This window comes from Bufo gargarizans, chromosome 4 (genome assembly GCF_014858855.1).
Source record: "Bufo gargarizans isolate SCDJY-AF-19 chromosome 4, ASM1485885v1, whole genome shotgun sequence".
NCBI classification, from domain to species: Eukaryota; Metazoa; Chordata; class Amphibia; order Anura; family Bufonidae; genus Bufo; species Bufo gargarizans.
In genome coordinates, this window is record NC_058083.1 from 212668190 (window position 1) to 213188469 (window position 520280).

The following is a 520280-nucleotide window of genomic DNA, read 5'->3' on the forward strand; positions in this document are numbered from 1 at the left end:
CCTGTTTCTTCTGACATGAACAAGCATCTGCCCTTGCAAAAAAGGGTTGTCCATCTTTTTTCCAATCCCCACCCCCATCATGGCCAGGCCTGAAGTGGTGATAATACGGATCCTAGTTGTTGGATTCTGCCTCTATCACTCCCCCGACAGCTCTGAAGCTACTGGGTTTGACCTGAGTCACGTAACCAATGAAGACAAGTGCTGACTGACTGATTACACTTTGTAATGAACATTTTCAGCTACCTTTATAAATCTACAGGGAGGTATGGGGATATTAAACATGCCACCTAGAGAGCTAGGCCTGAGCACCTAAAATTTATGTTCACAATAAATTACTTACAAATTCACTTTTGTGGCTTGGTGTGATACCGTAAGTGGTAGGTATTGTGGTACACAAGATAAATCCAGTTTCATAGTACAGAAACATAGAGATTCAATTATATTACAAAATAACAACATGAAGTTCTCGTTTTGGCTATGAGCTCATGCTAGTGCATGGTTGGTCCCCAGCCAAAGATGGATGGGCTTGGAAGAAGGAGGCACACCTGACTGCAGGATCAATGTTTTCTGTAACAGTTTGCCGGTATACATGCAGAAAGAGCTAAAGACAAACTTTAGAAGGTTATGATATTTTTCCTTGTTTTTCAGATTTTTGTTTCCCTTTAAACAATCTCTAATAGCATCAAGCTGCTTTAAAGGTGGTTGTTGTGACGGACTGAACAGTCACTGGGGCTGTTGGGGAAGCCTAAGGGCCAGAATCCTTCCTAGCTACTACGGACCTAGGATTTTGGAGATCCTTCTTGTTTGGTTAAACCGGGTGTGCGGGGCACATGGACGGCTGTTGCAGTGAAGGCTATCCCTACAGCCTTTCACTTTCACAATCTAATATCGGCCTGGAAACACAATGCGAATGCTGATGGGCTATCTCGCCAAACAGAGCTGAAAGAGTGACTAACATGGACATCCCCAAGTGGACCCATAGAGGGTGTCACCGGGTCTGCCATCCTTTAACTAGGGGGAGCTATGTGACAACATGGTCATCAGTTTGAGTTAAATGTGTATTGGTGTTGGATATGTGTAATTATGTTATACTCTGTAACTTGTTATCAAAAGACTGTCAGCACTTTGTTATCGCCCATTGTACTCTGAAAGGGCTCAGGACAATTACATTTTCACCAGGCTCCTGCTAGGGCTGTCTGGATCTATTTTTGCAGGTGGATCCCTGTGGTGTGGTGCAGACAGAATGTCTGGGGAGGGGAAGGGGGATGTGATGGGATTACAGTTTCATCTGATCACTTTCTGTACATAAGTTTGTGCAGTTGCTCAATAAAGCAGACTTTATTTCACCTACACTGAGTCTCGACCAGTGACTGGGGAAATTGGCAGCTATAGATCAGTGGTTTGCAATATCTCCTGAGTAAGGCCTCATGCATACGGCCGTTGTTTGGGTCCGCATCTGAGACGCCGTTTTGGCAGCTTGGGTGCGGACCCATTCATTTCAATGGAGCCGCAATCCGTGGCTCCGTTCCGCGGCCCTGCAAAAAAAATATAACATGTCCTATTCTTGTCCGCGATTGGCGGACAAGAATAGGCATTTATATTGCCGGCGCCCGTTCCGTTCCGCAAATTGTGGAAGGCAACACGGGCGCCTTCCTTTTTTTTTGCGGATCCGCGGTTTGCGGACCGCAAAAAACGGCACGGTCGTGTGCATGAGGCCTAAGGAAGAATACAGAGGTGAACATACTCTTCCTGAGTACTGGGGGTCCGTCATAGCTGTTGGTCCTTTTAACTACTGGGATGTTGTCTTGCTACAAAGCTTGCACATATGATAGATTTTTATCTTTGCTACCTAATTTTCTACTGTTATAAAACTTTAGAAAGTACCTTTAATATAAATACAATTTGCAAACTTAGTTGCTTTAAGCCAAGATTATGTATAAGTAAAAAGCTCCAAATGCAAATGAAATTTTGGCATTGCCTTTTGCCTGTGTAAGTACTATAGGCATTAACTATGTTTGGGTCTCATTTCCATTGTGAACAGTTTTTTCTGCTTCAGCATTAAAGGTTGGGTTATCATAAATATATTCCTGTACATGATTGTCAGGTTCTGCTTGATTAGAGTAGATCTTTTGGTTCTGAGGAGGCCATGTTGGGTCATTACAAAGCTCTCTTTCTAATACTCTATACTGACTCCTTGACTTGTACTTAAAACAGGATTTGATGATTAGCCACATTCTTCGGTTTTCAATAAATCCATCCTGTAAGACAGTAAAGCATATTATTGTTACTGCTGGTAAATGGTATGTATCCAGAGATGGTTTCTATATATGCATAGATTTGCCAAGTGCATTCTCTGCAGGACAAGGCTAATACCAGTTGGAGGAAACCAAAAACAGTTGTATACAATCTCTATTGAACCTAATGCACATGGAACTTCAGTTTGTTACCTAGCAGTAGCCTTGTGCTACCAAGGGGAAGCTGTCAGCAGGATCAACCCTATAAACCAGGTCTAATGCTTTGGATGACTGTTCCAGCTGATTAAAAGATTACTTTTTGTCCCCCAATTCTCTTTGGGCATTCAGAAAAAAAATAGTGCTTTAAAGAGGACTTTTCACCACTCCTGACACGTCTGTTTTAATAGCTTCATGCATTCCCCATGTAATAACAATTCTGGAGCATCTATTCTTATGGCTCTATGATGTGCCATTCCTTTATTATTTCTACTAGTTCTGAATGAATTGCTAGAAGTCTGCAGTAAGGGTCCATAGGGGTGGTAACAGGTAGGGGGGGGCGCGCCTCCACAGACTCAATCTATCCAATCAGTGCTGTCATTTTCAGACTGTGCAGGTACACACACCCTGCACGATATGCACACTCTTCTCTCCTTGTTCTAGCAATCAATAGCGATCTCAGCACTCAGAACCCAGCAATCAAAACTTTTAATATGTCTCTATGACCTAACAATAGTTTTCTAGAAACTCAGTGATCCTTTAAGTGCATTGAAGACATCAGATTACAACTTATACAGAATAATGAAAATCCTCCATTATTCTCTATAGAAATCTCTATATCACAGTTTAGTGCTGCCACCTAGTGGCCTGAACTGGAATATACTAACACTAAGCCTGGAAGCCTAGTACAGGCTGCGGCTCATTTTTAGAACAGGGCGCTTTCCCTGATCTCCGCTGGGGGAAGGCGCCTCTGAACAGAAAGCCTGCGCTTCCATTTTTTAACACTCTCATATGCCGTGGTGACATTTGACAAATGCCACAAGGGGGTCCACTGAGATTTATCGCCCAAGGGCCCACATGAACCTGGAGCCGGCCCTGCATGTAGCCATACCATTAGACATTTTGCAAAAAGTTATGCCATGGATTTCCAATGGCAGATTAAGTCTTACACGCTTCAAGCTCCAAGACCCACCAGTATTTCCCACCTATGTTCCAACCTATTTTCACTCAGCAACAACTTCTGAGAGCAATCCTTGGAACATGGATCACTTTCCTGCATCCTACACCTCATTAAAATAACAGTGCAAGATCTAAGATCTACCTTAGCCTTTGTTTTTTTCTAAATAACCTTCTTAGGCCTCTTGCACACAAACTTATTTTCTTTCCGGTGTCCATTGTGTTTTTTTTTTTTTTGCGGACCCTATGCGGAACCATTCATTTTAATGTGTCCGCAAAATAAACTGAAGTTACTCTGTGTGCATTCCATTTACGTATGTCCGTATTTCCGTTCCGCAAAAAAATAGAACATGTCCTATTATTGTTGTCCTCATCACGGACAAGGATAGTACTGTTCTATTAGGGACCAGCTTTTCCGTTCCGCAAAATACAGAATGCACACGGATGTCATCCGTATTTTTTGTGGATCCGTTTTTTGTGGACCGCAAAATACATACGGTCGTGTGTAAGAGGTCTTATTCTGATACAATTCATGCAAATCTATGGTTTTATATTGGACTTCATCATTGTGAAACTATAAAACCTATGCCTTCTGCCATTTTGTGTCACGGCCTTTGGTTTGTGCTGTGACACTGTTGCCACACTTGTGGTCGCCCGCGGCAATGTGTTACTGTGAGAGCATGCGGTGGCAGTGTCTCAGCCTTCTGGGTGATTGCCGTGACATGGTTGCCACGCATGCTGTTGCCGGTGGTAACGTGTGGTTGGGTATGCTTGTGTGTGCACTTCCCCTTTAAGTGGCTTCCTTCCTCTGTCTGGTGTTGGAAGGGTTTACTCCCTTCCTAGTGTTTTGTGAACACTGGGTTTGTGTGTGTTTGGGTGTGGCTGCTTGGGCTATTTAGCCTCTGCTGGACGCCTGAAGCTCAGTGTTCCTCCAGCCTTGGTGTATGCTAGTGGTTCACTGTTTACGATCTGTCCAGTGACTGCCACCCTTGTGGTCATTGTTGTTATAATGGTGTCTCTTTCCCTCCTTTTGTTTGTGTGGGTTATGTTCAGGGTGTTGTATGTCTTGTCTTGTGTTACATGGCTGGTGATGTTTGGTGTCCAGCATGTTTGCTAGATATTCCCCTGTCTCAAGTTTATTGCAGCTATGGGTGTCCTGGCTTCCTGTGTGGTTGTGGTTTGTGCTGTGTCCTTAATGTTGGTGTGGACAGCAGCACTTGTGCATGGGTTCCAGTCAGTGTGTCTGTTGCAGGTAAGTGTGTTATGGGTTTCACTTACCTGCCAATTCCATATGCTGTATGTGTTCCCGTCTACTTGCAGCCTGGCCACAGATAGAGACTCCTGCTCCTCCGTGACTGGGATGAACAGGTTGTCTCTTCCCGGCTCCTTGGTGATGGATTACCAGGGGGACTCAGGGTCTCTAGGAATCCAGAGTATGACCCGTCCTACCATCGGGGTCCGCTCATACGGTGAGGAGTCAGGGAGAGGTTTAGGGACGATGTAGGAGGTGACCTGCTCCCTTATTACTCCTTTTGGCCAGGCTGATATCCTTTTACCCTTTGACACCGCACTCCCCACCGTGACATTATGTTTGCTAATAAAGCTTTGATTTACTGTGAGAGGTTACGCTAATTACAGTATATATGATACACATATGTGCACACATATTTTGTGAGTAGTTACAAAACCTATGTTCATAATATATCAGATCTGTCAAATTTATCTTGGGAATTAGAAGATTAAGAAACTTTTCTTAAAGGGATTCTGTCACCTCTCATAACACAAATTCAGATTTTAAACCAGTCATGCTCCACAGATTACCTTGAATCGGCTTTGCTATCCTATACTGTAATCCGTCCAGTAGTTTTGCTGAAAAACAACTTTTATAATTATGCTAATTAATCCTAAAGGTGCCCAGAGGGGCGTTATGTTCCACTTTGTGTGCCCAGTAACGCCCCCCTGCAGTGCCCAAAACGCCTTCCTCCTGAATCCCTAACCGCCCACAGCGTCTTATCTCTCTCCTCCCCCTCCCTGACGGCCGAGCGAAGTCTTGCGCAAACGCAGTACCCACTGAGGGCTGCGCCAGTGCGATTTGCTGGAGACTGAGGGAAGAGCGAGCATCGGACGTCACTGGGCTCGGCGCATGCCCAGTGACAACGATGAAGCTCCTCTTCCATTTGGATATCTTCTCTATTAACTTTCGATGTTCTTTTCTGAGCCTACCATGTTGATCACGTTATCTGCTAATCAGGGTTCCACGCCGGAGAGGGAGCATGGGAAAGAGAGACCACATCCAAGGGAGATCTATGGATGAAATTTAATTGTGATCGAACGGAAATATGGGAAAAGTTATTAATGCAGAGGAATCGAAGGAAAGGAGGGGGCGCACGACAATTACCCACTCCCGACTCGGGGAGGTAGTGATGATAAATAACAATACAGGACTCTTAAGATGTTATTGGAATGATTAATAAAAAATTATAGGGACTGTCACTGGGGTATTTAGGATTTGGAAACCTTAGCTAGGAGAGCCCCTGCTGCAGCTTTGTTGACTCTAGATAACTTCTGCCTGATCGCACTTCACCGTGATGTCCACAATCCATTTGGTTATCGGCGAATCAGGGTTCCACGCCGGAGAGGGAGCATGAGAAAGAGAGACCACATCCAAGGGAGGTTAATTTGTTCAAATTAAATATGATCGAGCGGAAAAGAGGGACAAATTATTGAAGCATCAATTAAAGAATAATTTTAGAAATTTAATTCCCTGTCACCTATGCAGAGAAGGGGTTTTGTATACGGCAAAATTGGTAAAATGTCACCTTGTAACAGACGATTTTTTTGAAATTTAGATCCCTATCACCTATGCAGAGCAGGGGTTTAATCACAGCAAAAATGGTCAAATGTCACCCAAGAATGTAACAAATTAGTGACATTTTTTTTACCTGTCTACTAGGTAACAGTGGCATATCACACCCAAAAATCTGTGAATTTTACCTGAAAATGTAACAGACAAATTAGTGAAATGTTTTTACCTGTGCACTAGGTACAGCCGGGGTATATCACACCCAAAAATTGGTGAATTTCACCCAAATATGTAACAGACAAATTAGTGAAATGTTACCTGTCTACTAGGTAGAACAGGGGTATATCACAGGAAAAAATTGGTGAATTTCACCCGAATATGTAACAGACAAATCAATGAAATTTCTTTACCTGTCTACTAGGTATAGCAGTGGTATATCACACCCAAAAATTGGTGAATTTCACCGAATATGTAACAGACAAATTAGTGAAATGTTACCTGTCTACTAGGTAGAGCAGGGGTATATCACACCCAAAATTTGGTGAATTTCACCCGAAAATGTAACAGACAAATTAGTGAAATAAAATAAAATAAAATACGTACAAATAAAAAATAAATAAAAATGGAGAGAGATAGACCAGGCACTCTATATATGTTATCAAGGATGAGATTTTTATTTCATACACATAAAATAAATAATTAAAGCAGCATAAACCATTGAACAACAATATTAGAGTATAAAATCATATATCATAAAATGTAGCAGCAATGGTATCAAAGGACAAGCAACAGCATCCAATGTAGCAACAATGTGGGATAACAAAGTGGAGGGGCACACCCCCGAAACGCGTATGGGCTATACCTTGCACCGGCCTGCTGGCAAAGAGTCTTCCCTGGACTTGAATTTAATTTCGGAACTATAAAACAACTCTGATGACGCATGGTCCCACGGAGTGTACAACTCGCTGATGATACAAGTCACAGTCAGCTGATATCCGCCAGACCATCAAGTCGGCGTCCAGAGAAGCGAAACGACCAGACTAAGGTAATAGTGCATTAGCGACTACAAATAGGTGGGACGCCACCACGAATGCTCACTGCATTTACCCGCTGGTCTTCCGGTCATATTGAAAAGACTGGTAATCCACTTGTCTATACTGACAAAGAACTATAAGCGGTATCACGCACATTTAAAATCCTTTGGATTCGGAATCACCCATAAAGTGCGACTTTCTGCTGACACTAGATAACATTACCATTCAAATGGATGTATAAATGCACATTCAGATTGCGGTTTTTTCGCTGGATTGCTGTTTGAATTTTTAGCAACTGCCGCGATTATCCCACACTGTTGCTACATTGGATACTGTTGCTAGTCCTTTGTTATCCCACATTGTTGCTACATTGGATACTGTTGCTAGTCCTTTGATACCATTGCTGCTACATTTTATGATATATGATTTTATACTCTAATATTGTTGTTCAATGGTTTATGCTGCTTTAATTATTGATTTTATGTGTATGAAATAAAAATCTCATCCTTGATAACATATATAGAGTGCCTGGTCTATCTCTCTCCATTTTTATCCATTCATCTGTGGCTGGGTGGGCCACTTAGACCAAGAGCACCTGATCCACATTGTCTAGCTGAAGTGATCCACAGATATTTTCTCCTATCAAAAATAAATAAACTTGATTTATTAGGTGGAGGTCCATATGGAGTAGGAGTTTGAGGAAAGGTAGGTGGAAATGCCGGTTGGGGAGAACGAGGTAGCCAACACAGGTTTTTGGTTTTAATTTTATTTTTTTAATTAGGGTACACTTAAAAAGAGTGTGAAATATCCAAAATACAACAATGACCAATTGCACTGTAGTATAACAATGGCTGGTTAAGGCCGGTATACAAACCAGATTCCCAAAAAGTTGGGACACTATACAAATCGTGAATAAAAACTGAATGCAATGATGTGTAGATGTCAAATGTCAATATTGTATTTGTAATAGAACGTAGATGACAGATCAAACGTATAATCCGAGTAAATGTATCATTTTAAATGAAAAATACATTGATTCAAAATATCACGGTGTCAACAAATCCCCAAAAAGTTGGGACAAGTAGCAATAAGAGCCTGGAAAAAGTAAATTTGAGCATAACGAAGAGCTGGAAGACCAATTAACACTAATTAGGTCAATTGGCAACATGATTGGGTATAAAAAGAGCTTCTCATAGTGGCAGTGTCTCTCAGAAGCCAAGATGGGTAGAAGATCACCAATTCCCACAATGTTGCGCAGAAAGATAGTGGAGCAATATCTATCATCATCAACTGTGCATAACATCATCCGTGTGGCATGAGTGCGTGTGGCATGGGCAGCTTGCATGTCTGGAAAGGCACCATCAATGCAGAAAAATATATTTAGGTTCTAGAACAACATATGCTCCCATCCAGACATCATCTCTTTCAGGGAAGACCCTGCATTTTTCAACAAGATAAGGCCAGACCACATTCTGCATCAATCACAACATCATGGCTGCGTAGGAGAAGAATTCGGGTACTGAAATGGCCAGTCTGCAGATCTTTCACCTATAGAGAACATTTGGCGCATCATAAAGAGGAAGGTGCAACAAAGAAGGCCCAAGACGATTGAACAGTTAGAGGCCTGTATTAGACAAGAATGGGAGAGCATTCCTATTTCTAAACTTGAGAAACTGGTCTCCTCGGTCCCCAGATGTCTGTTGAGTGTTGTAAGAAGAAGGGGAGATGCCACACGGTGGTAAAAATGGTCTTGTCCCAGCTTTTGGGGGATTTGTTGACACCATGAAATTCTGATTCAACATATTTTTCCCTTAAAATGGTACATTTTCTCAGTTTAAACTTTTGTTCCGTGATTTATGTTCTATTCTGAATAATATATTAGAAGTTGGCACCTCCACATCATTGCATTCAGTATTTATTCACGATTTGTATAGTGTCCCAACTTTTTGGGAATCCGGTTTGTACATGTCCGTACTTTGTGAAGAATAGACAAGTCCTGTGGGATCCTTGCCTGGTTAATTTTAATGAACGTGAGCTTGTCCACATTGCCTGTGGACACGCGGCTGCGCTTGTCTGTGATAACACCCTCTGCCATGCTAAACACACTTTCAGATTTTACACTGGCTGCAGAGCAAGCCAGCACTTCCAAGGCGTAAAGGGCAAGCTCAGGCTATGTGCCCAATTGGGAGACCCAGAAGTTGAAGGGGGAAGAGCCGTCATTCAGTAAGTGTAGGCGTGTGCACACATACTGCTCCACCAAGTTGGTGAAATGCTGCCTCCTGATAAGACGTTCCATATCAGCTGGTGGTGCTGGTTGTTGTGGCATGCTGACAAAGCTTTTCCACATTTCAGCCATGCTAACCCTGCCTTCTGAGGTGCTGGCGGTGCCCCAGCTGTGTTGGCGACCTCTGCCGCCTCCTCTGCCCTCGCCTTGTGCTTCCACCGTGCCCCCGCTGTCAGGTGGGAATGCCACCAGCAGCGTGTCTACCAGCGCACGTTTGTACTCGCACATCTTACGATCACGCTCCAGTGACGGAATTAAGGATGTTAAGTTGTCCTTGAAACGAGGATCCAGCAGCGCGGCCACCCAGTAATCAGCACAAGTTAAAATGTTGGCAAGACAATGCTCATGTGTGCCAGGCTGCCCAGAGGCAACGAAAAGCTGTCCTCTGTGGGAGGTGCATCGTCTGTGTCCTCTGTATCCCCCCAGCCACGCACCAGTGATGGCCATGAGCTGGTTTGGGTGCCACCCTGCTGTGAACACAGTTCCTCCTCCTTCATCTCCTCCACCTCGTCATCCTCCAGAACTGTGCCCTGGCTGAAAAATTGTGTACCTACCGTTTTTGGGTGCAGAAACCCACCCTCGGAACCACTTGTGAATGACTGGCCAGAAACCCTATGAAATGATCCCTCTTCCTCCACCTGTGTCACATCCTCTTCCATCATCGCCAGCAGCATTTTTTCAAGGAGGCATAGAAGTGGGATAGTAACACTGAGAACAGCGTTATCGGCATTGGCCATGTTGGTGGAGTACTCGAAACAACGCAACAAGGAACAGAGGTCTCGCATGGAGGCCCAGTCATTGGTGGTGAAGTGGTGCTGTTCAGCAGAGCAAATCACCCGTGGGTGCTGCAGCTATAGCCTGCTGCTGCTTGCACAGTCTGGCCAGCATGTGCAAGGGGGAGTTTCACCTGGTGGGCACGTTGCATATGAGGCGGTAAGCGGGAAGGCCGAAGTTACGCTGTAGCGCGCTGACAGGCAAGCAGCAGCAGGGTGAGAACGCTGAAAGCGTGAACAGACAGCCCGCACTTTATGCAGCAGCTATGACATATAATTTTTACGGAACCTCTGCACCACCAAATTCAGCACATGCGCCAGGCAAGGAAAGTGTGTCAAACCAGCTAGTCCCAGAGCTTCTACAAGATTTCGCCCATTATCGCACACCACCAGGCTAGGCTTGAGGCTCACTGGCACCAACGACTCATCGGTCTGTTGTTCAAGGCCTGTCCACAGCTCCTGCGCGGTGTGGGGCTTGTCCTACACAGAATGTAAAATAAGTTTTAAAACTGCCTGCTGTCGTTTACCCCTGGCTGTGCTGAAGTTGTTGGTGAAGGTTTTACGCTGACCGGATGAGGAGCCGGTCGAGGATGAGAAAGCAAAGTAGGAGGAGGAAGAAACAAGAGGCAAATTAAAGCGCTTACTGGCCTATTTCAGTCCAAAAAGAAAAAATATATACACTTCACTGGTGCACTTATTTGTGGCAAAAGTGTTTATTGGCCTAGTTCAGTACAGAAAGAAAAATATATACGCACTTCACTGGTGCATTTATTTCTGCTAAAAGCGTTTAGTGGCCTATTTCAGTACAAAAAGAAAAATATATTATTAGTTCTCTTCTGCAGTTATATGTGTTGAATGCGTTTAGTGGCCTATTTCAGTACACAATCAAAAATATATACGCACTTCAGCACTTCAATGATGCAGTTATTTTTGGCAAAAGCATTTACTGGCCTATTTCAGTACATAAAAGAAAAATATATATGCATTTCACTTCTGCAGTTATAAGTGGTGAAAGCGCTCAGTGTCCTATTTCAGTACAAAAAGGAAAAATATATATGCACTTCACTGTTGCATTTATTTGTGGTGAAAGAGTTCAGTAGTAGAGTTGAGCAAACACCTGGATGTTCGGGTTCGAGAAGTTCGGCCGAACTTCCCGGAAATGTTTGGGTTCGGGATCCGAACCGTACCCGAACTTCGTCCCGAACCCGAACCCCATTGAAGTCAGTGGGGACCCGAACTTTTCGGCACTAAAAAGGCTGTAAAACAGCCCAGGAAAGGGCTAGAGGGCTGCAAAAGGCAGCAACATGTAGGTAAATCCCCTGCAAATAAATGTGGATAGGGAAATGAATAAAAATAAAATAAATAAAAATTAACCAATATCAATTGGAGAGAGGTCCAATAGCTGAGAATCTGGCTTCACGTCACCCACCACTGTAACAGTCCATCGTCATATATTTAGGCCCCGGCACCCAGGCAAAGGAGAGAGGTCCCGTAACAGAGAATCTGGCTTCATGTCAGCAGAGAATCAGTTTTCATATCATAGCAGAGAATCATGCTTCACGTCACCCAACACTGGAACAGTCCATTATCAGATATTTAGGCCCAGGCACCCAGGCAGAGGAGAAAGGTCCCGTAACAGAGAATCTGGCTTCATGTCAGCAGAGAATCACTCTTCATATCATAGCAGAGAATCATGCTTCACGTCACCCAACACTGGAACAGTCCATTGTCAGATATTGAGGCCCAGGCACCCAGGCAGAGGAGAAAGGTCCCGTAACAGAGAATCTGGCTTCATGTCAGCAGAGAATCAGTCTTCATATCATAGCAGAGAATCATGCTTCACGTCACCCAACACTGGTACAGTCCATTGTCAGATATTTAGGCCCAGGCACCCAGGCAGAGGAGAGAGGTCCCGTAACAGAGAATCTGGCTTCATGTCAGCAGAGAATCAATCTTCATGTCATAGCAAAGAATCAGGCTTCACGTCAGCCACCACTGTAACAGTCCATTGTCATAAATTTAGGCCCCGGCACCCAGGCAGAGGAGAGAGGGCCCGTAACAGAGAATCTGGCTTCATGTAAGCAGAGAATCAGTCTTCATATCATAGCAGAGAATCATGCTTCACGTCACCCAACACTGGTACAGTCCATTGTCAGATATTTAGGCCCAGGCACCCAGGCAGAGGAGAGAGGTCCCGTAACAGAGAATCTGGCTTCATGTCAGCAGAGAATCAGTCTTCATGTCATAGCAGAGAATCAGGCTTCACGTCACCCACCACTGTAACAGTCCATTGTCAGATATTTAGGCCCCGGCACCCAGACAGAGGAAAGGTTCATTCAACTTTGGGTAGCCCCGCAATATAATGGTGAAATGAAAATAAAAATAGGATTGAATAAGGAAGTGCCCTGGAGTACAATAATATATGGTTAAGGGGAGGTAGTTAATGTCTAATCTGCACAAGGGATGGAAAGGTCCTGTGGGATCCATGCCTGGTTCATTTTTATGAATGTCAGCTTGTCCACATTGGCTGTAGACAGGCGGCTGCGTTTCTATGTAATGATGCTCCCTGCCGTGCTGAATACACGTTCAGACAAAACGCTGGCCGCCGGGCAGGCCAGCACCTCCAAGGCATAAAAGGCTAGCTCTGGCCACGTGGACAATTTAGAGACCCAGAAGTTGAATGGGGCCGAACCATCAGTCAGTACGTGGAGGGGTGTGCACACGTACTGTTCCACCATGTTAGTGAAATGTTGCCTCATGCTAACACGTTGCATATCAGGTGGTGGTGCAGCTAGCTGTGGCATGTTGACAAAACTTTTCCACATCTCTGCCATGCTAACCCTGCCCTCAGAGAAGCTGGCCGCGACACAGCTACCTTGGCAACCTCTTGCTCCTCCTCTGCCTTGGCCTTGGGCTTCCACTTGTTCCCCTATGACATTTGGGAATGCTCTCAGTAGCGCGTCTACCAGCGTGCATCTTCCTATCACGCTCCAGTGCAGGAAGTAAGGTGGGCACATTGTCTTATTACCGTGAATCCAGCAGGGTGGCAACCCAGTAGTCCGCACACGTTAAAATGTGGGCAACTCTGCTGTTGTTGCTCAGGCACTGCAGCATGAAGTCGCTCATGTGTGCCAGGCTGCCCAGAGGTAAGGACAAGCTGTCCTCTGTGGGAGGCGTATCGTCATCGTCCTGCGTTTCCCCCCAGCCACGCACCAGTGATGGGCCCGAGCTGCGTTGGGTGCCACCCCGCTGTGACCATGCTTCATCCTCATCCTCCTCCACCTCCTCCTCATTCTCGTCCTCCTCGTCCTCCAGTAGTGGGCCCTGGCTGGCCACATTTGTTCCTGGCCTCTGCTGTTGCAAAAAACCTCCCTCTGAGTCACTTCTAGGAGACTGGCCTGAAAGTGCTCAAAATGTCCCCTCTTCCTCCTCCTTCTCCTCCTGGGCCACCTCCTCTTCCATCATCGCCCTAAGTGTTTTCTCAAGGAGACATAGAAGTGGTATTGTAACGCTGATAACGGCGTCATTGCCACTGGCCATGTTGGTGGAGTACTCGAAACAGCGCAACAGGGCACACAGGTCTCGCATGGAGGCCCAGTCATTGGTGGTGAAGTGGTGCCGTTCCGCAGTGTGACTGACCCGTGCGTGCTGCAGCTTAAACTCCACTATGGCCTGCTGCTGCTGCTCGCACAGTCTGTCCAGCATGTGCAAGGTGGAGTTCCACCTGGTGGGCACGTCGCATATGAGGCGGTGAGTAGGAAGGCCGAAGTTACACTGTAGCGCATACAAGGCGAGCAGCGGCAGGATGTGAACGCCGGAAGCGCGAACAGACGGCCCGCACTTTATGCAGCAGCTCTGACATGTCGGGGTAGTTGTGAATGAACTTCTGCACCACCAAATTCAGCACATGCGCCAGGCAAGGGATGTGCGTCAAACCGGCTAGTCCCAGAGCTGCAATGAGATTTCGCCCATTATCGCACACCACCAGGCAACCACTCGTCGGTCTGTTGTTCTATACCCCGTCACAACTCCTGTGCAGTGTGGGGCCTGTCCCCCAAACATATGAGTTTCAGAATGGCCTGCTAACGTTTACCCCAGGCTGTGCTGAAGTTGGTGGTGAAGGTGTGTGGCTGACTGGATGAGCAGGTGGAAGAAGAGGAGGAGGAAGCTGAGTAGGAGGAGGTGGCAACAGGAGGCAAAGAATGTTGCCCTGCGATCCTTGGCGGCAGAAGGACGTGCGCCAAACAGCTCTCCGCCTGGGGCCCAGCCGCCACTACATTTACCCAGTGTGCAGTTAGGGAGATATAGCGTCCCTGGCCGTGTTTACTGGTCCACGTATCTGTGGTCAGGTGGACCTTGCCACAGATGGCGTTGCACAATGCACTCTTGATTTTATCGGATACTTGGTTGTGCAGGGAGGGCACGGCTCTCTTGGAGAAGTAGTGCCGGCTGGGAACAACATACTGTGGGACAACAAGCGACATGAGCTGTTTGAAGCTGTCTGTGTCCACCAGCCTAAATGACAGCATTTCATAGGCCAGTAATTTAGAAATGCTGGCATTCAGGGCCAGGGATCGAGGGTGGCTAGGTGGAAATTTACGCTTTCTCTCAAATGTTTGTGAGATGGAGTGCTGAACGCTGCTGTGTGACACGGTTGAGATGCTTGGTGACGGAGGTGGTGGTGTTAGTGGTACATCCCCTGTTTGCTGGGCGGCAGGTGCCAACGTTCCTCAGAGGCGGAGGAAGAGGCCGAGGCGGCAGCAGCAGGGTTAAATGCACTAGTATATGGCCAAAAAATAACCACACTATTGATGGTTAAATGCACTTGGTGTGACAGCTTCACCCTGATGTAGGATATAGCCAAAAAACAACCACACTATTGAGGGTTAAATGCACTTGGTGACAGGCTCAGCTTGCCCCTGATGTAGTATATGGCCAAAAAATAACCACACTATTGATGGTTAAATGCACTTGGTGTGACAGCTTCACCCTGATGTAGGATATAGCCAAAAAACAACCACACTATTGAGGGTTAAATGCACTTGGTGACAGATTGCCCCTAATGTAGTTTGACGCTTGTTGATTGGTTGCTTGTGCCAGAGAATGTGTATTATAAAATTGTGTTTTAAGCAACACTTTATAAAGTTGAGAAATTGTAACCTTCTGTTCTGTCCCATATTCCCTATAAATGAATAGACAAATTGGCCACTCTGTGGCCTCATGCTGCAGCCACCTCCACAATCTTTCGTTGTCGTGCCACTCTGTGGCCCCCTCATGCTGCTGCTACCTCCCCAATATCTCTTAATGTTGTGGCCTCCTCATGCTGCCGCCACCTCTACACTGTCACCTTGTCACTCTGTGGCCTCCTGATGCTGCTGCCACCTCCACATTATATCACCTTGCCACTCTGTGGCCTCCTGATGCTGCCGCCACCTCCACATTATGTCACCTTGCCACTCTGTGGCCTCCTGATGCTGCCGCCACCTCCACACTTGGTCATTGTGCCAGTCGGTGGCCTCCTCCTTCTGCTGCAAACTCCAGACTCTGTCATTGTGACACTCGTTGGCCTTCTCCGGATGCTGCTATTGCTGCTGCCGCCACCTCCACACTGTCATTGTGCCACTCTGTGGTCTCCTCATGCTGCCGCAACCTCCAGACCCTGTCATTTGGCCACTCTGTGGTCTCCCCATGCTGTTCCCACCCTCCCCACTTCATGACTGGACCACTATTTTGCCTTTTGGCTTGGCTGACATCATCATTTGTTTGACCCTTCTGATCTGTCAGAAGGAAGGTAAAATGAGATGCACAACAGATCCTGTCTGTGTAGCAGCTGTAAGGCCTGTAAATTGGAATATGATTTGGTAGCCAAAAGCAGAATACATGCAAATATTTCATTCACTTGTCATCTCTGTTTTAGATTCGCTCCAGTTTTTTTTTGGGCATTAGCAATACTGATGGATTATTGAGCAAATGCTGACCGAGTGAAGGCATATGCTCCACAGACAGGATCCGTGGGTTATTGTTCTGATGGATCAGAGGAAGGGCAAATTAATCAGTGACGTCAACACAAACTTACTGCTGACACCCTCTCCACTCTGTCGGAGGGCTCTACTTGTATAAGCGTTTAATAGAACAGGTTCTCTTTACATCTATGTGGAATCAGCTGGCGACGGTGTAAAAGGAGTGCGCTTCTTCTTGGCACTAACATCGACCTGTAAGGTTGAGTTCATACTTGAGTTATTTGATCAGTTTTGGCCCCGTGACTGCAGTAATAAATGAAGTGTGCAGTGATTCTAAGAGCGACGCCTGTCATCTGCATGTCATACAGACTCACAGTATTATTTCACTACCAAAGCAGACTCCCTATGCATGTTACTACAATGTACAGTGTTCTACACCACTATAAAGACTCTTAACAGCCAGGAAATAGCTGTTCCTTAATGTAATTTGCCGCAAATATATTCAGATCGAACCAAATTTTTACCCAAAAATTCGGCAAACCGGCAAATTGAATTTTTGAAAAATTTGCTAATCTCTAATTATATCTATTAGAAATCGAGTGAGTGAAAGCTTTGTTTTTTTACTTTCACTTTCAGCTGGGCACTTAGGAGCTGTTTTCCAGCAGAATAAAAGTGCTCTTCCTGGACATGGAATAAAGGCACAAAGTGCATACATGTATGTCTGGAATGTGTCTGCAATCTTCTGTGGGGCAGTGCTCTTAGTTAAATTGGTGAAAATTAAGTGACAGACTCTCTTTAAACACACACAGTGTTATAAGATTTAAAAAAAAAAGTGTCTTTGGGGAATGTGATGGTGGGCAAGTGGCAATAGTGGCATTAGGCATGCTGCAACAGCTGCCATACAGAATGTGTGCGTTGGAAAGTGGCATGATGCAGGCCGCAGTATGCAGTAGCCGTACACAACATGGTCATAGGCAGTGATGGTCAGTTCGCAGTGTTCGCCAGCAAACAGAATCGGGCTGACATCTTTAGTAATGTAGACTCACCCGTCCGGTGTTGCACAGGTAAGTCCTTACCTGTGCCTGTGCCGCAAGCCGGTTTGAAATCAAATGCGGTCACCGGGAGCAGACAGTTCCAAGAACAGCCGCCGGGGGCCTTCATCGGGCTGTTCTCAGAACTGCCTGCTCCCAGTGACTGAGTTACACAATGACCGAGTCTGGAGGTGGCGGCAGCATGAGGAGGTCATAGAGTGGCACCAAGACAAAGTGTGGAGGTGTCAGCAACATGAGGAGGCCAGAGCAGCATGACAACGGGAGATTGTGGAGGTGGCAGCAGCATGAAGAAGCCTCAGAGTAGCACAAAGACAACGTGTGGAGGTGTCAGCTGTATGAGGAGGCCACCGAGTGGCACACTGACACAGTCTGAAGTTGACAGCAGTATGAGAAGGCTACTTAGTGGCACAATGACCGAGTCTAAAATTGGCAGCAGCATGAGGAGACCACAGAGTGGTCCAATGACAGAATTTGGAGGTGGCGGCAGCAGCAGCAGCAGCATCAGGAGGCGGTCACAAAGTGGCACAATGGCCGAGTCTGGAGGTGGCAGCAGCATCAGGAGGAAACCACAGAGTGGCAAGGTGACATAGTGTAGAGATGACAGTAGCAGAAGCAGCAGCATCAGGATAGCACAAAGTGGCAAGGTGACATAGTGTGGATACGGCAGTAGCAGCAGCAGCATCAGTAGCATACCACAGAGTGGCAATGTGACATAGTGTAGAGATGGCAGTAGCAGCAGCAGCATCAGGATACCACAGAGTGGCAAGGTGACATAGTGTAGAGACCGCAGTAGCCGCAGCATCAGCATCAGGAGGATACTACAGAGTGGCAAGGTGACATAGTGTGGAGATGGCAGTAGCAGCAGTGTCAAGATACCACAGAGTGGCAACCGGCAAGGTGATAGTGTGGACACGGCAGTAGCAGCAGCATCAGGAAACCACAAAGTGGCAAGGTGACATAGTGTGGAGATAGCAGCAGCAGGTGGATACCACAGAGTGGCAAGGTGAAATAGTGTGGAGATGGCAGTAGCAGCAGCAGATTCAGGAGGATACTACACAGTGGAAAGGTGACCAAGTGTGGAGATGGAAGTACCAGCATCAGGATACCACAAAGTGGCAAGCTGACATAGTGTAGAGATGGCAGTAGTAGCACCAGCATCAGGAGGATACCAAAGAATGGCAAAGTGACAGTGTGGAGATGGCAGCAGCAGTATCAGGACACAGAGTGGCAAAGTGACATAGTGTGGAGATGGCAGTAGCAGCAGCAGCATCAGGATACCACAGAGTGGCAAGGTGATATAATGTAGAGACAGCAGTAGCAGCAGCAGCATCAGGAGGATACCACAAGTGGCAAGGTGACATAGTATGGAAATGGCAGCAGCAGTATCAGGATACAACAGAATGGCAAGGTGACATAGTGTGGAGATGGCAGTAGCAGCCACAGCAGCATCAGGAGGATACCACAGAGTGGCAAGGTGACATTTTGTTGAGATGGTGGCATCAGCAGCATCAGGATACCACAGAGGGGCAAGGTGACATAGTGTGGAGATGGCAGTAGCAGCAGCAGCATCAGGATACCACAGAATGGCAAGGTGACAGTGTGGAGATGGCAGTAGCAGCAGCAGCATCAGAATACCCCAGAGTGGCAACTGGCAAGGTGACAGTGTGGAGATGGCAGTAGCAGCAGCATCAGGATACCACAAATTGGCAAGGTGACATAGTGTGAAGATGGCAGTAGCAGCAGCAGCATCAGGAGGATACCACAGAGTAGCAAGGTGACAGTGTGGAGATTGCAGCAGCAGCATCAGGACACCACAGAGTGGCAAGTTGACAGTGTGGAGATGGCAGTAGCAGCAGCAGCATCAGGATACCATAGACTGGCAAGGTGACATAGTGTGGAGATGGCAGTATCAGCAGCAGCATCAGGAGGATGCCACAGAGTGGCAAGGTGACTTAGTGTGGAGATAGCAGCAGTAGCAGCATCAGGAGGATACCATAGAGTGGCAAGGTGACATAGTGTGGAGATGGCAGTAGCATGCATAAGTTGATACAGGGCTATGGTGCCAACATTTTCACCCTGGCTAAGCTTCACCCTCTGCCCACATATTATACATATGGCCATGTTAACCTGCTCCGGCGGCTTAACAAAAAATTGCCACACTAGGTGATTTTTTTCCCCCAACAGTCCGCACTGACTGACTGCTACCACTGCTGCTTCCATGAACACCTGCACCACTACTTCCCGGGCAGGTAGGCGTCTGCAAAGCAGGTGGACTACCCCGGGCACATTTGGCTCCCGACCTCTCACTGCTGCCACCCTGCTGACTCCCAGCCATGCTTTCAACACAAATAATCGCTGAAGTGAGCTGTAAATATATTTTTCTTTTTGTACTGAAATATGAAATAACACATATAACCATTGCACTGACTGACTGCTACCACTGATTCTTCCATGAACCCCTGCACCACTACTTCCTGGGCAGGTAGGTGGCCGCAAAACAGATGATCTATCCCGGGCACATTTGGCTCCCAACCTCCCACTGCTGACTCCCAGCCATGCTTTCAACACATATAACCGCCGAAGTGAACGGAGAATATATTTTTCTTTTTGTACTGAAATAGGACACTAAATGCTTTCAATATATATAACCGCCGCCAACGTGAACAGAGAATATATTTTTCTTTTTGCTCTGAAAAATGCCACTAAAAGCTTTCAACACATATAACCGCCGACGTGAACTGCAAATGTATTTTTCTTTTTGTACTGAAATAGCTACTAAACGCTTTCAACACAAATAACCGCCGAAGTGAACTGAGAATATATATTTTTCTTTTTGTACTGAAACACAAATAACACACATAACCGCCGCACTGAATGACTGCTACCACCGCTACTTCCGTGAACCCCTGCACCACTACTTCCCAGGTAGGTAGGCTGCTGCGAAGCAGGTGGTCTACCCCCGGCACGTTTGGCTCCAGACCTCCCACTGCTGCCACCCTGCTGACTCCCAACCAGGCTTTCAACACATATAACCCCCGACATCAACTGAGAATAGATTTTTCTTTTTGTACTGAAATAGGCCAATAAATGCTTTCAAGACATATAACCGCCGTCGACTTAAACCGAGAAAATATTTTTCTTTTTCTACTGAAATACAAAATAACACATATAACCACTGCACGGACTGACTGCTACCGCCGCCACTTCCGTGAGCCTCTGCACCACTACTCCCCGGGCAGGTAGGCTGCCGCAAAGCAGATGGTCTATCCTGGGCACGTTTGGCTCCCGACTTCCTACTACTGCCACTCTGCTGACTCCCAGCCATTCTTTCAACACATATAACCGACGACATGAACTAAGAATATATTTTTCATTCTGTACTATAATAGGCCACTAAACGCTTTCAGCAGAAATAAATGCACCAGTGAAGTGCGTATATATTTTTCTTTCTGTGCTGAAACAGGCCACTAAACCTTTTTGCCACAAATAACTGCACCAGTGAAGTGCGTATATATTTTTTTCTTTCTGTACACTTTCAACACATATAACTGCAGAAGTGAACTGAGAATATATTTTTATTTCTGTACTGAAATAGGCCACTAAATGCTTTTGCCACAAATAAGTGCACCAGTGAAGTGTGTATATTTTTTTCTTTCTATAATGAAACAGGCCACTAAACCCTTTTGCCACAAATAACTGCACCAGATGAATGTGTAGATTTTTTTCTTTCTGTATGCTTTCAACACATATAACTTCAAAAGTGAACTGCTTATATATTTTTCTTGTTTGAAAAGATATAAGCCACTAAAGGCTTTTCAACATAGCACTTGCACCCCAAGAACAAATTGCTGGAATGACAGAGCTGTATAATGGCTATTTGGATCCTCAAATATTCTTTCCCTGCACTTGTAAATCGTTTTTCTACACTGTCCTTAGCGCCTACTGACGTCTCTCCCTGCACTAAGATGCTGTGAAATGATTCCTCCCTAGCCTTTCCCTGCACTTAAAAATCGTTTTGTTCAGGTTTTTTTTTCACAATGAGATTTTTCCAATTGCTGTCCCTAGCGCCTTCTCATGTTTGTCCCTGCACTCAGAACACTGGAAAATGTCTGACTCTAAAATGGCCTGGCTGCTGATTCGCACCACATGGCTGGCTGCTGATTGGCTGCATGCATGGCATTAGCCCGCCTCCCCAGAGTTCTTTGCCCCATGACCTCACATGTGTAGCATTTTAGGAAAAATTGTGATTTGTTAGCACGAAGCGTGAGGAAATTCGCATTCGTTGCAAATCAAATTTATATATATATATATATATATATATATATATATATACTGCTTAATTATATTGAACCCTACAAAAAATAAAGGCTTTCTGTGAAAATGGGCAAACAAAATGAAAGTATTTGCTTGCAGGTTGCCGCTTTTGAGGTGCACATGCATTTCTGATAACAGGCACAGCCAGCCACATGTCCTGCTGTCTCCTCTTTTCTTGTCAGCTGCCCTGTTTCTCTCTATTGTACACAACACACACAATTCTTATTAGTGCAATTCTCACTAGTGCTTTTTTCCTGCCAACATGCGCACTAAAATGGCGAAAGGTGTCTAAAGATTTGGGTTAGTCTGCTGTCCAAAAAATAGCAAAGTTCGGACCAAAGTCTGTTGAGCTGCTGTTAACCTGCGATTTCTGAGGCTGGTGACTCGGATGAACTTATCCTCCGCAGCAGAGGTGACTCTTGGTCTTCCTTTCCTGGGGCGGTCCGCATGTGAGGCAGTTTCTTTGTAGCGCTTGATGGTTTTTGTGACTGCAGTTGGGGACACTTTCAAAGTTTTCCCAATTTTTCGGACTGACTGACCTTCATTTCTTAAAGTAATGATGGCCACTCGTTTTTCTTTACTTAGCTGCTTTTTTCTAGCCATAATACAAATTCTAACAGTCTATTCAGTAGGACTATCAGCTGTGTATCCACCTGACTTCTCCACAACGCAACTGATGGTCCCAACCCCATTTATAAGGCAAGAAATCCCACTTATTAAATCTGACAGGGCACACCTGTGAGGTAAAAACCATTTCAGGTGACTACCTCTTGAAGCTCATCAAGAGAATGCCAAGAGTGTGCAAAGCAGTAATCAAAGCAAAAGGTGGCTACTTTGAAGAACCTAGAATATGACATATTTTCAGTTGTTTCACACTTTTTTGTTATGTATATAATTCCACATGTGTTAATTCATAGTTTTGATGCCTTCAGTGTGAATCAACAATTTTTATAGTCATGAAAATAAAGAAAACTCTTTGAATGAGAAGGTGTGTCCAAACTTTTGGTCTGTACTGTATATATATATATATATATATAGTATATATATATATATATATATATATATATATATATATATATAATTATTATTTTTTTTAACCAGATATTGACATACATTTCTTTGGTTATCAGAGAACATTACCAGAAAAGAGGCATAAGAGGAGGAAACTGCAACTCTCATCATATCCAGACTGTTATTATAGTACATCAGTAGACACTATAGAGAGGAGGGTATAAGAAGAGAGAACTACAACTTCTAGCATGTCCAGAGTGTTATCATAGGGCATCACTGGATATTACAGGGATAGGCATATGAGAAGAGAATTACAACTTCTAGCATATCCAAAATATTATTACAGTACATCAGTGGACACTACAGGGAGAGAGATATAACAGGAGAGAAATACAACTCCCAGCATAACCAGAATGTTGTGCTATCAGAGGACATTGCAGGGAGTAAGTATAACACAGCACATGAGCTCTTGCCCCTCACATTGTGATATCTCACAGGTCCTTCAAAACTTCTCCTCTCTCTTCCTGCACTGGTTACATGATAATGACATTGCTCAGGTCCTCTGCCACCAACTATCTCTCTGCAGTGCTGAGCTACGTATGTTAGCAGTAAAATTAAGTGGGGAGCTTTCCCCTGACAGATAATGACATAGGAGGGAAGGATCAGGCAAAATTAATATTTTCAAACAATCCTTTGGTTCTCTCAGAAGTTTCTTGCAGCGGCTTTCTCCATTTTCCCCACAAAATACACTTACATGTTCAGCCGATCTGAATGTGTATATGTGTGGGGAAGCAGGGAGGGAGCTCGGAGAGATGGACGTTGGCTGCCAACAGTTATTGAAAGTTTATGAGCAATTTAGGGCAAGTAATTTGGAATAGTTGTATTTTTTTCCCAAAAGGATGACAATGAATGGCAGTTCATGACAACCCAAGCAACTAGGAAATCTATCCCTCTATTTTTGGATATTGCTCAATTACATAGCGTCTTCTTTACCATAGAAGATATATTATAAGTACAGTAGTAAAGAAAGCATGGTTTGGACTGTTAATAGAAATATTAACTACCTATAATAATTACCTCAACTAGATATGAAACAACAAAGAGAACAGCCACCATGATTATGGTATTCCACCTCCAGTAGTATGGTGTGCAGACAAGCTGTGCGGAAAAAAAAAGAGTTTTATTTTATATCACAATTGTTTAAAGCAGATCTGTCACTTATGTTTCCATAGACAAAACAAAGCAAAAAAACCATACATAGGTAAAGTAATGTAAGTGTGATGTTTGGAACATATTGATTAGTGTAGATTGAGTAAAAATAATTGCTGAACATACAGTAATTCCTCTTTCAATCAATGGGAGGAGGGAATGTTGTTTTTGTCCCCAATATGTAGTGCTAGCATAGATCCACAAATCCAAAGTTAGAGATGAGCAAATGTCTTAAAATGAGATTTTAAGGTTAAGGGCTCATGCACTCTGCTTTCACCTGGCCGTGCCCATATTGCTGCCCGCAAACAGTGAATCCGCAATACACGGGCACCGGCCATGTGCACCCCGCATCACGGATGTGGACCCATTGGACCCAATGGGTCTGCAATCCGGAAGGTCAGCGCAGAATGGAGGCACAGAACCCCACAGATGCACCATGGAGTGCTTCCGTGGGGTTTCTATCCATGCCTCCACAGTGCAAAAAAGTAGTGCATGCACTGCTTTTTTGCAGTGCGGACGGACCACAAACCCATTCAAGTTGAATGGGTCAGGATCCGTCTGCGGAATCCACATGGATGCTGCCCGTGCATTGGGGACCGTAAATTACACAATTAACGGCCGTGCGCATGAGGCCTTATACTCAAAGGCACGTTACCCTATATAATATATTCACATTTTCTAGTGGTTCTCACCTCCATTATACGATACACTGATTCAATATTCGCAAAATAGACAAATAAATAGGCAGCCAGTTGTGCAATCAGTATAATAGTAAAAACATCTGCAAATGAAAAACATAAAAATATTAAAATGTTGTAATTAGGGTTGACCTAATTGAAGTATCTGAAGTGGATTTCGATCAAAATTTCAGGGAAAACTTGATTCGCTGTAAAGCTGAATTTCCTTGTGCCACGTGGTAACAAATCAAAGGCATTAAAAAAAAAAAACATACTCGCCTCATCCATTTGAGGCAAAGAGGCCATTGTAGCCATCTTGATTGAAGATCACGCATGAAATCACTCACCACGCAAAATTTTGCGTGGGATCTTCAATCAAGATGGCCGCGGTGGCCTCTTTGCGTTCAAATGCATACGGTAAGTATTATTATTATTATTTTTTTTAGCTGAATAACCCCTGAAAGCCCTCATTTTTAATCTCCAATGCCGTGATCAGCAATGAACCTGGTATCTGAGGAGTTCCTAGTCATTGCGCCCTCTACTTACAAAGAAATTCAGCGAAGTAGCCGAATCAAATTTTTGTAAACTTTGCTCAACCCTAGTTGTAATATAGATTACTGGTTTAGATCCCAATCTAGAAGCATATTGTTATAATTAAGGCCATCTGTCAGGGCCAGGCATGATGATGTTTTTACTGCCCTCAGCTGCCAAGTGCACATGCAACAGGTCAGCCAGTTTCATAGGTACAAATCTGCTGACAGATGGGCTTTAATATGTATAATAAGAAGCTAGAACAGGAACCAGCAGCTCGCAGCATGTGTGTGAGAGATTGCACACATGCCAGATTTTACTGGCACGCTGGCTGCCACCCGATACTTCTTCTCCCTACCTAGGTACATAATGGCTGCACTGCATTGATGCATCTTAGCGGAAGTCATTCAGACTTGAAAGATCCTGTGGCAGTATAGTGTGCAGCCACAGATGAAAGGACCAATACTGGTCTGCGGGTCATTGGAAATAAAGCCTAACACTGATTGCTTGGTTGCTGTTTCAGCTAATCAGTGGTAAGGGAATTGTATTTCCACTCCAAGAACACAGAGAACAGTGTTACGCAATCACAGAAGGAGGCCATCTTTACAATGCATGTAAGTCAAGTCACATACTGAACCAGTACATGGGGGATTAGTGAATGGGGGACCAATGTAATTTATTTTAATATCTAAAATTACATATATATATATATATATATATATATATATATATATATATATTGTGGCAGTGCAGCTGCTAGAGGGCCATAGGAGGGCCTTTAACATGGTATATTTCACCCACAGGAAACTGGGTGAGAACAAGAAAGGCTGGGGGAAGAAAAATCCCACTGTCTACAGCAGCCAGGTTGGTAATTAAGATAATTATCAGTAAGCTGAGGAGCTCGGTAAATGTGGGCTGAGCTCCTTAATCAGGGCTCCCAGTTTGTGGAAGGAGCAGGCTGCACCAAGGTCTGTGGGAGCCAGGACCCTCTAACCCTGTGTAGGGTAAGCACCGTGCTGTGTTTTGGGGAGCTGGGTGTAGACCCAGATCCCGATAGAGAGGGAGAAATCTCAGCTGGCTTACCTGCCAGTTCACACACTGCTTTTACCTGATCAGGTTTTGTGCCTATTTCCTGAAACAAAGACAGGTTAGACATAGTATGTAACATTGCATTACTGTTTCAGTTGTGTGTCTTTTTCATCAGACACCTTTTCATTTAACCTGTTGTTGTCCATGAGTCCATTAGACCTTTTAACTCCATGTTGCACAGTCTCAACAGAAACTAGAATGGTCCCACCACGCTCAGGACTCTTTCCTAGCAACTTCTCTGGTTGCACTTTTGTCTGGTCACAATTCAGATTGTCTGATAGTGAGACTTCACCTGCCATCACCTCACAGACTTTTGGCTGAGAGTCCTCTGGTTTTTCCCTTTTCAGGTAGCTGAGCAGCCTGATCTGGGACCTTGTCTCCCTCCCACAACTGCCAGAAATATGGAAAGACTCTGCTCAGTCTGAACTCCACTGTAAGCTCAGCACACTTCAACAGTTCATGTTGTACAGTTCCATAATCCGTCACAAAAGTAAGAAATACAGCCTTGCCAGTCTCTTACCTGTCTTAAGGAACAACAGTACCTCTGGAAGTACCTGTGACATTCTTTGGCGACTATCCAGCTCAACCCATAGTGGGATTCCACCCACCAACAACTTGCATGTCTTTCTCTGCAATTCCTCTGGCCTCCTGACCAAAGGACAAAAGGACAATCCGGTGCACATTTTCCCACTTGACAGCCTCTCCAGTAGCGCTCTCTCTGGTGCTGGACAGCTGCATGCTGTAGTGGTTGGTTGCTCCTAGCAATGGCATTACGGCACCTCCACACATCCTCTCTAGGACTCTGTACACATTGGCAGGGAACATATGATCCTCCTGAGAGCCAAACCTCTCTCCATCTCCCGTCAGTTGCCCTCAGCAATGGCCAACATCACCTTTTCCTCTGGAACTCCAGGTACATCACAGACACCTTGGACCTTTGCAAAGTGTCCACTCAAAGTTGAAGACTCTGTCTTCAGGGTCAACTGCAACTGCACCTCCAAAGCCTCTCGCTCTGCATCAAACCGTACCATTTCAATTTGGGTGTAACCAATCAGTGTGGCCATGTTTTTCTGCTGCTTTATCTGCCACAACCTCCTGGCATATTCCTCCAGGAGACCCATTGCAACAGACTTTTCAGCAAGCAAGCAAGCCTACTTTAAACAGAGACCACAGCCTCCAGGTGTCTCTCTCTCGAGACAAACTCAGCATTCACATTTCCTTTTCACCACAATAGTCTTCTGGCCCTTTAAGCTCTGCAGCACCCAGCTTTGTGTGCCATTTTCATGCCATTGCATACTTCCACCATATGGTACAATTCGGGGTCACTTAGCTCTCCAGGATCACAATCTTCTCCGCTTAGTCGGAAGGCACACCTTAAGAAGCTACTTCAACACTGCAGATTTTAGTGCAAACTGGCCACGACCAGCTTTATTGTCACATTTGCAGCAGTCCAAATAAATCATAAACATAAATCCTCGGCCGTCTGGCCACTGACTACACAGTATTTCTCCCTCTCTATCGTGATCTGGGTCTACCACCTAGCTCCCCAAAACACAGCATGGCGCTTACCCTACACAAGGTTATAAGGTCCCGGCTCCCACAGGCCTTGGTGCAGCCTGCTCCTTCCCTAGACTGGGAGCCCTGATTGAGGAGCTCAGCTTATGTGTATGTATATATATATATATATATATAAACACTATTGGTATATTTTTAATTGTCCTGGAATATGAACAAATCATGTTTTATTTCTGATATTCCTGCTAATGTGATGTTATGATGTCATCATGTTTTGTATGCATTTAAACACGGCTATACCAGTATCACTTTGCTTGAGAAAGGTCCTGTAATAGAACTGAAACATTGGTTGACATGGGTGAATAAAGCCTTTTACACATTGAACTGTTTTGGAATGCTGCAGATTCTTCTACTATATTGTTCGGTACCTTGGATCCTATACGCTGGCTCCCATTTATTTCTCTAAATTTCTCCGACTTAGTCCTGCTTTATTTTAATTTGTATTCATCCATATAGTTTTTTTTAAGTAGACATGTCATGCTAAAAGGTTGCTGACCCACTGAGCTACAGTATACTTTCAGCTTGGAATATAATATAAATAAAATCAACAAATTATCTGTAAAGAATAAATCAAGGCAACTGGACGTACTGTAGATTTCTTGAAAACGTTTAGCTCGTTCTTCCAACGAACTTTCTCAATTCTGAGTGACTGTACAAAAATTCTCTGGGAATAAATATGTAACTGAATCACCATCTGGTAATTATACCCAGCATGGGGTCAGAGGTCATTATACCCAGCATGGGGTCAAAGGTGTTGAATCCATTATCCTAATTGGAGTCAGTAGGTGATAAAGACTTCCCAGAAAAAGGTGTCAAGATAGCATTGTATGTGGCAGACAATAGATATCTAACCCCCCTGCCTCTATTTAAGCTTGTTAATCAACAATTACCAGATGTTGATTCAGTTACATATTTATTCCCAGATAATTTGTGTACAGTCACTCAGAATTGAGAAAGCTCGTTGGAAGAATGAGCAAAATGTTTTCAAGAAATCTACAGTACGTCCAGTTGCCTTGATTTATTCTTTACAGATATACCATGACCTGGATAAATGAGAACCTTCACAGACAAAATCAATAAATGTACAGAATATTACAAGACTACTATTACTTAAATGGGTTGTCTACTTTTTACTATTAAAGACCTATCCTCAGATTATCAATATAAGATGGGCAGGGGTCTGACTCCCAGCACCACTGCAGATCAGATGTTTGAAGAGAAGGCAGTGTTTGTACTGTTAGCGCTGTTCAAGGGAATACTACAGAGCTGTCCCATAGAAGTGAATAACTACACCTGCTCACCACTGCAATTGCAGTGTCAAACAGGTAAATAGAGCAGAGAAGACAGCACTCATATGAGCACTGCTTCTCTTCAAACAGCTGATCAGCGAGGTGCCATGAATCAAACTCCTGCCGATCTAACATTGATGATCCATCCTGAGGATTGGTCATCAATAGTAAAAAGCAGACAACCCTTTCAATATGTAGAAAGTTTTCCTAGAAGTCCAGCCACCATAATCACCATATATTGCAAAAGTAATGTTACTGTAGAGTGCTTATGTGGGCGTACCACACAATGCCTAGGTAAATACCAACATATAGTGACCTCATATCTCCATGCAGGAACCTAACTCCATAAAGCAGTCTAATATCAGTTCTGTACAAAAAAAAAACTGCCATACAGTGTGTTTTAAAATGTTAAGTGGTATCAAGCCTTGGGTGCCAGGCTGAGACTTCAGCAAGAGAGGTTGATGGCCCAGTGTAGCTGCACATCCCTGCTGATGCCCGTGAGAAAAAAGTATCATATAGCAATAACTTATTTTTCTTATTAAATAATGCATTGGCTAAAGTCTTTGACACCAGTGGTGTCTCAAATGTTGGGAGTGGATGGTGACTGGTGACTCTGTAGCTCACTTTGTATGTGTCAAAAAGGTATTTGTGAGCTCAGTGGCGTAACTAGAGTTCTATGGGCCCCAGGGCAAACTTTAAATTGGGGCCCCCCCGCCAAGACTCCACCCCCGCCAAGACTCCACCCCCGCCAAGACTCCACCCCCGCCAAGTTAAGTTTAAAAAAATAAATAAAAAATCAGTTGCAGGTTTTTTGTGTATCCATGGACTACCTCCAGTGATACCAATTTTTTTTTTCCAGACATTATTAACGTCCACTGATGAGCCATCCATCTGCCCCACCCCCACCCTGATTGCAGACAATGGCAATAATAATGTCTGAATTCAGGGGGTGGGGCGGATGGATGGATGATCAGTGGGTGGTAATAATAATGTCTGAAATCAGGATGCGGGTGGGGCGGATCATGGATGGATCATGAGTGAACAGCAATAATTTATTACCGTCCACTGATGATCCATCCATCGGCCCCACTCCAGCCCTGATTTCAGACGATAATAATGTCTGAATTCAGGGGGTGTGGCGGATGGATGGATGATCAGGGGACAACATGGATGAATCATTGCATTACTAATACTACCTACCAGTCTATAGACCAGTCCAGCAGGCAGTGAGGCAGGAGAAGATGGTCCTGGAGTGCAGTACTTCTGCTGCAATGCCCAGCGCTCGCCCTTGGTGTCTGTCTGTCGGTCGGTTGGTCGGTCGGTCGGTCCTCTTCTTTCTTCCTCGGAGAATCGCGCCCTGAGCCCTCTAATCTGTGCTGGCACAGGCACACACTGCTGGGGGGCGGGGCTCTGCCTCTTTTAAATCTGCTCTGGCGGGCTTTTGCTGCGCCTGTGCGCCTAGAGTCTACTCTCCTGAGTCCTGACGTCAGAGACTCTCATCTCGCGTGAGCGGAGGGACGGGTCACGCGGCCGTGGTCATGTGGGTGTATTGTGGGCGTATTGTGGGCGTGTGTAGCTTGAGGGAGGGCCCGGCGGAGGAGCGGCAGCAGCTGAGTGAGGGAGGACGGTGCACACAGGCAGCGCAGGTGAATCAAGCACAGATCAGTTTCGCAGGGCCCGCCTGCCGCCGCAAGCACTTGCTGGCCTGCAGCGGGCCCCCCTCCCGCCGGGCCCGGTCGCAGTCGCACTCTCTGCGACCGCGATCGTTACGCCCCTGCGTGAGCTAAAGATGTTGACATGCAAATTCTGTAATTCAAAGAAGGTGTTCAGTTGGCCTTACACATTCAATTTATATAGACCACACCCAGCGGTTAGCAATTTGCATTTGCATGCTTGGCAGTTCTACTTACTTTTCTCAATTAAACAAGTACAAGTCGAAGAGGATGAGGAGGAGAATTATAAAAATGGATATCCTTAAATTTTGACATTTGATTAAACTGATTTTAATTCAAGACAGGAGACTCGCATTATGCTTATAAATCTTTTTACTCCCAGCAGCAAATAGTTAACATAAACAGAAAGAACTTTTTTTTTAATATGCAAATCAGCCTTCAGAAGTAGCCAATGGACAGGCAGCATAAGTTATATAAGGTTTGGCCCCCATAAAAACGTCCTTCTTTCTTGCTGCTCCCAGAAAGATAAGTATTAAAGAATCTCCTCAGATAATAATTATTATTATTATTAATTTAATTATATTCATATTTAGCTTTGTCTAATAAACGCTTTATATTGTGCCTGTTTACTGGACATATCACCTGCTTTAGAAACTAGCGTAGCGCTTATTAAATAATAATTGTTGCCCTATGTCTTTCAGTATTTTGAAGACTCTGTCCCACATTCTATTCCATCTCCTATTAAATGGCCTTATAGTTTAACATTTCACTGCATTCTTCGGTTACCTTATCTCTTTTACTAGTGTTTCCTGCGCACTTTCGGTTTACCTCACAGCTCCTTCTGAAGTGCGCACGCGTGGCTGGTCCTCAGCCTGCGCGCCTTTTCCCCTCAGCGAAGTTTTCTGAGAACCCGTTTGGCTTTTCTTGTCAGCTGCAGCGTTACCAACCTTACAGCTTCGTTCATTCCTTATACTAGACTGCCACCTAGTGGTATTTCTCTATAATATCCTTTACCTCTATATTTTCCTATTACTGTGAAAAATGTATGACTGCTTGTATTATATTGTAATTATTTTTCAATTATATTCCTTAAGTGTGCACACATACATATATATATATATATATTTCCATCAGCGATGTCCGCTGAAAACCTTAATAAATTACCTGAGACACCAGGTTCAGTTGTTAATGAGTCAGTGGCAAAATCCGTACAATGTGCGGTCGATATCGCCATGTCATCTTTACAAAATATCACACAATCAGTTGCCATAGCTATTACCAATACGCAAACTGCACAAAAGCCCAAAGACCCTACTACCCCGTCCGACCAATTTTGGTCAACACAGGAATCCACTTTCCGGTTAGCGAAAGGGTTAAATAAGGGAAAAACGGCCTTAAAAAGTCTATTTTTTTTACCGATCCCATTCCAAAAAAGATGCAAAAATGACAGGATAAATGGTATCAGGACAAACCTAAAGCTTTTTCAATGAGCACCTTTACCACTGCTAAAGCAGTTAATACTGAACCCTCCGCCCCTGAGGTTGTTGGCACGAAGCGGGCATCTAAGGCTTTAAGAGTTAAGCCGGACTCTTACAACTGTTCCCCTTCTGAATCCTCCTGTGAAGAAGATAATACTTCTGACAGTGAGACTATGTCTTTATATGAGGACATTTCCGATGAGGGAGACAAAGAACTAGATGAAGAAAAAGCCATTTCTTCTCCTATCATTTTAGATGGGTCAGGTGTTCCTTTCTTTGACCCTAGGACAATTAAACACCCCAGATCTGGAGAATGGGTACTATTACCTCAGGTATCCAAAATTTGTTTCTGAATGGCTCAAAAAGCCATTAGAGAAATCAGCAAGAAACAAATTACGATCAGAATGCCCTAGACCTACTTTCCCACATAGAATTTCGGATACTCCGGATATTGATCCAACCCTTGTAAAATTTTGGTCTAAATCGGGAAAAAATCCCAAAAAAGGAGTGGATCGTTCCTTTAGGTCGCTCCAAGACAGATTATTAGATGTAGTCGGTCCTTTAACAAAAATCTTAGATTTGACCAAACAGGCTTCCATCTCGGGTGATCCAGTGGACTTAACAGTCCTGAAAGGTTAGTCTCAAAGGGCAATATGCTTATTAGGTAACACCAACGCAACTATATGTACGGAAAGAAAGAGGTCTATTCTCATGATATTAGACCAACAACTCACTCACCTGGCCACTGTACATAATAGCCCAGATAATAACCCATCTTCCGATAGTTTACTTTTCAGAGACTATTTTTTAAAAGACATAAATAAATATGTAGGGCTATTTTCATCCCTTGATAAAGCCCAAACTTCGTTACGGCGAGTCTTTCAAGGCCGTGTTTTTGGAAGAGCTGGGAAACTAAGGAGCCGGTTACCCAGCCGAGGGTCTCATGACAGACAATATTTTAGAGGCCCTCTTTCTCCTACTCAACAAGTATTCTCTTCCTATCCGACGACCTCCTACATTACCACCCCTTTCTTTCCCACAAGAGGAAGACCATAGCGTGCCAGAGGTAATAGAGGATTCCCAAGGTCAAGATCCTCTGCAGGTAAGAAATCTTCTTCTACATTCTTCCCACATTCCCTTGGGAGGTCGGATAAAACATTTTATCCACGCCTGGGCTATGATTTCAACAGACGTATGGCTAATAAACACTGTGAGAGGGTACCAAATCGATTTTTGCCACAAACCAATTCAAACTCAAATACCCCATCCGATAATATTTTCACAGACAGACCAGAGTCTGATACAATTTTAATCAAGGAACTATGTTCCAAGGGCGCTTTAGTAGAAATACCCATACAATCCCCGAGTTTTTTGAGCAACCTCTTCTTAGTGAAAAAGAAAGATAATAGTCACAGACCGGTAATCAATCTAAAAACCCTCAACAATTATGTCAGTTACAGACATTTCAAGATGTAGGGTATACATTTACTGAGAGATCTACTTTTACAAAAAGATTGGCTAGCAAAAATAGATCTGAAAGACGCCTATCTCTCACGGTGCCTATGCACCCAATGTCTCAACCTTACCTCCAATTTCTATGGAAGGGTCTAAAATATCAATTCACCAGCATACCATTCGGCCTGTCTTCCGCTCTGTGGTGTTTCACAAAATTGTTAAAACCAGTAGTAGCAACCCTTCGAACACGAGGTGTACGTTTCATCATTTATTTAAATGACATCCTCATCATGGCTCAATCTCTTTTATTAATTCACCTCCATATCCACGGGATGTTGACTCTCTTGACCAACCTGGGGTTTTCAATAACCACGAAAAATCGGTATTAACCCCATTGAGACAGATGGAATTTTAAGGATTTTTAATAGATACTCCATCTGCTACACTGAGTCTTCCTTCCAGGAAACTGAAAACTATCAGAAAAGAAATTTGATCCGTTCTCAACAAAAATTTGGTGTCTCTACAGACTATCACACGAATTGTAGGCCTATTCTCGGCCTCAATCCAAGCGATCTTTCCTGCTCCCTCACACTACAGAGCTCTCCAACTTGTAAAATCTCAACATTTAAGGGAGGGGTTAAGCTATTCGGACGAGATAACCCTAACCCCAGATACCAGGGAAGAACTGCTCTGGTGGCTTCAACATATGCAAGATTGGAATGGGAAAACTACAAATCAAATTTCTTAACTCATTGCGTTATCTTGACACAAAAGCCATTGAAAAGCAATTGAAGGTGTTTGCTTAGATTAGATAACAAAACTCAGAAATCTCAGAAAACAGGAGTGTTAACTCTACTCCATCCGTATATTCAATTCTGTTCCAAATATAATTTTCGAGTCAGACGCCAGTCGATTGGGTTGCTCGGTGTGGCTCCCTTACCACAGGAGGGAAATGGTCCGAAGAGGAATCTTCCCTTCATATCAATTGTTTGGAACTTTTGGCATTCTCTTTTGCCCTCAAGAGCTTCACAAAACACAAGTCCCATTGTTGTGTCCTCCTTCGGATGGACAATATAGCGGAGGTACAATACACCAACCGCTTGGGAGGAACCAGATTAGAAACGCTAGCCAACATTGCCAAAGGCTTTTGGCATTTCTGCCTAAACAAACATATCATTCTGAAAGCAGATTACTTTTCAGGTCTATCCAATTCCGTCGCAGATTGGAATTGCCGATTCCTCTCAGATTCCAGAGACTGGAGATTAGACCCCAATATTTTTCATCAGATCGATTCGCTTTGGGGTCCAATGTATCTAGACCTTTTTGCCTCTCGACTCAATTGCCAGATTCACCTGTTTTTTCAGTTGGCGTTCCGATCCAGAATCCCTAGGTACCGATGCTTTATCTCAGTCGTGGCCCGCGGAAATTTTGTATGCCTTCCCTCCTATTAATCTCATTCTGAGAACTCTACTTCTAACCATGTCACAACAATCAACTTTGGTATTAATAACCCCACTTTGGACAATCAAACCTGGTTTCCCCGGATATTGGCAATGGCGATAGATTATACACGGATCCTTCAGATTCGTCCGTCAATCCTACTAAATCCGTCAGGACAACAACATCCTCTGTTTCTATCAAACCTTTTAACCCCAATAGCCTGGTTCATTTCCGGCCGTCAGGAGTTGATTTTGAGATTTCACAATCAGCTAGCAACATCCTCTCTGACGCCTGGGCTCCAGGCACCCGATCTTCTTACAGATCAATGCAATGGTAAATGAGAAGGAATGGAAAAACAGTGGCACTACGCAATAGTATGAATCACCTGTTCGCCCCTTATGTATGTCGGAAGTCCATAGACCTGCGGCTGCCCCGGTTGACCGGGATGGTGGTGCTCAGCGTGATGCAGAGGAACAAAATCAGTATAGAAGAAGAGACGCGGCACACACTGAGGTCATGTGAATACTTGTAGCTTTATTGCAGGTTAAGTGGCATACTGCGCAGGCTGGGGAGCGTGATGGCCATGGTGCGCATAAGCGGTGACGGCCGTTTCGCGCAAGGATCGCGCTTCTTCAGACCGGCCAGTCTGAAGAAGCACGATCCTTGCGCGAAACGGCCGTCACCGCTTATGCACACCGTGGCCATCCCGCTCCCCAGCCTGCGCAGTATGCCACTTAACCTGCAATAAAGCTACAAGTATTCACATGACCTCGGTGAGTGCCGCATCTCTTCTTCTATACTGACTTTGTTCTTCTTACAGATCAGCCTGGGAAATTTGGTCTGATTGGTGCAGTCAACGGTCTTTGGATCCCATAAGCACCTTTTAAATCAAATTATAAATGTTCTATCTGATTCTTTTGACGCAAGGAAAACATATAGAATGAATAATGTCTACCGATCAGCCATTTCCTTCTATCATTCTCCTATCCAAACCTTATCGGTAGGCAAACACTGTTTAATTTGCAAACTTATGAAGGGCATTAAATTTAGAAGACCTCCTATTCCCAAATACAATTCTACTTGGGATGTCAATTTGGTATTAAACTTATTTTTAAGTTGGGAGGATAATGATCTCCACCCGTTGAAATTAGTCTTTTAAATTAACCATGTTACTATGCCTAATATCATTAAAAAATGTGTCAGATGTCAGATCTTTAGACATTTCTCGAAGACAGTTCCTTCCTCAAGGAGTCTAATTTTCTATAGTTCGTCGTACGAAAACCAATATCTCTTTGGTTTTCTACCCGGCTTTCCCTTTCCAGGAAAAACTTTGTGTAATGAAATGTCTACAATCCTATGAACGTAAAACTTCACCTCTCAGGAATCCATCCGTATCCCAACTCCTTATTTCTTATTGCAAACCCCATTTACCTGTGTCGCCAGCGACGCTAGCTAGATGGGTCTCCCAAACGATGTCCTTAGCTGGGGTGGATACTTCTCTGTTTGGAGCTCACTCCACTAGAGGAGCTATGTCCACTAAAGTTAGACAAGCCGGAGGATCGTTATCTGACATTTTAAAAGCAGCCAACTGGTCCTCCGAATCAACTTTTAAAACTTTTTATTTTAGACTGGAATCACACGTGTCCATGGTATTATTCAATAACCAATAATTAATTTGTTTAGAGTTATATCTTAGAACATAAGCTTTGAACTTGCATAATGGGAGTCTCCTGTCTTGAATTAAAATTGAAGATTTACCTAGTTTTAATGAAGGAAAATATAGATTTTATGAAATACAGGAGACAAACATTATCCCACCCTATTGACCCGACCCTTGTGGTTTATTATTTCTCTTTTTGCTTAGTTTCAAACTCCTATTATATTCAAGATGGTTTGATTCTCAACGATTTATCAAGTTCAAGACTAATCTCCGACGACTGTTTGTGATGGATGTTTATTTTTTCCCAATTTCCTGCTATCCTTCACCATCATCAAGAAAGAAGGACGTTTTTATGGGGGCCAAACCTTATATAACCTATGCTGCCTGTCCATTGGCTACTCCTGAAGGCTGATTTGCATATTTTTTAAAAAAAATCTTTATGTTTATGTTAACTATTTGCTGCTGGGAGTAAAAAGAAAGATTTATAAGCATAATGTTAGTCTCCTGTCTTTCATAAAATCTATATTTTCTTTCATTAAAACTAGGAAAATCTTCAATTATACTGTACATTTTAAACAAAGTAAGCAAGTAACAACTGCCCACATTTCATACTTACAGTTAGTGTAGATCGGCTTCCTGAAAGGTCTTCCCTTACAAAAGACAAATTCTACAATAATGAGATTCATCCCACTTACGAACCACATGGTCGTTGTTAGAAAATTTCGACTGATCAATAAATTCTCATCTATTGTAATGTTCTGTGCACTGTGATTCAATGGAAGGCATCCACTGCAAAAGAAAAGATGGCTAAATAAGTAAAACTAACATGTTTATATATCCTACTTTATTAGAACTCTATATTAGCTATCATACTTCTGCTGATGTTCGCTCTAAGCATATATTAGCCGGTGTACTAGGCTCTAGTAGCCAGATCAAGGTTATTACATAATTGTTTGTCTCTCAGAAGATACCAGAGAACTGCCCCTGTTTTGGCAGATAACCTGAGGCTGAGTCAGGTTCTGTGTTTAAAGAATCACGCGTTGATTTACAGGCAAGTCACCTATAGGTGGCACTTAAGAATTGTTTTCCTTCTGGATGAGAGCTATTTTTCATGATTTCCCTGTGGTCTAGTTGCATTTTTAGATTAATATCTCATATATATATATATATATATATAAATTTGTTTCTGTCTGTTCTTTATGCGTGACCAAACGACTGGCCCGATCTTCACCAAATTTGGCACACAGGTACATCAGGTGTCCGGGAAGGTTTTAGACCGGGTCTCAGCTATCTAGGATGTACCATTTCTGAGATATTCCCCCAAAATGACCCACACTAGCCAATACAAATCTTTCTCTTCAAATCTTTACTGCCATAAACACTTTTACTCCCGATTTCCATAACAACCCAGCCATTTTTCTTTACTGCTTAAAGGGGAGGGCACTGTGGAGGTCACTGTTTTTAAAGGGGCAGGCACAGTGGAGGTCACTGTTATTAAATGGACGGGCACTGTGGAGGTCACTGTAATTAAAGGGGCGGGCGCTATAAAGGTCCCTGTTAAAGGGACGGGCAATGTAAAAAATTCACTGTTAAAGGGGCGGTCACTGTGAAAGTCACTGTTAAAGGGGTGGTTACTGTGAAAGTCACTTTTAAAGGGGCAGTCATTGTGAAAATCACTGTTAAAGGGGCTGCCACTGTGAAAGTCACTGTTAAAGGGGCGATCACTGTGACAGTCACTTTTAAAGGGGCAGGCACTGTGGAGGTCTCTGTTAAAGGGACGGGCACTGTGGAAGTCACTGTTAAAGGGACGGGCACTGTGGAAGTCACTGTTAAAGGGGTGGTAAATGCTAAAGGGGCAGGCACTGTGGGGTCACTGTTAAAGGGGTAGGCACTGTTAAAGGGGCAGGCACTGTGAAGGTCATTGTTAAAGGGGCGGGCACTGTGGAGGTCAATGTTAAAGGGGCGGGTACTGTAGAGGTCACTGTTATTGTTGAAACTGTCGATATCTTTTTACGACACACAGAAACATAAAATTAAATTAATGAAATATACCCGTGCGAAGCCGGGTCCTTCTGCTACTATATTATAATAATAGTCATTTCTATATTAATATTTACAACCAATACAATCCTAAATCTGAATTTATAGAATGGGAATGTTTAAAATTACCTAAAGACATCAAAGTCATGGAACCATGGCTGCTTCTGGACCACCACAAATGCAATTGTTTGTACAATCAAAGTAAAGATGGTGTGCAAAACCATTGACAATAACAGAGGTGGAGAAATGAGCTGTCCGGGAGGCCGATAAGGAGCCAGTTTCAGGGCTGGGCCGGTCAAACTGACTGAAAAAGAATACTATTCTGTTAGTGTCCAGTAAAAAGTTTTGTTCATACTGTTATCCGGTATTGCAATGCATTTCTTCTTGCTTCTAAACTGCTACAGTGAAACGAAAGACTTCCATACACATTACATTATTTTAGGCCGAAATCACTGGTTTTGTCAGCAGCAGCTGACAGTTTAATTTGTATGGAAAGTTACCAACTCACAACCAAATGATGGTGTTAGGGGACAGAAGGATCAGACATGTTTAACTTCAACGTCCAATCCTTTTTTCCTCTTGGGAGATAAGCTACCAGCAGAGGTGTCTGGCAGTGGTTTTCTCCTCTCTCCCCAATGAAAACTCAGACACACTTGGCCAAGGGATTCAGGTGAAACAACTGTTGAGGGAATAGTATTCAAGGTGCATGGGTATCTAAAAATTCTGGTACTCTATCACTGACATTTCTTTTGCTGTATGCTCCAAATACATTTGCAACATGACAGAGAGCAAGCTATGGTCCTTTTGCATTATATTTTTTCTTTAGGCTTTTTTGGAAATTTTTTAACATGTGAATTGATCCTTTAACCTGTTCTTTATTATCGCCATTGTAGATTTGATGAAGTAATGAATGATTGTTTGAATGTCTTTGGTTCACACCATCATGTGGCCATACAGTGGAAGTATCATTGTGTTTTAAGAAAAAGGCTCACTTTCAGCACCCTCAATAACACAACACTCAGATGTAAACCTGTCAAATGCATATATGAAAAAAAAAAAAACAGTGCACAATAAAAGTCTATAGTTACTGTGCATTATTAAGGCATCAAACGTGCTTTGGCATAGACTTAGCATGAAGTCTGATAACATGGACCCTTTACATACATGCATTTTGTATGAATTTTACTGAAAATGTGCAAAATACTTACTCGTTAATATGACAGCAATGGTTATAGCCACATCCTGCATCAGATAATGACGAGTTCCAAGGAGCTTATTTTTCTGCAAAAAAGCAACATGAAAAAGGATGAAACTTCAAAGATAAAAATGGAATAACAGGAATGACCAAAAGTGATGGAACATTAGACTATGTCCACACACTAAGGGGGTAATTTACCTACAGAAATACACCTAAATTAGGCATATTTCTGGTGCAGAGCGACTTTTCCCCGCTCACTCCAGGTCTACAAAAGTGGACGTGACCTGCGCCTCTACATAACTTTGGCGGATCCACCATCAGTGCAGGGCCTTATTAACGCTGGCGTCTAAAATGCCGGCCTTAATAAATGACCCCATAAGTCCCCATGCACATGACCATATCAGTTTTTAAATCCGCAAATCACAGATATGCAAAACACAAATGCGGTTTGTATGCATCTCGCATTTTCCTTTTCTGCAGGTGTGGGTCCACATCCGATCTGCACTGAAAATACAATCATGTGCATGGGGCTTGAGGCAGATTTACTAAGAATATAGATGACATAAACTTGTGTAGATGTTTATTCACAGACCCATAGACTCTAATGGGTGTGTTTGGTCCACATCACCTGGTCAGTAAAAAATACTTATTTCTACAGAATCATAGTGAATGCTTTATGTCAGCATAATCCTGTAGAAGTAAGGTAATGCAGAGACACATAGCCTTATAAATCTGTATAATGCTGTGTGCCCCTGTAAGATGAGCAGTGTACAGAACGGAGGATCATGCTCACACATGGAGCATAATTCCCACACTGCACACGCTCATGTGAGACAGCCGTAACATTGATCTCCTTCCCTGAGGGTGCTGCCATACGTTCAGGTTTTTTGAAGCAGTATAAATAAAAAGTAATGTGTGTTCTTAAACGGGTTCTCCAAAATTAGAAAATAAAGCTACTTTCTTCCAAAAACAGCACCACACTTGTCCACAGATTGGGTGTGATATTATAGCTCAGCCCAATTTTCTTCAATGTAGCTGAGCTGCAGGACCAGGCACAATCCATGGACAGGTGTGGCGCTGTTTTTGGATTTTTCTAATCCTGGTGAACACCTTTAATATTTTCTTTCCTGTTTATTATCCAATCCTGATTTTGGCTTCATACTACCATCACTAGAAACCATGGTCCCTCACACCTAGTCTATTCTCTCTCCCTGGTTGTCACTAGTCACTTAACTAAAAGATTTAACCTCTCTGTTCTTTTTTCTTTTCCTCCTCTCAAGCATATTTCCCAGGTTAATGAGGCAGTACTGAACTCTAGTGTGAAACAAGCCTTACTGAAAAAAAACATGGATTGACCCAACATGTGCTACTAACTACCAACCTGTCTCTAATAACCACTTCATCTCTAAACTCCTGGAACTCTTGGGTGACTCTCAACTAAGGACTGGCCATAGACACTGCAGGGAAATTTCCGGTGGGCCGATGCCTGTGGGTCACCCAAGGCCTACTTCTGGCTACCGATACATAAAGATTTTATGTTCTCAGCAATTGATGTAGGAGAATTAGGTACTTATGCAGCTGGCCAGGGGCTGCAGAATTCAACTGTATTGCCGTCTTCTGGGTGATGATACAGTTTTCATACTTTGGGGCTGACAGCAGTATTTTGTGCTGCACTGTGGTATTTGGTTCTGCTGGGGCGGTATTTTGTTCTGCACTACAGTATTGTTGGCCTAGTTGTGTTGCCCCACCCTCTGTCAGTTTGGACCCACCTACAACATAGGGCCACTTTTAGTTATTTTTTAGTTTTTTTTTTTCCCAGGGCAACTTCAGTCTGCCCAGTCTGCCCCTGCTCTCAACTCATCTGTTTATTGTCACCTTGACCCATCACAATCTGGTTTTTGCATCCTGCTCTATAAAAATAGATCCTTAGTAATCCAAGCCTCCCAATAATGAAAGCTCAAGTACTTTTTTCCTGAGCTGCACTGCAGTAGTTCTCTGGAATGCACTACCCTGGAAAATTAGATTAACTTCCAACATTCACAGTTTCAAGCATGCTCTAAAAACACATTTTTGTTTTAAGCAGGTCTATCACTCCTAACTTATTTCCTTTTACTCCTCTTTCATTATTCCTCAGAACCTGATTCTTTCATTCAACACTATTCCCCACACTCTTTGAACTTCTGATACGGGCATGCACATATACAACATTTTTTGCAAAATTGCCTCATGATGGTTAGTGATTCGCTTTTGCAGCTTTATTTGCACAGCCCTCGAAATGGGTTGGCAATTGTTCTAAATGAGCACGCTTTACCTTTTGCATCACTTCTATTTCCACACAGATTGTTAGCTTCTGTGATCAGGTTCCTCACTAATATTGTGTGAATTTGTAATTCGTTTGTTAAGTTTCTTTTGCTCTGTACATGTACCATCTGAATTTTAGTGTTGTAGAATTTTGTAAATAAAGATTATTATTATTATTATTTACTCTAAATCTCCTGCTACATTGTATATTGATAAACTAAACAATGCATCTGCAAAGAAAAATGTCATTCAAAGAACAAATCATATCTTCAGAAAATCATTTTTTTTACTTTTTTTTTTTCAAGTTTTAGTTTGCAGGAGTGATATAGTGGATTTATAACGCAGTTTTCATACTATACACTAGGGGGTGGAATTGTACCATTTTAATGTTCCATTCGTGACTTGCCTTTCTTTTATAAAGCATTCTAGTGAGGCTTATAACAGATCCCATTGCAATGATGTAGTTCTTGCATTTCAATACCAGAGCAGTTGTAATCGTAAAAAGTAGTAATAATGATAATACTGCTCCTACTACTACAATTATTAAATTGTAGTTCCAGCGATATTATTATATATAGGGTTATATAGGTACAGCCAACAAGGATCATTACATTTAGGCCCCTTTCACACGGGTGAGAATTCCGTGCATGCAATGCAAGGTAAAAGCATTGCACCCACACTGAATCCGGACCCTTTCACTTCAATGGGGCTGTGCAGCTGAGCGCTGATTTTCACACATCACTTGTGCTTTGCGTGAAAATCGCACCATGTTCTATATTCTGCCTTTTTCACGCAACGCAGGCCCCATAGAAATTAATGGGGCTGCGTAAAAATCGCACAGCATCCGCAAGCAAGTGCAGATGCAATGCAATTTTTACACATGGTTGCTAGGAGATGATGTTAGTAAATTGACTAAAGTCAATTTACTGTATTATTTTCCCTTATAACTTGGATATAAGGGATAATAATAGCATTCGTAATACAGAATGCTTATTAAAATGTTGCTTTAATAAAAAAAAAATAAAAAAAACTCACCTCATCCACTTGATAGCGGATGAGCGGAAGCCAGCATCGTCTTCTTTCTTCTTCTTTGAGGACCTGCAAAGGGACCTTTGATGACGTAATCATGTGGTGAGCGCGGTGATGTCAGCGCAGGTCCTGCTGAATGAAGATACAAGGATCTTCTATCTTCATTCAGCAGGACCTGTGCTGGCGTCACCGCGCTCACCACATGGTGAATGCGATTACGTCATCAAAGGTCCTTTTGCAGGTCTTTAAAGAAGAAGAAAGAAGACGATGCCGGCTGCGCTATCAAGTGGATGAGTTGAGTTAATTAATTTATTTTTTAACCCCTCGAGCAACATTTTAGTAAGCATTCTGTATTAACCATGTTATAAGGGGAAATAATAACATCTGCACAACACCAAACCCGAACATCAGTGAAGAAGTTTGGGTCTGGGTACCACATTTAGTTTTTTATCACGCGCTTACAAAACGCATTGTACCTGCGCAATAAAAACTGGACAATGCAATCGCAGTCAAAACTGGCTGAAATTGTGTGCGCACTCTCGCAGGTTTCCCGCAATGCACCTGGGACGCATCAGGAGGAAATCTGAGACGCCCGTCTGAAAGAGGCCTTAGGCTTCATGCACACGGCCGTTTTCTTTTCCACTTACATTCCGTTTTTTTCTAATTCTGTATACGGTCCATATTAAGAACCATTCATTTCAATGGCTCCGCAAAAAAACTGAATGTACTCCGTATGCATTCCTTTTTTCAATTTTTCCGTTCCGTTCAAAGCATAACGGACAACTATAGTACTGTTCTATCAAATTCCACAAATTCCACAAAAAACAGAATGCACACGGACGCCATCCATATTTTTTGCGGATTCATTTTTTGCGGACAGCAAAATACTGAAAAAGCCATACGGTTGTGTGCAATAGGCCTTAGTAACACTGTTTTGAATACCACAAATTGAATATATGATCATACCCACATCAGAAGCATCACGCATATCAGTTCAATAATAGCATACATAGCTATATACTTGAACATGAAGAATGAAGTGACAAGACAGTTTCTTCCTTCTCTGAAAAGTAAAAACAATGAAATGAAATGAATACCTAATAAAAATAAATGACATCATGCCAATTTCTATATACTAATGTAATATCTGTGAGGTCCACCTGTAAGTCTTGTAGGCCAGGGATCAGCAACCTTTAGCACTCCAGGTTCTGTGGAACTACAATTCCCAGCATGCACACTTAGGGTGGGTTCACACCTGCGTTCTGGATTCCGTTATGGCTTTCCGTTATAACATGGTTGTAACGGAAAATAACGGAATCCATAAGACAGAAGTCAAAATGGAAGCCTTTAAGAGGCATTCCATTTTTATCCGCCTTAATAGAAGTCTAATTGCAATTGTAACGGATCCGTCTGGTTCTCGTTATGTAAGACGGAAAACAAAGTCCTGTCGACAGGACTTTTTTCTCTGTTCTGCATAACGGAAACGGGACGGATCCGTTATAATTCTCATAGACTTCTATTAAGATGGAACGCCTTTTAAATGCTTCCATTTTGCATTCCGTCATAATACAAGTCTATGGGCAGCAGAACGGATCCGTCCTTCTGTCTTATGGATTCCGTTATTTTCCATTATAACCATGCTATAACGGAAAGCCATAAAGGAATCCAGAACGCAGAAGTGAACGCACCCTTAGCTGTTCTTGTAACTACCCTAGAAGTGAAAGGAGGATTCTGGGAGTAGTATTTTCAGAACAGCTGGCATGCTGAAGGTTGCTGATCCCCTTTGTAGGGTATGTCTATACTAGACAGGAAGTAACCAGAAAACATTTGCCTCAGGTTTTGAAGCAATTCCATAGCAAAATCCATGCTGTCTACTACAAAATCTGCTTGACTTGCAGTTTTTTCCTCCACAGTGTGTGAATGAGTTTTCTCATCAGCTTTCCAGCTACTGTAAATGCTGCCCACAGTTCTGCAGTGGAATATCTGCATCATATCTGTCCCATGTAGATATATTCAAAGAATGTAGAATGTCATTCTGATTTGTTCTTTCTGATAAAAAAGAAACGGTGCAGTGCAGTTCTACAGCCATTCTTCCTTCTAACCACCCCTGCTACTTCCTAACTTATATCCGGTAAGTCTGAGTAAGATTATTAGCAAAATTGCTTCATGTTTTATTTTCAGATACAACATAGATAATAGTTACTTAGATGAATCCAAAGAGAAAAGTGATCACACAGTAAGGCCTCATGCACACGACCGTAGTTAAGGTCCGCATCTGAGCCGCAGTTTTTGCGGCTCGAGTGCGGACCCATTCACTTCAATTAGGCCGCAAAAGATGCAGAGAGCACTCCGTGTGCTGTCCGCATCTGTTGCTCCATTCCGTAGCCCCACAAAAAAAAAATATAACATATCCTATTCTTGGTCGTTTTGCGGACAAGAATAGGCATTTCTACAATGGGCCGCCCGTTCCGTTCTGCAAATTGTGGAAGGCATACTGGGAGCTTCTGTGTTTTTCAGATCCGCAATTTGCAGACCGCAAAAAAATGGAACGGTTGTGTGCATGAGGCCTAAAGCTCAATAAAACATCATAAAGTTGCTTCTTACTTATGATTCAGTAGAACTCACTTGATAAGTTTTGGCACACATTGAATATTGGGGGTTTTCGATGTAAACGGTGAGGCTACAGAGGCCTCCAGTTCCGACAAAGAAATTCCAGCATGAGCTACTTTTAAGGCCTGAAAAAACATTACAATATGGTTCAACATCACACAAAAGTGGAGTACATTTAGACTACTCCCGATTTGACTTGGGGCTAGTCATAAGGGAATTAACTCTTGAACCTTTCTACAGGGTTCTGGCAAGGGAACCACCAGGCTGCTAACTCGTGGTGTAGTCTGGTTGACAGCTGACCCATGGCAGTAAAGCGATACTAGTGCAGAGCACCGAGGGATCACACGGAATCATAGTCAGGTACAGGCTGAGGTCAGGGCAGGCAGGGCACATGCAATCTGGGAAACAGTCCACGGTTCGGACAGGCAGCTCAGGGTCAGTACGGAGATCATGCACAGGTCAAGAAAGGTAGCGAAGTGTAAAATACAGAAAACAGACAGGAGCAAACTACCACATATCAGCTCACCTTAGCAGGACACTAGAGTACTGGGAACATATTGCTTAGAAAGGGCCCAAAGGTTATCAGCCATTAGCTGGTGTTAATTAGGGTGAGCTCATACTGGCCCTTTAAGAGCCAGAGGGAGCACCCAATCACTCTATGGGCAGAAGGGAAGAGGCTTTGCTGGAAAGACAGCGCAGCCTGCGTATAGGGACAGAGCAGCTCTGGCGGGCTGGTGGAGAAGGGGTGAGCGGGAGGAGGGTCCGCTCCCCCAGAACACAGATGATTGAGGGAGAGGAGGAGAGGAACAGCAGCCACTGCTATAGCAGGAAAAAGTGCAGAGTGTTGCTACAATAATTCAGCAGCCATGTTTGATCCATCCAACATGTTCAGCATCTGGTTTTAACCCTAATAATTTTAAAAGTGAAATACCATTAGGTTCATAGTAGGGAGAAATCCCAGACCTTATGGAGGGATCCACATGGGATTATGGCCATCCCTGTGAATCCCCCAATTTTATTGCTTTGCGGAAGGTTTGCCCGCCTCAATGCTGTGTGCCGTCTCTGGTACCATCACACAGGAGGATAGGGGATGCTGCATACATGTTCCAAGTAGGGCTGCAGTAAACGATTATTTTAGTAATCGAGTATTCTATCGATTATTTTTACGATTAATCAGGTATTCTAATAAGAAAAACCTTCTTAAAATAACGTATTCCATTTTAAAAAACAATATTTTTATTTATTACAGTGGTATAGCAAATAATTGCACACAGCTTCTTTCACAGCTGCAATATACATTCTGTCAGAAGAACAGCCAGCCGGAATATACCATATCGGGTACAGCTGGATACTGCCGACTGCTGCAGCGATGGACTGTAATGGGGTCCGGCCTTGTTACAGCATTCAAGGTGGGTTTTGGCCGGACAAACAAAAAAAAGCTTTGTATGATACGTGGCATGTATGCCAGAACATGGCCAGATGGCCTTGGACCACATTATGGTCAATGAGAGCGTATAGCTGGTTGTATCCGGCTCTACCCAATATACGGTATACTTCAGAAGGCTGTTCTTCTGCCAGAATGTGTATCTAAGGCTATGTTGTGAACTCCAGCAGTCTGTTCCGATGGAGGAACAGACTGTCGGAGTTCACTGGCTGCATCTGTCATAGCTGGATGCGGTCAAAAAATGCTGCACAGTGACATAACATTTTGTGGCCGGACTCGGGCCAGTCGCCAGATGATCAGAGTCCCAGTGTTCACACTGCAATGTGAACCTGTCCTAAGCTGTTAGGCCTCTTGCACACTAACATGTGCGCCCTGTGCTGCGGGCCGCAATGCACGAACATCAACCGTGAGGCAGCCGCAGAGGATTCGGACCCATTCACTTTAATGGGTCCGCGATCCGCCCATTCTGCAAAAAGACAGGACATGTTCTATCTTTTTGCGGAACGGAAGTACAGGACGAAGTACAGGAAGCACTCCGCACCCTTTCACATCTCCGTATTTGCGTGATGCTGAATGCCCATTAAAAGGCGCCCATATATTGCGGATCTGCAAATGCGGTTCGCAATACGGCCACGGAGCGCACACGTTTGTGTGAAAAAGGCCTTAAAGAAGCCTAAATAACATGATCAAATTTATTTTAAAAGCAAAATTGCCTTACCCTTTATGTTGTGCAACTTTCAAGACTTTCTGGCAACTTTAGTTCGGACTATCATGCACACATCTGTACTGTTTTCTTCTAAGGCCTTCTGGCATTTTTACACAGCAAAAACAAAAACTATGGGGGAAAATAAATTTATCAAAAGTGGTGTAAAGGAAAACTGGCTTAGTTTCCCAATAGCAACCAATCAGATTCCACCTTTCATTTTCCAAAGGAGCTCTGAATAATGAAAGGTGTAATCTGATTGGTTGCTAAACCAGTTGACCTTTACACCAGTTTGGATAAAGCTATCTCCTGAATAAGTTACATATGGTAAAGTGCATGTAAGCTTGCATGAACAAGATTACCCTAAAGCAGTGATCAGCAACCTCCAGCACTCCAGGTGTCCAGGAACTACAACTCCCAGAATGTTTTAATCACTTCTATAGGAGTGGTAGTTTCAGAGCAGCTGGAGTGCCAAAGGTTCCTGATTCGGGGCCTAAAGGATCATTTGGCAGTTGCAATGAAGAAAAGTGAGCATATCCACATGCTCGAAACAGGCTGGCCCTGCGCTTTGATGCTATGTTTCCTGTTGCAAAAAACAGACGCTCTGCTGGTGTGGAAGTTGCTGGAATACACAGAAAGGACTTTGCTATTACTGGATAGCATGTTTCATTTGTTTTCCACCATGACAACAGATTCTCTTTCTTGGATACAGGGTGTTCTCCAAAGTACATCAAGACCTCCTTCTGCACAGACTGACTTAACTACTGCTCCTTATCCTCTTCATCACTGGAGCTGGACTCTGATGATCCCAATATATTCTGGAGGAATGATGTGGCTGTTGCGTGATCATTGGCATGCTTTTCTGCAGCAGGGTTATCTTCTTGTCCTCTTCTAGAAGAAGCTCCATCATGTTCACTGGGCCGTGTCATAACCTTTTTGGCAACAAGTGCCATGCTCTGTACTGTGCTTTGGACCTTGAATAATTCATCAGCAGACAATAATTTAAGTTTCTTAAATCTGGGATTCAGAGCAGCGGCAATTAGGGCAGTGTTTGAAGAGTCAGGCTGAAACATAGACAGTTCTTGCCATCTTGTGATCTGTTCTACCACATGAGCCTGGAATGACCTTAATGGTGCAGTCTCAAAAGCTAAATGCTGTATGGACTTCTTTAGGTTCTGCACTAGCTGTGGAAGTGCAGAGAGGGCAACGTACTTCTGGCTACTCAGAAACACTGTAGCTCCTTCAAATGGCTCAATGGCCTGGGTTAGCTCCTCAATCAGGCTCCACTGTTCAGGCTTCAGATCAAGGTAGTGGTGTTTTCCTCTTAGAGTCACTTCTGGGTCTAAGAGAGCAGCAGTCACTGGCCATCTTTGTTCCAGCAGTCTTGATATCATGTGATAAGTGCTATTCCAGCGCATACTTACAGTATATCATGCACTAGCATGCATTATAGTGTGTCCATCTGCTGTTGCTTCTCCTTTAGCTTGGTGCATGCCAACTCACTCTTCTTAAAATGCTCAACAAGGCATCTTACACAGGCCACATACTTAGGGCTTATGCACACAACCGTGTGCTGGCCGTTTGGTGAATTGGGTGCCGCAATTTGCAGTCCCCAATGCACAGCCAGATCCGTGCGGCAGCCGCAGACAGATCTAGATCCATTCAAATTTGTCCGCACCGCAAAAAAGTAGTGCATGCACTACTTTTTTACGGTGCGGAGGCATGGACAGAAAACCCACGGAAGCACTCGGTAGTGCTTCCGTTCCGTGCCTCCGTTCTGCATCTCCCGGATTGCAGTCCCATTGAAGTGAATGGGTCCGCGATCCGTGTTGCGGGATGCATACGGCCGTTGCCCATGTATTGCAGACCCACGGTCGTGTGCATGAGTCCTTAGAGATAGCTTGGTGGTTATTCAGAGCGCTTTGCACAACCAAGTTCAGGGTGTGGTCTGCACATCGCACCGATGCCCATCCATGTTTTTCATTTAAAATCTTCACTGTTGCTACAACATTAGCTCCATTTTAATGGACAACAGCTTTGACTTTCTCTGCTGGAATGGCAATAACATCCTCAAGCGACTCTGCAATATTTGAAGCTGTGTGTCTTTTTTAAAGGGGCATCATTGTTAGGCTGTAGGACTCCATTTCCCAATCCTTCCCAAGAAAATGATACGTCACCCCCAGATAAGCTTCTGTAGCAACGCTCGTCCAAATATCAGTTGTAAGTGCAATGCTGTCAGTCTCCTTAAGAGTGTTCTTGAACTTGCCTTTGAATTCTTCATACTTTTTCTCCATAATTTTCATGAAGTAGGTTCTTGAAGAAAGAGTATCTTGGATTGAAAGTGGAAATCATCCTCTGAAAACCTTCATCCTCCACCATGGATAGCGGGCGCATGTCTATGGCAGGCACGTTCAGAATGCTGTCTGTAAGCTCAGCTGCTTCAGTTGAACGTGATGCAGCTGTCCACACATAGCTGTCCATACATCACTGTGATGGTGATTGTGATGTACTGAAAAAGAGGGTAAATAAGCAATTCTTCTTACAATACAAAGCCTGTGTGTTGTGTGTGCCACTAAGATCATAATAAAGGTTTCCTTTACTTACCTTGGGTCCGGTCTGCTCTGTGAACTACTGGGTGTTTTCTGGTGAGATGTTGAAGCATTGATGTTGTGCTATTATGGTAGGCTAGTTCAGTTTTACAATAGACACACTGTACAGAGCTTTTGTTCTTTTTCAGTTTGAAATGATTCCAAACTTTGTGCCGTTTTCTCTGTCCTGTATCTTCGGTTCACCCCTCGGCCTGACTATTTTCTCTCTTTCTCCATTTCGCAGTTTAAGTAAAGTAATACTTCTTTAGGTCTTGCCTCTTGCTTTGTGCAACAGTAAAAGAGTCACAACTTGGGGGGGGGTTAAATAATAATTTCAGAAACAAAATATTTTTCATCAGAACACACAGATCATCAGATCAAACTACACCTCCCAAATCAGACTATCACATATCAGCCACAATAACCCCCAGGTCAGTCAGCCTTGCCCTCAAATCAGTCCCGTCCCCCCATGCCGCAAGTCCGCAATCAGACCCCCATGCCAGTGCCACCATGATCAGACCCCCAGGCTACCACCACCACCATCAGAACATCCCATGCTGCAATCAGACCCCTATGTCATCCATTGCCATTTTGCTGGCCCCAACCCACTCCCCCAGTGCCTCCATGCCATGCCATCTATTGTCAAGTCCCCCCAGTGCCATCAGATCAGCCCCTCCATGCCATTTCCCTCACTCCCCCAGTGCCATCATATATCATCATCAGCCCCTCCATGCCATGTCCCTTACTCCCCCAGTGCCATCAGATATCATCATCATTAGCCCCTCCATGTCATGTCCGTCACTCCCCTAGTACCATCAGATATCATTATCATCATCATCCCCTCCATGTCGTGTCCCTCACTCCCCCAGTGCCATCATCAGATATCATCATCATCAGCCCCTCCATGTCATGTCTCTCACTCCCCCAGTGCCATCATCAGATATCATCATCAGCCCCTCCATGTCATGTCCCTCACTCTTCCAGTGCCATCAGATATAATCATCATTAGACCATCCATGTCATGTCCCTCACTCCCCCAGTGCCATCATCAGGTATCATCATCAGCCCCTCCATGTCATGTCCCTCACTCTTCCAGTGCCATCATCAGATATCATCATCATCAGCCCCTCCATGTCATGTCCCTCACTCCCCCAGTGCCATCATCAGATATCATCATCATCAACCGCTCCATGTCATGTCCCTCACTCCCCCAGTGCCATCATCAGATATCATCATCAGCCCCTCCATGTCATGTCCCTCACTCTTTCAGTGCCATCAGATATAATCATCATCAGCCCCTCCATGTCATGTCCCTCACTCCCCCAGTGCCATCATCAGATATCATCATCAGCCCCTCCATGTCATGTCCCTCACTCTTCCAGTGCCATCATCAGATATCATCATCATCAGCCCCTCCATGTCATGTCCCTCACTCCCCCAGTGCCATCATCAGATATCATCATCAGCCCCTCCATGTCATGTCCTTCACTCTTCCAGTGCCATCAGATATAATCATCATCAGCCCCTCCATGTCATGTCCCTCACTCCCCCAGTGCCATCAGATATCATCATGAGTCCCTCCATGCCATTGCCAATGATCCATGTCCCCCAGTTACATCAGATATCATAGCCTCTCCATGCCACTGCCGATTTGCCATCCATGTCCCCCAGCGCCATCACTTCAAATCACAGGTGCCCCCTTCAAATCTGTAGGCCCCAACACCCCCCATCCCCCAGATTCAAGCCCCTGCTAGTGCTATCTTATACTTACCTTTCCTAGCAGTGCGCTGACATAGAGTCCGCAGGAGACGGACGCGTCTTCTTCCCAGCATGCAACAGGAGGGACCTGATGGCATACACAGCGTCAGCCAGCACGCTACGATGAGTGCACGCCAGGCCCTGCAGTGCAGTGCCGATTGGAGGCCACGTAGCGGTGAATGAAAGGCTTACTTTCGCTCACGCTTCGTGGTAACGTGATTTAAATAAATCCTCGATGCGGGAAAACTGCATCAAGAATATTTTTTTTTATTGATTACATTGATGGATCATTTTAGCCCTAGTCCCAAGTACCCCAATCCCTACCAGGGGGAGCTGGAGCACACCCAGATGACCACGGCATCTGAAGGGTTAATAGTCCGCAACTGGCAACCATTAGTGCCGGGTGTCTGCTCTCTAAAACAGCAGACACCTGATGGCCATGATGCCCACTGCACGCTCCAGCAGACACCATTTTAAATGCCCAGCCGCCGAGGTAAATTTGCTGTTGGCAGTTGGGAAAGGGTTAACTTCCAAGCCTTCACACTGAGATTGGGCTACTAATTGGGACTAAAATGATTAGGCAGTGTAGCCTGGGTATATTGGCCGAATGTAATTTTTCTAAACTTTACTCATCTCTACTGGTCGCTGACACCCTCTTCATGCTGCTTTCTCTATGCTCCTGCCTGATTCTTTCCTAGGTTGCATGCTCACTTTCGGCCTCTAAAAGGGTCTGTGTGCAAGCTACCAAATCCTTCCCCAGCCAATGGGTATTTAAAGGGGTTCTCCAGGAATTAAGAAAATTAAATTAGGTAAATATTACTTTATTATAAATATATTCCCAAATACCTTTCATTAGTTAAAAAGGCTTGTTTTGTCTGCGGAGAATGACTAGGGGAAACAAAATTGCCGCCGTCCTATTAGTACACACAAAACCTGTCCTAATCACACAGGAGGACAAGTTACTTCAGAACACTGAGGTAAAGAGCTGCCTCATCCTCCATTCTGATCGTGCAGCTGCAGAGCGGGGGACCCTGCATGTCAGTGACAGCAGTGCACCCCAGTTCCCAGGTGTCTCTGCCTTCTAGATCGCTGTATACACAGCGCTCAATGAGTGCTGTGTATACAGATCAGGAAGAGCTATGCACTTCCTGTTCCAGCCCGGTGGTCATGTGACCGCCAGGGCCGGGAGAGTGCAGGAGCTGCCCTGCATTGAGGCTATACAGCTCAGTATACTGTTGTACAGCCTCTCTGGGGGGTGTATTTCTCCTGTAACTGGGGCTACTATGTCAGTAGTTAAATGTCCTACAGAGGTCTTGTATGACCTTATGGGGGACACAAAGTGTAAAATAAAAAATAAATAAAAAATAAAGTGTTTAAAAAAAAAAAAAGATTTCATATATAAAAAAATAATAAAAATCCCCAGTTAAGTAATTAAAAAACATGTTAAAAATTGAAAAAAATAATATAAAATAGACATATTTGCCGCGTATATTTCACATGATCAACCCCGTCCGATAAACACCATAAAAATTAAAAATAAAGACTGTGTCAAAAAAAGCCATTGCTGTCACCTTACATCACAAAAAGTGCAACACCAAGTGATCAAAAAGGCATATGTCCCATAAAATTGTACCAATAAAACCATCACCTCATCCTGCAAAAAATGAGCCCCTACATAAGAAAATCGCAAAAAAAAAAAAAATATATATATATATATAGCTCTCAGAACATGGAGACATTAAACATCATTTTTTTGTTTCAAAAATGCTATTATTGTGTTAAAGTGAAATAGATAAAAAAAGTATACATATTAGAAATTGACGCGTCCGTAACAACCTGCTCTATAAAAATATCACATGAATTCACCCCTTAGGTGAACACCGTAAAGAATGCTAAATAGAAACAGTGCCAAAAAGCCATATTTTTTGTCACCTAACATCACATAAAGTGCAACGCCAAGAGATCAAAAAGGCATATGCCCCCCAAAATAGTACCAATCAAACTGTCACCTCATTCCTCAAAAAATGAGACTCTAACTAAGACAATTGTTCAAAAAATAAAAAAGCTATGGCTCTAAAACATTATTTTTTGTGGTTTCAAAAATGCTATTATCGTGTAAAACTTAAATAAATAAGAAAAAGTATACATATTAGGTATTTCCAGGTCCATAACAATCTGCTCTATAAAAATGTCACATAACCTAACCCCTCAGGTGAACGCTGTAAAAAAAAAAATATTAAAAACTGTGCTAAAGCAACCAATTTTTGGGTCACCTTGCCTCATAAAGTGTAATAATGAATGATCAAAAACTCATAAGTACCCAAAAATTGTACCAATAAAAACGGCATCTCTTCCTGCAAAAAACAAGCCCCTGAACAAGACTACAAAAATATATATATATGGCGTTCAGAAAATATAGACACAAAAACGTTTTTTTTTTTTCAAAACAGCTTTATTATGTAAAACTGAAACAAACAAAGAAAGAAAGTAGACATATCTGATATCATTGAGTCTGTAAAAAAACTACTCTATAAAAATAGCACATGATCTACCCTGTCAGATGAATGTTGTAAAAAATAAAAACAGTGCCAAAACAGCCATTTTTCAGTTACCTTGCCTCACAAAAAAAACGTAATATAGAGCAATTAAAAATCATATGTACCCCAAAATAGTACCAACAAAACTGGTACCTTATCCCCTTCTTTCCAAAATGGGGTCACTTTTTTGGAGTTTTCACTGTAAGATGAATCTGGGGAGCTTCAAATGGGACATGGCATCTAAAAACCAGTTCAGCAAAATCTGCCTTCCAAAAACCATATTGCACTCCTTTTCTTCTTCGTCCTGCCATGTGCCCTTAAATCAGTTTATGACCACATGTGGGGTGTTTCTGTAAACCGCAGAATCAGGGTAAGCAATATTGAGTATTGTTTGGCTGTTAACCCTCGATGTGTTAAAGGACAAAAATGAATTAAAATGGAAAATCTGCCCAAAAAATTCAAATATAGAAATGTGATCTCTATATTCCTTTAATTCTTGTGGAACACCTAAAGGGTTAATACACTTTGTAAAATCAGTATTGAATATCTTGAGGGGTGTAGTTTCTACAATGTGGTCATTTATGAGGGGTTTCCTCTATGTTTGCTCCACAACCCCACAACGTGACTTCAAACCTGAACTGGTCCTTAAAAAGTCGATTTTGAAATTTTTCGTAAACATTTTTCAGAATTGCTTCTAAAATTCTAAGCTTTCTAACAACATTTTCAAAATGATGCCAACATAAATTAAACATATGGGGAATTTTAAGTAACAAATATTTTATGGGTATAACTTTCTGTTTTAAAAGCAGAGAAATATAAATTTTGAAAATTGTGAATTTCTCAATATTTTTTGTAAATTTGGGATTTTTAGCTCACAAGTTAAATTATAGGATGCTAAAAAGCAAAACAAAAAACTTTATTATAAGTTACTTAAAAAAAAATACTGGATGGAGTATATTATAATTGTAATAGTGTTAGTTCTTTTGATTAACAATATTGTAAACGGGGACAAAACACTGCCAACAGGAAGATGATATGCCAGAACTCGTATCTCTCATTCACTGGCCATATCTCTCCTGGTATTGTCCCTGTTCAATATCATTAGTCAGGATCTCGGCGGGGAGCCACTATGTACACTGCACTAATACTGCTCTAATATTCAGTGTATTGGCAAGGTTCCCTCAACCTCACTGAAAATGTATTCCTCCTACTAACTAATGTAAAACAATGTTGCAATCTGTCACTTATGAATTCAATCTTGAATAGCTTACTGAGGTCAAGTAAAGGCACTAGGCTCAACGTGTTTCCGGTTTACAAAAAAATTCTCATCAGGAGACTTTTGATTCCTAGCATATTAGCCTACTATAACCAAACACACAGACAGACAGACATGTATTAGCACACGTCACCTCTTGGGATTTTTTCATAAATAAAGGTGAAATATATTGACTCAAATTTATGACTATCATGAAGAACAATGTGTCACGAGAAAAAATATCTTAGATTGGCTTGGATAAATGTTCCAAAGCTATTACCACATAAAGTGACATATATCAGTTTTGCAAAGTTACTGTAGGCCTAGTCAGGAAGGGGGTAAATGGCCCGGTCTGGAAGAGGTTAATATGATAATTAGCTGAATCTTTGTCGGAATGGACATCATGAGGAGACATGAGGAAGCAGACAGGACAAATTGTGGTAATGGAGACGGCATGCAAGAGCTGTTGCTTATTAGCCACATCTGCTCATGAGCTCTACTCCTTCTGAGATTTAGCTGAAAATCTTATCATCTGTATTCGGGATCATAATCCCTGACAAACAGAGAGGAGGATGAGGCAGCTCTTTAGCTCAGTTCTGTGAAGTAACTTGTTCTCCTGTGTGATGAGGACAGGTTTTGTTTGTGAGAATAGGACAGCACCATTTTATTTCTCCTAATAATTGCTCCCTAGAAAAAAACAGCCATTATAACTAATGTTAGGTTTTTGGGAATATATTTATAATAAAGTAATTTTTAAGTATTTTCATTTTCTAAATTCCCGTAGAACCACTTTAAGAGACCCTCTCCAGGCAGAGGGTGCCTGAGCTTTAGGTTCCTTGGTGACCAGCAAAGGTGTTTGATAGTGAAGTGCTACAGCAATTTACAGATATAGCCAAGCTAAAATTTACACTGATAACACATCACAGTGTTATCTCATGTCATATTGTGACAAAAGCCATTGAAATACATTTAGTATTAATTAACCTTTTTATGCGAGTTTTCACTTAACACATTAACCATCTCTACCTGCCATATTCTAAGTTCTGTTTCCAACCTGCCTGTTTGCTCATACACTTTCAAGTCCAAGTCCCATTCAGTTCGATTTTAAGTTAGTCCAGTCGGCCTTGTCAGTCAAGTGCCCAGCCTGCCTGCCTTGTGTGTGCCTCATCACTTCCCCTGCCCAGAAGTCTTTTCTGTGTCTATGTTAACTGTGCACTGCTTTAACCTTTAAAACCAGCATATAAGCCTTAGTGCCTTAGTTCAGTCTGTACCTGCAGTTTTCCTTGTATTTTTTCTATATCCAGAGATCCCAGTGAGTTAACTGCCAACTATCCCAAGAGGTAGCGGTCTGGTTGCTAACCTGCAGCAACATCCAGATCACTGTATAGAAGCTAAAGAGTGAATACCAGGGAAGAACCAGAAACATTCCCTTGGGATGAGCCCTATGCCAAACCACTTAGTTTCACACTAGCTTAGAGTTCATACTAGCTGATCCGTAACAGAATAAAGCACAATGATAAACAGATAATTATTTATAATATGTATAGATTCTATTTATGGATTCTATCTATTCCACAGGACTGGCACATAGCAGAAGTTCAAAAATTGGTCAGCAGTGCCTATAGTTTTTTACTATAATGAGCCAATATAGACCAGTAAGTTTACCTTTTGTTGTAGATAAACTACTTGAGATGTTATCCCATCAAATAGCTACATATGTAGTGTCCCACTAGGTAAAGGTGGGCACTACACAAGTTAATGTGTTTTATTGCATTTGTGTATTTTCCCTGTGTTAACTGGGTGTCAGGCCTGTCAGGGTGCAGTTTAGAGAGAGCCCTAGATATATATATAGGAAGGCCCAGACAGGGGAGTGTGTAGTGTATTCCAGGGGACTAGAGGAGTTACCTCGTCAGCCTGAAGCTCCTGAGGCTAAGCTTAGCTCAGTTGAGATACCCCAGTAGTAGGACAGCACCTCCTGGGAGCAACCTGCAGTCACCTGTCACCTGAAGCAGAGAGAGACAGCTAGGAAACAAAGGTATTGTAACCTTAAGCAAGTGCCAATACTGGAGGAAGGAATTCATACCAAGGATTTAAGCCAGCGAATAGGCATCCGGGCCTTGGGATCCAGCCAGCTAGAATAGCTGTGGGGATAGAGCAGCATAGCACTGCCAAGCATTAACTATATACCCTCCAAGTATCTTGCGAGATTGAAACCTGCTGTGATATAAACCTGCTGTGCATTTGGGACTGTAAAGGACTGTATTACCATCTTGATGTAAAAAGTTGGACCGTTATAAGTAAAGCAACGTTTGGTTCACCATATTATCCGTGTACCTCACTTATTGCTACTGAAAACCGGTGTGCCACCGTTACAGGCACTGGCGTCACGAACCTTAAAGGGACCTTGCCTCAGGCACTCTAAACACCTGCAACAACCAGGGCACCTCACCCAACATCAGGCCAGGTCTCTACACCCAGAGTGTGCCCCAGAGGAACTAGTGTCTGCCTCTCATTCACTGCCGCATGCCTGCCCAGGGTCTTCCAAAAAGTGAGTAACCCTCGATTGCCCATACCGTGATCTCACTGTCGCTATACCCTGCAGGTCTGGCGTGTTGCACATATTAGCACAGGTTAATGAGGAATCATGCTTGTCAATTTTCAGTAATATGATAAGCTTCTATAAGGAGGTATATTCTATACTAATCATTGGATGTAATGGAAAAAGGACTTGGAAGATAAGATCATGAGGTGCATCAAAAACCACATTGATATACATGATGAGAATCTAGTTCCACCACTTCATAGTTCACTAGTCAGATTGCACATGTAATCTTCTGCCCAGTTTTGAGCACCAATGTAGAATAAAGACATATTAGAACTTAAGGTCAAAGGAATACAACCAAAGAAATCACATTGCGTATACTACAGTGTCGAAAAAGAGTAGCAAAATTGGGGATATTTAGTTTAGAAAAAATACAGCTCAGGAGTAACTTAATAAAATAATACCTAAAAATGGTTCACTACAGGTATATAGGTTTGTAATGTACCTCTCAAAATGACAACACCTAAAGTAAAATTATAGGTGGTGTAGGAAGGTGCAGGGGTCATTTATTAAGCTTAAATATTGTATGCCTATATTAGGCGTATTTCAGGTGCAGATTGCGGCACAACAGCTAATTGCACCACAATCTGCAACTACTCCCCGCTCATGCTAGGTCTAAAAATGTAGGCAGGTCTTAATAAATGTGCCCCATAGTGCCTGATGAAAAAATGAATATATAATCTTTTTGTATATAGTGGATCATTCAGTTTAGAATAAAAAATGAATAAATATTAAATGGAAATCTATATCCAGCTGTTAAAAGAAAACTAAAATGTTACTCACCCCACAGTCATTTGCTCCGTCACCACACATTCCAGCATAATAACTAAGGAAATACAATGGGAATTATCATTCTATATTTGCGTAATATTCTGTAACTTTTTTGTATGTCTGTTTAATAAAGCCTCAAAAAGGTAACCCCTGTCCATATATCCTAATAGGTCTCTATCTTCTGAACGAACCAGCTCATCTGTGTATTAGGCTCCTTTTACACATATAGATGATCTGACAGTTCAGGAACAAAGAAGACACTTCTGATATCTATCAGATCATCCGGCAGAGATAAAAACTGCATTTATTTGCAGCAATCACCACCACTATATGGTGACAAGCTATCAATATAGTGATCCTTTTTCCCCACAGAGAATCATTATTCCTGTGCAGCAGATTGCTGTTGTGAGAAAACAATCTGCTGCTCAGGAACAATGATTTCCCATATGTTTGCTTGATAATTGGTCTGGGTGGAAGGACCTTTAAATGGTCAGTCATTTGTGTTAAAGGTTGGCATGCAATATACTACTATTGTACCGCACATTACTGATAGCTGATCCTTGGGATTTCAGGAGCCTGACCCATAGTGATCAGCTGGTCAAATGGACAGCGGAGCTATCGTTACAAAAAAAGAGTTATCTTCATGAGATAATATGTTTAAATGGATTTTCTACAATCTCAGGGGCTGATGCCTATAGCAACCAATCAGATTTCACAGTTTTATCTTCCAAAGGAGTTTTGAAAAATAAAAGGTAGAAACTGATTGGTTGCTATGCTATGCGACTAAGGGCTCATTCACACAAACGTGTGCAGCCCGTTGCCGTATTGCGGACCGCATTTGCGTATCCGCGATACACGGGCATCGTTCCATGTGCATTTCACATCACGGATGCAGACCCATTCACTTCAATGGGTCCACAAATCTAGAGATGTAGAATGGTGCAGAACGGAATCACGTAACGAAACACTACGCAAGCACTACGGAGTGCTTTCTGGGTTTCCGTTCCATGCCTCTGCACTGCAAAAAGATAGAACTTGCTCTATCGTTTTGCGAAACGGACGGATCACGGACCGATTCAAGTGAATGTGTCTGCGATCCCTATGCGGCTGCCCCACGGTCGTTGCCCATGCATTGCGGACCGCAATATGCGGTCCACGGCACGGGCTTCCCACGGTCGTCTGAACAAGCCCTAAGCCAGTTATCTTTAAGCTAGTTTTGATAAATCTTCCCCTTTGTGCTTATTCACATTTCCTCCATGTGCTGGCTGTTCTAAAAACGGAAAGAGCACAGACACATGTAGCACATGTCCTATTCTGGTCCATTTTTGAAGATCAGACTCATCTTTTCAAGTCTGAGAGTCAGAAATAAAAATAGAATGCATCCGGAAGCCATCTGTGTGTTATCTGTTTTTTATGGATTCATTCTTTGCAGATATAAAATCAGACACAGTCATGTTAATAAAGCCTAAGTTGATGTTCTACACTCATGCTACCAATTATCTACTATATTTTGTTGCCTGGAACTCCCCAAGTCAAGAAAACTGACCAAATACTTAAAACTGCAAATAAAACACCAACAAAAGGTAAGGATTTTTCTTTTCATTCATAATGCAAATGAACTATTTAAGACTGAGAACTTAAAGGGGTTATCCCATCTTAGACAATGTTGGCATATCGCTAGGAGAATGTTGCCGTAGAGAGTTGTGGCTGGAGGACCCCAGGGTCCGTCCACCACCAGACGCAGCTCCCCACCTCTCCCACTGAAGTGAATGGGAGTGCACCGCACATGCTAGGCCACTGCGCATGCCTGGCCAATGCTCCCATTCATTTCTGTGGGGCCGACGGAAATAGCCGAGCCAGCGCTCGGCTATTTTTGGCGGTTCCATAGAAATGAATGGTGGGCAGCTGCGCATGCGCAGTGCGCCCTCCTCAACTTTATCTGCTCCGTTCTCCTTGTAGGTGTGGGTTCCAGAGGTGTGACCCGCACCTATCAGACAATCCTAGCGATATTCCCCGATTGTCTAAGATAGGATAACCCCTTTAATTATTCTATACTAGTATAACTAGTACCTGTATATGTAATACTTGAATATGTGTTGAAAGGCAAATTGCTCAACAATACAACCTCACATATACCAGCTACCCAACCACTATACTTAAGTTTACTGAAAGAACTTACTCTATTTTCTGAAATTCCTCAATAAGACTGGATTTTTGTCCTGGACTCATTCTAGCAAAAATGGTTCCATTGAGAAGGATCTGAGAGCAAAGAATATTAAGATATGTTATCCATTCTACCTTCCTCCTGCAATCCTTTTATCATCCTAGGTATATGATCTGAGATGTAACTGCTACTTCTACTATACATATGCAGCTCTAAATGGCATAGAACCTAAATCAGAAAGCTTAGCATAAAAACACCTATAAAACAAAAAGGCTACTATACAGTGTTGTGAAAACATATCTTCCCTCACAAAAGAACTCAGACAAATATCTAAAGAAATGAAGGCCTCACTTGCCCCAGCTAAAGGGGTTCTCCAATATAATTAAAAATATTAGATGATCCCTGAAACAGCCTGAATTATTTTTTTAAAGCATTTCACCATCAGCATCATGATGTGTAACATTGGTCCAATCCTCCTGCTGCTCGGTTAAAAACTCCAGCAGAGACCTATATGGAACGTGACTCTGCAGCCAATCACTGACGTCAATGATCTTCCTCTGCGGAAAGTAATTGGCTGCATCGGTAATGTTCCAGACACTTGCATGCATTGTGCAGATCACAGTGTCAGTGATGTGCAGATTGGCGTGCAGGTATACAGCAAGAGGACCTAATTATCTTAGGCTATTGCAGGGCTTGGAGAACCCCAATAAGGTCAATGTGCACAATTTCACAATCTGAATTACACAGAGCAAAAATAACATCCTTTAGGGCTCTTTCACACCCTCTTTCACACTTGCGTTGTTCTGTTCCGGCATAGAGTTCCGTCGTCGGGGCTCTATGACGGAAGAATCCTGATCAGGATTATCCCCATGCATTCTGAATGGAGAGAAATCCGTTCAGGATGCATCAGGATGTCTTTAGTTCCGGACCGGAACTTTTTTTGGCCAGAGAAAATACAGCAGCATGCTGCACTTTATGCTCCAGCCAAAAATCCTGAACACTTGCCGCAAGGCCGGATCCGGAATTAATGCCCATTGAAAGGCGTTAATCCGGATACGGCCTTAAGCTAAACGTCGCTTTGGCGCATTACCGGATCCGACGTTTAGCTTTTTCTGAATAGCGTCCTGGCAGCCATGGTAACCAAAGTCCTGTTTGCCATGGTAAAGTGTAGTGGGGAGCGGGGGAGCAGTATACTTACAGTCCGTGCGGCTCCCGGGGCGCTACAGAGTGACGCCAGGGCGCCCCAAGCGCATGGATGACGTGTTCGCATGGCACGTCATCCATGTGCATGGGGCGCTCTGACGTCATTCTGGAGCGCCCCGGGAGCCGCACGGACGGTAAGTATACTGCTCCCTGCTCCCCACTACTACTATGGCAACCAGGACTTTAATAGCGTCCTGGCTGCCATAGTAACACTGAAAGCATTTTGAAGACTGATCCGTCTTCAAATGCTTTCAGTTCACTTGCGTTTTTCCAGATCCGGCGTGTAATTCCGGCAAATGGAGTACACGACGGATCCGGACAACGCAAGTGTGAAAGAGCCCTTAGGGAGTTGCAAAGTGTAAACCACTACTGAACAAAAGAACACAAGAGACCTCTACTGACAAGTTTTTTTCCCAAGATAGTTTTGAGACATGAAGCTAAATTGTTCCATATATATTTGAAATCTTGAACATTTGACTGCATAGGTCTTATGTCCATACCAATGGTATGTAAGTAATGCAAGGTCATATACAAATGCCCTTATACTCACTTTGGGAAGTAACTCATAGAAATGATTTACAATAACTTGATATGATTTTCCAGTCATAGCAAAATAAAAATGTTTTGCTTTGTTATCTGAGTCACAGATGTTGATGCTCAAGTCCTGTACATTAAAAACAAACATATTGAAAGTTATCACAATGTACTGTACTGTTTCGTATGATCCGCACTGCTCTATATTTTACCACTGCACACAAAGATTTTCTTCCTTATTGACAGAACCAATTGCCAGCATACAACTCACAGAAACCTCCACTATACCACCTTCCTGGTAGACTAGATATCTCCAAAAAAAATAGATATTTCTATATGGTGAAGTAATGAGAGGAAACTGACAAAACTGTTTAGTTATAATTACAAAAAGCTTTTGTTAAAGGGGTTGTCCGAGTTATGAAAAAAAAATAATAATATATATATAGCACTGAAATTCTGATGGGCACCAAAGTATATAACTAAGCTTAGCAAGTTTTATGCAAAAAATAAAAATAAAAAAATTGTCACAACCAGACAGCTGAGAAACTCTGACAGAAGCCTTTCAGAACCTCCTCCTTGAGTTCTCTTTGTTGTGCTGTTCAGTTACTCATCTCGTTAGCCTCTCTCAGCTGTCATCTAGTTGGACTGATTGCTTCCCTTTAAATTCCTCCCCATGGTGCATTACTGGGCGGCTTATACTACTTCCTGGAGTGTGTGTGCATGCTGATCTTGTTTTCCAGTCTGCTACTAAGTTAAGTGCTGAACATTTATCTGTTATTTTCTGTTTGCTGGATCCCAGGTGACCCTGACTCCCTCCGTGTCTCATGTAGGGAGTCGGCGGTTGTGTCCCCTCACTATTGTAGGGTGTTCAGGGGTTATATAGTCGAGGTACGTGGATATGCAACCATCCACCTCTCGGATCTTTGCATAGGCTGAGCAGCCAGGGAAAGTCTCAGGTCTTGTGCAGGGGTCTCCCTTTTGGTTCCTTAGCTTTGGATCCACTCAGTCATATATGCATGTTGCTTTGTCTTGTTTCCTGTACACCGTCCGTGACAAAAAAAAATAAAAAAAAAATATATATATATATATATATATCCTCATTTCCCTGCTTCTTTTCTGGCCCTTGTTTACATGCAATAACAACAATCTCTGCCCCTCCCCCTGCTCTGCTAAGGGAGTGGCTACAAGAGCTGCCCTGAGTGACAAGTCTGCCTGCTGGGAGAATCAGCAGCATGTTGTATGTGTAGGACTACAAGTCCCAGCTGTATAATGACACTGCTAAGGGAGTGGATACAAGAGCTGCCCTGAGTGCTGAGAGAATCAACAGCAACTTGTAAGTGTAGAACTACAAGTCCCAGCTGTATAATGACACTGCTAATACACACAGGAAATTCCCCCTACCTTCTTGTGCAATGCTCTCTCTAGTCTGTCAGCTCCTGTGCCCAGAATTGTCACTGGAAGCAGCTACCCAGTCTGTGTAGCTAAAGGGGTTAAGAATCCTAGGAGAGAGCAGACAGCCCGGCAGTGAAGGGGGGCATGGCCATCACAGTGATGTCTCGTTTACAGGCTTGTAAACAAACTTTATCAGAGCAGGGACAGAAGCTGACATCACGGGTCATGTGACCCTCAGTGAAACCTGATAAAACAGGCTCTGCAGGTAAAGTGAGTTATATGTAAAGTTGATATATTTGCCTAGTTAGGAACATAGAAAAAACAAAAAAATAACTCGGACAACCCCTTTAACTCACATATCATTAGCCCCGCTGATATTGATCTCCAATCTGTGCTCCACGATCGTCGCTGGCTTCCTGCTTGTTCATACTATCAGGTTTGTTAATGGTGTTGGCTCCATCGTATCCACAAGGTAGTAGGGCAAAAAACAGCGATTCGTGGATAGTGAAGCACCGTTGCTAAAATGTCTTAAAACCACTTTAATATACTCACATGTACATTTAAAAAAAATCTGCATGTCAAGGGGTATGTGCAGTGTTGAAATATAGAGAGAGCAGCATGGATCATATGAAAAAGTTTTACAATTTGGGGGACGGACTGACCCTTTGAGGATCCAGCAATGCACATAAAGGAAATATAGATAAGGACAAAAAAAACACTTTTAATTTTACAATATGCTGTACTGCAGAATAACACGACTTTCTACTGACTAGAATGACAGAGCTTTGTGTCCTTGTAAATTAGTTAAAATTTTCTGTATGAGTTGGCTTGGTTTATCCAATTGTATTTGTGTGTTCTTTAAAAAGGATTGGGTGATGATGGAATCCATATGTAGAACCAAATTAGAGTTTGATTGGCTAACAAGAGTACTAAAAGATCCGAAGTTGGTCTCTGGTTCTACTACAATAGGGCACAGTCCCTACAGGGACTGTACAAGACCATGCAATAATTTGATAGGCCTATATGAGTGCATTACATTAGCAATGATTCATTATAATAATGCTCTGAGAGGAGCTATGGACACCTTTGATTTGATATTTTTTTTACATATGTTCATGGTTAGCTTGAATTTTAAAAGATCCACTAGGTTTCAGTTTGCCGTCATTTGCTCCTTCATTTTTAGTCCCCTGGTATGCAATATGCAAGCTGTTCCTCATTTCAGTAAAACATTCTGAATTGGAGGTATGTGTGTCCCAGATGCTGCTGCCTTCACTGGCTCTCATGTATCAGGACAACTTTATTGCTGTACTGCTTTCTCCTTCTGCAGCCGAAAAAAGATCAGTTTTTCCTTCTGCTGTCAGTCACCGATGCTGAGCAGCGCATGATTCTCCTCTCCATCTAGCATTAGCAGCAGGTACCGTGTTTCTGTTTCCACTTGTATGCAACCTATGTAATTGTTCCACCTTAAGCCTTTTGTGGTCTTTCTTCTCTGTCCTCTTTGAATGCCCCTGCCTTGCTCTTTTACTGCTATTTACAACTTTCCTCCATCTGCTGCAATCTTTAAAGGATAACTGTCCCATTTAGACCCTAATTTCAATTTTCATATATGTAGTTACTAATAACATGATATTCCAGAATCAGTTACTATTAGACTGACTTACCCCATATTTAATAAGATTCAGCCCTTAGCAACCAGTCTGCATAAAACAGCAATTTCACTATTCAGTTAAGATGGCCGCCACTGCCCTCACCCTGAGGCTAATTCCGCCTGCACTCACTACCCATAATGTATTGAGCTCCTCACATGCACTAGCCAGTAACAATAGCCCCCCAACAGTGTCAGTAACCAGAGCCCTCCCCCCTAAAAGGGTTAATCTCCTGCAGCACAAAGGGGTCCTCTTACCACATGTTGCTTTCATTTATACACTGAGCAGATGCAGATCTCCCTTCCCTGGTCTGTGCTGCTCCAACTCTGCATTCTCCAGCTCTGCTGAGTGAGGGAGCGTCTGCCAAGAGCATGGACAGGGGGAAGTGTACACAGCCCAGGCACTGTTATCAGCTGCTGGGGAGGACCTGGCTTTACTCATTTACTTACAGTCCCTGGCTGTCAGTAATGTGACCCTGCACGCTGCGTGCTCCATCCTTCAACAGATAGACGGAACATGCCTAGCAACCCAATTTTAATCACAGGTAAAAGTAGGCAGTACAGGGAACATGTGGAATTAAGGGGTAATTGAATACACAGTGAAAAGTTGAAATAGGACCACCAAGGAGATATTAATCACCACAATCCAATACTCCCCCAAAAAAATATGACAGTTAACCTTTAACACTGAGAAAAAGCAGAGGAAGAGCAGAGAGTCTCCAGAAACAAGAGAAGTGTTTTGATGAAATTATTGCCTAAGCAGCACTACCAGCTAAGTGAAAGACTAACACATACTCTGTAACATGATAGATCATTTAGAAAGTTGCTTAATTGTGCTTACTTTTTCATGTAGGAAGCAAAAAAAAAATCTGTGTACAGGTGTCCATAGCCTTTATGATTATATCAAATATTGTGTACTTGCTTTTTTATTGTCTCATGATTGACCATTGTGGTACACTAATAAATCAGAACATAAAATATTGCAACTTACTTTTGATACGTGGCCATTTTCTTGAATTTCTTTACTACTTCCCCAAGCAATTGACGCAGGAGAACTTTCATCTGGAGCATTGGCTTCTATGACAATCAAGTTGCTGCCTAGAGGAATCATCCCAGAAGCTTTCCCAACAGTGCAAGCAGTCAAAAGATTGTCACCTAAGGAAAAAGCCACTCTAAATAAAATAATGATGTTTTCCAGCCCCCTCTACTACAACCCTATGAATGCTGATCCTATCATTTAAGTAACAGACTGATTTTGCTTTACATGATATATGATTTACTTTTATGTTATTTACTTCATTATGTGACACATTTTCTAAGTGACAGATTATGTATCCTTTAGGATCTGAACTGTCCGAACTGCTTTGACATATCGTATAGGGATGACTCAAAAGAGATGGTAAACCATTCCTGCATCTTTGTTAACCTACCAGTTATCATGACGGTTCTTATCTTTGCTTCTATAAGTTCCTCCAGCACAGGTTTTGTCTCAGGTTTAAGTTTATTTTCCATTATGAGAAATCCAAGAAATATTAAATTCGATTCTACATGTTCCCTATGAAAACAAGATGATGAAAGCAAGTAAATGCAATAATTATATAGTAATACTGAGTTGTGATGATTGGTAATTAATGTATGACAAAAACCTCACAAACTAACTGTAACACTATATTACTGTACCTCTCCAAGCTTTCTATGATCTGTATATTATTTGTAGCTAATTTCTTATATGCTAGAGCAATCATTCGGAAACCTTGTAGAGTATAATGCTCGAGTTCTTTGGAGAAATTTAATGGCACTGCGCAAAACAATAAAAATAAAATAAAATAAGCATGTTAATGACACAAAAGATAATATTTGTGGTCCCTTCCAACATATACAGTATATATAGTACTGTTCCATCCTGGCCCCAAAATAGTTGTCATTATCTACAACTATTTTATATCTGATCCTAACAGTTATGTAGAGTTCATGGTGAAAATGATGTGAACGATTAATTCAATCTATTTGACATTAAATTATCCATAAACAATTACTCAAAATAACAAGTTAGATTTATAGACCTTGGTAAAAATTAAGTTAAATATTTGTGTTGATCGAACATGCTCGGCCGAATGCCAGTTTGGCTCGAAAATCGCTATTCTCAGCACATCGCGGAGTTTGGCCTAACACTGCGTGCACAAAGGGATTTGAACTCCCAACCCTTTGTACATTAGAGGCAAGAACCTTAACCACTCAGCTATAAAGCTGAATGCTAAACTGTCAGAAAAACCTCATGGTAGTTTCTGATGTAGTGAGTATTCCTATTCAGCATAAAACTTATTTTATATTTCTGTGCAGGTTAACATGTAGCTCTATATAGTGTAGTGGTTAACCTACTTGCTTCTAATTTACAAGGTTAGGAGTTTGAATCCCGGCAGAAACACATATACATATACATATATATATATATATATATATATATATTATACACAGTGGATATAAAAAGTCTACACACCAATGTTAAAATGTCAGGTTTCTGCGCTGTAAAAAAATGAGACAAAGATAAATCATTTCAGAATTTTTCCACCTTTAATGTGACCTATAAACTGTACAACTCAATTAAAAAATAAACTGAAATCTTTTAGGTGGAGGGAATAAAAAATAAATAAAATAATGTGGTTGCATAAGTGTGCAAACCCTCTTATAACTGGGGATGTAGCTGTGTTCAGAATTAAGCAATCACAATCATAATCATGTTAAATAGGAGTCAGCATACACCTGCCATCATTTAAAGTCATCACAGGAAAAAATACGTGTAAGATTTTTGGTCTACAATGGTCTTGACCTTCTTAATTGATTTGAAATTACACAAGAAAGCGCCAAATCCCCACAAACATTAATAATAAAAACTCAGTAAAATGTCGCAAATTTGCATTAAAAAAGCATCAAAACTGTGAGCATTCCTACTCACTTCACTGAGGGGCTGTCAGGGTGTACATAAAAGAACCCCTTCCTCAGGAGCAAAAGATAAAATCATTTAAAGTGCCTCTGATTAATCCCATAGCAAACCATCAGAGGGATCTCATTGTTAAAATGTATCAGTTAGGAGAAGGGTACAAAAGAATTTCCAAGGCATTAGATATACCATGGAACACAGTGAAGACAGTCATCATTGAGTGGAGAAAATATGGCACAACAGTGACATTACCAAGAACTGGACGTCCCTCAAAAACTGATGAAAAGACGAGAAGAAAATTGGTCTGGGAGGCTACAGCAACATTAAAAGAGCTGCAGGAATATCTGGCAAGTACTGGCTGTGTGGTACATGTGACAACAATCTCCAATATTCTTCATATGTCTGGAATATGAGGTAGAATGGCAAGATGAAAGCCTTTACTTACGAAGAAAAACATCAAAGTCAGGCTACATTTTGCAAAAACACATCTGAAGTCTCTCAAAAGCATGTGGGAAAAGGTGTTAAGGCCTAATGAAACCAAGGTTGAACTTTTTGGCCATATTTCCAAAAGATATGTTTGGCCCAAAAACAACACTGCACATCACCAAAAAAACACCATACCCAGAGTAAAGCATGGTGGTGGCAGCAAGAGGGAAGAGGGAATTATGAACAGTTCCAAATACCAGTCAATATTGGCACCAAACCTTTATATTTCAGCAGGATAACGACCCAAAGCATACATCCAAATCAACAAAGGAATGGCTTCACCAGAAGAAGATTAACGTTTTGGAATGGCCCAGCCAGAGCCCAGACCTGAATCCGATTGAAAATCTGTGGGGTGAAGAGGGCTGTGCACAGGAGATGCCCTTGCAATCTGACAGATTTGGAGTGTTTTTGCAAAGAAGAGTGGGCAAATCTTGCTAAGTCAAAAATGTGCCATGCTTGCTGATTCATACCCAAAAAGACTGAGTGCTGTAAAAAATTCAAAAGGTGCTTCAACAGAGTATTTGTTTAAGGGTGTGCACACTTATGCAACCATATTATTTTATTTTTATATTTTTTCTTCCCTCTACCTAAAAGATTACAGTTCGTTTTTCAATTGAGTTGTACAGTTTATAGGTCACATTAAAGGTGGAAAAAGTTCTGAAATGAATTATCTTTGTCTCATTTTTATATCACAGAAACCTGACATTTTAAAGACATTTGTAGACTTTTTATATCCACTGTATATAAGTTTTTAGCCATAATATATTTACATATATTATTATATATTTAGAATATATAATATATTATCATATATGTAAATATATCATGGCTAAAAACATCAGTAGCAGTTTCCCACATATAATACATTCATATATATCAGAAGTATGATTTTATTTATATATATATATATATATATATATATATATATATAGTGTAATTATACATTTATTTTGTGCCATACATTTTTTACAATTACTAATAATAATCTCTATTTCTGAAATGTTTCTGCCAGGATTCGAACTCCCAACCTTGTACATTAGTGTAGTGGTTAACATCCTTGCCTCTATAGAGCTGCATGTTAAATAGCACAGAAATATTTTTTTTCAAAAGTATTCTGCTGAATAGGAATACTCACTACATCAGAAACTACTATGAAGTTTTTCTGACACAGTTTAGCATTCTGCTTTATAGCTGAGTGGATAAGGTCCTTGCCTCTAATGTACAACATTGGGAGTTCAAATCCTGACAAACTTTTCAGAAATTAGATTTAAATACACTGGGGTGTTCCCAAGCACTGACTCCATATATAGATATAGCTATATGTGGAGTCAAAGCAGGGACTCCTAAGCCTAACTAGAATCCCGACACCCTCCCCTCTGAGCAGCGGGTGCCTGCGGTTCTCCCACTGACTTCCACTGTGCTCGGGTTCTGGGTAGGACACCCGAGCATCGCGAAGAGTTCTACTCAATCACACTAGCACTTTGGTGCTCAATCAACACTACTAAATATGAAAAAGCAGGATTAAAGGAAAAAGTGAGCTGAAACAGAAGAATTACTTATTTAAATATTGGTACTGTGCTGTGCCTATTAATTTAGAATGTCAGAATAATGGCTCATGTTACGGCACACAAACAGCAGGTCCGTGTTATACGGGCCCTGTACATTTTTGCACCACATCACTCATGCAGACCCAATTACTTGAATGAGTCCGCAATCCGGAGGGTGTGGTGCGGAATGGAGGCATGGAACCCTACAGAAGCACTATGGAGTGCTTGTGTGGGGTTTTTCTCTGTGTCTCCGCACTGCAAAAAAAAAAAAACGTATTCTATTTTTTTGCAGTGCAGACGGATAGCAGACCCATTCAAGTTGTGTGGGTCTGGATCCGTCTGCCACATCCGCACAGTTGTTGCCTGTACATTGGAGACCACAAATTGCAGCCCACAAGGCACAGAATGGCTGGGCAACGGCTGTGTGCATGAGCCCTAATGTTGTAAAAGTCAAAACACACTAATGGGAGAGTAATCATAAAAATGAATACATCAAGGGTGACACAATATGTAGTAGGTATCACACCAGTATGAATAGAGTCTGATAATTTTTTAAAACATTGTATTCTGAATTAGTTTTTATACCAAATTTTCTCTACATTATGTATTTTATGCATAATTCACTTGAAGGAAATAATCCTGTTCTTATCCTACAAAACCCAATAAACAACCAAAAATGAAGGTTAAAAATGTATGCTCTCGTAGTAATACCTGTTTCTGGTGCACAAAATTGTTCTAACCATTTCTGGAGCTCCTTTCATAAAAACGAGAAATTCATTGCCTCCAATGACCTCAACAATGACTGACATACGCTGTAGACTGGATGAGAAAGGAAACTGATGCAGGATCGCTACACCTTCCACCGGAATCTGATTGCAAGATAATCAGTTTTGTCACAAACGCTGTCGTTGTACTGTTTAAGGCTCTGTTCACACTTTTGTTAACATAACAACAAGCAGAATAGTGTGATCTACTGTACATTTGTAGGCAGTAAAAATAAAAGTAGCTGATTCCAAAATTGATTTGTTACCATGAAGCGCAAGGAAATTCAGCTTCGTGGCGAATCAAATTTTACCTGAAATTCGGATCGAAGTCAATTTGTTTAGCTTCGATTCACTCAACATTAATTGCACTACTAGGATTTTAACATTGCATGCTGTTATAATGTATAATGTAAATGAATTAGAATGGCACACCATGCAAATAGCGCAAGGTTCTATGGTACTCTACAGCTGTATTGATAATGATTGCTACCCACACAGTATTAAACTATACAGTTGTGCTAAGGCCCCTTTCACACGAGCGAGTTTTTCGCGCGGGTGCAATGTGTGAAGTGAACTCATAGCACCCGCACTGAATCCTGACCCATTAATTTCAATGGGTCTGGGTTCATGAGCTTTTTTTTCAAGCATCAGTTCTGCGTTGCGTGAAAAACGCAGCATGTTCTATATTCTGCATTTTTCACGCAGCCCTGGCCCCATAGAAGTGAATTGGGCTTAAGTGAAAAATACATTGCATCCGCAAGCAAGTGTGGATGCAATGTGTATTTCACTGATGGTTGCTAAGAGATGTTGTTTGTAAACCTAACGGTTTTTATCACGCGCTTGAAAAACACATCAAAACGCATTGCACCCGTGTGGAAAAAACGGAACAACTGCATGCAATCCAAGACAAAACTGACTGAACTTGCTTGCAAAATGCTGCGAGTTTCACTGAACGCATCAGGAGCCAATCCGTCAGGGTCGTGTGAAAGAGGCCTAGGTGTTCCAGTAAGGACCATTTAGTTTTCTTTTCTTTTAATCCCTCAGAAGAACAGCAAAATAAACAAAAACAAAAAAACATTCTGTATTTTAAGCATCCGTTATGTTCAGTTATGCACATTTTGCATCCATTTTAGCTATTTCCATTTGAGATCTGTTATTTTGGATGCAGAAAAAATCCTACACAAAGTTTATTTTTCCGTCAGGCGGAAATGGCTAAAAGGGATGCAAAATGTGCATAACTGAGCATAATGGATGCTTAAAAGTACAGGATCAGATGTTTTAGGTATTTTTCTGATGGATCGGAAGTACAGAAAACTAAACGGTGATGTGAACCCAGTCAAACATAAATAATGATTTGCATTTAGAAATGATTGCATCAATTGTAAAAATTCGGAATTTGACGCAAAATAAAAGGAAAATTCAGATTCTACTAAATTCAAGTTTTAAGTGATTTGACTTGGTAGACTCAAGGAGAGAGAAACAATACAGGCAATGAAAGTTTTTTTCAATTCAAATAGAATCGATGTGTACCAAAATAAAATCACTATGGCCTTAAGATGAATTCAGACCCAAATGAATTTTAAGAAACTCACTCATTTATTTTTGTATTGCTACAGACTTACAGAAATAAATACTATACTTTATATTGCTGTATATACATATACTATACTATATACACCAGAGGAACATTTTCAATGCAAATATATTGTTTGAAAATTTACCTCTTCAGAATCTGGTCCTGGTTTAACAATTGTATATGACTGTGATTCCTCATCTTCATTGTTGACATCAGTGTCTTGTAGAACCTAAACACATTAATTATTGAGCAATAATCTCATTATATATATATATATATATATATATATACATACACTGCCTGTCCAAAAAAAAAATCACCACCTGAAATTAACTAAGCAAATAGGTATGAGCCTCCTATTGGATAATTACTGCATGGGCGATTATCTTTCAACTGGCAACAAGTGTTTTAACTCCAACTAGTGCAATGAGTTGCTTCTAATTTATTAAACAACCATGTCGAAAGACACATCTCGTGGTCATGGAAAAGATGTTAGTCTGTTTGAGTAGGGTCAAATTATTGGCATGCATCAAGCAGAGAAAACATCTAAGGAGATTGCAAAAACTATTAGAATTGGGTTAAGAACTGTCCAATGCATTATAAAAAACTGGAAGGATAGTGGGGACTGTCACGGGTAAGGAAGGTAGAGAGGAAGTGCACCCCCTAGACTGCCACCCTCAACCCTGTCCCTGCCTACTTGCACCACCCGCCCTAGGTGACGGGCGCAACTGGGCGACGGTTCCTGTCCTACATGTGTAGAGCAGAGCGAACAGAGAAAGAGAGGAACAGACAGCCAAGGCAGAAGGAGTTACACAAGACTAAGGCAAACGGGTAGACAGGGAGGTAGATAAGACAACAGTACCAAGTGATGGGAAAGGCAATGGCGGGTCAACTAGCCGAGGTCGGTCCAGGAGGTCACGTCAATACAAGGGACGAGGCAGAAGACGAAATCCGAGAACGAGCCGAGGTCAAATCCGAGAGATAGCGTAGGTACCAAGGGAGCGGGCAAAGCGAGGTCAGGAAACAAACAAGGTCAATACCAGAGGTCAAGTAGGAAGCAATAATAATAGTACACACAGCCCTAGAGACGAAAATCACAGGCAACCTGTAGCCAGCAGGCCGCCTGTATTTAGAGTAGGGAGTGAGGGTCATGTGACGTAGCCAGCGTCACATGACCGACAGACAGACAAGTCGAGCACCGAGTGATCAGCTCGGCGCTCAAGGCAGACCTAGGAGCAGGGAGCCTCCCAGCTAGCAAAGCTGCCCTGGGAACAAGGCCAAACACAGATCTTCACTCCCGAAGCTAAGCAGCAGGTCTGCGGCCGATGGGAGACCGACTGCGCCTTTGGCGCCCCGTTACAGGGGACCCATCGTATTCGAGGAAGAAATGTGTCAGGAAAAAAATCCTCAATCAATAATCACCAAAAAATGAAGCTGACTTTCGTATATATGAAAATCCCAAAAACTTTATTGTAAATATATATAAACAATACATACATGTATAATAAAAGAGGCAGCACAAGGTGGTACACACAGATGAGGAGCAGGACCCAAGGAGAGGCCGGGAGATCAGTGCACAAAATAACAGGGAAAAGAACAAAAGAATGTTAGCTAGGAGCTGTGAGAGACGTGTATCTGGTTTGAAACATTATTCTGTAGTACACATTTTTGTCCACAAGATGGCCGAAAGCCAGATGTTTGAGCCATGTGTGCATTCTTTTGTTTAAGGTAAATAGGGGAGGGGGAAGAGGGGATTACATTACAGTTTTCAAATATACCTATGAACACAGTTGTAGTTGCTGAAACCACTCCTATCAGGTTAAGGAGCCAATAGTCTCTTCTTAAGGAACACCCCTTTTGTGATGTCATGTCTGCTATTTAAGTCAATGTATTGTGAATAAAGGGGTGCGTCTCTTCTACCATGTCTCAGGGAAGAGAGAAGATGCTTTCATGAAACCACCTAGTGTGTCTGGTCTCATTATAAAGCAGTATGGTATACACATACTAATACTTCTCATTGATTTGGCACCACACAAAGAAGAAGGAAAGCGCATGAATTGCGCTGACAAATTTGGCGCCCAACGTGGGGCAGACAGCTTGCGTAACTTCCGATTCAAACGTCACGAGAGCGACTTAAACGGAACCATCAGACGAGATCATATGCTGGCAAGGTAAGAAAGCTTTATTTCTTACGAATCTCCTCTGAAACTTTCGCTTTTGTGTGTTCTCAAGAGTTGAATTGGTGTTATCACGATAGAAGGGTTCAAATTATAGCTGATCTGTCCGTAAGAACCCGTTTGAGTATTCCTTCTTTGTGTGGTAGAACATGCTGAAACTAAACGGAAGTTGTTAGACAGCTGAGTCGGATATCCTGTGACGTAGAATTGGATCCCAGCCAAGATTCTGACGAGAATCTGGAGAAAAGGGTTAACACCAATTGTCATAGGCAATTGGAAGTTATTAAGATTTTGTATCCCGGTGAATTGACTAGGGGTCTTCACTTTGAGAGATTGTGGGTTCAATACTATTATATCATTTGAGCTTTGTGCAACTGCACTTAAGTTAGTGGGTTCGGTGGCGATTACTTATAGTAATCGGATACCGTTTGAGCTTTGTGCAACTACGCTTAAGTTTGCGGGTTTGATAAGTAGCAATTGTTTGAGCTTTGTGTAACTACAATAATGGGAAATTCTAATGTTGCAGGACAGAGTGAAAAAAAAATGTTAACAGCAGCTCAGTTGATGCAAGAAAGAAAGGAAAAGTTTCAGTTAGGAATAAAAGTTGAAAGCATTCTGTCATACTAAGTAGCAGCGATTTCCGGTATTAACCGGAAATACGTAGTATTGTGTAAGAGTTCCCCCTAGAGGCTGCATATCGAAACTAAAGTTGCAGTTATGAAGTTAAAATCGTTCATGTGTGCAATTGAGATGCCAGAAACCGGTAGGTTAAATGAAAGTTTGTGGATAAGTGTATTGAAGGAAAAGAGAAGTTGGTTGAAGGATTATAATAGGCTGGTGCATACTGAGTTATGGTGAAAAGTGTATATGGAAGTGACTGAGAGAAATTGAAGTAAGTTGGAGAAATGGGCAGCATTTCTTATTGCAAGATGGAGGATTTTGAATCATACAGAGAACAAAGAAGTTGCCATGAGGCATCCCTTCCCCCACCACATCTGTTGTAACTTTAAAAAGTAATCCTGGGTCTTCTTCTGTCAGCCCCTCCTCTACACCATGTACTGGAATGTGCTCTCAAAAAGAACCCCTCCCATCTGTATTTTGCTATTACCTGCACATCCCCCTCTTGTTTTTAGGAATCAACTCCCCTCCATATGGGGGTTGGGGGCTGGTAATTAGTAATGCATCTGCAGACTGTGAAGATAATAAAGTGTGTTGTTTGTGGATCTCAAAGACAGGACACAATTCCTATCATAGTTCCCAGCACTGGATTAGATCCAGTGATGTCTGCAAAAATAACCTTTCCAAATTGTATGTTCCGATGGTTTAAAATGTGCCTTCAGAGATATTTTCCATGATACCAGCCTGCATTGGTCTCAGAGAGAAAGCTGTATGAGCTCATACTTATAATTCTAATTGATTTGGAGCCACACAAAAGAAGAAGTTGTGTCGTAGATTTTGCGACGACAGAGCATACCTCAGAACCTCATAGCAGCAACGCCCCAAACAAAATGCAAAGGAGGCGATTATAGAGATTGAGGTTAAGATGAAAGGAACAAGATTAGACATACCCTGCATGGTGCAAAGATCTCTCGGCCGACTCCTGACCCAACGCCGTTTCGCCAGTAAACCTGGCTTCTTCCGGGGATAAATCCTGAATGATCGTGATCAGTAATCACTTAAACATTTGGTGAAATTAAATTGAAGGAAAACAACAGTAGAACTCAGGGCTATGTTTAATAGTGAAAGTAAGAGCATTTCCACACGTACAATGAGAAGGGAACTTAAGGGATTGGGACTGAACAGCTGTGTAGCTGTAAGAAAACCACTAATTAGTGAGGCAAACTAGAAAAAAAAGGCTTCAATTTGCTAGGGAGCATAAAGATTAGACTCTGGAGCAATGGAAGAAGGTAATTTGGTCTGATCAGTCCAGATTTACCCTGTTCCAGAGTGATGGGCGCATCAGGGTAAGAAGAGAGGCAGATGAAGTGATGTACCCATCATTCCTAGTGCTAATTGTACATATTGTATATATATATATATATATATATATATATATATATATATATATAGAGAGAAAAATAGATGAGAAGCACACAAATCCAAGGTGGTGCAATTCCTTAAAACGGATCATGGACCTAGATCCAGCTGAATACCTACAAAAAGAGTCCAAGGCAGCACACAGATATCCATGAAAAAAAGGGTATTTATTCACCCATGTGTAGACAGCAACGTTTCAGCTCACTCTATGGCTTGACAAAGGCTCCATAGAGTGAGCTGAAACGTTGCTGTCTACACATGGGTGAATAAATACCCTTTTTTTCACGGATATGTCACACATATGTCCTGATCTAAATGTTTAATCAACATTAAGTGAGCTTATTCTGAAATTTATGATTCAGGAATTTTACATTAAAAATCTGAATTGAATTTTTCCTATAGCATGTTTTCCATTACAAAAGTTCAACATATTAAATCAATAAAACACAGAACATACCCATCCTGTACCCTGGAACATTTTCAGGTCCAGCGGGTCTCCCTGTATTTTGCCATCCAGGACAATCAGTGAATGACAACTGACCATTCCTCCTAGCAGCGGACTCCAAGGCAGGCTACTTCCAGGAGAAAAGTAATATCCTTCTTGGAAACTGCAAAACAATGCAGATATTATCACAAAAGTATTTTACAACTGAATCAGTACAATATTTACAGTAAGTCTGCTAGATTTAATGATGATCAATCCCAGATAAGCATAACTTCCAGATTTCTGTACATCAAAGTACATGAAAAAAGATTTATTTACTTATTTCTAAGAATTGTTATTGACCAGATAACATCCCCTCTAAAGGGGTTTTATGGGAGTTAAAATTGAACTCCTATATCCAGGATAGATCATCAATACATGATTGGTGGGGGTCTGACTCCCGACACCTAACCCTGCTGATCAGTTGATGGATGCATTCAAGTGACTGGGCTTGGGATGCAATACCAAACCAAGCCACTAAACCAGGCATCCTCAAACTGCGGCCCTCCAGCTGTTGTAAAACTACAACTTCCACAATGCCCTGCTGTAGGCTGATACCTGTAGGCTGTTCAGGCATGCTGGGAGTTGTAGTTTTGCAACAGCTGGAGGGCCGCAGTTTGAGGATGCCTGCACTAAACAATAAAGAGTGCTATAGCTGTTAAGATAATAGAATTTATTTGACAGTTTGCATTCCTGGTTCTTTGATGAGTTTGCAATGAAACACATTATCGACCCTTTGCAATTTCACTATGGTGGATTAGAAACATACTGTATACTGGAGTCTATACCCAACAATGTAAATCATTTGTCACCGTTTTGCCAATATTCATATATCAAAACTGATATTAGTTTAATTGATAGTTTAGCTTGCTGGTTGTTGCTTCTGTATCCTACATGGGAAGTCACCGACTCATGCAACATAATATGCACTTGAGGCTAGTTATTATTATTATTATTTATTATTAAAGCGCCATTCATTCCATAGCACTGTACATATCAAAAGGGGTATACATACATAATACAGACAATTGCACTAAGCATAAACAAGACGTGTTACAAACTGGTACAGAAGGAGAGAGGGCCCCACAATCATAGACAGGCTGCCTCAGGAAGGCTGGCAGTTATTTTATTAGGTGGTGTACCATAGTTATATGTGTCATAATTACAGTGGACTCTGTCCAACTTATCATTTATTAACACATATTTTTTATAGTTAATTTAAAAAAGCATTATTTAATCAGATGTGCAGCCTGATATTGTCTTGGAGCATCATAGTGGCTCTGTCCAGTTGAAATTTTTTTACAAAAAAAAACATTTTTTTCAATTGCATAGTTCATTTTAAAAGTTGTCATTTCATCAGAGCGTACCTGTAGCTGAACTTATTGTTTTTGTGCATCATAGTGGACTGTCCAATTGAACATTTTTGTCAGGCATCTGCCCCCAAAAAGGATAATTTCTGTACCTTTTTTTAGTTTTAAAAAGCACAACAAATCCTACAGTACAATGTGCTTTTTAAATAGGCTGATTGTTACCACCGGCTACCATACATTTACCCATAGCAATAAACTGTCACTTTGTGTCACATTATAATGCTGTGTTAGCTTATATATATATACGGTATATATTTACAGTACATGTATAGGAGACTGATAGGATCAGTCCTTTAGATAATAATCATATTCCAACATCACTTTATGACCAAAGAATTTGCCCTCACAGTTAAGATATATACCATATACTGTATCTTTAATGTACAGTATCTCTAATGTAGAGACATCAATGAAGGTTGTAGATTGTGTGTTGTCATATGCTAGTTTTGTTGATGAGTTTTTCCCTCTTTCCCTTTTCTCTATTTTCTTCTCTCATGTATAATGTATATTGGTTGAGTCCTATTATGCAGTGTAAACTCACCTCCTCTCATCTGAAGAAACAATACCCCATAATTCCATTCCATCTTCAGTTAGGGTACCTGTCTAGATAAATTAGGATTATGAATTATAAAGTCATTCATGTATATCTGGAAATGGTGCTCAAAAAACTAAGGGGGGAATTTATTATTTGTGAAGGTTTTGGTGTCAGTTTAAGTCTGTCATTGCTTTGGGAGATTACACCAAATGTATGAAATGGCACAAAATTATATTTTGCGCAAGTGCAATGTGGTGTACACCTATGCCTGTAAAAGTACACCAGGGGGTAGCCTGGTGTGGACATGTGACTTTCTGCAACTTTTGCAAATGCCAGAAATACAGTGTGTTCAAAATTATTATGCAAATTGGATTTATGTGTTTATAAAGATGTAATTTTTTTATTTTTCAATTAAATTAATGTATGATATTGTGCCTCCGGGTTCTTTGGATCGCTGAAATCACTCACATTATTTAGCAGGTCACAGGTTTCAAGCAATATTGGAAAGAAAAAGGATCTCTCTGCTGCCAAAAAGCATGCAATTCCTTGGACAAGGTATGAAAATATTAGATATTTCACAAAAACGTAAGCATAATCATCATACGGTGAAGAGATTTGTGCCTGATTCAGAGCATAGACGGGTTCGTGCAGATAAAGGCATAATGAGGAAGGTTTCTGCCAGACAACTTCATCAGATTAAGGCCGAATGCACACGGCCGTGTTCCGCGGCCGAGAGCGGTCCGTGGTATGCCGGGCTGGATTTCTCTTAAGAGCAGGAGCGCACAGCGCCATTGTTTTCTATGACGCTGCGCACTTCATGTCGCCACTACACTACAGTAATACACTATACGAGTGTATTACTGTAGTGCAGCGGCAGCATTAAGCTCACAGCATCATAGCAACCAATGTTTTGAGCTCAAATCATGAGGAGAGAGCTAGTAGGCCTCTTTAGGGTCCCTGAAGGTGTGAAAATGATCAAAACAAAGTATACAGACTTTCTGTCATGGTACAAAAAGAAGAACTGTGCCTTTTGCAGAAAATTTGTCATGCATGACAATACACCATCTCCTGCTGCAAAAATACCTTTGAGTCATTGGCTTGCTATGGCATAAGAGCAGATAAACACATGGTGTGGCCACCATCCTTCCCTGACCTTAACCCTATTGAGAACCTTTGGAGTATCCTTAAGCAAAAGACCTATGAAGGTGGGAGGTAGTTCACATCAAAACTGCATCTCTGGGAGCCCATTATGACATCCTGCAAAGAATTTCAAGCAGAAACTCTACAAAAACTGACACGTTTAATGGATCCAAGAAATGTAAAGGTGATATCAAAGAAGGGGTCCTATGTCAACATAAAACTTGGCCCGTTAAGATGTTTTTGATTAAAATAGCTTTTGATTTCAGTAAATGTGACCTCTTAAAGCTGCAAATTGAACAAATAATAATTTTCATTTCTTTCCAACCTATAAAATGTTTTGAAACTCTATTGTACATAATAGGTTAGAACAGTGCATTTAGCGTTTTTAAATTTTTGATAAAAATAAATACTGTTATCATTGGGAGGTTTGTTGAATAAAATTTGATTTATACTCTAACGGTTGATGACTTGAAAATTATACTGTCATTTGCATCGACCATCTAGGAAAAATCAGAGCAAAATATAATTTGCGTAATAATTACACAGTGTAGTAAACATAAAACTTCTCGGAAAACAAATACCACTATAAAAAGTGTCCAAGTATGGAGTAAGTGGGTAAATGTTTCACATTTGAAGCAGAAAAATACGTGCAACAAATCATATGACATATAACCGGAAAAAAAAAACTGATTTTGGGTGGGTTCACACTAGCGTTAGGGATTCCGTTATGGCTTTCCGTTATAACATGGTTATAATGGAAAATAACAGAATCCATAAGACGGAAGGACAGCTCTGTTCTTCTGCCAATAGACTTGTATTATGACGGAATGCAAAACGGAAGCCGTTAAAAGGCATTCTGTTTGCTCTCCATCCTAATAGAAGTCTATGGGAAAGCATAACGGATCCGTCTGGGTCCTGTTATGCAAGACGGAAAACAAAGTCCTGTCGACAGGACTTTGTTTTCCGTCTTGCATAACAGGACCCAGACGGATCCGTTATGCTTTCCCATAGACTTCTATTAGGACGGAAAGCAAACGGAATGCCTTTTAAAGGCTTCCGTTTTGCATTCTGTCTGGGCATTCCGTTATTTTCTGTTATAACCGGATGTTATGTTATAACGGAAAGCCATAACGGAATCCCTAACGCTAGTGTAAACCCAGCCATACCTAGAATGATAAATAGGGATGTTCGAATCGACTTTTTTCACATTCAAACTTTATTAGAATACTGTATGGAGCGAGTGATCCGTACAGTATTAGAATGTATTGGCTTCGATGAGTCGAAGTTATTACTTTGCAAAGTCTCACAAGACTTTGGGTAATAACTTCAGAAATTAGTTTCTACTGTTAAAAACCTTTAACTGAACTCGGTTTCGGTTCCAATTGGTACCTTGGAACACAAATGTACAGAGCTTCATACTTAGTTACAGAGTCTATTATGAGAGTTGTCTGGGATTTTGATATTGATGACCCATCCTCAGTAGACTTCATCAATACTTAATCAGTAGGAGCCTGATTCTCAGGACCAACACCGATTAGCTGTTTAAAGAGGCCACTGTGCTCCTCACAGCTTACCAAGCACAGCATCATACATTTTATAGCAGTTGTGCTTGGTATTAAAGCTGAAGCCGATCCACTTGAATGGGACTGAGCTACACCTAGACCCCGGAAACTGATAAACGTGATGTCACTAGCCTAGGAAGAGGCTGTGGTACTCACTGAAATGCCATTTCCTCTTCCAATTGCTGACCAGCAGGGTTGCTGGGAGTCAGACCCCCAACTGTCAGATATTAAAGACTTATCCTAAGGATAGACCATCAGTATCTAAATCCCCCTTAAAAGCACAGGCATTGTCGGTTTCGGAGTCTATAAAAGGTGCAAATTACAGAATCCATTAAAAGCATAGCACTTAGCTGTTAAAGAGTCTGTTAACACATAGTTACCAATGGCAGCTATTACTGATGTCAAGGAACAGCCTTCTGGATCTCTCTGCATTCCAGCATTGCATTGGCTATTTGCACACGTTTGTTAAAGAGCCATAAACAAAATTACTAAGGGCTTGTTCATATCAGCATTTTGTTTTCATGCATAAATTGGCAAAAAAAAGTAGATGCTTTACCTTATCAAAACAGATAATATTGAGTTGTCCACACATATTAATCCGCTGTGCACTCAGACAGAATATGCCGTTCCTCTGAAGCCTTGTTTGGGCATATAATATACAGACTGTGATTCCCGCTGGTAGTGCAGCTGGAATGCTGACGGTGATGAAAAGCAATGTCCAAAGGACAGTGTCTTTTATGGGAGCCTAAATGGGTTTAAAGTCATAAGTACAAAATTTACTAAAATATTTTCATTAAAAATCTTGAACCTATAACTATGCCATATTTTCACATTATAAGAGTTTATTAAAGACCATGGTTAGTACATGATAACCAAGCTTTGCTGTCATAAGCGACTTAGTAGTCAGTATAGAATATACTGTACTAAGTACAGTAGTTGCTATTTGGAGGACTTTCCGTGTAAACCCCAGTAGCTCGTGACAATTATGAACTCCTGAGAACTGGTTGCCACCACTTGCAGAGCTGTCTAGGGGAGTGAGAAGGCAAGGTCTTCTCTACAAACTGCACTGCTCTACAATATATGGTAATGATATGATCCTATCTATGATATGCCATCTTGGCTGAGCAGCCTGATAGGAAAACTCACCAATTTTGATATATGCAAGTGCCAGATTGTAGTGTGTATGTTACGCTGAGCGCTCCGGGTCCCCTGCTGGCCTCGGAGCGCTCACAGCGTATGCCCCCAGGCAGCACTCCAGTGTCTCGGCGTGTGCGTCCTCGCTCTCTAGGGCGCGCGCGCGCCGGGACTCTTAGATTCAAAGGGCCAGTGCACCAGTGATTGGTGCCTGGTCCAAAGGGGTTATTAAGGGTTAAGGTTTGTGAGAGGCAGTGCTGACTTAATTAGGCTGCACCTGTGCACTGCCCATTTATACCTTCATCTCCCACAGCTTCCTGCCGGATCTTTGTGCATTGTGCCTCAGAGAAAGTGTTCCACTGTGTTAGTTTGCCTTGCCTGTTGCCGAACCTGTTGCTACCGTCTACTCGCCTTAGAACCTTGCCGCCTGCCCTGACCTCTGCTACGTCCGACTACGCTCTTGCCTTCTCCCTGTGTACCACGCCTTATCAGCTGCCAGAGAGGTCGAGTTGTTACTAGGGGACACGACCTGGTAGTTACCGCAGCAAATCCATCCCGCCTTGCGGCTGGCTCTGGTGAAGACCAGTAACTGCTTAGAACCGGTCCTTTAGTACAACCCGCGCCATCGCCTCTCTGGTCCAGAGGATCCACTACCTGTCCTGCCGGTACGTGACAGTGTAGAGGCCCCAACCCCTTACTGCCCTTGGCAGCTGTGCAAGTAAAGGCAACCAGTCCTGCTCACATTCTAGGACAGGTTAACTGCAGCCATTTTAAATTAATCCTGGAGAATCCCGTTACTACAGCCTAGTAGAGGATAGCAGATGATCTAAAAAAATGGGCCATTAAACTAAGTTAAAGCTTTGGGTGCACAGGAAATGTATCATTCTGGTATGCAAATTTTCTGGTGTACAAACTTTGCAAAATTTGGAGCAAGTGCTATTTTGTGGCAAAATTTGCAATTGTTTTAGTTTTCTCTGTTGTCTTCCCCCCCCCCCCCCCCCCCCCACCACCATGCCACTTTAACAAAAAGTTGGTGAGGTGTGGCGGGTGGGAGGAGATCCCCTGAGCAGAGTCTCTGAAGCCAGATCCATTTAACAATATGTGCAGAGAAAATTGGTGAACAGTTCACCAGGAATCTACACTAGCTCACTTGCTAGCATAGATATATTTTTCAGGTGCTCTGAACATCTGGAAGATGCACCAAAATTATCACTTAATAATTCTGCTACATAATAAGAAACACCAGCCTTAAAAGGGTTGAGCAGGCAGTATATATTGATGACCAATCCTCAGGATAGGTAATCAATATTAGTCTCCTGCCAATCAGCTGTTTGAAGAGGAGGAGGCACTCCATACGAGCCCTGCTTACTCTTCATTACACTGTGCATCGTCTACCTTGCAACTGCGGCATAGGGCAATTACAAGAACTTGTTCCATTCAAGTGAATGGAGCAAGTACTTGTAATTGCACTGCGCCGCTGAGACTTCCGAGACGACAGCAGTGTAATGAAGAGGAAGTAGCTCTTGAATGAAGCGCCACCTCTTCAAACAGCTGATAGGTGGGGCCACTGGGTGTCAGAACCCCGCCGATCAAATATTGCTGACCTATCCTAAAGATAGGTCATCAATATAGACTGCCTGCGCAACCCCTCTAATACATCCCCCCCCCCCCCTCCCCCATGCGGCTAGCCAAAAGCTAAAATTTCACTTCAACATATAATAAAATCAGTTTTTGACGGAGTTTCTCTTTTAGAAATGCTATTTTTGCAAGTAGCCTGTATGTGGTAATCATACTGATTCGGGATTCGACAGATGCCTCAATGACAACTAATGAATGATCTTAGAGACATATGCCCATCTTTGAAACCTATGAGATATGAGAAAGTAAAGCAAATGTATAAATTACACTTGAATGTTGATTAATATAACAGGGGGTTTATGGAGATCCGGCCACTACCTGGCAAATATTTTGGGCTTCGGCCAGACAAAAATCATTGTGTGCATGATGTGATATAAGGAAGGGTCAAAGAAAGGCAGTGGGGTTTGCTGCTGTGGAGACCTTTGTTTTCTAAATTTGATTCACCTTTTATTTATTACCTATTAGATTATTTTTTTCAAACTGGACAGCAACTTACCTCATTTCTTGTATAGACAATAGGTGTGTAAATAACTCCGATCACTGTAACAACCACAAGCCCCATTAGAAATCTGATTGCATCTCTGTGCAGTTTAAAGTTAACTGGTTTGGGGTAGAGGATAGACCTCACAAGGTCACCTTTTGCTGTATTGAATCCTAAAATAATATAAAAAAGAATTGTATTAAATAGAGAAATTTTAAAAGGTTTAACACATTCATATTTTGTAAGGCTATACTGCTTAACAGTTGCACTGATAGCAACCAACACTTGAGGTTTATACCATGGGTCTTTTGGCACCAGAAATTACCATAGTCACTTGTACCAGTTTTCTTCACCTTTTCTAATGCCCCAGAGACAGTATATTTGGGCCACTTGTGATGTCTTTGCAGTATATGGCAATAATCCCAGTCCCCCCACACACATACTCAAACTATTGGCTGATTGTTGCTACCACAAAGGGACAATATGCAGAGTAATTTTCAGCATAGTTTGACAAGAATAGGACATTAGTACAGACCTGTCCCTTCTGGTGGCAACATACAGTCAGATTTGTACAATAAAAACATATTGTAGCTGGATAAGGCCATATTCCTCCAGATCCCAATTGACTACAATGGGATTTAATGGGGATCCAACCATTTTCTGGCTTAAATGAAGGCTTTTGGTCAGACAAAAAGTATTGCATGTATGACTTTTTGTCGTCCGAAAGCCGTCATTTCTGCCAAAAAGTGTCCGGATCCCCGTTGGATCTCATTATAGTCGTGAACTCCAGCAGGCTGTTCCTCTGTTGGAACAGCCTGCCAGCCTTACTGGTATTGGAAATGAAATACATATAACAAATGCATATTACTGTAAATGCAGTAGTGAAGAAATGGTAATAAAAATAGAAATGCATACAGTATATCAAATGCATATTACAAAAAATGTGTAACATCCCAGAGTATGTTACCAAACTCTTTATCCCCGCTACAACATGTTTGGTGTATGTAAATTGTCATCTTGTGTAATTATATTGTCATTAGTGTCATTGTATGCATTTCTCGGCCTGTTTCATATATTATGCTGTAAGTTCCCTGTACACCAGCAGGTGGCAGCAATGTGTGATCAGGAACATAGCCAGTTTAGTATTGCTAGACTGGAATAGTTCATTCCAGTTTTACCTCCCCCTCTATGGGCAGGAGAAGGAAGTTAAGTTAGTGTACCAGCCACCCCGGCTAGGGGAAGGCTGTGTTAGTAGGAGCTCCCAGAAAATAGGGATCCCAGACCAGGACCTTGTCTCGGTTGAGACCAGAGAACTTCCCAGCCTAAGCCTTCAGCCTCAGCTGGTTGACAAACAAGCAGCCACCTCCAGCCTCCAGGAAGAAGCATTCCCTGTGAGTTAAGCTGTGAGTACATATCCAGAGTCCAGGAGAAGCCATATTCCTCCTCAGTTAGTCAGGCCCATTACAAGTAGAAGACAGACAGAGCAGAAGATAAATACCTGCCAGATTCTCCAGGCACATAGTATAGCTGCAGAAGAGATATTGATTCCTGCCATACATTGCCAATACCTGCTGGGACCTAAAAGACTACTGCTGTAACTCATGTGGATTAATGCTGCTATTCAGTAAAGACAAGTTGGATTATATCTCGAGTCTGGATCTCATTTACTGCTACCAAAGTTCCTCAAATACTCCTATTAACAACACTCATTTTATTGCAACTGAGCCAGGATCCAGGAGTCCAGCTGTACCAAAGTAGGAGACACCGTTGACACCATACCTACTACACAGAGACATTATCCCCCTCTGGCATTCCTTACCTGGTACGTGAGTTATGACATCTTAAAGGACCCTGCAACAGTACCCTGCGCACATTGCAATTGGCGTCACAAACAACTCATAGACTTATACACATCTATCTTGACCCACAGCATATTTGGCCACCGTACTAGTGTTCTTGCTCTGTTGCAAATGCAGCATTAAAGAATGTGTCTTGTGTATTTTATAGGTTATGTCATACATTAAAGTTGGTTTAAACAAATAGTGTGTTTGCTTTCTGTTTGGAGGTTAGGAAAAAAAAAAGAATACTTCATCTATTGAACCACATGGAATTCCTATTGTGTAAAATGTGACCCTGAAATACCACAATATTGTGCATGCTTGACAAAGGGGATGGCCCCCCCAAAACTAGAGATGAACAAATTTTTCACAAATCTGAGTCACCGGTTCGCCTTTTTTTTTTAAATGTGGTTTGTTTCCGAATAAATTCTCTGCGAATTACGTTAAAAAAAACGGCAAATTCCTGGCTACACAGAGCTTTCATAGTGGTGTAGAACACTGTTCCATGCAGTAACACGCATATGGAGTCTGCTTTGGTAGTGAAATAATACTGTGAGTCAGTATGACATGCAGATGACGGGCGTCACACTTAGAATCACTGCACACTTCACTTATTCGGGCAGTCATGGGGCCAAAACTGACCACATAACTCAAGTATGAACTCAGCCTTACAGGACGATGTTAGCACCAAGAAGAAGCGTGCTCCTTAGACACTGCTGTCAGCTGATTCCACATAGATGTCTACAGAACCGGCTCTATTAAACGCTTATGCAAGTAGAGCCCCCCGACAGAGTGTTGAGGTTGTCAGCAGTAAGTGTGTGTGGACGTCACTGATAATTTTGCCCTTCCTCTGATCCATCAGAACAATAAATCACAAAAAACGGATCCTGTCTGTGGAGCATCCACCTTCACTCGGTCAGCATTTGGTCAGTAATCCATCAGTATTGCTAATGCCCCCAAAAAAGGAGTGAATCCAAAACAGAGATGACGGGTGAACAGAAAATTTGCATGTCTTCTGTGTTTTGTACCCACTCCTGCTTTTGGCTACCAAATCACAAGCCAATTCTGATGGGACTATACAGGTCTTACAACTGCTACACAGGATCCGTTGTGCGTCTCATTTTACCTTCCATATGACAGATCAGAGGAAGGGTCAAATGAATGATGCTGTCAGCCAAGCAAAAAAGACTAAATAGTGGCCCAGCAATGAAGTAGGGAGGGTGGTAACAGCATGAGAAGTCCACAGAGTGGCCCTATGACATAGTGGTGAGATGTAAGCAGCATGAGGAGACCACAGAGTGGCCCAATGACAGAGTCTGGAGATGGCGGCGGCATTAGGCCACAGAGTGGCAAAATTACAGAGAGTGGAGGTGGCAGCAGCATCAGGAGGCCACAGACTGGCACAATGACAGTGTGGAGGTGGCAGCAGCATCAGAAGACCACAGAGTTGCAAGGTGACATAGTGTGGAGGTGGCAGCAGCATCAAAAGACCAGATTGGCTAGGTTACATAGTGTGGAGGTGGAAGCAGCATGCGGAGACCACAGAGTGGCAGGTGACATAATGTGGATGTGACAGAATCATGAGGAGACAACAGAGTGTCAAGGTGACAAAGTGTGGAGGTGGCAGCAGCATCAAGATGCCACTAAGTGGCAAGGTGACATAGTGTGGAGGTGGCAGCAGCATCAGAAGACCACAGAGTGGCAAGGTGACATAGTGTGGAGGTGGCAGTAGCACAAAGAGTGGACAGAGTGGCAAGGTGACAGTGTGAAAGTGGTAGCAGCATGATGAGACCACAGAGTGGCAAGATGACAGTGTGGAGGTGGCAGCAGCATCCGGAGGCCATATAGTGGCAAGGTGACATACTGTGGAGGTGACAGCAGCATGAGGAGACCACAGAGTGACCAGAGTGGGCGAGGTGGATGGCAATAACAGTACCCGCTAACGATTGTGGGTGTAAGAAGGAGCACTTGGCATCAGATGTGTGGCATCAGGCGGGTGGCAGCATTAGAATAGTAGCTGAGGCAGGTAGCCAGAGGAAACTGGTTTCTTTTGTCAAAGTGTTGGTGTGGCACCATGGATGATCTAGTCTGATGCATCAGGTATAGAAATAGAGGTGGTGCGGAAAGGAAGACAGAAGAGGAGCCCTTCGCACCCGTTAAAAAGAAAGAGAAAACACGAACTAGCCGCCAAATCCCTTAGTTACTGGACGTGATGAGGTTTATAATTGGTTCTTATTTGTATGTAGGAAATAAAAAGACCTTCACCTAGGTCTAGTAAAAGAGCCAAGAGTTTAAGAATAGCAACACAACCCTATAGTGGTGATGTTGGCAAATGATAATTATAAAATGAAAATAATAAAATCAAATGCACTCACTTCACAGGGGGGGGGGGGGGGAGCAGTCACTAGGATAAACTCAAAACACCTGGGACTACTTTCTCCCCCGGCCAGGATCACATGTAGAAATGCAAATAATTGAACGCCGCCTACACAAGTGGCTTCTGGTCAATCATTTTAATAATACGTGGCTCAACGTATTATTAAAATGATTGACCAGAAGCCACTTGTGTAGGCGGCGTTCAATTATTTACATTTCTACATGCGATCCTGGCCGGGGGGAAAAGTAGTCCCAGGTGTTTTGAGTTTATCCTGGTGACTGCCCCCCCTGTGAAGTGAGTGCATTTGATTTTATTATTTTCATTTTTATAATTATCATTTGCCAACATCACCACTATAGGGTTGTGTTGCTATTCTTAAACTCCTGGCTCTTTTACTAATCCTAGGTGAAGGTCTTTTTATTTCCTACATACAAATAAGAACCAATTATAATCCTTATCACGTCCAGTGACTAAGGGATTTGGCGCCTAGTACGTGTTTTCTCTTTCTTTTTAACGGGTGCAAAGGGCTCCTCTTCTTTCTTCCTTTCCGCACCACCTCTATTTCTCCACAGTGGGCAAGGGTACCCCTTGACCCACCGAAACACTTGTGCGGCCTGTCCTGATCCATAGCTGTAGACGAGCATAACTCCTATATACACTACTCTTCAGAGAACTCACCTCCACCCCTTGGCGCCTCTGTTAGCCTCTACTTCAGGTACTCTTTTCGTGTTACCTGGTCCGCCCTTAGGACCAGAGAACTCTAAATGTACCATAATCCTCTCTTTTTTATATTCCTATATTTGCATCAGGTATAGGTCAGTGAAAATACTGGCTGATCCACTCCTGATTCATCTTGAAAAAATTTCAGTTTCTCCACATTTTGGGTGGACAGACGAGTTCTTCTTGGGGTAGCTATGGCCCCCTCCACACTAAACACCCGCTCTGATGCCACACTACTTGCATTTCGCTACACATTGCTTGTGCTCCAATGCCCACCTCCTCAAGTTCAGCCCACACAGGACTCATGTGGCCGTGATATCTAAGCACTACGTCTCCAGTCCCCTAACCAGTCAGATTTATCAGCATCTGTTTCAGGATATGAAGCAGTGGAATGACGTTGTTTATCCCGTAGTCCTGGTGAGTGACAAATAACGTGGCCTCCTTAAAGGGCCTGAGCAATCGGTAGGTGTCACGCTTGAGCTGCCACTGGCTGACATCAAAGAAACACAGGGGATAAACCTGTCCACTTGGATCATTAAGGAACTGTTTATAGCCTTTCTCTGTTCATACAGTCGGTCCAACATATGGAGGGTGGAATTCCAACGGGTGGAAACATCGCATATCAGCCTATGTTGGGGGATGCCATTCTGCCAGTGTAGCTCAAGATGGGTGTGCTTTGTGGTGTATGAGTGGCTGAAGTGCATGCAAAGTTTCCTGGCCATTGTTAGGATGTTTTGCAGATGGGTGGAAGACTCCAGGAACCGCTTGACAACCATATTGAACACGTGTGCAATGCAGGGCGCATGACTCATCCCTCATTAACGCAGCACCGACACTATGTTCTTCCCGTTGTCGGTCACCATGGTTCTGATTTCGAGTTGTCGCGGAGAAGGCCAGGATTTGATTTCTTAATGAAGGACAAGGAGCAGTTTCTCCCCTATGTGACTCAGTTTGCGCAGGCAAACAAGGTGCAGAACAGCGTGACACCGCCGTGCCCTGCACATGTGGTATGCTGGGGGGGGGGGGGCACTGTGAATTGTACCTGCAGTGAAGGCTTAGTACACGGTAAAGGATAAGGAGGCAGAGGAGGACATTGTCGCTGGACCAAAGAAGTGAGAACATAGAGGAGGAAGAGGCGTCACTGGGCCAAGTTGCTGGTGTGGCTGTGCTGTAACCACTTTTACAGGCTCAAGGACTGGCCCACCTTCTGTTCTACATGTGTGTTCAGGGCTGGTACTGCCTTTTTCGCAAAGAATTGACCGCTTGGGACTCTCCACCTCAGCTCGGCACAAGCCATCAGTTCTCTGAAAGGTGCAGAGTCCACCACTTGGAAAGGGAGGGACTGCAGCACCAGCAATCTGGACAGGAGCACGTTCAGCTTCTGCGCTGTTGGATGAGTGCACGTATACTGTTGTCTCTTGGAAATAGCTTCGGTGATCGATTGCTGACGGAATGACTGACGAGGAGTAGGAGAGCGAAGAGCAGGAGCATCAGGAACTGTAGATGATGGGAAGGACAGACAGTCCCCTTAGGCTAAGGTGGTGGAGCCTTGACTGCCTGAAATCAGGCAAGCTGCCATCCTCTTCTCCCAATGATGATGAAAGCAACTGAAACATGTGGAAGGCCAGGTTATGGACTGCCATACGCAAGACCTATACTGAAGTTCTACGTCTTACCTACACTTTGGAACTTATTGGACAGTTAAGTAGTGATTGATCACCGCTTTACATTGATCATAATAACATTTATTTCAACCTTGTAACATCACTTTGTATACTGGTCCCCTGATGATTTTGGCGCAAGCCAAGGAAACGCATCGGGACTTTTTTTTTTACAGCTGTTTATATTTTCCTCCTTTCCCTTTCCTTATATATCTTGATGAAGCTGGGCAATCACTGTTCTGTGTGGAGTAGGGAAAGATAGGGACATTGAGTGAGAGGGGTTAGAGGCTAATTTTGGAGGGAGATATAGGGCCATAGACCCAGTACCTAGTCTCTCTGATACCTATTTTCTTTTTAATATACCCCGGTGTTCTCTAGTTGTATCCTTGTGACATATCATATATTGTGGTATGATTGTCACAGTCGGCATTCTCCCATGTATACCTGGTTTAATGTGTATTAGTGGCAAAACAAAAATATATTTGCCGGTCAGTGGTGCAGTTAATGGTTATATGTTTTAAAGCCTTTTGTGGCATGTATTAGTGGAAAAAGAAAAACCATATATGCCGTTAAGTGGGGCAGTTATCTGTTCTAAAGCCTTTTGTGGTATGTATTAGTGGAAAAAGCAAAAATATATTTGCCGTCAGCATTGCAGTTATATGTTCAAAAGCCCTTTTTGGCGTGTATTATTGGCACAAAAAAGTATTTGCCGTTGTGTGGTGAAGTGAGACAATTACAGCCCTTTTTGGAGTGTATTAGTGGTAAAAAAAAGGGCTTATTATCCGTTGTGTGCTGAAGTGAGAAAATTCATTTTTGGAGTGTTTCAATATCCTTTTTATTTATTTGATCTAACAGTATGTCAGACAGAGAAGTGCAAGGTACTGCACAGGGGAGTGGCAGAGGCCTAAATGTTTCTTGCGCAAGCAGAGGTTGCAGCAAAGTAAGGGGGCGTGACAGCAGGGGTCACAGTGAGAGGCTAGTGTCATCTAGCGGTCGTGTCTTGAACAGCGACCCAGCGGTTCTTGAATGGCTGACTCAGTCATCCACTTTGTCCCAAGTGATATCAGACACCCCCAGCCAAGAGTCGGTGGATTCCTCTGACACGACAGTTGAGATGGCCGTGAGCAGGCCCTGTGCCCAAACCTGTCCTGAATCCTTTTCTGTCATTTTCAGTTCCCTCAGTATTATTTGCCTTAGGCTCGGCTCCACTTTTCAGTGAGGACGAGCTACTAGATGACAGTCAGCAACTACTACCCAGCCAAGATTTGGAGGAGACATCCGCTGTTTCCTCCGGTAGGCGGGCAAGTAATGATGAGCAGAGTGGCATGGGAGTTGGTGTTGCGAGCGGTCAGGCTCCTGACCCAGAGATGGTTGAGGAGGACATCAGTGACATGCAGACAGTACTCGGTGATGATGATGTAGCTGATCGCACTTGGGAGCCAGGTGACGAAGGGGCATTATCATCATCGGGAGAAAAGGTTGGCAGCTTGCCCATGAAGCAGCAGTGGAGCCAGCAAGTCACTAGCGTGGATGGGAGTCAGCAAGGTGGCAGCAGTGGGAGGTCGGGAGCCAAACATGCTTGGAGTACACCACACGCTACCTGCCCGGGAAGTAGCAGTGCACGGGTCTATGGAAGCAGTGGTGGTAGCAGTCAGTCAGTGCGTAGTGTTGGGGGTAAAATCACCTACTGTGTCAACATCTGTGTCAACATCTGGAGCGTCATCATAAAGTGGCCTGGGAGAATTGTGGCTCTGATGTGGTGGTCCAGCCTGCAGCAGCAACCGCTGCATCACCCAGTGGCACGCAGACTATTTCAGGCAGTCAAGGCTCCACCACTTCCGCCTAAGGGAGCTGTCTGTCCTTCCCATCATCTGCTGGTCCTGATGTTCCTGCTCTTCTCCCTTCTACTCCTCGTCATTCCGTCAGCAATCTATCACCGAAGCGATTGCCAAGAGACAACAGTATGCGTGCATTCATCCAACGCCGCAGAAGCCGAACATGCTCCTGTCCAAGTTGCTGGTGCTGCAGTCCCTCCCTTTCCAAGTGGTGGAATCTGTACCTTTCAGAGAACTGATGGCTTGTGCCGAGCCGAGGTGGAGAGTCCCAAGCTGTCATTTATTTGCAAAAAAGGCAGTACCAGTCCTGCACACACATGTTAGAACAGAAGGTGGGCCAGTACTTGAGCCTATCGGTGTCTGCCAAAGTGCTGCGTTAAGGAGGGCTGAGTCATGCGCCCTGCATTGCACATGTGTTCAAAATGGTTGTCAAGCGGTCCCTGAAGTCTTCCACCCACGTGAAAAAACATCCTAAAAATGGCCAGGAAACTTTTGACAAAGTTTGGGTGTGGCACCATGGATGATCTAAACTAATGCATCAGGCACTGATCTTGGGAAATCCTGGCTTATTCACGCCTGATTCATTTTCAAAAAGGTCAGTTTCTCCACATTTTGGGGGGACAGGCGACTTGGGGTAACTATGGCCCCCGCCACACTAAACACCTGCTTTGATGCCACACTACTAGCCGGCCAGGAAATCTTGCAGTCCAAGTATGCCACAACCTGCTGTTTCGGTTCTGCTCCAGGTCTACCTGCTGCAGCTGGTGAGTAGTTTCTTCACTATGCAGTCGTGGCCAAAAGTTTTGAGAATTACATTAATATTGAAAATTGGAAAAGTTGCTGCTTAAGTTTTTATAATAGCAATTTGCATATACTCCAGAATGTTATGAAGAGTGATCAGATGAATTGCATAGTCCTTCTTTGCCATGAAAATTAACTTAATCCCAAAAAAACCTTTCCACTGCATTTCATTGCTGTCATTAAAGGACCTGCTGAGATCATTTCAGTAATCGTCTTGTTAACTTAGGTGAGAATGTTGATGAGCACAAGGCTGGAGATCATTATGTCAGGCTGATTGGGTTAAAATGGAAGACTTGACCTGTTAAAAGGAGGGTGATGCTTGAAATCATTGTTCTTCCATTGTTAACCATGGTGACCTGCAAAGAAATGCGTGCAGCCATCATTGCGTTGCATAAAAATGGCTTCACAGGCAAGGATATTGTGGCTACTAAGATTGCACCTCAATCAACAATTTATAGGATCATCAAGAACTTCCAGGAAAGAGGTTCAATTCTTGTTAAGAGGGCTTCAGGGCGTCCAAGAAAGTCCAGCAAGTGCCAGGATCGTCTCCTAAAGATGATTCAGCTGCGGGATCGGACTGCCACCAGTGCAGAGATTGCTCAGGAATGGCAGCAGGCAGGTGTGAGCGCATCTGCGTGCACAGTAAGACGAAGACTTTTGGAAGATGGCCTGGTGTCAAGAAGGGCAGCAAAGAAGCCACTTCTCTCAAAAAAAAAAACATCAGGGACAGATTGATCTTCTGCAGAAAATATGGTGAATGGACTGCTGAGGACTGGGGCAAAGTCATATTCTTCGATGAATCCTCTTTCCGATTGTTTGGGGCATCAGGAAAAAGGCTTGTCCGGGGAAGAAAAGGTGAGCGCTACCATCAGTCCTGTGCCATGCCAACAGTAAAGCATCCTGAGACCATTCATGTGTGGGGTTGCTTCTCATGCAAGGGAGTGGGCTCACTCACAATTTTGACCCAAAACACAGCCATGAATAAAGAATGGTACCAAAACACCCTCCAACAGCAACTTCTTCCAACAATCCAACAACAGTTTGGTGAAGAACAATGCATTTTCCAGCACGATGGAGCACCGTGCCACAAGGCAAAAGTGATAACTAAGTGGCCCGGGGACCAAAACGTTGACATTTTGGGTCCATGGCCTGGAAACCCCCAGATCTTAATCCCATTGAGAGCTTGTGGTCAATCCTCAAGAGGCGGGTGGACAAACAAAAACCCACTAATTCTGACAAACTCATAGAAGTGATTATGAAAGAATGGGTTGCTATCAGTCAGGAATTGGCCCAGAAGTTGATTGAGAGCATGCCCAGTTGAATTGCAGAGGTCCCGAAAAAGAAGGGCCAACACTACAAATACTGACTCTTCGCATAAATGTCATGTAATTGTTGATAAAAGCCTTTGAAACGTATGAAGTGCGTGTAATTATATTTCACTACATCACAGAAACAACTGAAACAAAGATCTAAAAGCAGTTTAGCAGCAAACTTTGTGAAAACTAATATTTGTGTCATTCTCAAAACTTTTGGCCACGACTGTAGACTTAAGTCGCTGTTGATGGAGTTGGTACTCCTCCTGACCCTACCCCACAGCAGCCATGGCAGTGGAACATGAGCGCAGAGGGCCTTCATGAGGATGGGCTATGGCGCACATAGGCAGTGGCCAACTAACTACATAGGATGTCTCGATCGTAGTTCAGTTTGTCCTCCCTCTCAGCTGGTGTAAAAAAGGCCCCCCATTTTGGACTAGAAGCAAGGGTCTAACATGATGGAGAGCCAGTAGTCATTGCAATGTTGACATTTCGGCTGTCACTACGCAGGCATGTGACTGAGCATGCATCGGACCATTTGCGCAAGTGACTCGGAGGGATTCCCTGCCTCCATTTCCACCTAATACTGCCACCAGGGCCGGCGCCACCAGTAAGGCGACTTAGGCAGTTGCCTAGGGCGCCATTTAACAGGGGCGCCCGTTGAGGTAAAAAAAAAAAAAATGGTTATGTAGGTTCGGGCGGGCGGCCGGCGGCGTCCCTCATGCTGCGCCTCCTGAGCGGCCGGCTCAGTGCTGTGCAGCCTGCCTGCGCCTGCTGACTGTTGTGTTGTTAATGTAGCGTGGCCGAGCTCTGTTCGGTCCGGGGTACAGGAGCATTTGTTTCCTGTACCCGGCCGGACTGAAAGGAAGTGCACACTAAGTGAGCACTTCCTGTCAGTCCGGCCGGGTACAGGAAACAAAAGCTCCTGTACAGCGGATCGAACAGAGCTCGGCCACGCTCCATTAGAGGTGACAAGGGGGAGGAAATGAGAGTGACAAGGGAGGGGGGAGTAGAATGTGAGTGACAAGGGGGGGGAGTAGAATGAGAATGACAAGGGGGGAGAAGAATGAGAGTGACAAGGGAGGGGGGGAGAAGAGAGTGACAAGGGAGGGGGGGAGAAGAGAGGAAGGAGAGAGTGACAAGGGAGGGGGAGAAGAAGAGAGTGACAAGGGAGGGGGGGAGAGAGTGACAAGGGAGGGGGGGAGAAGAGAGTGACAAGGGAGGGGGGGGAAGAGAGTGACAAGGGAGGGGGGGAGAAGAGTGACAAGGAGGGGAAGAGAGTGACAGGAGGGGGGGGAGGGGGGGGAGAAGAGAGTGACAAGGGAGGGGGGGGAGAGAGAGTGACAAGGGAGGGGGGGAGAAGAGAGTGACAAGGGGGGGGGGAGAAGAGAGTGACAAGGGGGGGGAGAAGAGAGTGACAAGGGAGGGGGAAGAGAGTGACAAGGGAGGGGGGGGGGGAGAGTGACAAGGTGGGGGGGGGTGAGAGGGACAAGGGTGGGGGGGGGAAGAGAGAGTGACAAGGAGGGGGAGAAGAGGTGACAGGGGAGGGGGAGAAGAGCGTGAAAAGAGGAGGGAGGATAGAGAGTGACAAGGGAGGGAGGGGAGAGAGAGTGACAAGGGAGGGAGGGAGAAGAGACGGGACAAGGGAGTGGGGGAAGAAGAGGGAAAAGGGAGGGGGGAGGGAATGAGAGTGACAAGGGAGGGGGGAGAATGAGAGTGACAAAGGGTAGGGGGAGAATGAGAGTGACCAAGGGACAGGGGGGGTCGGGAGGGAGAATGGAGTGACAAGGGACGGGGGGGGAAGAGAGTGACAAGGGAGGGGGGGACAGAGAGTACACGTGGAGGGGGGAGGGAGAAGAGAGTGACAAGGAGGGGTGGAGAATGAGAGTGACAAGGGAGGGGGGAAGAGAGTGAAAGAGACGTTGACAAGGGAGGGGGTAGTAGAAAGAGAGTGACCAGGGAGGGGGGGAGAAGAGCTTGACAAGGGAGGGGGGGAGAAGAGAGTGACCAGGGAGGGTGGGAGAAGAGAGTGACCATGGAGGGGGGGAGAAGAGAGTGACCAGGAGGGGGAGGAAGGGGATGGAGAAGAGAGTGACCAGTGAGAGGGTGGAAGGAGTGACAAGGGAGGGGGAAGAGCGTGACAAGGGAGGGTGGGTAGAATGAGCCGTGAAAAGGAAGGGGTGGTAGAATGAGAGTGACAAGGGAGGGAGGGAGAAGAGAGTGACAAGGGAGGGAGGGAGGGAGGGAGGGAGAAGAGAGTGACAAGGGAGGGAGGGAGGGAGGTAGAAGAGAGTGACAAGGGAGGGAGGGAGGGAGGGAGGGAGGGAGAAGAGAGTGACAAGGGAGGGAGGGAGAAGAGAGTGACAAGGGAGGGAGGGAGAAGAGAGTGACAAGGGAGGGAGGGAGAGAGAGAGTGACAAGGGAGGGAGGGAGAAGAGAGTGACAAGGGAGGGAGAAGAGAGTGACAAGGGAGGGAGGGAGAAGAGAGTGACAAGGGAGGGGGGGAGAATGAGAGTGACAAGGGAGGGGGGAAGAGAGTGACAAGGGAGGGGGGAAGTAGAATGTGAGTGCCAAGGGGGGAGTAGAATGAGAGTGACAAGGGAGGTGGGAGAAGAGAGTGACAAGGGAGGGGGGGAGAAGAGAGTGACAAGGGAGGGGGGGAGAAGAGAGTGACAAGGGAGGGGGGAGAAGAAGAGAGTGACAAGGGTGAGGGGGGAGAAGAGAGTGACAAGGGAGGGGGGAGAAGAGAGTGACAAGGGAGGGGGGAGAAGAGAGTGACAAGGGAGGGGGGGAGAAGAGAGTGACAAGGGAGGGGGGAGATGAGAGTGACAAGGGCGGGGGAAGCGAAGAAGAGAGGACAAGGAGGGGGGAAGCGAGTGCCAAGGGAGGGGGGGTAGGTAGAATAGAGAGTGACAAGGGATGAGGGAGGGAGAAGGGAGTGGACCCGGGAGGGAGAAGAATGAGAGTGACAAGGGAGGGGTGGTTAGAATGAGAGTGACAAGGGCAGGGAGAACGAGGAGAAGAGAGTGACAAGGGAGGGAGGGAGAAGAGAGTGACAAGGGAGGGAGAGAGGAAGAAGAGATGGACAAGGGAGGGAGAGAGCAGAGAGTTGACCAGGTGAGGGAGATAGAAGGCGAGTGACAAGGGAGAGGAGAGGGAGACGAGAAGGTTGCCAAGGAGGAGGGAGGGAGAAGAGAGTGGTGACTAATGGCGGGCGAGAGAAGAGATCAAGGGAGGGAGAGAGAAGAGAGTGACAAGGGAGGGGGGAGAAGAGAGTGACAAGGGAGGGGGGAGAGAGAATGAGAGTGACAAGGGAGGGGGGGAGAATGAGAGTGACAAGGGAGGGGGAGAAGAGAGTGACAAGGGAGGGGGGAGTAGAATGAGAGTGACGAGGGGGGGGGAGTAAATGAGAGTGACAAGGGAGGGGGGGAGAATGAGAGTGACAAGGGAGGGGGGAAGAGAGTGACAAGGGAGGGGGGAGTAGAATGAGAGTGACAAGGGGGGAGTAGAATGAGAGTGACAAGGGAGGTGGAGAAGAGAGTGACAAGGGAGGGGGGGAGAAGAGAGTGACAAGGGAGGGGGAGAAGAGAGTGGACAAGGGAGGGGGGGAGAAGAGAGTGACAAGGGAGGGGGAGAAGAGAGTGACAAGGGAGGGGGGGAGAAGAGAGTGACAAGGGAGGGGGGAAGAGAGTGACAAGGGAGGGGGGAAGAGAGTGACAAGGGGAGGGGGGGTAGAATGAGAGTGACAAGGGAGGGGTGGTAGAATGAGAGTGACAAGGGAGGGTGGTAGAATGAGAGTGACAAGGGAGGGAGGGAGAAGAGAGAGGCAAGGGAGGGAGGGAGAAGAGAGTGACAAGGGAGGGGTGGTAGAATGAGAGTGACAAGGAGGGAGGGAGAAGAGAGTGACAGGGAGGGAGGGAGAAGAGAGTGACAAGGGAGGGAGAGAGAAGAGAGTGACAAGGGAGGGAGAAGAGAGTGACAAGGGAGGGAGAGAGAAGAGAGTGACAAGGGAGGGAGGGAGAAGAGAGTGACAAGGGAGGGAGGGAGGGAGAAGAGAGTGACAAGTGAGGGAGGGAGAAGAGAGTGACAAGGGAGGGGGGAGAAGAGAGTGACAAGGGGGGAGAGAGTGACAAGGGAAGGGGGGGGGGGAGAGTGACAAGGGAGGGGGGAGAGAGTGACAAGGGAGTCCCCAGAGACAGACCAAGAGCCAGACTGCAGCCAGAGACCAGATCATCTTATTGTCCTGGTGGTAAGTAGACAATGCAATATGTTTATTATTTAATTGTTTAATTATTAATACTACATTGGAAACTAATTTACCTCACATTTAGAGTCCATTCACACATCCGTGTGTGTTTTGCAGATCCACAAAACACGGACAGCGGCAATGTGCGTTCCGCATTTTGCGGACCACACATTGCCGGCACTAAGAGAATATGCCTATTCTTGTCCGCTATTAGGGACAAGAATAGGACATGTACTATTTTTTTCAGGATCGGAATTGCGGATCCGGGTCCGCAATTCCGGATCTGATAAGGGGGGGGGGTCAATTTTTATCTTGCCTAGGGCGGCAAAAATCCTTGCACCTGGCCCTGACTGCCACTGTGTGTCTGGGTCATCTGCCTCATCTTCCTCCAGCTTCAGCTTCCTACTGCTCCTGCTCCTCCTCCCATTTCTCTACATATTGCTTGTCCTCGAATGTCCTTCTCCTGCTCTATTTCATCCCCAACAGGGCTCATGTGGCTGGGAGATGTACAGGTGAAACTCGAAAAATTTTAATATTATGCAAAGAGCATTTATTTTAGTAATACAACTTAAAAGGTGAACCTTTTCACAATATTCTAATTTTAAGTTGCATTACTGAAATAAATGAACTTTTGCACTATATTAAAATTTTTGGAGTTTCACCTGTAGGCGCCCAGCTCCTGTCCCCTGGCCAGCCAGATTTAGCAGCATCTGTTTCAGGACATAAAGCAGTGGAATGAAATTGTTCATCCCATAGTCCTGCCGACTGACAAATAAAGTGGTCTCCTCAAAGGGCCCTAGGAAACGGCAGGTGTTACGCATGAGCTGCTACTAGCTAAAACTGAAGTTACACAGTGTAGTACCTCTGTCCGACTGTATCATAAAGAAATCATTTATGGCCTTTCTTTGTTCATATAGTCGGTCCGACATATGGAGGGTGGAGTTGCAACGAGTGGAAACGTTGCATATCAGCCAATATTGGGGAACACCATTTTGCCTTTGCAGCTCAAGGAGAGTGTGCTTTGCAGTGTAAGAGTGGCTGAAGTGCATGTACAGTTTCTTGTCCATTTTCAGGATGTCTTCCAGATGGGTGGAAGACTTCAGGAACCTCTTTACAATCAGATTGAACATGTGCGCCATTCAGGGCACATGGTTTAGACCTCCTTGACGCAGTGCCGACACTATGTTTTTTTTCCTGTTGTCAGTGACCATGGTTCTGATTTTGAGTTGTTGAGGAGAAAGCCAGGATTCGATTTCTTGATGAAGGACGCGGAACAGTTCCTCCCCTGTGTGACTCAGTTCGCCCAGGCAAACTAGGTGCAGAAGAGAGTGACACCGCTGTGCCCTGCACATGTGGTACTTTCATGGTGAAAAGATAAGGTGTAAGCCTTTCCAATTGAAAATGATCACTGCCAAGGGGAAACGCTAAAAGAAAACTAAAAATCTTTAATTCAATTATAATCTAAAATACACTGAACAAAAATATAAACATAACACTTTTCGGTTTTGCTCCCATTTTGCATGAGCTGAACTCAAAGATCTGAAACATTTTCTACATACACAAAAGACCCATTACTCTCAAATATTGTTCACAAATCTGTCTAAATCTGTGTTAGTGGCCTCCTTTTGCTCTACGATTGTGAGTAAGGAAAACTTCCTAGCATATAATAAACTAAGAAACACCTGTACCGACCAATTAGCTAAGTATGATAAACCAAATGCTCCCACTTGGTTTGAACAGCTTGCGTCTCATGATAAACTGCCGAAACAGACCATCTCACTGTTGTACAAATGGTTATTGTCCAAGAGACCCATGAGAACCCCGATTTTTATAAAAGCTTGGGAGTCTGACTTAGATTGCTCTTTCACCCCAGCGGAATTAACCCCGATCTACCAAAGGTCCCATGGTTTCTCGAAATGTATTAAAATACAGAAAAATTCCTTCAAAACTATGACCCGATGCTATAACGATTCGGTTAAGCTGTTCAAAATGGGCTTTTCTCCTGATGACCGATGTTGGCGATGTAGAATGGGAAAAGGTACCTTAGGACATATACTATGGCTCTGTCCGATCATCCGTCCATTTTGGAAGCTAGTCGAGCGTCAGATAAATATAATATGTAATACATCGATCCAGTTATCGCCCGCTACAGTGCTGCTTTGGCTGCCATCGAGCACCTGGCGCCGGGGCTTAGCTGACCTGCCGACACAGCTGGTACAGGCAGCAAGATTAGTAATTCCGAAGCTCTGGCTTCAAACACTGCCTCCTGAATGAATGGTATGTCAAATTAGATCAGATATATTTGATGGAGGAACTGGCAAGCTGGGCTACCAGATCGCATTGTAGATTCCTTAGATTGTGGGCTCCCTGGAAAAAATTCAGAGAGAAACAACCAATCCTTGGTTAGTAAAAGGCACTTTAGTGTTTTCTACACTGGAGTTACATAGCTCGGGTGCGTGGACGGAGTGGGCATCTGTGGCTGGGTATTCAAGGCAGGGTACACACACATACCCAGCATCCAATAAAAAGATTTATAAAAAAAAATCTGTGTTAGTGAGCACTTCTCTTTTGCCGAGTTAGTGCATAGGCATGCCTTAGACTGCCACAATAAAAGGACACTCTGAAATGTGCAGTTTGATCACACAGCACAATGCCACAGATGTTTGCAACATTTGAGGGAGCATGCAATTGGCATGCTGACTTCAGGAATGTCTACCAGAGCGGTTGCCCATGCAATGAATATACATTTTTCTACCATAAGCCATCTCCAAAGGCGTGTCAGAGAATTTGGCAGTACATCCAACCGGCTCACAACAGCAGACCATGTGTAACCACACCGGCCCAGGACCTCCACATCCAGCATGTTCATCTCCATGATTATCTGAAACCAGCCACCCGGACTGCTGCAGCAACAATCGGTTTGCATAACCAAAGAATTTCTGCACAAACTGTCAGAAACTGTCTCAGTAACGCTCATCTGCATGCTTGTCGTCCTCATCAGGGTCTAGACCTGACTGCAGTTCGTCGTCGTAACCGACTTGAGTAGGCAAATGCTCACATTTGATGGCGTCTGGCACGTTGGAGAGGCGTTCTGTTTACAGATGAGTCCCAGTTTTCACTGTTCAGAACAGATGGCAGACAGCGTGTTTGGCGTCGTGTTGGTGAGTGGTTTCCTGACATCAACGCTGTGGATATCGAGTGGACCATGGTGGCGGTGGGGTTATGGTATGGGCAGGCGTATGTAATGGATAAGAAACACAGGTGCATTTTATTAATGGCATTTTGAATGCACAGAGATACCGTGACAAGATACTGAGGCCCATTGTTGTGCCATTCATCCATGACCATCACCTCATGTTACAGCATGATAATGCACGACACCATATTGCAAGGATCTGTACACAATTCCTGGAAGCTGAAAACATCCCAGTTCTTGCATGGCCAGCATACTCACCAGACATGTCACCCATTGAGCATGTTTGGGATGCTCTGGATCGGCGTATACACAGCTATTGAAGAGGAGTGGACCAACATTCCACAGGCCACAATCAACAACCTGATCAACTCTATGTGACGGAGATGTGTTGCACTACGTGAAGCAAATGGTGGCCACACCAGATACTGACTGGTTTTCTGACCCCCACACCCTTAAGGCAAAACTGTGCACATTTTAGAGCGGTCTTTTATTGTGGGCACCCTGTGCAACATTCATGCTGTCTAATCAGCACCTTTATATGCCACACTTGTGAGGTGGGATGAATTATCTCGGTAAAGGAGAAGTGCTCACTAATACAGATTTAGACAGATTTATGAACAATATTTGAGAGTGATGGGTCTTTTGTGTATGTAGAAAGTGTTTCAGATCTTTGAGTTCAGCTCATGCAAAATGGGAGCAAAACCAAAAAGTTTAGTATGCATATAGAGGGTAGGGAATTTACAAAATAGTCGGCTTGTGTACTAACAGCAAAAGGTTGAAACTGTAGTACACTAGTTGCACACAAGCTCACTGTGGCTTGGTCAGTGAGTTCCTCATCCTAAATTCGCAGTCACTGCCCCTGTTAGTGAGAATATAAATGCCGAAAGGAGTAGTGGCTGCCCAGGCTAAAGGACTATGTAACACTGATGGGAAGTTTGCACAGGTTTGCAAATGATTACCCTTCCCCAGATACCACTCATATAGTAGCCTCAATAGACAGGAGTCAACACTGCCCAGTGAAACAAAGGCCAGCCACTCTCCAGACGAACTAATTTGAACAGCTGTAAACCTATTGTAGGGAAATGAAAACTCCCTGTCTAGATAGGCCTGTATCTGTAGCTTGAATGCTGACTATATGGCCTATGGTACTATAGATACCAAATACTCTGCCCCTAAGACTTATTCAAACCAACGCTCCCTTTCTATAACATGCTCAATGCGTTTCTGATTGTTGACAATTTCATCAGGAGCTTATTCGGAGCTAAGGTTCAGCGGTATGTTAAGTGCTGACTATGCCACACTGGTCGTGGCAGAGCCTACCGGTGCTGGTATGCAGGAAGAGAACTGTGAATTGTCCCAGCAGTGGAGGCCGAGGATGTGGTGGAGGATAAGGATGCATAGGTGGACACTGTTGCAGGACCAACGGCATGAGAATGTGGATGCGGCAGCGGCGTCACCTGGCCAAGTTGCTGTTGTGGCTGGGCAGAAATCACATTTACCCAGTGGGCCGTAAAGGACATATGTTATCCTTGACCATAGTTACAGCTCCACATGTAAGCGCTGCTGTGCACTTTGGCAGACGCCGACTGGTTCAAGGACAGGCCCACTTTCTATTTAACGTAGATGTGCAAGGATGGTACTGTCTTTTTCGCAAAGAAATGACGGCTTAGGTCTGTCCATTTCGACTTGGCACAAGCCATCAGTTCTCTGAAAGGCGCAGGTGCAGAGTCCACCACTTCAGAGAAGAGCTACTAAACTGGTACATGGATTGCTGGATAGAACTTACCAGGAAATATTAAAGGACCTTAACATGTATAGCTTGGAAGAAAGACGAGACAGAGGGGATATGATAGAAACTTTTAAATACATAAAGGGAATCAACAAGGTAAAAGAGGAGAGAATATTTTAAATAAGAAAAACTGCTACAAGAGGACATAGTTTTAAATTAGAGGGGCAAAGGTTTAAAAGTAATATCAGGAAGTATTACTTTACTGAGAGAGTAGTGGATGCATGGAATAGCCTTCCTGCAGAAGTGGTAGCTGCAAATACAGTGAAGGAGTTTAAGCATGCATAGGATAAGCATAAGGCCATCCTTCATATATGATAGGGCCAGGGGCTATTCATAGTATTCAGTATATTGGGCAGACTAGATGGGCCAACCGGTTCTTATCTGCCGAAACACATTATATGCTTTTATGTTTCTATGTTAGAAAGGGAGGGACTGCAGCACCAGCAACTTGACCAGGAGCACGTTCAGCTTCTGCACCGTTGGATGAGTGCAGGCATACTGTTGTCTCTTGGCAATTGCTTTGGTGATCAATTTTTAACAAAATGACAGATGATAAGTAGGAGGACGAGGAGCAGAAGCATCAGGACCAGCAGATGATGGGAATGACAGACAGCTCCCTTAGGCGGAGGTGGTGGAGCATTGACAGCCTGAAACCCAGTGCCACTGAGTGATGCAGCGGTTGCTGCAGCAGGCTGGACCACCAGATTGGAGTCACAGTTCTCCCAGGCCACTTTATGGTGACGCTGCATATGTTGACGCAGGACCGTGGTGCCAACATTGGCACCCTGGTCACGCTTCACCTTCTGCCCACAGATTCTATATATCACCATGTTCATCTCCTCCAGAGGCTTAACAAAAAACTGCCACACTGACGAGTAGGTGATTTTACCCCCAGCACTACTCACTGACTGCCACTGCCGCAGCCTCTGTGAACCTGTGCACCGCAATTTCCCGGGCAGGTAGGCTCCTGTGAAGCGGGTGGTCTACCCCGGGCACGTTTGGCTCCCGACCTTCCACTGCTGCCACCCAGCTGACTCCCGTCCATGTTAGCGACTTGCTGGCTCCGCTGCTGCCTCACAGTCAAGCTGCCACCCTCTTCTCCCGATGATGATGAAGCCCCTTCGACACCTGGCTCCCAAGTGCGATCAGCTACATCATCATCATCATCGAGTACTGTCTGCACGTCACAAGTTTCATTTGTCCCAATAAACTGTTGCTTTAGCCGAAAATTTTTCATTTTTGCAAGGGGTAACAGGAGAAAAAGCACCCCATAATTGTTTACCCATTTTCTCCTGAATACGGCAACACCCAATATGAGGTGGTAAACTGCTGTGGGGGTTCATGGCAGAACTCAGAACGGAAGGAGCGACATATGGCTTTTGCAGCACAGATGTTGATGGATTGATTTATGAGCGCCATTGGTTTTTATTTTTTTAGTGATTGTCTTTTGTGGGGGCTCATTTTTTGCAGGATAAAGTGACCTTTTCTTTGGTACTATTTTACATAGTCTTTTTAATCGCTTGGTATTACACTTTTTGTAAGTTAAAATGGCAAAAAATGGCTGTTTAGGCTTTTTTTTTTATAGAGCAGGTTGTTATTGACGTGATGATAACTAATATGTCTATCAATATTATTTTGTTAAGTATTAACCCTTTAATGACCAAGGGTCATTGATGCCCCAGTGTCCAGGTCAAAATTTACAAATCTGACATGCGTCACTTTATGTGGTAATAGCTTTTGAACACTTTTACTTATCCATGTCATTCTGAGATTGTTTTCTCGTGACTCATTGTACTTCATGATAGTCATATAATTGAGTCAATATATTTCACCTTTATTTATGAAAAAATCCCATATTTACCAAAAATTTTGAAAAATTCACAATTTTCCTAATTTCTATTTCTCTGCTTCTAAAACAGAAAGTCATACCTAATAAAATATTTATTACTTAACATTCCCCATATGTCTACTTTATGTTGGCATCATTTTCGAAATGTCATTTAATTTTTTTAGGACGTTAGAAGGCTTAGAAGTTTAGAAGCAATTCTTAAAATTTTAAAGAAAATTTCCAAAACTCACTTTTTAAGGACCAGTTCAGGTCTGAAGTCACTTTGTGGGGCTTCATAGAGGAAACCCCCATAAATGACCCCATTGTAGAAACTACACCCCTCAAGTTACTCAAAACTGATTTTACTAACTTTGTTAACCCTTTCGGCGTTTCACAAGAATTAAAGGAAAATGGAGATGAAATTTCAAAATGTCACTTTTTTGGCAGATTTTCCATTTTATAATTTTTTTTTCTTTAACACATTGAGAGTTAACAGCCAAACAAAACTCAATATTTATTACCCTGATTCTTAACTTTTACCTTTTACTACCCTGATTCCGCGGTTTACATAAACACCCCACATGTGGTCGTAAACTGCTGTACGGGCACACAGCAGGCAGCAGAAGGAAAGGAATGCTATACGGTTTTTGGAAGGCAGATTGTGCTGGACTGGTTTTCTGAACGCCATATATTTTTTTATTTTTCTGCCGATCGTCTTGTGCAGGGGCTCGTTTTTTGCAGAAAGTGTTAAGGTTTTTATTGGTACCGTTTTTGGGTACATAGGAATTTTTGATCATTCATTATTACACTTTATGGGGCAAGGTGACCCAAAAATTGTCTGTTTTGGAACAGTTTTCATTTATTTATTTTTACAGCGTTCATCTCAGGAGTTAGGTCATGTGATAGTTTTATAGAGAAGATTGTTACGGACGTGGCAATACCTAATATGTATACTTTTTCTTATTTATTTAAGTTTTACACAATAATAGCATTTCTGAAACCAAAAAAATTATGTTTTAGTGTCTCTATAGTTTGAGAGCCATAGCTTTTTTATTTTTTGGGCGATTGTCTTAAATAGGGTATAATTTTATGACGGTTTGATTGGTACTATTTTGGGGGTCATAAGCCTTTTTGATCACTTGCTGTTGCACTTTTTGTGATGTAAGGTGACAAAAATAGCTTTTTCTGTACAGTTTTTTTTATTTTATTTTTATGGTGTTTATCGGACGGGGTCTATCATGTGATATATTTACAGAGACGGTTGTTACGGATGCGGTGACACCTAATATGTGTATTTTATTTTTTCATTTTTTTATGGGAAAAGGCCATTTCTTTTTTTAATTTACATTTTTTTTTTTTTTTTTTACTTTTATTATTTTCACTTTTTTTTATCAGTTCCCTCTTGGATCTTGAAGATCCAGTGGGGCTGATAGTTGTACTATACTTTGCAATGCTCTTGCATTCCAAAGTATAATACTTCCAGATTGCCTGTAGGTGGCAGCACTGGACGCCTTTGCCATGGCAACCATCGGGTGCTGCAATCACAGAGCTGCAGCCCCGATGGTGGAGAGAGGGAGCTCCCTCCCTCTGTTAACCCCATGGATGCCGCAGCATCTATGGGGTTACAGGAGAGTGTCAGCATAGAGCTGACACTCTCTGCTGATGGCGGCGGCTCAGTAATGGATCGGGGCAGCGCTGGAAAGGGGGGGGGTTGGGGGTGATTCGGCCGCCAGCATGCCATTGAGGGAGGCTGGGGCAGCCGGCAGGACTAATGTACGGGGCGGGGAGGGGGCGGACCGCATCAGAGCAGGAGGCAGGAGATGAGCGCGGGAGGCAGGAAAGGGGCACAGATCGGGGGGCACAGATCGGGGGGGGCACAGAGGGGCACCAAGGGCTTGGAGGGGCACAGATCGGGGGGCATGAGGAACACTACCTGCTTTCAGGCTCTGATCTGCAGAGCGCAGATCAGAGCCTGAAACTGGCATTTTTTCACTGCCGCGATCCGATTGGTTAGTCTGCACAGACTAACCAATCGGATCGATTGCCGGCAAGGGGCCACTCTGATTGGTCCCTTGCCGGCATTACTGCACTGTATGCTGTCCGTGACAGCATACAGGGCAGGGGCAGAAGCTTTAATCCAAGCGCTTTGCAGCGCTTGGATTAAAGAGCTGCCAGAACGTTTATATACGTGGTAGCTGCACGGGGTATGTGCAGCTATCACGTATATATACAGATTGCGGTCGGGAAGGGGTTAAACAGTAAATGCATTTTTAAACAGATTTAAATCTTGTTTTTGTGTTGTCATTTTCTGAGAGCCATATTTTTTTTATTTTTTGGGTGATTGCCTTAGGTCGGGTCTCATTATTTGCAGGATGAGATGATGGTTTGATTAATACCATTTTGGGCTAAATATGCCTTTTTGATTGCTTGGTATTGCACTTTTTTTGAGGGAAGGTGACCAAAAATGGTTTTAACAGTTTTTTTTTTAGTTTTAGAGCCGGTCGATACGCATGTGGCAATACCTAATATGTATACTTTTCCCCCTATTTTTTCCTATTTTTTATTACGTTATTATAGGAATAGAACGCTCTTTTTTTATTTTTTTATTACTTGAAGCTTTTATATTTCTTTATTATGCAAAACTTTATTTTAACTTTTTTTTCCCACAACATTTGGGGGTCAGATCCCCTGTAGAATGCATTACAATACTTCTGTATTGTAATGCATTGGCTGTAAGTGTATTGCACAATGTAATACATTTACAACATTTCTGCCTGTGAGATCCAGGGGGCTGGATCCCACAGGCTTACATGAAAGGCTGCCTTCCCTGCCATCTGGTCCATGTCACAGCAGCGCAGGGACCTGATAGAGAAGGAAAGGGGGGAGCTCCCTCACTCCACACACCCCGAACATGCTGCGGTCAGCGCGGACCGTGGCATAGTGAGGGTTAATGCACCGGCATCAGGCAGCAAGTGTCTGGCTAATGGGAACAGCCATTCCCCTGCAGCTGATCGGGCGGGCGCAGCTCCTGCACCCGCCTGATCAGCGCGCCGTAGTGCTATTACGCCGCTGGTCGGGAAAGGTTAAAAAAAAATAAAAAAAAAGTCAGCAGTGAGCCCTTTATTTCCCACTAATAGAAACAAAAAAAGGGCTTTAGAACATAGAACTACACCGCTGAAATGACAAATATATTTTACTTTTGCCACTATTACATGACAAAAAAGGCTTTATAACATATAACTGCACCGCTGAACGGCAAATACGCCCTTATTTTTTCCCACTTGTGCACGCGCCACATAAGGCTTTAGAACATATAACTGCACTGCTGAATGGCAAATACGGTATACATATTTTTATTTTGCCACCAATACACAACAAAAAAGGGCTTTAGAACATATAACTGCACTCCTGAATGGCAAATATATTTTACTTTTGCCACTAATACACAACAAAAAGGACTGTAATTTTCGCACTTCACCACACAACGGCTAATAAGCCCTTTTCCCACTAATGCAAACCAGAAAATGCTTTGGAACATATAACTGTACCGCACAAGGGAAAATAAGACATACAAATATTTCCTTGTAATAAACTCTGTTAATGGCTGTATCAAACAGCACTTGCACGGGGGGGCGTGGCTAACCGCCGACTAAGGAGGACGCTTCTCTCCTCTGCTCTGCTTCTGGGGGCACAATCCTTCTCAATCCTAGACTAATTAAGCCTCAAAAGACCCCAATTTAACCATAGTGGGATTACCCACACTCCACTCTACACGGAGAGACCAATTTTGGGTCACAGAGCAGTCCTGGGACTGAATTGCAGCCGAGGCCTAGCAGCGTGTGCATCCACGGCCTGGACTGAAAACTACAGCGGCTAAAACGGCACCCCCTTAACGGTCAAAAAACCGGGACAGACTTTATCTCCCAAGCGGTTCAAAAGGCTAGTTCCGCCGGCTTATTAAGTCAGCACAGTACGGAATCAAAAGCCAGAGAGACGCTTTCAATAGAAGACGACACTATCAAGCGGGCGCCATCTTGAGACACAGGCTACATACGAGTCGGTACCTTCATCGGACTTCAGCAGAGCCAGTTTTCAAGTAATTAAGGTACCTCCCTACCTCCGGTGCGCTCCGGTCACATATAGAGCTGAGGGGTCCCATGCTGACACCTCACAGCAGAAGCTCCAACACATCGTGACGCATCAGTGGCGGTCAGCGGTGACCCCATCGGCTCTTACCTGGCCCTCTGTGCAGAGCAGCAACTCCGGTCCTGTTGATCAGTATCCCCAGTCCGGACGCCGTCCTGCTGCCCCGTCGGTGAGTCTGCCTAGTACCGGAGGTGGAATCTGCAGCAGGCCTAACCAAACCCTGAAACAGCCAGTACGGTAACCCCTGTTAAGGGAGCGGGATAGCTGCAGGGGCTGACTACTCAGATTAGCATCACAGCTTGGTTTAACCAAAATGGTAACAATTGGTGGGTCTAAAGCTGGGGAGTCAGCCAGTCAGCAGAAATTGAACTCAGCTAGTGGAGAAATGGACAAATTTATAAAAAAAAGCAGCAGCCACGGTTGCAGCCAGAGAACACAAAATGGCGCCAGACACTCCAAAAGCCACAGGCCGTAAACAAGCGGAATCTCCTGCCCATGAATGGGAAAGTGGGGAAGATACAGACAACCTGCCCATCTCCAGATCTTTCTTGAAAGAAGCCTTGGCGTCCTCGCTCTCCTCTGCATTAGATCCCATCAGCTCTGACCTAACGACCATCAAGCTTGACGTCAAGCAGATAGGGAGAAGAGTAGAGATTTTGGAAGAAAATCAAGCGAGCGTTATTCAACATCAGCAGGCAGTCACAAACAGTGTCTCCCTAATCCAGAAAAACATCAACAGTTTATTCAGCGCAATTGAAGATCAGGAGAACAGAGGAAGACGAAACAACCTGCGCTTTCGTGGCATCCCTGAATCAGTTGCTGCAGGGGACCTTCCCTACACAGTGGTTCAAATTTGCCTTATGCTCCTTGGTCCTGACACCGCTCACGAAGTTATCCTAGAAAGGGCCCACAGAGCTCTAAAACCTAAACCTCCACCGTCAGAACCTCCCAGGGATGTGATATGCAAATTTCTGGCGTTCCCTGTGAAGGAAGCGATCATGTACAAAGCAAGGTCCGGGAGCCCCATACAATGGGAAGGGAAAGACATCCTTATTTTTCAAGATCTGGCCCAATCAACCGTGAGGAAGCGGAGAGCGCTTAAACCTCTCACAGACTGGCTTAGATCCATGAAGATTCTCTACCGCTGGTCCTTTCCCTTCGGAATATCCTTTATGTTTGACAGTCACAGACTGTCCGTCACCTCATACAAAGATTTAGAACCAATATATGATCTTCTAGGATGTGGCCCTTTAAGTATCCAAAATTGGGACCCCGTCCAAAACCTTCTAGAACTCCCAGAACTACCCAAGCCGGAACCCTGGGAAAAATTACGCACACCTAAGTCCCAAAGACATAGGAGAAATGCTCATGGTCCTTCTCCCAGACGTCTAAGAATTAGCTGTATGCTCTCATCCTCTAAATCTATCCCTCTGCCTCCTCTTCCTCTCATGTCATTCCGCCTAGCTAGGGATAAAGAACACTCTAAAAATAGACCTTTACTGCTTGTGAGAAGGTTATTAACCTCTACTTAGGGTGATCTAACTGTCACTAAATTCTTCTCCCCTCCCCCCTAACTACTCCTTCTACCCAATTCATTTGGGTTCCACTTCAACTAATTACTACCACCTAATTGCTATACAAGTTATTATGTTATACTTTTCAGCAATAGCCCGTCCACTAACCCGGGCATATTGCTTGTTGTATGTTTATGTTATTGTTAGTTCAATGGGAAACTGTAATGTAAGTCTGATTCTGAGTAATGAGAAAGCTAAATGTCATATGTATAGGTTTGCAACTCCCCTGGTGGCTGGAAACTTGGAATCCATTGGCTTCCTAACACAAGTAGCGAGTCTGAAACCCCCCTACATACTCAAGCCATGACAGATCTTCAAATTTCCTCATATAATGTCAAAGGCTTCAAAACGCCCTCCAAAAGATCTCAAATTCTATCATTATTAAGAAAAGAGAAGTGTTGTATTTCTTCATGAAACACATTATAAAATCGACCATTACCCTAACCTCTCATTCTCTAGTTTTCCAGTGTGGTATCATAGCGGATCCGACTCTTCAGCCTCCAGGGGAGTAAGCATTGGATTCAAGAAAGGCTGTCCATTCCAATACACCTCTCATATACAAGATCCTGATGGCCGGTATATAATGGTAAAAGGTACCTTTGCAAATCAAGTATACACCTTTATCAACATCTATGCCCCTAATACTCAACAACACAAATGGTTTTCCTCCTTAACCCCACTGGTGGAAGAATTTAAAGAAGGCATTGTTGTCATGGGCGGGGACTTCAACATAACATTAGATCCCACTCTAGATTCTTCATCACAAAAATCCTCTCTTTCCCAAACAAAACTCAGAGGGGTTCTTAAGAGACTCCACTCTCTCCAATTGGTCGATGTGTGGAGAATTTTAAACCCTTTAAATAGGGACTACACTTTTTACTCCAATATGCACCACTCCTACCATAGACTGGATTACCTATTCGTCTCAAAGGAACACCTCCAGTTTTGCACTAATGCTAGGATGGGATCTATACACCTTTCAGACCACTCTCCCATCTTTCTATCGATCTCTAATCCACAAAATTCTCCCAAAACATTCAAATGGAGGTTAAATGAACAACTAATTACTCTCCCGGATTGTAAAAAAACAAATACAGAGCTCCCTGGAGGAGTACTTTCTCCTAAACGCCATTCCCGAAATGTCCCCCCAAATTGTGTGGGATGCACACAAAGCCTACATAAGAGGACAATTTATTAAACTAGGATCCCTACTTAAGAAAAAGAGAATGGCAAGGATGGAACAGCTTCTCTCGGAAATCCAGAAGCTGGAGGAGACCCATAAAAAATCTCTCCTAGCCTCGGATCTATCCCAACTTAATAATCTTAGATCAGAACTAAAAAACCTCCTTAACGCTAACTCAGCCAAACTTTATTTACACTCCCAATTTAAGTACTTTGCCCATGGCAACAAGGCCTCAAAACTAATGATGAACCTCATAAAAAAAGAGGAAAGTCCAAAGCCACATCAGTAAAATTAATAGGAGGGATGGGGGGGGGGGGGTGGCTATTACCTCCAAAGCCATTGCCCTTCAGTTCCAAGAATACTATCAAACCTTATACAACATCCCACAGAGTACGCCAAATGCCCAAGACTTATCTAGCCAGAATACTATTGACTCCTTCCTCGATGCCATCACCCTTCCCAAATTGACTGAAAAGCAAAAATCGACCCTTACCGCCCCTTTTAGCACTGAAGAACTCAACAGAACTATAAAAAAGCTCCCAAACGGCAAAGCACCTGGCCCTGATGGTCTCCCGGCCCTTTACTATCGCTCCTTTAGTAACACCCTCATCCCCTTACTTCAGGTATGTAATAGATCCCTCCTAGGATTACCCATTTCAGCAGACATGACTAAAGCTCATATTACCATTTTATCCAAAGAGGGGAAAGACCCGTCTCAATGCTCTAGCTACCGCCTCATATCCCTTTTGAACTTAGACTTAAAACTCCTTGCTAAAATGTTAGCTAATAGTCTCGCCCCATTCCTCCCAGACCTGATCCATAGAGATCAGACAGGCTTTGTAAAGGGCCGGGAAGGGAAAGACAACACTGCAAGAATTCTCAATGCCATCTACCATGCAAAGAAGAAAGGCATTCCCCTGACTTTGCTAAGCACTGATGCAGAGAAAGCATTCGATAGGGTCAATTGGAATTTCATGCGCTGCGCAATGTTCAAATTTGGTGTTCCAACACCATTTATAGATGCTACATTCGCTATGTATTCCAATGCCTCCGCATCAGTGCTGGTAAACGATACCATTTCTCTTCCGTTCATAATTAAAAATGGCACGAGACAGGGATGTCCCCTGTCCCCCCTTTTATTTGTTTTAACAATGGAACCACTCCTACATACTATCAGACAAGATACAACAATAGCGGGGTTAAAACTAGGTAAGCAAGAACATAAAACCGCAGCTTTCGCGGATGATCTGCTAATCATTACCACAAATCCTCACATTTCCTTGAGGGCCATTCATAACTTACTAGAAAGGTTCAGCCCCCTATCCAACTTCAAAATCAACATGAGCAAATCTCAAGCCATAGGCATTGGCATCCCAACGCCCATGATTAACTCCCTAAAAGCTAAATCTCCCTTTAGCTGGGATATCCCTTTCATCTCTTACTTGGGAATAAAAATAAGTTCCGACCCTAATAACCTCTTCAATCTTAACTATAACCCATTACTTCAGTCTATTTCGGATCAGATTCGCCATCTAGATTTCCAGACCCTGTCATGGTTCGGTAGGAAGAACTTAATTACTTCCTTGATCATCCCAAGACGTAATTATTTACAACAAGTACTTCCCATTCCAGTTAAGAAAAAACATTTCAGGTCATTGACGTCAGCGATTCGCAGATTTATATGGAAACAAAAAAGCCAGAGATTAGCGATGGCCACTCTGCAAAAGCCCAGGGATCAAGGTGGCATAGGCCTCCCTAACCCCCAAACCTACAACAAGGCTATCCATCTGACCAGAATCCTCGATTGGTTTCGGAAACCACTCCATAAATCATGGGTGGACATGGAATCATCCATAGCCCAACTCTCCTTCAGGTCACTTCTAACAGGTGACAAAGGAACATTAATTTCTCTCTCTAACACGAACCAGATTATAAAATCCTCGCTCTCAATATGGAAGTGGTTTCAAGAATCCAATTGGGGTTTTCCTCTACCCTCCCCCTTAATCCAAGTAAGAGACATACTAGACCTAGCCCCTCTAGAATTGAAACAATGTCTCCCCAACTCACTTGAAACATCCCAAATCCCCATTATTTCACTGTTTGATATGGAGGGTAAGCTAATCAACAAAAAAGAAATGGCTGAGTTACTCTTAACCTCAGACACTCTCCCCTCCCCGATATCTTTCCTTCACAACTACATCTCTAAACACATCCCACTCCAGACTCTTCTTAGGCCAATTACTTGGTTCGAAGGATGGATAAGTAGTCAGAATGCGATAAGCAAACCGATCTCTCAAATATATAAAAAATTAAACTCTCCTATTAACATGCCAAAACCAGCTTTCATAGGATTATGGGAAAGAGATTTGGGAATCTCCTTTTCACCGCCAGAATTGACCAAACTTTTTATTTCCCCTCATAAATCGTCAAGGTGCGTACTGATTCAGGAGAATAGTTATAAAATTCTAACGAGTTGGTACAAGACCCCTGACATTACTTCCAAATATGACAGCTCGAGTTCAGATGGGTGTTGGAGATGCAAGGACTCAAAGGGAAATTTTCTCCATATTTGGTGGACTTGCCCCATTGTATCTAACTGGTGGAAAGACATATTTGACAGGAGCAATACAATATGTAAAACCTCAATACCGCCAAACCCTCAATTAGCCTTATTGAGTCTTCCGCCTCCAGACTTCATCCCTAAGATCCCCCCTTTATTCCACATCCTTCTCATGGCCGCTCGCCTCCTTCTGCCTCGCTTCTGGCTCTCAACAGAACTTCTGTCCCCAGAAATGTGGAAGGATAAGATAGATAGCATATACAGATTTGAAGGTTTGGCGGCTGCTGAAGAGTGAAATTTACAAAAATTTAGTGTTAAATGGGATGGATGGGTGAAACACAACCACTCCAATCATATGCAGACCTCTGTTAACAAACAGTCGACTCATAAGTAGGGAATATACATACTTTCCCCTCCAGTCAGTAAAGAGAGATGTTATAATAGCCTAAGTGTTGGCCTTCTCCACTAATTCCACTACTTGGTAAGAATTATTCTGTAATTACAATTACAATATGCTCTTGATTCAGACTCAATAGGAGTGTTGGTATTCAACTACACCTACCTTATCTTGCTTACGTCCTCAATGCAGTTTCACTGTGTTGTTACTGTTTACATTTAATGTTTACATCTAATGTTTACATCTATCGTATACTTTGTACAACCCATTATGGATTATGTACAACTCCTTTATTTCATGATTGTACAATTATAATTACTTTAAATTAAAAAAAAAAAAAAAAAACAGCTCTTGCACCCCAATAACAAGAACGGTTTGCTGGAATTACAGAGCTGTATAATGGCAATTTATGTCCCCAGTCAGTGCAGCAAGGTGTCATAGGATTGTTCCTATTACCCAGGTTGTAACCTTACCTACTAAACCCTGTTCAACATAATTGCTGTGGAATGATTCCTCCCTATCCTTTCCCTACACCTTGAATTTGCAAGTTCCCTGAACTTGTAAATATTTTTTTTTTTTGCACAATTACGTTTTTTCTAGCACTGTCCCTAGCGCCTGCTGACGTCTCTCGCTGCACTAAGTACACTGGAAAATGGCAGAATCCAAGATGGCTGAGGCTATTTATAGGACTGTGACATCACAGGGCTGGCTGGCTACTGATTGGCTGCATGTATGGTACTATGGGTCATCCTGCCTTCCCAGAGTTCCTTGCTCCATGTCCTCACACGTGCAGCAGCCATTTTAGGAAAAAATGTGATCGAATTCCACTTCGTCAACTTCAATTCGCTCATCTCTATTCACCACACAAAGACTAATAAGACAAAAGTAGATTTCCTATTAATACACCCCAGAAAAGAATGTAGAACAATGTAACTTCACAGCAAAATGACTAATAAGACGTAGTTTATTCCTATTAATACACCACAAGAATGGCTGTATAACATTGTACGTTCACAGCAGAACGGCTAATGAGACGTACGTATATTTCCTTTTAATACACCCCAAAAAAGGCTGTAGAACAATGTAACTTCACCGCCTAATGGCTAATAAGATGTACTTTTATTTCCTAATAATACACCCCAAAAAAGGCTGTAGAGCAATGTAACTTCACGGCAGAACGGCTAATAAGACATACTTTTCCCCCCCTGTTAATACAACCCAAAAAAGGCTGTGAAACAATGTAACTTCACAGCAGAACGGCTAATAAGACATACTTTTTTTTTCCTATCAATACACCTCAAAAATGGCTTTAGTACAATGTACAGTAACTTCACCACAGAACATCTAATAAGACACTTTTTTTTTTCTATTAATACACCACAAAAATGGCTATATAACAATGTATGTTCACCACAGAACAGCTAATAAGACATTAGTATATTTTCTATTAATACACCACAAAAAAGTCTGTAGAACAATGTAACTTTACTGCAGAACGGCTAATAAGACATACTTTTTTTCCTATTAATACACCCCAAAAAAAGCTGTAGAACAATGTAACTTCACAGCAGAACGGCTAATAAGACATACTTTTTTCCTATTAATACACCCAAAAAAGGCTGTAGAATATTATAACTTCACCACAGAACAGCTAAGGGTACTTTCACACTTGCGGCAGGACGGATCCGACAGGCTGTTCACCATGTCTGATCCGTCCTGCGGCTATTTCGCCGTGCCCGCGGACCGCCGCTCCGTCCCCATTGACTACAATGGGGACGGGGGCGGAGCTCCGGCGCAGCACGGCGCTGCACGGAGAAAGCCCGCCGGACTAAAATTACTGCATGTCAGGCTTTTTAGTCCGGCGGCTTTCTCCGTGCAGCGCCGTGCTGCGCCGGAGCTCCGCCCCCGTCCCCATTGTAGTCAATGGGGACGGAGCGGCGGTCCGCGGGCACGGCGAAATAGCCGCAGGACGGATCCGACATGGTGAACAGCCTGTCGGATCCGTCCTGCCGCTAGTGTGAAACTAGCCTAATAAGACATACCTTTTTTTCCCAATAAATACACCGCAAAAATGGCTGTGTAACAATGTACGTGTCATGTCCCACTCTGACGATGTGATCAAAACACGTCCGCTGGATGACAGTGGCAGCTCTGTCCTCTTGTTGAGGTTGTTACTAACCTCCCCTTCTTCTGCTGCTACTTATGCCAGCTGCAGCAACATTTTGGCCACTGCCAGTTCCTTTGGAGGGCCCGGCCAACTGTCTGTTGGCCATAGTGTACAGTAACTACATCAGTAATGTAACATCTAAGAATGTGGCAGCAGTTGAACAAGATAAACACAATGATATATAAGAAAACCCTTTAATACTAAGTCTAATGCACAGTAATTCTATGTGTAAAATAACATATTAACTAAGCATGTGATAGCAACACAAGATGCACGCTGCAATTACACACAACCTGCACTGTCCCTGCTGTCTCTCTATGCTCTCCCTACAGTCTGAAAACACTCTCCCTATGATCTCCGCCACACTGTTCCTGCACTCTCTCTATCCAAGATTCTTTTTCTAGACAGTTTTCTGCAACACTGTCCCTAGCACATAAGTACTTGTCACATCTCTCCCTAAGCTCAGCTCACAGGGAAATAGACACCGAGCGGGATAAGGCTTTTATAGGGCTGTGACATCACAGGCTATCTGTGGATTGGCTGGCTGCATGGAATTATAGGTAATCTCGCATTCCTGGGCTTCTTACTTTCACTTTGTAAAACATACAGCAGCCATTTTAGAAATAAAAAATTATTTGTTACCACAAAGCGAGAGGAAATTTCAGATTCATGGCAAATTAAACTTTTCCTAAACTTCGGATGCTTCGATTCGCTCAACACTAATTATATGCAATGTACTATCTACAACTTAGAGTAACATAACCTTTGGACAACACAGTCTAATTCCAGGAAACAAAGTATGCACAAGAATATACAATGCATATACTACTGTATGAACATAATTCACTGCATGGTTAATATAAAATTGGATCAGATTAAATATGTTACACATGAATCGTCCTTAAAGCAGAGTTGTTATATACACATACCTGTTCTTAATACAACCACTTTCACCAAACCTTTATTAAAAGATTGAGTCTGGATGACCTCTGTGCCGCAGAACAGCACATGTCTCTTGTAATCCTCACCACTGTGCATCTTCCAAGGAATGGAATTGTCAGTATGTGGCAAAGCTGTCTTGGTCACTGGAACACTTTCCCCTAAAAACCAAGTCAATATTTATATAGGAACTCAAAAAATTGTCTGCAGATGAAACTATATTTTATAATGGCGTAAAACTGTTTGCATGAAAATACAGGTGAAACTCGAAAAATTTGAATATCGTGCAAAAGTTCATTTATTTCAGTAAGCAAATCCTGCATATGAGCTCTGTATAGATGCACAACTGCATACAGGGAGTGCAGAATTATTAGGCAAATGAGTATTTTGACCACATCATCCTCTTTATGCATGTTGTCTTACTCCAAGCTGTATAGGCTCGAAAGCCTACTACCAATTAAGCATATTAGGTGATGTGCATCTCTGTAATGAGCAGGGGTGTGGTCTAATGACATCAACACCCTATATCATGTGTGCATAATTATTAGGCAACTTCCTTTCCTTTGGCAAAATGGGTCAAAAGAAGGACTTGACAGGCTCAGAAAAGTCAAAAATAGTGAGATATCTTGCAGAGGGATGCAGCGCTCTTAAAATTGCAAAGCTTCTGAAGCGTGATCATCGAACAATCAAGCGTTTCATTCAAAATAGTCAACAGGGTCGCAAGAAGCGTGTGGAAAAACCAAGGCGCAAAATAACTGCCCATGAACTGAGAAAAGTCAAGCGTGCAGCTGCCAAGATGCCACTTGCCACCAGTTTGGCCATATTTCAGAGCTGCAACATCACTGGAGTGCCCAAAAGCACAAGGTGTGCAATACTCAGAGACATGGCCAAGGTAAGAAAGGCTGAAAGACGACCACCACTGAACAAGACACACAAGCTGAAATGTCAAGACTGGGCCAAGAAATATCTCAAGACTGATTTTTCTAAGGTTTTATGGACTGATGAAATGAGAGTGAGTCTTGATGGGCCAGATGGATGGGCCCGTGGCTGGATTCGTAAAGGGCAGAGAGCTCCAGTCCAACTCAGACACCAGCAAGGTGGAGGTGGAGTACTGGTTTGGGCCGGTCTCATCAAAGATGAGCTTGTGGGGCCTTTTCGGGTTGAGGATGGAGTCAAGCTCAACTCCCAGTCCTACTGCCAGTTTCTGGAAGACACCTTCTTCAAGCAGTAGTACAGGAAGAAGTCTGCATCCTTCAAGAAAAACATGATTTTCATGCAGGACAATGCTCCATCACACGCGTCCAAGTACTCCACAGCGTGGCTGGCAAGAAAGGGTATAAAAGAAGAAAATCTAATGACATGGCCTCCTTGTTCACCTGATCTGAACCCCATTGAGAACCTGTGGTCCATCATCAAATGTGAGATTTACAAGGAGGGAAAACAGTACACCTCTCTGAACAGTGTCTGGGAGGCTGTGGTTGCTGCTGCACGCAATGTTGATGGTGAACAGATCAAAACACTGACAGAATCCATGGATGGCAGGCTTTTGAGTGTCCTTGCAAAGAAAGGTGGCTATATTGGTCACTGATTTGTTTTTGTTTTGTTTTTGAATGTTGAGATGTTATATTGGTTTCACTGGTAAAAATAAATAATTGAAATGGGTATATATTTGTTTTTGTTAAGTTGCCTAATAATTATGCACAGTAATAGTCACCTGCACACACAGATATCCCCCTAAAATAGCTAAAACTAAAAACAAACTAAAAACTACTTCCAAAAATATTCAGCTTTGATATTAATGAGTTTTTTGGGTTCATTGAGAACATGGTTGTTGTTCAATAATAAAATTAATCCTCAAAAATACAACTTGCCTAATAATTCTGCACTCCCTGTATGGGGTTGAGCATTTCCTGCCTCTTAAGACCATGTTATGTTGTCATGTAGTTAGCAATAAATATCCACCAAGGAGAATTAACCAATGTCAGGCAGCATCCTCCAGTAACCTACGCCTATTTTGTGCTGCTGCCATGGAGCACAACATACATTGTGGGTCCAATGTCACATACAACTGATACATTTCCCAGTTTCAATGTTTGCACACCAGCCTATTTCCAAGCTGAAGTCTTTGCCATATATTTTTTTTTCTTTCTATGCCTATTTCTATTGTTTTCTATTGGGCAGTTATCACGCTGTATATACATCTGCCACTATATTGTGCTCTGTATGTTCTCATAAACACACAATCTAGCCCTTTTTTTTTTTATTAATATGATCTGCTGTTTATTTTCACATGTACAGTTACTAAAGGCGCATTCTTGGCCATATCAGGCAGGCAATAGTCGGGAGGGAAGCATTCCCTCCCAGCAATCGCCTGCTAGCTAGTGGAGGAGACCGTTGCTATTAAATGCATTGTTATGCCATCGCTCGTCCCCATGCTGTACAGTTGTTTGCCAGCGGCAGATCGTTATTACACGGCATGATCTGCCATAGTCAAATGATGATTTTTACGCATGCTTAAAAATCTGGATATCACGATGAACAAGCAAACTCATTCATCGGGTCATCGGCTGCAGTATTAGGCCTCTTGCACAAGAACGTGCACCGACCGTAGGGATGGCGCATGCAGATCGCGACCTTATTCACTTGAATGGGGTCTGCGATCCATCCGTTCTGCAAAAAGATAGTTCTATCTTTTTGCGGAACAGAAGCACGGAATGGAACCCCACGAAAGCACTCCATAGTTCTTACGTAGGGCTCCGTTCCATGCTTCCATTCCGCATCTCCGGATTTGCGGACCCATTCAAGTGAATGGGTCCGCATCCTTGATGCGGAATGCACACAGCCGGTGCCCCATGTATTGTCGTTTGCAAGAGGCCTTAGACTGTTAGATCATCGCTAACGACCATTAACGATGAACTGTCCGACAATTAGCCAGTCTAATACAGGCTTAAAGCTATTTGTTTGTGCTCATTCTTTCCTCCACAGATTGAAAACCATTGGGGTCATTTATCAAACTGGTGTAAAGCAGTACTGGCTTAGTTGCCCCTAGCAACCAATCAGATTCCACCTTTCATTTTCAAAAGGAGCTATCAAAAACAAAAGATGAAATCTGATTGATTACTCTGGGCAACTAAGTCAATTCTACAGTACTTTACAACAGTTTTATAAATTACCCCACATGTCCTTATCCCAAGTGGACAGCTTGTTGACACTCACTAATTAAGAAAGTCCACAATATAATTCTCATTAAAATCCAGAACTTTATTCTAAACTCATTAACCACTTCACATCCGGGCCATTTGCCCCCTTCCTGAACAGGCCTAATTTTGCAAATCTGACATATCTCACTTTATAGGGTAATAACTTTCAAACGCTTTTACTTATCCAAAGCCATTCAGAGATTGTTTTCTTGTGACACATTGTACTTCATTAAATTTTTTAGGACATAAGAAGGCTTAGAATTTTAGAAGCAATTCTTAAAATTTTTATGAAAATTGCCAAAAACCACTTTTAAGGTCCAGTTCAGGTCTGAAGTCACTTTGTGGGGCATACATAGTGGATACACCCATAATTGACCCCATTGTAGAAACTACACCCCTCAAGTTACTTAAAACTGATTTTGCAAACTTTTTTAACCCTTTAGGCGTTCCACAAGAATTCAAGGAAAACTCAAATTTTAAAAATTTCACTTTTTTGGCAGATTTTCCATTTTAATCAATTTTTTTCTTTAACACTTCGAGGGTTAACAGTCAAACAAAACAATATTTATTACCCTGATACTGCAGTTTAAGAAACACCCCACACGTGGTCATAAACTGCTGTATTGGCACATGGCAGGGCGCAGAAGAAAAGGAGCGCCATATGGTTTTTGGAAGGCAGAACTAGTTTTTAGATGCCATGTCCCATTTGCCATGTCCCATATCCCCCCTGATGCACCATTACAGGAGAAACTCCCAAAAAGTGACCCCATTTTGGAAACTAGGGGATAAGGTTCCCGTTTTATTGGTACTATTTTTGGGTACATATGATTTTTTGATCATTCATTATAACACTTTATGGGGAAAGGTGACCAAAAAATTTGTCATGTGATATTTTTATAAAGCAGATCGTTACGGACGTGGGATACCTGATATGTATATTTTTTCTTATTTATTTAAGTTTTACACAATAATAGCATTTTTGAAACAAAAAAATTATGTTTTAAAGTGTCCATGTTCTGAGAGCTATATATTTTTTTTTTTTAAATGATTTTCTTATGTAGGGGCTCATTTTTTGCAGAATGAGGTGACGGTTTTATTGGTACCATTTTGTGGGACATACGCCTTTTTGATCACTTGGTGTTGCACTTTTTGTGTTGTAAGGTGACAAAAATAGCTGTGAGCATAGTTATGGGGGCCCAATTCAGATTCTTGCTATGGGGCCCAATGATTTCTATGTACGCCCCTGGCTGACAACATGTTTTTATGAGCTTACAGTAAAGTTGTGGGTTTTAATGAACAGACCTGGACCTATTTTACAACATGCATGCTAGTTAATACTAAGTATATAAATATCATTTATATCAGTTTTGCCTGTTTAGGCTCATTTAATGGTGTAGATGGATGGACCGTTATGGCGTCTCCGAAATCCTCCTATTATCCTGGCCATTCGGCGTTTCCAGTCTGTCAGCGGTACTGAGCCCGATCCCAAGTTGTGGCAGCCCCTGAACAGACCTGTCTGGGCTTCGCTCTCCCCCGTCTTGGTCCCACTGGGTCAGTGCAGCCTCCTGCCTACATCCTACAATTGGATCCTACATCCGTGGGCACAGGGTGCTCTGCTTGTGACCTGTAACCCCGTGGATCCCCAAGCTATGTTGATACAGAGGAGAGCTGTGAGGAGGCTCCCCAGCGTTTGCTGCCTCCCGGACTTTCAGTATTTGGGGCTTCTCTGGGGATGTGGCCCCACCATCTTAAACCCCCTATTGGAGGAGAAGGGAGAGGAGAAAGGTGATGCTGCCTTGCTGAGCACTGTGGATGCCTGGAGCTTTCATTGGAAGGCAGGTGAGAGATATTCCTCGGGAACCCCTGCAAATTAGTGTGAAGAAACCTTGGGTGCGACCCCCATATTAATCACAATCCCTAAGGCACTGGTGGATGCCATGAGCCAAACGGAGGAGATGAGGGAAGGTAGTTCTCCTGACCACGTGGAGGTGGACCTGAGTAAAATAATGTCTGCTATTACGAACTGCCAGTCCGCACTTACAGCTAAAATAGATCACTTTTAAACAGATCTAACCTGCCTCCGCCACGATATTGATAAGATACGAGACAGAACCGCAGAGGTGAAGAGGCGTTTGGGAGAGGTGGAAGATGTGGCGCCCTTGGGGGAAAATGAGGTGCAAGCCCTCCAGCAGCAGTTGAAAATACTGCAGGCAAAGGTTGAGGATGCAGAAAACTGCAATAGACGCAATAACATATGCATTTTGGGCCTCCCCGAAAGAGCCGAGGGCCAAACACCTGAAGACTTTGCGGAACAACTCAAACAATGTCTGGCGCCTATCACTCTGTCCTCCAGTTTCATTGTGGAACAGGCACATAGAACCTGGGGCTCCTGTGCGCCCGTTTATTCTGAGAGTTCTGAATTATCGTGACTGAGATACTATTCTAGTGGCAGCTCACGAGCTGAAAGAGAAAAAGTTTGTAAATACTAGACTCTCATTCTACCCGGATTTCTAATCAGAGATCCAGAAGCAGAGGCGACAGTTCACAGCGGTGAGATCACGACTGCGGGAGAAGGGCATCAAGTACGCTGTGCTGTATCCTTTGCGTCATAGAGTTCAAGATAGGGATTCTGCAAGATTCTTCTCTACCCCTGAGGAGGCGTCTAACTGACTGGCTGACCACCTGCGGGCCCCCAAGTGTCCACAACAAAGCACACCCTACGGATGGCTGCAACATTTGTGAGGAGCTTCAGATGGACTGGACACTTTCGTCGACTCTTGGGTATCGTACGACAATACCGAGGACTTAGTGACTTTCCATGTTCTATGAGTTTCCCTGTGTTTTAAGCGAAGGTTAGCGTATCAACGGTTTGGGATGGTAGGCTCAGATAAGTTGGGGGGGGTCTGGGCAGGGAGTTTTTTTTTTCTAGTAGAGGAACGGAGTAATCTGTTATATTTGTGTTTTGTGCCTCATGGTGTGCATGTGTGTGTGACTGGCCTGTGCACTCTGGGGTTCTCTCATGTCGTTTCAATGGATTTCTTTTTTGGAATGGCCACCTGTAGGTTTGTCTCCTGGAACGTCCGGGGGCTGAATGATTAAGTGAAATGCTCCCTTGTCTTTAACTACCTGAAGGAATATAGCCCAGATGTGGTGATTTTGCAGGAGACCCACCTGCTGGGGGGGGGGGGGGGGGGCAGAAAGTGTTAGCTCTAAAAAGGCAATGGGTGGGGTCTGCCTATCACACAGTATATAGCAAATATGCTAGGGGAGTCTCAGTGCTTATAGCTAAAGTGCTCCCTTTTCAGTTACCCTCAGTGCAGCTAGATATCTCTGGCCAATATGTCATTGCTTCTGCTGCAGTGTGGGGAATGGACTATGTAATAGTTGTCCCTCCCCCATTTCAGCAAGGCATAATAGACAAAATAATGGGTAAAGTGTAGTGATGAGCGGCAGGGGCAATATTCTAATTTGCGATATTTCGCGAATATTTGGGCGAATATTCGCCATATATTCGAGAATTCGCGAATTCATGATCTCCAGGCATTATTTTCTTGATTGCGAAAAAATTCACATAAAAATTCGCATGAACTGGTATTTCCACAAAAATCGAATATTCGCAATTACGAATATATTTTGTGATATTCGAAATATTCGCAAATTCTCGAAGTGCCGTACTATCTCGTGTAGACCTTGTGTTTGCTACCCGGGACCTGCTGCCAATGTTTACTAAGGTGGAGTATCTGTCAAGGAGTGTTTCAGACAATGCCCCATTGCTTGTGATTCTGTCCCAACCGATTGCACCCCCATATAGACAGTGGCACCTTAACTCTAAGTGGTTGGAAGTCTTGCCTGTGGTTAGTGCATCATAGTAGTGTGTGACAGACTATTGGGTTTGTAACGAGGGATCTTCAGACCCTGTTGTAGAGTGGGAGGCATTTAAGGCGGTACTGCGGGACATGCTTATACACGCTATACAGTCAAATAGGAAAGGACATGGGGCTACCCGCACTAGACTAGAGGCAGAACTAGCTGCTATGGGAGAGGTATACATTCAAGACCCGAGTGACGATACACGCAGGGATTGGGTAGAGGCGCAACAATGCCTGAACCTCCATTTAGTGGAATATATTTAGAAGAAGCTCTTATTTTAAAAGCAGGTCGTTTTTTCAGAGGGTGACAAGAATGGGAGTACACTAGCCTATTTAGAGAAAACGGAATCACCGCAAACAGTGGTTTTGTATATTACTAGTGCAGAGGAAACTCAGATAAGTGAGCCTGGAGAAATATGTGACCAGTTTGACCGTTACTACTCTGATCTATATGAATCCAAGACATTCTGTACGAACAGTGACTTGCAGAATTTCCTGAGGGCCATTCCGCTTACACAGTTATCCCCATCAGACAGGAGTTACTTGGCCTCCCCAATTACCGTAGGGGAGATCAAGAGGGCAATTTTGAGCATGGCAGCCGCGAAGTCCCCTGGTTCGAAAAACTTCCCCCTGGAGTGGTATAAGTTAGATGTGGATAGGCAAAGTGCGTGACTTCTTAAACTGTTTAAATATGTTTTTGAGCACAATAGGCTGCCCCCATCCTTCATGGAGGCCACTATTGTTGTAATCCATAAGCCTTGGAAGCCCCTGAACCAGTGCAGTTCATATAGACAGATTTCCCTTCTGAACATCGATGCTAATGTTTTAGAAAAGGTTTAGGCGAGGCGTCTCAGTGATGTTACACTCTCGGTGATAGACCATGATCAATCGGGCTTTATGCCGGGTAAGACTACAGATATAAATCACAAATCTACAGGTTAGACATGAGAACGCAGGATCCTGGGCGTTGAGTGGCAGTTCATGTGGGAGACACTGAGTTGCCTAAAGTTCCGCCTGTCTTTCATACAGTGGGTGCAGTTGCTGTACCAGGCCCCAAAGGCAAGATTGAGAGTAAATGGTTATCACACCCCTTTAGGTTGCAAAGGGGTACCAAGCAGGGGTGCCCCTTGTCACCTATGCTGTTTGCCCTTATCATGGAACCTCTTACCCAGTTGATTAATACCAGTATGCTGATAGAGGGGTGTACAATAGCAGGGACACAGTAGAAGCTATTGTTGTATGCAGACAATGTGTTAGTATATTTGGCAGATCCTGATCCCTCCCTAGAGGCCTGCTGGCAACGTTAGACAGTTTCTGAACCTACTCGGGGCTTTGCGTTAATTGGGCAAAGTCTAGCCAGTGCCTTGTTGACAAGGTGGACAGGGCGGAGGTGTCTCCACTTTCACATTTGGAGGTGGTTGATTGCTTTGTCTACTTGGGGATTCAGGTACACAGAGACCCCAGTCAGTTTTATCAACTGAATGTGGTACCTACGATGGAATATACTATATACTATACCTAAACTGCTATATGTCTACAGAGCGACTCCAATGAAAATTCCCCAAACTCACTTTGAGTCCTTAGATAGGTTGCTGTTACCATTCTTGTGGACACACCAGGCTCCCAGGTTGGCTAGGAAATCCCTTAACGCTTTATATTCGCAGGGGGGATTAGGATTGCCAGATACCGGTATGTATATTTACTATATTGCCTCACAACTGGTGTATGCATCCTGGTGGATCCGGGCAGATGCAAATAACCCAGCAGTGGTTCTTGAAACGGCGCTAGTGGGCTCATACGAGGCGCTGGCAAACCTGGTATACCGAGGAGGGGTGCACATGGTGAAGCACTGCATAAAAGGTTTGGCTATTGTGGTGGTGGCGTGGACGACATTTGTAGAGGTGCATGCAGTGGTGTGCGGATGGTGAGACCTGGTCCCCATATATCCCGCTGTGGCGGAACAAGCAGCTTAACGAACACCTCCATTTATCAGTTCTGGCTCAAGAAAGGGGTGAGATACCTTAGCCAACTTTATCAAGATGGATCTTTCTATACTTTTGAAAGTATAGAAACTACCCCGTACGAGCTTCTATTGATACCTCTAGTTGAGACACGCCTGTGAGATGCATTTTAACACTCTACCCCTACAGTTGAAATGTGACCCCCTCGAGTCTATCGCTAGGCAGGCACGGCCATGTAAGCCAGTTTCTTCTTTCTATAGGGAGATATTAGGTATGCAGGATTCACCACTTTGGCGATCATTTGAGCGTTGGTGCGTGGATATTCCTGACCTAGAAGCATCTCATCTGAGGGAGCTAAGCTCTGTATGGAGATCTATAGTAATTAGTGCTCGAGACCAGCTCATTCAGATCAAGTGGGTACACAGGGTGTATCTGACCCCAGTGCGGCTGTTCCACATGCGTAGACTACCGAAAACTTCATGTTCGAGTCAAGGGGGTTGTTGTACCACATGATATGGGATTGTCCCGCTATGCAGCGGTACTGGGGCCAGATCTATACTTTTATTTACACAAGGTTGGGGCTCCCGGGGATCTGCTCTCCTATGGTATGCTTACTGGGCCTTGTGGTGTAGTTTGTCCCCACTAGGTATGACAGACAACTGCTCTGTCTGCTAATGTTTTATGGGAGAAAGACTATTCTCCTAAAATGGAAACCACCTAAGGTCCCTACTTATGAACAGTGGGTACAACTGATAAATGCTGACCTTCACATAGTAACATAGTACATAAGGCCGAAAAAAGACATTTGTCCATCCAGTTCGGCCTGTTATCCCGCAAGTTGATCCAGAGGAAGACTCCTCTCTAGTAGCTATAGCCTGTAATATTATTACACTCCAGAAATACGTCCAGGGCCCTCTTGAATTCCTTTATTGTACTCACCATCACCACCTCCTCAGGCAGAGAGTTCCATAGTCTCACTGCTCTTACCGTAAAGAATCCTTTTCTATGTTTGTGTACAAACCTTCTTTCCTCCAGACGCAGAGGATGTCCCCTCGTCACAGTCACAGTCCTGGGGATAAATAGCTGATGGGAGAGATCTCTGTACTGACCCCTGATATATTTATACATATTAATTAGATCTCCCCTCAGTCGTCTTTTTTCTAAAGTGAATAACCCTAATTTTGATAATCTTTCAGGGTACTGTAGTTGCCCCATTCCAGTTATTACTTTAGATGCCCTCCTCTGGACCTTCTCCAGCTCTGCTATGTCTGCCTTGTTTACAGGAGCCCAGAACTGTACACAGTACTCCATGTGCGGTCTGACTAGCGATTTGTAAAGTGGTAGGACTATGTTCTTATCACGGGAATCTATGCCCCTTCTGATGCAACCCATTATCTTGTTGGCCTTGGCAGCAGCTGCCTGACACTGGTTTTGCAGCTTAGTTTGCTGTTTATCAAAATTCCTAGATCCTTTTCCATGTCAGTGTTACCGAGTGTTTTACCATTTAGTATGTACGGTTGACTTGCATTTTTCCTTCCCATGTGCATAACTTTACATTTATCAGTGTTAAACCCCATCTGCCACTTATCTGCCCAAGCCTCCAGTCTATCCAGATCCCTCTGTAGTAGTATACTGTCCTCATCAGTGTAAATTACTTTACACAGTTTAGTGTCATCTGCGAAAATTGATACTTTACTATGCAAGCCTTCTACAAGATCATTAATAAATATATTGAAGAGAATAGGGCCCAATACTGACCCCTGAGGTACCCCACTAGTGACAGTGACCCAATCTGAGTGTGTATCGTTAATAACCACCCTCTGTTTTCTATCACTGAGCCAGTTACTTACCCACATACAGATGTTTTCTCCCAGTCCGAGCATTCTCATTTTATATACTAACCTTTTATGTGGTACAGTGTCAAATGCTTTGGAGAAGTCCAGATATACGACATCCATTGATTCGAAAATATTTAACAGCTTTGCTTTCTCCTCATCGCTCTCTGCGACTTCCCCCTCATTACTCTTTAGAGGGCCGACACCTTCAGATTTATACTTTTTAACATTTATATAATTGAAGAACATTTTAGGGTTAGTTTTACTCTCTTTGGCAATTAATCTCTCGGTCTCTAGTTTGGCCGCTTTTATTTGTTTTTTACATGTTCTATTTTTTTCCTTATAGTTTTTCAGTGCTTCCGTGCTCCCCTCCTGTTTCAGTGAATGATATGCTTTCTTTTTGTCATTTATTGCTTTCTTTACAGTTCTATTTATCCACATTGGTTTATTTTTGTTCCTTAACCTTTTATTACCATACGGTATGTACCTTTCACAATTAGATTTTAGGATGTTTTTAAAGATATCCCATTTTGTGGCTGTATTTTTATTTTTGAGGACTTTGTCCCAGTTAGTTTGGCCTATGGCCTCTCTTAGTTGGCTAAATTTAGCTTTTTTGAAGTTTGGTATTTTTGTTCCTCCCTGTAGAAACGCTCTTTTGAATGATAATTGGAAGGTTATTACTTTGTGGTCACTATTTCCCAGGTGTCCCCCAACCTGCACGTCTGTTGTTCTGTCCGGCCTATTGGTTAATACTAAGTCCAGTATGGCCGTCCCTCTAGTCGGGTCCTGAACCAGTTGGGAGAGGTAATTGTCTTTGGTTATTGCCAAGAACCTGTTTCCTTTATGAGATATACAAGTTTCAGTTTCCCAGTCTATATCTGGGTAGTTGAAGTCCCCCATAATAACCACCTCATTATGATTTGCCGCCTCGTCTATCTCGTTGAGTAATAGATTTTCTGTGGACTCTGGTATATTAGGTGGTTTATAGTAAACTCCTATTAGTAATTTATTGTTGTTTTTAGCTCCATGTATCTCTACCCACACTGACTCCACATGTTCATGTCCCTCACTTATATCTTCGCGGAGTGTGGGCTTTAGACCAGACTTTACATAAAGGCAGACCCCTCCCCCTCTCCGGTTTTAACGATCCTTTCTAAACAGACTGTAACCTTGTACATTAACCACCCAATCATAGCTATCATCCAGCCATGTCTCAGTTATTCCCACTATGTCATAGTTCTCCTCACACATCACTAATTCCAGTTCACCAATTTTATTAGTCAGACTTCTGGCATTAGTATACATACATTTGAGAGGTTTATGTATATTTTTTACCCTACACCTTTCCTTCTGAACTGTTCTAGTCCCTCCTTCCATTCCTCCCCCAGTCCCATTACCTTGCCCCCGGTCTCTATCTGCGCTATCTTCCCGTCCTATAACGTAATTACCCTCCCCCCCAGTCCCTAGTTTAAACACTCCTCCAACCTTCTAGCCATCTTTCTCCCCAGCACAGCTGCCCCTTCCCCATTGAGGTGCAGCCCGTCCCTACGATAGAGCCTGTAGCCGATAGAAAAATCGGCCCAGTTCTCCAGGAACCCAAACCCCTCCTTCCTACACCAGTTCTTGAGCCACTTGTTAATCTCCATAATCTCCCGTTGCCTTTCTTGTGTGGCTCGTAGTACAGGCAGTATTTCGGAAAATACTACCTTTGAGGTCCTTGCCCTCAGCTTTTGACCTAAATCCCTGAAATCATTTTTAAGGACTCTCCACCTACCTCTAACTTTGTCATTGGTTCCGATATGGACCATGACCGCTGGATCTTCTCCAGCCCCTCCCAGTAATCTGTCAACCTGATCCGCGATGTGTCGAACTCTAGCGCCAGGAAGACAGCACACTGTTCGGCGATCACCGTCTTTGTGACAGATTTCCCTATCTGTTCCCCTAATAATGGAGTCGCCCACTACCAGCACCTGTCTGGCCTGCCCTGCTCTCCTGGTTCCCTGCTTACTGGAGCTGACATTCCCCTGACTGGCAGAGGAAGTGTCCGGCTGCAGCAGTGCCGTCCCCGGACTGACATCCCCCTCATCTGCCAAACGTGCAAACTTGTTGGGGTGTGTCAGATCAGGGCTAGCCTCCCTGGCACTCTTCCCTCTACCCCGCTTTCTAACTGTTACCCAGCTAGCTACCTCACTTTCCTCAGCCTCCTCTCTGTCACCCTTATAAGTTAACATATGTTGCTAGAGGAGCTCCGGACCGTTTCGAGAGAATCTGGGGTGTTTGGCTCCACAAGCAAAACACTGTTTAGGTATTGACCTGGGTGGGGCTACGGGGTGCTTAGGTGTATGTGTATGCGAGTGTGAATGGAGTCTGGTGATCGCTCAATACTACCAGTGGGCTGCTGCCATGAAACGGACCTACTCATGTAAAAAAAAAAAAGTCAGACTTTTTACTCATGCAGGGGAAAAATACAAGAGGTGGAGTAATATTGTTGGTATCCAGCTGTTTATTATGGATTGCAACCCAATATACTGATACTGCTCATGAGCATTATATCATTAAGGTGATTTACTGGTTTATATGCCTTTTTTTCTTTTTCTATGGCTACATGCACACGAACGTTGTTTGTTTCCGTGTCAGTTAAATTTTTTTTGCGGATAGGATGCAGACCCATTCATTTCAATGGGTCCGCAAAAAACACTGTGTGCTGTCCGCATCAGCATGTCTGTTCCGTTGCCCCGCAAAAAGAAAAAGTGCATGTCCTATTTTTTTCTAGTTTGCAGACAAGGAATAGCATTATTACAATGGATCCACAAAAAAAACTGATGCCATATGGAACGTCATCCATTTTGTTTGCAGATTCTACAATTTGCGAACCGCAAAACACATATGGTCATGTGAATGTAGCCTTTATGTGATCAATAGAGGTAATTATAAAAAAAAAAAAAATAACAGATATAGTCTAGGCTTCTAAAATTATTTTATTCCTGCCTTCATTGTGATATTGGAAAACAAGATAGATAGATATAGATGCGATATATTCGGGACCGCGCGACTCTCCACTAATCAATCTTATTAATCTAGAATCATCCAGCTGTAAAGGGATCGAACGAACACAAAATTCCATCCTCCCACTACAGCTCCTGCAGAGGGAAGCGTACTAATAGTGAAGTACTGTATAGGCCCCTCACAAGCGCTTCAGCTGTTATACTTACAGGGGCAGGTAGGAGTTAGGCACATCAAATCACTTTTCACGAAATTTTCCCTGAATTTCTTGTTTCTTTTGTAATCTGCTAGAGCATAAAAACTCCTATAGTGCAACACCGCTATTCACTTTTGCATAAAATTCCTTTAATATACTCACAAGAGTAGGTTGACAAACAGCATATAAAATCCTCTCAACCCGATAATCCTGCCTGACCCGTGTTTCGCCAAAGCTTCATCAGGGGCCTATCTCCCAACACTAAACAACTTCATTAGGCAAAAGGATTTCGGGATAGTTGGAGAAATAACATGTGAAATGTCAGGAGTAGTATACATGCTGGAGTGCCCATGTGGCCTCCAGTATGTTGGCCGGACAACTAGGAAGCTAAAAACACGGTTACAGGAGCACATAAGAAATATAAAGAAAGGTTTAGAAACCCATGGGGTATCTTTACATTTCAAAATGGCCCATCAAAAAACCCCTAAAGGGTTAAAATTCACGGGATTGGAGGTAGTAAAGAATAACTAGCGGGGAGTAGACTTTGTGGCAAAGATAAATCGTCAGGAAGTAAAGTGGATTTACGAGATAGACACGATTCAACCAAAAGGATTAAAATGTCGAGTTTGATTTGACCCCTTGCCTTGATTTGATGTGCCTAACCCTGGGTTCAGACCTGAGCGTTCTGAAACGAGCGCTCTGTATGCGCGATTGTACGGGCGTTTACAATCGTGCGTACAGAGACAGGCGTGCACACATTGTCGCGCGTTCCCGAATATCTATGTGCGGGAACGCGCGACAAACGCCCCCAAAAAAGCTCAAGAACTTGTTTGAGCGTCGGGCGTTTTACAGCGCGATCGTACGCGCTGTAAAACGCCCAGGTGAGAACCATTCCCATAGGGAAGCATTGGTTTCTCCTTGTTGAGCGTTTTACAGCGCGTAGGAACGCGCTGTAAAACGCTCAGGTGTGAACTTAGGGTAACTCCTACCTGCCCCTGTGAGTATAACAGCTTCCCTCCGCAGGAGCTGCAGTGGGAGGAGGATTTTTGGAATTTGGTGTTCGTTCGATAGCTGGATGATTCGAGATTAAGAAGATTGATTAGTGGAGAGTCGCGCGGGCCCGAATATATTGCATACTGATATTGTGAACTTAACCCACTTCACTACTGGGACCTGCAGCGGTTAAAACATTGGGATCACATATTGGAATTTTGTATTATTGTAATATAGATATATAGATAGATGGACAGATTTTACCTGTTAACATTCCTTCATTAACAACGCAGCCTCCTGTAAGTAATATGGAATCACAAGGTAAATGGAATCTGTTCCTTGATAAAACCATGACATCTCCAGGAACCAAATATTGAGATTCTAATTCTTGTATATCTGAAGAGAAAATGTTGCAGTTCTCTTATTACATCCCCTGTGGAAATTATCATTGAAGCAAATTAACATCTAAGGCCTCTTTCACACTACAGTATGTTGCATTCAGTGTTTTGCGTTCCGTTTTTCACGGATCCGTTGTTCCGTTTTTTGCTTCCGTTGTGGTTCCGTTTCCGTTCCGTTGTTCCGTTCCGTTTTTCCGTATGGCAAATACAGTATACAGTAATTTCATATTAAAAATTGGGCTGGGCATAACATTTTCAATTGATGGTTCCGCAAAAAACGGAACGGATACGGAAGACATACGGATGCATTTCCGTATGTGTTCCGTTTTTTTTGCGGCCCCATTGACTTGATTGGAGCCACGGACTGTGATTCTCGGCCAAATATAGGACATGTTCTATCTTTTCAACGGAACGGAAAAACGGAAATACGGAAACGGAATGCATACGGAACACATTCCGTTTTTTTGCGGAACCATTGAAATGAATGGTTCCGTATACGGAACGCAAAAAACGGACCGTATACGGAACGCAAAAAACTGTAGTGTGAAAGAGGCCTAAGGCTAGCCATACACCTTAGAAAACAGCAATATAGCACATTAATAATGTAGCACTCTGTAATGTCTGATTTTCTATATACTTGTACCCTTTGGTACATATAGCTAGTGAAGAATGCTGACTGTATATAAAGATTCTTCTTTTTATTATCTTATTGTTGTTATAATTATTATCATCAAATTATTTAACCAGTTCAAGACTAGGCCATATACCCTTTTCCTGACCAGACACTTCATTTTTAGTTCATGCAGCTGCGAAAGCTCTGTTAGTTAAATTATTTGTGCGTCTTCCATGTTAAATGAATATTTTTTTATCTTTGTTTTATTTCTTTTTTTTATACCCAGGGAAATGTAGAAAAAATATTCTTTAAATTCTTTTGATGTTTTTTTTTTTATAGCACAAAGGGCAACCAAGATACATTTTTAAGTTGTTTTCCCTTTTCATTACATTATATACTTTGATATAGGGAATGTATAGTTTATGGTCACCAAGGTCAAAATTTTATTATTATTACATTTTTTTCTTTTGCTGTCTGTGAAAGAGAATATTTGTGTTTACATTCAGAGACTGAAAACGTTTATATGGCTAGTCCTACTCTCAGCTGAGAAGTGGACACAATTGTATCCAGTGTGGACAAAAATCTTGACTCCAGACTGATACATTGTTACACATATGGGTGGGTTCACACTAGCTGTCACAGGTCGCCAGCATTGTGCTCCTTCCCTTCGGGGCCACCTGCGCCCTGTGATAACGTCGGAGCAAGGTTGTGCGCTGCGTCCTCATCTCCAAGGCAACGGGGGGCGGAGAGGACCCAGCCATGCATGCCTCCTTACCGTGGTTGGCGTCCTCCGCTCCCGTAAGTTCGACGAAAAGTCTGAGTGCCAAACTGTTCACTCGGTGCTCAGCAGTGTGCAGGGTGATGAGTCATGTGACGATGGCCACTTCACATAGCTAATTCTCTCCCCTATTTAACAGGCAGCCTGCTGGCCACAGGTTGCCTGTGATTAAGGTCCTATTCCTTGTGAATATTCGGTTGGCGATTTTATGTCTATTTGTATCTCGGCTTACTTGACTGCGTCCCTTGCTTTGATCCTTTTGTTATTTTGCTTCTCCTGGTATTTGACTTCAGCTTGACCTTTTGACTTGTCCTTGCATGCTCCCTGGTACCGCCTTGACCTCCTGGTTTTGACCTTGCTAGTTCGACCTCTCGTTGTCTGTTTGTTTGTCTCTCCGCACTTATGCAGGTTAGGGGGTCGCTGCTCAGTTGCGCTCCGTTGCCTAGGACGGGTAAGTGCAAGTAGGCAGTGACAGAGAAGTGGGTGGAGTCAGTTTGCAACATCTCTATCCCCTTCTCGTGACACTAGCATTAGGGATTCCGTTATGGTTTTCTGTTATAATATGGTTATAAAGGAAAATAATGAAATACCCAGACAAAATGCAAAACAGAAGCCTTTAAAAAGCATCACGTTTGCTTTCCGTCCTAATAGAAGTCTATGGGAAAGCATAACGGATCCGTCTAGGTCTTGTTATGCAAGACGGAAAACAAAGTTATGGATTTCATTATAACTATGTTATAACAGAAAGCCATAACAGAATCCCTAATGCTAGTGTGAACACACCCATACCAGTATTTTATGAGGTCTTGTGTTGAAGTAATGAGGTGCTCAGACACTGAATTATTCAGCTCCATCATTCCTTCTCCAAGTAGATCGTCAAGTGGGTGTAGAAAAACCTATAGGCCCGGATACAAGACACTATGCTGTGGCAGGGAAGGACTAGGCCGGCAGCCTATCAGAGGCCGGAGCAGGCGGCGCGATGACGTCATCGCGCCGCCTGAGCTATATAGCGTGGGACACAGGCCGGAAGAGGAGAGGCCTGCATCGCTGACATGGAGGTAAGTATGTGTTTTTTTTCTTTTTAATATATACAATACTTTTACTGGCACAGGGGGGCTGTTATTGCTGGCACATGGGGGCTGTTATTACTGGCACAGGGGGGCTGTTATTACTGGCGGGGGACATTATAGTCACAACCGCAGACCACATGTAACCACACCAGCCCAGGACCTCCACATCCAGCATGTTCACCTCCATTATCGTCTGAGACCAGCCACCCGGACAGCTACAGCAACAATCGGTTTGCATAACCAAAGAATTTCTGCACAAACTGTCAGACACCGTCTAAGGGAAGCACATGTTCGTCATCCTCATCGGGGTCTAGACCTGACTGCAGTTCTTCATCGTAACGAACTTGAGTGGGCAAATGATCACATTCGAATGTGTCTGGCACATGAGTCCCTGGTGTCTGGCAGATGAGTCCCTGTTTTCACTGTTCAGGGCAGATGGCAGACAGTCTGTGTGGCATTGTGTGGGTGAGCGGTTTGCAGACGTCAACACTGTGGATCGAGTAGCCCATGGTGGTGGTGGGGTTATGGTATGGGCAGGCGTATGTTATGGACAATTAACACAGGTGCATTTTATTGATGGCATTTTGAATGTGGCTGTCATGGCCCATAACAGGTAGGAACTAGTGTTAGGGACCACTCATGAAGGCGACCTTGACGTGGTGAGTGGCTTATTACTCTTTGGCCAAAATGTACACCAATGCCTTATTCAACATTCAGCATAAAGGCAGGGCAGAGTGCTGGTTTGCAGAGTGATTGCATTTGTGTTTTTGCGTTTGTGTCTGTATTTCACTATAGCAATGTGCACCTGCATACTGGGTTGTGCGGGCTGAACCCCCACATTTTTTTCTTTGTAGTATATATTGGAGGCGTGGCGATCTCCAAGCAGTCATGCACACCTGACCAGTTTGTCTGCCCTGGAGGCTGGTTTTAAAGTCAGTATAAAACAGAGTCTGCTTATTTAGCACCTACCAGTAGCCATTTGGCTCCAGGAGAAGTATATATTGGGCTCAGCATGCATGTTGGTACTTGCATCCCTGGAGCCGATGAAAGCTGTAATGGCACCGGACGGTGTTAAAAGCAGAGTGTGCTTGGCGTGCATGCTGTACCTGCGCTCCCTGGACTTTGTGTGGCTGTCATGGCCCATAACAGGTAGGAACTAGTATCAACTAATGAAGAATCTTTCGCTTCAGAGAACTCGTCACGCACTTTCCTGCTTTAAAGGTCAGATGGTTTACTGGAATTTTTATAACCTGATCCAACTGAAATGAAATTTCCCTGACAGCACACTGGGTGAATATTGTGGAGGCCGGGAGCAAGTTGGTTGCTGGCACCAGACTTGCCCTCCAATAGATCCTCGTTAAAGGATTTAATCGGGTACTCATTCCAATAACAGCGCCTCTTAAGAGTCCTGTATTGTTATTTATCGTCACTACCTCCCTGAGTCGGTAGTGGGTAATTGGCGCACCTGCTGCCTTCCTTGGATGTGGTAGCTGTTTCTCAGGCTCCCTCTCCAGAATCAAACCCTGATTTCCCATTACCCGTGGTCACCATGGTAGGCGCACAAAGGAACATCGAACGTTGATAGGGCAGACATCCAAATGGATTGTCGCCGTCACGGGGATGTGCGATCGCCTAGAAGTTATCTAGAGTCAACAAAGCGGCAGCAGGCCCTCTCCCATAATCTTTTCAATGGTCAGCTCACCTACAGTCCCTCACATCTAATGTTTTACAGGGTCAGCTAAGCAGCAGGCACTCAACCATAATATTTTCAATGGTCATCTAAGCAGCTGGCACTCTCCCCTAATTATTTAAATTGTCAGCTCAGCAGCAGACCTTCACCCCTAATGTTTTAGAGGGTCAGCTCACCAGCAGGCCCTCACCTACAATCTTTTACAGGGTCAGATCACCAGCAGGCCCTCACCTACAATCTTTTACAGGGTCAGCCCACCAGCAGGCCCTCACCTACAAGTCCAGTATCACTATCCAAGAGTCTGGTCAGCACCATCCTCACCTCCGGGGGTCATATAACTAGTTAGCGTGGAGGAGTCTCGTTCATTATCGGAATTAACCAGACAAATCGCTCCACCCACTCAGAACGGCCATGCACCACCACCCACAGAATCAAGAAAGATCTATCAATCTGTCAATCCTTGCCGTGTCTGGGCCAGTTGAGGTTTCCCATGTGAAGTCAAATTAAGCCTCAGGCTCCACTACTGGTGGTGCCCTTCCATCAATTAGTTTAAGTTTTAGCTTTGCAACCATACTCCCCCCGGAACCCAAAGACTTTGGTTTCCCGGAAGCTGCTCGGCGGGTAATGGGAAAAACGCCGCTGGATCGCTTGTTGGATCATCTTCGAACCTCCAAATTTCATTGTTGATTAATGAAAATATTCTTGGCAAATGCTTTTGCTGCGCTTCATCTTGCACTGGTCCAAGAATTTCACCTCTAGCAGCGCAATACAATGCCACCGGCTGTCCCTCTTAATCATGGCCCCAGATCCGAAAACCAACATAATTTTGGGCTTAACTTGCACTTTATATACACGTAAATATACAGGAAAGAATGTTTCCTAACAATTTTTCCTCTAAAATCAAATTTATCTTTGGTTTTGTGCGTATTATTGTCAGTCTGTAAAAGTGGCGTACTACTCGGACAACATCGTTCCCAGCAGCGCCATAGAAGTCCAAGATACATCCAGACATCCTCCCCATGCTGTTTCTGAACCATTTTGATGGTGTTTCCATAAATTTCTGAACTTTTCCTATGAACCAGGCACCCTCCCCTCTTCAGAGCAAGGGGGGGGGGGGCTGGTTTAATGCTCGGGTTCTCCCATTGACTTACATTGTACTCGGGTGCTCGGTAAAGCACCCGAGCCCTGTGCTGCTCGATCAACACTATTGCAGACACAAGTCAGTTACTAGGTTCACTATAGAAGCACTACAGGGGCACTATTAGTAGAGAATTGGAGATATAATTGAGTAGATTTTAGATTTTTATCAGGCAAAGCTTAGCATAGAGTTACTGAGAGACTGATTACCTTCTCATTTGTTTCATACAGCTTGCTAGCAAGTTCTACATTAAAAAATTCTGCATTTTCTATATGAACAGCCAACTTTTCTTTCTAAAAAGAAAAACTTTTAACATTTCATAGGCTTATTGCCAACACCCCAATAGTACACATTCTGTGGCAAACACTGAGGAATAGCACCTCTTTTTTCTAAGAAAACTATTTATATTTACAGTTTGTAATTGGGCCTTTCAGTGCAATATACTATTTGTATATTATTCTTATTTAGAGTTGAGCGAACACCTGGATGTTCGGGTTCGAGAAGTTCAGCCGAACTTCCCGGAAATGTTCGAGTTCGGGATCCGAACTTCGTCCCGAACCACATTGAAGTCAATGGGGACCCGAACTTTTCGGTACTAAAAAGGCTGTAAAACAGCCCGGGAAAGGGCTAGAGGGCTGCAAAAGGCAGCAACATGTAGGTAAATCCCCTGCAAACAAATGTGGATAGGGAAATTAATTGAAATAAAAATTAAATAAATAAAAATTAACCAAAATCAATTGAAGAGAGGTCCCATAGCAGAGAATCTGGCTTCACGTCACCCACCACTGGAACAGTCCATTCTCAGATATTTAGGCCCCGGCACCCAGGCAGAGGAGAGAGGTCCCGTAACAGAGAATCTGTCTTCATGTCAGCAGAGAATCAGTCTGCATGTCATAGCAGAGAATCAGGCTTCACGTCAGCCACCACTGCAACAGTCCATTGTCATAAATTTAGGCCAAGCACCCAGGCAGAGGAGAGAGGTCCCGTAACAGACAATCTGGCTTCATGTCAGCAGAGAATCAGTCTTAATATCATAGCAGAGAATCAGGCTTCACGTCACCCACCACTGTAAGAGTCCATTTTCATAAATTTAGGCCCAGCACCCAGGCAGAGGAGAGAGGTCCCGTAACAGACAATCTGGCTTCATGTCAGCAGAGAATCAGTCTTCATATTATAGCAGAGAATCAGGCTTCACGTCGGCCACCAATGCAACAGTCCATTGTCAGATATTTAGGCCCAGCACCCAGGCAGAGGAGAGAGGTCCCGTAACAGACAATCAGGCTTCACGTCAGCCACCAGTGCAACAGTCCATTGGCATATATTTAGGCCCAGCACCCAGGCAGAGGAGAAAGGTCCCGTAACAGAGAATCTGGCTTCATGTCAGCAGAGAATTAGTCTGCATGTCATAGCAGAGAATCAGGCTTCACGTCACCCAACATTGGAATAGTCCTTTGGCATATATTTAGGCCCCGGCACCCAGACAGAGGAGAGGTTCATTCAAATTTGGGTAGCCTCACAATATAATGGTAAAATGAAAATAAAATAGGATTGAATGAGGAAGTGCCCTGGAGTACAATAATATATGGTTAAGGGGAGGTAGTTAATGCACATTGGCTGTAGACAGGCGGCTGCGTTTGTCTGTAATGACGCCCCCTGCCGTGCTGAATACACGTTCAGACAAAACGCTGGCCGCCGGGCAGGCCAGCACCTCCAAGGCATAAAAGGCTAGCTCTGGCCACGTGGACAATTTAGAGACCCAGAAGTTGAATGGGGCCGAACCATCAGTCAGTACGTGGAGGGGTGTGCACACGTACTGTTCCACCATGTTAGTGAAATGTTGCCTCCTGCTAACACGTTGCGTATCAGGTGGTGGTGCAGTTAGCTGTGGCGTGTTGACAAAACTTTTCCACATCTCTGCCATGCTAACCCTGCCCTCAGAGGAGCTGGCCGTGACACAGCTGCCTTGGCGACCTCTTGCTCCTCCTCTGCCTTGGCCTTGGGCTTCCACTTGTTCCCCTGTGACATTTGGGAATTCTCTCAGTAGCGCATCTACCAACGTGCGCTTGTACTCGCGCATCTTCCTATCACGCTCCAGTGCAGGAAGTAAGGTGGGCACATTGTCTTTGTAGCGTGGATCCAGCAGGGTGGCAACCCAGTAGTCCGCACACGTTAAAATGTGGGCAACTCTGCTGTCGTTGCGCAGGCACTGCAGCATGTACTCGCTTATGTGTGCCAGGCTGCCCAGGGGTAAGGACAAGCTGTCCTCTGTGGGAGGCGTATCGTCATCGTCCTGCCTTTCCCCCCAGCCACGCACCAGTGATGGATCCGAGCTGCGTTGGGTGCCACCCCGCTGTGACCATGCTTCATCCTCCTCCTCATCCACCTCCTCCTCCTCATCCTCGTCCTCAAGTAGTGGGCCCTGGCTGGCCACATTTGTACCTGGCCTCTGCTGTTGCCAAAAACCTCCCTCTGAGTCACTTCGAAGAGACTGGCCTGAAAGTGCTAAAAATGACCCCTCTTCCTCCTCCTCCTCCTGGGCCACCTCCTCTTCCATCATCGCCCTAAGTGTTTTCTCAAGGAGACATAGAAGTGGTATTGTAACGCTGATAACGGCGTCATCGCCACTGGCCATGTTGGTGGAGTACTCGAAACAGCGCAACAGGGCACACAGGTCTCGCATGGAGGCCCAGTCATTGGTGGTGAAGTGGTGCTGTTCTGTAGTGCGACTGACCCGTGCGTGCTGCAGCTGAAACTCCACTATGGCCTGCTGCTGCTCGCACAGTCTGTCCAGCATGTGCAAGGTGGAGTTCCACCTGGTGGGCACGTCGCATATGAGGCGGTGAGCGGGAAGGCCGAAGTTACGCTGTAGGGCAGACAGGCGAGCAGCAGCAGGATGTGAACGCCGGAAGCGCGAACAGACGGCCCGCACTTTATGCAGCAGCTCTGACATGTCGGGGTAGTTGTGAATGAACTTCTGCACCACCAAATTCAGCACATGCGCCAAGCAAGGGATGTGCGTCAAACTGGCTAGTCCCAGAGCTGCAACGAGATTTCGCCCATTATCACACACCACCAGGCCGGGCTTGAGGCTCACCGGCAGCAACCACTCGTCGGTCTGTTGTTCTATACCCTGCCACAACTCCTGTGCGGTGTGGGGCCTGTCCCCCAAACATATGAGTTTCAGAATGGCCTGCTGACGTTTACCCCGGGCTGTGCTGAAGTTGGTGGTGAAGGTGTGTGGCTGACTAGATGAGCAGGTGGAAGAAGAGGAGGAGGAAGTCGAGTAGGAGGAGGTGGCAACAGGAGGCAAAGAATGTTGCCCTGCGATCCTTGGCGGCGGAAGGACGTGCGCCAAACAGCTCTCCGCCTGGGGCCCAGCTGCCACTACATTTACCCAGTGTGCAGTTAGGGAGATATAGCGTCCCTGGCCGTGCTTACTGGTCCACGTATCTGTGGTTAGGTGGACCTTGCCACAGATGGCGTTGCGCAGTGCACACTTGATTTTATCGGATACTTGGTTGTGCAGGGAAGGCACGGCTCTCTTGGAGAAGTAGTGCCGGCTGGGAACAACATACTGTGGGACAGCAAGCGACATGAGCTGTTTGAAGCTGTCTGTGTCCACCAGCCTAAATGACAGCATTTCATAGGCCAGTAGTTTAGAAATGCTGGCATTCAGGGCCAGGGATCGAGGGTGGCTAGGTGGGAATTTACGCTTTCTCTCAAATGTTTGTGAGATGGAGAGCTGAACGCTGCCGTGTGACATGGTTGAGACGCTTGGTGACGGAGGTGGTGGTGGTGTTGGTGGTACATCCCCTGTTTGCTGGGCGGCAGGTGCCAACGTTCCTCCAGAGGCGGAGGAAGAGGCCAAGGCGGCAGCAGCAGAAGAGGCCGAGGCGGCAGCAGCAGAAGAGGTAGCAGGGGGAGCCTGAGTGACTTCCTTGGTTTTAAGGTGTTTACTCCACTGCAGTTCATGCTTTGCATGCAGGTGCCTGGTCATGCAGGTTGTGCTCAGGTTCAGAACGTTAATGCCTCGCTTCAGGCTCTGATGGCACAGCGTGCAAACCACTCGGGTCTTGTCGTCAGCACATTGTTTGAAGAAGTGCCATGCCAGGGAACTCCTTGAAGCTGCCTTTGGGGTGCTCGGTCCCAGATGGCGGCGGTCAGTAGCAGGCGGAGTCTCTTGGCGGCGGGTGTTCTGCTTTTGCCCACTGCTCCCTCTTTTGCTACGCTGTTGGCTCGGTCTCACCACTGCCTCTTCCTCCGAACTGTGAAAGTCAGTGGCACGACCTTCATTCCATGTGGGGTCTAGGACCTCATCGTCCCCTGCATCGTCTTCCACCCAGTCTTGATCCCTGACCTCCTGTTCAGTCTGCACACTGCAGAAAGATGCAGCAGTTGGCACCTGTGTTTCGTCATCATCAGAGACATGCTGAGGTGGTATTCCCATGTCCTCATCATCAGGATACATAAGTGGTTGTGCGTCAGTGCATTCTATGTCTTTCACCGCTGGGGAAGGGCTAGGTGGATGCCCTTGGGAAACCCTGTCAGCGGAGTCTTCAAACAGCATAAGAGACTGCTGCATAACTTGAGGCTGAGACAGTTTCCCTGGTATGCATGGGGGTGATGTGACAGACTGATGGGGTTGGTTTTCAGGCGCCATCTGTGCGCTTTCTGCAGAAGACTGGGTGGGAGATAATGTGAACGTGCTGGATCCACTGTCGGCCACCCAATTGACTAATGCCTGTACCTGCTCAGGCCTTACCATCCTTAGAACGGCATTGGGCCCCACCATATATCGCTGTAAATTCTGGCGGCTACTGGGACCTGAGGTAGTTGGTACACTAGGACGTGTGGATGTGGCAGAACGGCCACGTCCTCTCCCAGCACCAGAGGGTCCACTAACACCACCACGACCATGTCCACGTCCGCGTCCTTTACTCGATGTTTTCCTCATTGTTATCGTTCACCACAACAACAAAAATATTATTTGGGCCAATGTATTGTATTCAAATTCAGCTGAATATAAATTTGAGGCCTAGTATTTAGGCGCTGGGTGACCGGTATAGATTTACTGACAGAATTAGACTTGGAAATGCACAGTAGCGTGTGTGTGAAGTTATTCTGAATGACCCTATGTGCACCTTGAATATTATATACCCTTTTAGGGATAGATTTCAAATAGCTCTGATACAGCAGAAACCACTAAATTATGAAATTGCTAAATTGGGAATTGTATTTCAACCCAGAACAAAAAATGTGCTTTGACGGACACTAAATAACTTGCCCAGCCAGAACAGTACAGCGGTAACTACAGATTTAGCGGGATATAAATTTGAGGCCTAGTATTTAGGCGCTGGGTGACCGGTATGGATTTACTGACAGAATTAGACTGGGATATGGCCAAAAAATAACCACACTATTGCTGGTTAAATGCACTTGGTGTGACAGCTTGACCAACCACACTACTGAGGGTTAAATGCACTTGGTGACAGGCGCAGCTTGCCCCTGATGTAGTATATGGCCAAAAAATGAACAGACTATTGCTGGTTAAATGCACTTGGTGTGACAGCTTGACCAACCACACTACTGAGGGTTAAATGCACTTGGTGACGGGCGCAGCTTGCCCCTGATGTAGTATATGGCCAAAAAATGAACAGACTATTGCTGGTTAAATGCACTTGGTGTGACAGCTTCACCCTGATGTAGGCTTTAGCCAAAAAACAACCACACCATTGAGGGTTAAATGCACTTGGTCGCAGCTTGTGCTGGCGCACCACAAGACACAAAATGGCCGCCGATCACCCCAGAAAAAAGTGACTGACAAACGGTCTGGGCAGCCTAAAAACAGTGAGCAATTGAATTTTAGCAGCTCAATGATCCACAGCTGCAGATCGATTAATCAAGTCCTTTGGAGGAGTTAGGCCCCATGCACACGGCCGTGTTTCACAGCCGTGTGCGGGCCGTGGAACCGCGGCCTGGATCCCTCCTGAGAGCAGGAGCGCACGGCGTCACTGGTTGCTATGACGCCGTGCGCTCCCTGCTGCCGCCGCAATACAGTAATACACTGGTATGATCTATACCAGTGTATTACTGTACTGTGCCGGCAGCAGGGAGCGCACGGCGTCATAGCAACCAGTGACGCCGTGCGCTCCTGCTCTCAGGAGGGATCCAGGCCGCGGTTCCACGGCCCGCACACGGCTGTGAAACACGGCCGTGTGCATGGGGCCTTAATCTGCCTAATCTCGCCCTACTGTCGCAGCCGCAACCTCTCCCTACGCTAATCAGAGCAGAGTGACGGGCGGCGCTATGTGACTCCAGCTTAAATAGAGGCTGGGTCACATGGTGCTCTGGCCAATCACAGCCATGCCAATAGTAGGCATGGCTGTGACGGCCTCTTGGGGCAAGTAGTATGACGCTTGTTGATTGGCTGCTTTGCAGCCTTTCAAAAAGCGCCAAGAAAGCGTCACAAAAGCGCCAAGAAAGCGACGAACACCGAACCCGAACTTTTACGAAAATGTCCGGGTTCGGGTCCGTGTCACGGACACCCCAAAATTCGGTACGAACCCGAACTATACAGTTCGGGTTCGCTCATCCCTATTCTTATTACAACAAGATAGTGTTTATTATTATAACAAAATCAATACTACAAAAACTACCTTATTATACCCATGGTAGTCAACATTCAACATATTGTATATTACTGCAAGATAAGGTCTAGCTATATAGCAAAAGTAACACTGCAGTAATGCTATCATTATACCCATGTTATTTAACACATTGTACCATTCAATGTTTTAACAGCAATACTGCAACAATACCGTTAACATGTGTTACTGAATGCAAAAGCATTACTGCAATAATGCCATTATTAATTTTATAATATTATTTATTAACATTAGTGTGTGTATATAACACATGAAGATACATTAAGACACAATTTTAGGACGGTTGGCCACAGTTTTTTCCCCCAATAACACAGTGTGTTTAACCCTTTTAGCCTCAGTCATTTTTACATTTTTGCTTTTCACTCCTTGCCAAAACTTATTTTTTTCTTTTTTTGTCACATAACAGTAAGTGGGCTTGTTTTTTCTGGAGCAAGATGTCATTTTTATTGACACCATTAACTATTACATATAATGTGGTGGGAAACTGGCAAAAATTCCAAATAGGGTAGAATTGTAAAGTTTATTTTATGTATAGTATATATGTTTTTATGGCATTTGATATGTGGTAAAACTGACATGTCAGCTTCATTCTGTGGGTCTGTAAAATTACAGCTATACCACATTTATATAGTTTTTTAGTGTTTTAACTAATAACTTTTTTTTTTCTTTGCATTGACATATTCTGACTCCCATAACTTTTTTTTTTAAGTTATAACTTTGGAGCTGTCCGAGAGCTTGTTTTTTGTGGGGAGATCACTTTTTATTCAATCTTTTGGTAGCTGAAGCTGCAAAAAAAACATTGAATCGGCAATTTAGATTTTTTTTCGGACAGGATAAATATTTTAATGAGTATTTTGGGCTATGGTGGTGCAAATGATAACTTCCATTTTTTTTTGCAGACCCATTGATTTGAATGGTTCCGCATACGGTCCGCAAAAATTTTTTACGGACGCAGAAAAAAAATATAGTCGTTTGAATGAGCCCTAACTGTGGTATGAATGATACCCTCAAGCAGGCTCCAGGCTACCAGCCACAACAAATAGCTTCTCCAATCACTTCAGCTGCTGTGGTCAAAATTGACAATGGCATCTGAGGTGTTAAATGTCTGTGATTAGCGTTTTCACCGATTGCTGAAATTAACTCTAGGTGTCTTTAGTTTAAAACAGCAGAAACATGGCAGCTATAATGCTTGCTCTGTTCTGGAGTGTACGCCATCTTTAAAGACCTGAGCAGAGCCCTACGCTGGTCAGGAAAGGGTTAAACACTATCTGCCCTCAACAAGGGACAAGAGTTTACCTATATCTTTATATGTCAGTGATGAACAGTAGCAGTACAATCGGCTTGGATGGCAGAAGAGGAGCACGAGAATTTGTGAAACGAAAAAGATGAAAAGGAGGGCTCCATGTGAGTGTTTGATTTGTTCCTGGTAGCTGCTGAGGAAACCCTCAGCAACTACTAACTATATCTCATGATATGAAAAGTTTTAAAACCTGGGAAATGCTGTTATGTTCATAAGGAAAATTGTGGTTCTATGGTACCATAATTAGAGTGACACTGACTGCATATTCAGTCTCCATTCCTAGGACACTAACAGGACTAAATAGAGCCCTGTCTAGCACTACAAATATGTACGGTGTGTAATAAAAAAAGAAAAAAGAAAAGCACATGTTTGCATGGGTATTTAAATATTCCATGTAGACTTTTACTTTAACTTTTTGCCTAAAAAGTTGAAAATCTAGCTTTGATGTTACTCACCTCCATTTTTGCTAAGGATAGTGACCTTCATGCTGTTATTAGATGCAACCATCTTGTGCAATTTAACAGATTGCTGGTAAGAAATACAAAGAGAGTTAAATTATAGTATCTAATATACCAGGAGGGAGCAAAAAGATTTAGGATCACATGAAACTGACTTGCTATGACTGCCTCAAAGGTTCAAAGAGAGTCTAATCAGCCAATAAGGGGACAATAGGAAAGCAAGTCCTTCTGCTGAGAAAGAAGAATCACCATTCTGTGTTCAGCTCATGACCTGGAAAAATGTCCTGTGGCAATGTTGGACAAAAAGTTACTAAAGACACTGGTCATTAATGTAGTGTGATAGGGACACTATAAAGAGAGTATAGTGAGAGAATAAGAAGATATAATTGGGTTTATTCTTGAAACTTTGATCAGGGAAAGCATATAGAGTGAGTGAGGGACTGATCACCAGAGCTACAGGTCCTTCTAAAAAAATTAGCATATTGTGATAAAGTTCATTATTTTCTGTAATGTACTGATCAACATTAGACTTTCATATATTTTAGATTCATTACACACCAACTGAAGTAGTTCAAGCCTTTTATTGTTTTAATATTGATGATTTTGGCATACAGCTCATGAAAACCCAAATTTCCTATCATAAAAAATTAGCATATTTCATCCGACCAATAAAAGAAAAGTGTTTTTAATACAAAAAAAGTAAACCTTCAAATAATTAAGTTCAGTTATGCACTCAATACTTGGTCGGGAATCCTTTTGCAGAAATGACTGCTTCAATGCAGCGTGGCATGGAGGCAATCAGCCTGTGGCACTGCTGAGGTGTTATGGAGGCCCAGGATGCTTCGATAGCGGCCTTAAGCTCATCCAGAGTGTTGGGTCTTGCGTCTCTCAACTTTCTCTTCCCAATATCCCACAGATTCTCTATGGGGTTCAGGTCAGGAGAGTTGGCAGAATTGAGCACAGTAATACCATGGTCAGTAAACTATTTACCAGTGGTTTTGGCACTGTGAGCAGGTGCCAGGTCGTGCTGAAAAATGAAATCTTCATCTCCATAAAGCTTTTCAGCAGATGGAAGCATGAAGTGCTCCAAAATCTCCTGATAGCTAGCTGCATTGACCCTGCCCTTGATAAAACACAGTGGACCAACACCAGCAGCTGACATGGCACCCCAGACCATCACTGACTGTGGGTACTTGACACTGGACTTCAGGCATTTTGGCATTTCCCTCTCCCCAGTCTTCCTCCAGACTCTGGCACCTTGATTTCCGAATGACATGCAAAATTTGCTTTCATCCGAAAAAAGTACTTTGGACCACTGAGCAACAGTCCAGTGCTGCTTCTCCGTAGCCCAGGTCAGGCGCTTCTGCCGCTGTTTCTGGTTCAAAAGTGGCTTGACCTGGGGAATGCGGCACCTGTAGCCCATTTCCTGCACACGCCTGTACACGGTGGCTCTGGATGTTTCTACTCCAGACTCAGTCCACTGCTTCCGCAGGTCCCCCAAGGTCTGGAATCGGTCCTTCTCCACAATCATCCTCAGGGTCTGGTCACCTCTTCTCGTTGTGCAGCGTTTTCTGCCACACTTTTTCCTTCCCACAGACTTCCCACTGAGGTGCCTTGATACAGCACTCTGGGAACAGCCTATTCATTCAGAAATTTCTTTCTGTGTCTTACCCTCTTGCTTGAGGGTGTCAATGATGGCCTTCTGGACAGCAGTGAGGTCGGCAGTCTTACCCATGATTGCGGTTTTGAGTAATGAACCAGGCTGGGAGTTTTTAAAAGCCTCAGGAATCTTTTGCAGGTGTTTAGAGTTAATTAGTTGATTCAGATGATTAGGTTAATAGCTCGTTTAGAGAACCTTTTCATGATATGCTAATTTTTTTAGATAGGAATTTGGGGTTTTCATGAGCTGTATGCCAAAATCATCAATATTAAAACAATAAAAGGCTTGAACTACTTCAGTTGGTGTGTAATGAATCTAAAATATATGAAAGTCTAATGTTTATCAGTACATTACAGAAAATAATGAACTGTATCACAATATGCAATTTTTTTTAGAAGGACCTGTATATGTTTAATATAGCTGCTGGCAACTAGATCTGCATTACAAAATCTTGCCAAAAAATAATAAAAATAAAATAAATAAATACAATCCTGAGGTTCTATAGTTCATATGCTTATTGCCAGCACCCAACTAGCATATATGCTGCTCCAAACACTGAGAAACTGTACTTTTTTCTTGTAAAAATAAAACTTTTTAAATATGCCATTTGTATTCAGACATTTCAGTGCATTATCCTCATCTTACTGAATTCACTGCATATTACTGCAAGATAACAGGTAGTTACAAAAATATTGCATAATGCCATTTCTATACCCATGCTATTGAACACATTTTATTTTTACTGCAAAAAATGTGTATTACTACAAGATACCATGTAGCTCAAACACATTATACTGCAAAAACTGCATTGCTATACCCATGTAAGTAAGCACACTACTGCAACAAACTGTTAAGTTCAAAGACATTTTACTGCGAAAACTGCATTCTTATGCCCATGTTAATGAATGCATTACTGCATCATTCCATGTAGTTCAAAGACATTATACTGCAAAAACTGCATTGTTTTACCCATTTTACTGCAATATACTGTGGAGTTCAAACACATTTTACTGAAAAAAATTGCTCTATTACCAAAGTAAATAGTCAATACCTGTGTTCAGTGTATTTGTATAAGTAAAGGGACATTTTAATTTATAGGAAACCTATCACTTTTTTTTTATAGGAATCATAATAAAATGTCTGGAAAACAGAGGAGTGGAAATAAGACTCATTCCTCGTCATCCTAAAGTCAGAATGCGAGTATTAGTAGCACCATCCATCTGTCCAGTAGAGGTAGTAAGTCACAGTTCTTTCTGTTCTAATGAGGTGCATCCTGATGACAGGAAGGGCTCTGTCCACAGCCACAGGGCAAAGGAACTTTGAGAAGCACAGAAGCAGGTACAGCACTGCAGGACCTGACACTCTCAGCCAGGGCCGGCCTTTGGGGTGTGTGAGCTGTGAGGCCGCACAGGGCATCATGGCAACAGGGGCGCCCGGCAGCCGACACAGCTCAAAGTCGGTCTTACAGCAGGCCGGACCGAGATTGTGTGAGGCGAGCCTGGCGAGCTGAGCCGCTGCAGCTGCCAGGTCAGCTTCTGTATCATGTAGCAGAATTATGGGTCCCAATGGGGGGGGCGCCACAAGATTAGCTCGCACAGGGCGTCTGAACACCTAAGGCCAGCCCTGCTCCCAGCGTGATTACTTCACATGATCATGCAGGAACTGTCAGGAACAGGACATGCTTGAATGCCAGTACAGAGCAAAGCCATATAATAGCATTGTATGTAATGTTTTTCAAGTACGTATATCTTTATGATTAGGACTGGAAGGGGGCTAGATTGAGAATTTTGCATGGGAAGGCACCATTAAAATTTTTGCTTCAGGCAGCAGAAAGGCTAGGTGCACCCCTGTAGACACCACATTATTATTGATGACTAGTGATGAGCAAAGTTTTTGGAAAATTTGATTTGGCTACTTTGCTGAATCTGGTTTTGCAAGTAATTACTTTGTCACAAAGCACAGTTCTTTGTAATTAGTGGGCACAATGATAGGTAATGGGATTGTGCCAACCCTTATAATTGAACCCCCTTAGATGCTGTGTTCATCACTGATCGCAGCATCTGATATGAACATTGACTGAAGATTCCGTGCAAAATCTTGCGGTCACAGACGTCATATTACCGTGCGCAAGATTTTGCGCAAAATCTTCAATCAAGATAGTCAAAGCAGCCCCATTCATGTGCAAATGGATGAGGAGAGTATGCCCCCCCCCCCCCCCTCAGCAGGAGGAAATTCAACTTTGCAGAAAATCAAATTTTCCCTCAAATTCGTATCGAAGTCCACTTCAGACACTTCGATTCAATAAAATTGTGGACTGGTTTGCGAATTTCACTTCTCAGTCACTGCAGGATGATGTTGTAGTCACCCCTGAGTCTGACACTGTGCCTTTCTTCTGTCCCCAGAAAAGCCTTTCAATTGAATCATCTCTGAGCTCATTGCACGCACCTAGTGAGGCACCTTTTGTTTTCCTGACAGGAAGCAACAAAACCCCACAACCGATTGTGTGGCCATTAGAAAACAGTTGACGACCATCAATCACTGGGTGCTTATCCGCCTACTTCACATCCTCCTCCATTGACATCCCCCTATCCCTACTCAGAGTAAAAAACCCACCAAGAACCAAATTAACTTCTTATTTATGTTTCCTTAGCAAAAACACTTCACATAATAGTGCATACAAAAATGACTCATGGTCAAAAGCACATATTTATCATACACTGACCAAAAATATAAATGCAACACTTTCGGTTTTGCTCCCATTTTGCATCAGCTGAACTCAAAGATCTGAAACATTTTTCTACATACACAAAGGACCCATTACTCAAATCTGTCTAAATCTGTGCTAGTGAGCACTTCTCCTTTGCCGAGATAATCCATCCCACCTCACTGGTGCTGATTAGACAGCATGAATATTGCACAGGTGTGCCTTAGACTGCCCACAATAAAAGACCACTCTGAAATGTGCACAGTTTTGCCTTACTGGGGGGGAGGGGGCAGAAAACCAGTCAGTATCTGGTGTGGCCACCATTTGCCTCACACAGTGCAACACATCTCTGTCACATAGAGTTGATCAGGTTGTTGATTGTGGCCTGTAGAATTTTGGTCCACTCCTCTTCAATAGCTGGGCGAAGTTGCAGAATATTGGCAGGAACTGGAACATGCTGTCGTATACAGCGATCCAGAGCATGCCAAACATGCTCAATGGGTGACATGTCTGGTGAGTATGCTGGCCATGCAAGAACTGGGATGTTTTCAGCTTCCAAGAATTGTGTACAGATCCTTGCAATATGGGGCCGTGCATTATCATGCTGTAACATGAGGTGATGATCGTGGATGAATGGCACAACAATGGGCCTCAGGATCTCGTCACGGTATCTCTGTGCATTCAAAATGCCATCAATAACAGGCACCTTTGTTCATTGTCCATAACATACGCCTGCCCATACCATAACCCCACCGCCACCACGCTGTCAGCAAACCGCTCACCCACACGACGCCACACACGCTGTCTGCCATCTGCCCTAAACAGTGAAAACTGGGACTAATCCGCGAACAGAACGCCTCTCCAATGTGCAAGACGCCATCTAATGTGAGAATTTGCCCACTCAAGTGGGTTACGACGATGAACAGCAGTCAGGTCCAGACCCCGACGAGCATGCAGATTAGCTTCCCAGAGACGGTTTCTGACAGTTTGTGCAGAAATTCTTTGGTTATACAAACCGATTGTTGCTGCAGCAGTCCGGGTGGCTGGTTGCAGATGATCATGGAGGTGTACATGCTGGATGTGGAGGTCCTGGGCTGGTGTGGTTACACATGGTCTGCGGTTGTGAGGCCGGTTGGATGTACTTCCAAATTCTCTGAAATACCTATGGAGACGGCTTGTGGTAGAGAAATGAACATTCATTGCACGGGCAACCACTCTGGTAGACATTCCTGCAGTCAGCATGCCAATTGCACACTCCCTCAAATGTTGCGACATGTATGGCATTGTGCTTTGTGATCAAACTGCACATTTCAGGTGGTCTTTTATCGTGGGCAGTCTAAGGCACACCTGTGCAATATTTATGCTGTCTAATCAGCACCTTGATATGCCACACCTGTGAGGTGGGATGGATTATCTTGGCAAAGGAGAAGTGCTCACTAACAGATTCAGACAAATTTGTGAACAATATTTAAGAGTAATGGGTCTATTGTGTATGTAGAAAATGTTTCAGATCTTTGAGTTCAGCTCATGCAAGATGGGAGCAAAACCAAAAGGTTTTGCATTTATATTTTTGGTCAATGTAAAAGTCCATACCTAGCAATAAAGTCGTGTGTGCATAGGGTCCATCTGAGTTTCAGCACATTTGTTGCCTAGCAAAGCATATAGCTACGTTTCAGGGGTCCACCCTCTTTGTCAAGCATCTGCCCCCTTTAATGCTTGATGAAGGGGGCGGACCCCCGCAAAGAAGCTACATGCTTTCTAGGAACCAAATGTGCTGAACCTCAGATGGAAATATCTGATTGAGACTATTGGTGAAAACAGTCCCACTGATATTTCAAGATTACCAAAGCTCAAAGTGGCCCACAAGTGAGAAATGTGGGGAAATATCCTTATTTAAAAATTAACTTTTATACGATATACATTAAAATATACACCTAGGATGTATCACAAAAACAAAACATGTAGTAAAGGGGTACTGTGGTGTCAACCCCACTGCTGGCAGGAAGGGAAAAGATACTTCTTGACACTAAAGCGCCTGTATATGCGCTCAAAATGTAACCAACCAACATACACACAAACAACATATATTGGGGTTCATCAATGAATAACCCACTTCTGGTAGAGCAAGGAAAAGATGTCACTGCCGCGCCTGTGTGGACGCAGGCAGTCTTACCTTACCGACCAGGTGACTGGGATCAGCACAGCAGGGGACCAGGCCTGATGAAAAGGAGTATAGACAGGAGTTGTAGTCATGAAAATAGCGGTACTGTGCCCTATATCGCCCTATATTCTTGATAGGAATGGGGCCTATTTTCATGCTACCTGTCTATACAGAGCACTCGCCCTAGAAAGGGCGACCCCGTCCGGATGCCTGTCCCTAGTTAGGACCTGAACCCTAAGATAAAAAAGAACAAAAAATAATAATTGCTGTAGTGACTACAAGCCTCCCGACGTGGCACGTTTCTGTCGTGTCGACTCCTCAGGGGGATTTAAAACTAGTAGAGACCAAAAAAGGGGCAGAAAACCGCTCTATAACCGCAGGTAGCAGTCTGGTATACACTGTGGTTAAGCGGCATCTTAGAACACTAGACTCAAACAATAATAAAGTTCAGAATCTAGGGGCAGGCATCCGTGGTGCTGGATCGCCATGCTGCAGAGGAATAAATGCTTCTCCGCTTTTCAGTGTGGGAGGATAAGATGGTCCTCAGTCTGGTGGTGTCCCTATCATTCAGGGGGTTCTTCAACCTATGCCAGCCACCCTGACACATACCTTGGTGAAGTTTAAATACATTCCCAGCGCGCCTCTTGTTGGGAGACCGCCCTGTCAGCACCTGCGCCGGCGTGTGACGTCACGCGCGTGCGCCTCGACGCGCAACACGTCGCCGCATGTACCACATGATTACGGCGGCCAATCAGGTCCGGAGGCGGAGGGGAATAGCGGTTACCCTGGAGACTGTCAACAGGAAGTAACTTCACAGTACATCTCTAGATAGAGGCGTCCGTGGCAACGCTGTGATAAGAAGTAACAGCAACATAGGGCCGATATTTCTTGCAAGATACCAGCAACATGATAATAATACAGGAAACTGGACATATTACCAGGTGTTTAACAAATGTTTGGGATAGATAGATATCGCATACATATACATATTGGCATGAGGAAGGGGATGCCTTCATAATCAGGGGTATGGACTCCAATACCGGAAATGTGAATTATCATTGCCAGTGTAGGCATCATCGCCACTATTGGAGATACTACCCCATTTTATATGAAGCACCCGAAATCCAGCCTTTCATTTAGGCCTAGGGGTGCAGATGTTTTAAGTTGAAAGATCCAGCGAGATTCCTGTTGCAGCAGGCACCTGTCCCAATTACCTCCTCTCACAGGTGGCTTGACCAAATCAAAACCCAGGAATTTCAGGGAAGGTTTTCCATTATGTACAGTGTGTACATGTTTCGAGATAGGGGTATCTCGTTTGTGAGAGATATCCCCTAGGTGCTCACCTATCCGCCTCCTGAATTCACGTATCGTTTTGCCCACATATTCAATCCCACATTCACACTGGATCCGATAGATGACCCCTCTGGATTTACAGTTAATGAAATGTGGGATTGAATATGTTTTCTGGGTGACATTGCTTACAAACGACTTGGTGACGTCTATGCGTTTGCATGCTATACAGTTCCCACATCTATAGCATCCCACACTCCTAGGTCGCAACCAGGTGGTTTTGGTGCGATCAGGTGCATAATGACTGTGCACGAGCTTGTCGCGTATGTTCGATCCTCTGCGATAGGTAATTTGGGGTTGATCACCCAGGACATCTTTCAAGTCGGGATCCATTTTGAGAATCTGCCAGTGGCGTCCCAAAATCTGCCTCACTTGTTTGGACCCCCTATAATGGAGGGACCCTATGCACACAAGACTTTATTGCTAGGTATGGATTTTTGTAATAAATATGTGCTTTTGACCAGGAGTCATTTTTGTATGCATTATTATGTGAAGTATTTTTGATAAAGAAACAAAGAAGAAAATCATTTGGTTTTTGGTGTGTTTTTTACACCGAGTCTGAATTGGACTAGAGTTGGGATATCGACGTTGTTGCACCACTGTGGCCCTGTTGTGCGATTAATGTTTATGCAACTAACAATATGATTTGATTGAGGACTCATCCTCCCATCCCCAACAAAAGCAGGGCAGAGTATAGGTCCCAATCCCCTTCCGGTCTATAATTTGTGTAAAGTGAAGTGTTGCAATGACATGTTAGAGCTGATCAGCCTGGGTGACAGTAACAGTATCTACATAGCCATTAACCACTTCACATCTGGGCCATTTGCCCCCTTCCTGACCAGGCCTAATTTTGCAAATCTGACATATGTCACTTTATGTGGTAATAGCTTTTGAACACTTTAACTTATCCAAACCATTCTGAGATTGTTTTCTCGTGACACATTGTACTTTATGATAGTCATAAATTTGAGTTAATATATTTCACCTTTATTTATGAAAAAAATCTGCTTTTAAAACAGAAAGTGATACCTCATAAAACATTTATTACGTAACATTCCCCATATTTCTACTTTAGGTTGGCATCATTTTGAAAATGTCATTTTATTTTTTTAGGATGTTAGGAGGCTTAAAATTTTTAAGAAAATTGCCAAAACCCACTTTTTAAGGACCACTTCAGGTCTGAAGTCACTTTGTGGGGCTTAAATAGTGGATACCCCCATAAATGACCCAATTGTTGAATCTACACCCCTCAAGTTACTTAAAACTAATTTTACTAACTTTGTTAACCCTTTAAGTGTTCCACAAGAAGGAAAATGGAGATCAAAATTTAAAATTTCACTTTTTGGGCAGATTTTCCATTTTAGTTTTTTTTTTTTCTTTAACACATCGAGGGTTAACAGCCAAACCAAACTCAATATTTATTACCCTGATTCTGTGGTCATAATACTGATGTAAGGGCACATGGCATAACACTTTATGGGGCAAGGAGAACAAAAAATGGGTTGTTTTAGCACAGTTTATATTTATTTTTACAGCATTCACCTGAGGGGTTAGGTCATGTGAAATTTTTATAGAGCAGATCATTACGGATGTGGCGATACCTAATATGTATATTTTTTCTTATTTATTTAAGTTTTACATATTAATAGCATTTGAAACAAAAAAAATATATGTTTTAGTGTCTCCATCGTCTGAGAGCCATAGGTTTTTTTTATTTTTTGACTGATTGTCTTAGTTAGGGTCTAATTTTTTGTGGGATAAGGTGACAGTTTGATATTTACTATATTGGGGGGCATGCGCCTTTTTGATTGCTAGGTGTTGCACTATGTGATGTTAGGTTACAAAAAATTGCTTTTTTGGCACAGTTTGTATTTTTTTACAGTGTTCACCCGAGGGGTTAGGTCATGTGAAATATTTATAGAGCTGGTTGTTACGGATGCGACAATACCTAATATGTACCGTATTTTTCGCCCCATAAGACGCACTTTTTCTTCCCCCAAAATAGGGGAGAAATGCCCCTGCGTCTTATGGGGCGAATGCAGCCAGTTTTACATCGCAAGCTGCGATGTATGGGCAGAGCGGGGACTCGGGGAGGGACTGGGAGGAGGAGCTGGGGGCCGGCAATAGCGGCGGGGCGGTGCAGTCAGTGTAGTATAGCACCGCCCCGCCTCTCCGGTATAAGATCTTAAATTCAAGTAATAGATATTAAACATGCCCCCCAACTGCTATTACTACCTTACATCCTATTCCTTCTGTAGAATTCAGGCCGGGCGGGCGGCAGCGTAACTTGTGTCACGTGCCTGCGCCGCTTACTTTATGAATGAAGTAGGCGGCGCAGGCAAGTGACGTCAGTGAGACGCGCCGGCCGCCCGGCCTGAATTTTACAGAAGCGATTACCGTAGGATGTGAGGTAGTAATAGGAGTTGGGGGGCATGTTTAATATCTATTAATTCAATGTGACATCTTATATTTGTATGATGGCGGCGGCGGCGGCGGGCGGGGGGGGGGGGGGGATTCGGATCGCGATCTGTGGATGGCACTGTTACAGGGGGGGGGGTGATCTGTGAATGGCACTGTTATGGGCTGGGGGGTCTGTGGATGGCACATACGGTATATAACAGTGCCATCCACAGATCCCCCTGTAACAGTGCCATCCACAGATCCCCCCTGTACCAGTGTCAGCCACAGATCCCTCCCCCCTGTAACAGTGCAAGCCACAGATCCCCCCATAACAGTGTCCGTCATCCACAGATCCCCCCTATAACAGTGTCCGTCATCCACAGATCCCCCCATAACAGTGTCCGTCATCCACAGATCCCCCCATAACAGTGTCCGTCATCCACAGATCCCCCCTATAACAGTGTCCGTCATCCACAGATCCCCCCATAACAGTGTCCGTCATCCACAGATCCCCCCTATAACAGTGTCAGTCATCCACAGATCCCCCCCATAACAGTGTCAGTCATCCACAGATCCCCCCATAACAGTGTCCGTCATCCACAGATCCCCCCTATAACAGTGTCCGTCATCCACAGATCCCCCCATAACAGTGTCCGTCATTCACAGATCCCCCCATAACAGTGTCCGTCATCCACAGATCCCCCCCCCCATAACAGTGTCCGTCATCCACAGATCCCCAGTAATAGTGCCATCCACAGACCACCATTAGTTCCAAACCCACCAAACACACAGCACACCTTTTTGGTTAAAAATATTTTTTTTCTTATTTTCCTCCCCAAAAACCTAGGTGCGTCTTATGGGCCGGTGCGTCTTATAGGGCGAAAAATACGGTATACTTTATTTATTTCACTTTAACATAATAATAGCATTTTTGAAACAAAAAATTATGTTTTAATGTGTCCATCTTCTGAGAGCTATAGTTTTTGTTTATTTTTTTCTTATGTAGCTATTTTTTGCGGGATGAGGTGACAGTTTTATTGGTACTATTTTGTGGGACATACGCCTTTTTGATCACTTAGTGTTGTACTTTTTGTAATGTAAGGTGACAAAAATTGCTTTTTTTGACACATTTTATTAATTTTTTTATGGTATTTATTGGACTGGGTGGATCATGTGATATATTTATAGAGCCGACCGTTACGGACGCATCAATACCAAATATGTCTATTTTATTTTTTCTATTTTTACATTTTTTTTTTTTTAATTCCTTACTTAGGGATTTTTTTTTTTTACATGTGAAACCTTTTTTTTATTTTAACACAATTTTTTTTTTACACTTTGCGTCCCCCATAAGGTCATACAAGACCTCTGGGGGACATTCAACTTCACTTTTTTCCCACTATTGATTTCACTTGTAACTGGGGCTGACATAGTAGCCCTAGTTACAGGGGAAATACACCCCCCCAGAGAGGCTGTATAACGACATACTGCACTGTACAGCCTCAGTGCAGGGCTGATCGAGGTCTGTAGAAGACCCGACAGTTCCTGCACTCTTCTGGCCCCGGCGGTCACATGAACGCATAGCGCTTCCTGATCTGTAGACACAGCGGTCGGTGAGCACTGTGTATACAGCGATCTAGAAGGCAGGGACACCTGGGAACTGTCTCTACCTTCTCTCTTGTTTGCCCTGCTGTCACTGACAGATTGTGTCAGATTGTGTCTGAGAAAACGTTTGGCTCTGTTTCGTCAAGCGGACAGCAAAACACTGCAGGCAGCGTTTTGGTGTCTGCCTCCAGATTGGAATGGAGACTAATTGGAGGCAAACTGATGCATTCTGAGTGGATCCTTTTCCATTCAGAATGCATTAGGGCTAAATTGATCTGTTTTGGACCGCTTGTGAGAGCCCATGACGGATCTCACAAATGGAAAACCAAAACACGAGCGTGAAAGTAGCCTAAGACATACTGTAGAAATATTTCCTTGTAATAAACCCTGTTAATGACTGTATCAAACAGCACTTGCACCCCAATAACAAGAACGGTTTGCTGGAATTACAGAGCTGTATAATGGCAATTTGGATCCCCAGTCAGTGCAGCAAGGTGTAATAGGATTGTTCCTATTAGCCAGTCTGTAACCTCCCCTACTGAACCCTGTTCTACATAAATGCTGTGGAATGATTCTTCCCTATACTTTCCCTGCACTTATAAATCGTTTTTTAACCACAATCAAGTATTTCCTATCACTGTCCCCAGTGCCTGCTGAGGTCTCTCCCAGCACTAAGTACACTGGTAAATGGCAGAATCCAAGATGGCTGAGGCTTTTTATAGGGCTGTGACATCACAGGGCTGACTGGCTACTGATTGGCTACATGCATGGCATTATGGGTGATCCCGCCTTGCATGTATGTAAGGTTTTAAGAAAATTTCTGTAAAGTAGTGCCTATACTAGTCCTCATAAAGCCAGTAAGAGCAGATACTGTATCTGGACAAAGGTACATTAGCATATCAAACGCTGCAAATGGTTATCAACTATCTAAAGAATGGGTGACAGTTGTCCAGTAGGTGGTGCAGTGGCTAGCATTCCAGCTGCTTCTAACAATCTTCAAGAGTTAACCAAACATTGCTAGAAAACCATAGGGAACTAGCCATATTCTAGAAGTTGCTAGAACTGGCTGTTAAGCATTTTAAAGGGCGGGATTTGATATACAAAGGAAGGGAAGAAGGAAGGAAGGAGGAAGAGAGATATAGATGAAGAAGGAAGAAGCAAGAGAAGAACAGAAGAGAGCACAGACAGAGTAACATAGAAGCAGGAAACTGGAGGGGCCAGATGAAGGACAGGTTGAGAGACCTAAACAGACTTAAGTATGGTAACTACTATATAGTGTAGAGTGGGAGTAATGTGTAACCAAATTGTCTTGGGAGTAACTTTTTTATGGTAGTTTTATAGTTAAGTAATTGTAACTATTGTATAATACAGTAAGTCTCTGTTTTTAATATGCATTTCTTTGTGTTAAACTATATCTTCATATCTATGTACTCATCAATAATACTAATTATAATATCAAGCAGATACCTGCCACCCACCTGTCTGACCAGGAGGCCCACTTCCATCGCCCATGGAGTCATTCCCCACCCACTGTCTCTGCTACCACAAGCAGCAAAATCAGCAACAGCCAGTTCAATATCATTAACATGAGTGGCTTACCCATGTGCCGTGCTAGGCTAACACAGATCAGCAAACAGAAACGTACCGCCTGAACAACCATATACAGTTGTACCTGGACTCTGGTCTTTATCCTATGCATAACATGGTCCCTGACCCCTTGGACTTCTGGGCCAGCAGATTGGAACAGTGGCCGGAACTAAAAAAAAACATCACTTTTGGCAAAATTAACAAGGAACGTATCCGTGAGGATTTTCACACACCTCTGGCTGCATATGATGAATAGATCTGCCACTGCTGATGGTGTCCCTTCATAACTTACCTGCCTACCATCATGTCACGTATTCAGTACGTTTAATACTGCTACTACTGCCGCCATTATGCCAGTGGTGCTGTCTGATTGCCTACCACCATGTTCATTACCACATGGCTGCTGCTTCCACCACTACTGTACCTGCTACACCCTGTTGATAATTCCTCTACTGCCATTTTCACTCATTGCCACTCTATGCCCACCTAATATTATGTTTTGTGCCATATGGCTACTGCTGCCTTCATGTCACTGCTGCTGTCTGCATGCCTACCACAGTGTTCCATACCATATGGCTGCTGCTGCTTTCATGCCACTGCTGCCGTCTTGCATGCCTACCACAGTGTTCCATACCATATGGCTGCTGCTGCTGTCACCACTGTACCTGTTACTCCATTCTGCTAATCTTAGTGCTGCCACGTCCATTACCCCTACTGTCACTACCACCAACCTTACACAGGCTGCCACTACTATCACTCCAACACAGCTACACACGCACATCTACTTGCAACTATGTCTGTTCCATGCAATGCTGATACTGTTGACACTATTACTGCTGCCACTACTACCCCTACACACCTTACCCTTTTCACATCCACACTCTATTTCTGCTGCTCCCAAATAAAAGGGATAATTTTTCCAGGCTTGTTAAAAATCTGAAGAAACCACAGTTTCTTCTGACAATGAACTCTTGTGTGTGTGTATATATACAGGCAGGAATTTTGCCCCTGATAATGCATAGTTTTTGGATGCTTGTGCAGATCAAGCTATTGTTTCTTGTGATGTATGCGTGTGTAAACAGAGACAGCAATCTTCTCGAGCGATGAGCGAGCATGCTCTGCCGAATTCCTGTTCGGCTCGAGCATCGCTATGCTCGGCACATGGCAGTACTCAGCCGACTACCGCATGTGCCCGAGCGCCATGCTCGAGTCTCCTCCCCGCACGTTTCGCGGCTGCTAAGCAGCCAATAAACGCGCAGGTAAGTACTGCCCTCGCTGTAATGCCAGTAGCCATGTTGGCTGCTGGCATTACAGTGATTGGCTGACCAGAGCGCATTATCGGGTGCTATATAGCACCCGATGACACGTGCTCGGATCAGTCATAGTCAGGAAGAGCAGAGTGTAGGAAGGGAAAGGCAGTGTAGGGAGCAAAATTCAGTGTTATTATTCTAAGAAAGCTATTATTCTAAGAAAGCTTTTAAAAGACCCAAAAAGTCCTTTTAAGGACAACTCTGTGTGTGTGTGTGTGTGTGTGCTGCACTGCTGCGCCTGCCTTACCTGTATAATAACTCGGGCGGCCGGCCCGGGGCCCGTCGCCCAGTGTTCTGTTTCTGCGCTGCAGTGCCTGCTAGTCTCCTCCCGGTCATTTCCTGTTGGGCAGCCGCACCGGACATGACGTTTCCCTAGTCTTGTCACAACCACGCTGAGATGCAGCAGGGAGAAGGGAGCGCGCACAGAAGCCGGTGCCGAGTGCCGACAGTCCGGATTGGGATTGTGTGTAGGTATGCGCGCCACTGATTCACTGAAGATAAGATTTGTAAAAAAAAATAAGGTCTTCATAATTGCTCACCAGTCACCACATTTATGGTTTGGCGAGTTCAGACTCAGAGTGGGGTCTGAGATTTGGGCAATGTTACTGTGTCTGTATTGCCTTCATAATATGGTATGGTAAAATACTTCATTGGCCCATCAATGGCTTTTAACTCTGCTATATTTCTGTAGCCTGCAACCTCTGACTGCCCAGTTGGGCTGAAACTACTACACCCAACATGTTCTGGCAGTAATAGTAAATGGATATTGGTGCAATTCTGAGCTACTAGTCTATATAATACATATGTAGGCTGCCTACATATGTATTATATAGACTAGTAGCTCATAATTGCACCAATATCCATTTACTATTACTGCCAGAACATGTTTGGTGTAGTAGTTTCAGCCCAACTGGGCAGTTAGAGGTTGAAGGCTACAGAAATATAGCAGAGTTAGGCTACTTTCACACCTGCGTTAGGTGCGGATCCGTATCTGCACAGACGGATCCGCACCTATAATGCAAACGCTTTTATCCGTTCAGAACGGATCAGTCTGCATTATTCTTTAAAAAATAAGTCTAAGTCAAAACGGATCCGTCCTGACTTACATTGTAAAGTCAATGGGGGATGGATCCGTTTTCAATTGCACCATATTGTGTCAGTGAAAACGGATCTGTCCCCACTGACTTAAAATGTAAGTCAGGACGGATCCGTTTGGCTCCGCATCGCCAGGCGGACACCGAAACGCTGCAAGCAGCGTTTTGGTGTCCGCCTCCAGAGCGGAATAAAGGCAGAACAGAGGCTAACTGATGCATTCTGAACGGATCCTTATCCATTCAGAATGCATTGAGGCTGAACTGATCCATTTTGAATAGTTTGTGAGATCCCTGAAACGGATCTCACAAGCGGACCCAGAAACGCCAGTGTGAAAGTAGCCTAACGCTACTTTCACACTGGCGTTTTGAATTCCGTTTGTGAGATTCATTTCAGGGATCTCATAAACAGTTCAAAATGGATCAGTTTTGCCCCAATGCATTCTGAATGGATAAGGATCTGTTCAGAATGCATCAGTTTGGCTCCGTTCAGCCTCCGTTCAGTTTGGCCCAGCCGTTACTTTCAATGTAAGTCATCCACAGATGCCTTAATATACCATAGCTAAACCTGTGGGAGGGAGGAGGGGCCGGTGTCATGCAAATGTTTCTTTAGGGCAAATTTAACTAATCTGGGCCTAATCTAGTGTCCATAGTGTGTGGCTTTCTGTGATATATACAGTATGTCAACTGTTTCTTTACCGTAAATTTAAGTAATTAGGGGTTATCCCTCATCTACTGTTTCTGTAGTGTGTGCGTGTAATACACATCCGTTAAATACACAGTACTCCATCCGAAAACGTTTTTTTTAGCATACATTTAAAAAATCAGGGGTCAGTCCTCATCTACACTATTACATTTGGCCTTAATGCCCAGCACGCTTGAAGAGGGACCTGAGATATTGGTCCACAATCTGGGTCTGCGGGTCACACCACTGCCTCCTCTTCCCCTGTGTTATGCACTGCTGGCCAATCCCCTGTGAAAGGCGCAGGCCCAGATGCCCCTCGCCCTGCACCTGGACCTTCGCATGAACCATCAGCAACAACATCCACTTCCCTATCCCAGCGCAGCATCCAAATGTCCATAACACAGTCATTTAAGCACAGGTGCAAAAATCCACCCATCCACAGACCACAGCACTAAATGCGCAACTTTTAAAACTACTGGCCCTTGAAATGTTGCCATTTAGGCTTGTGGACACTGAGGACTTCCGCAGCCTGATGTCGACGGCCGTCCCTCAGTACGCAGTCCCCAGCCGCCGCTATTTTTCGAGGTGTGCCGTGCCTGCCTTACACCAGCATGTGTCCCAGAACATCACCCGTGCTCTGACCAACGCAGTTACTGGGAAAGTCCACTTAACCACGGACACATGGACAAGTGCTGGTGGCCAGGGATGCTACATTTCCCTGACCGCAGACTGGGTGATTGTTGTGGAGGCCGGGAGTGAGTCGTACCCTGGGATGGCACAGGTGCTACCCACGCCCAGGATTGCGGGCCCTACGCCCATCAGGGTCTCTGCCTATGTTACTGGCTCCAACCCCCACTTCTCCTTCTCCACCAGCCTCCTTCACTTCCACCTCCAGCAGCAGTCAGCCATCAGTCGCTAGCTGGAAGCAGTGTAGCACTGCTGTGGGTAAGCGTCAACAGGCTGTGCTGAAGTTAATCTGTTTAGGACAGCACACTGCCGCAGAGCTGTGACAGGGTATGAGGCTGGGTTCACACCTGAGCATTTTACAGTGCGTTCCTACGCGCTGTAAAACGCGCAACAGGCAAGAACCAATGATTCCCTATGGGACTGGTTCTCACCTGAGCGTTTTACAGTGCGTACGATCGTGCTGTAAAACGCCCGACGCCCCAAGAAGTACTTGAGCTTCTTTGGGGCGTCTTGTCACGCGTTTCCGTACATAGACTTCCGGGAACGCGCGACAATGGGCGTTCGCTTGTCTCTGTATGCGCGATTGCAAACGCCCGTACAATTGCGCATACAGAGCGCTCCATCGCAAACGCTCAGGTGTGAACCCAGCGTAAGGGACCAGACTGAGCTGTGGCTCTCGCCACTCAACCTACAACCAGGCATGGTTGTGTCCGACAATGGCCGTAACTTGGTGGCAGCTTTGGAGCTTGGCAACCTGACACACATCCCATGCCTAGACCACGTCTTAAACTTTGTGGTTCAGCGGTTTTGTAAAAACCTACCCCAATTTGCCAGAGCTACTAGTGAAGGTGCGCCGCATGTGTGCCCATTTCCGCAAGTCGTCCACAGCTTCAGCCGGTCTGTCAACGCTGCAGCAGAGCTTGCGGCTTCCAGCTCATCGACTGTTGTGCGACGTGAGCACACGCTGGAACTCTACGTTCCACATGTTGGCCAGTCTTTGTGAGCAGCAGAGGGCAGTTGTGTAATACCAGCTGCAACATGGTCGTCGCCTTTCGAGTCAATTCACAAGTGAGGAGTGGGAATTGATGTCAGACCTCTGTTAGGTTTTAAAAACCTTTGATGAATCCACACAGATGGTTAGTGGCGATAACACTATTATCAGCTTAACCATCCCACTGCTGTGTTTCCTCAAATGATCGCTGCTCACAATTAAGGATGACGCTCTGAATGTGGCAGATGAGGAAATGGAGTAGGACATTACACAGGGTAATAGCCAGACCACACACAGTTTGTCTTCTCAGCGCAAATTGGACCATGAAGAGGAGAAAGAGGAGCTGGAGACAGTTGCCTCTGCTACAAAGGGTAGCACCCATGGAACTTTAATGATGAGGAGATGGAGAGTCATCCTGATGTCGACATGGCCAGCTTGCCTGTTGGTACTCTGGCACACATGGCTAACTTCATGTTAGACTGCCTTTCCTGTGACCCTCGCATTATACGTATTTTAGATAACACGGATTACTGGGTGTTCACCCTTTTCAACCCCCACTACAAAAATAACTTCTCATCTCTAATTCCTGTGGTGGAGAGGAAGAGAGTCCGTACTTCCTTAGACAACCGAGGAAGGGAGACAAGGGGAACACACAGCAGTTCCAACAAAGGCAGGGCAGAACTCTCCAAGGCATGGGACACTTTCATGACACCCCGCCACCCTCACCCTGAAGCATAACCTAGTGGTACAAGGAGGGAAAAGTTTTGGAAAATGGTGAAGGAATACATAGCATACCGTGTCAGCGTCCTAAATGATCCATCAGTGCCTTACAACTATTGGGTGTCCAAGCTGGACACGTGGCACGAACTTGCGCTCTACGCCTTGGAGGTGCTGGCCTGCCCTGCCATCAGCGTTTTGTCTGAGCGTGTATTTAGTGCTGCTGGTGGCATTATAACAGATAAGCGTATCCCCTTGTCCACTGGCAATGCTGACAGGTTGACTCAGATAAAAATGAACAAGGCCTGGATTGCCCCTGACTTCTCATCTCCACCAGAGGAGAGCTGAGCTGATGAACATAAAAGGCAATTTCAATCTATCATTTATAATGTACTCAATCTACTGTAATGTATTCCCATGCACCTTTTCCACCACAAAAAAAAAAAAAAAGAGTATATGGTTGAATCTTGTTTTCTCCTCCTCATCCAGATTGTATATATTCCCTCCACTCTAATTTCGGAAGAGGCGCATAGTTGAAAACATTGACTTCACGAGATACAGAGCAGCGGAGTTTGCTTTGAAATAAAAATTTGCACCAATGCGTAATTCGGCCCATACAGAAAAAGAGGTCTATAATCACCCATCAATTTTCCCCCAAAAAGCCTGTTTCACATAGAAAATTTCACCACTGCAAAAGGACGTGTATAATCACCGCAAAAGGACGTGTATAATCACCCATCAATTTTCCTGAAAAATAAATTTCTAAATCAAAAATGGCAGCGCTACTTAATTGGGTCAATACCACAAAAGGAGGTGTACAATCACCCATAAATAAAAAATAAAAAAAACATGTTAGAATTTAAAAATGTCACCACTATGTAATTCGGTCTATACCGCAAACGGAGGTGTACAATCATCCATCAATTTTCTAGAAAAAAAAACATGTTTGAAATGAAAAAAAATTGTTCCATACCGCAAAAAGGGCTTTACCACATCTAACTACAGCGCTGAAAGGCAAATAGTCCCTTATTGTTTTCCTCTTTTACACTACACAAGGCTTTTCAACATATAAGTGCAATCCTGAAAGGTGAATATATTTTTATTTTGCCTACGGATTCCTTTTGTTATGGCCTTGCACAGGGAGCACACAATTCTGATGGTAACATAGTAATATAGTATATAAGGCCGAAAAAAGACATCTGTCCATCCAGTTCGGCCTGTTATCCTGAAAGTTGATCCAGATAAAGGCGAAAAACCCCTATGAGGAGGTACAAGCCAGTTTTCCCCACTTAGGCCTCTTTCACACGGGCGAGATTTCCGCACGGGTGCAATGCGTGCAGTGAACGCATTGTAACCGCACTGAATCCGGACCCGTTTATTTCTATGGGGCTGTGCACATGAGCGGTGATTTTCACGCATCACTTGTGCATTGCGTGAAAATCGCAGCATGCTCTATAATGTGCGTTTTTCATGCAGTCCCCATAGAAGTGAATGGGGCTGAGTAAAAATCAAGCATCCGCAAGCAAGTGCGGATGCGATGCGATTTTCACGCAAGGTTGCTAGGAGAAGATTGGGATGGGGACCCGATCTATATTATTTTCCATTATAACATGGTTATAAGGGAAAATAATAGCATTCCTAATACATAATGCATAGTAAATTAGGGCTGGAGGGGTTAAAAAAAAAAACCTAAAACATAATTTAACTCACCTTAATCCACTTGCGCAGCCCGGCTTCTTTTCTGTCTTCATCTTTGCTGTGCAGTAGGAAAAGCACCTGTGATGACGTCACTGTGCTCATCACATGGTCTGTCACATGACCCATCTCATTGTGATGGATTATGTGATGGACCATGTGATGAGCGCAATAATGTCATCATAGGTCCTTTACCCAGGTCCTGAAGAAAGAAGAGAAGCCGGACTGCACGAACAAGTGGATTAAGGTGAGTTGAATTTTTCATTTACTTTTTTAACCCCTCCAGCCCTATTGTACTAAGCATTCTGTATTAAGAATGCTAATATTTTCCCTTATAACCATGTTATAAGGGAAAATACTACAATCTACACATCACCTAACCCAAACCCGAACTTCTGTGAAGAAGTTCTGGTTTGGGTACCAAACATGCCGATTTTTGTCACGTGCATGCAAAACGCATTACAATGTTTTGCACTCACGCGGAAAAATCATGCATGTTCCCGCAACGCACCCGCATCTTTTCCCATAACGCCAGTGTGAAACCAACCTTATGGGGGGAAAAATTTCTTCCCGACTCCAATAAGGCAATCAGAATAACTCCTTGAATCAACAACCCCTCTCTAGTAGCTATAGCCTGTAATATTATTACAGGCAGATGGTGTCCCCTCGTCACAGTCCTGGGAATAAATAGATGATGGGAGAGATCTCTGTACTGCCCCCTCATATATTTATACATAGTAATTAGATCTCCTCTCAGTTGTCTATTTTCTAAAGTGAATAACTCTAATTTTGATAATCTTTCAGGGTACTGTAGTTGGCACATTCCAGTTTTTACTTTAGTTTCCCTCCTCTGAACCCTCTCCAGCTCGGCTGTGTCTGCCTTGTTCACAGGAGCCCAGAACTGTACACAGTACTCCATGTGTGGTCTGACTAGTGATTTGTAAAGTGGCTGGACTATGTTCTCATCACGGGCATCTATGCCCCTTTAGATGCAACTCATTTTCTTATTTGCCTTGGCAGCAGCTGCCTGATACTGTTTTTTACTGCTTAGTTTGCGGTTTATTAAAATTCCTAGGTCTTTTTCCATGTCAGTGTTACCAAGTGTTTGACCATTTAGTATGTACGGGTGATTTGCATTATTCCTTCCCATGTGCATAACCTTACATTTGTCAATGTTAAATCTCATCTGCCACTTCTCTACCCAAGCCTCTAATCTCTCCAGATCCATCTGTAGCTGTATAGTGTCAATTACTTTGCACAGTTTAGTGTCATCTGCAAAAATGGATAGTTTACTGTGCAAGCCTTCTACAAGATCATTAATAAATATATTGAAGAGAATAGGGCCCAATACTGACCCCTGAGGTACTCCACTAATGACAGTGACCCAATCTGAGTGTGTACAATTAATAACCACCCTCTGTTTTCCATCATTGAGCCAGTTACTTACCCACATACAAACGTTTTCTCCTAGTCCGAGCATTCTTATTTTATATACTAACCTTTTATGCGGTACAGTGTCAAATGATTTGGAGAAGTCCAGATATACGACATCCATTGATTCGCCGCTGTCAAGTCTAGAACTTACCTCCTCATAGAAAATGATTAAATTATTTTGACATGACCGATCCCTTATTAAGCCATGCTGATATAATGTTATTTGCTTGTTTTCATTGAGATACTCCAAGATAGCATCTCTTAGAAAACCTTCAAACTGTTTACCCACAACAGATGTTAAACTTACCGGCCTATAGTTTCCAGGGTCTGTTTTTGCACCCTTTTTGAATATTGGCACCACATTTGCTATGCGCCAATCCTTTGGAACACTCACTGTCAGCATAGAGTCTTTAAATATCAGAAATAAGGGTCTGGCTATGACATTACTTAGTTCTCTTAGGATACGGGGGTGTATGCCATCTGGCCCTGGCGATTTGTCTATTTTAATCTTTTTAAGTCGTTGCTGTTGTCCTTCTTCCTGGGTCAGACAGGGCACTTTTAATGGGGAATTTACTTTTACATTCTGCATTTCATCTGACAGTTTATTTTCCTCAGTGAATACAGTGGGTATCTGGCTCTCTGCAACTTCCCCCTCATTGCTCAGTAGAGGGCCGACACTTCAGATTTATAATTTTCAGAACATTTTAGGGTTAGTTTTGCACTCTTTGGCAATTAATCTCTCGGTCTCTAGGTTGGCGGCTTTTATTTGTTTTTTACATATTCTATTTTTTTCCTTATAGTTTTTCAGTGCTTCCTTGTTACCATCCTGTTTTAGTGAGTCAAATGTTTTTTTTTGTTATTTATTGCCTTCATTACAGTTCTATTTATCCAGATTGGTTTCTTTTTATTCCCATAAGGTATGTACCTCTCACAATTAGATTTTAGGATGCTTTTAAAAATATCCCATTTTGTGGCTGTATTTTTATTTTGGGGACTTTGTCCCAGTTAGTTAGTCCTATGGCCCATCCTATTTGGTTAAACTAAGCTTTTTTGAAGTTTGGTATTTTTGTTCCATCCTGTAGAAACGCTCGTTTGAAGGATAATTGGAAGGTTATTACTTTATGGTCACTATTTTCCAGGTGTCCCCTGACCTGCACATCTGTTGTTCTGTCAGGTCTATTGGTTAATACTAAGTCCAGTATGGCCGTCCCTCTAGTCTGGTCCTGAACCAGTTGGGAAAGGTAATTGTCTTTGGTTATTGCCAAGAACCTGTTTCCTTTATGAGATGTACAGCTTTCAGTTACCCAGTCTATATCTGGGTAGTTGAAGTCCCCCATAATAACCACCTCATTATGATTTGAAGCCTTGTCTATCTCGTTTAGTACTTAGTAGTAGATTTTCTGTGGACTCTGGTATATTAGATGGTTTATAATAAACTCCTATTAGCAATTTTTTATTGTTTTTGCCTCCATGTATTTCTACCCACAGTGACGCCACATGTTCATGTCCCTCACTTATGTCTTCTCAGACTGTGGGCTTTAGACAGGACTTTACATAAAGGCAGGCCCCTCCCCCTCTCTGGTTTTGACTATCCTTTCTAAACAGACTAACTTTGCCCAGTCATAGCTATCATCCAACCATGTCTCAGTTATTCCCACTATGTCATAGTCCTCCTCACATATCACTAATTCCAGTTCACCAGTTTTATTAGTCAGGCTTCTGGCATTAGTATACATACAATTAAGAGTTTATGTATATTTTTTACCCTACACCATTCCTTCTGAACTGTCCTAGTCCCTCCTTCCATTCCTCCCCCAGTCCCACTACTTTGCCCCCGGTCTCTATCTGCACTATCTTCCCATTATATAATGTAATTACCCTCCCCCCCAGTCCATAGTTTAAACACTCCTCCAACCTTCTAGCCATCTTTCCCCCCCAACACAGCTGCCCCTTCCCCATTGAGGTGCGGCCCATCCCTAAGTTAGAGCCTGTAGCTGACAGGAACCCAAACCCCTCCTTCCTACACCAGTTCTTGAGCCACTTCTTAACCTCCCGCTGCCTTTCTTGTGTGGCTCGTGGTACACGCAGTATTTCAGAAAACACTACCTTTAAGGTCCTTGCCCTAAGCTTTTGACCTAAATCCCTAAAATAATTTTTAAGGACTCTCCACTTTTCTATAACTTTGTCATTGGTTCCAATATGGACCATGACCGCTGGGTCTTCTCCAGCCCCTCCCAGTAATCTGTCAACCCGATGTGTCAAACTCTAGCACCAGTAAGACAACACGCTGTTTGGCGTTACACTTATATGTTGTATAAGCATTTTGTGTTGTGGAAAAGAGGAAACAAAATTAGGGCCTAATTGCCGTTCAGGGGTGCAGTGATATATTCCACATATATATTCATTTCACCACTAATACAGGACAAAAAGGGCTTTAGAATATATCATTGCACCGTTGAACGGCAATTAGCCCCAATTTTTTTTCACTTTTACACTACACAAGGCTTTAACATATAAGTGCAAAGCTGAACGGCGAATATATTTTTATTATGCCATTAAAACACGGCTGACAGAGCTTTCGAATATTTCACTGCACCGCTGAACGGCAATTAGGCCCTAATTTGTATCTACTTTTACACAACACAAAAGGCTTTTCAACAGATAAGTGCAACGCTGAACGGCGAACATATTTTCATTTTGCCACTAATACACATCAAACATAACACTGCACCACACAAGGCCAAATATATTTTTCTTTTGCCACTAATACACAGCAAATAAGGCTTTACAATATATAACTACACCGCACAAGATCAAATAAGACGTACTGTAGAAATATTCCCTTGTAATAAAGCCTGTTAATGGCTGTATTAACAGCACTTGCACCCCAATAACAAGAACGGTTTGCTGGAATTACAGAGCTCTATGGATCCTCCGTCAGTGCAGAAAGGGGTAATAGGATTGTTCCTATCAGGGGCGGACACAGACAGCAGAGGGGTCCTGTGCAAAGAATGTGCCTGGGCCCCACCCCTCCACAAACCACACATACAGACATAAACATATACAATACGTGCATAATCCAGGAAGACCAAGGAGCATATAAGGCTGCACAGTGCTTTTGGCCAACAATGTGTCGTGCAACCAAGTTTCACAACAGCACAAAGCTGCAATGCATTGAGTTAAAATGTTGAAATGAACGGGGTAGCATTGTGACCTTCACATTTCTTGCAATCACAATCAGAAAGTCGCAAGAAATTCAGCAGGTTGGCTTTTTTGTGACTGTCGGGTCACGGCCCCATTTACTTTACTAGTTGCGGTGTAGAATAGTGTTGCTTCAGGCTTTGGCTGCACAATGTGTGTTGCAGCCACAGCCACCTTGTGGTGCTAGCCTAAGCGACCATTTAGACAGCCATACAGTCAGGTCCATAAATATTGGGACATCGACATAATTCTAACATATTTGGCTCTATACACCACTACAATGGATTTGATATGAAACGAACAAGATGTGCTTTAACTTCAGACTGTCAGCTTTAATTTGAGGGTATTTACATTGAAATCAGGTGAACCTTGTAGGAATTACAACAGTTTGCATATGTGTCTCCCACTTGTTAAGCGACCAATAGTAATGGGACAGAATAATAATCATAAATCAAACTTTCACTTTTGAATACTTGGTTGCAAATCCTTTGCAGTCTATTACAGCCTGAAGTCTGGAATGCATAGACATCACCAGATGCTGGGTTTCATCCAGCCCTCTACTGCAGTTCAGGAAGGGGGCCCCACTGCAGCCAGCTACTTTTCCTACTGTGTGCAATCTCACAGTGGGAGGAGCTTACCGGCAACTCAGAAAGCTCATTTGTTTGTCACGATCTCCCCAGTCGGCGAGTTCAGGCTGGGCCCCCTCACACTCTGGGCCCCTGTGCAGCTGAACCAGCTGCACAGGCGGTATGTCCGCCCCTGGTTCCAATTACCCAGACTGTAACCTCCCCTACTAAACCCTGTTCAACATAAATGCTGTGGAATGATTCCTCCCTATCCTTACCCTGCACTTAAAAATCATTTGTTCACCACAATCGTCTTTCCTATCACTGTCCCTAGCGCCTGCTGATGTCTCTCCCTGCACTAAGTACACTAGTAAATGGCAGAATCTAAGATGGCTGCCACTATTTATAGGGCTGTGACATCACAGGGCTGGCTGGCTGCTGATTGGCTGCATGCATGGAATTATGGGTGATCCATCCTTCCCAGAGTTCCTTTCTCCATGTCCTCACACGTGTAGCAGCCATTTTAGGAAAAAATGTGATTCGTTAAATTGAAGCGCGAGGAAATTCGGCTTCGGTGCTTATCGAACTTTCCTTAAATTCGGATTGAATTCTACTTTGTCAGCTTCAATTCGCTCATCTCTAGTCATATATACTAATTTAGGCAAAATTGTGAATATTTAATTCATTTATAATTGATTTGGATGCAAATCTAATTTTTGAAAAATTCAACAGATCGCACACCAAACAATTCTCAAAAAATTCACCCATCTCATATATATGCTGAAATAACTTACCATCCTCATATTATATATTGTGGCAGCAATGGAAAACAAGGTTATGGCAACAAGAACTGCAGCATACTCTGTGTAGCCAGTAGCAAACCAAAGACTCAAAGAAAAGGCTTGAAAAATGTAAAATGGATTCAAAACCTATGTAAAATAATGGTATTAGTTAATATTTTAAATAACACTACAACATTACTTTAATATGTATTGCAGATAAATTAAATTATTTAAAAAATTGAACTAATTTCAAATAACCTTCAATGTGTGACATCAATTTGATTAAAAGACACAATATAAAAAATAATAATGGGCAGACTATCAGGCCAATTATTGGGAGCCAATACTCACCCTGTGTAGATGCACAAAAATGAGCAAAATGCTAGTTTGACTGATGATGTGGCATATGAAAACATTTGTCAGCAGCACATCCCAGTGTAAACAGGAATGTACTGCTGACAAACAATCTGTATAGGGACAAATGATCATAGTAGAGATCATTCATCCCCATACAGAAGGGATGATTGGTGCATGCAAAAGCAGTTTAAATTGAACTTGTCACTAATTTTGTATGCAAATTAAATCTAAAAATGACACATTCATTTTTTCAAATCTGCTTTTATTTTCTGATTGTAGATTATTTAATTCCATTTCCTGAACATGATTATATGGGCTGAATTGTTGTTAAGAAATAAACAGCATGAGCCACAGACACAATAGACTGGAGGGGACTGCATTCATTTATATGAGAGAATGTCCTAGATGTGCTCGTGGCCTATTATGGTGAAAATTATGATGATATTACATATTGTAAATGGTAGATTCTGTTATCTATATACAAGTTTTATTTTTTATTGTGATTTTGCCTGTGATCTGTAATAGACAGGAAGTTTCAATATGTTATTGGACTTAATGACTACAGTGAACACTGCCTAATTTTAAGATAGTTTTTTTTTTATATAGTGATATGGAAATTTAAAAAAAGAAATTGCAAAACTTCAACAGAAATATGTTTAACCTAAAACTTGATTTAACCGCCTACGGACCGCCTAACGCAGATGTGCGGTCTGGAGGCGGTAGCGCTGCGCAGAGTCACGCATATGCGCGTCATCTCGCGAGACGCGAGATGACGCGCTTTGCCGGCCCGTGCATGCGCAGTTCGGGCCGGCATTTCGTCAAGGGGGGTCGCGTCATCAGATTGCCAGCCAATGATCGCGGCTGGCAAGCTGATGATTTTTTAAAAAAAACAATCAAGTGCCAGATAACAGATCATATTAGTAAATATGATCTGTTATATGGCTGCCCTTCTCCTCTGCTGGTCCTTTTCGTCGTTTGGATCCAGCAGAGGAGCAGGCTTCACAGTGAGTAGCACCAACACCACACTTTAGCCCCAGATCACCCCCTGCACCCCAATTAACCCTTTGATCACCCCTTTGATCGCCCCTGTCAATCACTAGTGAAAGGAAAAAAGTGATCAGTGTAAACTGTCACTTTTTTTTTCACTGGTATTGACTGTTAGGTTTTAGGGATAGTTTAGGCCCCTTGGTTAGGTAGTTTAGGGATCAGTTAGCGCCCAGCCCACCGCAACGCAGTCACTGATTCGCTGATTAGCGTATCACTAATCAGCATTTGTACTTTTATAGTATCTGGAAGTGATCAAAACTGATCACGGTCAGATCTATAATAGTATTAGTGTCACTTTAGTTCGCCCTCCACCCAAAATGCAGTGTTTGCCCAGCCTTTCCGGTGGAAACCAGTCCAAGTTTCCGAAATTAAAATTTTTCTGGGCCTTCTCCTCAACATGGGTCTAACTAAAAAGCATGAATTGCGGTCATATTGGTCCACGAACCCAATTCATCACATGCCCATGTTCTCTGCTGCTATGTCCAGGGCACGTTTTGAGGCCATCCTGCGTTTCCTGCACTTTAGCGACAATACCGCCTCCCGTCCCAGAGGCCACCCAGCTTTTGACCGGCTCCACAAAATTCGGCCCCTCAGACCATTTCAACCAGAAATTTGCAGATTTGTATACCCCAGAGCAAAACATCTGCGTAGACGAGTCCCTAATACATTTTACCGGGCGCCTTGGCTTCAAACAATACATCCCAAGCAAGCGCGCCCGGTATGGTGTCAAATTGTATAAGCTCTGTGAAAGGGCCAAAGGCTATACCCACAAATTTCGGATCTATGAGGGAAAAGATCAGACCCTGGAGCCGGTCGGTTGCCCTGACTACCTGGGGAGCAGTGGGAAGACAGTCTGGGACTTGGTGTCACCCTTATTCGGCAAGGGGTACCATCTTTATGTGGACAATTTCTACATAAGTGTGGCCCTCTTTAGGCATTTGTTTCTAGAACAGATTGGCGCCTGTGGCACCGCGTGAACTAGTCGCGCGGGCTTCCCCCAACGGCTCGTTACCACCCGTCTTGCAAGGGGGCAGAGGGCTGCATTGTGTAACGAAGAACTGCTCGCGGTGAAATGGAGAGACAAGCGTGACGTTTTCATGCTCTCCTCCATTCACGCAGACACGACAATACAAATTGAGCGAGCAACCCGTGTCATTGAAAAGCCCCTCTCAGTCCACGACTATAACCTTCACATGGGAGGGGTGGACTTCAATGACCAGATGTTGTCTCCGTATTTAGTTTCCCGCAGAACCAGACGCTGGTATAAGAAGGTGTCTGTATATTTGATTCAATTGGCTCTGTATAATAGTTTAGTTCTCTACAGTAAGGCTGGGAGAACTGGATCCTTCCTCAAATTTCAGGAAGAGATCATCGAGAACCTCCTGTACCCAGGAGGTTCAGTGGCCCCATCCACCAGTGTAGTTAGCCGTCTACACGAGCGACATTTCCCCAATGTCGTTTGTGGTACCTCAACCCAACCGTCACCCTGAAAAAGATGTCGTGTCTGTAGCAGGAGTGGAATAAGGCGTGACACCCGCTATTTCTGTCCTGACCACCCTGCCCTATGCTTAGGGGAGTGTTTCCGGAAGTACCACACACAGGTACACCTAGCATAGGGATCACATCTCACCAGGACAGGCACACAGGGCTATTAGGGCCCATTCACATACAGCTGCTGCAAACGTCTCCTTTCACCTGGGACAAAGTGCATAACGCACTTCGCTACATCTTTGGGCGATTTGCGCTTTGCACATTGACCCATGGGGAAGGAGAGGTTTGTTCTATAAAGGTAAAAAAAAAAAAAACCAGTAAGCAAAAAGGTTAATGTTTAGTTCAAAAAGTTAAAGTTTATATGTTCTGTTCCAAAGTTAATAAAATTATTGCGTTGCGGCCTGGTTTTTTCTACCTTCCAGGTGGACCAACCGATCGACTAGCTGCAGCACTGATGTGCATTCTGACAGAAGCATTGCACTGCTCTCAGATTACACCAAATTTTGTGTATGCGGCGCTGCAAGACGAGATTTCTACTCTGCAGTAAAAGATATGTTTGCCAAGGCATACGAGCTGAGGAGGCGGTGTTCCTATGCTTTAGCAAACACTTTGTATATAAAAAATAAATAAAAAATCCCGGCAATGATTTATTCATCCACATCGATTGATGTGAGTGGAGAAATCTGGTTTGCCAGGGCATATGAGCTAAGTGGGTATGGATGTTGGGCGGAGCTCCTATGTCCTGGCAGACTCCTTTCCCCTCCTTTTTTTTTTGGCAGAGATTTTTTCATCCACATTGATCAATGCGAATGAAGAAATCTGTGCCGTTCATTTTTTCTTTCAGCCCAGAGGCTGAACGGAAAAAAAAAAATCTCATTACCTGTATGCTCAATATAAGGAGAATAGCAGAAACTCCTAATGCTGGCCATACATGTAATGATTACGGAGACCCTCAAAAGCCAGGGCAGTACAAACACCCCACAACTGACCCCATTTTGGAAAGAAGACACCCCAAGGTATTCGCTGAGGGGCATATTGAGTCCATGAAAGATTTACATTTTTGTCCCAAGTTAGCGGAAAGTGAGACTTTGTGAGAAAAAACAAAAAAAAAATCCATTTCCGCTAACTTATGCCAAAAAAAAAAAAAATTCTATGAACTCGCCAGGCCCCTCATTGAATACCGTGGGGTGTCTTCTTTCCAAAGTGGGGTCACATGTGGGATATTTATACTTCCCTGGCTTTTTAGAGGCCCTAAAGCGTGAGAAGAAGTCTGGGATCCAAATGTCTAAAAATGCCCTCCTAAAAGGAATGTGAGCCCCTCTAGGCTGCAAAAAAGTGTCACACATGTGGTATCGCCGTACTCAGGAGAAGTTGGGGAATGTGTTTTGGGGTGTCATTTTAGATATACCCATGCTGGGTGAGATAAATATAGAAACATAGAATGTGTCGGCAGATAAGAACCATTTGGCCCATCTAGTCTGCCCAATATATATCTTGGTCAAAATATCTTGGTCAAATGCCAACTTTGTATAAAAAAATGGCAAAAGTTGTCTTTTGCCAAGATATTTATCTCACCCAGCATGGGTATATGTAAAATTACACCACAAAACACATTCCCCAACTTCTCCTGAGTACGGCGATACCAGATGTGTGACACTTTATTGCAGCCTAGGTGGGCAAAGAGCACACATTCCAAAGAGCACCTTTCGGATTTCGCAGGCCATTTTTTTTTACACATTTTGATGGCGAACTACTTCTCACACATATGGGCCCCTAAATTGCCAGGGCAGTATAACTACGCCACAAGTGACCCCATTTTGGAAAGAAGACACCCCAAGGTATTCCGTGAGGGGCATGGCGAGTTCCTAGAATTTTTAATTTTTTGTCGCAAGTTAGTGAAATATGAGACTTTGTAAGAAAAAAAAAAAAAACACATCATTTTCCGCTAACTTGTGACAAAAAATAAAAAATTCTAGGAACTTGCCATGCCCCTCACGGAATATCTTGGGGTGTCTTCTTTCCAAAATGGGGTCACTTGTGGCGTAGTTATACTGCCCTGGCAATTTAGGGGCCCAAATGTGTGAGAAGTACTTTGCAATCAAAATGTGTAAAAAATGGCCAGCGAAATCCGAAAGGTGCACTTTGGAATATGTGCCTCTTTGCCCACCTTGGCTGCAAAAAAGTGTGACACATCTGGTATCGCCGTACTCTGGAGAAGTTGGGGAATGTGTTTTGGGGTGTCATTTTACATATACCCATGCTGGGTGAGATAAATATCTTGGTCAAATGCCAACTTTGTATAAAAAAAAAATGGGAAAAGTTGTCTTTTGCCAAGATATTTATCTCACCCAGCATGGGTAAAAGTGAGGTTTTGAGAGAGTAGTGGATGCATGGAATAGCCTTCCTGCAGAAGTGGTAGCTGAAAATACAGTGAAGGAGTTTAAGCATGCATGGGATAGGCATAAGGCCAACCTTCATATAAGATAGGGCCAGGGGCTATTCATAGTATTCAGTATATTGGGCAGACTAGATGGGCCAAATAGTTCTTATCTGCCTACACATTCTATGTTTCTATGACAAGTTATTAAGACACTGACATTTTTGTGGTGTTGGCTTTTGTTTCAATAAATTGTTTGAGATGAGAAAATCAGCATTGCATGCTTCTACTTAAATGCCCTACTTTCATGATATAATATCACTGTAACGTGAACTTTTTACTTTCTATAAATTTCACCTGAAAGCCAAACATGCCTAACTTTTTGTGAGTAGTATACGATATATAGCTTATGGTGAAATATTCACTATAAGGGCTTATGCACACGACAGTTAGATGTTTTGCGGTCCACAAATTGTTCTATTTTTTTGTTGAACAGCCATGGAGACACGGAATGCACAAAGAGTAATTTCCATTTCTTTGTGGCCCTATTAAAGTACGGTAATTGGTTCCGCATATAGGCCGCAAGCACTATATTTCGTAGGTGGTACTGCATTTTCATGATGACAGGTTCTCTTTAATTGTTGCACCATGTTATGAGAAAAATATAAAAAATAATACAAAAAAAAACTCACCTCTTTGAAAAGCAGCTTCCAGATAGGAGCAATTTCTACGTCCATTGTGTTCAGTCCACATATTTGTTTTCTGTATGGTAAAATTAATTACAGTAACATAATTGTCTTGGATGGATAATAGCAACCTCCAAAAATTGAATAGCAAAATCCCAAAATCCATATTTTTAGGAGCATTTGTCAGCAGTGTCAACCCTATTAAACCAGACACAGTGACTGGTAGAGTTTGGCTACTTTCACACCTGCGTTCAGGTGTCCGATCGTGAGCTCCGTTTGAAGGGGCTCACAAGCGGCCCTGAACGCAGCCGTCTGGCCCTAATGCATTCTCAGTGGAGGCGGATCCACTGAGAATGCATCCGTCTGCCAGCGCTCAGCCTCCGCTCCGTGAGCGGACACCTGAACGCTGCAAGCAGCGTTCGGGTGTCCGCCTGGCCGTGCGGAGGCGAGCGGATCCGTCCAGACTTATAATGGAAGTCAATGGGGACGGATCCGCTTGAAGATGACACCATATGGCTCAATGTTCAAGCGGATCCGTCCCCCATTGACTTTCAATGTAAAGTCTGAACGGATCCGCTCAGGCTACTTTCACACTTAGAAATTTTTCTAAGTTATAATGCAGACGGATCCGTTCTGAACGGATGCAAACGTCTGCATTATAGGAGCGGATCCGTCTGATGAAACATCAGACGGACCCGCTCCGAACGCTAGTGTGAAAGTAGCCTTAATACTGCTGATTAAACCTGTTCTGACCTGTCTCATAAAAATCAGTTGTAGTGTTCCTGAGGGAAAAAAAAAACTAACTTCAGTGCACAGAGGGGTAGCTAGCACTAAAGAACTAAGATGCACTGAGGAGCTAGGCCCCACCCCTTAGTAGACTGAAACACTAATTTGCATAAAGAATAAAAAAATGTTTTCCCCTTGGGAACATCACAATGCTACTTACCGAATTTCTTGCTCTTCTTGACTGAAACCAGACCCAAACCTTGTGTGTATGTCTGAACACGAGTACTCATCTTCTAGAGCCCTGAATCACAAGCATAGAAGAAAAAAGCATTGATAACGAAAATAGTGGTCTTGTAAAAACCAAATGTAATGACCGGTGTCACGCACAGGGAGGAAAACAGGGAAAGCCCTGCCTAAGGGAGAGGGAAAGGTGGTGACCCCTAACTCACCTTGCGGCTGGCACCTGACTGCCCTGTCGTCCCTAGACGGGTTCCTCACCCGTGCGGCGATCACGTGCCTAAACCCTGGCTTTCCCTGAAATGAGCCCTAGATAGTGAACGGGCCGGTGGGATCGCTAGTCCTCACCACTGCACTAAGAGGGAAACACCAGGGAGAGGACAGACAAACACAGACAAACACAAACACCCAGGTGGACGACAACAACTGTCCACAAAGGTCCAACAGGGATCCGGAGGGTAGCGTTCTGAATCAACAGTCAGAGAACGCAGCAACACAGCTCCAGTGGGTCAGGATAGATGTCCAGGCAGGAATCTCTATCTCTGGCAACCAGAGAAGTGTGAGAGAGGAATATAAGGAGGTTTGGGAGTGCTGGACAAGGAACAGCTGAGGAGAAGGAGCTACGGATCCCTGAGTGAGCCAAAAGGGTTTGCAAAGCAAACCCAGAAAGCTACTATAAGGAAATATCTTAAATAGAGCGTGCAGCCAACCGCTGCGACTTCCTGACCCCGGGTATAACGGAGACAGGCGTGGTTCTCGATACCCTCGTGACACCAAATGAGAAAAATTCAGGAAAAATGTTATAATAATAGATCTAGTAGTTCTTTATCTATAAGTTTTAGTATGCATGGCCAAGACAATATTTTGTGTGATAGAATTATAAATTTTGTAGAAAAATTATCATAAACAGGAGACAAAATTACAAAAAGCTAAAGGGGAAAAATAGCTAAATCTGAGAGAGGTTGGGCTTGATATGCATTAGCATTTCTTTAACATGTTTAAAATATATAAATAACTTACCCAATTTTTTGAAAATTTCCTTCCAATGTGTTCCAAATATATCTAATTTTCTGTACTCTTAGACATCGCACCTAACATAAAGTAAGTGAAACTGGTTAGAAACTTGGAGTATGTTGTGTATGACTTACAAGTTTATGACTAAGTTTATAAGGGTAAGTTTTATCTCCTGTTTGTAGCAGGGTATTACGGTTTTACAATTTTCAGCATCAACTAACAGAAAACAACAGGTTATCACTTAATAATAGTAATTGTTTATCTGTAATTCCCTGTTTTCCTGCTCTCTATTGCAGTCAGGTGACATTTTACAATGTTTTGGTCTAGGTGACAAGGCTTGTAGAGGCTCTGTGCTGTCAACACAACATCATCAATGACCTTGCCTCTGAGGACAGTGTTCTGTTCATTCTTTTGGATCCTGCATTGTAGACATCATGTCTGCAATAATGCTGTGTCTTAGGACAGGGATTTTCTAGCAGGGCTTTAGGAAAGTTTGGATCTGTAATGCTCGAACTGGAAGGGGAAAGAGGCAGAGACCTGATGCTACAGACACTCCATATGAGTCTTGTGGCAGGATGTAAACACGGGGTGGGTGTCACACATGGCAATTATGTTGGAGGAGTTAAATACAATCAGATACCGATCATCTGAGGGTACTTTAAAACTTGCGTTTTGAATTCCGTTTGTGAGATACGTTTCAGGGATCTCACAAACGGTTCAAAACTGATCAGTTCCGCCCCAATGCATTCTGAATGGATAAGGATCCGTTCAAAGTGCATCAGTTTGGCTCCGCTCCACCTCCATTCTGCTCTAGATGCGGACACCAAACGGATCCGTCCTGACTTACAATGTAAATCAATGAGGACGGATCAGTTTTCACTGACACAATATTGTTCAATTGAAAACGGATCCATCCCCCATTGACTTTCAATGTAAGTCAAGACGGATCTGTTTTGACTTAGACTTTTTTTAAAAAGAATAATGCAAACAGATCCGTTCTGAACGGATACAAGCGTTTGCATTATAGGTGCTGATCCGTCAGTGCAGATACCAGACGGATCTGCACCTAACCTAACTGTGAAAGTAGCCTGACATATAATAAAGTGAGGTTGATTGGTGGTGTTATTTAATATTTTTGTGTAACCGGAATATCCTTTAATTTGTCCCAACAAAATGTCATTTAAAGGCTATGAACACCTTTGGTGGCGATTTTTTTAAAATTATTTCATTGTACTCATTTTGAGCTAAAAATCATTTTTTCTGTTTTTTTTTAAAAACTAGTCGACAACCCGGCGTTGCTAGGGTATTTATTTGAATTTTATATTAAATAAAAGTGACTTTCACAATGGTCGCCCCTTTAACAGTGACTTTCACAGTGACCACCGCTTTAACAGTAACTTTCACAGTGACCGCCCCTTTAACAGTGACCACCTCTTTAACAGTGACTTTCACAGTGACTGCCTCTTTAACAGTGACAGCCTTTTTAACACTAACTTTCACAGTGACCGCCCCTTTAATAGTGTCTTTCACGGGGACCGCCTCTTTAACAGTGACCACCCCTTTAACAGTGACTTTCACAGTGACTGCCTCTTTAACAGTGACCTCCGCAGTGCCCACCCCTTTAACAGTGAACTCCACAGTGCCCACCCCTTTAACAGTGAACTCCACAGCGCCCGTCCGTTTAATAGTGGCCACTGCCCCCCATGCATGTATCAGTGTAGTTGTGCCATCATACATCATACGACTGAATATTTCAGGACTTGCGAACTGCTAAGACCTGTGATCAGTTGTTATGGCAACCTGGAGTAGAACCTGTGAGATTCTATTGGCTGATAAGGGACATGTGACTGTGTGTATGGCAGTTAGAATTTAAGTGAAAGGCTGGCAGGCTTGTATTGGCTAATGCAGGTCATTTTTTGGGGAATATCTCGGGAACGGTACGTCCTAGAGAGCTGAGTCCCCTGCAATGTGTATACTAAGTTTTGTTGAAATGGATGGTTGCTTTTTGAGTTTTCGCGGAACATACACACATACATATTATATATATATGTATGATGAGCTGCTTTCCCTGCACAGCTTTGAGTTTATCTACTAGCAGGATCTGTATTTTCTTTTTGCTCCAACAGACAGGGAGCTGACTGGCTCCTTATCTGTAATCTCTGACCTTATGTCACAACCAGACAGCTGAGAAGCTCTGACAGAAGCCTTTCAGAACCTCCTCCTTGAGTTCTCTTTGTTGTGGTATTCAGTTCCTTATCTCGTTAGCCTCTCTCAGCTGTCATGTAGTTGGATTAATTGCATCCCTTTAAATTCCACCCCATAATGCATTACTGGGCGGCTTATACTTCTTCCTGGAGTGTGTGTGCATGCTCATCCTGTTTTCCTGTCTGCTACAAAGTTAAGTGCTGTACATTTATCTGTTATTTTCTGTTTGCTGGATCCCAGGTGACCCTGACTCCCTCAGTGTCTGGTGTAGGGAGCCGGTGGTCGTGTCCCCTCACTATTGTAGGGTGTTCAGGGGTTATATAGTCGAGGTACGTGGCTATGCAACCATCCGCCTCTGGGATCTTTGCATAGGCTGAGCAGCCAGGGAAAGTGCTAGGTCTTGTGCAGGGGTCTCCCCTTGGTTCCTTAGCTTTGGATCCAGTGAGTCATATATGCATGTTGCTTTGTCTTGTTTCCTGTACACCGTCCGTGACACCTTATAAAGACTCATTAAAGCTCAATACTTATCTTACTGATAAGAATGTGGCTTAAATAAGTATTTATGACCTCTTAGTAATTTAAAGAGGTTAAATAGATGACCAACAATAGGTGAAAGTACCATTCACACATCTAGAAAAACAGTCAACCTTTTGAGATAGAAAGGCTCAATATTTGAAATAAAGACCAGTTGAAAAAAAATGTTTTTAGCCCAAAATGAGTAAAATGCAATCATAAAAGAAATTGACCCATAAAGTGTTGTGACGGGATTAGCTAACGGGACCGCCGTCTCCTGGGATAGACGGGCGCTATAGGCACATAAAACACAGTCCAGTCCAAGCAAGTATGGTGCAACTGGCCTCAGCCAGTTTTATTGACTTTTGCAGAGAAATAAATATTAAACAAAACAAATGAAATACCTGGCCGTCTGGCCTCTACGTCTAAACAGGCCTTTGCCCAGCTCCATCAACAAAACACACTGTTGTTTTTCACTCACACAGCAGGGTTCTTCCCAGGAGCAAAGAGATCAGCTAGTGAGCTGTTTGCCCTTTTATAGCACACTCAGGTTCCAAGGTGATTAGCCACAGTTACCCTGAATATCTGGAGTGGCTAATTGGAGCAGGGACCCACCCAACTCTCCCTGCTCCAAGCAGCCAGGCCCTTCTAACCAGGTTTTTAACAAAACCCTTGCAAAGAGAAAACCTAGTTTTCCTTGCTGTCAATTCCCTGGCTGCTTTTTAGAACGTATAGGACAGGAACCTAGGTGAAATGTAGACTCCTTCTACCACTTTTCCCCTGGTCCTGTCACAGTGTACATAGCCTTTAAGTGTTTATCTAAAATTTAGAGCATGCTGTGTTTTGGCCTCTCAACAGAAGAACATTGCTGCATTGTAAAATAAGTTGTAAATGTCCTAGGGTTATGGGAGGGATTTACCAACACATTTACACCAGCATTAAATAGTCACAAATTTGCAATATTTGGGCACTTTACAAAAATGAAAATATAGGTGGGTGAGGTTTAGTGTGGCAGGTGTGGGCTCCTGTGGATGGACAGATTTACTATAACATACCAGAAATTGGTGGATACTATGTTTCATCCTCATAGCCAAATATATTAAGAATCATGCAGCTGTTAACAAATTTGCTGCATTATGCAGTCTCAGTAAATGCCCTCACTGTGCTTTAAGTGAGGAAGGCTAAGCAAAGACATACACCCATCCAGTTCAGCATATTACCCTGTAAAATTTATCCAGAGTAAGGCAAAAATCCTCATGAGGTAGAAGCCAAAATTTAAAATCAGTAAAATCTGAATAACTCCTTGTATCAATGACCCTTCTCCAGTAACTCAAGAAATACATCCAGACCACTTTTGAACTCTTTTGGTGAGTTCACCATCAAAACCTTCTCTGGTGGAGAGTTCCATAATAACTGCTCTTACAGTAAAGAATCCCATCTATGCTGGTGGAGAATAATCTAGACAGAGGATTCCACCTTGTTATCGATACAGTCCTAAGTATAAATAAATCATAAGGAAAGATCTCTGTATAGATCGTTCATATATTTATACATGGTTATTAAATCTCCCCTCAGTCGTCTTTTTTTCCAAACGAAATAAACCTAACAAATGTATTTTAATGGGATGCGGAAAAGATCAGACCTTGTAATCCGGCATGATGAAAGCTCTGCTGATTAGAGATTTATCATCAAAGGTTATATCATGTAATCTTTTATCTGTGGCTTTGAAAGGCTCAACCCAAAATATTTTCTTCTTGGTGTATTTTTTAAAATCATCCTAAAGGGAAAGCAAAACAGGTTTTATGAGAACAATATCAGTGAACATGTTAAAGGGAAATCCAAGTTTTGCATGGTAAACTGAAAAATCAGGGTGCTGCCATACATCGTGGCTGTACTTTATAGTGTGCAAAAAAAGCACACAAAAAAACATATGCAGCTTTTGCAACAACTTAGGCTACTTTCACACCAGTGTTTTTGCTGGATCCGTTATGGATCAGCAAAAACGTTTCCGTTCTGATAATACAACTAGAGATGAGCGAATTTCTGCAAAATTCGATTCGGCTGCATCGGCAATTTTTTTTTTTAAATTTGCTTTGTTACGAATTAGCGGGTGCAAGGACAGGGAGCTGCGATAGCACCGCCGCCGTCATTGTACCCCTCAGATGCCGCGTACATACATGATTGCGGCATCGGAGTTTAAAAACAGTGTAAAATTAGCAATAAAAAGGCAATCACATTAAACTTACCGCCTTCATACGAGAGTGACGGTCTGGCCGCCGCCATCTTGCTTGAAGATCTCGGACAAAATCCCGTGTGGTGTGAGATTTTTTCATCACGCTGGCTGGCGTGGTGACGCTTGACGTCATCATGTTGGCCGGCGTAATGATGTAATCTTTCGCCGCACAGGATTTCGGCTGAGATCTTCAAGCAAGATGGAGGCTGGCAGCCCGTCAGCGAACAAATGGAGGGGGTAAGTTAGATTTTTATTTTTTTTTCATACTATTTCAGGATAAATTGATTCGTTGACACAAAGCACGAGAAAATTCGGCTTCTAGGCGAATCAAATTTATCCTGAAATTCGGATCCATTTCTACTTCATGGGTTACGATTTGATCATCTCCTAATACAACTAGCTGCATTCGTTAGGAACGGATCCGGTTGTATTATCTTTAACATAGCCAAGATGGATCCGTCATGATTCATGAACACCATTGATAGTCAACAGGAAATGGATCAGTTTTCTATTGTGTCAGAGAAAACTGATCCATCCCCATTGACTTATATTGTGTGTAAGGATGGATACATCTTGCTCCGCACCACATCGCGGACAGAAAAACGCTGCATGCAGCGTTATTCTGTCCACGATGGGGATGCAACCAAATGGAACGGAATGCATTCTGGTTCGTTTAGTTCAGTTTTGTCCTTGTTGAATATGTATGGGGACAAAACTGAAGCGTTTTCCCGTGCTATTGAGATCCTATGACTGATCTCAATAACAGAAAGGGTGAAAGTAGCCTTATCTGCATATATGGTGAGTTATCTCAAAACTGAGTTACATGAAGGTAATTTAATTTTGCTGTGTGCTTTCCCTTTGCTGGAAGAAAATGCACCATAAACACAGGTATATTGTTGAAAAACCACATAAAAATGCAGCACCCTTATGTAAGTATGCTAATATAACTTCTGCATCTATTTCTCATGGTTTTCAAAACCTCTGCTTACAGTCATTAAATAGATACTTTCATAGTTTATTCTCAGTAATTTTTTCCTGCCCAGGTGACCACGTCAGTGCTCAGACACAGCTCTGATAACTTTACTGTAACTGTGTTTAATAATGTGCATTAAAATTGCTGAAAAAAGACCACTCATCCATATTTAACAGTTTTCTGCTCTGCAATTCATTTTTAAAGGAATCAACTTGAGATTTGTTCTGCCCAGCAGGGTTAGAGAATCATTTCAGATCACGTCTGCCTCAGTCTTGGTATTTCTGCAGTGTTTAGTGTGGTTATAGCACCATCTAGCGGTGTTAAGTTGTATTACACTTAGTTTTTACTGTTACAATACTACTGCATTGTGGGTGGTGCACATCATTGTGGACACATCAGCAGAGCTGTTCTATGCGTTTCTCCTTCTCAAACGCCAACATCCTTGTAAAAGCATATCTGTAAGAGATCTACCTTTGTTTCAGGGACATTGTGTGATGCAGAGCTGTTCAGTCAGTTGTTAATGTTTTTCGGGAGTTATAACTGTTAGATGTTAGACATGTAATCCCATGTATAGGCAGCCATTCTATCCATGCTTAACCCCTTAGTGACCACGCAGATTTTTTAAAACAATTGCATTCCAAGAGCTATAACTTTTTTGTTTTTTCATCAATGTACTTGTATGAGGCCTTTTTTTTTTGCAGGACAAGTTATAGCTTTTAATGCACTATTTTAAGTACATGTAATGATTGATTGACTGTTAAGCTAATACCCCTTTGTTTACATCAGTAAAAAGGCATATTAGTAATCACTAAGGGGTTAACACATTAAGGACCCAGGACGAGAATGCTTGTCCCAAAGGATCGGTACTTAGTGCTCCAGGACAAGCATTCTCGTCATGCGGTCCTTCCTCCCCCCAGTGTGCGGTGCCGCGATCAGCGGCAGAGATATGGCTGTTACTGAAAGCTGGATCCCTGCTGCATCCACCAGCATCGGTGATAACATGGATGCCGGTGGATTAACCCCTCATTTGCCGCGGTCAGCGCTGACCGTGGCATATGGGAGGTTTGTGCTCCCTCACCTCATCCATCGGGTCCTCGCGCTGCTGTGGCAGGGACTCGATGGTTGCCATGGCATCCCCAAGCCATTCCAAGGCTTGGGGCCCAGCATGTACGGAGGCCTAAGAGGCCCAGCACCCAAGCTGGGTCTCCTAGGCAACTGTTAGCGTCTTAAGTGTAAGACACTAACAGTTTAATACAGCAGAATATAGATGTATTGTGCTGCAATGAAACAGGGATCAGACCCTGTAATGTTGAAGTCCCAGTAAAGTAAAAAAAAAAAAAGTAAAAAAAATAGTTTTACAAAAAAAGTAAGTTTCGAGTAAAAAAGAAAGAATCCTTTTCCCAAAATAAAGTAAAAAAAATAGGGAAAAAAAGAAAAGTAGACATATTAGGTATTGCCACGTCCGAATCAATCAGCTCTATAAAAATATCACATGACCTAATCCCTCAGGTGAAGATCGTCAAAAAAATAAAATAAAAACTGTGCTAAGAAAGCCACTTTTTGTCACCTTACATCACTAAAAGTGCAACACCAAGCGATTAAAAAGGCGCATGCCCCCCAAAATAGTACCAATCTAACCATTACCTCATACCACAAAAAATACGCCCTTATCTAAGACAATCGCCTAAAAAAATAAAAATAAACTATAGCTCTCTGACTATGGAGATACTAAAACATGATTTTTTTGTTTCAACAATGATAAATTTTAAAAGTATACATATTAGTTTACTGCCGTGTCCATAAGAACCTGCTGTATAAAAAAATCACATGACCTAACCCCTCAGGTGGACAGTGTAATATTTTTTTTAAAGTGTGTCAATTACAAGCCATTTTTTGTCACCTTACATAACATGAAAAGTGTAATACCAAGCGATCAAAAAGTCATATTCAACCTACGCTATAAAAATAGCACATGATCTCACCTGTTAGATGAACACTGTAAATAACAAAAAACAAAAACGGTGCCAAAACAGCTATTTTTTGTTACCTTGCCTCACAAAAAGTGTAATACAGAGCAACCAAAAATCATATATACTCTAAAATAGTACCAACAAAACTGCCACTTTATCACGTAGATTCCAAAATGGGGTATTTTTGGGGGAGTTTCTACTCTAGGGGTGCATCAGGGGGTCTTCAAATGTGACACGGCAGCTTAAAATTATTTCAGCGAAATCTGCCTTCCAAAAAACATATGGCGACGCCTTTACTTCTGCGCCCTGCCTTGTGGCCATACAACAGTTTACGACCATATATAGGGTGTTTCTGTAACCTACAGAATCAGGGCAATAAATATTGAGTTTATTTTGGCTTTTAACCCTTGCTTTGCTACTGGAAAAAAATTATTAAAATGGAAAATCTGCCAAAAAAATGAAATTCTGAAATTTTATCTCCATTTTCCATTAATTCTTGTGGATCACCTAAAGAGTTAACAAAGTTTGTAAAATCAGTTTTGAATACCTTGAGATGTGTAGTTTCTAAAATGGGATCACTTTTTTGGAGTTTCTACTCTAGGGGTGCATCAGGGGGTCTTCAAATGTGACATTTCAGCTTAAAATTATCCCAGTGAAATCTGCCTTCTAAAAACCTTATGGTGTTCCTTTCCTTCTGTGCCCTGCCGTGTGGTCATACAGCAGTTTATGACCACATATGGGGTGTTTCTGTAAACTAAAGAATCAGTGCAATAAATATTGAGTTTAGTGTGGCTGTTAATCCTTGCAAATTCTGAAATTTAATAACCATTTTCAATTAATTATTGTGGAACACCTAAAAGGTTAACAAAGTTTTTAAAATCAGTTTTGAATACCTTGAGGGGTGTATTTTCTAAATGGGGTCACTTATTTGGAGTTTTTACTCTTGGGTGCATCATGGGGGCTTCAAATGGGACATGGTGTCAAATAACCAGTCTATCAAAATCTGCTTTCCAAAAACCATATGGCATACCCTTCTTCTGCGCCCTGCTGTGTGGCCATACAGCAGTTTACGACCATATATGGGGTGTTTCTGTAAACTACAGAATCAGTGCAATAAATATTGAGTTTTGTTTGGTTGTTAACCCTTGCTTTGTTAGCCCCAAAAAATGGATTGATTTTTTTTTTTATTAAATTGGAAATTCCGAAATTTCATCTTCATTTTCCATTAATTCTTGTATTACACCTAAAGGGTAATCAGTTTGTAAAATCAGTTTTGAATCACTATATAAATTAAGACACTCCTCAGCAGCCATTTTGTGGAGTTTCCTTTTCAGGGTGTAGTGTAGGTTATAGCGATAGTTAGCTGGAATGTATAATCCATATAGTTAGTGTTAGATAGAATAGGTTATAGTGTGTGTTATTATATACAGTACAGACCAAAAGTTTGGACACACCTTCTCATTCAAAGAGTTTTCTTTATTTTCATGACTATGAAGGCATCAAAACTATGAATTAACACATGTGGAATTATATACATAACAAACAAGTGTGAAACAACTAAAAACAACTAAAAATATATGTCATATTCTAGGTTCTTCAAAGTAGCCACCTTTTGCTTAAATTACTGCTTTGCACACTCTTGGCATTCTCTTGATGAGCTTCAAGAGGTAGTCCCCTGAAATGGTCTTCCAACAGTCTTGAAGGAGTTCCCAGAGATGCTTAGCACTTGTTGGCCCTTTTGCCTTCACTCTGCGGTCCAGCTCACCCCAAACCATCTCGATTGGGTTCAGGTCCGGTGACTGTGGAGGCCAGGTCATCTGGCGCAGCACCCCATCACTCTCCTTCATGGTCAAATAACCCTTACTTTCAAAGTTTTCCCAATTTTTCGGCTGACTGACTGACCTTCATTTCTTAAAGTAATGATGGCCACTCCTTTTTCTTTACTTAGCTGCTTTTTTCTTGCCATAATACAAATTCTAACAGTCTATTCAGTAGGACTATCAGCTGTGTATCCACCTGACTTCTCCTCAACGCCACTGATGGTCCCAACCCCATTTATAAGGCACGAAATCCCACTTATTAAACCTGACAGGGCACACCTGTGAAGTGAAAACCATTTCAGGGGACTACCTCTTGAAGCTTATCAAGAGAATGCCAAGAGTGTGCAAAGCAGTAATCAAAGCAAAAGGTGGCTACTTTGAAGAACCTAGAATATGACATATTTTCAGTTGTTTCACACTTGTTTGTTATGTATATAATTACACATGTGTTAATTCATAGTTTTGATGCCTTCAGTGTGAATCTACTGTACAATTTTCATAGTCATGAAAATAAAGAAAACTCTTTGAATGAGAAGGCATGTCCAAACTTTTGGTCTGTACTGTATATAGTGTGTGGAAGGAAAATAAATGTGCAATGTGCATGTGAGAGAGATTTCTCTGCTGTCCATACATACTTGCTACAGAAATAATGCTGTGATGTCCCAACAATACTAAATTCACCAATCAGTATTATGTTGTCAGACCTGATTAAAGGTGAAGTTGTATGTATTGCGCTAAAATATTCAAATCAATAGTGGTTATTTGCGCGATCTCAAATACTTTGAAAAACTCTATCTGCTATTGCTATGACATGCATGGCATTTTAATCTAAAACAGTGCTGTGATTTACAATTACTTACCGTGATCAGGAGTTCTTCATCATTATCTTGAAAGTTGCTGCCAACCATTTTCATCACTTATGTAGCTAATCGTGCGTGTGCGCATAATAGCTCAATCGAAACGAATATCACGAAATCACGAATATTTGGTGAATATTCACCTACATATTTGTGATATATCGCAAATTCGAATATTGCCCCTGCTGCTTATCACTACTTCAGAACTGAACTGGTCCTTAAAAAGTGGGTTTTGGAAATTTTCTGGAAAATTTCAAGATTTGCTTCTAAACTTCTAAGCCTTCTAACGTCCCCAAAAAATAAAATGGCATTCACAAAATGAAGTAGCCATATGGGGAATGTAAAGTAATAACTATTTTTGGAGTTATTACTATCTATTATAAAAGTAGAGATATTGAAATTTGTAAATTTGCAACTTTTTAAATTTTTTGGGTAATTTTGGTATTTTTTATAAATAAAAATGAAATTTTTTTACTCAATTTTACCACTATCATGAAGTAAAATATGTGACTAGAAAACAACCTCTGAATGGCCTGGATAAGTAAAAGCGTTTTAAAGTTATTACCACATAAAGTGACACTGGTCAGATTTGCAAAAAAATGGCCTGGTCCTTAAGGTGAAAAATGGCAAGATCCTTAAGAGGTTAATACTTATACATGTAATTGAATTCTTGTAGTTTTACCAAACAATTCTGTTTTACCACTCAATCAATCGTATATAATCAATCAATCACATATGTACGGCTTGTTAACCAATAAACAAGTTAGTCCTCTTATTTGGAAGACAGGAATGGTTTATGCTAAATGTCAGACTGCACGCTGTGTGAACGTGTAAGAAGACAGAACAAGATTCTTAAATGGGTTATCCCACAGCTTTAAAACTATTTTTACTCACGTATTTGGTGGACTTCCCCCATTTGGAGAGAAGGCAATAGCTCATCAACCATCTGCATCTCACAGGAAGCATTTTAATTAGCTCTTGTTAATGTAGCATGGAAAATAGTCCCTCATATATATTGCTATTATATATTTATATATTTTTATTAATTCAGAAGTAGGATTAGTTCACCTCTGAATTCAGGAGAAGGTGGACCATAACAAACAGCAGGGGAGCTACCAAAGAAAAAAATATAATGTACGTAAAAACTATACAATATTTTTATTGTATTTATATTGTAATAATACTTCATTTTCAATACCCTATTCTCTTACATAGTAAGGTTTTCTGTATTTGAACCCTTAAATATACATTCTGGTCAAATCAGTAATCTTTTTGTTCATCACATGAACGGGACAGATTTTTGTCTACAAGAAGAAAACAACGAAAATGCATATTGAACGAAAACAAGCAGAGATTTTGAAATACACAAGTAAAAACCCATATTTCTTAGATACAAGATGAGACTTTAAGGGCTCATTCAGACAGCTATATGAATGTGTCCGCATCCATTCTGCAATTTCACGGAACGGGTGTGGACCCATTCATTTCAACAGGGCCGCAAAAGATGCGGACAGCACACTGTGTGCTTTCCGCATCCATGGTTCCGTTCCACGGCCTTGCAAAAAAAGATAGAGCATGTCCAATTCTTGTCCGCGGACAAGAATAGGCATTTTCTATTATAGCTGTGGCCATGTGCGGGCCGCAAGTTGCGGAAGGCTCACAGGCGGTATCCGTGTTTTGCAGATCCACAATTTGCACATCCGCAAAACACGTGTCGTGTGAATGCGCCCTTATGTTCTTTCCACTTTATTTCTACAATTGGTTGCAAACATCCATGCATAATATACTGTTTGTGCATAATTCATAGTTATGTCACTTGTGTTAATTTACATAAAAGAAAAGCAATAACAGAGTTAATTTATTCTTTTTAGATGCTCAATAACAGTCCAGCAGTGAATAGTCTCATGGCCAGCAAGGAAGAAAAATACATACCGTGGTTCTCAGTAATATAATATTAGCTTTCTCAAGTGTACATGGAGCGCATTGACACCACACATCCCATTCTGGTTTCCAATAGAATATGAGAAGGAGAATCCCTAAAGAAAAGATATACCCAACAATGCACAGTACTTGTTTCCACCCCTGCGTCCTGTATCCAAACAGCTCCTGTAAAAGAAAAGTAACAATAAGAATGGATTTCATATAAGATACAGAGAATATCTCCATGCAATATCCAACAAAGAAGGGGACCTTCTGACTACTGCACACCTTTTTTTTTTTTTGTGTAGCCAGCATTATTTCACATTTCTGTGATATTGTATTACTTGTGCATTGCAACAAAAGTAAAAAAAGAAAAAAATTGTTGATACTAAAATGTGATTAAAAAAATCAACCTTCTTTGATAGTTTATATCAAAGGTTTTAATCAGTGGGGGTCTGAATGCTGAAACCCCCAATGATCGCTAAAACGAGGAGAAAGAAGTGCTCACATACAGCTACTGAGGAAGGGCTCAATAGAAGTCTCTAAGCCATCTCAAGTCCATCTCCAGCAGCAAGGAGAGACAGCACTCTATTTGAGCATTTATTTCTTCTATTTTAGCAATCAAGGGTCTTAGCCAGGACCATTTTCATACATTGGTGGGTCAAGTGCAGAAATTTCACGAGTGGCCCACCCTTAGTGCCTTTTCAAATAAGCAGACTTGTATGCTCAAAATACATCATGATGTTGCATATATTTTCAAGTGAAAAATTCATTCTATACTCACTCTTAGTGCCCCCACACAGTTATGCCTCCTTAGTGCCCTCTCACATTAGCTATGCCTCCTTAGAGCAGTTATGCCCTCTTAGTGAGCCCTCAAAGTTGTCATGCACCTTAGTGCTTCAACATATAAGAATGCTCCATAGATGTTCCTTCACAGTAGGTCTGCTCACTTAGTGCCTCTTCACATTAGGTAGTGTCCCCTCACAGTAGTAATTCCCCCTTATAGTATGTTGCCATAATTAATACTCAAAATGGAAACTCCATAATCTTTATTTACACGTCTTTAAAAACCTCTGAATGTTTTAACTGCATTACTTAAGCATTATGGATATTGCAGGCACTCAGAGCTTTCAACTTAATGGGGGACATTGATCACACTGGTGTAAAGTAGAACTGGCTTAGTTGTCCATAGCAACTTTATAAGCAAGGAGCTGTGAAAATGAAGGTTGGAATCAGATTGGCTGCTATTAGAGATGAGCAAATTTTTTCAAAAATTTGATTCGGCCTGTTCGCCCCAAAAAAATAAACAACAACTATTTCCTGGCTGCAGAGAGCCTTTATAGTGGTGTTGAACACTGTGCCTTGCAGTAACACGCATAGGGAGTCTACAGTGGTAGTGAAATAATACAGTGAGTCAGTATGACATGCAGATGACAGGCATCTTAGAATCACCGCACACTTCACTTATTTGGGCAGTCACGGGGCCCAAACTGACCAAATAACTCAAGTAGGAACTCAGCCTTACAGGTCGATGTTAGTGCCAAGAAGAAGCGCACTTCTTTTACAGCGTCGTTAGCTGATTCCACATAAATGTCTACAGAACCTGTTCTATTAAATGCTTATACAGGTAGAGCCCCCCGACAGAGTGGAGAAGGTGTCAGCAGTAAGTTTGTGTTGACATGACTGATTATTTTGCCCTTCCTCTGATGCGTCAGAACAATAACCCCCAAAAAATGGATCCTGTCTGTTAAGCAACCGCTGGGTTGCTGGTCAAGGCACGACCGCTAACTGACTGGGAGCTCAGGCCTCTTCAAGTGACCCCTGCTGCCACAGTCCCTTACTCTGCTACTATGACCTCTGCCTGCACCAGAAACATTTAGGCCTGTGCCACTCCCCTGTGCAGGGCCTGGGGCTTCTCTGTCTGACATACTGTTAGATCAAATAAATAAATAAAAAGGAAATTAAAACAACCCAAAACAGTCTGAAATTTTCTCACTTCACCACACAACGGGTAATGACTAGGGATGAGCGAACTCGAACTGTATAGTTCGGGTTCGTACCGAATTTTGGGGTGTCCGTGACACGGACCCGAACCCGGACATTTTCGTAAAAGTCCGGGTTCGGGTTCGGTGTTCGTCGCTTTCTTGGCGCTTTTGTGACGCTTTCTTGGCGCTTTTTGAAAGGCTGCAAAGCAGCCAATCAACAAGCGTCATACTACTTGCCCCAAGAGGCCGTCACAGCCATGCCTACTATTGGCATGGCTGTGATTGGCCAGAGCACCATGTGACCCAGCCTCTATTTAAGCTGGAGTCACATAGTGCCGCCCGTCACTCTGCTCTGATTAGCGTAGGGAGAGGTTGTGGCTGCGACAGTAGGGCGAGATTAGGCAGATTAACTCCTCCAAAGGACTTGATTAATCGATCGATCTGCAGCTGTGCATCATTGAGCTGCTGAAATTCAATTGCTCACTGTTTTTATGCTGCCCAGACCGTTTGTCAGTCACTTTTTTCTGGGGTGATCGGCGGCCATCTTGTGTCTTGTGGTGCGCCAGCACAAGCTGCGACCAAGTGCATTTAACCCTCAATGGTGTGGTTGTTTTTTGGCTAAAGCCTACATCAGGGTGAAGATGTCACACCAAGTGCATTTAACCAGCAATAGTCTGTTTATTTTTTGGCCATATACTACATCAGGGGCAAGCTGCGCCTGTCACCAAGTGCATTTAACCCTCAATGGTGTGGTTGTTTTTTGGCTAAATCCTACATCAGGGTGAAGCTGTCACACCAAGTGCATTTAACCAGCAATAGTCTGTTCATTTTTTGGCCATATACTACATCAGGGGCAAGCTGCGCCTGTCACCAAGTGCATTTAATCCTCAATGGTGTGGTTGTTTTTTGGCTAAAGCCTACATCAGGGTGAAGCTGTCACACCAAGTGCATTTAACCAGCAATAGTCTGTTCATTTTTTGGCCATATACTACATCAGGGGCAAGCTGCGCCCGTCACCAAGTCCATTTAACCCTCAGTAGTGTGGTTGGTCAAGCTGTCACACCAAGTGCATTTAACCAGCAATAGTCTGTTCATTTTTTGGCCATATACTACATCAGGGGCAAGCTGCGCCCGTCACCAAGTGCATTTAACCCTCAGTAGTGTGGTTGGTCAAGCTGTCACACCAAGTGCATTTAACCAGCAATAGTCTGTTCATTTTTTGGCCATATACTACATCAGGGGCAAGCTGCGCCCGTCACCAAGTGCATTTAACCCTCAATAGTGTGGTTGGTCAAGCTGTCACACCAAGTGCATTTAACCAGCAATAGTCTGTTCATTTTTTGGCCATATACTACATCAGGGGCAAGCTGCGCCTGTCACCAAGTGCATTTAACCCTCAGTAGTGTGGTTGGTCAAGCTGTCACACCAAGTGCATTTAACCAGCAATAGTCTGTTCATTTTTTGGCCATATACTACATCAGGGGCAAGCTGCGCCTGTCACCAAGTGCATTTAACCCTCAGTAGTGTGGTTGGTCAAGCTGTCACACCAAGTGCATTTAACCAGCAATAGTCTGTTCATTTTTTGGCCATATACTACATCAGGGGCAAGCTGCGCCTGTCACCAAGTGCATTTAACCCTCAGTAGTGTGGTTGGTCAAGCTGTCACACCAAGTGCATTTAACCAGCAATAGTGTGGTTATTTTTTGGCCATATCCCAGTCTAATTCTGTCAGTAAATTCATACCGGTCACCCAGCACCTAAATACTAGGCCTCAAATTTATATCCCGCTAAATCTGTCGTTACCGCTGTACTGTTCTGGCTGGGCAAGTTATTTAGTGTCCGTCAAAGCACATTTTTTGTTCTGGGTTGAAATACAATTCCCAATTTAGCAATTTCATAATTTTTTGGTTTCTGCTATATCAGAGCTATTTGAAATCTATCCCTAAAAGGGTATATAATATTCAAGGTGCACATAGGGTCATTCAGAATAACTTCACACACACGCTAATGTGCATTTCCAAGTCTAATTCTGTCAGTAAATCTATACCTGTCACCCAGCGCCTAAATACTAGGCCTCATATTTATATCCCGCTAAATCTGTCGTTACCGCTGTACTGTTCTGGCTGGGCAAGTTATTTAGTGTCCGTCAAAGCACATTTTTTGTTCTGGGTTGAAAAACAATTCCCAATTTAGCAATTTGATAATTTAGTGGTTTCTGCTGTATCAGAGCTATTTGAAAATCTATCCCTAAAAGGGTATATAATATTCAAGGTGCACATAGGGTCATTCAGAATAACTTCACACACACTCTACTGTGCATTTCCAAGTCTAATTCTGTCAGTAAATCCATACCAGTCACCCAGCGCCTAAATACTAGGCCTCAAATTTATATCCCGCTAAATGTATCGTTACCGCTGTACTGTTCTGGCTGGGCAAGTTATTTAGTGTCCGTCAAAGCACATTTTTTGTTCTGGGTTGAAATACAATTCCCAATTTAGATATTTCATAATTTAGTGGTTTCTGCTGTATCAGAGCTATTTGAAATCTATCTCTAAAAGGGTCTATAATATTCAAGGTGCACATAGGGTCATTCAGAATAACTTCACACACACGCTACTGTTCATTTCCAAGTCTAATTCTGTCAGTAAATCCATACCGGTCACCCAGCGCCTAAATACTAGGCCTCAAATTTATATCCCGCTAAATCTGTCGTTACCGCTGTACTGTTCTGGCTGGGCAAGTTATTTAGTGTCCGTCAAAGCACATTTTTTGTTCTGGGTTGAAAAACAATTCCCAATTTAGCAATTTCATAATTTAGTGGTTTCTGCTTTATCAGAGCTATTTGAAATCTATCCCTAAAAGGGTATATAATATTCAAGGTGCACATAGGGTCATTCAGAATAACTTCACACACACGCTACTGTGCATTTCCAAGTCTAATTCTGTCAGTAAATCTATACCGGTCACCCAGCGCCTAAATACTAGGCCTCAAATTTATATTCAGCTGAATTTGAATACAATACATTGGGCCAAATAATATTTTTGTTGTTGTGGTGAACGATAACAATGAGGAAAACATCTAGTAAGGGACGCGGACGTGGACATGGTCGTGGTGGTGTTAGTGGACCCTCTGGTGCTGGGAGAGGACGTGGCCGTTCTGCCACATCCACACGTCCTAGTGTACCAACTACCTCAGGTCCCAGTAGCCGCCAGAATTTACAGCGATATATGGTGGGGCCCAATGCCGTTCTAAGGATGGTAAGGCCTGAGCAGGTACAGGTATTAGTCAATTGGGTGGCCGACAGTGGATCCAGCACGTTCACATTATCTCCCACCCAGTCTTCTGCAGAAAGCGCACAGATGGCGCCTGAAAACCAACCCCATCAGTCTGTCACATCACCCCCATGCATACCAGGGAAACTGTCTGAGCCTCAAGTTATGCAGCAGTCTCTTATGCTGTTTGAAGACTCCGCTGGCAGGGTTTCCCAAGGGCATCCACCTAGCCCTTCCCCAGCGGTGGAAGACATAGAATGCACTGACGCACAACCACGTATGTTTCCTGATGATGAGGACATGGGAATAGCACCTCAGCATGTCTCTGATGATGACGAAAGACAGGAGCCAACTGCTGCGTCTTTCTGCAGTGTGCAGACTGAACAGGAGGTCAGGGATCAAGACTGGGTGGAAGACGATGCAGGGGACGATGAGGTCCTAGACCCCACATAAAATGAAGGTCGTGCCACTGACTTTCACAGTTCGGAGGAAGAGGCAGTGGTGAGACCGAGCCAACAGCGTAGCAAAAGAGGGAGCAGTGGGCAAAAGCAGAACACCCGCCGCCAAGAGACTTCGCCTGCTACTGACCGCCGCCATCTGGGACCGAGCACCCCAAAGGCAGCTTCAAGGAGTTCCCTGGCATGGCACTTCTTCAAACAATGTGCTGACAACAAGACCCGAGTGGTTTGCACGCTGTGCCATCAGAGCCTGAAGCGAGGCATTAACGTTCTGAACCTGAGCACAACCTGCATGACCAGGCACCTGCATGCAAAGCATGAACTGCAGTGGAGAAAACACCTTAAAACCAAGGAAGTCACTGCTACCTCTTCTGCTGCTGCCGCCTCGGCCACTTCTGCTGCTGCCGCCTCGGCCTCTTCCTCCGCCTCTGGAGGAACGTTTGCACCTGCCGCCCAGCAAACAGGGGATGTACCACCAACACCACCTCCGTCACCAAGCATCTCAACCATGTCACACAAACATTTGAGAGAAAGCGTAAATTCCCACCTAGCCACCCTCGATCCCTGGCCCTGAATGCCAGCATTTCTAAACTACTGGCCTATGAAATGTTGTAATTTAGGCTGGTGGACACAGACAGCTTCAAACAGCTCATGTCGCTTGCTGTCCCACAGTATGTTGTTTCCAGCCGGCACTACTTCTCCAAGAGAGCCGTGCCTTCCCTGCACAACCAAGTATCAGATAAAATCAAGTGTGCACTGCGCAACGCCATCTGTGGCAAGGTCCACCTAACCACAGATACGTGGACCAGTAAGCACGGCCAGGGACGCTATATCTCCCTAACTGCACACTGGGTAAATGTAGTGGCAGCTGGGCCCCAGGCGGAGAGCTGTTTGGCGCACGTCCTTCCGCCGCCAAGGATCGCAGGGCAACATTCTTTGCCTCCTGTTGCCACCTCCTCCTACTCGACTTCCTCCTCCTCTTCTTCCACCTGCTCATCTAGTCAGCCACACACCTTCACCACCAACTTCAGCACAGCCCGGGGTAAACGTCAGCAGGCCATTCTGAAACTCATATGTTTGGGGGACAGGCCCCACACCGCACAGGAGTTGTGGCAGGGTATAGAACAACAGACCGACGAGTGGTTGCTGCCGGCGAGCCTCAAGCCCGGCCTGGTGGTGTGTGATAATGGGCGAAATATCGTTGCAGCTCTGGGACTAGCCAGTTTGACGCACATCCCTTGCTTGGCGCATGTGCTGAATTTGGTGGTGCAGAAGTTCATTCCGGCGTTCACATCCTGCTGCTGCTCGCCTGTCTGCGCTACAGCGTAACTTCGGCCTTCCCGCTCACCTCCTCATATGCGACGTGCCCACCAGGTGGAACTCCACCTTGCACATGCTGGACAGACTGTGCGAGCAGCAGCAGGCCATAGTGGAGTTTCAGCTGCAGCACACACGGGTCAGTCGCACTACAGAACAGCACCACTTCACCACCAATGACTGGGCCTCCATGCGAGACCTGTGAGCCCTGTTGCGCTGTTTTGAGTACTCCACCAACATGGCCAGTGGCGATGACGCCGTTATCAGCGTTACAATACCACTTCTATGTCTCCTTGAGAAAACACTTAGGGCAATGATGGAAGAGGAGGTGGCCCAGGAGGAGGAGGAGGAGGAGGAGGAAGAGGGGTTATTTTTAGCACTTTCAGGCCAGTCTCTTCGAAGTGACTCAGAGGGAGGTATTTGGCAACAGCAGAGGCCAGGTACAAATGTGGCCAGCCAGGGCCCACTACTGGAGGATGAGGAGGACGAGGAGGAGGAGGAGGTGGAGGAGGATGAGGATGAAGCATGGTCACAGAGGGGTGGCACCCAACGCAGCTCGGGTCCATCACTGGTGCGTGGCTGGGGGGAAAGGCAGTACGATGACGATACGCCTCCTACAGAGGGCAGCTTGTCCTTACCCCTGGGCAGCCTGGCACACATGAGCGACTACATGCTGCAGTGCCTGCGCAACGACAGCAGAGTTGCCCACATTTTAACGTGTGCGGACTACTGGGTTGCCACCCTGCTGGATCCACGCTACAAAGACAATGTGCCCACCTTACTTCCTGCACTGGAGCGTAATAGGAAGATGCGCGAGTACAAGCGCACGTTGGTAGACGCGCTACTGAGAGAATTCCCAAATGTCACAGGGGAACAAGTGGAAGGCCAAGGCAGAGGAGGAGCAAGAGGTCGCCAAGGCAGCTGTGTCACGGCCAGCTCCTCTGAGGGCAGGGTTAGCATGGCAGAGATGTGGAAAAGTTTTGTCAACACGCCACAGCTAACTGCACCACCACCTGATACGCAACGTGTTAGCAGGAGGCAACATTTCACTAACATGGTGGAACAGTACGTGTGCACACCCCTCCACGTACTGACTGATGGTTCGGCCCCATTCAACTACTGGGTCTCTAAATTGTCCACGTGGCCAGAGCTAGCCTTTTATGCCTTGGAGGTGCTGGCCTGCCCGGCGGCCAGCGTTTTGTCTGAACGTGTATTCAGCACGGCAGGGGGTGTCATTACAAACAAACGCAGCCGCCTGTCTACAGCCAATGTGGACAAGCTGACGTTCATAAAAATGAACCAGACATGGATCCCACAGGAACTGTCCGTCTCTTGTCCAGATTAGACATTAACTACCTCCCCTTAACCATATATTATTGTACTCCAGGGCACTTCCTCATTCAATCCTATTTTATTTTCATTTTACCATTATATTGCGAGGCTACCCAAATTTGAATGAACCTCTCCTCTGTCTGGGTGCCGGGGCCTAAATATTTGCCAATGGACTGTTCCAATGTTGGGTGACGTGAAGCCTGATTCTCTGCTATGACATGCAGACTAATTCTCTGCTGACATGAAGCCAGATTCTCTGTTACGGGACCTCTACCCTCTGCCTGGGTGCTGGGCCTAAATATATGCCAATGGACTGTTGCACTGGTGGCTGACGTGAAGCCTGATTGTCTGTTACGGGACCTCTCTCCTCTGCCTGGGTGCTTGGCCTAAATTTATGACAATGGACTGTTGCAGTGGTGGCTGACGTGAAGCCTGATTCTCTGCTATGACATGCAGACTGATTCTCTGCTGACATGTAGCCAGATTGTCTGTTACGGGACCTCTCTCCTCTGCCTGGGTGCTGGGCCTAAATTTATGAAAATGGACTCTTACAGTGGTGGGTGACGTGAAGCCTGATTCTCTGCTATGATATGAAGACTGATTCTCTGCTGACATGAAGCCAGATTGTCTGTTACGGGACCTCTCTCCTCTGCCTGGGTGCTTGGCCTAATTTTGTGACAATGGACTGTTGCATTGGTGGCTGAGGTGAAGCCTGATTCTCTGCTATGACATGCAGACTGATTCTCTATTGACATGAAGCCAGATTGTCTGTTACGGGACCTCTCTCCTCTGCCTGGGTGCTGGGCCTAAATTTATGAAAATGGACTCTTACAGTGGTGGGTGACGTGAAGCCTGATTCTCTGCTATGACATGCAGACTGATTCTCTGCTGACATGAAGCCAGATTCTCTGTTACGGGACCTCTCTCCTCTGCCTGGGTGCTGGGCCTAAATTTATGAAAATGGACTGTTACAGTGGTGGCTGACGTGAAGCCTGATTCTCTGCTATGATATGAAGACTGATTCTCTGCTGACATGAAGCCAGATTGTCTGTTACGGGACCTCTCTCCTCTGCCTGGGTGCTTGGCCTAATTTTGTGACAATGGACTGTTGCATTGGTGGCTGAGGTGAAGCCTGATTCTCTGCTATGACATGCAGACTGATTCTCTATTGACATGAAGCCAGATTGTCTGTTACGGGACCTCTCTCCTCTGCCTGGGTGCTGGGCCTAAATTTATGAAAATGGACTCTTACAGTGGTGGGTGACGTGAAGCCTGATTCTCTGCTATGACATGCAGACTGATTCTCTGCTGACATGAAGCCAGATTCTCTGTTACGGGACCTCTCTCCTCTGCCTGGGTGCTGGGCCTAAATTTATGAAAATGGACTGTTACAGTGGTGGGTGACGTGAAGCCTGATTCTCTGCTATGACATGAAGACTGATTCTCTGCTGACATGAAGCCAGATTCTCTGTTACGGGACCTCTCTCCTCTGCCTGGGTGCTGGGCCTAAATTTATGAAAATGGACTCTTACAGTGGTGGGTGACGTGAAGCCTGATTCTCTGCTATGATATGAAGACTGATTCTCTGCTGACATGAAGCCAGATTGTCTGTTACGGGACCTCTCTCCTCTGCCTGGGTGCTGGGCCTAAATTTATGAAAATGGACTCTTACAGTGGTGGCTGACGTGAAGCCTGATTCTCTGCTATGATATGAAGACTGATTCTCTGCTGACATGAAGCCAGATTGTCTGTTACGGGACCTCTCTCCTCTGCCTGGGTGCTGGGCCTAAATTTATGAAAATGGACTGTTACAGTGGTGGGTGACGTGAAGCCTGATTCTCTGCTATGACATGAAGACTGATTCTCTGCTGACATGAAGCCAGATTCTCTGTTACGGGACCTCTCTCCTCTGCCTGGGTGCTGGGCCTAAATTTATGAAAATGGACTCTTACAGTGGTGGCTGACGTGAAGCCTGATTCTCTGCTATGATATGAAGACTGATTCTCTGCTGACATGAAGCCAGATTGTCTGTTACGGGACCTCTCTCCTCTGCCTGGGTGCTGGGCCTAAATTTATGAAAATGGACTCTTACAGTGGTGGGTGACGTGAAGCCTGATTCTCTGCTATGACATGAAGACTGATTCTCTGCTGACATGAAGCCAGATTGTCTGTTACGGGACCTCTCTCCTCTGCCTGGGTGCTGGGCCTAAATTTTTGACAATGGACTGTTGCAGTGGTGGCTGACGTGAAGCCTGATTCTCTGCTATGACATGCAGACTGATTCTCTGCTGACATGAAGCCAAATTCTCTTTTACGGGACCTCTCTCCTCTGCCTGGGTGCCGGGGCTTAAATATCTGAGAATGGACTGTTCCAGTGGTGGGTGACGTGAAGCCAGATTCTCTGCTATGGGACCTCTCTCCAATTGATTTTGGTTAATTTCTATTTATTTAATTTTTTATTTTAATTAATTTCCCTATCCACATTTGTTTGCAGGGGATTTACCTACATGTTGCTGCCTTTTGCAGCCCTCTAGCCCTTTCCTGGGCTGTTTTACAGCCTTTTTAGTACCGAAAAGTTCGGGTCCCCATTGACTTCAATGGGGTTCGGGTTCGGGACGAAGAACCCGAACATTTCCGGGAAGTTCGGCCGAACTTCTCGAACCCGAACATCCAGGTGTTCGCTCAACTCTAGTAATGACCCCTTTCTCCCCCACTAATACACACAAAAAAGCGCTTCAGAACATATAACTGCACCGCTGAATGGAAAATAGGCCCTTATTTTTTTCTACTTGCACATGCCACAGAAGTCTTTAGACCCTATAACGGCACCTCTGAACAGCAAATAGATTTTTCTTTTACCACTAATACACACAAAAGGGCTTTAGAACATATAAGTGCACCGCTGAATGGCAAATATATATTTATTTTGCCACGAATATACGGCAAAAAGAGCTTTAGAACATATAACTGCACCGCTGAATGGCAAATATATTTTACTTTTACCACTAATACATGACAAAAAAATGCTTTACAGCATATAACTTCACCGCACAAGGGCAAATAAGACTTATTATATTTATAGTAATATTTCCTTGTAATAAACCTTATTAATGGCTGTTTCAAACAGCACTTGCACCCCAATAACAAGAATGGTTTGCTGGAATTACAGAGCTGTATAATGACAATTTGGATCCCCAGTCAGTGCAGCAAGGTGTAATAGGATTGTTCCTATTATCCAGGCTGTAACCTCCCCTTCTTAACCCTGTTCAACATAAGTGCTGTGGAATGATTCCTCCATATCCTTTTCCTACACCTTGAATAATCTCTCCCTGCACTTGTAAATATCATTTTTTTAGCACAATTTTTTCTAGCACTGCCCCTAGCGCCTGCTGATGTCTCTCCCTGCACGCTGGAAAATGGCACTCATGGAGCCCCTCTTTATGCAGCTGTCCTGAAGGTTCCAGGAGTCATTCCTCTGCCAATCCCATATTCTTGACCTATCATGGGGATAGGTAATCAATATTTGAATTTCGGAGAACTTCTTTAAAATCTCTATTAACCAAAGCAAATAACAATATTGGAATGTTCACATTGGAAAAAAAAGTATTATATACAAACTATAAATCTTATATAGCCTAAAGAACAAATAACCTAGTTTAGCAAAAATACATAAGGTCAATAAGTAAGTTTTATTCAACTTTTCTATGTCATACACTTCCAGTGTCTGAATATCATCTACATGAACTGTGCAAAAATGTCTAGAGGCTGCTGATATTTATACCAGCTTCTGTTAGATCAGTTATGTGTTCCCCTATACAAATTTTCCTTTAAAAGGGTTTTCTAAGACATTAATACTGACTATTTATCCTTAGGGTAGGTCATCCTGTGAGCACCGTGGCCTTCTCTCAACTTACCAAGCACAGCGCTGCACAATGTATATCGGCTATGGTTGGTTTTGCTCTCTGCCCCATTTATTTCTACGTCTAGGCCACTTCACCAGTGAATGTCACTAGCCTACAGAAAGCAGTGAGAAGTTACTGCGACACTGCTGCCTTCTCAATCAGCTGATCGGTGGGGGTCCCAGGTGTTGGACTCCTGCCAATCAGATACTGATGACCTATTCAGAGGAGGGAGTACACCTCTCAAATTTTTGAAAATATTTTATTATATAGTTTCATGGGACAAGACTTAAGATATGATACAATGTAAAGTAGTCAGTGTAGAGCTTATATAACACACAGCCATTAATATCTAAACCACTGTCAGCAAAAATTACTACACCCCTAAGTAAAAATGGACAAATTATACCCAAAGTATCAATATTTTGTAAATTGACAAATTATACCCAAAGTATCAATATTTTGTGTGGCCACCATTATTTTCCAGCACTGCCTTAACTCTCCTGGGCATAAAGTTTACTAGAGCTTCACAGGTTGCCAATGGAATCGTCTTCCACTTCTCCATGACGACATCACGGAACTGGTAGATGTTAGAGACCTTGTGCTCCTCCACCTTCCGTTTGAGAATGCCCGACAGATGCTCAATAGGGTTTAAGTTTGGAGAAATGCTTGACCAGTCCAGAAAACTCAGTTTCTTTAGCAAGGCAGTGGTCGTCTTGGAGGTGTGTTTGGGATCGTTTTCATGTTGGAATACTGCCCTGCAGCCTATTTGTTCAAGGGAGGGGATTATTGTCTGCTTCAGTATGTCACATTACATGTTGGCATTCATGGTTCCCTCAATGAACTGATGCTCTCCACAGCTGGCAACACTCATTCAGCCTCAAACCATAACACATATAACAAAATAGCGGATACCGCGCTAATAATCTAAGGCGATCTATAGAGATAGATATTATTAAGAACCAAAAACCAACTGAATAATCTGCTACAAAGTGGATATCACAAGTCCATATTAAGCATGCGAAAAAATTTTATACGCATGTGAAAACCTATGCTTGTGAGTAGATAAAAAATTTCTTACCTCTAAACCGTGAGGGTATTGCACCATCTTTCTTTGTCCTTAGCAAAAGGTAATCCTGATTTGTTTGGAAGGAACACCTGGTTCCTTGCAGCAAGATTCAATCACCTGTTGGAGACGGAGAGTATTGTCCATTGCAGGATAATCCCGACTTGTTTGAGAACAAGTGTCTGGTGCTATTAGCGAGATCTCACTATATGCTAGTGGCGGATAGCTGGTCCATCGCACGGTAATTCCGACCTGTATGGAACGAACGACTGGAGCTTTACAGTAAGATCTAACCATCTGTTGGAGAGGCATACCATTGTGCATTGCATAATAACTCTGACTTCTAAGAACGAGTCGCTGGTGCTATCAGCGTGATCTAACTACATGTTAGAGGCGGATAGTGGGTCAACTGCATGTTGAATATAGATGCGAGACAACTACTTTTTGGTCTATGCGCAGTAAAGTGAAGTGGTTGTTAATTCATGTGAGAAACATAGACTCATAACATCTGTTTTTTCACATCTGATTTTTTCGCATCTGATTTTTCGCATGCTTAATATGGACTTGTGATATCCACTTTGTAGCAGATTATTCAGTTGGTTTTTGGTTCTTAATAATATCTATCTCTATAGATCGCCTTAGATTATTAGCGCGGTATCCGCTATTTTGTTATATTTTCTATTTAGAAGTGTTTCAACCTACTTCATTAAGGTTACCGCAGCTCTAAAAGTCCATTAACCCACACCTACCAAATTTTGCCTTGTCCAAACCATAACACGCCGACCACTATGCTTGACTGTTTAATTTTTTCCAAAGATGTGATTTCCATATGACTTTGCTTATGCCCCAAGTCTCAGTGATTTAAAAGATATATATGCCAAATTTCAAGAAGATTGAATAATTCTTAGGGGTTGCGCACATTGATCACTTTTATTACTACTCTCGCTCACTTTATTACTACACTCACTGTACCTAGAAGGTTGGTCTAAAAAAGACTTCAGTTTCAGGATCCCTAGGGCTCTGCATCAAGGAAGGTGGATGGCAAAGGCAATATATGCACTTAAAATTGTTCTCTTTACTAAACAGTTGAATATTCCTCAATGAGATTTGAAAGGAATGAAACGGGTTGAACATTTTATCAGCCTCATATATGTTCACTTTTTGAATGAGGCAATTGTAAGTCAATGGGCTCCAAAGAATGATTTGGATATGCTACAGCTTCTGAGCACTTACCCAGATGCAGATGTAAAAAAAAGTGCTCTCACAGTTGCTAAGAGACACCTTTGGTATCTGTCAGAAACAAACGTAGGATTGGCTTTTTTGGACAAACGTATTACTCAGGCTGTTAAGGAAAATATTACTAAAAATGTATAAACCAATCCTGCCAAGAAAAAGGAAATGAAACGATTAGAGGGTAAAAATCTAGTTTTTGAAGGAAAAGACCTGAGCTATTTTGTTACTAATAAAACAAAAATGTTCTTTGAATTGTTTGGGATCCACAACGTGACAGAATACTGCAGTGATCCTCTAAGAAGCCATGTGAACTTTCTTAAGGTGGTCAATGATACTGCAGAAAGAGGAATTGCTCTGATAAAAAAGTTTAACATATCGGTAAGGGATGAACAACAAAAACTATTCTTGTTGGAGGGTAGTCGAGCATCACAGAAAAGTCATCACCAAGCTAACAAAAGAAGAGATTGCATTGTTCAAAGTTGATTAATATACCACATGTTTTGCCTATCATACTACCTATTAATCTTAGTGTCTAGTTTTAATACTATTTTAAGTTTGTGATTTCTAGTTTTCTCAATAAAAGTAATTAACATTGAAAAATCATATTTCTTGCCTACTTTCACAAAACTGATCAAAGCGTGCAACCTCTAAATATTATCTAATCTTCTTAAAATGTGGCATATATATATATATATATATATATATATATATATATATATATATATATATTACATCACTGAGACTCAATTTTGCATTTTATTTTTTACATTACAAAATGAAACACCCTATTGACTATAGGCAAGACACTATTCCTCACCTGGTTGCTGCCATACACACTTGACACAGTCTGAAACAAATAAGTTTATTTTGGTCTCATCGGACTGCAGGACATGTTTCCAGTAACCCATATTCTTAGTCTGCTTGTCTTCAACAGACTGTTTGTGGACTTTCTTGTGCATCTTTAGAGAAGGCTTCCTTCTGGGACAACAGCCGTATAGACCAATTTTATGCCGTGCGCACCATATGGTCTGAGCACTGACAGGCTGACCCCTTTAGCCTGTCTTGTTAAACCGCTGTATGGTCTTGGCCACCCTGCTGCAGCTCAGTTTCAAGGTGTTGGAAATCTTCTTATAGCCTAAGCCATCTTTATGTAGAGCAACAATTCATTTTTTCAGATCCTCAGAGAGTTCTTTGCCATGATGTGCCATGTTGAACTTCCAGTGACCAGTATGAGAAAGTGTGAGAGGGATAACACCAAATGTAACACAGCCGCTCCCCATTCACACCTGAAACCTTGCAACACTAATGAGTCACATGACACCGGGGAGGGAAAATTGTCAATTGGGCACAATTTGGCCATTTTCACTTAGGGGTGTACTCTCTTTTGTCAGCGGTTTAGACATTAATGGTTGTGTGTTGAGTTATTTTGAGGGCACACCAAATTTACACTGTTATACAAGCGGTACACTGACTACTTTATATTGTATCAAAGTGTCATATCTTGAGTGTTGTCCCATGATAAGATATAATAAAATATTAACAAAAATATTAGGGGTGTACTCACTTGAGGTACTGTATATGCCAATATATCTAGTCGGCTCACAGTCACACTTAATCCAGAAAAACACAGAAACCACATGATTCTTATTGCAATACTTCTTTTTTTTAAAATCTGTGCACATAATTCTTAAATAGGTAGAAATTGCCCATACATTACATCAAGTCTGGACAGCAAAAATGTAATTTACATGTTAAAGTGCCCCAGTGGTAAGGTGTTGATTGGGCAGACGTCGAGACTTATAAAAATTTGGTTAAAATAACAATTCTCAGCCATTAGATCTTTTGCGACTAAGAAACAGTCTGCACAAGGTATAATAGAGGGTGCAAAAAAAGATTAAAAGCAATCGGTACCAAAAAAAAGAAACTTATGTTGAGAAAACAGTAGCTGGACACTTTTTTTTTTGAAGAATGGTATAAGTAGTGTTCGTGAACTGAGGAGGGCAATCTTGGAGCAAGTGTTTTGCAATGTTAGAACTCAGATGGAAACTCGTTTACTACAACGTAAAGTATTCTGGATAGTAAAATTGGGGTCCTTAAACCCAAAAGGATTAAATGAATGTTGTAACTTCAATGTCTTTCTGTAGCTTCATTTGCTACTTTGTGATTTTAAAGGGATAATATAATGTTTCAAATAGGTGTTAATGGGTGAAAGGGTTAATTATGTCTTGTGTATTTAAGTCATGGTAGCAGTGCAGTATGCATACTTGCCAAAGAGGGCAGACCCCCGAAACCTTGCTACATGCTTGCTGCTTAGAGCGCTACGAGCTCTGAATCCTCGAGCTGACCCAAATTATGCACACCGGACTTGATGTTATGTATGGACATTCACTACCAATTTAAGAAATATGGGGGTCATTTATCAAACTGATGTAAAGACGAACTCGGCAATAGGCAACTAATCCAGTTTTACTTTACAATAGTTTGATAAATGACCCCCTACGTGCTTTTAAGAAACTTTGATTTTTGCACAGATTTTTTTTTTTAAAAGGAGTGTTGCAATAAGAATCATGCGGTTTCTGTGCATTGAGTGCCTCTATATGGCTTCTCAGCGGTCTCATTGTACATCCAATATATTGCAACCCACAGCTCATACATGATGTGAGTTACAATAGATAAATAAAAGCGTACACCCATACTTAAAGCTTTATATTATTTTGTTTTCATCATATGTTGCCTATAGTCACATCTACCATTACCACATTTTAACAACCACACCTTTGGTGTGTAACCATGTTGTGAAAGATTAATTGTGAATCATTATTTGTGATACCATATTACCTACAGTAACCTACAGAGCTTTTTGGAGACATAATTAACCCTTTTAAACAAAATAGAATGTAGGGTGGAGTCCTTATGTAGTACTGGGAAGTTTTATTGCATGATGTTAATGATATCACAGCACTGGTTGTGGCATCATGTGATGAACAAAGCCTTCCTTTTATTGATTATTATTATGTGGGTTTTTTAAACAAAGAGTGCTTGTCGTGATCTGCAATCTACTTTCTCTTTAACTTTTAGTAGGTGCTTAGAATAATAACCCTGACTCTAATTTTGTGTGGATTTATAGACATTCATTTTCAACAGCATCTTCCTGACTGCATACCCCTCTCAACCTCATTATTTCAGAAGACTTAAAGGTAGGCAAACAATGTCATAGAGCAGCAGGAAATTCTAGCAGAATGCTTGGGTGTATAGGGAGAGGCATTACTAGTAGAAAGAGGGAGGTGCTCATGCCGCTCTACAGAGCACTAGTGAGACCTCATTGGAGTATTGTGCTCAGTACTGGAGACCATATCTCCAGAAGGATAGTGACACTTTGGAGAGAGTTCAGAGAAGAGCTACTAAACTGATACATGGATTGCAGGATAAAACTTACTAGGAAAGATTAAAGGACCTTAACATGTAGAGCTTGGAAGAAAAACGAGACAGAGGGGATATTATAGAAACTTTTAAATACATAAAGGGAATCAACAATGTAAAAGAGGAGAGAATATTTAAAAGAAGAAAAACTGCTACAAGAGGACATAGTTTTAAATTAGCGGGGCAAAGGTTTAAAAGTAATATCAGGAAGTATTACTTTACTGAGAGAGTAGTGGATGCATGGAATAGCCTTCCTGCAGAAGTGGTAGCAAATACAGTGAAGGAGTTTAAGCATGCATGGGATAGGCATAAGGCCATCCTTCATATAAAATAGGGCCAGGGGTATCCAAAGTAGTCAGTATATTGGGCAGACTAGATGGGCCAAATGGTTCTTATCTGCCGACACATTCTATAACCTGGTAAATTTTCCTAATGGAAGGGTATTCAGAATGTGTTTGGGGTGGCAGCTTCTGAAATGTAGTATAAAGCTGCTTACTATAGGATTTCTTTAGAGGTTACATTCAATACCACCAGTGCACAAAACATTAAAGGTAAATCGCTAATTATCATAACTGAGATTCAGGTAATAGACAAACGCTGATACAAATTCTACCATCCCTCCACAGATGAAGACATGCAGCAAGGCCCCTGGGGATCCGCTGGAGAGAATGGGATTGGTCATGGCCATGATGTAGCATTGTCATGTCTTGGTGTCCTACTGTACCTCAGGCTGTTGATCCCTGGTGTCTGTTGAAGTGAAAGCTGTAGCACAGAAAATTTAGGCCAGAGTTGAACATAGCATAATCCTTTTTACTAAGTACAACATACAACTTGAAAATGCATACAGTCCAGTAGCAGCAGACTTTGGTGTGACTCTTCTCTGGCACCCACAGAGGATGTATAGGAGCAGATTTAATGGCTGCAATTCTGCACTTAGATGTTGCTGACCTAGTGATTGTTTGGTGATGAAGGTGTCTTTAGCCGTAGTCCCTCACTTTGAAGCAGTGTCTGCTGTCTGGGATCCCAAGGCTTCACTTGAGTCTTTTCTTGAGAGTGGGTTCTCTATGAACTAATTCCTCACTATATGGCAGAGGAATAATTTGGGTCTGGCACTTACTTTACAGAGGAAACTATATGTTACAGCCAGCTATTGCCAATCAATACCTCCCTCTGCTGGATAAAATGACATACAAATGTAGCCAAGCTAAAAGTGACTCGGATAACACATACCACAGTGTTATCTCATGACAAAAGACATTGAAATCTATTGAAAAAGTCAATTAACAGTTTTTTTTTTACATTGTTTATTTAACACATTTGGAGTACATGTGACTTATACAACATTACATAGTAATGCATATAAAACATACAAACCGGATTCCCAAAAAGTTGGGACACTATACAAATGGTGAATAAAAACTGAATGCAATGATGTGGAGGTGCCAACTTCTAATATTTTATTCAGAATAGAACATAAATCACGGAACAAAAGTTTAAACTAAGAAAATGTACCATTTTAAGGGAAAAATATGTTGAATCAGAATTTCATGGTGTCAACAAATCCCCCAAAAGTTGGGACAAGGCCATTTTCACCACTGTGTGGCATCTCCCCTTCTTCTTACAACACTCAACAGACGTCTGGGGACCGAGGAGACCAGTGTCTCAAGTTTAGAAATAGGAATGCTCTCCCATTCTTGTCTAATACAGGCCTCTAACTGTTCAATCGTCTTGGGCCTTCTTTATTGCACCTTCCTCTTTATGATGCGCCAAATGTTCTCTATAGGTGAAAGATCTGGACTGCAGACTGGCCATTTCAGTACCCGGATCCTTCTCCTACGCAGCCATGATGTTGTGATTGATGCAGAATGTGGTCTGGCATTATCTTGTTGAAAAATGCAGGGTCTTCCCTGAAAGAGATGACGTCTGGATGGGGGCATATGTTGTTCTAGAACCTGAATATATTTTTCTGCATTGATGGTGCCTTTCCAGACATGCAAGCTGCCCATGCCACACACACTCATGCAGCCCCATACCAACAGAGATGCAGGCTTCTGAACTGAGCGTTAATAACAACTTGGGTTGTCCTTGTTCTCTTTGGTCCGGATGACATGGCGTCCCAGATTTCCAAAAAGAACTTCGAATCGTGACTCGTCTGACCACAGAACAGTCTTCCATTTTGCCACACTCCATTTTAAATGATCCCTGGCCCAGTGAAAACGCCTGAGCTTGTGGATCTTGCTTAGAAATGGCTTCTTCTTTGCACTGTAGAGTTTCAGCTGGCAACGGCGGATGGCACGGTGGATTGTGTTCACTGACAATGGTTTCTGGAAGTATTCCTGAGCCCATTCTGTGATTTCCTTTACAGTAGCATTCCTGTTTGTGGTGCAGTGTCGTTTAAGGGCCCGGAGATCACGGGCATCCAGTATGGTTTTACGGCCTTGACCCTTACGCACAGAGAATCTTCGGATGATGTTATGCACAGTTGATGATGATAGATGCAAAGTCTTTTCAATTTTTCGCTGGGTAACACCTTTCTGATATTGCTCCACTATCTTCCTGCGCAACATTGTGGGAATTGGTGATCCTCTACCCATCTTGGCTTCTGAGAGACACTGCCACTCTGAGAAGCTCTTTTTATACCCAATCATGTTGCCAATTGACCTAATTAGTGTTAATTGGTCTTCCAGCTCTTCGTTATGCTCAAATTTACTTTTTCCAGCCTCTTATTGCTACTTGTCCCAACTTTTTGGGGATTTGTTGACACCGTGAAATTTTGAATCAACGTATTTTTCCTTTAAAATGATTCATTTACTTGGATTAAATGTTTGAGCTATCATTTACGTTCTATTACAAATAAAATATTGACATTTGCCATCTCCACATCATTGCATTCAGTTTTTATTCACTATTTGTATAGTGTCCCAACTTTTTTGGAATCCGGTTTGTATAAAAACATAGTCATTAAATAACACAATAGTAATACCCCCAGGTCTATGGTATTAAACATGTCCTTGGTGAAAATCACGCTGTCCTCAGGTTGTGCTTGTGATCGCCTCTCCTGCCATTTTTGGACATCTGTATCATTAAAAATTGTAATGGAACACTTGATACCTCCACCTTCCGAAAACCCACTTCTACTAATTCTCTTTTGCAGCGTTAGAGCAGCCATACATTTCTGCTAAAAAAAGGGATCCCCTGAGTTCAATATTTGCAGATAAGAAGGAACTGCTCTCAACATTATGACTTTTTGAAGAAGGCAGCCGATCTGAAAACTAGATTTTCAGACCGTGGCTACCGCATAGACACACTTAAATCAGCCTTTCAGGCAGCCCTGGTATGTGACTGTACATCTCTTCTTACTCCCAAAAATATGCAGACTCCTGTGAGCACTCCCCCAAAAAAACACACGGGAGATTCGCCTCATAAGATGAGGCTTCTACCAGCGTGAGGGAGATTATATCTAAGCACTGGCATGTACTTAGAATAGAACTTCCTAGCATTACTTATAGGAGAGGAAGGAGTGTATGTTATTGGATGGTTAAAAGCCATTTTTTTACCAGCACCAGCATCGAGAACATGGTTGGATAAAGGCACTTCGGTCTTACGTCATGTGAGAATGGAACATGATGGTAGGACATAGTGTCTTTCCTTAATGGGTATCAAGATGATTAAACCAACGGGAAGACGAGGAGATTGGGATAGGAGGATTCTTCACTGTGAAGCAAAGTGGATCTTCTACCTAAAAACTGTACACCCAAATGGCCTTAACGAGTAGCAGAATTTTAGTTGCTTTATATGAATCATATGCAAGGAGATTCATAGCATTCATTTTCTGTGACCTATTTTATTTATTTAAGCTATGTGATCTATAATATTTAACTCCGGTAATCTAATGGTTTCCTTAATTCAAGTCATGTAATTTGATCTACTCTTGACGTTTTTTGAAAATGATTCCTCCTCTATAGTGTTAGGCAAGCATGCTGTCAGTGTAGTTAAATCTAATTTAGCCTATATTTCTGAAAAGATTCTGATGGGATTCAAACTCACAACCTTCTACATTACAGCCAAGAATGTTAACCACTACACTATAGAGCTGCACGGTCAGTCTTTAAAAAAAAAAAATATATATATATATATATATATATATATATATATATATATATATATATATATATATATATATATATATATATATATATATATATATATATATATAAGACTTTATAGGAATATTTACTAGTAGTAAGTATTCCTATATAGCAGAAGTCTAAAAAAAATAAATAGTAATTGGCCGTGTAGCTCTATAGTGTAGTGGTTAACATTCTGGGCTGTAATGTAGAAGGTTGTGAGTTTGAATCCCGTCAGAAGCTTTTCAGAAATAGAGATTATATATATATTTTTTTGTAATTGTAAAAAATGTGCAATTTTATATATATATATATATATATATATATATATATATATTTATACTTCTGATATATATGAATGTATAATATGTAAGAAACTACTACTGATGTTTTAGCCATAATATATTTACATATATTATAATATATTATTAGTGATGAGCGAGCATGCTAGGCCGAAAACTTGTTTGGCTCGAGCATCGCTATGCTCGGCACATGGCAGTACTCGGCCGAATACCACATGTGCTTGAGCGCCATGCTCGAGTCTCCTCCCTGCACATTTTACCAATATACATGCAGGTAAGTACTGCCATCTCTGTAATGCCAGTAGCCATGTTGGCTACTGGCATTACAGTGATTGGCTGGCCGAAACGCATCATCGGGTGCTATATAGCAACTGATGACACGGGTTAGCCTCATTGTAAGTAGCAAAATAGCGATTCTTTTTCTATATAGAGGGTGTCTGCAGTGACTTGTGACATCTGTGCAATATCTGTGTGTCAGGGGCAGAGATAGGAAGAATATTAGTAGAGTTGAGCGGACACCTGGATGTTCGGGTTCGACGGGTTCGGCCGAACTTTGGAAAAAAGTTTGAGTTCGGGACCCAAACTTGACCCCAAACCCGAACCCCATTGAAGTCAATGGGGACCCGAACTTTTGAGCACTAAAATGGCTGTAAAAATGTCATGGAAAGGGCTAGAGGGCTGCAAATGGCATCAAAATGTGGTTAAGAGCATGGCAAGTGCTCTGCAAACAAATGTGGATAGGGAAATGACTTTAAATAACATAAAATACATAAAAATTTAAAATAATCATCTGGATCTAGGAGGACGAGGTCCATATGGAGTAGGAGGTTGATGAGGCGGTGGATGTGGTGGTGTAGGTGGAAGCAAAGGTAGCCTACACTGGTTTTTGGTTTAAAATTTTATTTTTTAAATCAGGGTACACCCCAAAACATTGGGAAATATAACCTGTAATAACCCCCTGCAGTCGTGCTAAACACACGTTCAGACAATACACTGGCTGCAGGGCAGGCCAGCACCTCCAAGGGGTAAAGGGCAAGCTCAGGCCATGTGCCCAATTTGGAAACCCAGAAGTTGCAGGGGCTGACCCCTGTCAGTCAGTTCGTGTAGGCGTGTGCAAACTTACTGCCCCACCATGTTGCACGTCCTTGTGATGTTCACAATCCTATTTGATATCTGCTCTATCAACTTTCGATGTTCTTTTCTGTGCCTACCATGGTGATCACGGGTGGCAGGGAATCAGGGTTCCACGCCGGAGAGGGAGCGTGAGAAAGAGAGACCACATCCAAGGGAGGATTAATTTTTTAAAATTTAAAATTATAGAGTTGAATTATGGGAGAAAGCATAAAAGTGTGACAACTTTTCAAAGTTAAAGCATTGAATGAAAGGATGTGGCGCACATCAATTACTGAATAATTTATTAAATTTTACTCCCTGTCACCTATGCATAGCAGGTGTTTATTTACGTCTAACATTGTATAATGTCAACCCAAGAATGTAACAGAAAATTTAGTGAAACGTATTAATCTGTCTACTTGGTAGAACAGGGGTCCATGACAGAAAAATGTTTAAGAAAAATTATTGAAATTTATTAAGCTGTCAACTAGGTAGAAGAGGGGTATATTACACCCAAAAATTGGTGAATTCCACAATGTAACAGACATTTTTATTTTATTTTTTTAACTCGGTATAGCAGTGGTACATCACACCCAAAAATTGGTGAATTTCACCAGAAAATGTAACTGACATTTTTTTTTTTACGGGTCTACTAGGTATAGTAGTGGTACTATACACCAAAAAAAAGTTTGAATTTCACCCAAAAATGTAAATGATATATATATATATATATATATATATATATATATATATATATATATTTTAACCTGTCTACTAGGTATAGCAGTGGTACTATACACCCAAAAATTTAAAGTAGTGAAAAAAAAATTGATTTATGAGGTGGAGTTCCATATAGAGTATGAGTTTGAGGAGGCGGTGGACAACACAGGTTTTTGGTTTTAATGAAATTTTTTGAAATCAGGGTACACTCTAAAAGAGTGTGAAATATCCAAAATACAAGAATGAGCAATTGTGCTGCAGTATAACAAAGGCTGGTTAGTGCAGGTATACATGTCTATTCTGCACAAGGTACGGACAAGTCCTGAGGGATTCATGCCTGGTTCATTGTAATGAATGCAAGCTTGTCCACATTGGCTGTGGACAGGAGGCTGCGCTTGTCTGTGATGACGCCCCCTGCCGTGCTAAACAAATGTTCAGATAATACACTGGCTGCAGGGCAGGCCAGCACCTCCAAGGCGTAAAGGGCAAGTTTAGGCCACGTGCCCAATTTGGAGACCTAGAAGTTGAATGGGGCAGACCCATCATTCAATACGTGTAGGCATGTGCACACATACTGCTCCACCATGTAGGTGAAATGCTGCCTCCTGCTAAGACATTCCATATCAGCTGGTGGTGCTGGTTGTTGTGGCATGCTGACAAAGCTTTTCCACATTTCGGCCATGCTAACCCTGCCTTCTGAGGTACTGGCGGTGCCCCAGTTGCGTTGGCAACCTCTTCCTCTGCATTGTGCTTCCACTGTGCCCCCGCTGTCAGGTGGGAATGCCACCAACAGTGCGTCTACCAGCGTGCGCTTGTACTAGCGCATCTTACAATCACGCTCCAGTAAGGGAATTAAGGACGGCACGTTGTCCTTGTAATAGGGATCCAGCAGCGTGGCCACCCAGTAATCAGCACAAATTAGAATGTGGGCAACTCGGCGGTTGTTGCGGAGACACTGCAGCATGTAATCGCTCATGTGTACCAGGCTGCCCAGAGGCAACAAAAAGCTGTCCTCTGTGGGAGGTGTATCGTCTGTGTCCTCTGTATCCCCCCAGTCACGCACCAGTGGTCTGGGTGCCACCCTGCTGTGAACATTGTTCCTCCTCCTCCATCTCCTCCTCGTCATTCTCCAGAACGGTGCCCTGGCTGGACAATTGTGCAGGAACCCACCCTCGGAGACACTTGCGAATGACTGGCCGGAAACCATACAAAATGATCCCTCTTCCTCCTCCTCCTGTGCCACATCCTCTTCCATCATCGCATTTCAAGGAGGCATAGAAGTGGGATAGTAACGCTGAGAATGGCGTTATTGACACTGGCCATGTTGGTGGAGTACTCGAAACAGTGCAACAAGGAACACAGGTCTCGCATGGAGGCCCAGTCATTGGTGGTGAAGTGGTGCTGTTCCGCCGAGCGACTCACCTGTGCGTGCTGCCGCTAAAACTCCACTATCGCCTGCTGCTGCTCGAACTCCACCTTGTGGGTACGTCGCATATGAGGAGGTGAGCAGGAAGGCCAAAGTTACGCTGCAGCGATGACAGGCGAGCAGCAGCAGGGTGAAAACGCCAAAAGCGCGCACAGACGGCCCGCACTTTATGCAGCAGCTCTGACATATCGGGGTATCTTTTAAGGAATCTCTGCACCACAAAATTCAGCACATGCGCCAGGCAAGGGATGTGCGTCAAACCGGCTAGTCCCAGAGCTTCTACGAGATTTCGCCCATTATCGCACACCAACAGGTCGGGCTTGAGGCTGACTGGCACAAACCACTCATCAGGCTGTTGTTCAAGGCCTGTCCACAGCTCCTGTGTGGTGTGGGGGTTTGTATCCCAAACAGATACATTTTAAAACAGCCTGCTGTCATTTACCCCTGGCTGTGCTGAAGTTGGTGGTGAAGATGTTATGCTGACTGGATGAGGAGCCGGGAGAGGATGAGAAAGCGGAGTAGGAGGAGGAAGCAACAGGAGACAAACTGAAGTGCCCTGCAATCCTTGGTGGTGGAAGGACATGCGCCAAACTGCTATCCGCCTTAGGCCCAGCCGCCACTGCATTTACCCAGTGTGCTGTTATGGAGATATATATAACGTCCCTGACCCTGCTTACTGGTCCACGTATCCGTATTGAGGTGCACCTTGCCACAGATGGCGCTGCGCAGTGCACACCTGATTTTGTCCCCCACTTGGTTGTGCAGGGAAGGGATGGCTCGCCTAGAAAAGTAGTGGCAGCTGGGCACGACGTACTGTGGGACAGCCACCGCCATAAGGCCTTTAAAATTATCTGTCTCCACCAGACGGAATGTCAGCATTTCAAAGATAGTAATTATGAAATGCTGGCATCCAGGGCTAGCGATCGTGGGTGGGTAGGGGGGGGTACTTCCTCTTCCTCTCCAGCGTTTGGGAGATAGAGAGCTGAACGCTTGCATGGGACATTGTGGAGATGCTTGGTGACCCAGGTGGTGGTGTTGCTGGAAGATCCTCTGTTCGTGCAATGTTTGTACTGGATTAGTTAAACTGTGTCCTTGTTATTTGTCTTAGGCTACTTTCACACTTGTGTTTTGGCTTTCCGTTTGTGAGATCTGTCATGGGTTCTCACAAGCGGTCCAAAACGGATCAGTTTTGTCCTAATGCATCCTGAATGGAAAACGATCCACTCAGAATGCATCAGTTTGACCCCGTTCAGTCTCCATTCCGCTCTGGAGACGGACACCAAATTGCTGCCTGCAGCATTTTTCTGTCCACTTGACGAAACTGAGCCAAACGGATCCGTCCTGGCACACAATGTAAGTCAATGGGGATGGATCTGTTTTTTCTGTCACAATCTGTCACAATAGAAAACGGATCCGTCTCCCATTGACTTTCAATGGAGTTCATGATGGATCCGTCTTGGCTATGTTACAGATAATACAAACTGATCTGTTCATGACGGATGCATGCGGGTGTATTATTGTAATGGATCTGTTTTTGCAGATCCATGACGCGAGTGTGAAAGTAGCATTAACTGTTTATTTTAGACCTTGTATATTTCTGTTGAATGAAATTAAATTGACGTGGAAATGTTTGTGGAAGGCTCTGTTTATTTTATCTGATACACTGAGCAAAAAATAAAGGTGTGAAATGTGTACCAGGTATTGTCTCATTTATTAGAAGACCTCTAAAAGAACAAGGACTTGGCTGTAAAGCCTCTTTCACACGGGCGTTGCGGGAAAATGTGCGGGTGCGTTGCAGGAACACGCACGATTTTTCCGCGCAAGTGCAAAACATTGCAATGCGTTTTGCACGCGCGTAAGAAAAATCGCGCATGTTTGGGATCGGTGTTCTTTAGATTGTATTATTTTCTGTTATAAGGGAAAATAATAGCATTCTGAATACAACATGCATAGTAAAATAGCGCTGGAGGGGTTAAAAATCTCCTTCTGTCTTCATCTTCATCACATGATCTTTTACCATGGTGATGGATCATGTGATGACCGGAGTGATGTCACCACAGGTCCTGTTCCTCCACACAGCACAGAAGACAGACAGAAGAGATGCCGGGCTGCGCGATCAAGTGGATGAAGGTGAGTTAAATTTTTATTTTATTTTTTTTAACCCCTCCAGCGCTATTGTATTATGCATTCTTTATTCAGAATGCTATTATTTTCCCTTATAACGATGTTATAAGGGAAAATAATAATGATCGGGTCTCCATCCCGATCGTCTCATAGCAACCATGAGTGAAAATCGCACCGCATCTGCACTTGCTTGCGGATGCTTGCGATTTTCACGCAACCCCATTCATTTCTATGGGGCCTGTGTTACGTGAAAAACGCACAAAATAGAGCATTCTGCGATTTTCACGTAACGCACAAGTGATGCGTGAAAATCACCGCTCATGTGAACAGCCCCATAGAAATGAATGGGTCCGGATTCAGTGCGGGTGCAATGCGTCAACTCACGCATCGCATCCGCGTGGAATATTCGCCCGTGTGAAAGGGGCTTTATTGTTTGTAAGTTTCTATTTGGTGTTCGTGTATTCACCTAATTTTGCTAAAAAGGACATGCATTTGCCTAATTATCCTTATTCCTTCAATAAATTCACTTAATTATTTTACTATTCTTAAAGTGGAATGTGTAGTCTCTCTTTAAAGAGTATCCGATGCTGAAATTGTGTATTTGTTAGCAAGTTACCTAATTGTTAGCAATATAGCGCCCGTGCTTTACAAGGAAAAACATATCTTATGTAGGAGGGAGTGGGTCTCATTGCATTAAGGTGGACTTTGTCTAATTAATTGACAGGCCAGAATAGAGAATCAATAAGTGACGTGACAATTGGCCAAGTGGATATTACCTGGCTTAGAAATAAAGGCATTCGTGCAATACAATCTTCCACAGGGCCATGGCATAAATCCCTTATCCCTTCCCTAAATGGAATTTTATTGTCTAGGTCAGGCATGCTCAACCTGAGGCACTCCAGCTGTTGCAAAACTACAACTCTGGAGGGCCGCAGGTTGAGCATCCCTGGTGTAGGTGAATCCTGTCATCAATTTTATGCTGCCCATACTGACGGCAGCATAAAGTAGAGACAGGTGAGTTGATTTCAGCGGTCTGTCATTTAAAAGTTAAAAGTAAGTGTTTGCCGAGAACCAACATCACAATCATTGCAGACTGGGCCTGGAAAAGTCCCGGCCACCTGAGAAGAGTCCTGGTTATTCATGAATCCCTCCTCTCCTGCTGATGACTGACAGTCTTCTACAGAGTTTTCTCCCTTTCTCTCTAGGAGAGAACTGCCAATCATCAGCAGATGGGCGAGGAGAGCAGGAGATTAGGAATAACCAGGACTCTTCTCAGGTAGATTTGACTATTTTCAAGGCCCGGACTGCAAGGATTATGATGCTGGTTCTCAGCAACCGCTTACTTTTAGCTCATGAGTGACACACCACTGAGATCTGCTTTTCTGTCACCATTTTATGCTGCCCTCAGTGAGGTTAGAATAAAGTTGATGACAGGTTCCCTTTAAGTATGGCTTTTCTTTTAGGGTGGCGTCTGATTATGCAGTAGTTCCCGGTATAACTGTTCAGGTTATGAAAAAGGTTTATACATTAGCCGGATTAATTGGGAGTGTTTCAGCATAAAGTGATTATTAAATTAATTGCATGTTTTATTAACTTAATGATGATTCTTAGTGACAGAGGCAGAATTATTAGGTACTAGCAGAATAATCCGGCTTCGCTGGGGTATATTTCATCAATTTAATTTAATGTTTGTGTGTGTCATTAAAAGATATTGACAGTATCCCCCCATAACATTGACCTCTACAGTACCCCGCCCCTTTAACAGTGAACTCCACAGTCCCTCGCCACTTAACAATGACCCCCCCACAGTGCCCCGCCACTTTAAAATGGGACCTCCACAGCAGCCCATCCCCTTAACTTTGACCTTCACAGGAGCCCATCCCCTTAACTTTGACCTTCACAGCAGCCCGCCCCTTTAACAGTGAGTTTCACAGCACCCCACTTTCTTGACAGTGACCTCCTCAGGGGCCCTCCCTCTTAACAGTGACTTCCACAGTACCCTGCTGCCTTAACAGTGACCTCACAGTACCCTGCTGCCTTAACAGTGACCTCAACAGCAGTTGCCCCTTTAATAGTGGCCCCTGCCCCTTAACAATGACCTCCAAAGTGTCCGCCCCTTTAACAGTTACCTCCACAGTGGCCTTCTTCCCTAACAGTAACATCCACAGTGAATGCCTCTTTAACAGTGACCTCCACAGTGCCCGTCCATTTACAGTGATCTCCATAGTGCCCTGACCCTTTAATGCTAGGGCTATACGACGTGTCACGCAACATTTTGTCTCAACAATTTTTATAATGATAGTCTATGGTGTCGTACTGCGACTGTGACACGACAGTTGCAAAAAATCCATCCAAGATGGATTTTTCTGGTATTGTCGCTTCGCAGCATGTCACATGTCACAGAGCAACACCATAGACTATCATTATAAAAATTGTTCCGCCACATTGGTGCGACATCAATGTCGCGGGACACATGTTGTCGTGTAGCCCTAGCCTAAAGCTGGACCTACAGCAGTGAAGATTAATGGCTGGGTTGTTTTGGAAACCTGGAGTAAAACTGTGTGTATGTGGAGACTAAAGGTAGGCAAGCTTCTATTGGCTGATAAGGGACATGTGACTGTGTGTATGGCAGTTGGGATATGAGTAAGACTTGCAGGCTTGTACTGGCTAATGCAGGTAATTTCTTGGGAATATCTCAGGAACGGTATGTCCTAGAGAGCTGTGACCCCCACAAGATTTCTTTCCAGGTAGCAAGGGATGTGTATACCAAGTTTCGTTGAAATCAATGGTTGCGTTTTTGAGTGATCGCGGAACATACATACACACATATATACGTAATGCTTGCCTTGCATAAATGTCATGACTGTCTAGAACTGCAAGAGAAATTCTGTAGTATAGTTGATATTCCTCTAATCATCCTAAAGCAGAGTTGCCCTCCTCATATAACCAAGGCCATATGTGGCACATGAATTGTCTTTTTTAGTCTATTCCATAGCAAAAACTAAACAAAAAATAATAATTTTATGGACAGTGGAGTTGGATCAACTGTATAAGCTAACCTGTTTGACTTTGGGCTATACCTAAATGCATTATCCTGGTGGTCCTCTGGTTTTTACTTTTTAACCCCTATACAGGAATATAGTCTTTGCTGCAGGGAACGTACCAGGCTGCTACCTCTCTAAGTGGTCCTGATAGAGTTTGCAGCAGAGCCACAAGGGTCAGAAACATATGTATTGTCAGGAAATAGTCAGAGATCAGAGCAGGCAGAGTTTGTGAAAATCTGTGAAACGAATCAAAGGTCATGGCGGGCAGCAACGGGTCAGTACAGTAGACAAGCTATGCTAAGGGCAGGCAGCAGAGAATCAGTCAGTAAACAGGCAGTCAATATGGATAACACACCACTGGTAAACTAGCAAACCAGAAAACTAAGGCCTCTTTTACACGGACGTGTGCGCCCAGTTGCCGTATTGCGGACCGCATTTGCGGATCTACAATACACGGGTGCCGTTACGTGGGCATTCCGCATCACGGATGCGGACCCATTCACTTGAATGGGTCCGCAAATCCGGAGATGCGGAATGGTGAGGAACGGAACCACGGAACGGAACCCTATGAAAGCACTACGGAGTGCTTCCGTGGGGTTTCGTCCTGTACTTCCGCTCCGCAAAAAGATAGAACATGTCCTATCTTTTTGCAGAACGGCCGGATCGTGGACCCATTCAAATGAACGGGTCCGCGATCCGCTGCGGCTGCCCCGCGGACCGTGCTCGTGGATTGCGGCCCGCATTTTGCCCGTGTGAAAGAGGCCTAAAGCTCAGGCACCTTCCACTAGGGGAAGGTGACTGAAATACCTAGAAGTGATCAGTTCAACTGTTAAAAGTATGTGGAGATGGTTTACATGCAGTATGATGTATTACTTTCTATTGTACTGTCTGTAGCTGAGATTACTCTTAAAGCTAATATCTCGTCTAGTCACATGGCAATGCTCCAAGTGTTTACCCTCCTGTGTGACATCCCATACATTACAGATTGTATCATTCCCCTACCTCTGTACAGTATATCACGTTTCTTCCTTATGTCTCTGGAGGGATCTTATGTCTGATGCTGGACAGCAGCGCAGTTTCTCAGTAGCAGAGCTGTGTTGTCTATCAATAAGAGAATATATATAGAGGGCAGCTTTAAATAGAAGCAATATCTGCAAGAGGGGAGAGGAATAATGCAAACTATATCCCTTTAAATACTACTTCTGCCCATCGAAAGCCCTAGCAGCATCAAAATAAGAGGACAGAGCAGAGTAGGGCAAGATAATGAAAATGAAAAATAACTACATTTCAGTCATTTGGCATTATCTGTTGAATTGTTAGCACAAATATGTTAATATAATTTGTAATAGCTTTTAAAGCACTTTAACAAAATCACATTAAACAATATCTTTTTATAGCTGTCCAATCGGGAGCATTGCCAGGAAAGTGCAATACTCTACCAATTATTATTTCCCGCTACGGGCCCCTACCCTTTTAATAATAGTCTCCACCCAATAAAAGGAAACATCTCAACTTACTCATTCATAATTGGTTGGCAAGCCCATGAGCACACAATAGGTGATAGTAAATTGTGTGGAACAATTTTTTGCATTTAAACTTGCAGATGCATTGAGGTCTATTGGAGTCAGAGAAAGACTCGATGGCTGCTTGCATGGTCATCTCCATAACTCCCATAGACTTGCACACAGCAATTTCTTAACACTTCAGCAGAAACATATCTACAAACTGGGGTTGGGAGACATCTGTTCATCCAACAGGCAAAAGTCCTAGATGTTGGACCCACCTATTAGGTATTATTACATTTCATATCATATGGATAGTATCCATTTCAGGCAGGTTTCAGAGGAGCGTAATATGGGTGCATTTTTGCCCATGTATTGCAGCCACCGAGAACCAGATTTATAGGTAAAATATAAGGAAAATATATGCTTATAAATCATATTAAAGCTTAATATTCCCAGACACCCCTTTAATGTCAACTTAAATCAATTGGAAGGATGCACCATCCATAAAGTGAGATGAGAGACACATCCTGCCCTCTCTATTTGCAGATATATAGGGGGAAATGTATCAAGATAAATCAAGAATTAGTGAAAGGTGTGCCAAATTTATCGGACATTAAGGGGCAATTACTAGTGTCTTTGTACCAACCATAATAGTGGTGTGCAAAAGTGGCAAATTATGGTGCACCTTTTATGTGTGCTATAATTTGCGACTTTTGAACATTCTTGACACTTTTCAAAGAGCTTGATAAATGTCCCTTAATGTTCAACAATTTTGGTACATTATTATGCTTTATTCAGTTTAGAAATGCTACTTCACTTTGCCTATGCCACCCCTCCCTTGCTGGTAGGCTTCAGACACACCAACAAGAGGTTTCTTTGGGCAAAATGGCATTGGGAGGAGAGCGCTGGCATATCAGTCTGCATTACCAATTGTACCTCCAATTGCTATTTCATATATTTTTAGCTGTTTGCCACTTTAATTAGCTCCTATACGAGTTATTTATTGCATCTTTTTATTATTCAGCTGTTCGGCAAAACGTGCTATCTATTTGGACCTGATATCTCGGAGCCCTCTTGTGCCCTCACTGGTCAATAACCTGTAGCCACTTTCTCTTTTATAGATTTTTATATTTTGTTATGAATTAACAAAGTATGTATTTATATTATTTACAAAGGTGTTTTTTCATTTATTTTGGAGTGTTTAGTATAATATATACACCTTTCTGGGACTGCCATCTATCTGTAGAATGAAGCCTACAAAGAGAAGGAGTGTGCACAGTGCTAGCGTCACCATCCTCCAATCATTTCTATGGAAGTGGCGGAAATAGCCGAGCATCACTCTGCTATTTTCAGCAGTCCCATAGAAATGAATGGAGATGGGCTGCGGATGCACAGTTTGTCCTCCTTTACTTTGCGGGTTCAATTCCAAAGATATCGAGGCCCCTGCTGACCCTGGCAGTTAGAGTAGCAGCACAGCTCTATTGTTACAGTCATGCCCCCTCTTTTCGCTGCAGAGTGTAAACGTCAAGCATGCCTGGCCCTGTCAATCAAAGTGCAGAGAGTGCAGCAGTTGTAGAGAGAGTTGAGCCTCTAGGAATTTGAGCCTCTAGGAATAATGGCTATTGTCCCTATTGCTCCTAGATAGAGTTGAGCGAACACCTGGATGTTCGGGTTCGAGAAGTTCGGCCGAACTTCCCGGAAATGTTCGGGATCCGAACCCGATCCGAACTTCGTCCCAAACCCGAACCCCATTGAAGTCAATGGGGACCCGAACTTTTCGGCACTTAAAAGGCTGTAAAACAGCCCAGGAAAGAGCTAGAGGGCTGCAAAACGCAGCAACATGTAGGTAAATCCCCTGCAAACAAATGTGGATAGGGAAATGAATAAAAATAAAAATAAAATAAATAAAAATTAACCAATATCAATTGGAGAGAGGTCCCATAGCAGAGAATCTGGCTTCACGTCACCCACCACTGTAACAGTCCATTGTCAGATATTTAGTCCCAGGCACCCAGGCAGAGGAGAGAGGTCCCTTAACAGAGAATCTGGCTTCATGTCAGCAGAGAATCAGTCTGCATGTCATAGCAGAGAATCAGGCTTCACGTCAGCCACCACTGCAACAGTCCATTGTCAGATATTTAGGCCCAGGTAGAGGAGAGAGGTCCCGTAAGAGAGAATCTGGCTTCATGTCAGCAGAGAATCAGTCTGCATGTCATAGCAGAGAATCAGGCTTCACGTCAGCCACCACTGTAACAGTCCATTGTCATATATTTAGGCCCAGGCACCCAGGCAGAGGAAAGAGGTCCCTTAACAGACAATCTGGCTTCATGTCAGCAGAGAATCATTCTGCATGTCATAGCAGAGAATGAGGCTTCACGTCAGCCACTACTGTAACAGTTCATTGTCATATATTTAGGCCCAGGCACCCAGGCAGAGGAGAGAGGTCCCGTAACAGAGAATCTGGCTTCATGTCAGCAGAGAATCAGTCTTCATGTCATAGCAGAGAATCAGGCTTCACGTCAGCCACCACTGTAACAGTTCATTGTCATATATTTAGGCCCAGGCACCCAGGCAGAGGAGAGAGGTCCCGTAACAGAGAATCTGGCTTCATGTCAGCAGAGAATCAGTCTGCATCTCATAGCAGAGAATCAGGCTTCACGTCAGCCACCACTGTAACAGTCCATTGTCATATATTTAAGCCCAGGCACCCAGGCAGAGGAGAGAGGTCCCGTAACAGAGAATCTGGCTTCATGTCAGCAGAGAATCAGTCTGCATGTCATAGCAGAGAATCAGGCTTCACGTCAGCCACCACTGTAACAGTCCATTGTCATATATTTAGGCCCAGGCACCCAGGCAGAGGAGAGAGGTCCCGTAACAGAGAATCTGGCTTCATGTCAGCAGAGAATCAGTCTGCATGTCATAGCAGAGAATCAGGCTTCACGTCAGCCACCACTGTAACAGTCCATTGTCATATATTTAGGCCTAGGCACCCAGGCAGAGGCGAGAGGTCCCGTAATAGAGAATCTGGCTTCATGTCAGCAGAGAATCAGTCTGCATGTCATAGCAGAGAATCAGGCTTCACGTCAGCCACCACTGTAACAGTCCATTGTCATATATTTAGGCCCAGGCACCCAGGCAGAGGAGAGAGGTCCCGTAACAGAGAATCTGGCTTCATGTCAGCAGAGAATCAGTCTGCATGTCATAGCAGAGAATCAGGCTTCACGTCAGCCACCACTGTAACAGTCCATTGTCATATATTTAGGCCCAGGCACCCAGGCAGAGGAGAGAGGTCCCGTAACAGAGAATCTGGCTTCATGTCAGCAGAGAATCAGTCTGCATGTCATAGCAGAGAATCAGGCTTCACGTCAGCCACCACTGTAACAGTCCATTGTCATATATTTAGGCCTAGGCACCCAGGCAGAGGAGAGAGGTCCCGTAATAGAGAATCTGGCTTCATGTCAGCAGAGAATCAGTCTGCATGTCATAGCAGAGAATCAGGCTTCACGTCAGCCACCACTGTAACAGTCCATTGTCATATATTTAGGCCCAGGCACCCAGGCAGAGGAGAGAGATCCCGTAACAGAGAATCTGGCTTCATGTCAGCAGAGAATCAGTCTGCATGTCATAGCAGAGAATCAGGCTTCACGTCAGCCACCACTGTAACAGTCCATTGTCATATATTTAGGCCCAGGCACCCAGGTACAGGAGAGAGGTCCCGTAACAGAGAATCTGGCTTCATGTCAGCAGAGAATCAGTCTGCATGTCATAGCAGAGAATCAGGCTTCACGTCAGCCACCACTGTAACAGTCCATTGTCATATATTTAGGCCCAGGCACCCAGGTAGAGGAGAGAGGTCCCGTAACAGAGAATCTGGCTTCATGTCAGCATACAATCAGTCTGCATGTCATAGCAGAGAATCAGGCTTCACGTCAGCCACCACTGTAACAGTCCATTGTCATATATTTAGGCCCAGGCACCCAGGCAGAGAAGAGAGGTCCCGTAACAGAGAATCTGGCTTCATGTCAGCAGACAATCAGTCTGCATGTCATAGCAGAGAATCAGGCTTCACGTCAGCCAACATTCGAACAGTCCATTGTCATATATTTAGGCCCCAGGCACCCAGACAGAGGAGATGTTCATTCAACTTTGGGTTGCCCCGCAATATAATGGTAAAATGAAAATAAAAAGAGGATTGAATGAGGAAGTGCCCTGGAGTACAATAATATATGGTTAAGGGGAGGTAGTTAATGTCTAATCTGCACAAGGGATGGACAGGTCCTGTGGGATCCATGCCTGGTTCATTTTTATGAACGTCAGCTTGTCTACATTGGCTGTAGACAGGCGGCTGCGTTTGTCTGTAATGACGCCTCCTGCCGTGCTGAATACACGTTCAGACAAAACGCTGGCCGCCGGGCAGGCCAGCACCTCCATGGCATAAAAGGCTAGCTCTGGCCACGTGGACAATTTAGAGACCCAGAAGTTGAATGGGGCCGAACCATCAGTCAGTACGTGGAGGGGTGTGCACACGTACTGTTCCAACATGTTAGTGAAATGTTGCCTCCTGCTAACACGTTGCGTATCAGGTGGTGGTTTAGTTAGCTGTGGCGTGTTGACAAAACTTTTCCACATCTCTGCCATGCTAACCCTGCCCTCAGAGGAGCTGGCCATGACACAGCTGCCTTGGCGACCTCTTGCTCCTCCTCTGCCTTGCCCATGGGCTTCCACTTGTTCCCCTGTGACATTTGGGAATGCTCTCAGTAGCGCGTCTACCAACGTGCGCTTGTACTCGCGCATCTTCCTATCACGCTCCAGTGCAGGAAGTAAGGTGGGCACATTGTCTTTGTTGCGTGGATCCAGCAGGGTGGCAACCCAGTAGTCCGCACACGTTAAAATGTGGGAAACTCTGCTGTCGTTGCGCAGGCACTGCAGCATGTAGTCGCTCATGTGTGCCAGGCTGCCCAGAGGTAAGGACAAGCTGTCCTCTGTGTGAGGCGTATCGTCATCATCCTCCCTTTCCCCCCAGCCACGCACCAGTGATGGGCCCGAGCTGCGTTGGGTGCCACCCCGCTGTGACCATGCTTCATCCTCCTCCTCCTCCACCTCCTCCTCATCCTCGTCCTCCTCGTCCTCCAGTAGTGGGCCCTGGCTGGCCACATTTGTACCTGGCCTCTGCTGTTGCAAAAAACCTCCCTCTGAGTCACTTCGAAGAGACTGGCCTAAAAGTGCTAAAAATGACCCTTCTTCCTCCTCCTCCTCGGCCACCTCCTCTTCCATCATCGCCCTAAGTGTTTTCTCAAGGAGACATAGAAGTGGTATTGTAACGCTGATAACGGCGTCATCGCCACTGGCCATGTTGGTGGAGTACTCGAAACAGCGCAACAGGGCACACAGGTCTCGCATGGAGGCCCAGTCATTGGTGGTGAAGTGGTGCTGTTCCGCAGTGCGACTGACCCGTGCGTGCTGCAGCTGAAACTCGACGATGGCCTGCTGCTGCTCGCACAGTCTGTCCAGCATGTGCAAGGTGGAGTTCCACCTGGTGGGCACGTCGCATATGAGGCGGTGAGCGGGAAGGCCGAAGTTACGCTGTAGCGCAGACAGGCGAGCAGCGGCAGGATGTGAACGCCGGAAGCGCGAACAGACGGCCCGCACTTTATGCAGCAGCTCTGACATGTCGGGGTAGTTGTGAATGAACTTCTGCACCACCAAATTCAGCACATGCGCCATGCAAGGGATGTGCGTCAAACTGGCTAGTCCCAGAGCTACAAGATTTCGCCCATTATCGCACACTACCAGGCCGGGCTTGAGGCTCACCGGCAGCAACCACTCGTCAGTCTGTTGTTCTATACCCCGCCACAACTCCTGTGCGGTGTGGGGCCTGTCCCCCAAACATATGAGTTTCAGAATGGCCTGCTGACGTTTACCCCGGGCTGTGCTGAAGTTGGTGGTGAAGGTGTGTGGCTAACTGGATGAGCAGGTGGAAGAAGAGGAGGAGGAAGCTGAGTAGGAGGAGGTGGCAACAGGAGGCAAAGAATGTTTCCCTGCGATCCTTGGCGGCGGAAGGACGTGCGCCAAACAGCTTTCCGCCTGGGGCCCAGCTGCCACTACATTTACCCAGTGTGTAGTTAGGGAGATATAGCGTCCCTGGCCGTGCTTACTGGTCCACGTATCTGTGGTTAGGTGGACCTTGCCACAGATGGCGTTGCGCAGTGCACACTTGATTTTATTGAATACTTGGTTGTGCAGGGAAGGCACGGCTCTCTTGGAGAAGTAGTGCCGGCTGGGAACAACATACTGTGGGACAGCAAACGACATGAGCTGTTTGAAGCTGTCTGTGTCCACCAGCCTAAATAACAGCATTTCATAGGCCAGTAGTTTAGAAATGCTGGCATTCAGGGCCAGGGATCGAGGGTGGCTAGGTGGGAATTTACGCTTTCTCTCAAATGTTTGTGAGATGGAGAGCTGAACGCTGCCGTGTGACATGGTTGAGATGCTTGGTGACGGAGGTGGTGGTGTTGGTGGTACATCCCCTGTTTGCTGGGCGGCAGGTGCCAACGTTCTTCCAGAGGCAGAGGAAGAGGCCGAGGCGGCAGCAGCAGAAGAGGCAGAGGCGGCAGCAGCAGAAGAGGTAGCAGGGGGAGCCTGAGTGACTTCCTTGGTTTTAAGGTGTTTACTCCACTGCAGTTCATGCTTTGCATGCAGGTGCCTGGTCATGCAGGTTGTGCTAAGGTTCAGTACGTTAATGCCTCGCTTCAGGCTCTGATGGCACAGCGTGCAAACCACTCGGGTCTTGTCGTCAGCACATTGTTTGAAGACATGTCAGGGAACTCCTTGAAGCTGCCTTTGGGGTGCTCGGTCCCAGATGGCGGCGGTCAGTAGCAGGCGGAGTCTCTTGGCGGCAGGTGTTCTGCTTTTGCCCACTGCTCCCTCTTTTGCTACGCTGTTGGCTCGGTCTCACCACTGCCTCTTCCTCCGAACTGTGAAAGTCAGTGGCACGACCTTCATTCCATGTGGCGTCTAGGACCTCATCGTCCCCTGCATCGTCTTCCACCAAGTCTTGATCCCTGACCTCCTGTTCAGTCTGCACACTGCAGAAAGACGCAGCAGTTGGCACCTGTGTTTCGTTATCATCAGAGACATGCTGAGGTGGTATTCCCATGTCCTCATCATCAGGAAACATAAGTGGTTGTGCGTCAGTGCAGTCTATGTCTTCCACCGCTGGGGAAGGGCTAGGTGAATGCCCTTGGGAAACCCTGCCAGCGGAGTCTTCAAACAGCATAAGAGACTGCTGCATAACTTGCGGCTCAGACAGTTTCACTGGTATGCATGGGGGTGATGTGACAGACTGATGGGCTTGGTTTTCAGGTGCCATCTGTGCGCTTTCTGCAGAAGACTGGGTGGGAGATAATGTGAACGTGCTGGATCCACTGTCGGCCACCCAATTGACTAATGCCTGTACCTGCTCAGGCCTTACCATCCTTAGAACGGCATTGGGCCCCACCAAATATCGCTGTAAATTATGGCGGCTACTGGGACCTGAGGTAGTTGGTACACTAGGACGTGTGGCTGTGGCAGAACGGCCACGTCCTCTCCCAGCACCCTAGGGTCCACTAACACCACCACGACCACGACCATGTCCGCGTCCGCGTCCTTTACTAGATGTTTTCCTCATTGTTATCGTTCACCACAACAACAAAAATATTATTTGGCCCAATGTATTGAATTCAAATTTAGGCCTTTTTTTTAAAGACACCTAACACTATCTGGCTATCTATTTAGGTACCGTATTACACTAATACAGGCACAGCAGTAACCACAGATTTAGCTGACTATAAATTTGAGGCCTATTATTTAGGCGCTGGGTGACAGGTATACGTTTACAGACAGAATTAGACTGGGATATGCACAGTAGCGTGTGTGTGAAGTTATTGAGAATGACCCTATGTGCACCTTCAATCTAATATACCCTTTTAGGGATAAATTTAAAGGAGGTCTGATACAGCAGAAACCTCTAATTTAGAGAATTGCTAAATTGGGAATTGTATTTCAACCCAGAACAAAAACTGTGCTTTGACGGACACTAAATAACTTGACCAGCTACAGCAATAACGACAGATTTGGATGACTATAAATTTGAGGCCTATTATATAGGCGCTGGGTGACAGGTATACGTTTACAGACAGAATTAGACTGGGATATGCACAGTAGCGTGTGTGTGAAGTTATTGAGAATGACCCTATCTGCACCTTGAATCTAATATACCCTTTTAGGGATAAATTTAAAGTAGGCCTGATACAGCAGAAACCACTAATTTTGAGAATTGCTAAATTGGGAATTGTATTTCAACCCAGAACAAAAACTGTGCTTTGACGGACACTAAATAACTCGCCCAGCTACAGCAATATCCACAGATTTAGCTGACTACAAATTTGAGGCCTATTATTTAGGCGCTGGGTGACAGGTATACGTTTACGGACAGAATTAGACTGGGATATGCACAGTAGCGTGTGTGTGAAGTTATTGAGAATGACCCTATCAGCACCTTGAATCTAAGATTCCCTTTTAGGGATAAATTTAAAGTAGGCCTGATACAGCAGAAACCACTAATTTAGAGAATTGCTAAATTGTGAATTGTATTTCAACCCAGAACAAAAACTGTGCTTTGACGGACACTAAATAACTTGACCAGCTACAGCAATAACGACAGATTTGGATGACTATAAATTTGAGGCCTATTATTTAGGCGCTGGGTGACAGGTATACGTTTACGGACAGAATTAGACTGGGATATGGCCAAAAAATAACCACACTATTGATGGTTAAATGCACTTGGTGTGACAGCTTGACCAACCACACTATTGAGGGTTAAATGCACTTGGTGACAGGCTCAGCTTGCCCCTGATGTCGTATATGGCCAAAAAATAACCAGACTATTGATGGTTAAATGCACTTGGTGTGACAGCTTGACCCTGATGTAGGATTTAGCCAAAAAACAACCACACTATTGAGGGTTAAATGCACTTGGTGACAGCTTGCCCCTGATGTAGTATATTGCCCAAAAATAACCAGACTATTGATGGTTAAATGCACTTGTTGTGACAGCTTGACCCTGATGTAGGATTTAGCCAAAAAACAACCGCACTATTGAGGGTTAAATGCACTTGGTGACAGCTTGCCCCTGATGCAGTATATGGCCAAAAAATAACAAGACTATTGATGGTTAAATGCACTTGGTGTGACAGCTTGACCCTGATGTAGGATTTAGCCAAAAAACAACCGCACTATTGAGGGTTAAATGCACTTGGTGACAGCTTGCCCCTGATGTAGTATATGGCCAAAAAATAACCAGACTATTGATGGTTAAATGCACTTGGTGTGACAGCTTGACCCTGATGTAGGATTTAGCCAAAAAACAACCACACTACTGAGGGTTAAATGCACTTGTTGGCAGCTTGTGCTGGCGCACCACAAGACACAAAATGGCCGCCGATCACCCCAGAAAAAAAGTGACTGAAAAACGCTCTGGGCAGCCTAAAAACAGTGAGCAATTCAATAGCAGCAGTTCAATCATCCACAGCTGCAGATCGATCTCTGAATGAAGTCTTTTGGAGGAGTTAATCACTGCCTAATCTCGCCCTAACGTCGCAGCTGCAACCTCTCCCTATACTGATCAGAGCAGAGTGACGTGCGGCGCTATGTGACTCCAGCCTAAATAGAGGCTGGGTCACATGCTGCACTGGCCAATCACAGCCATGCCAATAGTAGGCATGGCTGTGACAGCCTCTTGGGGCAAGTAGTACGACGCTTGTTGATTGGCTGCTTTGCAGCCTTTCAAAAAGCGCCAAGAAAGCGCCGAACACCGAACCCGAACCCAGACTTTTATGAAAATGTCCGGGTTCGGGTCCGTGTCACGGACACCCCAAAATTCGGTACGAACCCGAACTATACAGTTCGAGTTCGCTCATCCCTACTCCTAGATGCTCATTTGCATATATTAAAACAGTTTTCTCAACAAGGCAGGCAAATATGAACATGGAACAAGCAAAGATGCCCTCAGCTGCCAATCGCACATGCAACAAGTCAGCCAGTTTCATAGGTAAAAAGCTGCTGAACAATGCCCTTAAACAAATAGATATTTTCTGATAGTGTGTGCTCTTCTCTGACCTTGCTACTCATGAACATCTGACTCAAGCTGTGCTTAATAATCCAACTGAATACTGCCTGCCTTAACCTACTGCCTTGTCTAAGCATTTGTGCAAATTTCTTCCCAGCTTTTCTGTTGATTGTGAAATCAAAGCCATAGCAATCTAGTGCACTAATGTTAAAGCACCATGGATGTTGATTTAGTACAAAGGGCAGAAATATAGCTACTGTGCCAAAAACAAGCAATGACTAAAACTCAGTAATGAGAGCAACGGAGCGGGCGCAGCATAGCACAGTGTAACTTGACTTAGGGGGAAGTTGAAGGCAGACAAAGGGTTAAGGTTTATGGTGGGTTAGGGGTTGGGTTAGGAATTTCGCGGGCATTATATATGCCTGGGGGAGGAGTCACCTTTCACCGGCGTGCAGGGATTTGTCACGGTTCCCGCCCACCCGCCCTGTTATTATGTTAGGGGAGTATTCTTATTGGCAGGTTAACCGGAGGGTCCTGGAAGGCAATTCAAGGCTTAATAGGTGCATGACAAGTTGGAGCGTGCATCGCATGAGGATCGGTAAGCTGGTGGTTGGGGCCCCTGTTTGGCAAAATGGGCCACAGGGGTAGATGGAATTAGAATTGGCGGATTCGTGCCCTTGGGTCGGTGACCGCGGCCAAGGGTAAGGTGGTATGAAAATGGAGGGAAGAGTGAGGAGAATGGCTTGCCTTGTTGCCTTCTAGGATCCTATTAGTATTTCAAAGTTTGGAATGTTGTCATGTATTTTGATATGCTTTTGATATGTTTTCTGTGTTTTATTATTTGGTGAATTATGTAAATGTTTAATAAATTGGGCCGAGTAGGCCTCTTTATCTAAGTAGGTATTCCTGTGTCTTATTGGGGAAGGGTAGTTAGTAGGGAAGGTTTAGTGGATGACTGAAATTATCTTCCATCCTATTAAGTCAAGAGATAAAGTTAATTCCCTCTTATTCTAACTGTTATGACGGTGAGTGTGGAATCACTGAGAAAACCCAACAGATTTCACTTTGGACTAAACTCTATGTGATAGACATCTGACCTACAGGGGTCAGAGACACCATTGTGGAGCAGTGAGGGATCAGGCAAAATAATAGTCATGGATAGACCGAGGTCAGTGCAGACAGAGCACAAGCAATCCAGTAAAAAACCTGAGGTCAAGGCAGGCAGCTAAGGGTCAATACAGAGTTCAGGTACAGGACATGTCAGGTAGCAGAGGGTCAGAATCCAGGAATTGGAAAGAATTCAGTGACTGGGCAGAAAAACAGATATAGCACATCTTAAGCCTCTCCATGAACAGCACACACCCCCATTCATTTTAATCTGTGTATTCACACATCAGTGTTTTAGCACGGTCCATGGGTCAATTTTTTATAGCACGGGTGCATGCTTTATTTTGTTTATGTTCAAGGATCCATCATGCCCATTATACTCTATGGGTCCATGAAAACCACAAATGCAACACGGATGCCATCCGTGCTTCACTGATCATTAGGAAGAGATGCTTTGAAAATTATTTTTCAGCTGTTCAGTGTCAGTGAAACACTGATGACACACAGATAACACACGGACAGAAAAAAAATGGACATAAGTAAACAACAAGGATCCATTACGCACATCTTCACGGAGTCATAACTGACCATCTTTTCATGGATTTAAGCATGGACACAGACGTGTAAATGAGGCTTTAGCAGGAAATGGCAAGCTAGAAAAACTATTGCTTAGGCATTAGAGCAAAGTAATTAAGCCTTTCACGACCAAGGGTCATTGATGCCCCAGTGTCCAGGTCAAAATGTGCAAATCTGACATGCGTCACTTTCTGTGCTAATAGCTTTGGAACACTTTTACTTATCCAAGCCATTCTGAAATTGTTTTATCGTGACACATTGTACTTCATAATAGTCATATATTTGAGTCAATATATTTCACCTTTATTTATGAAAAAATCCCAAATTTACAAAAAAAAAATGAAATTCACAATTTTCCAAATTTCAATTTATCTGCTTCTAAAACAGAAAGTGATACCTAATAAAATATTTATTACTTAACATTCCCCATATGTCTACTTTATGTTGGCATCATTTTGGAAATGTAAGTAGAATATAGAGGGATGGCACTCAAAACATTTGGATTGTATGGATAAAAATATTTATTAATTAACGGATAGCTTGGTGTGCCTAATCGAGTAAAAACTAGGTAAAAACTAAATAATATAAAACAAATATCATAAAACAAATCACTGATGCATATATAATACAGTCAGTATTATCAGTATATAGTTGACAACTTGGTGGTAAAATAATAAATTGGATATTAATTTGATAAAATCCTGTTGAGAAACAGGTTTTATAGGACTGTTGGAAAAAAGTTGAAAGGAAATACAATATCCTGTTGTAATGTCCTGGTTGGAAAAAACTGAACAATGTCCTGATATATCAAATATTCAAAGTCAGTTTGTATATAATCCTGCTGCAAAAGAACGTCTTGTAGATTTTAAAGGAGTAATTGGTGTGGTAAATGAATCCTTATGGCAGGGATAGTCACATTTGATTAAGTATGGGTAATTCTTCACAAGGCCAACAACAATGAGCTGTGAAATAAAACGGTTGCTGCTATGAAAGCAGGTACATTAACCTCCTGGTGGGATGGTGGTGAACGGCTCTTGCCTGCAGGACGGAGTCCGCGTGCGATGTTCCCGCCCGCTGTGTGCTCCGGACGTTGGTTGCTGCTGCTGTCGTCACTTCCGTCAGAGAGAGAGGTTTCCCGCTTGATTCCGTATCGGCTTGCCACGTGGAGGCTAGTGCCAGGAAAGGACACAGCAGTTCCACAGGAGGGGATAAGAATAGCTCCGGAGCTAATGTTAAGTTGTAGGATCCTTTAGTTCAGTGCTAGCTGGTTTGGGTAGGCTAACTCAATGCCCCATACGCGTTTCGGAGCATGCTGCTCCTTCTTCAGCTAGCACTGAACTAAAGGATCCTACAACTTAACATTAGCCCTGGAGCTATTCTTATCCCCTCCTGTGGAACTGCTGTGTCCTTTCCTGGCACTAGCCTCCACGTGGCAAGCCGATACGGAATCAAGCGGGAAACCTCTCTCTCTGACGCAGGTGACGTCACCGGAAGTGACGACAGCAGCAGCAACCAACGGCCGGAGCACACAGCGGGCGGGAACATCACACGCGGACTCCGTCCTGCAGGCAAGAGCCGTTCACCACCATCCCACCAGGGGGGTAATGTACCTGCTTTCATAGCAGCAACCGTTTTATTTCACAGCTCATTGTTGTTGGCTTTGTGAAGAATTACCCATACTTAGGCCCCATGCACACGGCCGTTGTTCACGGCCGTGTGCGGGCCGTGGAACCGCGGCCTGGATCCCTTCCTGTGAGCTGGAGCGCACGGCGTCACTGGTTGCTATGACGCCGTGCGCTCCCTGCTGCCGGCACAGAACAGTAATACACTGGTACGATCTATACCAGTGTATTACTGTACTGTGCCGGCAGCAGGGGGCGCACGGCGTCCTAGCAACCAGTGACGCCGTGCGCTCCAGCTCACAGGAAGGGATCCAGGCCGCGGTTCCACGGCCCGCACACGGCCGTGAACAACGGCCGTGTGCATGGGGCCTTAATCAAATGTGACTATCCCTGCCATAAGGAGTCATTTACCACACCAATTACTCCTTTAAAATCTACAAGACGTTCTTTTGCAGCAGCATTATATACAAACTGACTTTAAATATTTGATATATCAGGACATTGTTAATTTTTTCCAACCAGGACATTACAACAGGATATTGGATTTCCTTTCAACTCTTTTCCAACAGGCCTATAAAACCTGTTTCCTAACAGGATTTTATCAAATTAATATCCAATTTATTATTTTACCACCAAGTTGTCAACTATATACTGATAATACTGACTGTCTTTTACATTTGATACCTATATGCATCAGTGATTTGTTTTATGATATTTGTTTTATATTATTTAGTTTTTACCTAGTTTTACTCGATTAGGCACACCAAGCTATCCTTTAATTAATAAATATTTTTATCCATACAATCCAAATGTTTTGAGTGCCATCCCTCTATATTCTACTCACCTTTCCCTACCACAAGCGTTGGGTACGCTTTGTCTGGATTGAGCACCTTAATCCATCTTTCTGAGTTTTAGAGAGCCGCCACACTCTTGCACTACAATCATTTTGGAAATGTCATTTTATTTTTTTAGGACGTTAGAAGGCTTAGAAGTTTAGAAGCAATTCTTACAATTTTTAAGAAAATTTCCAAAACCCACTTTTTAAGGACCAGTTCAGGTCTGAAGTCACTTTGTCGGGCTTACATAGTGGAAACGCCCATAAATGACCCCATTGTAGAAACTACACCCCCTCAAGTTACTCAAAACTGATTTTACAAACTTTGTTAACCCTTCAGGCGTTCCACAAGAATTAAAGGAAAATGGAGATGAAATTTCTAAATTTCACTTTTTGGGCAGATTTTCCATTTTATAATTTTTTTTTCTTTAACACATTGAGGGTTAACAGCCAAGCAAAACTCTATATTTATTACCCTGATTCCGCGGTTTACATAAACACCCCACATGTAGTCGTAAACTGCTGTACGGGCACACGGCAGGGTGCAGAAGGAAAGGAATTCCTGGCAGGGGTGTATCTATCACAAGGCAAACAAGGCATTTGCCTAGGGCGGCACTTGAAAAGGGGGTGGCAAAATGCCTTGTTTGCATAGTGATAGTTACACAATATGCTAAATATATTTTTTGCCCCTTGTTCGATCCTTCATTATGTGAGCGGTATCGCCGGTGCCGCATAGTGAAGGAGTTGAAAAACGTACTTCCTCCCCCTCCTGACTTCCTCCCGACCTCCCCTGCCTTTTGCGTCCTCACGTTGCCATCATGACGTCACACGGAGGTGGAGTCACGGGCCGGCAGCGCTAGGGTGAGCCTTATCTCCTCCAAGTGCAGAGCGGATCCTGCACACGGTCACTGTGAACACTGAGGCCAGGCCCCGGCCACCAATGCACTGATCCCTGAGCCTGCTGTCTTCAAAAACTGTAAGTACTTAAATTACAGTAATTCACAAAAAATCTATTACTTAGTTGTTTTATGGGGTAAGGGGGTTGGGATCCGTTGGGTGGTTAGAGGGGGGAGAATTAGGGAGTAGAGATGAGCGAACTTCTGTTTTAAGTTCGGCGTCTAAAGTTCGGCTTCCGGTTAGCGGAGAATCCCGATCTGGAACCGGATATGGATTCCGACTTCCGTTGTGGTCCGTGGTAGCGGAATCAATAATGGCCGATTATTGATTCCGCTACCACGGACCACAACGGAAGTCGGAATCCATATCCGGTTCCAGATCGGGATTCTCCGCTAACCGGAAGCCGAACTTTAGACGCCGAACTTAAAACAGAAGTTCGCTCATCTCTATTAGGGAGGGATTAATACTGTACTAACTCTAGCTGCACATTGTTTTTTAAGAAGGAAGGGGTGGGTCAAATTTATATTAGGGGGGTGCCCGAGTTTAGTCTCGCCTAGGGCAGCACAAAACCAAGATACACCACTGATTCCTGCCATACGGTTTTTGGAAGGCAGATTGTGCTAGATTGGTTTTCTGAACGCCATATGTTTTTTATTTTTCCGCCGATCGTCTTGTGCAGGGGCTTGTTTTTTGCAGAAAGCGTTGAGGTTTTTATTGGTACCATTTTTGGGTACATAGGATTTTTTATGGGGCAAGGTGACCCAGAAATTGGCTGTTTTGGAACAGTTTTCATTTATTTATTTTTACAGCGTTCATCTGAGGAGTTAAGTCATGTAATAGTTTTATAGAGAAGATCGTTACAGACGTGGCAATACCTAATATGTATACTTTTTCTTATTTATTTCAGTTTTACACAACAATAGCATTTCTGAAACAAAAAAAAAAATGATGTTTTAGTGTCTCTATAGTTTGAGAGCCATAGCTTTTTTATTTTTTGGGCGATTGTCTTAAATAGGGTATAATTTTTTGTGGGACGAGGTGACAGTTTGATTGGTACTATTTTGGGGGTCATAAGCCTTTTTGATCGCTTGCTGTTGCACTTTTTGTGATGCAAGGTGACAAAAATAGCTTTTTTGGCACTGTTTTTTAAATTTTATTTTTATGGTGTTTATCGGACGGGGCCTATCATGTGATATATTTATAGAGACGGTCATTACGGACGCGGTGACACCTAATATGTGTATTTTATTTTATTTTTTCATTTTTTTTATAGGAAAAGGCAATTTTTTATTTATTTACATTTTTATTTATTTATTTTTACTTTTTTTATCAGTTCCCTCTTTGATCTTGAAGATCCAGTGGGGCTGATAGTTGTACTATACTTTGCAATGCTCTTGCATTCCAAAGTATAATACTTCCACATGTCCTGTAGGTGGCAGCACTGGACGCCTTTGCCATTTTGCAAAGCGTCCGGTTGCCATGGCAACTATTGGGCGCTGCAATCACAGCGCTGCAGCCCCGATGGTTGAGAGAGGGAGCTCCCTCCCTCTATTAACCCCATGGATGCTGCAACCGCGGCATCTATGGGGTTACAGGAGAGTGTCAGCATAGAGCTGACACTCTCTGCTGACGGCGGCTCAGTAATGGAGCTGCCATCACACACAGCAGGGGGATCAGGGCAGCGCTGGAAAGGGGGGATCGGGGGGTACAGCCGCCAATATTGAGGGAGGCTGGGGCAGGAGGGGCGGCTAGAGAATGAATGCATGGGGCGGGGAGGGGGCAGACCGCATCAGGGCAGCTGCCTCTAGATGAGCTGCAGGCGGACACAAGGGGGGGCTTGGAGGGGCACAGATGGGGGGCATAGCCACAGATCGGGGGCACAGATCGGGGGGGGGTATTACGAGGACCCTACCCGATTTCATGCTCTGATCTGCAGAGCGCTTTGCAGCGCTTGGATTAAAGAGCTGCCAGAACGTTTATATACGTGGTAGCTGCACGGGGTATGTGCAGCTATCACGTATATCTACGGATTGCTGTCGGGAAGGGGTTAAGCACCCAAAGGCTGGAAACAATTAGAGTTCATAAGGACTATAAGAAGGTACAAGAGGTCTTAATTGATAATAGGTATGTGTCACCGAGGTTCCTAGTCTCAGGGAAGTAAGAGACTGTATTTTCATGTGTCAGCGGCAGCTAATGCTGATTGACACTTAGCTATTTAGTATGGCTGTAAATAGCTGATCCGGGACAGCTCTTACTGGGAGTTGTCAAAGTGCTGGGTGGGTGACTACTCCCCACATGCCAGGCCGGGTCTTGGCAGGTTTATAAAAAACAGCCAGCACTTTCAGGTGGTGTGAATTATTTCCCTCTGACAGTGGAGCTCTGGAGATCGTGTGTCAGGTGAGCAGGCCGCCTTAAAGCCTGCAAGTGGACTTTCTGAGGCTGAGCATTCATCCAGGTGTGAACTGACACCCAGGATACCAGGTGAACTTTATTTAGTTTTTCTGTGTGTGAACAAGCACCAAGCCTGAAAAGTGACTGTTGTGTTATAAGTGTGAATAAACACTGGAGTGATTTACAACCTGGTCCTTTGCCTCTATACTGCGTTCGCTAACCTGCCTACCAGAGCGAATCCCCACAATTGGTGGAGGATGCGGGCAAGCGCAGTGAGGCTGGCCTGAAGGCTGAAAATGTTTAGTTTTTCCGGGCACGGTTGTGTGTCTTACATCAAACCAGCGAGATTACAACCCCAGCGAGATTTTGTCCCTTGACAAAATGGAAGCTCTCATCAAAGCCCTCGTGGAGGCTAACTTCCAGCAGTGGGAGGCTAATAAGGTGTCCCTGGTAAGAACTGCCCTGGTGCTGCCCCCCGAGTATACTGGCCGAAAAGTCGGGTGGTGTGCATCCATGGAGACCTGAAGGAATATTCAACCATCCAGGTTTCTCTGTCCACGGTGGCCGGTAGGTGGACTCACGAGGAGGCTGTCGCCACCAATTTACATTATGAACTTATAATTGGGAGAGTCTTCCCCAGTTTCCTGGCACTGTGGCATGATATGAAAGTTACCCATACCTGTGAGACAGGTGTAACACCAATAGAGTGGCCTTGCTCAGGGGGTACCGGATGGGAACCTGAGACCGAAGGGCCAGCAGTAGGGCTGGCCGCCACTGCTGTGTGGTAGAGGGGGAGACAACCCCACTGAGTGTAATGTTGGGAGACATGGAGGATTTGCCGCTGGGTCCTGAGTTGGCAGACCTCAACGACTCCGGGGAAAATTTCGGTAAAGCACAGCACAGGGACTCAACACTATGTTGGGCCTGTGAAAATGTTGTAATAGTTGATGGTGAACCTCAACAACTGGGGGCCGAGTCGATGCTTCCCCATTTTGTGGTTTATCAGAAGATTCTGTATCTGGTAAACTAACTACAGGGTGAGCCTATTGAACAGCTGGTGGTGCCCAAGGCATATTGCAAGCTTGTCTGGGGGGGGTCACCTGGGATGGCAGAAAATGCAGGAACGGATTCTACAGCGGTTTTACTGGCCCAGTGTGTTCAGAGAGGTGGACGAATATTGTAAGTCTTGCCCAACCTGCCAGATAACTAGCCCCCAGCCACATTTCCGTAGTCCCCTGGTACCTATGCCGATTATCGAGGTTCCATTCTAGTGAATCGCTATGGATCTCATAGGCCCAGTACGGAAGTCTGCTAGAGGGCACCAACACCTCTTGGTTGTCCTAGACTATGTCACTCGGTACCCGGAGGCGGTGCCCTTGTGACATACATCGGCCAAACTCATAGCTAAGGAGTTAATGGAGATGTTTTCCTGAGTGGGACTAGCTAAAGAAGTTCTGACCGACCAGCAGACCCCTTTTATGTCAAAGATCATGAGGGAACTTTGTAAGTTACTGCACATAAAACAGCTACGGACGTCCGTTTATCATGCGCAAACGGACGGCCTGGTATTTAATGCACCAAGCATGAAAAGTGACTGTTATGTTATAAGTGTGAATAAACACTGAAGAGTGATTTACAACCTGGTCCTCTGCCTCTATACTGTGTCGGCTAACCTGCCTACCAGAGTGAATCCCCACAGGACCTGTCCATGAAGAGCTAGAGGGAGTGTGTGCATGTGTCCTATGGTCAGAAAGAATCAGCAGGCAAACCTGCTGCAAGGGGGCATCATTTTTGAAGCCAGAATTTTGGATTGCATCTTTCCCTCCAAGATGAAGAAGCATTTGTTGGGTGATAATCCTAGCAGGAGACATGGAATCCCTTCTGCAAGTTGCTTCATAGTTATTATATTTATATGGCTTTATATTCCCACCCCCATATCTATCACACCAACTGTATCCACTGTGTCTATGTACTGAGATGAGAGGCACCCTGAGAAGTTACAGTCAGCTCTATGTATGTCTGCTTCATACTGCTGCTGATAGGCTGAAGTGGTTTCACCATGTGACTGCTCTAATCATATTGGAAGCAAGTCACTGGTAAAGGGCTTGCCTTTTATATGTAAGTAAAATGTTTTATGGCTTAGGTAACAGTCACATGAATGTCTCAATACTTTAGTTATTGATCCCTTCCCACATAGGACATAAACGTTTCAATTATACAGTAGGTATCACATTGCTATCACAGAGAATCATCTGACATGGAATATGTGTTTATATTTTCCTTTGGCAGGTTATTTAATACCATATAAAAGCAGTATTACAGAATCTGACCAGACAGGTTGAGCAAGTCCTCTAATAGTCATTCAGAGGATATGCAAATGTTGCTTTAGGCTCACAGTAATACACAGGTTTCATTAATGTTAATCATGTTCAAACTCAGAAAAAATGACAATAACATATTGTTATAGAAGGCTATAGCATACAAAAAAGTATTAAAAAAAGAAAGAAAAGGATTGCATGACAATATGTAGGAACCGTATGATAGGGGAAACTTTTTTTAATGTGGCGTTTGCATGAGAAAGTCACTGCATGCTCCATATTCCCCTAAAAATACTGTCAATACTGAGAATAAAGAAGATACGGCAGACTATAGTTAATTTTATGCTGCACAGTACACCTCCATATTTCTCTCCATATTTTGGTCTATGCTGCACACGACTAAGGCCTCTTTCACACGGGCGTTGCGGGAAAAGGTGCGGGTGCGTTGCGGGAACATGCGCAATTTTTCCGCGCAAGTGCAAAACATTGTAATGCTTCACAGAAGTTCGGGTTTGGGTTAGGTATTCTGTAGATTGTATTATTTTCCCTTATAACATGGTTATAAGGGAAAATAATTGCATTCTGAATACAGAATGCATAGTACAATAGCACTGGAGGGGTTAAAAAAAAAGTAAAAATAATTTAACTCACCTTAATCCACTTGATGATCGCGCAGCCCGGAATCTTTTCTGTCTTCTTCTTTGCTGTGTGCAGGAAAAGGACCTGTGGTGACGTCACTCCGGTCATCACATGGTCCATCACATGATCCATCACCATGGTAAAAGATCATGTGACGGACCATGTGATGACCGGAGTGACGTTACCACAGGTCCTTTTCCTGCACACAGCAAAAAAGAAGACAGAAGAGAAGCCGGGCTGCGCGATCAAGTGGATTAAGGTGAGTTAAATTTTTTGTTTGTTTTTTTAACCCCTCCAGCGCTATTTTACTATGCATTCTGTATTCAGAATGCTATTTTCCCTTGTAACCATGTTATAAGGGAAAATAATAATGATCGGTTCTCCATCCTGATCGTCTCCTAGCAACTGTGCGTGAAAATCGCACCGCAACCGCACTTGCTTGCGGATGCTTGCAATTTTCACGCAACCCCATTCATTTCTATGGGGCCTGCGTTATGTGAAAAACACACAAAGAGGAGCATGCTGCGATTTTCACGCAACGCACAAGTGATGCATAAAAATCACAGCTCGTGTGCACAACTCCATAGAAATGAATGGGTCCGGATTCAGTGCGGGTGCAATGCGTTCAACTCACGCATCGCATCCGCACGGAATACTCGCCTGTGTAAAAGGGTCCTAAATATAAGTTGTTGAGTTCAATTAAGTAATTGCCTTCTTCTAACTGTGCATACATAGGACTAATCTCTGACAACCGCTAAGCACAACTCCAGCATAGTGAAAAGGAAATAATCTCGAGACTGTATTTATGAGGACTAAACAGTGGAAGTCGTTTTTTTTCCTGTGAATGAATTTCATCTTCCAAGAATTTCATCTGCCACCATAGCTCTCTCAGATTTCTGAATTATATATCTAACTAGATTTTCAACTAGTATGAGAAGGGGTATACAAATTGTAGGAAAGCGCAAGAGGCCATCATTGATGGAAGATATGTGTCACCGAGGTTCCTGGCCTCGGTGAACTAAGAGCCGTTAATTTTAAGTGTCAGCGGCAGCTAGTGCTGACTGACACTATTGATTTATTAGTGTGGCTGTAAAGCCGATCCGGGCCAGCTCTTACTGGGAGCAGCCTGTCTACCAGAGCAAATCCCCACCATTGGTGTCGGATGCGGGCAAATGCAGTGAGGCAGGCCTGAAGGCCGAAAAAGTTTTGTTTTTTCCCGTCACAAGTGCATGTCCTACATTAAGCCGGCAAGGTTACGACCCGTGTCCCCTGACAAAATGGAGGCTGTAATGAAGGCCCTTGTGGAGGCTAACTTACAGCAGTGGGAGGCTATCAAGCAGCAACAAGAAACTAACCAGCTGCTGTTGCAACATGTAATGGCGTTGCAGGTGGCAGGAACCTCCCAGAATGTCCATGATGCCCGGAAAGCTGCCTGCACGGCGATTCCGAAGATGACCCCCTCGGATGACGCCGAGACCTATCTGGCAGTCTTCGAAAAAGTGTCCGTGAGGGAAAAGTTACCCCAAGCCCAGTGGGCTGAGGTCGTTGCTCCGTTCCTGGCGTCTGGTCCCCAGCCAGTTTTGTTTGATCTCCCCGATGAGCAAGCGGCCGACTACCCGACAGTAAAAGGTGAGATGCTGGCGAGACTCGGGGTGAATGTATTTGTCTGGGCCCAGAGGGTGCCTCAGTGGGAATTTAACCTGGCTGAACCCGCGAGACCACAATATTACGATCTGCTGCACCGTTTGCAAAAATGGCTGCAGCCTGACATATTGACTCCCACTGCTATGTTGGATCGGCTTTTGTCGGATGTGTTTTGGAGGGCTTTGCCGTACCCTCTCCAGCACTGGATTGGCCAGGTGTCTCCGAATAATGCCTCGGAGATGGTCGACCTGGTGGAGCGCTATGAGGCCACCAGAAATCTGCAGGGGGGTTCTTTTGGGAGGGGGCCAGCTAAACCCCGGAAATCTCCACTCTAAACCTGGCAGGTGGTGCCAGCCAAATCCGCCCGGGACATACCCCCTGCAGACCCAGCTCCGGTGGTCTGCTGGCGGTGTAACAAACCTGGACATATGAGAGCCGACTGTCCCCATCGGGGTGAACCCATGGATACCAACTATGGCTACCGCCACTCATTGTATGCCTGGAAGCTATGTGCCACAGGTACCTCCGAGACTGTAGACAATAATCACCTGTTCCAGGTGGAAGTGGCACTGCAGGATTCAGGGAGCCTGGTGTCCCTAGTAAGAGCTGCCCTGGTGCGGCCCGCCGAACATACTGGCCGAAAAGTCGTCATTGTCTGCATTCATGGGGTCTTAAAGGAGTATTCAACCGCCCTGGTCTCTCTGTCAATGGTGGCCGGCAGGTAGATTCATGAGGTGGCTGTCGCCACAAAGTTACCGTATGAGTCGATAATTGGGAGAGACTTCCCCAATATGTAACCCTAGCAGAGTGGCCTGGCTCAAGGGGGAGGCCAGAACCTTTGGAACCTGAGTTAGAAGGGCCAGCAGTAGGGGTGACCCCCACTTCGGTGGAAGAGGGGGAGACAACCCTGCTAAGTGTGATGGTGGGAGAAGTTGAGGACTTGCCGCCAGGTCCTGAGCTGGCAGACCTCAATGTCACTAGGGATAACTTTGGTACAGCACAGCACCAGGGCCCAACTCTATCCTGAGCCTGGGAGAATGTGGTAGTAGTTGAGGGTGAGCCGCAACAACTGGGGGCCAAGTCTATGTTCCCCCGTTTTGTGGTTCAACAGGAGATGCTGTACCGGGTAAATAAACTAAAGGGTGAGCGTCCCCTTTTGAAGGGACGCAAGTCAATGACGGTTCAGTGGAATAAACAGGCGGAAAAGGCTTTCTCCGCTCTGAAGTCGGCCTTGTGTGGGTCTCTGGTGTTGGTTACGCCCGACTTCAAGAGGGAGTTTGTGATGCAGACAGATGCCTCTGAAGTAGGCCTCGGAGCTGTACTCTCTCAGGACATCAATGGGGAGGAGCATCCCGTTGTTTTCCTGAGCCACAAACTTACCCCAGCCGAGACTAGGTACAGTATAGTGGAAAGAGAGTGCCTGGCCATCAAGTGGGCACTAGAGTCTCTCCGCTATTATCTGTTGGGAAGTTGGGAAGAAAGTTCAGTCTGGTAACCGACCACTCCCCTCTCAAGTGGATGACCCAAGCCAAAGAGAGGAATGCTCGGGTCACCAGGTGGTTTTTGTCTGTACAGAACTTCAAGTTTTCCGTGGAACATAGGGCAGGCAGGGTACAGGGTAATGCAGATGCCCTGTCGCAGGTATACTGTCTGGTGGGTGTTCACCCCCTCAGGGTTCAACAAAGGGGGAGGTATGTAGGAAAGCGCAAGGGGCAGTCATTGATGGAAGATATGTGTCACCAAGGTTTCTGGCCTCAGTGAGGTAAGAGCCAGTAACTTTAAGTGTCAGCGGCAGCTAGCGCTGACTGACACTATTGATTATTTAATGTGGCTGTAAAGCCGAACCGAGTGGCTCTGACTGGGGACAGCCAAAGTGCAGGGTGGGTGGCTGTTCCCCACGTTCCAGGCTGGGTTTTGGTTTGGGATAAAAACCCAGCCAGCAGTCTCAGCTGTGTGGATTATCCTCCATCTGACAGTGGAGCTTTGTCAGTCTGGGTGTTGGAGCCTGAGAGTTTGGGCTGGGACTAAGGCCTGCTATATTGTTTGGGAAAAAGCACGTGGACTTCTGCTTCACCCAAGGACTTATGTGCTGCAGCCTGGTGTGAACAAACACCAGACTCAAGGTGACTGGTTTTCCCTGAAACTGTCTTTTTTGTTGTTACTTTACATATGTGTAAATAAAACACTGCACTGTTTAAGTTAAAGACGTTGTCATTGCCTCTGTACTGCGTCTGCAAGCCTGTCTACCATAGCAAATTCACACAAAATGCATAGGTAGATGGTACTGACATTTTGAATATTAAAAATACTAGCTTACTCAGAAAAAGATGAATTAAAAGCCACAGTTTGGACTGAGAATAATTTTTAACAACTTCATAAAAAACTGAAGGACTTGTTTTTACTACAAACACACATTTGATGGGTTTGTCTGGTTTTGAAAACTCATTTGCAAATATTATATTAGGGGATACTGAATTAATGAAGGAGGGTCCATCATTCACCTCTTCACCAGGAGGACACCCACTGATCTGTTAGTTATCCCTTATCCTATGGATAAGGAATAGCTTTCATACTGTACTTGGTTAATTTGATGGTACTCCCAGTGAATTTAACCGGTTCTGCCTGGATTACAGATGATTAGTGATGAGCAGTGATGGCCAGCGAACACATGCAGGCTGCCATCTTGACTCACCTGTTCGGTGATGCACAGGAAAGCCCTTACCTGTACCTGTGCCGCGAGCCAGTCTGAAATCAAATGCAGTCACCGGAAGCAGGCAGTTCCGAGAACAGCCGACGCGACGGGGGCCTTCATCGGGCTGTTCTCGGAACTGCCTGCTCCCGGTGACCGCATTTGATTTCAGACCGGCTCGCAGCACAGGCACAGGTAAGGACTTACCTGTGCATTGCCGGACAAGTGAGTCAAGATTGCAGCCCGCATGTGTTCGCTGGCGAACACTGTGAACTGGCCATTACTGGTGATGAGCGAGAATGCTCGGCTGTGTATCGGTTCGGCTTGAGCATCGCTATGCTTGGCACGTGGCGGTACTCGGCCGAATACCACGTGTGCTCGTCGCATTGCTCAAGTCTCCTCCCCGCACGTTTGGCGCCTCCTAAGCAGCCAATCAACGTTCAGGTAAGTAATTTCCTTCAGTGTAATGCCAAAGCCATGTTAGCTAATAGCCTTACACTGATTGGCTGGCTGGAACACGTGATACCAGTTTATATAGGAGCCGATGTAATGCGCTGGGATCATTCAGCGTCAAGGCGAGCAGACAGTAGGCAGGGACAGATAGCGTTATGCTGGAAATTCACAGATTTAACTCCAAAAAACTATTCATAGACCAAACAGTCCTCTTAAGTAATACAGTGTGTGTTTGACAGCAGTGCAGCACCATTATAATTTTTTTACCAGGGGTTAAATTCAGCAGTATCAGGGACAGGCGTCTTCAGGAAGAGACAGAGTGCAGGGCTGGAAAATCGCTTTTATAAGTACCCAAAAGCTTTTAAAAGACGGAAAGATTTGGTATTAGTGAGATCTACAGTACGCCATCAGAAAGCAATGTGTTTAGCAGACATTATAAAAAGGGGCTTATTCACTAGAGTGTGCCTGCTAATGAGATATACACCGCGCCATCAGATAAATTGTTTTTGGGGTGCAAATGAAAGTAATTTGTGCCACATCTGTATGCATTCAATCCGCAACCGTTATATTCAGTACTCCAGCAGATAATTATTTATATTTTTGGGGAAATTTAACTAGTTTTGGGCACATCTGTGTGTGCGTTTAGGCAGCAACCGTATTTACAGTATTCCAGCAGAGAATTATTTGTATTTGGGACACATTTACCGTATTTTTCGCCCCATAAGACGCACTGTTCCCCCCAAAAAAAATCGGGGGAAAATGCCCCTGCGTCTTATGGGGCGAATGCTGACAATTTAACATCGCTGGATGCGATGTAGAGTGAGCGGGGGCCGGGGGAGGGACTGGGAGGAGGAGCTGGGGGCCGGGAATAGCGGCGGGGCGGTGCAATCAATGTACTGTAGCCCCGCCCCGCTGCTGCGGTATACTAATATTAAATGTCTTATTCAATTAAAATGTATTAGTTATGCCCCCTCACTCCTAAATTACTAATCGTACCTTAAATCCTATTCCTAGGTTCTGTAATGCAGGCCGGGCGGGCGGCAGCGTAACTCCTTGATGTCACGTGCCTGCGCCGCCTACTTTATGAATGAAGCAGGCGGCGCAGGCAAGTGACGTCAGCGAGTGACGCGCCGGCTGCCCGGCCTGCATTACAGAACCTAGGAATAGGATGTAAGGTACTATTAGGAATTTAGGAGTGAGGGGGCATATCTAATACATTTTAATTGAATAAGACATTTAATATTAGTATACTGGGGGGCGGCAGAGGCGGGGGCGGCAGAGGCGGGGGGGCGGGTGGGTGATCGAGCTGATCCGTGGATGGCACAGTTAAGGGGGGGGGGTCTGTGGATGCCACTGTTATGGGCTGGGGGGCTGTGTAACAGTGCCACCCACAGATCAATCCTGTAACAGTGCCATCCACAGATCCCCCCTGTAGCAGTGCCATCCACAGATCCCCCCTGTAACAGTGCCATCCACAGATCCCCCCCTGTAACAGTGTGTCAGTCATTCACAGATCCCCCCCCATAACAGTGTCCGTCATCCACAGATCCCCCCATAACAGTGTCCGTCATCCACAGATCCCCCCCATAACAGTGTCCGTCATCCACAGATCCCCCATAACAGTGTCCGTCATCCACAGATCCCCCCATAATAGTGTCCGTCATCCACAGATCCCCCCTATAACAGTGTCCGTCATCCACAGATCCCCCCATAACAGTGTCCGTCATCCACAGATCCCCCCATAACAGTGTCTGTCATCCACAGATCCCCCCATAACAGTGTCCTTCACAGATCCCCAGTAATAGTGCCACCCACAGACCACCATTAGTTCCAAACCCACCAAAAGCACACCTTTTGGTTAAAAATAATTTTTTTCTTATTTTCCTCCCCAAAAACCTAGGTGCGTCTTATGGGCCGGTGCGTCTTATAGGGCGAAAAATACGGTACCTACTTTTGGGCACATCTGTGTGTGCGTTTAGGTCGCAACCATATATACAATATTCCAGCAGAGAACTATTTATATTTTGGGCAAATTTAACTAGTTTTGGGCACATCTGTGTGTGCGTTTAGGCTGCAACTATATATACAGTATTCCAGAAGAGAATTATTTGTATTTGGGACAAATTTAACTAGTTTTGGGCACATCTGTGTGTGCGTTCAATCCACAAACGTTATATACAGTATTCCAGCAGAGAATACATTTTATTTGGGACAAATTTACCTACTTTTGGGCACATCTGTGTGTGCGTTCAATCCACAAACGTTATATACAAAATTGCAGCAGATAATTATTTTTGGTGGGGACAAATTTAACTTGTTTAGGGCACATCTGTGTGTGCGTTTAGGCCGCAACCGTATATACAGTATTCCAGCAGAGAATTATTTGTATTTGGGTCACATTTAACTACTTTTGGGCACATCTGTGTGTGCGTTCAATCCACAAACGTTATATACAGTATTCCAGCATAGAATTATTTTTCTGGGGGAAAATTTAAATAAGTTGTCCAACATCTATTGAATAAACCTTTTAATATGAAGAAGGCGAGCACTAAGGGACGGGAAGTGGGCGTGTTGCTGACGGTTTAGGCAGAGGCCGTGGCCCTGGGCGCAATTAAACTGTGCCAGCTGCCGGTGAAACTGGAAAAAAGAATAAATGCACCATACCCAGTTTCATTTCACAGTTAACCGTGCGTCGCATGACAACACTGTCCAATTCGGACCAGTGCGACCGGGTTTTCGGTTGGATGGCAGAAGATAATTCTACCACCAAGACCAATCTCATTAGCAAAGAGTCTGGTCCACAGAATCCTCACCCTGGTCCTCCTTCCTTCCACCATGTAGAGTCAGGAGTCTGACAAACCGTTGATACCACACTCGGACATTCCGAGGACCTATTTTCATCGCCATCACTAGATTTGGCCCTCTCGCCAAGCACGCTTGAAGAGGCACAACGTCTTGGCCTATCACAGGTTCAAGAAGATGAGGGTGATGAACGTCAATTATTTGTTCAGGCCCTCGTCTACACAATATTTTAAATGGTCAGCTCACCAGCAGGCCCTCACCTACAATCTTTTACAGGGTCAGCTCACCTCCTGATGACGACAGTGAAGTCTTGCCTGTTGGTACTCTGGCACACATGGCTGACTTGTTCACCCTTTTCGACCCCCACTACAAAAATAACTTATCTCCAATTCTTCTGGTGGAGAGGAGAAGCAAAACTGTGCTATACCAGAAGGTCCTTGTGGAAAAATTGCTCCACATTTTATAGGGCTGACATCCAAATGGATCTTCAACATCACGGGGACGTGCGATCAGGCAGAAGTTATCTAGAGTCAACAAAACGGCAGCAGGCCCTCGCCCATAATGTCTGCAATGGTCAACTTACCTGCAGGCCCTCTGTTATATGTGATATACAGTGTATTTTTTGCATAGACGCTGCGAACAGTGACATTACCTGTGGTACCTCTCCTGTATAACGTTTCCACATCCTAAATACCAGTGACATTCCCTGTAATTTTTTTATTACTCATTCCAAACACAGGACCTCTTAAAAGTCATGTATTGTTATTTATCCTCACTACCTCCCCGAGTCGGGAGTGTGTAATTTGCAGTTTCTCAGGCTCCCTCTCCAGAATCGAACACTGATTCCCCGTTACCCGTGGTCACCATGTTAGGCGCATAAAAGAACATCGAAAGTTGACTCTTAAGAGTCCTGTATTTAATGATGGTCGAACATCGTCCGGCGCGAACGTGACCGCATGTTTGCGACGGGCCCCATGCACTTTAATGGCAGGAGCAACTGAAAAACCCTCAGGTCATATTTGAACCCACCAAATACTTACAAGAAGTGCACAAATCGTCCCATAACATGGACAGTGACATACCTTACCAGAGAGGGATTAATGGCAAAGAAATCCCCTAAAAAATCTATATTTTAATCAGGGGCCATTTTTTATGCATCTTAAAGGGAAATTCTCAGAAATGTGCCCTGCTGGAGCCTAGAAAATGTTTCTTTTAGGCCACGGGAGTATGGTTCTTAAAAATTAGGTATTCACCTGAAATTGTGATTATGTGGCTCGAGGTACATTATGCGGTCAATAGATAACATTTTTTATGTAGGCCACTGGAGTACAGGCCCCAAACATTAGGCATAACCGGACAGAAAATAACAACTAATTATGTGGCTGGAGGTATATTAGACGGTCATTGGATATCAATTTTATTGCAGGCCAATGGACTACAGGCCCCAAATATTATTAATTCACCATACAGAAAAGAACAGTTGATAATGTGGCTGGAGGTAAATTAGGCGGTCAACGTATAACAGTTTTACTGTTTGCCAGTTAGATTACAGGCCCCATAAATTATGCATTCACCGTACATAAATGATCAAGTTATTATGTGGCCGGAGGTATATTAGACAGTCAATGGATATCAATTTTATTGCAGGTCAGTGGAGTACAGGCCCCAAACATTAGGCATTCATCGGACAGAAAATAAGTAATTATGTGGCTAGAGGTATATTAGACGGTCATTGGATATCAATTTTACTGCAGGCCAGTACAAATAGATGTTAAATACATATGTTTAAAAAAACAAAAAATATAACATTTAATTAAAAACATGGCTAACGAAATCCCCCCTCTTGAAAAAAAAAACAAATGATAATAGTTGAAATTCGATAACACGTGGTCGTCACAGGTATTAAATTACTCCAAGGTACCAAACATTAAGCATTTACCGGACAGAAAAGAATAAGAAATGATGTGGCTGGAGGTATATTAGAAAGTCATTCAATATCAATTTTACTGCAGGCCAGTGTAGTACAGGCCACAAACATTAGGCATTCACCGGACAGAAAAAAACAATTGATAATGTAGATGGAGGTACATTAGGCGATCACCGTATAACAATTTTACTGTTGACCAGTTAGATTACAGGCCCCAAAAATTATGCATTCACCGGACAGAAAAGAACAATTGATAATGTGGATGGAGGTACTTTATTTGGTCACCGTATAACAATTTTACTGTTGGCCAGTTAGATTATAGGCCCTTAAAATTATGCATTCATAATACATAAATGATCAAGTGATTATGTGGCCGGAGGTATATTAGACAGTCAATGGATATCAATTTTGCTGCAGACCAGTGTAGTACAGGCCCCAAACATTAGGCATTCACTCGACAGAAAACAACAAGTAATTATGTGGCTGGAGGTATATTAGAGTACTTTCACACTAGTGTTTTTCTTTTCCGGCATAGAGCTCCATCACAGGGGCTCTATACCAGAAAAGAACTGATCAGGCATATCCCCATACATTCTGAATGGAGAGTAATCCGTTCAGGATGCATCAGAATGTCTTCAGTTCAGTTGTTTTGACTGATCAGGCAAAAGATAAAACCGTAGCATGCTACGGTTTTATCTCCGGTGAAAAAAACTGAAGACTTGCCTGAATGCCGGATCCGGCATTTTTCCCCATAGGAATGTATTAGTGCCGGATTGGGCATTCAAAATACCGGAATGCCGGATCCGTCCTTCCGGCCTGCGCATGCGCAGACCAGTAAAAATGTAAAAAAAGATACAAGACGGATCCGTCTGTCCGCATGACAAGCGGAGAGACAGATCCGTTCTTGCAATGCATTTCGGATCAGTCTCACAAATGGTTTTTAGTCACATCAAAATCAACGGATCCGGCGGGCAGTTCTGACGACGGAACTGCCCGCTGGATCACACCCCCGCAAGTGTGAAAGTAGCCTTAGACGGTCATTGGATATCAATTTTTCTGCAATCCAGTACAAATAGCTGTCAAATACATGTTTAAAAGAACAAAAAATATAACATTGGATTAAAAACATGGCTAACGAAATCCCCCCTTTTGAAAAAAAACTAATGATAATAGTTGAAATTCAATAACACATGGTCATCACAGGTATTGAATTCCTCCGAGGTACCAAACAATTTCACCTCTAGTGGTGCAATACGGATGCCACTTAATCATGGCCCCAGTTCCGAAAATCAACTGAATATTTGGCTGAACTTGCACTTCATATATAAGTAAATATACAGGAAAGAATGTTTCCTATAAATTTTTCCTATAAAATCGATTTTTTTTCTTCAGTTTGGTACGTATTATTGTTAGTCTGTAAAAGTGGCAAACTATTCGGGCAACATCATTCCCAGCAGCGACTTGCGAGTCCAAGATGCATCCAGACATCCTCCCCATGCTCTTCCAGAACCTTTTCGGTGGTTTTTCTGACATTTTTCTATGAACCAGGCACCCTCCCCTCTTCAGAGCAGGGGGTACCTGGTTTAATGCTCGGATTCTCCTATTGATTTCCATTATACTAGGGTCGAGCACCCGAACATCCCAATGTGTTCGGCCTGAGCACCCGAGAACTGCGGCACTCAATCAACACTAATGAGTACTGTACATTGCACTTGCTGTAAAAAGTCCTTGTTCTATTTCTTACAATAAAAAACGATTATACAAATGTAGCAGAACTTAAAGGGGTTCTGTACCTACTTTTTGATTACCAATAATTTATCCTTTGGATATATCATCAGCCTCTGATTGGCGGGGGTCCAACACCCCGGACCCCCACTAATTAGCTGTTTGAGAAGGCAGCGGCGCTCGCAACAGCATTGTGGCCTAGCATTGTGGCCTTTCGCTGTTTCCTACAGGCCCAGTGAAGTCACGACTATTATCACTGGCTTGACTTAGTAACCACAGGTTACTCACAACAACATTGAATGGAGGCCCAAAACCAATAATGAACCACATTACCACCCACAGATGAAGGTGTTTCCGAAACGCGCGTCGGGGTGTGTGGTTCTCCTGAGGTGACTCTTCCATCAATGGGTACGGTATGTGATTGACCTATGTTATATCTTTTATGAGGGGTGTTTTGTGTACTTTATTCCATGTATTGAGATGCACTAGCATTTATTTTTTAAACATTGCTCTTTTACCGATTTGGGCTGTTTTTCATTCCTTGTACTCCATCTCCCCCTCTATGATAATTATATTCATGTGAGTCTCCCTCAGGTGTATACCGCACTTTATTGGTGAATTTCTGTCTCTATTTGGATTATGTTTTATATATACTATTAATAAAGATCATTATTTATTTAAGGCCTTTTTAGACTCAGCTTTTTTGTTTAGGTATCACTGGCTTGAGCGCATCTCAGTCCCATCCATTTCAATGATAATGATGTGATGAATAGTTGGCATCTAAGCTGCTCTGGTGGCAACATATCAGATGTGTGTTGTGCTGCTAACTGGAGCAATGGTGCAGACGTAAGACTGATAGGGCTAGGTAAGGTGTCTAATCCTGTCAATCAAGGGGGAGGGGTAAGTCTCTTTACCCCTGCTCATAAAGGCTAATTTTTGAGCAAATTTGATTTGTTCGAATCAGTTCACTCATCACTAATGACAATTTATTCCAACATGGCCAAATGGACACTCTTTTGACCTCCATTGGCTCATTTGAGACCCATGACTAAGCTTGGCATATCCCCCTGGAAAGCTCCAGATGCATATGCCAAACATGTTCACATGACAAAATGTGACATGATCCTTAATCTTAAAGCCAGCTTAATTATTTTGGGTACAAAAATTCTATATGTTGATAACACTTTGGGTAAGATAATCTAGCTGTATGTATGTAAATAATACATCACACTATGACCATTCTGCTAAATGTTTGTATGTCATTGTATACAATCAACCCTCTCCAAAAAAAAGGACACCTCTGATTTAGACTAATCAATTCTGTGCGTTATTTTCATCCTCTTCTTTAAAGGATATCCCCTTTAGAAGACCATTTGCAATTTTCAATGGCTACTTTGAAGAGGTTTCACTGTAGATATAATTTACAGAATCCTTATAACACATGATCAAAGATAATTAGCATTTTACCCATGTCATTGAAGACACTAGTAGCTCTTTATAGTAAATTGGGAACTGATATTCAAATCATTTTCTATGTTGTACACCTCTGATGCAGTTTCACATACTTGCTATAGAGTGATCATGTTTTCATTGTAAATGTCATCTTACCATTTCATTATCTTCCCCTGGGTTCAGCAGTGCATGGGTGCCCGTCTTCTTGGTATCCATTTCTTGTGTCTCCTGGATAACTTACATAACACGAGCTATACAGTAGGTTCACAGTTTTCTTTCAGCATTCAGTGTGGATGTACTCAGTCTCTGCTATTCTTTCAACATACAGTAATTATTAGGCACACACCTTCATAAATCTCTACCTTAAATAACCAATAGGGTTTAGTGCCACACCTCAGCTATTGTATTAATTTAAATGAAGAAGTCTGGCCGAGGTGTCATAAAAAAGGATAAGTTGTGATCTTTTTAAGCATTTTAATGTGAAAACAGCAGCTTACTGGGATAATATGTTGATTACATATAAAACTACAGTAAAGCATAACGCAGGGATTTGTCATTGTTCAGATGAACATACTGCCTGGCCAATTTTACATAGGCGTAGTCTGTGTGAGAGGTATTTTCCGTCCTGAATACTGCTCCTATAACATGGACCCACTGCATTATAATGACTTATAATGCTGTATGTTACTGTCTGACCTTAAGGGCTCATGCACAAGAATGTAGTTTTTTTCCACGTCTGCTCCATTTGTTTTTTTGCAGTCCGTATGCGGAACAATTCCATTTAAGTATGTCCGCTTAACCAAAGATTATAACATGTCCTATTATTGTCCGCATTATGTTCAAGGATAGGACTCTTCTATTAGGGGCCAGCTGTTCCATCCTGCAAAATACCAAATGCACACAGCCGGTATCCGTGTTTTGCAGATCTGTAATTTACGGACCACAAAACATCCATTGGTCATGTATTGAGCGAATCGTAGCTGACAAAGTGGTATTTGTTCCGAATTTCAGAAAAAATTTGATTTGCACCGAAGCCAAATTTCCTCAGGCTTCGTGGGAACGGATACAAATTTTTCCTAAAATGGCTGCTGCACGTGTGAGGACATGGAGAAAGAAACTCTGGGAAAGCGGGATCAGCCAGAATGCCATGCATGCAGCCAATCAGCAGCCAGCCCTGTGATGCTACAGCCCTATAAATAGCCCTAGCTATTTTAGATTCTTAAATTCTGCCACTTTACAGTGTACCTAGTGCAGGAAGAGACGCCAGCAGGCGCTAGGGACAGTGTTAGAAAAAACTTAATTGTACAAAAAAAAAACATTTACAAGTTCAGGGCAAGATTATTTAGGGTTTAGGGAAAGGATAGGGATGAATCATTCCACAGCATTTTGCAGTGCAGAAATCTGTTCTAAAGTATTTTGTGGCGTGTATTAGTGGAAAAAGAAAAAATATATATTTGCTGTTCAGCAGTTCAGTTATCTGTTCTAAGGCCTTTTGTGGCGTGTGCTAGTGGAAGAAGAAAATATATATTTGGCGGTCAGCTGGGCACTTATTTGTTGTAAAGATTTTTGTCGCGTGTATTAGAAGAAAAAGAAAAATATTTTTGCCGGCCAGTGGTGCAGCTATATGTTCTAAAGCCATTTGTGGTGTGTATTAGGGGGAAAAAAATATATATTAGCTGATTAGCGGTGCAGATATCTGTTTGAAAGACTTTTGAGGCATGTATTAGTGGAAAAATAAATAATATCTTTGCTGATCTGTGGTGCAGTTATCTGTTCTAAAGCCTTTTGTGGAGTGTATTAGTGGAAAAATAAACAATATATTTGCAGGTAAGCGGTGCAGTTAAATGTTCTAAAGCCTTTTGTGGTGTGTATTAGTGGAAAAAGAAAAAATGTACAGTACAGACCAAAAGTTTGGACACACCTTATCATTCAAAGAGTTTTCTTTATTTTCATGACTATGAAAATTGTAGATTCACACTGAAGGCATCACAACTATGAATTAACACATGTGGAATTATATACATAACAAAAAAGTGTGAAACAACTGAAAATATGTCATATTCTAGGTTCTTCAAAGTAGCCACCTTTTGCTTTGATTACTGCTTTGCACACTCTTGGCATTCTCTTGATGAGCTTCAAGAGGAAGGAGTTCCCAGAGATGCTTAGCACTTGTTGGCCCTTTTGCCTTCACTCTGTGGTCCAGCTCACCCCAAACCATCTCGATTGGGTTCAGGTCCGGTGACTGTGGAGGCCAGGTCATCTGGCGCAGCACCCCATCACTCTCCTTCATGGTCAAATAGCCCTTACACAGCCTGGAGGTGTGTTTGGGGTCATTGTCCTGTTGAAAAATAAATGATAGTCCAACTAAACGCAAACCGGATTGAATAGCATGCCGCTGCAAGATGCTGTGGTAGCCATGCTGGTTCAGTATGCCTTCAATTTCCTCCTCCATGCTTCACGGTGGGAGCCAGGCATGTAGAGTCCATCCGTTCACCTTTTCTGCTTCGCACAAAGACACGGTGGTTGGAACCAAAGATCTCAAATTTGGACTCATCAGACCAAAGCACAGATTTCCACTGGTCTAAAGTCCATTCCTTGTGTTCCTTAGCCCAAACAAGTCTCTTCTGCTTGTTGCCTGTCCTTAGCAGTGGTTTCCTAGCAGATATTCTACCATGAAGGCCTGATTCAAACACTCTCCTCTTAACAGTTGTTCTAGAGATGTGTCTGCTGCTAGAACTCTGGTGTGGCATTGACCTGGTCTCTAATCTGAGCTGCTGTTAACCTGCGATTTCTAAGGCTGGTGACTCGGATTAACTTATCCTCCGCAGCAGAGGTGACTCTTGGTCTTCCTTTCCTGGGGCGGTCCGGATGTGAGCCAGTTTCTTTGTAGCGCTTGATGGTTTTTGTGACTGCACTTGGGGACACTTTCAAAGTTTTCCCAAGTTTTCGGACTGACTGACCTTCATTTCTTAAACTAATGATGGCCACTAGTTTTTCTTTACTTTGTTTTTTCTTGCCATGTTTTTTTCTTGCCATAATACAAATTCTAACAGTCTATTCAGTAGGACTATCAGCTGTGTATCCACCTGACTTCTCCACAACGCAACTGATGGTCCCAACCCCATTTATAAGGCAAGAAATCCCACTTATTAAACCTGACAGGGCACACCTGTGAAGTGAAAACCATTTCAGGTGACTACCTCTTGAAGCTCATCAAGAGAATGCCAAGAGCAAAGCAGTAATCAAATCAAAAGGTGGCTACTTTGAAGAAACTAGAATATGGCATATTTTCAGTTGTTTCACACTTTTTTGTTATGTATATAATTCCACATGTGTTAATTCATAGTTTTGATGCCTTCAGTGAGAATCTACAATTTTCATAGTCATGAAAATAAAGAAAACTCTTTGAATGAGAAGGTGTATCCAAACTTTTGGTTTGTACTGTATTTGACGAAGAGCGGTGCAGCTATATGTTCTAAAGACGTTTGTGGCGTGTATTAGTGGAGAAAGAAATAATATCTTTGCCAATCTGCAGTGCAGTTACCGTATTTTTCACCCCATAAGACGCACTTTTTCTTCCCCCAAAATGGGGGAGAAATGCCCCTGCGTCTTATGGGGCGAATGCTGCCAGTTTTACATCGCAAGCTGCGATGTATGAGCAGAGCGGGGACTCGGGGAGGGACTGGGAGGAGGAGCTGGGGGCCGGCAATAGCGGCGGGGCGGTGCAGTCAGTGTAGTATAGCACCGCCCCGCCGCTCCGGTATACTAATATAAGATCTCATATTAAAGTAACAGTTATTAAACATGCCCCCCAACTGCTATTACTACCTTACATCCTAATCGCTGCTGTAGAATTCAGGCAGGCCGGGCGGGCGGCAGCGTAACTCGTGTCACCCTGCGCCGCCTACTTTATGAATGAAGTAGGCGGCGCAGGCAAGTGACGTCAGTGAGACGCGCCGGCCGTCCGGCCGGCCAGCCTGAATTTTACAGAAGCGATTAGGATGTAAGGTAGTAATAGGAGTTGGGGGGCTTGTTTAATAACTATTAATTCAATATGACATCTTATATTTGTATGGCGGCGGGCGGGCGGGGGGGGGGGCGGTCGGATTGCGATCTGTGGATGGCACTGTTACAGGGGGGGGATCTGTGAATGGCACTGTTATGGGCTGGGGGGGTCTGTGCATGGCACTGTTATTGGCTGGGGGGTCTGTGGATGGCACATATATAACAGTGCCACCCACAGATCCCCCCAGCCCATAACAGTGCCATCCAGAGATCCCCCCTGTAACAGTGCCATCCACAGATCCCCCCTGTAACAGTGTCAGCCACAGATCCCCCCTGTAACAGTGCAAGCCACAGATCCCCCCATAACAGTGTCAGTCATCCACAGATCCCCCCCATAACACTGTCCGTCATCCACAGATCCCCCCTATAACAGTGTCCGTCATCCACAGATCCCCCCTATAACAGTGTCCGTCATCCACAGATCCCCCTATAACAGTGTCCGTCATCCACAGATCCCCCATAACAGTGTCCGTCATCCACCGATCCCCCCATAACAGTGTCCGTCATCCACAGATCCCCCCATAACAGTGTCCGTCATCCACAGATCCCCCCATAACAGTGTCTGTCATCCACAGATCCCCCCATAACAGTGTCTGTCATCCACAGATCCCCCCATAACAGTGTCTGTCATCCACAGATCCCCCCCCATAACAGTGTCAGTCATCCACAGATCCCCAGTAATAGTGCTATCCACAGACCACCATTAGTTCCAAACCCACCAAACACACAGCACACCTTTTGGTTAAAAATATTTTTTTTCTTATTTTCCTCCCCAAAAACCTAGGTGCTTCTTTTGGGCCGGTGCGTTTTATAGGGCGAAAAATACAGTATCTGTTCTAAAGCCTTTTGTGGCGTGTATTAGTGGAAAAATAAAAAAGTATATTTGCCGATCAGCGGTGCACTTATTGGTTCTAAAGCTTTTTGCGGCGTGTATTAGTGGAAAAATAAAAATATATTTGCTGACCAGCATCTATTAGTGTAAAAAGAAAAAGTATATTTTCCGGTTAGCAGTGCACTTATCTGTTCTAAAGTATTTTGTGGCGTGTATTAGTGGAAAAACAAAAAATATATTTGCCATTCAGCAGTGCAGTTATGTGTTCTAAACCATTTTGTGGCCTGTATTAGTGGAAAAAGAAAAGAAAAATATTTGCCTGACAGCGGGGCAGTAATCTGTTCTACAATATTTTGTGGAGTGTATTAGTGGAAAAATAAAAAATATATTTGCCATTCAGCAGTGCAGTTATGTGTTTTAAAGCCTTTTGTGGCGTGTGCATTGGTGCAGTTATGTGTTCTATAGCCTTTTATGTTGTGTATTAGTGAAAAAAGAAAAAAAAGCATATTTGGCAGTAAGCGGTGTAGTTATTTTTTCTAAAGCCTTTTGTGGTGTGTATTCACAGAAAAAGAAAATATATATATGCCGTTTAGCTGTGCTGTTTTTATTTTCTAAAACCTTTTGTGGCATGTGTTAGTGGAAAAAAAAAATAGATATATATTAAACGGTCAGTTATCTGTTCTAAAGCCTTTTGTGGCGTGTGTTAGAGGAAAAAGAAAAAATATATTTTCCGGTCTGCGGTGCAGTTATATGTTTTAAGTCATTTTGTGGTGTGTATTAGTGGAAATAGGAAAAAAATGTATATGCCGTTTAGCTAAGCAGTTGTGGCGTGTACTAGTGGAAAACAAAAAAAATAATTTGCTGGTTAGCGATGCAGTTATCTGTTCTAAAGCCTTTGTGGTGTATTAGTGAAAAAAGAAAAAGTATATTTGTCGGTCAGAGGTTAAGTTACCTGTTCTAAAGTCTTTTGTGGCATGCATCGTTGAAAAAGAAAAAAATATATATGCCATTCAGCGGTGCAAATATCTGTTCTAAAGCCTTTTGTGGTGCATGTTAGTGGAAAAATATATTTGCAGGTCAGCATTGTAGTTATCTGTTATAAAGCCTTTTGTGGCGTGTGCAGCGGTGCAGTTATCTGTTCTAAAGCCTTTTGTGGCATTTATTAGTGATAAAAGAAAAAGCATATTTTCTGGTCTGCAGTGTAGTTATCTGTGCTAAAGCCTTTTGTAGTGTATTTGTGGAAAAAGAAAAAATATATATGCCGTTCAGCGGTGCAATTATCTGTTCTAAAGCATTTTGTGGTGTGTGTTAGTGGAAACAGAAAAAATATATTAGACCATCAGCGGTGCCGTTATATGTCCTTAATCCTTTTGTGGCGTTATTAGTGGAAAAAGAAAAAACATATTTGCCAGTCAGAGGTGCAGTTAACTGTTCTAAAGCCTTTTGTGGCGTGTATTAGTGAAAAAATAAAAAGTGAATTTGCTGGTCAGCAGTGCACTTATCTATTCTAAAGCCTTTTGTGGCATGTATATTTGCCATTCAGCGGTGCAGTTATATGTTCTAAAGCCATTTGTGGCGTGTATTAGTTATAAAAGAAAAAGCATATTTTCCAGTCAGCTATGTAACTATAAGTTTTAAAGCCTTTTGTGGCGTGTATTAGTGGAAAAATGTATATGCCGTTCAGCTAAGCAGTACAGTTTAGCGGACACCTGGATGTTCGGGTTCGACGGGTTCAGCCGAACTTCGCAAAAAAGTTTGAGGTCGGGACCCGAATTTAACCGCGATGCAGTTATCTGTTCTAAAGCCCTTTGTGGCGTGTATTAGTGGAAAATATATATATATATATATTTAACGGTCAGTAGTGTTGAGTGAGCATGCTCGGTCGAATTCCTGTTCGGCTCGAGCATTGCTATGCTCTGCACATGGCGGTACTCGGCCGAGAACCGCATGTGCTCGAGCGCCATTCTTGAGTCTCCTCCTTACACATTTAATGGCTGCTAAGCAGCCAATAAACGTGCAGGTAACTACTGCCATCGCTGTAATGCCAGTAGCCCTATTGGCTACTGGCATTACAGTGATTGGCTGGCCGGAACGCGTCATCAGGTGCTACATAGCACCCGATGATGTGGGTTCGGCTCATTTCGAGTCAGGGAGAGCTGCAGCTTAGGAAGGGACAGATAGTGTAGGGAGACCACTCTTTAAGTCAGCCCAGTGCGAGCAGGTGGTCGGTTGGATTGCAGCAGATAGTGCTTCCAGTTCTTCTACCAAGTCCAGTCTCGGTAGCCAGGAGTCTGGTCCACACAATCCCCACCCTGATTGTCCTTCCTCCCACCATTTACAGTCTGGCCAAAGAAGTGATCCCACACTCAGATATGTCGAGGACCTCTTTGCATCGCCATTAATTGATTTGGCCCTCTCTCCAAGCACACTTGAAGAGGGACCTGAGATATTGTGCCCCGATTCACAACCTCTTGAGCATCCAGAGTCACAAGAACATAATGCTGGGGAACGGCAATTAGTGTTTAATGAGGTGGATGATGATGAGACACAGTTGCCAATGACTCAACCGCAATTACTGTCTCAAGAGGTTGAGGAAGAGGATGACACAGTTGTCAATTACTAAGGTTGTGGTTAGGTCAACAAATCAGGAGGATGATCAGAATGAGGAAGTGGAAAAGGAGATGCTGGATGACGAGGTCACTGACCCAATCTGGGAAGGTGGAAACAAGCCGAGCGAGGAGAGATGTACAGAGGGGGAGGGATCTGCAGCACTCTAACAGGCTGGAAGAGGCAGTGGGGTGGCAAAAGGTAAAAAGGTGGGCGCCACCGAACAGGCCCACAACTATTCAATGGAGCAACCCCTTGCGTAAATATCCCTTGCCGAGGGGTAGGTGTTTGGCAGTATGGCGCTTTTTGGAGGAAAGTGCGGATGACAAAAGAATAGTAGTTTGCAACCTGTACCACACCAAAATGAGCCGGGCTGTGAACACTACCAGCATGATCCGCCACATGTCATCAAAGCATCCTAATAGGTGGGCTGAACGCCTGGGTCCACAATCTGCTTCTTCGGGTCACACCACTGCCTCCTCTTCCCCTGTGTTACGTGCTGGCCAATCCCCTGTCCAAGATGCAGGCCCGGATGCCTCCCCCTCTGCTCCTGGACTTTTGCAAGCACCATCAGCGACCACATCCACTTCCGTGTCCCAGAGCAGCGTCCAAATGTCATTACCACAGGCATTTGAACGCAAGCGCAAATACCCAGCCACCCACCAACAAACTGGAAATATTGCCATTTAGGCCCATGCCTAGCCCACATCCTAAACTTAGTGGTACAGTGGTTTCTCAAAACCTACCCAAATCTGCCTGAAGCTACTGGTGACGGTGTGACGCGTGTATGCACATTTCCACAAATCATCGACAGCTTCAACCTGTCTGTCAGCGCTGCAGCAGCGCTGGAAATTGCCAGCTCACCGGCTGTTGTGCGACGTGAGCACGTGCTGGAAATCGACATTCCACATGTTGGCCAGGCTTTGTGAGTAGCAGAGGGCAGTTGTGGAATACCAGCTGCAACATAGGTCGTCGCCTTTCCAGTCAGCTTCTGCTATTCACAAGCGAGGAGTGGGCATGGATGTCTGACCTCATTGAGGTTTTAAATAACTTTGAGGAATCAACACAGATGCTGATCAGTGATAACGCTATTATCAGCGTAACCATCTCACTTTTGTGTCTACTCAAACGCTCACTGCTCAAAATTAAGGATGATGCTTTGCATGTGGAGGAGGTGGAAATAGTGGAAGACATTGCACAGAGTGTTAGCCAGACCACTCTCAGTTCGTCTTCTCAGCGCGAATTGGACTATGAAGAGGAGGAGCAGGAGACGGTTGCCTCCGCTACAGAGGGTAGTACCAATGGAAGTTTAATTCCATCTGCTCTGCGTGGGTGGGCAGAAGAGGAGGAAGAGGATGAGGAGATTGAGAGTCATCCTCCTGATGACAACAGCGAAGTCTTGCCTGTTGGTACTCTGGAACACATGGCTGACTTCATGTTAGGCTGCCTTTCCAGCGACCCGCACGTTTTACGCATTTTAGACAACACGGATTACTGGGTGTTCACCCCTATGAGCCAAGAGGTGAGCGATCCCACCATTCTTACCAGATGCTATCTGGATGAGGCTCTGCAGAGGGCTTTGGCCCCTATAGCCGCAGATCTAGCGGTCATCAAAACGGAGGTCTGCCATATTGGGGAGAGAGTGGAGTCTCTAGAACAGAACCAGGACGCCTTGCTTACATTCAATACCGCCGTCAGAGTCACCGTACGGCGATTAACAACTCCCTATTGCTCCTGGAAGACCAAGAGAATAGGAGCCGTAGGAAAAACATAAGAATCAGAAATCTTCCTAAAGCAACAAATAAGGAGCACTTATTTGCCCTCATGATGGAGCTGTTTGCGTTAATATTGGTCCCGAGTCGGGACTGAACATGTGGTGATAGAAAGAGTCCACAGAGCATTACGCCCTAAACCTCTCCCTTCTGATAACCCCAGAGACATAATATGCGGTTTGCTAAGTTTACGTGACACTTGAAGCTATTTTACAAAAATCCAGATCTATGGGAGATATTCAGCTTCTGGGTTCCAAAATACAGATTTATCAAGATCTTGCATCCTCTACCCTCCATAAAAGGAGGATGTTGAAGCCTCTCACAGATCTCTTGCACTCTTCTAAGATCTTATACCTGTTGGCTGTTCCCCTTCGGTCTTCTCATCACATATGGGAGTAGACACTTCACCAATCGTTCCCCAGAGGACTTGAGGCATATATGGGAACCTCTGAACCTGGAGCCTATAGCACTGTCTTCTTGTATGCCGGTTCCCCTAGAGGAAGACTTACCTCCACTACAAGTTCCTCCCAAGTGGTACCAATGTGAAGAGACAGAAGAATAAACGTTGCAACGGTCCCTCTCAGATGGACTCTAATGATTGAATGGGGATCTTTCCCCTATACGTTGGCATCCTCTTATTCTATACCTCCCAAAGAGGTTTCTTTGTTATTTTACCTTAATAGGTCTCCTTTTTTGAAGGATCTTTCGCTCTCCTACTTCCCCCCCTTATCTTCTCCTCACCTACTTTCCATCCCTTGTCTAGATATCCTGCAAACGCTGATGGCCTAAGTTTTTAGGTGTATTAGGCAATGTTAATATGACCTCATCTAGGTTAGTCCATTTACTTCATCACTTTATGAATGGGCTTATTCAATGGAGGCTTGGGCAGATCAGGCTAACACATGTTAGTGTTCTCCCCTATTCACGTATCTATGTATGCAGTCAGACTGCATGCCTATGGAGCCTTCTGGTTTTATATGTCCCTTTCAGTTAATGTTTGGTTCTTAATGTTGGATCATAGAACATGTGGCACACAGTCTTTCTCATCTCACATATATTGAAGATGGCTGCTCTAAAATTGAATGTAACTACCTTCAACGTGAACGGGTGCAATAACCCTATTAAGAGAAGTCACATTTTTCAGATTTTGAGATCAGAAAAAGCGCAAATAGCAATGTTACAAGAGACACATTTAAAAAAAGGCCAGATCCCAAATCTTGCTCGCTCTTCTTTTCAAACATGGAATCATTCCTGCTATGATTTAGCTTCTTCTAGGGGAGTTAGTATTGGAGTGCATAAGATTGTTCCCTTCTGTGTGTTGGCAGAGATTGCAGGACCCCGAGGGGAGGTACCTGCTTCTAAAGGGTAAGTTAGGTGGTGTAGGGGTCACCTTGTGTAATCTATACGCCCCTAACAGCAATACTTCTAAATGGTTGAACAAGATTTTGCATAAAATATCTATATTTTCCTCTGGTCTGCTAATAATAGGTGGTGATTTTAATATGACCCTCAACCCTATTCTGGATTAATCCACTCGCAGGTCCTTGATCTCTTATAGGGCATTGAGGGGAATACAAAGCAAAATTAGAGGTTTGGGTATATGCAATATTTGGACTTACACGCTGAAAGGAGAGACTATTCACTTTTATTCACACCCGCATAAGTCTTATCAGCGACTTGATTACTTGCTCATATCTGACAGACTATTGACACATATACACAAAGCGGAAAATTTGCAGTATAACTATTTCGGATCATGCCCTTATGTCCCTCTCTTTTACTGCCCCAGAGGTCTCTGGTAGGGAATGGATTTGGACACTCAATCCCACACTTTTAGACACTCAGGCAAATTCCGACGCCTTAAATAACACATTGACAAATTACTTCACACTTAATGCTGTATCCGAAGCCTCCCGAGCTTCCATTTGGAAAACTCATAAATCAGTCATACGTGGCGAATTTATAGCCTTGGGCTCCCACTTAAAGAAGGTGCGTGAAGCACGCCTAAACTCTTTATTGTCTCAAATAGCATTATTGGAGCAGGTCCACAAAAGATCCCTAGCAGTCAAGGACTTAGATGCTTTGCTAGTTCTTAGAGCATATCTGAGAGCTGTATTAAATATAAAAGCAGCTAAAGCTTATTCAAAGGTCAGGACACAAACAGTATGCTCATGGGAATAAAGGGAACAGGTTGATGTCGGCTCTCGTCAAAAAGCGTAATGAACAGTCCTATATATCTAAGATGCGGAATGACAAAGGGGAATTAGTGTCTGATTTTCAAAACATAGCTAGGTTTTTCAACTCATATTACGCTTCTCTATACAATATCCGCGTAGACGAGTCCACGGAAACCATTCAGGACAGAATTGACCTTACTAAAAAGTTCTTGGTGTCTCTCAATCTGCCAGAATTATCAAGAACAGTGAATCCCTGATTTATCCTATCACCCTTCCTGAAGTACAAAAAATACTCAATTACAACCCCTTCGGGGAAAAGTCCTGGCCCTTAAGGCCTGCCGATTATGTATTGTAAAAAGTTTTTCCCTGTATTAGGCCCACATTTGTTGTCCTATTTTAATTATTTGCTTGAGGGGTCCCTACCTGCTAAACAAGCAGTTAGAGGCTAATATCGTGGTCCTACTAAAACCAAATAAAGATCCTGAACTTCCCTCCAACTACAGTCCTATATCCCTCTTAAACACAGACACTAGATTATGGGCCAAGTTATTAGCCCATAGAATTGCCCCCTTCTTACACGTCCTTGTTTCTCCTGAACAATCTGGTTTTGTTGGGGGGGAGTGCAGGGACAGCAACGTCAGAGTATAGATGTTAATCCAACATGCTTTGTGTACTAACGGCAGCTTTACTCTACTGGGTACAGATGCAGAAAAGGCATTTGACAGGGTGGATTGGAGGTTTATGGAGGCTAACAATCAATAAATATTTGTCAATACTTTATGATGATGATGTACTGCGCTGTATGTTGAGACAAGGATGTAGAATTGTCTCCAGAAGACCCCGAACTATATGGAGAGGGAATGATATATCGCTCTTCCATGTATATGCAATGGGCTAAACAAAAAGAGGATACCTAGCTCACTTATAAAGGTTTTACCAGGTGTGGAAGCTCACGCTGCCGCACTTGTACCTATGCAGTGAATACGGTAAACTTTCCATGATGTGAACAATTCCCATGTATACCCGATAAAATTGTACATCAATTGTAATTCGATAGGGGTAGTATATGTCATCCAATGTACAGCCTGTGAGATGATGTATCTGGGATGCACCACTAGAAAATTCAAAGTCCAAATTTTGGAGCATCTCAACTACATCAGTAATCCTGCCAGTGTAAACATATCCAATGCAGCTAAACACTTCATATACACTCACCTAAAGAATTGTTAGGAACACCTGTTCTATTTCTCATTAATGCGATTATCTAGTCAACCAATTACATGGCAGTTGCTTCAATGCATGTAGGGTTGTGGTCCTGGTCAAGACAATCTCCTGAACTCCAAACTGAATGTCAGAATGGGAAAGAAAGGTGCGCTACAACAGCAGAAGACCCCACCGGGTACCACTCATCTCCACTACAAATAGGAAAAAGAGGCTACAATTTGCACAAGCTTACCAAAATTGGACTGTTGAAGACTGGAAAAATGTTGCCTAGTCTGATGAGTCTCGATTTCTGTTGTGACATTCATATGGTAGAGTCCGAATTTGGCGTAAACAGAATGAGAACTTGTATCCATCATGCCTTATTACCACTATGCAGGCTGGTGGTGTGATGTAATGGTATGGGGGATGTTTTCTGGGCACACTTTAGGCCCCTTAGTGCCAATTGGCCATCGTTTGAATGCCACGGGCTACCTGAGCATTGTTTCTGACCATGTCCATCCCTTCATGACCACCATGTACCCATCCTCTGATGGCTACTTCCAGCAGGATAATGCACCATGTCACAAACTCGAATCATTTCAAATTGGTTTCTTGAACATGACAATGAGTTCACTGTACTAAAATGGCCCCCACAGTCACCAGATCTCAACCCAATAGAGCATATTTGGGATGTGGTGGAACGGGAGCTTCGTGCCCTGGATGTGCATCCCTCAAATCGCCATCAACTGCAAGATGCTATCCTATCAATATGGGCCAACATTTCTAAAGAATGCTATCAGCACCTTGTTGAATCAATGCCACGTAGAATTAAGGCAGTTCTGAAGGCAAAAGGGGGTCCAACACCGTATTAGTATGGTGTTCCTAATAATTATTTAGGTGAGTGTACAAGCATGAACACAAGGTGCGAGTTTTTGTGATTGAACAAGTGAGGCTATCGAAAAGGGGAGGAGATTGAAAGCGGTTGGTTAGATTAAGGGAGGCATTTTGGATCTTCAAGTTAGATACTAGACATCCGAATGGTCTTAATATGAAAAATGAACTTCTGCATTTTTATTGACCATTCTACTTCGATCGATAATGGAGAAATAGGATTTGTTTATGTTGTAATAGCATATGCTACCAAATACACTTATGCATGATAATCTGTATCTGTATTTGTATCTGTATTGTGTATTTTTTATTTTGCATATGAAATTTTATATTTGAAAAAGAGAAGCACTTTATTGAATATCAAATATTAAAAACATCCAAGTACAGGTTGCATCGGTCTACGCGTTTCAGGCAGAAAAACAATTTTAGCCCTTACTCATGACTGCTAAAAATACACTGAATCCTCACCTTTATAGGAGGAGAAAGCCGCACCTGGGGTCATGTTGCTCCTCCCTCCTGCAAAGGTGCATGAGGGTGAAACAAGCTTAAAAATCATCATAAATGGCTTGAAGATATAGAAAACCATAAGTTAGTATTGTAGGATCAGGTCTAATCTTTTATTTAACCGTTGAGGTTGGCGGCTTTCTAACTGGAAAATCCAGTAGGATTCTCTATTTAGAAGTTTCCTTTTGCGGTCACCTCCTCTTGCTGGTTTATTGACCCTTTCAATACCTTGTACAGACATATCTGCGGTGTCACCACCATGAACTATCGCGAAGTGAAGAGTTGCCGCTAAAATGTTGCTTTCATGGTGTGGCACATCTTAGATATGTTTCCTTATCCGTGTCTTTATAGCATTCATCGTGCACCCTACATATTGTAACATACACTTGGTACAGGTGATCAAATATATGGCATAAGTTGTATTACAATTTAAGAATGATTGCATCACAAAACTCTGGCCATTAACACGGGATTCAAAGGATCTGGACATTCTCATATATTTGCAGCAGGTACACACAGAATGTCCACATTTATAGTTACCTTTGGTTGATAACCAGGTACTTTGTGATGTGAAAGTAATTTAATTTTTTTGGAAAAGACTCGGAATCACTGTGTTGGCTATAGTGGGGGCTTTTTGTGCCGCACATTTTACACCAGTTTGTGCTACTTCCATACAGTTTTTATTTCATGCTAGCACTGGAAAATGTTTTTGCTATCGCTATTTCGAGGGTTGAATAATGGTGCTCTCAATCATAAAGAATATGATTACATCTATGTTGAACACCCTGTTATCCCAATTCTACATGCCCTTCCGAAAGTGCACAAACAGACCTTTCCCCCACCACTTAGACCCATTGTATCGGGTATAGGGTCGTATTCTGAGCGCCTATATCAATGGGTGGACTCATTATTGCAGTCCCTTCATTCCAGATTTCTTGAGGGATGCTAAATCAGTCTTACAAGCAGTAAAAGAGTTGGAATAGTCTGAGCAATATTCATGGGTAACGGCAGATGTCATTGCACTATATCCCAGCATTCCACACAGTCTAGTCATTACCTCTTTGATATGGTTCTTGGAAAACTTTGGGAATTTTACTGACCTATTAATAGAATATGTGTTGGCTGTGGTGGAATTTCTCCTTGGGCAATTTTATTTTAAATGTTTGAAAAGTTATTTCTTCAGACATCAGGGGTGTCGATGGGGGCCAAGTTCTCTTCCTCCATAGCCAATATATTCATGGCATGGTGGGAGAGAAACCTTCTCCTCATCTACACCAACCCGTTTGCAGATAGTATTAGGTGGTATGGCCGGTATATTGATGACCTGATCTTTATCTGGTCGGGTGATGTGGCGGCTATACCCTCCTTCTCTAACTATCTGAACACATGTGTAAACAGTATCCAATTTACTGTTCACCACTATACCTGCAATGCAGTGTTTTTGGATCTCCGCCTTAGAGGGGACTCCTCCACAGCCTCCATATATATAAGTACATATAGGAAACCCACAGCAGGCAACACACTACTGCATGCCATTTCATGTCATCCCATCCATATAGTTAGAAATATACCCAAGCTGGAATTGATTAGAGGCAGGAGAAATTGTAGCCAAAAAAGCAACCTATGAAATTGAGGCTCAAGACATTATCAACAAACTGTCCTGCAGAGCAGATGATGATAAAACATATTAAAGAGGTTTTGGATATGAATAGGGACAAACTTATCTCAGCTGGCCCCAAGAAAACGAATGTAAAAAGAATGGAGGTGAATTGGGATACAAACTACATAAAGAAGAATGTCTTTGTCACGCAATTCAGCGGCGAGTGCAACATTATCAAAAAACGTTTTCCAGTGCTAGTGTGTAATAAAAACTGTATGGAAGTAGCACAAAACTGGTGTGAAATGTGCGGCACGAAAAGCCCCCACTATAGCCAACACAGTGAGTCCGAGTCTTTTCCAAAAAAATAAAAGGACTTTGACATCACAAAGTGCCTGGTTATCAACCAAAGGTAACTATAAATGTGGACATTCTGTGTGTACCTGCTGCAAATATATGAGAATGTCCAGATCCTTTGAATCCCGTGTTAATGGCCAGAGTTTTGTGATGAAATCATTCTTAAATTGTAATACAACTTATGCCATATATTTGATCACCTGTACCAAGTGTATGTTACAATATGTGGGCTGCACGATGAATGCTATAAAGACACGGATAAGGAAACATATCTCAGATGTGCCACACCATGAAAGCCGCAACATTTTAGCGGCAAGTCTTCACTTTGCGATAGTTCATGGTGGTGACACCGCAGATATGTCTGTACAAGGTATTGAAAGGGTCAATAAAAGGAAACTTCTAAATAGAGAATCCTACTGGATTTTCCAGTTAGAAAGTCGCCAACCTCAAGGGTTAAATAAAAGATTAGACCTGATCCTACAATACTAACTCATGGTTTCCCATATCTTCAAGCCATTTATGATGACCCTTTGATTGGCCCAGGTGCGGCTTTCTCCTCCTATAAAGGTGAGGATTCAATGTATTTTTAGCAGTCATGAGTAAGGGCTAAAATTGTTTTTCTGCCCGAAACGCGTAGACCGATGCAACCTGTACTTGGATGTTTTTAATATTTGATATTCAATAAAGTGCTTTTGGAATTCCACGAAGAAAGGCTGGACAACTTTTTTTTTCTTCACTTATCTTCATTGCTCCCAGTCCGGGTGAGGGAGCGGTTCCGTGCCCTAAGAGTTGAAATTTCCAGGCAGGTGAGAGCTGCTCTAATTATGCTTTATTTGTGAATGAAATTTTATATTTATATTCAGTGTTTTGGTTATGGAATTTTCACATTATATATGCAAAATTATCGATTTCACATGGACAGGGGCGTAACTAGAGGTGACTGGGCCCCACAGCAAATTTTTGTATGCCCCCTTCCCTGTGTAAACCCGCTCCTTTGTCTAGTCACGATCTAGACCAGACCAGGCTGCCACGCCATCCTTTTCCTATTATATATATATTATATACATACACACACCCTATCTGTCATGTAGTGTAATTCTATCATACTGTTGTGAGGGCCGTATCAAAGTCTTAGGCCCCTTTGACACGGGCGAGTTTTCCACGTGGGTGCAATGCGTGATGTGAACCCATTGCACCCGCACTGAATCCGGACCCATTCACTTCAATGGGGCTGTGTACATGATCAGTGATTTTCACGCATAACTTGTGCGTTGCGTAAAAAATCGCAGCATGCTCTATATTCATGTAGCGCAGGCCCCACAGAAGTGAATGGGGCTGCTTGAACATCGCATTGCATCCGCAAGCATTGCGGATGCAATGCGATTTTCACAGATGGTTGCTAGGACATGATAGGGACCTGAACTTTATTATTTATGTTATAAGGGAAAATAATAGCATTCTTAATACTGAATGCTAAGTAACATGTGGCTTGAGGGGTTAAAAAATAATAAATATTTAATTATTCACCTCATCCATAACCCGTATCGTTCGTGTGAAAGGGGCCAGCCATTCCCGTATTGCGGACCGCATATGCAGATCAGCAATAAATGGGCACCCTTCCGTGTGCATTCCGCATCACGGATTTGCGGACCCATTCACTTTAATGGGTCCGCAAATCCGGAGATGCGGAAGGGTGCGAAACGGAATCACGGAACGGAACACTACGTAAGCACTACGCAGTGCTTCCGTGGGGTTCCATTCCGCACTTCCGTTCCACGAAAAGATAGAACATGTCCTTTTTGTAGAATTGTGCTTTCCTGGGTAATATACCCGGAGAGGTGAACATGACATCACACTACACTGTATGTACAGCACAGTATGACCCCTGCTCTAGGATAGGCGCCCATTCTATGTATTGCTGCAGGGCTGATACAGACTGTAGTCCGTCCCCATGGTCTGAGCCCCTGGTAACCAGTGGAGTAGCTAGAAATGACTGGGCCCCAGTCGGGCAGGCAGGCGTCATACAGTGGCATTTGATTCTTTCAACATACATGTGTTTTTACTGGACTATGACGTACACAATACAAAAATGCAGTACTCCACGTTCTTGTATCCTGCACAATCCGGTAAAAAAAATGGATACTTTTATTTTTTTACAATGAAACTCTATGGTGAACGGATGTCACTGTCGTGGCATCAGTATGAGGCATCCGAATACTTTTTTTGTATACGTTAAACGGATGGGAAAACAGTGATGTGAGCCCAGCCTTAAATGTGGGACAAAAATGTGATGTGAACTAGCGCTGCATTGTACAGTTGCTGAAAAAACCTTACTTGGCTGTTCCCCACCGCTCCGTGATCTTCCAGTCCCCATTCTGGCCTCATACTGGTGTCCCCAAGCTGCACATGGGCGCCCAGAGGAGTGTGGCATCAGATGGATAGGGGTCTTAGAGGGCAGGGCATCAGATAAGGACTGGGGGGGGGCTTCTGAAAGGAGAGCAGATGAATGCAGCTGGGGGGCAAAGGACAGCAGATGAATGCAGCTGGGGGGCTACATGGGATGCAGGACAGCTAGGGTTGGCAGGGATAAGCCTGGAATGTATGGGCTCCTGATAGTGACAGGCACAGCATCTTCTTTCTGCAGCACTTCCTGTCTCCCCTCTCCCTCCTGTTACTGCCGACTACAGAGCAGTCTCTGTAGCAGAATCTGGGCTGTACTAATAGTTAGGAGAGGGAGGGGAGACAAGATCTCCCTGTAGCACACTGTACTGAGCCCTGGCTGCACTATTAAGCAGCCAGGCTCCTCTATTAATGGTCCGTGCTGATGGGCGGGGCTTAGCTCCCTGCTCTGCTCCGAGGACTTTCTAAAGCAGCAGTGAAGTGAGTGTAGAGGGGGTGTGGCCAGTCTGACTGTTTACTACTGCTCCGGGCCCCTTGTCAGCCCGGGCCCCGCAGCAGCTGCTTCCCCTGCTTCACTGGTAGGTATGCCACTGCACATGGATATTCATTGCATCTTCATTGTTGATTTTCAGCAGAATCAATAAACATTGATATAGTGGGGGTAAATATATCACATAATTTCCAGCCTTGAAGAATTTAAACCCCTAAAAGTTACTTTATTGGTATACGTTAAAAGGATCCCAAGAGGGTCCGCTAGATCCAAACTATTTGGTATACAAACAAAAATTAAGTGACCAATAACCACATCCAGAATGAAAATTAGCCTGGGGTATGGGAGAGTTTGTCCCTAAATCTACCCCTATCCTAAAACCTCAGCCCAGGGAGGACTCCTGATGGTGGAGGCCCCCTGTCCGCGTACCTATACTGCTAACCCTTCCTGTTCCCTATGGGGGTGTCGCAGAATTGGTAGACAGTTATCCCAGGTGTGAGATATGGATAAAAAATTACCAACTATATGAGTAAACTGGATGGGAAAAAAAAGGAAAAGAAACACAGAACATGGTACAGACAGACATAAAAATACACTTAGTCAGGGTTGACATTATAGTCATACGCCTCAGTTACCTCGACGCGTTTCACCCACGTAAATACTGTGGGATCATCAGGAGGTGTAGTTAAACAGTTAATCTATACAATATTTTATATGTGACTAAATAGGTGCCGGTACAAGACCGGGTCACATAGGAAAGGTGCTCCAAGATATGTGTCGGCTGAAAAGCCAGATCGCACAAGTGAGATAAAGGCTCTACATATGGTTAAGATAGAAATTGAAACAGGGGGATATGTCAATGATACTTATGCTTGCTTCGGACTCCATCCAGTGCAGATAATGTTATCCACATCCTATATGGGGCAGGAAACAATTATAAACCACGGTCAATTTCAGAGTTTGAACATCTAGATGTGTATGAAATCGCTGGTAAGTGCAGACTCACGGTTCAGTAGATAGGGTGGACCAGTTAGTTAATTCTCTGTTATTCCCCTGCCATGATTACTTGACAGAACCCACACTGAAAATAAGGTACATCATCAGCTTTGAGCATTGATGCTAGCGCTCAATAGACACAGACAAATCAAAGACCTCTAGTTGAAAAGATGCCATACTCACATGATGGAGTCTCCCCTATGCTCAGTATCCCCCTGGTAGGCGATTTACTCACTGTTGCGCAGGCTGTATTTAAAAGAACCGCTGCATCACGCCACTGATAGTCAATTGGATTCCACCTTAGCCCCATTTCCTGCTGTTGGAACGCATATGCGTTCCAACCACTGGAAATACTAGTTCCTAAGGGCAGGGCTATGCGATCATTGCCAGCGCCGCCCTTCTGAGTGCTGGAACGCATATCAAGGTTCAAAGAAAGAGGTTACCCACAGAAACCCCTGAACCTAGCATTTAAACATGCAGTGGCACAGGATAGCACTAAACTATTGGTCCCGAAACCGAGAGATGCAGATAAAATGCAACCACCCCGTATCGTTTCCACCTATGATTCGGCCAATCAAGAGGTGATGAAGGTGCTCAATAGATACTGGCCCATACTGCGGATGGACCACGATCTATCAGATATTTTAACGAAAAACCCATGTGTCTGTTACAGACGGGGCAAAAGCCCCAAAGACCGTTTGGTCCATAGCCACTACGCTCCCCCTATCAGGGAGGGCACATGGTTGGACTGCAAACCCCTCAGGATGTTCAAATGCGGGACCTGTAAAGCATGCAAATATATCTCTACGGCCAAAACCTGCACAGCCACCGGACAGGTATTTGATATCAGGGACTTCTGCAGTTGTCGCAGTAAAGGGGCTATCTATATTTGCCAATGTCCCTGCCCCAAAGATTATATAGGGAAGACGATAAGGGAGCTACGTAGGAGAATTTGCGAACATGTTAATGACGTCATCAATAAAAAAGTTACTCCAGTAGCTTCTCATATCAATGATGTACATGGAGGGGATCCTCTTTGTCTAAAATTCTCTGTTTTGGAGCTCATACCACCCTCACCCAGAGGTGGGAACTGGGACAACAAAATCCTGCAGAAGGAATGTGTGTGGATACACAGATTTCGATCTCAGGCACCCACTGGTATCAATGAAAGGCTGACATTCACCTGTTTTTTATGAGAGGCGACTTTGTCCGTGATATCCCTATTCCGTTTTTATAAGCCGAGCATTATGTGACTTAATAAATGTACTGAAGATTAGACCACATGCGTAAAGCATGAAATATAATGTTGTATCGGAATGGACACTAGTGATCCATTATTGGATTACTGTCCTGAGGTAACCATGCACCTTGGTTATCCTCCTTAAGGATGTATACATCAAAATTAATTGTGAAGCATGCCGGTATGTGTATTTTAAGCCTTCGCATCATGAGAACATCATATTCATATGTATTCCGCTGTAGTAAATGTAAGGCATTGTATGAGCCCGGTGCCCAGTGTATGCTCCACTCTGCCCTCCTATATATGCTGGTAATGATGTGGGCAATATATAAATATATATGCATTTAAGACATACCTCCATAAATATGGAGGAGTCAGTATGACAAGTATTATGGTACATCATAAGATCATAAACTTGCTAAAATGCAGTATAGCCACAACTATATGTTAATCCATTACAGCATAATAGAGGATCCCAGTTTTATCAAATTACATCATAATCCTGATTAAACTAAAGGTTTCTATGTTTGAACAGCATTTGGGCTCTGCCTGGTATCGATATAATTGTCAGGGAGGAGATCATCGCATGGAGCGCACCGCACCTCACATAAATGCGGGAGGCCGGAAGACCAGAAGTTGCTCTTTGGAACGCATATGCGTTCCAGCACTCAGAAAGGCGGCGCTGGCAATGATCGCATAGCCCTGCCCTTAGGAACTAGTATTTCCGGTGGTTGGAACGCATATGCGTTCCAACAGCAGGAAATGGGGCTAAGGTGGAATCCAATTGACTATCAGTGGCGTGATGCAGCGGTTCTTTTAAATACAGCCTGCGCAACAGTGAGTAAATCGCCTACCAGGGGGATATTGAGCATAGGGGAGACTCCATCATGTGAGTATGGCATCTTTTCAACTAGAGGTCTTTGATTTGTCTGTGTCTATTGAGCGCTAGCATCAATGCTCAAAGCTGATGATGTACCTTATTTTCAGTGTGGGTTCTGTCAAGTAATCATGGCAGGGGAATAACAGAGAATTAACTAACTGTGGTCCACCCTATCTACTGAACCGTGAGTCCGCACTTACCAGCGATTTCATACACATCTAGATGTTCAAACTCTGAAATTGACCGTGGTTTATAATTGTTTCCTGCCCCATATAGGATGTGGATAACATTATCTGCACTGGATGGAGTCCGAAGCAAGCATAAGTATCATTGACATATCCCCCTGTTTCAATTTCTATCTTAACCATATGTAGAGCCTTTATCTCACTTGTGCGATCTGGCTTTTCAGCCGGCACATATCTTGGAGCACCTTTCCTATGTGACCCGGTCTTGTACCGGCACCTATTTAGTCACATATAAAATATTGTATAGATTAACTGTTTAACTACACCTCCTGATGATCCCACAGTATTTACGTGGGTGAAACGCGTCGAGGTAACTGAGGAGTATGACTATAATGTCAACCCTGACTAAGTGTATTTTTATGTCTGTCTGTACCATGTTCTGTGTTTCTTTTCCTTTTTTTTCCCATCCAGTTTACTCATATAGTTGGTAATTTTTTAATCCATATCTCACACCTGGGATAACTGTCTACCAATTCTGCGACACCCCCATAGGGAACAGGAAGGGTTAGCAGTATAGGTACGCGGACAGGGGGCCTCCACCATCAGGAGCCCTCCCTGGGCTGAGGTTTTAGGATAGGGGTAGATTTAGGGACAAACTCTCCCATACCCCAGGCTAATTTTCATTCTGGATGTGGTTATTGGTCACTTAATTTTTGTTTGTATACCAAATAGTTTGGATCTAGCGGACCCTCTTGGGATCCTTTTAACGTATACCAATAAAGTAACTTTTAGGGGTTTAAATTCTTCAAGGCTGGAAATCATCTTCATTGTTGGACAATGTGAACAGTGCCTTACTTTCCCTTTCGTCTTTTTCCCTTCCCCCGCCTTCCAGGTGCGGGTGGAACCATGGGCTCCCAGACCAGTATTTAATCTCTGGAAAAGACACTGTTCACAGTTAAGAATGAAAAACTCTGTTCGAAACGCGTCAATGTTGCTACACTAGTGGGTGCATGTCCTGTACATTATTTTCTAGTGCCTGAATAAAGACGAGGATTTTAGCTACACAGAAAACGTGAGTGCTGGAACTTTGTTTCACCATTAATACCCTACACAGACTCAGCTTTCACCCTAAGTTTATTTGGGCGGTGCTTTCCCTGTACTCTGCCCCTCATGCAAGGGTGCGAGTCAATGGCATCCTTTCCCCTCATTTCAACATCACGAATGGCACTCGCCAGGCTTGCCCACTGTCCCCTACCATCTTTATACTCTGCCTTGAAACTGTTATTCAGGCCATCAGGCAAAACGAAAACATCAAAGGGGTCAAAATTGGTTCCATGCAACATTCAGTGGCAGCATTCGCCGATGACATGTTGCTGATTCTGTCTGATCCAGTAACCGCCTTTCCAGAGATTTTTAAAGTTCTACATGATTTTGGTCACTTGTCCAACTTTAAAATAAATCTCCCCAAGTGCTCGGCCATGGGAATTAATGTGCCCACTAGCACCATTTCCTCGTTGTCTAAAACTTTTTCCTTTAAATGGGCTTCTTCCCATATTAAATTCCTAGGTGTTTATATATCTAGAGACCCCAGCCAATTATTTCATTTGAAACTACCCTGCCCTACTATCAGATATCCGTACACAATTAATGAATGTAAAGATTCCTTACCTTTCTTGGATAGGCAGGAAAAACTTATTATGGTCTCCGTAAACTGCTTTACCTATTACAGACCCTGCCAATCTCCCAACCCAAATCATATTCGCTGCAAGTACGCAAACTCTTTTCAATCCTCGAGTGTCTTAGGGCCCTTTCACACTTGCGTTGTCCGGATCCAGCGTGTACTCCACTTGCCGGAATTACACGCCGGATCCGGAAAAACGCAAGTGTACTGAAAGCATTTGAAGACGGAGCCGTCTTCAAAATGCGTTCAGTGTTACTATGGCACCCAGGACGCTATTAATGTCCTGGTTGCCAAAGAAGGAGCGGGGAGCGGGGGAGCGGTATACTTACAGTCCGTGTTGCTCCCAGGGCGCTCCAGAATGACGTCAGAGCACCCCGTGCACATGGATGACGTGTTCCATGTGATCACGTGATCCATGCGCTTGGGGCGCACTGACGTCATTCGTCACTCTGGAGCGCCCGGGGAGCAGCACGGATGGTAAGTATGCTGCTCCCCCGCTCCCCACTACACTTTACCATGGCTGCCAGGACTTTAGCGTCCCGGCAGCCATGGTAACCACTCTAAAAAAGCTAAACGTCTGATCCGGCAATGTACCGAAACGACGTTTAGCTTAAGGCCGGATCCGGATCAATGCCTTTCAATGGGCATTCATTCCGGATCCGGCCTTGCGGCAAGTCTTCAGGATTTTTGGCCAGAGCAAAAAGCGCAGCATGCTGCGGTATTTTCTCCGGCCAAAAAACGTTCCGTTCCGGAACTGAAGACATCCTGATGCATCCTGAACGGATTTCCCTGATCAGGATTCTTCTGGCATAGAGCCCCGACGACGGAACTCTATGCCGGATCTGGACAACACAAGTGTGAAAGGGCCCTTACAATCTCCTCTCCCAACCAATCTCTAGCGGGGGTTTTGGCTTGCCAGATGTACAGAATTCCTACCTAGCCAATCTGTTGAGGTTTCACTCCGAAATACTGAACCCCTTCTCTCCTAAACTGAGCTGTCATATAGCCAACAATACATTAGGCCCGTCCGAGTTGGTTAGACTATGGACAACTCCATCTCCTGTTGACACCCTTGGCTATAGATCGAACCCTACATACTTGGAAATCTGTAGTGTCTGGAAAAATGTGTCCCCCCTCTTAGAGTTCCCCCGAGGCCCTTCTCCTTTCATGCCTATACGCTTGGTCCCTTATTACCTACGTGATGATTATAGAGATGATCTCAACTTATGGTCCATTTTTGGGGGGAATACGGCATTGGGGATGTGTTGAAGGGCAATGTAATACCTGATTTGCAGAGTTTAATGGAATCGAATAATGTAAGTAAATGGTCACATATGCATTATCTTCACTTCAGCCTAGTGTGTAAAGAATACCTAGTCAAAGCAGAAAAAGATTACTTTCCCTCATGGTATGAAACCATTTTGCAATCTCCTAGCCCCAGACGTACTTTCCTTTTTCTATAATAAGTTACTTGAAGCTAGGATGGTTGAGAGGTATTCTTTCATCCGACAATGGGAGGCTGAACTCAAAGTAAGCTTCACTGAGTCGGATGTGGCTAGGATTTTTAGTCATTCACATGACTTTTCCCGTTGCATAACAATGCAAAAAAATGCCTACAAACTGGTTACTAAGTGGTACCGAACCCCAGACATGCTGAGTGAAATGTTTCCCTCATTGTCGGAGGTTTGTTGGAGGTGTCATGCATCATGGGGTACAGCTCTGCATGTATAGTGGTCGTGTCCTGGGATTCGCCTGTTTTGGAACAAAGTGGCCAATGAGATTTAAAAAATTATGTCCAGCTGGCACGTCACTATCACCCAAAGCTGTTTTCTTGAATTTACCAGAATTGCATTGTCCCCTCAACAAGCACTCCCATTACTCTCTCATCTAATAGCTGCGGCTAAACTGCTTATCCCTCTTAACTGATTTTCTGAACAGTCCCCTACTATTCATATGTGGAGAGAGAAGGTTCAGGAAATTTTCAGATTTGAAGAGCTATCCAGTTGGGAATCCCTGCCTGTCTCATGACAAGTATTTAATTAATTGGACACCGTGGCTTTAGAGGATTCAGAGATCACCCTTAGACCCAGGCCCTCAGGTTGATACATCTGATTAAACATGCCTGCTTTGCCCATTAGCTTCTTCGCCGCTCTGATCTGATGTCTGTACAGTTACTCATTCATTTGCTGTAGTGTAACTCTATCATGCTCTTTTTTTATGGAAATTATTACTGCTTGTAGCAGTTATCTGTATCTATGTGATGCCCTTATATACATATGTGTATTGCTCTTATGATCCTTGGGCATGTTGCCCACATTTCTGATTATTGTTTATTTATTTTTATTGTCTCTGTTGCTACAATAAACAAAAATTTGAAAGAAAGAAAGATGAACATAAAGGCACTTTAAGGCCTCATGCACACGACCGTTGTGTGCATCCGTGTCCGTTCCGTCATTTTTTACAGTTTAGCAGAGGTCCCATTCATTTCTATGGAGCTGTGAAAAAAAACTGATAGTCCTCCGTTTTTTCTCCGCGTCCGTGATTCCAGTCCATCAATATTTTATATATAAAATATAACCTGTCCTATTCTTGTCAGTGAACCACTGAAGCCAAATCACTGAAGCCAAATCACTGACAGTGAAAAAACACTGTTGTGTACATGAGGCCTAAATGTGTTGGTTATAAAAAAGGGTATATGGTTGAATCATCCTTTTCTCATCATCCTCCTCCTTCTCTTCCATCATATCAACATGCTTATTTGTCGCATAAAATGCCCTCGCAGGGTTAGCTGACCTGCAGGCCCTCACATATAATGTTTTACAGGTTCAGCTCACCCGCAGGCCATCACATACAATTTTTTAGAGGGTCAGCTCACCTATAGGCCCTCACCTACAATATTTTACAGGATCAGCTGACCTGCAGGCCCTTGCATATAATGTTTTACAGGGTCAGCTCACCCGCAGGCCATCGCATATAATTTTTTAGAGGGTCAGCTCACCTATAGGCCCTCACCTACAATATTTTACAGGATCAGCTCACCTGCAGGCCCTTGCATATAATGTTTTACAGGGTCAGCTCACCCGCAGGCCATCACATATAATTTTTTAGAGGGTCAGCTCACCTATAGGCCCTCACCTACAATATTTTACAGGATCAGCTCGCCTGCAGGCCCTCACATATAATGTTTTACAGGGCTATCTCACATATAGGCCCTCACCTACAATCTTTTACAGTGTCAGCTCACCTGCAGGCCCTCACATATAATGTTTTACAAAGTCAGTTCATCTGTAGGCCCTCGCATATACTGTTTTACAGGGTCAGTTCACCTGCAGGCCCTTGCATATAAGTTTTTAGAGGGTCATCTCACCAGCAGGCCCTCACTTACAATCTTTTACAGAGTCAGCTCACCAGCAGGCCCTCGCATATAATGTTTTACAGGGTCAGCTCACCAGCAGGCCATCAATCATAATTTTTCAAGGGTGTATGATGCCCTCCTTTATGTGTAACTAAGGGTGTTTTGGAGTGCTGGTTCCTTGTAATTTTTGGCAGCCCTTTCACTTAGTGCATAGGTTTTATGAGTGCAGGAGTCCAAGGAGACGCCAAGGAGACGCCATCCTTTACGTGCTATACAGGTTGTATCAGAGTGCCTCTTACTTGTATTTTTGGCAGCACTTGCACTTTATATACAAGTAAATATACAGGAAAGAATGTTTCCTAACAATTTTTCCTCTAAAATTGATTTTATCTTTTTGTGTGTATTATTGTCAGTCTGTAAAAGTGGCGTACTACTCGGACAACATCATTCCCAGCAGCGACCTGGGAGTCCAAGATCCATCCAGGCATCCTCCCCATGCTGTTCCCAAACCATTTTAGTGGTGTTTCTATCAATTTCTGACCTTTTCCTATGAACCAGACACCCTCCCCTCTTCAGAGCAGGGGGTGCCTGTTTAAATGCTCGGGTTCTCCCATTGACTTCCATTGTGCTCGTGTGCTTAGTAGAGCACTCAAGCATCATCAGCAGGGCCATCATCAGCACCCCGCATACCTGGGCAAGTGCTCAGTAGAGCACCTGAGCATTTCGAGGTGTTCGGCCTGAGCAGCCGAGCATTTTGGTGCTCGATCAACACTAGTAGTCTCCAGATACTTTACATAAATCACCACCAACAGAATTTCCCCTATAAAACTTAGCTTTCAATTTATTATGCTTTTAAAAAATTACAACAAATAAACCAAAACAACCCCTTTGAAAATTAAATAGGTACTCTAGATCAAAATCACAGAGATTACACTGTGAATATGATAGAAAGGCCTCATGCACACGGTCCGCAAAAACGGGGTCCGTAGGTCCGTGATCCGTGACCGTTTTTTCGTCCGTGGGTCTTCCTTGATTTTTGGAGGATCCACGGACATGAAAAAAAAGTCATTTTGGTGTCCGCCTGGCCGTGCGGAGCCAAACGGATCCGTCCTGAATTACAATGCAAGTCAATGGGGACGGATCCGTTTGATGTTGACACAATATGGTGCCATTTCAAACGGATCCGTCCCCATTGACTTTCAATGTAAAGTCTTGAGTTCTTTTATACCATCGGATTGGAGTTTTCTCCAATCCGATGGTATATTTTAACTTGAAGCGTCCCCATCACCATGGGAACGCCTCTATGTTGTTACTGCTATAGAGGGAGGGGGGCCGATGGGGGGCGCACACTGTGCCACCAACGATTTATTACAATAGAGGGAGGGAGGGGGGGCCGATGGGGGGTGCACACTGTGCCACCAACGATTTATTACAATAGAGGGAGGAAGGGGGGGCCCGATGGGGGGCGCACACTGTGCCACCAACGATTTATTACATTGGCCACCAATGATATTCAAACTGGGGAGGGGGGGTCTGCCCCCTGCTGCCTGGCAGCCCTGATCTCTTACAGGGGGATATGATAGTACAATTAACCCCTTCAGGTGCCGCACCTGAAGGGGTTAATTGTGCTGATCACGGCCCCCTGTAAGAGATCGGGTGCTGCCAGGCAGCAGGGGGCAGTCTTGTACACAGTTTGTAGTGTATTCTAACTAGAAGCGTCCCCATCACCATGGGAACGCCTCTGTGTTAGAATATACTGTCGGATATGAGTTTTCACGAAGTGAAAGCTTAGATCTGAAAAAGCTTTTATGCAGACGGATCTTCGGATCCGTCTGTATGAAAGCAACCTACGGCCACGGATCACGGACACGGATGCCAATCTTGTGTGCATCCGTGTTCTTTCACGGACCCATTGACTTGAATGGGTCCGTGAACCGTTGTCTGTCAAAAGAATAGGACAGGTCATATTTTTTTTGACGGACAGGATACACGGATCACGGCCTCGGCTGCAAAACGGTGCATTTTCCGATTTTTCCACTGACCCATTGAAAGTCAATGGGTCCGCGAAAAAAAATTGAAAACGGCACAACGGCCACGGATGCACACAACGGTCGTGTGCATGAAGCCTAAACCAGATACCAGCAAAAGGCCACTTGGTATGACAGTTTAGCAGAATACAAATGACATAAATTGAAGTAAGGACTATGTTGTCTTGGTCATGTGGTCCGTCCTACCCACAGTTTGACTGCTCAGGGTTCTGGGACTGATATAGCCACCTTGAAGTTGGGACCATTTCAGATTTTCACAATATTGTGCCCCTGCCGCCATTCCTTGTCTAAAAGCAGAGCACCTGCCCTGAAAGTGACAACCCCACTTCTTGGTGGCTAAACCCTTCAACTGTTACCTGTGTGACCCTAGTAACTCTTCAATCACTTTGTCAAAAAAAAAAGTCCCAACACATTTACCCAGTTTAGATGTATGGTTCTTCAGGGGACCAAAGTTGAAGATAGATGTGAAGGATAAGCGGTGGCATCCTGAGTGTATGGAGTGAGCCACTTTCCAGCTACTTTACTACTGCTACAGTTATATCTCGAGGATTCAGATCTTACAGACCTTACCCAGACACTAACATAGACATTACTCCACTACCTCTACTGACCTGACAATTAGTTTTTTGCTGATTTTAGGTACCCCTAAGGCTAATGTTTCAGAGTTATGGCTTAGGGTTTATGCACATGATCATTGTTGTTTTGTGGTCCGCAAATTGCAGATCTGCAAAACATGGATATCAGCCGTGTGCGTTCTGCATTTTGCGGAACGGCAGTCCTATCCTTATTCAAAATGTGGACAATAATAGGGCATGTTTAATTTTTTTGCAGAGCAGACACGCAGACATACGGACACAGAATGCACAGTGAGTATTTTTTTATTTTATTATTTTCACAGCCCCATTGAAGTGAATAGTTCTGCATACAGGCTGCAAAAATATGGAATGGATATGTGCAAAAAATATGTTTGTGTGCATGAGCCCTTAGCTAAAGTTAAATCTTTTTACCACAATCTTGTCCTGTTCCTTTTCATCCTCCACTAGCAGCTCCTCCTCATCCTCTTCCACTTTCTCCTCCATAGGACTTTGTCTGTGTGCGTTCCCAACAGCTAAAGAGCAGTCAGTAGAGTTGAGCGAACACCTGGATGTTCGGGTTCGAGAAGTTCGGCCGAACATCCCGGAAATGTTCGGGTTCGGGATCCGAACCCGATCCGAACTTCGTCCCGAACCCGAACCCCATTGAAGTCAATGGGGACCCGAACTTTTCGGCACTAAAAAGGCTGTAAAACAGCCCAGGAAAGAGCTAGAGGGCTGCAAAAGGCAGCAACATGTAGGTAAATCCCCTGCAAACAAATGTGGATAGGGAAATTAATTAAAATAAAAATTAAATAAATAAAAATTAACCAAAATCAATTGGAGAGAGGTTCCATAGCAGAGAATCTGGCTTCCCGTCACCCACCACTGGAACAGTCCATTCTCAGATATTTAGGCCCCGGCACCCAGGCAGAGGAGAGAGGTCCCGTAACAGAGAATCTGTCTTCATGTCAGCAGAGAATTAGTCTGCATGTCATAGCAGAGAATGAGGCTTCACGTCAGCCACCACTGCAACAGTCCATTGGCATATATTTAGGCCCAGCACCCAGGCAGAGGAGGGAGGTCCCGTAACAGAGAATCTGTCTTCATGTCAGCAGAGAATTAGTCTGCATGTCATAGCAGAGAATGAGGCTTCACGTCAGCCACCACTGCAACAGTCCATTGGCATATATTTAGGCCCAGCACACACACAGGCAGAGGAGAGAGGTCCCGTAACAGAGAATCTGGCTTCATGTCAGCAGAGAATCAGTCTGCATGTCATAGCAGAGAATGAGGCTTCACGTCAGCCACCACTGCAACAGTCCATTGGCATATATTTAGGCCCAGCACACACACAGGCAGAGGAGAGAGGTCCCGTAACAGAGAATCTGGCTTCATGTCAGCAGAGAATCAGTCTGCATGTCATAGCAGAGAATGAGGCTTCACGTCAGCCACCACTGCAACAGTCCATTGGCATATATTTAGGCCCAGCACCCAGGCAGAGGAGGGAGGTCCCGTAACAGAGAATCTGTCTTCATGTCAGCAGAGAATTAGTCTGCATGTCATAGCAGAGAATGAGGCTTCACGTCAGCCACCACTGCAACAGTCCATTGGCATATATTTAGGCCCAGCACACACACAGGCAGAGGAGAGAGGTCCCGTAACAGAGAATCTGGCTTCATGTCAGCAGAGAATCAGTCTGCATGTCATAGCAGAGAATGAGGCTTCACGTCACCCACCACTGCAACAGTCCATTGGCATATATTTAGGCCTAGCACACAGGCAGAGCAGAGAGGTCCCGTAACAGACAATCTGGCTTCATGTCAGCAGAGAATCAGTCTGCATGTCATAGCAGAGAATGAGGCTTCACGTCACCCACCACTGCAACAGTCCATTGGCATATATTTAGGCCTAGCACACAGGCAGAGCAGAGAGGTCCCGTAACAGACAATCTGGCTTCATGACAGCAGAGAATTAGTCTGCATGTCATAGCAGAGAATGAGGCTTCACGTCAGCCACCACTGCAACAGTCCATTGGCATATATTTAGGCCCAGCACCCAGGCAGAGGAGAGAGGTCCCGTAACAGACAATCTGGCTTCATGTCAGCAGAGAATTAGTCTGCATGTCATAGCAGAGAATCAGGCTTCACGTCAGCCACCACTGCAACAGTCCATTGTCATAAATTTAGGCCCAGCACCCAGGCAGAGGAGAGAGGTCCCGTAACAGAGAATCTGTCTTCATGTCAGCAGAGAATTAGTCTGCATGTCATAGCAGAGAATGAGGCTTCACGTCAGCCACCACTGCAACAGTCCATTGGCATATATTTAGGCCTAGCACACAGGCAGAGCAGAGAGGTCCCGTAACAGACAATCTGGCTTCATGACAGCAGAGAATCAGTCTGCATGTCATAGCAGAGAATCAGGCTTCACGTCAGCCACCACTGCAACAGTCCATTGTCATAAATTTAGGCCCAGCACCCAGGCAGAGGAGAGAGGTCCCGTAACAGACAATCTGGCTTCATGTCAGCAGAGAATCAGTCTTCATATCATAGCAGAGAATCAGGCTTCACGTCACCCACCACTGTAAGAGTCAATTTTCATAAATTTAGGCCCAGAACCCAGGCAGAGGAGAAAGGTCCCGTAACAGACAATCTGGCTTCATGTCAGCAGAGAATCAGTCTTCATATCATAGCCTAGAATCAGGCTTCACGTCACCCACCACTGTAAGAGTCAATTTTCATAAATTTAGGCCCAGAACCCAGGCAGAGGAGAAAGGTCCCGTAACAGACAATCTGGCTTCATGTCAGCAGAGAATCAGTCTTCATATCATAGCAGAGAATCAGGCTTCACGTCACCCACCACTGCAACAGTCAATTGTCATAAATTTAGGCCCAGCACCCAGGCAGAGGAGAGAGCTCCCGTAACAGAGGATCTGGCTTCATGTCAGCAGAGAATCAGTCTGCATGTCATAGCAGAGAATGAGGCTTCACGTCACCCACCACTGCAACAGTCCATTGGCATATATTTAGGCCTAGCACACAGGCAGAGCAGAGAGGTCCCGTAACAGACAATCTGGCTTCATGTCAGCAGAGAATCAGTCTGCATGTCATAGCAGAGAATGAGGCTTCACGTCACCCACCACTGCAACAGTCCATTGGCATATATTTAGGCCTAGCACACAGGCAGAGCAGAGAGGTCCCGTAACAGACGATCTGGCTTCATGTCAGCAGAGAATCAGTCTGCATGTCATAGCAGAGAATCAGGCTTCACGTCAGCCACCACTGCAACAGTCCATGGTCATAAATTTAGGCCCAGCACCCAGGCAGAGGAGAGAGGTCCCGTAACAGACAATCTGGCTTCATGTCAGCAGAGAATTAGTCTGCATGTCATAGCAGAGAATCAGGCTTCATGTCAGCCACCACTGCAACAGTCCATTGGCATATATTTAGGCCTAGCACACAGGCAGAGGAGAGGTTCATTCAACTTTGGGTAGCATCGCAATATAATGGTAAAATGAAAATAAAAATAGGATTGAATGAGGAAGTGCCCTGGAGTCCAATAATATATGGTTATGGGGAGGTAGTTAATGTCTAATCTGGACAAGGGACGGACAGGTCCTGTGGGATCCATGCCTGGTTCATTTTTATGAACGTCAGCTTGTCAACATTGGCTGTAGACAGGCGGCTGCGTTTGTCTGTAATGACGCCCCCTGCCGTGCTGAATACACGTTCAGACAAAACGCTGGCTGCCGGGCAGGCCAGCACCTCCAAGGCATAAAAGGCTAGCTCTGGCCACGTGGACAATTTAGAGACCCAGAAGTTGAATGGGGCCGAACCATCAGTCAGTACGTGGAGGGGTGTGCACACGTACTGTTCCACCATGTTAGTGAAATGTTGCCTCCTGCTAACACGTTGCGTATCAGGTGGTGGTGCAGTTAGCTGTGGCGTGTTGACAAAAGTTTTCCACATCTCTGCCATGCTAACCCTGCCCTCAGAGGAGCTGGCCGTGACACAGCTGCCTTGGCGACCTCTTGCTCCTCCTCTGCCTTGGCCTTGGGCTTCCACTTGTTCCCCTGTGACATTTGGGAATGCTCTCAGTAGCGCGTCTACCAACGTGCGCTTGTACTCGCGCATCTTCCTATCACGCTCCAGTGCAGGAAGTAAGGTGGGCACATTGTCTTTGTAGCGTGGATCCAGCAGGGTGGCAACCCAGTAGTCCGCACAGGTTAAAATGTGGGCAACTCTGCTGTCGTTGCGCAGGCACTGCAGCATGTAGTCGCTCATGTGTGCCAGGCTGCCCAGGGGTAAGGACAAGCTGTCCTCTGTGGGAGGCGTATCGTCATCGTCCTGCCTTTCCCCCCAGCCACGCACCAGTGATGGACCCGAGCTGCGTTGGGTGCCACCCCGCTGTGACCATGCTTCATCCTCATCCTCCTCCACCTCCTCCTCATCCTCGTCCTCCTCGTCCTCCAGTAGTGGGCCCTGGCTGGCCACATTTGTACCTGGCCTCTGCTGTTGCAAAAAACCTCCCTCTGAGTCACTTCGAAGAGACTGGCCTGAAAGTGCTAAAAATGACCCCTCTTCCTCATCCTCCTCCTCCTCCTCCTGGGCCACCTCCTGTTCCATCATCGCCCTAAGTGTTTTCTCAAGGAGACATAGAAGTGGTATTGTAACGCTGATAACGGTGTCATCGCCACTGGCCATGTTGGTGGAGTACTCGAAACAGCGCAACAGGGCACACAGGTCTCGCATGGAGGCCCAGTCATTGGTGGTGAAGTGGTGCTGTTCTGTAGTGCGACTGACCCGTGCGTGCTGCAGCTGAAACTCCACTATGGCCTGCTGCTGCTCGCACAGTCTGTCCAGCATGTGCAAGGTGGAGTTCCACCTGGTGGGCACGTCGCATATGAGGCGGTGAGCGGGAAGGCCGAAGTTACGCTGTAGCGCAGACAGGCGAGCAGCGGCAGGATGTGAACGCCGGAAGCGCGAACAGACGGCCCGCACTTTATGCAGCAGCTCTGACATGTCGGGGTAGTTGTGAATGAACTTCTGCACCACCAAATTCAGCACATGCGCCAAGCAAGGGATGTGCGTCAAATTGGCTAGTCCCAGAGCTGCAACGAGATTTCGCCCATTATCACACACCACCAGGCCGGGCTTGAGGCTCACCGGCAGCAACCACTCGTCGGTCTGTTGTTCAATACCCCGCCACAACTCCTGTGCGGTGTGGGGCCTGTCCCCCAAACATATGAGTTTCAGAATGGCCTGCTGACGTTTACCCCGGGCTGTGCTGAAGTTGGTGGTGAAGGTGTGTGGCTGACTGGATGAGCAGGTGGAAGAAGAGGAGGAGGAAGCCGAGAAGGAGGAGGTGGCAACAGGAGGCAAAGAATGTTGCCCTGCGATCCTTGGCGGCGGCAGGACGTGCGCCAAACAGCTCTCCGCCTGGGGCCCAGCTGCCACTACATTTACCCAGTGTGCAGTTAGGGAGATATAGCGTCCCTGGCCGTGCTTACTGGTCCACGTATCTGTGGTTAGGTGGACCTTGCTACAGATGGCGTTGCGCAGTGCACACTTGATTTTATCGGATACTTGGTTGTGCAGGGAAGGCACGGCTCTCTTGGAGAAGTAGTGCCGGCTGGGAACAACATACTGTGGGACAGCAAGCGACATGAGCTGTTTGAAGCTGTCTGTGTCCACCAGCCTAAATGACAGCATTTCATAGGCCAGTAGTTTAGAAATGCTGGCATTCAGGGCCAGGGATCGAGGGTGGCTAGGTGGGAATTTACGCTTTCTATCAAATGTTTGTGAGATGGAGAGCTGAACGCTGGCGTGTGACATGGTTGAGACGCTTGGTGACGGAGGTGGTGGTGGTGGTGTTGGTGGTACATCCCCTGTTTGCTGGGCGGCAGGTGCCAACGTTCCTCCAGAGGCGGAGGAAGAGGCCGAGGCGGCAGCAGCAGAATAGGCCGAGGCGGCAGCAGCAGAAGAGGTAGCAGGGGGAGCCTGAGTGACTTCCTTGGTTTTAAGGTGTTTACTCCACTGCAGTTCATGCTTTGCATGCAGGTGCCTGGTCATGCAGGTTGTGCTCAGGTTCAGAACGTTAATGCCTCGCTTCAGGCTCTGATGGCACAGCGTGCAAACCACTCGGGTCTTGTCGTCAGCACATTGTTTGAAGAAGTGCCATGCCAGGGAACTCCTTGAAGCTGCCTTTGGGGTGCTCGGTCCCAGATGGCGGCGGTCAGTAGCAGGCGGAGTCTCTTGGCGGCGGGTGTTCTGCTTTTGCCCACTGCTCCCTCTTTTGCTACGCTGTTGGCTCGGTCTCACCACTGCCTCTTCCTCCGAACTGTGAAAGTCAGTGGCACGACCTTCATTCCATGTGGGGTCTAGGACCTCATCGTCCCCTGCATCGTCTTCCACCCAGTCTTGATCCCTGACCTCCTGTTCAGTCTGCACACTGCAGAAAGACGCAGCAGTTGGCACCTGTGTTTCGTCATCATCAGAGACATGCTGAGGTGGTATTCCCATGTCCTCATCATCAGGAAACATAAGTGGTTGTGCGTCAGTGCATTCTATGTCTTTCACCGCTGGGGAAGGGCTAGGTGGATGCCCTTGGGAAACCCTGCCAGCGGAGTCTTCAAACAGCATAAGAGACTGCTGCATAACTTGAGGCTGAGACAGTTTCCCTGGTATGCATGGGGGTGATGTGACAGACTGATGGGGTTGGTTTTCAGGCGCCATCTGTGCGCTTTCTGCAGAAGACTGGGTGGGAGATAATGTGAACGTGCTGGATCCACTGTCGGCCACCCAATTGACTAATGCCTGTACCTGCTCAGGCCTTACCATCCTTAGAACGGCATTGGGCCCCACCATATATCGCTGTAAATTCTGGCGGCTACTGGGACCTGAGGTAGTTGGTACACTAGGACGTGTGGATGTGGCAGAACGGCCACGTCCTCTCCCAGCACCAGAGGGTCCACTAACACCACCACGACCATGTCCACGTCCGCGTCCCTTACTAGATGTTTTTCTCATTGTTATGGTTCACCACAACAACAAATATATTATTTGGCCCAATGTATTGTATTCAAATTCAGCGGGATATAAATTTGAGGCCTAGTATTTAGGCGCTGGGTGACCGGTATGGATTTAGTGACAGAATTAGACTTGGAAATGCACAGAAGCGTGTGTGTGAAGTTATTCTGAATGACCCTATGTGCACCTTCAATATTATATACCCTTTTAGGGATAGATTTCAAATAGCTCTGATATAGCAGAAACCACTAAATTATGAAATTGCTAAATTGGGAATTGTACTTCAACCCAGAACAAAAAATGTGCTTTGACGGACACTAAATATCTTGCCCAGCAACAACAGTACAGCGGTGGGTAACGAGAGATTTAGAGGGATTTAAATTTGAGGCCTAGTATTTAGGCGCTGGGTCACCGGTATGGATTTAGTGACAGAATTAGACTTGGAAATGCACAGAAGCGTGTGTGTGAAGTTATTCTGAATGACCCTATGTGCACCTTCAATATTATATACCCTTTTAGGGATAGATTTCAAATAGCTCTGATATAGCAGAAACCACTAAATTATGAAATTGCTAAATTGGGAATTGTACTTCAACCCAGAACAAAAAATGTGCTTTGACGGACACTAAATATCTTGCCCAGCAACAACAGTACAGTGGTGGGTAACGAGAGATTTAGAGGGATTTAAATTTGAGGCCTAGTATTTAGGCGCTGGGTCACCGGTATGGATTTAGTGACAGAATTAGACTTGGAAATGCACAGAAGCGTGTGTGTGAAGTTATTCTGAATGACCCTATGTGCACCTTCAATATTATATACCCTTTTAGGGATAGATTTCAAATAGCTCTGATATAGCAGAAACCACTAAATTATGAAATTGCTAAATTGGGAATTGTACTTCAACCCAGAACAAAAAATGTGCTTTGACGGACACTAAATATCTTGCCCAGCAACAACAGTACAGCGGTGGGTAACGAGAGATTTAGAGGGATTTAAATTTGAGGCCTAGTATTTAGGCGCTGGGTCACCGGTATGGATTTAGTGACAGAATTAGACTTGGAAATGCACAGAAGCGTGTGTGTGAAGTTATTCTGAATGACCCTATGTGCACCTTCAATATTATATACCCTTTTAGGGATAGATTTCAAATAGCTCTGATATAGCAGAAACCACTAAATTATGAAATTGCTAAATTGGGAATTGTACTTCAACCCAGAACAAAAAATGTGCTTTGACGGACACTAAATATCTTGCCCAGCAACAACAGTACACCGGTGGGTAACGAGAGATTTAGAGGGAATTAAATTTGAGGCCTAGTATTTAGGCGCTGGGTCACCGGTATGGATTTAGTGACAGAATTAGACTTGGAAATACACAGTAGCGGGTGTGTGTGAAGTTATTCTGAATGACCCTATGTGCACCTTCAATATTATATACCCTTTTAGGGATAGATTTCAAATAGCTCTGATATAGCAGAAACCACTAAATTATGAAATTGCTAAATTGGGAATTGTACTTCAACCCAGAACAAAAAATGTGCTTTGACGGACACTAAATATCTTGCCCAGCAACAACAGTACAGCGGTGGGTAACGAGAGATTTAGAGGGAATTAAATTTGAGGCCTAGTATTTAGGCGCTGGGTCACCGGTATGGATTTAGTGACAGAATTAGACTTGGAAATACACAGTAGCGGGTGTGTGTGAAGTTACTCTGAATGACCCTATGTGCACCTTCAATATTATATACCCTTTTTGGGATAGATTTCAAAGAGCTCTGATATAGCAGGAACCACTAAATTATGAAATTGCTAAATTGAGAATTGTATTTCAACCCAGAACAAGAAATGTGCTTGAACGGACACTAAATAACTCGCCCAGCTACAGCACTAGGGACAGATTTAGCTGGATATAAATTTGAGGCCTAGTATTTAGGCGCTGGGTGACCGGTATGGATTTAGTGACAGAATTAGACTGGGATATGGCCAAAAAATGAACAGACTATTGCTGGTTAAATGCACTTGGTGTGACAGCTTCACCCTGATGTAGGCTTTAGCCAAAAAACAACCACACCATTGAGGGTTAAATGCACTTGGTGACAGGCGCAGCTTGCCCCTGATTTTGTATATGGCCAAAAAATGAACAGACTATTGCTGGTTAAATGCACTTGGTGTGACAGCTTCACCCTGATGTAGGCTTTAGCCAAAAAACAACCACACCATTGAGGGTTAAATGCACTTGGTGACAGGCGCAGCTTGCCCCTGATTTTGTATATGGCCAAAAAATGAACAGACTATTGCTGGTTAAATGCACTTGGTGTGACAGCTTCACCCTGATGTAGGCTTTAGCCAAAAAACAACCACACCATTGAGGGTTAAATGCACTTGGTGACAGGCGCAGCTTGCCCCTGATTTTGTATATGGCCAAAAAATGAACAGACTATTGCTGGTTAAATGCACTTGGTGTGACAGCTTCACCCTGATGTAGGCTTTAGCCAAAAAACAACCACACCATTGAGGGTTAAATGCACTTGGTCGCAGCTTGTGCTGGCGCACCACAAGACACAAAATGGCCGCCGATCACCCCAGAAAAATGAGACTGACAAACGGTCTGTGCAGCCTAAAAACAGTGAGCAATTGAGGATCAGCAGCTCAATGATCCACAGCTGCAGATCGATCAGTTAATCAAGTCCTTTGGAGGAGTTAATCTGCCTAATCTCGCCCTACTGTCGCAGCCGCAACCTCTCCCTACGCTAATCAGAGCAGAGTGACGGGCGGCGCTATGTGACTCCAGCTTAAATAGAGGCTGGGTCACATGGTGCTCTGGCCAATCACAGCCATGCCAATAGTAGGCATGGCTGTGATGGCCTCTTGGGGCAAGTAGTATGACGCTTGTTGATTGGCTGCTTTGCAGCCTTTCAAAAAGCGCCAAGAAAGCGTCACAAAAGCGCCAAGAAAGCGACGAACACCGAACCCGAACCCGGACTTTTACGAAAATGTCCGGGTTCGGGTCCGTGTCACGGACACCCCAAAATTCGGTACGAACCCGAACTATACAGTTCGAGTTCGCTCATCCCTAGCAGTCAGCAAGATGTGGAAGCTGTTCTTCTTTCACCATCCTTTGTTGCATTATTTGCTCTAATATAATTATCAAGGGGATTACATTGTTGATGCTGCTATTGTCCATGCCAACAAATTGACTGGCATCTTTGAAGGGCCTTGGTATGCAACAAGTGCTAGTTCCAGCACCAGAGGCTGGAGAGAACAACTGTTTGGTGGGATTGCAAGGTTTCTGACCCTAACTTTGTGGATATTAATGACCTATCCCGAGGATTGGTTATCAATGTCAGGAAACCCCTTTAGACCAGAATTTTGGAGTGCAGGGCTTGATAAAGTCCTTCCTTGGTCTACCCCTCTAGTTGTATTAGTGAATTCAAACAGCAATTAAACACAAATGTCCATGCAAACATTCTATAAAGAAGATAGCAATTCTCTAGTTTAGATTTCCCACCGATCTCTAAAAAGTCTAGGAAGTGGTGACATCAAAGTAACAACTCTGCATCTGTATGTTCTGTCTTCATACACGTTTACACAGTGTGCAGTCTGACATTTAGCATAAACCATTTCGGTCTTCCAAATAGAGAACTGTTCTTGTAGTCTAACTTGTTTATTGTTAAAACAGGATTGTTTGATTGGCAAAACAGGATTGTTTGATTGGCAAAACTACAAGAATACAAATAGCACGTAGAAGCATAAAGTATATATAGTATGTACTATAACATTTGCATTAACACTGAAGCATATGGTAAAATGGCTGCCTATACATAAGATTGCATGGCTAGCTAACACTAATAACTCCCTGAGTAACAATTACAACTAGCTGAACAGCTCTGCATGACACAATATCCCTGAAACAAAGGTAGATCTCTCACCAAATATGATTTTACAAGGATGGCGTAGTTTAAGAAGGACATATGCAAAAGGACAGCTCTGCTGATGTGTCCTGGAGGCTGGAGTCTTCTCTTTCCCAGGATGCTTTGTATTCCCACATAGCAGTGCACCACCCACAATGCAGTAGTCTTTGTAACAGAAAAAACATATTGTAATACAACTTAATACCGCTAGATGGTGCTATAACCACACTAACCATTTCAGGAACACCATGACTCTGGCAGAATGAACTAGAATCATTTTCTAACTCTGCTTGGCAGAATAATGACCAAAGAATTGTCTTGAGTTGCAGGACACTACTGGCTGACCTACTTGCAGTAAAGTATTATACTTGATTGGTCATATGTCTGCATAAATTAAGTCCCGTTTACTTGCAAACTGTAGCAGATCTTTCTTTCTTGACTCATCAGCTTTTAGATTGGCATGCTTATATGAGGCCTTTGAGAGAGACCATTTTAAAGTAAGTTTTTCCAGGAGTCTGCTTTGCCATAATTTTGGCCAGCGTTATCAAGTGTTGCACAATGGAGCAGAATTATCAACACTGGCGTAAAGGAAAGCCATAATTTGTTACGGACAATTAAACCAATTTTCTTTTATACCAGTTTTACTTTAGCATCCTCAATGCGTGATATATTTGCTGTATCCAACACTTATCGTGAGATTTTACTCCACTTTCTACATCACCCATTTATTTATGTAAGAACATTTTTGTAATCTTTTAAAATCTCTCAGGTAAACCAGCTCAACAGGCTAACCTTGCCTACTTTCCCACCCAGTTTTCAAATAAGCCCAACATGTTGCAAAGCCCTATATGGCAACTTTTTGGAGCAAGAATTCTAGAGTTTGAATCAAAGGAAAACTTGTTCTCCAGCACTCCATTGAAAATGTAGAAATGTTATTGGTCACATCCTTAAAAACATTATGACATGTAGCAATTTTGAGTAAAGCCTCATCCTTTATCACAGCACATATCCAAATAAAGTTTGATACATTTTATAAAACACACTTGGGTCTGTTCATTATGGCACATTATATACAGCAAAATCCCAAACGGTCAACCGACCAAAAATAAATCTCTTTAGGGGTCCCAACTTTGTATATGTACAATTTAAAGCTGCATATTTTATTTTGTCATGTGTAAATAAAACTATCAGAGGACAGGGAAATAGTGTCACCAGTAGCTGTTATTTGTCACTAGGGCGAGAAAGGTATATGTGCATCAATTGTCCTATTGTGTTTCAAATAAACACTATTCTTATTTATTTTGTGTGGTGTTGTTATTAATTATTTTCCACCAATACACCTCTTAAAATCTATTTTCACTGTACAGTGTTTCCTTTATACATTCTCTGTTGCTCCTCAGCAGATATATTAAACAGAGGTGCAAAAATTCCAGTTGTGCTTGGTCTGTGATGTATGCTATCGATGCTGCTCTACAAACATTTATCATGCAGCTTCATTATTCTTATAAGACGCATTCACCAGTCAGTTGCCTTGTATATTATATCTGTTAAATTTGGAGTACCGCACACCATTATTCCTGGTGCCAGCAAGGACTTGCTAGTCGTAATCAAGTAGTAGAAAATTGCAGCACACAGTATTTTTCTTTGCTGTTAGGTTATGTTTTAATCTTATATCATCATATGATCATCATGATCCAGTGCAATTACAGGGTTTATAAGGCAGGCGTGTACAAATCAAATGGTGACCGGACGTTTCGGCCTGTCAGGGCCTTCTTCAGCGGTCTATGACCTAAAACAAACCAATACATACTTCCGTGAGCAGTGGGATACATGCATGGAGATCAAAAATTGATGATGAAAAAAAAAAAAAGAAATCAGGACATAGTGAACAAATATAAAGGGGTGAAGGATTTAAAAACAAGATACAGCTGGTTAGAGTCTGGAAGTGAACAAAATCGTATAATCAATAGTTGTATTGAAATTACATGGTAATTTTAATATGGTTTGATGCTCTCATAGTAGATCACAAGACCTTACTAACTCATGTCATAGTTGGGCCAATATAAATGTATGGGTAGTATATGCCTTGTATATTATAGACGCACACTGCTGAATACATAATCACACAAGCCTACATTGCTCAGTTCGATAAAATGTGGCTGTCAGGTCAAGCATACTGATACAAACTATCTTCTATACACACACCACACCACACTTCTAGTGCTGAGTTTTTGCTGCTGATGCACAATTGTACTCTCACTATCCCTATGCTGATCATTTTGAGCCCTGTGCTGTCCTCTGTCTAAAAGCTGAATACACTACACCACCCCTCCTAACATGTTTCTCCACATGTGTGGCTTCGTCAGGGGAGACAAAGGTACTGGCCAGAGAATGTATAAAGGAAACGTGAAAATAGACTTTAGGTGTATTGGTGGAAAATAATTAATAACAACACCACACAAAATAAATAAGAATAGTGTTTATTTGAAACACAATAAGGACAATTGATGCACATATACCTTTCTCGCCCTAGTGACAAATAACAGCTATTGGTGACCCTGTTTCACTGTCCTCTGTTAGTTTTATTTACACATTATTTTTCCTTTTTCTCACATATATAAAGTTATAATATTAACAAGATTAAAGATGTCGTTTTAATTTGTACATATACAGAGTTGGGACCCCTAAAGGGATTTCTTTTTGGTCGGTTGACTGTTTAGGATTTTGTTGCAATTATCCGGAGGGTCCCATCTAGGGCCTTCAAGTTGATTGACATTATTCACAGATTATATTATGTGGCAATATTATTTTATAATTTTATTTTATTTAAAATCCAAAAAAGATATTTGGATAAATGTCCACAATAGTTTCAGGGGTTGGCTAACATGATTCATATTTTTTGGTGAAGTCTAGAGATGAGTGGAAGTTAGAAAAATTAAATTTGGATGCTTCGTTAAATTTCTCCCCCAAAAGTTGCTTAGTTCTGAATAAATTTGTCACAAAGTGTGTTAAATAGAGATGAGCAAATAAAATAAAAAAAATTGATTTGCCGGTTCGCTGAATTTTTGGGGAAAAATTTGGTAAGATCCGAATGTATTTGTGGCGAATTACGTTAAAAAGCGTCTATTTCCTGGCTGCTGAGAGCCTTTATAGTAAGCGTAGAACACTATGCCTTGTAGTAACAAGCATAGGGAGTCTGCTTTGGTAGGGAAATAATACTGTGAGTCTGTATGACATTCAGATGACAGGCGTCGCTCTTAGAAACACTGCACACTTCACTTATTAAGGCAGTCATGGGGCTAAAACTGACCAAATAACTAAAGTATGAACACAGCCTTAGCGCCAAGAAGAAACACACTCCTTTTACACCGCCATCAGCTGATTCCACATAGATGTCTACAGAACCTGTTATATTAAACGCTTGTTCAAGTTGAGCACCCATGACAGAGTGGAGAGGGTGTCAGAAGTAAGTTTGTGTTGACGTCACTGATTAATTTGCCCTTCCTCTGATCAGTCAGAACAATAGCCCACAAAAAACGGATCCTGTCAGTGGAGCATCTGCCTTCACTCGGTCAGCATTTGCTCAATAATCCATCAGTATTACTAATGCCCCAAAAAACTGGACTGGATCTAAAACACAGATGACATGTGAATGGAATATTTGCATGCCTTCTGTGTTCAATTCTGATGGACCCAAACAAGCCTTACATATTCTGACAGATAAGAAGAAAGGTCAAATAAATCATGATGTCAGCCAGGCCAAAAGGCAAAATAGTGGCCAGCCATGAAGTGGGTAGGGTGGGAAGAGCATGAGAAGTCCACAGATTGGACCTATGACATAGTGGTGAGGTGGCAGCATCAGGAGGCCACAGAGTGGCACAACAACAAAAGATTGTGGAGGTGGCAGCAGCATGAGGAGGCCAGAGTAGCATGACAACGATAGATTGTCGAGGTGGCAGCAGCATGAGGAGGCCACAGAGTGGCACAATGACCGAGTCTGGAGTTGGCAGCAGTATGAGGAGGCCACCAAGTGGTACAATGACCAAGTCTGGAGTTGGCAGCAGCAAAAGGAGACCACAGAGTCACCCAATGACAGAGTCTGGAGGTGGAAGCACCAACAGCATCAGGAGGAGGCTACCGAGTGGCACAATGACCGAGTCTGGAGGTGGCAACAGTATGAGAAGACAATTCAATAATCCGCAGCACTCGCCGGTAAATGATGAAAATAGTGGTGATTTATTCACTCAAGCAGCCAGTATACAGCAACGTTTCAACCTCAGTTGGTCTTTATCAAGCAGGCTACCGAGTGGCACATTATGAAGTTGGTGACAGTATGAGGCAACCAAGTTGCACAATGACCGAGTCTGGAGTTGGCAGCAGTATGAGGAGGCCACCGAGTGGTACAATGACACAGTGTGGAGGTGACGGCAGCAGCAGTACTATGAGGAGGCCACTGAGTGGCACAAAGACACAGTCTGGAGTTGGCGGCAGCTTAAGGAGACCACAAAGTGGCCCAATTACAGAGTGTGGAGGTGGCAGCAGCATCAGGAGGAGGCCACCGAGTGGCACAATGACCGAGTTTGGAGGTGGCAACAGCATCAGGAGGATACCACAGAGTGGCAAGGAACATAGTGTGGAGATGTCAGTAGCAGCATCAGGATACCACAGAGTGGCAAGGTAACATAGTGTGGAGATAGCAGTAGCAGCAGCATCAGGACACCACAAAGTGGCAAGGTGACATAGTGGGGAGATGGCAGTAGCAGCAGCAGCATCAGGAGGATACCACAGAATGGAAAGGTGACATAGTGTGAAGATGGAAGTATCAGCAGAAGCATCAGGATATCATAGAGTGGCAAGGTGACATAGTGTAGAGATGGCAGTAGCAGCAGCATCAGGGTACCACAGAGTGGCAAGGTGACAGTGTGGAGATGGTAGTAGCAGCAGCAGCATCAGTAGGAGACCACAGAGTGGCAAGGTAATAGTGTGGAGATGGCAGTAGCAGCAGCATCTGGTTACCACAGAGTGGCAAGGTGATATAGTGTGGAGATGGCAGTAGCAGCAGCAGGATACCACATCTGGTGACGCTGCATATGTTGATGCAGGGCTGTGGTGACAACATTGGCATCCTGGCCACGCTTCACCTTCTGCCCATATATTCTACATATGGCCATGTTAACCTCCTCCCGCGTCTTAACAAAAAAGTGCCACACCACTGAGTAGGTGATTTCCCCAAAACAGTCTGCACTGACTGACCATTACTGTCGCTGCTTCAGTGAACCCCTGCACCACTACTTCCCGAGTAGGTAGGCTGCTGCTGAAGCAGGTCGTCTACCCTGGGTGCGTTTGGCTCCCGACCTCCCACTGCTGCCACCCTGCTGACTCCCAGCTATGCTTTCAACACATATAACTGCCGACGTGAACTGAGAGTATATTTTTCTTTTTGTACTGAAATAGGCTACTAAATGCTTTCAACACATATAACCGCCGACGTGAACTGAGAATGTATTTTTCTTTTTGTGCTGAAATAGGCCACTGAACGCTTTCAACACAAATAAGCGCTGAAGTGAACTGAGAATATATTTTTTTTTCTGTACTGAAATTGGCCACTAAACTATATCGCCACAAATAACTGCAACAGTGAAATGCGTATATTTTTTTCTTTCTGTACTGAAATTGGCCACTAAAGTCTTTCATCACAAATAAAAGCAACAATGAAGTGCGTATATATTTTTTTTCCATTTGGTAATGCAATAGGCCACTAAACGCTTTTTGCCACATATAACTAGTGTTGATCGCGAAAATTACTAATCGCAATTTTTTATCGCGAAAATTCTAGATTTTTTTTATCAGTACCCATGATCCCTCACTGCTTCTTGCTTGTGGGCCAATGAGAAGGCTGCAATATCTTTGACTTTTGGAGTAGTGTTGATCGCAAATTGCCGATTTTTCGCAATGAAGAAAATGACTGGAAATCACAAATTCTCGAATTTGCAAATATATGATGAATATTCGCCAAAATATTAGTAAAATATCGCAAATTCGAATACTGCCCCAGAAGTAAAATGTGTATATATTTTTGCTTTTGTAGTGAAATAGGCCACTAAAGTCTTTCACCACAAATAAATGCAACAGTGAAGTGCGTGCATTTGTTTTCCTTTTTGTACTGAAATAGGACACTGAACTCTTTCACTACATATAACTGCAGAAGTGAAAAAAATGCATATATATTTTTCTTTCTGTACTGAAATAGGCCACTAAAGTCTTTCACCACTTTTCCCTCACCACATCATGAGACCCAGCTTCTATAAAAACTGGATCACGTGTAGTCACCGCCCATCAGCTCTGAGTAGTGCAGGGACAGGAAGCAGGCAGCTGAAGTGAGGGACAGTGTTAGGAATCTCATCTGGCTATTTGTTCTGTTGGTGACCTATACAGAATTGTTTGTGGGTGCTATACACCAGCTTTTCAACCCTGACAAAATAAATGTAATAATTAATCTGGCTGTAAATTCTGTGGGTGACCTATAGCGATCATTTGTTGGCGCAATGCACCATCTTTGCACCCCTGACACAGAAATATAATACAAACCGGATTCCAAAAAAGTTGGGACACTAAACAAATTGTGAATAAAAACTGAATGCAATGATAGTGGAGATGGCAAATGTCAATATTTTATTTGTAATAGAACGTAGATGACAGATCAAACGTTTAATCCGAGTAAATGTATCATTTTAAAGGAAAAATACGTTGATTCAAATTTTCACGGTGTCAACAAATCCCCAAAAAGTTGGGACAAGTAGCAATAAGAGGCTGGAAAAAGTAAATTTGAGCATAACGAAGAGCTGGAAGACCAATTAACACTAATTAGGTCAATTGGCAACATGATTGGGTATAAAAAGAGCTTCTCAGAGTGGCAGTGTCTCTCAGAAGCCAAGATGGGTAGAGGATCACCAATTCCCACAATGTTGCGCAGAAAGATAGTGGAGCAATATCAGAAAGGTGTTACCCAGCGAAAAATTGCAAAGACTTTGCATCTATCATCATCAACTGTGCATAACATCATCCGAAGATTCAGAGAATCTGGAACAATCTCTGTGCGTAAGGGTCAAGGCCGTAAAACCATACTGGATGCCCGTGATCTCTGGGCCCTTAAACAACACTGCACCACAAATAGGAATGCTACTGTAAAGGAAATCACAGAATGGGCTCAGGAATACTTCCAGAAATCATTGTCAGTGAACACAATCCACCGTGCCATCCGCTGTTGCCAGCTGAAACTCTACAGTGCAAAGAAGAAGCCATTTCTAAGCAAGATCCACAAGCTCAGGCGTTTTCACTGGGCCAGGGATCATTTAAAATGGAGTGTGGCAGAATGGAAGACTGTTCTGTGGTCAGACGAGTCACGATTCAAAGTTCTTTTTGGAAATCTGGGACGCCATGTCATCCGGACCAAAGAGGACAAGGACAACCCAAGTTGTTATCAACGCTCAGTTCAGAAGCCTGCATCTCTGATGGTATGCGGTTGCATGAGTATGTGTGGCATGGGCAGCTTGCATGTCTGTAAAGGCACCATCAATGCAGAAAAATATATTCAGGTTCTAGAACAACATATGCTCCCATCCAGACGTCATCTCTTTCAGGGAAGACCCTGCATTTTTCAACAAGATAATGCCAGACCACATTCTGCATCAATCACAACATCATGGCTGCATAAGAGAAGGATCCGGGTACTGAAATGGCCAGTCTGCAGTCCAGATCTTTCACCTATAGAGAACATTTGGCGCATCATAAAGAGGAAGGTGCAACAAAGAAGGCCCAAGACGATTGAACAGTTAGAGGCCTGTATTAGACAAGAATGGGAGAGCATTCCTATTTCTAAACTTGAGAAACTGGTCTCCTCGGTCCCCAGGACGTCTGTTGAGTTTTGTAAGAAGAAGGGGAGATGCCATACAGTGGTGAAAATGGCCTTGTCCCAACTTTTTGGGGATTTGTTGACACCATGAATTTCTGATTCAACATATTTTTCCCTTAAAATGGTACATTTTCTCAGTTTAAACTTTTGTTCCGTGATTTATGTTCTATTCTGAATAAAATATTAGAAGTTGGCACCTCCACATCATTGCATTCAGTTTTTATTCACGATTTGTATAGTGTCCCAACTTTTTGGAATCTGGTTTGTAATTCATCTGTCTGTTAATTCTGAGGGTGTCCTATAGCGATTTTTTTGTGGGTGCAATTCACCATCTTTGTACCCCTGACACAAAAATATAATAGATAATCTGTCTGTTAGTTCAGTGGGTGAAATATACCCATTTTTTATGTGAGGTACACCTGCATTGCATACGTGGCAGGGAAATTAATATAGTTAATCCATCTGTTAGATTGGTGGGAGACATATTTTCATTCTTGTTGTGAGGTACACCTGCACTGCATACTTGACAGGAAAAATAAATATAGTTAATCTGTCTATTAGTTCGGTGGGTGACATATACCCAATTTTTGTGTGAGTTACACCTGCATTGCATATGTCACAGTTAAATTGATATAGTTAATCTAATCTGTGAGTTTGGTGGGTGACCTCAAAGAGTGAGAGCATCAAATAAGGGATGTGGCCCTGGTCGTGGTGCTGCTGGTGTTGGTGGAGCTCCAGTTGAAAGAAGAGGATGTGGTCGATCTGTGCCAGCTACACGCCCAAATTAAACACCTTTCTCAGGTGCACGTAGACGTCAGAACATTCAGCGTTATTTTGAAGGCCAGAATACCGGTGTACAAATGGTAAGGCCAGAACAAGTAGAGGCGGTAGTAGATTGGGTGGCTGACAGTGCCTCCAGTTACTTCACATTGTCTCCCACCCGGTCCCCTGCTGAAACCGCAGAGTTGGCACCTGCAGCCCATGTGCACCTGTCTTTCACCTCGCCCCCTTGCAAATCAGCTAAGCAGTCTGAGCCCCAAGTCATGCAGCAGTCTCTTATGCTTTTTGATGACTCTGCTGGCAGGGTTTCCGTGGGCCATCCACATGGCTTTGCCCCAGAGGTGGAAGAGATTGAGTGCACCGATGCCCAACCACTTATGTTTCAGGATGTGGACATGGAGGACTACTGCAGCATGTTTCTGATGATGACAAGGTGAACACAGGTGTCAATTGCTGCAGCTTTCTGCAGTGTGCAGACTGGCAAGGAGGGCAGGGGTGAAGAGTGGGTGGAAGATGATGTGGAGGATAATGAGTGGGGCTCCATGGTTGATGTGTGTGCCGTTTTGCGCTGTTTCGAGTACTCCACCAACATGGCCAGTGCCAATGACGCCATCCTCAGCGTTACTATCTCACTTCTATGTCACTATCATCCCGTCTGTAACAACCAGCTCTATAAAATATCACATAAATTAACCCCTCGGGTCAACACAGTAAAAAATAAAAACAGTGCCAAAAAAAGCAATTTTTTGTCACCTTACATAAAAAAATTGCAACACCAAGCGATTAAAAAGACATTTGCCCCCCAAAATGGAACCAATCAAACTGTCACCTGATCCCACAAAAAATTAGACCCTACCTAAGACAATCAGTCAAAAAATAAAAAAGCTATGGCTCTCAGACTATGGAGACACTAAAACATAATTTTTTTTTGTTAAAAAATGCTATTATTGTGTAAAATCTAAATAAACAAGAAAAAGTATACATATTAGGTATTGACACATCCGTAACGAGCTGCTCTATAAAATTATCACATGACCTAACCCCTCAGGTGAACACTGCAAAAATAAATAAATAAAAACTGTGCCAAAACAAAAAATTTTTTTGGTCACCTTGCCTCATAAAGTTCAATAATGAATGATCAAAAAATCATATGTTCCCAAAAATGGTACCAATAAAAATGTCAACTCTTCCTGCAAAAAATGAGCCCCTGCACAAGACAATTGACAGAAACATAAAAAAGAATTTATTTCAGTAAAATGGAGTCACAAAAACATATATTTTTTTTCAAAAATGCTTTATTATGTAAAACTGAAACAACCAAAGTAAGCAGAGATATTTGATATCACCGCATCTGTAACAACCTGCTCTATAAAAAAATAGTGCATGATCTAACCTGTCAGATAACTTTGTAAATAATAAAAATAAAAACAGTGCCAAAACAAACATTTTTTGGTTACCTTGCCTCACAAAAAACGTAATATAGAGCGATTAAAAATCATATGTACCCCAAAATAGTACCAATAAAACTGTCACATTTTAGGAGTTTCTACTGTAGGGGTGCATCAGGGGGGCTTCAAATGGGACATGGCATCTAAAAACCAGTCCAGTATATTCTGCCTTCCTAAAACCATGTGGCAGTCCTTTCCTTTTGTGCCCTGCCGTGTGCCCTTACATCTGTTTACGACCACATGTGGTGTGTTTCTGTAAACCTCAGAATCAGTGTAAGGGTACTTTCACACTAGCGTTTTTCTTTTCCGGCATAGAGTTCAGTCCTAAGGGCTCTATACCGGAAAAGAACTGATCAGTTTATCCCCATGCATTCTGAATAGAGAGAAATCCGTTCTGGATGCATCAGGATGTCTTCAGTTCAGTCTTTTTGACTGTTCAGGACGGAGATAATACCGCAGCATGCTGCGGTTTTATCTCCGGACAAAAAAATCAGAACACTTGCCTTAATGTCGGATCCGGCATTTTTTTCCATAGTAATGTATTAGTGCATTAAAAATACCGCAATGCCAGATCCATCCTTCCGGTCTGCTCATGCGTAGACCTTTAAAAGTGTGAAAAACAATAGAAACAGATTTGTTCGTCCGTCTGACAAACGTACAGACGGATCCGCTCTTGCAATGCAATTATCAAACGGATCCGCATCCGGATCCATCTACAAATGCTGTCTGCATGCAGGATCCGGCAGGCAGTTTCGGCGACAAAACTGCTTGCAGGTTCACTCTGCCGTAAGTGTGAAAGTACCCTAATAAATGTTGAGTTTTGTTTGGCTGTTAACCCTCGATGTGTTAAAGAAAAAAATGGATTAAAATTGAAAATTTAGACATTTTATCTCCATTTTCCTTGAATTCTTGTGGAACACCTAAAGGGTTAACAAAGTTTTTAAAATCAGTTTTGAGTAACTTGAGGGGTGTAGTTTCTACAATAGGGTCATTTATGGGGGGTTTCTATTTTGTAAGCCCCACAAAGTGACTTCAGACCTGAACTGTTCCTTAAAAAGCGGGTATTGGAAATTTTCTTAACATTTTTTAGAATTGCTTCTAAAATTCTAAGCCTTCTAAATTCCCCAAAAAATAAAATGACATTTACAAAATTATGCAAACATAAAGTAGACATATGGGGAATGTTAAGTAATAAAAAATATTTTATGAGGTATAGCTTTCTGTTTTAAAAGCAGATAAATTGACATTTAGAAAACATGCAAATTTTTCTAAATTTTGGGTAAATTTGGGATTTTTTCATAAATAAAGGTGAACTATATTGACTCAAATTTATGACTGTCATGAACTACAATGTGTCACTAGAAAACAATCTCAGAATGGCTTGGATAAGTAAAAGTGTTCCAAAATTATTACCACATACCGTAAAGTGACACATGTCAGATTTGCAAAAAATGGCCTGGGCAGGAAGGTGAAAACTGGCCTGGGGTGGAAAAGGTTAAAGACAATAATGTTGTATTTTTTGCACACAAGAAATCTTAGGTTTTTTTTTTCAGTTTATCAGTTGGAAAAGCATAGAAATATATGAACAACTGTCGCCGGAAGCCATAAGCATAGCAAATGTCTCCGTCTGCGTCAGCTAAAAGTATCTTCAAAGGACATGTATGTGCAGTGTCACAGTCATGGCTTTTATACTGTACGTTATGACAAATATCCATAATTTTCTATATTCCAGTTTACATTTCATTCATTATCCACTTATTCCTTTTCATCAGACTTGTAGCATGGGTTAGTATAGAAAGCGTCCTTATGTTCTTCATCCAGCACATTAGCGTATTTTGTTACACTGACAGGAGGCCAGCTGGGGTCCTTCTGAAGAGCTCTGTATAATTCTCTGTACTTGCTATGAGACTGGTACCTGAAGGTTCTTTTTAGAAACAGCCAAAGTCGTCTATTTTCAATAACCAATTCCTCAAAGAAAAAACAAGAAAAAACATAGAATAAATATAAAGTGATAATTGATTTGGTGAAAACGTATATAGGATGAAAATATCTGCAATGAGTAGCGATCCCATTTGCAAAACTTTGGTTAGGCTGGTTCGCCATTTTCACAAAGAAACTCACTTTGTGACAAATTACTTCATCACAAAGCACATTTCTTTGTAAGTAGAGGGTGAGGTGACAGGGAATGGCGATTGTGCTGACCCCATCATTGAACCCCTCAGATGCAGCGTTCATCGCTGATCGTGGCATCTGAGATTGAAAAAAATAGGGCTTTCAGGGGTTAAAATAAAGAGGCCGCCACGGCCATCTTCATTAAAGATCTCATGCAAAATTTAGCGTGGTGCGTGATGATGTCATACGTCACCTCACTCGAGATGCACAGGATCTTTAATCCGGATGGCCGCAGCAGCCTCTTCACGCTCAAATAGATGAGGTAAGATTTTTTTTTTACCGAGATTTCAGGCAAAATTGATTTGTTACCATGAAGAACAAGAAAATTCAGCTTTGCTGTGAATCGAATTTTCTCTGAAACTCAGATCGAAGTCCACTTTTGATACTTCAATTCGCTCAACACTATTAAAGAGCCAAGGAGAGTTTGCTATTAGAGGGGTATCAATCAGAATTTGCAAGACATGTTTGATAGATGCAGGTCCTACTTCTGAGACTTCCACCTATCTCTAGAACAGGGGTCTCCTCATCCAAGCTTCACCCTATCTAACTGGACACAGCATCCAGGCTGTTAGAGGTGCCTATATTTACCTAAATACCCAAGCTCGCTGTGCTATGCTTTTTCTGTAAATACCTTAGAAGTGAATGGGAGTTATGTAAATAGCTTAGCACAGATGTGGAAACAGCATAGCACTGTGAGCTCAGGCAAGGGTGTAAATCAGCACACCTCTTTCAGCCTGGATGTGGCAAATAGTGAGATGGGGTAAAGTAGGATGGGAGAAACCTGTTCTAGAAATAGTTGGCACCTGCATTTATTATACACCCGAATGACATACCATAAATATCTGACATGTCAGTACCCTTTCAAGTAGAATACATAAGGCTGAACATATATGGTGGCAATAAGATATATAGAATCGTAAAAAAAAACTTGGAATTGATTTTTTTTAAAAAGTTAAAGGTGTTTTCTGATTTTTTTTTTTTTTTTTTACTCTAGAAAAGTGGTGGGAGCCTGTTATAATAATTACCCTGCCCTTTCCCTACTTTCCTGAGCGCCCTCAGATCCAGTGCTACTGCTCTGTCCTGTTCCCCAGGCTGGAGATGAGAGGTATTGTTTTGGCTGCAGAGATTGCTGGGACCAGTGACTGACTGGGGAAGGAGATGAAAAAAGCACACCTGGTTTGGTGAGCAATGGGCACACGTCTCCAGGGGAGTGGTAAGTTCCCCCACAGGAAACAAATGATTGACAAAAGTAGAAAAATCGGATGGAGACAGCACATCCTTGAGTGAAGATTTATTCCAGATGCAACATTTTGGCGGTTAGAGCCTTTTTCAAGCATGCATACACCAACAGTGCAGGGGTTTAAATACCCTGATAGTGACATCAAAGTGTACCGGCCAACCCCCTCAGTTGACATTACAGAGGTGAAAGGTGAGGTCAGAAAAACAATAAAAGACATTACATTTTACACCTTAGATCACGACTACACCCAGCCCTCTTTCCAGAAAACACACAGAGCGAGATTTGAACAGATTTCTAACAAATATTTCCTGGATCTAATACTTCTAAATATAGAATTCTTACAGGAAGAAATTGAAAGCTGCAAAGAGAAGATCTCAGGAACAGAGACACAAATCACTACCACCTTATCTGCAGGCAACTTTACAACTCTGAAAGAATGAGTGAAGATACACTTGGACAAATGCAGTACGCAGCCCTGCAGGGTGAGGTCACAGGGGTAGTTACTAACCGAGGGTGGTTATGGTACTCACAGTCTTTTATATACCCTGGGCAGGTGTACAGCAGTAATGGAGAGGCTGGCACAAGGATCCTCTGTGGCACTCTCTATGTATAGGGACCAGGCCGGGTGGGAGGTGAGGTGCCCTGGTTGTTGCAGGTTTAATGTGCCGGCTGCAAGATCCCTTTGAGTTTGTGACGCCAGTGACGGTAACGGTGACACACCAATTTATTGTAGGAATAATTGAGGAACACAAGTTGCAGGGAACCAGAACTTCCTTTACTGAAACAGTTCAACTATTTACAGTCTTTGTTCAGTTCCACGTGTAAAAAGGTTGGATACAGGCAGGCTTTACAATAATGGCAGGCAAGGTCTTTGCAAGATACTCAGAGGGCAAAAACACTTACAGATCAGGCTGCACTTTTCCTCAGATCCTGTCTTGCTTACTCCAAGGCCCATATGCTCTATTGCTGGCTGTATCCTTGGGTAGAGAAACCTTCCTCTGATATATGTCTCCTTGCTGTAGAAATATCCTTCTGCCCTTCAGTTCTCTGTTTGGATGGAAATAAACTTGGCTCTGCACTGTACTTTTGTCAGGTGGCAAGCTAGGAGCCTGGGCTACCTAGCTTCATGTCAGAATCTCCACTTCAGCTGCTACGTAGCTAAAGTCCACACTGACTTCTGACTCTACACACCTTTCCCTGAACAGGACTTGACTATTTATACTAGGGGTACCCTAGCTCCCTCTACTGTCTAGGAGGAGGAACTACACCCTAACAGGCCTGATACACAGATAACAGGAATAATACACATAAAAACATTATATAAACCACAGTGACTCTGTCCCACAGAAGGAGGGGAACAACATGGCCCAATTGACCCTTGTGTAGTACCCACATTTACCTAGTGGGACACTACACAAACACTGCACAAACACAGAAGAAACTAAGAGACAAAAATGGCATTGAGATATGGAGGATTACCAGCATGGGAATATCTACAAATGGCAAAGCCAAATCTCCTTGCGCGTCTTGGTAACAAATCAATTTTTACTGAAATGGCAACAAAAAAATAACCTGTGAAGTGGTTGTCAGCCATCCTAATTGAAGAGATTTTGCTTGGTTGCTTCAATCAAGATGGCTGTGACGGTATGTCCATGAGAAAATGAATAAGGTGAGTATGCATTTTTTTAACCCTGATTAATTCCTGAAAGGCCTCCATTTTAACATGAGATTCCTTGATTATCGATAAACGCGGCAACTGAGGGGTTCAATGCCGGGGGTGGATTGATCTCCATTCCCCGTCATTGCGCCCACTACATACAATGGAATACAGTTTGTGACAAAGTAATTCCCCCCATACACATGCTATAGCTGTCAGCCATAAAATTGTTCAGCCAACTGCTTTCACTCCCGACTCCTTCCCATTTCCCCTTACACATATGGTGTGGCTAAATGTGATGTGTATTCAGTGGGAAGAAAAGAGAAAGCTGCCACAAGACAATACTGTTGATGGCTTATCTCCTGGGAGAACAGGAGGACAGGGTGGAAATATGATATTAGGGAAAATTTGGAAGCTCTCAGTATACATTAGACTGTTGGCAGATAATGCACTAAATTGTATGAAGGACGTAAGTCCCTTTACACCCTCCGTACTGTGTTACACACAGCTGACTCTGAGTTGAACTTAATGACTATGTGCCTTTTCAACAACATACTGTATCTTTTGGAATATAAGATACCAGCATCTCATAGTCCGCAGTCAGGGTGGTCCAGCAGTGCTCATATAGAACTTTGCTGGATCAATGAAAGAGCTGTGGGTCTGCACACTTGTCTCGCTCCCTACCCGACATTCTCCTGACTGCTGAGGTGGCGCTAGAGTCAAAAACTGTGGGGATTGAGATGTTTATCGACAGCGGGGCTGGGGTGAACCTGATTGATGCTCAGTTCGTCCATATGTACGGGTTGTCACCGAGTGCATTAGAACATTTCCATTTTTGCTATTGATTCTGCACTTCTAGCTTAGAAGTGTTTATCTCAAGTAGTTCATTATATCAGATTAAGAGTGGGTGACTTTCATCAAAAATTTATCTTGTGTTTTGTGTTGGAGGGTCTCCCTGCACCGGTGGTTATGGGTTTACCATAGTTAAACAAGCACAATCCAACCATCGATTGGCAAGCTAGACAGATTCTGGATTGGGGTGATTATTGCATTGACAATTGTCTGAATACATCTTTTTCTGTTTTATCTACTAAGACATTACCCTCTTTTATATCTGATTTTTCTGATGGGTTTTCAAAGAGTGGATGACAGGATTTACCTCCGCATCGGGAATATGATTGTCCAATCAACCTTATTCCCGGAGCTAAGTTGACAAAATCTAGGTTGTATAACCTTTCTGTACCTGAAAGACTGGTCATGAGAGAGAGTATATTACAGAGAGTTTAGCTAAAGGACACATAAGACCTTCCTCTGTTAGTCAGGGGAATGTCAGCTCCAGTAAGCAGGGGACCAGGAGAGCAGGGCAGGCCAGACAGGTGCTGGTAGTGGGAGACTCAATTATTGGTGGTACAGATAGGGCAATCTGTCACAAAGACCGGGATCGTCAAACGGTGTGTTGTCTTCCTGGTGCTCGAGTTCGACAAATCGTGGATGGTGTTGACAGATTACTGGGAGGGGCTGGAGAAAATCCAGCAGTCATGGTCCATATCGGAACCAATGACAAAGTTAGAGGCAGATGGAGCGTCCTTAAAAATTATTTTAGGGATTTAGGTCAAAAGCTTAGGGCAAGGACCTCAAAGGTAGTATTTTCCGAAATACTATCGGTACCACGAGCCACACAAGAAAGGCAGTGGGAGATTAGGGAGGTTAACAAGTGGCTCAAGAACTGATGTAGGAAGAAGGGGTTTGGGTTCCTGGAGAACTGGGCAGGTGTCTCTCTTGGCTACAGGCTCTATTGTAGGGATAGGCTGCACCTCGATGGGGAAGGGGCAGCTGTGTTGGGGGAAAAGATGGCTAGAAGGTTGGAGTGTTTAAACTAGGGACAGGGGGAGGGTAATTACATTATAGGACGGCAAGGTAATGGGACTGGGGGAGGAATAAATGGAGGGACTAGAACAGTTCAGAAGGAAAGGTGTAGGGTAAAAAATATACATAAACCTCTCAAATGTATGTATACTAATGCCAGAAGTCTGACTAATAAAATTGGTGAACTGGAATTAGTGATGTGTGAGGAGAACTATGACATAGTGGGAATAACTGAGACATGGCTGGATGATAGCTATGATTGGGCGGTTAATGTACAAGGTTACAGTCTGTTTAGAAAGGATCGTCAAAACCGGAGAGGGGGAGGGGTCTGCCTTTATGTAAAGTCTGGTCTAAAGCCCACACTCCGCGAAGATATAAGTGAGGGACATGAACATGTGGAGTCAGTGTGGGTAGAGATACATGGAGCTAAAAACAACAATAAATTACTAATAGGAGTTTACTATAAACCACCTAATATACCAGAGTCCACAGAAAATCTATTACTAAACGAGATAGACGAGGCGGCAAATCATAATGAGGTGGTTATTATGGGGGACTTCAACTACCCAGATATAGACTGGGAAACTGAAACTTGTATATCTCATAAAGGAAACCGGTTCTTGGGAATAACCAAAGACAATTACCTCTCCCAACTGTTTCAGGACCCAACTAGAGGGACGGCCATACTGGACTTAGTATTAACCAATAGACCTGACAGAACAAGAGATGTGCAGGTTGGGGGACACCTGGGAAATAGTGACCATAAAGTAATAACCTTCCAATTATCATTCAAAAGAGTGTTTCTTCAGGGAGGAACAAAAATACCAAACTTTAAAAAATCAAAATTTAGTCAACTAACTGGGACAAAGTCCTCAAAAATAAAAATACAGCCACAAAATGGGATATTTTTAAAAGCATCCTAAAATCCAATTGTGAGAGGTACATACTGTACCTTATAAGAATAAAAGGTTAAGGAACAAGAATAAACCAATGTGGATAAATAGAACTGTAAAGAAAGCAATAAATGACAAAAAAAAGCATTTAAATCACTAAAACAGGAGGGTGGCGAGGAAGCACCGAAAAACTATAAGGAAAAAAATAGAATATGTAAAAAACGAATAAAAGCAGCCAAACTAGAGACTGAGAGATTAATTACCAAAGAGAGCAAAACTAACCATAAAATGCTCTTCAATTATATAAATGGTAAAAAGTATAAATCTGAAGGTGTCGGCCCTTTACAGAGTTGCAGAGAGCAATGAGGAGAAAGCAAAGCTATAAATTTTTCCTCCACTGTATACCTCTGGCACAAAAATATAAATGATGTGGAGGATGATGAGGTCTTAGGACACACAACGGCAGCCTCACAGCAAAAAAGGGAGAAGGGTGAAAAAGCAGAGTGGTCGTTCTCTAGTCAGTATGCCTGCTTCTGCCTATTGCACCGAGGGACTGAGCACACCAAAGCCAGCTCCAAGGAGTTCCCTAGCTTGCCACTTCTTCAGACAATGTGCCGACGACAAGAAGCAAGTGGTTTGCACGCTGTGTAATCAATGCCTGAAACGAGGCATAAATGTTCTAAACCTGAGCACCACCTGCATGACCAGGTATCTAAATGCAAAGCACAAGCTGCAGTGGAGTACACACCTGAAAAACCACAAAAGATCTCAGTCTTCTCTTGCTCCCTCTTCTGCTGCGGTCTCGGCCTCTTCCTCCCCTTCTAGAGTGACAGTGGCACCTGCCACCCCGCAATCAGAGGATGTGGCAGCAACCAGGGCATGCGTCAGCACCCGGCATGCATACCCGGGCATGTGCTGGCGCCCTCTGCTTCAGCTCAATACAGATGGAAGCGCTTACTGCTGGAGCACAGGGAGCTCAGTCACATGAAAGCCTTTTTCAGCAGCATGCAGATTCCGTCTGTCGCTGTCCCGCAGGGAGGGTAATCACAGATAAGCACAGCCGCCTGTCCACAGCCAACGTGGACAAGCTTACGTTCATTAAAATGAACGAGGCATGGATCCCAGAGGACTTGTCTGTACCTTGTGCTGAGTAGACAAGTATACCTGCCACACCCAGCCATTGTTATACTCCAGCGCACTTTCTCTTTGCATTCTCTTTTCTATTTCCCAATGTTTTGGGGTCTTCCCAAATATATTTAAAAAAAACAATTATTAAAAAATAAAATAAAGGAAAAAATATAAAATAAATCAAAAACAGTGTTGGCTATCTCCTCCTCCTCCACCGCCGCTTCCACCTACACTGCCACGTTCACCTCCTCCTGTCACGGATGGTGTTGCAGAAAACTAGAAGACAACAAATGAAGATCCGACTGACTTGATCCCAAACTAAGGAACATAAGGGTGAGCCCTGTAAAAGCCCTAGCTCCCTCCCTGACTTCTCAGCCCATGCAAAGATCTCTATGATAGATAATTGCATGCCCTCGTGCCTCGACTGTATGACACCTGAACACCCTATAATTGTGAGGGGACACGACCAGCAGCTCCCTACACTTAATACGGAGGGAGTCAGGGTCACCTAGGATCAAGCAAACGGGAAAACACAAATAAAGGAACAAACCTATCTGTAGAAGCATCAGTTGCAGCATCCAGCATGCACACAATCCAGGAAGTTGTATAAACCGCAAAGTGATGCAGTGTGGGAGGGGATTTAAAGGGAAGCAATCAGTACAACTAGATGACAGCTGAGAGAGGGAAACGAGATGACAAAACAAAAGAACCTCAAGCAAGAGGTTCTGAAGAACGTCTGTCAGAGCTTCTCAGATATCTGGCGGTGACACCTCCTCAACCTACTACTTCTCCTTTGACCTCCGCCTCCTAGTTTAATATTATTATTTTTATATTTTTTTCTATTCTATGTTATTTTAAGTCATTTCCCTATCCACATTTGTTTGCAGGTTACCAGGAACTGTTCTGCTTGTACCCCCATTTTGCTTCCTTTTGCAGCCCTCTAGCCCTTACTATGACAATTTTACAGCCATTTTAGTGCACCAAATTTCAGGTCCCATAGTCTTCAATGGGGTTCGGGTTCGAGTTCGGGTCAAGTTCGGGTCCCAAACACGAACTTTGACCTGAAGTTCGGGGGAATCCGAACATCCTTAGGTTCGCTCATCCCTAGTGAAGTTTTCAAAAATTCGATTTGGCTGCTTCGCCAAACTTCCAAGAGAAATTTGATTAGATAAGTATGACTTCATAACATATCGCATTCCATTGTATGGAGCAGGTGCAATGATAGGGAACGGCGATCATGCTGCCCCATCAATTAACCCCTCAGATACGGCATTCAATGTTGGTCACAGCATCTAAGGGTCACATTAAGCCTATCAGGGGTTAAAACTAAAAAATACATACTCACCTCATCCATCTGATCGCGGAGAGACTGTCACTGCCATTTTGATTGAAAAAAATGCATCAATTCTCCTACGTACTGACGTGATGATGTCACCACGCCCAGAGTAATGAAGTGGTGAATTAACACATCAGCATGCACAAGAATTGCACATTTTTTCTTTAATCAAGATGGCCACATTGTCCTCTCAGGAAAAATTGATTCTTTACAAAGAAGCACCAAGAAATTTGGATTTCTGGCAAATCAATTTTTTTCCCTGTAATTCAGATTTAATTCCATTTTGTTAACTTCAATTCGCTCAACACTAGTTACAAGGGTTAGCAGTATAACACTAAGGGCTCATACACACAATCATATCCATTTATGTGGATCCACAAAATACAGATATCGGCTGTGTGCATTCTACTTTTTGCGGATCCTCCTTCTCCATGATAAAAATGTATATTATTGTTGGCAAATACAAGAATAGGACATGTTCTATCTTTTTACGGGGTCATCCACAGAAGTGTGCATGCCGACAGCACACCATGTGCTGTCCACATCTTTTGTGGTCCCATTGAAATGAATGGTTCCGTATCTGATCTGCAAAATTGCGGAATCGATGTGGTCAGAAAATATGTTTGTGTGAATGGGCCCTAAGGTTAATAGGTGCTGGCCTAAAGTATTAACCCACTTTACTCTACACCCCATGGTTACTGACCTTGACCTCTCCACTTCATTAAACCACCAGGAAAGGTATAATAAGTAGAACATCTTTTTTCTAACTTTCTGTTGTCTAAGGCTACATGCACAAGACCGTATGTGTTTTGCGGTCCGCAAATTGCGGAACCGCAATAAAAACGGATGACATCCATATGCCATCCGTTTTTTTTGGGGCGGACTCATTGTAACAATGCCTAAAAATGGACAAGAATAGGACATGTTCTATTTTTTTTGCGGGGCTACGGAACAGACATACTGATGCGGACAGCACATTTTTTGCAGACTCATTAATATGAATGGGTCCGCATCCTATCCACAAAAAAAAACAGAACGGACACGGAAACGTTTGTGTGCATCTTATAGTGTGAAAAATACAGTAATCATCTTCTAACTTCTTATTCCAGAATCTTACATTATTGGAAATGTAACATTTTTATAACAATTGGTCATCTTACCTCAACAATGAAAGATATTAGAAAGAAAATGATCAACAGGATAAGAATCGCTACCCTCCAAATAGTGGGAGTACAGAGGAGCTATAATGAGAAAACGACACAAAAATATTGTCATGACTTTAATGCAGTGAAACCTCTCCAAAAGACCACTTGTTTGAGAAGACTATTACAGAGGAACCAGGAAATATAGAGACAGGTGTAGACCAGGAAGTGTCAGAATAGGAGTGGAAGGGAAACACTAATGCCTTATGCCTCATTCACATGTCAGTGTTTAGTCAGTGATTTCCATCATGGATTGTGAGCCAAAACCAGGTGCGGCTCTAAACACAGAACAGGTAAAATCTTTCCATTATATTTTATCTCTGTGTAGACTCCACTCCCGATTTTGGCTCACACTCAGTGATGGAAATCACTGACCAAACGCTGTGAATAAGGATTAGGGCTCATGCACACAGCTGTTGCCCGGCCGTGCCCATATTGCTGCCTGCAAACAGCAGATCCGCAATATGCGGGCGCCAGCCCTCTGCACCCCACGTCACGGATGTGGACTCATTCACTTGAATGGAGGTACTGAACCCTATGGAAGCACTATGAAGTGCTTCTGTATGGTTTCGGTCCGTGCATGCACTACTTTATTGCGGTGTGGACAGACCACGGAACTATTCAAGTTGAATGGGTCCGGATCAGTCTGTGAAATCCACAAATTGCGGTTCCCAATGCATGGAACAGCCGATCAACGGGCTTGTGCATGAGCCCTTACCCTGGGTTCACACCTGAGCGTTCCTCAAACGCGCGTTTTACGCGCGTTTTTGTCGCGCGTTTTTATGCGCGTTTTTTGTAATAGTAAACGCGCGTTTGACGCGCGTTTGTGTCATTGACTGCAGTGTCCTATGGCCACAAACGCGCGTCAAAACGCACCAAAGAAGCTCAAGTACTTGTTTGAGCGTCGGGCGTTTTACAGCGCGTTCGTACGCGCTGTAAAACGCCCAGGTGTGAACCCTTCCCATAGTTTTTCATGTCTTAAGCGTTTTACAGCGCGTTTGAACGCGCTGTAAAACGCTCAGGTGTGAACCCAGGGTTAAGGTGAGCATTAGTTCTTTATTATTGTACACCATTCTGAGCATTTTTCAAAATATTATACTTTTTAAAAATGTTACCCATTTTTATAAAAAATGTGACTTTATTTTATTTATTTTAACTTTAAATGTTATTTTAATTTTTACTTTAGCACTTTCACACGAGCTGATGATCAGGAATGATGCTCGCTCCTGATTATTGCCACTGATCACCTTAAAAGCGAACAAATTCTTGCCTGTCAGGTGATCAGATCATTTGTGCAAGCGTAGTAAGGGTCCATTCACACATCCGTGTGTCTTTTGTGGATCTACAGATCCGTGGATCTGTAAAACACGGACAACGGCAATGTGCGTTCCGCATTTTGCGGACCACACATTGCCGGCACTAATAGAATATGCCTATTCTTGTCCGCAATTGCAGGCAAGAATATGACATGTTCTTTTTTTGGGGGGAACGGAATTGCGGACCCGGAAGTGCGGGTCCGCAATTCCGTATCTGGGCAGCACATCGTGCTGCCCCATAGAAATAAATGAGTCCGCAATTCCGTTGAACGAAATTGCGGACATGTGAATGGACTGACTCGTCTGTCAGTAGTACATGTCCCTCTACTGTCAGTAGTACATGATGATCAGTAACCATATGGGGACAAGTAATCATGTTAACGATTGTTCATCTCCATACTGTATAATGATTGCTGCATGTAGCGATAGTGTTATGGTACTTTCACACTAGTGTTAAAGTTTTCCGGTATTGAGTTCCGTCATAGAGGCTCAATACTGGAAAAAAAAAAAACGCTTCAGTTTTATACTAATGCATTCTGAATAGAAAGCATTCCATTCAGTATGCATCAGGATGTCTTCAGTTCAGTCCCTCTTACGGTATTTAACCAGAGAAAATATCGCAGCAATTGCTGCAGTATTTTCTCCGGCCAAAATTCCGGAACACTTGCTAGAATGCCAGATCCGGCATAAATTTCCATTAAAATGTATTAATGCCGAATCCGGTACCAAGTGTTCCGGAAAAAGGGATCCGGTTTCCCGGTCTGCGCATGTGCAGACCTTTAAAAATGTGAAAAAAATAAATACCGGATCCATTTTCCCGGATGACACTGGAGAGACGGATCCGGTATTTCAATGCATTTGTCAGACGGATCTGCATGCGGAAACACATGCTATTTATTTGCACATGGATTTCCGGATCTGGCAGGCAGTTCCAGCAATGGAACTGCCTGCCAGAATCCTCTAACGCTAGTGTGAAAGTACCCTTTTTGTAGATCAGTCCCCTTACGGTGCATTATGTGTGCTCGTATAAGAAGACCGTTACAGTTTATAACCGGCTGACATACTAAATTGTATCAATGCTGTATTTTTTACAGTAAACTAGTGATGAGCGGCAGGTGCCATATTCGAAATCGCTATATTTCACAAATATTTTGCTAAATATTTGTGATATATTCGCTAATTCGAGACTTTGTTATATTCGTACAATGCTATTCAATAGCGAAAAATCGTCATTGAAATATTTGTGTGCGCATGTGCATTTTTCGCATAAGATAAACTATATTAAATAATGAAGAATATTCTAATTCCGTACTGACTAAGATATTTTATCCTTCTCGCATTGGTCCACAAGTAATGGTCTTTTTGCTTGTGGGCCAATGTGAGAAGACTAAAATATCTTAGTCAGTACTGAATTAAAATATTCTTTAATATAGTTTATCTTATGCAAAAAATTGGCAATTAAATATGCGCATTAATCATATTGTGTAAGGGCATTAAGAAGCAACTTTCCTATTGGGTTGGCTTAGTAGAATTGTCGAATATGTAGAAAATAGAATATTCAAAATATTCGCAAATTATCAAAGTGCCGATATTCGCAAGAAAAATTCGCTATTCGAATATTGGTGTTCAACACTAATTAAGATAATAAATTACATTTTATTGTAAAATATAAAAAATATATATTTATACCATGAAAACTCAGAGTCTGCTATAAATGAACATTATCCAAGGTAATATTATTAAGAAATGAAATACTCACTTGTAAGGCTCTGTACATGCGCTCAATATCAGCAAATAGAATAAAGATACAAACTGCTAATTGTATTGGCAGGAGAATGAAAAAAATATCTGTCAAAAGAAAGACAAGACAACATCATTGCACTCTTTATCTTAATTCCAAACAGCATATCCAGGATAAAATGCACCAGTGCATTAGTTTAGAGGTGTATTCTATATAGTTAGCTGAATGGAAGTCTTCCTACATGTGGTGAGAAAACTCTATGGGAACCTATGATCATTTTAGTTTTACATTTGGGCATCTGTGATTGAAAACAACCCTGCTTAGTTAGGACAGCTACAAAGTGTCTTTAAAGGGAAACTCCAGGATTTTCCTATATCTCCTTAATAGCAGATTGGTGGGGGTCTGACTGCCGATGAGCTGTTGGAAGAGGCCCCCGGAACTCCATGGGCACTTAGGTCTCTTCCTAGTCACAATGCCTAGGCGCAGCTCAATCCCATTCAAGGGAATGGGCCTACGTTGCAGTACCAAGCGCAGCCGCTACCTAATGGACAGAGCTGTTCTTTGTAAGCTGTGAAGAGGTAGTAGTGCTCACTGGAGCACCTTGGCCTCCTCAAACAGCTGGGATGCCAGGAGTCAGACCTCTTCCAATCTCATAGATGACCTATTCTGAGGATAGAGTATCAATATGGAAATCCCTGAGAACCCCTTAATAGAGTCTGGGCAACCAACTTTAAATTTTCAGCTCCCCCAATGGTGAGCCGATCACAGGAAGTCTGACTGCTGGAGTAAAATACTTCTTTGCATTGGTTCTCCAGTCTAACAGACTAGGCTTCTGAATGTGACAATCCCCTAAAAACCTTAGAGGGGTTTCCCATAAACACATTTAGCACCTATTCACAGGTGGTCCGACCTCTGGCACTCCCTACAGATCACAACAGCAGGAGTTCCTAAATCACCATAGAAAAGGAGCAATGTGATGACCAGTGTTGAGCGAATCGGGCTTTAGATCATAGATCTGAAGTCGATTAGCTCAAAACTTCATTTAAATGCTTTACAGAGATTTGTGTCTGTATAGCATTCAAATATATAGGCTCCAGCGAGGGAAAGTCTTGGGGGATGTCGATGAATAACTTCGGACTTTGATTTTTGAACTTGAAAGACATTTTAAAACTTGAATCCAAAGTTGACATCGGTACCAAGATACTTCGGATTCCTGCTTTAAAATGTTTTTCAAGTTTAAAAAAATCGAATGCCACAGTTATTCAACAAAGTCGCAACTTTTACCTCGCCGGAGGCCATACATGTGTATGGAGACTGATCTCCGTACAGTATTAAAACAAAGTTTTGAGCAAAAAGACTTCAGATCTTGGATCCGAAGCTAAATTCGCTCAGCACTAGTAATTACCCATATTGTACAGTGGGATGCGAAAGTTTGGGCAACCTTGTTAATAGTCATGATTTTCCGGTATAAATCATTGGTTGTTACAATAAAAAATGTCAGTTAAATATATAATATAGGAGACACACACAGTGATATTTGAGAATTGAAATGAAGTTTATTGGACTTACAGAAAGTGTGCTATAATTGTTTAAAGAAAATTAGGCAGGTGCATAAATTTGGGCACTGTTGTCATTTTATTGACTCCAAAACCTTTAGAACTAATTATTGTAACGCAAATTGGCTTGGTAAGCTCAGTGACCCCTGACCTACATACACAGGTGAATCCAATTATGAGAAAGAGTATTTAAGGGGGTTAATTGTAAGTTTCCCTCCTCTTTTAATTTTCTCTGAAGAGTAGCAACATGGGGGTCTCAAAACAACTCTCAAATGACCTGAAGACAAAGATTGTTCACCATCATGGTTTAGGGGAAGGATACAGAAAGCTGTCTGTGAGATTTCAGCTGTCTGTTTCCACAGTTAGGAACATATTGAGGAAATGGAAGACCACAGGCTCAGTTCAAGTGAAGACTCGAAGTGGCAGAGCAAGAAAAATCTTGGATAGACAGAAGCGACGAATGGTGAGAACAGTCAGAGTCAACCCACAGACCAGCACCTACAACATCATCTTGCTGCAGATGGAGTCACTGTGCATCTTTCAACCATTCGGCGCACTTTACACAAAGAGATGCTGTATGTGAGAGTAATGCAGAGGAATCCTTTTCTCCGCCCACAGCACAAAAAGTGCCGCTTGAGGTAGGCTAAAGCACATTTGGACAAGCCAGCTTCATTTTGGAATAAGGTGCTGTGGACTGGTGAAACTAAAATTGAGTTATTTGGCCATAACAAGGGGCGTTATGCATGGAGGAAAAAGAACACAGCACTCCAAGAAAAACACCTGCTACCTACAGTAAAATATGGTGGTGGTTACATCATGCTGTGGGGCTGTGTGGCCAGTGCAGGGACTGGGAATCTTGTCAAAGTTGAGGGACGCATGTATTCCACTCAGTATCAGCAGATTCTGGAGACCAATGTCCAGGAATCAGTGACAAAGCTGAAGCTGCGCCGGGGCTAGATCTTTCAACAAGACAACGACCCGAAACACTTCAAAATCCACTAAGGCATTTATGCAGAGGAACAAGTACAACGTTCTGGAATGGCCATCTCAGTCCCCAAACCTGAATATAATTGAAAATCTGTGGTGTGACTTAAAGAGAGCTGTCCATGCTCGGAAGCCATCAAACCTGAATGAACTAAAGATGTTTTGTAAAGAGGAATGGTCCAAAATACCTTCAACCAGAATCCAGACTCTCATTGGAACCTACAGGAAGTGTTTAGAGGCTGTAATTTCTGCAAAAGGAGGATCTACTAAATATTGATTTCATTTCTTTTTTGTGGTGCCCAAATTTATGCACCTGCCTAATTTTGTTTAAACAATTATAGCACACTTTCTGTAAATCCAATAAACTTCATTTCACTTCTCAAATATCACTGTGTGTGTCTCCTATATTATATATTTGACTGACATTTTTTATCGTAACAACCGAAGATTTATACAGGAAAAATCTTGACAATTAACAAGGTTGCCCAAACTTTCGCATCCCACTGTATGTGTTCGCACTGCTCTGTTCACCAGTAGTGATGAGCGGCAGGGGTCAAATTCGAATTCACGATATTTCGCGAATATTTTTTAGAATATTCGTCGAATATTCGAAAATTCATGATTTTTTTTTTACTTGATAAAATCGGCAAGGTAATGATTGTGCAATATGCAAATTTTCGTAATTAGAATTTTCGGATTCGAATTTTTATTGCGAACTTTTCAACACAACTATTAGACAAAGAAGATTATAGCACTATTAGCTAAATTGCTCTATATTCGATTTTTTTCCGAATATTCGCTGTATTGCTATAAATTCGTAATATTCTAAACCAAGAATATATAGCAATATAGCGAATATTCGAAAAAACGAATATAGAGCAAAATTCACATACAGTACTACTCCTAAAGTCAAGTATATTGCAGCCTTCTTATTGGCCCACAAGCTATAAGCAGGAAGGGTTCATGTGTACTGATAATAAAAAATAAAAAATCAGAAAAAAATTGAATATTCGAAATTACAAATATATATGGCAATATTCGAAATATTCACAAATTTTCGAAGTACCTATATTCGCAATAAAAATTCGAAATTCGAATATTCGTGATCAACACTATTCACCAGAGATATGATAGCAAAACAGTAGTTACGCATGTGGACCACTGTTCCAGTTACACAGGTCTCAGTCAGACCCTCAGTGATCAGACACTTATCCCCTAATTTGTGGATAGGTAAAAATGTTATTCATGGGAAAATCTCTTTGAAGTTGGTTTCTCATAAAGTGATTTGGGGGAAAAAAGGAGTTTTGCTGATTCTGTGGCCAGATTCAATAGGGAATTATAACAGAAAATGTCAGTGAACACCAACACTTCTATGGATTGGTGTACCTCTCTTAGATCTCTCTGTCCTAGAATCAGTGAACTGAATATTATCTATAACAGAACATGTTCTATTTTTTTTTTTGCGGTGCGGAGGCACAGAGAGAAACACCATGGAAGCTCTCCGTAGTGCTTTTGAGCCTCCGTTCTGCACCAGATTGTGATACGGTGTGCACGCGGCCAGTGCCCGTATATTGCGGACCTGCTGTTTGCAGGGTGCCATACAAAAAGTGGTTAGAAGAAGGTCAAAAGGCTGCTATTTTTGTGCAAATAGGGAAAATAGTGACTTTCTTACACCAGAAAATTGATGAAAATCTGTTAATACATTTCCCCAAAATGTGTATATAGTATGCACTTCATTTTGATACTACAGCCAGCTTTTCTGAAGACCATTAAACATAAGATGAGTTGAGTTGTTAAGTGGTAGTGCAGGGAATGTGCACATCCCTACCACCATCAAATACATGTAAGATGAGCAAGTTTGGGACACAGTTAATAGCTATTTTATTATCTTTTTGGTTAATTCACTTTTTTGATTTTTTTATATCAAGCTAATAAAAGTTATATTTTAACATAGCCAAATATATCTGGGTGAAGCTGGGTAGTTGGCCTATTTAGACAGTTTTGTGAGTACCATTACATAGTGGGTGCACAAAACTTTTATAAGGGCACCTAGCAGATTTTGTTGCAGAAAATGTATGCCACCGAAAATCAGTTCCATATAATTGAATGGGACTCGTAAAACTCCATGTATTTCCCACCAAAACAACTATATTAAGATGAATGGAATTAATTTCCTGCAACAAAATCTGCAGCGTGGTATCTTGTAGCTGCCCTAATTAAAAGGAGTCTGCCCTGGTAACAGATTCATCTTTATTGATGCTATAAACTCCCAAATATAAAAGTTCCTAACTAACTTGAGGCACTTAATGAAGCACTCTGGGATTTTTTGCCTATATAGTGCAGGATAGGCCATTATTAAAGAATAAGATACAGGTTTTTGTGTATACCTTGAGTATACCTATTTTACTTGATGTGTAATTTGTAGGTTGTCAGCCTTCTTGATTCTTTTGTCCCTCAAATATGTTTTTTTCTTATGAATCCTACATTTCATATCATGTCTGGCTTTGCAGAGACAGAGGGTAGACTCTTACTACCCTGCACTGCTCTGTGTCTTCTGAGTGCAGACATGACAGATAAGTAACACAGCTGCTATCCCCTCACACTGCAGACTACTCCATGTTCTACATGATACAGCTTAAACCTATCTCCCCCTTTCAGGTCTTACATCTAGGAGGTATGGAGAACAGTGTGAATCTACATCCAACAGAACTACACTGGAGAGTCAGTACACACAGATAGTACAGACAATGTCAGTCAGGAGTTTTACAGGTGAAAATCAAAAAATTAGAATATCGTGGAAAAGTTAATTTATTTCAGTAATGCAACTTAAAATTAGAATATTGTGAAAGGTTAAATATTCTAGGCTCAAAGTGTCACACTCTAGTCAGCTAATTAATAGTGATGAGCGGGAGATGCCATATTCGATTTTGCGATATTTCGCGAATATTCGATTGAATATTCGTCTTATATTCGTCGAAATCGAATATTCGTCATTATTCTATTTATAGCGAATAATATGCGATTTAATTATTTGTGTATTGCGAGTTTAACTGTATAAGGCAATTTTCCTATTGGTTGGCTATCTAGAATTAACGAAGATAACGAATATAGCGCTATATTCTCTATATTCGTTAATTCTAGCAAGCCAATAGGAAAGTTGCCTATGGACAGCTCTAAGTTGGATTCGCAATGCGAGAATATTACTTTGCCTATTTTTTGCAATAAATAGAATACTGAGTCATTATTCTATTTATTGCAAAAAATAGGCAAAATAATATTCTTGCATAGGCAACTTTCCTAATGGCTTGCTAGAATAAACGAATATAGAGAATATAGCGCTATATTCGTTATCTTCGTTATTTGTATTTTACAAATATTCGCTATATTGGTATATATTTTTGTTTTAGAATATGACAAATATTCTAAAAACAAATATATAGCAATATAGCGAATATATTCGTTATTTAGAATATTCGTATTTTTTTCCATATTCCACTTTGGCATACTCCTCCCCGACAAGCGTCCCCATCACCATGGGAATGCCTGTGGGTTAGAAAATACCATCGGATCTGAGTTTTCCCTGAGATCGTAAAAACTTAGATCCGATGGTATATTCTAACCCACAGGCATTCCCATTGTGACGGGAACGCTTGCCTGGGGGTTAGAATATACCATCGGATCTGAGTTTTCATGATCTCAGTAAGATCGTGAAAACTCAGATCCCATGTTATATTCTAACCCACAGGCATTCCCATGGTGACGGGGACGCTTGCCTGGGGTTAGTATATATCATCGGATCTGAGTTTTCATGGTACATGGTAGACGACAGGCTCTGTGGAGATTTTTGATTGGTTTCTAGGAGCTTTAAGTAATGACTCTGTACATGCCGTACATATAGCATTTGTGACTCTTCTACAAATTTTTCTGTCATGGACAACATTTAAAAATATTAATTTTGTGTTTTAGCCGTGATTTAAGCTTTGTATTTAAAGTTTTCCATATAACAATGACAGCTTGTAAATAGAAAGTGTATTTAGGGCATACAATCTGCGAGTTAAGTAGAGCAAACCATGAATGCTTTGTTAGTATCTTAAAAATGAGGATCAGCACACAGATTCAAAGCGAAAAACCCAAGTAATCTTAGCAGTAAATCAATTTAAACAGAAAACTTTTGTCGAGATTACGGTGCTGAAAGTCTTTCACTCCGCTTCATGTTCTTACAGTTAGACAGTTTCTTAAAAATGCGAGGGTGTCTGACAGCTTCAGTAGACTTTAAATTGCTTTAAACCCATTCAAAAGCATAAACAAACAGCCTGAAGCACCGTAAATTAAGACTAGATCCACTCTCTTACCTTCCGATCCTGTGTGTGCGCGCGTTCACAGGAAGTCTCGCGTCTCGCAAGATGACGCATATATGTGTGACTCTGCCTGGGACAGCCGCCTCTGGACTGCGATCCTGCGTTATGTGGTCCAGAGGCGGTTAAAAAATGACAAATATTCGATATAGCGAATATATAACACTATATTTGAAATATTAGCAAATTTTCAAGATAAATATTCATAATTAGAATATTCCCGCTCAACACTACTTATTAATCTATACACCCTGAGCAAAGGGTACCTGAGATTGTGACTTTGGGGTTTTCATAAGCTATAAGCCATAATCATCCAAATTATAACAAATAAAGGCTTGAAATATCTCGCTTTGCATGTAATGAGTATATCTCATATATTAGTTTCACTTTTTAGGCTGCATTACTGAAATAAATCAACTTTGCACGATATTCAAATTTTTCAAATTTTTTTTGTATATCACTGTAGCTAATCACTATGTGCACTTGCCTACTATATACAGATATCTGCACTCTTAGTGCTTTACAGTGAGAAACACTATGGGCCTGGTTTATCATTAGCTCAAGTCAAAATAACGGAGTTTAAAAGTCACACATTTTTGCACAATCGCTAAAACTGCACAAAAAATTGCGCTATGCTCGCTAGTTTTCTGAAAGTGGGATTGTTTTCTTATGTAAATTCATCTCTAGACAGATTTACTATTGCCACAATTTAAAAAGTTGCAAAAAATTTCCCAATTTCACTCCAGTGAGGACCATGCTTATCTTATGCAACTTTTTAATAGAACATGCGACTTTATCGTAAAGACGTGCGACTTTTGTAAAGCCGCTTACTGAAGTATAAACTGCTACCGTCAAACCACATTTATCACGGTATTAAAGGACCATTAATAAATATGACTTAGCCAAAAGTGACTTTGGACATATGTAAGAGTGGAGTAAGATGTAAGTGTGATGATAAATCTGGCCCTATATCTTCAACAGAATACAGGGACATACAGAGTAGTGTGCGAAAGATGGGGCCTGAGATTTCCCAAGAGGGATCTGATGGGTGATAATGTCATCCTGTAGTTCACAGGAAGTCAGCCACAGGAAGAGAGCAAGTTCCTGTTTACACATTAGAGCAAGCAGTCATACTTGAGATCATATGACCAGGTTCCTATAATGAAAAGGTATGGATGCAACTGAGTCGGGGTGTAACAAATTACAGAATACTGGTGGTGAGTTAGTAATATAGGTAAATAAATAAAAAAAACTAAATAAAACTGAAGTGCTTCTTTAATTTGTGATATAAACTCTCATCAATAATCACAAAGAATAATAATAAAAAAAAACTAAAAAACTCTATTAATATACTGGTAACAGCATGCATCCAACTTGGGACTTTTGTAGGGTGCTCACCCTGCTCTGATTCTACTCCACCTAAGGACCTTGTAGCATAGATGCAGAAAAGCTCCTTCATTCAGCACTGCAATCACAATGAATCAATCATGTCTTTATTACTCCAGCTCTGTAATGCAGTAGCTCTGTTATAATAGCTGCTATAATTTGGCTGGAGTAATAAAGAAAGGACTAATCAGAACACTATATTGCAAAGTGGAAAAAACATATTTATTTTCCTTCCTCCAAAATTGTAAAACAAATTATCACTTTCCATTATTAGTTTACTTACAGTTGGTATATATAGGTTTTCGGAATGGTTTTCCCTTGGAGAAGACAAAGGCAACAATTACGCAGCTAATAGTTGTTACTGACCACAATGATGTGGTTTCATAATTTTCATATATAGAATATTCTTGAAATTCTGCAGTGCTCCCATTTGTGAAGTTGAGATCATTATCTCTGGTTATACATGCACTATAAGAACAATGGAAAAATAACCCAATAAATAAAAGAATGATATACAGAACGATTCTCCAATTTAAAGGGGTTGGTAAATTTTTGGCTACTGTTGCTATGTAAGATGCTGATATGGCACTTACTAATTTAGGCTTGGTTGATAGTCTGTGCTGTTTGCTAAATTTCACAAGCCATGTCCCAATGTTGAGCAAATCTTCTATGCTATCCACATAGAGGTCCTGTCCATAAGGTGGCCACTGATGAAAGATTATGCGACCAGCAACATCTCTCAGCCTGCTCTATTTAAACACACTGCACATGCACTCAACTCTCAACAGTGCAAGTGCAGATGGCAGGTGCAGTGCATTTGAGTGGAGGAGGCTGGGTAATTTGCTCTGGTCACATGACCCTCCATCAGCAGCTATTTTATGGAAAGGACCATTTTGCACAATTATGGTGCAACTTTTTATGCTTACCTGCACTTTTATCTTATTTTAGAAAAATGTGTAGAGTTTAGTGGAAGGGGAGGGGTCATCACTGCTTGACACATTTACTAAAATTTACACCAAAATATCATCATTATGACTTAAATCTACTCCAGCACCTAACTAGAGTAGATTTTAGTTTCTGGTGTATGGACAGCCAAAAATGTGACAAATTTCTTAATGGGTTTGTCCCATAAAAAATATTCTACATCCATCTGAATACTTTTGTAAATGCATGTGCTTAAAAATGTAGTAGAGCTACTGAGTTATTCAATAAAACGTATCTGTATAGCGCCACCTGCTGTTTTTTTTTTGTCCAGCTCCCTGAGATGAAAGCACATGCTCAGTTCTATCCTTCAACTGCCATCAGAAAGAACATGCCAGAACGTGCCTCCTGAACTGCCAGCTTAAAATAAAGCTAGCACAACCATTCGAGCATGAATGGGGAGATCTAGAAATCCATATGAGTTACAGGGCTGGTTCTAAGTTTGTTAGAAAGAGACTGTCGTGTACTATATATTTGATTTAAATTTTTTACATTATTAATGAGATAACCTCTTTAAGAGGCGTGCACCTCTTAAAGGAGTTGTCTGATCTCAATCTTTCTTGGTTGAGATGGAAATAACCCACAGTAAACTCAAACCCGGGTGGTTGGAATTACGGTAACATCCGAGACAATGTTGCTCTGCAGTTTCCATAAATCCTATAGCAATGAATGGGAGCTATATTAAGCAAACAGCGTAGCACAGCAACCTATGCTGTTTGTGTAACTCGGAAGTTATGGAAACAGTGTAGCTTGCTGTGCTACGCTATTTGTGTAGCTCCAATTTACTGCTATGGGAGTTACAAAACAGTAGAGCCCCCCCCCATTCACCTGTTTCCATAACTCCCTGGGCCAGGTCTTAATCTGGGGTATCTCATCTTGATTATGAAAGACCAAGATGGGACAATCCCTTTAATATATTGGTCAGAGCTTCCTTCAGTGGGGTTTTTAATAAGGTTGGTAGGTGAAACACAGTTTTTTATTATTAAGTGACCCCATTATTTCACCCCAAATTTGGGTTCTGAAGTCTACAGAATTGTGAATGCAGCAATCGGCTACAATATAGACGTCGAGTCAGGATACAAGATATACAAAGAATTATGCTTACAATGATGCTCAGCCTTTTATGCAGCTTATATGTATATGAAAACTGTACATGTGAACATACACTTTAACTATTATATACTTTAATTACAATAACAAATAACGTTCTGTGCTATTCCTAATATTATGCTGTTCTTTGGATCTCTTCCAATATAATAAGAGACATTTTCAATAGTAGCCTCTGAAGGCGGGCAGATCTTTATCATTCAGAAAGCAGCACTTGGGACTAGAGGTAAAGAATGCACATACTTTACTTGTACAGGGTCCATCTGCTGTCTATATCTGCCCATTTTATTGCATCCGCACTGGTGTGCATTTCTAACAGAAGAGATCAAGTCCCAACGAGCTTACATTATCATTTTTCAAAATAACTGTTAAAGTGTCTCCAAATCGGATCTTCACAATTGGTTGACAAAAGCCAGGATTGCATTTATGGCTATGAAAATTTCCATGCACATCAGTGGTAATATACCTGTAGTTAGATGTGCTGTACCATGGCTGTTTCTGTACTAGTACAAAGGCACAGATCTGAATGGCCACATTGAGGAGAACATTAAACATCACGGATAACAGGAGAGGGGGTGATATCAACTGTGCTGGAGGTCTATATGGCGCCAGTTTTGGATAAGCCTGTGTTAAACTCACTGTTGTAAAACAGAAAGAAACAAAACATTATATTTAAATGATCATTAACCAGTTTCAACAAACTTAACATTACAGTACAGGTGAAAAAACAACTTTGTTTTGTGATAACTATATATCTTATCAGAGAAAATGCCTCTTTCTCCACTTATCATCCACTTATTGACTCTCCCTTCTAGACTAATCTTCAGGTTTCTAAATCCATTATTAATGTGGACCTTTTATACCCAAATAGATGCCTATAGTCTGTAGATGAGGGGTGGTGAGCTGCAATGCGAGGGACACAGAGGCTTTAACAGCTAACAGTAAGTCTTATATCTCATCCCAAGCATTTCATCTACATCAGTACTGCTCAGTACTTCTCCACAGTGTCTTATATGGTGCGAGTGAGTGAGTGAATAAGTGAGTGGGGAATGAGTGAGTGAATGAATAGTGAGTTAGGGATCCGAATCTCCAGTTTTGTCCATGTGCAGCTAGCAGCTAGTCTTCACCCACTAGTTCACATCGATTCCGACTATCCAGAGAAGTCACCTGGAAGTGTAGGTACCCTTAAACCTGTAACATTTTGCATAATTACACTTCAATTACCTGCTGAAACCACTTAAATAGAGATTATCTGGCATCATAAATTAGTCATAAGCTAAGATCCAATTATCAGGGATGAACACTCATACACTCATTCCCTTTAATTGCCCCATGTAACTTGTCCCTCATTAGTCAGGTGATTGCATATTTAATGCTCCTATAATTGTTGCTTCGTTTAACAATCCTTTTCATCATATGACAAAGTGCAGTATAAATGCACAAAGAATACTTTGTATTGTCACTGCCATCGTTATGAGCTCATAGACCTTCTCTTAAAGGGGGTGTCCGCTTTTTATTTTGATATCAATATCATGTTGGTGGAGGCTGACTCCCCTATCAGCTGTTTGAAGAGACTGCAGCACTGGTACGATCACTCCCTTCTCTTCACTGTTTACCCGCTCACCAGTTCAGCACAGGTGTAATTGCAACTTCAATGAGGTGGCTCTTTCCTATTCATTGAAGTGAATGGGGACAGCAGAGGCAGGTAAACAGTGAACGCTCTATGAGAGCTGCAGTCTCTTCAAACAGGTCACCTGCCTTTAATGGGAACCTGCCACCATTAGAATGCAGTATAATCTGCAGGCAGTATGTTATTAAGCAGGATGAGCTGAGCAAAGTGAAAAATTATTCAGCAAAGCTTTAGCTTGTCATTTATTCTTTTCCATTTCTGCTTTTTTGTACTCATTGCACTAAATTTTCAGTGATGACAGGTTCCCAAAAGATATCTTAAAACAAGGGAAACCAGTATTACACAACCAATAAAATATAGCCACTGACATATTCTACAATGTTATTTTCCTTTATGAACAAATGGGTGCAGCCTGACTACTAAATGTTAAAAAGGTGCAGCACTATGAAAAAAAGCTGTTTTTGTCCTACTAAGGTTTAAGCAGTCTAACTTTACCATAGCTCCTGCCAGTTTGTGAACATGCATGATTACATGTGCAAAGGTTCAATGATAATGTAACCTTGTATGACATCAGTGCATGTTGGCTCAAAACATCACTGTATACACACTCAGTGTGGTTAGCAAGCCGATGTTGTGAGAAAAAACCTCATATGCACTTGTAGAGATAGCTCTGTCTTTCAATAATCCATATTGTTGTGGTAAAAATATTAATAGTTGTGATCAGCCCGCATCATAGTTAGTGTAAGGAAACAGCAACTCCATCTTCCCTTATCCGCAGCCAGAGAGCCACACAAATGCTACCATCTTGATTCAGTTCTGAGCAACTCCCCCCTCCTCCTTGCCCAGTATCCGTCTTTTATTGACCAAAACAAAAGGTGTAAAAGGGGCTGGCCCAAGACAAGGATACAGGAAGTGATGACATATCAAAGGACAGGGAGGGGCAGCCAATGTGGCTGTGCAGACACACCCCATACAAACACATGTATACAATAATCTACCATTACCACTGAGAGACATGATGACAATCTATAAAACACACACACATCCTAAGATAAAATGTCCGCATAATAAAATTTCCACAACAATATCTTTTTTATTAATAATACAAAAAATAATAATTGTCAGATACTGCATGCCTTTTCTTTACCAAAGGCTCTCCAATTACCTGCAATAAAGCTGCATTCAGCTTTATCGCAGCAATATCCCATTGAATACTTATGTGATCACACCTGCCTGGCCCTCCCAATCAAGTGAGGGTGCTGCAGTTGCAGAGAGAGCAGAGCCTCTAGGTGTAATGGCAATGCCCCCATTGCTCCAAGAGGCTCATTTGCATATACTAATATATAATTTTCTCAGCAATGCGGACCACATATGAACATGGGACAAATTCCCTTTGAGCCAAAAAACTGGCATAGTTTATATGCTTTTTTCCTCATTTATTATGTATGTTATGCCCCTTGGTTAACAAGATGGTGTGGTTTAGTTGAAAGTGAAAGAGGCATGGCTTAAATTGCAGTATTGTGCAATAAAATTTTGCCAAATTTGGGGAACAATATCAGCACTAAGATATCAAATCAAAAGATGATGTAAATGTATCTATAGATGCACCAAACAGGCAAAATGATTAGTTTACTACCCTTATCCTGTATCTAAATACCCAGTCAAAAATGTTCCTACCTACCACCCCAGTTAGAACCCTAGGATGCACCAAATTTACCATGAAAACTGATGATACATTTGGTATATCTTTAGACTTCCTAGTTTAAGGCCCCTTTCACATTGGTGAGAATTCCGCGCGGGTGCAATGCGTGAAGTGAACGCATTGCACCCGCACTGAATCCGGACCCATTCACTTCAATGGGGCTGTTCAGATAAGCTTTGATTTTCACGCATCACTTGTGCGCTGCATGAAGAGCACAGCATGTTCTATATTCAGCGTTTTTCACACAACGCAGGCCCCATAGAAATGACTGGGGCTGCGTAAAAATTGCATAGCATCCGCAAGCAAGTGCGGATAAAATACGATTTTCACGCATGGTTGCTAGGAGATGTTGTTAGTAAATTGCTAAAAGTCAATTTGCTGCATTATTTTCCCTAATAACATGGTTATAAAGGAAAATAATAGCATTCTTAATACAAAATGCTTACTAAAATGTTGCTTGAGGGGTTAAAAATGTTTAAAAATGTACTTACCTCATACACTTGATCGCGCAGCCGGCATCGTCTTCTTTTTTCTTCATTGAGGATCTGCAAAAGGACCTTTGATGACGTAATCGCCCTCACCACGTAGTGAGCGTGATTACATCATCGAAGGACCTTTTGCAGGTCCTCAAATAAGTAGAAAGAAGACGATGCCGGCTGCGTGATCAAGTGGATGAGGTGAGTTAATTAATCAAGAAACATTTTACTATGCATTCTGCATTAAGAATGCTATTATTTTCCCTTATAACCAAGTTATAAGAGAAAATAATAACATCTACACAACACCGAACCCAAACTCGAACTTTAGTGAAGAAGTTTGGGTCTGTGTACCACATTCAGTTTTTACCACGCGCGTGCAAAATGCATTGCACTCGCGCAGAAAAAAACTGAACAACGCAATGCACCCGGGATGCATCTGGAGCAAATCGGGGAAGCCCATCTGAAAGAGGCCTAAAGAGGATCTGTAACCTCTCCTGACTGTTTTATCAACTACTTCCAACCTCTCCAATAATCCCCTACCCACCCCAGCACACACCTTTGTAATTCTCGATTATCTACTCTATTTTGCACCATATGTTTATTATTCCTTCTAGAAGTAATGAATTGCCAGCAGTTTGCAACAAAGGTTCATCTGGGTGTTATCAGGTGGGGAGTTCTGCACAGTGACACTAACCAATAAGTGATCCGAGTGTCACACTGTGCAGGGACACCTCTCCAGTTGGTAACAACCAGACAGAGCATCATTGCAGACTGTTGGCAATTCATTCATAACTTCTGGAAAGGATGATAAGAATATAATTACAATAAATATAAGTAAGAATTATAATTCATCAAGGTTAGATGCTCCAGAATTGTTATTATACGGGGGAAGCAAGTAGTTACTAAAACAGACATGTCAGGAGAGGTGACAGGTCCTTTGTAAATTTACACAGTTTATACATTAGACCAGATTACTAAATCTGCCGCAGTGTTTTCAGCACACCCTTTTTGTAATCCTACAGAAAAAATGATTAATGCAAACACAATGCATAATACATAAATGAAAACCTGCATACAAGTAACAATACAAGTAACATACTTGTCAAACAGACCAGCACTGTCACTCCCACATCCTGAAGAAGGTATTGATACAGACCCACTGTTTTCAATTGCTGCAAGAAAAAAAAAGTATTTAATTACTATATTTGTTTCTAAACTGACAAGGTAGTATGAATGAATAATGTAGGATACATATCTTGCCCGAAAATAAGGGATGCAAATAATCTCTTAACAAGCTCTGCCTCTAATGCCACCAGATGTAAGGTAGCTATCCTATGTCAATGCTCTACCCTTTAAATAGGCCTTGAGACATGACTTGGATATTAAATAAGCCAGCACCTCATCTGCAGTCAGCTGTTTTGGAGTGATTTCCCCTCAATCAGTGCAAAGCAAAGAGTACTGACTTAACTGTGTCTTCCCAGACTACCAGAGGAGCATGTATGGCCTATAAGTCTCCTCACACCGACTAAGACACTCTCTCCCAAAGGAGAGATAGTACCCCCCAAATCCTCACTGAGACCTTTCACCCAGTTAAGCCAGTACTCTGCGCTCTGCACTGATGAGGGGCAATCACCCTGAAACAGCTGTCTGCAGATGAGGTGCTAATATCCGAGTCATTCATCTAGGCCTATTTAAAGGGTTGAACATTGACTTATAGGATAGCTGCCTTACATCTGGTGGCATTGGAGGCAGAGCTTATTAAGAGCTCATATGCATCCATTTCTTGGATATTAAAATAAGCAAGAACCCCATCTGCCATTTCAATTGCCCATAATCAGTGCAGAGCAGAGAGTACTGGCTTAACTGGGTGAGAGGCCCCTTTCTTCCCAGAATTCCAGAGTTGCATGTATGGCCTACGTATAAATCTCCTCTCTCCAAGCAGAGATATTGCCCGAAAATAAAAACTGATTAATAAAAAAAGATATGCATTGCTATATGGTTTTCAGAGGCAGAAACAAATTGGTGACACATTCCCTGAAATGCACAATATATATCTTGCCAAATAATATTTTCTCAACTACAGGCTATAAAACTAACATATAATACTAGAAATAAAATTAGAGTGACTTACCCAGTAGAGCAGGAGCAGACAAGTAAATTGTATCATTGCATACAGAGTTACATATTTGAAGACAGCAAAAGAACTGACCAGAGCAGCCCGACCTTCCCTATACAATTACAGAAGCACATACTGTTAGATTATTGTGTTATCCCATCCCCTCCTGCTTCAGTAACCTCAGTTACCATTAAAGTTAAATGGGTTTTCTGCTATGAGCAATCCCTACTTGTTAAATAGATCCCTTAACAATAAACTGATCCCAAAGTATGCTGGGACCCCAATAATCTATGGGGAAACATAGAAATTCATTATTAATTTCACTGCAGCACCACTATAAGGGAAATGATCCATTATACATTGTTCATTGAAATCAAAGAGTTGTCTTTATAATACAGAATAGGCCAGGTCTTTCAGAGTGAGAGATTTGCAACAGCTCCCCACTATGGTCAAGACATTAGGATCCTGATTAGTGGACCTCAGTATTCTTTCACAGTGTTTTTTTTTTTTTTTACTTGATAACTACTATAATACTTAAAATTACTTAAATACTATGTAAACCTTCTGGGGGAATGATTTATGATTGTCCTTTATTAAAAATACTCAGACATTTCTAAGATACAAGGGTTAAACAATCAGTCTATTCGCAAGCTGTGATTTTCAGTATTTGTTGAATCTCATGATGTAGAGCTCTTATCTCTGTTCTCATGACCTAATAAACACTTATTATAGCTCAGTTATTTTTTTTAACTGATAAGAATACGGCTTAAAGAGGACCTGCCACCTCTCCTAACATGCCTGTTTTAATAATTACTCTTGCATTCCCCATGTAATAACAATTTTTTTTTTTTTACGTTTTATTGAATAATAAAACAGTAGTACAAGTATTGACACATCAATCAGCAGTGTACAGAGTGTACAAGTTGACATTACTTGGCTACCATTGTAATGGATACCCTGGGGTTGGAAGTAAGGAGTAAAAGGTCATCAGCAAACGCTGCAACTTTGTGTTCATGGTTACCTAGCTTGATACCCTTAATTTTGTCATTTTGACGGAAAGATTGAAGGAGTGGTTCCATAGTTAATACGAAAACCAGAGGGGAGAGTGGGCATCCCTGACGTGTACCGTTTCTTATGGGAAAGGAGGGAGAGGAGGTTTCATTCACCAGCACCGATGCCGAGGCGTTAGTGTACATGGAGAAAACTGCATCAATGAAAGGTGTTGGTAGGCCGAATTTAAGCAGAGTGAGGCGAAGAAAATCCCAGCTGATTCTATCAAAAGCCTTTTCGGCATCGGTGCTGAGGAGAACCAAGGGACAGGATAACTTGGTAGAATAATGAATGGCATTGATAATTCTAACTGAGTTATCCTTACCTTCCCTGCCAATCACAAAGCCTATTTGGTCGCCATGGATCAGTGACGGGAGAATCGGTTAGCTAACATTTTGGCTAGGATTTTTAAATCAAGGTTTAGCAGGGAAATGGGGCGGTAATTGGTGCAGTGTGAGGGGTCTTTACCTTCTTTGGGTATGATGGTAATAAGGGCTCTTGTCATGTCTAAAGTAAGTGGTATGCCTTTAAGCGAGTGATTGCGAGTGATTGCATATAGTCAAGAGGTAGGGGGAAATGGAGTCCCTGAATGTGGTATAGTATAGGGCTGTAAGGCCAACAGGGCCAACAGGGCCTGGGGCTTTGTTTTTTGGTAGTTGTTTGATAGTGTCTTTCAATTCTTCTAAAGAGAAGGGGGATTCTAGTATCTTTATATGGGAGGGGAGAAGTTTAGGGAGTGAGATTCCCTCAAGAAAACTATTTATGGCTTCTATATTGGATGGGGGGCTGGTCGTGAGAGTATGTTGGGGTATATTATAGAGGGATTGGTAGAAGGCTTGAAATTGAGAAGCAATATCTTTAGATGTTATGGCCGACTCTCCATTGCTTTTAAGGATTTTGCAAATGTGGTTATGATTTCTCCTTTTCTTTATTCTGTTCATAACGAACTTAGACGCCTTATCGCCATGGGCAAAGTATTTAAATTGGGAATTTAGATAAAATTTGGCTGACATGGAATTTAAGTGGTTTTTAAGTTCAGAGTGGAGGTCAGTGAGTTTGGAGAGGTGGTGGTCAGAGAGGGATTTTTTGTGGGTCCGTTCAAGTTCTTTTATTTATCTTAAAAGGTTGTCAATTTTGGCCTTTCTCATTTTTTTTGGATGGGTACCTAGTAGAGTTGAGCGAACACCTGGATGTTCGGGTTCGAGAAGTTCGGCCGAACTTCCCGAAAATGTTCGGGTTCGGGATCCGAACCCGATCCGAACTTCGTCCCGAACCCCATTGAAGTCAATGGGGACCCAAACTTTTCGGCACTAAAACGGCTGTAAAACAGCCCAGGAAAGGGCTAGAGGGCTGCAAAAGGCAGCAACATGTAGGTAAATCCCCTGCAAACAAATGTGGATAGGGAAATGAATTAAAATAAAAGTTAAATAAATAAAAATTAACCAAAATCAATTGGAGAGAGGTCCCATAGCAGAGAATCTGGCTTCCCGTCACCCACCACTGGAACAGTCCATTCTCAGATATTTAGGCCCCGGCACCCAGGCAGAGGAGAGAGGTCCCGTAACAGACAATCTGGCTTCATGTCAGCAGAGAATCAGTCTTCATGTCATAGCAGAGAATCAGACTTCACGTCACCCACCACTGCAACAGTCCATTTTCATAAATTTAGGCCCAGCACCCAGGCAGAGGAGAGAGGTCCCGTAACAGACAATCTGGCTTCATGTCAGCAGAGAATTAGTCTGCATGTCATAGCAGAGAATCAGGCTTCACGTCAGCCACCAATGCAACAGTCCATTGTCAGATATTTAGGCCCAGCACCCAGGCAGAGGAGAGAGGTCCCGTAACAGAGGATCTGGCTTCATGTCAGCAGAGAATCAGTCTTCATATCATAGCAGAGAATCAGGCTTCACGTCACCCACCACTGCAACAGTCCATTTTCATAAATTTAGGCCTAGCACCCAGGCAGAGGAGAGAGGTCCCGTAACAGATGATCTGGTTTCATGTCAGCAGAGAATCAGTCTGCATGTCATAGCAGAGAATCAGGCTTCACGTCAGCCACCACTGCAACAGTCCATTGTCATAAATTTAGGCCCAGCACCCAGGCAGAGGAGAGAGGTCCCGTAACAGACAATCTGACTTCATGTCAGCAGAGAATCAGTCTTCGTGTCATAGCAGAGAATCAGTCTTCATGTCATAGCAGAGAATCAGGCTTCACGTCACCCACCACTGTAAGAGTCCATTTTCATAAATTTAGGCCCAGCACCCAGGCAGAGGAGAGTGGTCCCGTAACAGACAATCTGGCTTCATGTCAGCAGAGAATCAGTCTTCATATCATAGCAGAGAATCAGGCTTCACGTCACCCACCACTGTAAGAGTCCATTTTCATAAATTTAGGCCCAGCACCCAGGCAGAGGAGAGAGGTCCCGTAACAGACAATCTGGCTTCATGTCAGCAGAGAATTAGTCTGCATGTCATAGCAGAGAATGAGGCTTCACGTCAGCCACCACTGCAACAGTCCATTGTCAGATATTTAGGCCCAGCACCCAGGCAGAGGAGAGAGGTCCCGTAACAGAGGATCTGGCTTCATGTCAGCAGAGAATTAGTCTGCATGTCATAGCAGAGAATCAGGCTTCACGTCACCCAACATTGGAACAGTCCATTGGCATATATTTAGGCCCTGGCACCCAGACAGAGGAGAGGTTCATTCAACTTTGGGTAGCCTCGCAATATAATGGTAAAATGAAAATAAAAATAGGATTGAATGAGGAAGTGCCCTGGAGTCCAATAATATATGGTTAAGGGGAGGTAGTTAATGTCTAATCTGGACAAGGGACGGACAGGTCCTGTGGGATCCATGCCTGGTTCATTTTTATGAACGTCAGCTTGTCCACATTGGCTGTAGACAGGCGGCTGCGTTTGTCTGTAATGACGCCCCCTGCCGTGCTGAATACACGTTCAGACAAAACGCTGGCCGCCGGGCAGGCCAGCACCTCCAAGGCATAAAAGGCTAGCTCTGGCCACGTGGACAATTTAGAGACCCAGAAGTTGAATGGGGCCGAACCATCAGTCAGTACGTGGAGGGGTGTGCACATGTACTGTTCCACCATGTTAGTGAAATGTTGCCTCCTGCTAACACGTTGCGTATCAGGTGGTGGTGCAGTTAGCTGTGGCGTGTTGACAAAAGTTTTCCACATCTCTGCCATGCTAACCCTGCCCTCAGAGGAGCTGGCCGTGACACAGCTGCCTTGGCGACCTCTTGCTCCTCCTCTGCCTTGGCCTTGGGCTTCCACTTGTTCCCCTGTGACATTTGGGAATGCTCTCAGTAGCGCGTCTACCAACGTGCGCTTGTACTCGCGCATCTTCCTATCACGCTCCAGTGCAGGAAGTAAGGTGGGCACATTGTCTTTGTACCGTGGATCCAGCAGGGTGGCAACCCAGTAGTCCGCACAGGTTAAAATGTGGGCAACTCTGCTGTCGTTGCGCAGGCACTGCAGCATGTAGTCGCTCATGTGTGCCAGGCTGCCCAGGGGTAAGGACAAGCTGTCCTCTGTGGGAGGCGTATCGTCATCGTCCTGCCATTCCCCCCAGCCTCGCACCAGTGATGGACCCGAGCTGCGTTGGGTGCCACCCCGCTGTGACCATGCTTCATCCTCATCCTCCTCCACCTCCACCTCCTCCTCATCCTCGTCCTCCTCGTCCTCCAGTAGTGGGCCCTGGCTGGCCACATTTGTACCTGGCCTCTGCTGTTGCCAAAAACCTCCCTCTGAGTCACTTCGAAGAGACTGGCCTGAAAGTGCTAAAAATGACCCCTCTTCCTCCTCCTCCTCCTCCTGGGCCACCTCCTCTTCCATCATCGCCCTAAGTGTTTTCTCAAGGAGACATAGAAGTGGTATTGTAACGCTGATAACGGCGTCATCGCCACTGGCCATGTTGGTGGAGTACTCGAAACAGCGCAACAGGGCACACAGGTCTCGCATGGAGGCCCAGTCATTGGTGGTGAAGTGGTGCTGTTCTGTAGTGCGACTGATCCGTGCGTGCTGCAGCTGAAACTCCACTATGGCCTGCTGCTGCTCGCACAGTCTGTCCAGCATGTGCAAGGTGGAGTTCCACCTGGTGGGCACATCGCATATGAGGCGGTGAGTGGGAAGGCCGAAGTTACGCTGTAGCGCAGACAGGCGAGCAGCAGCAGGATGTGAATGCCGGAAGCGCGAACAGACGGCCCGCACTTTATGCAGCAGCTCTGACATGTCGGGGTAGTTGTGAATGAACTTCTGCACCACCAAATTCAGCACATGCGCCAAGCAAGGGATGTGCGTCAAATTAGCTAGTCCCAGAGCTGCAACGAGATTTCGCCCATTATCACACACCACCAGGCCGGGCTTCAGGCTCACCGGCAGCAACCACTCGTCGGTCTGTTGTTCTATACCCCGCCACAACTCCTGTGCGGTGTGGGGCCTGTCCCCCAAACATATGAGTTTCAGAATGGCCTGCTGACGTTTACCCCGGGCTGTGCTGAAGTTGGTGGTGAAGGTGTGTGGCTGACTGGATGAGCAGGTGGAAGAAGAGGAGGAGGAAGCCGAGAAGGAGGAGGTGGCAACAGGAGGCAAAGAATGTTGCCCTGCGATCCTTGGCGGCGGAAGGACGTGCGCCAAACAGCTCTCCGCCTGGGGCCCAGCTGCCACTACATTTACCCAGTGTGCAGTTAGGGAGATATAGCGTCCCTGGCCGTGCTTACTGGTCCACGTATCTGTAGTTAGGTGGACCTTGCTACAGATGGCGTTGCGCAGTGCACACTTGATTTTATCGGATACTTGGTTGTGCAGGGAAAGCACGGCTCTCTTGGAGAAGTAGTGCCGGCTGGGAACAACATACTGTGGGACAGCAAGCAACATGAGCTGTTTGAAGCTGTCTGTGTCCACCAGCCTAAATGACAGCATTTCATAGGCCAGTAGTTTAGAAATGCTGGCATTCAGGGCCAGGGATCGAGGGTGGCTAGGTGGGAATTTACGCTTTCTCTCAAATGTTTGTGAGATGGAGAGCTGAACGCTGCCGTGTGACATGGTTGAGACGCTTGGTGACGGAGGTGGTGGTGGTGTTGGTGGTACATCCCCTGTTTGCTGGGCGGCAGGTGCCAACGTTCCTCCAGAGGCGGAGGAAGAGGCCGAGGCGGCAGCAGCAGAAGAGGTAGCAGGGGGAGCCTGAGTGACTTCCTTGGTTTTAAGGTGTTTACTCCACTGCAGTTTATGCTTTGCATGCAGGTGCCTGGTCATGCAGGTTGTGCTCAGGTTCAGAACGTTAATGCCTCGCTTCAGGCTCTGATGGCACAGCGTGCAAACCACTCGGGTCTTGTCGTCAGCACATTGTTTGAAGAAGTGCCATGCCAGGGAACTCCTTGAAGCTGCCTTTGGGGTGCTCGGTCCCAGATGGCGGCGGGCAGTAGCAGGCGGAGTCTCTTGGCGGCGGGTGTTCTGCTTTTGCCCACTGCTCCCTCTTTTGCTACGCTGTTGGCTCGGTCTCACCACTGCCTCTTCCTCCGAACTGTGAAAGTCAGTGGCACGACCTTCATTCCATGTGGGGTCTAGGACCTCATCGTCCCCTGCATCGTCTTCCACCCAGTCTTGATCCCTGACCTCCTGTTCAGTCTGCACACTGCAGAAAGACGCAGTAGTTGGCACCTGTGTTTCGTCATCATCAGAGACATGCTGAGGTGGTATTCCCATGTCCTCATCATCAGGAAACATAAGTGGTTGTGCGTCAGTGCAGTCTATGTCTTCCACTGCTGGGGAAGGGCTAGGTGGATGCCCTTGGGAAACCCTGCCAGCAGAGTCTTCAAACAGCATAAGAGACTGCTGCATAACTTGAGGCTCAGACAGTTTCCCTGATATGCATGGGGGTGATGTGACAGACTGATGGGGTTGGTTTTCAGGCGCCATCTGTGCATTTTCTGCAGAAGACTGGGTGGGAGATAATGTGAACGTGCTGGATCCACTGTCGGCCACCCAATTGACTAATGCCTGTACCTGCTCAGGCCTTACCATCCTTAGAACGGCATTGGGCCCCACCATATATCGCTGTAAATTCTGGCGGCTACTGGGACCTGAGGTAGTTGGTACACTAGGACGTGTGGATGTGGCAGAACGGCCACGTCCTCTCCCAGCACCAGAGGGTCCACTAACACCACCACGACCATGTCCACGTCCGCGTCCCTTACTAGATGTTTTCCTCATTGTTATGGTTCACCACAACAACAAAAATATTATTTGGCCCAATGTATTGTATTCAAATTCAGCGGGATATAAATTTGAGGCCTAGTATTTAGGCGCTGGGTGACCGGTATGGATTTACTAACAGAATTAGACTTGGAAATGCACAGTAGCGTGTGTGTGAAGTTATTCTGAATGACCCTATGTGCACCTTGAATATTATATACCCTTTTAGGGATAGATTTCAAATAGCTCTGATATAGCAGAAACCACTAAATTATGAAATTGCTAAATTGGGAATTGTATTTCAACCCTGAACAAAAAATGTGCTTTGACGGACACTAAATAACTTGCCCAGCCACAACAGTACAGCGGTAACGACAGATTTAGCGGGATATAAATTTGAGGCCTAGTATTTAGGCGCTGGGTGACCGGTATGGATTTAGTGACAGAATTAGACTGGGATATGGCCAAAAAATAACCACACTATTGCTGGTTAAATGCACTTGGTGTGACAGCTTGACCAACCACACTACTGAGGGTTAAATGCACTTTGTGACGGGCGCAGCTTGCCCCTGATGTAGTAAATGGCCAAAAAATGAACAGACTATTGCTGGTTAAATGCACTTGGTGTGACAGCTTGACCAACCACACTACTGAGGGTTAAATGCACTTGGTGACGGGCGCAGCTTGCCCCTGATGTAGTATATGGCCAAAAAATGAACAGACTATTGCTGATTAAATGCACTTGGTGTGACAGCTTGACCAACCACACTACTGAGTGTTAAATGCACTTGGTGACGGGCGCAGCTTGCCCCTGATTTAGTATATGGCCAAAAAATTAACAGACTATTGCTGGTTAAATGCACTTGGTGTGACAGCTTCACCCTGATGTAGGCTTTAGCCAAAAAACAACCACACCATTGAGGGTTAAATGCACTTGGTCGCAGCTTGGATGCACTTGGTCGCAGCACCGCACAAGACACAAAATGGCCGCCGATCACCCCAGAAAAAAGTGACTGACAAACGGTCTGGGCAGCCTAAAAACAGTGAGCAATTGAATTTCAGCAGCTCAATGATGCACAGCTGCAGATCGATCGATTAATCAAGTCCTTTGGAGGAGTTAATCTGCCTAATCTCGCTCTTCTGTCGCAGCCGCAACCTCTCCCTGCGCTAATCAGAGCAGAGTGACGGGCGGCGCTATGTGACTCCAGCTTAAATAGAGGCTGGGTCACATGGTGCTCTGGCCAATCACAGCCATGCCAATAGTATGGCTTCTCGGGCGCCATCTTGGGACTCCGCTTGCCTACTTGCAGCGGCCTGTTCAGCGTCGCGGCCGCCATCTTACTTCTCCTGGGTGCCTGGGGGCGTTTCTCTTCTTCCCCCCTTCCACCCTCTTCCATTTCCGGTGGTTCCGTTGCGACACATCGCCAGTACCTGCGCTCACCGGCTCTGTTACCGCTCACCTACTGGTATTCCCTCAGGAGTGACTAACTCCTTTTTTCATGTCTCTGCCCAGCGATATCCCTCCACTGCCCTCTCTAATGGACACCTCCACCAGCTCGGTTGCCCCCCCTGCTGGTACAATTCCTACTCAATCAGAATCACATGGGATGGATTTACAACAATCCATTTCAGCTGCCATTGCAAATGCTATGGGGAATATGTCATCCGTGATCTCTCAGTCTATTTCTCAAGCGCAGAACCCTGCCCCCGCTCCGGCTATTGCCCCTACTCCTGTAACCTCCAGAAATGATTGTGCAGATGGCTTAGCTCCATCAACAGACGATGTGCGCAGGTCACGTAAGAGAGCCTGCCCGCGCCAGGCGGAAAAAACGCGCGCCTGGAAGTCCGCTCGGGCCCGCCCCGAACGCAGTTCTGACTCAGAGTTGGAGTCCGATGAGGAGGTTTTGAATGAGGATTATTATGCCTCTGACATGGACCTTGCCGGGGTCCGGGTAGCTGACGAATTTGAGGGGTTTTCTCCACCAAGCCTCCCCCCTTCTACGGCGGGTCCAGAGGCGAGTACCCCGGGGCCTGACTCAGTCGTGGATACGCAGGGTCAACCCCTGTTTGACCCGGACAGCCTGCACCATCCTAGGTCGGCTGAATGGTTACCCATACCTCATGTGGCTCATTATTTGGAGAATAGGGTGAGAAAACCACTCTCCAAGGAGACCCGCAATAAATTAAAGGCCGAATGCCCCCGTCCCTTGGTACCGAATAAGGTGTGTGAGACGCCAAACGTGGATCCAAAGATGATCCAATTCCTTTCTAAATCGGGTTTTAACCCCCGCAAGGGCCTAGATTCAGCCCTTAGAGCGTGTCAGGACAAACTCTTGGACAGTCTAGGACCCCTGACAAAAATCTTTGAGATGGCGGAGACTGCCAGAACTGAGGGTACGGCCATAGACCCAGAAACTCTCAGTGGCTGGGCGCAGCGCGCCATTTGTTTGATAGGGAATGTCAATTCCTCCCTCTCTATTGAGCGTAGAAAGGCTCTTCTTATGAAGATTGAGCCAAAACTGTCCAATATGGCGCTTACTGAGACGGGTAAGGAGGCTCAGGGGCTCCGCTTTGGGGACAGTTTCATTAAGGACCTAGGCAAATTTGTGGGGGCCTTTACTGCGCTTGATAAAGCGCAGAGCTCCATGCGCAGGGTGTTCCACGGGTGTGTCTCTAACAGGGCCGGTAGCTTCAGGGGCCGTCTGTCCGGCCGTGTCCAGTTCCAGACGCGTGGAAACGCTCGAGGTCCCTATAACCAACGATCGGCAGTCCAGGACCAGAGACCGCAGTCCGCCTTCTTCCCATTCAGGGGCCAGTCATTCCGCTCCAGAGGATTCAGAGGCAGTGCTGGATCAAGACGCCCTCTCGGTAAGTCCGCAAAACCTTTGGTTTTCTTCCAGCCACTGTATCGGGGGCAGACTCCGACATGGCCGAAGGGGAAAGACCAGCGGTAAGGAATCCTCTGGGAGCGCAGCCAGTCAGTGAGAGGTTTAAGCGCTCTACGCTTCCGGAGAGTAGATTGCGCTAAGTCCTGATAGATCTCGATTTTGTTGTTTTCCCACATCAGCGACGAGTTGTTTCTGGCACTGGATAAGATCGCTTCTTTGACCGGGAAGTAGAGAAACTTACAAATAATGTCCCGAGGTGGATTGTTGGGATTCGGTTTAGGCCTCAGAGCTCTATGCGCTCTTTCAATCGAGATTTCATGTGCAGTGTCAGGGCCCAGCAGTTGGAGGCAAATTTGCATTACAGTTTCAGGAATATCACCGGGGCTAACAGATTCTGGAATACCCCTAAACCGGAGATTATTCCTTTGTCCCCTATTTTCCTGATCCTCCAGCGCCGTGTATAGAAGGTTTATGTGCGCTTGGTATTCAGCCAGGTTGGTGGCCACCTCCGTTTGGTGCGCAGCGATTTTTTTGCTGGTTTTCTTCCAGAGTTTCCACTCTGGATCCGATGTGGCGAATGTCGCCCCTGATTGCAGCTAGTTCAGAGCTGAGGGGTTCTAGGGCTTCAGCGAGCGAGTCTTTGAGGAATCCCCTGGATATCGGCAGGGCATCTGGGCTAAGGGATGTTTCCCTGCCCCCTTCAGCACCTGCATCAGCTTGTTGTCTGTGGCCGGCGGCCTTCGGAGTCCCGGGCCCAATTTTAGATTCCTTAGCCACGTACACAGCGGCAGCCTTTTTAATGAATTTGTCCATTTCCCCGGGCTGAGTCGCTGCTTTGGTGGGAGCGGGGTGATCAGTGTTCTTTTGTCCTCTGATCTTGACCATTTTCGGTCTGGTCCGCTGATGAATAAAGGCTATGAAGGATAGATGGAGTAGCAGAGTGACGCTTCACACAACCATTGGCTCTCAGCGTAGGCTCCGCCCCCCATGTAATAACAATTCTGGAACATCTATTCTTATGGATCTATGATGTGCCATTCCTTTATTATTTCTACTAGAAATGTATGAATAAATTGCTAGCAGTCTGCAGTAAGGTTACCAATAGGTGTTACCATTTACGGGGTGTCCCTGCACAGTCTGACTCTATCCAATCAGTACCTCTATTGTCAGACTGTACAGTGACACACCCCAACCGGTAACACCCAGTTGTACCATTATTGCAGTCTGTTCAAAATTCATTCATAAACTTCTAGCAGGAATAAAACAGGAATGGCAGAACACACAGTCATAAAAATAGAAGCTCTGGAATTGTTATTACATGGGAAAAGCAAGTAGTTACTAAAGTGTTTATGAGGTCAGGAGATCAGCGATAAAAGCGGATTTCAAGAGAGGATTTCAAGAAAGCAGAAAGTCATAGCTTACAAACAAACTAATTTTGTAACCTTTGCTTCTTGGAAAAGTCTGAATATTTTTTAATAAAGGCCAATTGAAAAATTATTTTTAGTCTAAAATTAGTAAAAGGCAATAATAAAAGAAAATAAATGTCCCCGAAGATGTGCATAGCCTTTAATGGGTGGATGTTGATAGTTTTATCATCTTTGCAGATCTTCAAAAACAGAAGTGTTGTTGTTTTATAGATTATTCTTTCCAGCAGTCCTTCACTGTTCATTCTTTATACTTTTATAGGTCAGGACTTTGACCATGGCTGATAAGTACTCACAGGGTGTGTCATTTCATTTATTTCTGGCAAAAGAACCATGGTTGTCAAAATGAATATGTGTACTATGGTTGGAGGTGAACAATGGGAATATCATAAACACCTGCTGCATGCTTAATATGACTAAAGAAGGGTAAACCAAGAATAAGGCTGCCTATACACATTTAGGTTTTGATCAGGTTTTCTGATGCAGTTTTTTACATTAAAACCAGGTATGGATCATAAAGGGATCTTTAAAGGAGATCTGCCACAAACTTCCTTTCCACTCTAAAGTGTATTTTCATCGATTACTCTAGCTCCCATACCTCCTTAGACAGTTTTTCCCCCCAAATTTATCTAATTTGCAGTTTTCATGTGCCTTCTGTCTCATCATGGCCTTGAGAAATAAAATCAAGATCAGTAACACTAATCACGCCCCTTGTTCTTACCAATGGCACTTGTATGTCCTACATTACCAGCTTCAAGGCAGGACATAACCAACAGCAACTAAATATCAAAACAGATTTTCCACAGGGTGAAATGGTAGACTAATAACATTAGAATAAGGCAGCTTTAATAAATTAGGTATTTGTGGAAAGTGATATAACAGTGATATCTGCTGAGTGGGATAAGTTTATTATTAGCATATTCCTTTTAAATGAGAAAAGGAATTGACAGGCAGATTCTACCGTATTTTTCGCCCTATAATGTCATCCAGAGATCCCCATAACAGAGCCATCCAGAGATCCCCATAACAGTGTCATCCACAGATCCCCCATAACAGTGTCACCCACAGATCCCCCATAACAGTGTCACCCACAGATCCCCCATAACAGTGTCACCCACAGATCCCCCATAACAGTGTCACCCACAGATCCCCCATAACAGTGTCACCCACAGATCCCCCATAACAGTGTCACCCACAGATCCCCCATAACAGTGTCACCCACAGATCCCCCATAACAGTTTCCTCAACAAATCCCCCATAACAGTGTTCTCATCAGATCCCCCATAATAGTGTCATCCACAGACCACCATTAGTTCAAAACCCACCAATAGCCCACCTTTTTGTTCAAAATATTTTTTTCTTATTTTCCTCCTCAAAAACCTAGGTGCGTCTTATGGGCAGGTGCGTCTTATAGGGAGAAAAATACAGTACTTCTCCTTTGTGAAGCCACACCTGATTTTAGCTTTAAAACAGCATCAGAAAACCTTATGTGTATGGGCAGCCTAAAGCTGGTTTGACATTACAGTTTCATTTTCCATTCTACTAATCCATTAGAACAGAAAAAAACTGGATCCAGTAAAAAAAAAAAAAAAACACGGATCCAATTGCATGCAGGACTTTATTTTTCCCGTCTAAAAGAAACGGATCTCAGATGGAGATGTCTAAAACGTATGCAAAATGTGCATAATGGATTCAACAGGATCCTATTTTTTTTTGTTTGTTTTTTGCAGGATCCTGTTTTTTTTCTGCTCTTCCAACAGATCAGAAGAATGGAAATTGGAATGGTGATGTGAAACCAGCCTAAGGAAATAATAAGAAAATTATGCCCAATGACACAGTAGAGGCAATCACTTACTTAATAAGTTCAGGAATGCATTGAATATTTGTTGTTTGGGATGTGAACGGTGAAGCCACAGATGCCTCTTGCTCAGAGAGAGATACGCCAGCATGTGCCACTTTTAAAGCCTACAATAGAAAACAGCACCTCAAAATATATCCATTGTAGAAGTTTAGTAAATTCAAGATCATATACAGAACGTCTTATAAGAAGGTTCTACAGTTGTTAGCATAGACTTCTAAGTACACAGTATGTGTGCACAACCTTTCAGGTATCTTCTAATAAAGTGATAAAATATATATAAAATACTGAACATTCATGTTAATGAGTGCATGAGTCCCCAGTGATCCATCACATAAGAGTCTAGTCATTGCTGACCTAATGCAAACGCTAGTCTGATAATCTACAGACATAATATGAAATACATTTTTTTTTTTATCTTCATTTCCTATGTTTGTCTGACAGCAATCCTGCTAGACAGGAATAGTGGACAAAACCTTATCACATGGACAGATACCGTATATGGCCTTCTAAACTCATGAAGTGATAGAATTTCCAGTCAATGTCGAGTCTGCAGACAAAAATCACGTGTCAGGTCCATATTAATTGAGTCCATGGTTATCCGGCACATAAGAGTCCAGTCACTGCTGACCTAATGCAAGAGATAGTCTGGTAATCTATAGAGGTAACATCTGGCAATCCACAATTAGCCAAATCTGCTGATACCGTAAATCAGCTGATGTACAGTATCAGCAGGATCAGCTAAGAATCTTTTAAACATGACAATCCTTTGTTCCAACTGGGGATAAACCACTGTCCTCCTAGCCTAACTAAAGACTCATGGGCTCCGAATAAAAACTGTAGCCTTGGCTCTAGAACATTCCCTCACAATCGCCAACTGCAACCCATCCATACATTTTTATCAGCCTAGCTCGGTCTCTTAAGTGAGCCATTAATGGTGTGCTAGCAGCCAAGTTCATTGGGTTTTTAAAGGATCAGTGGCACAAGCCCCAAGACATTACTTTTGACCTATGTCCCCCCAGAAAATATATGTATATTGGAGACAGCATGTATATTTCAACTTTTCTAACATGGCAAGCTTACGTACACAGAAGCTCAGCTCTATTCATGGTAATATGCCTCTATAATGCAGTTACCAAATGAGAGATACCAGCTCTACAATGAAAAGTGATTACCGTGCAGCTACATCTTCTCTGATTGGAGTTGTCCACTTCCCAATAGCAAACACACCATCTAAGGGCTCATGCACACAATCATATGAGCAGGACAGTAGTCCCGCAGGTGGCCCGATGCGCACAGTATCATAAAAAACCTATGATGCTGTGCCTTCCCGTGCACACGCTGCATGCCGCTCTTGGAGGGCATACGGTCGTTTGCATGAGCCCTGAAGTGTTTGAAAGAGGGAGAGGGCTTTCCCACCACACTGTGTTTTTTGTACATTTCTAGGCATGCACTTGCTCTGCGGTGCCAGTCAGTGCATGGACAATCAATTTTAGTCTACTTGGTCTGGAAATCTTGATATGAGCCTCACATTAACTAGGAGATACCCCACGTGCACTACTGTTACTATAAGTAGTGATAAGTGTGGAGTGAAATCTCCTGTACAGCTGAGCAGTCTCTTCGACACAGATCTCTGCCAGTCTGCATTCTTCTTCACAGCATGCCTATTTTGATTATATTCTGACCTACAGCTACTTGTGGCATTAAAAGCTTTAATGATCTCTATTCTGACAGTGGTGGGTGTTCAGCAGCCTGTGAACCATACATCTTCAGCATCTCAGTGCACCAAATTGCAGCAAAGAAAGATTTATGAAACACATGTTTCCAGATATCAAAGGAGATCAGAAAAGAGATCAATGAAGTACAACCAGTCTGAAAGGGAAACTAAAGCCAGAATCCAAACACACAAAACTGTATAACCAACACAAACATAACAAAATCTCCTTGTATGTCTTTGTTATTTTCTTTTGTATCATCAACTATCACAATTACAGACCATGAAAAATGAATCCCCTTCCCTGCTCCTAAATAATGCCATAGCGAGGCAGATTTGCCTTTATGGATCCTGGGAAAGCTGGTTTGTCACCATGTGGAGCTGTAGTAGACTACATAATAAATATATCAAGATGAATCCACCTCCCCACTAAAATATGTACAGATGTAACCCAGACAATGGTTTGTAGAAACCTTCCCCATCTGTCAGAAATCTATCTGATCTTCCGTCTTGCAGGTCCTTCACTACTTCTCTGCAATGCTGAGCTCAGTGGGTAAATGAGGTGAAAGTAATCTGGCTAAAGTGAAATGAGCAAGGCTTGGAGGCAAATAATAGATCTCAGTGGAGTGAGAAAGAAAGTGTCAGTGGAGACCAAGGGCAGGGACTTGTCATGGAACCATGAACCAGACGTACAACAAGAGATGAGTGGAAATAAGAAGGCTTTATTGAAAATAAAGCTGTAAGGCAAAAGTCCAAACGGATGGCTAAACCGAAGCAGGGTCTTGCGAAACCAGGGATCAGGAACCAGAAGGGTAGTCAGACGAAGCCAGGATCAGGAATCAGCAGGGTAGTCAGACGAAGCCAGGATCAGGAACCAGAAGCAGCAGCAGTCTTAGAAGCATGTGAGCACAGGAGGACCAAGCAAGGAACTGAAGCCACAGACCTCCTATATATATGAGCTAGGCATCCAGCTCCTCCCAGTGGGAAGGAGGAGCCGCAGGGTGGGAGGCTACAAGAAACCCAGAAACCAAGATGGCCGCCAGCACATGTCAAACGAAGGAGGACAGCAAGGAGGTAAGACCATGACAGTACCTCCCCCTCAAGGGCCCCTCCTCCGCGGAGTAAGGAATGGTTTCTGAGGGAAGCGTGCGTGGAAGGCTCGGAGCAAGGCAGGAGCATGGACATCTGCGGAGGGAACCCAGGAACGCTCCTCTGGACCATAACCACGCCAATGGACCAAAAACTGCACCCGGCCGCGGACCAGGCGTGAGTCCAGGATATTGCTCACCTCATACTCCTCACGATTGCCCACTTGGACCGGACGAGGCCGAGGAATCGAGGAAGTGAAACGATTACACACCAGTGGCTTCAACAGGGAGACATGAAACACGTTGGAGATCCGCATGCCAGGAGGAAGCGCAAGGGCATAGGCTACCGGGTTTACCCTGCGAAGCACTCGGAAGGGACCAACAAAGCGAGGCGCCAGCTTGGGAGTGGGCACTCGAAGGTTGAGGTTGCGGGTGGACAACCATACGCGGTCTCCGACCTGGTAGGAAGGAGCGGGCGCTCGTCTGCGATCAGCCTGGAGTCTCTGGCGCTGCGCAGAGACCTCAAGGGACCTCTGGATCTGTACCCAAGAAGCACGTAGGACGGAAAGGTGATCCTCCACAGCCGGAATATCCTGGGGAGAGAATACCTCCGGTAACACGGCAGGTTGGAACCCATAATTGGCCATGAAGGGAGACGTCCCAGAGGAAGAGTTCACCGCCGTGTTCCTGGCAAACTCAGCCCAAGGCAGGAGGTCAACCCAATTGTCTTGGTGATCGGAGACATAGCAACGAAGGAATTGCTCCAAGGCCTGATTGGATCGTTCTGCGGCCCCATTGGACTGAGGGTGGTAGGCCGAGGAGAAAGAGAGATGAATCCCCAACTGGGAGCAAAAGGCGCGCCAGAACCTGGACACAAACTGACTCCCCCGATCCGACACAATCTCCTTGGGCAAACCGTGCAACCGGAAGACCTCCCTGGCAAAAATCGAGGCCAACTCTTGTGCAGAGGGTAACTTCTTAAGAGGAACACAGTGGCACATTTTGGAAAACCGATCCACTATCATGAGAATGACCGTATGGCCTCGGGATGCAGGGAGGTCCACAATGAAATCCATCCCCAGGTGTGACCATGGACGCTCCCCGGTGGCTATGGGTTGCAAAAGGCCCAACGGAAGGTGCCGAGGGGACTTACTCTGGGCAGAAACGGAGCATGCCGCTACATATGCGGCGATGTCGGAACGTAGAGAAGGCCACCAGAACAGACGTGAAACAGCCCAGGACAGCTGATTCTTTCCAGGATGCCCCGCGGCCTTGGAGTTATGGTAGGTTCGCAACAACCGAGTGCGCAACTCCTCAGGCACAAAACACCTGCCGTTGGGTCTCCCAGAGGGAGCACCAGATTGAGCCGCCAAAATCTGCTCACCCAGGGGAGAGGTCAGGCTGGTGCGAATGGCGGCCAGGATCTGATTCGGAGGTATGACCGAAGTCGGAATCGACTCCTCCCCGGACAGCTCGGAGTACTGCCGTGATAAGGCATCCGCTCTGATGTTCTTGGAACCGGGTAGGTAGGAGACCACGTAATTAAAACGTGACAAGAACAGAGCCCATCTGGCCTGACGTGGTGTCAATCTCTTGGCCTCAGAGAGGTAGGTCAGATTCTTGTGGTCCGTCAGGATGAGAACCGGAACCACCGAGCCCTCGAGCAAGTGCCTCCATTCTTTAAGGGCCTGCACGATGGCCAATAACTCCCTGTCACCAATCTGGTAGTTGCACTCCGCGGAAGACAGTTTCCGGGATTAAAACCCACAAGGAAGCAGAGGACCCTCTGGTGTTCTACGCTGAGACAGGAGGGCGCCTACTCCCGTCTCAGACGCGTCCACCTCGAGGACAAACGGCAACCCAGGGTTGGGATGCGACAGAATCGGAGCCGACACAAAGGCGGACTTTAGAGCCTCAAAAGCTCGGATGGCCTCGGGCGGCCAGACCTGGGGATTACTGCCCTTCTTGGTCAGATCCGTGAGAGGCTTGGCTAGCCTGGAAAAGTCCCTGATGAACTTCCGATAATAATTGGCGAAGCCCAAAAAGCGCTGCAGGGCACGAAGACCACTGGGCTGGGGCCACTGTAAGACAGCCGAAACCTTCTCAGGATCCATGGAGAACCCCTCAGCGGAAATGATGTAACCTAAGAAGGTTACCTGGGATCGGTGAAATTCGCATTTCTCAAGCTTACCGAACAGCTTGTTCTCTCGTAACCGTTGCAACACTCGTCTGACATCCATAATGTGGGCCTCCATGGATTCAGAATATACCAAGATGTCATCCAAATAGACCACCACACACTGCTGCAACAGGTCACGGAAAACATCGTTGATGAATTCCTGGAAGACTGCGGGCGCATTGCACAACCCAAAGGGCATAACCAAGGATTCATAATGACCGGTCCTGGTGTTAAACGCGGTCTTCCACTCATCGCCCGCCTTGATCCTTACCAGGTTATATGCCGCCCTCAGGTCGAGTTTGGTAAAGACTGTGGCCCCTTTGAGGCGATCGAACAGCTCGGAAATCAAGGGTATCGGGTAAGCGTTCTTGATCGTGATGCGATTGAGACCCCTGTAATCGATGCAAGGCCTCAACTCACCGCCCTTCTTTTTCACAAAGAAAAATCCAGCCCCTGCCGGGGACGAGGATTTGCGAATGTGTCCGCGTGAAAGCGCCTCCCTCACGTACTCCTCCATGGCCTCATTCTCCGCTACCGACAGTGGATAGACTTTGCCACGAGGCGGAACGGCACCAGATTGTAACTCTATGGCACAATCGTATGGGCGGTGCGGAGGTAGGGCAACCGCATGCACCTTATCGAATACATCCCGGTACTCCTCGTATTCAGGAGGCAACAGAGAGTCCGAGGAAGTACACAGCAACTTGACAGGCCCATGGATGCAACTAGCCCCACACTGCGGTGACCACGAGAGGATCTCGGCCGATTTCCAATCGAAAGTCGGATTATGCTTCTGGAGCCAGGGGTACCCCAAGACCACCGAGTAGTGTGGAGACGAAATAACCTGGAGACAGACCGACTCTCTGTGAACGGCACCAATGGCCATCCCCACTGGAAGGGTCTCATGAGTCACGTGTGGCGGCAGAAGGGGTCTGCCGTCTATCGCCTCAAGAGCCAGTGGGGAACCTCGAGGCTGCAGAGGAATGGAATTGGCGGCAGCGAACACACTATCAATGAACAAACCACCAGCACCAGAGTCCACCAACGCCTGGGTCGTCACCGAGCCCCCGACCCAGGAGAGGACAACAGTAATCAGTGGTTTGTCAACACGGGAAACCGGGGACGAGGAGACTCCACCCAAGATCTGCCCCCGACAGGATCTCAGGTGCGAGCGTTTCCCGGACGGTTCGGGCATGCCAACCGAAAATGCCCACCGAGACCACAGTACATGCATCGGCCCTCGCGTCTCCGGAGTACCCTCTCCCCCTCGGACAGGCGAGCAAACCCCAGCTGCATGGGTTCACCCCCAGACAAGTCATCCCCAGGAGGCGTGGGAGGAGAGGGAGGCACGGGTGGGACAGCAAACGTAGGCGCCAATCTGTTAGAAGGCCTCCGCAGGCTCTCCTTAAAGGAAGGTCTCTCCCTGAGTCTGGTGTCAATCAAAATCAGGAAAGAAATAAGAAGGCTTTATTGAAAATAAAGCTGTAAGGCAAAAGTCCAAACGGATGGCTAAACCGAAGCAGGGTCTTGCGAAACCAGGGATCAGGAACCAGAAGGGTAGTCAGACGAAGCCAGGATCAGGAATCAGCAGGGTAGTCAGACGAAGCCAGGATCAGGAACCAGAAGCAGCAGCAGTCTTAGAAGCATGTGAGCACAGGAGGACCAAGCAAGGAACTGAAGCCACAGACCTCCTATATATATGAGCTAGGCATCCAGCTCCTCCCAGTGGGAAGGAGGAGCCGCAGGGTGGGAGGCTACAAGAAACCCAGAAACCAAGATGGCCGCCAGCACATGTCAAACGAAGGAGGACAGCAAGGAGGTAAGACCATGACAGGACTCTAAAGCACTGCAGGCAGATGATCTGTAACTGGTTAAGCCCCATCCCTCTCATGAACTTCATATTCACTGTTTACCCAGCCGTTAGGTAGCCGAAGATGGGGGAAGACTAGGGGAAAGACAAAGGAGGAGATAAATCAATAATGGCATAAAGGAAAACTGGCTTACTTTGTTTGTCATTGCAACCAATCAGATTCCACCTTTCATTTTTTAGAGCTTCTTTGGAAAATGAAAGGTGGAATCTGATTGGTTGTTAGGAGAAACTAAGAAAGTTTTCCTTTACACCAGTTTTGAAAATCTCACCAAACAGATCTCTCTTTCAATTGCCGAGTAAAAACATGATTCCTCCCTGCTTCTTGCTTGTGGGCCAATGACTCATTGGCCCACAAGCAAGAAGCAGAGAGGAATCATGACTTTAAATGGGAAAAATGATGAATATTCTAAAAAACTAATATATAGCACTATATCGAATGTATTCTTTTTTCCCTAATATTCGTAATATTCTAAAACAAGAATATACGGATATAGAGCAATTGAGCTAATATAGTGCTATAATCTTCTTTGTCTAATAGTTGTAATTTTTTTCTCATCTGAAGTTCAGATTGGAAAAAAATTTCAACTATTGAAAAAAAAAAGATTACAGCACTATATTAGCTAAATTGCTCTATATTTTTTTGCTTTTTCTTTCGAATATTCGCTATATTGCTATATATTCTTGTTTTAGAATATTACGAATATTCAAAAAAACTATTATATTCGATATAGTGCTATGACTCATTGGCCCACAAGCAAGAAGCAGGGAGGAATCATGTTTTTGCTTGGCAATTGTTTGGCAATCGAAAATTTGCATATTAACCGATCATTACCTTGTCGATTTTTCAAGTAAAAAAATCGTAGAATATAACGAATATTCGAATTCACAAATATTCGCCAAATATTCTACAAAATATTTGCGAAATATTGCGAATTCGGATATGACCCCTGCCGCTCATCACTAGTAGCTAATAGACAGAAGAGAGCTGTTGCCAGGCATTAAAGTTGCTCCCCTGTCAATTATACTGCACAGTTTATCACCCCACACCAACAGAGGAGTATGACTATACAATCATAGGTATATACAGTTGCAAGAAAAAGTATGTGAACCCTTTGGAATAATATGGATTTCTGCACAAATTGGTCATAAAAGGTTATCTGATCTTCATCTAAGTCACAACAATAGACAATCACAGTCTGCTTAAACTAATAACACACAAAGAATTAAATGTTACCATGTTCTTATTGAACACACCATGTAAACATTCACAGTGCAGGTGGAAAAATTATGTGAACCCTTGGATTTAATAACTGGTTGAACCTCCTTTGGCAGCAATAACTTCAACCAAGCATTTCCTGTAGCTGCAGATCAGACGTGCAAAACGGTAAGGAGTAATTCTTGACCATTCTTCTTTACAGAACTGTTTCAGTTCAGCAATATTCTTGGGATGTCTGGTGTGAATCGCTTTCTTGAGGTCATGCCACAGCATCTCAATCGGGTTGAGGTCAGGACTCTGACTGGACCACTCCAGAAGGCATATTTTCTTCTGTTTTAGCCATTCTGTTGTTTATTTACTTCTATGCTTTGGGTCGTTGTCCTGTTGCAACACCCATCTTCTGTTGAGCTTCAGCTTGTGGACAGGTGGCCTTAAGTTCTCCTGCAAAATGTCTTTATAAACTTGGGAATTCATTTTTCATTCGATGATAGCAATCCGTTCAGGTCCTGATGCAGGAAAGCAGCCCCAAACCATGATGCCCCCACCACCATACTTCACAGCTGGGATGAGCTTTTGATGTTGGTGTGCTGTGCCTTTCTTTTCTCCACACATAGGGCCAGATTTATCATTAGCTCAAGTCAGAATAATAAAGTGAAAAAGTCGCAAATTTTTGTGCAATCGCTAAAACTGCACACAATTCTGGGACTTTTTTCTGCTCTGCACTATGCTCGCCTGTTTTCTGAAAGTGGGCGTTTTTTTCTTATGTAAATGAATCTCTAGACAGATTTACTATTGGGACTTTAAAAAGTCGCTAAAAAGTAAAAAAAAAATGCGCAATTTCCCTCCAGTGAGGACCATGCTTATCTTATGAGACTTTTTATTAGAACATGCGACTTTTTCGTAAAAACGTGCGACTTTTGTAAAGCTGCTTACTGACAGATAAACTGCTACCGTCAAACCACATTTATTACAGTCTTAAAGGGCCAATCACACATCTGACTTGGCTAAAACCGACTTTAGCCATATGTGAAAGTGGAGTGAGCTGTCAGAGTAATGATAAATCTGGCCCATAGTGTTGTGTGTTTCTTCCAAACAACTCAACTTTGGTTTTATCTGTCCACAGAATAGTTTGCCAGTACTGCTGTGGAACATCCAGGTGCTCTTGTGCAAACTGTAAACGTGCAGCAAAGTTTTTTTGGGACAGCAGTGGCATCCTCCCATCAAATCCATTCTTGTTTAGTGTTTCACGTATCATAGATTCGCTAACAGGGATGTTAGCATATGCCAGAGACTTTTGCAAGTCTTTAGCTGACACTCTAGGATTCCTTTTTACCTCATTGAGCAGTCTGCACTGTGCTCTTGCAGTCATCTTTACAGGAGGAGAGAGAGTAGCAGCAATGCTGAACTTTCTCCATTTATAGACAATTTGTCTTACCGTGGACTGATGAACAGCAAGGCTTTTGGAGATACTTTTATAACCCTTTCCAGCTTTATGCAAGACAACAATTCTTTATCATAGGTCTTCTGAGAGCTCTTTTGTGCGAGGCATCATTCACATCAGGCAATGCTTCTTGATTGGAATGATCATCTCATTGATTGGACTCCAGTTGGCTGACACCTCACTCCAATTAGCTCTTGGAGATGTCATTAGTCTAGGGGTTCATATACTTTTTCCTCCTGCACTGAGAATGTTTATATGGTGTGTTCAATAAAAACATGGTAACATTTAATTATTTGTGTGTTATGAGTTTAAGCAGACTGTGATTGTCTATTGTTGTGACTTAGATGAAGATCAGATCACATTTTATGACCAATTTGTGCAGAAATCAATCCAAAGGGTTCACATACTTTTTCTTGAAACTGTATTTAGTCACTAGGGGGGGTCATTTATTATACTGACATATGCATAAATTAGACATACTGTATTTCAGACACCAACCATTGCGCTGCTCTTTACGACTTCGGCCCGCTCACTTCAGTACTAAAATTGTGGGAGTGGTGTGGGTGGGAAAGGAGACGGGCTGGCGGGCCCTGTGTCATTTATCATTTTCTATGCCTGTTTTAGGCGTAGAAAATGTTCTAAATGTAAGACAGCTCGGAAGCTGTCTTACATTAAAAACTATTGAAGAAGATGGGTCAGCAGTTCGGTTTGCACTTGGTGCACGCATCCAGGGAAGGCATCCCAGTAGTATATAGCGAATAAGGACTGGCCCTCACTTTCTTGACTATATGATGAGACATTTATTCAAGCATAACAGCATCATCAGTGACTAGTTTCGGCTCAAGCCTGCGCCTTTTTCAAACTTACATTGAGAACTGGTGCTGGATGCGCTGAAGTTATGGAGAGGCCTGCGTCTTTTCATAACTTCGGAGGATCCACCGCCAGCTATGGGTCTAAAATGCTGGTCTTAATAAATGTGCCCCTAGGTGTATTAATATATTCCCTTTTTTCATTATACAAGTTTTATTAAGAATACAAATTCCAATATATTGTTCTGTCATTAAAAATAGCAAATTTATGTTTTATAATTACTTACTCCACAGTCATTGGCTCCATCTCCACACATTGCCACATAGTAACTGTAAAAAGATGCAAAGTTATCATATATAATGCTACTTATTGACATACCATAAAATAGAGGCTAGGGTACATCATCACTGTAAATAATTCTATGTTCTTCATAAAATCTCAGTTTATAGTAAAATGCTAATAGACAGTACTGATCTGAGTAATTTGTATAGCAGCAGATCCCTTAGTGTAGTCTAGCTATCTATTTCTCTGGACTAACTAAAGGCCAGCAGAAGGAATCTGAAGTGGATCTCTAGTTATAGAATGAAGAGGCCTTGGCTCTCTGTTTTTTGGGAAAGAGTGAACTTTACATGGTCTTAGGAGAAGTAAAGACAGCAAGAGCCCATCATACAAGTTGAATGAGTTGTGGCACTCAGCTGAGCATCATGCTCTCAGCATCATTTAGGAAAGGTGAAACTATGTCCCAGAGCTCCATGTGTCTCTTCAGATTCTCTCAACTTCATTCAGGAGAGGAATATGGCACCTGGTCATCCTTGTTATGAGCATGCTCCTAACACAGTGGTGTCTGTGCTGTCTTGAGACTTCAGTGCCAGGTGCGTATAAGTTTAAACTCCTGACCCTGTTAGTCAAAGAGGTAGGGGCAAGAAATGTAGTAATTCTTCTAATTCTACTAATTTATTGTACATATATTTAATTTACATATTTAAATAAAAAAGTTATTTTCTCTGCAGTAAGGGCATGGAGAGACATGAGAACAACAACATTAGATTCAGCTGGCAGAGCTCATCGGAAATGTAAGCTGTTTTAATAGGATGGATTTGATGACTGATTCCCTCACATTCAAGCTTATAAAACCTTTCTATCCCTCAAAACATTATTATTATTATTATTTTGTGTGAGAGTAGATGCACTACTATCTTAGGCTAGTTTCAGACTAATGTTTCAGGTCTCTGGCAGGCTGTTTAGGTAGAGAACAGCCTACCGGAGGTCTCCGGTTCCAGCCTAACCCAAAGTTAAAGGGGTTATCTGGGTTCACCCTCTGATATGAGCATCAAAGCTCTGAACCCGGACAACCCCTTTAACACAATGGCCACTGGCTCAAGTGACTGTAGTGGGATCCGGGGAGATCTGGCCACTACCAAGCAAATATACTGGGATTTATCTGGACAAAATCTGCTACATGCAATGATATTTGTCCAGCTGAATCCCAGCATATTTTTCGGGTAGCAGCCAGATGTCCTCTAGATCCAAAGAGCTCTGGCAGGCTGTTGTCTGCTGAAGAAGATTGCCAGAGATCGGTAATAAAGATGTAAAAGAAGCCTGATTTGATAGGATTTAAGTAAGGAGAAATGTACATCTGGCTATAGACCTGGAAGAAATATCGGCTAAAATGGCCTGTTTCCATTGTTTTTCTTTACTTGTCAACTATGAATTAAAAGGGGTTGTCCCAAGAAAAATATTCTGTTTTCAAACCAGCACCTGGATCTGAATACTTTTGTAATTGCATATAATCAAAAATTTTGCATAGCCACTGAGTTAGGCTACTTTCACACTTGCGTTCGGGGCTCCGCTTGTGAGTTCCGTTTGAAGGCTCTCACAAGCGGCCCCGAACGGATCCGTACTGCCCCAATGCATTCTGAGTGGATAAGGATCCGCTCAGAATGCATCAATCTTGGAGCGTTTGTCCTCCGCTCCGCTCAGCAGGCGGACACCCGAACGCAGCTTGCAGCGTTTTGGTGTCCGTCTGGACGTGTGGAGGCATGCGGATCCGTTTAGACTTACAATGGAAGTCAATGGGGACGGATCCGTCTGTCCTGGCTCCGCTTTGACACGGATCCGTGCGCATGCCCAGTAACTTCCTGTCCCTCCCCCTCATCGTCGGCCATTTTGGATCATCGACTTGGTGAGACTGGTAAGTATATGAAGTTTTGTCTGTTTGTCTATCTTTCTTTTTTTACTATCTGTCTATCTATCTATCTATCTATCTATCTATCTATCTCTCTATTTCTAGGGTGGGGGGGCTGCTGCCACTTGGGAAGGGGTGTGTGTGTCTGGAACAGTGGGAGCCGCTGGCACTGGTGGTGTGGGCTGCCTTTATGGGGGGCTTCTGGCACTGGGGGGGGCGTGTGTTGCTGGAACTGTGGTTGCTGCTGGCACTGCGGGGGTGTTTGTGGCTAGAACTGTGCGGTTTGCTGGCATTGCAGGGGTGTTTGTGGCTGGAACTGTGGTTGCTGCTGGCACTGCAGGGGTGTTTGTGGCTGGAACTGTGGTTGCTGCTGGCACTGCGGGGGTGTTTGTGGCTGGAACTGTGCGGTTTGCTGGCATTGCAGGGGTGTTTGTGGCTGGAACTGTGCGGTGCTTCTGGCACTGCGGGGGTGTTTGTGGCTGGAACTGTGGTTGCTGCTGGCACTGCGGGGGTGTTTGTGGCTGGAACTGTGCGGTGCTTCTGGCACTGCGGGGGTGTTTGTGGCTAGAACATTGTTTGCTGCTGGCACTGTGGGGGTGTTTGTGGCTAGAACTTTGTTTGCTGCTGGCACTGCGGGGGTGTTTGTGGCTGAAACTGTGGGGGCTGCTGGCATTGGGGGGGCTGAGGGCACTGTGGGAAAGTTGTTTGGAACTGGGGGCCTGATGTCATTGTGGGGGGCTGCTGGCACTATGCGGGGCTGCTGTCTCTGGGGGTGTTTATGTCACTTGGGGGGATTATGGCTCCTGTCGGATTAATTTTTGTAATCATTTTATTATTAGGGTCGTTCCAAAAAAATATATAATAATTGAAAGAGACATCTGAGGTGGGCAAGCCCATATCTATATTTTAAAAAGTAAGTATTAAAAAAAAAAAAATTGTTGATATATGAGGAAATAGTGCTCTACAAGTTCCTTTATCATTATCTGCATTTTGTCTGGTATTCTGTTCATCAAAGAAGACATCCGTGATAGATTGGAGTAACCCACCGAGAAGGCGCCGCCGTATCTAGTGGCCGGTAAGTATAAAATCAACACTTGGAGTTTTTACTGTTTTGTTTCGTTGCATTAATCAGTATGTGCTCTTATTATAGATTTCATCTTCATCATCTGCAGAGGGCTCTCCAGCTATGGCCAGCTCACCTGCCACATCACCAGCATCCAGGGGAGGTGGACCAAGCCCGGACTGAGGCTGTCAAGAAGTAAGTATATATATATATATATATATATATATATTTCGTAATTTTTTTTAAATTTAAGTACAGTCTTCTAAAAAAATATATATTTTTATTAGCAATCTGCACCTAGAGCCGCCAGCGAGGATCCCCCAGTCGCCTCCAGAGTCCGCGGGAATGAGCGTGGCGGTCGTAGACGTGTAAGTATTGAATTTAGTAGTTTTAATTAGCATTTTGTATTAGGATTTACATAAAATTTTGTATTTCCTTTTTTTCAGGGTTCCCTAGGCTCCACCAGGGAATGATGAGGAGTTCGGGGTTCCGAGCATAGATAACCTGCTCCTCATCCGACTGGGAGAGGCGCGTCCAGCATTATGGGACCACTCAGACCGCCACCATGCCGATCATCCTCGTACCCAGCGGCTCTGGAGGGACATCTCTGCTGAAGTTTTTGAGACCTGGGGGGATCTACATGCAGCGGCTCAGGAGAAATATGGTAAGTAAAACAATATGTATTTTAATACATTAAAATATTGTTGTTTTCCTTTCATCATGCTGATTTTAGTTTTTTTTTTCAATAATCAAACTGGTTATAACGCGTTGGCGATCTATCCGGGACCGATTCAGGAGGGATTACAACAAGGAGGTTCAAGCCCCGAGTGGCTCCGGAGGAACCTCAGGGACCACCTACATCCATACGGCGGCCCTGGGGTTCCTACGAAAGGCAATGGCACCAAAAAGGTAAATATTTATAACAACTGTTTAAAAAATAAATTGTAAAGGGGCTGTCTGAGACAGGGTAGCGTTTGGCTCCCCTGTTTTGGCCAGCCCCCCACAGTCAGATGGACAACTGTTCTCTCCGTCTGAGTGTAAGGGGCTGTCTGAGACAGGGTAGCGTTTGGCTCCCCTGTTTTGGCCAGCCCCCCACAGTCAGATGGACAACTGTTCTCTCCGTCTGAGTGTAAGGGGCTGTATGAGACAGGGTAGCGTTTGGCTCCCCTGTTTTGGCCAGCCCCCCACAGTCAGATGGACAACTGTTCTCTCCGTCTGAGTGTAAGGGGCTGTCTGAGACAGGGTAGCGTTTGGCTCCCCTGTTTTGGCCAGCCCCCCAAAGTCAGATGGACAACTGTTCTCTCCGTCTGACTGTAAGGGGCTGTCTGAGACAGCTGAGCGTTTGGCTCCCCTGTTTTGGCCAGCCCCCTATGGTATACGGTAGACATAGCATAGAACATGTATGTTTTATTTAAAGAACAATTTCTAACTTTCCTTTTTTTTTCTACAGAAGTGCCAGCAGCACTCGGGATCCTGACCAACCTCCTGAGGCGGAACCGGAACAGATCGCCAGCGCCAGCCCTCCTGTCCCTCATGCATCGGCTCAGGATAATCTGGGTCCCCTACTGGGTCCCTCCGCTCAACAGAGGCTCTTAGTTTTCCGTCAAAATTTGAGAGCCCTGGTGAGCGGGCAGAGATCCGGTAGGCCAAGTCGAGCCGATTATGCGAACCTTGTAGAGGTCGTTTCCGACGCTCTAGAAGGTTTTGCCCAACATCAGATGGAGTTTGGTGCTGACTTGATTCGCTGCTGGGAGGGGGCGGAGTCGGCATATCAACGCAGCCCAAACTACCATTATGGGCTAAGCATGATCGGTTTGATGGACTCAATGACGCCCGAGCAGTTGCATGAGTTTAAGATCATGCTAGAGAACGGGTCATGGGAAATCATGCACCGCCCCCAGCTACCACCCCCACCCCCATCCCACACCTACCCCCCATCCCACACCAGTGGCCAGTACCGCTAACCTTTCCCTTCCCACCCCCCCCGAGCATGTGTTTCCTTCTTCTTCTTTTTCTTCTCCTGCCCCTTATTTTCCTCCTACTTCTTTTCAACCTCCCTCCACCTCTACACATGCTCGGGTCCCCTCCTCCTCAGACCCTTCCTTTCTCCACACCCCACAATTACGCCCTGCATCCTTTCCTGTGGCCCGTAGTTTAACCTCAGCGGATCGCCAGGACAGGGGGGCTACCATTGCCAGCCCCAGCGCATTAAGTCCACGACAGTCCACCTCCCCTACCAGTTATGAAAATTTATTTAAAAAAAAAAAGTTTATATTTATTTTATTTATTTACAGTAAAAAAAAAAAAAAATTATACTTTACTGCACTGTGTTTGTGTTTTGATTGTCCTGTACAGGGAACCTTGGCACTATAGCTGTGTTGAAATAAAAACTACCCTAGTCTCACTACTGTGCGTTTATTACAACACCCTTGGTAGTTTTTATATCAAAACGGCATTAGTGCCAATGTCGTAAGATCCATTAAAACCTGACCATCAATAATGAGCTAAATTTTGGCTCTTTATTGATCGTAGACCCTATGATTGGCACATGAACAAGCAAATGCTTGTCCGTTGTTCAATCTTGTGCCCTTTCATATGAGCCCTTGTGGGAGTCACGGTCTGTCAGCATCATCAGGAATTCATTAATAAAGTGTGATTTTAAGGTTTAATGATTTCCTGATGACGCTAATATAACTAGTGTTATTACCACAAGGGACACGTAAGGGACATACAGTTTTTAAAGGGGTATTCACATAGACAATGGGGGGATTTCACTTGAATATGCCCCCATTGTCTGATAGGTGTGGGTAACATTGGTAGGACCCGCACCTATATTGAGAACGGAGCGGGGAGCACTGTTGCTGTAGGACACATTTCCCATGGTATGTCCACCACCAAGCGCTAATCCCCGCCTCTTCCATAGAAATGAATGGAGGGCGGCAGCACAGTGCGACCTCATCTACTTTCTTGGCTTCGTTCGCAATATATGTGAGGGTACCAGCCGTGGGACCCGCACCTATAAGACAATGTAGGTATATCTTAAAGTGGTAGGCCCCCATTGTATGAGATGAGAAAACCCCTTTAAGGCCTCTTGCACACGACTGTATGCCGCAAGAGACATACGGTCCGTGAGCAGGCCATATGTCCCGTAGTGGCATTGATCGTGCACATCGTGCACATGAGCTGCCCGCGGGGATATAGTTTTGCACTAATAGATCATATGAGTGCGGGACAATAGCCCAGTTTGCGGCACAACATGGTCAGCATTATGATGCTCTGTACTCCTGTACGCACGATCAATGACGATCAGGGACATATGGCCCTCTAACGAACACTATACATTAAGTGCATGTAGTCGTGTACAAGAGTCCGAAAGGTGTGGTCCATTATCAAAGTTGGACCAGCTTTGGAACTTCAACAAGATAGCCCTGGAGAAATATAGGAGCATTACAACCCTATAGATCTGAATACATGAAGATGGAACCTAGAGATGCTTTTCCTTCCAAAACGGATCCGCTAAACGGATGACAAAACGGAAACCAACGTGACAAACGGATCCTTAATACAGACGGATCCGTACAAACGGATCCGTCTGAATGGCTTCCGTTTGGCTCCGTTTAGTCAGTTTATTGACGGATCCGTTTGAAATGCCCTTCAAACGGATCCGTGAAACGCTAGTGTGAAAGTAGCCTTATTCAATAAAAAGTATCTGTATAGCGCCACCTGATGCTTGTTGGTTTTCTTACTTCTTTGACCTGCTCACTGAGAAGGCCGCACATGCTCAGTTTCATCCTTCAGCTGCCTCCTGAGCTGTGATAGGGAGAGCATGGACACACCCCCTTAGCTGCAGCAGAAAAGACACTCCCCTTGAGCTGCCAGCTTGATATAAATCTAGCAGAACAATAAATGGGGGGATCTCTGGATCCATGTGAGATACAGGGCTGGTTCTAGCTTTGCTAGAAAGAAGTTGTCATGTACTATATGATGTCTGATCTTCATTTTCTACATTAGTCATGGGATAACCCATTTAAGCTCACCATTTACATTCAATAGCTGTTGGCAGAATATATATACATTTTTTATTTTATTTATATCTCCTGACTCCCTTCTCTGCATAGCAAGGATAAGATTGAAGTCAAACAGTAGGACAGATTAACTAATACTTACTAAAACATATACACTTACTAAAACATATACACACATACAGACAAATCTAGCATCAGGTTTCTGCCACAGGTTTTGGCACTACATACTGATTAGCTGGAATCAACATGCCTTATTAGTGTGTGGCCACCCAGAGCCATCTTATTGCTGGTTCCAGTGAACAAACTACAGCAAGATTGGGCAGGACATCTCTTTTCTCAGCGTCATTTATCAAACTGGTGTAAAGTAGAACTGGCTTAGTTGCAGACAGCAACCAATCAGATTCGTCCTTTCATTTTTGACAGCTCCTTTTGAAAATGAAAGATGTAATCTGATTGGCTGCTCTGAGCAACTAAACCAGTTCTACTTTACACCAGTTTGATCAATGATCATGTTTATGTTATTAGTAGTGATGAGCGAGCATGCTCGGCCGAATGCCTGTTCATCTCGAGCATCGCTATGCTCGGCAGTTCCGAGTGCTCGGCTGAATAATTTGAGTACTCAAATACAATTTTATATAATGGAAGTCAATGGGAAAACCCCAGACACCCCCTGCTCGGAAGAGAAAAGGTTAGAAATTGATGGAAACCCCATCAAAAAGGTTTGGCAACAGCATTAAGAGGATAGCTGGATGCCAAAAGCCAGGTATTTACAAGCCATCCATCTATCCATGAGACAGATAACAGCCACTGACTTACTACATAATTATTACATAATATTCGCTATATTGCTATAAAAAACGAATATAGCAATAAAGCGAATATTATGTAATGGTTATGTAGTAAGTCAGTGATAATATCTGACACTGGAAAAGCTGGGTAATAACTCAGTGTAGATCGCAAGTTATAATCTTTGAGGTTTACTGGTTATCAGTTAGATGAGAGCTGATTTTGAATATCTCATAGTGCACAAGGCTGCCATTGTAAGGTATGCTGACTAAGCCTGTCATCTGTCTCATGGATAGATTGATGGCTTGCACATACCTGGCTTTTGGCATATAGCCTTTGTGTGGTTGTCTATTGTATGTTTCACATAATAGGAGTGTAAGTAGCATCTTAATACTATTTCCAAACCATTTTGATGGGGTTTCCATCAATTTCTAACCTTTTTTTATGAACCAGACACCAGGGGCGTCGCTAGGTTAAAACATTCGGGGCCTGGGCCCCGGATGTTTTGTCCCAGGTCCCGAATGTCCTGCCTGCCTGCTAGATACAACTGTATTGCCGTACATAGAACGGCAATACAATTGAATCTTACACTGGGAAGAGGCGAAGGACCTGTGGTGACATCACAGGTCATGTGATCAGCAAAACAGGCTGTGATAGGATGACCTGGATGATGTCATCATCATGTGACCAGTGCAGGATTGGACACCGGAGTGAAGAGGAGAAGGAGCCTAATGGTGATATCTGTACATGAGGAGAGGTAAGTTAAGGGAGAGGCAGATGCTGGGAGTTGTAGTTATTTAACTGGGATGTATGTTAGGGCTGAAGGGAGGGATGTTATTGACATGGAACTGTGTGCTTGAGGTGGCTGGGGGAGGGAGTGATGTTATTTACATGGGACTGTATGTTGAAAGTAGATGGTGGGGGAAAATGATGTTTATGTACATGGGACTTATTGTTTAGGCTACGTTCACACTTGCGTTTGGGGATCCGCTTGTGAGATCCGTTTCAAGGCTCTCACAAGCAGCCCCAAATGCATCAGTTTAACCCCAATGCATTCTGAATGGATGCGGGTCCATTCAGAATGCATCCGTTCAGGACCGATTCGTTTGTATTAGATTTGAATTTCTAAGTCTCAATATGGATCCGTCCTGACTTACATTGAAAGTCAATGGGGGACGGAACCGTTTACAATTGCACCATTTTGTGTCAATGCAAAGGGATCCGTCCCTATTGACTTACATTGTAAGTCAGGACGGATACATTTGGCCCTGCAAGGCCATGCGGACACAAAAACGCTGCTTGCAGCATTTTGGGGTCCGCCTCCAAGGGGACGGATCCCTTTGCATTGACACAAAATGGTGCAATTGTAAACGGTTCCGTCCCCCATTGACTTTCAATGTAAGTCAGGACGGATCCGTATTGAGACTTAGAAATTCAAATCTAATACAAACGAATTGGTCCTGAACGGATGCATTCGTTTGTATTATCGGTGCGGATCCGCACGAACGCAAGTGTGAAAGTAGCTTTAGGGGGTGATGTTTACATTGGATTGTGCGTTTGAGGGGGCTGGGGAGGAGGTGATGTTATTTACATGGGACTGTATGGTGGAGGGAGGATTATAACTGCAGGGGGCACTGCAGATCCAGGGGACATTATAGGCGGTCTTATTACTACTGGGGACTCTATAGGAGGGTCCTATAGATCTGCCTTATTTCTACTAACCGCACTATGGTGGCCTTATTACTACTGAGGGGTCTGTAGGGAGCTTTATTACCACCGGGGGAACAATATAGGGCCTTATTTCTACTGGGGGCTCTGTGAGGGTATTATTAATATGGGAGGGTTCTTCTAATAATGGGGCATTGTTGAGGAGCATTATCACGGTTGGGGCAGTGTTACTAATGAAGGCATTCTAGAAGGGAATTTCTATTGGTGGGACTATGAGGAGCACTATTACTATGGGGAGCAGTAATGTTTCTTCAGGATAGTATTTGGGGGTATGGGGGGGAGGGGCGTAACTAAAGGCTCATGGGTCCCGGTGAAAGAGTTCAGCTTGGGCTCCCCTTCCCTCAGTGCTTTGTGTGTCTTCTTATGCGGCACAAGTGTCTTTGGGCCCCTTCAGGCTCCTGGGCCCGGTAGCGACTGCTAGCTCTGCACCCCCTATAGCTACACCCCTGGGAGGGGGGGGGGGCATAGCAAGCAGCAGGATAAGACTGTGGGGACTCCAGTTGGGGGATAATGATAGAATGTGAGGAAGCTAAGATGTCTGTGTGTCACACTCTGCAGAGACGAGGCGGCTGAGAGAAGTGTCCGGACTGAGTGGAGAATATCTACAGAGAAGATGATGACAGAGAGGAGACGTCACCTGGAGGCCCTGGATGTGACAGGTAAGTGCTGCTGTATAGTAAGTACAGCAAAGTGCGGGGGGGGGGGGGGCAACATATTTATTGGGGCTTGTGCCCCGGATCTTTTGAGACCCTAGCAACGCCCCTGCCAGACACCCTCTTCTCTTCCGAGCAGGTTGCTTTCCATTATATTCGGGTGCTCGGCCGAGCACACAATGTACACCCGAATATTTTGGTGCTCGCTCATAACTAGTTATTAGTCCTTAGACTACACAGTCTATAGGTGTGCTGAATGTATCAGTGATTAATGCTGGATGATAAACCTGGCATACCATTAAAAGCTATCAAGTTTTCTACCACCTATTAACTGGTTAACGTTAGTTCAGAATTTTGTGCCACAATTTGGCCACATCGTGAGCCATGTCCTCTTTGAGACATACAGTGGGTTTTCCACACCTTCTTAGCATACAAATTGGAGTAAGACTCTAAAAGTGTCCAAAACATTTGTTGTGGTGGAAATCATGAATCAAAATGTTGTCTAGAATCAGTAAATATATACAAGTTTATAAAACTTACTCCATTTTTTGAAACTCTTCTATTAGATTGGATTTCTGGCCTGGGGACATTCTTGCAAAAATGGCACCATTCAGTAAAAGCTATCATAAAAAAAAAAAAAGATTTGACCTTTAGAAACATATTAGGCAATTATGAAAAGTCTGTACTGGATTTGCGGCTCTGGAACCTGTAACCATCTATTAGTGTTTGTGGTACTGGCTACGGTGAGAGACCGTGGCTGAGGACAGGGGGGGGGGAAGGGATGACAGGCTGTCTGCTACAGATGGCTGGGGTGTGCGGGAAGCCATGGCCGGGTGCGAGCTAAATGAGGGGCATGCCTGATGGTGAGAAAGGTGAAGAAAGGGGAAGGGTGGGAGGGGTGAGAGCGCGGCGTCCATGATGGGAGCGTGAGGTGGCACTAAATAGGCTTCCTCCGCCCCTCCCACAAACACAGGCTGAGCTTCAGCCTTACTACTTGTGGTCCTGGCTACGGTGAGAGACCGTGGCTGAGGACAGGGGGGGGGGAAGGGATGACAGGCTGTCTGCTACAGATGGCTGGGGTGTGCGGGAAGCCATGGCCGGGTGCGAGCTAAATGAGGGGCAAAAGTCAACGGGTAGGAAATGTGAGGGTAGAACTCATAGGGCTAAGTTGGTGAAAGCCTTGGCGATCTCGGCTCGTGGATTAGGGATGTAATGCGTGAAGCAGGAGGATTGCCATCTGCCCATTTCCTGGATGACGTGTGCTGGGACCCCGTGACTTGATGCTGCGGAAGCCGCGCCTATGAGGAACGAATGCCCTGAGATGGCCTTGGCATCGAACCCCAGCCCGGAAGCTAAAGTTCTGATGTGATGGATGAACTGTGAAGTTGACAGACCTTTGGAGTTGAAGGGAAAGAGAGGGCTGCCTGGCGCGGAAACTGTTGAGATAGCGAGAAGCTTGTTGAACACGGCCACCGGGCACCATTCATTGAAGGTCTGGAAGTAGACAATTTTGACTGGAGGTCCTACTTGGGAAGTTTTGGTGGAAGGGAGAGAAAGGGTGCAATGGGTCTGCTGCCAGACCAGCTGGTCTGAAGTGAGGCTTGCGTGTCCCGGAGAGCTGGTGAATTCCCCGGGCTGTAAGAACCCGTAGAAACTGAGATACATGGCAGCTTTGATCACTGTGCTTTTGTATGGCCCGAAAGGATCGTTGTCTAGGGTGGTGGAAAAAGCCCTGAACATTGTCCCGGTGACTGGTTTCCTGCGGGACTCCGGCTTGTTGCTGCTCTTTTGGAACCCTCTAAGGGTGGATTTGATGGCCTGGGAAGAAAATATGGACTGGCTGCCTGGGAAATCTAAAGTGAGGAAATATTGTACCCCTGCCAGGTACAATTTGATGGTGCTGAAAGATAGGTGAAGGTCTGTGTGACAATAAGCCAGGAATGCCATGAGATGAGTTGTTTGATCCAGATGTCCTTGTGGGTGTCTGAGGGAGAATTGTGAGAAGGTTTCCCACCCGGTCTTGTAGTTCCTGGCTGTATTGAGGGATAGGGAGTTATGGATGAGTGACTTGGCAGTTCTGACATGCTTGCTCAATCCATCATCGGTGTCTCGATGGCGGGTGGAGGAACCCCCGATGGATCGGCGTCTGGCATCACCTGCCAAAGTGTCCTTTCGGATATTATCGGGAACGAAATGTGATGGGGAAATGGTGAAGGAGCTGGGGGCCTGGCTTGGGGTTGGGGCATGAATGGCGGACGGGCCTGGAGTCGTAGAGGTGGGAGTGCTTGAACTTGATGGCCTGGTTTCCACCACTAACAACCTGGTCTGCATGTCGGACACCGAACTGGTGAGAGTGTTGATAGCGGAATGAAGCTGGGCCAGCGCTGTCTGGACCGTGGACAGAGACGCCTGCTCTTCAGCCGCTGAGATAGGCCCTGCCGTCAGTAGCCTGTACAACTCAGCTTTGCGGGCTGAGGCAGGATAGCGGATGTCTCTCCTGGTTAATTCGGCCATGAGTTTCGGGATGGTCCATTGCCTGCATGAAAGAGTGCTTCCGTGGGCTGAGCCGTGCGATTCCGGAATGGAGCGAGTCTCGGCGATATCCGATGCGTGAGACATCGTGCTGTGAACAGGAAAAATGGAAGGTAAGGGTGATAGAGCCACCTGACACCAGCGAGTGAATCAGTGAAACCCTCTGAATGACACCGAAGAGTGACCGAATCCGTTACCAGGAAGAGGTTAAGAGGCCCAACCTACCTGATGAGCTGGCCTAGACTACCTGAAGGAAAAAGACCTGCGGATGCTAGCCTGATCCTAAGGAATGAAGTAGTGAAATCAAACTTACCTGGACTTGGCTGATGCAATCGTAAACGAAAACGACCTGGATGAAAAAAGGTGACCTGGGATTGGTACCTTGAGGAATTCGCCTAGCGAACTTCAAACCGAACAGACCTCCGGGGTGACCCTAGAAACATGGGGTGAGGTTTGAGAGCAGAAGAAGGTAGAACCTGACGTGAATCAGGGAGCGAAAGCTGAGTCAAGCTTGACCGTGCCTGACACCTGTGAGGTGCCCCTGAATGACCTGACGCCTTGCAGGCGGCCGGAACCCGTGGGCTAGCTGCGTGGCTAGAGGCGAAGCTCGTGAGGCGCATCGAGGCACCTGGATTAGGACGGGGCGAGTGAGTAGCGCATGAGACGTGGGAACCTGTCCCTGATGCGTGTCAGGGCGGTGGATGAACCTGATGCATGTCCGGAAAACTCACGTGGGCTGCTGCGTGGCAGACCACAACTGAAGCCTGATACGTGTTAGGGAAAGAAAACGAGACGGAAAGGGCAACTGCTGCGTGGCAGATGATTACGTGAAAGAAACATTTAAATTGACGTAAATCTGCTGCGTGGCAGACAAGCATGAATGAATCTTAAGGAAAAGACGAAATTGACATGAGTCTGCTGCGTGGCAGACAATAGCGTGGACAGACAATTGTATGAAGGAACCTAAGGAACATTGACATGAATCTGCTGCGTGGCAGACAACAGCGTGGCTGAACCCAAGGAAAATTTGACCTAAATCTGCTGCGTGGCAGACAATAGCGTGGATGAACCTAAGGAACAGACAAAATTGACATGAATCCGCTGCGTGGCAGACAATAGCGTGGATGAATCTAAGGAACAGACAAAATTGACATGAATCCGCTGCGTGGCAGACAATGCGTAGATGAACCTAAGGAAAATTGACATGAATCTGCTGCGTGGCAGACAACAGCGTGGATGAAACTTTAAGGAAAGAAAAATTGACCTGAATCTGCTGCGTGGCAGACAATAGCGTAGATGAACCTAAGGAAAAATTGACATGAATCTGCTACGTGGCAGACGATAGCGTAGATGAACCTGAGGAAAATTGACATGAATCTGCTACGTGGCAGACGATAGCGTGGATGAAACTTAAGGAAGGAAAAATTGACATGAATCTGCTGCGTGGCAGACAATAGCGTGAGCGAACCTGAGGAAATTGACATGAATCTGCTGCGTGGCAGACGATAGCGTAGATGAACCTGAGGAAAATTGACATGAATCTGCTACGTGGCAGACGATAGCGTGGATGAAACTTAAGGAAGGAAAAATTGACATGAATCTGCTGCGTGGCAGACAATAGCGTGAGCGAACCTGAGGAAATTGACATGAATCTGCTGCGTGGCAGACAATAGCGTGAGCGAACCTGAGGAATTTGACATGAGTCTGCTGCGTGGCAGACCATAGCGTGGATGAGACTTAAGGAAGGAAAAATTGACATGAATCTGCTGCGTGGTAGACAATAGCATGAGCGAATCTGAGAAAATTGACATGAATCTGCTACGTGGCAGACAATAGCGTGAGCGAACCTGAGAAAATTGACATGAATCTGCTGCGTGGCAGACAATAGCGTGAGCGAACCTGAGAAAATTGACATGAATCTGCTGCGTGGCAGACGATAGCGTGAGCGAACCTGAGGAAACTGACATGAATCTGCTACGTGGCAGACAATAGCGTGAGCGAACCTGAGAAAATTGACATGAATCTGCTGCGTGGCAGACGATAGCGTGAGCGAACCTGAGGAAATTGACATGAATCTGCTACGTGGCAGACAATAGCGTGAGCGAACCTGAGAAAATTGACATGAATCTGCTACGTGGCAGACAATAGCGTGAGCGAACCTGAGAAAATTGACATGAATCTGCTGCGTGGCAGACAATAGCGTGAGCGAACCTGAGGAAATTGACATGAATCTGCTGCGTGGCAGACCATAGTGTGGATGAAACTTGAGGAAGGAAAAATTGACATGAATCTGCTGCGTGGCAGACAATAGCGTGAGCAAACCTGAGGAAAATTGACATGAATCTGCTTCGTGGCAGACGATAGCGTGAGCGAACCTGAGGAATTTGACATGAGTCTGCTGCGTGGCAGACCATAGCGTGGATGAAACTTAAGGAAGAAAAAATTGACATGAATCTGCTGCGTGGCAGACAATAGCGTGAGCGAACCTGAGAAAATTGACATGAATCTGCTGCGTGGCAGACAGTAGCGTGGATGGAACTTAAGGAAGGAAAAATCGACATGAATCTGCTGCGTGGCAGACAAATAGCGTAAGCGAACCTGAGAAAATTGACATGAATCTGCTGCGTGGCAGACAATAGCGTGAGCGAACCTGAGAAAATTGACATGAATCTGCTGCGTGGCAGACAATAGCGTAAGCGAACCTGAGAAAATTGACATGAATCTGCTGCGTGGCAGACAATAGCGTAAGCGAACCTGAGGGAAAAGACATGAATCTGCTACGTGGCAGATGATAACGTGGAAAAAATTTTTTTTTTTTTTTTTTTTTAAGGAAGAAAAACATTGGCATGACTCTGCTGGTAGATGGTGGCGTGGAATAAAAATGCGCTGTTTTGCTGAGGCCCCTGTTTGTGGGGAGGCCTCAGCTGTCAGGTTTACCAGTTTGAGCATTGAATGCACATTTTGAGCATCCAGGAAGAACAGTCATTTGGGCTCCTGACCAAGTGCAGTATTTGTGAGCTGCACTGTCTGCAGGGACCTGACTCTGCATTCACGCTGCCGCTGGCAAGGATGGCACTTTTCTTGTAAGATGGTGAATCTGTGTCGGGCATATGCCCTCTGGTGGAGAGGGAGGGGAGGGCGGCCGGCGTCGGTGCTGCGTAGAGACCAGCCGGTGCAGGAGGTGGGGCCAGGTTGCGGGCGTGTGCAGTGAGTGGGAGCGCTGGGGACCCGGTTTTGACGCTGCCTGACGAGCAGCGAGGGGCGGCCAGGAAGCGACGTGTGAGTATGAGAGAGCGCGGCGCCGAGGCTCCCAACGGGGAGCAGCTCAAGGCGCCGCTTAGCTTACCGGGGGAGAGTGGTTCCAGGGGAGGTACTGGATTGAGCGAAAGCTGAGGGAGCAGCAGCGTTGGCAAACAGCAGCGGCACTGAATCCTTGCACTGAATCCTTGATGCGCAGAGACGTCCGTGAGAGCGCGGCGTCCATGATGGGAGCGTGAGGTGGCACTAAATAGGCTTCCTCCGCCCCTCCCACAAACACAGGCTGAGCTTCAGCCTTACTACTTACCACACAGGACTATATAGCATGTACAATGGAGATCAGTACACCAAGCTGTGGCGTACCGCCAATAGCGGCAGACCATGCAACTGCTATGGGGCCCCTGGCATAGGGGGGCCCAGAGTAAATGTAATGCCCCGCCCCCTATAATGTCTGCAGTTATTTATGTATTATACCGCTCTGGCGGGCCCTGTTTCCCCTCTTCTTAGGCCCCCCTCCCCCACTGCACACTGTGTGCATACCAGCACCGATGTCCCTGCCAGCCCTGCAGTCAGGCTAGCGCTCACTCTATTCTTTCTGCTAGGTGCTGCACTGGCCAATCAGTATTTAGCAGATTAAGCTCCTGCTGCTGGTTGGCTAATGTATCGCTCGCACCAGCAGACAGAACTGAGCGTGCGGGACCTGGCAGTGACTCACTCACGTGCTGACTGCTTCAGCCTGCGCCACCATACGCCATGAACTGTGGGATTGGGGTGTGGAGGCTGGGGCACACTAAGCATCGGCAGCAAAAAGGGGATAGGCTATGTCAGGCTTAGGGCTCATTCACACGAACATTTGAACAAGTCAATGGGGTCGGGAAAAAAAAAACGGAACAAATACGGAATGCACTCCGTATGTCTTCCATATCTGTTCCATTTTTGCGGAACCATCTATTGAAAATGTTATGCCCAGCCCAATTTTTTCTATGTAATTACTGCATATTATGGTCGTGGCTACGGATACTGGGGCTGGCATGACTGTGCCAAGGAATAGACCTATCCGTGCTACTGACTAACTAAAAGGCCTGGATTGTGTCCATAGCCGCGAACGTAGGTAGCCTATAAGGGGGCAAAAAGTCAGTCAGGGTAGATTTTAGGATTTTATTGAAAAGGTATATGGTTTACAAAACTAGTTTACAAAAAGCTGCTGAGATTTCCTGGTGTGGATTGGGAATGTACCTGGTGAAGCAAGACGATTCCCAATGGCCCATTTTACGGATGATATGACTGGGTACGTTGTGCTTGGATGCCGCGGAGGTGGCCCTTATCCGAAAGGAGTGTCTTGCTATGGTTTTGGGATCAAGACCTAGGCCTGAAACTAATAGACGGATGTGGGATACAAACTGTGCTGTCGTGAGGGGCTTGGATTTGAAAGGCAATAGCGGGCTATCTGGGGAGGAAGGACCCAAGGAACTTATTAATTTATTTAAAACCTGGACTGGGCACCACTTATTGAAGGATTTGAAATATTTGACTTGGACAGGAGGCCCTGATTGTGATGTTTTAGTGGAAGGTAGTTGCAAGATGAAATGATTAGTTAGACCCTTGGATTTGGGAGAGAAACCTGTGAATTCTCCTGGTCGCAGGAAACCGTAGAAGCCTAAATACATGGCCACTTGGATAACTGTGCTGGATTGGAGCCCAACAGGGTTGCTGTCTAGGGAATTGGAGAGGTTCCAAAACAGTTCCCCTGAAACTGGTTGTCTGCTTGGAGTGCAGGTTCGGCTACTTTTTGGAATCCCCCTAAGAATTGCCTTGATTGTGGGGGACATGAAGATCACACTACTATCAGGATTTTTTAAGGTAGAATAGTATTGCACCCCTGCCATGTATAATCTGATGGAATTATAGCCGAGTTTGAGGTGTTGGTGACAGTAAGCCAAAAACACAATTAAATAAGTGATCTTATCTGTGCCGCTCCTTGGGTGGAGAAGATAATTTTTTTTAGAGCTGTTCCAACCGGTCTTGTAATTTCTGGCTGTGTTGGCAGACAGTGACCTTTGTACGAGGGATTTGGCAGATTAAATTAATTGTGCTAATCCATGAGTAGGGTTTTGAACTCTAGGGGGTATACTCCTACTGGCTCTGCCTCTGGCATGACCTGAAAGAAATGTTGGAAATTGAAGCATGACAGTGTGTCAGCGGCTGAATTCTGGATGCCCTGGATATGTCTACATGATATCTGTAAATTGTACTGTAAAGAGAGACAAACTAATTTGTGAACAAAGGACATGATGTGATGTGATTTTGACCTGCCCTTGGCGATGATGTTCACTACTGCCTGATTGTCCGTGATGAATGTCATCGGGGAATTGGCCCATTGCCTGCGTCTGAAAAAATTGTAGGAGAAGAGGGACTCCATTGCGGAACAAATAAGGAGATCCCATTCCAGTTGGTCAGGAAGGAATCCCACATGGCCAATTCGGCCATTGCTTGGGCATTCAGAAATACAGGGAAGTCCTGCTCTGTGGCTGCTGGGAGCAGATCCAATAATCTGGATAAAAAAGGCCTTGCATTGGGGCTGTCATGCTGGACAGGATACAAGATACACAGAATACAACAAAACAAATGTCTAGGCAAGAAGCTGGGGATAAAGGTCACCCCCTGACAAACCCCTACCAGCTCTCCCTAGACTTCTATGCCCACATTCAGACCCTGAAGGTGGGAATGAACGTGTCCTCGTGCCTAGGCTGAAGATTCCCTAAAATCCCCAAGATGGTGAAAGGAGGAAAGAGGCAGCCTGCTCCCTCAGGACCTGGAGGGGGCAGGCGCCTCTCTAACAGCCTAGACAGACAATCACAAGAAAACAAAATCAACTTATCTTGTACTGAGCAGGAAAAGATATCCTTCCCTCCTTCCTTTCTTCCTCTGAACAAGACAGAAGCTATAACCCACACAGGACACTGGGAGTGGGTGTATTTAAGCTCATACCAACGACCCAACTCAGTGCACCTGAAGGGAGGGGGATACAGCTCAACACTAAAACAATAAATAAAGGCTACACATGTGCTGCTAACCTAGAAGACCTCCGCACATGACCTGAGCAGGGCATGACAAGGGCATAATTCTGGCGGAAATTCAGCATACCCAGCAGGTATTGTAATTCCTGCTTCAAGAGAACTCTGCAACCCACAAATTTGGAAATATTCTCCTTGATTATGGACAGTTTATCCTCTGGTAGTCTTGCCTCCATTTTTGGGGTGTCTAAGACTATGCCAAGGAAGGTTATTGTGGTTGAGGGCCCTTCTATTTTAGTTGGGTCAAAGGGGATGTTGAGGCTTGCAAAGTCTTAGAGGAGACTATCAAGTTTGTAGGTTTTGATGCCAGGTTGCTCTATCAATAGAAAATCATCAAGGTAATGAATGACCATTGGGAAATTGCAGTGGTTTACCAGGACCCAGAGCAGAGCCTGGGCGAACTGATCGAATAGCCATGGACTGCTTTTTAAGCCGAAGGTGAGGCAGTTGGGGAAGTAGTACAGGCCATCCCACTTCAAGCAGTAAAATTTCCAAAGTTGTGGGTAAGAACTTAAAGTCGTCCGCAAGGTCTGCTTTGGACAGCCATGCCCCTGAGCCTGCCAGAAGAATGAGTGAGATGGCCTCGCTTAGTGAGGAGTTTTCCATAGAGAACTCCTCTGAAGGAACTAGAGAATTGAGGCTAGGGATGCCTGAGCCATCAGGCGCTGAGAGGTCATAGAATAATCATTTTTAATTTGAGAATTTTTTGGTGACGATGCCAATGGGGTTGATCCTCCAATAGTCAAAAGTAATACCAGAGAAAGGCCCGATGAGGAAACCCTTCTCCAGCTCTGCCCGAATCAGAGCACCCACAGAAGCGGCATCGGTGACTGAGGACCTGAGGTTAGGGCCTTCCCAGGAAGACTAAGGAAGAGCCACGAGACTGGTATGAAAACCCTCTGTGAAACCATTAATTAGAAATTGTACCTGGTGGAGGTTGTGATGGTATCGCTAACAGGTCCATGTTGACCCCGCCTAGTCACTTGTTTCTGGCAGTTCTATTTGGGCAAACCGACAGGGTGTGGGCTCGGAAGCATGTGGAGCAGACGTGGAGCAGACGTGGAGCGCTCAGCACTGGTTATAATTGCAGGTTGCGAAGTTGTAATTCTTGCAAATCTGGCTGTTACCTAGGAAGACTATGGGACGACCCAGTTTGTCTGTACCCGTGTTTTGTCTTGGCTGGGACCCCGAAGTGCCTGCCGCAGGCCTAAGTTGGGTCAATGGAAGTCTAGAATTTGGACACCAATCGGAGGAATGAAGGATTGACTTGCATGAAGTGCAAGCAGGGGCTTTGAGCCCGGCGATGGGGGATCTGTGGATAACAGTGCCATCCCCAGATCCCCCATTACCAGTGCCATCCCCAGATCCCCCATTAACAGTGCCATCCCCATCTGGGGGGTTTCTTTGCTGGGCTGGACTTTTATAGCCCCCCAAATTTTACTTGCATCCCTGTTCTCTAAAGGGGCGGTTTTAGGGGGCGGTCCTAGGGGTGAGAAAAAAATACCTGCTCTTGAGGAAGAGGAATCAGATACCAGGAGTCGGTATAACTCCGCCTTCCGGACCAAAGCTGGGTAACGGATCCCTCTTTTGTTCAGCTCCACTATGATTTTGGGGACCGTCCAGCTACTGAGCGACCCCACACTTGCATGGCCAGATGCCAGGGATTCCAGAATGGAAGAGGTCTCGTCAATTTCTGAGAGATGTGACATGCTGGAAGCTGAAAATAGAAAACTATTAGTGTTTGGAGTAAACGAAGACGTCACCTCCTGAAATGTTTAGGACCTTAGACCCATGTAAGCGCCTAGCATTTGCTACACCACGCTGAAAATCGCTTGGAGAGAAACTGAGCCAGAGACGTGAGAAACCGTAACATTGGCTCCGCGAGTGTGGTTGAACCTGGTAAAGAGAGGACCAGTACCTGATGTCCCCACCTGGTGAGCCAGACTTAACAAAGGCACCCTGGTCCTGTTGACTCGTGGTGGCGCTATTGGAATCAGATCTTTAACTGAGACAAATAAAAAAACATTTAGTAGGGAGCCTAACTGAAATAGCGCTGCTGGCGGAAGTGACCAACGAGCAAGATGTGCGATTGAATGAACACAATGCCTGAATAATGTAACCAGGCGGTAAACAAGGACAAACGAACATGGTGTGCATAACGAAACCAGGCTTATGGCCAGTGAAGGAGGTGGACTGAATGACGGAACAGACACACAATAGACGAAGATGGGTGAACGGGCCTGAGTAACGTAAACAGGCGGGAGACATGGACATGACGAGGAACGGAGCCTGAAACAAAATAGGCTGTGGACGTTGAGAGAAACGCTGCCTGAAATGCGTAGCCAGACAGTGAACCAGGACATGACAACGTGTGGCATGAGTGACGTGAACAAGAAGAGAAAAACATGGTCTGAATAACGTAAACAGGCATGAGACAAGGATATGACAAAGGCGTGGCCGGAATAACGAAGACAGGCTGTGAACATTAAGCGAGGTGGCCTGAATAACGTAAACAGGCGTGAAAACATGGATATGACGAAGAATTTGCCTGAATAACGAAAACAGGCTGTGTACATTAAACAAGGTGGCCTGAATAACGTAAACAGGCGTGAAACGTGGATATGACAAAGACGTGGCCTGAATAATGAAAACAGGCTGTGTTTTATTTTATTTTTTTAACTGTAAAATGCAGCGTATAGAAACAAAGTGTGGCGTAACAGAGGAGACAGATAGCGTGGTTGGTTTGGAAAACATGGTGACTGGAATTCGAGATTACAAACCTTGACGAATTTGACGAATGCGGTAAGCGATGTTGTTGAAATTTCCCTTACGTTTGGCCTGGAAAGCGTTATAGCCCAGCCGGAGCAAACCAGAAACTATTTCTATGAATAAATTAAATAAGGGAAAATATGACAGCCTGAGATGATTCTAAATTGATGTGGGGCCTGATTCCCCTATACGTGCCTGCGTGTTTTTTTTTTACTGATGCTACCCTGCCCCCAAACATGTGAGCCCATATCCACTCATGGGTTTGCACAAAGTGGGGCATGAGACCCCCATGGTGGGCAACAGTTGTGCTGAGCAGTGCAGATTATGGCTTGGCCAATTGCAGGGAGCCTGAGCAGCTCTGTGCCTCCAGCCCCACTGTACACTGTGACGCAGGAGAGGCGTGGACGGGGAGGAGCCTTAACCCCCCCCCCTGCCCTGGATCGCGAGGAGCACGTGACCTGTCGGCCGGGAAGGCAGGAGATACGGTGCGCCGCAGCAGAAGCAAGTGGTGATCGGGGTGGTTGCTCCGTGGTGGTGCGGGAGAAGAGGACCGGTGGTGCGGGAGAAGAGGACCGGAGGACCGGAGGGCTCGCTGAAGGAGAAGAAGGTGGCGGGGATGCAGAGAGAAGGTAGGAGGACGCCGGCATCCATACTTACCTGGCTGGAGCCGAATGAGGCATGACTGACAGGACCTGAAATAGCACTGAGTGACGCCAGCGCTGAGAGTCTGTGGGAGGGGAGCTTATAAAGCCTCCGCCCTGCCCACAATAACAGGCTGAAATCAGCCTTGACAACTGTATATGCCCTACGGAAAAAGGAAACGGAAAAACTGAACGGAACCTGAAACACTACTGAAAAAACCCCGGAAAAACTGATCCAGGAAAACTGAAAAAGACATATGGTCATGTGAACGAGCCCTTACGCAAAGTGGGCACAGGCAGGAGGAGTGATGTGTATGTGGGCCCCTGCCTTGTACTCTCTAAGCTGCGCTCGCATACATATTGTGGTCTGCCAACTCTGCTAAAGCCCGACATAGCCCATCTATGTCCGGATTTACCAAAGCAGACAGACAGGAGCAGTAATGTGTGATGTACATGGCTCACTGCAGCCCCAGTGAGATCCTTACTCCCATACACCACTGTAATATCAGCGGTGTATGAGAGTACGGATTATAAAGCGCTATAGGCACTTGAATTTGCCATCTATTTCTGATAAAGAAAGAAAGTCTTAGAAAATGTACATTTAAAACACTTACAATAGGGCCTAATAAACTTTATTTAAAAGTTTAGGTACACTCTAACTTATTTAACTCTTTTTTCATTTTTTTTTTTACTCCCAGCCCTCCCAAAGCCGTAACTTTTTAATTTTTTCTATTCACATAGCCATATGAGGGCTTGTTTTTTCCAGGACAAGGTGCACTTTCTAATGGCACCATATACGGTTGTATAAAGTTTGGTGGGAAGTGTAGAAAAAATTCCAAATGGGATAGAATTAGAAAAAAAAATGTGAGGGTTCATTTTTTGCAAGGCCATCTGTACTTTTCAATGATTACTGGAAAATATGTATATTTTTTTAGTTACTGCAACAAAGTTAGTTAAGAAAAAAACGATTATCCCTAATGGTTTCATTAGGTTATTTATACATTTTATTTCTTTATTTATTGGCAAACAGGGATGTGGCAGGGGTGGAGCCAGGGCAGGTAGTGTGATGGGCTAGGCGTGGATGGTGGGCGGAGTTAGGGGGCCTAATTCAGATTCCTGCTATGGGGCACAATCATTTTTATGTACGCCCCTGACACCAAGTTCTACTGTAATAACTGCAATCAATTTTGAAACCTAAATGAATAGGTAGCCTTTCCTGCATGCACCCATAGGCATGTGCCAAATGCAGAATCTGTGCCGAATTTTAGGGTAAGGCTAATAAACAGATAAAGATACTAGATTAACAAAACATTTTTCTATTGTACCTTTGGCAGTAAACTGTAGAAGTGTTGTTCTACAACCTGGTAAGTTTTCCCATTCATGGCAAAACAATAGCTGGTATTCTCGTTACTACATCTATCAATGTCGATCACCTGATGGTAGAATAAATTGTTGTACGACAAGAAAAAGTATATTTGCTTATAAATCAGAAATTGAGTTAGCTGATAAACAAATAATTCTATATTCTATATATTCACATAAATCAGAAAGCTACATTCATATCACATAACAAAAAATCATGCCAAAAACAGTGGAAAAAATGTTTGCCGTTGTGTTTGCCAAAGTTGTCTCACATTTGAAAACTAAAGTATGTCTGTGAAGACACTAAATCTGTGTAAATACATGCTTTTGCCATGGTTTTGTGGTCAGAGTTGCTGGAGACAGACAACTAACGGTACTTTCACACTTGCATTAAACTTTTCCGGTATTGAGTTTTGTCCTAGAGGCTCAATACCGGAAAAAACTGATCAGTTTTATCCTAATGCATTCTGAATGGAGAGCAATCCATTCAGTATGCATTAGGATGTCTTCAGTTCAGTCACTGTACGGTTATTGAAAAGAGAAAATACCGCAGTGTGCTGTGGTATTTTCTCCTTCCAAAATTCAGGAACACTTGCCGAATTAATGCATTGAAATGCATTAATGCCGGATCTGGCCCCAAGTGTTCCAGAAAAACTGATCCGGTTTTGCGGCCTGCACATGCGCAGACCTTTAAAAATGTGGGGGAAAAAAATACCGGATCCGTTTTTTCAGATGACAACCGCAGAGATGGATCCGGTATTGGAATTAATTTGTGAGATGGATCCGCATCCGGATACGTCTACAAATGGTATCTGTTTTCATACAGATTGCCGGAATCCAGCAACGCAAGTGTGAAAGTACCCTTAGACACGCCATGCAAAAACTGATTTTGAGCCTTCCCCCAGGCTCGGACTGGCCCCCACCCCTGAACAAGTAGCACATAACACAGTAGACTTACTGCACTGCATACATATATTCAATGTACAGCACCTCAACCAGCCTATGTTCATATAAATATCTTGATTTTATATTAAAGAAGCTTCCCAGTTCATTATTCTAGACATGATTATAGCTGAGAGGACTTCTGGGTACAGAGGGAAGCTAGCCACTGTCCTCTTTTCCCCAGGATGTACCTTCTCAAAGCTGCCCCAGGGACCCCAATATTCAATCATCTGGTAGCATCTTTCTACTGTGTGAGCAGGTAATGTTTGAATGTATCCGTACAGTGGGCCCCCAAAATAAATTTTACTGGTGGACCCTAGGCACCTGTCTGACACTGCCTATCCCCTTCTACCACCTTAACCACCGTCTCGTATCTTCACACTGATAGCAACACCGCAGGAGAAATGCTAGCACAGGCTTCCAGTATCCGTAGTTTCAGGTGCTGCACATCTCGTATCTTCACACTGATAGCAACACCGCAGGAGAAATGCTAGCACAGGCTTCCAGTATCCGTAGTTTTAGGTGCTGCACAGCATATGCTGTGAAGATACGAGATGTGCAGCACCTGAAACTACGGATACTGGAAGCCTGTGCTAGCATTTCTCCTGCAGTGTTGCTATCAGTGTGTGAAGAGTGGGAGAAGAGGGTTGCATTGACAATCTAACACAATGGGCAGCACATTGAACACATTTTATAAGTGGTCAGAAACTTGTAAATAACTCATGAAAGAATAAAGTTACGTTAAAATCAAGCACACCATTGTTTTTCTTGTGAAATTCCCAATAAGTTTGATGTGTCACATGACCCTCTTACTTTTGAAAAAACAAAAGTTGGATTCAAAATGGCCGACTTCAAAATGGCCACCATGGTCACCACCCATCTTGAAAAGTTTTCCCCCTCACATATACTAATGTGCCACAAACAGGAAGTTAATATCACCAACCATTCCCATTTTATTAAGGTGTATCCATATGAATGCCCCCCCTGTATATATATATATATATATATATATATATATATATACAGTACAGACCAAAAGTTTGGACACACCTTCTCATTCAAAGAGTTTTCTTTATTTTCATGACTATGAAAATTGTAGATTCACACTGAAGGCATCAAAACTATGAATTAACACATGTGGAATTATATACATAACAAAAAAGTGTGAAACAACTGAAAATATGTCATATTCTAGGTTCTTCAAAGTAGCCTTTTCCTTTGATTACTGCTTTGCACACTCTTGGCATTCTCTTGTTGAGCTTCAAGAGGTAGTCACCTGAAATGGTTTTCACTTCACAGGAATGCCCTGTCAGGTTTAATAAGTGGGATTTCTTGCCTTATAAATGGGGTTGGGACCATCAGTTGCCTTGTGGAGAAGTCAGGTGGATACACAGCTGATAGTCCTACTGAATAGACAGTTAGAATTTGTATTATGGCAAGAAAAAATCAGCTAAGTAAAGAAAAACGAGTGGCCATCATTACTTTAAGAAATGAAGGTCAGTCAGTCAGAAAGATTGGGAAAACTTTGAAAGTGTCCCCAAGTGCAGTCACAAAAACCATCAAGCACTACAAAGAAACTGGCTGACATGCGGACCGCCCCAGGAAAGGAAGACCAAGAGTCACCTCTGCTGCGGAGAAGTTCATCTGAGTCACCAGCCTCAGAAATCGCAGGTTAACAGCAGCTCAGATTAGAGACCAGGTCAATGCCACACAGAGTTCTAGCAGCAGACACATCTCTAGAACAACTGTTAAGAGGAGACTGTGTGAATCAGGCCTTCATGGTAGAATATCTGCTAGGAAACCACTGCTAAGGACAGGCAACAAGCAGAAGAGACTTGTTTGGGCTAAAGAACACAAGGAATGGACATTAGACCAGTGGAAATCTGTGCTTTGGTCAAATTGAGTCCAAATTTGAGATCTTTGGTTCCAACCACCTGTGTCTTTGTGCGACGCAGAAAATGTGAACGGATGGACTACATGCCTGGTTCCCACAGTGAAGCATGGAGGAGGAGGTGTGATGGTGTGGGGGTGCTTTGCTGGTGACACTGTTGGGGATTTATTCAAAATTTAAGGCATACTGAACCAGCATGGCTACCACAGCATCTTGCAGCGGCATGCTATTCCATCTGTTTGCGTTTAGTTGGACCATCATTTATTTTTCAACAGGACAATGACCCCAAAACACACCTCCAGGCTGTGTAAGGGCTATTTGACCATGAAGGAGAGTGATGGGGTGCTGCGCCAGATGACCTGACCTCCAGAGTCACCGGACCTGAACCCAATCGAGATGGTTTGGGGTGAGCTGGACCGCAGAGTGAAGGCAAAAGGGCCAACAAGTGCTAAGCATCTCTGGGAACGCCTTCAAGACTGTTGGAAGACCATTTCAGGTGACTACCTCTTGAAGCTCATCAAGAGAATGCCAAGAGTGTGCAAAGCAGTAATCAAAGCAAAAGGTGGCTACTTTAAAGAACCTAGAATATGACATATTTTCAGTTGTTTCACACTTTTTTGTTATGTATATAATTCCACATGTGTTAATTCATAGTTTTGATACCTTCAGTGTGAATCTACAATTTTCATAGTCATGAAAATAAAGAAAACTCTTTGAATGAGAAGGTGTGTCCAAACTTTTGGTCTGTACTGTATATATATATATATATATATATATATATATACACACACACACACACACACACACACACACTTTGTAACTTTTTTCTCCAGTTGATGAGCCACTTGTTGATTCAGGTCCTGTTTAATGAGTAGAAATTATGTTTTATATATTTATTTTTATATATATATATATATATATATATATATATATACTGATTTATATATTTCCTTAGTATTAGTATTTTTACCACTCTACATGGAAATGGGGTTCCACATGATTTCTACAATTACCAAGTATTATCTAATATAAGCAGAAACAATACTAAAACTCAATAGCTCCCACAATGCCTTACAGCCATTTCATTAGCATCTGCCTTTTCCATCTCTCTCCATGTAATCGATGCAGGACTGTTGTCAGTTGGCTCACTTGCTTCAGTCAAAATCACTTTGGTATATTTTTGGACCATATCAGAATTTCTTGCAACAGTTACTGCTGTCTGAAGATTATCACCTACAGTGGAAAAATATAACAAGATTGCTGAAAGTATTGTTTTCTATAGACCTTCTTTTCATAACCCTCACTTTTTAATTACTATTAGGCTGGTGGCTGTATGTTAGCGTCTGTATTATGGCCACAATCCCTGAAGCCATACATTTCTTTTGACCCAAAATATATATTTTTCACCATTAATAATATGTTTAATTGTTTGTTACAAGTTTAGCGGTGCCAAATATATGTAATATGTAATATTTCCTATTAGTGATGAGAGAATCCATTCTAATCAAATTTGTTATGAATTTTGCAAAAAAAATCAGATTATGGTAAATCCATAACTTTTGTGATTCGTTTCAGTTTAATACAGGCATCCTCAAACTGCGGCCCTTCAGATGTTTTAAAACTACAACTCCCACAATGCCCTGCTGTAGGCCTATACCTGTAGACTGTTCGGACATGCTGGGAGTTGTAGTTTTGCAACAGCTGCAGGGCCGCAGTTTGAGGATGCCTGGTTTAATACCTTAAAATGGCAGATACTATTTTACAGGTCAGAATACAGAAGCAGGCATTTACCACTAAAAGAACATTTTTGGACCATTTTAATTTTTTTAAAAAATTGACAGAAGAGTGTGTTATTAAACAGGATCTTTGTTAACATCACAGCCATAGCCATATATGTCACTGTGACGTTACTAATGGTGTATTAGTGATAGAGACATAGAAAGGTATTGGATACAGTCATGGGAGACCTCAGAGGGTCATACATAGCTTTTCAGAGCAATTGGGGCACTTTTGATTAGGGTAATATTTTACTGAATAGAATCTGAGGACCGAATCACACAAATCCGATCCGAAAATTTGAAAGAATTTCAAGATATTGGTGGTTATTTGATATTCAGCATTACATCATAACAGCTGAATTCTAACACACTCTCTGTCAAGTGTACAATTTATCATGTACATTAAAATATAAAGCCACAATTCTCTACAAATTAGTCGCCTTCTTTGTTGTATTCTTCCCACTGAGAACCCCCTTTCCATATACTGAATGAGATTTGGAGATTTAAACAGTACACAGTCTATAATACCATATATACCTGTAATCATAACAGTCCGGATTAATGCATTGTTCATCTCCCTCAAAACTGGGATAGTTTCTGGTTTCAACCGATTTTCAAGTATCAGAAGACCAAGAAATATCAGGTCTGATTCCACCTCCTCCCTTAAAAAAATGGAGATTGATCATGTGAGGTGTTTAAGAGTACATATGAATGTAAGGCATTTTAAATGTCTGTGCTACCTAAAAGTCTCAAACATATTTTCATGGATCTATATAGAAAAGGTTAAAATGCCCAATTGGTTGTACTTATTACATGCATGTTCTTATTAATATCATATTACCTTGTGTAACTCTCTGTGTTCATATCCTTTGTGCATTGTACTGTTTTATATGCCAGGCTTATCACTCTGAAGCCCTGGAGTGTGTATAGCTGGAGCTCACTTGAAAAATTTTCAGGAACTATGAAGAGAAACAGATGTTAGAATTTCTAATGATTTTTCTCACAGCCACAATTTACTGATTTACTGTATCAGATTCTGAACAGATCCTCATGTCTCTGTACATAATAATGTAATATAAAAATACTCAATTCAAAAATCATTTAAAAACCGCAAACACTATCTCAAATGTTCAAAATAGGGAACAAACACTAATGCGTTTCCGACCCATCAGTCCATAGCTACAAACTGTTCCCTACTTTGGACATTTGAGATGGCAGGTGTTGTTTTTAAGTAATTTCTGAAATAAAGTATTATTTTTATACTACTTATAGAGTATCTGATTGTTTGCACATGGTTACTCCAACCGCTAGGACTCCCACCAATCACAAGAACGGGGGTCTCGTTACCCAGTTCTGATGGAGCCATGAGAGCTCATTGCTCCTGTTATTTCACTGCCTGTTTAAATGCCTGTATAAACCACCCATGTAACAGTCTTTTTACATGGACCGATCAATTAGCCAATTATTGAGGATGACTATTTGTAGAAATGCTTATTCCTGATAACGGGCCATTGGAAAGGTGTCAGTAATCACCTAATGAACAAGCAAACACTTGTTCATTAGCTGTTTACTTCTTTTGGCCAACACCAAAAATCGCTTCTGGAGCGTGATTCGCTATAAAAAAAAGGGATGACCGTATAAATGATATAGAGAACGTGATCGTTGCATGCAAATACAAATTCCTCTCCGCTGATGATCAGGCAATCATTTGGAAAGTTTGGTTTGTTCACAATAATTGCCTGTAACAATAGTCTATGTAAGAGGACCTTAAGGCATATGACACTTTCTGAAAAATGTGCAATATAAGACATAATGATCTATCAATAAACATTACCTGATTCAGGGTTGCAAAAGTTTGTTACCATTTCTGGAGCTCCCTTCATGAAAACCAAGTGTTCGTTACTTCCTATAACTTGTGATATCACAGACATACGCTGGAGACTTGAGGAGAATGGAAATTGTTGTAGTATGATAAGTCCATCGACTGTAGTCTACCAGCAGTGAAGAAAAGGTAAAGAAAAGTAAAAAAGTTTAGAATTGTAGCTCAAAGGCAAGTATAGTCTGTCTATTACAAATAGAGATGAGCTAATTTCCTGAAGTTCATTTTAGTTCTGATTCTTTCAGTTCGGCCATCAGATTTGATTTAGTCTAAATAAATTCAACCCCAAAAAAATGCCTCAATTGCTCGAAAAGTAATGTATGACATTCTGTGGTCTCCTAGGACTCTATCCAACCCTTCAAGTTCTTTAATGGCTGAGAATATACCGTTTGTGATGCACACTAATAGACTAGTCTGTGATCAACTGAATTTTTTAACCCCTTAAAGGGAACCTGTCACTTCTACTATGCGGCCCCCTCTAAGGGTAGCATAGTACAGTTACAGACCCGCTGATTTCACTGTCACTTTTCGGCTAGTTTTCTCTACTATTACTTTCTCTACTATTACTTTTACTATACTGACAACACACCAGTGCTGTAAGAGAGATGAGTCTCATGGGACTTGTGGACCCATCCACCTCTGCCTCTGACTCATGACTGGCAGGTTTCTTTGCTATAAATCTTCAAGTCATGGGTAGAAGTTGGGGAGGCAGGGCCAAAAATCTCATCAGACTCATTACCCTTACAGTGCTGGCGTGCACTGCGAGGTTGCCTGTCAGTACTGTAAATTAACTTCATTTTAGTCCAGAAATCAGCTGGTTTGTCAGTCAGCGAGGGCAGCATCGTAGAGGTAGCAGATTCCCTTTAAGGGAACATACAGTTTTCACCTTAAAGACTAAAGGTACTTTCACACTTGCGTTGAAGGATTCCGGCAGGCAGTTCCATCACCAGAACTGCTTGCATTTGCATCTGGATCTGGATGCAGATCTGGCTGACAAATGCATCAAAATACCGCATCTGTCTCTCCGGTGTCATCCGGAAAAAACGGATCCTGTATTTATTTATTTTTTACAATTTTAAAGGTCTGTGCATGCGCAGACCAGAAGACCGGATCTGTAAATACGGCAATTTTAATGCTGAATCAGTCACTAATACATTAAAATGGAAAAAAAGAAAGTGTTCCAGAATTTTGGCTGGAGAGAAAAAAGCAGCATGCTGCGTTTTTTTCTCCATCCAAATACCGTAAAAGAACTGAACTGAAGACATCCTGATGCATACTGAACGGATTGCTTTCCATTTAGAATGCATTAGGATAAAACCGATCATTTTTTTCCGATATTGAACTAAATTAAGGAAAACTTTAACGCAAGTGTGAAAGTACCCTAAGGTCTAAATTTGCAAATCCGACATTTGTCACTACATTTTACTGCATGTTAGTGGCAAATTTGGCTAAATATATCGTACTTAAAAAAAAAAGCTAATTTTAGAGAAAATTTGTAAACATTTTTAATTTTCTAAATTTGAGATAGTGATACATCATAAAATAGTTATTACCTTAATTACCTTAATTAACATTTAGTAAATCTTTTTTGTGGGGCTACGGAACAGATATACGGATGCGGATAGCACACTGTGTGCTGTCTGCATTTTTTGCGGACCCATTGAAATGAATGGGTCTGCATCCTATCCGCCAAAAAAAAAAACAACTAACGGACACGGAAATAAAAAACATTTGTGTGAATGTAGCCTTAGAGTTTTTTAAGAAATTTTAGCATTTAGGGGGTCATTTATGAAAAAATATATGCCACTTTTTGGCGTATTTAAGGCGAATAATTTGTCACAAAGGTGGTTTGCAGTAAAATCTGTGCCTTTTTCTCCCGTGTACACCACTTACACCTCTTTTCTAGAATTCCATCTAAATTACCAGTCTTAGTAAATATCCCCCTTAGTCCTTAGCCGGAATATAGTCATCATTTTAAGTATAAAATGTTGACTACAGTCCAACTATTGACCCAAGAACTGAATCTAACTCCTGGTTTTAAGAAACATTATTTAGACAAAATTTGCACCTTCCTTCACTTCAGCCCCCAATCCCTAATCACCATACTCATAGTCTTTGCTGACCTTCTGCACTTATTGCTCTGTCTTATCTTAAAAGGGTTATCTGGTATTAAACATTAATGACCCAACCGACACCTGGGACCCCCGTCGATCAGCTGTTAAAAGAGGCCGGTATTCCATAAGTGCCGCAGCCTCTTCCTAGGCCATGTGACATCACATGACAGAGTTGTAGCTCAGCCCCATTGAATCGAAGCAGACTAGGCTGTACTATAATATAGATTAATATTATATGCAAATGACCTCTGCTCATGCATTTTAGTGTATGACTGATAAAAGTTTTTATAGTGTAAGAAAATTCTTGACAAATACAACAGTGTTTTATTTTACAACTGGCTTATTCTACTTACTGCATCAAAATGAACTCCAGGCTTTACAATAAGATGATGATTTTTGGGCACATTTTCATTGCTGTCCACTTGACAGGACTGGTCGATTTCCTATAAAAGCATTAAAAAAAAAGTTAGATATGGTGCATGCAAATGTATGTGTCAAAAAGGTCAGTGATGAAATAATGACAGCTCCATAAAAGACTAGCATAAAATAAAATCTAGTGTTGATCAAGCACCGTAGTGTTCGGGGGCTCGCGCCGATCACATCAAGATGTTCGGGTGCTTGGGGGCTTAGGCCGAATACATCAGGATGTTCGGGTGCTTGACCAAGCACCCAAGCATAATGGAAGTCAATGGGAGAACCCAAGCATTAAACCAGGTACCCCCTGTTCTGAAGAGGGGAGGGTGCCTTGTTCATAGAAAAATGTCAGAAATTTATGGAAACACCACCGAAATCGTTCTGTAACAGCATGGGAAGGATGTCAGGATGCATCTTGGACTCGCAGGTAGCTGCTGGGAACGATGTTGTCCGAGTAGTACGCCACTTTTACAGACTGACAATAATACGCACAAAATAGAATTAAAAAATCGATTCTAGAGGAAATATTGATAGGAAACATTCCTTCCTGTATATTTACTTGTATATAAAGTGCAAGTGCTGCCAAAAATTACAAGCAAGAGGCACTCTGATACAACCTGTATATTACATAAAGGAGGGCCTCATTCACATTGTGGTACAATTGTTCATGTAGTGGGACTCTACTCATAAAGCCTATGCACTAAGTGAAAAGGCTGCAAAAAATTACATGGAACCGGCACTCCAATACACCCTTTATTACACAAAAGGAGGACATCATACACACCCTTGAAAAATGATGATTGATAGCCTGCTGATGACCCTTAAAAACATTTAGATCAAGGGCCTGCTGATCTGACCATCTAAAACACTATGGGCGAGGGCATGATGCCGCTTTGGTGACTCTAGTTAAACTGGGCCCGATCGCACATCCCTGTGACGGCGATAATTATTTTGCATGTCTGGCCTATCAACTTTCGATGTTATTGTCAGCACAAACCATTGTAACTACGGGTAACGGGGAATCAGTGTTTGATTCTGAAGAGGGAGCCTGAGAAACGGCTACGGCTACCACATCTAAGTAAGGCAGCATGCGCACAAATTACCTATTAGGTATAATTAGGTGAGGGCCTGCAGGTGAGCTGACCCTGTAAAAGATTTTAGGTGCGGGCCTGTAGGTGAGCTGACCCTGTAAAAGATTTTAGGTGCGGGCCTGCTGGTGAGCAGACCCTGTAAAGAATTATAAGCGAGCACCTGCTGGTGAGCTGACTCTGTAAAACATTATATGCGAGGGCCTTTAGGTGAGCTGACCCTGTAAAAGATTTGAGTTGCTGGCCTGCTGGTGAGCTGAACCTATAAAAGATTTGAAGTGCGGGCCTGCTGGTGAGCTGACCCTGTAAAAGATTTGAGGTGCGGGCCTGCTGGTGAGCTGACTCTGTGAAAGATTTTATGTGCAGGCCTGCTGGTGAGCTGACCCAGTAAAAGATTGTAGGCGCGGACCTGCTGGTGAGCTGATCCTGTAAAAAATTATATGTGAGCGCCTGCTGGTGAGCTGACCCTCTAAAAAATTATATGCAAGGGCCTTCAGGTGAGCAGACCCTGTAAATGATTTGAGGTGCGGGCCTGCAGGTAAGCTGACCCTCTCAAAATGAAATGCGAGGGCCTTCAGGTGAGCTGACCCTGTAAAAGATTTGAGTTGTGGACCTGCTGGTGAGCTGACCCTGTAAAAGATTTAAGTGGCGGGCCTGCTGGTGAGTTGACCTAGTAAAAGATTATAGGTGAAGGCCTGCTGGTGAGCTGACCCTCTAAAAAAAATTATATGCGAGGGCCTGCAGCTGAGCTGACCCTCTAAAAAATTATATGCAAGGGCATGCAGCTGAGCTGACACTCTAAAAAAATGATATGCGAGGGCCTGCAGCAGAGATGACCCTCTAAAAATTATATGTGAGGGCCTGCAGGTAAGCTGACCCTGTAAAACATTATATTTGAAGGGCATATATGCGAGGGAATTATATTTGACGAATAATCATGTTGATATGATGGAAGAGGAGGAGGAGGATGAGAAAAGAAAGATTCAACCATATACCCTTGTTTGTGGTGGAAGGAGTGCATTGGGAATACAGTGTATTCAGTACATTATAAACAAAACATTTAAAGTGCCTTTGTATTTAGCTGCTTTCTTCTGGTGGAGTCGAGAAGTCATGGTCAATCCAGACCTTGTTCATTTTTATAAGAGTCAGTGTTGCGACACTCACCGCCAGGTAGATGAATAATTAGTTAGTGAATAAGCCCCTTTCTCCAGGAATGCAGTTTTTAATCCAGCCGATCATCAAACCCCCGAATGGAGCATATGAACGTGGCAACTCCCGATCAGCAATTCAGTCGAACTCCTTCCACAGCTAGCAATATACGAAAGCGCTGTCCCAATAATAAATCCCTCCATAAACGAGACCAAGCTCCGTCTTGAAAGTCAAACAGGGAATGCTTTATTGAGGGCTACCCGCCCATTTTTATGCAGGTCCCCATCTGGTGGACACGCCCTAGGGGCCCAGAATGGAGACTGTGACACAGGACAGACATGCAGCACTACAGAGACAATACATCCCCACAATGCATTATGGTTTTCTCCTCTCTGCCCTGGCAACACCCGAGAAATAATCCAATTATCTCTCAAGACAGAGGGAAATCACCAATACACATGTGGGGACAACAGAACAGACATCACCATTTAAAGACGCAATGACACAACCCTTTTCAATACACAGACATTTAGCATCCCACAATGGCACGAATTAGACCAGGAGTTCAAGTTGGTTCAAGTCCTTTGTGAACAATGAGGCCATTGGGTGTCCATCCATTCAGTAGTTCCAATCGGTATGTGGGGAAACACACGAACAGGGGCATATGGACAGGAAATCCAGCGAATTGAAGGCAAACAGACGAACCAGCAATATAGGTCTATACAGATGGATCTGTCACACGGCTCCCCCCTTGTGGGACACTCCGGCAGACCAGGCTTGACCCTTTGGCGGGTCAACTTGGTGATGACCGGACTAGGAGGTAGCAAGAACGTCGGTTTGCCGGGACAATCCATCTGCATTCCCATTCTGCTTACCGGGTCGGTAGCTGATGGTGAAGTTATACGGTTGTAAAGCTAAACTCCACCGCAGCAGTCTCCCATTGTCTCCTGAGACCCAGTTAAGCCAGACAAGGGGATTGTGGTCCGTCACAAGGGAAAATTCCTGTCCATACAAATAAGGGCTTAACTTTTTCAATGCCCAGACCAGGGCCAAGCATTCCTTCTCCACTGCCGCATAACTCACTTCTCGGGGTAACAGCTTTCTACTGAGATATGCGACAGGGTGCTCTCCTCCATCTTCCCCGACCTGGCTCAGCACAGCCCCCAGTCCATACATGGAAGCATCTGTATGGACGAGAAAACGTTTGTTAGGGACTGGGGCAGCCAGGACAGGGGCATTTACAAGAGCCTGTTTGAGTGCTTGAAACGCAGCTTCACAAGCCGGAGACCACAGGACCTGCTTAGGGAGATTTTTCTTGGTCAGGTCAGTCAGGGGCTTAGCAATAGTGCTGTAGTCTGGGACAAAGCGTCTGTAATACCCTGCTGTCCCTAGGAAGGCTAACACCTGGGTCTTAGTGATAGGTGTGGGCCAGTTAGCTACTGCCTCTATCTTAGCCGGCTCCGGTCTCTGGCTCCCACACCCCACTCTGTGACCCAGGTATTGCACTTCAGCCATGCCTAGATGGCACTTCTCTGGCTTCAATGTCAGGCCAGCAGCCCGAATTTTGTCCAAAACTACCCCTACATGTACTAGGTGTTCCTCCCAGGACCCACTGTAGATCGCAATGTCATCCAGGTATGCACAAGCAAATTCCTGGAATCCATCAAGAAGTCTATCCACCATACGCTGAAAGGTAGCCGGGGCATTCTTCATCCCAAATGGCATGACCTTAAATTGGTACAAGCCAAATGGGGTGATGAAGGCCGACTTGGGGATAGCATCCTCGGCCAGGGGGATCTGCCAATAACCTTTACACAGGTCTATGGTGGTCAGATAGCGTCCCCTGGCAATACGATCTAATAATTCGTCTACCCGGGGCATCGGGTAGGCGTCAGTGGTGGTCCGCTCGTTGAGCCGCCTGTAGTCTACACAGAACCGGGTGGTCCCATCTTTCTTAGGCACCAGGACTACAGGCGGAGCCCAAGGGCTATCGGAGTGTTCGATGACCCCAAGCTGGGTCATCTCCTGTATCTCCTTCCGCATTCCTTCTCGGACTGCTTCAGGGATACGGTACGGGGGCTGTCGTAGAGGGTTCTGTCCAGGGGTCTCTACCTTATGTACAGCTAGGGTAGTGTAGCCAGGCTCTTGGGAGAACGTTGCCTGCTTCTCCCACAGAAGCTGTCTTGCCTGTCCCTTCTCTGTGGGGCTTAATCTATCCCCTAGCTGTACAAGACTAGTAAGGTCAGTCTGGGAGTCCCTCTCTAACAAATCGGGTAAGGGTAAACTCTCTGTATCGTCTGCAGCAGGGGCACATACTGCAGCGACATCCTCCGGTCTCTCCTGATACTCCTTTAGCATGTTCACATGAAAGGATCGCTGGATCCTTTCATCTGAACAGCTGGCTATAAGGTAGGTAGTATCACACACCTGAGCTACCACCTTATACGGGCCCTGCCAAGATGCTTGCATCTTGTTCGCCTTCACAGGTTTGAGCACTAGCACTTTCTGCCCAACCTGGAAGACTCGCTGCCGGGCACCCCGATCGTACCATCTCTTCTGTCTCCCCTGGGCCACCTGGAGATTCTCTCTTACCATCAGGGACAGTTTCTCCATGCGGTCCCGGAGTTCCAGGACATACGGCACTATGGGGGTCCCTTCCTGCTCTGTCTCCCCCTCCCAGTGGCCTCTAATGAGATCTAGGGGTCCGCGGACCCTCCTCCCATAGAGCAACTCAAAGGGGGAGAACCCAGTAGATTCCTGGGGCACCTCTCTGTAAGAAAACAACAGATGAGGCAGGAATCGCTCCCAGTCTCTGCAAGTGTCAGAAAAGGTCCTCAACATCTGTTTGAGGGTGCCATTAAATCGCTCGCAGAGGCCGTTAGTCTGTGGATGGTACGGGGAACTAAGTATCGGTTTAATGCCGCACACCCTCCACAGTTGCTGGGTGAGCACAGCGGTAAATTGGGTTCCCTGGTCAGAGAGAATCTCCTTAGGGAACCCGACCCTAGTAAAAATCCTAACCAGGGCATCAGCAACTGTCTCTGCCTCTATATTAGACAGCGCTACTGCCTCTGGATAGCGAGTGGCATAGTCCACCATGGTGACAATATACTTCTTACCGGATGGACTAGCCCTGGCCAGTGGACCCACAATGTCAACGGCTATGCGGGCAAAGGGCTCCCCAATGATAGGCATAGACATAAGCCTAGCTCTTGGGTGGTCCCCCCGCTTTCCTACCCGTTGACAAGTGTCACACGTACTACAATGTATCCGCACAGCCTGATTAAAATTTGGCCAAAAGAAGTTCTGCATGATCCTATAGGCTGTGCGGCGGGACCCTAGATGTCCGGCTAATGGAACGTCATGCCCTATCCGCAGAATCTCCTGCCGGTATTTTGCGGGCACCACCAGCTGTCGATTCGGCGGATGGGCAACACTTTTCTGGGACGGTTTAGGGATCCTATATAACCTGTCCCCCACCCATTCATACTGCTCCCCATCTACTCCTTCCTCTCCAGTATCTGCTCTGTCTCTATACTTCTGGAGAGTCGGATCTGCCTGAGTTTCCCTCCCAAACTCCTCTGGGGAATCCCAGCTAGCAAAGGTCTGTCCTAGGGCATCAGTCGGGGAATCGGGTCTTACCTGGGTCTCGGTGGCAGGTGGGCTGGTTCCAGCAACACGGGTCTGGGCCCGGGTAGTCACTGGGTGGACATCAGCAGGTCCCATTGGAGCATAAGCAGAAACCAAAGGGGCCAGGTCATTCCCGAGCAAGACATCAGCAGGCAAGTCTTTCATAACCCCCACATCCACATGTCCAGAGCCCACTCCCCAATCCAAATGAACCCGGGCAACAGGTAGACGGAACACGGCGCCTCCTGCTACCCTCACTGCCACAGTATTTCCAGTGTGTTGGTGTTCCGAAACAAGGTTCTTTTGGAGCAGGGTCATAGTGGCCCCGGTGTCTCTCAGACCAGTGACCACTTTGCCATTTAGTCTAACGGTCTGCCTGTGCTGCTGCCGGTTATCCTGCTGGGCTGCTTGTACTGGATCCGCCTCATGTAGTATACCCCAAAATTCCTCCTGCTCAAGACAGTGAGCGGAAGGCTGGGGTGGCTGCTGATTTCCGCCGGCTGGTTTTCTCCACGACTGCGCTGGGTTGGTATTGTTCAATGGGCACTCCGGTCTCTTGTGCCCCAACTGTTTGCACCCATAGCACCGGATAGGCTGAGAGTAATCCCGGGCGTTGAACCGAGCTGGCTGAACATAATTGTTCGCTGGTGGTATTGTGGGGGTGCGTTGCGCTGGGGGGTGATACACAGTAGTGGTTGGAGGTGCTGCCGGTTTGTACTCCACTCGGGTAGGGACCTTGGCTGCTGTCTGGTCTAGCCTTCGTGCATCTGTGTATTCATCGGCCAGACGAGCAGCTTCAGGTAAGGTAGCGGGTTTGCGGTCCCTAACCCACTCTCTGACTCCTGCAGGTAACCGATCAAAGCAGTGCTCCAACAAAAATACTTGCAGCACCTCTTCCCCAGTTACCGCTTGGCACCCTGCCATCCAGTGGGCTGCGGTGCGGTGTACCCTGCATGCCCACTCCACATAAGAATCGCCAGCCTGCTTGTTAATGTCCCGGAATCGCCGCCGATACGCCTCAGGGGTGACAGCGTATCTGGCCAAAAGGGCATCTTTTACTGCCCGGTAACTTGTAAGGTCCTCCTCTGGGATGGCCCGAAAAGCCTCACTGGCCCGGCCGGATAATTTCCCAGAGAGGATAGTGACCCATTCCTCTGCGGGTACCTGGTGTAAGGCACACTGCCTTTCAAAATCGGCCAGGAACCCGTCAATCTCTCCCTCCGCTTCCACAAAATGTCTAAATGCAGCAAAAGGTACCTTTCTCCTTCCATTGTTATTATGGGGTACCTCTGCTGCTGCAGCTCCTCTTCCCTGGAGCGTCTGTTGTGCTGCTACTGCTGCTTGCACCTGGACCACAATATCTGCTGCAGGGTTGGGGCCAAAGTGTGCCAGCCTTATCTGGACTGCCCGGTTAAATTGTATCTCCTCGGGTGTTAAATCCAGTATGCCAGGCACATTAGCTCTCTCTGTTCCCTGTGCTGCATCCATCTCCAATAATATAGAAATAATCTCTCTCTTCTTGAGATTACTCACTGATCGTCCTCTGCGTTCCAATATATCTTTAAGGGTAGCACATCTTAATTCCTCATACTGCATTTCCACCCTGGGATTTGTAGCTGGCCTTCTGGGCGGTAGGATTCTTCCCGTTGCTTGCCAACAATTGTTACGACACTCACCGCCAGGTAGATGACGCCGCTGGTTAGTGAATAAGCCCCTTTCTCCAGGAATGCAGTTTTTAATCCAGCCGATCATCAAACCCCCGAATGGAGCATATGAACGTGGCAACTCCCGATCAGCAATTCAGTCGAACTCCTTCCACAGCTAGCAATATACGAAAGCGCTGTCCCAATAATAAATCCCTCCATAAACGAGACCAAGCTCCGTCTTGAAAGTCAAACAGGGAATGCTTTATTGAGGGCTACCCGCCCATTTTTATGCAGGTCCCCATCTGGTGGACACGCCCTAGGGGCCCAGAATGGAGACTGTGACACAGGACAGACATGCAGCACTACAGAGACAATACATCCCCACAATGCATTATGGTTTTCTCCTCTCTGCCCTGGCAACACCCGAGAAATAATCCAATTATCTCTCAAGACAGAGGGAAATCACCAATACACATGTGGGGACAACAGAACAGACATCACCATTTAAAGACACAATGACACAACCCTTTTCAATACACAGACATTTAGCATCCCACAATGGCACGAATTAGACCAGGAGTTCAAGTTGGTTCAAGTCCTTTGTGAACAATGAGGCCATTGGGTGTCCATCCATTCAGTAGTTCCAATCGGTATGTGGGGAAACACACGAACAGGGGCATACGGACAGGAAATCCAGCGAAATGAAGGCAAACAGACGAACCAGCAATATACAGTGGAGGAAATAATTATTTGACCCCTCACTGATTTTGTAAGTTTGTCCAATGACAAAGAAATGAAAAGTCTCAGAACAGTATCATTTCAATGGTAGGTTTATTGTAACAGTGGCAGATAGCACATCAAAAGGAAAATCGAAAAAATAACTTTAAATAAAAGATAGCAACTGATTTGCATTTCATTGAGTGAAATAAGTATTTGAACCCCTACCAACCATTAAGAGTTCTGGCTCCCACAGAGTGGTTAGACACTTCTACTCAATTAGTCACCCTCATTAAGGACACCTGTCTTAACTAGTCACCTGTATAAAAGACACCTGTCCACAGAATCAATCAATCAAGCAGACTCCAAACTCTCCAACATGGGAAAGACCAAAGAGCTGTCCAAGGATGTCAGAGACAAAATTGTAGACCTGCACAAGGCTGGAATGGGCTACAAAACCATTAGCAAGAAGCTGGGAGAGAAGGTGACAACTGTTGGTGCGATTGTTCAAAAATGGAAGGAGCACAAAATGACCATCAATCGACCTCGCTCTGGGGCTCCACGCAAGATCTCACCTCGTGGGGTGTCAATGGTTCTGAGAAAGGTGAAAAAGCATCCTAGAACTACACGGGAGGAGTTAGTTAATGACCTCAAATTAGCAGGGACCACAGTCACCAAGAAAACCATTGGAAACACATTACACCGCAATGGATTAAAATCCTGCAGGGCTCGCAAGGTCCCCCTGCTCAGGAAGGCACATGTGCAGGCCCGTCTGAAGTTTGCCAATGAACACCTGAATGATTCAGAGAGTGACTGGGAGAAGGTGCTGTGGTCTGATGAGACCAAAATAGAGCTCTTTGGCATTAACTCAACTCGCTGTGTTTGGAGGAAGAAAAATGCTGCCTATGACCCCCAAAACACCGTCCCCACCGTCAAGCATGGGGGTGGAAACATTTTGCTTTGGGGGTGTTTTTCTGCTAAGGGCACAGGACAACTTATTCGCATAAACGGGAAAATGGACGGAGCCATGTATCGTGAAATCCTGAGCGACAACCTCCTTCCCTCTGCCAGGAAACTGAAAATGGGTCGTGGATGGGTGTTCCAGCACGACAATGACCCAAAACATACAGCAAAGGCAACAAAGGAGTGGCTCAAGAAGAAGCACATTAAGGTCATGGAGTGGCCTAGTCAGTCTCCGGACCTTAATCCAATCGAAAACCTATGGAGGGAGCTCAAGCTCAGAGTTGCACAGAGACAGCCTCGAAACCTTAGGGATTTAGAGATGATCTGCAAAGAGGAGTGGACCAACATTCCTCCTAAAATGTGCGCAAACTTGGTCATCAATTACAAGAAACGTTTGACCTCTGTGCTTGCAAACAAGGGTTTTTCAACCAAGTATTAAGTCTTTTTTTGTTAGAGGGTTCAAATACTTATTTCACTCAATGAAATGCAAATCAGTTGCTATCTTTTATTTAAAGTTATTTTTTCGATTTTCCTTTTGATGTGCTATCTGCCACTGTTACAATAAACCTACCATTGAAATGATACTGTTCTGAGACTTTTCATTTCTTTGTCATTGGACAAACTTACAAAATCAGTGAGGGGTCAAATAATTATTTCCTCCACTGTAGGTCTATACAGATGGATCTGTCACAGTCAGCATTTTCAGTTGACAGGCGGATACGCTTATCTGTTATAATGCCACCAGCAGCACTAAATGCCCGCTCAGACAAAAACGCTTGCGGCAGGGCGTGCCACGTGCCAGCTTGGACACCCATTAGTTGTAAGGCACTGAAGGATCATTGAGGACGCTGACATGGTCTGCTATGAACTCCTTCACCATCTTCCACAATTTTTCTCTCCTTGTGACAGTAGGCCGCGCATAAGGGTGAAGGTTCTGGCGTGGTGTCATGAAACTGTCCCAGACTGCTGTGTGTTCCACTTGTCTCCCCTCCTCAGTTGGCCAAGGAACTGCGGACTCTGATGCCAGCGTTGTCAGATGGAAAAATTTGGAGCAATTTTTCAACAAGGATCTTCTGGTATTGCACAGTTTTACTCGTCCTCTCCACCAGAGGAATGAGAGATGAGAAGTTATCTTTGTAGAGGGGGGTCCAGAAGGGTAATCTGTGTTGTCTTAAATATGTATAATGCACGAAACGCGGGAAAGGCAGCCTAACATGAAGTCAGCCATGTGTGCCAGAGTACCAACAGGCAAGACTTTGCTGTCGTCATCAGGAGGATCACTCTCAATCTCCTCATCCTCTTCATCCTCTTCTGCCCACCCACACTGAACAGATGGAATTAAACTTCCATTGGTGCTACCCTCTGTAGCGGAGGCAACCGTCTCCTGCTCCTCCTCCTCTTCTTCATTGTCCAATTCGCGCTGAGAAGACGAACTGAGGGTGGTCTGGCTATCACCCAGTGTAATGTCTTACCCTATTTCCCCCTCTTCCACATGCAAAGCGTTGTCCTTAATTGTGAGAAGCGAGAGTTTAAATAGGCACAGAAATGGGATGGTTACATTGATAATAGCGTTATAGTCACTCACCATCTGTGTTGATTCCTCATTGTTTATTAAAACCTCACAGAGGTCAGACATTCATGCCCACTCCTCGCTTGTGAATAGCAGAAGCTGCCTGGAAAGGCGATGACCATGTTGCAGCTGGTATTCCACAACTGCCCTCTGCTGCTCACAAAGCCTGGCCAACATGTGGAACGTTAAGTTCCAGCGCGTGCTCACGTCAAGCGCTGCTGTGTTGTGGACAGTTAAATTATCCGCGCCACATCTCCTGTTTAAAGTGTGTGCATCCCTAAAATATCAGTGACATCCAGTACACTTTTTCCGTAGATGGTGTCCGCTGCGGACAGTTAAATTATCAGCGCCACAAAACTGCACTGGATGTCACTGATAATTTAGGGATGCGCACACTTTAAACAGGAGATGTGGTGCCGATAATTTAACAGTCCGCGGCGTCCTAGGAAGGGCTAAAAATATATATTGCTGCTGTCACACACAATAGTCCTTAACAGGACTTTTGGGTCTCTTTGGGTTTTGTATAAAAATCTTCCTATTACACTCCCTACACTGTCTGTCCCTTCCTATGCACAACTCTCCCTAACACTGAGCAATTTAGCGCAGGTTGCGCTACAAGAATATATTGCTGCTGTCACACACAATAGTCCTTACACTGAAACGCTTTTGTACACTTATAATATTCAAATACACTCCCTACACTCTCTGTCCCTTCCTATGCTCAGCTCTCCCTGACTTAGAATGAGCTGGACATGCGCCATCGGGTGCTATAAGCTATAAGCACCCGATGACGTGTTCCGGCCAGCCAATCACTGTAATGCCAGTAGCCAACATGGCTACTTGCATTACTGGGAGGGCAGTACTTACCTGCACATTTATTAGCTGCTTAGTAGCCGCAAAACATGCGCTGGTATTCGGCCGAGCATGCTCACTCAACACTAATAACATCTACACATGCCCCTGCTGGTCACTGCTTAAATGACATAAGTGATGTTACTGCTTACATGACAGCACATGACCACTGCAGCCAATCACTGACCACAGTGTAAACATGCCTTACTTATTGGCATCATCACTGCAGCAGGTGACTGGCAGAAACATTCATGTTTCGATGATAACTACTGTCATGTAAGCAAAGACCTTTTATAGTCCGCAGTAGAGGTGGCATATTTTGCAGCTATTTTATTCACCTGGACAACTCCTTTAATTACCTAATATTCTTAGCACTCAGTACCCTGCACCCCTATCCTATGCACTCCTAAAGAGAATATCCATTCAAAGTCCCCTATCCTTCCTTTAAATATGCACTGCCTTCTGAAATTGTCCTAGCTCCTGTCCTGGTTTGTATAGAAGAATACCAGGGTCCACACATTCTCTCTCTGTCTCCTCCACTCATGTTTCTCACCCACAGTCCCATGGTACTTCAAGACCAGCATGCGTGATGCTGCCACCTACTGGCTACAATAATTATGTATCCCCCAAAAACAGAGGAAAGATAATTATTGCAGCTTTCCTCCGGGCCCCTGTGCAGCCTCTCTGCAAGCATTATGTCCCTAGTTGGAAGAATTTATTTATTTTGGTGATGTACATTAGTATGTATTGACTATTTGGAACAGCTATTATATATTGATCACATTTTTCACAGAAATGTCTACAACAAATCTTCTGTAAAACAAAACATGAATGCAACAGCAATGCAAACCAAATAAAGTACAAAAATGCATAATAATTGCTAATGCTATACTTAAAAATTAGAGATGCTTGGCAAATACATTTTGTACAAAAATTTTTGAGCCCGTCTGCCACACGTCAAGGCGATCTCTGTAACACGGGTTCCTAACACTAAATTCTACCTGTGATGTGCCATGACGGCTACCATACAATTCAGGGAGTGTAGGTTCCACATGCATGCTGGGCCTGCTTTCATTTCTGTCATCTTTGGTGCCAAAATGGCCTCCATTATTTCCAAGGTATGCAGGTACCAACATGCATGCCGAGCCCACTCCACACCTCTCCTGGTGCCAAATGGCCACCAAAGAATGCAATGAGAGTCCACCCTATACCTCCACTGGTGCCAAATGGCTCTCCTGGTGCCTTAGGCTGATTTTAATTAGTGTGAGTATATAGCTTGGCCTGCTCTCCCTCATTCACTGGAAGCCATTTGGCACCAGGAGAGGTATAGGGTTATTATAATATATTATATATTCTAAATATATAATAATATATGTAAATAACAAAATGTCCACAGCACTTCCTTAGGTAAAAAAGTGTAAATTACACTTTTTTACCTAAGGAAGTGCCGTGGAAATAATGACTTAATTGGACAAGCTTTGAGATTTATTCTCACCCATAATGCCTTCACATTTAATTGCAAGTGGTATCGCCAAGTATCAGGAACCACGATGGGGACACCTGTCTCATGCACTTTTGCCAATCTATTTTTAGCTGCCCTTGAGGAAAAATTTGTGTATACAGTCAATAATCCGTGTGTCCAATATATCAGGGTATTTTTTAGATGTATCGATGATATATAGACAGGGACTCAATACCACTAATGATATGAATATGAGGTGAGTTAGATTTTTTGGGATGTGAAAATGAGGGTAAAATATGGAGATATTTGTAACCAGTGTTTTCAGAAAATCTACCTCCGCTAACTCTTTGCTGCGTTATGACAGTTTTCATCCGACCCATGTCAGAAAGACAGTTCCTTATGGGCAATTCCTTCGACTGAGGAGAATTGTGTCAGATGACGATGATTTCAAAAAACAGTATATAGATCTTAAGTCCCGCTTTTTACAAAGGGGTTATCCCGATCATGTCATTGCTACAGCTCATCAGAGAGTGATTGGTTTAAAATAAAAGGACTGCATTAGGAAAAAGAAAAAGAGAAAGAATATATGCCATAGGCAAGAAAATACTAGGGCTATATTCACATTTGACTATACGACCATGGCTTCCCTCATTAAAAAAATCAATCCTAAATAACTGGCACATGCTGGTGCAAGATGAATCCCTTAAGGCTAAAACTATGATGAATCCCATCATTAGCTTTAGGAGAAGTGGTACCATAGGTAATGCGATAGTGAGGAGTAATTTGCAGACATTTGATGCTAACTGGTTGGGAAAATGTAGGTAAAAGTTTTATTTGAAGCAAAATGCAATATGTGGTATATGTAATCTTTTGCCCGTGCGGAAAATGTTATATTGGTAAAACTTTCAGACCCCTATATGTCAGGTTTAGGACTTGGACTCAATGACAAGAACGATCTTGCCATCTTTATTTAATCTGTTTTTATGCGGGTGGGTGTGATTTGATGTATGGATTTGCCCTATGACGTGGTGTTATTATTGTTAATTGATATATTTATTATTCACCTGTGCATGGTCATGTGACCGGATGGTGTAAAGAGGGGGAGAGAAGTATTTATCTCAAGCCCACATCGGTTCACATTAGGCTTGCTAAAGCGCAAGCTGCGCAAAGCAGCTGTTGCCTGATTTTTTGTGCAGTGCCTGTGTCCCATCCTTTTTTATTTCCAATAAAGATGCAAAGTGAACGCTATGGTGAGTGCCGTTATTTGTTTTTCTTACTAAGTATTTAAATGCTGTAATATAATAGCCTTTTTTTAATTGTATTTTAATTTTATTTTTAATAGTTTCATGGTAGTAAATAAAGTTAGTTGTATGTTCTATTTCTCCTATTAGAGTACAGCATTACCCAATTTGTGCCTTCAAACATCTTGAGGTCCATAGGATCTCCCTGTATTTTCCCATCCAAAATGATCAACGAGTGACAGCATGTCATTGCTGCTAGAAGCGGGCACCAAGGCAAATTATTTCCATTTGTAAACATATGAACTTTCTGGAATCTAAAATAATGGAAAAAATAAATAAACAGATCTCTTCAGTATTAGTTGTTAAAGTGAATTTGCAGAGGAATAAAATAATAACTAGCAGTACAATTAATAATTAAATCTTTATTGATATGAAGATAGGTCTAACTTAGGTTTGCGAGCTTGTTTGCATACATGCAATAATAGGAGGTGATTAGGCTTAGAGTTTTAAAAGAAGAGAAAAAAAAGCTGCAAATATCCTAAGCTAAAAAATAAAAAATAAAATCTCCAGCCGATCTGAAGCAGATGCTTCTTTGGGGCACACCAGTCTACTCCTACTCTATTCCTAGGAGTCTGTATTCCTACTGTTGGCCACATCTGAGCTCACATTAATTTCACATGCCAGTTGGAATCACATATTCTTTCTTTTCTCAGAGAAATAGGATATCTCACAGTATAGTTGGAATCTTATGAGATTCAGTGGAAAATAAAATGATTACCTGCAATCAATTGATGGAACTACCCCCCACAAATCCAAGCCATCTTCCGTTAAAGTACCTGTCTGAAAATAACAGTAATATAACATTTAATGGGTTGTACAAACTTGAGATTGACAAACATAGAGAGAGGGAGAGAGGCCTCTTAACAATATATATGCAGTGTCTGGAAGGTACTCTTTCTCATTATGAAGAGTGCTTAGTACATGTGCGCAGTATTGTAGGCCAGACAATGACCGTCTGGGTTTCGGGGATAGATATTCAAATTAGCTTTCCTAAGCCTATCTGATGCCAGCAGATGTTGTACATGAGAATTTGCATATATATTTTCCAAGAAACCAAGGGGAGAGTTTTTGCCTGCAATAGTCATCACTAGAGATGAGCAAATCAAAGATGATGAAGTGGAGTTTGTTCCGAATTTCAGGAAAAATTTGATTCGCACCAAAGCCGAATTTCCTTGCGCTTCGTGGTAACGAATCAAATTTTTTCCTAAATCATGCATGCAGCCAATCAACAGCCAGCCAGCCCTGTGATGTCACAGCCCTATAAATAGCGGCAGTCATCTTAGATTCTACCAATTACCAGTGTACTTAGTGCAGGGAGAGACGTCTGCAGGCACTAGGGACAGTGATTGAAAAGACTTGATTGTGGTGAAAAAACGATTCATAAGTGCAGGGAAAGGATAGGGTGGAATCGTTCCACAGCATTTGTGTAGAACAGGGTTCAGTAGGGGATGTTGACTGGGTAATAGGAACAATCCTATTACACCTTGGTGCACTGACTGGGGATACAAATTGCCATTATACAGCTCTGCCATTCCAGCAAACAGTTCTTGTTATTGGGGTGCAAGTGCTGCTTGATGCAGCCATTAAAGACTTGATTGTGGTAAAACAATTATTTATAAGTGCAGTGAAATAATAGGGAGTAATTGTTCTACAGCATTTATGTAGAACAGGGTTTAATAGTGGAGGTTACTGACTGGGTAATAAGAACAATCCTGTTACCCTTGCTGCACTGAATGGGGATCCAAATTGACATTATACAGCTCTGTCATTCCAGCAAATCATCCTTGTTATTGGGGTACAATGGCTGTTTGATACAATCATTAACAGGGTTTATCACAAGGAAAAATTTGTACAGTACGTCTAATTTGCGAAAAATATATTTGCTGTCCAGCATTGCACTTATCTGTTGTAAAGCCTTTTGTGTAGTGTAAAAGAAGAAAAAAATTAGGGTCTAAATGCCATTCAGCGGTGCAGTGATATATTCTACAGCCCTGTTTGCCGTGTATTAGTGGGAAAATAAAAATATATTCACCGTCCAGCATTGCACTTATCTGTTGAAAAGCATTTTGTGTTCTGAAAAAGTAGAAAAAAATTAAGGCCTAATTGCCGTTCAGCTGTGCAGTGATATATTCTGCAGCCCTGTTTGCTATGTATTAGTGGCGAAATAAAAATATATTCGCCCATCAGCGTTGCACTTATCTGTTGAAAAGCCTGTTGTGTTGTGTAAAATTAGAAAAAAATTAGGACCTAATTGCCGTTCAGCTGTGCAGTGATGTATTATACAGCCCTGATTGCCGTGTATTAGTGGCAAAATAAAAATATATTCGCCAGTCCAGGGTTTCATTTATCTGTTGAAAAGCCTGCTGTGTTGTGTGAAAGTAGAAAATATTAGGGCCCAATTGCTGTTCAGCGGTGCAGTGATATTTTCTAAACCCCTGTTTGCTGTGTATTAGCAAAATAAAAAATATTTTATCTAACAGTATGTCAGACACAGAAGTGCCAGGCCCTGCACAGGGGTGTGGCAGAGGCCTAAATGTTTCTGGCGCAAGCAGAGGTTGCAGCAGAGTAAGGAGGCAGTGGCAGCAGGGGGCACAGCGAGAGACCTCCCGGTGTCATCTAGCTGTCGTGTCTTGATCAACAACCCAGCAGTTCTTGAATAGGTTGACTCGGTCATTCACTTTGTCCCAAGTGACATCAGAAACCCCCAGCCAAGAGTCAGTGGGTTCCTCTGACACAACACTTAGTTGGCATGGCCCAGGAGCAGACCCTGATCCCCCACCTGTCCCAAACCTTCCTCTGTCATTTTCAGTTCCCTCACCGCGAGAAGTATTATATGTCGTAGGCTCAGCTCCACTTTTCAGCAGTAAGAGCTAATAGAGGAGAGTCAGCAGCTATTGCTCAGCCAAGATATGGAGGAGACATCTGCCGCTTCCTCCGCTAGGCAGGCAAGTAGTGATGAGGAGAGTGGCATGGGAGTTGGTGTTGCGAGCAGTCAGACTCCTGACCCAGAGACGGTTGAGGAGGACATCAATGACGTGCAGACAGTACTCGATGATGATGATGTAGCTGATTGCACTTGGGAGCCGTGTGACGAAGGAGCTTCATCATCATCACGAGAAGAGGGTGGCAGCTTGACCGTGAGCCAGTGGCGAAGCCAGCAAGTCACTAGCGTGGGTGGGAGTCAGCATGGTGGCAGCAGCAAGAGGTCGGTAGCCTACCTTCCGGGGAAGTAGCAGTGCAGGGGTTCACGGAGGCAGTGGTGATAGCAGTCGGTGCGATTTTTTCAAAGAGACATAGAAGTGGGATAGTAGCACTGAGGACTGCGTCATCGGCACTGGCCATGTTGGTGGAATACTCGAAACAGCGCAACACAGCACACACGTCCCGCATGGAGGCCCACTCAGTGTTGAAGTTGTGCTGTTCCGCATAGTGACTTACCCGTGCGTGCTGCAGCTGAAACTCCACTATCGCCTGCTGCTTGCACAGTCTCTTCAGCATGTGCAAGGTGGAGTTTCACATTGTGGGCACGTCGCATATGAGGCGATGAGTGGGAAGGCCGAAGTTGCGCTGCAGCGTAGACAGGCGAGCAGCAGCAGGGTGAGAAAGCCGAAAGTGCGCACAGAAGGACTACACTTTCTGCAGCAGCTCTGACATATCGGGGTAATTTTTCAGGAACCTCTGCATCACCAAATTCAGCACATGCGCCAGGCAAGGGATGTCCTTCAAACCGGCTAGTCCCAGAGCTACTACGAGATTTTGCCCATTATCGTACACCACCAGGCTTGAGGCTCAAGGGTCAGTTGTTCCATGGCCGTCCACAGCTCCAGTGCGGTGTGGGTTTTTTCCCCCAAGCAGATGAGTTTCAAAACTGCCTGCTGTTGTTTCCCCCCAGCTGTGTTGAAGTTGGTAGTGAAGGTGTTACACTGACCAGATGAGGAGGCGGTAGAGAAGGAAGTGGAGTAGGATGCAACAGGAGGCAAAGAGAAACGTCCTGCAATCCTTGGAGGTGGAAGGACATGCACCAAACTGCTATCCTCCTCAGGCCCAGCCTACACTGCATTTACCCAGTGTGCAGTTAGGGAGCTATAACGTCCCTGCCAATGCTTACTGGTCCACATATCGGTGGTTATGTGGACCTTGCCGCAGATGGCGTTGCTCAGTGCACACCTAATTTTGTCACTTGGTTGTGTAGGGCAGGGATAGGCTCGCCTGAAAAAGTAGTGGTGGCTGGGAACCAGGTACGGTGGTAATTTTGAAATGCTGGCATTCAGGGCCAGGAATCGCGGGTGTGTAGGGGGGAACTTCCTCTTTATCTCCAGTGTTTAGGAGATGGACAGCTGAACGCTTCCATGGGACTATTGTGGAGATGCTTGGTGACAGTGATGGACGTGGTGGTGTTGCTGCCACATCCTCTGTTTGTGGGGTGGCAGGTGCCACTCTCACTCCAGACGGGGAGGAAGAGGATGAGACTGCAGCAGAAGAAGGACGAGGAAAGAGCCTAATATCTTTCGTGGTTTTTGAGGTGTTTACTCCACTGCAGCTCGTGATTTGCATTTAGATGCCTGGTCATGCAGGTGGTGCCCAGGCTTAGAACATTTATGCCTCGCTTCAGGCTCTGATTGCACAAGTGTGAAAACAACTTGCGTTTTGTCGTCAGCACATTCTCTGATGAACTGCCACGCCAGGGAACTCCTTGGAGCTGGCTTTGGTGTGCTCAGTCCCTGGGTGCGGTGGGCAGTAGTGATGTCGCGAACATAAAATTTTCCGTTTGCGAACAGCGAGCGCCAATTTCCGCAAATGTTCGCGAACGTGCGAACCGCAATAGACATCAATAGGAAGGCGAATTTGAAAATCCACAGGTACTCTTTGTGGCCACAGTAGTGATGGAAAAGTTGTTTCAAGGGGACTAACACCTGGACTAGTGGCATGCCGGAGGGGGATCCATGGCAAAACTCCCATGGAAAATTGCGTAGTTGACGCAGAGTGTGGTAAGTTGAAATCGCAATGCGATTTATCGAACTTGAATTAATCGCATTGCGATTTCAACCTTCTCAAATCCATGAGCACGGAAGTCAGCAGAAGTTCTATTGAAATTGCAATGCGATTTATAGAACTTGAATTAATCGCATTGCGATTTCAACTTAGAGCTTCTGCCGACTTACCGTGCTCATGGAGCGTCCCCATCACCATGGGAACGGCTCCATGCTAGAATGTACTGTCGGATTTGAGAAAGTTGTAATCGCAATGCGATTAATGCAGGTTATATTAATCGCATTGCGAATTCAACTTAGAGCTGCTGTGTCCCTAATGGTTTTATTGCTAGAATATAATGAAGATTGAGAATATAGTGCTGTATTCATTATATTCGTCAATTCTAGCAATACAACCATTAGGAACTTAGCTTGCATTCGCTAGCTTGAATTCGCAATGCGATTACTATAACCTGCATTATTCGCATTGCGATTACAACTTAGATCTGAGTTCCTAATGGTTGTATTGCTAGAATTGACAACGAATATAGCACTATATCTCAATCTTCGTTATATTCTATCAATATAACCATTAGGAACCCAGCTCTAAGTTGTAATCGCAATGCGATTAATATAACCTGTATTAATCGCATTGCAATTACAACTTTGTGACACTGCAGCTTCAGAATTCATCTAAGATGGATGCTGTCCTTGCTTTTTGATAGGCGGTGGGAGGGTCTGGGAGGGAGGGTATGCTGCTGATTGGCTGGAATGTGTCTGCTGACTGTGAGGTACAGGGTCAAAGTTTGCTCAATGATGACGTATAGGAGGCGGACCGAACATCGCATATGTTCGCCCGCTAGCGGCGAACGCGAACAAGCTTTGTTCGCCGGGAACTATTCACCGGCGAATAGTTCGGGACATCTCTAGTGGGCAGTAGCAGGTGTACTGGCTAGGGGACAGCCACTCTGCTTTTGCACCCTGCTCCCTCTTTTGCTCTGCAGGCTGGTGTAGTGTGACCACCAGCTCTTCCTCCGAACTGCACACGTCACTCGTATGACCTTGATTCCCTGCGGGGTCTAGGACCTCATCATCCTCCACATCATCTTCCACCCACTCTTCACCCCTGCCCTCCTTGCTGGTCTGCACACTGCAGAAAGTCACAGCAGTTGGCACCTGTGTTTCCTCAACATCAGAGATGTGCTGCAGTGGTCCGCCTATGTCCACATCCTGAAAGATAAGTGGTTGGGCATCTCTTCCACTTCTGGAGCAGGGCTATGTGGACAGCCCTCGGAAACCCTGCCAGCAGAGTCATCAAAAAGCATAAGAGACTGCTGCATGACTTGGGACTCAGACTGCTTGGCTGATTTGCAAGGGGGTGAAGTAATAGACAGATGTCCATGGGCTGCAGGTGCCAATTCTGCACTTTCAGCAGGGGACTGGGTTGGAGACAATGTGAAAAAATTGGAGGCACGGTCAGCCACCCAATCTACTACCGCCTCTACTTGTTCTGGCCTCACCATTCGTACACCGGTATTCGGGCCTACAAAATAACACTGAACGTTCTCTCGCCTACGTGCACCTGAGGAAGGTGTTTCATTTGGGCGTGTAGTTGGCACAGATCGACCACGTCCTCTCCCTGCAAAAGGAGCTCCACCAACCCAAGCAGCACCATGCCCAGGGCCACGTCCCTTATTTGATGCTCTCCTCATTCTTTGAGGTCACCCACTGAACTAACAGATTAACTATATTATTTTCCCTGTCACATATACAGTGCAGGTGTACTTCACGCAATAAATGGGTATATGAAGTGCACCTAACTAACAGACGGATTAACTATATCAATTTCCCTGTCACATATACAGTGCAGGTGTACTTCACGCAATAAATGGGTATATGATGTGCATCTAAGTAACAGACAGATTAACTATAACAATTTCCCTGTCACGTATGCAGTGCAGGTGTACTTTACGCAATAAATGGGTATACGACGTGCACCTAACTAACAGACGGATTAACTATTATATTTGTGTGTCAGGGGTACAAAGTACAATGTTATATTGCACCTACACACAAAAAAAAAAAAAAATCGCTGTAGGTTACCCACAGAATTAACAGACAGATTTCTGATTATCTGTCAGGGGTGCAAAGATGGTGTATTGCACCCATAAAAAAAAAAAATAGATCGCACTAACTAACACTGTCCCTCACTTCAGCTGCCTGCTCTCTGTCCCTTCACTACTGAGAGCTGATGGGTGGTGCTACACGTAATCCAGCTTATATAGAGGCTGGGTCACATGATGCACTGGCCAATCACAGCCATGCTATTAGTAGGTATGGCTGTGATGGCTTCTAATGGCACACAGCTTAAAAGCTTGTTGATTGGCTGCCCTGCAGCCTTTCAACAAGCTTTATTACAAGCCTGAACACCGAACTAGAACCCAAACTTTTCCGGCAAAGTTCGGGTTCGGGTCCAGGTACCAAAAATCGTAAAGTTCAGATTCGCTAAACACTAGTCATCTAGCATCAACCACTGTAATAAATCTGTCTAGTCTAAAGACCCTTTTACATTGGCTAACCAAGCAGGCAGCTATGGGAAACAAACCAATTGTTAGAGAAAGTGAGAATTGCCTTTACATTCAGCAATCATGCCCACTGTTTGAGCATGAATAATCACTACAGCAATTACTGATCCCCATACATATTCATTGCTTCTGCTCAGCAGATCACTGTTTACACAGGGCAATATGATGCCCATAAACAATGTTTTGGTATGCGTCGGTTGCCTATAATTGATTGCTCATTAGAGAAGGTGAAAGCTGCATTTACATGCAGAAATCATCCACTCTGTATGGGTACAAGTGATCTCTGCCACGGATTTAGGTGTCTGCATCAACAATGCATTTGCGCAATGAACGACTGTTTGTTCTTTCGTCGGCTGACTGGTGGTATCTTCACACAGGGCATGATCGCGAAGGAGTGTTCCTAGGAATGCTCCTTCCTGAGAATTGCTCTAATTGTTGGCAGGTTAAAAAGTGCATTTAGTTTACACTGTCTAAAATTAGACTATGTTCACATCTTGTTACACTACTATACATATACTGTAAGGCTGTCCACAACCTGTCCTCTCTTTACATCTCTGACCTGCTTTCCCAATACATTCCTTTACGTAATCTATGCTCATTACAGGACCTCCTTCTTACCCTCACCTATTGTGTTCTTCTATTTTCCCTTGTACTGTATATTGTAATCCCTAGTGGGCAGAGTCCTCTCTACCTCTTTACCACTCTGCTAATAAGTTTAAGCTCATTGTACATTTTTTTTTTTTTATATTCTGGATGTATACCACTCGTTAGCTGTATAGCACAATGGAATTAATGGTGCACTCAAATAATAATGATGATTGCGATGTCCATTTAGAGTGAAAATCAAATATGGTGACACTATATAAATAAAGATTACTATTATTAGTAGTATTAGTAGTAGTCATATTATTAGTAGTATTTTCATTATTATTGTAGGCCTGATGAAGGACAAATGGGTTTTCTCTTGGTGTCTGGCAGGGTGGTAAATATACATTAGTACAAACCGGATTCCAAAAAAGTTGGGACACTAAACAAATTGTGAATAAAAACTGAATGCAATGATGTGGAGATGGCAAATGTCAATATTTTATTTGTAATAGAATGTAGATGACAGATCAAACGTTTAATCCGAGTAAATGTACCATTTTAAAGGAAAAATACGTTGATTAAAATTTTCACGGTGTCAACAAATCTCGAAAAAGTTGGGACAAGTAGCAATAAGAGGCTGGAAAAAGTAAATTTGAGCATAACGAAGAGCAACATGATTGGGTATAAAAAGAGCTTCTCAGAGTGGCAGTGTCTCTCAGAAGCCAAGATGGGTAGAGGATCACCAATTCCCACAATGTTGCGCAGAAAGATAGTGGAGCAATATCAGAAAGGGTTACCCAGCGAAAAATTGCAAAGACTTTGCATCTATCATCATCAACTGTGCATAACATCATCCGAAGATTCAGAGAATCTGGAACAATCTCTGTGCGTAAGGGTCAAGGCCGTAAAACCATACTGGATGCCCGTGATCTCCGGGCCCTTAAACATCACTGCACCACAAACAGGAATGCTACTGTAAAGGAAATCACAGAATGGGCTCAGGAATACTTCTAGAAACCATTGTCAGTGAACACAATCCACCGTGCCATCCGCCGTTGCCAGCTGAAACTCTACAGTGCAAAGAAGAAGCCATTTCTAAGCAAGATCCACAAGCTCAGGCGTTTTCACTGGGCCAGGGATCATTTAAAATGGAGTGTGGCAAAATGGAAGACTGTTCTGTGGTCAGACGAGTCACGATTTGAAGTTTTTTTTTGAAATCTGGGACGCCATGTCATCTGGACCAAAGAGGACAAGGACAACCCAAGTTGTTATCAACGCTCAGTTCAGAAGCCTGCATCTCTGATGGTATGGGGCTGCATGAGTGCGTGTGGCATGGGCAGCTTGCATGTCTGGAAAGGCACCATCAATGCAGAAAAATATATTCAGGTTCTAGAACAACATATGCTCCCATCCAGATGTCATCTCTTTCAGGGAAGACCCTGCATTTTTCAACAAGATAATGCCAGATCACATTCTGCATCAATCACAACATCATGGCTGCGTAGGAGAAGGATCCGGGTACTGAAATGGCCAGTCTGCAGTCCAGATCTTTCACCTATAGAGAACATTTGGCGCATCATAAAGAGGAAGGTGCAACAAAGAAGGCCCAAGACGATTGAACAGTTAGAGGCCTGTATTAGACAAGAATGGGAGAGCATTCCTATTTCTAAACTTGAGAAACTGGTCTCCTCGGTCCCCAGACGTCTATTGAGTGTTGTAAGAAGAAGGGGAGATGCCACACAGTGGTGAAAATGGCCTTGTCCCAACTTTTTGGGGATTTGTTGACACCATGAAATTCAGATTCAACATATTTTCCCCTTAAAATGGTACATTTTCTCAGTTTAAACTTTTGTTCCGTGATTTATGTTCTATTTTGAATAAAATATTAGAAGTTTGCACCTCCACATCATTGCATTCATTTTTATTTTTTTTTCGCAATTTGTATAGTGTCTCAACTTTTTGGGAATCCGGTTTGTACATAATTACATAGTTACATAGTTGATATGGTTGAAAAAAGACATAAGTCCATCAAGTTCAACCAAGGGATATTTGAAGATGCAAATCCCAGAAGAAAGTTCTAATAGCGCCATTCAAAATTGCATATGATGTAATGAAAAGCTGGACAACTATTCTAACTGGGACAGAACTGGAAAAATGACAAGCAATTCCAGCATCAATTTGTTTATAGGTTTCATGTTTTCAGTATTAACTATGTGGTAAAACTGACAGGTAACATACGTACCAACATTTCAGATGGTAAAATCGGGGCACATAAGCCCTGCCCCTGGGAGTACTCCAATTCTGCCCTATATAATCAGACTATAGCATGGGATTGTCTGATTATTTATATCATAGTCTTCATTAGCTTACCTTTGCAGTCTATGGGAGAATTGGTGCATTCCCATCATGCTTTGCCTTAGGCAGGGCTTGATAGCAACTTTGCTATGGCAGGCCTCAGAGCCTTCAGAAGCCCCCATGCTGCGATAGCAATGGTTCCAGCAATCTTGTCATGGCGTTTAGTCGCCAAGGAGTACAGCACTCCTGGTAAATGGCCACTCAAATGCTGTTGTTGAAATTGACCATGGCATCTGAGGAGCCAATGGTCATGTATGACAGATGCCTAGAAGGGTTTAATGTATAGTATGTAATGCATGGATGAGCTTGGTCTGCAGATTGGGAGATGCTCTTCTACAGTAGCTCTTATAGCATGGAAACTCCATTTATTTCATCTATGTGTTTGTCACACTTACCTTATCAAAACAAACTAGATTTATTCTCCCGCATACATTGATCCTCTGAGGACTGATGCAAAATATCTTTTTCTTCTTGAGTCGTTTCTGAGCATACATGAGGGCTGTTGCTACTGCAGCGGGAAGTACTGGAGGTATTGCAACGGTGATTGCAATTATTGACTTGACAGCAACATCTCGTGGTGTTGCCTAGAATTTAGAGAATCCCACATAAGGCATTATTAAATGACTGATCATCCTTTCTGACATGTCTGCTTTATGAAATACCGTAATTATATTCCCCATAAAATGACAATCCTGGAGCTTCTTTCCTTAGAACTATGTTGTACAGTTTGTCTGTTATCCCTACTACAGTAGCAATGTATGAATAAAATAACAATTGGATGATGCCAGTTAGGGGTGAGACCATACATACTCTAATACTGTCAATGTAGAGCTGACAGTAACAAACTTCAGAACTCACTCATAGGAACACACCTTTTACCAGGGAAATGGTCATGCCTGCGTCTGTATTGAGGTCAGCAAACCATGGATCTGCAAACTATGGACACTTTCCATGTGCAATCCATTTTTCTTGCTCCTATTACTAGAAATGAATATTCGTGTCCACAATACAGACAAGAATAGGACATGTGCTATAATTTTCAGGACGGACACACAGATGCAGACAGCACATGGAAGACATGTGTGTGTTTTCCAGGTTTGTTTTTGACCCATATAAATGAATGGGTCCATGTGCAATGCACAAAAAAATGCAGATCAGACAAAGATACAAAATATAGTCGCCATGTGCATGAGACCTTATTCAGAAATGTTCAGGATGACTAGCATAGGAACAGCATAGTTTTATATCTATTTGATAATCAGGAAATAACAACAGCAAAAAAAACTGCAAAATCCATAAGGGCTGTTTCACACTAGCGAGTCCATTGCGGGAATCGCGCTCCGTGTGAGTGTGTGATCCTCCGCTCTGGACTTGCAGGAGCGCACGGCATTGTCATGATTTATAATGCTATGTGTTGCTGCATGGCCTTTTTTCCACAGAATCATACTGACATAAAACTGTCAGTAGAAATCTGTAGAAATAAGTTCAAGCAGAGGCACATAGCATTATAAATCATGATAATGCCGTGCGCTCCTGCAAGTCCAGAGCGGAGGATCACACACACACGGAGCGCGATTCCTGCAATGGACTCGCTCGTGTGAAACAGCCCTAAGAGAAACTGAAAACCCTGATCAAAAGGGAAAGCCTGTATATAAATATATATATATATATATATATATATATATATATATACATACAGTACAGACCAAAAGTTTGGACACACCTTCTCATTCAAAGAGTTTTCTTTATTTTCATGACTATGAAAATTGTAGATTCGCACTGAAGGCATCAAAACTATGAATTAACACATGTGGAATTATATACATAACAAACAAGTGTGAAACAACTGAAAATATGTCATATTCTAGGTTCTTCAAAGTAGCCACCTTTTGCTTTGATTACTGCTTTGCACACTCTTGGCATTCTCTTGATGAGCTTCAAGAGGTAGTCACCTGAAATGGTTTTCACTTCACAGGTGTGCCCTGTCAGGTTTAATAAGTGGGATTTTTTGCCTTATAAATGGGGTTGGGACCATCAGTTGCGTTGAGGAGAAGTCAGGTGGATACACAGCTGATAGTCCTACTGAATAGACTGTTAGAATTTGTATTATGGCAAGAAAAAAGCAGCTAAGTAAAGAAAAACGAGTGGTCATCATTACTTTAAGAAATGAAGGTCAGTCAGTCAGCCGAAAAATTGGGAAAACTTTGAAAGTAAGGGCTATTTGACCATGAAGGAGAGTGATGGGGTGCTGCGCCAGATGACCTGGCCTCCACAGTCACCGGACCTGAACCCAATCGAGATGGTTTGGGGTGAGCTGGACCGCAGAGTGAAGGCAAAAGGACCAACAAGTGCTTAGCATCTCTGGGAACTCCTTTAAGACTGTTGGAAGACCATTTCAGGTGACTACCTCTTGAAGCTCATCAAGAGAATGTCAAGAGTGTGCAAAGCAGTAATCAAAGCAAAAAGTGGCTACTTTGAAGAACCTAGAATATGACATATTTTTAGTTGTTTCACACTTGTTTGGTATGTATATAATTCCACATGTGTTAATTCATAGTTTTGATGTCTTCAGTGTGAATCTACAATTTTCATAGTCATGAAAATAAAGAAAACTCTTTGAATGAGAAGGTGTGTCCAAACTTTTGGTCTGTACTGTGTATATATATATATATATATATATATATATTTGTATTCTGTATATAGTATTTTTTTGTCTTAGATGCATCACGCCCATGAGCACTGATTTACCGTAGAAAATACCAGTTTAATATCAAAGTAATCCCACAAATAACAGAAAGTGGAGATTCACATGTGGCATATGTTTTCACCACTGATTTGGCCACAGTGAAATTGCTGGAAAATCATTTGAGAACCATCTGTCATACATACTTTCTCTCGCTTTATACACTTCTGGCTTATAATTCAATAACACCATCAAAATCCTGTACAAAGCCGGTTCAAAATCTGACATCCTAATTGTAGAAATATATACAGTGACTGTTTTCATTGTGTATCCTTCAACTTCAAACAAGAGCTTGAAATATACAATATCATTGCTTGTGCATTGTACAGTATAGTACATTAAAGGGGGTTTCTGGGTCATCTGCATTGATGACCTATCCACAGGATAGGGTATCAATATGTGATCGGTGGTGGTACGACTCCCAACACCCCCCACCAATTAGCTGCTTGAGTAGGCCACAGAGCTCCTCGAAGCATAACAAAAAACAGCACCATCCATTGGATAATGGCTGTACTTGGTATTGCAGCCTAGGCATATTCACTTCAAAGGGATTGAGATGCAGCTGGGCCATCAAACAATCATTGCATCTTCAAACAGGTGATTAATGGTCTGACCCCCACTGATCCGACTTGGGTGGCCTGTCCTGAGGATAGGCCATCAATATAGAAGACCCAGAAACCTCTTTAGATAGTCTATAAAAACTGCCAGACCATTCACAAAAGTTGGCTGATTTATACAGTATTTACTTACATATACTGTATATTTAAAGCTTACCCCTTTAACTGTAAATGTCACCACAGAATATATAAATCCTATTATAGCTATAGCAACTAGACACATCAAGAATCTAAATGCGTCTTGATACAGCTGGAAATTCATAGGCTTGGGATACAGAATTGATCGCACCATATCTCCTTTTGCTGTGTTGAAACCTGCATTGAAAGAACCAGCAATGGTAAGCAAATTAAATAAACACATGAAAAAGCACTACCTTCTAGAGCTATTTTTTTTTTAAGTTGTTGATATAGGTTACAATACGTTAAATGGGTTTTCCAGGACTTAAATAAAAAAGTAAGACATCACTACCTGTTAAGGTGTTCTCAATAAGTCCATTCAGTGGTGGTGCCAGTGGTGTTGGATCCTGACCACTGGGTCCCCAAAGTACAAAAATAGAAGAAAAAACTGCAGCACTCCAACTTCTCAATGCAATTCTGTGTTTATTTCTCACCCAGCATGCAACATTTCGACTCCGGAAATTGCTTGATAAAGACTCACTAGAGTCGAAACGTTGCATGCTGGGTGAGAAATAAACACAGAATTGCATTGAGACGTTGGAGTGCTGCGTTTCTTTTCTTATATTTTTCCAAGACTTAGCTATTGAGGACCGATCAATAGATTACATAATCAATAGAGATGAGCAAATAAATAAAAAAAACAAATTTGGGCTTGATTTGATTTAGGTCTGAATTGATTCTACTCGATTCAAAAGTGCTTGAACACTCAGTGGTCTCCTAGGTCTTATATTTTTTCTTCTGCCTCCCACTTAAAAGAAAGTATCTGAATTTTTATTTCTCTTTCTCTCTCTGACACCAACATGTCTCCAAATTGAATAACCAAAAAGATTTGGGTGCAACTAGAATAAAAAAAAATTGGGTAGAATTCAATAAAATTATTTAGCTCATCTCTAGTCATCAATGTCAGATTAGTGGAGGTACAACACCCCAAACCACCACTGATCAGCTGTTTGAGGCAGCCACTGGAACTGGAAACTAGATAGTGTATGGAAGTAGAAGCAGAGAGCTGCATGCACTGTGTAGTAGCTCTGCTGAGGTACTGTAGCTCAACTACCATTCAAGTGAATGTGAGATGAGCTGCAGCAAGCAGACACCAGACACCACGCGATGTATGGGGCTTCCTGCTTCTATTTCAAGCACCATATAGTTTCCAGTGCCAGGGCTGCGCCAAGCAGCTAATCAGTGGAGGTGTGGAGTGTCAAACCTCTACCGATCTGATACTGACGATCTATACTGAGGATAGGTCATCAATATCTACAGCCAAACAACCCCTTTAATTCCTACAGGACCTGAGTGTCGTGCAATGTGCACTGATTACTAAATGAACATTCCATAGAATTTTCACAGAACATTTGCATGTAGGTCAATGATACGCAATGGCCATGAGATTTGTGATAGAGGTGGGAGCTGAGTTTAAGGGCCTGGATCAGTTTCAGCTTGGTATTGCTGCCACTGTGGTCAACCTCATTTTGTTAGATAAGTCCCAGAAGAATAAACTGTTTTTAGGGTGTCCATTTTGGAAATCTGGTAGTACTCTGGACATATGATCGTCCACAGCAAGATACTCTTTGCAGCTGCTCTCCACTCTGGCTGATAGATGAGGCCCCTGACCAGGGTTAACGCTTCATTTTATTCAAAATTGTGAAAAACAGTATTTGAGGAAAATCACTTTTATGTCAATTGATAGTTTTATAAGTGATAATATTTCTGGGTTTGATATTTACAATGGTTCTTCGCCTGATCAGTGGCAAAGCAGAGGTAGGCCTTCAGATACAGAACAAGACATCAGTATTATAATTGACAAATAATAGTTTGAGGGTCCAATTACAGATTTTGCATTGGGGCCCAGAAGTTACAAGTGATGATTTTGCACCTGAATGTGCAAAAAAAATGACTAATTCAGGCTGGCACATGCTTTGGTTTGGTTTGATTGCTGGTTGGTTAAGATGTCATTGTGAACATGGAACACATCTACTGTATATTCACACACAGTGGGAAATAGTGTACTGACCAGTTTGCAGCACAACAGCGGTTATAGGAGCAGAGCCAGATGTTGTAGTCTGGATCACTTCAGTTCCACAATATAGCACATGTCTTTTGTAATCTTCCCCACTATGAATTTTCCAGGGGGTGCATTCTGTCACTTGATCAAGGGGAGTCTTAGTGACTGGAATACTTTCTCCTGTAGCAAGACAATTAATACATATAGAAGTATATATACTGTAGCTGCACCTTTCTACTGTACATCTCCTCCCCAAGCCATCCTACCTGTGCTCTCCATTTAGCTAAAAAAGTAATTTAAACATTTGGGACTTGCACAGCTATTCTTATCAGCTCCTCGTTTTTATTAAAATATAAAATCAATATACTTTATTAATGCCACCATGTTAATTCATTTGCTTCAAGATCAGTAAGCAAATCCCTTTATTTAAAGGGAACCTGTCATCAACTTCATGCTGACCTCACTGAGGGCAGTATAAAATAGTGACAGAAATGCTGATGTCAGCGGTGTGTCACTCATCAGCTAAAAGTAAGTGGTTGCTGAGAACCAGTTCATAATAATTGCAGCCCAGGCCCTGAAAAGAGTCACAGCCACCTGAGAAGAGTCCTGGTTATTCATGAATCCCTGCTCTCCTGCCCACCTGCTGATGACTGACCGTCTTCTACCGAGTTTTCTCCCTTTCTCTCTAGGAGACAACTGCCAATCATCAGCAGGAGATTATGAATAACCAGGACTCTTCTCAGGTAGATTTGACTCTTTTCAAGGACTGGGCTGTAATGATTATGATGCTGGTTCTTGGGAACCACTTACTTTTAGCTGATGAGTGACACACCGCTGACATCAGCATTTCTGTCACTACTTTATGCTGCCCTCAGTGAGGTCAGCATAAAGCTGATGACAGGTTCCCTTTAATGATTCATATATAGTAAAAAATGTAGGCATTTTAAAGTGTTCAAACCCAGGGGTGTAGCTATAGGATAAGCAGCTGCTTTGGGGCCTTAACTTTGAAGGGGCCCACCCAGGAGGAGGACTAAAATATTTTTTCAGGGCCCCCTCAACAGTATTGTACAATGACATTATATACAGTAGACACTGTAGAAAACGGACAGGCAGTAGCTGTTGGGCCTCATCTGAGAGAAAGATTTTGACTAGCCACAAGAGTGGGTAGGGGGTTGTGAAGATGTTCCTAAGGGGGTGGCCCCGTTCAAAAATTTGATGTGGGGCCCAGTCATTTCTAGGTACGCTGCTATTAAAACCAATTGAAAAGGCAAAAAGAAAAATCTTAACAAATGCAATTATGCACACTACAGACCATGGGACCCTACGGTATTCCTATATTGCTCTGATTTTTATAGTGTTTATAAGTTTATCTTGGATTCCATATCAACACCATAGCATTGCGTCTAGGAGAGATATGTGGCACAGGACAGGTTACATCAAGGAGGTGCTGGAATGTAACTGGAACCAGAAGTAGGAACCAGATCAGCAATTAAAGGGAACCTGTCACCGGGATTTTGGGTATAGAGCTGAGGACATGGGTTGCTAGATGGCCGCTAGCACATCCGCAATACCCAGTCCCCATAGCTCTGTATGCTTTTATTGTGTAAAAAAAACCGATTTGATACATATGCAAATTAACCTGAGATGATTCCTGTCCCTGACTCATCTCATGGACAGGACTCATCTCAGGTTAATTTGCATATGTATCAAATCGTTTTTTTTTACACAATAAAAGCACACAGAGCTATGGGGACTGGGTATTGCTTATGTGCTAGCGGCCATCTAGCAACCCATGTCCTCAGCTCTATACCCAAAATCCCGGTGACAGGTTCTCTTTAACATATCTGTGCACAGAGAGCACAGTATTCAGCAGTACAGCTTACCTGTCAGCATGCCTTCATTCACTATGCAGCTGCCCCTTAGCAAAATGCAGTCACAAGGAAGAAAAAACCTTTTGCCTGTGAGAACTATCAGATCCCCAGGTACGAGATGCCTAGATTCCATCTCCTCATTACCTATAAAAAGCACAGTATAAAAAGATAAAGTCATAAAAATGAAGTAATGTTTAATTTGACAGCTTAAGCAAAATACTAAAGGAGTAAAAGATATTTAGCTACAAGTCCTAATATACTTGGAGATTGTAATTGTAAGAAATTTCTAGCATAATGTTGTTTTTCTTATTATTATTATAATTAGAGATGAGCGAATTGAAGCTGACAAAGTCGAATTTGTTCCAAATTTCAGGAAAAATTAGTTTTTTAACAAATGCGAATTTCCCCTCGCTTTGTGGTAACGTATCACAAATTTTCCTAACATGGTGGCTACAATGGCAGCTAAAATGGCGGCTACATGTGTGAGGACGTGGGGCAAGGAACTCTGGGAAGGCGGGATGACCGATAATGCCATGCATGCAGCCAATCAGCAGTCAGCCCGGTGATGTCACAGCCCTATAAATACGGCAACCATCTTAGATTCTGCCATTCACCATCATACTTTGTTCAGGGACAGACGTTTATGCAGGCGCTAGGGTGAGTGAAAGAAAACCCATTGTGAAAAAAAATAGCGTTTTATAAATGCACGATAAGTATAGGGAGGAATCATTTCACAGCATCTTAGTGCAGGGACAGACGTTGCAGGGGCTAGGGAGAGTCATACAGAAAATATTGGGAAAAAAATATGATGGATGTATTTCTGGAGCTGTAATAATATTACAGGCTATAGCTACTAGAGAGGGGTCGTTGATCCAGGGAGTTATTCTGATTGCCTGATTGGAGTCGGGAAGGAATTTTTACTCCCCTAAAGTGGGGAAAATTGGCTTCAACCTCACAGGGGTTTTTTGCCTTCCTCTTGATCAACTTGCAGGATGACAGGTCGAACTGGATGGACGGATGTCTTTTTTCGGCCTTATATACTATGTTACTATGTTACTATGTTATTTAAAAGTGCAGGGAAAGATTATTTGGGCATCCAACTAGCCATTATACAGCTCTGTCATTCCAGCAATTTGTTGTAGGAGTGCAAGTATTATGTTGAAAAGCCTTTAGTGGCTTATATTGGTGGAAAAAGAGAAATATATACTCTGTTCACTTCTGCAAATATATATGGTGAAAGCGTTTAGTGCCATATTATAGTACAATACGAGAAAAATAGACGCTGTGCATATTTGGTGAAATTTGCGTTAAAACCATTTATTGTCATATTTCTAGCGAAAATGAGAAAAATACACACCATTCACATTTGGTGTTATTTGCGATAAAACCATTTATTGTCATATTTTTAGAGAAAAAGATATAGACATCTATGTGGAATCAGCTGGCGACGGTGTGAAAGGAGTGCGCTTCTTGGCACTAACATCGACCTGTAAGGCTGAGTTCATACTTGAGTTATTTGGTCAGTTTTGGCCCCGTAACTGCCCTAATAAGTGAAGTGTGCAGTGATTCTACCCCAGCAGACTCCCTATTCAAGTTACTGCAAGGCACAGTGTTCTACACCACTATAAAGGATCTATGCAGCGTCGCAAATTAATTCGGATCAAAGCAAATTTTTCGGGATAATTCAGCGAACTGGCCGAATCTAATTTTTGAGAAATTCGCTCATCTCTAATTATAATCAGCCTGCAGATAACCACACCAATTATCCATATTTTGTCTTGCAGACCAATGTTTATGGCAGCCTGTATTTTACCAACTCCGAACCGATGTGCAATACAGGCAGACTGCAGGTGACAGATTTTTTTTATTTATTTTTTATTGTGCTTGCATGTAAGTTGCTGTAGCTAAACGAATGAGAAAAGTGAAAAAGAGAAGCACTTGTGCAATAACAGCAATGTAATAATTCCTTACTAAATTGTTAAAAATATGTTTTACAGTTTCAATGTTAAAAACAAAACAAAAAAAAAACTTAATCAATGAATACAGAAAAGTGTGCTCCAGATTGGCCATAGGCAAATCCATTGTGGATGTTTCAGAAGAAAATCTGTAACAGAAATCCCAAACTGAAACTGCATTCAGATTAACCCCATTATAATTGGATGGACCATAAGGGGCATGCTGTGGATTTTAAAATGGTTTTTAGACTAAGGTCACTTAGAGAGTGATCATCTACTGTACTGTGATAAGTAGGAATCTGATGAAACATTCGAAGCATAGACCCATTGATTTGAATTGTTCTCTGCCAAGAATGTTATGTCACATTTTCAGAAATCTCTGAGCAGTACCAAAGGGTTCAGTATTGTTACAAAAGAGATAACAGACTTTACCAATATGATATTATGTGTTTATTAACCCTCCATTTAGGAAACAACCAGTTTTTTTTTTTTTAGAAACAATAGCATGGAATATTAGCAATTTGTAATATTTAAAATAGTATTAAATAAACAAATTTCTTCCTAATGACTTCCATAAGATAAAATGTCTTGGCCATGTGGCATTCATAAAAGCTCAAGGTTGTTTAGAAAAGGTTGCTCTGTACAGTAACTCAGGCCACATGAAGCTTTTCATACAGCAGCTGCAAACCGTGGTATAAAACCAATAATGAATATAAAGAATATACGTATAAGAAAATGACATAACCTTTTTGTTATTCAGTGAAACTGTATGCACTAAAACCAGAAAGCTTTTTTAAAAGAGTGTAACAGCAATACATATTGACTATTTGGAGAGGCTTACCACCATCACTAGTGTGCACAGTGACCTCGGCGCTGTTATTGGACTCCACCAGTCGATTCAGTTTTACGGATTGCTATATAGGATAAATACATAGATACTGTAAATAGCTTGTTCTCAAGAACTAGTTCTTTAGAAGAACTCAGATAATTAAGGTAAAAAGATGAGGAACAGATGAATCACTAGCAAAGATGTAAATTACATACATTTGACTCTGACTCCCATAGTGTATATCTTTCACAGGTTGAAGTAATGTAATACAGGAACATCCTACACATTAAAGGGGACATGTAATCTGCCACAGTTTTTGAATGCTACAGTATGTGTGTGAGCTGTGACAGAATGAATATATTACCCTAGGACACCCCCCACCCCCAATAACTTGTGTTCTGTCTCCCAGTTGAATGTTGCATCAGCTGAGCATGCACACTGCCCTACCACACATAGGGGGAGATTTAACATCTCCTTGCCCCTGAAAAGTGGCAAAAAAGGTTGTAAACTAACCATTTAAACAATACTTGTGCCAAATTATGTTGCAAGTGGCATCTTTGACCTGCCCTTGCCATTTTCTGAAAAGGGAGTGAGCAGCACCAAGGGTCGACCACATTTACTTTCATTCATGTCTGTTTTCAGGTGCACAGGAAGACAAAAAAATTATCCAGGCACATGGACAGCTGGAGGATGAGGCCTGTGCATTTTCCAGAGCAGTGATCTTTGATAAGTCTCCCCCAAAGTCGTTTCAATTGTTGAAGACAGCTGAGTGCAGCGTTCACCAATCTCTGGCAGCCCCATAGACTTTCTTTCTTTCTTTCATTCAAATCTTTGTTTATTAAGGCAAGACATGAATGTACAGGGTAAACATTCAAGTTGGCGTACAATACATACACCACATTGTCACTTCCCTGTACATCATTTACCCGATACATCTTGAAAGGCAATAATACCATAAAGGACATACAAACAAACAAACAAAAACTAATCAAAAAGCAAAAATACATAACCTGGATCACAGATAAGTGTGCAAAGCAGTATCACTGCATCTGGCAGGGTGAAGCTAGATGAGCAATGTCACTAAGACAAATAGAGGTAAGGCCGGATTGTCATTATAAAGACTTTCAATAGGGGCTTAGTGTGCATTCTTGACTGGTGTTCCATTCAACTGGCATAAATGGTACCACTAGTCTCATGATTGATGGGAGTCCTATCCACCAGAATTTCAACAATCAGACACTTATCACCTATTTATGCTGTGATTGTGAAATACGTTGTTAGAGATGAGCAAATCGAAGTTGACGAAGTGGAATTTGATCCAAATTTCACGATAAATTCGATTTGCACCGAATCCGAATTTACTCACGCTTCGTGATAGGACATGTGTAAGGACATGGAGCAAGGAACTCTGGGAAGGTGGGATTACCAATAATGCCATGCATACAGGCAATAAGAAGCCAGCCATCCCTGGGATGTCACAGCCCTATAAATAGCCATCTTTGATTCTGCCATTTTCCAGTGTACTTAGTGCAGGGAGAGAAGTCTGCAGTCACAAGGGACAGTGCTAGTAAAAACGTAATTGTGCTAAAAAAATGATTTACAAGTGCAGGGAAAGATTAATCAAGGTGATAGGGAGGAATCATTCCACAGCATTTATGCTGAACAGGGTTCAGTAGGGGAGGTTACAGACTGGCTAATAGGAACAATCCTAGTACACCATGCTACATTGACTTGGGACCCAAATTGCCATTATACAGCTCTGTAATTCCAGAAAGCTGTTCTTATTAGGGTGCAAGTGCTGTTTGATACAGGTATATATTTCTACATCTTATTTGCCCTTTTGCGGTACAGTTATATGTTCTAAAGCATTTTTTGCCTTGTATTAGTGGTAAAAATGGGATTATTAGCCGATGTGTGAAGAAGTGCTAAATTACAGCACTTTTTGTTGTGTATTAGTGGGAAAAGAAAATATATTTGCCGTTTAGCGGTGCAGTTATATGTTCTAATACCTTTTGTGGCATGTATTGATGGGAAAATTAAAATATATTTGCCGTTCAGAGGTGCAGTTATATATTCTAAAGCCTATTGTGTCGTGTATAAGTGGAAAAAAATAAGGGCCTATTTGCCATTCAGCGGTGCAGTTATATCTTCTAGAGCCCTTTGTGGAGTAAATAAGTGTGAAAAAGAAAAATATATTTGCCATTCAGTGGTGCAGTTAAATGTTCTAAAGCCCTTTTGTGGTGTGTATAAGAGGAAAAAGGAATTTTTTTTTGCTGTTCAGCGTTGCAGTTATATGTTCTAAAGCCTTTTGTGTTGTGTATAAATGGAAAAAAATAAGGGCCTATTTGCTGTTCAGCAGTGCAGTTATATGGTCTAAAGCCCCTTTTTTGCATGTATTAGTGGCACAAAAAAAGAATTTGCCGTTGTGTGGTGAAGTGAGAATTTTTTTGGGCATTAGCAATACTGGGGGTTTACTGACCAAATGAGTGAAGGTGGATGCTCAACAGACAGGATCCGTTTTTTGGGGGTTATTGTTCTGCCGGATTAGAGGGAGGGCAAAATAATTAGCGACGTTAACACAAACTTACTGCTGACACCCTCTCCACTCTGTCGGGGGGCTCTACTTGTATAAGCATTTAATAGAGCAGGGTCTGTAGACATCTATGTGGAATCAGCTGACGACAGTGTAAAAGGAGTGGCTTCTTCTTGGCGCTAACATCAATCTGTAAGGCTGCGTTCATACTTGAGTAATTTGTCAGTTTTGGCCCCGTGACTGCCCAAATAAGTGAAGTGTGCAGTGATTCTAAGAGCAACGCCTGTCATCTGCATGTCATACTGACTCACAGTATTATTTCACTACCAGAGCAGACTCCATATGCGTGTTACTCGAAGGCACAGTGTTCTACACCACTATAAAGGCTCTCTGTAGCCAGGAAATAGCAGTTTTTAACGCGATTTGCCGCATATAAATTCGGATCAAACTAAATTTTTTCAGAAAATTAATTGATCCGGCTGAATCAATTTTTTTATTTTATTTGCTTTATACGTTGTAATTCTGGGACAACTCCTTTAACTGCTTGCTGAACATCTGTTGACTATACAGGTCCTTCTAAAAAAATTAGCATATTGTGATAAAGTTCATTATTTTCTGTAATGTACTGATAAACATTAGACTTTTATATATTTTAGATTCATTACACACAACTGAAGTAGTTCAAGCCTTTTATTAGTTTTAATTTTGATGATTTTGGCATACAGCTCATGAAAACCCAAAATTCCTATCTAAAAAAATTAGCATATTTCATCCGACCAATAAAAGAAAAGTGTTTTTAATACAAAAAAAGTCAACCTTCAAATAATTATGTTCGGTTATGCACTCAATTCTTGGTTGGGAATCCTTTTGCAGAAATGACTGCTTCAATGCGGCGTGGCATGGAGGCAATCAGCCTGTGGCACTGCTGAGGTGCTATGGAGGCCCAGGATGCTTCGATAGCGGCCTTAAGCTCATCCAGAGTGTTGGGTCTTGCGTCTCTCAACTTTCTCTTTCCAATATCCCACAGATTCTCTATGGGGTTCAGGTCAGGAGAGTTGGCAGGCCAATTGAGCACAGTAATACCATGGTCAGTAAACCATTTACCAGTGGTTTTGGCACTGTGAGCAGGTGCCAGGTCGTGCTGAAAAATGAAATCTTCATCTCCATAAAGCTTTTCAGCAGATGGAAGCATGAAGTGCTCCAAAATCTCCTGATAGCTAGCTGCATTGACCCTGCCCTTGATAAAACACAGTGGACCAACGCCAGCAGCTGACATGGCACGCCAGACCATCACTGACTGTGGGTACTTGACACTGGACTTCAGGCATTTTGGCATTTCCCTCTCCCCAGTCTTCCTCCAGACTCTGGCACCTTGATTTCCGAATGACATGCAAAATTTGCTTTCATCCGAAAAAAGTACTTTGGACCACTGAGCAACAGTCCAGTGCTGCTTCTCTGTAGCCCAGGTCAGGCGCTTCTGCCGCTGTTTCTGGTTCAAAAGTGGCTTGACCTGGGGAATGCGGCACCTGTAGCCCATTTCCTGCACACGCCTGTACGTGGTGGCTCTAGATGTTTCTACTCCAGACTCAGTCCACTGCTTCCGCAGGTCCCCCAAGGTCTGGAATCGGTCCTTCTCCACAATCTTCCTCAGGGTCCGGTCACCTCTTCTCGTTGTGCAGCGTTTTCTGCCACACTTTTTCCTTTCCACAGACTTCCCACTGAGGTGCCTTGATACAGCACTTTGGGAACAGCCTATTCGTTCAGAAATTTCTTTCTGTGTCTTACCCTCTTGCTTGAGGGTGTCAATGATGGCCTTCTGGACAGCAGTCAGGTCGGCAGTCTTACCCATGATTGCGGTTTTGAGTAATGAACCAGGCTGGGAGTTTTAAAAGCCTCAGGAATTTTTTGCAGGTGTTTAGAGTTAATTAGTTGATTCAGATGATTAGGTTAATAGCTCGTTTAGAGAACCTTTTCATGATATGCAAATTTTTTTAGATAAGAATTTTGAGTTTTCATGAGCTGTATGCCAAAATCATCAATATTAAAACAATAAAAGGCTTGAACTACTTCAGTTGTGTGTAATGAATGTAAAATATATGAAAGTCTAATGTTTATCAGTACATTACAGAAAATAATGAACTTTATCACAATATGCTAATTTTTTTAGAAGGACCTGTATATATCCAGTTGGCACATATTTCTGCACAGACATTTTAAAATAGAGACCGCAGCTGTGTGCTAATCATGAAGCTGTAGGAGCCCCCAGTCAGTGATAGCAGGTTACCCCATAGAGAAAGCAAGGATGGTTTTTCATAGTCCCTACCTTCCCTATCGCTGTATATACAGAGCTGAACAAGTGCTATGTATAGAGATGAAGAAGTGGCATTGCTACTTCCTGCTCTGGTTCCAGTAGTCATGCGATGGCTGGGGGATGAGAATCTTTGTGAGATGCTGGGTAATATCAGACCCTGATGAGCTCTAGAGTGAGGCTGTACAGCCCTGTACAACCTTTCTGAGGGCTGCATTCCCCTTGGAACTGGGGCTGACATATGTCAGACCCAGCTACAGGAAAAATTACATTAATAATACATCAATACATAAAAAAAAATTCTAAAGTTGAATGTACCCCAAAGATCTTGTATAACCTGATGAGGGCACAATGAGTAAAATAAAAACAAAATAAAAAATAATAAAAATATGTCACCACACGTTGCACCACAGCTTGTGCATGTTGACAGTGCACAGCAGAGTAATGCGCTGCTAGAGAAGAGATTGGCTCATTTATGAGCTCCCTCTATTAAGCCTTTTGCACATGTCTGTGGAACACGGACCGTGAGATACTGGCCTGGATTCCTGCTGAGTACAGGAGCGCACGGCATCATTGGTTGCTATGACGCCATGCACTTTGTCCCGCCGCTGCTGTACAGTAATGCACCGGTATAGATCATACGAGTGTATTACTGTACAGCAGCAGTGGCATGAAGTTCATGGCGTCATAGCAACCAATGATGTCGTGCGCTCCTGTACTCAGCAGGAATCCAGGCCAGTATCTCACGGTCCGTGTTCCACGGACATGTGTATGAGGCTTTATTCTTAATTTTCTCCCTGGGAGAAAACTGTCACTCATAGGTGGATGGGTGGGCACCATAAAGTAGGTGACAGGTTCCCTTTAAAACCAATGCCCATGAAAATGCAATATAATTATGTTTTATATTTAATTGTTAGAACTTTTATTTCTAGCCCCCTCCCCCCAATGAAGTTATGATGAAAGTTATTTTACAGCAATGTTACGTTAAAGGTATAGCTACTGATATGGTCACTACTATTAGGGCTATTTCACACGAGCGGATGCCGTGCGTGACATCCGCTCCGTGAATGACAGCCAAGACCCGATGGCCTCCGGCAGAAGCACGGAGCATTAACATGATTAATAATGCTCCTTGCCTCTCTGTGACCTCTTTACTACAAAATCACAGTGACAACTTTATCTCACTGTGATTTCGTAGTAAAGAGATCACAGAGAGGCACGGAGCATTATCAATCATGCTAATGCTCCGTGCTTCTGCTGTCCGCATCGGGTCTTGGCTCTCATTCACGGAGCGGATGTCACGCACGGCATCCGCTCGTGTGAAATAGCCCTAATAGTAGTGACCATATCAGTAGCTATACCTTTAACGTAACATTGCTGTAATATAACTTTCATCATACAGCCTTAGGGTTTGTCTGCATACCATACCTGTCGAAGATCATAAATAGTCAGAATGATGGAAAGCACGGTGATCACTATGATAATTATGGAATATTCAATATAGCCTTCTGCCAACCATAAACTAAGACTGGCCACTTGAAACAAATAATAAGGATTTAATACCTAGCAAAGACAAAAATATACAAACATGAGTACAGTTTACAGAATTATTTTGAATTTCTCATGCATAATAACAAAAATCTTAGTTAAAAGTATTGAATTCTAGCAGTATTAAATATATTTGGCGCTTTCCACAATACTTAGGCACACTAATTTTCTAGACAATTTTCAAAACTGTTGCGGTAAGAGAAAAAAAGTGTTGAACACACCAGAATTTTTTATGCATGCTATGCCAGCAGTCCGTGCCCATTGCTGTCTCTCCTCCCCAGTGGGCATGGCTGACAAAGCACTCACTGGGTCCCCTGTTCTATTTTTTCAGAAGTTCGTGCTCATCAGCGACCTTCTGCTCTTTTCTAGTGGGCAAGGCTATCAGAATAGTGCCAATCTCTAGGCGTATCTCTCTTTCTGCTGCCAATAGACTGTACACACCCTAAGCTCTTAATGTTTGGCCAGGTATTTGGGGCACCTTCCACCTTGGGTAGTTGCATAAGCAATAGTTTTTAGTTGTCTAGTGTCCTGCTATATTGCACAATTGTCTTGCTTTGCTTGTCCTCTGCCTGTCGCTGGATTTTAGTAAGAGAGATACCACCGCACACTCAGGGTTATGATGCAAATGATTATTTTATTGTGACATATCCTCCAATGAGTACATGAGCAATTGCAGAAGAATGGCTATTTTGTGACTCTTAGTCTTGACGTTTCGGTCACTTCGGACCTTGGTGAGATAAATCACAACAGTAGGGTAATAGGAATTTCAGGAGTGCCCCCGTGGCCCAATTTATGCTAGAATTCTGTAGCTTTTCTTTATTTGACAAGCACATTAGACTGTTATTGCAAATTAACATCAGTTAATAGCAGTAAGTTCCCAGAGCACACAACAATCACATGCAATACTAAATGGACTGTATAGGATTGAAATAGTGATGGGGGAGAGTTGAATTGAAAGTCATGTTGACAGCATGTTAACCTCTTTGATGAGCAGTTTCCAAATTGGAGTTATCTCAACTTCAATAGCGTTAGGACCACAGATAATTCTCCTGGAAAAGAAAATTTAGATGCATTTAGAGCAAATTTAACAAGGTCTAAAAAGAATCTGAAGAAAAACTGAGTTCTTAAGAAATCCAAGTCTCATATTGAGATAAAAAGTATTAGGCCGAATGCACACTCGTACCAGTGTATTACTGTTGTACAGCGGCTGCATGAAGCGCACGGCGTCATAGCAACCAGTGACGCCGTGCGCTCCTGCTCGCAGTCGGAATTCCAGGCCTGTGTTACCACGGACCGCTCACGGCCGTGAAACACGGCCGTGTGCATTCGGCCTTACTGTGAATTTTCCCTTACTTCTATATATATATATATATATTTATATATATATATATATATATACTGTATATATATAAAAAGAAAGACGTATGTATGTTCCGCAATCACTCAAAAACACAATCTTCGATTTCAACAAAACTTGGTATATGCATCCCTTGCTACCTGGAAAGAAATCTTGTGGGGGTAACAACTCTCTAGGACGTACCGTTCCTGAGATATTCCCCAAAATGACCTGCATTAGCCAATACAAGCCTGCAAGTCTTTAACTCATATCCCAACTGCCATACACATGATCACATGTCCCTTATCAGCCAATAGAATCTCGCAGGCCCTTAGTCTCCACATACACACAGTTTTACTCCAGATCTCCAACCCAGGCATTTTTCTTCACTGCTGTAGGTCAGCTTTCGGCTAGGGCTACACGACGAGATGTGTTGCACAACAATAAGTCACACGACACATAGGGAACAACTACACTGCTACATGTGTCGAGCGACATTGATGTTGCACCAATGTTGCACAATCATTTTATATATGGTGACATGTGACATGCTGCGACTGCGACGAGACAGTCGCAGAAAAAAACATATTGGATGGATTTTTTGCAAATATATATATATATACTGTATATATACACACACCTTTAGCTATGGTTTGATGGAAGTGTCCCTGTACAGTAGCTGGGTGTGTAAACAACATGTGACTAGCTCATAAGCAAATTTGGAAGCGAAGAACTTGGATAGAAAGGGTGTCTGGCTTTTGCTCTTGGCCAGTCACTGATTGTTATACCACATCTAAATATTTAAAAAGCTTTTCATTTAGAAAGTATCTCTAAGTGCAGAAATCTGAAGAAATGCTATACATTGTTTAGTTTCTTAACTTCTGAGAACTCAACAAGCGAGGTATTATCCAAGCACAATGACTAATGTTTGCCAAGTTACAAATAGCTCCATACTATATATTAATAAAGGATTTAACTTCAAGATAAGTCAAACTTGTCTGCCAAGTTGGCAAAAGCACTTACACAAGTACATTTCTCACGTGGCATGCTGTAATGCAACTAATGTAAAAAGTTGAAGGAAATAGTATCATAGCTGCTGCTGTATCAGTTGCCATGAAAACCCACCAGGTGATTCGGGTAATAAAAGTGGATAGAATACTACAGTTATTAAAGAGGATGTCCAGGTTACAGATATCGATAAACTATCTTAGGATAGGTCATCGATATTGGACTGGTGGGGTTCTGATTCCCACCAACCCCAGCTGATCAGCTATTTGAAGGGGCTGCATCGCTGCACCCTCTTCAGTGTTTACTAGTACATCAGCTACTGTATAGCAGTCATGCGGCGTAATTACAGCTGTTCATAATAACTTCCAATAACAACAAAAAAGCTTAGCAAATAATTAGCAATGTCAATGTTATCTTTAAACACACAGAAGTCAAAGTCAATAGAAAGCAGTATTCACTAACAATAAGCTTAGAAGCACCAGAAGCACCAATGTTGCCATGGTGGTTCTTACTAAGGCCAGAGTCATAAAACTCGAAGTTGAAATCGGATTAAAATTCAGATCACTAGTGACTCCTGGGTCCTGTATCATATAGCAAGCATTTTCCACTGTATATAATAAAACATAAATCACTGCGAAAGGTGCACCACAAGCTGATGTTAAGAACTGAGACTTTAGCCAATGTATTCCTGTCAGGAACACATCGGAGCCCTATTGCACCACCGTCAAGGTATCTCAGTGTGGCATGGGTTCCTACCACTAGACTACCTACGGTGTGCGAACACGGTCTGAGAGGTGCTAAGATACAACTTACGGCCAAGCTCCTACATACCTCCATAGTGAAATCACTCAGGTAGTGGGAGAGATGATAAGGCTGTAAGCCCCACCTATAACAGGCCATGTGACACAGGCTACCAGGTGCAACAGAATGCTACCAGCAGTACGCAATGGCGCATTCTAAACATATCAAGAAAAATAACTGAAATAAAGGGCTCCGATGTGTTTCTGACAGGAATACATCGGCTAAAGTCTCAGTTCTTAACATCAGCCTGAGAGATTAGCCAGTGTTGTCAGTTGCATATCATTGTAGTGCACCTTTCGCAGTGATTTATGTACTTTTATATTTGCATCGACACATTATCCCATCTTGTGTAGGAAGCCATTGTGATCCGCTGCCGACATCCTCCATTGTATGCATTTTTACTGTGGATTGCCGCTAGCACCAGATCAAATGCGGAGGAATTGCTCCCCTGGTTATAAACACGCCACAGTGTTTTTTGTTTTGTTTTTGCATTTCCTCCCATTTAGGCCACTTTATTTTTATTTTTTTATATAATAAACCACATTTACCAATGTGAGGGCACCTAGATATCGTCGTAAAATGAAATATTTAGTGCAAATTGGGGGCAATATATATGATTAAGGTGTGCCATTTTGGCCCCAAATTGCTCCACAATTCTGATGTGAATTTCTGTTGCAGACAAATTTATCATCCCTTATAGGCCACTGTGATAAATTTAGGCCATGTCTACAAAGCCTGTCTAAAGGTCCCTTTACGCAATTTTTTCCCGATAACTACATGCTCGTTAGAGTTGATCAAACACCAAAGGGTTTGGGTGCTCAGGCTGAACATCTTGGAATGCTCAGGTGCTCTACCGAGCACCCGCGCACAATGGAAGTCAATGGGAGAACCCAAGCATTAAACCTTCACCCCCTGTTCTGAAGAGGGGAGGGTGTCTGGTTCATAGGAAAAGGTCAGAAATTGATGGAAACACCACAAAAATAGTTTGGGAACAGCACGGGGAGGATGTCTGGATGCATCTTGGACTCCCAGGTCGCTGCTGGGAATGATGTTATCCGAGTAGTACACCACTGTTACAGACTGACAATAATACGCGCAAAACCAAAGCTAAAATTGATTTTAGCGAAAAAAAATGTTAGGAAACATTCCTGTATATTTACTTATATGTAAAGTTGCAAGTACTACCAAAAATTACAAGGAAGAGGCATTCGTATACAACCTGTATATCACATAATGGACGGCCTCATTCATATTGTGGTACAATTGTCCAGGTAGTGGGACTCATACACTCAAAAAGCCTATGCACTAAGTGAACGGGCTGCAAAAAATTACAAGGAAGTGGCACAACAATACACCAATTGTTACACATAAGGGAGGGCATCATACACACATTTAAAAAATATGATTGATGGCCTGCTGGTGACCCTCAAAAACATTTGGAGCAAGGGTCTGCTGATCTGACCATCTAAAACATTATGGCCGAGGGCCTTCTGCTGAGCTGACCCTCTAAAACATTAGGGATGAGGGTCTGCTGCTGAGCTGACCATCGAAAAAAAATTATGGTTGAGGGCCTGCAGTTGAACTGACCCTGTAAAAGATTGTAGGTGAGGGCCTGCAGGTGACCTGACCCTGTAAAACATTATATGCAAGAGCCTGTAGGTGAGCTGACCCTGTAAAACATTATATGCAAGCGCCTGCAGGTGAGCTGACCCTCTAAAAGATTGTAGGTGAGGGCCTGCAGATGAGCTGATCCTCTAAAAGGTTGCAGGTGAGGGCCTGCAGGTGAGCTGACCCTGTAAAACATTATATGCAAGGGACTGCAGATGAGCTGACCCTGTAAAACATTATATGCGAGGGCCTGCAGGTGAGCTGACCTTCTTAAAGGTTGAAGGTGAGGGCCTGCAGGTGAGCTGACCCTGTAAAACATTATTTGCAAGGGCCTGCAGGTGAGCTGACCCTGTAAAAGATTTTAGGTGAGGACATGCTGGTGAGCTGAACCTGTAAAACATTGTATGCGAGGGCATATATGCAAGGGCATTATATACGACAAATAAGCATTTTGATATGATGGAAGAGGAGAAGGAGGATGAGAAAAGGAAGATTCAACTATAGACCCCTTTTTTGTGGTGGAAGGGGTGCATGGGAATACAGTGTATTCAGTACAATATAAAGAACACATTTAAAGTGCCTTTATGTTCATCAGCTTTCCTCTGGTGTAGTCGAGAAGTCAAGGTGAATCCAGACCTTGTTCGTTTTTATAAGAGTCACCCTATCAGCATTTTCAGTTTACAGGCGGATACACTTATCTGTTATAATGCCACCAGCAGCACTAAATACCCGCTCAGACAAAACGCTGGTGGCAGGGCAGGCCAGCACCTCCAAGGCGTAGAGCGCCAGCTCGTGCCATATGTCCAGCTTGGACACCCAGTAGTTGAAAGGCACTGAGGGATCATTGAGGATGCTGACATGGTCTGCTATGAACTACTTTACCATCTGTCAAAATGTTTTCTCCTTGTGACAGTAGGCTGTGCATCAGGGTGAGGGTGCTGGCGGGGTGTCATGAAACTGTGCCAGGCTTTGGAGAGTGTTGCCCTGCCTCTGTTGGAAGTGCTGTGTGTTCCCCGTGTCTCCCCTCCTCAGTTGGCCAAGGAACTACGGACTCTGCCTTTAGTGTTTCAGATGGAAATTTTTGGAGCAATTTTTAAACAAGGACCTTCTGGTATTGCACCATTTTGCTCATCATATCCACCAGATGAATGAGAGATGAGAATTTATCTTTGTAGCAAGGGCCAAGAAGGGTAAACAACCAGTAATCTGTGTTGTCTAAAATGCGTATAACGCATGGGTCGCGGGAAAGGCATGCTAACATGAAGTCAGCCATGTGTGCCAGAGTACCAACAGGCAAGGCTTCGCTGTCGTCATCAGGAGGATGACTCTCAATCGCCTCATCCTCTTCCTCCTCTTCTGCCCACCCACGCAGAACAGATGGAATTAAACTTCCATGAGTATAACCCGTTGTAGCGGAGGCAACAGTCTCCTGCTCCTCCTCCTCTTCATCGTCCCATTCGCGCTGAGAAGACTGAACTGAGGGTAGTCTGGCTATCACCCTGTGTAATGTCTTCCCCAATTTCCAACTCTTCCACATGCAAAGCATCGTCCTAAATTCTGAGCAGCAAGCGTTTTATTAGACACAGAAGTGGGATAGTTACGCTGAAAATAACATTATCACCGCTCACCATCTGTGTTGATTCCTCAAAGTTTTTTAAAACCTCACAGAGGTCAGACATCCATGCCTACTCCTCACTTGTGAATAGCGGAAGCTGACTGGAAAGGCGATGACAATGTTGCAGCTTGTATTCCACTACTGCCCTCTGCTGCTAACAAAGACTGGCCAACGCGTGGAACGTCGAGTTCCAGCATGTGCTCACGTCGCACAAAAGCCGGTAAGCTGGCAATTTCCAGCGCTGCTGCAGCATTGACAGATCGGCTGAAGCTGTTGATGACTTGTGAAAATGTGCACACTTGCGGTGCACCTTCACCAGTAGCTCAGGCAAATTGGGGAAGGTTTTGAGAAACCGCTAAACCGCTAGGTTTAAGACTTGGGCTAGGGCATGGGATGTGTGTGAGCTCGCCGAGCTCCAAAGCCATCACCAATTTACGGCCATTATCAGACACAACCATGCCTGGTTCTAGGTTGAGTGGCAACAGCCACAGTTCAGTCTGGTCTCTATCCACTGCCACAGCTTTGCGGCGGTGTGTTGTTTGTCCCCTAAGCATATCAGCTTCAGCACAGCCCAACGACTGATGGCTGACTGGTGCTGCACGCGGATAATTCGGAGGTGTAAGTGGAGGAGGATGTGGAGGAGGAGAAGTGGGGGTTGGAGTCACTAACGTAGATGCTGGCAGAAACCCTGATCGACGTAGGGCCCTGCCATCCTTAGCCTCGGTAGCACCTGTGCCATCACAGGGTATGACTACTGGCCTCCACAACGTTCACCCAGTCAGGAAATGTAGCATCCCTGGCCGAATGAACTTGTCCATGTGTCCGTGGTTAAGTGGACCTTCCAAGTAACTGTGTTGGTCAGGGCATGTGTGATGTTACAGGACACATGTTGGTGTAAGGCGGCATGGCGCACCTTGAAAAATAGTGGTGGCTGGGGACTGCATAATGCGGGACAGCCGCCGACATCAGGCTGCGGAAGGCCTCAGTGCCCGCAAGCCTAAATGTCTACATTTCCAGGGCCAGTAATTTGGAAAGCTGCACATTTAGTGCTATGGCTTGTGGGTGGGTAGCTGGGTATTTGTGCTTGCCTTCAAAGGCCTGGGGTAAAGATATTTGGATGCTGTGCTGGGACACAGAAGTGGATGCGATCTGGTCGCTGATGGTGCTTGCGAAGGTTCAGGTGCAGGGCGGGAGGCATCCGGGCCTGCGCCTTCGATAGGGCATTGGCCAGCACATAAAACAGGGGAAGAGGAGGCAGTGGTGTGACCCGCCGACACAGAATGTGTACCGAGGCATTCGTCCCATTTATTACGGTGCTTGGATGCAATGTGTCGGATCATGCTCGTGGTGGTGAGGTTGCTAGTGTTCACGCCCCAGCTCATTTTGGTACGGCACGGGTTGCAAACTACTTTTCCTTTGTCGTTCGCACTTTCCTCAAAAAAGCGCCATACTGTGGAACACCTACCCCTTGGCAAGGGGAGTGCTACGGGGAACAGTTGAGGGCCTGTTTGGAGTGGTCCGCCTTGTCCCTTTTGCCACCCCACTGCCTCCCCCAGCCTGTTGCGGTGCTGCAGATCCCTCCCCCTCTGTACTGCTGTCCCCGCTCAGCTTTCCACCTTCCCAGGTTGGGTCAGTGACTTCATCGTCCACCACCTCCTCTTCCACTTTCTCACTCTGCTCATCCTCATGACTTGTTGGCCTAACCACAACCTCAGTGATTTACAACTGTGTATCATCCTCTTCATCAACCTCTTGAGACAGTAATTGCTGTTGACTTATTTGCAACTGTGTCTCATCATCATCCACCTCATTAAAAATTCATTGCCATTCCCCACCGTCATCTTCTTGTGACTGTGGATGCTAAAGAGTTTGGGAATCAGGGCACAAGATCTGTCCATCTTCAAGCGTGCTTGGTAAGAGGGCCAAATCAAGGAATGGCGCTGAAAAGAGGTCCTCAGAGTATCCGAGTATGGGATTATTGTTTGCTCCTTTGCCACTTCCCCGTCTTTTGCTGCTCACCTTCTTCATATTAAATGTTATATATGCTTGAAAGTATGTCACACGTTCAGTAGCGCAGGATTTGGAAGTGTATGTGCAAATAACTTTAAAAAGGTATTTGAGATGTGGAAACATCACACAGGAGACATCCCGCAGATAATGTCAATGCTGTCACCAGTGGCTAATAAAAAATTACAGGGAATGTCCCAGGTTTTTTGGATGAGGAAAGGTTATACAGGACAGGTACCACCGTTAATGTCACTGTCCACAGTGTCTACAGAAAGAGTACACTGTATGTTACAGATAGAATTTTGATGCACACACGTTACACTGGAGATGTGGCATGGGTAATGTCACTGTCAGAAGTGGACACCGTCTATTGAAAAAGTACACTGTATGTTACAGATAATTTTTTTTAGCCCACACGTTACACTGCAGATGTGGCACCAGTAATGTCACTATCCACAGCAGACACCATTTACGGAAAAAGTACACTGGATGTCACAGATATATTTTGGATGCGCAAACTTTAAATAGGAGATGTGACGCAGCTAATTTAGCTGTCTTCACGGTATTCAGCGCAGGATGTGCTAAAAATATATATTGCTGACACACACAATAGTCCTTAAAAGGACTTTTGGGTCTCTGAAAAGTTTTTTTTAATAAAAATATTCCCATATCACTCCCTACACTGTCTGTCCCTTCCTTAGCACAGCTCTCCCTGACTAAGACTGAGCCAAATACGCGTCATGGGTTGATATATGGCACCCGATGACGTGTACCGGCCAATCACTGTAATGCCAGCTACCAAAATGGCTACGGCAGTACAGTGAGGGCAGTACATAGCTGTACCTTTATTGGCTGCGTAGCAGGCAAGAAATGTGTGGGGACGAGACTCGAGCATTGCGCTCGAGTACATGCGGTATTCGGCTAAGCATGTTGGAGCAACACTAATGCTCATGCGAGGAGGTAAAAGCTGCATTCAAATGCAGCAATTATCTCCTCTGTATTGTGATGAGTAATCTCATTAGCATACATGCAGATTTATTGTTTATGGTTAGCAGAAATTATCTGCTGCTCAGAAATAATGATTTTTGTGTCTGCACCATTGATGCTTTCACCCAATGAACTGGTGGTTATTTCACGCGTTCTTAGTAATTCTCCCCCACTTGTTTTGTGACTTTCATCAACTTTAACATAGATTCATAATGCATATTTGGCCACTCTACCAGAAACTGAAATTAATTTAAACTGTTCCTTCTGAGAAGTTAAATGGATCACTTGATGAATATTATCTCACCTCATGGATTTTCCTGAGGTTACTTGATCCAAGCAATAGTGGTAAATAATAATAATAATAATAATAATAATAATAATAATAATAATAATAATAATAATTATATATATATATATATATATATATATATATATATATATACAGGGAGTGCAGAATTATTAGGCAAGTTGTATTTTTGAGGATTAATTTTATTATTGAACAACAACCATGTTCTCAATGAACCCAAAAAACTCATTAATATCAAAGCTGAATATTTTTGGAAGTAGTTTTTAGTTTGTTTTTAGTTTTAGCTATTTTAGGGGGATATCTGTGTGTGCAGGTGACTATTACTGTGCATAATTATTAGGCAACTTAACAAAAAACAAATATATACCCATTTCAATTATTTATTTTTACCAGTGAAACCAATATAACATCTCAACATTCACAAATATACATTTCTGACATTTAAAAACAAAACAAAAACAAATCAGTGACCAATATAGCCACCTTTCTTTGCAAGGACACTCAAAAGCCTGCCATCCATGGATTCTGTCAGTGTTTTGATCTGTTCACCATCAACATTGCGTGCAGCAGCAACCACAGCCTCCCAGACACTGTTCAGAGAGGTGTACTGTTTTCCCTCCTTGTAAATCTCACATTTGATGATGGACCACAGGTTCTCAATGGGGTTCAGATCAGGTGAACAAGGAGGCCATGTCATTAGATTTTCTTCTTTTATACCCTTTCTTGCCAGCCACGTTGTGGAGTACTTGGATGCATGTGATGGAGCATTGTCCTGCATGAAAATCATGTTTTTCTTACCTTGCAGACTTCTTCCTGTACCACTGCTTGAAGAAGGTGTCTTCCAGAAACTGACAGTAGGACTGGGAGTTGAGCTTGACTCCATCCTCAACCCAAAAAGGCCCCACAAGCTCATCTTTGATGATACCAGCCCAAACCAGTACTCCACCTCCACCTTGCTGGCGTCTGAGTCGGACTGGAGCTCTCTGCCCTTTACCAATCCAGCCATCTGGCCCATCAAGACTCAATCTCATTTCATCAGTCCATAAAACCTTAGAAAAATCAGTCTTGAGATATTTCTTGGCCCAGTCTTGACGTTTCAGCTTGTGTGTCTTGTTCAGTGGTGGTCGTCTTTCAGCCTTTCTTACCTTGGCCATGTCTCTGAGTATTGCACACCTTGTGCTTTTGGACACTCCAGTGATGTTGCAGCTCTGAAATATGGCCAAACTGGTGGCAAGTGGCATCTTGGCAGCTGCACGCTTGACCTTTCTCAGTTCATGGGCAGTTATTTTGCGCCTTGGTTTTTCCACACGCTTCTTGCGACCCTGTTGACTATTTTGAATGAAACGCTTGATTGTTCGATGATCACGCTTCAGAAGCTTTGCAATTTTAAGAGTGCTGCATCCCTCTGCAAGATATCTCACTATTTTTGACTTTTCTGAGCCTGTCAAGTCCTTCTTTTGACCCATTTTGCCAAAGGAAAGGAAGTTGCCTAATAATTATGCACACCTGATATAGGGTGTTGATGTCATTAGACCACACCCCTTCTCATTACAGAGATGCACATCACCTAATATGCTTAATTGGTAGTAGGCTTTCGAGCCTATACAGCTTGGAGTAAGACAACATGCATAAAGAGGATGATGTGGTCAAAATACTCATTTGCCTAATAATTCTGCACGTAGTGTATATATATATATATATATATAGCAAATAAAATCCGCAGCACTCCTTGAAGTATAAAAAATGTGTAATTTTATTCACACATGTCAAAATTTGACAACGTTTCGGTTCTCTCACAGAACCTTTCGCAAGTCAGGTGAACATAAAGTGCATATGTGCAAGTATAAGTACATCATCACATTGTTACCAATTAATTCATCAACCAATACAAAACCAGTACACTCCCATATTTAAGGCATGTTACAATTCATTCATTAACTCCATGTGTACAGATAAAGACGGATCGCAGTGCTTCCTCATCATTTCAATATCGATCATGATTATTCATCATCATACTGGGTGAATGAAAGTGCATAAGATAAAGTGCAAAGGGCAGTGTAAATCCTACATACTAAAATACATTGCTGTGGATTCATGTGATGGAACAGAAGGAGATGGCGTCTAAACTTCTATGGAGGCACGCCACTGCTCCGCGTCTCTTCCTCCTCAGTGCGCATGTGTCAATTCCTTCCCCACTAACGACGCAGTACATAACCCCTATGCGTCATCCGTAGGCGGAGACCCAGCGTCATGACGTCAGATCCACTCCGTCAGCGCCTAAAAATCATAAGGAGAATGATCTGAGATTTATGATCTTGGATCATGTAAGACCATTAGACAGAGGAGGTGATCGATTAACCATTTTAAAGAAAACTGAGCTTAGGTGGATCTTCCGGTTGGATACTTTGAAACCCAAAGGGTTAAATGTCGAATTTAGGGTGACAGGAGGGATGGTTAGTTAATACCTCTCTGCTGTTCCTATCTCTGTTGTATCTAGCATGCTGTATGGGGTGGACCCAATGAATGTTACATGGATTGATTCACGTCATAATGTGATGTATTTTGTACAATTGTACTCTTTGAAAGTATGATTCAGGCGTTTACCTTTGCTGGTTGGTAAGTGGGAAGAGGGAATAGAAGGAGAAAGAGGCGCAAGATATTGCCCAAATGAGTTCCCTAATGAAAAATGGCGGAATAGACCTGTGACAGGGCTCGGATTACTGCTGCAGCGTACTGGCACGCGTGCGCGCGTGTTAGGCGCTGACGGAGTGGATCTGACGTCATGACGCTGGGTCTCCGCCTACGGATGACGCATAGGGGTTATGTACTGCATCGTTAGTGGGGAAGGAATCGACACATGCGCACTGAGGAGGAAGAGACGCGGAGCAGTGGCGTGCCTCCATAGAAGTTTAGACGCCATCTCCTTCTGTTTCATCACATTAATCCACAGCAATGTATTTTAGTATGTAGGATTTACACTGCCCTTTGCACTTTATCTTATGCACTTTCATTCACCCAGTATGATGATGAATAATCATGATCGATATTGAAATGATGAGGAAGCACTGCGATCCGTCTTTATCTGTACACATGGAGTTAATGAATGAATTGTAACATGCCTTAAATATGGGAGTGTACTGGTTTTGTATTGGTTGATGAATTAATTGGTAACAATGTGATGATGTACTTATACTTGCACATATGCACTTTATGTTCACCTGACTTGCGAAAGGTTCTGTGAGAGAACCGAAATGTTGTCAAATTTTGACATGTGTGAATAAAATTACACATTTTTTATACTTCAAGGAGTGCTGCGGATTTTCATTGCTGTCTTCGTCCTAAATCGAGGGACCACCGCGGGCACCTTACAGCTATAGCTGCATGTCAAGGGAGTGCTGTCTGACCTTTTCTATGGATATATATAGATATAGATATATATAGATATACACTCACCTAAAGAATTATTAGGAACACCATACTAATACAGTGTTGGACCCCCTTTTACCTTCAGAACTGCCTTAATTCTACGTGGCATTAATTCAACAAGGTGCTGATAGCATTCTTTAGAAATGTTGGCCCATATTGATAGGATAGCATCTTGCAGTTGATGGAGATTTGAGGGATGCACATCCAGGGCACGAGGCTCCCGTTCCACCACATCTCAAAGATGCTCTATTGGGTTGAGATCTGGTGACTGTGGGGGCAATTTTAGTACAGTGAACTCATTGTCATGTTCTAGAAACCAATTTGAAATGATTCGAGCTTTGTGACATGGTGCATTATCCTGCTGGAAGTAGCCATCAGAGGATGGGTACATGGTGGTCATGAAGGGATGCACATGGTCAGAAACAATGCTCAGGTAGCCCGTGGCATTTAAACGATGGCCAATTGGCACTAAGGGGCCTAAAGTGTGCCCAGAAAACATCCCCCACACCATTACACCACCACCACCAGCCTGCACAGTGGTAACAAGGCATGATGGATACATGTTCTGATTCTGTTTACGCCAAATTCGGACTCTACCATTTGAATGTCTCAACAGAAATCGAGACTCATCAGACCAGGCAACATTTTGCCAGTCTTCAACAGTCCAATTTTGGTGCGCTCGTGCCAATTGTAGCCTCTTTTTCCTATTTGAAGTGGAGATGAGTGGTACCCGGTGGGGTCTTCTGCTGTTGAAGCCCACCTTAATTTCCAATTCTGACATTCAGTTTAGAGTTCAGGAGATTGTCTTGACCAGGACCACAACCCTACATGCATTGAAGCAACTGCCATGTGATTGGTTGACTAGATAATCGCATTAATGAGAAATAGAACAGGTGTTCCTAATAATTCTTTAGGTGAGTGTATATATATATATATATATATATATATATATATACACATAGGGAAGATAGTTTATTTGTAACATGATTTGGTTGTGACTTCTTATTTGCTTGGGAAAACTTGATCAATTGCAAAGTGTTGCAGAATACACATGTCTACTCATACCTTAGCTTGAATTTGGTTAAAGTATAATTAACCCTTCAACAAACTTTGCATTAATCAGTAGTATAGTGTGTGTACATGAGGAATAGCACTATTTATGGCTCTTATATGACTTGTACCTTATAGTAGTTATTTGCTGTGCATGCTGAACATATAGTTTGTAGTTATCCCAGACTTGGTGGGTAGATACTAGCTGCCATCCACTGCACACAGAAAGTATAAACAAATCTGCTCCTAACATTCTTTTACTCACTCAGAAGAAGCCCCAGGGCAATTGAGGACTTTAAAGAGAAGTACTGATCTGTATGGTTGCGAATAAAGCATTTAGGAAGTTTATACCTCAGCCAATGTAACTGCAGAAGTTTGATTGCCTGTTTGTGTCTCATTCAGCTCCTGCTCACTCCTTCCCCTTCTCTTCTCCATAGACTTGCATTGACATGTGCAATATGATCACTCAGTGAGCTGATCCTGTCCTGTTGGACAGGTTTAAGACACTTTTTCAAAGTAAAGCAATTGGCGAGAGAGAGAGGTAAACAGTAGTGTTGATCACGAATATTCGAATTGAAAATTTTTATTGTGAATATCGGCACTTCGAGAATTCGAGAATATTTTGAATATAGTGATATATATTCATAATTTCAAATATTCAAGATTTTTTTTAAACAGTACACATGATCCCTCCCTGCTTCTAGCTCGTGGGCCAATGAGATGGCTGCAATATCTTTGACTTTAGAAGTAGTGTTGATTGAAATTTTTATCGCAAATATTTCAATTGCCGATATACGCAATCAAGAAAATAATGACTGAGATAACGATTACAAATTCTGGAATTTGCAAATATATGATGAATATTCGCCCAAATATTTTCAAAATATCACAAATTTGAATATTGACCCTGCCGCTCATCTCTAGTAAACAGCTGATAATGTGATACCTAGACATTTTTGACTGATAAGACATATTACAAAGTTTATTGTGGTTGCTTGTGCTATTGATTTATGCAAAGTTGAATAAAAAGTTAGTGACCATTTAACCCCTTAAGGACTCAGCCCTATTTCACCTTAAGGAAATTTTTTGCAAATCTGACCAGTGTCACTTTAAGTGCTGATAACTTTAAAACGCTTTGACTTATCCAGGCCATTCTGAGATAGTTTTTCCGTCATATATTCATGGAACTGGTAAAATGAAGTTAAAAAAAATCTTTTTCATTTATAAAAAAATACCAAATTCACCATTTTTTTTTTTTAAATGGCACATTTCCCAGTATAAATTTCTCTACTTCTATAATACATAGTAATACCTACAAAAATAGTTATTACTTTACATTCTCCATATTTCTACTTCATGTTTGGATCAATTTGGGAATGATATTTTATTTTTGGGGGATGTTACAAGGCTTAGAAGTTTAGAAGAAAATCTTGAAATATTTCAGAAATTTTCAAAAACCCACTTTTTAGGGACCAGTTCAGGTCTGAAGTCACTTTGTGAGGCTAACATAATAGAAACCACCCAGAAGTTACCCCAGTCTAGAAACTAAACCCCTCAAGGTATTCAAAACTGATTTTACAAACGTCTTTAACCCTTTAGGTGTTCCACAAGAATTAATGGCAAATGGTGCTAAAATTTCTGAATTTCGATTTTTGGGCAAATTTTCTATTTTAATACATTTTTTCCAGTAACAAAGCAAGGGTTAACAGCCAAACAAAATGCTATATTTATTGCCTCGATTCTGTAGTTTACATAAACACCCTATATGTGACCATAAACTACTGTACGGGCACACAGTAGGGTGTGGAGGGAAAGGTGCGCCGGTTGGTTTTTTTAAGGCAGATTTTGCTGGACTGGTTAACTTACACCATGTCCCATTTGAAGCCCTCCTGATGCACCCCTAGAGTACAAACTCCATAAAAGTGACCCCATCTAAGAAACTACACCCCTCAAGGTATTCAAAACTGATTTTACAAACGTTGATAACCCTTTAGGTGTTGCACAAGATTTCATGGAAAATCTTTTCATGGAAAAGATACAATTTCAAAATTTCACTTTTGGCTGATTTTCCATTTTAATATTTTTTTTAGGGTTAAAGGGGTTAAAAGCCAAACAAAACTCATTATTTATGGCCCTGATTCTGTAGTTTAAAGAAACACCCCATATGTGGTCGTAAACTTCTGTACGGGCACACGGCAGGGCGCAGAAGGAAAGGAATGCCATACGGTTTTTGGAAGGCAGATTTTGCTAGACTTTTTTTGGACACCATGTCCCATTTGAAGCCCCCCTGATGCACCCTTAGAGTAAAAACTCAAAAAAGTGACCCCATTTTAGAAAATACGGAATAGGGTGGAAGACTTGTTGGTACCAGTTTAGGGTACATATGATTTTTGGTTGCTCTATATTACACTTTTTGTGAGGCAAGGTAACAAGAAATAGCTTTTTTGGCACGTTTTTATTTTTTTGTTATTTACAACATTCATCTGAAAGGTTAGATCATGTGGTATTTTTATAGAGCAGGTTGTCACAGACGTGGTGATACCTAATATGTATACAATTTTTTTATTTATGTCAGTTTTACACAATGATTTCATTTTTGAAACAAAAAAAAATCATGTTTTAGTGTCTCCATAGTCTGAGAGCCATAGTTTTTTCAGTTTTTGGGCGATTATTTTAGGTAGGATCTCATTTTTTGTGGGATGAGATGACGGTTTGATTGGCAATATTTTGGGGTGCATATGACTATTTGATTGCTTGCTATTACACTTTTTGTGACGCAAGATGACAAAACATGGCTTTTTTACACCGTTTTTATTTTTATATTTTTTACGGTGTTCATCTGAGGGGTTAGGTCATGTGATATTTTTATATAGCCGGTCGATACGGATGCTTCAATACCTAATATGTATACTTTTTTTTTATTTATGTAAGTTTAGCACAATGATTTCATTTTTGAAACAAAAAAAAAAAATCATGTTTTAGTGTTTCCATAGTCTAAGAGCCATAGTTTTTTTTTTTTTCAGTTTTTGGGCGATTATCTTGGGTAGGGTATGATTTTTGCAGGATGAGATGACGGTTTGATTGCCTTTTTTTGGGAAGTAAGGTGGGCAAAATTTCAATTTCCTCATAGTTTTTTTTTTATTTTTATGGCGTTCACCGTGCGGGGAAAGTAACATGACCGTTTTATAGATCAGGTCGTTATGGACGCGGCGATACCTAATATGTGTAGTGTATTTTATTTTTTTCATTTTTATTCAGTGATAAATGTTTTTCTTTTTATCTTTACTTTTTTTCACTTTTTTTTACATTTTTCTGACACAGACCGACTTGATTCTTGAAGATCCAGTGGGTCTGATGTCTGTATAATACAGTACACTATATAGTGTATTGTGCTGTATTTTACTTACACTTTGTCTGAACAGATCTATGCCTTTAGCACAGATCTGTTCAGCACCATGGACAGCAGGATGCCTGAAAAGGCGTCCTGTTGCCATGGGAACCTTTCCCGTCTGCCACAACTGAGCAGACGGGGAAGGGGAAGGAGGGGGGCTCCCTCCCTCTGTGACCCCATCCTGTCTGGGGGCTGCAAAGGCACAGCAGCCCCCAATGGGAGAGGGAGGGCTCTCCCTGACTGTTAACCCTTTCCATACCCTGGTATACCCACTGGACGCCATTGAATATTTAAGAGGAGGTGGGCGGGGGATCGCGATTCCGCCTGCCGCACCGCCCGACTGATGCACCGCCTGCACCGCCTGCAACCCCCCCCCTGCACCACCCGCGGCATAAAATCATTCAGGGGTGTGAAAAATCTTTATTTTGGGCATTTTAAAGTTTCTGATCCCCGCGGTCAGGGACCGCGGGGATCAGAAACTGCAGAAAGCGCTGCAAACCTGAATTGACCTGCGGTTTGCTGCTGAATGATTTCAGCGGGCATCCTGTTCCGATTAACCCCTGCATTTCCGGTTAGTCATGGGTCCTTAAGGACTCGGGAAACATGCCGTACCGGTACGTCATGCGTCCCTAAGGGGTTAAGGACTCCACTTAGTAACATAGTAATAACATAGTATATAAGTCCATATTTGTCCATCCAGTTCGGCCTGTTATCCTGCAAGTTGATCCAACAAATTCAGTGCAATATCACTACATGCTGACAAAACCCTTGTCAGGCTGTAACAAATATCACATTGACTGGGTGACCACACATATAAACATATAGGATGAACATCTTGTGACAGAGTATGGCAAAATCATGTTTGTTTGCTTTTTTTTGTTTGGCAGTCTCGTGCCACACATCGTCAGAAATGTTGAGCCATGACAAAAGGTAAGAAAGGACACATCTCTTTGGCAAGATTATTAAAGCATTTGAAGCTAATCACAGAGTTCTACGTTCTACCCTAGAATAGGTATTAATCCATTCCAGTGATGCTGAAACCTCTTTGCAAGGTTGAAAACAGATGGGGTCATTAGACATTTATAGGTTGCTGTCAGGAGAGAAAAAATTAGTAAAATCTAGACTAACTAAAGTGATCTCACTGGTTTCATTTATGTGCATATAAATATTAAGTCCTATAAAAATTGCTTTCAATTGAATGAAGCTTGTGAGAAAAAGCCATCTTGTTGTACACACATACCTGCAGGTAATGTATACTGAAGGGAAACATCTTACCTTAACTGTTGCTCCTCTTTACTTAAACCTAAGCCAAATCGTGAGTGTATCTGAGAACAAGAGTAAATATCTTCTAGTGTCCTAAAAAAAATAATTTTAAACTATATTAACTGTCAAGTCAAAAAAGCATATGTTACTGCTGCAGCAGCATTATGCATAAAGCATTCTTTAGTTTCTTCACATACCACTGTTTTCCTTCAGTTTTTCCCTTAGTTACAGCTGTTTATACATTTACAATATGAGGACCTTCTCAAGATGGCTCCTCTGCCAGCTCCCTGCCAGTCAATCAGATTGGATTACTGAAAGACATTCCTCCTCATTCTGAAGCCTAATGCAGGCATGCAGTGTGGAAGACCGCCCCCTCTCTTCTGTTTATACTAAAAGGAAGACAGACAAGCCCTAGCAATGGTCTTTTAAGGGAGCAGTGGAAAGGGACAGAGGACATTAATGAAAGCTATTATAATAAGGTAATTACAGATCTTTTGACAATCATTGACAGACTAACTCAGGTATACATGACTAGCTCTAATAAACTAGCAAATAAAATAAAAAATATGACCGTTACCCTTTAAACCTCAAACACGGTATTAAAGAGAAAAGTAGGACCCTTTGTTTTCTGTCTTTCATATGTTTCTAAAGAGTGCCACTGTACATGCTGTTCAAGTGTTAAAGTCATCTGACTGTGGATAGGCAGACAAGCAGACAGACACATAGACAGCGAGACAAGGAGACAGGCAGACATATCAATAGATGTCTATCACAGATAGCTAGATGTGCATATGTGGACACCTTTCTCCTGCAAATAGGAAACATAGAGCCTTTGTGGCGTTAAGTCAGATCCCACCAACAAAACATTCATGACAATCCTATCAATATGCTATGAAAATAATGATGACCCTGAAAACAGTTGACAGTTATATTATAGAACAGAGTGAATGTGCCCTACTATTTTCAAGCACTATTGGGGTCATTTATCAAACTGGTATGAAGTAGAACTGGCTTAGTTGCTCCCAGCAACCAATCATATTACACCTTTCATTTTCCAAATTGCCTATCACTGATAGAGATAGATTTAAAAAAAATAAAAAACTCAAGCAAGAATATTACATAAAGGGATTGTGCCAAGTTTCCAAGGTATCCCCTAGCCACAGGATGATGGAGCGTCAGGTCGTTCATGTGCCCCACTGCTGCATTCACTGTCTGTGGTACTGCCGGTAATATGCAATTGCTGCAGTCAACTATTTCTGGTGATCCCATAGAGAATAAATGGAGCGGCAGGGTGCATACCCAACCTGCCGCTCCATCAGATCATGGCCATAGAACCCCTGTTCTTGGTCTCAGCAGAGCACCTATCAGCAGGATCCACCTTATTAAGCCAGGCATAGCATATAGTATTAACTTGGTTGATGATGATACAATGATGATACAAATGTTGTGAAAATGGACATGTCTTGCAAAAATGATACATGTCTTGTGAAAAAAGATTTTTTATTATTTATGCAAATGAGAGCTTTAAGGCACCTTCCTCCTATGTGCACTAAAGCCCTAGTTTGCATACAGAAGAAAAATTTTTTTAGTTTTTTTTATTACGGGAATGCCACACCTTTTTTCACAAGAGATGTATCATTTTAATTAGCGGTATCAGCTCTATCAGGCATTATGTCTGGTGTAATACAGTGGATAGGTGTTCTTTAAACAGGAAAGACAGCGTAGAAGAATACAATACAGTACATCCTTGTAACTTGCATAATGTATACTATACATAATAACTTCTTACTGTCTCACATACCCAGCTTTTTGGAAGAGTTTTTCTGAATGTAACCAGACGTATTTGATTTTCTGCACCAAAATGTATCGAACCTGTTACGGAAAAAAAAGCATATTATGAAAATACTACATGATAATCTCTACTACTGTGCTTAAAACAAGTTAAAAATGGGTATCTCAACAATAGTTTCCAAATGAGGAACTATTTACATACTGTACGTAAAATTAGATTTGCCTGCTTTGCCGAAGTTTGCAAAGAAATTTGATTAGTTCCAAATTACATAATACCATCCATTTACTCACGAAGACGCCATTACGGCCATCTTGATTGAAGAAAGCGTACCAAATCTAGCACGCACTGACGTGATCACATCAACACGCTGGCCAGATTCGCTGACCAAAGTGTTTGTGACATGATTTGATTTCACAGCTTCTGCATCTCAGCCCAGAACTTTAACCACTACACTATATAGCTGCATAGCCAGTCACAATAATAAAATAAAATATGAGACTTCTACTATATAGGTCTCAGTAAAAGTACAGTACAGTAAAAGTCAATTTTTTTTTTTTTAAGTAACTGGCTATGTGTCACCACCAGATCTTTGAGAAGTTCTGTTAGACGTTCTTCAGTACCTTCTGCATGATCTTCTTTTGTTTTGCTTTCGTTTTGACATCTCTCCTCCCTCTCCCAGCTGTCATCTATTAGCAGTGATTGCCTCCCTATATATCTCCTCACCATACTGCCTTACCTTGCGGTTTATACAACTTCCTGGAGTGTGCTGATGCTAGAAGCTGTTACTGCTGCATCCACAAGATAAGTCTATTTCTTTATTTCTGTATTCCTGTGGGCTTGATCCTAGGTGACCCTGACTCCCTCCGTATTAAGTGTAGGGAGCCGGTGGTCGTGTCCCCTCACTATTATAGGGTGTTCAGGTGTCATACAGTCGAGGAATGAGGGTATGCAATTTTCTACCATTGAGATTTTTGCATAGGCTGAGCAGTAAGGTCGAGAGCTAGGGCTGTTACAGGGCTTACCCTTTTGTTCCTTAGTTTTGGATCAAGTTAGTCGGATCTTCATTTGTGTCTTCTAGTTTTCTGTAACACCATCAGTGACACTATGCAGCTATTATAGCTGAGTGGTTAAGTGCCTTGCCTCTAATACAGAAGGTCGTGAGTTTGAATTCCAGCCGAAACTTTTTCTAAATTAGATTTAAATACACTGGGGTGTCCCCAAGCACTGACTCCATATATGGACATAGCTATATATGGAGTCAGAGTAGGGACTCCTAAACCGAACTAGTTTGACACCCTCCCCTCTTCAGAGCACGGGGTGTCTGGGGTTCTCCTATTGACTTCCATTATGCTTGGGTGCTTTGTACAGTGTTCTACTCGAGCACACAAGCACTTTGGTGCTCGCTCAACACTAATTCTTAGTTTTCTTTTTTTAAACATGTTTGAAAAAAATATATATTGAAACATATACTGTACATGTGTTAGAACATGAAGTAGTTTACAGCATTCAATACAAAGCTATTGTTTTAAAATATAGCCCTACCATTTAAACAACAGTCTGCCCAGTATCATTAATCCCTCATTTTTTATTCACATATACCTGTACACAAGAAACTGAGATGCTATTTTTGGTGAGACATTCACACTGAAGGATTAGTGGCCATTTGTTGACCATAAATTGTTGTCTAAGTTAAACCATTCCCCTGACCCCTGCTCCCTTACTCCATTTTGTAGGAGTATTATGGAATGCTCGCACTGCCTGTAACAAACTGTCCTACATTCATGATCTCTTCATCTCTCACAAACTTTCCTTTCTGGGTCTCAGAAACGTGGCTAACACCCTCAAATACTGCCTCCCCTGTTGCACTTATAGCGGATTTTATTTCACTCACACCCCCGCCCCGGCTGCAAACATGGTTGAGGAGTTGGTCTTTTCCTATCAAACAACTGCTCCTACAACCCAACTCCACTGCTACCCTCCATTACGCTCACTTCATTTGAAGTACACACTGTTCGTATCTATTCTCCCTCCAACCTCCAAGTAGCTGTCATTTAATGCCCCCCAGGCCCAGTCATCTTTCTTAACCACTTCAACACCTGGCACCTATGCTTTCTTTCTGCTGACGTCCTCACTATCATCATGGGTGACTTCAACATGCCCATTGACACTTGCCACTCAGCCACCTCTAAGCTTCTATCATTCTCTTCCTCCTTTGGCCTCTCACAGTGGTCCTCAGCTCCCACCCACAGAGATGGTCACACTCTGGATCTGATCTTTACCCACCTTTGCTACCTGTCCAACCTTTCCAATTCGTCTCTCCCCCTATCTGACCACAACCTACAGTACTCATCTTCTCTTCACTGATCTCTTCTGCTGCTTGCCCCCGGTCCACACACTAGCACCCCCAACCCCACATGAACCTTAAAAATGTTTATTCTGCTTGCTTTCTGACTCTCTTCTGCCACTCTCTACGATTTGTTCTCACCAGGACGTAGAGTCTGCCACCACTCTGTATAACACCACAATAAGTACAGCTCTGGACTCTGCTGCCCACCTCACACACAACAAAACCTGAAAAATCAACAGACAACCCTGGCACACCAGCCTGACCAAAAAACTCAAACAAGCTTCCAGGGTTGCAGAGTGGTGATGGAATAAATCCCAAGGATCACTTCACCACATACAAGCAATTATTATTCATTTTCAAATGCTCACTCGCTGATGCAAAACAGGCCTACTTCTCATCGCTCATATCTTCCCCAAAAAGCCTTCACTTGACTCATCTTCTTTGTCCAGTTATCACCCCATATCACTGCCTCAAAGCTACTTAAATAACATGTCCATTCTGAACTGTCCTCTCACCTCTCCTCCTGCTCCCTCTTTGACCGACTACAATCAAGCTTCCACCCCTACCACTCAACTGAAACTGCCCTTACCAAAGTCACCAACGACCTGCTAGCAGCCAAAACTAAAAAAAAACATTACTCTGTCCTCTTCCTCCTTGACCTGTCCTCTGCCTTCGACCACTCCCTTCTGTTACAAACTCTCTTATCTCTTGGCATCACTGACCTGGACACTTAGCGTCTCCCACTCTCACACCACCTCCTTGTCTCATTCCCTCTCTGCTGGTGTCCAACAAGGCTCTGTCTTAGGACCCCTGCTCTTCTCTATCTACACCCTTGGCCTGGGACAGCTCATAGAGTCCCATTGCTTTCAGTATCAATTTTATGCTGACTACATACAAATCTACCTCTCTGGTCCAGACATCACCTCTTTACTATCCTGTGACCCATCATGCCTATCTTGCATATCCTCCTTCTTCTCTTGCTTTTTTAAACTTAACATGGATGAAACAGAATTTATCATCTTTCCCCCATCTTGCTCAACCCCCCCTCCTCCCCCAACAGACCTATCTATCACAATCAGTGACTACACATTCTCCCCGGTCAACCAAGTTGGCTGCCTTGGAGTGACCTTGGATTCTGCCCTCTGCTTCAGACCACACATCTAAGCCCTTTCCACCACCTGCCCCTTCCAACTCAAAAATATCTCCCGCATCCACGCATTCCCAACCATGAGTCTGCAAAAATGCCTATACATGCACTCATCATCTCCTGCCTAGACTACTGCAACATCCTCCTCTGTGGCCTTCCATCTAGCACTTTTGCATCTCTTCAATCTATCCTCAACTCTGCTGCCCAACAAATTTTCCTCTCCCCCCGTTACGCCTCTGCCTCTCCCCTCTGCCAATCCATTCACTGGCTCCCCATTGCACAGCGAATTCAGTTCAAAATTTTAACAAATGCGTATAAGGGCCCATCCACAACCTGTCCCCTCCATACATCTCTGAGCTACTTTCCTGATACATCCCCACACATAATTTCTGACCCTCACAAGACCTCCTTCTCTCCTCTTATAACCTCTTCCCACAACCACCTCGAAGATTTCTCCCGTGCATCCCCCGTACTCTGAAACTCACTACCCAACATATGAGACTCTCACCTACAGTGGAATCCTTCAAAGGAAACCTGAAAACGTACCTCTTCAGACAAGCCTACAACCAGTGACCCTGCTGCTGCTATACCGCCATGACCAGCAGGGTCCTCTCTCCTTCTGTACCAGTCTGTAACTCATCTTGTTCATGCTTAGTGCAATTGTCTGTATTATGTAAGCATACCCCTTATCACATGGACAGCACCATGGAATGAATTGTGCTTTAATAATAAATATATTATTATTATTATGGCCTCATATTACCTACAACATTTTTTCATGTTCTGATTTAACTCTTTTGGGTACCACGCCATAAGTATACATCGTGGTGAGAGCTACTTTCCACACTCTGACACATATCCTGGAGCTGTCATAACTTACAGTAGCTTCAGAACGGGATAATCAGCTGCTTGAGACAGCCGGAGCTTCCATTATAACAGTCCTTTTCTGGTGATCATTGTAATAGGTGGGTCTGTACAGACCTCCCAATCACTTTTTTGTGTCCTTCCTCTGGATCAACTTGCAGGATAACAGTCTGAACTGGATGGACAGATTTCTTTTTTCAGCCTTATTAACTATGTTACTATGTTAATTTACTGTACAGTGATTAGGTGGGCTGACAGGCTTTGATCTCAGTGCGAGGAAGTGAGCTGTGGAAATAAGAGCCTGTGTGCTGAGATTTGTCCCCTTACAGAAAAAAAATAAACACAACACACATTAACCCCTTGTTTGCACCCCCTCTCCTCGTGTCCCTACTGTCTAAGCCTACCACCTCCCATTGTATAAAAGATTTGTCTGAAACAATGCAAGGCATTTGTCTGAAACAATGCCTGATGACATCTGGTCACCTCCAACCAATTAACCCCACAAATCCAAGAATGTACTGTTACTGTCTGAGCATGTATTCTTTTGTGATTTGTTTCAGATGAATCACGTGAAAATGGTTCCCAGCATCATTTTAGGCTAGTTTCACTCTAGCGTTGTTGGGGTTGGGTTCCAGCAGGCAGTCCCGTTGCCGGGACTGCCAGCCCGATCCGGAAATATGTATGCAAACGGATATCATTTGTTTGTGGATCCGTCTGACAAAGGCATTGAAATACTGGATCCGTCTCTCCGGTGTCATCCGGAAAAACGGATCTGGTATTTATTTTTTTCAGATTTTTAAAGGTGCCAGATCCAGAAATCCATGTGAAAACGGATACCATTTGTTTCCGGATCCGTCTGACAAAGGCATTGAAATGCCGGCTCTTTCTCTCCGGTGTCATCTGGAAAAAAGGATCCGGTATTTATTTTTTTCACATTTTTAATGGTCTGCGCATGGATGGGGATGGAACGTAAGACATCCTGATGCATACTGAACAGATTGCTTTCCATTTAGAATACATTAGGACAAAACTGTCCAAATACAGTTTTTTTCCGGTATTGAGCCTATGACGGAACTCAATACAGGAAAACTTTAACGCTGAAAGTACACTTACTGTTACTGTTGGTGGGGAAAAGCATGACAGAGGAAGAAGAAGGAGGATGACATGACACTGGGTGGAATTAGGGGTCTTGCCCTGATTGGCTCAGAGAATAAAAGACAGCTTCATCAGCCAATTAGGTGAGAGGGGGCAGTAGACAGGGAGATGCCTGTGCTGACCAAGAAAAAGTGCCATATGGTGTTCAGCTTCTGACCATATGGTGACCATATGGTGTCTGGCAGTGACTGAAAGATAGAGATATAATTTGGTATATTATAGGGAATTTGATACAGGAAAGCTTTGAGGGAATGGGGGGAGGCTCATCAAACTGTGCTTAATTCTGTTGCCTGCTGCTTGCTCCTGAGAGTTCCACATTACAAATCTCCAAGAAAAAAAATCTTTTTTCTGTATATAAACAGAGACAACTTTTTTAAACATTTTTTTTTATGTTTCTACATATGCATATTGCCAGCGCAGCACCACAATAGCATTCTGCAGTAAACAATGTGCACTTGTGTCATGTTCAAGTGAAGGTCCTACCGACCACTAAAACATCTCAAGCACACAAACACTACAGGAAAGCAGAGACAAAGACATGACAGTGAACACAAAGGAATACTTTAATACAGAGACCAAGATTAAGCAGGAAAGTGGATAAGCAGGTAAGGGACCAGTGGCAGGAAATACCACAGGACCAAGTGCACCGGTTTTACTTGGGGCCAAACCCAGAGGGCAGAGACTCAGTGAGTCCTGTTTTTCACAGAGCCCCAGATGGTGAATATGAACTTAGCTGAGGCTCACTGGTTGAACCTCCAGGATGGTTCCGGTGCACTTGGCCACTTACCTGCAGAGACTGCTGGAGTAGTCCACACAAACAAAGACTGGAACCTACGCACACTTAATAGAACCCGAACAACCACACAGGACATAGTACAGACAGGAAAAATGGGAACCAGCACACAAGCAGCTTCCTGGACCTCATGAAGAACAACACATGGCGGTCTCCGTCAGAGCTGCCCAAACAGGCAGACAAGTAGATACCTAGACCCCATGTAGAATGAAACATGGTGGTCACAGGTAGAGTAGAACACCTACTAGATGTTATCCCTCCGGCGAACCCAGTAGCCATATTACTGAAGGCAGAACATAAACATGACAAGGACAGAAGCAGTTAAGCACTGCCAGGCTAACATGAACAAGACATAGAACGATACAGAAGACAAATATGTCCTCCCTCCAGGGAAACCTAGAAGCCCTCTAACCAAAGCCATAGAACATAAACAACAGGAAAAGACAGAACAGACAGGACTAGGAGATGCCTGTTCCCCATGCAGAATGACACTTGGCGGACAGAGGTAGAGCTTCACACAGGCAAATGTCTGTACCCCATGTAAGCATGACACATAGCGGTCACAGGCCAAACACAGAACCAGACAAGGCAATCATGATGACTAGTAGGTGGCCAAACAGATAGGGCAGATGGAATAACCCAGGTCAGGTTCATAGTTCCTGCACCCAGCAAGGCTGAAGATAGACTGCCCCTAGGCCCACAGTAAACAGAAAGAAACAGCTGCATAACGAGGGCACCTGATAAGTCACACCTAGGCCCAGACCAGGGAATGTTAACCCCACAAGAACCAGGAGTGACAAGAACCACAGAACAAACAAGTGTCAGTTCACACCAGTCACAGAAGAAACTAGTAGCATCCATACTCAGACCATGTTCACACACAAGGCCGCAGCCAGCACGCATCACCGAACCAGCATACATGGGAATGCCCACAGCCAGTACACAAAGTGCATGCAGCCAGCCTGCACCAGTTACAGGAAATACAGAGATAATAATGTGGGGGGACAGGCAACAGTTCACATGCAGGTCACAGATACCACAGCCAGCACGCAGCCCCAAACAACCAGTATACACAGGAGAGAGTCTGCAGCCAGTACGCGAGAGGGCCTGCAACCAGCCTGCATGGCATGGCAAACATTCCATTGTCACACCCATGTTAGCGGACGTATAACTGCATCAGACCGTGTATTTCATATACATTTTAGTTCTAAAATTTCATTGCTGAACCAGTGATGTCAAATACATAGTTCAAAGACATTTCACTGCATTGTCATACCTGTTTTAGCAGATGTATTATTTCATGTGTGTGTCAAATAAATTTTACTAAAAACAATTCATTGCTAAACCACTGATATTTTAAGTGGTTGTCCCACAAAAAATACTCTACAGTTTTCAAACCAACACCTGAATCTGAACTTTTTTGTAATTCAATAAAGTTACTGAGTTATTCAATAAAATTTATCTGTATGGCGCCACCTGCTGAGTTATTTTTCTTATTTCTTTGCCCAGCTCACTGAGATGGTTGCACATGCTCATTTTAATCTTTCAACTGCCTCCTGAGCTGTGATAAGGAGAGCATGGACATGCCCCCTTTGCTGTAACTTGATAAAAATCTAGCAGAACAATGAATGGGGATATATCTGGATCCACGTGGGGCTACAAGGCTGGTTTTAGCGGTGTTAGAAAGAGATTGTCATGTACTATATGATGTCTGATTTTCATTTTTTACAATAGTCATGGAATAACCCTTTTTAAATGCATAATTCAAAGACAGTTCACCATAAATACTGCATTATTCCAAAAGTAAAATGTCAATACCAGTGTTCAGTATGTTTGTAGAAGAGGAGGGATATCTAATTCTGCCTCTTTCTTTAAATTACAGAAAACGCACCAGCAATTTTGCTAATACTGTTTTATACTCTGTGTGTACTAAACCCATAACATCTCATTTATAGGAAACCCGTTCCTTTTTAATTTATAGGCCTTATAATAAAAAGACTGGAAAATGGAAGCGTGCAAAACGAATGACCCACACCAGACCGTCATCCCAGAGCTAGAATGAGTGCAGCAGTAGCACCATTCATCCAGAAGTAGTAGGACATAGTTCTTCCTGGCTTCTGAAAGGTGCAACATTATTATTGAGGATAAAGTAGATGAGACAGTGGACTGGATGGCTCACTTCTCTAAATCACAGCACAATTATGTTGAGGTCACTTCTGAATCTACACTGTGCCTTGCGGGCCAGGGGTAAAATCATTCCTCCTACTCCTCTCCCTTGCAACCCTTGAGCAGCATTTCAGTTGCATCCTCTCTATCTCACTGTCTGCTCCTAGTGAGGTGCTTTTTCCCCTAAGAAGCAAAAACAAAACTCCACCACATGCTACAGAAGATTCTCAAGATAGTCTTCCTGTTAATGAATTGTGTGAGAATAGTTAAGCCTCTTTCACACGGGTGAGTTTTCTGCGCGGGTGCAATGCGTGAGGTGAACGCATTGCACCCGCACTGAATCCGGACCCATTCATTTCTATTGGGCTGTGCACATCACTTGTGCGTTGCGTGAAAATTGCAGCATGTTCTATATTGTGTGTTTTTCATGCAACGCAGGCCCCATAGAAGTGAATGGGGCTGCATCAAAATCGCAAGCATCCGCAAGCAAGAGCGGATGCAGTGCGATTTTCACGCACGGTTGCTAGGAGACGATCGGGATGGAGACCCAATCATTAATATTTTCCCTTATAACATAGTTATAAGGGAAAATAATAGCATTCTTAATACAGAATGCATAGTACAATAGGGCTGGATGGGTTAAAAAAAATGCAATTTTTTTTAACCTTAATCCACTTGTTCACGTAGCCTGACTTCTCTTCTGTCTTCATCTTTGCTATGCACAGAAAAAGGACCTGTGGTGACGTCACTACGCTCATCATATGGTCTGTCACCTGATCCATCACTATGGTAAAAAAGATCATGTGATGGACCATGTGATGAGTGTAGTGACGTCATCAAAGGTCCTATTCCTCAAAGAAGAAGACAGAAGAGAATCCGGGCTGCGCGAACAAGTGGATTAAGGTGAATTAAATGATTTTAAATTTTTTTAACCCCTCCAGCCCTATTGTACTAAGCATTCTGTATTAAGAATGCTATTATTTTCCCTTATAACCATGTTATAAGGGAAAATAATACAGTCTAGACAACACCTAACCCAAACCCGATTTTTCTAAAGCGCATGCAAAACGCATTATACAATGTTTTGCACTTGCGCGGAAAAATCGCCCATGTTTCCGCAACGCACCCTGCATATTTTTCCGCAACGCCCGTGTAAAACTATCCTTAGTGTTTGGACTGCCATGAGAAGGAGGTTTCAGGGAGAGGCGGGGGACCCCATGCATAGCTGTATTGTTGGTAGTGGTGATGGCACTTGTAGATATATTGTTGATGATAGGGGCAGTAGTAGCGACAGTGGCAGTCTGTCCAAAAACAGAGCAGGGGAATCTGGAGGAGGGCCAAGGAGCCCACCATGAGATATCACAGTCTGATAAAAGTGGTGTGGAGAGTGAAGATGACAATGATGGTTTGCTGGAAATGACCTGGGAGATAGATCAGGGTGGGAGGGGGTGACAGTTGCAGCAACAAAAATGAGTAGCCATGGGTATTCATACACAAATGTAGGCACCACGGAACTATTGCAGCACATGATGAAGCAATACCACTTACTGTGGGAAAATAGATATGGCTGCCATCTAGCACATCAAGAGTGTCCTTCTCCTGTTCTCCTTTGTGGCAGCCAGGCCACATCCACATGGAGTGCAGTGTCCTTGTCATCATCATCATCAGTTACTGCTTCTCCTGCTCAGACTACTCCTGTTTCATGTAATTAGTAGGAGACTACAGAAGGGTTAATAAACTCCTACTAGACCCCAGTTTGTAGTTCCTGAGACCAAATGGAAAGGTGAGCTTTTAAAATCTGTTCACATGGTGCGGTTCTGCATGGCAGTTGTTGTTGCTATGGTGCTGGGCCTGTGGGTTGGTACGGCCCAGTGCCATGGGGGCTTAGTCTGACAGCAAAGGTGTTGCTGAACTGCTGGATCGCGCCGCCAGCTGGCATTGTATGCTTGCGGTGGTAATGGTCGCCAGTGTGGCGCTGCACCAATTTAGAGTAGGTGTTCACTCATAGAGCCAACCTTGGTGTGGTGAGTGGGCCTATGCATTTTGATCTCTAATGCCCAGGGGCGTACCTATAGGGAGTGCAGCAGTAGCAGTCATTACCAGGCCCAGGAGGCTGAGGGGGGCCAAAGACTCTTGTGCCTCATAAGAAGACACGGGTATTATAGAAAATGCATGTAGGTCAAATTACTCCTCAGACTAGAGGGAAGGGTTAGGTCAAGAATTTGACATGAGGGGGGAATTCCATTTAAATGTTTGATCAATGCATAGCATGGGGATGTGCAATCCGTGCTTTTTTTTTTTAATTTTTTTGGAAGTTTTACATTTCAGATGTTCACCCCATTAATTCCTTAAGGCCTTCCGGTACACAGCAAATATGTGTCAAGCGACAGCAAGTCGCGCAACAAAAAGGGTATAGTTACATTGCAACATTTATCACGCAACTTCTTGCCGCAGAAAACCCGAGCAACAGTTTTGCAATGATAGTCAATGCGACATGCAAAATGCTGACTTGGATGGATTTTTTTGTGACTGTTGCATCACAGTCGTAGCATGTCGCAGCATGTTGCGTTGCGACACACTATTGACAATCATTACAAATATTATTGCTTGACTTTTCTGCAAAACATCACCTTGTATCCAGACCCTAAAAATTATAGACCGTTGTCATCACTATACTTGCCAAATGCCTGAAAAAATACCTTGAAGTATAGTTTTAAAAACCCCATTTTGTGGGGTTTCAATTCGTTACCTGTGTAAATTAAAATGAGGCCTGCAAACACATAAGGAAAAAGCATTATATGCCTCAAAATCCTTGTGGAGCTTGTTCCCTTCCGAGCCCTACCATGTGTCCAGGCAGCTGATTTTAGCCATTTTGGCAGTATTTGTGAACTAAGGAGAAATAGCTCCATAAGAGTTGAAGTGATTTTCTCTACTTTCATGCTCTGTATCAGAAAATAGGTCCTATAAATGACTCAATAGTTTTTTCCACTCCTGTTTTCCACAAAATGCTGCATAAATACTATGGGGTCAAAAATCTCATCACACACCTAAAGAAATCTTTGATGGATGTAGTTTCTAAAATGGGGTCACTGCTGGTGTTTTGTATGGTTATGGGGGCTCAAAGCCTCTTCGGCCATCAAATGGGGCTGTAGAAAAGGCCATGGAAACATTGGTCTGTGAAATCCTTAGATTGCTTCTTCACTGCCATGTGTCCAGGCAGAAATTTTGGGTCACTTTGAGGTTATTTCTGAACATGGGAGAAATAGTTCAATGAATGGCATGGTTATTTTCTTAATTTTAATGCCCTGTGTCAATCAGACCTCAGATCAGACCTCCAATGTCAATAAGACTAGGAATGAGCGAACCCGAACTGTATAGTTCGGGTTCGTACCGAATTTTGGGGTGTCCGTGACACGGACCCGAACCTGAACATTTTCGTAAAAGTCCGGGTTCGGTGTTCGTCGCTTTCTTGGCGCTTTTTGAAAGGCCTGCAAAGCAGCCAATCAACAAGCGTCATACTACTTGCCCCAAGAGGCCATCACAGCCATGCTTACTATTGGCATGGCTGTGATTGGCCAGTGCAGCATGTGACCCAGCCTCTATTTAAGCTGGAGTCACGTAGCGCCGCCCATCACTCTGCTCTGATCAGTGTAGGGAGAGGTTGCAGCTGCAACGTTAGGGCGAGATTAGGCAGTGATTAACTCATCGATCTGCAGCTGTGGATCATTGAACTGCTGATATTCAACTGCTCACTGTTTTTAGGCTGCCCATTCACTTTTTTCTGGGGTGATCGGCGGCCATTTTGTGTCTTGTGGTGTTCCAGCACAAGCTGCCACCAAGTGCATTTAACCCTCAATAGTGTGGTTGTTTTTTGACTAAATCCTACATCAGGGTCAAGCTGTCACACCAAGTGCATTTAACCATCAATAGTGTGGTTATTTTTTGGCCATATACTACATCAGGGGCAAGCTGTCACCAAGTGCATTTAACCCTCAATAGTGTGGTTGTTTTTTGGCTAAATCCTACATCAGGGTCAAGCTGTCACACAAAGTGCATTTAACCATTAATAGTGTGGTTATTTTTTGGCCATATACTACATCAGGGGCAAGCTGAGCCTGTCACCAAGTGCATTTAACTCTCAATAGTGTGGTTGGTCAAGCTGTCACACCAAGTGCATTTAACCATCAATAGTGTGGTTATTTTTTGGCCATATACTACATCAGGGGCAAGCTGAGCCTGTCACCAAGTGCATTTAACCCTCAATAGTGTGGTTTGTCAAGCTGTCACACCAAGTGCATTTAACCATCAATAGTGTGGTTATTTTTTGGCCATATACTACATCAGAGGCAAGCTGAGCCTGTCACCAAGTGCATTTAACCCTCAGTAGTGTGGTTGGTCAAGCTGTCACACCAAGTGCATTTAACCATCAATAGTGTGGTTATTTTTTGGCCATATCCCAGTCCAATTCTGTCTGTAAACGTATACCTGTCACCCAGCGCCTAAATACTAGGCCTCAAATTTATAGTCAGCTAAATCTGTGGTTATTGCTGTAGCTGGGAAAGTTATTTAGTGTCCGTCAAAGCACAGTTTTTGTTCTGGGTTGAAATACAATTCCCAATTTAGCAATTCTCTAAATTAGTAGTTTCTGCTGTATCAGGCCTACTTTAAATCCATCCCTAAAAGGGTATATTAGAATCAAGGTGCTGATAGGGTCATTCTCAATAACTTGACACACACGCTACTGTGCATATCCCAGTCTAATTCTGTCTGTAAATGTATACCTGTCACCCAGCGCCTAAATACTAGGCCTCAAATTTATAGTCAGCTAAATCTGTGGTTACTGCTGTGCCTTTATTAGTGTAATACGGTACCTAAATAGATAGTCAGATAGTGTTACGTGTCTGTAAAAAAAGGCCTGAATTTGAATTCAATACATTGGGCCAAATAATATTTTTGTTGTTGTGGTGAACGATAACAATGAGGAAAACATCTAGTAAAGGACGCGGACGCGGACATGGTCGTGGTGGTGTTAGTGGACCCTCTGGTGCTGGGAGAGGACGTGGCCGTTCTGCCACAGCCACACGTCCTAGTGTACCAACTACCTCAGGTCCCTGTAGCCGCCATAATTTACAGTGATATTTGGTGGGGCCCAATGCCGTTCTAAGCATGGTAAGGCCTGAGCAGGTACAGGCATTAGTCAATTGGGTGGCTGACAGTGGATCCAGCACGTTCACATTATCTCCCACCCAGTCTTCTGCAGAAAGCGCACAGATGGCGCCTGAAAACCAAGCCCATCAGTCTGTCACATCACCCCCATGCATACCAGGGAAACTGTCTGAGCCTCAAGTTATGCAGCAGTCTCTTATGCTGTTTGAAGACTCTGCTGGCAGGGTTTCCCAAGGGCATCCACCTAGCACTTCCCCAGCGGTGGAAGACATAGAATGCACTGACGCACAACCACTTATGTTTCCTGATGATGAGGACATGGGAATACCACCTCAGCACGTCTCTGATGATGACGAAACACAGGTGCCAACTGCTGCGTCTTTCTGCAGTGTGCAGACTGAACAGGAGGTCAGGGATCAAGACTGGGTGGAAGACGATGCAGGGGACGATGAGGTCCTAGACCCCACATGGAATGAAGGTCGTGCCACTTTTTTTCACAGTTCGGAGGAAGAGGCAGTGGTGAGACCGAGACAACAGCGTAGCAAAAGAGGGAGCAGTGGGCAAAAGCAGAACACCCGCCGCCAAGAGACTCCGCCTGCTACTGACCACCGCCATCTGGGACCGAGCACCCCAAAGGCAGCTTCAAGGAGTTCCCTGGCATGGCACTTCTTCAAACAATGTGCTGACGACAAGACCCGAGTGGTTTGCACGCTGTGCCATCAGAGCCTGAAGCGAGGCATTAACGTTCTGAACCTTAGCACAACCTGCATGACCAGGCACCTGCATGCAAAGCATGAACTGCAGTGGAGTAAACACCTTAAAAACAAGGAAGTCACTCAGGCTCCCCCTGCTACCTCTTCTGCTGCTGCCGCCTCGGCCTCTTCCTCCATCTCTGGAGGAACGTTGGCACCTGCCGCCCAGCAAACAGGGGATGTACCACCAACACCACCACCTCCGTCACCAAGCATCTCAACCATGTCACACGGCAGCATTCAGCTCTCCATCCCACAAAGATTTGAGAGAAAGCGTAAATTCCCACCTAGCCACCCTCGATCCCTGGCCCTGAATGCCAGCATTTCTAAACTACTGGCCTATGAAATGCTGTCATTTAGGCTGGTGGACACAGACAGCTTCAAACAGCTCATGTCGCTTGCTGTCCCACAGTATGTTGTTCCCAGCCGGCACTACTTCTCCAAGAGAGCCGTGCCTTCCCTGCACAACCAAGTATCCGATAAAATCAAGTGTGCACTGCGCAACTCGGTCTGTTTGCATTTTCAATTCTAGTGGTCTTACCTTACCTTACATTTGCTATATGTGATTTATTGTATTTCTTTACATGCTGGTTGATAGCGCATACATTCAGATGTGACAAACGCAGTGGACCTGTATGTGTTGGTTACATATATTTTATTGCATACCGCACTTTGTCTTATATTGTATACAATTTTTTAATGCGTGTGTGTTGTTGTGTCTAAATAAACTTTATATATATTTTTGTATCCCTTTATGGTTGGATGTGCATTTATGGGGTGGTTCTTTTTGACTCTCTCTTGGGTCAGATCTTCTGTTATATGTAATCATTCCACCCCTTGCACTCCTGTTAGTATTTGGTGTGCCCCCTGTCTCTTTAAACTCATCTGTGGCAAGGTCCACCTAACCACAGATACGTGGACCAGTAAGCACGGCCAGGGACGCTATATCTCCCTAACTGCACACTGGGTAAATGTAGTGGCAGTTGGGCCCCAGGCAGAGAGCTGTTTGGTGCACGTCCTTCCGCCGCCAAGGATCGCAGGGCAACATTCTTTGCCTCCTGTTGCCACCTCCTCCTACTCAGCTTCCTCCTCCTCTTCTTCCACCTGCTCATCCAGTCAGCCACACACCTTCACCACCAACTTCAGCACAGCCCGGGGTAAACATCAGCAGGTCATTGTGAAACTCATATGTTTGGGGGACAGGCCCCACACCGCACAGGAGTTGTGGCGGGGTATAGAACAACAGACCAACGAGTGGTTGCTGCCAGTGAGCCTCAAGCCCGGCCTGGTGGTGTGCGATAATAGGAGAAATCTTGCAGCTCTGGGACTAGCCGGTTTGACGCACATCCCTTGCTTGGCGCATGTGCTGAATTTGGTGGTGCAGAAGTTCATTCACAACTACCCCGACATGTCAGAGCTGCTGCATAAAGTGCGAGCCGTCTGTTCGCGCTTCCGGCGTTCACATCCTGCCGCTGCTCGCCTGTCTGCGCTACAGCGTAACTTCGGCCTTCCCGCTCACCGCCTCATATGCGACGTGCCCACCAGGTGGAACTCCACCTTGCACATGCTGGACAGACTGTGCGAGCAGCAGCAGGCCATAGCGGAGTTTCAGCTGCAGCACGCACGGGTGAGTCGCACTGCGGAACAGCACCACTTTACCACCAATGACTGGGCCTCCATGCGAGACCTGTGTGCCCTTTTGCGCTGTTTCGAGTACTCCACCAACATGGCCAGTGGCGATGACGCCGTTATCAGCGTTACAATACCACTTCTATGTCTCCTTGAGAAAACACTTAGGGCTATGATGGAAGAGGAGGTGGCCCAGGAGGAGGAGGAGGAGGAAGAGGGGTCATTTTTAGCACTTTCAGGCAGTCTCTTCGAAGTGACTCAGAGGGAGGTTTTTTGCAACAGCAGAGGCCAGGTACAAATGTGGCCAGCCAGGGCCCACTACTGGAGGACGAGGATGAGGTGGAGGAGGATGAGGATGAAGCATGGTCACAGCGGGGTGGCACCCAACGCAGCTCGGGCCCATCACTGGTGCGTGGCTGGGGGGAAAGGCAGGACGATGACGATACGCCTCCCACAGAGGACAGCTTGTCCTTACCCCTGGGCAGCCTGGCACACATGAGCGACTACATGCTGCAGTGCCTGCGCAACGACAGCAGAGTTGCCCACATTTTAACCTGTGCGGACTACTGGGTTGCCACCCTGCTGGATCCACGCTACAAAGACAATGTGCCCACCTTACTTCCTGCACTGGAGCGTGATAGGAAGATGCGCGAGTAAAAGCGCACGTTGGTAGACGCGCTACTGAGAGCATTCCCAAATGTCACAGGGGAACAAGTGGAAGCCCAAGGCAAAGGCAGAGGAGGAGCAAGAGGTCGCCAAGGCAGCTGTGTCACGGCCAGCTCCTCTGAGGGCAGGGTTAGCATGGCAGAGATGTGGAAAAGTTTTGTCAACACGCCACAGCTAACTGCACCACCACCTGATACGCAACGTGTTAGCAGGAGGCAACATTTCACTAACATGGTGGAACAGTACGTGTGCACACCCCTCCACGTACTGACTGATGGTTCGGCCCCATTCAACTTCTGGGTCTCTAAATTGTCCACGTGGCCAGAGCTAGCCTTTTATGCCTTGGAGGTGCTGGCCTGCCCGGCGGCCAGCGTTTTGTCTGAACGTGTATTCAGCACGGCAGGGGGCGTCATTACAGACAAACGCAGCCGCCTGTCTACAGCCAATGTGGACAAGCTGACGTTCATAAAAATGAACCAGGCATGGATCCCACAGGACCTGTCCATCCCTTGTGCAGATTAGACATTAACTACCTCCTCTTAACCATATATTATTGTACTCCAGGGCACTTCCTCATTCAATCCTATTTTTATTTTCATTTTACCATTATATTGCGAGGCAACCCAAAGTTGAATGAACCTCTCCTCTGTCTGGGTGCCAGGGCCTAAATATATGACAATGGACTGTTCCAATGTTGGGTGACGTGAAGCATGATTCTCTGCTATGACATGCAGACTGATTCTCTGCTGACATGAAGCCAGATTCTCTGTTACGGGACCTCTCTCCTCTGCCTGGGCCTAAATATATGACAATGGACTGTTACAGTGGTGGCTGACGTGAAGCCTGATTCTCTGCTATGACATGCAGACTGATTCTCTGCTGACATGAAGCCAGATTCTCTATTACGGGACCTCTCTCCTCTGCCTGGGTGCCTAGGCCTGAATATATATGACAATGGACTGTTACAGTGGTGGCTGACGTGAAGCCTGATTCTCTGCTATGACATGCAGACTGATTCTCTGCTGACATGAAGCCAGATTCTCTGTTACGAGACCTCTCTCCTCTGCCTGGGTGCCTGGGCCTAAATATATGACAATGGACTGTTACAGTGGTGGCTGACGTGAAGCCTGATCCTCTGCTATGACATGCAGACTGATTCTCTGCTGACATGAAGCCAGATTCTCTGTTATGGGACCTCTCTCCTCTGCCTGGGTGCCTGGGCCTAAATATCTGACAATGGACTGTTCCAGTGTTGGGTGACGTAAAGCATGATTCTCTGCTATGACATGCAGACTGATTCTCTGCTGACATGAAGCCAGATTCTCTGTTACGGGACCTCTCTCCTCTGCCTGGGTGCCTGGACCTAAATATATGACAATGGACTGTTACAGTGGTGGGTGACGTGAAGCATGATTTTCTGCTATGACATGCAAACTGATTCTCTGCTGACATGAAGCCAGATTCTCTGTTATGGGACCTCTCTCCTCTGCCTGGGTGCCTGGGCCTAAATATATGACAATGGACTGTTACAGTGGTGGGTGACGTGAAGCATGATTCTCTGCTATGACATGCAGACTGATTCTCTGCTGACATGAAGCCAGATTCTCTGTTATGGGACCTCTCTCCTCTGCCTGGGTGCCTGGGCCTAAATATATGACAATGGACTGTTCCAGTGGTGGCTGACGTGAAGCCTGATTCTCTGCTATGACATGCAGATTGATTCTCTGCTGACATGAAGCCAGATTCTCTGTTATGGGACCTCTCTCCTCTGCCTGGGTGCCTGGGCCTAAATATATGACAATGGACTGTTACAGTGGTGGGTGACGTGAAGCATGATTCTCTGCTATGACATGCAGACTGATTCTCTGCTGACATGAAGCCAGATTCTCTGCTATGGGATCTCTCTCCAATTGATATTGGTTAATTTTTATTTATTTTATTTTTATTCATTTCCCTATTCACATTTGTTTGCAGGGGATTTACCTACATGTTTCTGCATTTTGCAGCCCTCTAGCTCTTTCCTGGGCTGTTTTACAGCCTTTTTAGTGCCGAAAAGTTCGGTTCCCCATTGACTTCAATGGGGTTCGGGTTCGGGACGAAGTTCGGGTCGGGTTCGGATCCCGAACCCGAACATTTCCGGGAAGTGCGGCCGAACTTCTCGAACCCGAACATCCAGGTGTTCGCTCAACTCTAAATCAGACCTCAGATCAGACCCCCAATGCCTGAGATCAACCCCTGAACCTTCAGCCATCTATCAACCCCCATATGTCAGCCAGCAGCCCTCATATGTCAGCCATCAGCCCCCATATGTCAGCCAGCAGCTCCTATATGTCAGCCATCAGCCCCATATGTCAGCTATTAGCCCCTATATGTCACCCATCAGCCCCATATATTCAACCATCAGCCCCATATATTTGACCCTTAAGAATATCCTGGCTCCCTCGTGATGAATGCTATCCAGAATCTGGATCTAACAAGAGTCTGCACAAATTTGGTTCATATAAATGTGGGGTTAAAAGATGTAAGTGTTGTGACTAGAGTTGAGCGAACACCTGGATGTTCGGGTTCGAGAAGTTCGGCCGAACATCCCGGAAATGTTCGGGTTCGGGATCCGAACCCGATCCGAACTTCGTCCCGAACCCGAACCCCATTGAAGTCAATGGGGACCCGAACTTTTCGGCACTAAAAAGGCTGTAAAACAGCCCAGGAAAGAGCTAGAGGGCTGCAAAAGGCAGCAACATGTAGGTAAATCCCCTGCAAACAAATGTGGATAGGGAAATGAATTAAAATAAAAATTAAATAAATAAAAATTAACCAAAATCAATTGGAGAGAGGTTCCATAGCAGAGAATCTGGCTTCCCGTCACCCACCACTGGAACAGTCCATTCTCAGATATTTAGGCCCCGGCACCCAGGCAGAGGAGAGAGGTCCCGTAACAGAGAATCTGTCTTCATGTCAGCAGAGAATTAGTCTGCATGTCATAGCAGAGAATGAGGCTTCACGTCAGCCACCACTGCAACAGTCCATTGGCATATATTTAGGCCCAGCACACACACAGGCAGAGGAGAGAGGTCCCGTAACAGACAATCTGGCTTCATGTCAGCAGAGAATCAGTCTGCATGTCATAGCAGAGAATCAGGCTTCACGTCAGCCACCACTGCAACAGTCCATTGGCATATATTTAGGCCCAGCACACACACAGGCAGAGGAGAGAGGTCCCGTAACAGAGAATCTGGCTTCATGTCAGCAGAGAATCAGTCTGCATGTCATAGCAGAGAATGAGGCTTCACGTCACCCACCACTGCAACAGTCCATTGGCATATATTTAGGCCTAGCACACAGGCAGAGCAGAGAGGTCCCGTAACAGACAATCTGGCTTCATGTCAGCAGAGAATCAGTCTGCATGTCATAGCAGAGAATGAGGCTTCACGTCAGCCACCACTGCAACAGTCCATTGGCATATATTTAGGCCTAGCACACAGGCAGAGCAGAGAGGTCCCGTAACAGACAATCTGGCTTCATGTCAGCAGAGAATCAGTCTGCATGTCATAGCAGAGAATCAGGCTTCACGTCAGCCACCACTGCAACAGTCCATTGTCATAAATTTAGGCCCAGCACCCAGGCAGAGGAGAGAGGTCCCGTAACAGACAATCTGGCTTCATGTCAGCAGAGAATTAGTCTGCATGTCATAGCAGAGAATCAGGCTTCATGTCAGCCACCACTGCAACAGTCCATTGGCATATATTTAGGCCCAGCACCCAGGCAGAGGAGGGAGGTCCCGTAACAGAGAATCTGTCTTCATGTCAGCAGAGAATCAGTCTGCATGTCATAGCAGAGAATGAGGCTTCACGTCAGCCACCACTGCAACAGTCCATTGGCATATATTTAGGCCTAGCACACAGGCAGAGCAGAGAGGTCCCGTAACAGACAATCTGGCTTCATGTCAGCAGAGAATCAGTCTGCATGTCATAGCAGAGAATCAGGCTTCACGTCAGCCACCACTGCAACAGTCCATTGGCATATATTTAGGCCTAGCACACAGGCAGAGCAGAGAGGTCCCGTAACAGACAATCTGGCTTCATGTCAGCAGAGAATCAGTCTGCATGTCATAGCAGAGAATGAGGCTTCACGTCAGCCACCACTGCAACAGTCCATTGGCATATATTTAGGCCTAGCACACAGGCAGAGCAGAGAGGTCCCGTAACAGACAATCTGGCTTCATGTCAGCAGAGAATCAGTCTGCATGTCATAGCAGAGAATCAGGCTTCACGTCAGCCACCACTGCAACAGTCCATTGTCATAAATTTAGGCCCAGCACCCAGGCAGAGGAGAGAGGTCCCGTAACAGACAATCTGGCTTCATGTCAGCAGAGAATTAGTCTGCATGTCATAGCAGAGAATGAGGCTTCACGTCAGCCACCACTGCAACAGTCCATTGGCATATATTTAGGCCCAGCACCCAGGCAGAGGAGGGAGGTCCCGTAACAGAGAATCTGTCTTCATGTCAGCAGAGAATCAGTCTGCATGTCATAGCAGAGAATGAGGCTTCACGTCAGCCACCACTGCAACAGTCCATTGGCATATATTTAGGCCTAGCACACATACAGAGGAGAGGTTCATTCAACTTTGGGTAGCCTCGCAATATAATGGTAAAATGAAAATAAAAATAGGATTGAATGAGGAAGTGCCCTGGAGTCCAATAATATATGGTTATGGGGAGGTAGTTAATGTCTAATCTGGACAAGGGACGGACAGGTCCTGTGGGATCCATGCCTGGTTCATTTTTATGAACGTCAGCTTGTCCACATTGGCTGTAGACAGGCGGCTGCGTTTGTCTGTAATGACGCCCCCTGCCGTGCTGAATACACGTTCAGACAAAACGCTGGCTGCCGGGCAGGCCAGCACCTCCAAGGCATAAAAGGCTAGCTCTGGCCACGTGGACAATTTAGAGACCCAGAAGTTGAATGGGGCCGAACCATCAGTCAGTACGTGGAGGGGTGTGCACACGTACTGTTCCACCATGTTAGTGAAATGTTGCCTCCTGCTAACACGTTGCGTATCAGGTGGTGGTGCAGTTAGCTGTGGCGTGTTGACAAAACGTTTTCCACATCTCTGCCATGCTAACCCTGCCCTCAGAGGAGCTGGCCGTGACACAGCTGCCTTGGCGACCTCTTGCTCCTCCTCTGCCTTGGCCTTGGGCTTCCACTTGTTCCCCTGTGACATTTGGGAATGCTCTCAGTAGCGCGTCTACCAACGTGCGCTTGTACTCGCGCATCTTCCTATCACGCTCCAGTGCAGGAAGTAAGGTGGGCACATTGTCTTTGTAGCGTGGATCCAGCAGGGTGGCAACCCAGTAGTCCGCACAGGTTAAAATGTGGGCAACTCTGCTGTCGTTGCGCAGGCACTGCAGCATGTAGTCGCTCATGTGTGCCAGGCTGCCCAGGGGTAAGGACAAGCTGTCCTCTGTGGGAGGCGTATCGTCATCGTCCTGCCTTTCCCCCCAGCCACGCACCAGTGATGGACCCGAGCTGCGTTGGGTGCCACCCCGCTGTGACCATGCTTCATCCTCATCCTCCTCCACCTCCTCCTCATCCTCGTCCTCCTCGTCCTCCAGTAGTGGGCCCTGGCTGGCCACATTTGTACCTGGCCTCTGCTGTTGCCAAAAACCTCCCTCTGAGTCACTTCGAAGAGACTGGCCTGAAAGTGCTAAAAATGACCCCTCTTCCTCCTCCTCCTCCTCCTCCTCCTGGGCCACCTCCTCTTCCATCATCGCCCTAAGTGTTTTCTCAAGGAGACATAGAAGTGGTATTGTAACGCTGATAACGGTGTCATCGCCACTGGCCATGTTGGTGGAGTACTCGAAACAGCGCAACAGGGCACACAGGTCTCGCATGGAGGCCCAGTCATTGGTGGTGAAGTGGTGCTGTTCTGTAGTGCGACTGACCCGTGCGTGCTGCAGCTGAAACTCCACTATGGCCTGCTGCTGCTCGCACAGTCTGTCCAGCATGTGCAAGGTGGAGTTCCACCTGGTGGGCACGTCGCATATGAGGCGGTGAGCGGGAAGGCCGAAGTTACGCTGTAGCGCAGACAGGCGAGCAGCAGCAGGATGTGAACGCCGGAAGCGCGAACAGACGGCCCGCACTTTATGCAGCAGCTCTGACATGTCGGGGTAGTTGTGAATGAACTTCTGCACCACCAAATTCAGCACATGCGCCAAGCAAGGGATGTGCGTCAAATTGGCTAGTCCCAGAGCTGCAACGAGATTTCGCCCATTATCACACACCACCAGGCCGGGCTTGAGGCTCACCGGCAGCAACCACTCGTCGGTCTGTTGTTCTATACCCCGCCACAACTCCTGTGCGGTGTGGGGCCTGTCCCCCAAACATATGAGTTTCAGAATGGCCTGCTGACGTTTACCCCGGGCTGTGCTGAAGTTGGTGGTGAAGGTGTGTGGCTGACTGGATGAGCAGGTGGAAGAAGAGGAGGAGGAAGCCGAGAAGGAGGAGGTGGCAACAGGAGGCAAAGAATGTTGCCCTGCGATCCTTGGCGGCGGAAGGACGTGCGCCAAACAGCTCTCCGCCTGGGGCCCAGCTGCCACTACATTTACCCAGTGTGCAGTTAGGGAGATATAGCGTCCCTGGCCGTGCTTACTGGTCCACGTATCTGTGGTTAGGTGGACCTTGCCACAGATGGCGTTGCGCAGTGCACACTTGATTTTATCGGATACTTGGTTGTGCAGGGAAGGCACGGCTCTCTTGGAGAAGTAGTGCCGGCTGGGAACAACATACTGTGGGACAGCAAGCGACATGAGCTGTTTGAAGCTGTCTGTGTCCACCAGCCTAAATGACAGCATTTCATAGGCCAGTAGTTTAGAAATGCTGGCATTCAGGGCCAGGGATCGAGGGTGGCTAGGTGGGAATTTACGCTTTCTATCAAATGTTTGTGAGATGGAGAGCTGAACGCTGGCGTGTGACAAGTTATTCTGAATGACCCTATGTGCACCTTGAATATTATATACCCTTTTAGGGATAGATTTCAAATAGCTCTGATATAGCAGAAACCACTAAATTATGAAATTGCTAAATTGGGAATTGTATTTCAACCCAGAACAAGAAATGTGCTTGAACGGACACTAAATAACTCGCCCAGCTACAGCACTAGGGACAGATTTAGCGGGATATAAATTTGAGGCCTAGTATTTAGGCGCTGGGTGACAGGTATGGGTTTAGTGCCAGAATTAGACTTGGAAATACACAGTAGCGGGTGTGTGTGAAGTTATTCTGAATGACCCAATGTGCACCTTGAATATTATATACCCTTTTAGGGATAGATTTCAAATAGCTCTGATATAGCAGAAACCACTAAATTATGAAATTGCTAAATTGGGAATTGTATTTCAACCCAGAACAAGAAATGTGCTTGAACGGACACTAAATAACTCGCCCAGCTACAGCACTAAGGACAGATTTAGCGGGATATAAATTTGAGGCCTAGTATTTAGGCGCTGGGTGACAGGTATGGGTTTAGTGCCAGAATTAGACTTGGAAATACACAGTAGCGGGTGTGTGTGAAGTTATTCTGAATGACCCAATGTGCACCTTGAATATTATATACCCTTTTAGGGATAGATTTCAAATAGCTCTGATATAGTAGAAACCACTAAATTATGAAATTGCTAAATTGGGAATTGTATTTCAACCCAGAACAAGAAATGTGCTTGAACGGACACTAAATAACTCGCCCAGCTACAGCACTAAGGACAGATTTAGCGGGATATAAATTTGAGGCCTAGTATTTAGGCGCTGGGTGACAGGTATGGGTTTAGTGCCAGAATTAGACTTGGAAATACACAGTAGCGGGTGTGTGTGAAGTTATTCTGAATGACCCAATGTGCACCTTGAATATTATATACCCTTTTAGGGATAGATTTCAAATAGCTCTGATATAGCAGAAACCACTAAATTATGAAATTGCTAAATTGGGAATTGTATTTCAACCCAGAACAAGAAATGTGCTTGAACGGACACTAAATAACTCGCCCAGCTACAGCACTAAGGACAGATTTAGCGGGATATAAATTTGAGGCCTAGTATTTAGGCGCTGGGTGACAGGTATGGGTTTAGTGCCAGAATTAGACTTGGAAATACACAGTAGCGGGTGTGTGTGAAGTTATTCTGAATGACCCAATGTGCACCTTGAATATTATATACCCTTTTAGGGATAGATTTCAAATAGCTCTGATATAGCAGAAACCACTAAATTATGAAATTGCTAAATTGGGAATTGTATTTCAACCCAGAACAAGAAATGTGCTTGAACGGACACTAAATAACTCGCCCAGCAACAGCACTAAGGACAGATTTAGCGGGATATAAATTTGAGGCCTAGTATTTAGGCGCTGGGTGACAGGTATGGGTTTAGTGCCAGAATTAGACTTGGAAATACACAGTAGCGGGTGTGTGTGAAGTTATTCTGAATGACCCAATGTGCACCTTGAATATTATATACCCTTTTAGGGATAGATTTCAAATAGCTCTGATATAGCAGAAACCACTAAATTATGAAATTGCTAAATTGGGAATTGTATTTCAACCCAGAACAAGAAATGTGCTTGAACGGACACTAAATAACTCGCCCAGCTACAGCACTAAGGACAGATTTAGCGGGATATAAATTTGAGGCCTAGTATTTAGGCGCTGGGTGACAGGTATGGGTTTAGTGCCAGAATTAGACTTGGAAATACACAGTAGCGGGTGTGTGTGAAGTTATTCTGAATGACCCAATGTGCACCTTGAATATTATATACCCTTTTAGGGATAGATTTCAAATAGCTCTGATATAGCAGAAACCACTAAATTATGAAATTGCTAAATTGGGAATTGTATTTCAACCCAGAACAAGAAATGTGCTTGAACGGACACTAAATAACTCGCCCAGCTACAGCACTAAGGACAGATTTAGCGGGATATAAATTTGAGGCCTAGTATTTAGGCGCTGGGTGACAGGTATGGGTTTAGTGCCAGAATTAGACTTGGAAATACACAGTAGCGGGTGTGTGTGAAGTTATTCTGAATGACCCAATGTGCACCTTGAATATTATATACCCTTTTAGGGATAGATTTCAAATAGCTCTGATATAGCAGAAACCACTAAATTATGAAATTGCTAAATTGGGAATTGTATTTCAACCCAGAACAAGAAATGTGCTTGAACGGACACTAAATAACTCGCCCAGCTACAGCACTAAGGACAGATTTAGCGGGATATAAATTTGAGGCCTAGTATTTAGGCGCTGGGTGACAGGTATGGGTTTAGTGCCAGAATTAGACTTGGAAATACACAGTAGCGGGTGTGTGTGAAGTTATTCTGAATGACCCAATGTGCACCTTGAATATTATATACCCTTTTAGGGATAGATTTCAAATAGCTCTGATATAGCAGAAACCACTAAATTATGAAATTGCTAAATTGGGAATTGTATTTCAACCCAGAACAAGAAATGTGCTTGAACGGACACTAAATAACTCGCCCAGCTACAGCACTAAGGACAGATTTAGCGGGATATAAATTTGAGGCCTAGTATTTAGGCGCTGGGTGACAGGTATGGGTTTAGTGCCAGAATTAGACTTGGAAATACACAGTAGCGGGTGTGTGTGAAGTTATTCTGAATGACCCAATGTGCACCTTGAATATTATATACCCTTTTAGGGATAGATTTCAAATAGCTCTGATATAGCAGAAACCACTAAATTATGAAATTGCTAAATTGGGAATTGTATTTCAACCCAGAACAAGAAATGTGCTTGAACGGACACTAAATAACTCGCCCAGCTACAGCACTAAGGACAGATTTAGCGGGATATAAATTTGAGGCCTAGTATTTAGGCGCTGGGTGACAGGTATGGGTTTAGTGCCAGAATTAGACTTGGAAATACACAGTAGCGGGTGTGTGTGAAGTTATTCTGAATGACCCAATGTGCACCTTGAATATTATATACCCTTTTAGGGATAGATTTCAAATAGCTCTGATATAGCAGAAACCACTAAATTATGAAATTGCTAAATTGGGAATTGTATTTCAACCCAGAACAAGAAATGTGCTTGAACGGACACTAAATAACTCGCCCAGCTACAGCACTAAGGACAGATTTAGCGGGATATAAATTTGAGGCCTAGTATTTAGGCGCTGGGTGACAGGTATGGGTTTAGTGCCAGAATTAGACTTGGAAATACACAGTAGCGGGTGTGTGTGAAGTTATTCTGAATGACCCAATGTGCACCTTGAATATTATATACCCTTTTAGGGATAGATTTCAAATAGCTCTGATATAGCAGAAACCACTAAATTATGAAATTGCTAAATTGGGAATTGTATTTCAACCCAGAACAAGAAATGTGCTTGAACGGACACTAAATAACTCGCCCAGCTACAGCACTAAGGACAGATTTAGCGGGATATAAATTTGAGGCCTAGTATTTAGGCGCTGGGTGACAGGTATGGGTTTAGTGCCAGAATTAGACTTGGAAATACACAGTAGCGGGTGTGTGTGAAGTTATTCTGAATGACCCAATGTGCACCTTGAATATTATATACCCTTTTAGGGATAGATTTCAAATAGCTCTGATATAGCAGAAACCACTAAATTATGAAATTGCTAAATTGGGAATTGTATTTCAACCCAGAACAAGAAATGTGCTTGAACGGACACTAAATAACTCGCCCAGCTACAGCACTAAGGACAGATTTAGCGGGATATAAATTTGAGGCCTAGTATTTAGGCGCTGGGTGACAGGTATGGGTTTAGTGCCAGAATTAGACTTGGAAATACACAGTAGCGGGTGTGTGTGAAGTTATTCTGAATGACCCAATGTGCACCTTGAATATTATATACCCTTTTAGGGATAGATTTCAAATAGCTCTGATATAGCAGAAACCACTAAATTATGAAATTGCTAAATTGGGAATTGTATTTCAACCCAGAACAAGAAATGTGCTTGAACGGACACTAAATAACTCGCCCAGCTACAGCACTAAGGACAGATTTAGCGGGATATAAATTTGAGGCCTAGTATTTAGGCGCTGGGTGACAGGTATGGGTTTAGTGCCAGAATTAGACTTGGAAATACACAGTAGCGGGTGTGTGTGAAGTTATTCTGAATGACCCAATGTGCACCTTGAATATTATATACCCTTTTAGGGATAGATTTCAAATAGCTCTGATATAGCAGAAACCACTAAATTATGAAATTGCTAAATTGGGAATTGTATTTCAACCCAGAACAAGAAATGTGCTTGAACGGACACTAAATAACTCGCCCAGCTACAGCACTAAGGACAGATTTAGCGGGATATAAATTTGAGGCCTAGTATTTAGGCGCTGGGTGACAGGTATGGGTTTAGTGCCAGAATTAGACTTGGAAATACACAGTAGCGGGTGTGTGTGAAGTTATTCTGAATGACCCAATGTGCACCTTGAATATTATATACCCTTTTAGGGATAGATTTCAAATAGCTCTGATATAGCAGAAACCACTAAATTATGAAATTGCTAAATTGGGAATTGTATTTCAACCCAGAACAAGAAATGTGCTTGAACGGACACTAAATAACTCGCCCAGCTACAGCACTAAGGACAGATTTAGCGGGATATAAATTTGAGGCCTAGTATTTAGGCGCTGGGTGACAGGTATGGGTTTAGTGCCAGAATTAGACTTGGAAATACACAGTAGCGGGTGTGTGTGAAGTTATTCTGAATGACCCAATGTGCACCTTGAATATTATATACCCTTTTAGGGATAGATTTCAAATAGCTCTGATATAGCAGAAACCACTAAATTATGAAATTGCTAAATTGGGAATTGTATTTCAACCCAGAACAAGAAATGTGCTTGAACGGACACTAAATAACTCGCCCAGCTACAGCACTAAGGACAGATTTAGCGGGATATAAATTTGAGGCCTAGTATTTAGGCGCTGGGTGACAGGTATGGGTTTAGTGCCAGAATTAGACTTGGAAATACACAGTAGCGGGTGTGTGTGAAGTTATTCTGAATGACCCAATGTGCACCTTGAATATTATATACCCTTTTAGGGATAGATTTCAAATAGCTCTGATATAGCAGAAACCACTAAATTATGAAATTGCTAAATTGGGAATTGTATTTCAACCCAGAACAAGAAATGTGCTTGAACGGACACTAAATAACTCGCCCAGCTACAGCACTAGGGACAGATTTAGCTGGATATAAATTTGAGGCCTAGTATTTAGGCGCTGGGTGACAGGTATGGGTTTAGTGCCAGAATTAGACTTGGAAATACACAGTAGCGGGTGTGTGTGAAGTTATTCTGAATGACCCAATGTGCACCTTGAATATTATATACCCTTTTAGGGATAGATTTCAAATAGCTCTGATATAGCAGAAACCACTAAATTATGAAATTGCTAAATTGGGAATTGTATTTCAACCCAGAACAAGAAATGTGCTTGAACGGACACTAAATAACTCGCCCAGCTACAGCACTAAGGACAGATTTAGCGGGATATAAATTTGAGGCCTAGTATTTAGGCGCTGGGTGACCGGTATGGATTTAGTGACAGAATTAGACTGGGATATGGCCAAAAAATAAACAGACTATTGCTGGTTAAATGCACTTGGTGTGACAGCTTCACCCTGATGTAGGCTTTAGCCAAAAAACAACCACACCATTGAGGGTTAAATGCACTTGGTGACAGGCGCAGCTTGCCCCTGATTTAGTATATGGCCAAAAAATGAACAGACTATTGCTGGTTAAATGCACTTGGTGTGACAGCTTCACCCTGATGTAGGCTTTAGCCAAAAAACAACCACACCATTGAGGGTTAAATGCACTTGGTGACAGGCGCAGCTTGCCCCTGATTTTGTATATGGCCAAAAAATGAACAGACTATTGCTGGTTAAATGCACTTGGTGTGACAGCTTCACCCTGATGTAGGCTTTAGCCAAAAAACAACCACACCATTGAGGGTTAAATGCACTTGGTCGCAGCTTGTGCTGGCGCACCACAAGACACAAAATGGCCGCCGATCACCCCAGAAAAATGTGACTGACAAACGGTCTGGGCAGCCTAAAAACAGTGAGCAATTGAGGATCAGCAGCTCAATGATCCACAGCTGCAGATCGATCAGTTAATCAAGTCCTTTGGAGGAGTTAATCTGCCTAATCTCGCCCTACTGTCGCAGCCGCAACCTCTCCCTACGCTAATCAGAGCAGAGTGACGGGCGGCGCTATGTGACTCCAGCTTAAATAGAGGCTGGGTCACATGGTGCTCTGGCCAATCACAGCCATGCCAATAGTAGGCATGGCTGTGATGGCCTCTTGGGGCAAGTAGTATGACGCTTGTTGATTGGCTGCTTTGCAGCCTTTCAAAAAGCGCCAAGAAAGCGTCACAAAAGCGCGAAGAAAGCGACGAACACCGAACCCGAACCCGGACTTTTACGAAAATGTCCGGGTTCGGGTCCGTGTCACGGACACCCCAAAATTCGGTACGAACCCGAACTATACAGTTCGAGTTCGCTCATCCCTAGTTGTGACATCATCAATTGTTGTGGCAAGCAAGTAATTCTACATCCCCCAGAGAACCAAGTATTTCATGCCACACAATGAATTGCAGCACTACAAGTGTGGTATATTTGCTACAACGTCCTTGTAACCTACTGTACATTGGACGCACTACCCAATCTCTTAAAGAACGTATGAACGAACATCGGTCTAAGATACGACGTAAAGTTTTTACACATAGTGTACCTGACACTATGCCTTTTATTATGAGGGTGACCCATCTTCATTACTAGTCACTCCTCTTGAATGGGTTCCTCTCTCCTTCCAGACATTGTGCAGAAAAGAAATGTTCTGGATCTACAAGTTAAACACCCCCATTCCCTTTGGCCTGAATGAATCTCTTGAATACACACATTTTTAACATTCATTCCTTTTTTTTCCCGCTATGTCTTGTGATCCTTTCCATTTCATTCTTTGTATTAATACCAGTATAATACCAGTATAATCCTGTATACAATCAAAATATATGGTATATCACAGTAGTCTATCTTTGAGGGGCTGAACATATCAAATATATACATTATGTATTCACTTTATCATTTAACAACCATTATCTGGATATATGTGTACACGGTTGGATGTTTATCCTGGGAATAACACTACTATTCTCACCGAATACTATATCCCCTCCAACTCATTATGTAAATAAGCTCCTATACATTTAAAGTATGTCATCATTCCCCTAATTCAGGATTATTTCCACTTCATGTATGGAATTCAGAATAGAGTAATACACAACAATGATTTCCATTCATTTGTCCTGGGTTGCCCATAGTCATATCTTTCAAATCTATGTACTGACTTATATACGTATATGTTTATAAATCATGTTTTTATCCAGTCTGTTTTATATACATAGTGTGCAGCTATTTTGTTGCACCTTTTTTGTTTTAACCATTCATTTAGTACCATGGATAAGATTGTAATCTGTTCTTACTGTCTGTATTTATTTCTTAATAGTCATTTATTTATTTATCTACTTATTTATAGATTGTTCATTAATGTATTTATTTATTATATGTCCCGCTGTTCGTGCTTCTGAAATATGCACTTATACCGCCTATTGTTAGTCCCTCCTACTTACTTTCATATGGGTTCTCCCTTCGAGGAAATACCCCGCCCGCTACTTAGTATGTTTACCAAGTGGAGCGCATGTTGCTATGCTATATGCATTACACGGAAGCGAGTTCCCTTCCGGGCGATGTCCCTTCCGGTTATGCCAGCCTGAATGTGGACCTTGTGGAATGCATACTATGTCGGATGCGTTCCACCTTCCGGAGGAAGTCACTTCTGGTCACTTTCTGCGTTACCGCTTTAGTAACATTATGCTGCTAGGAGATCTCGGCCCAGGTCGACATGATGTTTTTTAGTCATTACAACATGTTGACATATTATTTTAGTTTTTAGTCTGATGGGTTCCATTGGTAAATGATGTCACTTCCGGTTACTCCGCCCACTATTTTTGGCGCCAAGCTAGCGCTTCTGTGTGTATTTAATGCTATGTAGTGTATCTATTCTGTATTTTCTCCTGATGAAGGGGGTATAGAGACCCCTGAAACGCGTTGAGCCGCATATTTTAACATTAAAGGGATTGATTACGAAATTCTGGATCCGTGTGTTGTTTTACACGAGGGCTGCACATCCAGCGCGCTGATATCGACCTCTACCATTTTATACGCGATCCTGGCCGGGGGAGTGACTTGCCCCAAGTGTCTTGAGTTTATCCTGGTGGCGACCGCCTAGCGAAGTGAGTGGATTATTATTCATTTTATTTAATTTTTTTTATTATGTTTAAATTTATCTAATTTTATATATAATACATTGTTTGACTCCACACGCTACTTACGCATGATTGTGGGTGGTGCAACTCATAGAATTCTGACTTAACCTGCTATTCTATCTGACACCCTTGAGATTGGCGCTCATTTCCTCACGTTATCATTGACAATGTTGCTTTTCCACTTATACACGCCAAAAATGGCTTTAGAACATATAACTGCACTGCTGAACTGCAAATAATATATATATTTTTTGCCACTAATACACACCAAAAAGTGCTTTAGAACATATAACTGCACCGCTGAACAGTAAATAATACTTTTTTTTGCCACTAATACAGGTTAAAAAGGGCTGTAATTTTAGCACTTCACCACACAACGACTAATAGGCCCTTTTTACCACTAATACAAGCCAAAAAAATGCTTTAGAACATACCATATAACTGCACCGCACAAAGCCAAATAAGACGTAGAAATATTTTCTTGTAATACACCCTGTTAATGGCTGTATCACACAGCACTTGCACCCCAATAACAAGAACGGTTTGCTGGAATTACAGAGCTGTATAATGACAATTTGGATCCCCAGTCAGTGCAGCAAGGTGTAATAGGATTGTTCCTATTACCCAGGCTGTAAACTCCCCGACTGAACCCTGTTCTGCTTCAATACTGTGGAATGATTCATCCCTATCCTTTCACTGAACTTCTACACAGCAAAATAAAAGTATTTTCTAGCACTGTCCCTAGAGCCTGCTGACATCTCTCCCTTCACTAAGTACATGGAAAAATGGCAGAATCCAAAATGGCTGAGGCTATTTATAGGGCTGTGACATCACAGGGCTGGCTGGCTGGCTGCTGATTGGCTGCATGCATTGCATTGTGGGTGATCCCACCTTCCCAGAGTTCTTTGCTCCATGTCCAAACATGTGCAGCAGCCATTTTAGGAAAAAATGCGATTTGCTACCACTAAGCGTGAGGAAATTCGGATTTGGTGCAAATCAAATTTTTCCTAAAATTCGGAACTAATTCCACTTCGTCAACTTCAATTCACTCATTTCTAATTAGCTGCCTTTAAAAAGAAATAAAAGAAAGCTGAGCCTCTGTTGCCTCCAGTTCCTTATCTGCAGACAAGTTTGTGGGCGATTGGCCCTCATCAGTGCAGAGCAGAGAGAACTGGCTTATTTGGGTGAGAGGACTTTGTCTTGGATATAAAATCAAGCTATAATTATATTATATATATATATATATATATATATATATATATATATATTATATACAGTATATATCATTTTTAGATTCACTTAGCTATGGTTTAATGGAAGTGTCCCAGTCCATGTGACTAGCTCATAAGCAAATTTTGAAACAAAATACTTGGATAGAAAGGGTGTCTGGCTTTTGCACTTGGCCAGTCACTGATTGTTATACCACATCTAAAGATTTAAAAAGCTTTTCATTTAGAAAGTATCTCTAAGTGCAGAAATCTGAAGAATTGCTATACATTGTTTCGTTTCTTAAACTCTGAGAACTGAACAAGCGAGGTATAAGGCCCCTTTCACACAAGCGAGTTTTCCCACGTGGGTGCAATGCCTGACGTGAACGCATTGCACCCGCACTGAATCCTGACCCATTCATTTCAATGGGTCTGTGTACATGATCGTTTTTTTTCACGCATCAGTTCTGCGTTGCTTGGAAAAACTCAGCATGTTCTATATTCTGCGTTTTTCACGCAGCCCTGGTTCCATAGAAGTGAATGTGGCTTCAGTGAAAAACAGATTACATCCGTAAGCAGGTGCTGATGCAATTAGTTTTTCACTGATGGTTGCTAAGAGATGTTGTTTGTAAACCTTTAGTTTTTTATCACGCGCGTGAAAAACGCATCAAAACGCATTGCACTCGAGCGGAAAAAAACAAACAACTGAACGCAATCGCAGACAAAACTGACTGAACTTGCTTGCAAAATAGTGTGAGTTTCACTGAACGCATCCGGACCGAATCGGTCACGCTCGTGTGAAAGAGACCTTATCCAAGCACAATGACTAATGTTTGCCAAGTTACAAATAGCTCCATACTATATATTAATAAAGGATTTAACTTCAAGCTAAGTCAAACTTGTCTGCCAAGTTGGCAAAAGCACTTACACAGGTACATTACTTACGTGGCATGCTGTAATGCAACTAATGTAAAAAGTTGAAGGAAATAGTATCATAGCTGCTGCTGTATCAGTTGCCATGAAAACCCACCAGGAAATTATCATAGTCATCTGTATCGCCGTCCTCAGGACAGCGATACAGATAGATGTGCTGCGGTGGGGCAGGGGAGGGAGAGGCGTCTCCCTTCCTCGTTTCTCTGATAGGCTGTAGGCACTAGGTCTGCAGCCTATCAGAGGCCGGTGCAGGCAGCGCGAGTATGTCATCGCACTGCCTGACCCGTACAGCGTGAGACACAGGCCGTAAGATGCCTGCATGGCATCACTGCCAGTCTGATGGAGGTAAGCATAAGTGTTTATTTTTATATGGTACTACTTACTGGCACATGATTGGGGGGCATCTATGGGGACACTTGTTACTGGCACATTATTAGGGGGGCATCTATGGGGGCACATCTTACTGGCACATTATTGCGGGGCACTGTGGGGGCATCTATGGGGGTACTTCTTACTGGCACATTATTGGTGACACTTTTTACTGGCACATTATTGGGTGGCACTATGGGGGCATCTATGGGGGCACTTCTTACTGGCACATTATTGGGGGCACTATGGGGGCATCTACTGAGGCCACATAGAAGGGGTATTTTATATGGGGGGCTCTGTATAGGGGCATTTAATACTGGGGCACATTATGGTGGGTACTATGGGGAAGGGGAGAGAGGAGTACTATGGGCTCATCTATGGGGGGCACTAAGATATAGGGGTATTTTATACTGGTACATTATAGGGGCCCTAGGAAGAAGGGGGAGAGAAGCACTATGGGGGCATTTACTGGGGGCACTATATAGGGGTATTTTATACTGGCACATTATTGGGGCACTATGGGGGCATTAGCTCAACTGGGGGCATTAAAAGGTTTTATTTTTTGCACTGGCACATTATAAGGAGAATTATTACTACTGGGGGGGCTTTATTATAGGATTTATTACTACTGGTGGTCTTTGGGGAACATGATTACTAGTATGTACTATGGGAGCATAATTACTTCTGGGGCACAGTGGGGACATGTTGGGGGCACTGTAGGAGCACTATTACTACCATGTGTGCTCTAGCAGAGAATTATTCCTATTGGTGGGACTTTTGGGAGCACTTTAACTGTGGGGGCACCTTGGCACAGTATCAGCTTACCACAAATAGTTTTTGGGGACATTATGTTTACACTATTAGTGTCAGGGGCACTATTTTCTGGATGCAGTTATTTTAGGGCACTGTGTGGTACTACTATTGCATGGTACTACTATTATATATTTTTTTTCTGTTTCTGCAGTATAGTATTGGGGAGCACAGTAGAACGGTATTGGGGATGGTAGGATGATTTGTCCAGAAGATGGGAGGATGATGGAAAAGTAGTAAACTAAGATTTTGTTTGTCAAACTGCAGAGACGAGAAATGTCTGAAAAATGTCTAAAAGGCCTGAAAGGAGAAGATGAGGAAAGATAACATCTACATCAAAGAGATGTCACTGAATGTAAGAGGTATGGGGCGCTGTATTACTCTGTATGTAGGGGTGGATGGAGGGGTTAGTAGTACAGTACTATCTGCACATTGTAAAAAAAAAAGTAATCTGCAAAATACTATGGGCCAGATTTATCATTACTCTGACACTCACTCCACTTTCACATATGGCTAAAGTCAGTTTTAGCCTAGTTAGATTTATGATCGACCCTTTAAGACTGTAATAAATGTGGTTTGACGGTAGCAGTTTATCCGTCAGTAAGCAGATTTACAAAAGTCGCACATCTTTACGAAAAATTTGCACATTTTTATGAAAAAGTCGCATGTTCTATTAAAAAGTCTCATAAACTCCTCACTGGAGTGAAATTGCGACTTTTTTGCGACTTTTTAAATAGTCCCAATAGTAAATCTGTCTAGAGATTCATTTACATAAGAAAACACGCCCACTTTCAGAAAACTGGCGAGCATAGTGCAGGGCAGAAAAAAGTCGCAAATCTGTGCGCAGTTTTAGCGTTTGGGACTTTTTTGGGGACTTTTTCACTCCATTATTCTGACCTGAGCTAATGATAAATCTGGCCCATTGACTATCATATCGTGCAGGATGTTTTATATCTTTTTTCTGTGATTTTTTTATTTGTCTTAAAGGAGTGGCACCTTCAGGTGTAAATATGCTTCTATCCTGGGAGTAGCATTGACGTGGACTTTTGCCCTACCTATCTAATAAGCGACCTTGATTAAGGTAGTACATCTGTGTGTGTTCCTCCTCTCATTGGTTGCTTCATGCACACAGAGGTAACTAGGAGCAGCACACTATATGTGCAGGGTCTGCTCTCCTGAATGTAGATGCCCAACGGCTGAGACCACCTTGGCGCGGGTAGGCGGGCACAGATGTGTTTTGATCAAAATATAGTGGCTGAGAGTCTCTCTCATTTCAGAGTGAAGGCTTAGTCCATATATAATGCTTACATCTGTGGTTGTTTGTGCATTATTATCTGTTGTTTTCTGGGATTTTTTTTTGTCATAAATGTAGCCATGGACATCCACATTTATTTATCATATCGTGCAGGATGTTTTTATCTTTTTTTATCTTTGTTTTTAATTGTGATTTTTGGTTAGTTTGTAGTATAAACCTGAGGGAGTGACACCTTCGAGTGTGAATGTGCTTCTATTTTATACAGGGAGTAGTATTCTTGTGCACTTTTGCCCCACCTATCTAACAGACGACCTTTATTAGGTGGTACATATAGCTGTGCATGCGCTTCCTCTCATTGGTTGCTTGATGCACACGGAGGTGACTAGGGGTAGCACATTTTATGTACAGGGTCTGCTCTCCTGGATGTAGATATCCAATTGCAAAGCTAGGTTTAGAGTAGAACCTGCCTGACTGAGACCACCTCGGCATGGGTAGGCAGGCACAGATGTGTTTTGATCCAAATATATTGTCTGAGAGTCTCAGATTTTATTGAGGGCTTAGTCCATATATAATGTTTGCATCTATTGTATGAGTGTATTGTTTTCCTGGATTTTTCCTTTATAAATGTTGCCATGTACATCCGCATACTCATTTATCATATTGTGCAGAATGTTTTTTATCTGTTTCTGTGATTTTTGATTAATGGGAGAGGAAGCGATATTTACATTGTACCACAGGTACAATGTAGATGGCGTGCTGGTAAACACTGAAGAGGATGCATCGCTCACATGAGTGCCGCAACTTTTTCAAACAACTTATCAGCAAGTGTGTCGGGAGCCAGATCACCCAATCTGATATCCTGAGAGCAGGTCATCAATATCTGCAGCCTGGGCAACACCTTTTCAAGCAGTGATCAAATTTAGTTTATTACGCTAGTATAACACCTGCTTGTTTTCGTCATCAATAGCAAATTTATGAGGAGCAAACAAAACAGGTGTGATCAGTGGCATAACTAGGGGTCACGGTCAAGACTGACAGATGCAGGCGGTAAGACCATATTGGGGAGATTTATGAAACGGTCTTTGTTGCCCATAGCAGTGAATCAAAGCACAGCTTACATTTTACATTCTGCTCTTGAAACATAAAAGCTGTGCTGTGATTGATTACTATTTTGGACAATTTTAATAAAACAGCCCCATATTGATTTTTCACAAAGTGTATCCATTACAAACATATCCTATTATTTCATTCAAAACCTCTCACTGCAAAATAAAGGGAAAAGTACATTCATGTTAATGGAGTCATAATTCCATAAGCAAATAACTGGCCGTTTATCCTGTTTGCTCACCTTCAGTTCTGGCTTTATGATTGATTTCCTGATAATACAGTTTTCATCCTCATGTAAGAATTCACTGGAGCTCAGTTCTGAGATATGGATCCATCGGACCTTCTTTTTGGAGCATCTTTTAAACTCATCCTGACAGAAAAAAAGAAAATTATCAGCTAATATCTAAAAAGATATTACCATAAGTTTTTAAAGGGTATAAGACAGATTGACAAATATACATAAAGTGACACTCCGGGTAGCTTTTATTGCTCCTGGTAATTGACAACTGGTTATTACCATTGCCATTTTCCAAAGACAATGTCCGCACTGATTGAACACAGTGTGTAGGTGCGTGCCAATTTCACAAGGTGAATAGTAATATATAATTTATTCATACACAATTCCAAGAGGAAGCAGGACATATATATACACGTACAGTGCCTTGCAAAAGTAATCACCCCCATGACTTTTTTCGTATTTTGGTGCATCACAACCTGGAATTACCATGGATTGTTTGAAGATTTGCATAATTTAATTTACAGAACATGCCCACAACTTTGAAGATTATTATTTTTTTATTGTGAAGCAAACAACTGTAAGAGAGTGTCTGGAGTGGTAGTGGATGAAAGATACGTGCCACCGGGGGTCGTGGCCCCGGTGGAATAAGAGCCGGGTCTTTTGTGTTTTGTCAGCAGTGAGTGCTGTCACACAGCGTTCCGGGCCGGCTCTTACTGGGAACAGGCAAAGAGCAGGGTGGGTGTCTGTTCACCACGGGTGGACGGTTTTCGGTTGTTGGTGTCAGTCTACACTGATCCTGGCAGGTTGGTTATCTCTGGCCTTAGTTGGGTAGGGAAGGAGTTAATCCTTCACTAGGCTCGCTGGGTGTGGTCTGCCTGCTACACCCAGGGCTGTAAATATAGGTTTGATGCTCACTGACTGTGGGGCTGATGAAGTGTGGTCTCCTGTCTCACAGCAGGAAGCTGTACGGGACGCTGATCGCACGGTCAGGCTGAGCTCTGTAGTCCGCTCGTCTAACAAAGACTGCCCAATTGCTGCAGGCTCAGCAAAAGACCAAAATAAGGGATTCTCTGGCCGGAGCCAATCCCTCGTCCAGGCCGACACGTGGCCTGTCTAACTTGCACGAACTTGGACAAACCCGCCCCACGACAAGGTGTAGTACTGATCACGGATGTGAGAGACTGTGTGAACAGGCACCAAGATGCCTGCAGCGTTTGGGGATCCGTTGTGGGAGGTGGAGTTTATGGACATTGCTGTTGTGTGAATTGCACAGTTTTGATGTGATGCACTGGAGTGAATAAAAGAGCACGGTTTGGACACAAAGCCTGTCTCCTGGGCCTCTATACTGCCACCACTACAATCTGCCTACCAGAGAAAACCCCCACAATACTAATTTGACAAAATAACAGAAAAAATCTATGTGCATAACTATTCACCCCCCTAATGTCAACACTTTTTAGAGCCACCTTTTGCGGCAATGACAACTCCGAGTCTCTTTGGATAAGTCTCTATGAGCTTGCCACATCTTACCATTGGGATTATTGCCCATTCCTCCTTGCAAAACTGCTCCAGCTCCTTCAAGTTGGATGGTTTGCGATTGTGAACAGCAATCTTTAAGTCTGACCACAGATTTTCTATTGGATTGAGATCTAGGGCTTTGACTAGGCCATTCCAACACAATTACATGCTTTCACTTAAACCACTCAAGTGTTGCTTTAGCAGTGTGTTTGGGGGCATTGTCCTGCTGGAAGGTGAACCTCCTCCTAGCCTCAAATCATGCCCAGAGGGGGACAGGTTTTGCTCAAGAATATCCCTGTATTTAGCACCATCCATCTTTCCCTCAACTCTGACCAGTTTCCCAGTCCTGGTTGCTGAAAAACATCCCCACAGCATGATGCTGCCACCACCATGTTTCACTGTGGGGATGGTGTTCTTTGGGTGAAGTGATGTGTTGGGTTTGCGCCAGACATAGCGTTTTCTTTGATGGCCAAAAAGTTCAATTTTAGTCTCATCAGACCAGAGCATCTTCCGCCATACATTTTGTGAGTCTCCCACGTGCCTTTTTGCGAACTCACAACGTGCCATTAGTTTTTAGCTGAAAGTAATGGCTTTCTTCTGACCACTCTGCCATAAAGCCCAACTCTATAGAGCGTACGGCTTATTGTTATCCTATGTACAGATACTCCAGTCTCTGCTGTGGAACTCTGCAGCTCCTTCAGGGTTACCTTAGGTCTCTGTGCTGCCACTCTGATTAATGCCCTCCTTGCCCGGTCCATGAGTTTTGGTGGGCGGCCGTCTCTTGGCAGGTTTGCTGTTGTGCTATGTTCTTTCCATTTGGTTATGATAGATTTGATGGTGCTCCTGGGGATCATCAAAGATTTGGATTTTTTTATAACCTAACCATGACTTGTACTTCTCAACAACATTGTCCCTTACTTGTTTGGAGAGTTCCTTGGTCTTCATGGCAGTGTTTGGTTAGTGATGCCTCTTGCTTAGGTGTTGCAGCCTCTGGGGCCTTTCAAAAAAGGTGTGTATATGTAATGACAGATCATGTGACACTTAGATTGCACACAGGTGGACATAATTTCACGAATTATGTGACTTCTCAAGGTAATTGTTTGCACCAGAGTTTTTTATGGGCTTCCAAACAAAGGGGGTGAATACATATGCACATGCCAATTTTCTGTTTTCTATTTCTAAACAATAGTTTTAGGCCTCATGCACACGGCCGTTGTTTGGGTCCGCATCCGAGCCGCCGTTTTTGCTCGGATGCGGACCCATTCACTTCAATTCACTTCGGATGTCCTATTTTTGTCCGTGCTTTGCGGACAAGAATAGGCATTTATATTGACGGCCGTTCCGTTCCGCAAATTGTGGAAGGCACACAGGGGTGGCTTCCGTTTTTGTGAATTTGCAGTTAGCGGACCGCAAAAAACGGGAACCGTCGTGTGCATGAAGCCTTATTTATATATTTTTCTCATTTCACTTCACCAACTCAGACTATTGTATTCTGATCCATCACATAAAATTCAGATTAACAAAACATTGAACACTGAACTCAGAAGAGACCTGAAGTCACCTCACCTCGAACACACAAGCTGAAGTGTTTTCTAATGACGCTCGTCCCCCACAGCAGTGTGTGTCTTGTTCTCATTCCTTCAGCTTTTATGAGAAGGAGGTGAGGTGCAGGCAGAGACTGGAGCTTACATAGGGGTCATACTCTGTGCTCTGCATTCTCACACAGGCCACCCTGTAGTGTCATCCATGCTCAGGAATCTGACAGTGGCCATTTTAACTCCTTCACTGATTGTCCCCTTTAAAAAATGAGCCATCTAATATATAAAGCTGAGTGTATGTGTGTGTGTGTGCGTGTGTGTGTATGTCCACTAAAGGAACCTGCATCGTTGCATTTACCATCACGAAACTTGGCGCACAGGTGCATCAGTTGTCCGGGAAGGTTTAAAACCGGGTATCAGCTATCTAGTAGTTTTAAACACAGTTTTAAACAAGGTTTCCATAACCACCCAGCCATTTTTCTTCACTGCTGCAGGTCAGCTTTAAAGGGGCAGGGTACTGCGGATGACACTGTTAAGGGAGCGGAGTGCTGTGGAGGTTACAGTTAAAAAGGCGGACTAAAACACCCAGCCCCCAGGTCCCGCTAAGTCATGCCCCTGACCCGGTTAGGCCATGTCCCCTCCCAATCTGCAGCCAACAGGGATTGAAAAAATGAAGGTAAAAATCTACTTCTGTCAGCTCAGACAGCACAGTGCTGCTGTCTGAGAGTGAGCTGTTCAAAAGGACATCCCTTAAAATCACTGATAACGAAACGGGATACTGTGGAGGTCACTAATAAATGGGTGGCCGCTGTGGAGATCGCTGTTAAGGGGGCAGGTCACTGTGGAGGTCACTGTTAAAGGGGTGGGCACTGAGGAGGTCACTTTAAGGAAGGAGGGGACTGTGGAGGCCACTTTTAAAGGGGCAGCAGGGTACTGTGAGGTCACTGTTAAGACAGCAGGGTGCTATAAGGTCACTGTTAAGGGAGCGGGATACATCGGAGATCACTGTTGAGGGAGCAGGGTACTGTGGCAGTCACTGTTAAAGGGGCAGTCACTGTGAATGTCTCTGTTAAGGGGGCCGGGAATGGTGGAGGTCAGTTAAGGGGACTATAACCTATGATCAGTGTTAAGGGATGGGTGCTGTGAAGGTCACTGTTAAGAGGGAGGGCCCTTGTGGAGGTCACTGTCAAGGGGGTGAGGTGCTGTGGAGCTCGCAGTTAAAGGGGCAGGCTGCTGTGAAGGTCAAAGTTAAGGAGATGGGCTGCTGTGGAGATTCCATTTTAAGGAGACTGGGCACTGTGGAAGTGTCAGTTTTAAAGGGTGGGGGGCTGTGGAGGTAACTGTTAAGGGGCGGGGTACTGTAGATATCACTGTTATAGTGGATAATGTCTATCTTTTTACAACACACAACAAAAATGAAATAGATGAAATTTACCTTTGTGAAGCCAGATCCTTCTGCTAGTTATAAATAATTAAAGACATTCAGGAGTTTATTTATAAAAACATCTATTTTCAGTATTTTAATTATTATCTTTCCCGGAGAACCCCTTTAAAGGGGTTATGCCATGACTGATGAAAAGCATTTAGATCAGACAGGTATATGACAATAACTTTCTAAGAAAGCTATAACAAGCTCTGTACCACAAATGGGCCCAGACATCTCCATGTCAACTGCTCCAATTGCTCTGCTAGATTATCTTCGGTCTGGCAGCTCAGGGGTGTGTCCTTTCTGTTGCAGCTCTCTCCCCGTAACTGTCATAGCTTCTAACAGAAGTTGGTGACAGTTGAAGATTTAAACTGAGCATGTTCAACCAGCTCAGTGAGACTGACAAAAAAAAAACCTATACACATAGATTTTATTGAATAGCTCTCTGGCTATACAAAATTATTCAGATCCAGGTGCTCGTTTGAAAATGATAGAACATCCTTAGTGGAACAACCCCTTTAATGCCAAGACAGCATCAATAGTCTTAAAGTGACAGTGATGTATATAGCGATGGGTAAACACATGGTTGCCAATAGTAACAAGCAACCACTTTTTTTTAACCTCTTCTACCCTGGGCCAGGTTTCACCCTTCTGCCCAGGCCATTTTTTGCTAATCTGACATGTGTCACTTTTTGGGGTAATAGCTTTGGAACACATTTATTTATCCAAGCCATTCTGAGATTGTTTTCTCGTGACACATTGTACTTCATGATAGTCATAATTTTGAGTCAATATATTTCACCTTTATTAATGAGAAAATCCCAAATTTGCCCCAAATTTTGAAAAATTAGCAATTTTCTAAATTTTTATTTCTCTGCTTTTAAAATAGAAAGTGAGAACTCATAAAATATGTATTACTTAATATTTCCCATATGTCTACTTTATGTTGGCATCATTTTTTAAATGTCATTACATTTTTTTAGTAAGATTTTTTGTCATCTCTCACTCCAATTACAAACTTTTATATTTACTTTTTACTAACCAAACATATACGTACTATCGCTACAATATTTATTAGTGTCTTACTTGTACCTTAATTGATACTTATGCAATATGTGCACAATTGTATACAGATAAGTATTAGTTGCTTACCGTTTCTCTAAGCAATACAACATTTGCTTCTTGGAGTGTACATGGGGTACAGCAAGCCAAGACATCCCAATCAGGTTTCCAGTAAAACAAAAGCCAGAGTAATCCAAAAGAAAATATGTAGCCTGCAATGCAAAGTGCTTTCTGCCATCGTACTGTTCTGTATCCAAATATTTCCTGTACAAAAGAACAAAAAAAAATCTAAATCTTGTTGAAATCATATTTCTGTACACTGTACTGGAGTTGACTTGAGAAGGAATAAATGTATATTTTATCATTTCTAGAAACACTGCTAGAATTTAAAGGGGTTAGTTAATACAAGGCACTTACTAATATATTGTTAGTGTGCATAATGTCTCCTTTGCTGGCATTATACTGTACATTATGCGTGCTCCCGCTGTCCCAGCCACCAGACAGGTCGATAATTTTTCCTATAGTATGCAGCCGTGGGTATAACACTTGGAAATAAGCAGTGTCTAATAGTGATGAGTGGCATAGGCAATATTCAAATTTGCCATATTTTGCAAATTTTTGGCCGATTATTCGCCATAAATTTGCAAATTCGAGAAATCGTGATCTCCAGTCATTGTTTACTTGATTGTAAAAATCGGCAATGTAATATATTTGCGATAAATTTGCGATTAATTCGCGATTAGATTATTCAGCTCTATTTGCAAATACTAATATATAGCACTGTATTCTAAATATTTGCGAATTCTCGATATGGCGATATTCACAATTCGAATATTCATGCTCAACACTAGTGTGTAATGTGAATGAAAAATGAATGAAGACAACAAAGGAGGCAATATGTGCAATACAATACAATAGTAAGTGCCTTGTGTGACGAACCCAACCTCGCCACTGGGTGGTGGAGAAACCTGGCTACCAGCCTCTTGCCTCAGGATTATGGCCCATACTAACTTTGAAGGAGAAGACAGACCGGCCGCACAGCTTAAATCTGTGGAACTGTTTTGAGCAGGAAAGCCATGCTTGCGGCCGGCGGAATGTGACTTCCATGGAATTCGGGAAACCTCTGCTTGGATCTGGGTGATTTTTGGATATGTTATTCACCCAGATCAGAGCTATCAATGGATATATTCATTATGGGGATATGTGGGGTTTTGAGGTGTTTTCTGTGTTTTGGGGAAAATGTGTGTTTTCTGTCTGTGAGTTATTAAGTTAGCCCATTATGTTGGTAATTGTATTTTGTTAATTGTGCCACAGACAATGCCATTGTGTTTGTTGAATAGGGTTAGTTTTGTGTTTAAACTGTACAGGATTGGCTGCTATGTCATGTCCTCAGTATGTCATGTGTATATAAGTCAATGCTCTGTGTTCAATAAAGAGTTCCTGTTTTTACCCTTCATCATGTTGAGGCTGGTGTTTGGGTAACTGATCGACACTGGGGATTGCTATACACTGAAGATTTGCTATACTCCCCGGGCTATACTATTAGCTCTTGTAAGAGCTGTTCCTGCTCTCTGGATTTAGGAGAGGTTCACCCACTGGAGCCTGGAGCCTTGTAGTAGGTCCAGGGTGGGTAGGAGACGGTGAGACCTCAACCAAGCTTCGGCGGTTCGTGGGGTCTGCAGCGCTTACAGTGTCAAGTGCAGTGCTTAGAGTCCTCGGCAAGCACTAGGAGCATCTATCGACAGAGGTACCCGGTCGGGGTGCCAGGAGATCCGTTACACCTTGTATTAACTTTCTGTACATGATAAATGCCATTTGCTGAAGTGAGACAACCCCTTTAAAGAATGTATAATTAATGACCATTCTCATCATGCAAAGCAGTCCTATGATTTTAGTATTAATACTTACTTTAGTAATGAAACTCATTACAGCGAGTGACTGGCCGCACTGGTCACATGTTATGAAAACAGCCTCCAAATGGGAGCAGCAGCATGCTCAGCTGATTATTTTTATTTTTTTTCATGAACAACCCATTTAATCTAAATAAGAAAATGTTGCTTGCCTGCAACCACCACTAGGGGGAGCTCACTGCATAGTGATTTATATAGCTACCATTAGATTAGATTATACCTTACTAGAGGTCCCCTTACTAGAGGTAATGACAATGCTGAATGCTCAGAGGAGTGTGAGCTCCTGCCAAGGTATTCTCTGATTGTCAGTGTAAAATCTTGACATGAATCTTCCCATGGGCATAACTATAACCCAAGAAGCCATTTCACTTGCTATGGGGCTCAGTGGTGGCGGGGTCCCAATCAGGTGGAAGAATATTGTACCTTGTTTTAAGGAATAACAATATGTCAGGTTGTTTTGCTATTATGTTAGTTTTCTGATATATTATGCTGTTATATTTACCTCTATTTATTGCTACTTAAGCTGCTGTTTTAATTTTCTTAGACTAGGTGGCGGGAGCCCCATACTAATTTGCTATGGGCCCTATGAAATATAGTTGCACCCTGATTCTTGTACTAATGTGCAATAATGATACAATCCTTCAATACTTCATGGGTATACAAACCACGCACTTTGATGAAAGGATATACAAATGAAAGAGTACTTTTTTTTTTCTAGACACTGGATAGACCTATTTTTTTTAACAACCTTATCTAAATCTATGTTTTAAGATGAGTAATATTTTACGGGTGCATACCCTCTGCCCATCTATAGCTCCTGCATGGGAGAAAATGTAAGCTTATGGCACGAGTGATGAACTAATCCAATAATTAGTCTATTAAAATAATTTCTCATGCTGAGAACCATAACACAATCTACCATTGTTGACGCATCTGTGCAGAGACTTTAAATGAGGAAAGAGTAATAATTAGTCATGGCTTCAGTTTAAGAAACCACAGGTAAATTATCTTCTGCTTCTGCTTATATACTAAATGCTTTGTGTAAATGCAGTGCTTTACTTGGGTCCATAAGCATGATTAAACTAAGGCCTCATGCACATGACCATTGTTTTAGTCCGCATCCGAGCCGCAAAAGATGTGGACAGCAATCCGTGTGCTGTCCGCATCCGTTGCTCCGTTCTGTGACCTCGCAAAAAAAACATAACCTGTCCTATTCTTGTCCGTTTTGCGGACAAGAATAGGAACTTATATCAATGGCGTTCCGTTCCGCAAATTGCGGAACGCACACGAACTCCATCCGTGTTTTGCAGATCTGCAATTTGCGGACCGCAAAACACACAGCGGTCGTGTGAACGTAGCCTAAGAAACTAAAGCTGCCAAACACATTGGATGAATGTTGTCCAAACCCACCTTCAATTTCAACACGCTTGATCCAATTTTTCTCAGGGAGATAATGGCACGTTGAGATATGCATTGTGAACTCCGGTAGTCTGTTCCAGCAGAAGCATAGCTGGACACTGCTACTACCAGCCAGATACCTATTGACTATAATGGCATCTGACAAAGATCCAGCCAGTTTTCGGCATAAATGCCAGCTTATGGCTGGTCAAAGAGTCTTGCACAACACATAAATTAACGTACCCTAAGCCCATTGCCAGAGCCAAGCATGCAAGTTTATGGAGGAATTTAAAGAAACAGCCAAATGATAGCTATCTAATGTGTATGGCAAGCTGGAAAGGAACCGTTTTGGACAATTTGGCCAAAATGAATCCAAAGTTTATGGCCAGCTGTATAATAATACATACCTTATAATCATGTCAAAGGTGTTTTTCCACCACATTTTAACTGGCTGTATCACTCACAGGGGGAAATTTACTAATCAAAATGTGGGGGAATTCTGGAGCAAATTTAAAACAAAAAAACTGGTATACATGACCAATTAGATTTGTCTTTCTCTCGTTTTTTTTTTTTACTCACTCAACAAAGGGCATGGCTCAATGGAAAGGTTCATGCCCAACTGGAAAGGGGCTTGGCTGTACATAAAAAATACTCCAAATAAATGGTGTGCCAGATTTATCATCCAGCATCAGCCACTTTGATGTCAATATCAGTAAATCTTCCCCATGGAATATAATAGAGAAAGGCCACACATGAACCCCATTCTAAATTTGAGGGTTTCCTTTCTCAGGACCTAGCTGCCAATTTTTTTGTGATGCAGTTTTGGAAGCCAAAACCAGGAGTAAGTTAAAAAAAAATGTCTGGTGTACTCTCTCTCCTTTCATAAACCACTTCTGATTTTGGCTTCCAAAACTTCATGCAGAAACCTGACCATGTGGCCGTATTGTTAAAGGCTATGTACACCTTAGGGGCTATTTTTTTTTTTTTTTTTTTATAATTGCATTGTACTTATTTTGAGCTAAAAACCCTTTTTTTTATTGGTCTTTATTAACAATATGGCATACTTTTTTTCTGTACAGTGCTGACACGCTCTAGTAGCTTTTGGATTTTCTGTCTTTTTGCCTTTTCCATCAGACCAGGAGTTGAGGGGATCCTTATCTCTGCTTTTTGGCTTTATAAACACTCATATAGCTCAATCATTATCTTACTGATAAGAATGTGGCTTAAATAAGTGTTTATGACCTCTTAGTAGTCTAGAAATAAGGGTTAATAGATGACCATCACAGAGTGAAAGTGAAAGTAGCAGTCACACAGTTAATAAAACAGTTAACCTTTTGTGACAGAACGGCTCAATATGTTTAATGAAGGCCAATTTAAACTATGATTTTTAGCCAAAACTTAGTAAAATGCAATCATAAACAAAAACTGCCTCCAAAGGTGTACATAGCCTTTAATGTCTTATCTTCTTGCTACTAGCTTTTTTCAGGCATGCACCCTCCTACAAATGCCTTCCTTGTGAGTAAATCTATAGTGTATACTACAGAAACATGACTATGGGTTGATCCACAAGAGCTGCTGTGCACCAACAAATAATGCATCATCCTCTAAATCTAGAGTTCTAAAGACAGTTTGCATAGAACTGAATACACAAAAAATGCTATATCATAATGCAAGTTTTCAAACTAAAACTATGAATGCATGTAATGTTACAAAAAATGGCAAACAAATGGAAAAGTTGTTTCAGAAGGATTACCATCTCATTGTCCAGCCCTTCGTTGAGCAGTGCTCTGGAGTCATCCTGCACCAGTATCCCCATAGTCCTGTGGCAAGTCTCACAATCTTCTTCTGTGTATTTCTGTCCTTACAAACACAGTGCCGGCACCTAGACACTCTGATTACACTCCTTTCCACTGAATGATTCAGAGTACTGGGCTGCTTCTTTAATTTGACACTTGCGTAATCTTCATTTGAATAAGAATTATCATACATTCTTGAGCTTGTATTGTGTCAGGTGCATTAACTATCCTTAGTCATTTCTTGCATACATACTGAAAATGTATAATAATGCTGCAACACCCCTTAGTGACGCAGAACAGTATGCGTTCTTACTTTCCCGGGAAGTGTTCTTAAGAAATATAATGAGCATGATGTGATTTGGGGACCTTTCACAGATTAGGTTATAGGGCACCTGTTAACTGTTGATTTTATATCAAGGTACAGTAAGGTATTTTACATCTGAATCTAGCAGAAAAAACTCAAGAACATACTCTATTAGAAATTAGTGTTGCACGAGCACCAAAGTGCTCGAGTAGAACACCTCGGGAGCAGGGCCAGCTCCAGTTTCATGTGGGCCCTTGGGTGATAAATCCCTTGAGGCATATTTGTACATTTATATGTCCCCTTGTGGCTCCCACACAATATAATAACCCCCACTGGCCCCTATACAGTATAATGACCACTAGTGGCCCTTCACAAAGTATAATGACCTCCCAATGCCCCCACACACAGTATAATGACCCCCCAATGCCCCTACACACAGTATAATGACCCCCACAGAATAAAGACCCACAGTCACCCCCCATTCAGAATAATGAGCCCAGTGGCCCCCACACTGGGGGTTATACTGTATGGAGGGGGCACTGGAGGTCATTATACTGTATGGGGGTCATTATATTAAATAGGGGGCACTGGGGGTCATTATACTGTGTAAGGAGCTGTCACAGTGTAATGACCCCCCCCCCCCCAGTGGCCCCCTCACATACCTATCATTGCTGGAGCGCAGGGGAGCTGGCGGTCCTATCATTCACTAACCGCAGCTCATCTCCCTGCACTCCTTCTCTCCTCCGACCCGCTGCAGCAGTAAGACACACGAACCCCCCCCCCCCCCCCCAGTGGGTTCACATCACGTTTTTCCTATCAGTTTGATGTGCAGAACTCCATGTTTTTGTATCCTGGAGAGTCCAGTAGAACATGCATATGTTAACGTATATGTTTTTTTTTTTTTTTTTTTACAATGGAACTCTATGGTGAACGGACGCCACTGTACGGCATCAGTCTGAAGCATTTATTATTAATGTATACATTTTTGGTATACATTAAACGGATGGCAAAAATGTGATGTGAACCCAGCCTTAGTGTCAGAATAAGCACCAGTACACAGCATAGCAGAGAAGCGGAGAGGGGAGGCTACCATGTACTAACAGAGCGCTACCTGGTCCTGGTGGTCTGCAGTGAGGACACTGTCTCCCAAGGATCATTTATCTATTGGGAAATTCAGGGCACAGTATAATACCATAGAATCTATATACTATAAAGATATTAGCCCTACCCTGGAATAATAATACAATTAGGAGTTTATTAATTAAATAGAAATATGTTTATATTAGGTGTATTTCTGACACAGATTGTGGTGCAAAGGTCCTTAGCACCGCAATCTGCAACTTTTCCCCACTCATGCCAGGTCTAAAAAAAGGTGGCGTGGGAAGGGAAAGGGATACAGTTATGGCCATACAGTGACCGGATAACACCTCTGTGCAGTGACCGGATAACACTGCCATACAGTGACCGGATAACACCTCTGTATAGTGACCTGATAACACCTCTGTATAGTGACCAGATAACACCTCCATACAGTGACAGGATAGAAGGAAATAAGGGGGCACAGTACAGGGAATGACTAGTGGCACTGTACAGGGTGTGGTAGGAGGGCACAATGCAGGATATAAGGGGGCACAGTATGGGGTGGGAGGCACAGTACGGGGTGGGGGGCACAGTCACATGACCCTGTGATGTTAGAAGGTCCTTATGGTGAATGCGGTTCAGACGCCACCATAATGAGAGGCAGAGGAGTGAGACAGGGGCCCAGGGCCCTGGATGGACAGGAGGGGTGGACACAGAAAGTGGGTGGAAGGGGCTCTGTGGGGGATTCATACAAGAAGTAGGGGCAGGAAACCTGTGCAGGGAAGCAATAGGAGATAGTAGGGTGGAACCATAGCTCTGGAAACATGAGGGAGAAAAAGAGACAGCAGGGGCTCCATGAGGATGAGATAGGACAGGATATGAAGGGGTGGGCAGGTGTCATGGAGGCAAACTGCTTAATGAAGCAGTAAAACAATCAAATGGCATAAAGCTGCTGGTATACAGCATCCAGCAGCAACTTGAAGAGTTCAGCCTGCCCACCCTCCTGTCCCACAGAGAAGAGACAGTCACAGTGCAGACTCACAGACTGTGTTCACACTTCTGCTCCAGCCCTGCGGTCTCTCTCATCAGACAGCACATCTTGTGTAGAGGGGGGTGTCTGATGCTATGCAGCAGCTGGCCACATGTGACTATCAGAGGGCCCACCAGAGGGGTACTGCATAAGTGAAATGACAGCAGTGTCATTGATGGAAGTGCTCATAGCAGCTCAGTGGTCCCCCTCAGGAGCAATGGGCCCCGCACTTGCCCAGGTATGCGAGGTGTTGACGCTGGCCCTGCTCGTGATGCTCGAGTGCTCTACTAAGCACCCGAGCACAATGAAAGTCAAAGGGAGAACCCGAGCATCAAACCAGGCACCCCCTGTTCTGAAGAGGGGAGGGTGTCTGGTTCACATAAAAAGGTCAGAAATTGATGGAAACACCACTGAAATGGTTCTGGAACCGCATGGGGAGTATGTCTGGATGCATCTTGGACTCCCAGGTCGCTGCTGGGAATGATATTGTCCAAGTCGAATCCAAATTTTACAGATTGACAATAATACGCACAAAACCAAAGATAAAATCGATTTTAGATGTAAGGAAACATTCTTTCCTGTATATTTACTTGTATATAAAGTGCTGCCAAAAATTACAAGGAAGAGGCACTCCGATACAACCTGTATATCACATAAAGGAGGGCATCATTCACATTGTGGTACAATTGTTCAGGTAGTGGGACTCCTACACTCATAAAGCCTATGCACTAAGTGAAAGGGCTGCCAAAAATTGCAATGAACCGGCACTCCAATACACCATTTATTACACATAAAGGAGGGCATCATACACACCAATGAAAAATTATGATTGATGGTCTGCTGGTGACCTTCAAAAACATTAGGGGCGAGGGTCTGCTGCTTAGCTGACCATCTAAAACATTAGGGGTGAGGGCCTGCTGCTGAGTTGACCATCAAAAAAATTATGGTTTAGTGTCTGCTGGTGAGCTGACTCTCTAAAACATTAGGGGCGAGGGCCTGCTGCTGATCTGACCATGGAAAAAATTATGGGCGAGGGCCTGCTGCTGAGCTGACCATCTAAAACATTATGGGTGAGGGCCTGCTGCTGAGCTGACCATCTAAAACATTATGGGCGAGGCCTACTGCTGAGCTGACCATCTAAAACATTAGGGGTGAGGCCCTACTGCCGAGCTGACCATCTACAATGCCTGGTTCACATGAAAAGGTCAAATTGATGGAAACACCACTGAAATGTTTCAGGACAGCATGGGGAGGATGTCTGGATGCATCTTGAACTCCTATGTCACTGCTGGGAGTGATGTTGTCCAATTTAGTACGCCACTTTTACAGACTGACAATAATACGCACCAAACCAAAGAAAAAAATAGATTTTAGAGGAAAAATGTATAGGAAACATGCTTTTCTGTATATTTTCTTATATAAAGTGGAAGTTCAGCCAAATAATTTGTTTATGTTTGGAACTGGGGCCAAGACTAAGAGGGACGGCCGGTCGCATCCGTATTGCGCCTCTAGAGGTGAAATTCGTGGACCGGCGCAAGACAGTGAAAGCATTTGCCAAGAATGTTTTCATTAATCAACAATGAAAGTCGGAGTTTCGAAGATGATCCGACAGACAATCCAGTGGTGTTATTCCCATGATCCGCTGAGCAGCTTCCGGGAAACCAAAGTCTTTGGGTTCCGGGGGAGTATTGCTGCAAAGCTGAAACTAAAAACTAACTGATGGAAGGGCATCACCAGGGGTGGAGCCTGCGGCTTACTTTGACTCAACACGGCAAACCTCACCATGCCCGGACAAGGAAAGTATTAACAGATTAATAGCTCTTTCTCGATTCTGTGGGTGGTGGTGCATGGTCGTTCTGAGTTGGTGGAGCGATTTGTCTGGTTAATTCCGATAACCAACGAGACTTCTCCATACTAATTAGTTACGTGACTCCCAGCGGTGAGGATTGTGTTGACCAGACTCTTATGGGAGAGTGCCTGCTGCTTAGCTGACCATCGAAAAAATTATGGTTGTGGGCCTGCCGCAGCTTTTTTGACTCTAGATAACTTCTGCCTGATCGCACGTCCCTGATCGATGATCCATTTGGATGTCTGCCCGATCAACTTTTGATGTTCTTTTATGCGCCTAACATGGTGACCATTGGTAATGGGGAATCAGTGTTTGATTCCGGAGAGGGAGCCTGAGAAATGGCTACCACATCCAAGGAAGGCAAGCAGGGGGCACACAAATTACACCCTCCCGACTCGGGGAGGTAGTGACGATAAATAACAATACTGGACTCTTAAGAGGCCCTGCTATTTGAATGACTAATAAAAAATTACAGGGAATGTCACTGGTATTTAGGATGAGGAAGCATTTTACAGGAGAGGTACCACAGGTAATGTCACTGTTCGCAGCATTTATGCAAAAAGTACACTGTATGTCACAGATATGCGAGTGTCACGGATGGTGTTGCAGAAAACTAGAAGATACAAATAAATATCCGACTGACTTGATCCCAAACTAAGGAACATAAGAGTGATCTCTATAAAAGCCCTAGAGTTCTCCCTGACTGCTCAGCCCATGCAAAGATCTTTAAGATAGATAATTGCATGCCCTCGTACCTAGACTGTGTGACACCTGAAAACCCTATAATAGTGAGGGGACATGACCACCGGCTCCCTACACTTAATACGGAGGGAGTCAGGATCACCTAGGATCAAGCCAACAGGAAAACACAAATAAAGGAACAGACTTAACTGGGGAACCAGTAGTTGCAGCATCTAGCAGTGAGCACAATCCAGGAAGTTGTATAAACCGCAAAGTGATGCAGTATGGGAGGGGATATAAAGGGATGCAATCAGTGCAACTAGATGACAGCTGAGAGAGTAAAACGAGATGACAAAACGAAACCAAAACAAAAGAACCTCAAGCAAGAGGTACTGAAGAACGTCTGTCAGAGCTTCTCAGAGATCTGGCGGTGACAGCAAGAGCCTGCAAGTGAGCTGACCAGCGAAAACATTATGGGTGAGGGCCTTCTGCTGCTTTGTTGACTTTAGATAACTTCTGTCTGACTGCACGTCCCCGTGATGTCAACGATCCATTTGGTTGTCAGCCCTATAAAATGTGGAGCAATTTTTCAACAAGGACCTTCTGGTATAGCACCATTTTGCTTGTCCTCTACACCAGAAAAATTGGGGATGATAAGTTCTCTTTGTAGCGGAGGTTGAAAAGGATGATCCGTGTTGTCTAAAATGCACATACCATGCGTGTCGTGGGAAAGGCATCCCAACATGAAGTCAGCCATGTGTGCATGAGTACCAACAGGCAAGACTTTGCTGTCGTCATCAGGAAGTGAGCTGACCCTGTAAAAGATTGTAGGTGAAGGTCTGCTGGTGAGCTGACCATTTAAAACATTTTGTGGGTGAGGGCCTGCAGCCTAGCTGACCATTTAAAAAAAATTGTGGACGAGGGCCTGCTGCCGAGCTGACCAATTTAAAAATTGTGTGGATGAGGGCCTGCTGCCGAGCTGACCATCTAAAAAATGTTGTGGGCCAGAGCCTGGTCCCTTTTCCCCTGCCACAGCTCTGTGGCAATGTGCTGTTTGTCACCTAAGCAAATAAGTTTCAGCAGTTGCCGCTTCCTCACTGCAGTGCTACACTGACCGATGGTTGACTGTTGCTGCAAGCTAATAATTCAGAGGTGGAAGAGAAAGCGGAGGAGGAGAAGGGCGGGCTGCAGCCACTAACGTAGTTGGCGTCAGAAACCCTGATGGAAGTAGGGCCCGCAATCCTTGGTGTCGGTAGCACCTGTGCCATCCCAGGGTACGAATAGCTCCCGGCCTCCACAATATTCACTCAGTGTGCCATCAGGAAAATGTAGCGTCCCTGGCCAAAAGTGCTTGTAATGTCACTGCCACCACCGCATAATAAAAATTTTTACTGAATGAATGTCACTGATATTTAGAATGTGTACACGTTATACAGTGGGTATAGCGCAAGTTATGTCGCTGTCACCACCGCCTAATGAAAAATGTAACTGAATGAATGTCACTGATATTTAGGATGCGCACACGTTATGCAGGAGGTATAGCGCAAGTAATATCGCTGCCAGCACCGGCTAATAAAAAATTGCACTGAATGAATGTCACTGATAATTCGGATACGCAAATGTTATACATGAGATGTAGTGCAGCTAATGTCACTGTCTGCAGTGGACACCAGCTACGGAAAAATGACACTGGTTGTCAGATATTTTAGGGATGCGCACACTTTAAACAGGAGATGTGGTGTACATAATTTAACTGTCCGCAACGTACACAGTCAGAGAAAAATTTTAGAAGCGCACACGTTACACAGCAGATGTGGGCCTGGTAAGGTCACTGTCAGAAGAGGACACCGTCTATTGAAAAATTAAATTTTATGTCACAGAATTATTTTTTTGGAGGCACACATGTTACACAGCAGATTTGGCCCTGGTCAGGTCACTGTCAGAAGCAGACATTGTCTACGGAAAAAGTCCACTGGATGTCACTGACATTTTAGAGATGCGCACACGTTACACAGGAGATGTGGCACGGATAATTTAACTGTCCGCAGCGGACACCATCTACGGAGAAAGTGCTCTGGATGTCACATATATTCTTAGCATGCGCACACGTTAAGCTGGAGATGTAGCGCAGATAATGTCGCTGTCCGCAGTGTTTACGCAAAAAGTACACTGGATGTCACAGATATTTTTAGGATGCACACACACGTTATACAGGAGATGTATAGCAGCTGCGCAGATAATGTCACTGTCCACAGCATCTACTGAAAAGTACACTGGATGTCACAGATATTTTTAGGTTGCGCACACGTTACATAAGATATATAGCGCAGATAATGTTGCTGTATGCAGCAGCCAAACAATTGCAAGCTATTTAGCACAGGTTGTGCTAAAAATATATATTGCTGCCAGATACAACAATAGTCCTTAAAAGGACTTTTGGTGGTAAAAATATTGTTAAATCACTCCTTACACTGTCTGTCCCTTCCTCAGCACAGCTCTCCCTGACTAAGACTAGCACCCGATGAGGCGTTCCGGCCAGCCAATCACTGTAATGCCTGTAACTAACATGTCTACGGCATTACATTGAGTGGCCGAACACCGCGATGTGCCGAGCATCTCGATGCTCGAGCCGAACTGGTGTTCGGCCGAGCATGCTCGATCATCACTATTAGAAATCTATTCTTTCCCAGGAAGGCATATGGCAACGTGCCTGTGGGCCAATAGTGTACAGCCATAAGGACTCTATGTGCTGCTATATAGGATCTAGAAAGACAGTGGGGGAGATTTATCAAAACTGGTGTAAAGTAGAACTGGTTAGTTTCTCATAGGAACCAATCAGATTCCACCTTTCATTTTCCAAAGGAGCTCGGAGAAATAAAAGGTTTGGTTGGTTGCTATGGGCAACTAAGTCAGTTTTACACCAGGTTTAATAAATCTCTGTGTCTTTATTGATATTGACATGTTTACAAAAATAATTGAGGAAAGTATTTGGCTATGACCATATGTTCAGTTTTCTTGATGCAGTTTTGGAAGCCAAAGCCAGGAGTGAATTCAGAAAAGATGAGAAGTCCTATCTGTCCTTTATACTTTCTCTCCTTTTATGATTTAATCCTGATTTTGGCTTAAAAAAAAAACTGCACCAGGAAATCTGACTGTGTGCCTTTAAATGAAAGCTGTTACCAATATATTTTCCCCAAAACCCAAATAACTCGCCTGCGGAGGACAAAAAGTCATTCACCTCTAAGCCTCACTTATTTCCTAGTTAGTCCATGTAGATCATGGATGTCAAACTCATGGCCCTCCAGATGTTGCAAAACTACAACTCCCATCATTCCCTGATAGCTGTAGTATGCCCAGGC

At 43.7% G+C, this 520280-nt stretch overlaps 1 protein-coding gene and 1 pseudogene across 1 annotated transcript; both read right to left on the reverse strand.

Moving 5' to 3' along the window:
* Positions 1 to 1623: 1623 nt before the first annotated feature.
* Positions 1624 to 262967, reverse strand: LOC122934686 (annotated as a pseudogene).
* A 52018-nt stretch (positions 262968 to 314985) lies between these two features.
* On the reverse strand, positions 314986 to 512076 carry LOC122934071 (probable cation-transporting ATPase 13A4). The gene is made up of 30 exons (XM_044289220.1): positions 511935 to 512076; positions 506964 to 507137; positions 501333 to 501461; positions 463356 to 463426; positions 461567 to 461647; positions 443735 to 443804; positions 442636 to 442770; positions 436379 to 436451; positions 433595 to 433726; positions 431721 to 431891; positions 429690 to 429847; positions 426568 to 426756; positions 416393 to 416454; positions 415778 to 415928; positions 401236 to 401325; positions 398724 to 398880; positions 397731 to 397848; positions 397427 to 397551; positions 396187 to 396344; positions 392242 to 392349; positions 379183 to 379262; positions 368489 to 368531; positions 357882 to 357991; positions 344471 to 344567; positions 343439 to 343511; positions 338995 to 339166; positions 336724 to 336908; positions 328178 to 328266; positions 325061 to 325141; positions 314986 to 315576 (listed from the first exon to the last, which is right to left on the reverse strand). The coding sequence occupies exons 1-30, from the start codon at positions 511995 to 511997 to the stop codon at positions 315364 to 315366; spliced, it is 3558 nt and encodes a 1185-aa protein (XP_044145155.1). The 5' UTR covers positions 511998 to 512076; the 3' UTR covers positions 314986 to 315363.
* Between the last annotated feature and the right edge of the window lie 8204 nt (positions 512077 to 520280).

Bases quoted from the DNA above. Each gene is read 5' to 3' on its own strand.
- LOC122934071 (XM_044289220.1), bottom strand. From the start codon at position 511,997: ATGGGGATACTGGTGCAGGATGACTCCAGAGCACTGCTCAACGAAGGG. The intron at 429,848-431,720 runs GTCAGTACACTA...CTTTCAATGCAG, and splicing joins CGCTGTTGTGCTGCAAACTG to GTTTCAACACAGCAAAAGGA. The intron at 396,345-397,426 runs GTATATATGGTA...TTTCCACTGTAG, and splicing joins CCGGACTGTTATGATTACAG to GTGATAATCTTCAGACAGCA.